The sequence below is a fragment of the Xiphophorus couchianus genome, chromosome 5 (assembly GCF_001444195.1).
Source record: "Xiphophorus couchianus chromosome 5, X_couchianus-1.0, whole genome shotgun sequence".
NCBI classification, from domain to species: Eukaryota; Metazoa; Chordata; class Actinopteri; order Cyprinodontiformes; family Poeciliidae; genus Xiphophorus; species Xiphophorus couchianus.
Window position 1 is genome coordinate 23,292,364 of NC_040232.1, and position 417,094 is coordinate 23,709,457.

General features: G+C 40.1%; 18 protein-coding genes, 3 long non-coding RNA genes and 63 other non-coding genes across 106 annotated transcripts in view; 73 read left to right on the plus strand and 11 right to left on the minus strand.

The window, feature by feature from the left end:
• The window catches only part of osr2 (odd-skipped related transciption factor 2), a 7,941-nt gene extending 1,357 nt beyond the window's left edge, over nt 1-6,584 (minus strand). For 2 of the 3 annotated variants that reach the window (XM_028019164.1, XM_028019162.1), the window contains exons 1-2: nt 2,668-2,936; nt 1-537 (exon numbers count right to left, since the gene is read on the minus strand). The exon at nt 1-537 is cut by the window's left edge and continues 145 nt beyond it. In XM_028019164.1, the coding sequence (XP_027874965.1) occupies nt 1-502 (502 nt within the window). In that variant the 5' untranslated portion in view covers nt 503-537; nt 2,668-2,936. Of the gene's footprint in view, nt 538-2,667; nt 2,937-6,560 lie in introns of those variants that run through there. The other variant, XM_028019163.1, reaches the window with a different exon arrangement.
• Nucleotides 6,585-104,296: 97,712 nt separating this feature from the next.
• Nucleotides 104,297-109,380, minus strand: kcns2 (potassium voltage-gated channel modifier subfamily S member 2). Of its 2 annotated transcripts, none has more exons than XM_028019047.1 (2): nt 108,029-109,380; nt 104,297-107,799 (listed from the first exon to the last, which is right to left on the minus strand). In XM_028019047.1, exon 2 carries the CDS (start codon nt 107,795-107,797, stop codon nt 106,358-106,360), a length of 1,440 nt encoding a protein of 479 aa, XP_027874848.1. In that variant the 5' UTR covers nt 107,798-107,799; nt 108,029-109,380; the 3' UTR covers nt 104,297-106,357. The 2 variants fall into 2 exon arrangements, with proteins under 2 accessions (XP_027874848.1, XP_027874847.1); XM_028019046.1 differs by having other exon boundaries at nt 108,107-109,240.
• Nucleotides 108,335-116,883, plus strand: LOC114145461 (uncharacterized). Its single transcript, XR_003595695.1, has 3 exons — nt 108,335-108,431; nt 113,573-113,741; nt 116,671-116,883. It is a non-coding gene; the product is annotated as an uncharacterized LOC114145461 (long non-coding RNA).
• A 4,781-nt stretch (nt 116,884-121,664) lies between these two features.
• nipal2 (NIPA like domain containing 2) lies at nt 121,665-150,441 on the plus strand. 3 transcript variants are annotated; one of them, XM_028019048.1, is made up of 12 exons: nt 121,665-121,919; nt 126,677-126,733; nt 131,980-132,048; nt 133,973-134,141; nt 140,686-140,745; nt 143,322-143,443; nt 146,308-146,404; nt 146,670-146,805; nt 146,979-147,067; nt 148,487-148,550; nt 148,640-148,737; nt 148,865-150,441. In XM_028019048.1, exons 1-12 carry the CDS (start codon nt 121,833-121,835, stop codon nt 148,966-148,968), a joined length of 1,152 nt encoding a protein of 383 aa, XP_027874849.1. In that variant the 5' UTR covers nt 121,665-121,832; the 3' UTR covers nt 148,969-150,441. The 3 variants fall into 3 exon arrangements, with proteins under 3 accessions (XP_027874849.1, XP_027874850.1, XP_027874851.1); XM_028019049.1 differs by having other exon boundaries at nt 121,666-121,919; nt 126,677-126,709; XM_028019050.1 differs by lacking the exon at nt 126,677-126,733 and having other exon boundaries at nt 121,666-121,919.
• A 215-nt stretch (nt 150,442-150,656) lies between these two features.
• On the minus strand, nt 150,657-162,314 carry pop1 (POP1 homolog, ribonuclease P/MRP subunit). 3 transcript variants are annotated; one of them, XM_028019043.1, is made up of 16 exons: nt 162,188-162,314; nt 161,907-162,042; nt 161,520-161,645; nt 161,175-161,350; nt 160,823-161,083; nt 160,659-160,746; nt 159,824-160,002; nt 159,478-159,740; nt 159,281-159,374; nt 159,107-159,206; nt 158,484-158,603; nt 157,290-157,411; nt 156,584-156,775; nt 155,458-155,612; nt 152,647-152,880; nt 150,657-151,737 (listed from the first exon to the last, which is right to left on the minus strand). In XM_028019043.1, exons 2-16 carry the CDS (start codon nt 162,037-162,039, stop codon nt 151,098-151,100), a joined length of 2,883 nt encoding a protein of 960 aa, XP_027874844.1. In that variant the 5' UTR covers nt 162,040-162,042; nt 162,188-162,314; the 3' UTR covers nt 150,657-151,097. The 3 variants fall into 3 exon arrangements, with proteins under 3 accessions (XP_027874844.1, XP_027874843.1, XP_027874846.1); XM_028019042.1 differs by having other exon boundaries at nt 162,168-162,304; XM_028019045.1 differs by lacking the exon at nt 162,188-162,314 and having other exon boundaries at nt 161,861-162,037.
• Nucleotides 162,315-162,524: 210 nt separating this feature from the next.
• LOC114145460 (2-iminobutanoate/2-iminopropanoate deaminase) lies at nt 162,525-167,101 on the plus strand. The gene is made up of 6 exons (XM_028019051.1): nt 162,525-162,671; nt 163,337-163,442; nt 163,666-163,720; nt 163,813-163,881; nt 165,352-165,407; nt 165,494-167,101. The coding sequence occupies exons 1-6, from the start codon at nt 162,607-162,609 to the stop codon at nt 165,551-165,553; spliced, it is 411 nt and encodes a 136-aa protein (XP_027874852.1). The 5' UTR covers nt 162,525-162,606; the 3' UTR covers nt 165,554-167,101.
• A 3,732-nt stretch (nt 167,102-170,833) lies between these two features.
• On the minus strand, nt 170,834-180,693 carry LOC114145107 (fibrous sheath CABYR-binding protein). Its single transcript, XM_028018500.1, has 4 exons — nt 180,292-180,693; nt 174,946-175,941; nt 172,411-172,476; nt 170,834-172,138 (listed from the first exon to the last, which is right to left on the minus strand). The coding sequence occupies exons 1-3, from the start codon at nt 180,377-180,379 to the stop codon at nt 172,415-172,417; spliced, it is 1,146 nt and encodes a 381-aa protein (XP_027874301.1). The 5' UTR covers nt 180,380-180,693; the 3' UTR covers nt 170,834-172,138; nt 172,411-172,414.
• A 1,165-nt stretch (nt 180,694-181,858) lies between these two features.
• Nucleotides 181,859-218,622, minus strand: LOC114145106 (matrilin-2). The gene is made up of 14 exons (XM_028018499.1): nt 218,450-218,622; nt 215,276-215,426; nt 213,415-213,987; nt 213,213-213,335; nt 213,009-213,131; nt 211,540-211,662; nt 211,247-211,369; nt 209,859-209,981; nt 208,488-208,610; nt 186,342-186,464; nt 185,823-186,233; nt 185,571-185,723; nt 184,335-184,427; nt 181,859-183,272 (listed from the first exon to the last, which is right to left on the minus strand). The coding sequence occupies exons 2-14, from the start codon at nt 215,406-215,408 to the stop codon at nt 183,217-183,219; spliced, it is 2,280 nt and encodes a 759-aa protein (XP_027874300.1). The 5' UTR covers nt 215,409-215,426; nt 218,450-218,622; the 3' UTR covers nt 181,859-183,216.
• Nucleotides 186,697-186,770, plus strand: trnaa-ggc (transfer RNA alanine (anticodon GGC)). The gene has a single exon. It is a non-coding gene; the product is annotated as a tRNA-Ala (tRNA).
• trnat-agu (transfer RNA threonine (anticodon AGU)) lies at nt 187,107-187,180 on the plus strand. The gene has a single exon. It is a non-coding gene; the product is annotated as a tRNA-Thr (tRNA).
• Nucleotides 187,820-187,893, plus strand: trnat-agu (transfer RNA threonine (anticodon AGU)). Its single transcript has one exon. It is a non-coding gene; the product is annotated as a tRNA-Thr (tRNA).
• Nucleotides 188,187-188,260, plus strand: trnat-agu (transfer RNA threonine (anticodon AGU)). Its single transcript has one exon. It is a non-coding gene; the product is annotated as a tRNA-Thr (tRNA).
• Nucleotides 188,385-188,458, plus strand: trnat-agu (transfer RNA threonine (anticodon AGU)). The gene has a single exon. It is a non-coding gene; the product is annotated as a tRNA-Thr (tRNA).
• trnat-agu (transfer RNA threonine (anticodon AGU)) lies at nt 188,930-189,003 on the plus strand. Its single transcript has one exon. It is a non-coding gene; the product is annotated as a tRNA-Thr (tRNA).
• Nucleotides 189,453-189,526, plus strand: trnat-agu (transfer RNA threonine (anticodon AGU)). The gene has a single exon. It is a non-coding gene; the product is annotated as a tRNA-Thr (tRNA).
• trnat-agu (transfer RNA threonine (anticodon AGU)) lies at nt 189,651-189,724 on the plus strand. Its single transcript has one exon. It is a non-coding gene; the product is annotated as a tRNA-Thr (tRNA).
• trnat-cgu (transfer RNA threonine (anticodon CGU)) lies at nt 190,003-190,076 on the plus strand. The gene has a single exon. It is a non-coding gene; the product is annotated as a tRNA-Thr (tRNA).
• Nucleotides 190,176-190,249, plus strand: trnat-cgu (transfer RNA threonine (anticodon CGU)). Its single transcript has one exon. It is a non-coding gene; the product is annotated as a tRNA-Thr (tRNA).
• trnat-ugu (transfer RNA threonine (anticodon UGU)) lies at nt 190,348-190,421 on the plus strand. The gene has a single exon. It is a non-coding gene; the product is annotated as a tRNA-Thr (tRNA).
• trnat-cgu (transfer RNA threonine (anticodon CGU)) lies at nt 190,704-190,777 on the plus strand. The gene has a single exon. It is a non-coding gene; the product is annotated as a tRNA-Thr (tRNA).
• trnat-agu (transfer RNA threonine (anticodon AGU)) lies at nt 191,065-191,138 on the plus strand. The gene has a single exon. It is a non-coding gene; the product is annotated as a tRNA-Thr (tRNA).
• Nucleotides 191,413-191,486, plus strand: trnat-cgu (transfer RNA threonine (anticodon CGU)). The gene has a single exon. It is a non-coding gene; the product is annotated as a tRNA-Thr (tRNA).
• On the plus strand, nt 191,586-191,659 carry trnat-ugu (transfer RNA threonine (anticodon UGU)). Its single transcript has one exon. It is a non-coding gene; the product is annotated as a tRNA-Thr (tRNA).
• trnat-cgu (transfer RNA threonine (anticodon CGU)) lies at nt 191,942-192,015 on the plus strand. Its single transcript has one exon. It is a non-coding gene; the product is annotated as a tRNA-Thr (tRNA).
• trnat-agu (transfer RNA threonine (anticodon AGU)) lies at nt 192,303-192,376 on the plus strand. Its single transcript has one exon. It is a non-coding gene; the product is annotated as a tRNA-Thr (tRNA).
• On the plus strand, nt 192,655-192,728 carry trnat-cgu (transfer RNA threonine (anticodon CGU)). The gene has a single exon. It is a non-coding gene; the product is annotated as a tRNA-Thr (tRNA).
• trnat-cgu (transfer RNA threonine (anticodon CGU)) lies at nt 192,828-192,901 on the plus strand. Its single transcript has one exon. It is a non-coding gene; the product is annotated as a tRNA-Thr (tRNA).
• On the plus strand, nt 193,001-193,074 carry trnat-cgu (transfer RNA threonine (anticodon CGU)). Its single transcript has one exon. It is a non-coding gene; the product is annotated as a tRNA-Thr (tRNA).
• Nucleotides 193,173-193,246, plus strand: trnat-ugu (transfer RNA threonine (anticodon UGU)). Its single transcript has one exon. It is a non-coding gene; the product is annotated as a tRNA-Thr (tRNA).
• trnat-cgu (transfer RNA threonine (anticodon CGU)) lies at nt 193,529-193,602 on the plus strand. Its single transcript has one exon. It is a non-coding gene; the product is annotated as a tRNA-Thr (tRNA).
• trnat-agu (transfer RNA threonine (anticodon AGU)) lies at nt 193,890-193,963 on the plus strand. The gene has a single exon. It is a non-coding gene; the product is annotated as a tRNA-Thr (tRNA).
• On the plus strand, nt 194,238-194,311 carry trnat-cgu (transfer RNA threonine (anticodon CGU)). Its single transcript has one exon. It is a non-coding gene; the product is annotated as a tRNA-Thr (tRNA).
• trnat-ugu (transfer RNA threonine (anticodon UGU)) lies at nt 194,411-194,484 on the plus strand. The gene has a single exon. It is a non-coding gene; the product is annotated as a tRNA-Thr (tRNA).
• trnat-cgu (transfer RNA threonine (anticodon CGU)) lies at nt 194,767-194,840 on the plus strand. Its single transcript has one exon. It is a non-coding gene; the product is annotated as a tRNA-Thr (tRNA).
• Nucleotides 195,128-195,201, plus strand: trnat-agu (transfer RNA threonine (anticodon AGU)). The gene has a single exon. It is a non-coding gene; the product is annotated as a tRNA-Thr (tRNA).
• Nucleotides 195,480-195,553, plus strand: trnat-ugu (transfer RNA threonine (anticodon UGU)). The gene has a single exon. It is a non-coding gene; the product is annotated as a tRNA-Thr (tRNA).
• On the plus strand, nt 195,842-195,915 carry trnat-agu (transfer RNA threonine (anticodon AGU)). Its single transcript has one exon. It is a non-coding gene; the product is annotated as a tRNA-Thr (tRNA).
• trnat-ugu (transfer RNA threonine (anticodon UGU)) lies at nt 196,194-196,267 on the plus strand. Its single transcript has one exon. It is a non-coding gene; the product is annotated as a tRNA-Thr (tRNA).
• Nucleotides 196,716-196,789, plus strand: trnat-agu (transfer RNA threonine (anticodon AGU)). Its single transcript has one exon. It is a non-coding gene; the product is annotated as a tRNA-Thr (tRNA).
• trnat-agu (transfer RNA threonine (anticodon AGU)) lies at nt 197,076-197,149 on the plus strand. Its single transcript has one exon. It is a non-coding gene; the product is annotated as a tRNA-Thr (tRNA).
• On the plus strand, nt 197,274-197,347 carry trnat-ugu (transfer RNA threonine (anticodon UGU)). Its single transcript has one exon. It is a non-coding gene; the product is annotated as a tRNA-Thr (tRNA).
• Nucleotides 197,819-197,892, plus strand: trnat-agu (transfer RNA threonine (anticodon AGU)). Its single transcript has one exon. It is a non-coding gene; the product is annotated as a tRNA-Thr (tRNA).
• On the plus strand, nt 198,018-198,091 carry trnat-ugu (transfer RNA threonine (anticodon UGU)). Its single transcript has one exon. It is a non-coding gene; the product is annotated as a tRNA-Thr (tRNA).
• Nucleotides 198,509-198,582, plus strand: trnat-agu (transfer RNA threonine (anticodon AGU)). The gene has a single exon. It is a non-coding gene; the product is annotated as a tRNA-Thr (tRNA).
• Nucleotides 198,707-198,780, plus strand: trnak-uuu (transfer RNA lysine (anticodon UUU)). Its single transcript has one exon. It is a non-coding gene; the product is annotated as a tRNA-Lys (tRNA).
• On the plus strand, nt 198,880-198,953 carry trnat-cgu (transfer RNA threonine (anticodon CGU)). Its single transcript has one exon. It is a non-coding gene; the product is annotated as a tRNA-Thr (tRNA).
• trnat-agu (transfer RNA threonine (anticodon AGU)) lies at nt 199,411-199,484 on the plus strand. The gene has a single exon. It is a non-coding gene; the product is annotated as a tRNA-Thr (tRNA).
• trnat-agu (transfer RNA threonine (anticodon AGU)) lies at nt 199,780-199,853 on the plus strand. The gene has a single exon. It is a non-coding gene; the product is annotated as a tRNA-Thr (tRNA).
• trnat-ugu (transfer RNA threonine (anticodon UGU)) lies at nt 199,978-200,051 on the plus strand. The gene has a single exon. It is a non-coding gene; the product is annotated as a tRNA-Thr (tRNA).
• On the plus strand, nt 200,350-200,423 carry trnat-agu (transfer RNA threonine (anticodon AGU)). Its single transcript has one exon. It is a non-coding gene; the product is annotated as a tRNA-Thr (tRNA).
• On the plus strand, nt 200,702-200,775 carry trnat-cgu (transfer RNA threonine (anticodon CGU)). The gene has a single exon. It is a non-coding gene; the product is annotated as a tRNA-Thr (tRNA).
• Nucleotides 201,064-201,137, plus strand: trnat-agu (transfer RNA threonine (anticodon AGU)). Its single transcript has one exon. It is a non-coding gene; the product is annotated as a tRNA-Thr (tRNA).
• On the plus strand, nt 201,262-201,335 carry trnak-uuu (transfer RNA lysine (anticodon UUU)). The gene has a single exon. It is a non-coding gene; the product is annotated as a tRNA-Lys (tRNA).
• trnat-cgu (transfer RNA threonine (anticodon CGU)) lies at nt 201,436-201,509 on the plus strand. Its single transcript has one exon. It is a non-coding gene; the product is annotated as a tRNA-Thr (tRNA).
• Nucleotides 201,967-202,040, plus strand: trnat-agu (transfer RNA threonine (anticodon AGU)). Its single transcript has one exon. It is a non-coding gene; the product is annotated as a tRNA-Thr (tRNA).
• On the plus strand, nt 202,338-202,411 carry trnat-agu (transfer RNA threonine (anticodon AGU)). Its single transcript has one exon. It is a non-coding gene; the product is annotated as a tRNA-Thr (tRNA).
• Nucleotides 202,698-202,771, plus strand: trnat-agu (transfer RNA threonine (anticodon AGU)). The gene has a single exon. It is a non-coding gene; the product is annotated as a tRNA-Thr (tRNA).
• trnat-ugu (transfer RNA threonine (anticodon UGU)) lies at nt 202,896-202,969 on the plus strand. Its single transcript has one exon. It is a non-coding gene; the product is annotated as a tRNA-Thr (tRNA).
• On the plus strand, nt 203,387-203,460 carry trnat-agu (transfer RNA threonine (anticodon AGU)). The gene has a single exon. It is a non-coding gene; the product is annotated as a tRNA-Thr (tRNA).
• Nucleotides 203,746-203,819, plus strand: trnat-cgu (transfer RNA threonine (anticodon CGU)). The gene has a single exon. It is a non-coding gene; the product is annotated as a tRNA-Thr (tRNA).
• Nucleotides 203,919-203,992, plus strand: trnat-ugu (transfer RNA threonine (anticodon UGU)). The gene has a single exon. It is a non-coding gene; the product is annotated as a tRNA-Thr (tRNA).
• trnat-cgu (transfer RNA threonine (anticodon CGU)) lies at nt 204,275-204,348 on the plus strand. Its single transcript has one exon. It is a non-coding gene; the product is annotated as a tRNA-Thr (tRNA).
• Nucleotides 204,637-204,710, plus strand: trnat-agu (transfer RNA threonine (anticodon AGU)). Its single transcript has one exon. It is a non-coding gene; the product is annotated as a tRNA-Thr (tRNA).
• On the plus strand, nt 204,989-205,062 carry trnat-ugu (transfer RNA threonine (anticodon UGU)). The gene has a single exon. It is a non-coding gene; the product is annotated as a tRNA-Thr (tRNA).
• On the plus strand, nt 205,345-205,418 carry trnat-cgu (transfer RNA threonine (anticodon CGU)). The gene has a single exon. It is a non-coding gene; the product is annotated as a tRNA-Thr (tRNA).
• trnat-agu (transfer RNA threonine (anticodon AGU)) lies at nt 205,705-205,778 on the plus strand. Its single transcript has one exon. It is a non-coding gene; the product is annotated as a tRNA-Thr (tRNA).
• trnat-agu (transfer RNA threonine (anticodon AGU)) lies at nt 206,066-206,139 on the plus strand. The gene has a single exon. It is a non-coding gene; the product is annotated as a tRNA-Thr (tRNA).
• Nucleotides 206,264-206,337, plus strand: trnat-agu (transfer RNA threonine (anticodon AGU)). Its single transcript has one exon. It is a non-coding gene; the product is annotated as a tRNA-Thr (tRNA).
• Nucleotides 206,615-206,688, plus strand: trnat-cgu (transfer RNA threonine (anticodon CGU)). The gene has a single exon. It is a non-coding gene; the product is annotated as a tRNA-Thr (tRNA).
• Nucleotides 206,975-207,048, plus strand: trnat-ugu (transfer RNA threonine (anticodon UGU)). Its single transcript has one exon. It is a non-coding gene; the product is annotated as a tRNA-Thr (tRNA).
• trnat-agu (transfer RNA threonine (anticodon AGU)) lies at nt 207,346-207,419 on the plus strand. The gene has a single exon. It is a non-coding gene; the product is annotated as a tRNA-Thr (tRNA).
• Nucleotides 218,623-219,834: 1,212 nt separating the features above from the next.
• LOC114145570 (lysosomal-associated transmembrane protein 4B) lies at nt 219,835-232,389 on the minus strand. Its single transcript, XM_028019196.1, has 7 exons — nt 232,113-232,389; nt 230,911-231,022; nt 229,043-229,116; nt 228,828-228,950; nt 228,630-228,728; nt 226,778-226,873; nt 219,835-221,610 (listed from the first exon to the last, which is right to left on the minus strand). Exons 1-7 carry the CDS (start codon nt 232,221-232,223, stop codon nt 221,524-221,526), a joined length of 702 nt encoding a protein of 233 aa, XP_027874997.1. The 5' UTR covers nt 232,224-232,389; the 3' UTR covers nt 219,835-221,523.
• An 8,932-nt stretch (nt 232,390-241,321) lies between these two features.
• LOC114143895 (protein LYRIC-like) lies at nt 241,322-248,777 on the minus strand. 2 transcript variants are annotated; one of them, XM_028016283.1, is made up of 13 exons: nt 248,095-248,777; nt 247,759-247,878; nt 247,344-247,425; nt 246,981-247,172; nt 246,675-246,725; nt 246,328-246,468; nt 245,128-245,196; nt 244,952-245,020; nt 244,682-244,824; nt 243,704-243,820; nt 243,430-243,546; nt 243,066-243,192; nt 241,322-242,314 (listed from the first exon to the last, which is right to left on the minus strand). In XM_028016283.1, the coding sequence occupies exons 1-13, from the start codon at nt 248,422-248,424 to the stop codon at nt 242,250-242,252; spliced, it is 1,623 nt and encodes a 540-aa protein (XP_027872084.1). In that variant the 5' UTR covers nt 248,425-248,777; the 3' UTR covers nt 241,322-242,249. The 2 variants fall into 2 exon arrangements, with proteins under 2 accessions (XP_027872084.1, XP_027872085.1); XM_028016284.1 differs by having other exon boundaries at nt 246,981-247,160; nt 248,095-248,776.
• Nucleotides 248,778-249,404: 627 nt separating this feature from the next.
• ubr5 (ubiquitin protein ligase E3 component n-recognin 5) lies at nt 249,405-298,949 on the minus strand. 8 transcript variants are annotated; one of them, XM_028016275.1, is made up of 58 exons: nt 298,578-298,949; nt 291,576-291,620; nt 290,863-290,944; nt 290,544-290,620; nt 289,325-289,444; nt 288,530-288,830; nt 288,292-288,451; nt 287,560-287,709; nt 285,925-286,136; nt 283,860-283,976; nt 283,636-283,746; nt 283,394-283,548; nt 282,332-282,449; nt 282,045-282,229; nt 281,832-281,941; nt 279,631-279,743; nt 278,500-278,646; nt 278,289-278,400; nt 278,048-278,202; nt 276,969-277,166; nt 276,154-276,364; nt 275,849-275,975; nt 275,595-275,746; nt 275,410-275,505; nt 274,542-274,665; nt 274,325-274,422; nt 273,911-274,059; nt 273,679-273,770; nt 273,428-273,574; nt 272,222-272,340; nt 271,980-272,106; nt 271,159-271,288; nt 270,867-271,027; nt 270,544-270,783; nt 270,266-270,389; nt 269,095-269,206; nt 268,847-268,978; nt 266,330-266,593; nt 265,982-266,250; nt 265,354-265,565; nt 265,026-265,259; nt 264,832-264,905; nt 264,250-264,422; nt 263,723-263,836; nt 261,321-261,538; nt 261,098-261,218; nt 260,088-260,460; nt 259,817-259,904; nt 258,712-258,856; nt 258,485-258,615; nt 254,384-254,444; nt 254,067-254,245; nt 253,892-253,976; nt 253,637-253,792; nt 251,950-252,063; nt 251,703-251,847; nt 251,507-251,592; nt 249,405-250,149 (listed from the first exon to the last, which is right to left on the minus strand). In XM_028016275.1, the coding sequence occupies exons 1-58, from the start codon at nt 298,637-298,639 to the stop codon at nt 249,937-249,939; spliced, it is 8,526 nt and encodes a 2,841-aa protein (XP_027872076.1). In that variant the 5' UTR covers nt 298,640-298,949; the 3' UTR covers nt 249,405-249,936. The 8 variants fall into 8 exon arrangements, with proteins under 8 accessions (XP_027872076.1, XP_027872080.1, XP_027872078.1 ...); XM_028016279.1 differs by having other exon boundaries at nt 254,067-254,248; nt 281,934-281,941; nt 298,578-298,948; XM_028016277.1 differs by having other exon boundaries at nt 254,067-254,248; nt 260,115-260,460; nt 298,578-298,948.
• A 6,612-nt stretch (nt 298,950-305,561) lies between these two features.
• LOC114144926 (Krueppel-like factor 10) lies at nt 305,562-309,467 on the plus strand. 3 transcript variants are annotated; one of them, XM_028018174.1, is made up of 4 exons: nt 305,562-305,717; nt 306,173-306,404; nt 308,004-308,850; nt 308,939-309,467. In XM_028018174.1, exons 2-4 carry the CDS (start codon nt 306,174-306,176, stop codon nt 309,226-309,228), a joined length of 1,368 nt encoding a protein of 455 aa, XP_027873975.1. In that variant the 5' UTR covers nt 305,562-305,717; nt 306,173; the 3' UTR covers nt 309,229-309,467. The 3 variants fall into 3 exon arrangements, with proteins under 3 accessions (XP_027873975.1, XP_027873976.1, XP_027873974.1); XM_028018175.1 differs by having other exon boundaries at nt 306,247-306,404; XM_028018173.1 differs by lacking the exon at nt 305,562-305,717 and having other exon boundaries at nt 305,763-306,404.
• A 298-nt stretch (nt 309,468-309,765) lies between these two features.
• Nucleotides 309,766-319,998, minus strand: LOC114144927 (antizyme inhibitor 1). 3 transcript variants are annotated; one of them, XM_028018178.1, is made up of 12 exons: nt 319,805-319,998; nt 317,130-317,251; nt 315,927-316,137; nt 315,138-315,311; nt 314,833-315,005; nt 313,597-313,731; nt 313,372-313,453; nt 313,207-313,281; nt 312,956-313,115; nt 312,709-312,824; nt 310,946-311,163; nt 309,766-310,858 (listed from the first exon to the last, which is right to left on the minus strand). In XM_028018178.1, the coding sequence occupies exons 3-12, from the start codon at nt 316,026-316,028 to the stop codon at nt 310,744-310,746; spliced, it is 1,350 nt and encodes a 449-aa protein (XP_027873979.1). In that variant the 5' UTR covers nt 316,029-316,137; nt 317,130-317,251; nt 319,805-319,998; the 3' UTR covers nt 309,766-310,743. The 3 variants fall into 3 exon arrangements, with proteins under 3 accessions (XP_027873979.1, XP_027873977.1, XP_027873978.1); XM_028018176.1 differs by lacking the exon at nt 319,805-319,998 and adding an exon at nt 317,926-318,133; XM_028018177.1 differs by lacking the exon at nt 319,805-319,998 and adding an exon at nt 317,926-318,133 and having other exon boundaries at nt 317,126-317,251.
• Nucleotides 319,999-324,456: 4,458 nt separating this feature from the next.
• On the plus strand, nt 324,457-332,754 carry LOC114145317 (V-type proton ATPase subunit C 1-A). The gene is made up of 13 exons (XM_028018821.1): nt 324,457-324,618; nt 325,066-325,226; nt 325,765-325,832; nt 326,736-326,821; nt 327,945-328,039; nt 328,235-328,326; nt 328,619-328,717; nt 328,790-328,858; nt 328,950-329,042; nt 329,160-329,253; nt 330,621-330,718; nt 330,803-330,929; nt 331,927-332,754. Exons 2-13 carry the CDS (start codon nt 325,095-325,097, stop codon nt 332,023-332,025), a joined length of 1,152 nt encoding a protein of 383 aa, XP_027874622.1. The 5' UTR covers nt 324,457-324,618; nt 325,066-325,094; the 3' UTR covers nt 332,026-332,754.
• LOC114145318 (uncharacterized) lies at nt 326,971-327,938 on the minus strand. Its single transcript, XR_003595658.1, has 2 exons — nt 327,143-327,938; nt 326,971-327,043 (listed from the first exon to the last, which is right to left on the minus strand). It is a non-coding gene; the product is annotated as an uncharacterized LOC114145318 (long non-coding RNA).
• A 1,212-nt stretch (nt 332,755-333,966) lies between the features above and the next one.
• Nucleotides 333,967-334,415, plus strand: LOC114144120 (uncharacterized). The gene is made up of 3 exons (XR_003595409.1): nt 333,967-334,024; nt 334,178-334,239; nt 334,333-334,415. It is a non-coding gene; the product is annotated as an uncharacterized LOC114144120 (long non-coding RNA).
• A 440-nt stretch (nt 334,416-334,855) lies between these two features.
• On the plus strand, nt 334,856-372,807 carry spire1b (spire-type actin nucleation factor 1b). 3 transcript variants are annotated; one of them, XM_028016241.1, is made up of 17 exons: nt 334,856-335,506; nt 340,988-341,016; nt 347,649-347,885; nt 350,235-350,360; nt 355,677-355,751; nt 355,920-356,084; nt 356,929-357,015; nt 357,731-357,860; nt 359,840-359,881; nt 363,346-363,509; nt 363,591-363,684; nt 364,922-365,064; nt 366,699-366,836; nt 367,210-367,280; nt 367,394-367,421; nt 367,868-368,163; nt 369,518-372,807. In XM_028016241.1, exons 1-17 carry the CDS (start codon nt 335,128-335,130, stop codon nt 369,771-369,773), a joined length of 2,460 nt encoding a protein of 819 aa, XP_027872042.1. In that variant the 5' UTR covers nt 334,856-335,127; the 3' UTR covers nt 369,774-372,807. The 3 variants fall into 3 exon arrangements, with proteins under 3 accessions (XP_027872042.1, XP_027872041.1, XP_027872043.1); XM_028016240.1 differs by lacking the exon at nt 359,840-359,881 and adding an exon at nt 362,548-362,598; XM_028016242.1 differs by lacking the exon at nt 359,840-359,881 and having other exon boundaries at nt 334,858-335,506.
• Nucleotides 372,808-373,147: 340 nt separating this feature from the next.
• Nucleotides 373,148-377,583, plus strand: drc9 (dynein regulatory complex subunit 9). The gene is made up of 10 exons (XM_028016246.1): nt 373,148-373,278; nt 373,463-373,598; nt 374,019-374,053; nt 374,149-374,268; nt 374,344-374,428; nt 375,440-375,577; nt 375,700-375,774; nt 376,773-376,904; nt 376,984-377,073; nt 377,152-377,583. Exons 2-10 carry the CDS (start codon nt 373,464-373,466, stop codon nt 377,254-377,256), a joined length of 915 nt encoding a protein of 304 aa, XP_027872047.1. The 5' UTR covers nt 373,148-373,278; nt 373,463; the 3' UTR covers nt 377,257-377,583.
• Nucleotides 377,584-377,825: 242 nt separating this feature from the next.
• On the minus strand, nt 377,826-379,634 carry LOC114143877 (uncharacterized). The gene is made up of 5 exons (XM_028016247.1): nt 379,320-379,634; nt 378,860-378,989; nt 378,701-378,739; nt 378,281-378,424; nt 377,826-378,189 (listed from the first exon to the last, which is right to left on the minus strand). The coding sequence occupies exons 1-5, from the start codon at nt 379,476-379,478 to the stop codon at nt 378,011-378,013; spliced, it is 651 nt and encodes a 216-aa protein (XP_027872048.1). The 5' UTR covers nt 379,479-379,634; the 3' UTR covers nt 377,826-378,010.
• Nucleotides 379,635-382,713: 3,079 nt separating this feature from the next.
• rnf144b (ring finger protein 144B) lies at nt 382,714-401,439 on the plus strand. Of its 2 annotated transcripts, none has more exons than XM_028016244.1 (8): nt 382,714-383,019; nt 387,722-387,969; nt 391,606-391,710; nt 392,875-392,935; nt 395,680-395,893; nt 398,239-398,368; nt 399,046-399,135; nt 400,470-401,439. In XM_028016244.1, the coding sequence occupies exons 2-8, from the start codon at nt 387,799-387,801 to the stop codon at nt 400,644-400,646; spliced, it is 948 nt and encodes a 315-aa protein (XP_027872045.1). In that variant the 5' UTR covers nt 382,714-383,019; nt 387,722-387,798; the 3' UTR covers nt 400,647-401,439. The 2 variants fall into 2 exon arrangements, with proteins under 2 accessions (XP_027872045.1, XP_027872046.1); XM_028016245.1 differs by lacking the exon at nt 382,714-383,019 and adding an exon at nt 386,518-386,589.
• A 3,480-nt stretch (nt 401,440-404,919) lies between these two features.
• sqlea (squalene epoxidase a) lies at nt 404,920-413,502 on the plus strand. Its single transcript, XM_028016243.1, has 11 exons — nt 404,920-405,383; nt 405,489-405,747; nt 407,583-407,760; nt 408,362-408,458; nt 408,536-408,649; nt 410,085-410,256; nt 410,766-410,861; nt 411,550-411,692; nt 412,002-412,098; nt 412,213-412,300; nt 412,615-413,502. The coding sequence occupies exons 1-11, from the start codon at nt 405,102-405,104 to the stop codon at nt 412,805-412,807; spliced, it is 1,719 nt and encodes a 572-aa protein (XP_027872044.1). The 5' UTR covers nt 404,920-405,101; the 3' UTR covers nt 412,808-413,502.
• Nucleotides 413,503-417,094: the final 3,592 nt, after the last annotated feature.

The window sequence follows — 417,094 nt, forward strand, 5'->3', positions numbered from 1 at the left end:
CCTTTTTAGTCTTGGACGGAAGTCTGCCCCGGGTGGGTTTTCTGTCGGGGGACAGCTTGCTCAGCTCGGAGATGGTCCCCCCTAGTCCCGACGTCAGCTTTGCCAGGTCCGCGGCCTTTGGCGGGTCCTCCTGAGTGGCGGCGAGGGCCAAGTTGGCAAAGTCAAACCTGGGTCTGTCCTTGTGATGTGGGGGGACGCCGTGCGTGACGGCGGCCTGTTTCGGATGGAAGAGCTGCGCGGCCGCCGTGAAGGGCAACGCCGGGAAGGGGATCCTGGGGTCCACCAGGCCCTGGGCGGCCGCCGTGATCGTCGACCTCAGTCCTTGCATGTGCGGGTAGCCAAGAGTCCAATGGTTCATGTGCATGGTCTGCACCGCGCTCAGCCCGTACAGTCCCTGCAGCTGGTCAGCGGGGAAAGTGTTGACGGCCTGCAGGAAGGAGTAGTTGGTGAGCTGGAGGGCTGGGTGCAGCGGGATCGGAGCGTGCAGGGCTTTGCTCCCCATTTCGGCTCAGACCTCAGCGGAGGAAGCTGGAAACCCTGCGGGAGAACAACAACAACAACAACAACAACAAAAAAGTTAAGCAATGAAAGTTGTGAGTTAACGCCAAGCTCAGCGTGAGTCATTATGTGGCTGTCATAATACAGAAACATGGCTATTTCATAGCTTTTAAATAACGAAACATGACGACAAACACTGATGTAATAACTTGTATGTAAAAAATAAAATAAAAAAAATAAAAAAATCCAATAACATCTGTAGCCAAAATGAAATTCGAATTAGCCTCTATTTTCTATTTATTCAGATAAACATAATGATAATATTTATTTATTTTTATTATTTTTATTTTTTTTACCGTAACCAGATTTACGCCCACACATTTAACATTTTAACGCGACGTGCGCACCGCGTCTCTAAATAACTCCATCAAAGAAAAAAAATCACTCATCGAAACTGTAACCGGTCGACATCAAGAAGGTGTAAGACGCGTCGCTCATCTGGCTTCGATTATCGCAGCGAAACGGGGATTTCAGATCACAGTGAGTGACGCGCTGCGTGTCAGGAGGCGTAATGGATGAGACTGCTCCACTCACAAACAAGTGTTCTCCGTGTAAATTCGTGGAAGACGGATTTTTTTTAAATTTATTTTTTGTGTGTTTGCAGAGTTTCAGAGATTTGAAAAGAAGGCAGAATATGAACATAAAATAATAATAATAATAATAATAAACGGCTTTGACGTCTTGCATGAAATGAATGCATCTCTGATTTTACTGGAGCCGTTAGGTTTTAGTTGAAAGAGAATAGTATGTATTTTTATTTATTAAATTTAGTCCATGTTTATATATGGCGTGTCTCCCCCACCATCACACCCCATATCTTGGCAACCTCCTGGCATTTACAGGCCAACATTTCACACAACCATATTTGCCAGTAATAAAAAGCGACCTGCCTCCGTATTAACGTGGGACAGACGAGGTGAGCGGAACAGGATTGGCCTCCTTTCTTTCTTTCTTTTTTTTTGTTGCGACAAGTTATGTTTTACACACACACACACACACACACACACACACACACACACACACACACACACACACACACACACCCACACACACAGACTCACAAATGTAATAATAATAATTTTTAAAAACTGTCGTGGAAGTAGTAAGAGTTCCAGTTGATGAAAGTGGAACTGGAAATGATCCAGCAGTTATCAGGCGGTCAGATATTCAGGCAAGAATGAAAACTAAAAGTTTTTTATTATTATTATTATTATTATTATCATTTAGACTGACTTTTATTATTATTATTATTATTATTATTATCATTTAGACTGACTACATAACATGAAATACTGATAGCTGGGAAATATACATATATGTAAATTTATCAATCTACACGCTCTCTGCGCTGTGGATATTAGGTCTCTGCTCACACCTGGAGAGGACAGACACGAAGCTCTCGGACAGGCTGCACATGCTCTTGTGTTTTTGCTGCAGATGTGATTGAATTCCCTGGACTTTGCTTTCCCTGTCACATGCGGTGCGGTTAAATATCATTTTTGCACAGGTGCAGCATAAATCACCGTGGAGACACTTGTTGTTCTTTGCCCAGTGGAGCAGCTTTCATTCAGCTCGTTCTCGCCTCACCTTTGGACTTCTTTTCTTTCTTTGTTTTTTTGCCCCCCCCAGTTTAGCAGCAGCCCGAGTGTCTCGTTTAAAATCTTTAATATCTCGCTTAAATGACGCACTGCGTGTCAGGAGGCGTAATATGCTTTCTAAAGTCGAAGGCCACACTGTCAGTTTCAGTGACGCCTCGCGCTCTGCACGGACAGAGGTCAGTGATGTCACAACGTGAGGGAGATACGTCCTCCTGTCGGTTGTCATCAGACGCAGATGTCTAGTCTTGCACATTATCAGCCCAGTTTGATTATTTTTTGGAAAAGCGGACGTTTTGGTTTGGTCCATTTGCGCAGTGAAACAGCAAAAAAAGAGAAAAAAAAAGAAAAGAAAAACAACAAAAAACGGGGGTGGGAAAAAAAAGTAAAGTTTTTTTTCTAATTAGAAGTTGTTGATTTTTTTTTTTTTTAAGTGATCTAACAAGTGGGCTCCGTGGGGCTGGCTCCTCTCCCAGCGGAGGACTGACATGCACCCTGCCAAACACAATCTTACCCCAATAAGTGGCTGCCAAAGGTCCTGCGGTATGTCAGTAATCCACAGTAACTACACAGGCGACGAGCTCCAATAAAACGCTTCCAACATCCAAGTCCATGAAACTTTCATGTAGCCATGCAGCCAAACTCTGATGCCTCGGACCTTTGCTGGGATGTGACAAGTTGTGAAAAGTTGTGGAAAGAGGCGAAGAGAGTTTTTCTGGAGGAGAGACAGCAGCGGCGGCGGCGGCGGCAGCGTGGGAGTCCCGCCCGAAGCTGGGGCTGGAAGTGTGCGGTTCTTCACTTTTTAGGGCTACGGGACTCTGGAGCGCTCAGCCCGCCCTCTGACACGCCTCCCCCCCCCGTCCGTCTCCCACCGCCTTCACCCCCACCTCCTCTATCATTAACTCCAATGTTCCCCTCTGTTTATTTGTGTTTGGATAGCAACTGAGGCTCCAGACCATAGTAGAGAAGCGTGTTCCGTTCAACCTGCCGTTCGTTGGCACCTCTCACACACCGCGGCGCGGCCAAGGCTGATACCTTCCTGCTGGAGACGCTGCTTGGAAAGCGCATGGGGGAAACCCTGAGCGGCTTTTTCTTTCCCCCCCCCCTCCTTCCAACTCCACGCTTTCTAAAACGTGCTTTTTTTTGGAATCTTAAGCAGCTTACAAGAAGTTTTTTTTTTTTCAAACCATAGAGCTCATTTGCCAAATGGAGGGGTATATCCAAGATCCGCCTCATTAAATCGTTTTATTTCATTGTGGTCAGGGTGAAAAAAAAACAAAAAAATAGAAGAAGTAGATTCAGAGGTTCAGAGATTCAACATTTGAAAAATGAAATAAAAATAATAAAAGAAAACCTCTACCACTTGACGCTTATATCCTCTGGATTTTTCCTTTTGTCATTTTTGAGCACAACCTAATTTCTTTCTCTCTTTTTTTTGTTGTCTTGCATGATCTAACATGTTTAGCATAGCGTTATGATGGGAATTACACAATCTGAATAAATGGCGTGAGCTACAGGACAGCCAACAAACACTGAGCGAATTGTGTTGTGACAACATTATAAAGGGAATTTTTTAAAAAAATTGTTCAAGGCCAGTCTTTAAAATTGTTTTAAATTCTATATTAAAATTCAGATGCAACGTTTCATTATTAGTTGTTTCTAACAACGTTAACGTTCTTGTAGGTCCTAATTTCTTTCTCTCTCTCTTCAGAGTTAACAGAGCATGTTGGTTCAGTCAGTAGGACTGGTCTTTGTCGTGTCCAGCAAAAAATAATAATAAAAATAAATAAATAAATAAAGGCTTATGTGTATATTGCATTCTATATCATATAAATATATCAACCAAGCAAAAAATAAATTGCAGTTTTAAGAAGACTTGTAGGTTTCTGTGTTGGAGCAACAACTGAAGTTTGTATCCAGATTTAACAGCATTTACAGTGAAGTTTATCAAATCTGCAGCAGTCGCTCTAAAAGAAGAGAAAATGGTTGACAATACATTAAACAGTTATGGTCCTGTTTTATCAATGTTTTATGCACATAACCTAAAGCTTGTCTTTGTTTATCTCTTTTTTTTAAATCCAGAGGAATCAGTTGGCTCATTCATTCCAAGTACACTTAAATATACCTACTTATATTTAAGTATTCTTTTATCTTTTAAACATGATTTCTTCTTAGAAATGTTCAATAGAATGAACTCAAAGAAAGTATATGTAAACGTGTCCCAACATTTAAATTGGCTAAATTCCAACATTTGGTTTCTCAGTGAAGTGGTAATAATAATAATAATAATAATAATAATAATAATAATAAAAAGAAAAACATTCAAAATTGGTTTGCTAATGATTTTTTTTTTTTTTGCATACCCTCTCTTATGGTTAGCATGAAAAACTAATGTGGCGTTTTGACGGTCATTTATTTACATTACAGTTTCGTTGAGCTTTTTGTTCAATACAAAAGCTTGGTGCTACGTAAATATGCTTCTTCTGACATGAAAAATAACAATAGGTAATCTACATAATTCCAATATTTTTTAAAACAATATTCATTAAATAAGGTAAAAGTAGTTATGTTTTATGTTTTTGTCATTTTAGTGAGACGTCGCTCCAGTCCATCCTCTCTGGCCTCATCCTTCCGCATTCCCAAACGTCTGCAAACTTTCGGCCTGAATTTTTCAGTTCGTGAACGTGGAAGGCAGGGAAGACTCTGCAGCTTGTGTCAGAATACAGGTCAACAGCGGCGCCCAGTGGCCAAGGACGGAATCAAACGCCACTCCGCCTCCGTCCACCAAATCCTCTGTTTTTATGCGCCTCGCACTAGAAAACAAGCCTCTCTCTCTCTCTTTTTTTTTTTTAAATCAACGGGTCAACATTAAAGTTCGTTTAAATAAACGATTACTCATTTAATTCAAATACCCAGATGATTAAAGCTATCTGGAACATTAGATACAAACACATGAAGGTAGGATTCATGTAGAGGCGAGCAGCAAACCCTGGTTTGACGAGGCCTCTTCGATGAGAGCAGAACAGATTTTAGTCCACAACGATGAGAAATAAGCGACTCAAGTAATAATAATAACAATAATAATAATAATTGGGGTTTAATCTGTCCACGAGGCCGTGTGTGTAACCCAATTTTCGTTTTCTTACAGCTGCAGAACGTCGTCTGCGCACAACATGTTTGTGGTTTTTGGTTCGGTTTCGTATCACCCCGGCCTCGAGCTTCACTGTCAAAACACCGAACGACTAGAGACAGATTAGAGCACACATAAAAGGCCCAACGCGACATATCCTATTCACTTCAGAAAAGCATAACAATTTAAATGTTTATTTTTTGCGTGCTGGGGGAGTTAAAAAAGAAGAAGAAGAAAAAAGAAGAGGCTGTAATTGTTTAAAGATCTCAGAGAGGTTGGTAAAGGAGATCCACCCACTGATAATTACATTCCATTAATCAGTGCTGTGCTGTTCACTCCACGAAGACAACCCACACCTCTCACCAGATATGCAAAATACTGTCTGCAAAACTCTCTTGACTTCCTGTTGCAGCCAAGTTTTCCCTCCTTGACTGAAAAGCTAAACTTTAGTACAAACAAACTCTACCGCTGATGGAGTCTAGAGTATTGCAGTGATAAGTGGTTGCTTTGTGTTTTTATTTATTTTTTCTTTGCTGAGACAAATCATTTTGTAACATAAGACTTCTAACTATCGACTACAGGATCGTAGGACTTCCTGTGCTCAATAGCCTCTGATGACACAGTTATTAAGGCATGCAGCCGATTGGGAAAGGTCCAGAGAACTTGATCACACTTGGAGTGTCTTAACGCTCCAGTTTTACGTTGCACCTCCGTTTAAAACGTGCACTGTTGTGTCCCTTCCACTTTGGGTAACGTCAGAGCTGGGGAGTTAACGTTTTTGCCCTTTGGCCCCCAGCCAGAGTCCCTTGCAGCCGCCATCGTTCTCTATGATAATATGACTCCCACGGAGGATAGGAGCTGCAGCTCGGTGCAGCTGCCAAGCCCCGTAATGGCCGACACTCCTGTTTAAATAAACCTAAGTGACAGAGGAGAAGTCCAACAGGAGTCAGTCAGATACATCCAAGAGGTGTGATGAGGCTCAGACGAAGACATGGACTGAATTGGAATGTGTTCTTCTTTATACCTAAACAAACAGGCTTTCAGTTTCTGACTTTTTAAAAAAATACAAACTTATAAAAGTGTTTGATATGTAATTCCTTGTGATGTTCAAAAAACAAATAGAAAGTAGACTCCGCTGTAGCTGTCCACCATGTCCTGACCTCTGCCTGTTACGGTCATATTAGACGTTTGTTGTTCTTGATAACAGAATCATAATTTTGACCTCATATGTGTCCAGCTGCTGAAAGGCGTCGCCCAAGTTTTCAAACCCTCCTTACCTGGGGCCACCCGCAGATCCCTCGCTAGAACAGCCGGAGCCGACGGCCTTCTCCGGAGTCTCTCTCCCTCTCTGGGCTCTTTCTGTCTCTCCGTGTTGTTTTCTCTTTCTCTCTGTGTGTGTGTGTGCTGGCAGACAGGATGTCAGGTCCATAGTGTACGAGCAGGGGGAGGTAAACCTGTCACTGTTGCCTACCTGCTGTGGTTTGAAAGCCCCCACTTCCCCACCTACACTCTCACTCATCCTCTCCCACAGCAGCAGCAGCAGCAGCAGCAGCTCTGAGGATGGCTGTTTTTCATTCAAAGACCCCCGAGTCACATTTTCCTCCACATCACACTCCTTTTACTTGAAATTGAGCATTTCAGAATAAGAGGGGGGGTTATGACTCTCTTATCATACAGGTGGTTGTGTTTTTTTCTTTTCTTTTTGAGAGTGAAACAGAATTAAGCCGTCATACATCTTCCTCTGGAAATAGCTTCTGCTTTAAATGCACGTAACATATATCCTGTTTTTATCATTTTGAGCAACTATTTAAAGCTACAATTATCATTCACTTCATCAAAAGATTTGTTTTTCCTTTGATGACTAATGTGTGCCGCTGTATGTGTTGTATTCAGACCATTTTATTTTGCGTGCCTTATAAATATTATTTAGCATATTCATCAAACCACAACTAATAAACACTTGGCAGTGAATACGTGTGGCTGTGCTGGGCCTTTTAGATTTGTTCTATTTATCTTTTGGTTTAGACAAAAGAATATTGTTTTGGAACAAAAAATCTTTTATTCATCTTTTATTTATGTAACTAGCCAGAAATAAATAAATAAAAATGCTTACATTAAGTTTTAGATCCAGTTCATTTGGTGGGTTTGTGTGAGTCGTGACCCTGACACGTGTCGCCTCGCTTTAAACCGAGACCCTCTGCTCACCGACAGTTTCAGGGTTGCCTCTGAACAGATGCAAGTTTGAATAAAACAGCCCTTTTCCTGCAAACCAGAGCCCTGTGCAACACTGCCTCCTGTTGGATCACCGTGATGTAGCCTTTTCTGCTCACGTCAGAAGCCGTGTGAAGTAACCACTGGAACATTTGTCCATTTCAGAACTGAAACAGAGATTAAAACACTTCATGTAGGGTAGCTTTTTGCCCGCTCTGTTCCAGCTTTCCATTTTCATTTCTGGTGCAATACTCAGAGTTTTGCTCCTCATCCCCCCCTACTCCCCCCACACCTCCGCCCCGTCCTCAGGCGTTTTATGTGATGAAAAGCTAAACCAGACCTATAAAACGAGCCTGTGAACAGGTAAAGTGCACTTTATAACGGACACACTGCATTCCTCCGTGCTCCTGCAGGATCTTTTCTCCATCTGCCGTCCGGTGCCCAGCCTCTTCACTGGTCTCCTGCCACCGTTTAACAGCGCCGCTGCGTGACCGGCATTCCTCTTTGCTCCCTGCAACGTTATCCACTCTGCTGGAGAGGCATGGAGAAGAAAACCGCCATGATATTGCGCTCCTTCAGCCAATAAAACCCACCAGTAAATGCAGCTGGAGCCCGGCACCAAATCCCATTTGTCAGCAAATAGCTTCCCCCGGTTTGACTGAGCTGGCCGGGTGCTTCTGTGGAGCTCCCTGCCATGAAAATGACATCTTCAGTTATTTGTTGTCTGGTCTGACGGCAGGCAGAGTGAATGAGGGGGAGGAGATTAAAAGGAAGACATCTGTTCGCCATCATGAAAGCTCCTCACGAAACGCGCGATCTGATATCTGTTTTTCCATCCAATTATTATCTGCTTTTAAGTAATAGATTGTTTTCCAAAAAAAGTAAAATAAACACAATGTCACAGTGTGTTAAGCTCCTGTTTCTGAGGTCAATTAGATATTATAATACCGGTTTTCAAACTGCACAGGCTCTGAAGTGGTGTGGCTCTGTAGGAAGCCTGGGTTTGGAGGTGAGAATGTGAACGAATCCCTAAAAGACGAGAAGAGACCTTTGGCAGCTACATCAGCAGATCATTCGAGGCGCCATGATGGACGTCGGAGGTGAGAGACAGGAGTGTTGGACAAGGCGACTGACATTGTTTTCCCTACATTTTGCCAGTTTATTCGTGGCTTCCACTCGTCCGAGTTCAGATCATTTGTCTGTGGCCGTAACACACCTGGTTGGGGCTCATAGGTGGCATTTACAAAAGTTTGAAATAGCTAGCTTAGCTATAGCTAGCTTGGAAACCTAGTGATGGGCAGATGAGGCCTCACTGGGTGTAAGGGCACATTTCCCAAACTGTGTTGCTGTCACTGCAAGTGACATCTGCTGGATTTAAAAAGTCGTCCGGAAACAAGGTTCATTCACATGTTTGTGTTCAGAAACATCAGCTGCTCTAACAGCTTTGGGCCGAGGCGATTGCGCCGATTACAAACCGTTTCTCCTGCTTTTGAGAACATCCTCTCTCAGGGCACTGATGATGATGATGGCATACATAGAGATATAATTGCAAGTTTGTATAACAAGGTAGAGTAATGTAGTCTTTGCATTTCCCAGTATTGTAGTGGATCCGCTGGTCTCGGTGTGTTCGCCTCGGAGAAGCATCTTTGCCCCTCGGTGGAGACATTTGAATCAGCCTCGCTTTCTTCAACTTCCATGTTCAGCCGCTGCCGCAGGTCGTCGTCGGAGACAAGAAATAAAATGCCTCTGTGTTACTAATTCATTGTAATGAAGTCTTTTTAATCTTCTCGTAAGTTTGTACGGTAACGAAACGTGCGCAAATTCAAAGAGTGAGAATCGTTTCTTTTTTAAATGGTGAACCGACCGGCGTGACCCAAAAATCCTGAAAGTTTAGAGTCAGAGGCGAAAAGGCAAAGGATCAAAGTCTCATGACATTTAAGGAAGAATAAGGCAGATGTGTGAAAACCACCGCAGCACGGCTGCCTCGGTTTTCTGGGTAGAAGTGGCGGCAGGAAGATACGCAGGAGTAGAAGAGCAGCAGGGAAGCAGGTTAGAGGCTTCCCTGCTGCTGTGGGCTTCACTTCCTCCTCCACAGAGATACAGGCAGGGAGGGTCATATCGTAGCACCCAGAGCAAGCTCTCCCTGCTGCAGTATCACAGCAGTTTAGGATTTTTATGTAGGATTGTCATCAACGCGCTGTTTTCTCCTTCTGAGGTCGGAGTTTTGTCAGGGGTCAGCTGCGACAGGCCCCATGTTTTCTTCTCAGGGTGGGGAATTTCTGGATGCAGCTGTTCTGCTAAGCTGAGGACCTTTATTCAAAGTTGTCTTGTTAGACCAATCTTTTTTTCCCTCCCTCTTTACATAGGGAAGACAATTAGGGTCATTTACAAAACAAAAATATAGATTTTTTTTTTATTCCAGTGGTCCTAATCATCTTCTGTCTTGGAAACAACTGTGAAAACAAATAATGCATTTTAATGATAAACTTCACAATTTTCTTCCCCTCAGCATGAACTGAAGGGTTTTTGGGACACAGAGAAACTTATCCCCAAAATGTACGCCAGTTAAGTAAAAATAAAACTAATTGAAAGTCAGAAAAAAAATCACTAAAGATCAGATTCTATGTAATCATGCATTTTGTATATTAATTTTTTAAGAGACAGAGAAAAAAAGACTTCATACTTGGTTGTCTATCTAAGACGTTTACCACTCCACTCTTTACAATACCATGTTTTTTTTTTCTTCTTCACGTTTTGCCGTTTTACAACCACACAATTGAATGGATGTATTAGGATTTTATCTGGTGGACCAACCCAAGCTGTATAGAACCTTTCATTGCAGATTGAACTAAAGGTCTTTTGGAGTGCGTCTCTACCGCTGTACATCTACAAATAGCCATATTTATTTCTTGGCAAACTACCCAGCAGGTCTTTAGCAACTAGTTCTGTCCTCTAGCAATGCCCCACGTTTTGCTCCATTCGTCTTCATACAAACCCTGACTAGCTATCTCTGTTGATAAAAACATATGTGAAGCTGGAACCAGCATATTTCACAGTGAGGATGGAGTGTTCAGGGTGATGTACAGTGTCACCTGCTTTTGAAAGCAGGTGGAAAAAAAAAAGACAAATTTGATCTCTTCTGACCCAACTGTGGTTCCCTTCAGCTCCTCTAGCGTCACCACGGACCTGGTCGATGGATGTCTAATTAATGTTCCTCTGAGCCATCAGATGACGTGGATGGCCGTTTCATGGCCAGGTCATAACGTTTTCATGTTTGACTGATGGATTAACTAATGCTTTATGAGCTGTCTAGCCTGGCTGTTGCTTTTCTACGCAATTCCGCTTGATTCACATCTCCCGTCAGTGCTCGTCTGGGATTTGTCCCACTGAGCTTGATTTCATCCGGGCCGAGTAGCAAACAGGAGGAGTTGTAAACAGCCACATAAATTTCTTGAGCTGTTTTAGAATTGGCGTTCGCCCGTGCCGTTCAGTTTGTTTTGGCCAAATATTAAGCAATTCAATTCAGAACAAGAGCAATGTTTAGGACTTTTTGTTGCTGGTAAAGATGTGGTGCGTAAGTTCCGGTAAGCTTCATAGTGCAACTTCCTTCACAATCTAGCTAGTGCATTACACAAAAGTCAAAAGCTAGCAATCGGCTAAAATGGTATCCAGAGTCCCAGAGTGTTGCAAAGTGTACAAGTTTTTTGTTTTTTTTTAGTAGGATATGAACTTTCCGAGGTTTTTTAAGTTACCTTATAATCTAACCCCACTTTAAAATTCTCCACAGCTTTATCGCTGACCTGTCTGCTGTGTTCATTTTTACCACTTGCCATTTCTCTGGTCTTCATCAATCTTTATGTTCTCTAAGAGTCCTCTTGAGTTCTTCACAGAACAGCTGGAAAAACCATGACTAGCGAATAACGGTCACTTCTGAAGGTTAGTGGGTCACAACAGATTTTTCCTGCTAAAGGGCTGAATACCAATGCAAAACCACAAAACCTGCGTAGCCAGTGTGTCACTTGAAATCACCCTACCCCCCTCAAAATATGTTACAGAATGTGGTTGTAACAACAAATGGGGGAAAAAAGTGAATTACTTTGTATTGTACTTCCTGTTGACATCCATTGCTGCCTCAGACTCCTTGCGTGTAACGACGGCTGCGTTCGCTCCTGCTGCTGCAGAGCTGACGGACAGCTTGAACGCTGCCAGCACCTGTTTCCTGGCAACACCAGAGGGCCGTTAATCGGCTGGTGAGAGATGTTAACAAAGTTACTGCTGCACACTGGAAGGATAAATCAACAGAGCGGTGATGTGTCTCATCCAGTCAGTCGGGGGGGGGGGGCGGTTTTAAAACTTCCCTGTGACTTCACTGTCAATCTGAGGATGGAAAGTCGGAAACAGAGCAAGAACTGAGTGATTATAGCGTGGGGAGATTTAACAGAGCTTGGGTGGATCTGTTAAAAGAAAAAAAGAGAGAAAGAAACGAACTAGTAGATAGAAAAGATGAAGAAATGGAAGAAAGGGAGGAGGAATGGATGTGTGAAGAGGAAGGGGGAAAGGGTGCATGTAAGGAATGGAGAAATGGAAGAAAGTTTGCATAGCGCTTCTCTCTCTCACACACACACACCCGCACGCCCACACACACACACGCCCACACACACTGCAGTGCACGGTTTTTGGTGAAGTCTGTAATGTTGTTGGAAGAGGAATTAGCATAGCAATGCATGCAGTCACTTTCCCACACCAACGGCAACAACAATAACATTCATCCTGTGTGATTTCATATAATTTCTCCATTCCCCTGCTGCTCTCTCCCTTTGTGACACGCCAGATGAATGTGCAGTACAAAGGGAGCCAGGAAATGGCTTTCCACTTCAACAAACGAGAGCAGATCTTGACACTGTTACACGAAGGACCTTCGGCTGTGAGGGACTTTGGAGACACGGGCACTTCTTGCAGATTCCCATCGGAGAGCAGTAATTTTTAATTCAATTTCTCCACTAGGAGGAATATTTCTGCTGTGCGTTATCATTATTTTTTTTGCCTCGGAGTCTTTCGCAGGGCGCTATTGTGAAGAGTAGACAATCCCCCCTCCCCCAAAATATACAAATATCCTCTTTGACTTGACTCCGATTTTTTTACTCGTATATTTTTTTTTTCTTGAAGTTTCAACTAAAGGAAATTTTTTTTAAATTGGTTCTTCTGGTGCAAATGGATTTCTGCTCCACTCTGGTTTGCATTAAAGCTGCAGAATATAACGTTGATAAAAAAGTATGTTTTTTTTTACATTGTTGTTAAAACTGTCACCATGTCGTGACAGGATAATATGAGATAGATAATCTGTGAATAGATCCATCTTCTACACATCTTCCCGTGAGCTGCTGCTGCTGTCTGAAGAAATGCAATACTCCCGGTCAGAAGCAACCAATCAGAGCCAGGAGGAGGGGCTTAGCGCTGTCAATCAACCTCATGAATGCAATGCTAAATGTGCTAATATCGGAGAAACAACTCACCGCTACAGAAAAAAAACAGTCCTTGGTGGCCGCGCTAACTAGCCTTAGCATTCACAACAGCCATTGCTAACAGGAAGAAGCTGTATTGTAGCAGAGAGCAAGGGCGACGGAGCATGACTGATAGCGCTAAAACCCTCCTCCTGGCTCTGATTGGTTGTGTCTACGTTAGCACTTACAACAGGAGAAGGCAGAGGAGAATTATTTTGTCTCATGCCATACAATCACGACATAGTGACAGTTCCGACAAACATGTAAAAAAAAGATTACATGCTGCAGCTTTAACAACTCGGATGCCTGTGTGGTGGGATTTAGCGAATGCATGCAATCACAAACACAGAAAAAAGCTTCCACGCATTATTATATGGGCCCACGTTCATGTTAACTCACACACACATTAAGTAGACGTTAATATACACAGGTGGAGCCTGTCAGGAGTTTTTTTTTACATTTTCAATCTCTCGTCAGTAATCACTGGTAATCACTTCCCTTCCAGTCCACAGAATCACTATCTTTCACTGATGCACTCGCAGGAAGCACGTTTGTAACTTAAGGCCAAGCTTCAGTGCCGCAGGCTCCTCTGCATCCACACAGTCAACACAGGAAGTAACATTTTGTAAATGTCTACTCACTTTCTGAAAATGTATTTGTGCTTCTTTTTTTTTTTTTTAACAGGGCTTCCAAAGCTGTTTACGACGTACGGGTGAGAGGGGAGTTATTGGTCAGGAGGGGGGATTTTGGGGATGTGTTTCTCCTGCGCCACTGTGGATATTGGCAAGTTGCACAGCTCCACCAAAACTGGTCCCGGGGAGGTCCCAGTGACCTGTTTTATACCAACAGTGGTGCCTTGTCATAAAAAAGCCAAGGGGAAGCCGAGTCACAGCTCGAGTATTCATTTGAAGCCGGTGGAAAAAGTCCTTCTGCGGCCTGACTGTGTGTGAGTGTTCGGAGCTGAAGGGAGCGTGAACGCGCAGGCAAGCAGGCAGCTGCGTTTTTATATAGACCTCAGACTGGTGCCCCGGGTTCTGGTAAAACAACTCCTAATACCACCGAGAACCACATTCTCTCCTCTTACCTTTTTGGACTGAAACAAGTTCCTTGTCGCTGGCGTTTCATGCCTTAATTGGACGTTGAGGGGCTTGCGAGAGAAAGAGAGAGAGAGAGCTGTGATGTAGTGTTAAAACTGCCCACAAATCACACATTTCTCACGTCTGAGGAGGTTCGAGCCGCGGCCTCAGCGTTTCTGCGGCACATGCGAAATTTCAGATGCGAGGCAGGTGAGGGAGAACTCTCGGGGTGCGGCGGCGTTTCTGCAGACCCAACTTTTGCTCAAAAGCTTTTCATTTTACCTGTCGCCGTAAGACAAAGAGTGACTCTGCCTCGTCCGCTGAGGATGTCAGGGTGATGGATGGTGGAAGTGTGTTCCAGGATTATGTTTTATAAATGTTAAAGGGCCCTGGGGTTGGTCTGTGAAGCACATAATTTCGGCTGAAGTGCTAGGGCTGGATGAACCAAGACTTTATTATTAAACACCTACAACAGAGCCTAGAGCTGGTGGAGGACTCTGAATGTCCAACTTAACACTCTGACTGCTCTCATCACACGTCCTTGCCATTTGGGCATGAAATTAAAATGCCTCTAAAGATTTTATTCATTACCCAGAACAAAATACGGGCCCCATTATTGAGCTGTGATTCATTAGAATCGTCAATCTGTGACACACTTTAAATTTTCCTTATCTGTTTTTTAGTTTGGAGGGGAGGGGGGAGGGGGTTGTGTGTTTTTTATCTTTGAAAAGTGACTCGTAGAAAAAACAAAACAAAACAAAAAAACAGGGTAATATGTTTGGCAATGGATCTGGAGTTTGATGGCACAAGTGAGAACTGGCTATAAATGAAGTGGTATTGATTTCACATGTGGACTTATACTACCAAGCCTCAAGAAGCCGAGGAGGAAGGGAAGTGCAGAGCCGGGGATGTTCATGGAGGCCTCGCCAGAGGCTCTAGGGGCCCAGAGCCTAGTTCCACAGCTCTGGGAACCGTTAAAAATACCATAAAAAAGTTCCATATTCACAATTATTCTAACTTTTTAGATTTATAAATCTTTGTTAAGGCTCACTGTGGATATATTAATGGATAAAACATGGAAAATGATTGCTGCTCCCCTGGTAACGGTGCACTCGATATTAATGAAATATCCCATAATGGCAACAGATTTTTATTTTTTTTTTTATAGATCTGGCACTGTAAATACACAGTAACGTGCACATCTTAGTTTTCACAGGACGTGGGGCAGGGGGCTTGATCCAGTTCCTATACGAAGATATTAGCGTCCATAACTCAGCGGGGTCTGATCACTTATCAAAACTTAAATCAGAGTCATAACCTGTTATTAAAATGAATTCCATCCAAAACTTAACTCTTCCACCTCTCCATCTAGTTAATGTTTGCACTTAAAGACGGAGACGTTTTTATATTTCCTGAGGATTACCATATTGAAAGCAGCAACATGGAGAATCTAATATTTTACTAAAGATTATAGAAGAAAATTCAAATCTACTACAAATCAACTGACAACTAATTAAAGGAAAATAAATGACGTGACTTCAAGATGAATGATTCTTCTTTTAAGCTGCACATTATCTATTGAGAAAAAGAATAAGGCTTTTCCATGTTTATTAAAGATTATTAATTACCTAAAAGCTATCAGCAACTAAGTACAGAGGTAGTCCTGAGTTCCCCTTCAGTGTTCACCATCTTATCTCTTAAATAAAAGCCTATCGAGCCTAAACATGGTTTCACTCAACATTAAATTCCAGATTTTAAAATGATTCAGCTGATCTTTCATTTATTATCCTGACACAAACATGAATCTGAGTCACTTTGGTTCCAAACAATAGTAGATGGAACCAATTCCGTTTCCTATTTTTCTCCGCTTTACAAGCGGACAATTCAGTCACTGTGAGGTTGAACCAGCAGCGGCATCAGGCGCCAATCGAAAGTCGGTACTTGGGGTGCTGTGGTGGCGCAGGGGTTAAGCACAACCTACATAAGGAGGCCATAGTCCTCGACGTGGCGGTCGCAGGTTCGATTCCTGGCCTGGTGACCTTCCCTCTCTCATTACCTACTTTCCTGTCTTAGTACTTTCAAATAAAGGCCACTAGAGCCAAAATAAAACAATTAGATTCTCAGTGCAAACTCAGTACAGTTGAAGCAGCATAACGCAGTGGGCTAAGTTGCCGGTAGTAAAGAAGAACACAGATGTTTAGTTTGTTGAGGAAATGCAGCAGAGAAGTTGTTTGTTTTTACACCTTTTGGTCCTGAGTTGATTACTACCAATTTAGCTCAGAGCATCAGTTTCTGGCGGTTTGAAGTGTCGAGATTGACGTGACATCATTTAAAAATGTTTCTCTAATGATGACATTCTTGTTCATGTTCTGTGGATTCTGCAGAAGGAAGGGAAGCCTGCCACAGTCTCCTTGTGACGTTGGTTTTTGCACAAAACTTTGCGAAGCTCTCTCGTCTGTAGCGGAAAGCTGGAAATGTTTACCGTGATACTCGTGGCTGATTTGTGTGTGTGTGTGTGTTTTCTTTTCTTTTGGTTTAGCTGGTTTGTATTGGGGGAGTTTTAGTGGGAAGCGAGGGTGTGGTACAGACAGTCAACAGATGCTGCCAAAATGACCACAGCAAGGAAGAGGAGAAAAATGTTCCTCGTTAGAGCACCGACTGCAGCTAGGTTGCCCAGTAACAGGCAGGAACTGGTTTCGCGTCGATGTGCGGAGTGCTGGTGATGGGCTGGATGTCACTGGCTTGACTTTTCGCTCCCGCTGACTGAATATGCGTTGCCAACCCTTGTGGCGCCACGATGATACAGATAATCCAGAAGTGGACATGCTGCAAGACAATTTGTCAGCATTACCATTGTTTCAGCAGAACTTATATTCTAATCGTCACTGGGAGGAAAAAAAGAAAGAAGAAAAAGCAAGTTCTTCTCATATAAGGGATCTAGACACATCCAAGTTGGCCTTTACTTACAAAACAATGAGCTAAACCACATCCGAGGCGGATGAATTTCTTCTTGTCGGTGGAGTTCCTTATTATCCAGACTTTGTCCAGGCCTATTGTTCATCTGAAGAACATAAAGAATAGGAGGAACAATCAAGTCATTTGATTAGAAACAACCATGCAAATCAAGTAACTGGTACGTTCAAGCCAAAGATGGGTAACCAGATATTTACTGTGATGAAAGCCTTGCAATTAAATACTGGAACTGAACTCCACAGTTAGCATCGGCTAACCTATGTATCATTGGTCCATTCGGTAAATTTAGCAGCTTGAGATGACCTGATGATAAAGGCAAAGCTCTAAAGAAAGATTTAAAACTGATTTTTTGGTTTACAAGTACATTGTTCCAGATTCCCCCCAGACAAACGAGGGAAACAAGCAATATGAGGATGAGTGCCACTGAAGATTCAGTAAAAGTTGTCAAATATTTAAAAAAAAAAAGATACTAAAGGGACCGCAAACTCAGCAAAACTACATCACAAAATGGTGACCCAAGGAGCAGCAAAGCAGTAACATGCAGACCTAACAGGCCTGAACTCTACCAAAGGGACTTGAAAGCGCTCCATGGTGAGCATTGTTCACCTGTCTCCCTCAGAGGTGAATCACCACAATCACAAAAACTCTTTTCTTTGACTTAAGAAATTGCTTCAAATGTTGTGATTGTCCCCGTTGGTTGGTAGTTGGTTGTGAAAAATGCCATTTTAAATGCATCTACTTTGATAAAAAGTTCTGTCAGTTCTGGTAGCAAAACAATGATGAAATGGAAATTTTAAATACGTTTGTATTTAATTTTCTCCCTACGTCAATCGAGTTTGCTCACCCTTATTTTTCTGCTTCCATCATCTGTTCCTCTGTCATCCTGTCTGACCAAGACGTACATCTGTTTAAATCTTTGCTGTTGCAGGATATTTTTTCTTCCTCCATTTCCTTGCTGACTGAATTAACAAGACGGTGCAAGCGTGTCCATCGGGTTGATTTCATTGGGCTGTGAAACCAACATGAGCCGTGTTCCTGACCCCTATCAGGAGTCAGACAGCAGTGCCGGTGGTCAGGGGAGGCAGGGGCCACCTTGTGGACCCTGCGGACGGACAGGCAGGGAACTGTAAACCTTGAAGACCAGGAGCCCAAGTTCTTTGTGTTTACCTCTCTACTTTTACAAGTGATGTCACCACGTTGTAAAAAGATACAGTTCTCTGTGGCCCAGTCCCTTTGATACTATTTAAGAGAATAAACACCAGCTAAGTGTACGGGAGAAAGATGGAAGCAGAAGAATCTCTGGCCGGGATGGTGTGGTGTGCGCTGGAGTCCAAGAAGCTGAAACAGGCTGTGGGGATCCGTAACTGTCCAGGTGCTGTAGGCTCAGGCCTCACCGGTGAACAGGGAGACCCTGCCTGTAAATATTCCAACATCCCGTCTCTTTCTGTGAACAAGACTTTAGCAGTGACAAAACACCATCTCTTATTGCTCCCTCCTGAGCCATCATTTTGAATCATACTGTGTGTTGTCTTTCCCGGGATGTGGGGGGGAATCCACATTCTGCTTCTAACTTTTAGAAATCATCACTTTTCATTTCAGGCCCTTTGGATTTCCATAAATATTCCGCTTTCACTTCGTATCCCCAGCTGTATTTCCTACTCTTTATGATTCTCACTTGCACCACAAGTCCCAGTGTTATTGCATCAGAAACTCTCTCAATGTAAGTCAGGGCACCGATGCGCGGAGTAAGTGCAGCCATATGCGAAAAGGCAATGAACAAAAAAAATAATAAAATAAAAATCTCGTGTTTTATGTGAGCTTTGCTAGCTTAAACAGCTGGGTGGCTGGTGGGGCTATGCTAACCTGTAGCTCCGTGGGATCCAGGTCTAACATTGTAGAGATCACAAACAAAACCGATGTCGGACATCCAGATATGGCCGAGGAGTTTCTCGCGAGTGACTTAGATCTGGTTTGCTTCTGGTTTCAGTCTTGACGTCTGGTGACAGATGTCACGGATACCTTGAAATTGGGTCACTGGAATAACGAACACTTTAATCTGTCCATTCATTTTGATGAGACCTCTGCTGTCTTGCTGCCTTGCTCCATCTCCTGGTGCAAGTATATTAGCATGGCTCCTTGGCTTGCACTTTTATGAGCTTTTCCCCGGGCCTCAAAGAACTCGGCCTGGCCCGGTTCACTCCAGCACTTTCCCACTAATGAAGTGCACATTCTGCCGGCGTGCTTGGCCGGGTCCCGGTGTCTTGGCCATTCCTTAATGGGAATTTCCCTTCCTTCCATGCATCCCTTCTGTCTCGCTCTCTGCCACTGCCACTCTGGTGCGTGCATGACTCATGTCCTCAGCTGCCAGTCATCAGCTGGTAGCAGGGGGTGGTACATAGGGGATGCTGGATTCGTAAACCTTCTCACACTTGTTTGCCACTGTTGGACTGGTTGGCTTGCGCTCTGGGTAACTGGCTGTCTGATCTGCTAAAGGGCTGACTTACAGGAGACCTGGGTGGCTCAGAACAGGGTAAAAGGTTTAAAACCTGGAAACTGAGTGACACCACAGCAGCCCCGCCGTGAGAAGAAAAATGCTGTTCGTATGCGCACGTTCAAATAAGCTAAAGTTACGGCGCTTTGTAAAAGTATTCACATTCGTTGAACCGTTGACACTTTCCAACAACAATCTTTTGGTGTATTTTATTGGGATTTTATGTGATGAATAAAAAGTAGAGCATGAATGGGGAACTGGAAGGAAAACGATACATGGCTTTTTAATTTTTTGTTTTTACAAATAAAAATCTGAGATGCATTTGTACTCAGCCCAACTTACTCCAGAGTCCACTCGGGGGTGTAATTCAATTAGACCCAGCTGTGAAGGCCTCGGAGGTTTGTTGGAGAACGTTAGCAAGCTGCATCATGAGGATCAGGGAACTGAAAGCACAGGTCAGGGTTAGGCAATGAGACAATATCCCAGAGCTTTACTCGGAGAATCAGAGAAGCTCCCAAGACGAACATGGTAACTTTGGAGGAACTGCAGATAATATGTTGACAGCACAACTAGTAGCAGTGCAAACCCCAAATCTGTCTTTTATGGAAAGCAGAACATGAAAACCATTGTTGTTAAACAAAGTCTCATGTTCCGTTTGCCACAAGTCATGTAGGTGACAAATTAAGAATGGGGTGCCAAACTGACCAAACTGAACTTTTTGGACTACATCTTACACACTGTCACCACCATGATAGTGCCATTCCCATAGAAAGACGGATGGTGACAAATACATGGCTGTACTGAATGAAAACCTAGAGCACATGTGTCAAACTCGGAGCCTGGGGCCCAAATCTGGCCTCACATAACTTTTGTGGTCCTCTAGACTACAGACACCAAATTACATCACTGAGTCAGTTTTTTGTGATTCCGTGATTCAAGCAAAATCAACAGATCCCTGCATGTTTTGGCGCTATTGCGTAATTGTGAGTTTATTGCAAATTTGCACCAAAAGTGGTCAAAAACATTGGGTATAAGTTATGCTATGCTACGATACCGCTGCATCAGCCTTACTTGATGTCAAGTTATTGCCCGTGATCGATATGACCAGTAACAACAAGTCACATTTAACATCACACATAAACCCAAATATTGCCAAAAATCCTTGCACATATTTATAATTTAGCACCAAAAAAATCTGTAAATTTTACTGGAAACATAAAATACAAAATCTCAACATTCTGGAGGGATTGATCAATATGAAAAGATGTTCAGTATTTAATTTTGAGAAGTACAGTCACAGCTATTTATTAATATTTTAACAGCTTCTTGATGGGTTTTCTCGAAACGTTCTGGCACAACCTTGAGAAAATCTACGTTCATGATATGGCTGAAAAAGAAAAGAGTCTAATGCCCCCGTGCTAGAGGATGCAAAGGATTTGAGGAGTCACCTTCAGTGCTGTAGACATACAGCCAGAGTATCAACCGAATAAATTAGCTGACCCATATGCTAGAATGACCTGTATCCAGTTTTGACATTTGTCGGAGTTATGGCACCACTTAAGAACTGACGTTCACATACGCTTTCCATCAAATCTAACAGAACTGGAGCTATTTTGTAGACAATAACAGGCAAAAACCCCCCAAAAAACTTCTCTAGATGTTGTAGATTTTGAGATCAACCCAAGAGACTTGAGGATGTAATTGATGCAAAAAGTCATTCTACTAATCAGTTGGTACTGAACACTAAAGCTGCACAGATTCTCAGGGAAAACATCTGAGAGGCACTGTAGATTTAAACTTTGACGACCAAGATTAACTCTGGTTTATAAAGTTTTCTACAAAATAATTCCTTTCGTATATTTTACAGCTTCTGAAATGAATACAGACCGCCAAGCAAGAGCACCTGTTGCTCCATAGCTGCAAAACTAATCATTTTGCACCAAGTGCTTCTTATTCCACAAGGAGTGTGTTAATGACTGGAAAAATAATTCATGAGTGTATTTTTGCTGCACAGCTCAGCGAGGATGACATAGTCTTCATCTCCAGACCAACCTTGAAGGGCCTGTGCTATCTGCGTTTTATGAGGAAAATCCACTGGGAGATGAAAGCTGGGAATATACTCTGTGACAGAGAAGGTCATGCGAAACTGGCTGGCGCTGGCCGGGCTGAACATTCGACGGTGCGCCTCGATTCCGCTGAGCCTTCCACTCTCTAAAAGTCAACATAATAAAAGCGAATCTCCCTTTGAAAATGGGACAGAGCGTTCATTTCTGTCCAGTTCTGCTGCTGAGAAGTAAACGTTTGCGAGGGGAAAACAAAGTCACCGAATTTGGGGGTGTTCATCATCATGCGGCTCCTAGCTCAGTCCACAGGACGATGTCTTGCAGGTTTAAAGGAAAACACCCCAGAGCTGCCAGAGAGACAACATGCCGAAGAACAAAAGACAAGAGGTTGGTTGCTCAAGCTGTGGAGACAAGTGGATGTATTTCCAACAGTAGTTTGTGGTTTGGCACATGCTGCGTTGGTGAAGAGATTTATTTTTTTATTTTTTCTTTTCCCACACTGGCGTATCTTCAACGCACCCGTCTTTTTCCTCATGCCTCTCCACGCTGAAAAGCCAACGTTCCACTGAGGGAGGGTCAGAGAGCGACTCCCTGAGGACGGTTAATCCACAGAGAGCTCTGTGGGCGACGGGCCGTCCTCCCGGTGAAGACCAGAGACATACAGTAGTGGTTTTTTGGCTTTTTTTTATTGCTCCAAAATATTCAAATGACATAAAGAAAACAAGACAGAAACTGCAGAGGGGAAACACAAATACAAAGACATATTAGAAAAAAGCATGCAAGCGGAGTGAGCTCGGAGCACACTCTAAAGGTCATCAACGCAATCTCCGAAGGCCAGCACTGGCAGGCGTCTACCTTGCTGAAGGGCCCTTGAGCAAGACATTGAAGCTAGCTCAAGGATCACTGCTCTGAGAGTGACCCTCACATTTGACCCCATCTATGGAGCAAGCCAAAAGATAAGGAAATTTCCTTGGACCGCAAGGAGTTGTGCAAAAAAAAAAAAAGTCTATGGAAACGCCACTAAACAAAGCAATAAAAAGAAAAGACGACGAAAGCTTTGAGTTTCATTACCTGCGTTAGAGAGCAGCAGCTGCACACTGACTAATCGTGCTGCTTCTGCTTCTGCTGCTGCTTCTGACTGGGTGGTCTCCGGTCCAAAGAACATAAGCACCCCATTACTTACCTGGCTGCATTGTTTTACTTTTTGGACACTTAGCCCATTTTGCTAAGCACTTGATGATTTAAAGACATCCATAAAACCTGCAGAAGTGTGACCCCTTCGGAACCCGCGTTGCCTGAAACCGACTTGGATCAAGATGCGGGGGAATATCGTGAAGGTGTTAGAGTTTCAATATGGAATATACGTATATGGTACAATAAAAAGGAATTAAACATGAAACCGAACCTATGCGACGCAGTAACAATCTACAATGAGGAAAGAGCAGGAGGTTGAAGAGCGGTTATTTTAATTTCACTTCATGGCCAATGGATCTGCTAAGCTCATCACGCGTTGCTCCATGGAAGCTGCGACGAAGGAGACTGGAGGGGAGGACGTTTCACTGGGTCATCCTTGTCCAGGCTCCATTGGCATATCAGAACACTATTTTTCATTCTGAAATACAATAAGTTCTGTTTAGTCATGTTCCCCGTCACTGGTGGAATGCCATGTCTGCTTTCAGACAAGAAACACCATCCAAAACTAAAAAAGAAAAAAAAGGCCTTTGACAGTTATATATTCTCAGCAGAGAATATATTGCTAAGAAAATCAAAGAAATTCCCCAATACTGAATCCAAAATAGGGGATGTTGTTCTGCTTTCTTTCTTTCTTTTTTTACCCAACGCTACAGAGAAGAGAGAAAGTCCCAGAAATAAGTTCATATGATCTCTTCAGAGAGCTACCAGGTGGCGGGTGTTGGAGAAAGCAATTTTCTCTAACCCAACCCACCCCGCAGCCCTATAAAACCTGCGGTAGGACATGAAGTACATTTTATTTTGTCAGCGCTGCGGCCCTTCAAAAGAATATGACGATTTTTTTTTTTTTTTTGTGGAATTAATTACGGAATGTGTGTGTGTGTGTGTAAATTTCGCAGCGATTAAACGTCTGCGAGGATATGACCTACGGCGTTTATAAGCTTCGTTACCACCGAAGAATGCATCAGAAAAGCGTGAGCCATTGCGTTCCCGTCAGCCTGCCAGGCTAGGCAAAAAAAAATCCTTTTTTTTAAAAAAACCCCCCAAAAAATGCCGAATATGGGCGAAGCGCTAAACAAACGAAGGCGATTAGCTTAAACGCGGCTCTTCTTCATGTGGTCGGCGGCGCCGCTCTTTTAGCTTGCCGCTCTTCCTCGCGTCCCTTCTGCAATCACAGAAACATCTCTCGGCGCGAGCGTTCTTTTATTAGCTCGCATAAAGCAAACAGTCACAGTGAGTGTTTTTGATAAATGCAATTTGCTGCTCCGCTCCTTTTCCAGGCTGCATCTTGTGTTCGGCCTGTTGTAAGTTAATTTACCAGATCAACTGAAAAAACAGAGAAGTCTAATGGAAAACACTGCCCTGGCATCCACGCCGCATACCCGCGGTCGACTGAAGAATGGAAGCCCTTTAATGTGGTGATTGCATGGTTTCAGTTAGGAAGTTATTTCCGTAAAAAGAACACACTTTTCCGTTGTGCTACCCCCCCACCCCCCATTTTATACCTATTTCCTTTCATTTGCTGCTTACATTATCAGCTGCGTGCTTTCTGAGCACTTCTATAAAAATCAAAACTTGTCAGATGGGAACTCTTCATTAAACTTTTTGTTTTATTTATTCTTTTATTTTTAGATATAGGAAAGCGCTGATTGTAGCTGCTTTCACTGCTCGGTCAGACTTTAAATTTTTTTTTTTTGTGTGTGTTTCTGTACAAGTGTGTATGCGGCGTCCCTGTTAAAGTGCTGCAGAGGTACCAGACCTTCTATTAAATCCAGCAACCTTTCATGATTAGAGGAAAGGGAGTTTTGGTATTCAGGGCAAAAAGTAGGCAGTGCTGGAGAAATCAGAGGTGTGTGGTACCAGAGGGAGGTACATTCCGGGCCTCGGTTTTCATTCATTGTTAGGCACAGCTGGTTCGGAACTGGGCTTGACACAACAGCAGCGCTGACGTCCTTTCCCTGTATTTCTTTCCCCCCTTGGGAACTTCTAGCCTCCTACTTTCTTCCACAATGCGATGTTAAGTTTGCTTTTAAAAACCATCCAATATGCTCAGAAGGTTTTCTCACCTTTTTTTCCCCGCTGTAAGAAATTTCAGTTGGCTAATTTCAGAGCACACCAGAGAGCTATGATGTTTAAGGTTTTGGCTGCTGGTTTTCTGTAGACTTTAGTTTCTGGACGAGTTGTGTGCAACAGTAAAATGCGCCTCTATTACTGGGGGCTAAGCAGTCAATCAAATGAGAATTTGGGGTTTTACAGAATCATGGAGGACAAGTACAGGGAGTTGCAAAAGTACTCATACTGCTCACATGTTGGATTTTGGAGTGGTCCAACACAAACTTCAGTACAGCAGATGGACACACAATATGGTGAATAATTGTGAAACGGAAGGAAAATAAGACACTTTGCCTACATATCTAGTTTGCTCATTTCACTTTGCTAGCCTTAAGTGAAATAAATGCCTTCCAAAATGAACTACTTAATAGGATAAACAGAGATATGCAAGTGCAAAATAATATTCCAAGCTATGGACATCACAAAGAGCCATTTGATCCATCACCAGAAAATGGCAGGAGTACAGGACCAAAGTCCAAACCCCACATCCTCACACACCAAAACGCAGACAGGATCGTGGATCAGAGAAGCAGCCAAGAGGCCCACGGCGACTCTGGAGGAGCTGCAGAAATTCACTAATCATATTGGTGAATCTGTTGACAGGACATCTACTGGTCAGGCACTCCATCAATCTGACCATTATGACAGAGTGGCATGAATGAGAGAAACCTTAAGCCACATGCCTTTTCAGATAAAGCCAACACTGGCCTACATCTCAGATTTGAAGTGTACAGGAAAACCGATACTATGCAGAAAAATCTCTTGAGACTCGTCTCATTTACAAGAGTGACCTGTTGAGTACATCAGGAATAAATAACATAAAATCAAGGATTAATACTTCTACAAATCAATACCATACATTACAATCACAAGGGTTTTCTCTGATAACAAATACAAGGGCCTAAAGATGCGGCACATCACCACATGGCAGGTACAGGGACGTTGGTCAGAAGTACAGTAGGTGGGAAGAATGATGAAGAAAACTGGCCTGAGTCCATAAAAAATGAGAGACTGGATAGAGGTTCACCTTAGAGAAGGACAGTAACACTACACAATTAACCAGAGTTACAATGCAAAGGTTTAGATACAATCATATATTCATATAAATATATAGTACAGAGCAAAAGTTTGGACACACCTTTCTAATTCAATGGGTTTTCTTTATTTTCATGACTATTTATAAGGCAAGAAATCCCACTTATTAACCTGACAGGGCAGGTTGACCTATGAAGTGAAAACCATTTCAGGTGTCTACCACTTGAAGCTCATCAAGAAAATGCAGAGTGTGTGCAAAGCAGTAATCACAGCAAAAGGTTGCTACTTTGAAGAAACTAGAATATAAGGGGTATTTTCAGTTGTTTTACACTTTTTTGTTTAGTGCATATTTCCACATGTGTTATTCATAGTTTTGATGCCTTCAGTGTGAATCTACAATGTCAATAGTCATGAAAATAAAGGAAACTCATTGGATTAAAAGGTGTGTCCAAACGTTTGGTCTGTACTGTATATATACTGTATATACACAGTATATGTGTGTCGGGGTGTGTGTGCATGTGTGTGCTGGTCAAGGTTCAGACCTAAATCCAGTTTAGAATCTTTGTGAAAATGTGTATATTGACATTCACAGATACTCTCCATCCCATCTGAGTGAACTTAAACTAATTTAAGACAACAAAACAAAAAAACAAGCCAAACATTTTGGTCTGCTGATGTGCAAAGCTGGTAGAGACATTTCCAAAAAAAATTGCAGCTGTAATTGCGGTGATATGTGGTTCTACAAAGAATTAACTCAGGGGATGGTGAACGAAACGTTTTATTGAAAAATCCTTTGAAAGTTGTTCAGCATTTTTTTACCACTTTGCTCTAGCATAACACATAAAATGCTGAGAACATAGTCTTGTGTGACATGAAACAATGTTACAAAGCTTCGAAATGTGCGAATACATTTACAAAAAAATACTTTCTGAGTACAACAATAACAAGGCCTCTCTATCATTCTCATGGAATAAGGCGTAACCTGCTCTGGGTAATCTGCAGTGAGCCTAAACAGAAATGTCTTTCTCGCTATAACAAGTAGCTCTAATAATCATAAACCTGCCACTCTGGAGTACTCTGACGGATCTGCTGAATGTCCGACTTGTTCTGTGCAATGAAATGAAATGAATCTTGTTATTATATTTTCTTTGCCTGGTATTAAGATACACACACTTCCGTTCACAGGGACTCAAACACCTCGGCGCACACAAGCAACCATTACATTTCACAACCTTCACCACCCGCGCGCCAATTGATGTGGACACAGAGAGTAGTCCCCCATGTTTTTTCTGGAGCGCGTCAAACACTTGCGGTGGAAGCTCTACATGTTGGTTATTGTTATTTGAGAGTACGTGCTGGAATATTGGGCGTATCGATTACTTTTCACCGCAGGGCCTCTTGGCCAGGCCACAAAAGCTCCTTGCTGCATGCTGCCAATAGGCCCATTTCTGCTACACTTATTTTTAATGCGCTTCTTACATGACTTTGCTCTCTCAAGGTTTTCGGAGAGGAGGAAATGGCAGACTGAATGTAAACAGGATTAGCATCTTGGACTGTGCAGGCAGTTGCTGCCGTAATGCTCGGCTGTAGAGTTTGATGCAGGAGGAGAGAGAGATATCAATTCTGATTTTGTGTTTGTCCAGCAAGACGTTTGGCTGAGCTGCCACATAAAGGTTCAATCTTTAGTCTTCGGAGTGCCTCTGCAGATTCCGCATTTCATTTTTTGAGCATCTCTAAAATGAATTGTCACGATTCCGACTTGTCCTGGCGTTGCTCCAAGCCAGCGGCTCGCACGTCCCGAACCCACTCATGCAGAACCTTGTCCGTCCTTCTTTTGGTCCGGGATTGTTGGTTCTCTTTGCACCCCAGCCATCAAAAACTAAATATAGCAGATTTGTTGCTCCTTCGGAACTTGCTCCACCTGCCAAAATACACAAGCCCTGCTTTCTTAACCTTGCACTATGATCTGTGTATTTGGAGTGGAAATGCAGTGAAAGGAGAGGCTGCGGCGCTCAACATGGCTGGCCCAAAGGCGAGGTAATGACACTGTCTGCTTGTGCTTTTGGAAGCTGTGAAACCACAGCAGGGAGCCCATAAGAAATGCTCGACTGTAATTCCGTGCTATTACTCAGAGAGACGTTGATATTGATTGCTGCTGGAATGCGTGGCCTGTGTCCTGCACTTCGCTTACATCGTGCTGGCTCCTTACTCGAGCTGTTGTGTCTCCACCGTGATAGAAGCCTCTGGCTTTGCTCAGTCGAAAAAGGCATTGTAAGGAAAATATTTAGCTTTAGAAGTAAGACAACACTGGAGCTGTACAGTTCATTTAGCTCACACACATTAACCCTTATTTTTCTTTCCACTGTAAAGGTCAAATGGAAGTCGAACTGCGTGGTTTCGGGACGTTAGGGACCCCTAACCATTTGCGGCCCACAAGACGCTCCGAGCTGAGCTGCTGTGAAGCGCCTGTCGCCGCAGAATACATCATGGTGTTTTGGTGGACAACAGTACAGTAAATACACTCATCATGACAGAGAGGACCTGCCCAGTGCCTTCAGAACTGGTAGAGCAGATGCAAGTTAAATATATTATATAACAGTGGAACTGTTTTTTTTTTAACCAATCAGCTTTCAAACTCACTTCACCCTGGCAGCTAGAAGTTTCACAATGACTTCAGAGGTTTTACGCCCTCTGATTGGCCAGTCAGAGCAAACATATCACCTTCAAGTTTCTGTCATTGTGGTGGATTAACTCATATATATATATATATATATATATGTATATATATATATATATATATACACTTATATATTAAAAGTGACTGTGCTGCTTCTTTCCAGATGTTTAATCAGCTCTCAGTGTTTGTGCTTTCTCTCATTACAGCATGTGAGCAGACGAGTGGCCTTCATCAGCATAGGAATGTGACTGACTCCACAAGGCTTTAAGAAAGCAGCACTTTAACTTTCTCTTCAACAGTCCTTCAAGACATACGTACAGGAGTTGGACCCTGCAGTTAAACCTTTTCCTGTCTGCCTGTGGTGTGTTTGAGTTCAGAGTTATGGCACTAAATTTTGATTTTGTTTGTTAAAAATAATATTCTATTATTATTCGGCTGTAACGTACAACATAACAGCTGTGGTTCACTTTCTCTTAATCAGTATATATTTGCTGCAGTGAGTGGTTATTCCTTAAAACATATATAATATATAACATATATATAAATTGGAGCAAAGAAAAACAGCAAAATGTGCGTGGCTAAAAATGACTCGGAAGTGTTTTCAGGGGATGGCGTCTCCAACTTCAGACGGGGGAATATGTTCAGAGGGTGTCAGTGAGAAATCAAAATCAAAAGCGAATTGAGATCCTGACATTTCCCATGGTTTCTTTAAATTCAAGCCACGTTTCAGGCAATCCACCAACACATTTGCCAGAGTAATATGTTGCAAATTTTTTATAAAAACTAATGTGCATATTGATAATATTTTTGAACCGCAAAAATTTTTTATTTCATTGTTTGTGAAGTACGTGAGACCAAATTTGAGCCGAGAGTTAATGAGAGAATTTTCAATCAAGAAAATTAGAGGTGGAGCGGTGAAATAAATTACTAAAAGGAAAATTAAAGTAAGAGGTATTCCTCATAATGTAATGCGTTGTTGAAGACAAACGGTTCTTTGACAGAGAAACACTGATGATTACATATTAGTTCAGCTTCTTTTTTGCACCCGTGTGGAATTTTAGACCTACGTCTCCACAGCAATCAGACTGACAACACTGGAACTGGATGTGCTCAGCCATACTATGTGATAAAACGTATTGATTCCAACAAAATTAATCACCAAATCTAAAACTAAGCAATACATTTAAGCTGATCCAGCCGGCCTGTTTGTGTTGTTCCACTGCAAGCTCCACCTTCACACTGTCATTACAAGATGAGTCAAACAGACTTCATGACTGTCATTACTCTGCTCCTTTCAGCACGATCAGTTTCTGCTCCTGCTTTTAGATTTTGAGGCCAACTATTAGCCAGATGTGTTTTTTTCCTCTTTTTTTCGTTTGGATTGACGTTCTGCTAAAAGGACAGTTAATATCCAAGCTGCACAAGACAAACCTCTCGATGTATTCATTTAGTAGAAATCCAGACCGGTTGACCCAACAGGCTGAAGCTAACCACTGCTAAATTAAATCCACTCCAATGTTATAGACGTAATAGTGGTTTAGGCAAACGCTATTTTATGAGCCTTTAAATCATCATCATGTTTGCTTTGGGCGATTATTTACACAAAACCCAATGATTACTTTCGCAGAAAATGGAGGAGGGAGGCAGTGCACTAGCAGTCATCTTCCTGTGTGAAACGCTTCCTCAAAATGCAACGTGAAGCATCTACAAAACTGAAAAGTGACGCAGTAAGATAATTAATAACACACACACACCCATATGTAAAGTGCTTTGAGATTACATTTGTTGTGATTTAAAATCTATCTATCTATCTATCTATCTATCTATCTATCTATCTTGGGGGCAGGGGCACACGCTTGGTGAATACCGGTAAGGGTATATGAGTGAGTGTGTGAAGCTAGGCTAATTAGCAAGAAAGCTAGCGGATGGAAAAAAAGAGGTGCACATCGGATGTCTGATGGCGTCACGTTGTTATACCATGTGAAAAAATTGTGCCAAATTAGAACAAAGTAACACATGCTATAACTAGCATTAAAGACCTGATAAAGAGGGGAAATGAGCTTGTGCCTCCCCTTGCAGGAATACAGGTATGGGTGTGTGGCTGAAGATTAGAAGACATGGTAAAAGAAGAAAAAAAAGGCACAATCCTACACAAACAATCTAACCAATCTAGATTGGTTAGAGATTGTCAGATTCAGCTGCCTGCTGTGAACTTCGTCAGTTAAGCACAAAGCAAACAAACAGCAGAACGAAACGAGCAATCTGTAACAGAAACTGCAGGCAGTGTTTTGGGAGCCTGCACGTAAGCATTTAAAAGCACGTCAAACAAGCACAAAGAAATGATAAGTGAATTGTTTTATAACATCATAATGAACTAATAAACTCATTTTCTCTGCCCAGACACAATCCCCTTGTTGGGAGACCATTCTCCAGCTTTCATATTCAGGTATTTTGTCTTCGTTTTGTGTGCCTTCTTGTAAAAAAAAAAAGTGTAACAAAATATGTACAAGTTGTGTCAGCTTTACTGTCTGAGGTCTTACTGGATAAATTCATACAAATGAGAGCAAACTAGAAGCATCAGATTCATACCCTGCCTGGGTTTTCATTTGTCTTAAATGCTCTCCTGTGTCCTGTTGTCACGGATTATTAAGCCGTAACTTAGATTTATCAAAATAAAGATCTGACACAACTCAGCTCGACATCACATACAATAGAAAATAATGGCTCTGTAGTTGCAATAATCTGGAGGAGATGTCAAAAACTTGTCTGGCTCAGCGTGTGCCGTCCACATGTCACAGAGGGGATGTAAAAGCAAAGGGGCTGGTTTTCATTCTGACCAGCTGATTCCAATGATTACTGTCTCTTTTCTCTTCTTCTCTAATCAGGAGAATCCACTGATAAAGCCCATGCTTGGACAAAAAACAAAAAGAAAACTCCACATGACAACCTCTCTGGCACCACCCTTGCCTCCTGTTCTTGGTTATATAAACACATACTGTTTCGGTTATTTTTAGCAGGGTATTTTCTCATTTATCTTCCAGATTAGGCGGCAGAGGCAAACATAAAAGAAGTGGCTTGTCGAGGGGGATGATTTGGACGCTACACAAGCCTACGTCGTGGAATATAATTTATGTAAAAATGTTCAACATCTGTGACATTAAGTAGCGCTGAGCACTATTTAAGAACGCAACTGGGCTTGATTGGAAATGCGGAGGAAATTTATGGCAGAAGGAGAGACAAGAGGCACCAGTCGTCCGCAGCAGCTTCCCTCTGTTCTCTCCCCTTTCCATCGGTGTCTCTCCTTCTGGTCACCCTCTCTCATTCCCAGGCTCTTGACTGTGGGTGTCCCATTGGGAATTCAAGTAGCACGTTGGGTCAGCCACTCAATACCTCCCCCTGTTTGAAAGGATTCATTGCAGACTAATTGGGATAACATGACTGGAAATGTTGACCTTGGTATTTCTAAACAAGGTTTCAATTAACTCGCAATAAGGCCCGGGCGGCTCGGGCCCGGGCGAATCCTCCAGCAGGAGGAGGAAATGCGAAACATGCCCCAAAGTTGATGGTTGGCTTTTCTTAACTTTGATTAATCACTGAAAGAGTAAGCAAGTGGGACTGGTAAAACAATTAGAAAGAAAAACCCTCTGTTCTTCCTGCAGTAGCATTTAAGACCGAGATTGAGTTACTGGAAGATTTTTCAAAATGTCAGTCGTCCCTCCCCGTAAATCCAAATAAAGCACATTTTGTGCTCAATGTGTAGAAATTAAAAAGGATGCAATGAAAGGCAATACCACCCTGCCCTCTGCATGTAAGGACTTTCAGGACAGCCAAGGAGCTTCAGATTTATTGTATTTCTCTTATTTAGTTTTGAAGTGGATAGTTTTAAAGCAGGGATCTTTTTTACTGAGATTTTCTTTCAGGAGTTTCTCTCTCTCTCGCTCTCTTTCTTTGTTTTTATGAACCTCCAATCTGTCATTTTGATCAGCAGAATGTGGTTTTTCTTGTCTTTTTTTTTCTTTTCTTTTTTGCGAAACGCAATCAGAGAAAGTACAGCTGGTGCCCTCTGCTGTCCGAGGTGTTACCGTAACTTAGAACAGCTCAAACGCGCGGCGCTGCGGACGAGTTTGATCTGCTTTTAATAATGACGTGTGCCTAACAATCTGCCATTAATTTTTTTTTTTTTTTTTTTTAAACAAAAGCCTCCTTAAACCACATGCAAAACTGGCTCTGACTTACAGAACTGATACTTTGAGGAAGTTTATTATTTCACATTATATTGAGTACAGGCCCTTTAGATCTCAGTGCCAGTAGCCTTGATCCGGCGGGCCCGAAAAACGCTCTGCCAGAGTTTTAGATTCGGTACAGGAACTGAGCTGAGCCACCTGATGAGAGACAGAGAGAGGTTCTGGTTGAGTCAGCACATCCACTCTGCGTATTAGGTCATTTGGAGCCACGGGACACCAGCTGACCTGTGTTGAATTATCGTTAATTTGAAACGCAACAGTGGAGCTCGTATCTGTGGGCTTGCCGCTCCGACAGGAAGACGCGAGGACGGCGGAAGGGGGAAGATGGACTCTGCAGATTAAGCCGGAGCTCTAAAACTCGTCCTCCCTTTCATGTTGCTCTGGTATCATCAGGTTGACAGTTTTGTGTGTTTGGCTTCCTTCTTGTTCTTCTTTCTTGCCTTCCTCCTCCTCGGCTTCCTCCCTAATTCTTCTTCCCCTTTACTTCGAATGATCGTGATTCCAAAGAATGTCTTTCTGCAAGTGTTTAACACACAAGTCTTTGAAGCACGGTCCAAGTGGCTGCTTTTGTCTCCGCTTTGTTGTTCTAAATGCCAGCTCTATTAAATCACCTCCCGGTCCCCAGCCCATATTCCTCATCTTCTCCAAAACTCCCATTTACAATTTCCAGAATCAGGCCCCGTTCTGCGCGTTTGGAGGCTGTCGTGGGACCTGGTGTGTTTACACGGGTTCTGAATCTTATAGCAACAGAAGCGTGACACTTTAATGCAGGTTTTTGTTGCTTTTGGAGGGTTTGCCCCTTTTTATATATTTCATGGGAGTTGAGGAAGGAGCTGACTTAAAGGGAGCAGTATGCTTTGTCCTTTCTAACGACTGGAAGCCTGATTCCTCTGTTCGCTCTACTGTTTAATTTAAGCCTAAACACACGCTGCTAAGCTGGAGCTGATAGAAAAAGGATTTAGATGACTTGTGTAAAGATACATGGCACTAAAATGCAACCTCATTTATAGTCTGTCAACTCTTTGTGAATTCAGGGAGCTTCAGTGATTAATTTAGATCAACATGAATTCCTATTTTAAGGAAAGATACACAAATCAGGCATTTCTGGCTGATTTCTAATCTTTTGTTTTTGTAAAACTCTGACCTGGATTTCAGTTGGTTTTTTTTTAAGAACTGTCATTAATCGTGTTTAGGCAAATTGTGTGAGGTTGGGTTTTACTATTTTAAAAGACGCCCAAATTACACAGAGTTCACATTTCACGCCATCTTTAGTTCATTCTATTAGCATGCAGCTCAACTAGCATTGTGAGCATTAGCAAAATGTACTTCTCTTCTTCGTTCACCTGTCAGGCAGAGTGAAGCCTAAAACCTTCTGGTCTTTTCTTTGTGCATTTTTTAATATTAAGGGAATGCATATGTCATGTGTCCGCGAAGCTCATCCTCATGCCTCGGTTTAACAATGTAATTAACTTTGTGCATATGGAAACCTCAGAGGCTCATGTTTACTTTTTATTCCTAAATGTTTGCATGAGAGTCTTTTTTATAGTCTTGTAAAAGACTGTGAATGAACGCACGGATGACAGTGGAGGAGGCTGTAAACCGCGGACAAGAAACACACCTTACTTTTACAGCCGGGGCATAAGCAGTAGTTTATTATTGCCCATCTACTGTCTTATTGCATAAGCAGGCGGGTTTTGATTCAGGAAACACTACATTTTGTGTATGTAGATTTTTACTGCTCAATGTGAGCTAATTAAATGGAGGGTTTAGGTATTTGTTGCTTTTCAGTAGCTATTTTATGCTAGCTTAACAAGCATGAATCAAACATTAGTTCTCTGTATGTCTTGGAGTCATTCTTTTCTTTTTTTTTCCTATAAATATTTCTTTGTAGTTTACAGATAAATGAACAAACAAGTGGATTAAGGAGATGTATTTTTCACACCGTCAGCTCACTACGTCTTGCTCATTGATGAAGGAAAACAAGAGGCTTGTTTCTGATAAGGCGGACTTTAAAGAGAAAACCCTTCCAACTGCCAGCGGTGTGAGGAAAGATGAGCTGCTCTTATCAGCTCCTTCAGTTCATAACCTTCACCTCTGCTTTACAAGGACTGGTATCTGCCTTTTGTCAAATAGCTACCCTAATTTTATGGCTTTACCACCCTTTGTGAGCGTCTCTTAACCCGTGATAGTGTTCAAAGGTGCATCCACCCAGTAGTTAATTGGTGATTAAATGACAAGATGTCCTTGTAAAACGCTGCTACCTGTGTTAAACTGCTTAAAAATGACTTTCGGAGACGTAAAGAATTTCATTGGCTTTTAAAGTGAACTTTTGTTTATTCTGAGAATGTTTACAGGCTCACTGGCATAACAGAAAAACCTGTAAAAACTTAGATGACTCAACGCGATATACTGGTAGCTATTGGGAAAAACGCTGCCAATAAGGTTGAATAAGGGGATTGTATGGAACTAGAAACTTTAAAACTAGCACAGCTGGCACCGTTTTTGACTCTGGTCATGTCTAGGAATAATGAAAATGAAATTGAACTGATTTAAGACTAGCTAAACTGCAAGGTGAAAACTGGAGATGCAACAATCTAATATCTGTATCAGTCCCAAAATAATAATAAAACAAAATTCTAGATTGGGTACCTGTGACAATGTGCCCAATCTATAAGGGCAGATCTATTCAGTATATAATTTTATTTTATGATTTGTGCTCATGCTTTATTATTTGTTGTACATTATATCCAGAAGGTTGAAAGACGATTTGTTGCAGTTTGTTTTTTTCATGTTTGACCTTGTTTTTTTTTTTTTAGTTTCAATTTCTTTATTATTTATTTTACATTGGCTGTTCTACTTGTAAATGCTCTGACTGAACAGGTTAAAGTTGTGGCGTTTTTACATGTTTGACCAACATTGTCAAATTTGTAATTCAATACATTTATGTCTGTTTTTAAAAAAAACCCTGAATTTAGGTCAGAAGAAACAAATGATCTGTTTTTAGATTGTAGGACAGAGAAATCGACTTAAAAGTTTATTTAATGGTAACCTAGCCACAATGAGATGCATAAAACAACCTACTTTTAAGCTAGCTATGTATAGGGAGTTGGTGGTTGCCCTTATAGCCAAATGAATTTTGTTGTAGACATCTGATAGTGGTTAATGTTTTCTCTAAGTTAGCCCAATTTAGCTAGCTAATCAAAATGTTGCTCTTGTAAAAAAAAAAAAAAAAAAAGATAACTTCTTCTTTGCCCACCCTCAGTGGGATAACCCTGACAGGAATAATCTCTTCATCAAGATCTTCCACTCTCCCGCTGTCATGTTGAGCAGTAGTCAGATTTTAGACTTGGATCAGTGTGAGATCTGTGGCCACCCCAACCACAGCCACAGCACTAAACCCACGTAATTACACTTTAAGTTGCACTGGCTGGTGGAAATACCTGGAGTAATTAGCTTTGTTTTTTTTCCACTCTTCCTATAATCTTCTCCCGTACTGTGAGCTGGTTTGGGACCTTGAGCTGGAGAGAGAAATGCAACAAGTTAGCAAGGCGGTATGGAACAAATTAAAACAAAAAACTTCGTGTAAGAATACAGTGAGCCTTAAATCAAACACACACACACTCACTCTCTCTCTCTCTCTCTCACACATGCACTCCCCCCCCCCCCCACACACACACACACACGCACTGCCTTGGACCACCTGATTGTATTTTGGCGGTTGTTTCCTTTGATTAGGACTGTTATGGGAGTGTTGTACAAATATAAAAGCTATCCAGACGGTTTTACAGTGTTTATTTGTGGTACCACCTGTGTTTCCACACAGAAGAATGAGCTTGTGATGGTGATGAGGAACATAGGGTGTAAAGGAAGTTTAGTTTGCACTGGGCTGCACGTCCGACTGGTTGGCCAAAGGCTGAAAACATCCCGTCAAAGTGCATCTTAATCTGTTCCTGTTTAGATGAGAACAGCAGATGACTTTCCTTTCCTTTCCTTTCCTTTCCTTTCCTTTCCTTTGCTTTCCTTTGCTTTCCTTTCACTCCCTCTCCCCTCTCTCATCTTTCCTTCAAACTCCCCTTTCTGTCAAATATTTATAGCTAATGGTAGATAAGATTATTTCCACACTGAACCTCTCGGTGCCAGCGATCGCAGACCTTTGCTCACAATAAAGCCAAAGATGTGTTCCAGGCGAGGGGAAGATTGTTTTATTTGGAGCTCATCGTAAGCCTCTATTGATAGGTGACTTAATTGCATAAACACGGTGCGCCTCCACCTTGCTTTGACTCTGACCATCTCTTGCCGCTCTTATCTCGGAGCAGCGAGTTTCATTGCCGCACACTCTCGGCTGTTTTTGTCGCTCCGTACCTGCACAGGCCCTGACAGTGGACTTTATGGAGTCGACTCTGTTTCTAAAGAGATATTTGCAGGGTTTTTTTGTTGTTTTTTTTTTCATCTTAAGTTTGCACGCATGTGCTGTCAGTTCAAAGTCTTGCACGCACAAAACAAAAGCCTGCTTGAGGCTTTTATGCAGCACATTTCGTACCCATAAGCTTATGTAAGGAGGGACGTGAAGGAGTACAAACTACTGTTAATAAAAGAGTAAACTGTGCATGCACCGAAATGATTAAAGCGTATTTAATGTTATTTAATGAAAAACAATATCCATATTTCAACTTGACTACTTAACATTTTTACTGAATGTTATGAGCTCTTTGCCATAACCATAAACATCATCAAGGGAAACAGAGGGAAGTGTCTTTTTCTTCCTTTTTTTTATAGCTTGCAAAACAGGAAATCTCAAAATGACACAAAGTTGGACTTACTTGCCTCATTTCTCTTTTTATACATGCGCATCAATCATAGTGAATCTGTGTAAGTTTATCTTTATATGACACATAAATCACTGTGATGAAATGCCAGGGCTAATCTAGCTGAAGACGCTGCAACCTGTCATTGTTGGAGTGAGAATGCACAGTGGAAAAGGAATCTGGTTTAATAAGAAGGGGAGGAGAGGGGGGGAGCCGCATCTGGGCTTTATGGTCAAAATTGTTACAATATGTGAAAAAAAAAAGAGTCTCTTCTGAAAAAGCTTTATTAACCTCAAAAATCAGGATTACTTCTGGTTCCACAAACAGTTTGGAGGGTGCAGATGTACAGGGAGGAACACGGTGGGAATTTTTTAGTAAAATGTTTTTCAGCTGCAAGCAAATCCAATAAAACTTTTGCATTGACAAAAAAAGAAAACCCTGTGTACCGGCGTGTGCATGTGGGTGTGTGTGTGTGTGTACAGCACCGTCAGCATAGTAGTTGCTAATCATATCTTGAAATTTTATCGCAGGTCTTTTTAACTGTCCCTATGCAGGGTTCATGCAGATAATAACTTTATGCATCTGCAAGTTCAGAAGCAATGTGAGGCAATTCATGGGTGTCAATGTTGTCAGTCTTATTTCCTGGTTACAGGTCTGTCTCCACAGCGGAAAAAACACAGAAAGTCACGAAGCGTTCCGTTGTGCCAGCGGGAGAAAGTTCCCTGCTGATCCAGGAAGACTTTGCCCCCGGATTTTCAAAACCATCTTCTTCATATCATATCTTGAACTGCCGATATCCATTCAGAGAGAAACAGCAGCAGCAATGCCCTCTCATGGTGAATGAAAAGTAAAAAATCCCAAACAAACATGAGGTAGTGAAGACGTCGTTATCAGAGCTACTGTCTATAGATTTCTCAGAGGGACTTTGGACCTCTCCTTCACCGTGGTTTCCTGAATTATAACCTTTGCTCTGTTCATATCTGTTCATATCTTATGAATGAGGACTGCCTTATTTCGCAGTGGTGCGTTATCAGCGTGATTAGAAACGGAATAGGAAGAAATAATATTCCAAGAACCACTAACAGCACTTCACCGGCACTTAACAGGACTTCTTGATTAAAACGTTAATGCTACTGAAAGAAAGGTTATCACCATCAAATAAGACCATAAATCAAGTTAATAGTTTAACTTGGGCTTCCTAAATTAGATTAATATTGGCATGCTAGCCATCGGAGGCTAATATATAGTTTTGTTTGTTTTTACTTTAAAGATTGAATGCTTTATCCCCCCATCCCAAAAATGCAAAATTAGGTATGTCAGTGAGCTGCTTTCTATTTGTACAGAAGCTGCAGTGACACCTTACTGATGCTGCAGATCTAAGATTATCAGTCCATGCCATGCAAACCACACACCACCAAAATGTACCTGCAACGTCGTTTCTGCTCGGCCTTATGGGTGGGAGACACAATAATGCCAAAAATATTCACGTCAAGTCAGGTCGAGTTTATTTGCGCAGCACATTTCAGCAACAAGGCAGTTCAAAGTGTTTTACGTCATAAAAACATCACACAGTCACTAATTATGAAACAAGCAATAAACATTACATTTAGTCAGATGCCATCATCAACACTGTCAAGCAAACGCATGTCAATTAAGTTCATCAATGTTCCAGTTATCCTGAATCAAAGCAGATGGGTTTTTTGCCTATATTTAAAGGAACTCTGTTTCAGGTGTTTTGTTGTTTTCTGGATGTTTCTTCCAGATTTGTGGTGCCTAGAAGGTGAAAAGTGAAGAGTTTGGGTTCTGGTCTATGGTCTATAAAAGCTCTGACTCTCCTGGTGAGGTTCAGGAAGTGTGCGTTTCTGGGATCATCTGACCCTTTTGTGACATCAGACCATGTTGGACACAGTCCCTGCTCTAATTCATCAGGACGGTTTTCTGTTGAGCTGGTGACTCTGTGCAGTCCAGTGAAATTCTTCATGTCTTCGGTTACCTTGCTTCGTGCGCCGGCATTCATATATAATGGGAGAGGATGGGACAACCCATAAGCTGCTGCTATAAAGCTGGGAACATATGTGAGTGTTGTGACTCACTAAATGTTACTTTCACTGGAAACAAGAGTCATAAAATCTGCAACCAACCTGACTCAATGCAGTCAGAGAGGTGACAGTCTCCTACACTAAGTCAGATTTCCAGACTTTTTCTGGGGAACAAATCTCCACTGCTCTAAGGTTCTGGCTGGGATTCGAACCCAGGACGTGTTTGCTGCAAGGCAACACTGTTAGCAACTGTGCCGCTGTGCAGCCCAGCCTCTGTTATTTACATAAAAAATAAAAATAATAAGACAACTATAATCTATGTATAAAAGTGAGGTTGTACTGCAGCACAATAAATGCACGTATTTTTTTGGCGAAAATAAACACAAACGTTTACTCAAGTGTGAGACGTAAACATAGTGTACATACAGCTGCATAGTGATCAGATAAATTGGTACGTCTATTCTCTAAATTGTCTTGCGGAATCAGATCTTGCTATTTAATGATTAATTGTGAAAAAGTGCAATAAAAATAAATATTTTGTTGTTGGTTTTTTTTGTGCTTTTTTAAAACTAGCTTTAAAAAGATAGCAAGTTATATTTAATGTATCTATAATTGATCAGTACTGAATATGTATTAATAATAAAATGAATGACATGTAATCGAGTATAATGTTGACTATGCATCACACAGTGAAGTCAGCTTTCTACTGATGAAATAAACAAAGAAACCAAAATCTAAAATAACCAACAGAAAACTTAAACTTAGGAAATGTCTATTACTGGAGATGATTATTCAAAAATGATTTTAATAAGGTGATTAAAAATCGAACTTTTTTTTAAGCAAAGAATGTCTAGCCTGAAGGTCATTCTGCAGTTCTTCATTGGACGAGTTCTCATGTAGGATCGACATATTGGAAACAAGGAAGAAAAAGAAAAAACTTGAAAACATTTGATCAAAAAAGGGCAAAATGCAGAAAAAAGCACTGGAACAGAGATTTGGCAAGGTGATCAGGGTTTATCTTTATTAACTGGGCAAAACTCATTGCTTCATTCTTTACTTCTGTCTTACGTTTTCTTCACACACACCAGTCGGACTTGGCAGAGTCTGTGGGAGAACACGTTTCAGTTTCCAGCCAGACAGAATTTGGTTGATCTGTGCCACGTGGCGTTAGGCAGCCAGTTTAAAAAATAAAATCAATTAAACATATTTTGGAAATTTGACTATGAAATAAACACATACTGCATCAAAAGCTTTCCTAACTTTTAAACTAGCAGAATAAAACCAAAATTAAAGAACACTTTGTGTTGACAGGTTTGGATGGAAAACAGCAGAGCAAAGTCATAAAAACACTCTTATCTCTGAGGTTCCAGTACGTCGTTAGTTCATTTCACCGGCTCTGAAATCCTGGTGAGAACATTTTAAGCAGAAGTAAAAGGTTTTATCTGAGGCGCTCGTACCCGACTGAAAGTCTTTTTAAAAAACGCCTCTGAACGGGTTTTCACACTCGCTGCCAGTTTAGCGAACAGGCCGAGATCTAATGCCCGGCTGCTTCACTTGCTGTGATTATTGCTGCATGTGTTTGTGTGAGCCCTCATGTTCGTGCAGTTTACAACACCCAAACAGCTTCTGTGCCAGACTGGAGCCGTCGGTTTACACTGATCATCTGCTGTCTGTCTGCTCCTCTCCTCTGTGCATGTGAAGGCGGTGAAGGCAGATGCGCCCACTGTTTGCACTGCGCGCTCGCAGGTGGGCGACGAGGACGGCTGCGTGTTTTTGCTCCTCTATCTGAGGGATGTGCGCGTTTCCAGGAGCGATGGGCCACGTGTGTTTCCCTCCAGCCAATTGAACGATGACCTCATGGGCATGATGGCTGTCATTATGGCCTTTCAGGGAACGCTGTTGAGAGCATAAAAGGGCCGGTTATCAGCAGAGCAGGGCAGCAGATCATCCGAGCAGCAGATGCCGGTGATAAGATAGCGATAAGGCTGCTATCTGGCCTCAACATCAACCTCCAGAGCGACGATACAGCACCGGCGTATCGTTCAACCATCTAGCCATGTGTCCTCCGTAGTCAATGGCCCGACGCTGATGGCCCAACATCTAGCAGTTGCATTAGAGCAATGAGGCCTGCAGGTAAAGTGAGCTGTGGATAAGGAGGGTTCTTTATGTAAAGTGCACCTGGTTAATTACTCTGGGATGTTGGTGAAGCAGTATAATATCGATCGTCATGTGATAAGTGGCTTGTTTTGTCAATAAACCGTCTGTCATGCATCGCCGTACATCAGTTCCTCACGCCAGAGTTTTCTGTTTTCTTCAACAGGTTCCGGCCGCCATTTATGACTAAAGGACCAGCTTTTAGGATTTAAAATAATAATTAAAAAAAGAAGACAACATACATCTTAGGGAGCCATGTTTGTTGTTTTTTTTACTATATAGATTTATGTAGATGCATCCTAAAATCAGTGACGCCCCAGTACAAAGGTGATGTGTTTATTGGTGCCATTTACTACCTTTTGAAGGTCACAAGTTGGCTCATAATGCAGCCATCGGTTACATGATTTTTTTTTTTTTTTTATCTACCTAAGGGTTTTGATAATTGACTACCAAGATGGTTTGTCTTTCATGATAAGGAAGAGAGTGTTTCTGGGGCTCTAGAGGAGCAAGACAAACTGAATGTCAGTGGTTAAAAAAAAAAATTAAAAAAAATCCCATCTAGGAACAGATGACTGAAAAAATATTAAAAATAATTATTCAAGAAATGGTACTTAATTATATTTGATCTTGCTAAAAGAGTTTCCAAAATTCACCAACTTTGTGCTTCTTTCATATTTTGTCATAAACTCACATCAGGGGATCCACACTTCAAACACACCTAACCGCAGCAATAACAGCAAACTGATTGATATCCATTCAGAAGAATCTAACAGATCAAATAACAATAATAAATGTTTGTTTTTTTCCGTGTCCGTTCTTTAATAAATTTACCAAATAATATTTAGTTGTAGCAAAGAGATGCTTTTTTCATACTCCATCAAAGTCAAAACAAGCAAAATAAACAAAAAGGAGCTCTACACCTAATAGTTTGTTTAATTAACGTAAAGTTTTGCCTTCTAATGAGAATACTTTTACATTTTAAAGAATTATGAGTGTTGCATTGCAGAGTTTTCCTCTCCGCTGTCACTGCACCAGGCTCCCTGTAATTGCTGCAGAGTCAAGGACACGCTGCAAGCAGCTGTCGACTGTCGCTATGCAACAAGAAAGCGATTTACACTTGATCTTAGCCAAAAAGAACAAGCGATGAGAAGGTCACCTTGTGCCACCAGATTTCTTTCAAATGAAAACTTTTTAAACCAGTTTGAATAAGAATTTAAACTTTACATTTTGCAGACAGAAAAAAAAGGAGTACATTTCAGCCAAAAAAACTCAGAATTTTTTTTTATTTGGAAGTCTTCTGTAAAAAAAAAACAAGAACATTTCTGAGCTCAAAAAGTTGTAAATGTGCGCAAGAAAAAAAAAAATCGGAAATTTTGAGATTAATCTCAAAAATTTTATAGGAAAAACTTGCAATGCTTGCAGTTGAGTCTTTTTGCACGGTCCAACCGAATACATTCTTTTGAAAAGTGCCCTGAGATGACACATGCTGTGAATTACCGCCGTATAAATAAAGTGTAATAAATTGGATTGGCTTTTTTGTTTTCAAACAGCCAATGGCAGGATAAGACATGAAGTACTTAGTCACAAGATGTACCTGCACCGGATTTTACTACAGTTCATATAAATTATTATTATTTGTATTAATTCGGGCTTCTCCCTGCTGATTGCACTTGCAGGGATGTCATTTTTAATGGGACTGAGTTAGGTACCTCTGAGCAGCCAGTGTCCTACCTGCTTAAAGCAGCCGGGGTGACGTTTTCCAAAAGCAGTAGGGACCGAGGAGCCAAGCAAGCAAACACAGAGAATGTCGTAAAGAAAAAGACATTGTAAAACTATTAGAGTGATGGATTTTTCCAAACCACTGTGAAGATTTTACTTTTTATTTTTACTTTTTCAAACAGCAGACTGCAAATCTGTGCAGCTTTTAGGAAGCCGGCTGCCTTTTCTGTGCGAGACGCTGATTCCTTATAAATGCTAAAGTCTTTGCTATGAGAATTTTGGTGATAAAATCAAACCGCTGTGACACAAAGTACTATCTCACATGTAGACAACCCCAAACAAACTGCATTCAGTCGGACCAACGCAGGAAACAGGTGGAAGCTGGAGTCAGCATTCTGATCATTCCTTATGACGCTTCTACATGTTCCGACATGGTTTAGTGAAAAGTTTGGTCACTTAACATTTAAATTGTGTTTTCAACAAACACTCTTTGACTTTCACAGACTGAAGCCTGAGCTCACCTCATGAGCGCTCAGTTGTCACGGCGTGTCAGTTCACACTGTGCCTTCACTGAGCCGCTGTTTGTGTTCTGGCTAGACGTCGTCTATAACGAGCACTTATTAGTTAACTTGTTTAAATGCCTTTGCTATTTCAGTCCCTGCTGCTCAGCCATCCATCCATTCATCCATCCATCCATCCATCCTGCCAGCCCCCAGCCCTGCTCCTCTCACCTACCCTCCCACAGAAGGAACATTCCTCTTGGGTTTCAGAGCCAGGGTTAAAGGTCACTCTTGGACCGAATAGAGCAATCAATAAATTTTAACTTTCATAGGATGCATTTTATTATTTTTTTTCCACAGATACCGTGGAAACACAAACCAATAACGCACACGCCGGAGACAAAGCCTGTTTTGTCCGACTCTGTCTCGTCTGTCGGTTTCCGTTAACGACAGAACTGTGCGAATGGAAATTCCGAATATAAATTTGCTAATGAAAACATGGCAATTTTGAAACAAGATAAAAAGTGAGGTGTTGTTTTTTTTTTGGCTGTAGTAAAATAGATGTATTTCGCAAAACTGCAATGGAATTTTTTTTATTTTGGCATCGCACGAGTTGCGTGATCAACAGCCGGATGTTAGTACTGGTGAAAACAACGAAGACGACAGGAAGTGGTAGGAGGATGACTGCTTTTGTTTTTGTTTCTGGCTCTACCAGAGCGCTCACAGAATCACACAGTTCATAAAAAGTTGTGTGGCATTCCAACATGTTGAATCCATAGGTCTTCTGTAAGATTACTGACTACAGTTTACCCAGAACGCTGCATAGAGTAAGGGGTTGGTAGCTAAAACGTCTGAATAAGACGCCGACCTCTCCTCTGGTGGCTGGTCTCATGCAACTGTTTACATCCGTCACTGCGGTGATTTTTCATGACATATGGCATGAACGAGCTCATTCACGTGTGATTTTAATTTAATTTCTTACTTAATGGAAACACTGCAATTGCAAAATTGTGTTTTATTTACATTAGCAGAAGGTAGACAAAGATTTTCTCAAATTTGTAATGGAAACTCAGCTAGTGTCCATCTCCTTCCTCCCCATCCTGCTTCACTTCTAACCAGGCACAGATGTGAAGTCGCGGTGTTGGTGCGCTGTAGTCAGAGCACTGCCCGGCCCTCCTGAAGCCACCTACAACAACTGGACTTCACCGCTCGGCCTGTTTTTCTTTCCACTGGGGAGGTGAATAAATTTGAGCGGGGCGTGGGAGGGTGGGAGGTGGGGGTGGGGGGTGGAGGGCCTCTTCGGTCTGGGTCTGTGATCCTGAGTGCTGTGTTTATTTGTCTTCGCTCACCCCGGTCCTTCCCCCTTGAGCAGAACTGAATCAAAAATGTCAGCTTGGGTGACACTGGTCTCAGGTCCAGGAGACGAAAATCTATTTTCGAATCGAGTTAAGTGCAGTTCACCCAGAACCTGAGAAAACGGTTCATGAGCTGGCTGTCTGGTCTGGAGTTGAAGTCATGACCCGTCGCAGGATATTTTTATTTGAACTCATTTTCAAAAGTTTCTCTTGGCCGTATGGAAAGAGTAACATCATCGTAGCGGTTTAGGAAAGGGCTGTATTTCTACAAATTCAATACGCCTTAGACTGAGGTCAGGTTTTGAACTCTACAAGTAGCAGGGAGCCTTATCTGCTGTGTCCCGGGTCGAGCTGAAGTTTTTTTCCCCCCCTTCTTCTTCATTTAAACTTTCGAACAAGTCCCGTTTGTTAACTCGGCATGCGTGTTTATGTGCGCGGGCCTCCGAGCCGCTGGGATTTGTGCGCGGCATAAATAAATTTTTATCTGATGGATGGAGATATGTACTGGCTAATGCTGCCAGGTGGAGGTGGAGGCCCACCTCCAGAGAAGCTTTTGAGCACGCCAAAGATAAAGACTCAGAAGTGATGGGCTCTCTGTGATGCCCTTGTGTGGGAGGAAATTTAATGGAAGTGGCTGCATTGGTAGCAGATGGAGCAGTTTCCTGGATCTCAGTCACGTTAGAGTTATTAGACACACAGAGACTCGCGAGCCGAAACACACACCTACCCTACGCCGAGTGTTTAAGTTTGTTTGTCAGATTTACAGTATGATAAAGACGGAGGGATCGAACCGGGGGAGGGGTGGGGTGGTTGGGAGTGTTTATTTGCCTGGGACCTCAGGCACAGGGGGTTCATATTTTTCTTCACTTTTTTCCCCCTGTCTTCTCCTTGTCTCTTCACTAGCTTCATTTACAAAGTGTGCACGCCTCCCATGCCCTCATGCGCTCGCTATTTGTCTTTTTGGTTGCCGGTTCTCAGGATTCCCAGAGTTGCTTGGCGGAATCCTGAGGCTGGAGCTCCAGGCTGACAAATTTGGTGTAAAGTTGTTGAAGAAAGCTTCCTGAAAAGAGTAAAACCTACGCTGGGTTCTTGCAAGCCGAAGCGTGTGTGCGTGCGCTCGTGCGGGGGCGCGCGCGTGTGTGCATGCATATACGTGTGGGAGCTGGCTCTGTGTGTGGGTGGTTCAGCCGAGGGTTGAGTGAGATGACAGTAATAAATACACTTACTTTAAGACCTGATGATTGCACAATCAATCTGGTTTATTAATAATGTGTTTGGTTGAAATGCCTCAGCGTCCCCGTTCCCCCTTTGCGACTCAAAGTCTACAGAACTACTTTGCGTTTGACCACATTAAGACAACTGAGGTGTCTGTTTCCCTCTTTGGTTCTCTGTCCCACTTTAAACAACACCTGGAGTTTCCAGCCTGGGGCTAACACAGCACTGCTAACCCTAGGCTGATTGTGACAGCTGAAAACAGAAAAAGGGTAAAGTTGTCAGAAAGTAGTTAATTAATGAAACCACATAAAACCTGATGTGCTGTGGACATCGGCCATGTTGGTTTCCCTCCCACCCCCCAAGTCCCAGCAGTGATGCATGGGATTGTAATAGTCTTTGTTTATACAGTGGGAATGGCCTCACTTTCAGAATCCAGCCCTGCCCATTTTGTTGATGAGGATGATTAGACTGAAGAAATTAATTCCAGTGATGAATATGAAATGATGGAAACAAAGGGCCACGTGAGCAGAGGAGTCGATTGGGCCGGACAGTTTGTGTGGTGTTCTGTTGATCTTTGAAGTTCGCTGCCCCGATCCGGAATGTGAACTCCACCGTGTGCACCAGAGTAATGCAGTGTAGCCTCAATTAAGCCAGACTTCAAAATGTTTTGATGTGAACCGCTGATTAGAGGGGCTTTTAGGAGTTTTGAAAAGTCTTGAAAGGAAAGTCCAGCGGCTGACGATACGTGTGAGTTCTGTGTTTCTCGTGGCAGAATAACAGAGACTGTTGTTGGGAAAGACCAATGAATTACTCACGTCTTTTCATCTATCAAAATCATTTTTCAGTTATTTATCTTTGATAAAACAGACTGCTCCCCATCTTGATATTTAAAAAATCTGTGGTTTTATGATGAACGTTTTATTGCAATTTGATATGTAAAGTAATACAGTGGAGACCTGCCTGTTCGCAGTGCAGTATTTGCGGATTTACCTATTTGTAGATTATTATCTTCTTCCACTATCTTTGATCTGCTGTAGAGGTTTATCTGTGTAATAGGTGGAAATGCCCAGAGATCTAAACCAGTCAGAGAACAGTTTGCCTCTTTTCATAGAGAATAAGTGATTCATAGGATATATTTAAAATATTCTTGTGAAAATGCAGCTTATAGGAACCTAAAACACAGTGGTACTTCACATGATATTTGCTAGCATTAGCAAAGCGCCCAATCCAGGGGCGGCGTACATTTTCCCTTGTCTCTGATTGGCTGTAAGGAAGACTGTGGCTCCCACCTCCCCTTTCAATGGATTCTCTTCTCTCTTTTTAAAACTTTATTTCAAAATATGATGGCATATTATGCCTGAGTGACTTTTTTCAGTCAGCTTTCTGCTCTCACGCCATTTTCTGTCAGTGGTGTGGTAAGCAACATGTCTGTGATGTCTCGTGATTTAGTCTCCAAGAGGTGAGAAAATTATTAACTGCAATTAAGAGGCAGTAAGTGAAGCTGTCAGTTTCAGCTCCAAGCAGCTTTTTGAGAACAAAGCAGACAATGATCCTGAAGAAGACCAAGCTCGGCCAACGGTTTGTTCAAACCGCCATTGTGAATATTTTCCCCACCCAATTCATTGTGTGTGATGAATTTTAATGGCACTTGCGTTTTTTTTTTTCAAACTGGAACCTTCTTTGCTGAAGACAAAAATCCTTAAAATCCTTCTGTTCGTGCGCAGAAGCAGCAGGATTAAAACAGAACGGATGTGAGAACATAATAAGAACCTAGCAGCACTATTGAGCATATTTTTTTTGTCATTCCAGGTGTGTTATAAAAGACTTTAATAATTTGAATAACTGACAGATACAAGGTCTGTAGCTCAGGTCAAAAGCAGTCCATTTCCTAAGAATGAAATAAAAAGCTAAGCTAATAAGCGCCTGTGTGTGTATTGACAACTTCCATCAATGGTCAAAACATCTCAGTGATACTGTTGTGATCTATAGCACACACTTAAGGCTATTCCTTATCACGTTTTTGAGGTGGGCGGCTGCTTTATTGACTGCTGCTTTCAGGCATTTGACCTGCAGTCATCAGCATTTCTCCCCCACTTCTTATCTCTCTTTCGCCCTCATTCTTCCACACTCCCTTACCTGCTATTTGCTCCTTCTCTCTCTCTCTCTTTTTTTTTACCACCCCCATCATCTCATTCCTTCAACTTCCTTGCTGTTGGGAATGCTAAACGTGTAACCCCGCTGATGACCTCTTAAGGAGGTCATAAATTTAGCAATGAAAGATAGTAGGAGCAACTTAGAGAAATGAGAGGATGGTATCTTGGTGATCCATCAAGCCTTCGCTCATGTAAACACTTCCAACAGCCAATGCCAATTGGCACAAAGGCTACTTCATGGACCAATCTAAACAAGTGAAAAATGAACTTCAGTGAAAAAAAAAAGAGGATAATTTTCTGCATGTCAATACTTAAAATCTAACATAAAAACTTCGAATGTCACCTTAAATCTGGACTGGATGGGTGGCAATGTGTGGCCTGTCGATGATAAGGGCACCTTCAAATCTAATTAGCCTGATGAATTTGTCTCTTTTGATCCGGATGGAATTGTTGCTTGATTTGACAGTGTATCTCTCTCAGACAGTCTTCCATTACTAATAATTAAACTGCGTGGTATATTTGCCAATGCTGATATATTTGGACGGTGCGAGAGTCTGGAAATGCAGACAGGACTGTACGTAACACAGTGGCCGATGTCTCAGTCCAACCTTTCCAGCCTCTATTTATCACAAGCCGGTGTTCCCTGTTTGCTCCAAGATTATACCATCAGACCAGCTAATGCCTCTGACCCCCTTCTTCTCTTTGACCCCCATGCCACTCCCAACTTAGTACACCACAGGTATTTAGTGGCATAGAGAAGGAGAGCTTCACCCTCAACATTTGATCTCCTTCCGTCCCATCCTTTAGCCCCTGTGTCTGTCTGCCTGCCTGCCTGTCTGTCTGTGTCATCTGGACTGAAGCACAGACAAGCCGCGACTCTAAAGCTCATCGAGGTCCTTCCAAAATCTAATCAGCCACTGTTGGTCAGCCAGAATCCCTGGTACATCCCTTCCCTCGCAGAGTTGTTCTTGTTTTGATAGCTGCTGATGTCATTCCACACATTTCTTCTCAAATTAGGGGGCTGAAATTATGGCGGCCGCCTCGCCTCCCCTGCCTCGCAATATAGTGCCATTCCGACAGGAGCTTAATTCTTTAACATCAAAGTCTGGCTGTTGACTTGAGCATTTTGGGGGTATGGTGGCCTCAGTCCGAACCCGTCTGCACTCCGCTCCACCCCCACAAACCTCCTCCTGGCTGGTGTGAAGTGACAGAAAGTTGAGTCAGAGCTCCAGCCGCTGTGATCGGCGGTTTGTGTGGGGGGTGCTGTGTAAAGTTGTTACAAATCACTGAATGATTGAAAAGAGTTTTCAAGAGGGCGAGTTAAGGGCAAGTGAGTCTCAGGGATGTCGGTTGCGTCTGGCTGCTTTTTGTCAGGGGTATAATGATCAGACATGATAAGATAACCATTGGCTTGTGGTAGCTGAAGTGGTGTGTGTGCGTGTTGGGGTGTGTGTGTGGGAGGGGTGGACCTGAGATGGTACGGTCACTGGTTGGGGAGGGGTGTTGGAGGTGCTTGAAACTTTGATATTCTTTATGAAGGAAAGCCCTTGGTTGCCTGGAAACCAGAGGGAAACATGCAGAAATATAACCATTGTGTTTTGTAGATATGACTGCTGATAGCTGCCTGTTTATCTGAACGGCATTCATTGAGTAAAGCATGAACCCTGAGGAGACGCAGGACGATAACAAGCTGCAGCGTTCGCAACAGACATTCGGTGTAAAACTGGATTGGAAAGAAGCGCTTTTGTAACAATTCATTCCCAACAGAAAGACTCGGGTAACTCCTGGCGTGTTGCATTCAAAGAAAAGCTCCCAGCACATATGCAGACACACTTCCCAGGAAGACCCCATGACTCCTCATTCCCCTGAAAGCCTGTAATTGCAGTCATCTTCAATATTGACTTTGTCATTTTTACAGCTCCTCTCCATGGTTCTCATGATCACCCTGCCAAGAGAACCTCATTGGAGGCAGTGCAGTTAATGATTTGAGACATTTGCTCTTGGTGCCCTGCTACAAAGTCAGTGCCAGAACAGCCTGTGTGTATTGCGGCTGTCCCTACGTGTGCATGTGTGTACATTGGAAATGGCGGCCTCTGTTATTATCAGGGTAATCCTGAAATTGGAGACAGTATTAGAGCTGGGCATGTCATTCAAAGACAGGATCCTGCCTGTGTATTGACTATCGTCGCTTCCAATTAGACCAAATATTTCCTCAAAGTCCTGCTAGATCTGCAGGACTTTGAGGAAGCTCTCTCCCTTTCACATGTTTGCCACAGACAAACAGGCTGTCGTAGGCCAAGCGGGACATAAAGATACTTCCAAGTGCCCTTTTTAACCTCCACTCTCTTCCTTTTTCTCATCTTTCTCATCATTACCTTTGGCCCCAACTGTTTTCCCAAGAATCCTTGTGTAATAGATGTGGATATTAGTCCTGTCAGCCCAGTGTCGGGTGACTGTGCGCTCAGCTATGGGCTGTACAATGCTGCAGGCCTGTCACTGCGGCTCTGGTAGACACTGCTGATGGAGTCATTTGTTTTTGCACATTAATTCAATTCTGTCTTAGACCAGGGTCTGACACCTGCTTTCCATTGCGGTGGGACGGTGGGGGGAGCGCTGAGGGGATGAGGCTAGCTGGGCCACCTGCCGATGTTATTACAGCACAGCGGCGGACACACTCAACCACACACCCCCACACACTCACACTCCTAATGGATTTGGACAGTTGCTCATGCGCTTGTTTGCTACGTATTACACGAGTCCATGCCCAGTATGACCTTGTGCGGTTGGGTTGAGCTTAAATTACATAATTAATTTAAATATTCTTTAAGGTCTGTATGGTGTGTGACTTCTGCAAACAGCCTGTGCAAGCTCAAACGTGTTTGGTTAACCTTTTCATTTTTCATGCACTGCTGTAACCCTGCGAGGTGGGTATGTTTTACTGTTACGGCGCGCTGAGGCCGCCTCACTCAGCACTCTGCCAGTTGCAGAAACTCCACCAGTGATTTCCGCTGCTGAAGGTGAGGAGAGCTCTGGTTCTAACCCAGTAACAGTCAGTCTATTGTTGGCCGTCCGTGTGGAGTCAGATGGGCCAGGTGGGTTTCTTGAGCTGTACAGTACACTGCCCCCCCGCCGCCCCAGTGCTTAACTCATTCCCACACTAGTAGCAAAGCATAACTGAAATCAGATCCATGGATTCACTCATGATCATCGCTGTGTCTCCTGTTTTTCCAGGAAACCAAACTCTGAGTTTGACGACGGAACGGGCTTATAGTTGCACTTGGAGGTCGAGGGTCTGAGCTTATTGAGACCAAGCATGCACGCATTCAGCACACGGAGTACAAAGTGAGGAGTCAAAAATAGATTACACATTCACATCTATTGGGCATGGATCTAATTATGACTAGTAACCTGCAGCTAGAAATTTAATAGCAAGTCATTTGATGGAAATCTGGTAGTACTTAACAGCCTTGTCTCAAGATGCTCAAAAGGGAAGTCAGTGTTTGCAGATGTTTGCATGCATTCTGCGATGGACAGATATGTGTTACATATACCAAGAACAATATCCACGCCTCTTCATTCAAAATTATGCACAATTAAATTAACTTCTGCATTTTTAATTCTAGGTCTACACCCGATGGGCCGTGCGGTTAAAGTATATCCAGGTTTCTCTGCTGGATTTGGATGTAAGGGATTGTTTTTTATTTACCGGTTAGACGCTCCTGCAAACAATGGACAGTCCAACAGATATGGAAACTGCTGTTCAGAGGTTTGGACTGTACTGGCAAGTGAGTCTGTCCAGGATTTACATGAAGGGGCCCTCAGACTCTAATCAGTGGCATCAGTGAAATGTGTAGTTTCACAGTCGAGGACACTGTAATTGAAATTCATTCAGGCTTTCTACCTCCATGTTCACTTTGAAGTTCCTGCACTGTATACCTTTCTTCGCTGACATGAGGTAAATAAAAGGAAACGAAAAGCTGATGTAACGTGTTGCCTTGTCTGTAATCAGCCCACTTACTACTGGGACAGACCCAATCAATGCTCGCCTGTCGACCTGCCGGCTCCCAGATGTAGACTCTGTTTTAAAACCCATGCTTATTTAAGAAAGCCCCGTGCTGGATGCGGGTTTTGTGGACCTAGTTTTTCCCCTGGAAATGACCAATTAAGGGGGTAATGTGGACCTGCTTTTCTCCATGCCAGTTTGAATCGGAGTGCAGACGCAATAATACGATAGGATCTGAGAGATACATGAATGGAAGTGGTTTGGAGTAGCATGAAATGGTCGTCCTGCTCTCTCCGACTCTCTCACCACCCTCAAGGAGTAAATTGGAGTACATAATTACCGCAATACCATGTGAGCCAAATTGATTACTGCTCCCCCTTGGCCATTGGCAAAGGCAGTTGTGTGTCTGAACAAATCTTTAGTGACCACACATCCAGATTACACCACACTGATCTGCCGAGGATGTAATTTCAGTCCTAATGTTTTTTTTTTGTTTGTTTTTTTTACAAGACCATGTTTCCTTCATTGTAATTGCTGTTGAGAAAATGTAAAAGTGAGGGCTTTGGATTTAAAAATCTGGTTCTGCTAGAATGTTTAACCAATTAATCTCTTACCAGCAGAAGATAAACTCTAACATCTTTTAGAGTTTTTGTGTAATTCCAGATTTGCAGAAGAAGCTAACAGCCGATGCAAAAGGGATTAAGACCAAATAGGACTTCTACTGTCTGGAAACAATTCCAAATAAATAAAAAAAACTTGTGACAATTTATCTTATTCTATAAACCTGTACATTGCCGTCATGCTCACATGGAAGTGTTATTAACTTCCACTGAAGGTTTACACAGATTACCGAGGTAAAAGATGGCGTGCTGTACTAAAAATCAGAGTAAGTCGAGCATTTCCAGCCCGCTTTCCCCTTTCCAATAACACTCTTCAGGCCAGAACAACAGGAGTTGTGCTGAGATTTCCTCTTCGGCTGAGCTGGGATGTTGAAGAGATTCAGTTTACTAAGGTAAGTAAAAACTAGCACTGGATGTTCTGCTTCTTTATTGACATTGTTTAGAACTGAGAGAGTTGACATGTTCGAGGGTCTTGGAAACTTTAAATCCCTCCTCATTTTCTTTTACCAAACGTTTAACTTTTATTATTCCTGTAGGACTCAGTGTTGTAATATTAAAACATCGCTATTTCAAACCGAAAAATTAATGTTTTCTTTTTCTTCTGGTTTTTTTTAGGCAAACTTAGAGCCTGAACCTTGCTGTTTAGTCATAATATTGGATTGGAAATTCACTTACAAGTTTCCCCCACAGGGTCAGAACATGTGATGATTTATGCAATGCATAACAAAATGTACAAAATACTAAATAACTTTATGTTCAATGTAGTTTTACATTTTCAGAAAACCTTACAAAAAACAAAAAGGTACTTCTACAAAACCATTTAGGTTACAACTCTTTCTCTGAATTAAAAAAAGAAACATCACAATTTAAATGTTGTACTTCGGAGAACCTTTCCTTTATTGTCTGCGGTAGATCAATCAATTATGAATAGAATTACCGATAATGGATGATTTTGATGAATATGGAGAATTATTAGTTTTTTAAAATGTACATGAGACGTATTTTTGACAGATTGTGAGGCGGGCTTCAGCTGACTCTATTTCAGTAAATTCAATTGTTCATCATAGCCATCAAATTAGTGCGGCTCCCTCAGATGACATGCATTGTGTAGTGAACAGACTGGAAAGACAACAAGTCTGGAAAGTGAACTGCGTGTGTGTGTGTGTGTGTGTGTGTCTCTGACTGTGCGGCGTGTGCGGGGGTGCATGGGTGTGTGTCGGCGTCTGAGGAAGCCGAGGTGGTGGGAGAAATGTGGTTTGAACTCTTAGTGCTGGTTTTCATTAATGTGTCAGGCGTCTGTTCAAACTGCTGTCCAGTTGAGAGGCCGGTCGTTGGGCTCCCAGGGACCCCCCCTCTCGCTCGGTGCCGGGTAAAGTTGGCCAGTGGTGCAAGCAATGAGGCGAATCTCCTCTTTCTAGATCTTTTATTCTTATGCACTTAGTCATGACACGCACACTGATTCATGCATGATTTCAGCAGAGCACAAATCTGTGTGTACTGTATGCATGCACACTCACAGCATGTATATGGGAGACACATGGAGTAGCCTCTCCTTTTTTAATGGTGGGGATAAAAAACATGGGAGGTGTAGGATTTTATCTTCCCCCGAGGCATTATAATAAATAATATGACGTTTTAATGGATTGCTTCATATAATGTAACCTGTGCAAGACCTGCGCAAGGTTCGAGTCTATGGCCTCAAACACTGGCTGCTGTTACCATGACGATGACGTCATCAGCTATATCCCGTCATTCATTGGGGAAGAGGTGAAGAGAGCTGCAATTTCTTAATCTCATCCAGCAAGCTCTATGGCGTCTCGCAGGTCAGACCAGCAAAAAGGGTTTCGTTCATTCTGTCCCACTGTAACTCAATCACGCACTTTCTTTCTTTGCTCCTGACTGAGCCTTGGCCACATTTGCTATTTGAATCCAAACTAAATGTAACCTGGTTAAGTCTTTAAAGAGCCGGTATTATGTGTTTTCCAGGCACATAGTGTCATTTTATAGCACAATCCAAGTAACTATGATACCTTCAGTTGTTATAGCAATGCTGTATATATCAAATATGACTTAAAGCAAATTTGACTTTGTAATTTAAGGCCTTGAAATTGGGTCTCTGTCTCTTTAAAAACCCATACTCTCTCTGAAACTCCGCCTTCAGAAAGTCATCACAACATGGCTCCTTTATTAACCCTTTATCAACATTTTTACCAGCTTTCTACTGAGAAGTAGCTCCTGTAATGAGCTCAGCAGATGAGCAGTTCCACCAAGTGTTTGCTAATTGCTGCTAGCTAGTCTGAAGGAGCTGAGTCCGGGAGTCACAGGGGAGGGCTGCTCTGTCAGCAGAAACTGAAGCTTGGAAATTGCAGCTCTGACGAAGAGCTGGGTCTTAATGGGGGGGCTACGTCCATTTGGGCGTTTTGCACAGCTGAACGGTTGTCATGGAGATTAAAGGATTTCTAAAACGTGCATGAAAGCATCAAAGCAACACTCCAGGTATGTTTTTGATGAGGGAATAACTTTATTACATGATGCAAAGCTAAAAGAAAAGTAGATTTTACGTAACACTGCCCCTTTAAGTGAAACAGTTTCTGTAAAGTTACTCACTGCTTCTGCCTTTTCCAGCTTTATGTTCAGGCTACCCCCTTCAGTTAAATCTAAAACTCTACTTTTTTTTTAATCTCATTTCTGTCACATGTACCGTCTTGAACCCAGATTCACAGATCTTTAACCGCTTACCTCAACCACAAATTATGTTTACAAAGGAAAACCCCCACAAAATGGCTGACTATTACAGCCTGCCTTTCTCGATCTAAAACTGATTCCATTAATAATACAAGCTGCTGTTTTCACACCCTGATTGACTTTCCATTGGAAGTCTGATCCAAGCCGCTTAATGTCCTTTAAATGCTTTTTCCTAAACACTGTGATGGTAGCGCTCGCCTCGGAGCAACCTCAAACAGCCGCCAGCAAAGCTCTGCTGCTGGCGGTACAGTGCCTTGCAGAAAGCATTCATATCCCTTGCAATTTTTGTAAATTTTGCTGTTACAGCCACAAACTTCAACTTCGGAATAAGCTCTACTTTGTCTTGGTATGTCACATAAAATTCAAGGAAAATATTTTTAAAAGTATTACGTGACTGCAAACATATCAAGACATAGCTACCGGCTATGCTACAGGAAAGGAGAGCGTTATTTAGACAAGAAACAGAGGTTCATAGTAACTCTGAAGGAGCTGCAGGGATCCACAGATCAGAGAATACTAGTTCACTCCAAAAATCTGTCCTTTACTGAAGCTTGGCAAGAAAGAAACAAGAAGACCTGTTTACAGTTTGGTACAAGAGGAAACAAAGCCATAGGTAATCTGACAAGATGGGAGCAAAATTAAAATGTTCTGTATGCAAAACACATTGTGCAGCAAACAAAACTTAACACTGCACATTGTACTGAACGCACCGTCCCCACGGTGACCGGTGTCGCAGTTTCATACTGTATTCGCACTCCAAGGAATTCCTGGAAGAAAACCTGTTAGAGGTGTGATAGTGTGACGAAGGTTCACCTTCCAGCAGGACAATGACCCCAAAGATACATCCATGGGAATGGTTTAGTTATATAGGTGTATGAATGGCTCAGTGTGAGTTCAGACCTAAATTCAACTTAGAGTCTGTGGCACAGAAGCTCTTCGTCTAACCTGTGGATTTGTAAAGAGTAAAAGGTCAAAGGATTTAGCGTATAAATGTGCAAGAGTAGTAGAGACAAACTATAAAAGACATGCACCTGTAAATGAAGCATCAAGATCACACTTAAAAAATTTTTTTTAATGAATCATATTCCTTGCACTTCATATTTATGCATTTATTTGTGTTAGACTATCATAAAAATACAACGAACTTCGAAGTTTTGATAAAATACATAGGAGGGTTGAATACTTTTTCAAGATGGAGACAGTGATGGATGGAAGCTGTTCACTGGTCGTCTTTATGTCACTTATTGTGCCAGGAAAACGGAGGACTTGCTGAAGCAGCGTTGTGATGGACCGTCGGAGCCGCTTGGCCTTGATGCAGTTTGGTGACAGTGGTTGGAAGCGCAATGATCTACGGGACAAACGTCCTCGCGGAACTTTAAGAGGCTGCATAGACACACAGAGGCAAGCAGCCTTGCTGTGAGCGTTTTTTGGCGCGTTGCAGAGCCAGGGGTCAGGACACCCAGACACAGTTACAGGCAGAGTTATGGAAAAGTCCCTGCCGCCTTTTCAGGGCCCAGCGCACTTACAGTGATGTGATACTAAATAGCTCCTCTGTTCCTGTGGAAGTCATCATCTTTTTTATTCTGGTGAAGGGAGCGCTTCAGTTGTTTTAGATCAGATGCTGGAAGAGCAACCTGGGAGGTTCGGTCATTCGTTGCTCTGTACTGATCTTTTACATTGAGTTGCAGTTCCCCCCCTCCGCCACTAGATGTAAGTGTTAAACCAGATGTTCGAATGATTTTGGATTCGCTCTGCTACTGGAATCAGAGGGAAGAGAATAAAACACCGTTTGGACTTGACTGTTGCAGGCAGGCTGCAATCTGGCTGTTGTAATTAAAGCGGCGTTAAAGTTGGAAATCGAATTAGAAGGAATGTGCGAGTGTGATAAAAAAAATAAAATAAAACAGGGAATGATGGAGGAGGGATTTTAGCTGTGGCTATAATTAGTGAATGATTACCAGGGAACTAGAGGAGCGGCACATTAGAGAGAATGCAGTGAGTGAGGGTGGGAACATTTACATTTGTTTTTAAATAACCCTCGCTTTCCATTTGTCCTTGTCTGCTTTTCCACAAACTGGTGGCCGTGGAGGCATTTCCCAATAGCTACGTGTTAAAAGTTTCAGTTAAGTGCTAAATGGGAAGCAGAGCGTGTTTGTTTGCAGAAGGTGTAAACAATCCATTTAGCAATCAGTGCATGCTAATAAGACTTGGAAAGCCGAAGAAGGGGGATTACTTCATGCATTGCTGCTCATTAAAGAAAGCAAAAGTTACTTCATTTTTCAGCAACGCCACTCAGAGAGTCACGGGTAAATATATGGAGCCACATAGCGGTGGTGTATTTCGCAGAAGAAGCGATTTCTCCTAGAAGAAAGAGACATAAAGAGATTCAAGCTGGAAAACAACAGCGCTTTTTCCATCTCCATGCATGTCTATTTACAGAAGCGTTAGGAGTCATCCCCCTTTCACAGCTGCAAACACAGTGGTTCTCAGAAATCCTGTCGGTAGGTTCTAATCCTGAAATGGTTGTTCATCAGCATTTGTTCACCTCAGAATAAAAAACATTTTCCTGCATGCAAATTTTAAAGCTTTGGGTGAGACAATTCTATATGTTGCTCCCAAGCTCCTTGACAACCAAGATGAAGTCTACTGGAACCAGATCCATGTACTTCTTTTAAAAGTTTAACTATAAGTTCATAATATTCATAGTATGTTTGATATCTGAATACCGCAGTACTTACACTCAAAGAGTTGCTAAAATGGTATTTTTTTCAATTTTTTTTCTCCTTTGTTCGTGTAATGAGTCATAAATATAGTATATGATAATAAATGGCAGAAATAGTTGTCAAATTGGAGAATTTCCATTTTGAGACAAGGTAATATGAGAAAGCCAAAGTACATCGCATCCAGAAAGTATCCACAGCTCTTGACTTTTTCCACATTTTGTTATGTTACAGCCTCATTCCAAACTGTATTAAATTGATCTCTTTCTTAAAATGCTGCACACAATGCAGCATAAAATCTACATTTAATCTATAATGTATATTTTAAAAAAATCTACATTATATCACAATGTAGATTTTTTTAAAGTGTTGCTTATTTTTTAAAAATAGAAAATCTAGAAATCATATTTAAGTAGACATTGACAGCCTTTGCTTAACACTTTGTTGAGCCACCTTTGGCAGCATTTACAACCTCAAGTCTTTCTGAACATGCTTCCACCAGCTTAGCAGGTCTATCTTAAGGCAGTTTGAGCCATTCTTCTTTGCAGTTCTTCTCAAGTTTCATCAGGATGGACGGGAGACTTCTGTCAGACATTTTCAGATCTCTCCAAGATGTTTAATTGGATTGAAGCCTGGACTCTGGCTTGGCCGCTCCAGGACGTTCCCAGAGTGGCTCTGAAGTCTTTGAGATCCAGGCCATGTGCTCTGTGTCGTTGTTCTGCTGGAAAATGAACCACCGCCCAGTCCGAGGTCAGACTGCGGTGACACAAGTTTTCATCCAGGATATCTCTGTCTATGTCCCTCTATTCTGACTAGTCTACCAGTTGCTGCTGCTGCAGAACATCCAAATAGCATGATGCTACCTCCAGCATGATTCACTGTAGGGATGGATGTTACTGACCTGAGGAGCCATGCCTGGCCATGCCAGAAAATCTTGTTTCTCATGGTCTGAGTCCTGGTGGACTCCTGCAGAGATGGTTGTCCTTCTGGGAAGCTCACCTCTCTCTACAGAGGAACGTTGGAGTTCTGCCACCAGGAATCATCAGGTTCTTGGTCTCCTTCCTGACTAAGACCCTTCTCCTGCGATTGCTCAGTTTAGATGGCCGGTCAGCTGTAGGAAGAGCGTCAGACTTTCTCCACTGACCAGTGATGGAGGCCGCTGAGCTCATTGGGACCTTCAAAGCAGCAACAATGTTTCTGGATCCTTCTCCAGATTTGTGCCAAATAATTATTTCTCAGAGGTCTGCGGAAAATTCCTTTGATTTTATGCTTGGTGTTTGACCTCTGACCTGCACTGTCTGCTGTGTGACCTTTCATAGACAGGTGTTTGTCTAGATAAATCTGCGGTAAATAAAGTTATAGAAACATCTCATGTATGATCAGTGAGGGGCGTGCTGTGGTGGCGCTGGGGGTTAGCACGCCCCACGTTTGGAGGCCTTAGTCCTCTATGCGGATGTCGCGGGTTCGATTCCCGGTCCCAGTGACCTTTGCTGCATGTCTTCTGCCCTCTTTCCCGTCTGCCTACTGTCGCAAAAAATACGAGCCACTAGCGCCGCAAAAACCTTTTGGAGAAAAAAAAGGATGATCAGTGAAAAGAGCTCAAAGGCTGTGAATACTTATGCAGATGTGATTTTGTTTTTGGTACAAACATATCAAATTGTGGAAAAAGAGAAACGATGTGAATACTTCCTAGATGTACTGCATTTACTGTTCACCTTTAGACAAATATCAATCAGTCATCATGATTTCATAAAGATCCAATAACTTTCTCTAAAAAAGAACCTTGGTATTAGGATTTAGGTACTTTGAGCAGATCTGTTCATTCTGCTCATTCCATGTAAACACATGGTTTACATATTTTGTTTGACACTGCACCATATTTAAAACATGAGACGTTTTCTAAGCAGTCACTCAAGGCCAGTGGTTTGATAACACCCTTATCATGCTGTTGCTAACGCTAATCTGAGGCACTTCCGTTCAGATTAGCTGAGGAAACACGTTCTCCTGCTAAGCCAGGGTGCCACAAATATTTAGGATGAGCCAAAACGTTTCATTGGATAAGCATCACAACATAGAGACACAACTTACACCACACAGATATAAGTAACAATAACCAACTGGACACAATCATAGACTGTATATAAAGCATCAAACTTCCAGCCTAAGATTTTTGAGAAAGCCTTCTTTCTGAGAAAGAAAAGCACACTCTAAAACACACACATATTGTAGGAAGGCACTATCAAAGATACTTGAGCTCTTTTGAAATGACAGGACTCTATTTCCCAGTTTTCACATTTGGACCAAGACGAAAAAGCATCTTTAGATATATGAAAACACGTGGGATGATAAAAACAAACTGTCTGACAGCCGCTTAAACATTTGGCATTAATTTATGGATAATGTGATTCTTTTCACCGCACTAACCGAAATGACCAGAAATATTGTTGCATGTCACCACACTGACCAAACGAGTCAACTTGAAGAGAGTAGAACTGTAAGACAAACAGTAAACATTACATTTTGTCAAATATCATCAGCAAAATCACCAATACACATCAAATATGTTGATCAGTGTTCCATAAAAAGAAGCTCTAAACAGGTTTTTAGTCTTGGTTTAAAGGAACTCAGTGTTTCAACAGTTTCGCAATTCTGTGGACGTTTGTTCCAGATTTAGATAGAAGCTGAATGCTGCTTCTCCATGCTTGGTTCTGGTTCTGGTGACGCAGAACAGAACTGGAACCGGAAGACCTGAGGGGTCTGGAAGGTTGACACAACAGCAGCAGATCTTCAATGTATAGTGATGCTACGTAGAGATCTATCTTCCTGTTTTAGTGAGAATGTGAGCAGCAGTGTTCTGGATCAGCTGCAGCCGGCTGATATTTTTAGGCAGACCAGTGAAGACACTGTGGCAGACTAAAAATAAACGCATGGATGAGTTTCTCTAGATCTTCCTGAGACATTTCCAATCCGGGAAATGTTCTTCAGGTGACAGAAGGCCGACTTTGTAACTATCTGAACGTGACTCTGAAGGTTCAGGTCTGATGTGAACAAAGTGATGGATCCAAGAACAGGGATTGACCCACATACTGGACAACAGCAAAATATCACCAATCACATCCGACCAGGGTTCCTGCTGTGCTCTTCTGTCAGATGAGTGAGCTCCATCTGTCCAGCACATGTGAGTCTAAACCTAGCCTGCTGAGAGCAGAGGGCATCCTTCAACAGAGCAGCGAATCCTAGCAACCGAAGGCGTATTACATCCAGGTGAGCGACTCCCAGGCCTTCATACGCATCCCAGGACCTGTTAAAGCCACTCAGCGCTGCGCTGACACAGCGCCCAAAGCCCTGGGGCCTCTGAACGGATTGCCAGCTGGACTGTTTATGGTTATGGGTTTTTCACACACGAGCAGCCAGGAAAAAGAAGATCCTGTTTTATGGCGAACAGTTTGGGTTACGGCAGAGCTGTTTAATTTGTGTTGTGCTCCTTTGATATACTTCAGGTCTCTCTCTGTTTATGTTCCAACAATGTGAAGTGCATTTTGAGAGCGCGGTTTTGTTTGGTACCCGAAGAAGGTTTATATCAGCGAGATAAAATTAGACCGAGTGTGGCCATGTTGCATGATTTTGTTTGTGATCTTTTTTGTTTTGTTTTGTTGCACTTTGTTAATTTCTCACATCTTTTTCACAAGCGTCCTGAGGGAGGTTACACTAGGAGGGCATTCATGCAGCGTTCTTGCATGTGAACAAGACAGAGGTTCATGCGTTCGCTCTCGACGTGTTTAAAACTGTGCGGTCGCCTTCTTGGCTTGTGTGTGAATGCAGCTGTGTGTTCGCTTTGTGAGGAATCATCAGCTCTGCGGTGCCTCTGCCGGTCTGAGTCATCTTTTAAAGAGCCGGTGCCAAAAGGCTGAGGAAATGGTGTAGATGTTCCTCCCTGAGAGGGTTGGTGGCCTGCCTTACTCACACCTTCTGTGCTGGGCTGATCCCCGCCCTAGGAAAATCCCTCGTTAATGATTCACAACAGTCAGCTGAGGTTTTACAATAACGTTGTACCTTCATCTGGTGACGATGATCACGGCTTTGGAGAAACACACACTGACACAATGACGTTTGAGGAGCGTCATTGGCAAGGGTTTTATTTTCAACTCTGCCAGCCTAACAAGGTAATTGGTATTCTCTACTTCTTATTTATTTCTTCTGCCCAAAGTTGGAAAAGGCTTAACCTGGAAGAACGTATGGGCAGCTTTTTGTCTTCGCTCCTTATTTTATTGAAGGTGAATTCAGGTTGATAACCTTTCAAACAATGAAGAATATATGTACTTATTACACACTTAATGTAAGTTAATTTTCATTGTTAATCATTTCAAACAAATCAAATTGGAATAAACATGACTTCTCTAAAGCAAACAAAGATTTACCACAACTAACACTTAAAGGAGGGTTATTATTTAAGTTGCTTATTTAAATTTAGAGAGGCAGCATCCTGTAAAATTATTTTTTTATAACATTACATCATCTTAAAAACACACCTGGAGTGTTGATTTGATTCTTTCATGCCTGTTTGACTAAATCCTTTCATCTCCATGGCAACCATTTAGCTGTGGAAAACACGTGGGTGGACTTCAGAGCTCATGCCTCACAGGGGAGCCCTCCTCCATGACTCCCCCACTCAGCTCCTTTAGACTAGCCAGCAGCAATTAGCAAACACTTGTTACACATCTGCTGAGCTCATTATGCGAGAGACAAAGGCCCAATTTCAAGGCCTTAAATTACAAAGTCAAATTTCTTTTAAGTCACATTTGATATATAGAGCACTTTTATAACAACTGAAGGTAACATAGTTACTTAATTGGGCTATATACAGGATATGTGTGTGGAAAACACATAACACTGCAACTTGAAACATAATCAACTTAGAGATAATTTATTTTTGAAACATTTCAAATTCAACACTTCTGCTTTCATAATCCATCATTACTGGAAAATGATCAGATAACAGCAATAAATGTCAAAGTTTCCTCCACCAATGACGTCTTCCAGGTCACTGGTGGAAGAAGAAGTTAATTTCCTTCTGTGTGTGTCTGGCTGTGGCCTGTGGAGTCACACAGCTGTTTCAGGTCTATTAAAAATTGCTCTCTTCATCAGGTGGTGTCCCAGAATTCAGAGCTCCCCTGCAAACACAAAACTCTGTTTTGCCGTTGTTGGGTTTCTTTTCCCCCCAGGCTTGTCCGTTCATTTCCTTTCATTTCGGATTTCAGTCTAACTAGAAAGATGGTTGATGCCAACCCAGATTTGCTTATATTACCTTCAAAATATAAGCAATTCCTTCTATTCTGCTCGTTCACACACATGCTCTGGTAAGCATCTGCATTTTCTAATCTATTTATATCTTCTGATCCTTACAGAAAACATGAAGCAGTACCCTATAGATTTATGCAATTTGTTTTTCATTAGCACCACCATTAAGATGAAAGTATGCGTGTAACTGTGCTTATCAGCCGCTGGGGATTATGAGAAAAGCTCGGCATTCAGTCCCCCCTCCCCCCCCCCCATTTTTTCTTATAACTGAAACACAATTATCAACGTTGAATCCTGACGCTTTGCAACTGTTTGCAGCCTTCATTAAAAAACAATAAAAGAACCATATCAGTGGAAGTTTTCTTTTAAATATATATGTCATAATTCTCTGTCGGAGATTGGTGTGGAAAACTTTCACCGGCCTGCAGTTAGATAAGTGCTTTGGATTTAGTGGCATCTAGTGACAGGGATGTAAATTGCAACCAAAATCTAACTTCTCTCTTTCTTTTTTCTTTGGGTTGAAGCTGTTTGAAAGACAGTAAAACAGTAGATGCTACGAAAGAAAATCGTTTTTGCAATCTGCTTCTCCCAATTGAGCGCCAAGGGACAATTGGGAGATAATAAAGTGCTCTAACCCCGTATCCTCATCCATCCGAGAAACTCATCCATGCGTTCATCTTCAGTCGCATTGATTACTGCAACAGCGTCTTCACAGGTCTGTCCAACAAATCAATCAAACAGCTGCAGCTGATCCAGAATGCTGCTGCTCGAGTTCTCACTAAAACCAGGAAGATAGAGCACATAACACCAGTTTTAAAGTCCCTCCACTGGCTCCCTGTAGCTCAAAGAATAGACTTTAAAATACTGTTAGTTTATAAATCACTGAACGGCTCAGCACCACAATACATTAAAGATCTGCTGTTGTTGTATCAACCTTCCAGACCTCTGAGATCTTCTGGTTCTGCTCTGCATCCCCAGAACCAGAACCAAACGAGGAGAAGCAGCTTTCAGCATCTATGCACCACAAATTTGGAACAAACTTCCAGAAAACTGTAAAACAGCTGAAACACTGACTTCCTTTAAATCTAGACTAAAAACCCACCTGTTTAGGATTGTATTTGAAATGTAATCAATTACAAATTTAATGATGGAACTTGACTTAATGCTGTGTTTTGATTGTTGATTCTATGTTGCATTGTGTTTCTGTGTTTGATATGATGTAAAGCACTTTGAAATGCCTTGCTGCTGAAATGTGCTATACAAATAAAATTTGATTGATTGATTGATCGATCAATCCTTAGTGGATATGTTGCCTACGCTGCTAAGTCCTTAGAATTGTAGCATCAGTCTCTACAAAAAATCAGTTTGTAGTTGTAACATTTACATGGTCTGCATGAGCCGTTGAAATCGAAATATTTTAGTACAAAACCTCAAACAAAGTTGAGGTAAGTCTTCATTATAAACACTCTGGTATGCCTTGTCAAAGTGTGAGCTCTGATCGACAGATTCTGATCGACAGATCAAAACAAGACTGAAGCCAAAAGTTCAAGTCAAGCCAAGCGGGATCGGAGGAGACTGAGTTGACAGAAAGAGAGGAGGGGGTACAGGGACAGAGGGGCTGGGGAGGGGTGGGAGTTAATGAGATTCAGAGGAGAAAAGAGCATGACAGGCCAGAGAGAGAGAGAAAAAAAGTGTGTGTGTGTGAGAAGGAGAATGAGTTGAGCATTAGAAATTGAAAGAGGCATCTGTGGTAAGAAAAAGGGACATAAAGTAGGCCAGGGTAATGAAGGAAGGGACTTAGACAGAGCCAGGTGAGTCACTGCATCCCTTTCTCTAAAGCTCTCCACTGAAAAACATTCCTCCGTTACAGTAACCAGGTTCTGTCTTACCGGGGAAAAAAGAAAGTTGATGTACCGAAAAAAACAAAACAAAATAAAATCTAGAAGAGGAGCTACAGTTTTAAACCGGGTCAAACTGTAGGCATGGTGTGGGAGTGTATTGATGATTGTATTGCACAGCATACATGTCCTTAAATAAGCATGGCAGCTTGAAGAACAACATCCAGGCTGGCACCGAGGCTCTGAAGGCACTTTACAATTAACCAGTTAAAATACGTAGTTTGGTTTTTCTAAATAGCCATCTGAATGATCCTCGTCTCTAACAACCACATCTGAATCTACAAACTTCTATTTTTGCTATGTTAGTAGTTATTACTTCAACAAACCTTGTAAAGGCTGAACATGTCACATAATAGACAAGCTGAGTTGTGGCTGAAAAAGCTTTGAAGGGTTGACAAGTCCCTGCTCTCAGAGCTGTGATTTGCATACTTAGTGCCCACCGCTGAGTGATAACAAATCTCGCCATTTCCTCTTCAATGTCAGTCCAGCCTGGGAGTTTCTGCTGATTGCATTGTTTTCCACTGTGCAGAGCATGAAATAATCACACGCTGGGTTTGTCTCGGAAAACTGAGCTCTACACCTGAAACAGAAAATCATCAAGTAATGGTTTTGCTGTGATCAGATGGTGTGTGCGTCGCTGGTGTTGCCATGTTTGGATTAAAACTCCTCCCTAAGAAACATCTGTGTGCTTTTCACCTAAAAAAAAAGAAAGGTGAAATATACTAACAATGTTTTGCATTTCCTGTGGACCCGTGTTCAGGTGCTTAACAGATGGGCAAAATGTATTCGATCTAAAAATATGCAATACATTTGAAATTCACTAACCTGACCATTGGTCTCCTACGCAGTTCAGCTCTATTCTCATCTCTGTGAAGTTGTGAATGATTATGTCAGTTTTCTGCGCTGTTTTAGACTTGTAGTTCGCTTGTCTGCTATAATCAATTTAGCAACGGCAGCGGAGGAAGTGAAGGAAGCCGTTCAGTCCGTGTTGGCCACTGTTCCAAATATTGTATCAGCGTTAACAGCCGCCTCGTTCGGATCTGCTCTTCCCTCTTTGCAGTGGAAGATGGTTCTTTACAGCGCAGGCCATTTCTGGCAAGCTTCATTGTGTCAAACTGGTTCAATGTAAAACTTGGTTAGATTTAAAACTTCAACACAGACCACGCCTCCAGGAAGCATTAATTTCTGAATAGCCAAAAACCCAGACCCTCTACATGCAGCAAATAGCCTAAAACAAGGGTCTGGTTTTTACCAGGCCAGAAATTCATCAAAATCAGCATCTGCAAGATAGATGATGTAAGATTGATTCAAAGACCACGATGTCTGGTAAATGAGGGCCCAGAGCTATCTGGGGAAGATTCCCTGGGCTTTGGTTTCTGGTTCTTTGGGTTTATAGTGTCTGAAAACAGGCTAGTTTTCAGTGTCTCCCATATATGAAGGGCTATGCCAGTGAAGACCACTGCTTGGAGGTTCAATGTTCACAAGTGATGCTAAATATGGGAAGATGGTCACATGTTTGTGAGACGATGTAGCTGTAACTGTTGGGGAAATGGAGAGATGGAACCTGGAAATTGGATAACACCGTACTTCCTCTAACAGGATACTTTAAGATAGTTTGTCACATTTTTTGCTTTGCGGTAGAAAAACTGCACAGATCTGGACGTCCTGCTTCCTTCATTTGTTATTATAACTGCAATACCATGCTGTAATAGTGTTAGCAACGCTGAAGGGCTTATTTTTACCATATTGCCAACAATGGAGACTTGTGAAGTACTAAACATGTATATTTCCTCTAGCTGGTTCAGATCGAGGCTGGTCTGTATTAACACCAAACTGAACTGTACCAGAATTTGTCTGGACCACCTCAGATGGAGGGTCCTGCTCCAGTTGTTTCGTCCGCACCAGGATTTGCATGAGTGTACTCACATCTGCACAAAAAGGTCTGGGCCAACAGGGGAAAAGGACTCTGCTACGTTTAAAACAGACCAAATGTGTCAGGTATGAATACACCCTTAATTGATACGTTAGTGCGTCAGTGACTATGGCCAACACGTAATCCTCTTTACACGTCAGTATCATTTCTTTAAAACTGAGTCTGCCATTGCCTTTTCCTGGTCTTTGTTTGAGCATGTATCACCTGCTTCGATTCTTCAAATTAAAAATCCGGAGAGGAAACAGTCGTCTAACATCTCCTTAGTAAAACCAAGTGGCAACATTTGTTTTACATGTTATCCTAAAGTTGACATCACACTTTACAGATGTTTATTCTGTTAGCTTTCATTGCATTTTAACTCACAAAGTGACACGCCATTTCACTTTCATAAAGATAGAAAAAGACGCTTGTAACATCTTCTCTTTCTTAAACACTCGCCATCTCCATCTTGCTGTTTTTTGTTGATGAGTGGGTAGTTTGCAGCAGGGAGTGTGTGTGTGGGCGTGGGCGTGTGTGTGTGGGTTTTTGTGGGCTGAAGCATGTTGACTCTCCTGCATGTGTTTGGCATGAGAGAATGAGGGTTTCATAAAAGAACCAGCGCTATTGCTAGTAATGGGAGGTGACTTCTTTTTAACATAATCTACTCATTTGGACACAATCTTGGGTAATTGTGTCCAATTAATTGCAGTTGGTTGCAGCATGAAAAACTATTCACCGGCACTTGCCGATTGTTGATGGTGCGTTCTATAACTTTGTGTTTTTTTGATGTAAAGAACTTCGACCTGCCTTGTTGATGAACTGTGCTATACAAATAAATCTGGTTTATTGATTGATTGATTAATCGGTTTATTGATTGATAATTAGCTGTGATAAACCCAAAGTCTGCGCCACAAACCTGTACCAATTATTAAAAAATAGAAAAATTGGCCTGGGATGGCTTTTCAAAAATGTGTTTCTTATATTTCACAATTTTTTTTTTTATGTCTGATCAAATACGTCTTCTCATTTACCGGCTTGTTCAATAGGCAAAAAAAAAAAAAGAAACAATAAGCAGTGGATATTTAGGCCAATAAGCAACAATTGCAGGTCAGTTTGACTGGCACTATCTGAATTCAGAAGTACAGCATAAGATTTGTGCTTTATTTTAATTTTCTTTGTGTTGATAATGTTAGAGTCTTCTGTTCCGAATACTGTTAGTGTGAAAATGAATGTCAATAGTCTTCCTTTTTCTCTTAGGATAAGTTGAAGCAGTAGTAGTAGTCCGTTCATTGGACATACTGTAATTCTGCTGTTTCATAATAGCTTTCAACTCATTAAGACTTCTGAACACCATATTTCCATTAAGTCTAATGTGTCCAACTTCAAATGATCCCTCTGCTGCTTATCAAGGAGACTATTGCTTTTACGTTTGATCTGATTTGCATCAACATCTCACACAGTGAAGGAAGCATCTGCAAAGGTGAATCATTATTTCCTGATGCCTCTGAAACTGTTTTTTCATGTAAGTCTCAAATACGGTGGGAAACAAATAATGATCCTTTGATCTTCTCTCTTTCCTCCACAACCGAAAATAAAACGGTCTCGTGTTTTTCTGAAATTATAACCTGTGCTTTGTTAGACTGCTGTTTTTGTCTGTGGACTCTATTCCAACGGCTAATTAAATATTAAAGCCAAACCTTCATTACTATTTTATTTTTCCCAAGAAACGTATCGACCAGTTCTGTGATTCGGAAATGGCAACCACTGCCAGTGTCGTGTCTTTTTATCAATGCCTTGAAAAATTACACACATATTGAATTTTGTTTGTTTTGCATATTGTGATAACAACAATAAATAAGAAGTGGAGGTAAAGTCCTACATAATGTGCCGTGTTTGCATTCAGTCTCCTTTGGTGAAAACTTCTGTCATATCATCATATTTTTTATAAATACAGCGAGGGCTGGACGATACGGCTGAAAAACTTATCACAGTATTTGCATTTCATATCAGCCATTGCCAATAATTCTCAATGTCTTTATTTATTCATTTGTTCTTTGTTTTAAATAAGTGAAATGCTGCCAAACTGGAGGCATTACGTTTACTGTTTTATCCACAGTTTTCACTCCATGCTGTTGTTTCTTTTGTAGCAGTTATGAGGCACAGTGGCAAAACCTTAAACATCTGCTGAGCAAGTTACTCAGCAAGTTGTTGGTAAGTAACCAAAGTGTGAATTAGTTGATGCTACCAGCCTTGCTTAGCTTGCTAAAGTGCAATTCCTGTGAACTCTGGCTGGCTACTGGGTCCTTGTTGAAAAAGAAGATACTGCCACCACCATCTTTCAGGAGGGGCTTTCCACCCCTATTGCATTTTTAGTCCCGTGTGACTAAAAACACAAAAGGATTTGTTGTCACCTCCTTTCAACAAAATCCTACAAATCTTAGCTGAAGCAGTCTCAGTTTGTGGCGTGGGAGACTCACCCAGAGTGTTTCACCTGAGCAAAGAACCTCTGAAGCCTTTCCTTCAACTTCACTACTTCATTGTTACGTGTTGCCTTGTGTTGCTCTGGATAGAACATGAAACTCCAATAAATTCCACTGTACGCTGCAAAAACACAAAATCTTACCAAGTATTTGTGGTCTAGTTTGTGGTGCAAATATGTTAGTACACATGAAATAATAAAAACGAACTTACATGTGACTTTTCAGCAAGATATAGAAGCTTGTTTTGAGTAAATAATTACTTCAAATTGATTTAAATTGAAATGCTTGTTTCACTGGGAGATTATTTCACTTAAAACATTTTTTCATGTTATAAGTGAACATTAAGAAATGTTCACTTATAACATTTTATAAGTTATGGAAAAAAGGTCCATTGCAAGAAATTTTTTCATAAGTGAAGTAATCTGCCAGGAGAACAAGTACTTTTTCATCAATTTTAAGTAATTATTTATTTAAAACAATCTTCTATATCTTGCTGTAAAGTTACTTGTTACTTATTTGAGTGTTTTTCAAATGTGTGTTTTTCAAAAGATATTTGCACTAGCGACTATAGCAAAAATACTTGGTAAGATGTTATGTTTTTGCAGTGTAGTTTGCAGTTATAATGTGACAAAATGTGGAAAAAAATACAAGGGGTGTGAATACTTTTCTGCGATAAAATATTCTCCTGATTCCCTATTTCTCTGTTAGTTTCTAAACTACGGCTAACTGAATGTAAAACCGTTGTTGTCATGAGTGACTGAAATGAAAAAGACATTCTGTTTGATCCATGATGACTTGTTTTTATTGGGTTTTTTCTTTTCCAGCCCAGGCATAACTTTTTACAACAAATCTTGTCGTCAAATCAAGTCAAATGAAAGCTACTTGACCACTCTGTGCTTAAAAGCATTAATTTATCTCTTAAAGGTGAGCCTAATCGCCCCTTCTCCTTTCCAAATTAATCATCTCAGAGTGAGTGAGTTTGGGGGATTAGAACATGAAATCGCTTCATTATCTCTGGCCTGCTGTCAAAAAGACTCTCATTCGCTCTGCCCACATCCAGCTTCTTCCAAATCTCCCGAGCTAATTACCACCGCTTTCATTTTATCTTGATGACGGAAGGCAGGAGATAAAATAATTTAAAAGAGGAAAAAAAAAAAAAAAGGAAGAAAAGAAGAATAGACAGTTTGAACCTGGAACAGAAAGCGGTGGGGAGCTGAAAGAGGACGGAAATACAATAACCATGTGAAGAGATGGTTCAGTTCAAGCCTGAGAACAAGGGGTGGGCTGAGCCTGAGTCGTGCTGCGACTTAAAACAAAGGATTCAAAAGGAGGCGCATGAGAAAGAACAAGTCATCAGAGACAGTTTGTGAGGCAGCTAACAATCGACGCTGTCATCCCGGTGCTCCCACCGTCTCCTCTGCTCGGGTGTTTTACTGTAGAATTACTGTGGAGCTCTGTATTCAGATTAAATACACTGACAAGTTATCGCACATCAATATCATATTGTTTCATCGCAGCCCTTCCTGTCTTTTCTCGTCAGCTAAAAGGGCGGAGGAAAATTCCCAGCAGCCACTGCTGCCAAAATTCCACAGTAGCTCCATGAAAAAGGTCAAGCATGACTAATTACAGATGCTAACAGGGCAGCGAGCCTGAACGAAGGCGGATAAATGGATAAGAATAATAATAATAAAAAACCCTCTCAGAAATTATCTGCTCATTCTTTGTGTGGTTGGACTTGAATGAGTTATATGAAGCGAACAGCAGAGGGCAAACTGTGTCACTGAAACTATCCAGAGCCATGGATAAAAGCAAACCAGAGGTAAGAGAAGAAGAAGTTATGCACATATTGAAATCCTGTCCTCAGCTTATGGAAAATATTGATGCATATATACCATGACATGAAGTGCACTTTTGCATGCAGGACACTTTCTATAATTGTTTCAGGAGGAGATTTCCATGGCAAGTTTGTATTCTAAATGGAAAACGTGAAGAAGATTTTCTTTTTCTTTAATGGTCCCTTTTTTTCTTTTATTTTTTCTTTCATGGAAAGTCATGCCACAAACACATTTTTACTCAGAAACACACTGAGGCTAAAGGCAGGCAAAAGTTTTAAAGGAAAATTCTATTTGTTGCTGGAAATGACTTAAAACCACTTTATCAAAAAAAGAGAAAAGATAAGTAAATATCAATCAATCAGTCAAGTTTATTTGTATGGTACATTTCAGCAACGAGACAATTCAAAATGCTTTGAATCAATAAAACACAAAAATACAAAGTCGTAAAAAACACAGTACAGTCAACAATTGAGAAAACCAGTGACAAAGATTACATTTTAATGAGCGCAATCATCAAATTCATCAATACACATCAAAATATGTTGGTCAATGTTTAATTTATTATTGTCCAAAAGCAATAATAAATAGGTGGGGTTTTAATCTTTAAGGGAATTCAGTGTTTCAGCTGTTTGGTAGTTTTCTGTAAGTTTTTTCTAGCTTTATTAACATTAAAGGAAATGCCATTCTACTGTTCATTTTGTTAAAACATGACTTGTTTAATTTATTGTTGTGCAAGTAACGGAGAAAAAGAAAAGAATATTATTTTTATGTTTTTGATTGGAAGCTTTCAACTTGGAGATTTTGGGCCTCGGTACAACACGTTGGGACACCACTGCTCTAAATTATGTTAACATGTTATATTTTAGTTTAACAACAACTGTAGCCGCTGATATTTTGTTTGACCTACAAATCCTTCTTGGCCGCTGCGTCAGCCTCAGCCGCTCTGTTGTCACCCACCTGAGTGAGATCTTGACACTGTGATCCAGAAACAACAGAAAACATGTCACAGTTCCTCACAAATGCTTTTGAGAAGTGTGAAAGTGGGATGAGCGTGACCCGAAGGTTGGCTTGCAGGCGTTATAAAAGCGTTCTGTGGGTGGACAGGCCGGGCCGGGCCGGGCTGCCTGAGCTGAGTGTCGTCACAGAGTGGTCTTATGGTGTCTCAGGGATTTCAGCAGGAGAAATCCTCTTCTGCAAATCTCAGCCTGGAGACCTTTATCCAGCTCTGAGAGGAAAAACATTTTAAATAATGAAGTGCAGAGACTGGGGGTGGGCATTTATCGTATCGTTTATCATTTATCGTGACAAACTTCTCATCGTGATAAAAATATTGATTCATTGTTATTGCGATAAGTTCCGATGAACGATGCTTAAAACTGCCCTTATTGTACTATTTTCTTCCACTTTGTTCAACAAGAGCTTAAATAAGTTTGAAAATATGATGAAATGCAGTTACTGTTTGCCGTTTAGTGGTAGAAATCACACATCTTCATGTGTGATTTAAATAAGCGCATTACAAATGGGAATGTTTCTCTAGAGGAGTGTTTGTGGGTCTGATTGCTGTGTCATGCAGCCACAGCCGGAAAGTTATCTAAAAAAATAAATAAAAAATTAATAGCTTTTAATCTTTTATCGTTATCACAATATAACAAAAAACACCGCAGTAAGTCACAATGAGCGGAAATATTTCTTCATTATAGAAGCTTCTTTTTTAGACATATCTGCTGAAAGTTGAGAAAATCATTCATACACTCATCACTGACATTAATTTAATTAATTTTATAATTTTTCTTCTGAATTTTAGCTGTTCCATTTTCAGTGTGGGTAGCTAATATAAAATGCAAAATCTGTGAATTAAATAAGAAAAAAAGAAATTGGCAAAACACAGGTTCAAAATTATGAAAATACACACGCTCTACTGCAGGGAACGCACACACACATTTTAATGTTATTTTTTTGTAGCCATCAACAAGCTTCTTCATAATTCCCTGCCCTGTTTTCTTGGCAGTCATGGTGGAGCTCATTTAAACGGGTTGGTTTCCTGCCATGGGCTCAGCTTTTAGGCTCCGTCCACTGAAAACTGCCACCTCTGATGGAAGAACAACGGTTCAGTTGTTCAAGTAAATTTGCAGCTGCTCACATAGACGAGCCAAGACGCCTTCCCCGACTTTGTTTTAAGGTCAGATGAGATGAAGGTGGAGCTATTTTTTCTGCTACAGCTACATGTTTGGAGGAATCATGCTGGTGATTTCAAAAAGCTACGAAAACGGTATCAACTGTCAAACATGGTGGTGGCGGCATTATGCTGAGGTGTTGTTTTGCTTCTGGAACTGGGCAGGTCAGAGAAGAAGAACAATCACCTTCCGGATTTTTCACCTTCGACTAAAATTCACAGCTAGATGGATAAAGCTTTCAACGGGGCAATATTATGTATTTTCCAAGCAAATAGTGACATTTTGTAGGACAATCAAAAAACTATGTCATATTCAGTTGCTACAAAATGCTGTGTATATCAACTTTAAAAAAATTAAATTTTGTAATTTCACACCTTGAAATTGGGCCACACCCTCTTTAAAAACGCTCCTCTATTAACAAGGTTTTTACCAGCGTTGCACTGAGAAGTAGTTCCTATAATGAGCTCAGCTGCAGTTCTAACAGATGTTTGCTAATTGCTGCTGGCTAGTCCGAAGGAGCTGAGTGCAGGAGTCGTGGGGGGAGGGCTGCTCTGTGAGGCGGAAGCTCAGAAATTGCAGCTCTGAGGAGGACCTTTGTCTTCGAAGGCGGAGCTAGGTCCACCCAGGTGTTTTGCACAGCTGAATGGCTGCCATGGGAGATTAAAGAATTTCTAAAACATGCATGCGAGAAACAAGACAGTTCTATTTTTGACAAATTACATTAAAACCTGATATGAAAGCTCAAAAAAGTTGATTTTACATAACACTGACCCTTTAATTAATAAAAACAAATATAAAAACTGGTTTTGGAATGATGGAAACAGAATGACGCTAAGCTTCTGGAATGGCTTTAATAAAAAGACTTTAATGGACTCTATTTAAAAACTGAGTCATTGGAAGGAAACCTAACTAGTTTAAGTTATTCTTAGTATTTCCGTAAAGAATAACAATCAAGCATTCTCTCAGAACCTTTCTGGAGTTCTGGTGACTAGAAGAGTGTGGTGCATCATGCTAAGGCACTTGTTTGTGTTTGGGCTGTATGAATACATCTGAGCTTATATGTAAAACTTTGACCCACAGTTAATTCAAGCATGTTCATCCAGTTGGTTGTTTGTCGTACAATCATGTTAACCTGGAAAAAAAAAGAAGAAACCATTCATCCATGTCAATAAAAGCTCAACATTAAAGACGTTAATGTCAGCGTATGAAAACTTCTGACCAGCACTGGATCGTACTGCGTGGGATTTTCATCACATTAACTGGTTCAGTACTCAGATTTAAACCTTTGAAACTTCTCCAATAGAGAAATGTAAAAAAAACAGAAAGTCTGACCTTGAAAGAATCAGAACAATAAGAGAAGCAGCGAAAGGAGGAGATGAAGGAAGGTTTCTCCAGTCGGTTTGATGTGAATAACCTGCGTGACTTTGCTTAATTATACGTCTCTCTGCTCTTAAACGTTCAAACATGTTATCTAACAAAACTCAAAGCCCATAATCTGGAGAAGTGATTTCACCACTCACTGACAGACGTGACCTTTGGTGAGAAAAGTGTTGGGAGTCCTGCCTGTTTGTTGTCACTCTGTTAGCTGAAACACTGCAGGCTGCAGGTTACCTTTAAAACTCTGTGGCACATTCTGTGTGTTTGAGTAACTGTTTTAGTTCCTGTGAAATTAATCCATGACCAAAAGTCTCAGAGATTTGAATTTTTTTAAAGGTTTTATTGGCTCTAGTGGCCTTTATTTGATAGTGAATTGACAGGAAAGAGGGTAATGAGAGAACAGGAAAGACAAAGGTCATGAGGCCAGGAATCGAACCTGCGACAGCCACGTCGAGGACTAAGGCTGTCCTCGACAGCCACGTCAAGGCTATATGCGCAGGGGAAGCACAACCCACATATCTCTATATGTGGGTTGTGCTTCCCCTGCGCCACCACAGCATCTCCAGAGATTTAAAAAATTAAAAAAATTGCTGACTCATAAGAAAAGAGAAAGGTCTCCGATCGATCCAGAGCTTCAGTGAAGTGAACAGCAGTTTGGATCACAGCATGAAGAGAATGAAGACGTGCCAAAAACGGATAAAAATCCTGCCATGGTGGGCATCTTGCCACAGAACAGATACATTCTTTAAAAGTTTGCAACAGAGCTAAAAATAATGTCTTATCCCATAGTTTCACTCCTTTATTGTTTATATCAGGGTTCACTACTTAACACACATTCTGTGATTTAAACTACCGTAAATGTAAATAAAAATCTCGCCGAGATTCTGCTTTGCTGTTGCTTATCGGTCTGGACCCAGCGCTGCCACCACGTGTGAGGCAGCAGCATCAGCAGCCTGTTGGATGATTTTCTGCTGGATTTTATTCTTTCACGTCTTTGTTTTCTGACATCCTTCTCAAACAGATCAAATCTCACTGGTTTTACACAAAATTGGCAACACACTTTCGCTTTATTAGCCACCACGAGAAAATGGATCAAATCAAATCAAACAAACAAAAAAAACAAATTATTGATCTGATTTACAACCTCATCAATGTAACCAAATGGTCCACGAAATAAAACAATTTAATAGGGGCAACTCAAAAGGTCACTTCACAGAAAACAGAGAATGCAATATGAAAAAGAAAGACGCCGCAATCAGCGACATCACACATCAATGTAAACAGGAAATGCTGAGCCGGCCCCGCCCACACACCTGCTGTGGCTGTAGCCTAAAGCAGCGGTCCCCAACCTTTTTAGTCGCGAACAGGTCAGCCCTCCGATGTTGTTTTGTTACTCATTCTGCTGCAGGTTGGCTCAATTTTGACGTGCAAGACGTAACCGGTAAAATCCGGGTTAGGATTTTCAAAATAAAAGATCCGGAAGTAGTTAATTATTTCTTGCGCGGCCCGGTGGTTGCGGACCACTGGCCTAAAGGAACCAACAGTGGTGAGTAGAAAAGAAACAAACAAATAATTTACCAGAAATGAACCTCGTAACAACAGAAATATTCATATCCATCTAATGATCTTGTTACAAAACTGACCTCATGCTGTCATGAGCCGCTGCTGAATCCTTTTATGTTCTCCCTTGTTAATACACATTTTAAATTGTGTACACTGTAAGCAGTAGTAGTTTTCTACCACTGATCTTTTTCCTTATTGCTACACATTTACTGTATTTTTTTAAGGTATTTCCTCATTTTTTACGCAGTTTGATTTGAAGCTGTTAGTTATTTATACTTTTATTAATAGTAATGTAGGTGTTCAGACATATTTTCTAATAACCAAACTAGCTCCTAACAGGCTTCCCCCCCCAGCACTGTGGTGACAACTGATGCCAGTTTTTCCATCTGAAAACAGACAGACGCAACCGAGGCAAATTTATGCAGAATCATGAGTGCAACTTTCCAGAAATGAAAAGCGGTTGTTATGTTCTGTCGGCACACTAAGACGACTCTTAACAAATTAGCTTTAACAAGGAGCCAAAATATCCTTATCTGTACAGTCAAAGCGAGTGATTGGTTTTAAGGCTTTTACTAGGTACGAGTGTTGCCATGGTTTTTGCTTCGCGGTTACGCCGTAAATGCTTTCTTTTTCTTATCCAGCTCCATCTTGTTACTGAGGTGAGCCTGCCAATATGTTTGGGGCATTTGTTTCTGACACCTCCTGTGTCAGGAAGGGGTGAATAATGTGGCATCCTGCTCATGGTTCGCTTTTTGTAAATATAGCTTAATTTGTGAGTCGAGGTGAACCACAGGTTGAGCTCATTAGTCGCCTTGGACTGCAAAGGGCAGATAAGTAAGATAGCATGGATTTCATTTTAGATTCCAACTGGTTAATGCATTTTAATGAACCGTTATCAGTCTTTGAAGTGAAAAAAATATATATAATGTATAATGTCTACTAATCAGTATTAATAGTTGGAAGAGAGTTTCCATTTAAGCTACTCAGTAAAATAAGTGCTAAATGCCTTCAGAGATCATCGCCACCAAGTCAATTAAATAAATATGTGTATGTGGCAGGAAACACGTTGTACTATATGTAGTAATCAGCTTAACAACTTGCCATTTTTAGACCAGCACTGTCAATTTAATGAGCTGCCTTGTCCGCAGCATTCCTCTGCCTCGCACACGACTCGGCTTTTATTGAAGGGCCTCACTTGCCATCCCTCATTTGAGAGACGAATCATTTGCAAATTGGAAGTCAACTGACTGAGAGCGCACTTAATGGAGATGAACACTTAAAGGAGATGAGGCTAAAAGCGTTTTCATTGTGGATCGCATGCTTTCAAAGCTTGATATACATGTATTTTTTCACCCTCTGTCTCTGTTTCACGTTTCACACCTCACTTTCACTCTTTACAAAATGTTTTACGGGATGCACTTTTTATTATTATACATGTCAAAAAAGAGAGAAAGAAGTAAAAGTTAGAAAGAGGAGGGTGAATGCATTCTTTGTTAGTTTTACCTGAGGAAAGAAGAGCTGAAAAAGAAAAACAAATACAAAGCGGCTCGGTGTGGTACGGAGCGCAAAGTTGTTTCCTAGGGAACGTGTCAGATTTTAATGGCTTTTCTCCTGGTGTAAAATGGGATGATTGAATGTGTGTCATGCATCCAGCAACAGTGACTGACTGACTGCTGTTCCTCATGAATGGAAAAAGAAGACTATTTTCGACTGAATGAATGTCCACTGAAGTTCAATTCCTCGAGGGATAGGCAGAAAATAGAGAAGCGTTGTGTGCTGAGGGTCAGTCACTTCAGGCTTCTGAAGTCAGTTCAAGTACTGCTTTCTTTAAATCTAATATATGTAGGGTCATTCGGTGTGGTCTGCTGCTCCACAGGCTCCTTTCCTCGATTGAGGCCGTCTGTAACTGGGTCATTTTATGAAAGTTTATTCAAAGATGAGACTTTTTAAACTGAAAAAAAGCTGGTGGTGGTAAAACCCCCCCCCCACAAAAAAACGGTTTGTGTTTTTGTGCTTTGTGGATATTCTGCTTTCACTTAACAGTTCATGCTTTTTCTTTAACTGGCAACCTTGGCAATCTGGTTGAGAAGGGAAAGAAAGGTCTTTATATAATAGTGCGTCACAACCCCCCGAAAAACTGAGAACTGAAATCAAACCTTAATGTTTGTATTTAATTGTCACTTTGACATTATTATAATTTTTTTGTCTAACTGATGTACATCGTTGATCTTGACTGATTCATAACATCATTAAAAAGGTTAAAATAGCCAATGGGATGAATATTTCTTATACACTCTGTGTACACTACACACACTGCACTATTTTTCCCAAATTTTAAAACCACAAAAACCTCAATGTATTCTATTGGGGACCAACATAAAGTCATTTTGATTCATGTTTATAATATTTTTGTATTAGCTGTAACTTAGCTAAATGTGTATCTAGCTGCCTTAGCACATGAAATACCATCCATCTTCTTACACCCTTGTCCCTAGTGGGGTCGGGAGGTGCTGGTGCCCATCTCCAGCTAAAGTTTCGGTCAAAAGGCGGGGTTCACCCTGGACAGGTCGCCAGTCTGTCGTAGGGCAACACAGAGACAGACAGGACACACAACCACACACACACACCTAGGGAGAATTTACCTAATAGTCATCTTTTTGGACTGTGGGAGGAAGCAGGGGTACCCGTACAGAACCCACGCATGCACAAGGAGAACATGCAAACTCCGTGTAGAAAGGACTTTCTTACTGCAAGGCAACAGCTCTACCAACTGCGCCACTGTGCAGCCCCTCACAAGAAATACATGAAAGCTAATGCCAATAAGTAAAATATAGCTTGCTAACAGGCTTTTGTAGGTGTTTGGGTGAACAGGAATGGGTTAAAACTGCAACATACATGTTCAGCTGGCAAAGGTCACATGTTTGTCTTTAATTCATGTTTATTTTAAAGGGCAAATGTGCATGTAGGTTGCTCCAAAATGATGTATATATGTTTCTTTTATGGGTTTTTTTTCAGTTTTACAAAAAAAAGATGAAAACGCTTTCAATGCCTGAAGTCTCTTTTTGTCAACTATCTGTGCAGAATGATCCAGCATGCTTGCGCTAGGACAGAATGACCATAGAGGGGACGATGGGTTGAGACAGCATATTGATTTCACAGACCTCATCAAGCTGCTCTGGTGTAGTGCTTGTTTTTGCTCTAGTTTGTTTGGAAAGGAGCTATCACTGGGTGACTCATCCAGACAGGCGGCCTTCCAGAGCCACCGTCCTCTCAGTAATCCTGCGTCAAAACTTTCCATTAACATTTACCCTTCATCCGATCATTCATGCCTCTGCTGAAAGGACAGAAATCTGCTGTATTGTATAATGCTTATTCAAAATGAAAGTGGTGTGTTTCCACAAGAGTTATTAAGGTACAACTTGGTGTAAATCTGCCTTCTCATCTTCAGCGTCATCAGACGTCCTTGGTTTCCGAGTTGGATTTCTTTTTAACAAGCGAGGCCATAAATAGGTTTGTGTCCTTTGTGTCGGAAAATTGTTCCTTCATGCTCCTCTTCGTCTTATCTGCATACGTCTCTAACCTTCGGGGGAAGGTGCTTTCTCTACCTGCCGATATTAAATCTTCTCAATGATGCGGTTGGGCCGCGAGTCTGGCAGACAGCCGATTGTTTTGATGAAAAATGTAATCAAGATGGTGTCTCTCTCGCTCCCGGTGACTGCCTCCTGGCCTCCTCTGTCGGAGAAACCGTGGAAAGAGAGACGTGGCTGATTAACTGCCTGTCTCCCCCCATGACTCTTGCGACTGAGCACAAATAAACACCCTTGTAAGTTCTATATTGTATTTGTATTTGAGGCAGCGCTGCATACTAAAACGTATACCTTTTACCAACACTTATCCATCTCTTGATTCCAAGCCGTTTGGACAAGTTTAGGGTGCCAACATCACATCTTCCACTGCCAGCTCTTGCTTATCCAATTTAATCCTCTCTGTGCTAATTGTTTCTTAGCAAACGTTGGTACAAGTTTCAATCTACTCAGCTCCTGTGGAGTGTTTGAGCTTCTGAAACTGCATCACTGGAAGAAGTGAGGCTTTAAAATGAGTTGATTGAACGTGAAGCCTTTTTCTGCTGTGATAGATTATCCCCCTTTCTAGGTGAGGAAGCCATGGCGTCATTTTCTGCTTAATAATTTCTTAGCTTGTATTAAATGTTCTCTCTTCTGTCAACTCAATGGTAAACAGTCTTTCTATGTCTTGAACTTTACAGAAAAAAACAATGATCTGTTGTCATAACATTCACAAACTGACACACTTTTCATTGCTACATAAGAGACACTTATTGATTTGCTCTAGATTCAGTGAAGGTATAGATGAGTACCATTTTTAAATCCTCACTAGTCGAGAACCAAAATGTGCTAAAAAAAAAAAAAGGTTTCTTCCACATGGATGGGAGTGATGATGCTCAAACTGTTTGGTTTTGGTTAAAAGTCCAGCAGCAACATTTGGATCAGCTGAAGTTAACAGAAGAACTGATCTGACAGTCCAGCGAAAGCAGTGCTACAGTACAAATGAAGACATAAACCCGTTTTTCTAAGATGGGAACGGATCTCACTTTGGTTATTATTCTAAGAAGATAAGATTCAGACCTTGATATGTCATAGATTCGTTTCAGAAAATTAAAGTCACAATTGCAAAAGCACGTCTATATTTTTAACACACAAGGTTTAACCAACAAATGATTAAACAGAGAATAAATGATGTTGTTTATCAAATTATCAGGGCCCACTTGAAGAATCTCAGTTTTGTCCTTATTCAGTTTTAGAAAATTCTGGATAACCAGCAATCAGTGAGGCCTTCAAGTTAATGCTGCCAGTAGAATCACATATATACAGCCGTGTGTCTTTTGCGCAAAAATGATCAGAAACGTCATGAATCATAGGTGAACATAACAGCAGACCAAGAGTAGATTCTTGTGGAACAAACTGAGGAACATTAACCTTGTTGAATTCAAAGATATGAATAGAGACAGAACACATTCTACCAGCACGATGTGAAGAAAACCAACTTATTGCGCAACCATTTAGACTTTGATGATGTTCAAGGGGCTAACGCTGATCTGATGTTGAAGAGAATAGAAATAGAAATACTACGGCAATCAAGATTCATCAGGGCTGTTTCTGCTCCAAACCCACAGCAGCTGTGTTTCCATTAACCATAGCATTGTGCAAACTTGCTATGGAATTACGAAAAATAAATTTGCTTAATGGAAATACAACAATTTAAAAAAAACAAAAAAACTCACGGTTTTTGAATAAAAGAAAAAACTTTTTGATGTTCTATGATGAGGTGGTTTTTCAGCTCTATCAAAATGGGTATTTCCATTGCAGAAGTGCAATGGAAATACTTTTTTCACGCCAGACAAGTCACATCATCAAACAGTCAGATGTTACTACTGATGAAGACGACGAAGAAGACAACAGGAAGTGGTAGGAGGATGATGGTTTGTTTTTGTCTTGCGCCGCACCTTTAAAATCATTTATTTACCATATGTCCACCAGTTCCATAAATTTATCTGTACAAATGTTGATATTTCACACAGTACGATAATGAGTCACACTGTGTATAATAAAGAAAGTGATCATTTTTTTCACTGAATAGATAGAGCGGTGCATCCGTTCAGTGCTCCCTCTGCTTACCACTCGTCTTTGTGCTTTGGATATATTTTTGAAATGGGTGCATCCTTCAATATGTGCAGCTGAGATTGATTTTTTCTCTTCTTCTTTTCTTCTCACAAAGCCAGGCGGACAGAATAGAAAGGAAATAAGGAGGCTTAAAAAAGAAGCCAGCAGAGCTTTTTGAATCTGGGAGGAAGGATTTCCCAGATTTCCTTCCTCATAGAAAGTTTTATGAATGTACAAAGCAAGTTATGCGATAATAAGAAGGGTTAATTATAGCCACAGAGTATAAACAGTTATGGTTTTTTTTGGTATATATTTAGTTTGCTCTTCCTTCTCATATTGAGAATCTTTGGAGCATAAAGCGTAACATTTTGAGAGAAGATCTTGAAAACGAAGCTCCTAAACTGACATATCTCTTCCAAGTCACCAAAAATTGCTCAGCATGATCATACAACACGTAATTATTTCTGACAATATGACAGAGTTGCTCCACCTGATACTAAACACCTCATTAGCATCAGAGCATGAATCTTCTTGAAGAAATAGATCTTATTAATAGGTCATCGCTAATGGCCTCGTTTTGGAGACTAAAAGCATGACACTTCCACTGGAAAAAAAAAAAAAAATGTCCCAAACATCAAAGTGGTATGTATCAGATTTATTATAACATAACGGACAGCTTGGAATAACTAACACGGACGACCTTTTACACATTAACTAAAAAGCAAATCAAATATTTGCACTTCCTTTTCACATAAAGCCTCAATTAAAAGTCTTTTCAGTTGGCTAGCCACACTTCATTAGCATCATGAATCACTACAAGAACTGTCGTCTGGCTCGGTTTAAAAATATACCCACAACATTTGGGGACATAATCCCATTCTGACAGCAGCGGAAAAATTCTTCGAGCGGTTTCCAGTCATCGGGGTTTACGGAGAGTTTGTGGAGAACCAGACTAATCCTGTAACTTCGTTTGGAATGCGTCTGTTAAACGGCGAATGGCTGAAACCAGCAATCAATCTACAATAGCCTTTCCTGTGGATATCAGAGCACACAGTTATATTAATTAGTCCATTTTCAACAAGCCCATTAAAGACGGCACGCAGACATCCGCCCGGCAGCAGACAGCATGTCGATAGCTGTGGCAGAGTTGTGACCGACTGCCACTTTTAAGTCAATAATGCCTTAGATCTGTGGGCGCTTGCTGTGATCAACTGTGCCACATTTCTCTCTTAATAAGCCTCTGTATGTGTGTATGGACAAATGCAGGGGTGTGTGTGTGTGTGTCCAAAGGTGGAAGGGTTGGCTGAGCAGCGTCTGACTATGACTGTGATGTCTGGCTTCATTTGTATGCGTGTGTGTTTGCAGCCTTCTGTTGATCCTGACAGGTCTGCTAATGAATTCCTGTCCGCGTGTTTCTGCTTTTAGACACTTATGAACATTTTCAATAACCCCGTGTTCAGATATACTCCTTACTCAGCCTAAGGAGATAACAATTTGTAATTAGTATTTATTCAAAGGTTTCCAAATTGAAGTGACTCTGTTTTCAGTTTAGTTCATCACGACGCCTATAACAATTGAATATTCCATTTCGGGAATCGATGTTCCTGAATTGGAATATCTTTTTTGTCAAAGATCTGTGTCACGGAGAGAGGGGTACAGTAGAAGCGCTCACTTCTAAATGAACAGTTCTGCAGTAGTGCTGGATTATAGCAGCGTGAGTTAGGTCAATTGCATCATGCGCGCCATTCTCATCAGTTGCACCTGAGAATTATTCAGTTTGATCCTGTTTATGAAATTCACAGCAATGAAGACGAGTCAAGGCACACTGTTGTGTTATGTAGAGTTATATCACTCCACACCACTAGGTGGAGCTGTCGACAAGAAGTAAATGAAAAAAAAAAACGGTAGGAAGAGTGTAGCACCCTTTTCCATTCTATTCGAGAAAACTAAAATGGACGGTGCTTGGGTTCGACATCAGTCCGGTACCCCCAATCAGTGTGCGGCACCAATGACTTACCTTATGACAAATACGACCCAGAGGAATGTCGAAATTTTAGGCAAACTGATTCAGCCTAACTTTATTAAACTGAAATGACAGAAAACCTATTATTTAGTCACCACCGTAGCTTTGTAGTTGAAAGACTCTTCAATAGGATCTAAACAAACATAAACCTCTTTACATAAGGCAGGGTAAATAAAATATTAACAGCCACCCTTTTTGTTTATCACAGCACAAGGACAGAACAAGAAATGTCCAATTATATCAATATACAGTTCTAAACAAAATATAACCCAGTCAGTTTGTTACTCACGACCTCCAGGAAAGTGTGAAAACGTTGCAGGCCTGTTAGAAAAACAATGAGTGGAAAGTCACTTGCAAGTCACTCCTCCTCTCATCGACTTCCGTTGAACGCAGCTGAACACGTGGTGCTGAAGCGGCTAGCTCACGTAGCTTAGCTCACGTAGCTTAGCTCAAAACTCGTCAGGACTACTTGCGTCCACCTCCTCTGGTCCCGTCCCTCTCGCGGCGACCAAGCTCTTCTAACGTCTCCCGAATTTCGTCCTCTTCCGTACTTTTGTCCAGTTTTTCTCTCCCTTGAGTGTGTTTTGTTCACTTCTTGTCTGCTCGTCTCATCCCCGTTCTCCACCATCACGGTTCTCCTCTCCTTCTTACTCCCTCCTCCTCTTCTCTCCACCAATCACGAGTCACGCACCGGACAGACTGTCTCAGTGACCAATCAAATGGCAAAGCCAAATAAAATACACAGTGCATCTTACATCACACTAATACTTCTTTCAGTTGCAATATTTACATAAAATAATGCTCTTAGTTGAGTTACAAATAATACAGTTTTAATTACTAAGTAAGCAAATTACTTAATAGCTAAAATTACCCTTTAAATTATTGAAATATTAAAGTAAAGGAAAACACTGCTGTATTTCTTCCAGAGACAAGAATATGAAATCCATAGTTATCACCAATGTTATGCATTAGTAAATAAACGTTCACTTTTAATATATTTGGGTCTTGTCTTGAACTATGTAAGATTTCTATTAATCTCAACATACGTCATTACAGTAACCTCAGTTTACCACAGGGCTACAAGACTAAGAATGATTCCCATAATGATGAAGAATACTGACTGGACTCCTTCATTTAGTTCATGCCTGATCTGTTAGGTTAAATAAAAGCTCTGAGTTATTCAAGAATGTGTCTTAGTTTTCCACACCACTACAGACACCAAATACTTCTGTCTGGGCAATAGCTTTTTACAAGTGGGAAAAGAAAAGTATACTTATTGGAACACATTTTTTTTAGTTGAATCAGACTGAAAGGTCATTCTATGGTCTACAAGTTACGGTCTATAGGAGCAAACTCAGGAAGAAATGCTTATCTGTTGATGTTTCACTAATGACCCAATGTAAATATGTAAGCATATATAAATGAACAAATCTATGAAAAGCACAGAGCTGGAACTACATGGTTAGGATCACTTTCTTGCCACCACTGTATGGGTAACCACCATCAAACTGAACAAACTGTCTTGGTAGTTTGCTGGTTTGGCGCATGCTGGTCTGTTAACACAAAGCAAAAAACTGCTGGAAGCATCTGATAGTCGCTGGCATTTCAAACAGACTGCAGCTCAGGTGTTCTCTGAGGTTTGACTGAAAGACCTTCTTTATCCCACCAGTCTTCATACGTTATGTAGACTTGGAGAAGGCTTTTAACTGTGCCCAGAAAGTCAAGTATGACGTACCGAGCCCTTTGATACAGGCTATTTGGTCCCTGTGCAACCAGTGCCAGAGCATGGTCCGTATCGCTCGGCAGTAAGTTGGGGTCATTTCCGCTAAGGTTGCCCTTTGACACCAATTCTGTTCAAAACCTTTATCAACAGAGTTACCAGGTGCAGACAGGGTGTTGGAATCCATTTTGGTGGCCTCAGGATCATTAGTACTCCTCCAGGTACGTGGAGGAGTTTCACTATCTCAGGATCTTGATTCTTGATCTCGAATGAAGGAAAAATGGATTGGGAGATTGATGGGTGGACTGGTGCATCTGCAGTGATGCAGGCGCTACTGGTTTGTTGTGGTGAAGAGGAAGATTTATCGGTCAATCCTTGTTCATCCCTTCATCTATAGTCGTGACCTTTCGATGGTGAACCAAAGGACATGAGTGACAGAAATGAGTTTCCTCTGCAGGGTTTCCGGGAGCCTGGATAAGTGGAAGATAATGGCTGGATGGAGAGCACGTGTTTGCTGCACATCAATCTGGGAAGTTGGGGAAGTTAAAAGGCCGTTTCTAAACTATTTGAAGTGCAACATTCTACAGCGAGGCAGATTATTCAAATGTGCTACTTGATCTTTCCAGGCTTCCACTTCCCAGCACACTCACCATGAGAATAGACTTCACACAACTGGCTGACTCAACAGCAATGTAACCCCAAGATCAGTCACAACTCTACAAGATGGCTGAATCAGAAAATAATCAAAGTGTTGCAATGGTCCAGTCAAAGTCCAGACCAGTAATTGCTTATTGCCATTGTATAATGCTGTGCATAAATACATAATTACAAAACCTGACAAAAATAAAGCAATAGCAGGAGAGAGAGTAAACAAAAAGTGCTGCTGGAGGATGTGAGAGACTGACTGAAGTCAAACAGGAAACGATTATGTCACATTACTGCTAAAAGTGGCTCAGTGAGCCGTGGGGTCATAGGGCGTACTTAATTTCTTCCCACAACTGTATAATACCAAGAACATGAAGATGAACTGATTATCTCATATAAATCCTTTCTCAGAATTTTCTATAACTTTACCTGCTGCCTGATGTCAGCGTTGTTCCTTTGAAATAAACTGCGTTCGTGAAATTGGCCACATTGTTAATGCTCAACATCTCCAAAACAGAACCTAAAATAAAAAACCGATTAGGAATGTGAATCGAATCTAGTTTCCAGTTTGAAAAATCCCTTTCATCACAGCAGCATGAAAAGCCTGACATGCTTTGCTGCTTTATACAGATTACAGGTTAATCAGATTAATGTGGACTTTGTTCATTAAGACGAGGCTACCTTGAGAAATCCTGCTGGGAAATGTTAGGATGGAAATGTTGATCATCCAAATGAAGCTGCTGTTTAAGAGACCATCAATAGAGAAGCAGTACAAATTGAACTGAATTATAAAAGCTATTATGATTCATGTTTGTTGCTATATCTGCACCTTGGATGTGATGTATGCTACCAAATACATAAACGTACATAAGCAGCAGTTTTTGAACGATAAAAAGCGCAGCATTGCTCAGTAGGACTTTCTCTGCCTGGTGAGTTAAATACAAAGTAAAAAAACAAAAACAAATCTTGCCTCTTATAACAGTTTGGGGAAAACAGTTTTTAAATTTATTATGAGACAAGTTTGTCACATTTTTGTCAGTATTTATAGAGACCAAAGTGTTTGTTCCTGGATAGAACTGAGCTTCATTCTGGCTGTCAGGCTCGTGGATTCACAGCCTGCTGTCTCTGTTTGGGCAGAAAGCAAACTTCATTTATGAATTTCTTATTTGAATATTAAACTTTGCTGATGACATTCACACAAAGAGAATTTGTCAAAGTTTCTTAATTGATAATAATAAGGCAATAGATTCCGAGATCATGGTTAACGTTCATTTGTCACGTGCGCCGTAGAAACACGTTTTCTACTACAACGAAAAACTTGCTTGCAATGTGTCTGCAAGAACGCCACTTTTTAAAAAAAGCTTTAAAAAAAAGTAGACAATGTAAAATAACGTAACAAATATAGAAAATTATCTACAAGTACAGCAAACACTGCAGATAAGAACATAAGCTATGCAAAAATAGCATAGAAACAAGTTACTGGCAGCAGCACAAATGAAAACATGTGCCAGCTCACATCGTATTAGTTGTCATGGAGTCTGATAGCAGTGGTCCTGCATGTTTTAAATGCTCTCCTGCAGGGACACTTCACAAATACTCATGACACAGATCCCAGAGGACCAGAGCTGTCCACCATCATAATGCATTTTGCATAATGTTTCTGTCTTGCCTTTGGGAATGTAGTTATCCCCAACATCCCTCAGTGGAAAATTACAATTCTAAGCAAGATCCTCCAAGACCCCCTGTTAATGACTTGATTGCCTGCAGGGACTTTGCAGACTCTTTATTTATTCATCTGCCCAATTAGCCACACTGACCTGAGGAATAAATACATTTTTTAACAACTCCATGACCTCTCTTACCCTGACCTTAATTAGGAAGCAGCAAAGAAAAACCAGGCATCACAAAGTTACAAAGCAAAAAGTATAAATACAGCAAATGTGACGCTTTATGGCAGGGGTGTCAAACTCAAATACACAGTGGGCCAAAATTTTAAACTGAACAAAGCCGCGGGCCAAGGTTGAACAAATGAATCCTTTAATATGGACCCAAACATGTTTTGATTTAACAATAAATATTGAACAAGCAAGGCTTATATAATTTAAAAGTGCAGGCGTGCATAATTGAGTTGCTAAAAATAATAATAAAACATATAAATGGCATATAAAATAAAATTTAAATAAAAATTGAATGCCTCCTTTCTGAGGTAAATGTCAAAATTAGCTTTGTACACAGGCTAATAAATTTGAAAATGAAATAACATAACAACTATGAATAAATCATTAAATAAACTATGAATAAACCATTCAGGCCTTGGAGTAACAAGAAAAGGTGCGTAGAAAACTTATTTATTGCTCATTTTGCGACACACTGATCTACTCTGATGCAGCCAAGCCAGATACCTGGCATCTTTTCTTGGATGCCAGTTCATCAATGTCGGGACTCAGGGTTTGAGCTGAGGAAACCTTCATTATCGAACAAAGATGTTCATCAGTCAGACGTCTCCTGTGAGACGTTTTGGTCATCTTCACTGAGGAGAAAAGTTGCTCACATACATACTGTATGTAAACAGATATTCTGTCTCCCACCTGTCCAGAAAGGTTCCATTTTCTGTCTTTCTTTTCGCCATTTTTTGGTAGGGTAACACAGTGACAGCTGTAGTTTGAGGTCGCAGTGTGGTTTGGGGGAGAGGCACGGGGATGCGGGGTGCGCCGGGGCTTTCAATCGAAGGAGTGCGCAAGAAGACGGATAACCACCTTTCTAATACATCCATGTCCGCTACCATAAGTGCTACTGACACAGAGGAGGCCTGTCTGCCTCTGTCCTGATTGACGCGCCAAAAAACAGCAGAGCATCATGGGATTTGTAGTATAAGCTGTGAATGCGGCGTCACAGCGTCGCCACCGTATAATACCGGCGGGCCGGCTCTAATATTAATTTCAAATTGCCTCGCGGGCCAAATTTGGCCCGCGGGCCAGAGTTTGACACCTATGCTTTATGGGGACTGAGGGAAATGTGTTTTGCAACAATGTGGAAATATCATGATTCTATTTAACGTTTACTGGCGTAGCTGTCGAAATAAAAACATTCCACATGTTCAAAATGTAAATTGTGAGTCATTGAGACTTAAAAACGGATTTTAATTGAACGCTTCATTCCATGCTTATGTCATGTCAAGAGCTAAAATACAGTAACTGTTAGCCGGTCTATAGGAATTGTATTTATCATTTGCAAAATCCAGATAAATCAAAACTAACAACATATACAAAATGAAAATGCATCAATCACCGAATTAAAATGGATTAGGATCCGGCTAAAATACAAAAGAGGGAACTTCCATCAAAATAGATTTGTATTTTAGCAAGACTGATTCAGAAAACCTGAATACTTAAGTAAAATAATCCTCTTCTAATCCTGAAATTACACACACTGAGTTCATTTGTAGTACAAAAATATGTGTCTTTTGCATTCCTTGTTCATGTGTGTGATTTTATACTTCTCTCATGTTTGAAATAAATAAAAATAAAAAATGAAATAATATAAAAAGGCTTTTTCCATATAAGATTTGACATCCAAAAGTTGAGTTATTTATCAAACTTTATGATAATCTAGTACAGATCTAAAAGCTATAGTCTAAATGCATTAAAATACAGTTATCCCTGATAATTACTAAAAATATATAAACTGTTGCATTTGAAGGAAGTCACAAAAACGCTCTAAAAATGTTCTCATGTTTTTTGGAATTTAGAAAATACAATTTTGCTAATTCTAACTAACTTAAATCAAGAAACGTTGGGGTGGTGCGGTGGAAAAGCACAACCCATGTATGGAGGCCTCAGTCCTGAATGTGGACATCACAGGTTCAAGCCCCGGACTGATGACCTGTGCTGTGTAGCTTCCTTACTGGCTTTCCTGTCTTAAACCTTAAAAAGTAGGAAAAGTTTTGTCTTATAACGTCAGACAGTGAGAAAAAAATTGCACATGACTTTTTTTATTTATTTATTTTTTTATTATATATATTTTTTTACATTAATCAACTGCTCATATATATCTGGTATCAACTCTACTATGCAAACTCTTGGTAAACAAAACAATGAAGTTCGTTTGTATTTCACAAAGAACTGGTTTTCATGTGTTCAATTTATGACATAATTCTTGCTGTACTGCCATTTTGTCATCTTCTTCAAGGTCGGACTGATTCTTTCTTCTAAACAGCCCAAGTCTTCTGTAAATTCTTTTTAGAGTTTGATTACTTAATATAGTATGATGACTGTGCGCTAAAATATGAAGGATTTCTTTGTTACTTAAAGACAGTCTGAAGTAAAGCCTAATGATATCATCCAAATCTGACACTTTCTAGCTTCTTTCACTTTAAGAAGGGAACAGTCTTTAGCAGAAGGCCTTTTTTGGACAGTTTTTTGCTTTAGCAGAAGTTGAAAACAGCAATTCCGTCTCCATAATTTTCCAGCATTGCTGCGACATCCCAGTCAATCTGCACACAAACAGATGAGAAAGGACAATTATTTACTCTGCACATCAACGTTAAAGTTACCTTTTAGATTGTACCCTTAGGTCCCTGCTTAAAACGATTTACTGTTTTGGGGAGAATTACAATAACAGCAGCAGAAAATGTTCAATCCTCTATTTTACTGAAAAAGGAAGAACTGGATTTTTTAGCATGTAAGTATAAAAACACAGATTCATAAATATACAGTCCGTTTAAGGTAAAAGGTATCATGCATCAAAACACACAAGAAAATATTGTTAACAGTTCCATTGTTATTACAAAAATTAAACATCACATTAACTTTGATTTAGTTAAACGAAGCCTACCATTTCCACACCTGTGCGATAAATGTGCTGATACATAAGATAAAATATCACAGATATGCACATTAGTTGGTGTTGGTGAAGAGATCCTACGATCAGATCTACAGCCAGCCGCAGATCGGTGCAACTCCATGCAGAAAGACCCCGGCCGGGAATCGAACCCAGGACCTTCTTGCTGCAAGGCAACAGTGCTACCAACTGCACCACTGTGCAGCCCGGCACCAAACATTTACGGGACAATTCCAGCAATCACCAGCTGTTACATCCTTTATTCATCTGCGTGATTTAACATTGTAAATCAGCTTATTGCTACAACCGCGTGAGTTAACAAACATGCTAACTACTAGCTATAACCGTTGGGCTTTAGACACCAAACTATCTCATTTGATTTACTCACCTTTTGTTCTTCCATTAGTGCAATAGAAGCTTCAGGGACTCCTCTGGCACGTAAAAAGTGACTTAAATCAGACATCTTTCTCCAAAATGTCAGCTGTCCGCCACAACTCGCCTCTGTCTGTGGTTGTGAAGCTGGTTGCTTGCTGGTGCCCATCAGTCAGAATTGTGGTTTCTGAATTTTTATTTTATTTTTATTTTTTTTCTGGGACACTGAAATTTTTTTTTCTTTTTTTTTTCGGGACACTGAAATTTTTTTTTTTTTTCTGGGACACTGAAATTTTTTTTTTCTTTTTTTTCGGGACACTGAAATTTTTTTTTTTTTTTTTTTTCGGGACACTGAATTTTTTTTTTTTTTTACATGATAATTTAGAGATTTTTTTTTTTCTGGGCTATAATTTTTTTTTTTCAATGGCCTTAATCCTCTTCCGTAGAAACTTGACTGTTAACACAAAAATCAGTTGTTTTTTTTAAAAAAGTTGTTTATTTCAAAATCGACAATGCACATCACATAATATGACATTACAGTGCAATACAGGCAAATTAACAAGCTCCTAACAAAAAAAGAGGATAATAAAAGTGAATAAAACATTGTTTTTAATCTGAGAACAGCATATCAGGTTACAAAATTAAAAAGTACAAAAGTTCACCACGTTATAAAAAATGTACAATATGTAAAAAACAATAAAAATGTGCTCTTTTAAAATAAGTCAGTTTGTAGAAGGCTTAAAGTAGGAAATGAATAAATTAAATAGATTTGCTACTTCATATCATAATAGATAGTAAATGCATTGTAGTTTCATGACATTAATGTTAAATATGAGGGATCTGAGTCCATGTCAGAGAACAACTCCCAGGTTTTGGACACGACTGTTTGCTCCTCCCATTATTCAAAAAAAAACAAAACAATTATACAATGTGTAAGTTTAAGACGTATGTTCACAGAGCTTGTTTTTTAAGTCTATACTTTTATTTGTAACTTTATACCTTTTAAACTCTGTATTATGGTTTCACAACTTGTGTCTTATTAGGAAAATAACCTCCTGATCACTGTCCAGTGATCAGGAGGTTATAGTTGATGGCACAGATTAAAAAAACAAAAAACAATTTTTTTCTCAGAGTGAACTTGATGGAACAAGAGGAGGGAAAAATAAAGCAGAGTTTAAGGCGAGGCAGACAGCGGCAGAGTGACGGAGGATAATTCCTTCAACATTCCCTGGCTGAGCGTCGTTCCTCTCGGGGAGGTTTGAGTCCTTGGCCGGCGCTGCTCCTCGTCGGCAGCGACAGACCGCCATTAACTCCTCATCCACTCATACGGCGCTCTCTTTGTTTTGCTTACAGCGCCGAGGCGCCGGCAGACAGAAGCGAACAGATTCATGTCCCTGCATGGAGGGGAAATCGCTTTTCTGGCTCACTGATGGAGGAGAGGCCTTTTCTTTGCAACAGAGGGGACATTCCGCCCCAAATCTCAAACATCCATCACCATCCCCACAACGGGGGAGAAGCGGAATTAATGGTGACCTTATGAAGGAATGAGAACTCCACACATGATGATGATGGTGTGTGTGCGTGCGTGGGTGTGTGTGTGTGTGGGTGTGTGTGTGTGTGTGTGTGTGTGTGTGTGTGTGTGTTTAGACTGGAGAGACATGTTGAAGAGTAATGAGCCTCTCTGAATGATCTCAGTGGCTCTGAGAGATACAATAACATCCAGTCTTTTGAGCAAGAAATCTTGATGTGACATTTTAGCAGAACGAAATCTCATTTATCTGTTAAAAATAGGAAGCTTTTGCTTTTTCTTTTCCTACGCTCGGATCCAAGAGCTTTGGCGACAAAAGCTTAAAATCCTCCTAGGTTTTGTGGGAATTGCTGAAGCTCACGTTTCCGGCTTTTGATATCTTGAAAACAGTTCCCGTAAGTTTCTATTGAGCGCCTCGTTCCGCCCACCGAGGTCACTACGGAGCCAATAGGATGGGAGACACCTCATCCAAAAACCGAACTGGCTTATTCAGATGTGTCCCTTTGAACACGGAGTCTGAATAGGCGTGTTTGCCAAACTGAAGCTGAACAGTTAGTCTGGCACTGCTGTTAAAATAGGTAGTGCCAGATGTTTGGATGAGTTTTATTTATTTACTTATTTTTGTCCTTGTCGCTCGTTTCTCTTCCATAACATTGAAATTGGTGTAAAGAGCCGCGAAGGTTTGGGTTTTGAATTTGGATGTAACATTGTTGCCATGGTTATCAGTTTTCTGGTCTTCAGTTTTTTTTAATTTATGCTATAATACGTTGTAACGAAGTAATTCACAAGTGTTTTATGGGAGCTCAGTAAATAATAATAATAATAACAAAAGCTGTCCTCTGTGAGGTCACTTCCAGTCGGACTCGCTTCCTTCTCTGTTTTGTGACAGATGGAAACTGAACGACCCAGTTTCACGTTGGATGGACAAATCACACACATTTAATGGACGTCAAAACTTATGTGTAAGACTAAAGAGTTAAGTACTGGAGCTCTGTAGGGACACTTGCATGAATGTGTGATTATCAAAATCAAGAAAAAAGACATGGAGATCTATTACCGCTACTGTCTTTCTGAAAGTCGCATAAGCAATTTTATATCTGCACTGGAAGATATAATGGGTAACTAACTTGCTTTGTTTTATCATTTCTTCCTCTACGTTTCACTCTATGCTGATGACTTTACTGTTAGGGAATAAAGTTTTAAAAAGTTAAAGTTTTGTCCTGAAAGATTCAACATTTACAATTAGGCCTGTCACAATAACAAATTTCATTGGACGATAAACTGTCCCAGAAGATATTGCCATAAACAATAATATTGTTGTTGTTTTGAGACCATTTTCAAGTGATATTGTTATAATGGTATAATAATGTAAGAACACATTTTCAAAGATCAATAAACTTTCAGTTCTGATGAACATTTAACACTGGAACTGGAAGACATTTTAAATATTCAAAGTAAATAAACAAAACCTCAAATAAAATGAATTATGAAGTCTCTCTAAACAAAATTATTATTCATAAAAAAAAAAAATGGTCTAGTTGAGACCAAAGCACCAGACTGAAGACTTTTATCGTCATGTTTTTGGTCAAAAGAGAGACAAACAAACAAAAAAACAATAAAATAATTTAGCATGTTTTAATTTATCGTGCCATTAATTAATTAATTGCTTATTGACAATGAAAATTTACAGCAGACCTTGATACATCTGCAGACCTTTGGCCCATAGTAAACTACAATGACCTGTAATGAGAAGAAATCCTCCCATTCCCAACCCTGTTGCCTCCACCAGGATAATGATGCATCTTCCAGCTGGTCCCTCTTTCATCCTGAGCTGTGAATCTCCCACATCCACTTTAATAAATGCTCTCAGAGACAGAGAGAGAGATAAAGAGATACAGAGAGGGAGAGAGAGAAGAAGAGAGAGAGTCATTACCTGAAGTGAGAATTAATTCTCGTCTTTAATCTACTTCGGCTAAATCACTTTCTATCTTTGTTTATCACTTGGTTTTGCTCTCTCTGTCCATCTCATTTATTTTACTTGGACAAAAGTAAAAATTCATCCTTTGCAGAAAAATCCTCCACCTGCTGCGCAGTTGGGTTTTCATCTTTGCATCCACAAAGACGTCTCCGGAAAATCATTTCTCTCGTTTTTACCCTTTTTGTTCACTCTTTCATTGGCTATTAGCATTCATTTCATCAGCAAACACATACCCAGAGTGTTGGTTCATTCATGCATGTTTGAGAAATCCTTGAATTTGCCTGAAGGTAACATAGTTACTTGATCGTGATATAAAATGGAACTATGTGCTTGGAAAACACATGATACCCCCTTTAAGAAATGCAGCACAAAAATACATTTTCGTTGCCTGATTTTTGAGCTTCCTCCCCCTGGTCCACTGGTCAACTCATGGACCGCCAGGTACCTTTCACCCACCTAACCTTCAGTGCTGTTTCTCTTTCACTGTGAATATTTTTCTAAATGGTAAATAGCAGTTAGGTTGTTTGGGGAAGACTAAAGTTGCTGGATTGACAAAATGATATTTGCAAGCACACATGAAAATATGTTGTGATTCTTTAAAATTAGTGGAAAATGTGCTTGCACAGACTCTAGAGCAGAAGCTGAGTTTTGAAAGGCCACCAGATCAGGCACAAAATACAAAACCTTAGGTTTTAAAGGTCACCTTCTCCTTCCTATCTTCTCAGTGAAATGTGAGAAAATGAGTGATTTATGCAGCCTGAAGAACTCGGACGTAAGACTTCATTTCATTGGAGTTTCAGCTCCAGCATTTGCATCTCACAGCCCACCTTAAGCAAGTTTCCAGCAGCTGAATAAAGAACAAGAGAAGAAGAAAAAATATCTTAAAACAGAGAGGGAGAGAAGTGTCAGGAAAATCTTGCAGCTGTGCCTCCAGGGTTGGCAAGCAGGTGACCTATGAACTTACTCCCTGAGGGTAAGGCTAATTAGGACAGCGAACAATAATGGCATTTCTGTAACTTTGAGTTAGCAAATGTAGCAGCGAGTACATGAGATTGATTGGCAGCACTAAGACCCTCCTCCTGGCTCTGATTGGCCGTTTTTGCTCCGGAGCAGTGCGTTTCTTCAAACACCAATTGTATCGTAGAGAGGAGCTGGAGGAGATCAATCTTTTCACACATTATCTGTCTCATACACTGTCAGGAAGTGGTGACACTTTCAACAAATATGTAGAAAGCATGTTTCTCATAAAAGTTGGACGCTGCAGCTTTAAGTATGCCTCTGAATGCAAATTGCCTCCACTGACTTCTGAATTTAGATCAAATAAAAGACACGTTGTGGATGCAGAGAGCCGTGATGAGACTTGGTTTGCTTCTTTAATCAGTTTCATTTGGAGGGCCTGCACTCTGCAGCGGCCGTGGGGCAGGATTTTAACATCAGGTGGATCCCAAAGCCAATTAACTACACCAGGCACGTTGTTTTACTGCAATTGACAAATTTGCCAATTATCACTATGCCCTGGAACTATAGAGGATAATTGTGGCACTGAGTGTTTTAGTGAGCTGATGATTCAGGAAGATAGATGGAGGAAGAGAGGGGTGATCGGGCAAGAAGAATGAGACTTCTCAGTAGCAGAAGAAACAGACTCATTGTGTGATTATGCTCCCATCATGTCTCCCAGTGTGTTTAAACAATCCCTGCATCTTCCAGGAAATCAGCTTCATCCTCCTGGCATGTAGAGAGTGTGTTGGATGTGATGACACACCCAGCTGACAGCTGGAGTCTGGTTGTGATCCAGAATTTATTTACCCCCCCCCCCTAAAGTCAAACGGCAGGAGGGGGGGGGGGGGGGGCAACGGGTTTTGAAATGTTTCGAAATCAAAACATTTTGAAACATTATCTACACGCATCACTTCACAGTTGGTGTTCTTCCACCCATAGAGCAGGTGATTGCTGCTCCAGCCGTTCACCTCCAGCTATTCCACACATTGCTGCTGTTTCCGTTTCTTTCCCATCCAGGTTTTTTAAAGCTAAGAACCTTGTTGTGTTTTCTGACGTCATCCTGCCGGACTCAGCTGAACCCGAAGCGCTCAGGAAAAAAAAAAAAAAAATCCTCTCTGACTTCTCCTAATTAAACTCTGCACCAGTGTCCTTGGCACATCCTTGAGAAAATTGATGCCACGCAGAAGAGACGACATACACTCGCACACACACACATGCTCCACGCTCCATAAATCCCCTTAACAAGCATTTGCATGCAAAAATACAACCACGTGTGTGTGTGTCTTACTGACACACACACACACGCACATTTTTACTCACTTTGATGTTGGGTAAAATTACGTGTTAGTGTGCCTGTATTCTTTACTCAAACCCTGCAGCCCTGATCTCAGGGCAGTAATCCATCCGGTCTGAGTCTGTCTGTTATTTGTGCTTGCAGCAGAGTCTGAGCTCCTCATTTCCCTCGAGCATTTTCACGTTTTGTCACAGTACAGCTGAACACCCCGCTGTATTTTATCAAGGATTTTATGTCGTAGTTCAACTGAAATGTATTCCTATTCTTTGTAAAATACCATAAAGTGAGTGGGAGTGGATGGTGAGCATCTGCGGTCAGTTTTCAAGTCGCGCCAGAAAATATCAGCTTGATTTAAGTCTGGACTTTGACTGGGTCATGTTACCAGATTTGTTTTGACCTTGTGTTGCTGTCCTTCCTCCACACTCTCAGTTTTTCTGCAGGTTTTACTTCCATCCATTATCTTCCCATCAAATCCGATGGGAATTTGATGGGAATCTTCTTCTGTTTCTGAGCTGAAGCGACACTAACCCACCATGTGACGCTTCCACTGGTTTGCTGGATAAGTCATGTAGATGTGCTATGCTTTTTATATTTTTGCATGATTGATTGAACAGTCCCTGTAATGTTATAATCTTGTTTTTATGATCTAACCCTGTATTAAACTCCTCTGTAACTTTCCCCCAGATCTTCCTGCTGTGATCCTTGGTAAAGTTTTTTTTTTTTTTTTCAGCAATAAACGCAGCCTTCACTAAATGCTGAAATTAAATGACACACAGTTATTAATTTCTTAAGGTTGCATGTAGGTTAAGGTTCTCAGAGTAAAAAGGTTCTGGAAAAAAAAACAGGCATGTGGAACTGAAGTGTTTTGCTCTCTGTGTTTAACATCCATAAATCCATGCAACCACAATACAACAAGTTTCTTCTTGGATGTTGACTAAAATTACATTTACCTTCCTTTCAGGGAATCCAAACTGACTTACATTTTTTATGAAAATCTGGGGGAGATTTCCAAATATAAAGTAAGTAATTGCTATAACCTGCAAGGCCATTTTGTTTTATCCATAATTTTATTTCATTTGTTTGTTAACGGCTTTGAGTCAGATCCAAAACCATCTGCATCTAAGGACGAGTAACTTAATGGACGGATGGCTGTTTTAAAATGAAGGTGCATTAATGTCACAATTTGTCCACAGTCACTGCAGTTAATCAATATTTTAATGCCTGCTGGGAGGTTCTGGAACAGGGCCAAACACAGTTTCACAGACAAGAATTTAAACACAAGGTGGTTTGACTGCAGTAATATTTGTTTCAATTGTAATCCAAGTTTTTATGTAAACAGCAGTCCTGATTTTATTCGTAAAGTAGTTGGCTAAAGAAAAAAAAAAACAGAATATCTTGAAACTGCGATTTTTAAGGAGTGTTAAATCATCTTTTAGTATGAAATGCATATAAAAGCATTTTCCTACACAGTGAAATGGGAAATGATACATGCAAATTAAACTGGTTGTGCTTAATTCACGCAACCAGTATAAATAAAGTTATGTTATTTTCCCTCTTCCGCTATAGCTGAATTATCTTGATAAATCTTGCGCATATGTCTGATTTATGCAAATTGTTGTCCAGGGAGAAACTCTGAACTTCCCAGTTAACAGCTAATGACAGCTCTGCAATGTTTTTAGAATTTCTAATTATCAAATTGAAGGTACTAAGCCCGGCTAAGCTGCTGAACTCTTTAGTATTCCAGTTATGTTATTGTAACACAATCCTCGCGAAACCCAGGAGGTATTTAAAAGATCAAATTTATGCTTTTCACATTTTTAAATGGATATAGACGAGCAGAATTATATGAAATGAATAGGATTATCTGATATATCCAGAATACCTAGCCACTGGATTATCAGGAAGAAAACTTGCAATGCCGTTGTCTAATTATCTGATTAATAAAGCTGGTGTAGATGAAGATTAGTGGCGGATCTTTCTAGAAGAACAAAACAAAACCTGGGGCAGCAAATGAGCTTCATATGAGCTGTAATAGTTTAAAAGTTATAGTTTGGTGGATTTAAGACGGTAAAGTGTATTAAAATCTGCATTCAAATATTTAAAGGGGCAGTATAGTGTTTTCCAGGCACATAATCCCACTTTATAGCACTATCAAGTAACAATGTTACTTTTAGTTGTTATAAAATGCTGTATATATCAAATACGACTTAGAAGAAATTGTACTTATTTCAATGCCTTGAAATTTATCCTCCGTCTCTTTAAAAACTCCTGCTCTTTCTGAAGCTCTGCCTTCAGGACGTTATCACCACACGGCTCCTCTGAACCCTTTAACAACGTTTTTACCAGCGTTTCACTGTGAAGTATCTCCTATAATGAGGTCAGCAGGTACACAGCTCCACCAGGTGTTTTGCTAATTGCTGCTGGCTAGTCTGAAGGAGCTGAGTGGAGGAGTGCAGGCGAGGGCTGCTCTGTGAGGCAGAAGCTTGAAAGCTTTAAACTTCAACTCAGAGGAGGAGCTTCGTCCTCGAAGGCGGAGTTAGGTCCATCCAGGTTGTTGCCATGGAGATTAGAGGATTTCTCAAACGTGCATTAAATAATCAAGGCAACACTCCAAGTATGTTTTTGATAAGGGAATAGTGTGATGTAAAGTTCAAAGTCACTTTTACATTATGCTGCCCCTTTAATATTATTTCTAGCTATTTTAGTTTTGGCAAGTCATAAAAAAATTATCTTTAATAATAATAAGAAAAAAACAAACTGAAGCATTGTATGATGATTTAAAAAAACAGGACAATAATCTGGAATCATCATAACAATCTTCAACCGGTCAAAAAATAAATAAATTTAAAAAACGTCTAACATGGGTTTTATTTAAATGTTTCTGCTCCTGGTCTGGAATAGATCTAGTTTTCTCTGCATTACCTGCGTTCTGTGTTGGTATGAGATTCACCTGTGATAATTGGCGACGCCGTGATCTCTGTGACGACTGTTTCTGGAGCCGCTCGCAGATGAAACACGTTGGGAAGATATCAACAAAAAAAAAAAAAAAGTGCCGGGGAGAGAAATAGACGAGGCCGCTGAAAGGATCCAATCTTCCCACTCTGTTTAAAGTGAAGGGATGGCAGCAGATGGTAATGTGCAACAACACGGAACGCCTGCTTAGTAACAGAGTTTAAATCACCAATACAGAGCAGACTGGAGATGACACCTGTGCTGCCAGCTTTAATAAGTTCCCCATTAGACACACTGTCTGCTGTGTTTGTGTAAAGTGCTTTCACACACACACACACACCCTGCACGCACACACCATTGGACAGAAAAAACCCCAGCTTAGTTTATTCCCCTTCCACCTTCTGTTAATAATGATGCTTTTCTTCCCACATTTTTAGAATTGTTTTTGTGCTGCTTTTGCTCGACTTTGTTCACACCTAATGAAAAAATAAACCACACAAACTTACGTTGAGCTTCTGTAGGACGCCTCTGTTACAGCAACAGGCACTTCGTCAAAACGTTCTTCTGCGCTTTGATAATTAACCGTGAATATCAAGCGCACCTCTGAAAGCTTTGATGAACACACGTGAGGGATTAAAGATTAAAGGAGCTGAACGGATGTTGCTCTCTCTTTTCTTTTTCTTTCCATGCGCGATGAACTTTAATTTAAGGGTGGATGATTGTGATCGTATCAGCGGAAGATGAACATTTTCCCGTCGTGTCGAGGCTTTAGCTGGAGTCTGTGATGAATTGAGTTTAGGAAGACCTGCCTTTCCCCCCCCACATCAAACACCTGAGTGAGTTTTAACACTAAAAGCGACCACATCGCCTTCAGTCTCTGTAAAAGTGTGCTTCATCACACCGCCACGTTTTACAAATAAGATGGTCAAATACATTTTCAATGTGGCTGAGCTGGCAATTGGACATTTAAATCATGTGATTGTTTGAAAAAGCAGTGGGAGGGGAGTGTTGAAAGTTGTTCACCCAAGGCACCCACAGCCTAGGACCGCCCCTGCACAGACGCACTTAGAAATTGTAAGAATATTTGGATCTAAGTGACACAGAACAAAAATCTATTCTTCTGCATTTTTCTTCTACGTGAGACTGAAAATGGACACATGTTGTTTCTCTGCTCTGATTTGGTGAAAGGTCACCACCAGTCGTCCCTCTGAACTCGTTTACAATCAATAGCTGAGTTTCCGTAGCGGTCCGGCTCTGCACCAGTGCGGTGGATTTTCTCCCAGGAGGGAAATCTTTAAAGGTTTAGGCGTAAACAAACGGAGGCAGATTTAATTGGACTCTAAGGGAAAGTCCCAATCGAGGCGAGCTCACCGGAAATGTGTGGAAAACATTCTTGGAACGCCGTCGTTTTCTCATTAGGACTGAAGAAGAGCTCAGGATGACCTTCGAAGTAAAATGAAAGACAGAAAACTGCTGTTGTTTCACTGAACTTATTAGAGATGAGAGAAAGGCCGATAAATACGGATGTTTGTTCGAGGAATCTGCAGCATTAATCAGAAGATTTTGCTTGTAGCATCAGCAGATTACATTTTGAAATCACGTGTTCTTCTTCTTGCAGCTCTGTAAAGTAGAAGTAAATCTCAAAGGGAAGTCGGTAAGTTAACCCGGGTTAAATTATGAAATGCCAAAAGAAAAAAAATATTGACTCTTTTTAGTGCTGCAAGCTACTTGCCTCTTTATCCTTTAAACTGAAATCAATGCCAGTTGGTCAGCGCTTTGTTGAATATTGAGAGCAGCTGCTGCAGAAACTCCTGGTTGGGCTGCTATGAACCAAAACACCATTCTCTTCCAGTGGAATAAGCAAATATTTTCCACTTAGCTTAAAACTGGAAATAAATTATTTTTTTTGACTCCATCTCTCATATTCAGATCTAAAAATTACAATCTTTAGACATCTTTAGTAACTTAAACTATTCAACTAATCAGTTATGTCTTCTTCTTCTTGCAGCTACTATTCAGAGCTGACTATATAAACAGACAAAGTCATATCCTATAGATGCATATAACAAGGTAGAAATCAACCGTCCTTATATTTGTTGTTAATTAGCCTCCCATTTTAAGGTTCGTGTCATACATACAGAGGACTTCATGCATTTCTTGAAAGTTTTGCAATAATAAAGTTTGCAAAGAAGACTGGAAAATACCAGAGTGGTCAGAATCCAATATTGTGGATTATCGATTATTTTGAATTTTGCAAAACAGTTTCCCACATATTCTGCTTTCTGGGTTTTATTAAAATGATTTGCGAGTTTCAACAAAGTTTTCTGCCAGTAACTCAATAGCAGAATCATTACGGATCAGTAACAAACAGATCCGTAATGATTCTGAGTCAAACTCTGGCTAACACCTGCAGCGTTCCAATCCAGCTCCAAATCCTGCAATGTAACCCTAAAGTTCACCACCCATACTGGGTTTATTTTACAGCTAGAAAAATAACAGTTCTCTATCACATCTTTAATTCTGATGTAAGGCGGAATAACTTAAACGGTGGTAGCAGAGTAATAGTTTTGCTGACGTAAAGTAAAAAAGATAAAACTGTAAAATAGCTTTTATGGACTCTAATGTAATGATGTAGCAAAAAAAAAATGTTTTAAATTAAAAAACATCCTGACAAATTTCCGCAAGTGGAATTTAATCAACGTGTCACTTCTGAGCGGTTGCTGGTGTGGCTGTCAGCGTGTTGAAGACGCTGCGTCAGTCAGTCGTCACTAAGAACTTTTCCAAGTGTCGATGTGAAGGAAGTGAGCTGCTCCCTCTGCTCTGGACATGAATGAAACGTGGAAATGTAACAGGATTTTTCTTTTTTAATTTGTTATTTCGTTTAGACCGAACATTTGAAGTACTGTTGCAACACCACATTTACACATCAAGTTACCTTCAGCTGGAGAAACACCAGGGGGTTCATGTGGACGTTTCATTGTTTTTTTTATCAGAACAAGTGCAGCTGAATGGTGGATAACAGTGTGACGCTGTGACACTAACGCCCACACGAACCACTAAGACAACAAAAACAGGAGGACTGGTTTTTGGTGTGATCTGGCTTTGATGAAGAGGCCTTCAGGGGAAACTTTGGATCACTTCAACTGAGACCCCGGTGAAGATATAATCGTTAGCAGTTTCTTTACCAGCAGAACGATAGCAAATCACAGTGAGGTTTTAGGAAAGAAAAAGGTTTTCAGAGGAGTGACAGGTGAACAGCAGGTCAGACAGGAAGTCCTATTTTAAATTGTTTATTTATCAATTTAAAACAACTTAAACTGAACATTTCTATAGCAACGGGATGCAACTGTGTATTAATATTTGCCTGCCCTTCCTCATACATACTTAGAATTTCTTGATCTTGTTTTTTTTTTTTCCCAGCTGGGAACTTTGAAAAGAGAACAAACCCAAAACATCACCAGCTTTACAAATGCGCGCAAAACTTTGTCTATGCTCTGCTAACACAGACAAATTTCGCAGTTGCGGTGTTTCAATGAAACTAGAAACGCTATTAAAGTCACACATGGATAACTTTGCTCACATCCTTGTATTAGTTCACCACAGGTCCATTAGTTAGGAAGTGAAGCAGGTCTGTGTCCAAGTCAAAAGCTGAGTTTGGAATGTTTGGAGAAGTGCCGGTTCTAGACCCGGGGAAGACATTGTTACTTCATAAAGGGCACAGAATAAAAGAATGAACTAAATAAATAAATAAATAAATAAAATTATTGGGGCCGTATTACAAGCCTAATGTATCACGTGAGAGTCAGAGAGCCACTTGCAGCTGAAAACCGTGACCCTATTCTAATGCAGCTGAAGCTGAAGATGCAACACCTCCATTTTTAACTCACTGTTAAAGTAAAACTGTGAAAGCAGAAAATGAAATTTATTCACTTAGTCACCGTTTCCCTGTCAGTGCATATGGTCATAAGACATTGATTTACTGTCTTCTGGCCTCATTTGGCCCCTGTCTGGACCTGGCTGTGTCACACATATTTTGCTGTGGCTCAATATAGGTGATGAGCCAATGTCTGAGGAAGACCCGGTTCCTTAGATAACAGACAGATCTTGAGCATGCATCAGTGTTGTCAGGATCGGAGTTACAGATAAGGAAGCCAGATGTGGCAGGCTGGTGCAGTGTGTGCTGCTTTCACACATAAATCACTACAGTTTGCTTGTTTTTTTTAACAATTTCGCACAGATCGAGTGCACTGGTCTGTAAAAATTTGCTTTTTTTTTTTGTCATACACTCGTATTTTTTATTTAAGCCTGTCTTTAAGAGTCTTCACCACTACATCCCACTTTTACGCACTTCACATCTGTGCTGCAAAACGCCTAGCTGTGATCATATGCTGTGTTTGAATATTTAACATGGAGAAAATATATGACAGCTTCTATCTAATCGAAAGCAAAAACCATAACGCTCATTCCCAGCTCTGCTTTCGGAGACGGACTGACTGCAGAAAAACAAAAGGCGACGACACGGTGCTGTTGACTTTCAAAGACATGAACAGTTTGAGGGTCGAGTTGTTTTTGAAATAGTAAAAGTAACTTCCTGTCAGCCTTCAGTCGCTCTGAGGATTTCCTCTTTCCCACAGACTCACTGTGACGTGACGTCTTTCCACAACAGGAATTACGGTTCACATCTTCACAGAACCCCACGTAAAACAAAACCGAGTTGCTCCTTTAAAAAGTGCACGTGATCTTTATATTGTCTCACTGGAACTGACACACACACACGCACACACACACACACACACACACACACATTGACACGTTATTGCACTGAGCTACAGGGAGGCAAACTGTGAGAAACAGAACTCTTCCTCCTCCTCCGGGTGTCAGCACCCCGGACAGCTCCGAGCCGAGCTTCACTGTAACGACTCGTTCAGACTCTGTTCACTCGGAGAACTCCGGCTCATGTTCGACAAGCTGGCCATGAGAGACTTCACCTTGTGCGCGTAGTAGTTCCTCAGGTTGACGGAGGGGACCTCCTTGGCGCCCTCGTCGAAGTCGCAGCTTCTCATTGCGATCTCCAGCTGCTTTTGTCTCTTGTAGAAAAGGGAGAACTTGTTGAAGATGAGCGTGATCGGAAGCACGACGACCAGGATGCCGGCCAGGATGCAGGCCGAAGCGGTCAGTTTGCCCGGGATGGAGACGGGCACCACGTCTCCGTAGCCCACGGTGGTCATGCTGACGGTGGCCCACCACCAGCAGGCGGGGATGGTGGAGAGGTCCTCGCTGTCCTCTTTCTCCACCGTGTAGGCCATGACGGAGAAGAACGACACGCCGACGGCCAGGTAGAGGAGCAGCAGGCCGACCTCCTTGTAGCTGTTCCTGAGGGTGGCCCCCAGGGACCGCAGGCCGGTGGAGTGGCGGGCCAGCTTCAGGATGCGGAAGATTCGCATGAGCCGCAGGACCTGCGCCACCCGGCCCAGGTTGGCGAGCGCCGGGCTGCTCTCCGCCACCAGGTTGATGAGGAGCGTCAGGTAAAACGGCAGTATGGAGACCAGGTCGATGACGTTCAGCGGGTGGTCGAAGAAGTGCAGCAGGTCGGGGGCCACCGCGAACCGGGCCACCAGCTCCAGTGTGAACCATCCGATGCCGACGTGCTCCACCGTCTCAAAGCGCGGGTCCTCCGTGGGCTCCCCCTTGCTGTCCGGCACGCTGAACTCGCTCATGCTGTTCATGCACATCGTGGCAATCGAGCCCAGCACCACCAGGATGGACAGGACGCTAATGATGCGGCTGGCCACGGAGTACCCGGGGTTGTCCAGCATCAGCCAGACTCGCCTGCGCGCGCTCCCGAGCGGCTGCTTGTCGAACTTGGTGGCGTCGTTGTAGAACTCCAGCAGCTCGTCGAACGACGACGTGGTGCTCCCCGCGTCGCTCCCGTCGTCCCAGTCGCTCCTGTCCTGGTCCATCTTCCTGCAGTGGTAGGCGCCGCTGCAGCAGGAGTCGATGAAGAACTCGTTGATGCCCCAGTACTCGATCTCCTGGCTGAAGGAGAAGATGCACAGCTCGGCCATGACGTGCAGCCGCCCCGTGTTGTAGAAATTGAGCACGTAGGGGAAGAGAGCGGGGTTCCTGTCGAAGTAAAACTCTTTCTCCGCGTCGTCGTAGTCGTCGCACAGCTCCAGGATGGACTCCTTGGACTGGCACTGGAGGAGGCGCGCCAGCCTGGTCTCGGGGAAGCGGGAGAGCGTGTCCGACTGGAGACGCTTCTTGAAGCCGCCCACGTTGATGCGGATGCCCGCTTTGTCGTCCATGGGAGCCCCGGCGGTCGTGTCCCTAAGGACCTGACCTGTCATGCCTTGAAAGAGGGGAACACACACACACACACACACACAGAGAGAGAGAGAGAGAGAGATGCGGGGCGCATAAAATGAAAGGATGAAAAGAAAAAACAAAGAGAGACAGAGTGGCAGACCAAAGACATTGAAGGAGAAGACACAATCACAGACAAGGAGAAAGTATGTTAGTTAAACTGCACCAGTGATAATGCTTTGATGCTTTAATTAACTGGTTCCATACTTAGATACCTAAACTAACGCGTTGCTTTCCAAGCCTCTACTCCAAAAGACAAAGAAGAGCTGCTTGTTTCTGTAGCTTGAACTTACTTCAAACGGTCGATCGGTTCACCGATTTCTCCGAAACACTCTTCATTTTTAGCGGCGGCTCATCGCAGTCAGAGGGCAACCTCTGGACCTCTGTCCTCCGAGCTCCAAACTGGTTCCAGTTTCTACCAAACAGAAAGAGGGCGACACCGCTCCAGAGGAGCCGCTGTTAAAGAGAGCGGTGCCTCCAGACAGAGAACACTATCCGTTCCTTTCAGTGTCTGAATGCACCCGAAGGCTTGGTGCTGCTGCTGCTGCTGCTGCAGCTGTCGGCTCTCACAGCCTTCATTCGTGGGGTTGGGGGGGCTTGCAGCGCCTCCAGCTACAGGTAGGCTGTAGATTTATTTCTGTGAATTCTGGGAGCCTAAAAGAAATTAAAAAAAAGAAAAGAAAGAGAAATGAAAAACAGGACTGATACGCCCTGACAGCCGCTTCTGTTTGAGCAGTGGGGAATTCCACTCTGTGTTCCTCTCTGGGTCTTCTTTCTATCTGTTGCTGCGCAGCAACACGTAGCTTCCTCTCTCTCTCTCTCTCTCTCTCCTCCTCCTCCTCCTCCTCTCCTCTGCACCGCCCTCCCGATGTGATCTCAGCATGGTGCTGAAGGGGCGAGGCGCGCAGCTCAGCCACGGCGCGCAGGGAATCACCAACTAACCCGGCGCGCAAAGCAGACAGAGCGCCTGCCAGAGGTCATCAACCGAAAACCAAAGAGATGGTTTTTTTGTTTTTTTTTAAAGCGTCCCCTCAACATGTTTTGACTTTAATGCGTCATTAATAAAACATTTACGTTGCGAGGTCATCATAGTGTCGTGTTCCGTGTTTTTCTGTGTGTTTATTTTGAGTTTCCTGTGTCTCCGTGTTGTCCTGTTCTCCCCTCGATTACTCCCAGGTGTTTCTAGTTTCCCTAATTACCTCCTGTGTATTTAGTGTCACCTGTGTGTCTGTGTCTTGGTCGGGTCCTCGTCTCTTTTGGCGTCTAGTCTGTCAGTCCGTCGTCTCGTCCGTTGTTTAACGGTTGCTACCGGCGTCGAGCCCTGGCTTCCGCTCGGCCGTGCTGCCCGTTTGTATGGGACCATGTCGGACTGTGTTGCACTGGACATTCATCATTAAAATCATTTACTTACTTCAACCTGGGTCTACGGCGTCTGCCTCACCACCTACACAACACCGTTTCATGACACATAGATTACCAAAACCCAACGAAATAACTTCAGTTGAAATTGAGAAAGCATTTTTGGTTAACTGGAAAAAAAATTAAATAAATAAAAGCAGTAATTACTGGGGGGAAATTGCTAGAATTATATTGTGCGTTTATAAATCTAGCCAGGGCCGGTCCAAGCCTTTTTGGGGCCCTAAGCATCTTTTTTTTCTTTTACCAACATGTCAACACCAGATGATTTATCTTTCCTAAGCTACTGCATCTCATTACCATCATTTGTAATTAGCATACATTATAGCAGTGCTATTATGACTATTTTAAGCTTACACGAGTAAGCTTAAGTAAAATCATTTGGAGTTTGAAATGCAGAGTAGTAATTAAGTGGGCCATTTTTTTTAAAACTATTTGAGAGTAGCTGATAAACACTAAATTTAATAACTTATTTTCCCCCTACAGGCCCAGCAGCCAAAACAGGAATAGATTAATCATTAGCATTTTTTAAAAATACATAACTTGTTTTTCCATGTGCAATAGCATTTAGTCTGCAATGTTTAATGTTGTTTAAAATATATGTAGGCTATATTTGTCTACCATGCTAGTTTGGTGCTCTTGGGGGCCCCCTGGTGGCCTCTTAGCTCGCATTGCCTTGTGCCGGCCCTCAATCTAGCTAAAACAAATTGAAATTAATGGATATAATATCCTTTGTTTTTGTGTTTATGAATCTGTTTATTAGCCTTTCGATCTGATATGAACTCAATTTCTCCCCCCAACACACGCAATCACGCACACAAACAGTTTACGTCGCGCTCCTGGTACACAGTGAGACATAGTGACCCTACAGCTGCAGCTTGTTGGTGACTTGGCAAATGATCAACACAGAATCAACTACATAGATTGTAGTTTGTAGTTGCAACGTGGCAAAATGTGGTAAAGTTTAAGGAGAACAAATATTTCCCAAGGTACTTATTGTTATATTTCTGCTGCTATAGTTGACCATTCCTCCGCGCCTCCTCAAACTCCATTTCCCAGGATGCATTAACCCATCGGCACATTTTTACGTTCAGGGGGTTTCGGGAACTGGCCGAGCCAAAACGACGCAGATTCCGCTTTGCAGTTCTTCCTTTAAAAACGTGGACATCGATGTGTTGGAGAGGGAAGAAAGGAAGGTGTGAGTCTCACCTCCACCTGCTGCATCGTTAACGGCCTCGGCAGGCTGAACACAAAGCCAGGGCTACAGAGGCGGCCTTGCGCAGCGGCCTGGCTTTCATGGATCAAGGACTGAAGGTTTTCTCTCACAAAGCCCGACGCGGCTCACGCTGCAGACCTGCGTCTGCTGATGAAAACGCCCCAACACAAACAGACCCATGCCGAAGCTTGAATCAGGAGGGGAAAAAACATGAAGCCGAGACACCTTTCCTAGAATTATTCACCTAGAAAGTGTCTTTGAAAAGGAAGTGGTGTAAGAATTGAATTTCCACAAAATAAAACGTATTCTACATAAATGCAGTTATTTAGGACCAAAGAATGAAAGATGTTTAACCAGTCAGTCAAACAGGAAAGAATGTGAGTCTCTAAAATTGTTCATCACTTTATTTTGTTGTCCCTCCCTCCCCCCATTTTTATCAATAATAATAATAATAATAATTCAGATGCAGTAAAACTACCCACAGCTTTAGAAGTTCAGCTGTAGTTGTACCAAGCAGAGGAATTCATTTAGGCAAAGAACTTCCTAAATGCACCAAATTGCCCCCCAGCGTGAACAGAGTTTAATCATTGAACATAAATAATTACTTCTTCTGCCTCATCAATAGCCTTTGTTTCTTGATCAAGTGTATGTGTAGAACACTGCAAAATTGATCAAAGTACGACCCCAATTTTTATCTCGCTCCCTGGATTAAGATGTACAGTTCAGAATTTCATGTCCACTTGTTGATTCTGGGTTTGAGTTGGGTGATGGCTTGAAGAGGTTTTGATCGAGCTACATTTCAGATTTTAGAATTATAGCCTGAGCGAAATTATTAAAATGACCTGTAACAAATTAAAAAAATGTCTAAGTTAGTTAGTTCAAAGAATTACTTTTTCTTTCAGTGCATATTTCAGCTTCTGGTTTGTGGAAGACGAGGCTCTTGGGCCGTTCTTAAACATCCTGACCAGTTTTTCTCTGACCTGCTGTCATTCACACATATTCACAAACACCTGGTCTAAACATTCAGGCGGCGCTCGTGTGAGAAGTTTCAGCGTCTGAAGAAAACAAACATCTTCAAACCATTACCAGCACAAACTTCTGAGGACTTGTAATAAGAGTCCACAGCAGTCATTTTACCCCCTCCACTCTTATCCGGATGGTGTCGTTCACTGGCCATTTTCTTTAAGTCTTCAGGCCTTAGTTTCATTGGAGAACACATTAAGGATCATTGGAAGCAATCTTCTCCTGGCTGTATTGTGTTACACAACGCTTGTTTGGAAACATAAACAGGAGCTAGAGGCTTCACTGGAAGAGTTTAAGATCTTCCTCTTTTGCGTTTTTTTTTTTTTTTTTTTTACTCCCAGGCAACCAGTGCATTAATATTTCATCACATTTCTTTTTCTCTCTCTCTGAACAATTGTAAGTTAAGAAGAGCTTGTAAATGGCCCTAACGGATGGGAGCTCTGCGGCTGTAATCATTCTACATCCTGGAAGCTGGGACGTGTTCAGCTGCTTTGAGTTTTCTTATCATAAAAAGCTCTGACAGAACTTCAACACACGCCTACAACTTACTCTCTCCTGATTAGTTGCATAAAATAACAGCTTTTGTCTTCAAATGCTTCTTATTTGTGCGACTAATTAGTTTGTAATGTTATATAAACGTCCTTTTTGTCATTCGATATATTTCCCAGCAGGATTTTCAGGCCCTTCAATGGCCTCCAGTGGCCAACATTTAGAGAGCGAGTGGAAATTATTGTCCGTGTCTCTTCATGTAGTCCAGGTGAATATAAACGGAGGCTGATGACACACTAACACACCTCCTCAGATGTCATTAGCGTGGGTGAAGAAGTTAGCACACGCTTATCGAGTCTTTGTCCCAGACTTATGTGTGTGTTTGTTTGTGACTGTTTGAGCCGACAGGCTGTGGCCTTCCCTTTCTGCGCTTTGTGGAAACGCACTGCGTTTGATTCATTCCTCTCCCACGTGGTTGAGATTAATGCACCTCTTTGTGGAGGAGGAACTATTCCTCAAAGCTCATTGCCAACGTCTCTGTGGATCTGTCGCAAGCAAAGGCTTTCTCGAAGGGAAATTATCCAGCGATATTTTTCTGCCTTGCCTTGTCACGGCGTGCTAGTTTTGAGAAGTCTAATTTCATCCAGGAGATTATCAATGAAAGCAAATTAACAAGAAAAGTTTGTTACAGTGAACCGTTGCTTTTGCTTTTTTTCCCCCCAACTTTGATTGACAATGATTAAAGATTATTTAGCTATTTAGTACAGCTGTCAGTTAAAAAAAAAAAAAAAAGTTAAAATAATCGGATTTTTGGGATCCTTTGGTGCATCCTATTACATCTGGCGAACAACATTTCAGTAAAAACGGCACACAGGTTGTCCAACATGGTGGTGGTTTGTTGACATTAGCACTTTACTTTTTAGGACAGCCTTTCATGCAGCTATTTTACTCTTTCGTGTGACATGGCATGTGTCTAAATCTGATTTGTTTAGTTTTAACAGAGGGGAATCATTGACCTTGGGGTTTCACTGTAGCTTAGATTTGACCGAAAAGTGTTGAATCTTCATCACAAAAAGTTTACTTTTAATCAGTAGTAATGAAACTACTGGTCTCTTAAAATGAAACAAAAAATAACTTTAGCGCATGTAAATCTCTGACTTTAAAAAGACTATTGCAAGATTCTGTAAAATTCTCTCTTTCCCGTTCTCAGACTTAAAACAATTGAATTGTTTTGGTCATTTTAACTGATTTAAAACAGAAGAAGATTAATTTGATTATAAGGAGCTGTCAGATGGGGAGAAACAAAAGGTTATGTGTTTGTTTCTAGTCAAAGTCGAGGTGTGCTGATGTAATGTCATATGTAGGCATAAATACATAGAGATTTTTTTCAAAGTCAGAACAGATGGTTTAAAACGCTAGAGTACATCAGACCGTGTGAAACGTGGCACTTCCCATGAATGGAAGAGAGGAGGTCTTTGGTGAGAAAAATGAGCAATCAGAGCCTTTTTCTCTCTCAGTGCAGTGGCTCCTACATTTCGAATCAAAGCCATTAATATGCTGCACATGCTTGGCAAGCTTTCATTCACATCTTTTATCTCTTGATGGAGACTTGCAGGAAGCCCTGTGTGAACGGATGCGGAACGTGACTGTCGGCTTTTCCTTTTCGTGGTTCATCTCTGCCAACACAACAGCAGAAAAGGAGAAACAACCGTTTTGTCCGCCAAACACGAGCCACAGTTGGAATCCTCAGCTTCAAAAAATACTCAAAAGGAAAATTTGTGGAGGTTTGTGACAGAACTAGAAATATAAAAGTTGGTCTGAGATTTGTAGAAACTGAGCGTAACATTTGAAAGCTGTCGTTTTTGCTTGAGTAATTGAAATATTTCAGCCCAGCTGCTCCATTTTCTTTTTGGCTCCATCTCTTCCAGCGTGAAGGTGATGAGGCAAACATGAATCACAGCCATTGGAACTGTCAGTGGATTTAATTTAAAGTTATTAAACAAAAAGGAAGCTGGTTTACCTGTTTCTAGGCAACAACACAATTTAGATTTATCTGAAGTTAGTTCATAAATCCTCATGGATTTTAGAGTTCAAATGGAAAACTGCTAAGTAAAAGCACTAGTTCGAGCTGGACTTTACATTTTCTCCAGAAGTGTTGTCACTCCTTGGACAGAAAGTATCTGTAAAGCTTTTGTTGTTTGTTGGTGCGCTGGACTATAAGGAGTCTCAGAGTTCTCATCTTGCATCCTGGCTTCTCCAAAGATGCCCTGGTTTCTAAGATGACCTCTGGTCCCAGCCTATGATTGCATGTTGTTGTTGTCCAGTTTGTCTTAGTGTTGCCTTTGATGGACTAATGATGTTTGTAGGGCTGCACACCACCAAGCTCTCTCAGCCTTGAAGAAGAACATCTGTGAACAGCCGTGGTTTAGATCTTACAACAAATTATCAATTGGATTTTGGAAAAAAAAATAAATACTTTGACTGGGCCAGCACATGGTTATTGGATTCATGTTTAGTGTTGTTCTCTTGCCGGAAAGTGAACTTCAACACAAGTTTCAAGTCTGTGACAGTCACAGTTTTCTTAAATTTATTTCAAATTGATTTGAGCAGGGACAATATAAACAACAACGTTACATTCAAATTCAAGTTTATTTGGAGTGCACACGTCAGCAACAAGGCAGTTCAAAGTGCTTTACACCATAATCAGTCATGAATTATGAAATGAGCAATAAACATTATATTTTATCAAATGCCATCATCGAGAAAATATACATCAAATATGTTGCTCAATATTACAGTACTTATGAATCAAAGGCAACTCTAAACCGGTGGGGGTCTAGCCCGGATTAAAAGGAACTCAGTGTTTCGGCTGTTTTGCAGTTTTCTGGACGTTTGTTGCAGATTTGTGGTGCATAAAAACTGAATGCTGCTTTTCAAAGGAAACCATTGACCTCTAACTAAAAGCTCATTTACCAACTCAGTCCCAGCTTAGGCTTTTAGAAGTCGACCTTTAAAGATAATGATACTAATAATTTTGTCTATGATTGGCTGGATTTAGTTCCATCTGTCCGTTTCTCAACTCTGACCAGCTTCCTTGTCCCTGCTGATGCTGTGGTGTTCTGATGGGTGACCCTGAGATTACTATGTTCCTTGGAAAATAAGAAAGGTTCAGTTTTGGCCCATAGAAGTTTTGTTCAAATTAACTTTAAAGAAAGCACTTCATATGGATTCTTGCAACTATGGCCTTCTTCCTGCTTCCTGCTTTAAAAAAGCATAATTTTCCTTCAATTTCACAATAAAGCTCTACTTTTTTCTTAATCTGTCACATGAAATTCCAATAAAATACATCTACTTTGTGGATGTAATGGGACAAAATGCATTCAATAACAAACTGAGATTTCAAGGTTAGAAGACTTGATGCTCGCATGCCATATTCAATATTCATACCAGCATATGACATACCATTTATCCCTCTAGAGGTCCATATTCTTTAAACTTTTAGTGGGATTATTTTAGGCACTGAGCAGAGAGAATACATAAATAGACGATGGCGCAAGCAAAGTGGCAGAGGCCGGAAAATGGAGAAAGTTACACCGAGACAAAAATATAAGACTGCGGCTCGGTCTCTTTCTCTTAAATCCTGGAGTGCGGGCTCAGGCGAAAGTGTGTAGGAGTTATTTTTGCCGAGTAAATCTTTCAGTGTGTGTGTTTTACCTTTATCATACCAAACTTTTTCTCACTTTCTTTCTTTGTTGTGTTTAACCATCTTTAACATGGAGCACGCCATCTTCTGTTTCCCCTCACAAAGATCTTCTATTATTTACTCTTACACTGTAAAAAAAAAAAAAAAAAAATCAGTATATTAATCAGTTCTTGTAAATAAATTAATTGGTGAAAACTGCAATTTGTACATTTTACATTGTACATTCATTTTATAGATTAATTTCATGTTCGTTTTAGGAAACAAAAATTCCTCCCTCCCCCATAAGTTAAGGCAGTGTTATGTAAAATTGACTTTTTTGAGCTTCACATCATGTTTTCACGTTAACACTTCATACCTTGAGTGTTGCCTTGATTCTTACATGCATATTTGAGAAACCCTTTAATCGCCATGGCAACCATTCAGCTGGGCAAAACTCCTGGGTGGACCTAGCCCCGCCTTCGAGGTGCAGCTCCTCCTTTGAGCTGCATTTTCCAAGCTTCTGAACTTCTGCAACACAGAGCAGCTCTCCCCAACTCAGCTCCTTCAGACTAGCTAGCAGCAATTAGCAAGCATCTTGTGAAACTACAAATCTGTTGACCTCATTATGTGAGCTACTTCTAAATAATAAGCTGGCAAAAATGTTGTTAAACGGTTAATAGAGGGGCCATGTTGTGAGGACTTCCTGAAGGAGGAGTTTTAGACACAGCAGGAGTTTTTGTTTTTTTTGTTGAAAGGACAGCGACCCAATTTCAAGGTGTTAAATTATAAAGTCAAATTTTATTTAAGTCATATTTCATATACATAGCTTGTTTTTAACAACAAAAGTTAACATAGTTACTTGATTGTGCTACAAAATGGAAAACATACCATACTGCCCCTTTAAGACATTTTTCTTTTACAGTAAAACATTGGCTCCTGCACCATTTTTAACTGCAAAATCAACACTGACAGTGCCGTATAACTGCAAAAGAAAAAAAAAAGTTTTGCCCAATGTATCTCATTTCTTCCAGGCTTTCTTCATAAGAGGTGAAGGTTCAACAACGTGCTGACCTCATTCGTGGCTGAAAACGTCAGCGTCATCTGAAGTCTCACTGAAGCCTTCAGCTTTCACCCAGAGAGCATCTCTGACGGACAAACCAGCAGGCTCCTGGGAGATTTGTAGAAATAATAAAAAGGTGGAATCTATTTACTCCTGTTATTCTGACATATGGAATAAAATGTGCTTTCAGCCGTCTTGGCTCTTCCGCTTCACGCCACAGTAATCACATCAAATGGGTCTTGATTATTGTGGCGGAGAAAGCTGGCTGACTCAGTCAGGACCGAGTGCAGAATGAATACAGATGGGAGCTGGAGGAGCCGCTTCACTCCCAGTGTTACCTTCAACGACAGCAATTATACACCGAACATATTAAAACAATAAATCTGCCTTTTAACTAAGGTCTACATGCTTGGCATGAATCAAATGTGCTTTGACATCGAAATTTAAAGCGGCAACAACTCGACTTACAGCTGGATAAGGAATTTAAAGAGGGGAGAGAGAAAAAAAGGCTGATTTAATGAGTGGAAGAAGGCAAATGCTTTTAGACAGGTGCAGCGCTTGCGACAATTAAAAAAATAATAAAAAAGATAATACCCAATTATTGCTCTGCTACATCTAAAAGAGCAGCAAAAGCTCAGTTAATTACTTTAACTGGAGGCTCAGTGTGGTGTTGTTTGGGTGGAGGAGGACTTCAGTCACAGATCCTGCTCAACAGGCCGGCGTGTCAGAGCTATGAAAGCCGCATCTGCTGAGTGAAAAGACATAAGTACCACTGATTCTGTGGCTGGCGACTCGAGTTTCATGCGGGCTAAGCTTGAGTACAAGTGTTATATAAAGGAAGAAACAAAAAAAAAAAGCCATTTAAAACTGTAGAGATTCAGAAGTTTAGCCTAAATCTGGTTAAATATATCTGCAGTGCAAAACCTATACCAAAATTTAAAAGATGTTGAATAAAGATGTGGTATATACTCTTCAAAATGAAACAATATTACAATCCTGAAAGCCTGGTGATCCCCTAAAGTGGCTCAGCCAAATATTTTGAGATGTTTTTCCCATTTAGTTCACCACTTTGCTAATCAATCAAACAATCCTATTTGTTCAGCCACAAATATGGTTCATAAAAAGCAGACAGAACAACAACAGAAACAATACAAATAAAATAATCACCCAATACTAAGAAGGGCTGCAACTTATATTATTTTACTGATCAATTAATCTATCTATTATTCTGACAATTAATCAATTATTCAGATTTTTAAAAAATGGCATTTTATACAGATTTCTCATTTAACCACATAAGCCTTTTTTTACCCAATAAATCCATTAAAAAAAAATGCAAATAAACAGAAATAATTCAGTTTTTGTTTTTTAAATGAGGTTCCCTGATTAATGTTCTCATTGTCTGGTTCAAGTGGGCTTTTCTTAGACATTTCTTAGTAGTTTCCTTTTTCAATCTTGTTTAAAGCTGAAGGTTTTGTATTTTAACCTAACTTTGCTTTAAACATTTTCCAAACTTTCTCCCTGACCGGTGTTAAAAAACTATTTTTATCCCAGGGTCATCAGACTTCTAAACTCAACATGATGGAAGCTTTTGTGTAGTTTTTAATGCATATGATAAAAGTGGGTTTTTTGTTTAAGAGACTTTTTTTTTTTACCCCTCCAGGGGGTCTTTTGTGGGCTCTAGTGTCCCTTATATGATAGTAGGCTGACAGGAAAGGAGAGGGGGGAAGACATGCGGCAAATATCGTCGGATCTGGGAGTCGAACCTGCGACGGCCGCAAGGCCTCCAAATATGGGTCACACTACGCCACCACGGCACGCCCCATTTATGTGACTTTTTAACGGTGTTGAAGGAGTTTGTGGAGTACAAATTTGGTTGCCCAGTCTTCTTTTCTGAACAGATGACAGTGAAGTAATTTCTGACCTCTGTTCGTCACAGAACAGCTGGATTCATGGTCCTGATGGGACTAGTGTCTTCCTCACTGGATGGCTTCATGTAATAGTCAGAAGCAGTTCACAGATTCAGTTTGACGAATGTAAAACTGTTGTGTCCTCCCTAATCTAACACTTTCACCAGGTCTAATTATGGCTGAACATTTCTGAAGCATTCTCTTTGTCGTTATGAGAATTCGATGGGAAGTGAGACTTTGTGCTGGTTTCTGTTTGAATGTGTCGTCTACTTACAAATATTGAGGCGTCGCCATGAAAAAAAAATTGGAAACATAAGGTATGCAGCAGGCGGAAATCTTTAAAAAGAAAAAGAAGATACACTTGCAATGCAAAGGTTTTTTTTCAATCGATTTCTGTACTTGCGTCAGCTTGTTGCATGTTTGGCTGTCCGTTCGGAGCTGATCTGCTGTGTTTTCACAAGCCAGACATTCCTCAGGAAAACTCTGCTTGTTCTGACGGTTTCTCTCCCTCAGGTGAAATATTGAATTGTGGGAAACATCAAAAGTCCTTCGTTTTTTGTTTTTAACTTAGAAATATATCCAAACTAAATTATTTGCGTTGCTCTGGGTTATTTGTAAAGACTGGAAGACCCTGCCAAGGTCCTGTTGGCCACTTGTCAATTTTGCATCTAAATTATTCAGACAGCTACAACATCTTTTGAAATAGCTGAATAAGTATGTTTATAGAAACTATTTCACACAGGCATAAGTAGCCAGAGATTGATCCTGACGAAGTATTTCAAAATGTTCGATATTGTCACATGAGGCTTTGTGTCATGGCTGCACACAAACCAGGGGAACTGCACCGACTCAAACACAAACTCAAAATTAGAATTTGAGAATTTCTGGATTAATGCAGCTTTTAATCAGCTTTCACTAAACAAAAAATACTTATTCACTTTGATGTTCATGGCAAAAGAAGTTGTAGTTTGTAATCAAACAACAATTTAGTGAAACTCTGGGTAGCATACTGCAACAGACCAGATCTGAATTTTATATTAGAAACACAGCCACATAGAAGATGAATCGCATTCATCATTCCTTTATTCACAGCAGGGATCAATGAAAACCCATGAAAGACAAACGACGGCGTTTCACTGTCCGTCTCTTTGACCAGCAGCCGCAGCTGGACCCATTCTAAATGCAGAACAGAAATTATCACCTGAATCGACATGTGCAGCCTCATTTTGTTATAATCGCCCCTTCTTGTTTTGTCATCCCTGTAGCTGCTGATGAGCTTCCCAAATGGAAAGAGGGGCATGAATATGCATACTCATCCACAATGCCACTCCTGCTTTCTGTAGAGGAGATCATTACTGGTTTAGCAACAAGTGGGAAACACTGTAGCTCCTTTGAATCATTTTCTGCTGCCTGGACTGTGTGGGCAACTGACGTGTGTCTCTTTGATTTCCCTGCTGTCCTGAATGTGCCCAGCAGATGGAACAGGTTTAGCTAGGACTTCCTATAGCTTTAAATGTATTATGTTTTTGCAAGCACTTTGAAATGTCTTACTGCTGAAATGTGCTATACAAATAAAATTTGATTGATTGATTGATTGATTGATGTAGTGCCATTTTGCATGATAATCAGGTAACTGCTCTTTTTGAAACTCCACCTTCAGGAAGTTATCACAATATGGCTCCTCTATTAACCCTTTAACAATGTTTCTACCAGCCTTGCACTGAGAAGTAGCTTCTCTAATGAGGTCAGCCGATGCGCAGCTCCACTAAGTGTTTGCTAATTGTTGGTGGTTAGACTGAATTATCTGGGTAGGAGAGTCGTGGGTTATGGCTGCTCTGTGAGGCGGAAGCTCGGAAACTGTAGCTCTGAGGAGGAGTTTTGTCTTCGAAGGCGGGGCTAGGTCCACCCAGGCGTTTTGTACAGCTGAATTGTTGCCATGGAGACTAAAGGATTTCTGAATCATGTATGAAATCAATAACCTATGCACAATATGCTGTTATTTCTGCACGTTGCTCAGCCACAAATCAAGGCAACACTCCACCTATGCGTTTTGATGAAGAAATAACATTATAAGACGATGTAAAACTTAAAAGAGTTGATTTTACATGACACTGCCCCTTTAAAAGACAGGAGTCACTTTATTCAAATGGATATTGAAAGCTATAGGTGTGGGCAGTGCGGACCAAAAAGTGTTTATCATACCTCAAGCAGCTTGAATTTGTTGGAAGTAGACTAAGTGAATGTTACGGCTATGAAAAATAACTACTGAGGATTACTGTTACTAATGGCGGTTTTGCAAGCTATTGGATAGGGGAAGCAAATGATGTCCATAGTTCCACCATAACTGTTCCATAAAAAATGTTGTTCTGTCTGTTGGAAAACTTCATACCCATTTAGGAGGTTTTATAGAACCGAATGGAAATGATATAAAAAATTTTATTAGAGCCACAAATCAAAGTGGTGCTATGAAGGCCTTGATGTTTGTGTCCTTAGATTATTACTGCTTCTTCACAGCTTCCACAACGCACCGTTCCAAAGACCCGGGAGGTTTGGCTGATGTGCTAAACAGAAAATGAAATTCACTTTCCTTTCCAACCCCAGCGTTATAAACTTCTGCCAATAAAACTGGCAGAAGTTTTATTGGCATTTAAAAAGCACTGATTACTACATAATAGAATCTGGGTGAATCCGGATTTTTAAGTAACTCAACATTCTGATCATCTCCGTCCAACATGGTCTGATCAATAACCTTACATCCAGGCAAGCACTATGCAAAACAGCAACTTGCACATTGCTCGTTCTTGGAGGTGATGTGCGCCCACCCCACCACCTGTCTTCATTTTCTACACTAGAAATGCTTATGTCAAATTTATTGCTACCGAAACATTTAGAAACAATAATTGTGCTGCTATGGTTAAAAAATATTTTATTGTGCACACAAAATTCTTCCGCATTCTCCGTAAGAATGAATTGATCCAGAAATGGCAACCATCGCGTCTTCTTTGTGGTTTTGCGTATGAGAGTTCAATTTTCCCAGGCGCACTTGAACCCCTCACAAACTCCTGATCCGGGTTGACATCAGAGGTGAACTTTTCCTCTTGAGTTTCGACTGGAGCGACTCCGGACGTGGGATGCTTTGGGGGTCGTTTAGGGAGATAAGGACGTGATGGGAGCGGCAGTTCTAACGGAGGAACATTTCCTTGCTGCATGATAAGGGAGAAAAATGGAGAATTCAAGCGATTTTAACGCGACTGTTCCTTTAATTTCCGCCGAAGCTCTGCGAGCGCAGATTGTTGAGAATCCGCTCCAGGTGAGTTGGTTTAAACTTTTCACTCAGGAAAAATGAGACGGCTGAGCTGTGCCGAGAATTAATGGCGCGTGGTGATGAATTGTCAGGAATGAATGCATCCATCTTATTATTGCGTGTTCGTGCGCTTTAAGTTTAAACTGAACTTTGTTGACTCAATGTGTTGGGGCCTCTTTGAATGAAAGTCGTTCTACTTTTAAAAGCCGACTTTGTCTCACAGACACGGGTTAATTCTGACCAATTAACTAGACCATTTTAAATCTTTAAGATATCAGCCATCCACCTCAACACGTTCGACCCATCCATCTTGTTAGACAACACGGCATTTTTCCCGGTTCAGATTTCTTCGGAGCGTATTAAATATTAGTCATTAAAATTTTCTAAATCGGGCGGATGATTTCTCAGTTGGTGGCGCGCGCACTCGTGTGATTGTGAGGCTGTCCTCGGCGCGGTTGTCCCGGGTTCGATTCCCGGTCTCGGTCCATTTGCTGCAAGTCTTTCGCTTCTCTTTCCTGTCCATTTAACAAAAGTCATTAAAAAACAAAAATTCCCCAAGTCTACATCAAGCATTTTAGTTTTTAAATGTCAGTTACCATTAATTAGGTTAAAACTAATTCCGCTATCCTTTGCTTAGTTATTACATTTGAAAAATCATCTTGACTTAACATTAGGATTAGACTATAGCTAAAATGTAGAAGTGTTCTCAATTTCTTGTGCATCATGATCAGCAGAGGCTGATATCAGGTGTTTCACCAAAATGTTGGCTACAACAGTTCCTTCTGAAATGGCATAAAAGAAGTTTGAGTTGATTGCAGTATGTGTGTAGGTTAAGTATCAAGTATTAGGACTGCTAGTGTGGAAATGTCGTCACGGAGTTTACATTGAAACCTGTGAAAATTTGTGACTCTCAAATTCTCCCCAAAATGTTTCTTTGCTTTTTGGCATTAGCCGCCAACATGCAGCCAATAATGCTCTTGACTTTTTAATGGTTTAAAATAATGTTAGTTACTTGACTTTTAATAGTCTGACTTTAGCACTAGTGTTAAAGTCAAACATCCCTGTAAGCTCTGCTCCTCATGATGCTTAAGCAGCTGTTGCTAATGGACACCCTAGCTGTCTACAACTGTGTTTTTTTGGCGTATGCTTTTGTAAAGAAATTTCAATAATTCAACGACTTTTTTTTTGATTATCTAAAACACAACCTTTGCTTCTGAAGCTTTTTGTGTAATGAAGAGTGGTGTAAACCAGGAAGCTGACAGAGCAGAGATCTACTGCTGTTGGCAACCTTTTCAACTACCTTTTAAAGTGATCGTGACTAAACACTGTGCCGAAAGCCTTTTTAGTCTCCCGAAATGTGACTAGCAGACTCTCTTGATCTGTCTTTTCAATAAAATCTGATATTCAGATATGCAGCCTTTTCTCTCCGTCTGTGGTAGATAATGTGTGTTTGCTAATGTCCCACTGTGTGTGTTTTTGCCCGCCTAAATATCCTCTTGCCCTTTTCGCCGAGGCACATTCTCCTGATGCTCATTTCCCTCTGCAAAGTGTTTCTGTCTTTTATTGGCACGTTTCCTCTGCGTGACATTACCAGCGGGGGCCAGGGAGAGAAAGAGAAAGAGTGGCAGAGGAGGAAAGAGAGAGGCGTGAGTAATGAGTAATGCCTCTTGGGTGGGATGTTGGAGAATAGATCTACTGTACGAAGTCCTGAGCAGCTGCCTAATGGTCCCAGCTACCCACCATCCCATGGAACATCCCTAACTACCAGGGGACAATATCTGTCTGTCTCACTCCGTTTCATAACTCTTTATGTTTTGCATTAATATCAATGCTACAAGCAACTTTAAGAGTTCACTTTTACATAACATACCTCGATTCTCTGCCAGTCAATAAGCGAAAGTTTCCATCTTGCTAAATATATTCAGATTTAACACCCACTTGGTACACCATTTGCACATTTTTGTGCCCCCAAAGCGCAGAATACATTTTGATTATCTAATTGCCCTACATCTTTGGAGCTGTAATTCATTTAAGTTTCTAAGAATAGCCATTGTTTATGCTTCTGGCTGATGTCTCTACTGGCTTTAGTTCAGTGTCTTGATTTTGATCGAAAGCCCTGCTTAGTAAACACGTAGTTGGGGGTTAAATGTTTTCAGAATCTGAGGAAAAAATATTTTTAGATTTTCCAAGTCCACCAGGAATACTGATGCATGATTTCTTACAATTATCAAAACCAGCGATGACTATCAAGAGTTTTCACGTCATTATTTCCCCTTCGCTCTTTGATTTGACTCTTTCATCCTATGTGCTTCTCAACAGCACTTAGCAGCAATGAAAAAGATCAGCCCGTCCCATAGAGGGACAGTTACCTATTGTCTTTGGACACAAAAGGCCATGCTGTCTCCATGTCTGTCTGTTGGTCTGTCTGTCTGTCTCACTGTTGGTCAGTGTCGTACCATGGAGTGGGATCAGTTCCTCTCATCTGCCTCGAAGCCTGCACAGTTTTACATTCAACTACCCTCTTAGTAGTGAGGGTGGGCATTTATTGTATCGTTTATCATTTATTGTGAAACATTTATCATCATGATAAGAATTTAGATTTATTGTTGTCACAATAAATTTCACTTATGAATGCTCTTTTTTTCCCCCACTAAAGTGTCAATAAATATCAGCAAATTTGAAAATATGGTTAAATTAAGTCACTCTGTGCAATTTGGTGACATAAAACAAACTTCTTTAAGTAATTCATGGGAATGTTTTCAAAAACAATATTAAAGTTTGTGTTGCTATGGATGAGTTTCCATGGAGAACCAAAGATTCCCAAAAATAAGTAATAAATAGTATTTTTTATCATAATATGTCTTATCACAATACCACAAAATATTGCGAAACAAATTCTTAAGCCCATAACATCCACGCCTCCTTATAACATCTAAGTATTTTGGTTTGAGTTTACATACACTGTCCATGAGCATCACTCTTATCTTAGGTTGGTCCTTTTAAAGATTTAATTCAGTAGTTTGAATGATTCAGTGCACAACAGCAGTGATTTGTACAGGGAAAAAAATGGGGGCAAAAGTTTACATGTGTTATAGATTTTTTTATGATTACACACGCAAGCAGAAATACACATAATCCTTTGGTGTTAGACGTTCAGCTACAGTTATTTTCTGCCTTGATCATTTCTGTATTTATATTCTTATTTATTGCCATGTTTGTTCATAATTCTCAATGTTTGTGTTTTTGATTTGTTTCGTCAGATTAGTATTTCTGTTAACTGTTTATAATAACCTGGAGCTTCTTTCCCCCCAACTCATTTCAGTTTGTAATTTGATCCGATTATAACCTCAGAAAAACGTGACATACATCCTCATTAATCCTTCTTTAAATGTGCCTTTGTAAATTGTGCCTTGAATTTATTGTACTGTTGTTATCAGCTTCCTTCCAGTATACTCTTGGCTGCTCTTCTTCTGAAATATAGTTGAGCTCATTTAAATTTCTTGTTTTCTGGCACTGATCTTACATACATTTAGCACGTTTTAAAAGGGTTTATATCTGGCGCAAAAGCTTTATGTTAGCTAGAGGGTAAGTTTAAAAATGTTTTTTTTTTGTATTGTTTAATCCGTCATCTGTAGTGCACCAATGCCACTGGTGGCAATACAAACTCAAAGCTTGTATTGCTGCTAATGTCACTGTGCTTGACAGTTCATTTAACTTTTTAAATGAACTTATTTAACTCTTGGGTTTAAAAGTTCCACTTTGACTTTTCATTTGAAGTTTTTAGTCTTTTTCACACCATAGTTTCAACCAAGAACCCCCCTTTTTGGACCATTTTTTCATTCCTCATGCCAGTTGATACACCAACATAACTAGGCTCAGATTGGAGACTCGAGGGGCCTTTAACTAGGCAGCTTCAATATGAGGACAGGCTGTAAATGTGTGTTGGGCAACTCTCCTTATCCTGTAACACGGTAGCTGTCCAAATGCATTTAGCACTTAGATCAAAGCGAAAGTGTTGTTACCACGGTAACATATTTTTTTCATCAGATGGATGCAGGAGGATTATAAAGTTGAACTGGCTCTGCTTTGTATCTTATCAGGCTTTTTCCACAGTCCCGTCTTATCCTTACATCTCACAGCTGGTATAGCGTAACACGATCAGTCAGCGTTAAGTCCCGATTTCAGTCAAAGGTCCATTATCATTTCACCCAGAAGGCATTTGACTTCTCCATGTAGTCATCTGCCACCATGTCAGTTCAAGATGATGTAAGAACACTTTCATTGTGAACAATTTCAGCAGTTTTCAGTTCATGACAAACTTCAGTCTTGTTGAACATCCCAAACAATTTCAATCTATCTCAGCGGGGAAGATTTGGGTGTTTTTCCTGACCTTGGCAATAAAGTTACAAATGTGACTAATTTGTCCTTATACGTATTAATATTTGAAAAGATGTGTTTTAATGTTTCATGGACATGGCTAAATGTCAAGAATTTATATAATATTCAAGCCCAGGATGACTGGATGGCAGCTACTCATCATAAGTGTTGTTCTTGTTTAATCCACAGATTTTTATGAACATGGTTCAGGTTATGTTGATGGTAAATGAATCCAACTTTATTTTAACGTGTGTGTGATCTAATTTGGATGACACAGTTGAGTTTGGAAATCACAGAACTAATTTCTCCTCTGGGACAGTAAATAAAACCAGCATACATGAACAAACATTCAGTTTCTTTTCTTTTTCTTTAATCCTGATTTTCAGGCCTGTTGGAGTTGGAGCACAGCTCACGTTTGTGTAAGTATGTCTTCAAAGTGCCAGGTAAAAAGACCACCAGGATATTTATGTGATGCCGTTTTAACTTTTAACTAAGCACGTGTTACAATGTCCTGCTTTGAATAGTTTACTCTGGTATTTTATGAACCGTATTTGTAGAATAGTGAGTGGTTTACAGTGCAAAAACCACAATCACTGCCACATTCAGTTAGGGCTATTAGAAATTAGGGGTGCACTGATGAATTGACCCCAATTTTTTTTCATTTTGGGTGATCAGTGATTGTCCGATGCTTCCATGTGAAACCGATATTATCCACCTATGCTAAGGTCTAAAAATCAGCAGCTGTTCCCTTTTGCTCTGCTGTGAGAGAGGACTGACTGATTGCACCGCCCACCAGATCATGTCTGCACATGCATGGCTAACAATGGTCACTCCATTGTTACCAACTTAGCTTTTTTTTTTTTTTGTGCCTTATTTGGTGACTTTTAGTCTAAAAAATTATTAGCCAAAATTAGAATCGACAGATCACGCTTTTTAAACATTGGTGATCGTCCAGAAAACTACAATCAATGCAACCCATTAGAAATGCAATAAAAACAAGAAGTAGATACACAAGTTTAAATTTTACTGTGGATCTAATCTAAACGGGGTCAAAATTCGGTATTCAAGCAAACCCAGCTTTTAAGTATAGTTGAGAAATTGTCCAGCATATTTGAGATGAAGACTTAATGTTAGTCTTTTATTTATGTATTCAAAAACACTTTGGGATGATTATCCTGTAGGAATACAAAAATCATGGCCAAGTCTAAAAACGACAACATAATCCTCTGTCATTGTTTTCAGTCCATTAGTGGGGGTGTATGTATATATTTGAGCCTCCATGTTGGAGGAAGCTCAAATATAATGGAAACCAAAATCAAAATATTGCAAGAACAGAGTGTTTTTAACAGATTAGCTAATCCAGTATTGTTACTTCATCTGACCTGTTCTGTAGGTGTTTAATCTGCTACCTTTCCACAATTCTGAGCATAAAAAAATTGATATCTTCCCCACTTGGTCCTGCTTGGAAGCAAACACCCCTCCAACATAAGGAGCTTTCCTGTCTCCTGCTCTCTGTGTGTAAAGTTTGCAATGTTTGCTAAGTAATGGACCCTCCCAGTGTACCGGCCTCGGCTGCTTTGTTTGCTCTTCCTGTGACGGAAAAAGCTCTCTCTCTTTCTCTCTCTCCCTTGGTCTTCCTCCGCTGCTTGTTTTCTCTTTCACACTTTCTCATGTGAATTTGTCTCCCTCAGTGAGTAGAGCATTAATCTTCCGCTGTTTGAGTGAGGTGCTTGATTCCTGCTGAGACCCCCTCTCTCTTTTCCCGACCGTACTCCAAAAGCACACCTCCCGTCTTCATCAATAGGCAACAAATAAACAAAGGAGAGCATAATTCCCTGTAATTAGTTGAATTCCGCTCGTCAGCACGCTTGGTGTGACGGGAATGAATCCAGTAGAAGATGAGATGAATCCCTGCTCACACTTTAAATTGCTTTCTCCAGTGTGAGGTGTGTGAAATGAACTATCCTCAGGCAGTTCATCCACTACCCTAACACCTTCTCGCACGCGCATGAAGTCTCGCTCTTCTCACATGAGGACTCGTTCTGCCCTCCGGTTCCTCTTGGTATTAACCTGCAGCCTCTTCAGACCCCTCATTCAGTCTCTTGGAAAGCCTGACAAGGTTGTTGATGTTGACTTAGTGCATTTGATGGAGGATGTCGTACATCTCCCTGTAACTCAGCAGCACCTACACTGAAATCCTACCCCGATTTAGGGCTGTAGCCAATTTTAATAATCGATTATACTGTCAATTACTCTATTGTTTTATTGATTAGTCTGGTGATTAATCGGTGATTAATCTTAAACAGATTGACACATTCTGCATATTTTTCATTTAAAACCACTTAAGCCTTTTTGTACAATATTAGAAATACATTAAAAGATACTAATAAATAAATTGATTTTTTTATTAGGAAACTAAACATTTTCTTGCCTAAAATCCAATAAGAGCCTTCATTTAGTGAATACTTGATCACTAAGGATGCATCTGCTTGATTTAACCACAACACAGTGTAGGGCTGATTTATTAATTATATATATTTTTTTGAATGAACTGATTAATAATTGGATAGCAAAAGCTTCTTAATAAGAGATTTTTTAAGTAGAATTTGAGCCAGGTGATATTAAAACTATACCACTTACAGAGTTCTGGGTGGAACATATTAATATACAAAGAAGCTTTTTCATCTCGACTGTATAATGTTTACATTTTTGTATATTTTGTCAGCAAATGGCATGTTTTAGTGTCAGAGTCCAGTTGACGATTAATCAATGACGAGATCAGTTGATGATTATTGGAATAATCAGTTATAATCACAAAAAACTGGTTGTGTTTATAATGATTAATCATGATTAATTTATTATGTTTAATAATGAATAAATCACGATTAATCAACCATGTCGATATTTGATTAATTACGATTAATCATTTGAGCCCTACTATGATCTATCAGTCTTTCTGGCTTAAAATGGGAATGAAGTGCTGCAACCTTCCTTCCCTCCACACTCAGAAACTATTTACCTTGACTTGGTGTTGGTCCCTCAGGAATCTTATCAGCACTCTGCCCATCTGCTCCCCACCTCCTCCTCCAAGAAATCCTGTTTCCCTCTCGCACACTGCAATCATTGGGGCTTATATAGAAAAACAAACAGACTGATGTCTAAATCCTGCCGTGCTCTGGTGATGTCTCATCCCGGCTCAGGTATGTTCCAGGTCAGTGGGCTCATCATCAGACATGGTGCCAAAGTGAAAGCAGTGAGCAGGGGGTTGAAATTATGGGAGCAGAGCAGAAAGATAAGACTGAATGTGAATTTCAGATCATCCATAAATCCATAGGGCTTTCAAAGGAGATAAAAAGCACTTTCATGCAACACAGAGCAGTGGTTTTACTGTACAGCGACGTATGTTGAGTGGACTTACAAAATTAGGTTGCGTAATGAGGAGAAAAATCAGAAACAAATAGAAATGGGCCTGGAGTTTTAGGGAAAGCGACAGCTAAGTCTCTTCTTGTTTCATTCATTCTGCTGGATCTTCTGGAGTGACTTATTCATTTTCATTATGTGCACAGCTTACACAAGATGGCTGGAAGTGCCTTACAAATGTCATTGTAATATTTTTGTTGGACTGGAATGTTAAAGGGTTTACAGTTAACTTGATACAATATTTAAAATGTATAAAAATAGCAAATAATTCAGTTTCCTCTCTGTATATTTTGTATAGTTTTGGCTTAATTACAGCTCTGACTGTGGTGTTCTTTCACCAAGTGATCGTTTTTTGGGGGGCGGTCTGTAAGCTCCAGTTAACAATTAATCAGTTACTAAATTCACTGAAGATCCTTTTAATCACTGATTATGTGTGATTAATCTGGTTAATCGTCTCAACCCTATTTCAAAGTGAAATTCAGGTTTTTAAATGTTGAATGGCAATAAGTTGGCATCAGTAGATGGCTAGAAGTTCAACTTAACAAATGTTAAATTACAAAAACTCAAAACAACATGTAGTAGCAACTTTACCACGCAGCAGTGATTAGTTTGGGATGTTCTCAGAAGGTAGTTCAGGTTTTGTGTCTTCTGGGGAAAAAAATGTTGCCTTTAGCAGAGTCACACTGACAACATTGCGGTTGTCTTAATGGACCACTGAACCTGAACATTGACATTCTCCTCTCCTTCATTTTTAATCTTCTTAATCTGTTTTCTTCTCTGCATCTCCTCCCCTGCTCAGCTTCATATCCTTTTGCTTTATTCCTCATATTTGCTCTGATTGGGTTCCCGTTTCTAGTTTCCATCATTCAAATTCCACCCCCAAGCTGTTTGGATTCCTTTATAAAGTTTGTCCTCCCACACCCAGCGGTACATTTATGACCTGAAACTGTTTTTCCACCTGGCAGCTATTTTTGTATGTGAAAAATGTAGCACAACATGTTCTTTTTTGTTTATGAATGAATGCTGGGCTGGCTCAGTAAGCCACAGATAGAGGGAGGTTTTCAGAAAAGTCATTTTTCCTGCTTCTCTTAAACATTTCTATGTTCATCAAATAGTCATAATTTCCTAAGCTTTTTAACATTAATACGTTTTAAGGAAACAGCCTCAAGGAATTATGTTTCATTCGGTCTGTTGAATAGAAAACAGATTATCCTGCATGAATAATATAAATGTAATAGCAGCATGGTAGAGATGTTAAACTGCAACATCAAATTGCTTTTGTAGTAAAATTGGTCCATAGTGAAAAATGTTAAAGAGCACTATAACATAAAAATCACTATATATTTCTGATTTCTTATTTCTTATGATTTCTTATATTCCACAACAAATTATTGTAATTTTATTTGTGCTTGTTGAACAACAAAGTAAAGGAGGTGCAAAAAAAGCAGGCAGAGATCAGGACTAAAAAAACCCCCGCAGCTTTTAGGTCATATTTCTACAATGATCATTAGGGGCATTGTAAATAGATAAAAAGAGAGTAACGTTCTAGAAAAAACAAGGGCATTTCTGAGTTTGAAAAGTCAAAAACTTGCTTGGAAAATCTCAGAACCTTTGAGATTAATTTCAAAAATTTCTAGAACAAAGATGGAAAAATCTTGAGTTTCAAAAGTCAAAACAATTCCCATGTTTTTCTAGAAAATTTCTGAGATTAAGCTCAAAATGTCTGAGTTTTTATTTTTATTTACTCTTTTTTCTCTCTCTCCTTGTCTACAATGGCTCTAATATGCTGTTGTACATTTCTGATAAGTTTTAAACCTTTTGCCATTTCGTTAAGTTCAGTTAAATATGTTTTGGTTCTACAATACCTTTTACTTCTTTTGGGCTTTTAAAAAGTCCTGAACCAGTGTTAAGACCAGAAGTGTTGGAGTATTAAAGAGTTCACCGGCCTCCATCTAAGGTGTCGGATATCATGGGAAAACTACGAAGGTGAAGTGTGTTTGTGTTTTTGTGTGTGTTTCGTGCTTCCTTGTGACCACTGACTTGTGTGTGCGTACAGTCTGAGAATAAAGATTTTAATGTTATTAAACGTCAGGAGCCTGGGCTCCACAGGAGGCTGCAGAGTAATACCTCTGAACAGAATACCGATGGAAAGACGTTCTCTGTGGTTGACATGGAAACGACAGATGTGACAGCTGCAGGGAGTATTATGGGTTGTTTGGCAAGTGGAGCGTTGCCTAATCTTCTGCCTGTTTGCTCTTTGTTTGCACAGAACTATCTCCTGGGGATCATCATCTCCATATGTGGGAATGTCCTCATCAGCGTTTCACTCAACATACAGGTACGGAGCGCCAGCCGACAGCAGGAACGCAGCGCCTCTGAAGGTTTATCTTGCCCGACCAGCTTTCCTCTGATAGTTTACTCTGTTTTCGCGAGGATTTTTGTAAACCTTCCCTGAGGCACTGACTGCATCTCCTGCATCTCCAAAAACAGGCCTGCAGCTTTTCTGCTGCTCAGAGCCTGTTTTTATTTTAAATCAACATACCTTCATGTTGATTTATCTGTGCAACCAACAGATTTTTACCTGTTAAGAAGTGATGCACAGTTGGAACGTGTGGATGATATAACTATAGTAGTAAGAGTTAACCGACTCTTACTAACGCTGCATCTAATGATTATTTTAGTAATCAGTTAATATATCATTTATTCTGACGATTGATCAGATAAAAGCAAATGGCACGTTCTATAAGATTTTTCATTTAACCACTTAAGCCTTTTTATTCAATATTATAAATACATGGGGCATGCTGTGGTGGCGCAGGGGGTTGGCACGCCCCATGTTTGGAGGCCTTAGTCCTCGACGCGGTCGTCGCGGGTTCGACGCCCGGTCCCGACGACCTTTGCCGCATGTCTTCCCCCCTCTCCTCGCCCTCTTTCCTGTCTGCCTACTGTCATTAAAAATACGAGCCACTAGCGCCGCAAAAACTCTTTGGAGAAAAAAAAGAAAAATAAAAAAGTATTATAAATACATTAAAAGATGGAGTCATGCAAAAAATATAAATAAATAAGAAAATTAACATTTTGTTGCCTGTAGTACAGTAACATAGCATTTCCTTAGTGAATGCTTGACATTTGTAGCAAAGGTTGAAAAACTATTTCTAAGATCAGTATCTAAAAACTCAGGACTTTCTGCTTTACTTAACATCAAATACATCTCTAGACTGATCTGTCAATTTATTTTTGGAATAACTGATTAATAATTAGATAGCAAAGGGTGCTTAATAGAAGTTGTTTTTTTAACAGAATTTGAACCAGGTTAATCTAAAACTGCAAAGTGAGGAGATTTAGGTAGAACATACTTAGATTCTTTTTTTTATCATAAATTCATATATATTACAGTATTGGCTTAAGTGCTGAGAAAGTCTTGTTCTTTCAGCAGATGCCCTTTTTAAGTCTAGGTACTCTAGATAACAATTAATTGATTACTAAATTAGCTGACAGTTATTCCAATAATCGATTCATCAGGACTAATCCGATTAGTAGCTTCAGCCCTAAACTAGCAACTCTAATGCTTATCCACATTATTTCCAATTAAAATGCTTGTATTCCTCTCTGAGCTTCTTGTTGTTTATTTACAAGTCATTTTTCTGAGTAAATATTATTCATCAGGAACACACACACACACACACCTTACCTGTCGTACTGACTGGAGTCCAGAAACATTACTCATTTCATGCCCTGGTGTTTTTCTCTTGCTATGTAACTTTGATCATACCTGCAAGGCACCTTTCATGCTGAGCTGCTCTCTGTTTAGCAGTGATAGCAGGCTGATGTGCAGACGTTTGCGTGGTTTTTAGGAACAGGACGGAGGTGTTAGGATTACAAATGTTTTTGAAGAGGTTGCTCGTTTGTCATCATTAGGCAGCGGAAGCTTCCAAAACCAGATTTATTAATGATTGTTCAGCGTAGCGTGTGTTCGTGTCATTAGAACTGTAAAGTCCCACTTCAGTGACTTACCTAATTGGTGTCATGCTTCTGCCTGGATACAATTCTAATCAGCCGAGGGTGTTATGGTGTGTTAACAGTCACATTACATCCGATCTGGTCCTGTATTGTTTATTTAATTACATTTCCTTTTTTTTTTTAAGCCTGAGTGAGACTGAGAAACTGTTGTGTAGTTTTGCATGCTGTGCAGCTCTCTGGTTTAAATCACTTTAAATGATGGTTCCCCTCCCCCCCATCCCACCCTTTTTTCCTGGTGGCAGAAATACGCCCATGTCCGTCAGGCTCAGCGTGGCTCCAAGCCATATTACACGTCTGGGATGTGGTGGTCTGGTGTCGTCCTGATGGGTGTCGGGGAACTGGGGAACTTTGCAGCCTATGGTTTTGCCCCAGCATCGCTGATTGCCCCACTGGGCTGTGTGTCTGTGATAGGTGAGTCTGCTTTTAATCTCTTTTTACTTTTCTGAAGGGCTATGAGAGAAACTTAACTACAATCACATAGCCACACTCAGAAATTTGCAAATGTTCAAACACTGATATGCAAATCAGTAGGTAACTTATACAGGTGTAGCTCAATAAATTTGAATATTGTAAAAAAAATGTTTGTTTCAGAAAGTGAAACTCGTATAATAAATAGATTCATTGCACAAGGTGGAGTATTTCACAAGCCTGTATTTATTGTAATGTTGATGCTTACATGGAAACCCAAAATTTAGTGTCTCAGAAAATTAGAATAATGTATTAGATTAATGCAAACTTTTCCTTTAAAATTCATAAGTTCCATGTTATGCCCGACACAGCTTTCTGGGAAACTCATTTTCAAAAACTGTGAATGTGAGAATATGCGGAAAATTTTCAAAGGGTATGAATATATTTAGCAAAATACTGTAAAAATGTTTCCAGAGTTTCTGTATGTTGAAATTTCACCTGCGCTTTATCGACTGATTTGTTCTAAACTCAAAAAAGATTCTTCTGGGAAATGGGCCTTAAGCACATTAAATGCTCACTGTTTCTTTAACATTTCATAGTATTAGTTGGAGCAATGCAGCAGAAACTTGAAATCACAGCAGGTTGCTCTGTAGCTGGACTGTTGGTGGTTCTCCCATCTCTAGTCGCTTTTAAGATTAATTTGGACATTTATATTTTATCGGTGACCCAGGAAGTCCAATTACCACCAACTGTATAAATCTTAACATTCAGCCCCAAAATGATCTCTCTTCTTCTTTTTTTTTTTTTTTTTTTTTTTTGCAGTTTGAATGAAACATGCCATGAACTGGGCCCAGATTCATTAGCCTGTCAAAACAGAAGCGGCCGGCCTTGCTGGCAGCTGCTTTAAAAGCGGGTTAAATATTGAGCAGGTTCACTTCTCACCTGCTGCCACACATCACTCACTGACCTGGAGGTGGCGGAGAGTCGATGATATTAACGACAGCTATTAACCCGGTGCCTTGAACGATTTTCCTCGTCTCACGAGCGGATGAATGGTTTTTATAACGAGCTAAACAAAACCACAAATCTTGTTAAGAAGGCTTGGAGCTCTTGCTCGCTGTATTTTTGGTGTTCGATTTGCTCCGGCGAGCGGCCGCTTGAAAAATGTCTCTGCCACAATAAGTGGACTTAATCGCTGTAAACCACTGAGAACATCTTTTGTCAGTACGAAGCTGACCTTACTACAGCTTCTTTTCAATCTGTGTAAAAAACACAGGTTTTTAAATATTAGCGTAACATTCCACAGTTTGACACAAATGGGTGTTAAAGGGAGCTGCCAAGCTAATTCATTTACCAGAGATAAAGAGGAGAGGAAGTCGTCTGCAGCTGTGGCACGCTTTGCTCTAATCGTAACTTTCACCTCACACTGACTCACACATTGGAAAATGAACAAGCACACACACACACATGCCTCCACTGCTTGTTCATACCTAAGGTGATGTGTACACTGTATTTCTAAGTTAAAACAAAAAATTATTGTGATTTTAACTCAGAAATTATAGTTCACCAAGTAGATTTAAGTGCAACAGACAAGTTGTCTAAACACTGTTTTTTAAGTTGTGAGTGCTCTTTAGACATGAATTGTAAGTAGTTATAACTTATTTCAGTAATTTAAACAACATAAATTCACAATACAGAAGATAACTGTCTTCCTGTATTTGAATTTTATTTATTTATTGGAGACTTGTTTTATTGAATTTTTCACTCACATTTTCAAGCTAAAATACCTCATTTTAAGTTGGAGGAACTTAAATTCTTGATTTACCTTGCATGAACAAAATATCTAAACTCATCACAATGAATTCTGCTCAGAAACATTTAGTTTGAACAAAGCTTAAAAAAGAGAAAACATTTTCCTCAGTCGTTTCAATCACACAGCTGAAACAGAAATACATGTTTTCCTTAATAACACACAAGATGTAGGTTACGGAAACACACTTCCATCTCAGCACATGATACAAAAGCACACCGCTAAGCACCCTGGGAAAAAGTCCCTCACTTCCACCTTTTTTTTCCTTTCAGTTTTTTTTTTTTTTGTTCAACTTAAAAACCTCCATTTACTCAACTCTTAGAAATACGATAAAATAAAGTTTTAAAAAAGGTAACATAACTACTACGTTTAGCTTTCACAAACGCACATTTAAGTTCAAAATGTAAAACGTGCTAGATTTATTTTACTCAAATGGTAGTAGATACTAGACATGACTAAATATGGCTCAAATGCTTTCCAGTGTAAAAACTCTCAGGTCTGACAGACTTTCCCGATCAGAGATGCTCCCTCCATTAACACATGCGTTCTCCCTCCTGCTGCGCTGTTGTGTACGTTTTCCTAGAGCTGCTTGGCGGCTCAGTGGGGGCTGGTGGGGGGGGATACAGGCAGTGGGGTGCCTTTTGGTGAGTAAACGAGATAAAACCGAGTAGCAGGTCCCGTTGGAGACTAAAAGGAAGCTGGATGAGTGGAAAAACAGAAGAAGGTGATGGCGGAGGAAGATGAATTAATGGAGTGGGACAGCAGGCGGAGGTTGGGTGTGTGTTGAGGTGGTTGACAAGCAGAAGTTGGGAAGGAAAAGGAGAGGATTAGGGGAGGAGATGATGTCATCCCGCTGTCCATGCATGTCACGCCTGCACTGTGATGCTCCGTGGAGAGCAATTACTGCTGTCCTGTCTGTGGAGCTCTCTCTATTAGGACTGACGGCATCATCCAGAATTCAGCCGTCCTCCTCAGATATGAAGTCACTGCATGTTAAAGAACGGGAAGACATGGTGGAAACGGCTGCAGAGCTGTAACCACTGCTTAAAGTGTGATGTTAGCACTGTCTTATAAGTGTAATAAGTAACTTTTATAAAACATATAATTTTGACATATTTGTTAAAACTGTCACCATGTGGTGACAGTATAAATATGAGAGATAATCTGTGAAAAAAGTCAGTCTCCCTCACCACCTCCATGAGCTATGACTGCCGTCTGAAGAGCCAATCAACCTTTATTCATATTAAAATCACAAATTTAAATGGATTTTGTTTGAATTTTGTTACAAAGCAATTGTGAAATAACAAATAAAAATCAAGGCTTTTTCATTTTTTAAAATGCAAATTCAAAAAAGTGATGCTCTCATATGTTTTTGGACTTCTTTACTCTGATACTCCTAAAAAACATCTAGTCCAACTTGAGAAGTTGTAGACTGAAATAAGCCTAAGTCTACCTAAAAAAAAACAATCAATCAATCAGCTGATCGCCATCGCACTAAAACCAGGGAGATAGAGCTTAGAGAATAATCTTTAAAATACATCTGTTAGTTTATAAATCACTTAATATATTTTGCTCAACACCAAAAACATTGTATCAACCTTCCTGACCTCTCAGGTCTTCTGGTTCTAGTTACTCTGCATCCCCAGAACCAAACACAGAGAAGCACCTCAGCATGCTGATTGTTTCTGTTTGTTTCTACTATATTTGTTATATAGTAGAAAAAACAAGGCTCTTTCATCTAATTTAAATAAATACATTTATTTATTTAAATGCACTGCTTTTGAGAATTACTTTTTTATTTTGTTGTGCTTTCTTGCACCATAAAACTGGAACCAACTTCCGGAAAACTTCAAAACTGTTGAAAAACTGAGTTCCTTTAAATCAAGACTATAAGCGCACCTGTGTAGATTTGCCTATGACTAATAATAACTTTATTTTGCAGCATTAATGTAATGTTTGTTTTTTCATCGTGCTTTGTTTTTTATTCATCATGTAAAGCACTTTGGGCTGCCTTGTTGCTGAAATATGTTATACAAATAAACTTGACTCCAATAAAGAAAAGCATTTGCATGCACTCAGTTGCTTCTCTCCCCAGGAAAAGAAATCACACGCATAATAAAGGTCGGCAGTTTTTCACGTTTAGGTTTCTGTTGCAAATGACAGCCAGGCTTCAGTAACTCACCTCTTCCTGTGGGATTCCTGCAGTGTAAAGATGTCAGACACAGTGTGTTTTCCCACTGGGAGCTTCCCCATTACGACACATCTGAGAGGCCGTGTACCGATCTGACACACATGCGTTCAGCAGCGCTGTCACAACTGCATCCCCCAGAGGCTCCTGTGTTGCCATATTTCTCATGTTATCAAGCTGTGCGAATCTCACTTTTTCCATGAGTTGCCATGGTAACTTGGTAGATCCAGCTGGTCCCAGAGGCAAAAGGGACAGTCCTAAATGTGCATGTAAACACGCTCCGAGTGTGAAATATTGAACACTTCCCTGTTTCATCTGCATTTTAAGTAAAGTTGCTGTAAACTTAGTCTGAGTGAACAGTCCTACCTTCTTTATGTGCATTTATTTCAACTGTGCCAAGAAAATCTTATGAAATTTAGTGAGAAATTATTATGTATAATTAAGCTTGTCTTATTTAAATTAACTGCTCTGTCTTGAACTATTGATTTCCTAAATTTACTTTTATGATGGTATTCACAGATAAAACTCTAATATTAGAGTGTCATAAGTGGGGTTGTGTCTGTGTTTGTTGGCACACTGTCTTCTGTGAGCCACACTGTGTGTCTGACACTGAGCTGTTTGTGTTCTCTAGCTAATCTCCTTCTGGTGCTTGTTGAGCTCCTGTTCAAATGGCCCGTCTGTCTGGTTTTTGCTATTTGCAAGCAATTTTTCAGGCCGCCTCTGTCCATGTGCCACTCTCCCTGGTATTATTGTGACATCTCCTGACACACAGAGCTGCCACCGCTGACTCGGCTCCCAAACTCTAACCAAACCCAAACAAAATGTTAGAGGGGCAGTGTTGTGTATTCTCCAGGAACATAGTGCCATTTTATAGCACAATCAAAGTAACTATGTTACCTTCAAAAATGCAGTAGATATCAAATATGACTTCATGCTTCGTGACAGGGTGCATTGTGCTGCTGAAAATAGCCATAGGAAGATGTACTGTGTTCATATAAGGGTCACCAGTTAGAAGCAATGCTTAGTTAGGCTGTGGTGTTGAACAGGACCTCAGAGTGGGCCAAGAAATTACCACCGCTACAAGGCGAGCTGGATCCATGTTTTGCTTTTTGTGTAAGTAATTACACAGACAGACCTAACCCAGTGACCACTGAGTTTGAACACTGTATGAAATATACTGTGACGTAAATGAGTTTAACAAATTATGTCTGTCAGGTGGTCAGTAAGGGTAAGCAGCTTATTATTTTGTAAAGAGCCCGTGTTTTTTGCAATGCTGGGAGATATAATGTATATAGATTGAATTTTAATGTAACATATTTTATTAAATCATTGGTCTGTCATTTACTGATAAATATTTCATAGTTAAGTTGATGCACAACACATCGTGCACTAACAGAAGCTTTTCCTTTCTGTGTCCATTTTGCCAGCGGTGTATGAATGTGTGTTCAGTTTGTCTCAGAAGTCGGCGCTCGGATCTGGGAATGACGTCACGGCCAAGTTAAGAATGTTCTGGTAGCAAGTTGGGAAACCAGTGGGATTTACTCATTGTTTCAGTGTCAGCAACACACGCATCTAATTATGTATTTCTCTCTAATTATGTGTTCAAACACTTTTTTGAAAATGGATGCTCTGTGTGTGTGCTTCTGGCTCAAAAGTGTTTTCACAACATTTTTTAAATCCCAACGGCAACGTTGGATACAGGATTCAGGGCTGCTTGTTGACCTCCGACCTTTCTTGTCAGAATTGCGTCTTCAGGAGGAATATGTTGTTGTATTTCCAGCTGGTAACAGAAAATCTTTAAAAAATGTTAGATTTTCTGAGTTCCCAGCTATATTTTCATCTCATTGTGTGACTGACACTTTAATAATTTCATTGAAGTTTCTGTAGTCTGCGTCCACATATGCAGCACACACTTAAAATCCTGCAAGTACAGAGATTCCCCCCTGCTCAATGACACTCCTCTATATAAGAAATCTGCTAAATGTGTTCTGGTCATTAAGCATTCATGAATTTTGACCATGAGTGTGATGTAAACTGACCTCCTGCCTGACTGCTGTCAGACATCTTTATGTCTTCCTGCTTGTTTTTGTGTCTCGGTCAGTTTGTCTGTCCATCTGTGTTTCTGCCTGTTTACTCAGCACTTCTACATGTCTGCACGCACATCTGTCTGTCTCGCTATTCGTCTCCGTGACAGCCAAACACCGCGAGCGCCGTTTGTCTCCCTCGGTTTGGTGTGTGTCCGGGGGAACGTTAGCAAGACTAATCTGAGGCTTAGCTAATGTGAAGCTGATTGCATTTCACCATCTCGGGTTTTGACAGTGATATTGATGAGTGGTTACAGGAAAAATGCTGCAAAAGTGGTAGAAATGCCAGCATGTTATTCATCATGTACATGTGAAGTCAAATAGTCTGTAGTGTGCGTGGTGTATTGATGAAATGTTCCCAGGTGACTAACAAAGTTCTTAATGGTGACATTAACATACTTTTTAAATTGTATACAATGCAAGGAAAGTACATTCGACTAACTAAATGTTTTGTTTTTTTGTCAGCCAGCGCTGTTATATCTGTGGTTTTCCTCAAGGAGACGATTCGAGCTTCTGATGTAGTCGGTAAGCAAACACTTGAAGTTCATACCACGGTTATGATAGTTTTGGGTTTTTCATTGCAGTAATTTTGTTGTGACTTTTTGTTAGTCTAATTCAGTTTGTTTAAATTAGTTTTTAGAGTGTGCTTGCCAGTTTTTAATAGTTATTATTCGTTAAATATTTAGCTTATTTTTTATTAGTTATGGTAGTATTTTGTTTTTTCAAACTCTGGTTAATTTTTAGGTGCAGAATTCAAAAAGGTTGAAGTATTGTGATTATGTAAACATCATTTGGGTAATGATTACTCAGCACTATTCTCAGACTATCAGGAGGAGGATGTAAACTGTTAGTGTGGGGGGAGAAAAATCTGATTCATATCTGTTCAAAAGATTTATAAACACAAATGGGATGGATATTAAATCTATTTTTTCAGCATGTTTAGTTTTATAAATCCATAATATAGTTCCAGTTAGTTATACTTTTTTCCCATTAATTACTGTTTTTATGTCCTATAGCAAAAGTGTTTTCTCAATTTCAGTTTGTGTTGTTTTGTTAGTTTCATTTAACATTGGCCCATACATTTGAGGCCACAAATTGCATTTTTTGAATATTTGTGATACTATTGGAAGAAAATATTACAAAAATCAATTCTGCTATATTTCCCATGCATATACTTTTGCTTCAGTATGAGGAAATAAACTGACCTGAACATGCAGACTAATTTTCTGGCACCCCTGGTCTATGAAAATTATGTAAGCCTTTAAGAAATGTAACTTTATGTGCAGTAGCAAATTTAAGATGAAGAACTCCATCTTAAAAATTAGATAGTGAAAACATCCGAGATGTAAAATCAAATAATTGTTTTTAGCAAAATTGCCCGTGGCTCGTTGATTAATATTCTTACCATTACCTTAAAAAGCAATGGAATAGAAAATATTTAAATTTTCACTTCTTCACATTTATTCTAGGGAAGTTCTAATTATTCCCTGAGGATTAAGTATGATGTTCCACACAAGTGCATTTGTTTTGGCCCTTGGCAACCAGGCTGGACAAATTTCCTTATTTATCTTCCTACTTTGCAGAATTTTAAAGGGAAGTAACAAAGAGTCTCCATTACAATCAGCTTTATTGACACTCTAAAGTGGTTGCTTGGGAAACCACTTTTAATATCCAACCACTAAAAACATCAGCATGTGAAGTTCACTAAACATTACTGGAACTTTAATCAGAGCTGTGTTTTGTCTGGGACATGTGTCACATTGAGCTTTTCTGCAACAAAAGCTCTGAGTTGGTTTGACCTTAAACAAAGAATGAATGTGTGAAAAAGCAACCATGCACATTGTGAAGTGTGGTGGAGGATCTGTGATGCTGTGGGCTTGCTTTTCTTCAAAATGCCCTAGAAACCTTGTTGTGAACTCTTTTAAAATGAATTTTTCAAATAAAAATCAGGTCAACTCGGCTGTAAAACTGAAACGAGGCTGTCGGCAGGTCTTTCAGCATGATAATGACCAAACATAAGGCCAAATGAACACAGAATTAGTTCACCACACATAGAATCTATTTTATCCAAGTGATTCCCAGTTCCAATACCTTAAGCCTGCAGAAAACCTTTGGATTGAGCTGAAGAGAAAAAAGCAAGAGAGGACCAGGGGGAAATGTTCAAAGAGAAATGTTCAGAGGTCTGTCTTTCTCTCTGTGCTCTAACATTTTTGAAATGTTTTAAGAGAAAAGAAGTGCAGTCCCACTGGTAAAATGGGATTATACAAGTAGTTTAAGTATTAACGAGTGTTTTGTTATATAAAAAAAGGTAGCTTTTTTTGCCTCAGAAAATGAATTTACTCAAATTAAAAGTAGATTCTTTTCATTACTTGATGTTTTGAGGCTTTTGACACATCTTTATTACAGGTGAAAAATGTACCTACTTTTAAAATATTTGCAAAAAAAAGTCTAATTCCTTTTTGGTTCAATTGTTGACCAGATGTGCTTTGCTCAGTTCTAATCACGATGTTTAGTGATTCTACAACAATATTTTGAGCATGCTGATAAATGGGATGATTGTCATGGCTGTCACAATGACGGGCATCACAGCTGCTGAACTGGAAACCCATATCAGCACCACACAGCTCTGTGTGTTGTTGTTTTCCCAAATACAGCAGCATCAGTTTTTGTTTTTTGGGGGGGGGGGGTTAGTCCTGTAATTGCTGCACAGCATTCAGCAATAATTTGGAGACATTTTCATAGTAAAAAAAGAAAAAGCATTATTTATAATGAGAGGTATTAACAGAGGCCGGCTTTGTTTTCAGTAATGGGCTGTGTACAAAGAGGTAAGCAAGCCAGAATGAATTTATTCAAACCACACAAACCAGGAATGTGCTTGGTGAGATTAGCTGTATTGTTTCCTCTGTAACTTTAACAAAAGAAGAATATGAATGCTATAAAAGATGCTGTGTCTAATTTGATGTTTGCAGCTGATGCACCAATCAGGCTTCTCAGGACGAAGCCTGAGTTCTGCTAATTTTATGGGAACAGTTTCGGATGAGGTCCCTCTCTGTTCCCACATGAAGAACTTGACTGGCCTCTCCTGTCTCTTTCTCCCACAGGTGGCAGCCTGGCCATAACTGGAACGTACCTCCTGGTGACCTTTGCCCCCCACGCATCCACACACATCACAGCTCATCTGGTCCAGTACTATGCCATCAGCTGGCACTTCCTGCTTTACCTCGTATGTAACCCTCCTCAAGAGAACTGATGAATGGCTGCAGCTGCATTTCCATTATAAATGCACGCAAAGATTTGTTGATATTCCACTAGTGTTGCAAAAAACATAATTTTGTGTTTCCATTGAATAAGAAGCGCAATTACAATCAGTCGTGTATAAGTTTGTTCGCAGGACATGCCCTTAAAACTCATGCCGCGCCATCAGCCTCCAACTACTTCCTGCCATCTTCTTCTTTGTGGTTTGTGCCAGTGGCAAATGTTGGTTGTTGTTCACATGACTTGTGTGATGTGCAAAAGGTGTTTCCATTGCAGTTTTGAAAATATGCCAAGTCCAATGCAGCCAGAATAACTGGCTGATCCTAGTGCAAAAGGTATTTTATCAGAAAATGTGAGTTTTTTTTGTTCGTTTTTTTTCTTTATTTTTTTAATTGCCGTGTTTCTTTTAAGCATATTTATTTTTGTAATTCCAATTTGCACAATGAAAGCGAAGGTCTTGACAGTTTTCCAGATGATGCATTGCTATTATTTATAGCTGAAAACAATTAGACAGCCTTCCTCTGCGCTGTCAGACTGCAGGTCTGACGTGCACATAGCTGAGTAAACTTTCTGCATCCAGTCTTCAACTGTAAACCAGGCTTAAGAAACTTAACTGTACCTAAAGAATAACCAACTTCATAGATGAGCCTAAATCAACCCTTATACCTGTTCAGCACTTGCTGTTTGTCTCACTGTTTCTGAACGTGACATTTGAAGAATTCTCCTTCTTGTGTAAGACACAATGCTTTGGTCACAATAACTAATTTTGCTGAGCAATTAATTGTCTAAAAAAATAATTGCGATAAACGATAATATTGTTTGAAGACTATTTTAAACTGTGATGTAAGGGTAATGACATAATAATATAAGCACATCCTGCCAAAAATAAATACACTTCATTTTCAAAAGAACACTCAACACTGGAACTGGTAAACAAAACAACCGAAAAATAAAATGGACTCTCGGTTTCCGTTAACAAAAAACCCCTGAAGTTTTTAGTTTTTTTCTTGAATAAAAACTAAACACAACATAAAACCAAAGTGGAAATAAAAACTACATTCAACAAAAAGAGTGCAGATTTTGAGGACTGTATAGTATATTTCCCTTCAATAATCATTAGATTTAGATAGAGAAGAGGGGCAAATCTGACCACCTGATGCAATAGTTCACTTCTCCCTGACGCTAAGGAAATGAGGAAGGAAGGGGTCAGTGGAGAGCAGCAGAGTTGAGCCTTTTTTTAACCAGTGTCATCAGTAGAAATAGAAAAAAGCAGGAAGAAACGATAAAGCCGATAAATAAAAAATGAGGTCGACAATTTTCATTTATTGTGCGATTTATTGTTTATCGCGACAGGCCTGCTTACCCTCTGAGAGCATTGCTACTCCTCCATGTTCTAGCCTCGTCCCGTTTCACCTCAAGCAGCGAGGGCGCAAACATAGCTGTTGCCATAGTAACATATCTGGAGGACACAGCTGAGTTGGGAAAACAAAAACTACTCTACTCTGAAAATGATAATGTTGGCTTGGGATGTGAACGCTTGACTTTGTCTAAAAACACTCCAGAGATGCTGTTCAAGGTGGGAGTTCACATCCTGCAGCTGCTGTCCAACTGCGGCTGGCCGTTCTTAAAGTGGAACCACTATTTGGACAGTTTTCTTTTAGCTTTTGCAGAACCTGAGACTTTCAGAATACAAATACAAATTTTAATGTTTATTTTTTATGTGGTAGACAAACCAAACTGAAGGAAACTAGTGTTGTACTTAACATTTTCAGGTTAAGAAGATATAAACTTGCCATGGAAAATCTCATCCATCCATTTTCTAACACGCTTATATCATGTGGAGTCATAAGAGGTGTTGTTTCCAGCGGTTGGAAAATGTAATCGTACAAAAAAAATAAAAAATTACAGAACGTCTCAGATGTACACATTTGTGCCGTTCTGGATTTGTGGTCAAGGGGCCACAATAGACCCCTGGGCCGCACTTTGGGCACCCCTGCTTTACAGCTAGAACAGTTTTAAACCTTTATGATTACTTTGTGATTGACTGATGCATTGAAGCTTCTGGAGTTTAAAGTAGGGAAAGCTGTAAATACACTCAAGGCATATGGATATTTTCGCGGTGTGTGTGTTTTGACAGATTGCTCCTGTCATCACTGGTGTGCAAAATGGAAGGATCTTCCTCATTACAGGCAGTGAATTAGTTGTTTCTCATCAGCTGGCAGAGTGGCCTCCTCCAACCAATGTGGGATTAATTGTAGATGGTGATTAATCAGAGGAAATGAAATATCATTGCTGACTTTTGGTCATTAACAGAGGTTATCCCATCTCCTGGTGTAGAGAGACTTTTTGGTTGGTGTCCCCTGTGTGTGTGTTTGTGTGTGTGTGCGCGCTATCGGTAATGACCCAGGTCTTTGGTAATCCATTTCCACATAGAATAATTACATTCTGGAATGAGCTCTTATTTAACAAACACTCTACACTACCAGGATGCCAATGAGAGACATTTTAAAGGTCAGCTTGGCCTTTTTCCTCTCCATACAGCTGCTGTGCTCCTTTCTTACTGCACCTATTAAATCTGTGTTTAGTCAGAAACGACTGAATGCCGCCGGACTCACAAGGACAGCTCCAAGCCCTTCTCATTAAACACAAGAAATTCATCTCTTTTTGTTGCAACAGTCACTTATTTCAATTAAACTGTCGTCGTCTGACTGTATGCTGCATTTTCTTCCAACGATAAGACGGCGAAGGAAAGTTTAATTTCAACTTTCTCTTTCTGAGCAAATCAAATGAACATTATTAACTCGTGTGACCCTTCTTTCTTTCTCTCCACAGTTCATCGAGGTCGTCCTGTTCTGCATTCTGCTCTATCTGTACAAGAGGAGGGGTGTGAAGCACATTGTCATTGTGATGCTGCTGGTGGCCCTGCTCGGTACGAACACACAGAAAGCCTCCAAACGAGGGCAGAGGTTATGGATTGAGGTATTTTAAGTAAGCAGAGAGGTTGCCTTGTTGCTAGGCTACCAAAAGCAGACCTCTGCTATCATTTCTAGTTAGAGATTAGTGGAAAACTATGTGGAAAAACATTAATTCACATTGGCAGAGATAAATCGCCTCCGCAAGTCTTCTAACAAGTCCAGGAGAATTTGTTGAACACAAGTCGAAGAAACGCTGCTTTTGACTTTATTCCGCTGCAGCCTCCCTTACGGTCATCTCGGTCAAAGCCGTGTCAGGGATGATCACAGAGTCGATAACGAGCCAGCTGCAGCTCATCTACCCCATCTTCTACGTCATGCTCGTCGTCATGGTGGCCTCCTGCGCTTTCCAGATCAAGTTAGTCACGGTTTACTTTCGCCAGGCTTGGTGTAAATGCTTGTTTGTGTCCTTGCTTAAATCAGCCGTGTTCACAACAGGCTAAAACGCTTTTGTGGATTTCCAGCTGCAAAACACAGAAAATTATATCATTAGTATATTGCTACTTACAATGCTTGGTTTCTTCTCCACAGATTTCTCAATCAGGCAATGAAAATGTTTGACGCCACAGAGGTGGTTCCCATCAACTTTGTGTTTTTCACTGCGAGCGCCATTATTGCAGGTAGGCAAAAAACACTCTTGATCTTCTCTCCTTGAAGGAAGAAAGTAAGGTGATCAAAGAGAATGTTGTAAAGGGGTGGAACCTCGCTGTTCACTGCATCTATTAGCTGTATTTGGTGGCGTGGCCTCCTTGTTTTCAGGCTGCATGCAGCCACTTTGGCCCATCTGCAACAAGAAAACTTCAATTCAGCTCAAAAGTACTTCATTAATGCCAAAGGGAAAAAATAAACACATGGACAAAATTGTTGACAAAATCAAAAATGGTCACTGAAATAACTTAAAGCTGACAAAAGCTCGGCTGCTGAAATCACCACAAGCAACTTGCATTTTCACAATAATTCAACCTGTTGGTATGTGGCACATAGATACAGGTAGAAACAGCACAGAACATAAAACATATTAGTCTTGACAATACCGACATTAATCTTATTTATCTTCTGCTTCTGACATTTCCGCTTGTGTCCTGAGACATTCGAGGGTCCAAAACATGTCAAACTCGAGGCCCGGGCCCCAAATCTGGCCTGCCCTCGCTTTTTGTGTGGCCCTCAGGACTCCTCCAGACACCAAATTACATCAATAAATCCTTCCAGTTTTTTGCAATTCAGTGATTGTGTAAATTCACATAAAATCAACAGATCCCCACAATTTTTTGTGCTAATGCAAACTTTGGGTTTTTAGCAAATTTTCAGCAAAAATGGTCAAAAACATTGGGTCTAAGTGATTAACTCCCACCCAAAAACTGTATTTCTGATATTGCAAAATAGTATAAATATTGCAAATATTTCTAAATTAGCACCAAAAAATTTATTTTGATTGCAAAAAAAATCACAAAAACAAATAGACTGATCAATGTGAAAAGTCGTTCCATATTATTTCATTCACCAGCCTGACGTTCTTCTCCAGCGGTTTCCTCCATCTTCACAGTGGCACAGGTCTGTCACTAGTTGGACCTGGAAGAGTCTCAGGATGTGTGGTTTGGAGTTACTCTCACCTTCCACAGCTTTTTGTCTAACCATTGCTGTGTCTGCCCACACAAACACACGATTGACTCCACGGAACAACAAATTGCTTCTTTATTTTCCATCAGCAGTAGAACAACATCCGTGGGCGGATTTTGCTCTTAAGATTAGTTTAGTTACACAAGGAAGAAAATGAATGTTTTGTTTGTATTTTTTTTTTTAACCTTCTAATTGCCACAGCAGTTAATTTCAGCTGCTGAAATGCATGAAGAGATGTCTTTGCCTGCCTTTTGGCAACTTAAGCAGATTCAGGATAAAATTTCATTGTGAGTTATGTTTGTTCTGCTACCAATCTGTAGAAGCACATCGGTTAATAATAGAGTTCTTAACCAAACTTTGTTTTTTTGTAAAGCTAGAAATATCTGAGCACTTGAGATAACTTTAGTTTTTTTATTTTGCAGGGATAATATTTTACCAGGAATTTGAAGGCTTAGCTTTGCTGAATATTTTTATGTTCTTATTTGGGTAAGTGTTTTGCAAACCCCTCATTGTGTTTTCTTGTACAACAATAGCAGCAGGTGTTGGCGTTAATCCTCCCTGAATCTGTCTTGTAGCTGTCTTCTGTCCTTCATCGGAGTTTTCCTGATAGCCAGAAACAGACCAAAGATAAAGCAACAAGATCGCACTTTTATTCCAATGGACAAGATTCCTGGTAAGTTTTTTTCTCTCTCAGATCAGTTAAAAAAAAAAAAAACAATGTGATGTCAAACAGGCCAATGAGACAGAATGAGTTTAGCAGCAGGGTCTCGCCTAATGATCTGTGCCGTCCATGTTCACAGGGAGAAGGAACACAGACAAAGTGCAGCCCGAGGCAAAGACCCAAACATACGGATCACTGGCAGCCAAACTCATGTGCAACAGAGCCGGCCAAACAGACGACTGACAGGAAGCCTCTCCGTCTGTCGGGACTGCTGCTTTACTCAGTTTGGGAGTGAGCTCAGATTTTACGGGGTTCAACAAAATGTCTTATTAAAAACGGCACAAATCTAGAAAAGAAATATTAATCTATATATAATGGTCACCGCTGTCTGGAATATCCCGATGAGGAAAGATGATTCAGAAATTAAATTAAACTCTTCACGACGGCACTAAAACGTCAGATCCTTCATTGGCTGCAATAAGATCATAAAAAGAATATAAGCAGGTTTTTGAAGACCTGATGTCTCAATAGTCTATGAATCAAAATAAGTGCACTACTGCCCTCTAATGGTAGGAAAAGAATGCCTGATTGCACTTATCCTTTAATGATCAAATGTAAATTTACATAATTTAAAAAGAGGAAAAGTCAACTCTAAAGTAGCGTCTTCTTTTTCTTTACTTGTATAATGTAAATACTTTGTTTAAAAGCACCAACCTCTGTTCTAACTCACCTTAGAAGCACCAGAGTGAAGCTTCACCGCCCATCTTCACCTCGGGTAAACCTCAGACTGCACGCCTGGCTGAGCCGCTACCGAACTGTAGCGTTGCCAAGCAACAAAACTCTTATCTGCCACCTACACATTATGGGATATGTGGGAAACCACAGTTCATGGCAGGGTTGCTATAAGAAGACACAAAGTTTAAGTATCTGTAGTTGGATGCAGTTGCAGGAGTTTTGTCAGGTTGCATCCACACACTTTGTGTTTTATTGATGTTTTGTGATTGACCAACAACATTTTTTGAAATAAATTCAGCTTTAGAGAGAAATTTCTCTACTGAGCCACTTTTGAGCACAGTTGCAGTCTTTTTGGGGCAGATTTCAACCAGGTTTGCACGTCTGCAGACCAAACATTTTGTCCAGTCGTCTTTGGGCATCACCTCAAGCTCAAATGGGAAAAATTCTGCAAGCATCAAGTCTTCCAACAAATTGTCTCTTTGATATCGTTCTGGACTTTAATTAGGCCATTCTCCACAATAAATTGCAGCTTTGTCTTTATGTTTAGGGTTGTCCTCCTCAAAGGTGAACCTCCTACACAGTATGGATAGTATGTTAAAAGTAGTTTGCAGCAGTTGCCATTCTTGGAGTACAATTTTTTTTTAAAAAAAACCTTCTGCTACACGTCTCATTACAAGACTTTTGATGGCTTTCTTTTTGGATTTTGGGATGTAATGTTGAAACATTGTCATCAAATTTATTCAGGGGTTCTGCAGATTGCACAAACTCAAATTTAAGTCTTGTGTCACAACAAAAATACACAGAAGAAAAATCCATATTTTGCCTATTCTCTCTACAGCTGTATCCCCGTAGTCCAAGCTTTTTTTTTTTTTTTTTCCTCCTCAGGATACACGTAGCATCAAACGGGTTGTCAAGTGACCCAGAAGCGAAGATGAACGTCGTCTAACCAACCAGCAATAACTTCAACTTGACCGTAATAGATACAGAATAGCTAGCTAAATGGTAGCTAGGGTGTGTTGGCTCGTTAGTGGTAGCCTGAAACACCTCGAGTCACAGAACATGCATGACTCAAACTATTGCCTGAAAGAAAAGTCATGCGAGGAGAAATAAAATAAAAAATGGCGTAGGATATAAGAGATTAAAATGGTCCTGCCATGACAACATTTAAGTAACATACTTAAAAACGTAAGTAAACATAAGTTTTTTTGTTTTTTTTTAATCAAGTCTTAAAAACTTTAAGATACACAAATACCTTATTTTATTTTTTTTCTTACTCGCATTTATTCTAACCAAAAGCTCTTAGCTGCAGTTGTATTTTCTTCAACATAAAACACTTTATCAACAAAGGATGCAGAAGGGATCAGATTCCTTTCAAAGAACCCAGAAATGAGACCTGAGTAACTAAAACATGTTTCTTCCATTTTCAGTTTTCATCTCATGATCTGCATAGACAGATTTCTGATAAGGATACTGTTGGTGTGCAATACACACAGCTTTGATTGGATGCCTCAGTCATGCTCTCTGAAGGCACAATTTTCACCAGCCATTCGGTCACCTGCCGCTGCACTATGCAAATCTTTTTATTTTTTAATAAGGGGGAGGGAGATTCGGTTCTGTTCAGGTCCGGCTGTTGGAAGTCATACGTCGATATTGAGCCTGACAAAGCGGTAGTGCAGGGAGGTGGGGTTGCGCAGCAGCAGCGTTCCTCTGAGCTCCGGCGGCTGCTTGAGGAGCGTGTGGAGCAGACCGGAGACGCTGACGAAGCCCAGAGCCTCCCCACGCCCCACAGCCAGGGAGAAGTCCCCCTGGGTGACCCAGCCCAGCGTCACCCGGGAGCAGTGAGACACCACGCTCGGCAGAGGGTCCGGCCAGAGCCCCTGGAGGAGGTCAGAGGGCGAATGGGGGTCTGTGGATGCAGTTGGGTTGTCTGATTCTTGTGATGGAGTTGCTGTCTTGGAGCTCTTCTTCTTGCGGTTAATTCTGCTTTTATAGTGGTCTTTGTGGGGGGGCTCCTGAGGGCCACAGTTTTCTGGGCTCTTACCAAACAGCTTCAGGTCCTCTGCCGTCGGCGCGCACACCATGGCATGGGCTTCTGGTTTCCCTTTGGACAGCAGTGTCAGGCGCACCCACACCACACTCATCTTGTGAGCGGCGTGGAAAGACGTCACCGCCGAGTCGCTGAGAGGGAGCGCCGCCGCTGCCCCGCGACCCCGTCTCTGTCCTCTGCATGTCGGGGGTCTACACCAGCTGGAGAGAAGCCTCAGAGACCTTCTGTTCCTGGAAAACCCAAAATAACCAGCATCCATTTAGAGCAGGTGTGTAATATTCAGGATTCAATTCACTGGTGAGTTGAGAGAGAGAGAGAAATTATGTTTCGTAATTTATGACCCAGAAAACAAAAATGAAGCCGATGGGACTTGATTTATCCTCAGGAAGTCAGGAAGACTTTACACACAGCTTATGAGCTGCTTTCAGGGGGAAAATGCAACTTTTCCCATCTGCTAATCTGTGATCTACTGCAGCAATAAGGCTCTGTGTACTTTGAGGATTCTCAGATATTCTGATGGAAAAAGGGCAGACTGGAGGAACAGCATGCATCAAGCCTGTCGAAAGCTTTAACATCTTATGAGATCTCTTCAAAGTAAAAGACTTCCTGGGCTCATCAATATTTATGTAGTTAGTAGTCCCTCCAGGATGTTGCGATGTTTATGGGAATTTGTGGCCTAAACTTACTGATTTTGTGGCCGATATTTTAAGCTTCATTTCTGTCAATAAGATGGTTACAAAAAAGTTGGAGTTGCTAGAACTGAGGACTAGGAGGACAGGTCAAAATTCAGCCGATTGCAGGGATTGGCCAGAAAAGAAGGAAAACATTCATGATTGGTGAAAACTGCAAGTCCACACAAAATTTACAAAAGATCAGTGAGTGTGCATTGATGGTTTTACTCACACCACTTCCATTTTTTCACATTTTGCAATGTTAACAAAATTTATAATTCTATTGATTTTCAGTCATTATGTTGCTGCGCATTTATATTCAGTCTCCTTGAGTCGATGCTTCCCATTAAGAATCACTGAAGTTTTTAAATGTTGAAAAGTTAAAAGGCTGTGATTACTTTTTCATGGCGCCGTTAAAAGTCAGCCACTCAAATGCAGTAAAATAAGCACAATCGAAACTAACTTTACCTCAGAACAGTGAAGCAGCTTGGAGGACTAGCTGCAGCTACATTCTGCTGTGATGTCACTTCCTCAATCACTTCGTGGCTCTTCCTGGTCATCTGGGTCTGCACGTCTCCTTTCCTGTCCGCTCCTCCGTCCGTCACCAGGAGCTCCCACTCCTCTGCCAGCTGTTGCCAGGGGCAACGAAAAGGAGCTAGACAGCCTTGTTTTATGTAATTGGTCCTCTTGGCTGGTGGACGCCTGAGGGAGAGGGTGAAAGGTCATGCCCTCGTCAAACAGTAAGCGGAAACCCCGCCAGGTTCTGGTAGACAGAACTACTGCTGAGTTCAGGCAGCATCTTCATCAGCATGTCCACAAATATCTGCTTAACGTCAAAGACTTTCAGTCTATAGATTCTGATCATAATCTTACTTTCTGTTCATTATTTAAACTTGGTGTTGGACCTAAGTGATTGTGAGGCTTATAGAATTACAGGTTGGTCATTTGAGATAAAAATATCCGAAATGCATCTGCCACTAGGGTTATTTTAGTAATCAACTATTCAATTATTCTGACAATAACTAAATCAACAAAATGATCACATTCTTCAGATTTTTTAATTTAGTCACTTAAGCCTTTTACTTATATATATATATATATATATTAGAAATACATTAAAAGATGCAGACAAATAATGAAATAATTTTTTAAAATACAAAATACACATTTCATTGCCTATAATGCAGCAACAGCATGAATCTGCAACTAAAATACATTAATATGTGAAAATCTCAGGCCTTTCTGCTCGACTTAATACAACGTGTTCCAAATTATGCAAATTGGATTTAAGTGTCATAAAAATAACATTTTTTGTTGTGCTATTAAATTTATAGATGGTATTGTGTGTCAGGGCTCTTTGAATCACTATAATTAATTTCAGAGAGCTGACCCCTGTGATGAACGAAAACCTTGGACTTGGTGTTCCCTCGCCCGGACGCGGGTCACCGGGGCCCCACTCTGGAGCCAGGCCTGGAGGGGGGGCACGATGGCGAGCGCCTGGTGGCCGGGCTCAGCCAGAGCTGAGTTGATTAGTTTGTCTGCTGAGCTCAATTAAAGGAAATCTACTTAAGAAGGATGCTCCACATTATTAAGCAGGCCACAGGTTTCAAGCAATATGAGAAAGAGAATCTCTGCTGACGAAAATCATCAGATAGTTTAGTGCCGTATGACAAGGTATGAAAACATTAGATATTTAACAAAAACTGAAGCGTTGTCGTACTGTGAAGAGATTTGTGGCTGATTCAGAACAAAGATGGTTTGTACAGATAAAGGCAGAATGAGGAAGGTTTCTGTTAGACAAATTCATCAGATTAAGAGAGCAGCTGTTAAAATGCCCTTACAAAGCAGCAAACAGTTATTTGAAGCTGCTGGAGCCTCTGGAACCTCAAGGTGGAGGATCCTCCAGAGGCTTGAGGTGCATCAACCTACTATTGGGCCCCTAACCAGAGCTCACAAGCAGAAATGGTGGCAGTGGGCCCAGCTGTACATGTAGATTAATTTTCAAATAGACTTGTTCACTGATGACTGCTGTGCAACCCTGGATGGTCCAGATGGACGCGGTAGTGGATTGGTGGTGGATGGCCACCACGTCCCAACACGACTGTGACGTCAGCAAGGAGGTGGTGGAGTCATTTATTGGGCCAAAATCATGGGGAGAGAATCATTGGTCGGCCCCTTCAGAGTCCTGAAGGTGTGAAAATGACCTCAGCAAAGTATCTGGACTTTCTGACTGATCACTTTCTTTCATGTTCAAAAAGAAGAGCCGAACCTTCAGTAGCAAAATCATCTTCATGCATGACAATGAATGCTGCAAGGAATACCACTGTGTCATTGGCTGCTATGGGCATAAAAGGGGAGAAACTCATGGTGTGGTCACCATCCTCCTCTGACCTCTGACCTCAACCCTATTGAGAACCTTTGGAGTTTCCTCAAGCAGAAGATCTGAATGCAGTTCATATCAAACTAGAAGGTTTTCTGACATCCTGCAAAGAAATTCAAGCAGAAACTTTCCACAAACTCACAAGTTCAATGGATCAAGAATTTTGCTGTGATATCAAAGAAGGTTTTATGTTAACATGTAACTTGGTCTGTTAAGATGTTTTTGATTGAAATAGCTTTTGATTTTAGTACATGTGAACACTTAATGCTGCACATTCAAACGACCGTTTAATGTTCTTTATAATCCATAAAATGTTTAGAAAATCTGCTGTGCATAATAATTTGGAACATTTTGCATTTAGAGTTTTTTATTTTTGAAAAAAATACTGTTCTGATGGGGAGCTTTGTTCAGTAAAATTAGATTTATACTGTAATAGTTCATGACTTGAAAATTATACTGATTATCATCTGCATTGACCATTTAAGAAAAGCTGAGAAAATATGACTTGCATAATAATTTGGAACACGATGTTCTGTGTAGGGCTGATCTGTTGATTTATTTTTTTAGATTTACACATTAATAATTGGATAACAAAAGGTGCTAGATATAACTTTTTATTTGTATGTTTTGTTGCTTTTTTACTGAATCTGAACCAGGTGAAGCTAAAACTGCCACTAAAGGAGTTTTGGGTAGAACATAAAAGTTTTTTTTTCTATTAAATACAAAATACAGTATGTATATATATATATATTACTTTTATAGTTTTGGCTTATGTTTCAATCAATTTATCGCAATTAATCGCTTCAGCCCCACTTGCAGCACAAGCTGTTCCCGGAAATGCTTTGATTTCAATTAGCGCGGATATTTTGCTCGTCTCTGGGCCTCGACCTTCAGCTGACCTTCTAAACATGTCCAGGAACTCGGCCTCCTGCTCCTCCTGAAAGCGGGATCCTGCGGGGCAGTCCGGATAGTCGTGGGGAAAGTGGGGAGCCGCTTTGTTCTGAGAGTGTTTCAGACTCATGTGCAGGCCGCTGACTCGAACCTCTCTGTACACCTGGAGGGACAGAAAAGAAAACATAGGAACTTTTGATAAATATAAACGATAATAATCTAAAGACGACTTGTGACGATGTCTGGCAGAGTCCACATGTTTCTGGGACATCATGGAGATTAACCATCCTGTCTGATTATCTTCTATTTCTGTCTGATTTTTCGCATCCTGCTCTTCCTCTTTTCAGCTCTAATAATCAGAAGATTAACGCTGAACATGCTGTCCCTTTATGGTTGGACTAACATCCATTGGATCAGTCCCATACATTTAAAATTCACCCACTCAGAAGCTCTTCCATCATACAGTGTGAGCAACAATATTTTATAGCAGCTTGTACATCATGACATGTTTAAGTCCTTGGAAAGTTTTTGAACAAGTTTTCAGGTTTTATTCTTTCAGAATCTACATAATTAATACACTAAGTTCTGCTGGCAATTTCTTCTTGTTAAAGGGGAGTTTTTCCTCTCCACTGTCACTGCATGTACCAGGGATTGATTCAAAGTGACTCCATACAATCTGCTTGGTTTGCTTCAATAGAAGATGTTTTAACCAAACCAGATCTGTTGTAAAAACCGCCAGCAGCTTCTGAAGCATTATTGTCTGTCAGAAGACACTTTAGAAGAATTAAGATGGTAAATATTAGCTGTGTTTATAGATTTCCAACAGAGCTGATATAAAGATAAGCAGTCTAGAAGGCAACAGTTAAAATGTTGCTGATAAATTGCCATATTCCGCTCTGTTTGGCAGACCTGATGTTCTGCCAAAGAACACAAACGAAAGAAAACAAGCTGCAGCTGTTGCTGCTCTGCTATTGTCCCCGCGATGAGATAATCACATAAAATCACGCTCATAAAAAAAACAATATGATAGATTGTTTCCCCCAACAAAATCCAATAAAAAAATGTTGGGCCGTTTTTATTTGCATTGGAAGAACGAAGGGTGTTTAAGAAAAATGTTGGAGCAGAGCTACCTACCAGCGGGACCCAGAAGGCCATCCCCCAGCCTTTAGGAAGCAGCAGGTCCCAGCCGGCCCCCCAGGAGCCCAGCTCGTCGCCCACCTGCTTACCAGGCTGGTGAACCAGGAGGACGGGGACCCGGCCCTGTTGGGGCCCGGGGCCCAGCCTGGAGCCCGGAACCAGCAGTTCACTCCTCATCCTGTTCAGCTCCTTTAACCAGAACACAGAAAACTCTTCAGGGGAGAAAGAAGCGGCTGGCCAACAAAAGTTTCTTTATAAGCTCCTGCTCTTTCAGAAACTCCATCTTCGGGAAGTCATCAGAATATCACTGCTCTACTAAGCCTTTAACGTTTTTACCAGCGTTTCACTGAGAAGTAGCTCTGAGAAGTAGCTCCTATGATTTTGTATTTAATTTTCCTTTGGAATTGATAAAGTATTTTTGAATTAATGAGCTCAGCTGATTTGCAATTCCACCAGGTGTTTACTAATTGCTAGTGGCTAGTCTGAAGGAGCTGAAAGGCATCTCAAAAACAGCACAAGGGCCACCCAGCTAAATGGTTGCCACGGGAGATTTAAAGATTTCTCAAATGTGCTTGAAAGAATCAAGACAACACAGGTATGTTTTTGATGAAGAAATAACATGATGCAAAGCTTAAAAAAAAAAATTACATTTACATGACACTGCCCCTTTAAGGCAGGACTGTGGTGATGGGTCTGATGGTACCTGCTCAGATATCTTGTTGTCAGTGACGTTGTCCCGGACAGACCGCTCCCACAGGAAGCTCTGGCAGCACTGCAGTGGGACTCCTTGCAGCATCAACTGGTTCCTCTTCTCCTCGTAACCTACTGAAGAAAAAAAAAAACCACACACACACATAGAGTATGGTCCTGTGAAGGCAGCACCACGATAATCCAGGAACCTTCCTAACTAGGATCCTGGATGCAGTGCAACAGAACCCACAGAGTCAATTACGATAAATAGAATCAGTCACATGTTCATGGCTGCACCAATAAAGCTGCACGATTTTCTCAATTTTGGGCAATCAGCCAACACTATATACCTTCGTAAAGGTCTTACTGAAAAGTTACTTCTAAGTTAGTTTATTTCAAGCGTATTTGCACTAGAAACTAAAAGAATACTTAGATTGTGTTTTCACAGTGCTCACACATTCCTGTAGTACATTTTGTAGGAAATATTCCTACTTTTAACTTTTGTATGCAAATGATTATTTTATCATTTCAAAAGTTGATGTAATCGTGTTTTTTATTTTTTTTTTCAAACATCCTTCCATTTTGCTGACTTTCTGTAGGAGGTCAGGAAAGTGGAAGGAAAGAGAAAGCTTCTCTTTCTCAGGAAACAGAAGCTGCTCACTAGATCCCAGAATGAAATCGATTTACAACAGCTGAAATTTTTTAATCTGAGGTATTCAAGTGCCAAAGAAAATTTGGGTTTCAGCATTTGTTCACCATCAGGTCTTAACAGGTTAATAGATGAACATTTGTGAGAACTGGCTTTATAAATATAAAGGTCAAATAGGAACAACAAAGATTTGTCTTATTTTGAAACTGTTTCTTGCCGTTTATATGAATTACGCTGATGGGTTTAAAAGCTCACTTTACCTAGTCAAGGCCACTGAGTCGCCATCAATCCCGGAGGTTCTGTTTGGAGTACAGGGTTCTGCCAGGATTCGAACCTGGAACACCTGCATGGCAAGGCAGAGGCTTCCCAGAGCACAGAACCATATGTGTACTCACTGCAGCAACCTCCAGGCTGGAGCGCAGACACCCAGAGGGTCATTAGAACCGGTTTGTATCCTTTCGTTTGGTTGGTTTTGTTTCGGACAATAAACCCCGGCTCACAGCGTGTGGTGAATTCAGAGCACAAAGCTCATCGCCTTTCCAGCAGGACAGATTTTACCTGGGTCCTGGTTCACACAGGGTACGGCTTTAACCTTCTGTCTGGGTAGAGTCAGTCGGGGGTCGTCCACGGTCAACCCCAGCACCGTTCCTGGCGGGAGCTCTCCAGTTGAATAGATACCTGGATGAGTTCATCGCACACAAACACTGAGCAACCTGGTAACAATCAGTCCCTCCAGGATGTTGTCGTGATTTTTTGTGATAGTTGCAGCCTAAAATTACTGATTTTGTGACACCGTTTCATGACAGCTTGCGTACACTCATGGTGCTTTTAAAGACACACCAGGAGTTCGGAAAATTACATTACTATGTCTTACAGTTACAGGAAATTGTGCAGCACAGTTGATTTTTGCAAAAAAGAAAAGAAAAAAGATGTCTGTAATGTTCAACAGACTCTATGAAACAAGTAATTAAATTAAAAGAAGGCTAAGGGAATTGGTCAGAAAAATAATGAAATACAGAAAACATTAAGGTCAGACTTTTGGAAAAGTTGCAATGACTGGTGAAAATTGGAAGTCTGCACAAAATTTGTTAATGACCATTGAATTTGCGTCAATAGTTGCGATCGCAACTTCCTGAAGGGACAGTAAATAAGCAAAACGAAAAAAACAGAAAAAGACAAACCTTTCAGTACATTAAAGACATCGGTTTGTTGCTGATGGAGATTCATGTTGCTCTGGTCTTTGCAATGCTCAGGCCACCAGAGGGGAGAAAACTTCACTTCCTTAAACAGAAAGATACAAAGTGAGTTTTTCAGTGTGAAAACAGAAACTCCACTTCTTCTTGGAGGCTGCTTACATCACAGACTGTAGCTGCCTCCAAAGTCTCCGCCAGCACAGAGTGAGACTGTGGTCCAATCAGACGATAGCGTATGATCTCCATCGTGAGATCGCTGAAATACATTTAAAGGGAAAAAAAAGGAAAAACAGAACAATCATCAACAGACTTAATAATCCTAACTTTGGTTTTGCTCAGAATCTTGGAGCTGGACTGACTTTATAACTAGTCCAGTTGAGCTGGACCTCCAGGTAACCGGGGAGGTTGGCAATCTGGTTCCATCTCCCAGAATCCTCTTTGCAGGAGGTTCACTGCCATCCTTACAGCGCCGTTTTCTCTTGGCTCCAGCTTTCAGCTCATTGTCAGGGTTTGGTTCTGCCCGAGGGGTGGGATCAGCCTCTGCACGCGAGACCTCCGGTTCAACAGGGGGCGCCACGGCCTCGGAACATTGGCACGCGCTTTGTAATTCAGGGAGCAGATCCTGGATACGAGACACATGAACCCAACTCGCCTCTATACCAACTCATTCCTGGTTACACGACAATCACACCTTGGAAATCAGACCTGTTTCAGAGCAGGATGAGCCCAGATCCACAGCTGCCGGTGGGTTAGTCCTGGTGTTTGGGGTCTCCAGAGGAAGGTAACGGGTCCCAGGGGGTCGGAAGGGTAGCGACCCGCCCGGTACACTGTGACGCTGCCCTGTCTGGCCCCTGACAGGAACATGGCTGCAGCAAATGTAGGACCTAGAAAGGAAAACACCAGAATGGGATTTCTACATAGAAATTTAGAGTAAGGTGTTTTCACGCCTGATAGTCCAGAAGACTCTCTTTGATTGGGGGTCAAAGTTACAACATTTGTTACTCTTGAAGCTAGTGTGGTTCCCTTTCTCACTGCACTGTGCTAAACAAACCACTCTTAGATAAACCTGTTCCTCCTCTTGTCTGAGGTGGCGCTGCACCAAGAGCCACTGAAGGAAATGACACAAAAACCACTGAAGAAGACAGACCACAACATCCTTCTTAAAGGAATGCAAACAAAAATGGAGTGGTGTCAGGTTTCAGCAGCTGTAGGATTTCTCTTTTGTTGTTGATAAAAGACCATTTACCCAGAATGCCCTGTGCTGTAGTCCACTTAATGCTTTTGAAGTGGTCTCTGGTCCAGTTGACATTCACATTACATTCAAACCACACCAGAGTTCACTTCAGCCAAACAGAGATCTAGGTTCATAGGTGGAAGATAGTTGAGTTTTTGATCCGCATCACAGTTTGATTATGCATCTGCAGCTCCAAAAAACAAACAATCTTTCTAGACAAATGAACTGTCTTTGAACTAAGCAGAGCTGGTACGAATGCACCATGAATAAGAATAGATCACTAGAAAGATCGAGATTTGATCTCACCAGCCTCCTTGCATGTCAGCTGAGTCAGAGCAGCCAGCAGCTTGTCTTCCTCCCCCTTCAACTCAATGCAGCAGTAATAAGAAAGATCCTGAGGTGGAGAAACATGACGGGTTACAAACTGAACCCACTGAAGAAACCGAAACCATGTTGTTCTTGGTGGCTACCTGTAGGAGGCAGTGGCTGCTCATCGCTCTGTAGCATGGCCGGTAGCATTTGTATGTGGGTCTGACCCCCAGACAGTATCCCCACTTTTTCACCATGTGGAAGCGCTTGGCGTGCCAGATATGCGTCTCCAGCCAAATGTTCTTCCTCTGGCGCCGGTTGAACTCCAGCAGCAGGTTCCCGTGGCGACGGCGAGCTTTGCGGCTCTTGCTCTTCACCGGTTCTTTTCTCTTCTTCAAGCCAGCCAGGAGGTTCTTCTCCTTCTGAAGGGGAACATTCAGAGGGAATGAATGTCAGAGACGGGCGTTCGGACGCTCTTCACCTCCTAAAAGTACTACAGGTCTCTCAGGTTACCATCCTGTTGGCCACGTCTCTCAGCCTGCGAGGGAGCCGCTTGGTGTTGTGGCTCATGGCCCGCCGCCTCATGTGCTTGGGCAGAACCTGAAACACGTGGCTGCTGCACGTCGTCTTGGTGGCCGCTTTCAGCATGGCACTTACCTCTGCTGCTCTGGCCCTAGCAAAAGCTCCAGCTAGGCAAGGAGAAAGTGGAGAAAACTGACTTCTTCACTCCCCAAGTTAAAGTACTTCTGCAAGCAGCAGTGTGATTCTATTCTGTTGCCTGAAGCATGAAACAAATAGCTCAATAACACAAAAAAGGCCAAGAAAGAGTTTTCATTGAATTGTAGTAAACATGTTTACCAGTGATGTGGTTGGGCATCTCTGTGTTGTAACCACCGCCATCTTTGTGATATCCACGAACCCATCCGTGCCTGACGGGTGCGGATCCTTCCTTCTTCGAGGAAGGATCTGCATCTGATTGCCCACCTAATGGAGAAAAAAATTAAATAATAATATATAACTAGTAACTTTTTCACCAGGCCCAACAACCTAATAAAGAAGGTTGGTTCTGTTCTGGGGGACCAAATCTGGCTCCAGCCCAGGGCCCCACATCCTTGTTAGTTCGGTCCTGGTGACACCGACTCCTGGCATACATAAATGGATCACTCCGACTTAAACTGACTCCCAAAGCTTTAACTGGCCTCTGAGGAATGAACAGGTGTTCTGCAGAGATGAAGTCATGAGTACCGGTGAGGTGAAGGCCTTCCCCTCCTCCACCGTTCTCTGCTCTACTCTCCACCTGAGGAGGAGATGGATACTGAACATTGGCAGGCTGGTTCCTCATCTTCTTCTCGCGCCTTTTGGCTTTAGCTGCGGACATTTTCTGTAGGAAACCAAAAGGCACAGCTCAACACCCTCACATAGAGCTAGTATTAGCTGACTAGCTCCGTTATTTAAGGCATTTCTGTTAAAACTGGAATTGTTTTTTTCTCCTCCATAAATACACAAGTTATCCATGATTGTAGTACCGTTACTTTAGGGCCTGTAAATGTCACGCAGTTCTCGTGGGAGCTCTCCTCCTGCTGTTAGCCACCATGTGAGTTCCCCTCATGCTAGTTGGTCTTCTTGTTTGCTTCCGCGTGTTTAGGGGAGGAATCCTGGGATATGTAGTGAATTAGCGCAGCAAAATAATACAGTCACACTTTTCGCACGTTCAGTATAAACTAGCAGAAAAATTCAGCTTAAATTGAAAAATTTACATCAAATTTAAATGATCAATGCATGCAAAGGCATTTGTGTGGGCAACCAACCAAACTTTATACGTTGTCATTTTTTATAATGCGCAGATACTTTGTTGTTTACGGTAAAGAGAGTGTGACGCTCTCTTGTCAGCTGCTCTCTTTTAAACAGCACCTTTCACTCTTCGGTCATTGAATACTTTAGGAAAATGGCTGCACTGATCAGGAGGATCATCACTACAGCTAAAGCCCCGGCTGCGATCGGCCCCTACAGGTGAGAGGAGTCTGTAAACTTGACAGTTAGTGCCATCACTGACTATTGCATTGTAATAGTATAGTGAGTTGCAGTATGAATGTAAATAGAAATGGTACAGTATTCCCTCTGTTCTTTTAAGGGGGCAGAAATGCCCAAGCAGCTTTTTAAGAGCAAAGTGCACATTTTTAGATTTTGCACTTATTACCTGAAGAGCTGTTCAAAGGTTGAACTATTAACAAGTTCTGCTACCAGGTTTGTGCTTAAAATGTTTCCACTGTGTGCTTCTGTCTGATGAAGCTTAAAATGAATTATCTGAGACAGTTTTTAATGATTTAAATAAGTTTTTTTTTCTTTTTTTTCAGGTTAGCTGTAACATCTATGATCAATATGCCTTCAGAAAGAAATGGGCTTCACCGGCTTTTATCTGAATACAAATACACACCTCATATTTTAACACTGCAATTCTTTTTGATTTCACAGCTGCATTCTAGAATAGGATACATTGAACTTGAACAACTAAAATAAAAAAAGAATTTTTAAAGCAGAATTTTTATTTAAAATTGTTTTGTTTGTTTTTGACCCCAAGAAACTGATTTGGGAGAAAGCTTACAGCAGGACAGACCTACCCACATCCTTTAAAGCATTCCAGGTAACTCTTTATTTGTCGTCTGTGTGTGTTCCAGCCAAGCAGTGGTGGTTGATCGGACCGTGTTCGTATCGGGGCAGCTGGGGATGGATCCTGCCAGTGGACAGCTGGTGGCAGGTGGAGTTCAGGCCCAGACCAGACAGGTGCCGGCCGCTTCTCATTCATCCATTCAATACACTGAATCACAACACTTGAAATGGATTGTTAAGCAATACTTGTTTCTTAAGGTCTTTTTAAGCAACATTTGGTTAAATCTTAATTTGTCCATTTTCAGTTTTTGCCTCCCATAAAACTGTTAAGAGTTGAATCAATATTTGAAGTGCTGGGTGAGCTGTGCTGGACGTTGTGCTGTGAACTTTGTTTCAGGCTCTTGTGAATATGGGTGAAATTCTTAAAGCTGCTGGCTGCAGCTATGGGAACGGTGAGAGAAACTGTAGTTGAGTAGTTAAATTAGTTTTTACCTTCGTTTGAGACCAGATTATAAATTTGACTTCTATTTTTTTTTTTTTACAGTTGTCAAAACCACCGTACTGTTAGCCAACATGAACGACTTTGTAAATGTGAACGATGTTTACAAGCAGTGTAAGTATATTATCTTTAGCAAACAGTAGAGTCTAGGCTGGCTCCTTCCAAAAGATTAGACGTGTAAAACTAAGCGTCGCCCTCATTTCCAGTTTATAAAGAAATGACCACTAGGTGTCAGTATAACCCAAAAAATGCATCGCTCAGGCGGATTTACTGTTTTTATCCCCTTGGTTTGATCAAATCCTTGAAAACAAGAGAATAAATTTGCCACCAAGTATTATAAATTAGCAAAGTAGGTTCCTAAGCAGGTAATGTGTGTGAGAGCACTACTATGAAGCAGTGTAGCCGTAAGAGAACACGAGCACAGAGGCTGTTGAAGTGTACCGAGCCACTTAGCTGAGTGAAATCTGAGCAGCTTCTGTCAGTGGATTAAACTTCATCTGAACACCGACCAACGTGTTACCTGCCTCTGCCTAAAGATGACAGTAAAGTCTCCCCTTTAGATCTCATTGTCATGTAAAGAGGAAAATCTCACATTGCAAAAGTATTTATACCACAGTTCCACACTTTGACACATTACAATCACAAACTTCTTCGTCTTTCATTGGTATCGTTTCCTTTCGAATTCACAGAAATCAGGTGAAAGAAGGTTACATAAAAAGGCAAAAATGAAGATTTTTTTTTCTGTATACAACAAGAAAAAGTAACATTGAGCATCACCCTGAACACATCGCTGCAACCACATCATGCTGTGGGGATGCTGATTAGAGTTCAAAGAGTTTCACCTTTCATCAGAATAACGATGCAGCCAAGGCTACAATGGAATGGCCCCTTAAGCATAAGTATGTGCTACAATGGCCTAATCAAAGTCCAGACCTAAATCCACTGAAGAGAATGTAACAAGACTTGAAATCTTGCATCCAGGTTCTACAAAAAATTGACTCTGTGCTATTTTAATATATTTTTTAGGAGAGTTGTGGAATACCTTGTCTCATTTTCCTTCCACCTCACATCTAATTATTGTTGGTCTGTAATATAAAATGTTAATAAAATACATTGAGGTTTGTGGCTGTGTTGTGACAAAATGTTAAAAAGTTCAAGTGGTATGAATACTTTTAAAACACACAGTATCATAGCATAAAAATCAAAGTACTGGTTCTCGGGGAAAATCCTTCAAAATACAAAGCCTTGTGTAAATACTGAAAAGCATATTTAAGAACAGAATACTAAGTATAGGCATATTCGGCTTCCTCTTTAAATAAATCTTCCTGCTCTTTGTTTGTATGTTTGATTTAAAATACCGACAATACACTGTGGTGTGCTTAAAACACACTTTTGTATTAGTCCACGACAGAAAATGAGTCATTTTATTATGAAAACCAAATTAAAATCACAGTTGCTAGGGTTTTATGGTGGTTTTTGTTTCTTTTGTATTTGGTGACACAAGTATAAAACTTCCATCAAAGTAAACAATCAAACCTATCACGACTACGTCTATGTGAGCCCTAACTGAGCTTCCCTCTGTAGTTTTCAGTACCAACTTCCCAGCCCGAGCCGCCTATCAGGTAGCAGCACTTCCCAGAGTGAGTACTTACCACAAACTATCGCTGATTTGAGCTAATTCCAAACTAAGATCTGTCTGAAAGCCAACTGCGCTGCGTGTCTGCAGGGTGGACTGGTGGAGATTGAAGCAGTCGCTGTTTTGGGCCCTCTGAACGATACTACTTAAAAAAACACATCGATGTTTTTATAAAACAACACAGTAGCAATTTGTGATGCTTTGCGACCCAGGAAAGAGCTGATCAAATAACCCCTATGTACAGCACCCTCAACATTTATTGGTTTCTCCTGGTAATGATGTGTAAAACGCCTTGAAATGAATGAATCTTTTATTTCAGTAAAAGAAATAAAAACTTGCCACTGTGACGTCTCAGGTTCTCCAGACACTGTGACTTAACATCCTCCTCAATGTTCTTGGTGGCAACATAAACTGAGGTCCTTTCATGGTCTTCTTTGTTGGTCCCTGTGTTAACCTATTGTATGTTTGTAGGTATCTAGCTGGGAATCTTGCTGTCTAGCTGGGAATCTTGCTGTCTAGCTGGGTATCTTGGTGTCTAGCTGGGAATCTTGCTGTCTAGCTGGGTATCTTGCTGTCTAGCTGGGAATCTTGCTGTCTAGCTGGGTATCTTGCTGTCTAGCTGGGAATCTTGCTGTCTAGCTGGGTATCTTGCTGTCTAGCTGGGTATCTTGCTGTCTAGCTGGGTATCTTGCTGTCTAGCTGGGAATCTTGCTGTCTAGCTGGGAATCTTGCTGTCTAGCTGGGTATCTTGCTGTCTAGCTGGGAATCTTGCTGTCTAGCTGGGTATCTTGCTGTCTAGCTGGGTATCTTGCTGTCTAGCTGGGTATCTTGCTGTCTAGCTGGGAATCTTGCTGTCTAGCTGGGTATCTTGCTGTCTAGCTGGGAATCTTGCTGTCTAGCTGGGTATCTTGCTGTCTAGCTGGGAATCTTGCTGTCTAGCTGGGTATCTTGCTGTCTAGCTGGGTATCTTGCTGTCTAGCTGGGTATCTTGCTGTCTAGCTGGGAATCTTGCTGTCTAGCTGGGTATCTTGCTGTCTAGCTGGGTATCTTGCTGTCTAGCTGGGGTTCTTGCTATCCGGTTATTGAGCTGTCTTCTTTTATCTTCCCCATCTTGAAGAGAGGCAAAGAGAATTAGGTCTCTGAGTCACTTAACTCCATGTTCAACTTAAAACAGTAGGGTTGGCCTTAAAAAAATCACTCATGTTTATGCCTAAGGATTTTATTTTTATTTTTTGATGGGGATAAGGGCAAATTTTTGTGTTAATACAATTAAAACAATGGACTTCCATACTAAAAGTTAGGTTATCCTTAAATAGTCTGTGTAACTAATATTTCAGGCATTTTACACCAGAGGTTCCAGTGGATGTGCAGGGTGTTGTGTATTAGTCTAATAAAAGGCCAGTAAGTGATTTGTTTCTGTTTTCCTGATGTCGCTGCCTCACAGTCTAGCATCACCCAAGCTTGAAGCACTTTCACCTCATTAACATTGATGAGACGCCGTGTTTAGAGACAACATTGGATCTTCAGTTCCTACGGATCAACTTTCACTTACAATAGTTGTTAAGCATCTAACCTTGTCTGTGGCTTGAATTTCACCACCGCCCTTCATTGTCACCAGTTTTACCCATGGCATAATGTATATCCTCATTCATTATTGATGTTCACATATAACTCAGAAATAAACGCTCCTTAACTGTTCTACGTCATGAAATTTTATATATATTTACAATTACACATGTTTGTGATCACGTTTGCTTATGTTGTGTTCTTATTCTCCACCAGCGGTTGTGTGTCGATGGCCTCAGCTGACTACCCAAGCGTGTGGTTCACGATGAATAAGACAGCAGGACCACAAAAAGTTAATTTTTTAATTATTATTATTATTAGCTTTACACATAGCCTGTCCAGCAGTGTGGCATTCAGAGTTGTTGTCTGAGTGCCAATAAGTCCAACAGGTTTAATTTTGCAACCGGAGCTTTATGTCTTTCGCTAAATGTAATGGACACAGAGATGGAAAAAAAAAGAGGGAAAGAAATGAGAAAAATGTTTAAAGGAAAAGGAGAAAGAGGAATGGAGCACATACAACACCCTAGAAATCTGCTTCTACTCCTGCATAAAAGAGAGGAAAAAAAGAGAACCAAGAAACCATAGCGACAAACAATATATGAATATATAAAAACAACATCACCGGAAAAAAGTTTGTTTTCCTGTGTTTACACAAGTACATGCTACCTTTGTCTGTGGATCTTGGGAATCTTCATAATTTGTTAATCAGAATCTGAGTCAGATATAAGAGTGATAACGCACCAAGTATTATTTCATTACTTTGTCAGATTTTAAAAGTTCTGACTGGTTGTTTAGTCTACACGCAGTATTAGTTATCTATAAATTTTAAAGCAACAGAACAAGAACTCTTTTTACTCAAGGTTTTGAGAACAAAGTTCTAGCTATCAAGGACATTTTAAACTTCCCAAGAACAAAGGAATCACAGGAAGTCTCTTCATAGGTCTCTCCCACACCAGCACAGCCACCTCATATTTCACCAAAGAAGATCTGCCCAGAGTAAGTGTCAAGAACAAGCTGCAAACCAAGGCTGTAAGAACAGACTGACGTCATCTTGTTCTTACAGGAGTGGGAGAGAGAACAGATTTCCTTGTTCTTGCGGAGTATGTAATGAAAGTAGGTCAAAACTTCCATTTTGGTCGCATCTAAACCTGGACAACTTCTTCTTTATTTTTGCAATTTGTTATTGTTTCTTAGTAAGGCCCTAATATACCGTTGTATTTTACTTTTACATTTACTTTTGCTTTACTATTTCTACTATTTTGCCACTACTTTTTACCTATATTAATTTTCATGCACTGTAAAAAAAAAAGAGTCTAGTTTACAGTAAAATACCACAGCTGCCAGTATTTTACCGTAAATAAAATACCTTTTTTTTTACAGTGTAGTATTTTACTAACTCAGTGACTCCTGAAAGTTGCAGCTGATTACACCACACAGTTTTTTTTACTTTGCTTAGTTTTTTTCAAGACCTGAAAACCATTTAGCGTTTTCTTTCTGCTTCACTATCCTGCCCTTCTAGGTACTGGTCTGCTACACAGAATCACCATAAATACTACCATAAATGTAATATTACTTTGTAATTGTAATATTACAAAGTTTTAAAAAGTTCTGCAACACACTGTAACATTGCCTCTGCTTCTCATGGTAGTGCATACTTACAGCTGCGGCATCTGCTGTTGAAAATATAGATTCAACTCCAGCAACAAAAAGCATCTCTTTAGTAAGGGAAAGTTTATTCTGTACACTAACCAGTTAGCAGAATCCTAGACAAAAAACAGGAAGCGGCTGATTCCAGGGAAAGAAATTAAACAACAACCAAACAAATGTATTTCCAGACATACATACATATATAAACACAAAAAAAGTAGAACGCTCAATAGAACGCTGTGGTTTCTGACTGCGCTACACAAGCAGGTGAGTCACTCTTACTAAAAAATACAAGATTATGACATCAGCGTCCCACAGTAGTACCTTTACACCGTGCTCCAAATTATTATGCAAGTCAGATTTTCTTAAATGGTCAATGCAGATGATAATCAGTATAATTTTCAAGTCATGAACTATTACAGTATAAATCTAATTTTACTGAACAAAGCTCCCCATCAGAACAGTATTTTTTTCAACAATAAAAAACTCAAAATGCAAAATGTTCCAAATTATTATGCACAGCAGATTTTCTAAACATTTTATGGATTATAAAGAACATTAAACGGTCGTTTGAATGTGCAGCATTAAGTGTTCACATGTACTAAAATCAAAAGCTATTTCAATCAAAAACATCTTAACAGACCGAGTTACATGTTAACATAAAACCTTCTTTGATATCACAGCAAAATTCTTTATCCATTGAACTTGTGAGTTTGTGGAAAGTTTCTGCTTGAATTTCTTTGCAGGATGTCAGAATATTTTCCCAGAGCTGCTGGTTTGATATGAACTGCATTCAGATCTTCTGCTTGAGGAAACTCCAAAGGTTCTCAATAGGGTTGAGGTCAGAGGTCAGAGGAGGATGGTGACCACACCATGAGTTTCTCCCCTTTTATGCCCATAGCAGCCAATGACACAGTGGTATTCCTTGCAACATTCATTGTCATGCATGAAGATGATTTTGCTACTGAAGGTTCGGCTCTTCTTTTTGAACATGAAAGAAAGTGATCAGTCAGAAAGTCCAGATACTTTGCTGAGATCATTTTCACACCTTCAGGACTCTGAAGGGGCCGACCAATGATTCTCTCCCCATGATTTTGGCCCAATAAATGACTCCACCACCTCCTTGCTGACGTCACGTTAGGACGTGGTGGCCATCCACCACCAATCCACTACTGCGTCCATCTGGACCATCCAGGGTTGCACAGCAGTCATCAGTGAACAAGTCTATTTGAAAATTAATCTTCATGTACAGCTGGGCCCACTGCCACCATTTCTGCTTGTGAGCTCTGGTTAGGGGCCCAATAGTAGGTTGATGCACCTCAAGCCTCTGGAGGATCCTCCACCTTGAGGCTCCAGAGGCTCCAGCAGCTTCAAATAACTGTTTGCTGCTTTGTAAGGGCATTTTAACAGCTGCTCTCTTAATCTGATGAATTTGTCTAACAGAAACCTTCCTCATTCTGCCTTTATCTGTACAAACCATCTTTGTTCTGAATCAGCCACAAATCTCTTCACAGTACGACAACGCTTCAGTTTTTGTTAAATATCTAATGTTTTCATACCTTGTCATACGGCACTAAACTATCTGATGATTTTCGTCAGCAGAGATTCTCTTTCTCATATTGCTTGAAACTTGTGGCCTGCTTAATAATGTGGAGCATCCTTCTTAAGTAGATTTCCTTTAATTGAGCTCAGCAGACAAACTAATCAACTCAGCTCTCTGAAATTAATTATAGTGATTCAAAGAGTCCTGACACACAATACCATCTATAAATTTAACAGCACAACAAAAAATGTTATCTTTATGACACTTAAATCCAATTTGCATAATAATTTGGAACACTGTGTAAATGTCTGCTGAAAAGACTTTTGCTGCCAAGCAACAGCTAACAGCCACACTGGAGCTGAACAAGAGGGCTTTACAATAACACGTCAGCACTCGGTCGTCTTCATCCTCAACCTGCAGATGAAGAAAGTTCTTTGCTACAGTGTTTCCATGTGAGCTGTGCATAGTGTTACTTAAAACATGCCGTTACTATTGATAAAACTTGCTACTTGTAAACATGCTTCCTGATTTATTTCTGCCAAAATCTCAAAGCTTGGTGTGTAATAACAGAATCTCCAAGGATTTGTTTTGTTAGTGTTGAGGTGAGGCAAGGGCCGGTTACTGGTACAAACATTACATGGTGTCATTTGTTTCAAAGTGACCGAGTTTTTCTCTGTCGAAGAGAAACGCAGCATTGCCCCTCTTTTTTTTTTCTGCTCACTGCAGGTCAGCTGGCTCCAAGAATTTCCAGACACCTTTGCCTTTTCGTACAAGAGACGCAAATGTGAATGCTTAGAAGTCCTGATCCTAAAAAACCTAAAGGACCTCCATCCATCAATCCTATCAAAGTCGTTTTGATAGCCAGGAGTGGTAGGTGTGTTAATCAGCCAAACCAGAACAAATAACCAGATAACATCAGTTCATGTTAATCTACAAAGAGCAAAAGATAGAGTACAATGTGAAAATTGTTAATGTAGCCGCAGGAATAAACTGTGAATTTCTGTTAAAAATACAAGCAATTAGATCACGTACATTTTTGCTTAGCATTTTGTGCAAGTAGCATAATACCAGCTGTGTTTCCATTAACGTTAAAATTGCGCACTGAATAAGTTTGCTTAATGGGAAAGCCAATTTTGAAAAATGTCAAGTATTATATTTTGCAAAACTGCAAAGGAAGCACTTTTTTCTTTTTTTGCATCACACAAATGATCAACAACCAGATGTTGCTACTGACGGAAATGACAAAACGACAGGAAGTGGTTGGATGATGGTGGCGCGGCATTTATTTTTAATAACATTATAGTGTGAACAACCTTAGTCACATCTGATTTTAATTGTGCTTTTTATGTCATAAAACCACCACAATTGCGAAATAGTGGGGGGTTTTACATGAACAGAATATCGACAAACATGTTGCACACAATTCTAATGGAAACACAGCCGCTGTCAAAGCACCGACCCTTACCTAGTTGCGACCCTGCTTGGTGAAACAGTTCTGTTCCTCCGCGTCTTTGAGCATTTGTTTTTGTATTCACAGTGAAATTTGGCTTGTTTCCCTCAGAAAGCTGTAATGAAGGATGTGGTGCCAGCATCCTTCATACTTTTTAAATACTTCAAGCCTACAGTTGCCTACCTCATTACCAAGAGATCCCGTGTAGCATTGCACCCTCACACTCCTCGCCACCTAAGTGTTTTTGTTGCATATTTTAGTGCCTGAGAAAACATGTGGCTCCAGGCACTTTGTGGTCTAAGTAGAAAAACTCATTCTCTCTGCTTAAATACAAACACGGAGGAAATCCTCATTTATCCTGAAGGAAAACTTATTGAGGCAGATTCAATAATCATAAATGTATTGTGCAGTTTGGTGTTGATGAGACAAAAATAGAAGTTAGACTTTTTTTAGTTTTTTCTTCACGGTTTTTTCCTCCTCTGGTCTTCACCTGTCACTTTGTGGCTTCGTTACTTGGTGAATCTCTGATCTGTGAAAGAAACAGAAGCGAAATTATTTAGAGTTAATTTGTATCATTATACTTCATATTTACTCTCAATTCAAGCAATAAGTTTACATGCAACAAAATGCTTTTATGCTTTCAGGGACAGAATAAAGAACAATATGCACCATGAGATTATAGTGCAGTACTCTGAAGATGTCCTACTGCATTTAAATGTATTTACATGAGTCAGTCAGTTTCATCCTGCAGAGTTTGTTCTAGATATTAAAAAAAACAATATTTTATGTCTTGGTTCTTACCATCTTAATCTTGCTTTTTGGCTATTTCTTCTTCTTTATCCTTAGAGGCCTCATTTACAGATGACACTGCACACACACGCACACACACACACAAAGAGACAGACACAGGAATGTCATTATCATACCAGTGGCTCAGAGCTTGTTTGACATGATTTTACCTTTGCCATGTTACACACAGCCGCCGCGGGTGAACTGACGAGCTAATAGTTACTCATATCTACATCTGAGCTTCTTTAACTTCACCACTGCTGATTTATTCCAACACGCCCCCACGCACCCCCCCCCCCCCCCCCCACACACACACACACACACAGAGAGAATCTAGATAAAGTCTTGTAAATGTATTGTAATTCATGCTTTCTTCCATTCCACTTGAGTTTTTCACAATGCTACAGACTGTTTACCTCCTAAAAGTACAAACTGTTTGCAGTGTAAAGAGTGAGACAAGAAGTATAAAGTTTAAGTCATACTGTATTTACACACACTGCAAGAAAAGATACTGTGATTTTTCTCCCACTGTCTAACATCAAGTCAGCTAACACATTTCCTGTTTTTATTTCTAGGTCCAAACTGTCAGACTAATGAGACATTTCTTTTTAAAGATTGATTCATCTTGCTTTAAACTAAGAAGTATATTTACATAGCATTCAGTGGAGTCGCTAGCTTCCAAACCAAGCTTACACTTCACAGAGCACGCGTACCCCTTCAACTCTCCACTGAGCTCCTTCAGACTAGCCAGCAGCAATTAGCAAACACCTGATGAGCTGCTTCTCAGTGAAGTGTTCCTAAAAACATGCTAAATGCTTAATGGAGGAACCTTGTTGTGATGGCCTTCTGAAGGCGGAGTCTCAGAAACAGCAGGAGCTTTTTAAAGAGACAGAGTCTAATTGTGAAGTCAAATTTCTTTTAAGATATGTTTAATTTTTATAACAGTTGAAGGTAAATTTGGTGTTTGTTTGTGCTTTAAAATATTATTCTGTCTGAAAAAATACATAATGCTGCCCCTCTGAAAAAAATATATATATTTAAATGACTCATTGTTCTGGCTTTTAACAAATAGAAAAAAAAATGTTAACATGAAATGACCTGAAACAATGTAAACTAAACCAAAGTATCTGGTTCAGTCATTTGAAAAAAAAAATAAAATAAAAAATAAAAACTTTAAATTAGCTCATCTTAATGGAGTTTTCCACCAAACCTCAGCAAAGGCCACAGACTGTATTTAATCAGAAGCGGCGGGCCATGATAAGTCTGCTGGCGGCTCACAATGGGACACAATGAGAGAGGACTGTCTGACTGGAACTGTTGTGCTGACAACATGTTCATAATACAACATCAACATGCAGAAGAGAAGCATTCATGTCTCTGCTCATGTCACTTGTTCGACATTAAGGTCCAACAATATCCCATTCAGCCGTCTCAGCACATGCAGCTGAATCGCTCACTGACATCTCAGGGTTGCCAGCTGCATGTCATGTAAAGCTACTCCAGCTCCGGCTTCACCTTCATCACTGCAATGATTGAAGCAATCAGCCATATGAAGGAACATTCAGTGCTTCTCTGCATGTCAACAAGATTTCATCCACTCCACCGAGTCTACCTCTCCTCACCTGCTGCTCCGCCTCCAAACCGTTTCTGCGTGTTTGCACACGCGTTGGGCCAAACACTCGCTCGCATTTCTGTCACATTCCATTCCAGTCGGAGTCTTCCTACAAATGACCTCCGCCTGAAAACTGTCTTCTGAATCAACGTGACTCCCTGAAGAGTCTGTCAGTGTGACAGTTCTGTCGACATGGTGTGTGTGTCGTTTCATTAATCATGGAGCAAAATAAAACTGCCAGACTCTGGAGAACAGAGGCATCCATCATGAACTTAAAGAGGGCAGTATTATGTGTTTTACAGGCATATACTGTAGTGCCCCTTTATATCACAATAACGTTACATTCAGTTGTTATAAAATGCTGTGTATAAATATATCAAATATGACTTGAAAGAAATTTGACTTAGTAATTTAAGGCCTTGAAATTGGAACCCCGACTCTTTAATAACTCTGTCTTCAGGAAGTCATCACAACTTGGCTCCTCTGGATTTAGACTTGTTTTACTGTCATTGCACAAAGACACATAGGTGTCTATTAACCTTTTAACAACGTTTTTTCCCAACATTGTATTGAGAAGCAGCTCATTTAATGAGCTCAGCTGACGGACAGCTCTAGCAGGTGTTTGCTAGTTGCTGCTGGCTGGTCTGAGGAAGAGTTTCATCCTCCAAGGTGGTGCAAGATGTTGCCAATGGCACAAACCACAAAGAAGAAGACAACATGAAGTAGTTAGAGGATGAAGGCGTGGCATGTGTTTGAATGACTTATTGCCTGAACAAACTTAGTCATGTATGATTTTAACTGTGTTTCTTGTTTAATGGAAATGCTGCAATTGCAAAAATTGTTTTTCCAACATTATTAGCGGAATATTGACAAGGTTTTGTGCACATTTGTAATAGAAACACAGCTTGTGTCTATAAGGTGTTGGTATGTCATACCCTCTGGTGACGTTTCAGGAACCGGCTCAGTTGCAGGTTCTGGATCTGCGGGGGCTTCAGTTTGCATCACGCTGGGCTTCCCCTCAGGAACTTCTGCTGTGACTCCAGTCTCCGTACTGGACTCTGGATTCACCGCGACTGGTGGAGCTTCAGAACCCTCAGCTGGCTCCGGGACTGAAACCCCTACAGGACCGGACGCCTCGTCTGGTGAGGGAGTAACATCAGAGGAGACTGTGGAAACCTCCGTCTCCTCATCGGTGGCAGAGTGAGGCTCAGCTTGAGCAGCAGTTACCGGAGGCATCTCTGGAATACTTGCTGCAGCAATAGTTGTGTCTATTACCGCATCTGCAGGCTCTGAGGGTTCGGTTGGGGCTGCAGCTTCGTTGGCTACTGAATCTGTGGTTGCTGTTGAAGCTTCAGCTGCTGCAGGAGTCTCTGAGTCAGTTTCTGGTGAGGTACTGCCGGGTGGGGCTTCGTCCTGGACAGGGTTAGCATCTTCAGTTGCTGCTTTGGAGGCGTCTTCAGCCACTCCCTCTTCCAGAACGCCGGCGGTCCCTGCTGGCTCCTCTACAACCGATACTGGAACTTCTTCCTCAACAAGAACAGGGACCTCTGTCTGCACAGTTTCAACAGGTTGAGCTTCAGGGGACTCCTCCAGGGCCTCAACCGCTTTGACTTCAGAAGGGGCTTCTGCTGATACAGTTTCTACAGGAAGTGCTTCCTCCACTGGGGACAATACCTCAGTTACTGTGACAGCAACTTCTTCTTCTATTGCAGGCTGTGGTGCCAGCTCCTCACCAGCTGCAGGTGGCTCAGGAACTACAAGGAGATCTTCCCCAGACCCGAGATCCTCCTGGGCCTCCACGGCCTCCAGCACAGCCTCCATCTCGTCTTCAGGTCCCGCTTCAGCATCGTCTGGTGAGGCGGTCTGCACAGGCAGCTGCTTCTGGTCCTCAATGGTCCGTACATCTTCTGCGATGATGCCGTTTCTGATTGCTACAAAGACAAAAAAAAAAAAGATGGAAAATAAAAGATTAGCAACTTGCAACTAGACCACCAGTTGTCAGTGACATATTTGTCTGTAACTCTGACATAGCAATGACAAAAGTCAGGGAATAAAAGAATGAGCCACATTCTTCTCCTCATAAGATTTACTGCCTTGGATTTAAAGGCAGAACCTTTGACTAACTCCTGTTGACTGTGATATTATAAAGTTTTCAGATGAATTCTCAGACTTTGCATCAGTCACATTTCTGTCAGGGGCCAGGCCCTCATTTGCAAAAGCATAAGTTATAGTGAAGTGAATGCACATTTTGGACAAAGATGATAATAAGACTAAAACAGAGACAATGATCTCAGTGGTGAAAATCCCAGCTGTCCTGTCAACCTGTTTTATACACATAAAATAATATTTGTGAATCAACTTTAAAGTGAATAAATATCTTAACTTCATCATTTTGTCTGGTGTGCTTCTATTGTCTTTCAATATATAACATGGGATTTGAGGGAATTAGATATTTTTGAGGGAAATTATATAAAGCTTCAGTGAACACAGGATGCAGGAGACAGGAAAAACAATAAAGGACACAAACGGCCTCCTTTCATTTCCTTACTTGAAAATAAGATTTACTGAAGCCCTGAGGACGAGCATTCTGAGGAAATGATCCTCTCCGCTTTTTACGGTCAGTTAGGTCTCCGCACATGCAAACAAAATGCACTTGTGTATGGAAGTAATAAAGTTATATGACAGGAGAATCCTCAGTTATGTCAATAGTCAGAATCCCAACGTAGCGATGGAAGCTTTTGATTAGTCGCAGTCAGTGTGGACGTCGCTCCCAGACGAGCTGGACCGGAGCGGTATGGCTGGATGGCTCTGATGCTTCAGCTTTCTGATCTTATTTGTCTGTCGGAAGCACTAAGCAGAGATCAGAGTGATGGGTGGAAGGGAATGTGTGGGCTTGACAGACTGTGTGAAAATGAGCCAGTGGGAAAATTGCAGCAATTAAGTAAAACAAATTCCTTTGCTCTTCCTTTTCACAATTAATCTTTACATGCACTCTGCGATCGTTAGCTGCATTTCCATTGAGTGTGTGCAAAACGTTGTATTCTGCTAATGTTGAAAAAACAACGCAGTGTTTCCATTACATAAGAAACGCTATTAAAATCACACTTGAATAAGTTTGTTTGCGGGATCCGTCCGATTACTTCCTGTCGTCTTCTTTGTAGTTCGCGCCAGTGGTAACGTCGGCTGTTGCTCACGTGACTCGTGTGACGCAAAAAAGCGTTTCCATTGCAGTTTTTGCAAAAATAAACCAGGATCGATGCAGCCAAAAAAAAAAAACACCTCAAACTACGTAGATACAAAACTGTTTAGCAAAAGACAGAATTTAAAAAAAAAAAATGTTGCCATTGCCAAGTCCTCAGTAAGCAAATTTATTTTCAAAATTTGCACAATTATATGGTCAACAGAAACGCAGATACTTATGACTTTCATCAGTCCTTTAGATAATTTCCAAATGTATGATTAAAACTTTACTCCCCCCCATTATCACAGGACTGATAAGCAGTGGTCCAGAGTTGGGGGGTGGGCATTTATTGTTTATCATTTGTCATTTATTGTAAAAAAAAAAAAAAAAAAAAAAAAGAATTTTGATTTTTGTCATGATACATTTCAGTTATTGATGTTAAATAAAACTTGACAGTAATAAAACTTCACAGAAATGTGTTTTTTTTTTCAATTTTCTCCACCTTTTGTTCCATGAGAGTACCAATAAATACTATATGTCAATTCAAAAACAGGATTGAATGCATTAACTGTGCAGGTTAGTGACAGAAATCACTCTTTAAGTGGCGTCGTGAAGAAGCCTATTTCAGGTCAATGTGCCATGCAGTTGCTGTCCTGCTAGACTACCTAAAGAATAAGTAATGGATTGCTTTTTTTCATCATAATTTTGATCATTATCGCAATAGTACTTCAAAATATTGCAATAAAATTGTAAATCCATTCTGCCTAGTCAGTGTTCAGTTTTGAAAAGTGGGGAAGCGACTGTTTGAGTTGAGGTCGGCGCCTCCATGCCAGGCATCGATGAACCATGTTTCAACAGGATTTAGCAGCCAAAGATGACACAGATCTCAGTCAAAACAGCGCCATGGCTGGCCTGCTGTGAAGGGAAGAGAGGGGAGGAGGGGACGGGACACAAAGCAGGGGCCCAGACCAGGGGATGGGACTGGCACGGGCCAGGATGTCATCCAGCTGGTGTGTCAGACAGGCGGCACGCTGTAGGAATAAAAACCTCCCCTCATTCGGCCGCATTTAACGTAGCCTGGCCGGGCTGAGCGGACAATTACCGAAGGTCTCGGTGGTGATGACGGAAGAGTCTGGAAGGGAACCCGAGTTTCTCTCTCTGTAGGTGGAAAAAGCTGTCTGGCAGGAACAACAACGCAGTAACACAAGCATCCCACAGTCAGTCAGCGAAGCAGAACACAAACACAGAGACGGCGAGTCCGTTTCAGGTTAAAATATACAGTTGTTCCTTTCCTCAGACAGCTGAATTAACTTTTGTTCCACACGAGCAATCGCACTATCGTTTTGTTGCTCATGTGCAAACCAGGATGGGGGACACAGAGTGCATGGAGCGGTGCCTGGCATGGCACGTCCGTGTGGCAGTGAATCGTCTGGAACAATGAGGAGACAGTAATAGCTTGTGTCAGACCTTCTGCTGGGTATCTGCTCAGGCCTGGACACAGAGGTCACACATGTAGAGAGACTCAGACAGAACACAGAAGGCTGAGCTTCCATTCACCACATAACTTTGGGAATTGGAATTACAAACATCAGTTTCAAAGTCCATCCATCCATCCATTTTCTTCACCCTGGACATGTCGCCAGTCTGTCACAGCAGTTTCAAAGTAACTCACATTTTTGGAAAAAAAACGTTGTTGCGCTAGAATGAGGTGGAGTGTTTGGTCATATCAAACGGCTCCACAAATCTGACCTTTTTAGTAGCGTGTCATGGTCGTTGGCAGAAGGTGATAAGATATATGAGTTCCAGATTCCCACAAAGCATGTAGGGAACATAAATGTAGGGAACATAAAAAACATGTGGAAGAAGATTCTCTGGGCAAATCCGAAGTTTTATGTAGGCCAAAACATTTCAATTGCTTTGTTTTTTTATGCGTGTCAAAAAAAAAACAACTTTCAACACATCATCATCAAGGTGAAACATGTTGGTGGAAGCATTATGCTGTGGGAACTCATGAGCAGGAACAGAAAAATCTGGTCAGTTATTGACTTGAAAGATGATTTGAGATCAGGGTAAAGATTCGCATAACAAAAACTCTAGAATATGACTAGAGCTACAATGTAAGAGTTTGTATCAAATCATATTCATGTGTTTGAGTGGTCCAGTCAAAGTACAGACTCAAATGCAAATAGGAATCTGTGGCAAAACTTGAATGTTGCTGTTCAGAGATTCTCCCCATCAAATATGACTGAAGTTCATCTGATTTGTGAAGCAGGATGCGCAAAAATGTCCCTCTTCAGATGCCATAGAGAGACAGAATACTAACGCACACCGCACTTCCAGATTATTGTTCTTTAAAAAGAAATAGAACAATCATGCATTATTTTTCTTCTAACTCGCGATTATGTTCTATCCAAAGTCCCAAATGAAGCACCTGTTTTTTTCTGGTTGCAGTGGACAAAATGCAAAAAAAGTTCATGGTCTATAAATATCTTTTTTTGTTTGTTGGACAGTAAATACTTGTTTTTGAAAGTTTTGCACTCCAGAACAATCCGACGTCCGTGAATCACTACAGAAGATTGGTAACAAACAGGTTAGATTGCAAATGTTGCCGCAGGCCGCAGATAGATCTCTACACACTCCCAGCTGCTCTCATGCAGAGTTACTGTCCTACATAAAATGCTCAGTTTGCTTTATGGGGAGAGACTGAGAGAAGTCGACATGTCCATAGAGTTTAAAAAACCCTCCTCTCAGGTCTGGTTTCATCAATAAATCATTGAATGGTTTTAACAGTCCTCTTCTTAGCAGTAGCCCAGCAGGACAGGGGAGGATCAGGACCAACAACCAGTAATGACTTGTAGGATTTAAAGAGAACAACAGAAATATTTCGACACCTGAAGTATTTGATCTGTGCAGGAGAGTGAAAGCACAGAGTGTACCAGCCAGCTGCAAACAGCCTCCAGCAAAATGTGACTGAGCGGCAGAAGGAGAGTTAGACAAGCAGCTGCACTCTGACAGAACATTTGCTGCTCTCGACACTTCAAAACACACAAATGACGGGCAAATTGCACTTTTAATCCTCACTCAGATGGCCCTCACTCACCCGCTGTGTCTCCGCTGCTCTCCTCAGGCTTTGTGCCTGGTCTCTTCTCCTGCTCCACTGTCTGTGCGCTGGATGATGAGCAGCCCATGCTTGGAAGCCAAATATGGCAAATCTAGAAAGCTGGAGGCTGCTTCAGGAACAAGCGACCACAAGTTTTAGTGCTTCCTGCCTTCTTTCTTTGTTAAAGGTCGATGCTGTCTTTCTGTGCTAACAGGAGCATCTAAACTCTCCACAAGTCCTCAAAGCAGTTGGGAACCATTATCTCCTCTATGCTGTGGGATCACTCATGCTCCGCTGTACTTTTACAATCTGCTCTCTGCATGCAGTAAAGCAGTTCAGGCAGCAACGCTGAGTGTTCCCCTAACTACCTCCAGCTCTAATGTAGAACTATCCATGCAGCAGCAGCAGCAGCAGGAGGAGGAGGGGGTGGAGGAGGAGGAGGAGGAGGAGGCAAACACTTCTGAGGACAGTGTCCTCCCCTCTGAGGCCTGTGTGGCACAGATCCACCCCCTGGTGGTGAAGGGTCAAACCGCACACGCAACAAATATAAAAGTAGAAATTTGAATTTACAAGTGAATGAGTGGATTAACATTGAATTCAGTTCATTTCGTTTATATGGCGTCGTTCCACGACAAGTGTCGCCTCCACAGACAGTGGAGAGAAAAAAACTCCCCTTTAAAGAGAAGATATTATGTATTTTCCAGGCACATAGTGCCATTTTGTAGCAGAGTCAAGTAACTGTGTTAACTTCACTTATTATAAAGATACTGTATATATCAACTATGACTTAAAAGAAATTTTACTTTGGAATTTAACACCTTGAAATTGGGCCTCTGTCTCTTTAAAATCTGCTGGTCTTTCTGACAGTCCACCTTCATGAAATCATCACAACATGGCTCCTCTATTAACTCTTTGACGTTTTTACAAGCGTTTCACTGGTAAACGCTGAGAGAAAACAACGAAAATCTTCTATAATGAGCTCAGCAGCTCCACCAGGTGTTTGCTAATTGCTGCTGGCTAGTCTGAAGGAGCTGAGTGGGGAAGAACTGCTCTGTGACGTGGAAGCTTGGAAGTTTGCAAACACAGCCGAATGGTTGCTGTGGGAGATTCAAAAAAATTGTCAGACAGGCATGAAATAATCAGCACTCCATTTTTGTTATTAATGAGGTAATAACATCATAACAAGATGTAACAGTCAAAAAAGTTGATTTTACATAATACTACCCCCTTAACAGGAAGAAACTTCCAGCAGAACCAGAGCTGGGTCAGTACGAGCGGTCACCTGCCACAAGCGGCTGGAGGTTTAAGAGTCCAGAGCAGAGACACATAAACAGAGGAGTTGATGTAGGAGGAGTGCTTTCTGTGTTAATGACAAGTAAAATGTTAGTACCAAAAGATGATCCCAGCTGCAGACATGTTCTACTGCAGCTTCCATGAAAATAAAATAACTCAAGGGAAACATAAAGTTCCCCTTGAGTTGAAATAACAACAAATAATGCAAATTAGAAGAAGAAAGTGAGGCCAGGAGAGGCGGATGGATGGATCAAAGAAAATCAAGGCACAGAAATTCAACTATTTAAATGTTTATTCATCAGTATGCTGTACAATATTCAATAATATAGTCAACTTTCTTCACAAATAAAGTGTTTAAAGTGGGAGAGCACTTCAGTTGAAAAACCATGAGTTCCTGGATTTCTGCCCAGGGCGGCATGGGTTTGGGGGGCAGCACGAGGGAGGAGCAAATGTAGTCGTGTGTTATGTTCTGACACACGACTACAGAACATGACACTAGATCAGTAGAAGACTGATTTAGTGTTTATTACATGTCCAGTCAGTGGTGTTGAAACTTTCATCCCCAGGAGGCAAAAACTGATAACAACTGATGGGCCACAAAATTCATTGAAATGAAAATGCAAAAATTAGTTTACATTTTTTTGTTTTTGTTTCACCTGCTCAACAATAAACAATTTTTTTAATGAAATGTGTATATGAGTGAAGATCCAAAATATGACAAAAAGCCACAACTGGCCCCCCGGGGCCACACATTGAACACCGCTGTAAAATACATTGGTGGCCGATGAGCTGAAGTTGGTGTCTGACTTGAAGCTTTTGGTTCTCTGCTAAAATAAGGAGCTACATAAATATGCTTCTGGACTTTGGACAACTTTTAAACATTTCCAATCCAAAATTAATGGACCGGTCAGATTTTTAAAACAAATTGCATGAACATGTTTTATTTGTGAAACCACACAAAAAGAGAATTTCCTGGACTTTGGATCCACCTTAGTGTGTTTGGTTTTGTGCAGATTGAGCCTCCATTGATAATGATGGCTAAAAAGATCCCATAAAAATTCTACACAGTTGTTAGTCAATGTCATCTGGGCATATTGAATACCAAATTAATGCTGTTTTCATCCAGTTTGGGAGGTCAGTGTAATATTAACCAGAACACAAAATTGGAGATGCTTTTGTGTTTTTTATATCTTGTGCAGATTTAGACTTATTAGTAAAGTAGAATCAACGAATAGATTATGTATTTTTCATGTGTCTGAATTGAAATATCTCACGTTACGTTTTTATAGCTCATATAGCTTCCTGTGCATCTGATAGAACTTTGCATTTTAAGTAATCTTTGCAGCAAATGGGCGGCCATTAGAAGGACCAAAATGAAATTTTGAAAAGATTTCAAAATAAAACTTGATTTAATCTAAATATATAAACTTCCACCTATTGCAGCTTTGCATTTTGAAAGGCTTGTTTCATTAGAAGACAAGGTGTCTATTTGAGCTAATGTATACAGATATGCTGAGATATAGGATGTGAAACAGAACCACCTAATGGAAAAAACGTCACATTGTACTGTAAGACGATAAACTGCATCAACAGTTGAGGACGATCCCGTCAGAACCAGGCAGCGCCAGAATTTCATTTGTTCGCCACTTGATTCTCCAGAGTCTCCAGCTTCTTTGACATCTCTTCAAGTATTCGTGTTAAAGAGGCTCACAAGAAATGCATCCAATGTTGGAAAACAAATAAAGATATTACAGATACTCCTATTCAAAAAGGCTCCCAAAAGGAGCACAGAGGTATCTTTGTAAATCATACTTTTTCTAGTAAACATCAACTGGATATATGTTAGGAAACACCTTATAAATACGGCATTGAATAAATGCAGCATTAACAAATGCACAAAAAAACATTCTTGAGGATTCTTATGTATAGACGCATAAAGAACAACACAGTGAATATAATCAAATGTTTAAAATATTAAGTGAAATTAAAATGGCCTTGCTGTTTCTGCTCAGGAAGCAGAACACAGCCTCGTCTCTTCCCTGCTCGGGACACGTCTGTGTTGTCCTCGGCTTCGACCTCCAGACGGCTTATTTTTGGAAAGCTATCTCGGTCTGAAGAGGTAAACAAACAGGTATGGAAGAATAATAATTCTCATGTCGGAAACAATATTCGCCCTCTGTGAGGATAGAGGACAAGAGAGACTAGCTAGCTGAACAAAGTAACAACAAGCTGTGCTCAGTCAAATGTGTGGACAAGTGAGACAACATTCGATTGTTTTTATTAACTGAGGGATCTTTACTTTAAAACCAGAATTCCATTAATGGTGTGTTCACCGTTAATGGTACCATGTTGTTGTGGGACCGGCTGCAGACATGTTCTAGTTTAGCTTACAGACTGAGTCTATTTGGGTGAAAGCTGTGAGATGTTGGTTTTGGACCTGACATCACTCTCATATACAGGCATCCTTGTAAGGTGGCCCACACCTATAATTTTGCTAATGTAATAATGGCAAGTTATGTGTCAGATAAGTCAGTATAGCTAAATATAGAAATAATTTATAAAAATAAATAAATAAATAAGCGTAACTTTTAGATGCTGTTTTTATGCACTGAAGATAAAGGTTATTTTGCCCCACTGAGACCGCATTTTAAAACATCTGCTTTATTTATTTTATCACCTCATCAGCTTGTCGTTTTACCGTAAATCCAGTTATTCCCGCTGTGGAGGAAACCAGCAAAATAAAAGGATATTACTCTGAGCCAGGTTCTTCAGCTTCTCTGTCACTTGGCTCTGAAACATGATCACGCTCTCACACCGACACAAGCTTTCATCTGCCGGTTTGTCTGTAGGGGCAAAAGTAAATACGGTTAGCACATGTTTTTTTTTTTTACCTTTAATTTACAATATGGGCTGTGAGGGGAAATGACTTTCTTCTTTCAGCACCCGACACATTTCTGTTCCTGTCAGGAACCGGTTCTGAGCGGCGGCTGTTCCAGCAGGTAGGAGTGATGCTCAGCTGATATAAAAGGACGATTTTACTGTAACTGAACTTTTTACTACAAATTGCCATGGTAGAAATAATGGAAACTCTTAACTTTCCGGAAATAACACAGGAGGAAGGGTTTCTTTTCCTCCTGCTCTCATTCTGTTCCAATATTTATTTATTTATTTATATTTTTTTAAATAAAAATCAAAGATTTTTATGCTGCAGAAACAGAAAATCTTACCAAGTATTTTTGGTCTAGTTTCTACTACGAACATGTTAGTATACTTGAAGTAAGACAAAACTAACAAGTAACTTTTCAGAAAGAAATAGAAGCTTGTTTTAATGAAATCATTTCTTAATGTTGACTAAAAAATACTAGTTCCATTGGCAGATTATTTCACCTTTAACATGGGAAAAAACGTCTTGTTATAATTAATCAAACAACTTTATTTATACCATTAGGTCGATTTGATTATAGGGAAGTGATTCACAACACAAACAATAAATGTAAATGTAGCATGAGTCAAATAGCCCTGCACTCAATGTTTTTAAAATATTGAAAACCATGAAAAAATAGACTTAAATACATTGTACCCTTTAGGACAATATAAAAAAAATTAAATAAGATCAAATAAAACTGTGCTAAATCAAATTTTGGAAGCTTATGGAAACAGGAACAAAACTGGTTTTATACTTCCTAGTTTTACATCTGGGGATGAAATATCGGTATCCAGAAAGACGCAGATATTTTCATTTATCTGTGATATTTTCACAAAGAAGTTAAATAACTTACTTACTTTACTTTTTTTTTCAATCAATATTAAGGAATTATTGACTTAAACAAGCTCTTAGTTCTTGCTGAAAAAGTTGCATGTCAGTTAGTTTTTTGTCTTCTTTCAAGCATACTTAAATAAGATATTTGCACAAAAAACGAGACCAAACATACTTGGTAAGATTTTGTGTTTTTGCAGCGTAAAATTAGTTCATAAATAGTGATCACCTTTACACATCCTTGACTTCAGTTTCTTTGTAATTTCTCCCATTTTCTCAAAGTCCTCCGCGTAATAGAGGTGCATCTCAGCAGGCTCTGAAGCGATTTCCCTCAGCTCCTGTTCAATGGCTTTCCCAACGCCCAGCGCGTATATCGTCACCCCTGAAAGCGGCAGAAAACAGAGCGAAGGCACGAGATTAATATCAGAAAGAACATGCCTTCGTTAGAAAATCTGGATAAAGACAAAGTAACTCATATCACCCAAGGTCTTTGCTTTGCTGGCCCACTCGGAGACATCATCCTGCGACCTTCCGTCGGTGAACACGACGCAGACGCGTGGGACGTTCAACCTGGCGCCTTCTTTCTCCGAAAAGCTGAACTGGAACATGTGGCGCAGCGCCGAGCCGGTCATGGAGCCCCTGCCCATGTACTGCATCTGGCTCACGGCCCGCTTGACGTCCTGCGCCGCGGCGTGCTGGCCCAGAGAGAACTCTGTGCGCACCTTGGTGGAGAACTGGATGAGTCCGACGCGCGTGGCCGTCCTGGAGACGTCCAGCGAGTCCACGATGCTGTTCACGAACTGCTTGACCAGCTCAAAGTTGGCGGGGCCCAAACTCTTGGAGCCGTCGATCACGAACACCAAATCCATGACTCCGTCGTGACACCCTGGCTCTGTCAGGTGCAAAGACATGAAAAACGTGTTGATGTAAAATTTTTTTGTTTGCTTGTTTTGTCTTCAGTTGCATCTAAGAATAAAGAAGAAAATAGCTAAAGCTTTACTTCCACAGCTTTTCCCATTTTCAGCCAGCAGGAATCCCTCGTTACATTTACAGATGTAGGAGTCGGTGGTGCTGACACACAGATGTTCGCAGCCATGGTCCAGAGTTTGACACAGATCAACACCTGGAAGTTTAACATGTGTTACTGATGCTGCTGTGAAACAATGAACCTGTTTATTCATACTGTATTTTACTAAAAACCGGGGCTGAAGCGATTCATCAAGTTAATCTGTTGTTGAAACCATGCAATTTGCTGAAAGAACAACACAGTCAGAGTAGTAACTGAGACAAGGCTGTAAAAATATATGTCCTGAAATGGAAGGAAAGTGTCATTTCTGTCATATCTGCAACTACAAGGTGCTGTGGCTTAGTTGGTCAATGCACCTGTCAGGCAAACAGGAGATGCTGGGTTCAAATCCCAGCAGCACCTTTGAATGAAACAGCTCTTTTATTGATGTTGTTTCGTTTCACCTATCATCTCAAGATTTTAAGACAATACGTACTGGCATTTAGAGAAAGCGGCATTTAGAGAATACAGCATTGTCAAGTTGCAGTGGATTAGTTGGCCAAAGTGCCTGTCTTGTAAACAGGACATCCTGGATTCAAATTCAAGAAGCACATTTGAATTAAATGGCTTGTTGACTCATGTAGTTTTGTTTTTCCTATTATCTGAAGTTCTTATTACAATATGTCCTAGCATATTTTGACATTTATAGAATGTCAAATATTCTGACTTTTAGAGAAAGTGTAATTGCAGTAATTTCAACGTGCTGTGGCTTAGTTGGTCAAAGTGCCTGTCTAGTAAACAGGAGATCCTGGGTTAAAATCCCAGCAGCATCTTTGAATGAAATGTCTTTTTGCCTGATGTAGTCTTGTCTTTCCTTTGACACATGTTCTTAATAAAATATGTCCTGGCATTTAGAGGAAGTGTAATTGCAGCAATTTCAAGCTGCTGTGGCTCAGCTTGTCAAAGAGCTTGTCTCTCAAGTAGAAGATCCTGGGTTCAAATCCCAGCAGTACCTTTCTAAAAAAGTCTTTATAAATGACAAAATTTAGTTGTTTGAAATCAGTTAAAAATATGTCCTTACTTTCAGATAAAGTGTGATTGCAGTAACTTCAAGGTGCTGTGACTTAGCTGGTCAAAGTGCCTGTCTAGTAAACAGGAGATCCTGGGTTCAAATCAATGCAGCGCCTTTGAGTGAAATAGCTATTGTACTGATGTAGTTTTGTTTATCCTATATTCTCAAGTTGCTATTACAATATGTCCAGGCATTTAGAGGATGTGTAATTGCAGTAATTTCAGGATGCTGTGGCTTAGCTGGTCAAAGTTCCTGTCTAATGAACAGGACACCCTGGGTACAAATCCCAGCAGTACTATTTAAAGAACAGCTTATTAATAATACATTTTTGTTGTTTATTTGAAATCAGTTACAAAATATGTCCTTATTTTTAGATAAAGTGTAATTGCAGCAATTTGAAGGTGCTGTGGCTTAGCTGGTCAAAGTGCCTGTCTAGTAAACAGGAGATCCTTGGTTCAAATCCCAGCAGCACCTTTGAATGAAATGGCTTTTTGCCTGATGTAGTCTTGTCTTTCCTTTGACACATGTTCTTAATAAAATATGTCCTTACTTTCAGAGAAAGTGTTATTGCAGTAAATTCAAGGTGCTGTGGCTTAGCAGGTCAAAGCGCCTGTCTAGAAAACATGTGATCCTGGGTTCAAAACCCATTAGTACCATTCTAAAAACTTCTTTATAAATGATACAATTTAGTTGCTTCAATTGTTTGATATTTGAAATCAGTTTCAAAATATTTCCTGACGTTTAAAGTGTAATTGCAGCAACGTCAAGGTGCTGTGGCTTAGTTGGTCAAAGTGCCTGTCTAGTAAACAGGAGATCCTGGGTTCAAATCCCAGCAGCACCTTTGAATGAAATGTCTATTTGCCTGATGTAGTCTTGTCTTTCCTTTGACACATGTTCTTAATAAAATATGTCCTGGCATTCAGAAAAAGTGGCATTTGGAGATAGTGTCATTTAAGCAACTGCAAGGTTCTGTGGCTTAGCTGGTCAAAGCGCCTGTCGAGTAAACAGGAGATCCTGGGTTCAAATCCCAGCAGCACCTTTGAGTGAAATATCTATTGTACTGATGTAGTTTTGTTTATCCTATATTCTCAAGTTGTTATTACAATATGTCCTGACATTTAGAGAAAGTGTAATTGCAGCAATTTCAAGGTGCTGTAGCTCAGCTTGTCAAAGAGCTTGTCTCTTATATAGAAGATCCTGGGTTCAAATCCCAGCAGTACCTTTCTAAAGAAGTCTTTATAAATGAGAAAATATAGTTGTTTGAAATCAGTTACAAAATATGTCCTTACTTTCAGATAAAGTGTGATTGCAGTAAATTCAAGGTGCTGAGGCTTAGCAGGTCAAAGCACCTGTCTAGAAAACATGTGATCCTTTGTTCAAAACCCATTAGTACCTTTCTAAAAATTTCTTTATAAATGGTACAATTTAGTTGCTTGAATTGTTTGATATTTGAAATCAGTTTCAAAATATTTCCTGACATTTAGTTAAAATGTAATTTCAGCAACGTCAAGGTGCTGTGGCTTAGTTGGTCAAAGTGCCTGTCTAGTAAACAGGAGATCCTGGGTTCAAATCCCAGCAGCACCTTTCTAAAAAAAGTCTTTACAAATGAGAAAATTTAGTTGTTTGAAATCATTTTCAAAATATGTCCTAAATTTTAGATAAAGTGTGATTGCAGCAACGTCAAGGTGATGTGGCTTAGCTGATCAAAGTGCCTGTCTAGTAAACAGGAGATCCTGGGTTCAAATTCCAGCAGCACCTTTGAGTGAAATGGCTATTGTACTGATGTAGTTTTGTATATCCTATTATCTCAAGTTGTCATTACATTATGTACTGGTATTTAGAGAAAGTGTAATTGCAGTAATTTCAAGGTGCTGTGGCTTAGCGGGTCAAAGCGCCTGTCTAGAATACATGTGATCCTGGGTTCAAAACCCATTAGTACCTTTATAAAAGATACAATTTAGTAGTTTGATATTTGAAATCAGTTTCAAAATATTTCCTGACGTTTAGTTAAAGTGTAATTGCAGCAACGTCAAGGTGCTGTGGCTTAGCTGGTCAAAGTGCCTGTCTAGTAAACAGGAGATCCTTGGTTCAAATCCCAGCAGCACCTTTGAATGAAATGGTTTTTTGCCTGATGTAGTCTTGTTTTTCCTTTGACACATGTTCTTAATAAAATATGTCCTCTCATTCAGAGAAAGTGGCATTTGGAGAAAGTGTCATTTATGCAACTGCAAGGTGCTGTGGCTTAGTTGGTCAAAGTGCCTGTCTAGTAAACAGGAGATCCTGGGTTCAAATCCCAGCAGCACCTTTGAATGAAATGGCTTTTTGACTGATGTAGTCTTGTTTTTCCTATTGACACAAGTTCTTAATACAATATGTCATGGCCTTTAGAGGAAGTGTAATTGTGCTATTTTCAATGTGCTGTTGGTCAAAGCGCCTGTCTCTTATATAGAAGATCCTGGGTTCAAATCCCAGCAGTACCATTTAAAGAACAGCTTATTAATTAATACAATTTTGTTGTTTATTTGAAATCAGTTTCAGAATATGTCCTGAATTTTAGAGAAAGTATAATTTCAGCAACTACAAGGTGCTGTGGCTTAGCTGGTCAAAGCGCCTGTCTCGTAAATAGGAGATCCTGGGTTCAAATCCCAGCAGTACCTTTCTAAAAAAGTCTTTATAAATGAGAAAATTTAGTCGTTTGAAATCAGTTTCAAAATATGTCCGGAATTTTAGAGAAAGTATAATTTCAGAAGATACAAGGTGCTGTGGCTTAGATGGTCAAAGCACCTGTCTCGTAAATAGGAGATCCTGGGTTCAAATCCCAGCGGTACCTTCCTAAAAACGTCTTTATAAATGAGAAAATATAGTTGTTTGAAATCAGTTACAAAATATGGCCTTTTCTCAGATAACGTTTGATTGCAGTAACTGCAAGGTGCTGTGGCTTAGCTGGTCAAAGCTCCTGTCTTGTAAATAGGAGATCCTGGGTTCAAATCCCAGCAGCACCTTTGAGTGAAATAGCTATTGTACTTATGTAGTTTTGTTTATCCTATATTCTCAAGTTGTTATTGCAATATGTCCTGGCATTTAGAGGAAGTGTAATTGCAACAATTTCAATGTGCTGTGGCTCAGCTTGTCAAAGAGCTTGTCTCTTAAGTAGGAGATCCTGGGTTCAAATCCCAGCAGTACCTTTCTAAAAAAGTCTTTATAAATGAGAAATTTTAGTTGTTTGAAATCAGTTTCAAAATATGTCCTGAATTTTAGAGAAAGTATAATTTCAGCAACTACAAGGTGCTGTGGCTTAGCTGGTCAAAGCGCCTGTCTCGTAAATAGGAGATCCTGGGTTCAAATCCCAGCAGTACCTTTCTAAAAAAGTCGTTATAAATGAGAAAATATAGTTGTTTAAAATCAGTTATAAAATATGTCCTTACTGTCAGATAAAGTGTGATTGCAGGAACTTCAAGGTGCTGTGGCTTAACAAGTCAAAGCGCCTGTCTAGAAAACATGTGATCCTGGAATCAAACCCATTAGTAATTTTCTAAAAACTTCTTTATAAATGATACAATTTAGTTGCTTGAATTGTTTGATATTTGAAATCAGTTTCAAAATATTTCCTGACGTTTAGTTAACGTGTAATCGCAGCAACGTCAAGGTGCTGTGGCTTAGTTGGTCAAAGTGCCTGTCTAGTAAACAGGAGATCCTGGGTTCAAATCCCAGCAGCACCTTTGCATGAAATGGCTTTTTGCCTGATGTAGTCTTGTTTTTCCTATTGACACAAGTTCTTAATACAATATGTCATGGCCTTTAGAGGAAGTGTAATTGTGCTATTTTCAATGTGCTGTTGGTCAAAGCGCCTGTCTCTTATATAGAAGATCCTGGGTTCAAATCCCAGCAGTACCTTTCTAAAAAAGTCTTTATAAATGAGAAAATTTAGTCGTTTGAAATCAGTTTCAAAATATGTCCGGAATTTTAGAGAAAGTATAATTTCAGAAGATACAAGGTGCTGTGGCTTAGATGGTCAAAGCACCTGTCTCGTAAATAGGAGATCCTGGGTTCAAATCCCAGCGGTACCTTCCTAAAAACGTCTTTATAAATGAGAAAATATAGTTGTTTGAAATCAGTTACAAAATATGTCCTTACTTTCAGATAACGTTTGATTGCAGTAACTGCAAGGTGCTGTGGCTTAGCTGGTCAAAGCTCCTGTCTTGTAAATAGGAGATCCTGGGTTCAAATCCCAGCAGCACCTTTGAGTGAAATAGCTATTGTACTTATGTAGTTTTGTTTATCCTATATTCTCAAGTTGTTATTGCAATATGTCCTGGCATTTAGAGGAAGTGTAATTGCAACAATTTCAATGTGCTGTGGCTCAGCTTGTCAAAGAGCTTGTCTCTTAAGTAGGAGATCCTGGGTTCAAATCCCAGCAGTACCTTTCTAAAAAAGTCTTTATAAATGAGAAATTTTAGTTGTTTGAAATCAGTTTCAAAATATGTCCTGAATTTTAGAGAAAGTATAATTTCAGCAACTACAAGGTGCTGTGGCTTAGCTGGTCAAAGCGCCTGTCTCGTAAATAGGAGATCCTGGGTTCAAATCCCAGCAGCACCTTTCTAAAAAAGTCGTTATAAATGAGAAAATATAGTTGTTTAAAATCAGTTATAAAATATGTCCTTACTGTCAGATAAAGTGTGATTGCAGTAACTTCAAGGTGCTGTGGCTTAGCAGGTCAAAGCGCCTGTCTAGAAAACATGTGATCCTGGAATCAAACCCATTAGTAATTTTCTAAAAACTTCTTTATAAATGATACAATTTAGTTGCTTGAATTGTTTGATATTTGAAATCAGTTTCAAAATATTTCCTGACGTTTAGTTAACGTGTAATCGCAGCAACGTCAAGGTGCTGTGGCTTAGTTGGTCAAAGTGCCTGTCTAGTAAACAGGAGATCCTGGGTTCAAATCCCAGCAGCACCTTTGCATGAAATGGCTTTTTGCCTGATGTAGTCTTGTTTTTCCTATTGACACAAGTTCTTAATACAATATGTCATGGCCTTTAGAGGAAGAGTAATTGTGCTATTTTCAATGTGCTGTTGGTCAAAGCGCCTGTCTCTTATATAGAAGATCCTGGGTTCAAATCCCAGCAGTACCATTTAAAGAACAGCTTATTAATTAATACAATTTTGTTGTTTATTTGAAATCAGTTTCAAAATATGTCCTGAATTTTAGAGAAAGTATAATTTCAGCAACTGCAAGGTTCTGTGGCTTAGCTGGTCAAAGCGCCTGTCTCGTAAACAGGAGATCCTGGGTTCAAATCCCAGCAGTACCTTTCTAAAAAAGTCTTTATAAATGAGAAAATTTAGTTGTTTGAAATCAGTTTCAAAATATGTCCTGAATTTTAGAGAAAGTATAATTTCAGCAACTACAAGGTGCTGTGGCTTAGCTGGTCAAAGCGCCTGTCTCGTAAATAGGAGATCCTGGGTTCAAATCCCAGCAGTACCTTTCTAAAAAAGTCTTTATAAATGAGAAAATTTAGTCGTTTGAAATCAGTTTCAAAATATGTCCGGAATTTTAGAGAAAGTATAATTTCAGAAGATACAAGGTGCTGTGGCTTAGATGGTCAAAGCACCTGTCTCGTAAATAGGAGATCCTGGGTTCAAATCCCAGCGGTACCTTCCTAAAAACGTCTTTATAAATGAGAAAATATAGTTGTTTGAAATCAGTTACAAAATATGGCCTTTTCTCAGATAACGTTTGATTGCAGTAACTGCAAGGTGCTGTGGCTTAGCTGGTCAAAGCTCCTGTCTTGTAAATAGGAGATCCTGGGTTCAAATCCCAGCAGCACCTTTGAGTGAAATAGCTATTGTACTTATGTAGTTTTGTTTATCCTATATTCTCAAGTTGTTATTGCAATATGTCCTGGCATTTAGAGGAAGTGTAATTGCAACAATTTCAATGTGCTGTGGCTCAGCTTGTCAAAGAGCTTGTCTCTTAAGTAGGAGATCCTGGGTTCAAATCCCAGCAGTACCTTTCTAAAAAAGTCTTTATAAATGAGAAATTTTAGTTGTTTGAAATCAGTTTCAAAATATGTCCTGAATTTTAGAGAAAGTATAATTTCAGCAACTACAAGGTGCTGTGGCTTAGCTGGTCAAAGCGCCTGTCTCGTAAATAGGAGATCCTGGGTTCAAATCCCAGCAGTACCTTTCTAAAAAAGTCGTTATAAATGAGAAAATATAGTTGTTTAAAATCAGTTATAAAATATGTCCTTACTGTCAGATAAAGTGTGATTGCAGGAACTTCAAGGTGCTGTGGCTTAACAAGTCAAAGCGCCTGTCTAGAAAACATGTGATCCTGGAATCAAACCCATTAGTAATTTTCTAAAAACTTCTTTATAAATGATACAATTTAGTTGCTTGAATTGTTTGATATTTGAAATCAGTTTCAAAATATTTCCTGACGTTTAGTTAACGTGTAATCGCAGCAACGTCAAGGTGCTGTGGCTTAGTTGGTCAAAGTGCCTGTCTAGTAAACAGGAGATCCTGGGTTCAAATCCCAGCAGCACCTTTGCATGAAATGGCTTTTTGCCTGATGTAGTCTTGTTTTTCCTATTGACACAAGTTCTTAATACAATATGTCATGGCCTTTAGAGGAAGTGTAATTGTGCTATTTTCAATGTGCTGTTGGTCAAAGCGCCTGTCTCTTATATAGAAGATCCTGGGTTCAAATCCCAGCAGTACCTTTCTAAAAAAGTCTTTATAAATGAGAAAATTTAGTCGTTTGAAATCAGTTTCAAAATATGTCCGGAATTTTAGAGAAAGTATAATTTCAGAAGATACAAGGTGCTGTGGCTTAGATGGTCAAAGCACCTGTCTCGTAAATAGGAGATCCTGGGTTCAAATCCCAGCGGTACCTTCCTAAAAACGTCTTTATAAATGAGAAAATATAGTTGTTTGAAATCAGTTACAAAATATGTCCTTACTTTCAGATAACGTTTGATTGCAGTAACTGCAAGGTGCTGTGGCTTAGCTGGTCAAAGCTCCTGTCTTGTAAATAGGAGATCCTGGGTTCAAATCCCAGCAGCACCTTTGAGTGAAATAGCTATTGTACTTATGTAGTTTTGTTTATCCTATATTCTCAAGTTGTTATTGCAATATGTCCTGGCATTTAGAGGAAGTGTAATTGCAACAATTTCAATGTGCTGTGGCTCAGCTTGTCAAAGAGCTTGTCTCTTAAGTAGGAGATCCTGGGTTCAAATCCCAGCAGTACCTTTCTAAAAAAGTCTTTATAAATGAGAAATTTTAGTTGTTTGAAATCAGTTTCAAAATATGTCCTGAATTTTAGAGAAAGTATAATTTCAGCAACTACAAGGTGCTGTGGCTTAGCTGGTCAAAGCGCCTGTCTCGTAAATAGGAGATCCTGGGTTCAAATCCCAGCAGCACCTTTCTAAAAAAGTCGTTATAAATGAGAAAATATAGTTGTTTAAAATCAGTTATAAAATATGTCCTTACTGTCAGATAAAGTGTGATTGCAGTAACTTCAAGGTGCTGTGGCTTAGCAGGTCAAAGCGCCTGTCTAGAAAACATGTGATCCTGGAATCAAACCCATTAGTAATTTTCTAAAAACTTCTTTATAAATGATACAATTTAGTTGCTTGAATTGTTTGATATTTGAAATCAGTTTCAAAATATTTCCTGACGTTTAGTTAACGTGTAATCGCAGCAACGTCAAGGTGCTGTGGCTTAGTTGGTCAAAGTGCCTGTCTAGTAAACAGGAGATCCTGGGTTCAAATCCCAGCAGCACCTTTGCATGAAATGGCTTTTTGCCTGATGTAGTCTTGTTTTTCCTATTGACACAAGTTCTTAATACAATATGTCATGGCCTTTAGAGGAAGAGTAATTGTGCTATTTTCAATGTGCTGTTGGTCAAAGCGCCTGTCTCTTATATAGAAGATCCTGGGTTCAAATCCCAGCAGTACCATTTAAAGAACAGCTTATTAATTAATACAATTTTGTTGTTTATTTGAAATCAGTTTCAAAATATGTCCTGAATTTTAGAGAAAGTATAATTTCAGTAACTACAAGGTGCTGTGGCTTAGCTGGTCAAACCGCCTTTCTTGTAAATAGGAGATCCTGGGTTCAAATCCCAGCAGTACCTTTCTAAAAAAGTCGTTATAAATGAGAAAATGTAGTTGTTTGAAATCAGTTACAAAATATGTCCTTACTGTCAGATAACGTTTGATTGCAGTAACTTCAAGGTGCTGTGGCTTAACAAGTCAAAGCGCCTGTCTAGAAAACATGTGATCCTTTGTTCAAAACCCATTAGTACCTTTCTAAAAACTTCTTTATAAATGATACAATTTAGTTGCTTGAATTGTTTTATATTTGACATCAGTTTCAAAATATTTCCTGACATTTAGTTAAAATGTAATTTCAGCAACGTCAAGGTGCTGTGGCTTAGTTGGTCAAAGTGCCTGTCTAGTAAACAGGAGATCCTAGGTTCAAATCCCAGCAGCACCTTTGAATGAAATGGTTTTTTGCCTGATGTAGTCTTGTTTTTCCTATTAACACAAGTTCTTAATACAATATGTCATGGCCTTTAGAGGAAGTGTAATTGTGCTATTTTCAAGGTGCTGTTGGTCAAAGCGCCTGTCTCTTATATAGAAGATCCTGGGTTCAAATCCCAGCAGTACCATTTAAAGAACAGCTTATTAATTAATACAATTTTGTTGTTTATTTGAAATCAGTTACAAAATATGTCCTGAATTTTAGAGAAAGTATAATTTCAGTAACTACAAGGTGCTGTGGCTTAGCTGGTCAAAGCGCCTGTCTTGTAAATAGGAGATCCTGGGTTCAAATCCCAGCAGTACCTTTCTAAAAAAGTCTTTATAAATGAGAAAATATAGTTGTTTGAAATCAGTTACAAAATATGTCCTAAATTTTAGATAAAGTGTAATTGCAGCGACGTCAAGGTGATGTGGCTTAGCTGATCAAAGTGCCTGTCTAGTAAACAGGAGATCCTGGGTTCAAATTCCAGCAGCACCTTTGAGTGAAATGGCTATTGTACTGATGTAGTTTTGTATATCCTATTATCTCAAGTTGTCATTACATTATGTACTGCTATTTAGAGAAAGTGTAATTGCAGTAATTTCAAGGTGCTGTGGCTTAGCGGGTCAAAGCGCCTGTCTAGAATACATGTGATCCTGGGTTCAAAACCCATTAGTACCTTTATAAAAGATACAATTTAGTTGTTTGATATTTGAAATCAGTTTCAAAATATTTCCTGACATTTAGTTAAAATGTAATTTCAGCAACGTCAAGGTGCTGTGGCTTAGTTGGTCAAAGTGCCTGTCTAGTAAACAGGAGATCCTGGGTTCAAATCCCAGCAGCACCTTTGAATGAAATGGTTTTTTGCCTGATGTAGTCTTGTTTTTCCTATTAACACAAGTTCTTAATACAATATGTCCTGGCATTTAGAGGAAGAGTAATTGTGCTATTGTCAAGGTGCTGTGGCTCATCTTGTCAAAGAGCTTGTCTCTTAAATAGAAGATCCTGGGTTCAAATCCAAGCAGTACCATTTAAAGAACAGCTCATTAATTAATACATTTTTGTTGTTTATTTGAAATCAGTTACAAAATATGTCCTTATTTTTAGATAAAGTGTATTGGCAGCGACTTGAAGGTGCTGTGGCTTAGTTGGTCAAAGTGCCTGTCTAGTAAACAGGAGATCCTGGTTTCAAATCCCAGCAGCACCTTTGAATGAAATGTCTATTTGCCTGATGTAGTCTTGTCTTTCCTTTGACACATGTTCTTAATAAAATATGTCCTCTCATTCAGAGAAAGTGGCATTTGGAGAAAGTGTCATTTAAGCAACTGCAAGGTGCTGTGGCATAGCTGGTCAAAGCGCCTGTCTTGTAAATAGGAGATCCTGGGTTCAAATCCCAGCAGCACCTTTGAGTGAAATAGCTATTGTACTTATATAGTTTTGTTTATCCTATATTCTCAAGTTGTTATTACAATATGTCCTGGCATTTAGAGGATGTGTAATTGCAGCAATTTCAAGCTGCTGTGGCTCAGCTTGTCAAAGAGCTTGTCTCTTAAGTAGAAGATCCTAGGTTCAAATCCCAGCAGTACCTTTCTAAAAAAGTCTTTATAAATGACAAAATTTAGTTGTTTGAAATCAGTTACAAAATATGTCCTTACCTTCAGATAAAGTGTGATTGCAGTAACTTCAAGGTGCTGTGGCTTACCAAGTCAAAGCGCCTGTCTAGTGAACAGGAGATCCTGGGATCAAAACCCATTAGTACCTTTCTAAAAACGTCTTTATAAATGATACAATTTAGTTGCTTGAATTGTTTGATATTTGAAATCAGTTTCAAAATATTTCCTGACGTTTAGTTAAAGTGTAATTGCAGCAACGTCAAGGTGCTGTGGCTTAGTTGGTCAAAGTGCCTGTCTAGTAAACAGGAGATCCTGGGTTCAAATCCCAGCAGCACCTTTGAATGAAATGGCTTTTTGCCTGATGTAGTCTTGTCTTTCCTATTGACGCAAGTTCTTAATACAATATGTCCTGGCATTCAGAAAAAGTGGCATTTGGAGATAGTGTCATTTAAGCAACTGCAAGGTGCTGTGGCTTAGCTGGTCAAAGCTCCTGTCTTGTAAATAGGAGATCCTGGGTTCAAATCCCAGCAGCACCTTTGAGTGAAATAGCTATTGTACTTATGTAGTTTTGTTTATCCTATATTCTCAAGTTGTTATTGCAATATGTCCTGGCATTTAGAGGAAGTGTAATTGCAACAATTTCAATGTGCTGTGGCTCAGCTTGTCAAAGAGCTTGTCTCTTAAGTAGGAGATCCTGGGTTCGAATCCCAGCAGTACCTTTCTAAAAAAGTCTTTATAAATGAGAAAATTCAGTTGTTTGAAATCAGTTTCAAAATATGCAGGTCAAAACGCCTGTCTAGAAAACATGTTATCCTGGGTTCAAAACCCATTAGTATCTTTCTAAAAACGTCTTTATAAATGATACAATTTAGTTGCTTGAATTGTTTGATATTTGAAATCAGTTTCAAAATATTTCCTGACGTTTAGTTAAAGTGTAATTGCAGCAACGTCAAGGTGCTGTGGCTTAGTTGGTCAAAGTGCCTGTCTAGTAAACAGGAGATCCTGGGTTCAAATCCCAGCAGCACCTTTGAATAAAATCTCTATTTGCCTGATGTAGTCTTGTCTTTCCTTTGACACATGTTCTTAATAAAATATGTCCTGGCATTCAGAAAAAGTGGCATTTGGAGAAAGTGTCATTTAAGCAACTGCAAGGTGCTGTGGCTTAGCTGGTCAAAGCGCCTGTCTTTTAAATAGGAGATCCTGGGTTCAAATCCCAGCAGCACCTTTCTAAAAACGTCTTTATAAATGAGAAAATTTAGATATTTGAAATCATTTTCAAAATATGTCCTGAATTTTAGAGAAAGTAGAATTTCAGCAGCTACAAGGTGCTGTTGCTTAGCTGGTCAAAGCGCCTGTCTCGTAAATAGGAGATCCTGGGTTCAAATCCCAGCGGTACCTTTCTAAAAACGTCTTTATAAATGAGAAAATATAGTTGTTTGAAATCAGTTAAAAATATGTCCTTACTTTCAGATAAAGTGTGATTGCAGTAACTTCAAGGTGATGTGACTTAGCTGGTCAAAGTGCCTGTCTAGTAAACAGGAGATCCTGGGTTCAAATCAATGCAGCACCTTTGAGTGAAATAGCTATTGTACTGATGTAGTTTTGTTTATCCTATATTCTCAAGTTGCTATTACAATATGTCCAGGCATTTAGAGGATGTGTAATTGCAGTAATTTCAGGATGCTGTGGCTTAGCTGGTCAAAGTTCCTGTCTAATGAACAGGACACCCTGGGTACAAATCCCAGCAGTACTATTTAAAGAACAGCTTATTAATAATACATTTTTGTTGTTTATTTGAAATCAGTTACAAAATATGTCCTTATTTTTAGATAAAGTGTAATTGCAGCAATTTGAAGGTGCTGTGGCTTAGCTGGTCAAAGTGCCTGTCTAGTAAACAGGAGATCCTTGGTTCAAATCCCAGCAGCACCTTTGAATGAAATGGCTTTTTGCCTGATGTAGTCTTGTCTTTCCTTTGACACGTTCTTAATAAAATATGTCCTTACTTTCAGAGAAAGTGTTATTGCAGTAAATTCAAGGTGCTGTGGCTTAGCAGGTCAAAGCGCCTGTCTAGAAAACATGTGATCCTGGGTTCAAAACCCATTAGTACCTTTCTAAAAACTTCTTTATAAATGATACAATTTAGTTGCTTGAATTGTTTGATATTTGAAATCAGTTTCAAAATATTTCCTGACGTTTAGTTAAAGTGTAATTGCAGCAACGTCAAGGTGCTGTGGCTTAGTTGGTCAAAGTGCCCGTCTAGTAAACAGGAGATCCTGGGTTCAAATCCCAGCAGCACCTTTGAATGAAATGTCTATTTGCCTGATGTAGTCTTGTCTTTCCTTTGACACATGTTCTTAATAAAATATGTCCTGGCATTCAGAAAAAGTGGCATTTGGAGATAGTGTCATTTAAGCAACTGCAAGGTGCTGTGGCTTAGCTGGTCAAAGCGCCTGTCTTGTAAATAGGAGATCCTGGGTTCAAATCCCAGCAGCACCTTTGAGTGAAATATCTATTGTACTGATGTAGTTTTGTTTATCCTATATTCTCAAGTTGTTATTACAATATGTCCTGACATTTAGAGGAAGTGTAATTGCAGCAATTTCAAGGTGCTGTAGCTCAGCTTGTCAAAGAGCTTGTCTCTTATATAGAAGATCCTGGGTTCAAATCCCAGCAGTACCTTTCTAAAGAAGTCTTTATAAATGATACAATTTAGTTGCTTGAATTGTTTGATATTTGAAATCAGTTTCAAAATATTTCCTGACGTTTAGTTAAAGTGTAATTGCAGCAAAGTCAAGGTGCTGTGGCTTAGTTGGTCAAAGTGCCTGTCTAGTAAACAGGAGATCCTGGGTTCAAATCCCAGCAGCACCTTTGAATGAAATGGTTTTTTGCCTGATGTAGTCTTGTTTTTCCTATTGACACAAGTTCTTAATACAATATGTCATGGCCTTTAGAGGAAGTGTAATTGTATTATTTTCAAGGTGCTGTTGGTCAAAGCGCCTGTCTCTTATATAGAAGATCTTGGGTTCAAATCCCAGCAGTACCATTTAAAGAACAGCTTATTAATTAATACAATTTTGTTGTTTATTTGAAATCAGTTTCAAAATATGTCCTGAATTTTAGAGAAAGTATAATTTCAGCAACTGCAAGGTTCTGTGGCTTAGCTGGTCAAAGCGCCTGTCTCGTAAACAGGAGATCCTGGGTTCAAATCCCAGCAGTACCTTTCTAAAAAAGTCTTTATAAATGAGAAAATATAGTTGTTTGAAATCAGTTACAAAATATGTCCTTACTTTCAGATAAAGTGTGATTGCAGTAAATTCAAGGTGCTGTGGCTTAGCAGGTCAAAGCATCTGTCTAGAAAACATGTGATCCTTTGTTCAAAACCCATTAGTACCTTTCTAAAAATTTCTTTATAAATGATACAATTTAGTTGCTTGAATTGTTTGATATTTGAAATCAGTTTCAAAATGTTTCCTGACGTTTAGTTAAAGTGTAATTGCAGCAACGTCAAGGTGCTGTGGCTTAGTTGGTCAAAGTGCCTGTCTAGTAAACAGGAGATCCTGGGTTCAAATCCCAGCAGCACCTTTGAATAAAATGTCTATTTGCCTGATGTAGTCTTGTCTTTCCTTTGACACATGTTCTTAATAAAATATGTCCTGGCATTCAGAAAAAGTGGCATTTGGAGAAAGTGTCATTTAAGCAACTGCAAGGTGCTGTGGCTTAGCTGGTCAAAGCGCCTGTCTTTTAAATAGGAGATCCTGGGTTCAAATCCCAGCAGCACCTTTCTAAAAAAAGTCTTTATAAATGAGAAAATTTAGTTGTTTGAAATCATTTTCAAACTATGTCCTGAATTTTAGAGAAAGTAGAATTTCAGCAGCTACAAGGTGCTGTGGCTTAGCTGGTCAAAGCGCCTGTCTCGTAAATAGGAGATCCTGGGTTCAAATCTCAGCGGTACCTTTCTAAAAACGTCTTTATAAATTAGAAAATATAGTTGTTTGAAATCAGTTAAAAATATGTCCTTACTTTCAGATAAAGTGTGATTGCAGTAACTTCAAGGTGCTGTGACTTAGCTGGTCAAAGTGCCTGTCTAGTAAACAGGAGATCCTGGGTTCAAATCAATGCAGCACCTTTGAGTGAAATAGCTATTGTACTGATGTAGTTTTGTTTATCCTATATTCTCAAGTTGCTATTACAATATGTCCAGGCATTTAGAGGATGTGTAATTGCAGTAATTTCAGGATGCTGTGGCTTAGCTGGTCAAAGTTCCTGTCTAATGAACAGGACACCCTGGGTACAAATCCCAGCAGTACTATTTAAAGAACAGCTTATTAATAATACATTTTTGTTGTTTATTTGAAATCAGTTACAAAATATGTCCTTATTTTTAGATAAAGTGTAATTGCAGCAATTTGAAGGTGCTGTGGCTTAGCTGGTCAAAGTGCCTGTCTAGTAAACAGGAGATCCTTGGTTCAAATCCCAGCAGCACCTTTGAATGAAATGGCTTTTTGCCTGATGTAGTCTTGTCTTTCCTTTGACACATGTTCTTAATAAAATATGTCCTTACTTTCAGAGAAAGTGTTATTCCAGTAAATTCAAGGTGCTGTGGCTTAGCAGGTCAAAGCGCCTGTCTAGAAAACATGTGATCCTGGGTTCAAAACCCATTAGTACCTTTCTAAAAACGTCTTTATAAATGATACAATTTAGTTGCTTGAATTGTTTGATATTTGAAATCAGTTTCAAAATATTTCCTGACGTTTAGTTAAAGTGTAATTGCAGCAACGTCAAGGTGCTGTGGCTTAGTTGGTCAAAGTGCCCGTCTAGTAAACAGGAGATCCTGGGTTCAAATCCCAGCAGCACCTTTGAATGAAATGGCTTTTTGCCTGATTTAGTCTTGTTGTTCCTATTGACGTACGTTCTTAAAACAATATGTCCTGGCATTTAGAGGAAGAGTAATTGTGCTATTGTCAAGTTGCTGTGGCTCATCTTGTCAAAGAGCTTGTCTCTTATATAGAAGATCCTGGGTTCAAATCCCTGCAGTACCATTTAAAGAACAGCTTATTAATTAGTACATTTTTATTGTTTATTTGAAATCAGTTACAAAATATGTCCTTATTTTTAGATAAAGTGTATTGGCAGCAACTTGAAGGTGCTGTGGCTTAGTTGGTCAAAGTGCCTGTCTAGTAAACAGGAGATCCTGGATTCAAATCCCAGCAGCACCTTTCAATGAAATGTCTAGTTGCCTGATGTAGTCTTGTCTTTCCTTTGACACATGTTCTTAATAAAATATGTCCTCTCATTCAGAGAAAGTGGCATTTGGAGAAAGTGTCATTTATGCAACTGCAAGGTGCTGTGGCTTAGCTGGTCAAAGCGCCTGTCTTGTAAATAGGAGATCCTGGGTTCAAATCCCAGCAGCACCTTTGAGTGAAATAGCTATTGTACTTATGTAGTTTTGTTTATCCTATATTCTCAAGTTGTTATTACAATATGTCCTGGCATTTAGAGGAAGTGTAATTGCAACAAGTTCAATGTGCTGTCGCTCAGCTTGTCAAAGAGCTTGTCTCTTAAGTAGGAGATCCTGGGTTCAAATCCCAGCAGTACCTTTCTAAAAAAGTCTTTATAAATGAGAAAATTTAGTTGTTTGAAATCAGTTTCAAAATATGCAGGTCAAAGCGCCTGTCTTGAAAACATGTGATCCTGGGTTCAAAACCCATTAGTACCTTTCTAAAAACGTCTTTATAAATGATACAATTTAGTTGCTTGAATTGTTTGATATTTGAAATCAGTTTCAAAATATTTCCTGACGTTTAGTTAAAGTGTAATTGCAGCAACGTCAAGGTGCTGTGGCTTAGTTGGTCAAAGTGCCTGTCTAGTAAACAGGAGAGCCTGGGTTCAAATCCCAGCAGCACCTTTGAATGACATAGCTATTTTACTGATGTAGTTTTGTTTATCCTATATTCTCAAGTTGTTATTACCATATGTCCAGGCATTTAGAGAAAGTGTAATTGCAGTAATTTCAAGGTGCTGTGGCTTAGCTGGTCACAGAGCCTGTCTAGTGAACAGAAAACCCTGTGTTCAAATCCCAGCAATACTATTTAAAGAACAGCTTATTAATAATACATTTTTGTTGTTTATTTGAAATCAGTTACAAAATATGTCCTGAATTTTAGAGAAAGTATAATTTCAGCAGCTACAAGGTGCTGTGGCTTAGATTGTCAAAGCGCCTGTCTCGTAAATAGGAGATCCTGGGTTCAAATCCCAGCGGTACCTTCCTAAAAACGTCTTTATAAATGAGAAAATATAGTTGTTTGAAATCAGTTACAAAATATGTCCTTACTTTCAGATAACGCTTGATTGCAGTAACTGCAAGGTGCTGTGGCTTAGCTGGTCAAAGCTCCTGTCTTGTAAATAGGAGATCCTGGGTTCAAATCCCAGCAGCACCTTTGAGTGAAATAGCTATTGTACTTATATAGTTTTGTTTATCCTATATTCTCAAGTTGTTATTGCAATATGTCCTGGCATTTAGAGGAAGTGTAATTGCAACAATTTCAATGTGCTGTGGCTCAGCTTGTCAAAGAGCATGTCTCTTATGTAGGAGATCCTGGGTTCAAATCCTAGCAGTACCTTTCTAAAAAAGTCTTTATAAATGAGAAAATTTAGTTGTTTGAAATCAGTTTCAAAATATGTCCTGAATTTTAGAGAAAGTATAATTTCAGCAACTACAAGGTGCTGTGGCTTAGCTGGTCAAAGCGCCTGTCTCGTAAATAGGAGATCCTGGGTTCAAATCCCAGCAGTACCTTTCTAAAAAAGTTGTTATAAATGAGAAAATGTAGTTGTTTAAAATCAGTTACAAAATATGTCCTTACTGTCAGATAAAGTGTGATTGCAGTAACTTCAAGGTGCTGTGGCTTAACAAGTCAAAGCGCTTGTCTAGAAAACATGTGATCCTTTGTTCAAAACCCATTAGTACCTTTCTAAAAACGTCTTTATAAATGATACAATTTAGTTGCTTGAATTGTTTTATATTTGAAATCAGTTTCAAAATATTTCCTGACGTTTAGTTAAAGTGTAATTGCAGCAACGTCAAGGTGCTGTGGCTTAGTTGGTCAAAGTGCCTGTCTAGTAAACAGGAGATCCTGGGTTCAAATCCCAGCAGCACCTTTGCATGAAATGGCTTTTTGCCTGATGTAGTCTTGTTTTTCCTATTGACACAAGTTCTTAATACAATATGTCATGGCCTTTAGAGGAAATGTAATTGTACTATTTTCAAGGTGCTGTTGGTCAAAGCGCCTGTCTCTTATATAGTAGATCCTGGGTTCAAATCCCAGCAGTACCTTTTAAAGAACAGCTTATTAATTAATACAATTTTGTTGTTTATTTGAAATCAGTTTCAAAATATGTCCTGAATTTTAGAGAAAGTATAATTTCAGCAACTGCAAGGTTCTGTGGCTTAGCTGGTCAAAGCGCCTGTCTTGTAAACAGGAGATCCTGGGTTCAAATCCCAGCAGCACCTTTGAGTGAAATAGCTATTGTACTTATGTAGTTTTGTTTATCCTATATTCTCAAGTTGTTATTACAATATGTCCTGGCATTTAGAGGAAGTGTAATTGCAACAATTTCAAGGTGCTGTGGCTCAGCTTGTCAAAGAGCTTGTCTCTTAAGTAGGAGATCCTGGGTTCAAATCCCAGCAGTACCTTTCTAAAAAAGTCTTTATAAATGAGAAAATTTAGTTGTTTGAAATCAGTTACAAAATATGTCCTGAATTTTAGAGAAAGTATAATTTCAGCAACTACAAGGTGCTGTGGCTTAGCTGGTCAAAGCGCCTGTCTCGTAAATAGGAGATCCTGGGTTCAAATCCCAGCAGCACCTTTGAATGAAATGGCTTTTTGCCTGATTTAGTCTTGTCTTTCCTATTGACGCAAGTTCTTAATACAATATGTCCTGGCATTTAGAGGAAGAGTAATTGTGCTATTGTCAAGGTGCTGTGGCTCATCTTGTCAAAGAGCTTGTCTCTTAAATAGAAGATCCTGGGTTCAAATCCCAGCAGTACCATTTAAAGAACAGCTTATTAATTAATACATTTCTGTTGTTTATTTGAAATCGGTTACAAAATATATCCTTATTTTTAGATAAAGTGTAATTGCAGCAACTTGAAGGTGCTGTGGCTTAGTTGGTCAAAGTGCCTGTCTAGTAAACAGGAGATCCTGGGTTCAAATCCTAGCAGCACCTTTCTAAAAAAGTTGTTATGAATGTGAAAATATAGTTGTTTAAAATCAGTTACAAATTATGTCCTTACTGTCAGATAAAGTGTGATTGCAGTAACTTCAAGGTGCTGTGGCTTAGCAGGTCAAAGCGCCTGTCTAGAAAACATGTGATCCTGGGATCAAACCCATTTGTACCTTTCTAAAAACTTCTTTATAAATGATACAATTTAGTTGCTTGAATTGTTTGATATTTGAAATCAGTTTCAAAATATTTCCTGACGTTTAGTTAACGTGTAATTGCAGCAACTTGAAGGTGCTGTGGCTTAGTTGGTCAAAGTGCCTGTCTAGTAAACAGGAGATCCTGGATTCAAATCCCAGCAGCACCTTTGAATGAAATGTCTAGTTGCCTGATGTAGTCTTGTCTTTCCTTTGACACATGTTCTTAATAAAATATGTCCTCTCATTCAGAGAAAGTGGCATTTGGAGAAAGTGTCATTTATGCAACTGCAAGGTGCTGTGGCTTAGTTGGTCAAAGCTCCTGTCTAGTAAACAGGAGATCCTGGGTTCAAATCCCAGCAGCACCTTTGAATGAAATGGCTTTTTGCCTGATGTAGTCTTGTTTTTCCTATTGACACAAGTTCTTAATACAATATGTCATGGCCTTTAGAGGAAGTGTAATTGTGCTATTTTCAAGGTGCTGTTGGTCAAAGCGCCTGTCTCTTATATAGAAGATCCTGGGTTCAAATCCCAGCAGTACCATTTAAAGAACAGCTTATTAATTAATACAATTTGTGGTTTATTTGAAATCAGTTTCAGAATATGTCCTGAATTTTAGAGAAAGTATAATTTCAGGAACTACAAGGTGCTGTGGCTTAGTTGGTCAAAGCGCCTGTCTCGTAAATAGGAGATCCTGGGTTCAAATCCCAGCAGCACCTTTGAATGAAATGGCTTTTTGCCTGATTTAGTCTTGTCTTTCCTATTGACGCAAGTTCTTAATACAATATGTCCTGGCATTTAGAGGAAGAGTAATTGTGCTATTGTCAAGGTGCTGTGGCTCATCTTGTCAAAGAGCTTGTCTCTTAAATAGAAGATCCTGGGTTCAAATCCCAGCAGTACCATTTAAAGAACAGCTTATTAATTAATACATTTCTGTTGTTTATTTGAAATCAGTTACAAAATATATCCTTATTTTTAGATAAAGTGTAATTGCAGCAACTTGAAGGTGCTGTGGCTTAGTTGGTCAAAGTGCCTGTCTTGTAAACAGGAGATCCTGGGTTCAAATCCTAGCAGCACCTTTGAATGAAATGTCTATTTGCCTGATGTAGTCTTGTCTTTCCTTTGACACATGTTCTTAATAAAATATGTCCTGGCATTCAGAGAAAGTGTGATTGCAGTAACTTCAAGGTGCTGTGGCTTAGCAGGTCAAAGCGCCTGTCTAGAAAACATGTAATTCTGGGTTCAAAACCCATTAGTACCTTTTTAAAAACGTCTTTATAAATGATACAATTTAGTTGCTTGAATTGTTTGATATTTGAAATCAGTTTCAAAATATTTTCTAATGTTTAGTTAAAGTGCAATTGCAGCAACGTCAAGGTGCTGTGGCTTAGTTGGTCAAAGTGCCTGTCTAGTAAACAGGAGATCCTGGGTTCAAATCCCAGCAGCACCTTTGAATGAAATGGCTTTTTGCCTGATGTAGTCTTGTCTTTCCTTTGACACATGTTCTTAATGAAATATGTCCTGGCATTCAGAGAAAGTGGCATTTGGAGAAAGTGTCATTTAAGCAACTGCAAGGTGCTGTGGCTTAGCTGGTCAAAGCGCCTGTCTCGTAAATAGGTGATCCTGCGTTCAGATCTTTTCTAAGAAAGTATTTATAATTGAGACATTTTTGTTGTTTAAATTGTATGTTTGAAATCAGTTTCAAAATATTTCCTGACGTTTAGTTAAAGTATAATTTCAGCAACTACAAGGTGCTGTGGGTTACTTAGTCAAAGTGCCTGTCTAGTAGATAGGAGATCCTGGGTTCAAATCCCAGCAGTACCATTGAATGAAATGGCTTTTTGACATATGTAGTTTTTTTATCATATTATCTCAAGATGTTATTACAATATGTCCTGACTCTTAGAGAAAGTGTAATTGCAGCAACTGAGCAAAATGAGACAATTTAGCTGTTTGAAATCAGTTTCAAAATATGTCCTGACTTTTAGGGAAAGTGTAATTTCATCTATTTCATGGTGCTGTGGCTTAGTTGGTCAAAGTGCCTGTCTAGTAAACGTGAGATTCTGGGTTTAAATCAAAGCTGTTCCTTTCTAAAAGCGTCTTTTTAATTGAGACATTTTTGTTGTTTAAATTGTTTCATATTTTAAATCAGTTTTGAAATATGTCCTGACTTTTAGAGAAAGAAATATATATATAGCTAATGTGAAAAGCCTAATAAATTTATTGAGCACCAGAAAGTGTTGATTCGGAGTGAATAAATATAAATGCAGATATTTTTGTCATTTTTATTGTTCTTTTTAAATTTCAAAAACAAGATTTTCTCCCTCGTTGTTTCTAGATCTTGAAATTTTAATCAAACTTACGTTCGCAGTCGTAAGGCGAGAAAATGCTTGGATACTCTTGTAAGGCGCTACATGCTGAATACCAAGGCACTATTGAAACATAATACCTTTCTCAAATCCCTTTTTAAAAAAAGTTTCCCCTTTTCCTCAACCACAATATGCTGCAATCTACTTACTTTTACAAGTTTTCCCATCCGGTCTGAGTGTGAAGCCTTTCCTGCATCGACACACACACGAGTCTCCGGCGCTCACAAACTCCTGTTCACAGCCATGGCTGCCATCAGCACAGGGATCCACCTCTGCGTGAAAGAGAGAGAGAAAGTGTGTGTAGGTTGGTCAGCAGTTTTGAAAAGTTTCTTCTCTTCATCAGCAATATCTCTTCTCAAGATTTGTCGGCTAGAGGGGAAAGAGCAAGAGCGTACATTTTTGAATAATGACATCCTAGAGTTTTCTTGTGCAATTGATTTTGGATAAATGAAGCAATATAACATAGTCAAATATCAGAACCCTGTGAGTTCTAAGAAAGTGTTTCCATGACAAATTAAAAGAATTCAGAAAAAAAAGTCATCAACTAAACAGGTGTCGTCTCAGCAACCTAAAGTTTAGGTGATAATCATCTGTTTGTTGTGAATGTATTCTGAGGTGAGTGTCTTAATAAAGCTTTCACGTGATGCATAGGCAGCATCACTTTGCCTTCATATGTTGATTTTGAAAAAAGCATATATTTTCGTATTTATTCCTCTCAACCCTTTCATAATGAGAAGACTTTATCATTCAGAGTTGGCTTTTTAAGATTTGAACCTGATAAAAAAAAATAACTAATGCATTCTTGGTTAACTGATTAATTGTAAATTAATCGATTAGATTGCATGAATCAAGTGGTTTGGAGAATGAATGTTCAGATTTTTGATTTCGCTTTAAAAAAATGATTTCCTTCTCTTCCTCTGAAGAAGGTCAACTCGTGCTTCATGCACAGAATTTGGATTTCCAAAAACCTGCCAAGAGTCTGACGGAAAGAGGAAAACTCTCAAAACGTCTCAGCCGAATTGTTTGCAAATAGAAAATCTGTCTTGCTGAAAGATGAAAGAATGTTTCTTGCATTGAAAACAACGCGGCCAGATTCCAGTCGAGTCTGTAGGCACGACTGGACCCAGCTGGCTGGTGAATGACTGCATGTTTTCCTCTCTCTCTCTTCCATCACTTTTATTCTCTGAATCAGCTCTTTGATGCAAAGATCTCAGAGGAGTCTGAGAAAGGCTTTTGAGATGGCAAAAGACAGATTCTGCTGTTTAATACTCTTTGGTTCCTTCAAGGCCTCACATGCACTGATCTGTTCTTATATTCCTCGAGGCTGTTTGTCTGTGTGGTTTAATCTAGCAGACAAAAGAAAAGCTCATTTCAGTATTTACAAGTTGACAACAGGATTTTCTGTCAATTTTGTAACTCTATATCAAAAATACCATTAAATGTGTTTTACTAAGTTGTAAAGAGAAATCCAAAATGCAAGTTATGGACAATTAAAGGTAAAACTGTGTTTAGACGCATACTTTTACAAGTTTTCCCATCCGGTCTGAGTGTGAAGCCTTTCCTGCATCGACACACACACGAGTCTCCGGCGCTCACAAACTCCTGTTCACAGCCATGGCTGCCATCAGCACAGGGATCCACCTCTGCGTGAAAGAGAGAGAGAAAGTGTGTGTAGGTGTGTCAGCTCCTGTGAACAAGACTGCCAGTAGTTTTCAAGAGTTTCAGTTCATTCTCAACATTCATCAGATTATCAAAGACCTCAAGAACATACAGTACAGACCAAACGTTTGGACACACCTTCTAATTCAATGGGTTTTCTTTATTTTCATGACTATTTATAAGGCAATAAATCCCACTTATTAACCTGACAGGGCAGGTTGACCTATGAAGTGAAAACCATTTCAGGTGACGACCTCTTGAAGCTCATCAAGAAAATGCAGAGTGTTTGCAAAGCAGTGATCACAGCAAAAGGTTGCTACTTTGAAGAAACTAGAATATAAGGGCTATTTTCAGTTGTTTTACACTTTTTTGTTTAGTGCATATTTCCACATGTGTTATTCATAGTTTTGATGCCTTCAGTGTGAATCTACAATGTCAATAGTCATGAAAATAAAGGAAACTCATTGGATTAAAAGGTGTGTCCAAACCTTTGGTCTGTACTGTATGTTTGATGCTTATGAGTTCTGTTGTGCTTTTCTGTTTTCTGGGAAAAGAAAAGAATCGGCAAACGTCGGAGACAACTGAATCGTTTGGTCTGCTTCTTAAATTAAGCATTTATTGATAGATAAAAGTCATGAACTACGCAGGTATTTTTCTGCCTTTTACAGATGAAGTAAAATATTTCCATTCATGTTAAAAAAGACACGAATTGATCATTTAAATGTAAAACTGTATGATTTGTTCCACACGTCCTTCCACAGATTCTCACAGTTGTTTGCTGGGATTTTGTCCCGTTCCTCCCGACAGAACCGTCGGGAGCGGTCCACATTTCTGTTCTCCTGATTTTTCCATTCTGCCACTAAAGGAGGTAGTTTTGTTTATGTGTTGCATTAAAGTGCAGATGTTGTGAATCAGCCTATCAGAAGCTTGGAAAGCCGGGACATCATGATCTGGGCTTTGACAAAATTGTTTAAAGACATAGTAATCTCAGTTTATGTAAAAGAAAGTAATTTATTGGCATATTCTAATAAATTCTCCCTCCAAATATCTTCACATGTAGCAAATAGGAAAATGTGATAATCCTTACAGACCTAAAACAGGAAAGAAAAGGTCTAATTTAATGCTAAACACTAAGAAATAAAAGGAAACGAGTCTCGTTAAAATGTAGGTAAATTTCTGACTTTATTTCTACATATCACTAGACATATCTTGCAAACACTTTTACCAAACAGAGTAACGAGAGCCTTACTTTGGCAGGTTTTCCCGTCTGACCTGAGTGTGTAGCCGTTTGTGCATTTACACACACAGGAGGATTCTGTGTTCATAAACTCCTGTTCACACCCGTGGCTTCCAGCAGCGCAGTGATCGATCTCTGAGAAGAAGGACAACAACAAAAACAAACCACTTTAAGCATTAAATTTGCCCCAATACAATCGCTATTTATTCAAACTATCATCTAGCTGTGAGCAGGAGTTCACAAATGACTTGAGAATTGATTTGATCTCTTGACCTCGTTCCAGAAATGAGGGAAAATTCTCGTACGGCTGCAAGTCTTTCCGTCTGCGTTCAGGACGAAGCCTTTCTTACAGCTGCAGATGTAGGATCCCGGTAAGCTGACACAGTTGTGCTCACAGCCGTGGTTTCCCAGGTCACAGTAATCTATTCCTGAGGAGGGAGAGAGAACGCATTATCAATGTCATAACCACACCGCCAGGGCCGCTGCTGCATTTACAACAGGACTAATACAAAATCTACGAGTGAAACAGACTTTTAAAAAAATAATAAAAAATGGTGTAACTTTCAATCCTCCCTTCAGGGGCACGGCGGTGAATTCGGGACCGGTCAGGTAGATGTGTTTGGATTCAGCCTGGATCCAAGTCTACGTTTCTGATGATTGCAATAACACACATCCTTCAGGAAATCCCCCCCTGCTTTCTTTTTTTTTGTGTGTGTTAGCATCCATCAAGAGAGCAAAGGGAAACTTTCCCAGCAGTGGGTGGACAAGACATCAGTAGTAGCAGGGCTGCTGGCTGTGGTTTCAGCAGGAGGGCCACAAAGATCATTTATTTCCAAGAGATGCTTTCATAGTAACATGAGAGCATGACTCTTTTTGCCTCGCCTGCCACATATGTTGCACGGCCTTATTTACTCAGATCATTCATGATCATAATTAAAACTTTGTCATATTTTGCGCACATTGTCTCGCAGGCAAAAACAGTAAGATTTACATCACACTACGACCCTTGAAAAGTGTTGGTGTCCCTTGAACATGTTACAATGCAAACACAAACGTCAAATGTGATAAGCCGACACAAAGATGATCATAATTGTGAAGTAGAAGAAAAATGATTCATGTTTCTAATGGTTTTTTATTTTCTTACAAGTAGAAATCTACAAATTATGGCAAGTTTTCAGTTCAACTTTTCTGTTTTAATGTTATTTCATTGTCAAAGACATCTGGAGTGTTGCCTTGATTTTTTCATGCATGTTTGAAAAATCCTTAAATCTCTCAGCTGTGCATAACGCCGGGGTGGACCTAGCCCCGTCTTCAAGACGAAGCTCCTCCTCAGAGCTGCATCTTCCAAGCTTCCAAGCACAGAACAGCCCCCCATCCCTCACTACCCCACTCAACTCCTTCAGACTAGCCAGCAGCAATTAGCAAACACCTGGTGGAACTACTCATCTGCTGAGCTCATTATAAAAGCTATTCCTCAGTCCAACGATGGTAAAAACATCGCTAGAGGGTTAATAGAGGTGACGTGATGAATTCCTGGAGGTGGAGTTTCAGAAAGAGCAGGGGTTTTTAAAGAGACAGAGGCCCAACTATAAGGCTTTAAATTACAATGTCAAATTTCTTTCAAGCCATAATTTTATAACAGCTGTCGGTAACATAGGTACCTGACTCTGCTAGAAAATGATTGTACGTAGCTAGAAAACATTCAGTACTGTCCCTTTAAAGTAAAAGTATGAGCAGGATAAAGCGAGGATCGTGTCAAAGTGAGACTTCTTACTGTTGCATGTCTTCAGGTCAATGGTGAGCTCATATCCTGGACGACAGAGACACTCATAGCCATCAGCCAGGTTGACACAGATGTGATCACAGCCGTGGTCCACTGCAGCGCACGTATCCTCAGCTGCAGAGAGACAACATGGCGGCAGGTCGCTAACCACTTCAGAACAGCTGCACTGGAAATGTTTACCTGTCAGAGACTCACCTTTACACGTCTTCCCATCCGGGTTGAGAATGAAGCCTTTCCTGCACCTGCACCTGTAGGAGGCGGGACTGCTCACACATAGGTGCTGGCACTGATGCTCCACCACCTTGCACATGTCTGCGCCTAATGAACACGCGCAAACACTAAAGCACAGCTCTGCAATGGATAACGACAACTAAATCCAAGGTCAGGGATTGCTCACCTCCACACAGCTTGGACTTGAACACTGAGATCAGGGTTTCTATCTGACTAAAATTGGCCACCAGGTGGACGTGCTCAGAGTGGGGCTCGCTTCCTATGGCCTTCAGGGTCTTCATCTCCACCCGTCCCACTCCGATAGCAAAAATCTGGATGCCGGCCTCCCTTGCTTCAGCCGCGATCTCCTCCACAGTGTCCTGAGGTCTCCCGTCCGTCACAATCATAGCGATCCGTGGGATTTGCAGGCTCTTCGGTCGGGCCCCCTGCTCCTCGGTGAGCTCTACCTCCATAGTGTACTGGATGGCCAAGCCTGTCATGGTGCCGGTGGCCAGATGCCGCATGTTTCTCACAGCCTCCTCCACCTGAGCTTTGGAGGTGTAGGTGTTGAGAGAAAACTCAGGCTGGACCACGCTGCCATACTGCAGCAACCCCACGCGGGTGGCATTGGGGCCAATGTCGAGAAATTGCAGCAGGTTGACGATGAAGGTCTTGACCTTGTCGTAGTCTTCGGGTCGGATGCTCCTGGAGCTGTCGATGACGAAGATGAAATCCAGCGGCGTGGCTTTACATGGATTCTCTGCAAATCAGGAAGAGGGCTGAGGTCAGATTTTGGTCCGAAAACACAAAATCTTATCAGGTGGTTTTGGTCTAGTTTGCTAGTGCAAATGTGGCAGTGTACTTGAAAGAAGACAGAACTAACCAACAAGCAACTTTCCAGCAAAATATAGTAGCTTGTTTTAAGTGGGTAATTTGAGAATGTTAATAAAAAACAATTGCAGTTTTCTGTCTGACTGTTGATCACAAACTTTATAAAACCTGACCTGATGACGGATTTTGGCCGATGCAGACATGACCTGGTGGGCCAGTCTATCAGTCAAACCTCTCACAACCGAGCAAGAAGGGACAGTAGCTGATTTTTAGACCTTTGCAGAGGAAGATAAGATGGCTGGATAAGATCCACAAATTTTCAGAGATTACCTATCTCCCAAAATTAAAGAAATTGGAGTCTATTTTTTTTTTTTTTTTGGCTGGTGTTGGATAAATTGTATTTTTAGTAATTATCAAATATTCGTTGTATCATGTAGCTTTGTAGTAACATTTAGATAATGTTTAATTATATGCTTTTTCTCTTTTTCCTCTATTCTAAGTAATGTCTCTGTGTGTTGAATAATTATGATTCCTTCCTGTGACCTCTTTGAGAAAGAGAGCAGTGAAGCCTTCATGGAGATAGCGGAGACAACTCTGTCTGCTCTCCTGTGGTACTCGACGCCGTGTCTGGTACTCGACTGGAGCAGAAAGATTTAGAGTGTAGATAACATGTGTCTAATAGTAAATGTCATTAGCGCTGCAACAATGTGATAAATTGTTTTCCCCTCCCTTTGAGAGTTAAAGCGCTCAGTGTAAGAGGGTCCCCTAAAAAAGCAATAAAATAGAGGGAGCGGGAGATGTGTTTTCAGAGCGGTTGGAGATTTGTAACTGAAAGCATCTCTCTGTCTGCTCTCCTCGCGAGTACAAAAAGAATTTAACTCTCTTGTCTTTCCTGTGTTTTGTTTAATAGGTATTTAGACCCAACAGCTGGCCTATTTACAATACACGCCTAATAAAAAGTACTAGCACCACTGGCAGATTTTTTCACTTATAATAAGACATGGAAAATATCATAAATGAAATAACCTGCCAGTGAAACTGTTACTTTTTCATCAATATTAAGGAATTATCCACTTAGAAAGAGCTTGTAAGCTAGTTGTGTCTTATTTCAAGTGCAGCAGATATTTGCGTTAGAAACTAGACCAAAAAATTTTGTTTCTGTTTTTTTCTCTTTTTTTTGGCAGTGCAAATTGTCTCGTTAACACCGAGTCTCTCACCCGGTGTGTTGTTCTGGATGGTTGTGTCGTTTCGTCGTTTGACCGTGACCAGTTTGGGACGTCGTCTCTCTGGACGCGCTGCGCTGCAGCACAACAGGCAGAAGAAGGCCAAGGCCAGGACCAGCGACCTCATGATGACGAGAGGAGGCAACTGCAGCAGAGAGGCAACATAACAGGGATTCATAAAATCAGAAGATGAGAGCTCGTCTGGATGGAAATGACAGCACAGAAACTCAGAGAGGCAACAAGCCAGGAACTCTGCTGTCCAATAGGGAGCCTTGATACGTGCTGCCCGGTTGCAACCACAAACATCAATGCATTTTACTGGGGCGTTTCTGATTCCAACACAAAGAAAAAAAAATCATATTGAATCCATTCTACAGTTATTGTGTGAAGAACTATTGAAGGTGGTTTTCAAACTTCATATCCTAGAGGCCAAAACAGGCAAATTTAAACTACTTGCAGGCCTCAAAATTCATTATATTAAAAATGCTAAATGTTAGTTTATTTTGATGGTTTTGTTTATTTGTTTGATTTACCTGCTCAACAATAAACTTTTTTTAATGAAACCTGTACATCATTAAATAGCAAAAATCTAAAAAGGGCTTCAAGCTGTTGCCTCATTAATTCATTCCATCTCCATCAGTGGTTTTCTTCATTGCAGTTGGTTCAGCTAGCCAAGTTCTTCCATCAATTTCTACTGTGTGTCATCGTTTATCAAACGTACACAGGGTTCCAGTGAAGAAGTAACTCCTGCCGTTTTAGAAATACAGCATATTGCTTTGGTCCATAAATCCTGAATCGCTGGATATTCCCAGATAGTATGAATAAAGAACCCAAAGTCTCCTGCGGGTCGGGGGTGGAGAGGGCAGAACGAGCAGAACCTATCTGGTGCAGCGGCCATTTTGTTTCTAACAACTGGCGTCAAATAAAATCCATGACAGAATTTCATGGAAATATAAAGAGGCTTAGGATTCTTTGAAGTTTTTTAGTTGCTCCCTCAGTTCTTACTCTGAAGTAGAAAAACAGTGATTGATTATCAATATTGTGTTTTCACATCAGTTCCTGCAAGCTAAGAATCACTAATTCCCCAATGCGATCCCAAAGAGTTTTTCTACCCTCGTCATCCTAATTTTTGTCATAAAATGGTTTTCCTCCAGACATTAAAGCTGCAGTATGTAACTTTTGATAAAAAAAATTGTTTCACATATTTGTTGAAACTGTCACTGTGTTGTGACAGTACGTTATGAAACACGTAGCCTGTGAAACTGTGGTGCAGAAACGCACGGCTCCCAGGCAAAAATGACAATCAGACAGAAAATCTATGAAAAAAATCGAGCTCCTCTGCCTTCTTCCAGTGCTAACTAAAATCAACCAATCAGACGAGGGTATTAGTGCTGTCAATCACCCCTCTGTGTGGCGCTGCTCATCCCCACCTCTGCCTCTCCCATTGCACAGCCTGTCATGAACGCTAAGGCTAGTTAGCATAGCCACCGATGAGAGCCGATAAATGGCTTTCCTGTAACTTTAAATTGTTTCTCCGCCATTAGCACATTTAGCTGCGAGAACGTGAGGTTGATTGACAGCGTTAAGTCCCTCCTCTTGGCTCTTATTGGCTGTTTTTGGTCGGGATCGGTGCATTTCTTCAGACGACAGTAGCAGCTCAGGAAGGAGGTGGAGGACATCAATCTTTTCACAGATTATCTGTCTCATAAAGTACTGTCATGACGTGGTGACAGTTTTAACAAATATGTTTTTATAAATTTACATACTGCACCCTTTGGCTCCTCTGAGCGCAGACCTCTGATGACTTCACCTAGAGAAAAAAATACCACTAGGATCTGGAAATGGCCATATACGTTTTAGCAGATTCTGAGAAACCTCAAATAAGAATCACTTCCCACTGTAATCCTACAGAGCTGTGGCTGAGAGTCTGTTGACACTTCAGGACCGTATTTATCCATCGGTATCGTGCGGGTTCAGAGCCGCTAGATTTTTATCCACACAGGTTGTTAAGGTTGATTTAAGAGAGGTTGACAGATAGCACAGACTGTTTTCCAATCCGGCTCCCAGGAGAGCCATTCTCTATCTGCCATATTCAGACTGTACAGCTTGGCACCGACGTGAAAAGTATCAACAATCACTACAACTACAAATGCAGCCACACTGAAAGACAGAATTGTGGTGAATCTGAACTTTCCAGATTGTTCAGATGAAGCAGGAAAAGCTGACATCATGGACCGCTGAACATAGGAACAGTTTATACTGTAGCTGCTGACCGGGGTCAAACAGAGGTCACATGTTTACCTCACCAATAAGCTGACCTCTGAACTCACTTTGCTTTGACGCCTCTTTACTACTCGTCTAACCCTCTTATGTGCAACAGTGAAGTAATGCGTATGCTGGCAATATGGAGTTAAAAATCACAATACATATTGTGACAACAATAAAAGTGATGATAAAAACTATTAATTACTTCTTTTTAAGGTGACCTTGTAGTTGTGACTGCATGACACAGCAATAATAGCCACACAAACAACAAATTCTGCTCCTGAAAAACATTTGCAATACACTTCTCAAGGACACCAGTCACATAAAGTGTAACTAGCAACACTAAACTGCACACAAAGTTTTGAAAATGTATTGACATTTATTGATATGTCTGTTGAACAAACAATGGAGAAAATAGTGAAACTAAAAATCCCAACAATGCGGTGGGGAAGGTTTAAACATAACAAGTTGGAATTCATTGTGACAATGATAAATCACTCGTCTTATCGTGATAAGAAATTTATCACAATAAATCATGAACAATTTGATAAATGCTCATCCCTAGCTTATAGTAAGCCATACGTTTTTAAAAACTCATTTTAAAACATGTTTTCCTTCTGTCAAATATATTCAAATTGTATGCATGTTTTCTGCTTAATAAAATAAGTCCAAGATAAGATGTTTACTATCATCTCAAACAAATAATGAACTGAACAGCTTTTATCAGACCTGATCTCTGTTTTGGTCATTTCTCCGTACTTGATGACTTTTCCTGACACAGGTGAAGGGAGCCCAGTTTTTTTTTCTGACCCAGACCCTGAAGAAAACATTAAATAATGTTTCCTGGATTAGCCTTAGCTAGAACGGCAACAGAACTGCGTTCTAACGTTGAAAGTCACTCACCTTGTTGGAAAAACTGAACCAGTTTTAAGTTCCTTTGAAACAATATCTCAGTCTCCTCCAGAACAGAATCAAAATATTTTTTCTTGCTGCCTCCCGCCGTAAATACTCAAATCTATGTATGTATATCCCAGAAGTGTGTCTCTGTGCTTCGCTCAGTCCCTTCCTCCATCTGCTTCACCTCTCTGTTTACACTCCCTCTGACTCAAACTTCAGAGACGCCTCTCGTTCAGCTCAGCCTGCCTGTAAACCCACAACTGCAGCTTGTGTTTATTTCACAGTGACATGAAAGTTGTCACCCAACTTTCCAAGCAAATAGAACAGAATTAAAAACGTCCCCATGTGCAGCGTTTAAATATTTTAATAAAGGACATAAAAATAATGAGGAAATAAAACTCGTAAACAATGACGCTCATTGTTTACGAGCGTTGTGGAAGAGCGCTTCATAGGACCTCCGATTAGCCGATAAGCATCGGCCGCCGTGTTTGATGTTCAACCACACTTAGCATCCAACGAACCCGTTCCGTTTTCAGATGGATGGAATCTGTGAGATGCTCAGAGCTTGAAATATTCTCTCGTTACGTAACATTGCTTTAAACGTCTTCCCAGCCTGTTGTTTTCCTGGGTTGCCATGACGCCGTTTGTTCACCAACAAACCTGTGAGGCCTTCGCAAAACAGCTGCATTCGCACAGACAATAAATCACACAGAAATATAGAAATATAGTCCAGACGTGAGTCTTCTGAAGGTAAATTGCGCTATCCAGCCCCGTTTGTTTAGAGGGCTGGATAGTGCATGTGCACACCACACGTTTCAGATTTTTATTTGTAAGATAGTTTGAAAACCAACATTTTTCTTCCACTTCACAGCTGCGTGATACTTTGTGTCACGCTATTTTACAATGAAGGGCATGAATACCTATGTAAAAGTGATTATTCTTAATAAATTTGCCATAAATGTCTAAAATGTTATTCCATACCATTAAAATGAAGTGTTTGTGTGTACAGTTTTGAGGAAAGAGATAGAATGAAACACGTGTTCAAACTTATTTTACTTTGAGCCACATCAAGATCAAGAAAGCATTCATGAAACTAGCTATAAAAAAAACACTATCAAAATATTAATAGAAAGCTGTCTGCATTCGGTGAGTTCCTCTTGAGATTAAATAATATTAAAAATATTTTCACCTTCATGTACAGTAAAACTGTGATTTTATTAACAAAAATAATATTTACTAATCAAAGATTAGATGTAAAAACTTATGGCAGGCCGGATTTGGCCCGCGGACCTTGAACTTTGACACCTGCTGTGACACAACAAAATATGGAAAAAGTGAAGAGCTGAGCTTTGAGCTGATTACTACCAAATTGTAAAATAAAACACAACATCTGCTCAGGAAATTTGGTTTTAATAGGCAAAAATGTCACATCGATTATTTCCATGAAACAGTGACTTTCGCGTCCTTGCAGAACGTTTTGTTTTCAGGCAGCAACAAGTCAACAAGTCTGGAGGAACATGGTTGTGTAATGTTTACCCAGAGCAAAAAGCTGCTTCTTTTTGTTGTTTTTTTTGTCTTTGATCGATAAAAACACAAGCAGGACCTGCTTTCCCAACGCTCCAGGTTCCCCTCATTCGCACAGCAAGCTGATTCTAGATCAGCGCCTCTAATGTGCTTTAAAAATAGAAAGTGCAGCTAAGCTAAGAGGTTCTTCGTCGGTCGGTAGAAACACGGTTAAAAGTTCACAACGCTACGCTCCTGATTACAGTCACGTAATTCAGTCAAAAAGAACACAGGAAAAAGAGGTGATATGCTTGGTGATGTACATTAGGGCGGCTCTTTGATCACGTCAGAATACAGGCAGATACATCTCTTTGGAAAACTTCAAGTTAAGGGGACACTTCATACACGAGCAGATAAAGTGCAACCCATTATAGAGACAGAGAGAGAGAGAGAGAGAAGGCAATCCAACCCTGATCACGAGCAGAGACGAGACCGATACCGAATAACTCCGTATCCATTCCCACGCTGATCCATACCGTTCACTAGCTGCGTTTCCATTAACTATAGAATTGAGCAAATTTAAGTTCTAAAAATAAGTTCGCTGAACGGAAACATGCCAAATTTAAAAAGAAACTCACTGGTTTCAATAAAAAGGTTTTTACAGTGTGTTGAGGTGGTTCTTCAGCCGAATGAAATAGACGCGTTTCAGCCAAAATAGATGTAACAGTTCACTTTTTCACGTGACTTTTTTCGCGTCACGTGTTCAACAGCCGGATGTTACTACTGGCGGAAACGACAAAGAAGATGACAGGACGTGGTAGCAGGATGATGGTTTGCTTTTATTTTTTTCTGACAACATGCAGCTGGCTCCACCAGAGCTCTCACAGCATCGCATAGTTCATAAGAATATGAACTATACGATGTTCATATCGAACAAATATGTGGCATTTGAATGTGTGTCATTCAAATGTTTGGAATCCGTAACTCTTCTGTAAAATCGCAGACTATTATTTCCCCAAAACGCAGGATACCAAGTTTTGGGTCAAGTTTTGCGTGAACAAGCTTATTCATGTGTGGCTTTAGCTTCATTTCTTATTTGATGGAAACAAGTTTTTTCGCAATTGCAAATTTTAGTTTAGTTGGGGGTTTTTAACATAGATTTGCGCACATTTGTAATGGAAACGCAGCTACTGTTGCATTTGAGCATAACATAAATACGACTAGATAAATAAGATCCACATAATACTGTTACAAACGCACAAAGAATAAATAGAATTCACAAAAATATATGTAATGTATGCGACTCCCTACAGCTTTCATTTCATTTCAGCCAGAATCTAAAGCGCACAAGGCTAATCGCTCCTGGATAAACCTAAGAGGAAGAGAACTGATAATTACAAGTTGGTCGGTAACGCCAAGAAGGAATGGGAGATCGCTGAGCGATGTGTGCTATCGTGGATATTTATGAACATAGTGATAACTGGAGAGGCAGTGTGGCGCGTCGTTTTGCTGGGAGTGTGTCGTATCGAGTGCTAACAGGAGGATCCAATCTGCAGGATCCCGACATCGGAATGTTTTCATGCCGTCGCCTCAGCGGAGATGTAGGACGGAGGAGCCTGTTTGCACGGGACGCTGATGTTGTCGTCATACGGAGGCAGCAGCACCTGCACATTAACAACAACAACAACAACAAACAAAACACAGGAGAATATTTTGGTCAGCATTGTTTTGTTTTTCACAAAGTCAGAATATAAATCAGAATGTTTGCCAAATATGGCTTTGTAACATTTAAAATTATTAAGCAGATGAACATAGGGACTAATTTATAACTCATGTTAGCCTACAAGCAAAAGGACGACAGGGATGAGGAAACATAAATTAGAAACATTATACAGTGCAAATATAAGGATAGGGACGAAGAAGAAAAGAAACCAAGAAACTCGAAAGAAACATAGAATGAGAGAAAGAAAAACAAAAAACAAAAGAAAGTTTGCTTTAGCCTCCTCTGTACTTCCTCATCCAGCAGCTGAGCAACCCGACACCCGCTGAAGTCGCTTCTCGCCATGTGGCCGACAAAAACGTGAGCTCCCTGAACGGTTCAGCTGGCTTCATAAACAACACCATGTGTCTCACTGATGGGTCCCATGTTTTAAACAATAAGCCATTGAGAAAGTGCATTCCTACAGACATGAACGAACCTGGCCCTCAAACGCCTAACTGTTAACTTTTACCTGTGTGTCATTTCTCTTCTTCCCTGCAAAACTACGGTGAAGTAGTTTCTGGTAGTTCTGTATCATGCTGTATCATGAAAGTCCAGGATGTGTGGGGTCTGCAGAAATGTTAGCCATCCCTTTACTGACCTGAGTCCTGTTTCTCTGCACTTTGGGATAAATATACAAACTGGTCCTCTGAGGGGAACAGAGGCACCCGTCTGAAACGTCGTGTGCTTCAGCAAAATCACAGATCATTGCTGATGTCTTCCCAGGTTGACGTTGTGTTAGCTACACACTTAACCGCTTTAGACCAGAAAACTGCCAAACATTATTTAAATGATCAATAATGATAAATTAAATAATGGATTTAATTAGATACCCAAAATTTCACTGCAAGTTTATAAAAGTTGAATCCGACAGAAAATTAAAAACAAAACCAAAAAGATTCACTGACTCATTTCCAATCTGAAAAAAACCAAACCTTCCATAAATGTAGACCAAACTCGGCTGCAGCGAGTTCAAAGGAGAGTAACATGAAGCTAGCTGCTAACGATCGCAAAACTCTGCCAATATTCTGCGAGTGTCGAAAACACACAATTTTGCAATATTGTGTGTTGCATAATTGGGTAACACTTTATTTGACGGGTTGTGAATAAGACCGTCATGACACCGTCATAAACATGACATAACACCTGTTATGAACATGAGTAAGTCTTCATGAATATTTCTGACTGTTGTCATAAAGTGTCATTCGGTAAATCATGACACTTTTAACACAAAGTTGACATTATTCAAAATGTCTTTGTTATAACAACTTGACATTAACCAAGAAATCATGATCTGACATACGTTTGTTATAAAAGTATTACTGATTAAACTTTACTAACATAAAGCTACATAATTTTTAAAGTTTATTAAATAATAAATAAATAAATAGCTCTTCCTGATGCCAAAACGTTTTATCCAAAAACAAAAGGTTTTTTTGTTTTGTTTTTTCAAAGTTGTGTGTTTATAAGCAAACCTTTAAGCGAATTTATTTTTGAAATATCAAAGTGCGCAATTATACGGCCAATGGAAACACAGCTAATGATGTGACGATCTGTGTTGGACCCAGCTGTTGTTTTAGTTCAGCACAAAACGCTGCAAAAATGTACCACCTCGACCTCATAAAGAGAAACGAAGCTCATTTCGCGCTCTGATGCATTTTAATGGGAGCCTTATTGTTTCTGTGTGGGAGTCCACCACTTAATGCTCAGCCAGGAATTCGTCCCACATGGACTCTATTTGTGCACTTTCGACCTAAACCGTCGTTTTTTACTTCTGTTTCACCGCTCAGGCTGTTAACCAAAACCCACAGAGCAGTCCACAGTGTGTGTGTGTGTGTGTGTGTGTGTGTGTGTGTGTGTGTGTGTGTGTGTGTGTGTGTGTGTGTGTGTGTGTGTGTGGGTGTGTGTGTGTGTACCAGGCTATAATTGAATACGCCTTGTTTTAACTGAAAAAACATGAAACCTTGATGCTGGGAGATAAATGGACAGGTTCCTGTCGTCAGGCAGGAGAGAGGCCTCCTACTTCCCCTCTGCACCGCCAGGTGCTTTACTCATCAGGACCCTATAGACGTCCCCGCTTCCTAAACGTCCACGGCGACGCATAAAACCACATGACGTGTTAATACGTGGAGTGTTTGCTTGAAATGCTGCAGACTGGGAGCACACGTTCATCTAAATACATGTGAAACTGAACAAGGTAGAAAGAACACTGAAAAATAATAAAAAACATGTGGTCCAACTAAAAAAAAATAGTTAATTTGTTACAAGTAATCACGTAAGTATAGTAAGTTTCTTAAGTTGTCATGTAAAGCAAACGTAGGTAAAGTTTGACAAAGTTAATTTGATTACATGTAACAAATTAATTCTTATTTTATTAAGTTGAAGCTTCGTTCTGTTTTTTCAGTGAAGTCAAATCAAATGGGTTCATTCAACCTTCCCACAGTAAAATTAAAGAACTTTTCAAAAATTTTCGACGTACGTCTTCAAACCACGCTTTAGAAATAAAAATACAATTAACTTAAAAAAAGACTGTTTCAATTCAACATTACATGTTATCAATAATATCCTGTTCATCCAACAATGAACAGGATATTATTATGACGAGTAAACTGAAATATAGCAACTTTTTATGTTTTGAAATGTCTCTTAAACACCTGACTGGGTTGAGAAAGTCACAAAAAAAAAAAATGTTTTTGGGTTTTTTTCATGTTTTCTGGCATTTAGCAAATAGAAATAATTTTTGGAACTTTAAAGTGACTTAAAACAAGAAAAGCGTCATCAGATTTCACTTCAGACAATGAGAAAAAAAAAATTATCCTTAAATGTTTGGTTTCAACTGTAGGAGTTTTCCAAATGCTGGTTTTGAATCCAACGTTCGACTATACCGTGCGGACATGCTGGTCTCTATGGAGACAGGTATTAAGAGCTGATGGTCAAAGCAGGTGATTAGTGTTTCCTCTGCCTCCGTCCTGTCATGCTATAAGTGGTTCTAATTAGTGAGTGGGTGGCAGCAGTGGAGCTTCAGGACTCCATCCAGGCTGCAGGCTGAGGGCTTTGGCAGAGCGGAGCCTCGTCCCTGTTCGTCCTGCCTCTGTAAAACCGCCTGCTGCCACAGAACGCCTTTATGTTTCCTTCCTGCCTTCAACATGTTGGCTCCGCAGCGGACAGACTGGCTAAAGCAGAAGCAAACCTACGCAGACGATAAAAACATGAGCGCAGGCCGGGGACTGGATGAACGAAAAGGAAAAAAAAAAAAAATACACAATCCGTTTCTCTCCAGCTGTAAGAGGTGTTGATGGATTTAGAGGTGGAAGAAAGAAACAAATCGACATTAAACACTGTTTCATGCTGGATCCCAAGATGATGACATAAACACTGTGGAAATATGCAAAGTATACGTAAAGTATATTGCAAAAAAAGTCTTCATGCGCCTTGAATTTTTCCTCATTTTTGTCGCGCAACGACTACAAAGTTGTGTTTATTTTTTCATCATGGGTTTTCTTGCAAGAAATCAACACAAAAATAGATAAGTGGAAGGAAAAGGAGGATTTTTTTTTATATTTAGAAATACAGATCTGAAAAGTGTGGCATGCGATTATGTTCAGCCACCTCATTTGCACGATACCCCCAAATAAAGTCAGGCCCAAGCGAATTTGTCAATTACAACTCAGTAAGTAGTTTATGTAGAAATAGTCTCTGCATTTGAGTAGTGAGTAATTCTTAAAATGAATTCCTATTGAACGTCTTTTCACAGGTGGAACAACATTCACTCCTCCTATTCACACAGGAGGAGTGAATGTAAACGAATGCCAGGCTTTTCAGATTTTTGGGGGGGATAACAATTTAAAACTGCGGATGATTTTTCTTCCACTTTTCTTCCACTTAAACTCAAAACAAAAACAGCGGGTTTAGTGGTTGATATGGTGAAGCAGTTAAAGGGGGGGATTAACAGTTCTGCGAAACGCTGTAAATGCTGCGCATATTTATGGTAATACAGTTTGTTTTTTTTCCACAGAACTATCCGCTTTTCACGTATTGCGATCTGATGCGAAAAGTATCTTTACAGGTGTTGTTCATAAAAGTTGTTTGCACAGCTGTTCGCCAGACATGAAGACGGACAGATATATCGGTGTTGAAGAGGAGGAGCTCAGGCGGCCGCTGGAACGCCTGCAGCACAGCTGGGCTGCCAGAAGACATAAACTCAGGTTTTCTTTTCTCCAGCTTCTGTCTAAAGTTCCTGTTCTCGGCCATTGTTCCTCCCCAGTTCTGCTGAATAAAACTCGTTTAGAGTCACAAATGTTAAATGAAGTTTTGGAAAAAGTTTGCTTTTTTTTTTTTTTTTTAGTAAATATTTACTATTGGAAATTTGTTGTAATTGCTGAAGAACTACAATTTTATTTCAATTTTTAGATTTAAAACGAATTAAAACATTTGCAAAAAAAAGGATGGATGCATTTCCTTCTATGAGATATTGGTTGAAATATGTGAGAAAAAAAAAAGCACATAGTTTCCACTGTAATGACACGAGCTGCAACTTTTAGCGTCATTCTGTCGTAGAAGATTAGTCAATTAAAAAACTGGGAAAAACTAATAAAACATAAAAACCTTTGTAAATATATCTATATTTAAAAACATTAGTTAAGATTAATTAGTTTAGCAAAATTCTGTGGAACACAGCAAAAACACAAAATCTTATCGAGTATTTTAGTCGAGTTTCTAGTGCAAATATCTCAATACACTTAAAATAAGACAAAACTAACTCATAATTCAGTTTTAAGGGACGATATAGGAGCTTGTTTAAGTCAATAGTTCCTTTATATTAATGAAGAAGTTCTGGTTCCTCTGGTAGATTATTTTACTTATAATATTTTCCCATGTAGTCTGCCGATGAAACTAAAACTTTTTCATCAATAGTAAGGAAACTTGGTAAGATTTTGTGTTTTTGCAGTGGAGCTTCAGAGTCACGAGTTGCAGACTGAGTGACAAGGTTCCTGAAATAAATTGACTTTTTTTTTTTTTGTAATTTAATTGGATTTATTGAACGTGTGGTTAGACGGTAGACAGTGACTCACCGTGGTGTCGTTGGTGGTGACGTAGAGCAGGATTTCAGAACCGCCTCTGCCGCTCACGTATCTGTAGCAGTTCCACACGCAGGCGATCAGGTAGGCCTGGGACGGGACAGGAGAAAAGCAAAGGAGAACCTCAGATGACCTCATACCAACTCTACCAACTGGGAAAAACGCTGAAGAGTTTACAAAAATAATCGACGACAGTAAGTGATTCTAGGCAGACGTGTTTGTCTTCACAAGACAGAAACTGAGCCGCAGTTTGTTTAGCATTTCTCTAAGAGTTCCTGTTAATTTGCAGTCGGGTCGCCTCGTCCCCAGAGAAGCCGTGTTAAATGATTTACTTCCTGCATGCAGAGACGCACTACATGAGCAGCGCGTGAAAGGCTGGAGTTCGGTCTCAGCTTACTAGGTCTGCCTGAGGCTCATCCATCATTTAGCAGGAGAAGGAGAAACAAGCTCCTGTTGTGTTCTTTATCCACAGAATCCTTTCTGCTCTCGGCAGGCAGATCGCCGCTGGAGCCCCTCTGTTAAACACAGCACCATCTGCCGCGTCCATCCACCCGTCCATCTGCTCCACGGCCCAAAGCCGCTCTGAGTGCACTTTACTTTCTTACTGTCACAGCCCAATTAGACGAGCCGGTGTGATTTAAAGAGGCCTCCGCAGGAAGGCTTGGAGTGGGGGGAGGCGGGGCGGGGCAGGGCGGGGCGGGATTATTTAACGTCCCAGGTCTCTGCAGAGGAGGATCAGAGTGTGATCAGGATGATGGTTTGCAGACTACACAAACCAAGAAAAAGTTTTCTTCAGCTGGGTGGAGCTCAATAATGCAGTGCTGCCCCTCCCCTGCCTGTTGCTGCCACACTACAGTCATATTCAGTGAATCAGAAAATATGTCCAGATGAGACTTGTTTGTCAGACTGAAGGAACTTTTGAAAATAACAACTTTTAATCAGGTATTAAACACTCTTTTAAATAAGTCCACATTTCTGTTTTGAAAAATAGTTTTTTAATTGGTTTGACGTAATGTTCAAATCTTAAATGTCACGTTTTCATTAGCCATAAGTGGAAAATCGTCACGAGTAACAGAAACAAAGGCTTCCAAACGTCCATCTGGGTGGAATTAATCGAGATAATATGTTTCACTTTGTGATAAAGTTCCTGAAATATGTGGAGCTTTTCAGTGATATTCTTATTTATTCAATGGGTCTGTACTTGTTGCTCGTTTTCAAGAGGAATTTCCCTTTTTGGAAAATATATGGGTTGAAAAACAACAGATGTAACAAGGTTGAGACCTTGTTACATCTGACAAGAAGCAGACTGCAGAAAACGCAACAGAAATCCTGACTAATACTAGCATTTATTACTCTATAAAGATGATCATAGAAAAATTTATATTTTACTCACTAAGCATTTGAAAACTACTAAATTTAGCATATTTTGTATCATTAATAATCGATATAATTAACTATTTTAGCAACACACAGTAACTGAGAAGTGGGGAAAATTCCACAGAGACTATTTGATACGCAATCATTTTATAATTTTCACATAATGATAATTATAAATAATTTTTATTTTGGTTTTAACTTCTTTTTATAAAACAGAAACAAAAATATTATAAAGTTACATGTCTCTATGTTTTAATTATCACATATTTATTATTAAATGGGTGTCTTAGTATCATGCTGTAATCTCAAAACTGCCTCTGAAAACTTAGAAACACCTAAACGGTGTTCAAATAGACTTCCAACTGAGAATATCTGAAAGAAAGATTATAAAAAGTTATTAATACTGATCAAAAAAAACACTTTTGAATGTATGCCCGGGTTCTTACTATGGAGTCAAAGAAGGTTTTACCTTAAAGCCGATGATGCAGCCAATGAAGAGCAGCACAACGAGGACCAGGCAGATGTTACTGAGCGCAGCGACTTCCTCTTTGTAAGGGAAATTATCTGGCTGCAAACAAGTCAAAATAAAAATCCCGTCATTAAACAGCCGAGAGGTAAACGTAAAGGAGCGTCTCCTCATTTTTACTTTATATGGCATGACTCCTACCAGCTGCTGTAGGTAATCCTGTATTGTGTTTGGATACACCACAATGCTGACAGCCACCAGGGCGTTGAGAGCAAAGTCAAATATTTGATAGCAGAAAAAGGGGATGATCCATGCGGCACGCAGCTGCAACAGAGACGTTTGTGAGACAGAAAGGTAGAATTCTTCCACAGACAAAAAAAGAAAAAGAGATATTACAAAATAACAATTAAGTTTACCTTATATGCACCATATGCTGCCATTCCACATATAAGGATCATCAGCAGGGAGATTGCTAAGGCAATACACATGTCTGCAATAGCAAAAGAAATTTATAAATATATATATACATATATATATTAGAAATTCAGACTAGAAATAGAAACAATAAAGGTGTGCCACATCTGTCAAGCAGAAAAGGGATGAACCTCAGTTTTTGGGTCACTCACTGTTCCTTTTACCTCACATCACCCTCAGCGTAACAGAGGAAAACTAATAACTGTGTTACGTAAAATAAGAGCTTGGTACAATCAGATAAAGCACCGGCGGTACTGGAACAGTTCACCGAGACGACATCTTGCTCGTCATGTGAATCAATAACTTATTATCCAGCATTTCTTTAATAAACTGCAGCTATGAGTCATCTAGTGAATCACATCTGGTCCAGAAAATACGTCCCTTTGTTTGCAGCGGCTAATTTACCTGAATGTCAAGAGAGCTGACAGAATTAGTACCTGAGAATGTTGAACACCAAAAATGAAAGTGCGACTGCAGACCTGATTTTCAATTAATCTCATTTGTATTAATCAATTGATTAAAAAAAAGTATTCTTAGCAATTTGGGGGTTTTTTTCAATCTGATTTGAAAGTATATTATATTCCTATATTGTTCTTTAAGTGCCATAAATTTAAGGAAATAAGTGTGATTACATTTTTTTTTCCATAATAGAGCAACTGTACAATAATACTGTATTTTGTGTTCCAGCTAATCTGGACATGTTGCGCTGGATTGTTGGTGGCTATTAGCTATGTTTGCTACTAGCGGACAACAAATTTAGCTAACATACAGCAACAAGTTACTTTTAACTTCTAGTCTTTGGCTCCTGGTGATTTTAAATCCATTAGTCACCTTAACATTCGTTTAGCAGTGCTTTACTTTCAAACAAGTGCAAAGCAAACATCAGGGTGTTAAAAAAGCCGTTTCCAGTTTCCTTAGTCTCTACAAAAATATGTAGTTGCCATTAATTATATAGAGTAGATAATCATAAGTCCTAATAAAAATAATATTTTTATTGATTGTGTAGCGTGGTCTTCGTTGACTGTATTAGTTTTCTTATTGAGTAAAATTAAAAGATGATCTCAAATCAGTAGACAATAACAGTCCGACACAGCATTGACGTTCTCTCTGACTTTTAGTGTTTGTCCAGCCTTGGCACCGAAAACTCCTCAGATAAATAAATCACATTAAAAGTGTTCTAGTTTTCGTGTGTGTTTCAAAAGAAGAGGTGACACTGCACCAGCTGGAACGCAGCCGGCCTTACAGTGTGGCTCTAATCCGGGGACTTTACAGTCATTCTGAATCAGGGAATCTGAATGAATGCCACGTGGTGCCGGTAAACTCCGGCCAAACGAGACCAGAGCACTCCTGGGCTAAGACGGATTTATCTAATTCTTTGGACAGATGGAAAGTAGGTTTGCATGACTGCGATTTTGGGTGTTAAAGTCACACAAAGGTGTTTACTGTCCACTAGTTAGAGAGGTCGTCTAGCCAAACAGTCAAGTCTCGCCTTAGTTTCACAGAGAAAACCATAAAGACATCAGAAAATCTAGCTTCAAACGGAGCAGGAACAACCCTTACCTTTATATTATATTAATAACACTTGTCGATTGATTCATCTTACAGCAAAAGTACCAAAGGCGTACTAGATATAGTGCCTTGCAGCAATATTAATACCCCTTAAATTTTCCCATATTTTTTATGTCACAGTAACAAACTTCAATGTATTTCAGCAGGGTTTTGTATGATAGACCAGGTAGTGCATAGCAGCGTGTTGGGTGGAAAACAAACAGTGAAGTTCTACTTATAACTTTGTTTTTAGGATACTTACTGGCATCATCCATGACATCCAGGTCATTGGCCAACTCGGCACTGGTCAGATGATACTTTTCTGGATCACTGAGGGCCGTGAGCAGGATGAGCAACACCACGGCATTGATGAGCTTTAGGGACAGAGGACATACGGGTAAGAAACGGGCAAATTACAGTGGAGCTGTAGAACTTAAAATGCACACATGAACTCTAGGTGCTGTGCAGGACATAAAGTGGATATTATAAACACAGGAACGTTAAAGGTCTGCTTGGAAATTTGTGTGTTTGGTGCAACACAATCTCTGGCTTGTGCAGTTCATTATGCTGATGACTCATTCATCCCTATTGATGGGGTGAAGCAACGGAGCATTCTTCGCATTCAATAGGCAACCTGACACCAAACCTGCTACCTGAAGAGACCTGCTGCTGATTTATTAATAGCAAGCAGAAAAAAGATTTTTCCACAGGCCCTTTAAATTGACTTCAAAATGCTGCTGAGTTTTCCCCTCCTTTTCAATTAGGAGACAATAACCTGGAATAAACTGTGACAGTTGCCTACATTTAGCTGCACACGTCATCTGCTGCGCTAGTTATAGCCTAACGATCATAGAGGTAAACAATAACAAACTATAGGCCTGTCACGATAACATTTTACTGGACGATAAATTATCACAGAAATTATTGCGATAAAAGAAAACATTATTATTACGTTATTTTGAGACCGTTTTTAAGTAATGTGTAGATAACGGCATAATAATTCAAATTCAGCCCTCTACAAGATCAATAAGTTTCAATTTTGTAAAGAACACTTTACCCTCGACAAGGAAGATATTTTATTTTAAATGTATATATATTGTTATATAAAAAAAATAACAATAAAAAAAGACCAAAAAACAATAAATTGATAATTAAACCCAACGCAACCGAAACCGTAAATAAATTAGATTACAAAGTTTCTTTAAACAAAATAGCCCTTCAAAACATATGAATCGTCAGAATGGACATTATTGGGGAGGCTTTTAACTTACCACGCGATTAATTGATTAATTGCTTATTGCGACAGGCTTACAAACCCATAAAAATGACCAGAATACCCTGAAATAATATTTCATCCTTTTGTTGGAGTGCAGTATCCAACCTGAATCCCTCCAACGAGGCCACGCTTCCCCGCTTGCTGCCGAATGTCTACAGGGATGCAGTGGGACGCAGACGGATGCTCACCATATACCAGACCCCCAGGATGATGGTTCCTGTGCGGACATGGCAGCACAGGCAGCAGCTTGTGGAGTACCAGCGGTCCCACGGGGACATCATCATCTTGTCTGTGAACATTTACACGCAGGGTCGGTGACGGGTCGGGTTGGGAAGGAAAGCAGTCGCCACGTCCGCCGAGCGCCGAGTCTCGCCGAGAAGTGACGAGAATCATCCGCTGTTGGTCTTTCGGTTGTTTACTCGTCGCTCGAGCGGATTATAAACACGCCGCCGCGTCAAGTTCGACGCCATCTGAGGCGGAAAGCGGAAATCTGATTCCAAATTAAAAGCTGAATTTCACATTGACGCAAAAATGTTTTAAGAAATTTCTCCAATAGGGAATCTTTGAAATTTTATAACCAACACGGTTTCAGTGTACTTTTTCTTCTTCAGGTGAAGGAAAGAAATATTTAGCTGGTAACAGTCGAATTGTGAACTTTATTCAGAAGCTGAAACTTCTTAAGGAAAGGAAAATTAACAGGCAGGGTCCCCGAGGTCAAACGTCCACATGAGAAAATATGAAGTTTCTTTCCAAGTTCAAAATCCAACATGACTGACATCAATATAATTTAGTGATAACACTTTAATTGTACATTGTAGCAGACATGTGTAAATGGGCCCCATATGATTTTTTTTTTTTTTTTTTTTTTTTTTTTTTTTTGCATTGGTTGGTTATTAACTGGCCCTGGGGTCAATTGACTTCTTTGGGGTGAACAAACACAGCAACACAGGCCAACATTTTTATTTTGTTTTTTATTTTTTTTATTTTTTTTTGAGGGGAAGGGTCTATTTTTTGGAGACCACAGCTACAACAGAAATTAATCTAGCTTGTAGACCCCATTCAAGTTTTGGTCTAATTACTTCAGCTAAAGTTATTTTGAAGAGTAATTCCGGTGAATCACCGGCTAATCTGTGCTACCTTGATTGAACAACCTCGGTCATGGTGACGATAAACACCCGAAAGGAGTTGGACTCAAATCCGATTATGTAATGCGTGATTTCGAGAAAGTTACTGAGCGGATTAAACTCAGAACACGAATCTGGAAATTATGGGTCAATTCTTTACCCAGATCCGTTTATTTATTTATTTATTTATTTATTTATTTATTTATTTATTTATTTGTTTGTTTGTTTATTTATTTATTTACCGTTGAAGCTGTGTTAAAAGATAAAGCAGTCTAACATCGCTATATAAGGCGTAATATTTCACATGACAAATAATTGATGGAAGAGTAATAGAAAACCAACAGACGCAGCGGTCATCACATGCTGTTCGAACAGGTGATTCAATGTAATTGAATCATTAAATGTTCAGACTGGGCGGCGTGGACAACCGCCCAGGGCATCATCATGTGGGCGGCATCATGGTGAAGTGACTATATCTATACTGAAATAATATATTCTGGACACCTTTTATATATATATAAAAAAAAACCTGTACTTTCTTTGGCACTTTTTCAGATGGTGGGTAGTAGGGAATTTTCCATAAAAAAAGAAATCTAAAAAACGATCTGTATTTTCAGTCTGCAAAATGAAACAAAACTACTAAAGATTGCCATAAATGAATGTTTTTATCTGATGAAGCAGCCTAATTAACATCTAAGAGGGAAGTTTCAATGAAATGCATTAAAAAAAATAAACATTTTGGTGCAAGTCAAAAATTCCCTAAAATTAGATATTTTAAAAAACAAACAAAAAATCCCTATTTTCTACCACCAATATCTATGAAACTATTAAAGATGGCCAAAATGGATGACTTTATATTATTCAGCAGCCTAATGTATCTTTAGTAGAGAAGTTTTATTTATTTGTATGAAAGATACAAATTTGAGAAGCGGTCAAAAAAATACTCAATTTTGTCAATTTTTGAATTTTTTTTCCGTCGGTCAAATTAGCTCTGGTAGCATTTTTGTGGCCTAATAAATCTTTATTAAACAGTCCCAGACCCCTACAAAAAATTGAGCTTGTTAAGATCACATAGTCGGCTGGAAAAAATAGCTTTTGGGGCTTGGTTTCCAAAATCCCCAAAAGCCTCCGTCATAATCACCCTTTAGCCATTTCCCGAATCAGAAGCTACAATCGGAAACCAACTTCAGCTTTGATCCAGATGGTCAGTTAGGATCGCCGCCACGGTTAGAGGACTGGACTGACGTTTCCTTCTGTGCAGTCCGGTTCTGTTTAGGATCCTGCTCATCATGCTATTAATGGTTTTAACCACAGTGCAAAGCAGCATCCGTATCTCTCCATGTTTTAGACCAAACATGAAGGGAAACTTGACCAAGGGAAGCTAGTACAGCTAGCCACTGTGCTAGCCTAGCATAAAACCGCCACTTCCTGGACATACAATTATCACGTTTAAACAAGATACGTATCACGTCTAAGATAAGTATCACGCTATAACGTGATGGCACTCTAAATATTTTTTTTCCTGTGTGATAGCAATGTGCTTCCATACAAATCAAACCAAAATTAATACTGTTCCATCTGAGGACAGTCGGCAATAAAACCCACTTCCGTTTTTCAGTTGAATGTGTTTGGCTCATTTGTCTACACTGGGCCACACATATATACAAGCATGAACAGCAGCACACGCCTAATAGGATTAAAGATAAAAAAAGTGTGTAACAGCCCCAGCCCCAAATGAAGGATTGTGGCTTTACTGATGAACAGTGAGGTTTATTGGAAAGTAAACCCTGAGTTTCATTGTAATAGCTGTATGCACAAACACACACACACACACACACACACACACACACACACACACACACAAAGGACAGTGTAAGCTACAAAAACACAACCAGAACATTTCAACTAAAAATAATATTCACCTCTAAAAATATCAACTCTAATTCAAAACTATGCCCTAGTGTTTATATACAACAAATTCACAATTTCAATCGATTAAAAAATTAGAACCGTCCTTATTTACAAAACAAACAAACCTTGTGCCTCTATCAAGGTGTTCGCTAATAACTAGACACATTTTAACACGTTGTTGTAACTTGTCTTCTGTTCCTTTCTGTCGTTAAGCTGCCATTTTACAACATATATAGAGCAAAATAAAAATAAAATAACATCAAATCAAAAACTGGAAGTCATATGTTATGCAAAATAAATCGAGATAAAGGAAAAAAGCCCTTAAGATGTCTAAATGAGAAACGGCCACAGTTTAACCTGAGTTCATCAAACACTTTTCCTCACAAAAAACCTCTTTTGATGAGGAAAACACTGTTGAGCAGATTCAATGGGAAACCAGGTGATTGTGTTTTGCACATTGTTAAGCCCATATCAATTACAGCCACATTGGCAGAAACTAGTCTAAATGGTTGGGAAAAGTTTCATTTGTCTTAATATGAATGAAGTTATTTGGAAATGTTTTAATGGTTTGAAACATCTCCTTTACTAGAAGGTGGGAATCATTTCAGAGTTTTTCCTGGTTACCATAGCAATAGCAACTAATGCTACACTTCTACCTGACTGATGATGTCACTAGGATCAGATGCTTTGTGTCATAGATCTATGACATCAGCTCTGAAACCTCTTAAATAGTTGGTCACTTGTGTTCTAGAGCCAGACTTGCAGAACCCAGCGGATTTATAGTTAATTGTTCTCTCATCATTGTTAGACAGAAACGGAAGATGGATTCCCGTCGATTACCTAAGATTATTAATCCTTTGCTAAAGACAAGACAGAAGACGGAACCAAATGAAGAACCGAACCGACTTCGAGAACAGGAAGAATCATTAAACACCTATGTTTCTTACTGGTCTAAATATACTAAAGATACGGAACCTGAGAGAAAAATGACGGAAAGACTGCTGAGCCAAAGAGCTCCCTACGCGTCCACAGCTGATAACAACGAGGTTTCTGGAAAAGACAAACGGTTTGAAAAGCCTTTAAAAGTAAAAGAAATGGCTAAGCGGGAGCCAAATGAAGGCTTTCCGCCTATATTTCAAAACACGCGTCCTGAAAAGGTTCCATCTCAACAGGATTGCAAGAAAATTGTTTATAACAATCTGGAGGAAATAAAGAAAAAAGAAACTGCTAGTTACATCCTTTTGGAGGAAAAGCGTCGTGCAGAGAGGGCCAAGCAGCAGTTACAGCAAAAGTTACAAGAGGAACAAGAGAGGGAGAAGAAAGATAAAATGAAACAGATTCTGACTGATACATGGGACACCCAGGTTCAATATAAAAAGCAGAAAGACATGGAAAAGGCTGAAATTGAAAGGCACCAAATGGCTGCCATAATGGAAGCGGACAGGTTGTGTCAAATTGAGGACATTGAGACGAGGAGACACAAGAAGGAGAAAGATAGAAAATTCTTCAAACAGGACGAGACTGAACAAAATACAGAAGCCAAAGTCACAATGCAGATACATGAGAGATTTAGTGATAAAAAGGAAGATGTTCAGTTTGAGTCAAACTGTCCAAAACATTTGAGTGAGAAAAGGCTTCGTGAAAAGTATAATTTTCTAGAGGATTGTAAGAAGGTTGTGTTTGAAAATCTGGATTGTATAAAGAGGAAGGAAGCTGCCAACTTTGTTATTTTGGATGAAAAGCGTTGCAAAGAGAGGGCCAAGCAGCAGCTACACCAGAAGTTTGAAGAGCAACAAGAGAGGGAGAAGAAAGTCAATTTAAATAAGTCTCTGGCCGAAACATTGGATTCTCAAATTGAAGGTAAAGAACAGAAGAAGAAGCACAGAGTTGAAATTGAAAGGCAACAAATGGCTGCCATAATGCAGTCAGATAGACTGCATGAAAATGAAGAAATGGAAATGAAGAGACAGAAGAAAGAGAAAAGCCAGAATTTTTTGAGACATAATGAGACTCAACTTAACAAAAAAGAGCAAAAGAAATCTATTGATGACAGTTTAAATGATATATTAAAGAAAGAAACTGATTATGATGTTATTTTACAAAATAAGCAATGCAACAAGATGGCCAAGGATGAAGTTGCCAAATTATCACATCAAATACAGCAGCAGGAGAAAACTCCAAAGCAAAAACCTCTGGCTGATGAATTGGCTACTAGACATCAGTACAAACAGACAAAGAAGGCTGAAATGGACAGGAATGAAAGGCAAGGGGTTCTTCCTGGATATCGAGGTGAGGAAATTGGAGCCAGGAGACAGAAGAAGGAGGTTCAGCAGAAGCTGCAGGACAACTTTAGTGAGCAAAGAAGAACTGTTCTTTATCAATCGGTTGTTCCAGATAATGACAGTGACATTGATGACAAGGACAGGAGTCGTGAAATACGTCAACAAATAGTGTACAACCAACTGTCCCTTATAAAGAAGAAAGAAGACGTGAAAAGGACTATTATGGAAGACAGGTCATTGAAAGAAATGAAACATCGGGAAGCTGCAGAGCAGAAGCTTGAAAAACTGGCGAAAGAGAAAAAAGCTGCAGCTACCAAATCTCTGACCGACTCGTGGGATTACCAAATACGACGTAAACAGCAGGAGAAGAAGGAACTTCGTGAGGCTGAGAGGAAAGACATGTTATCCTTAATTGAGTTAGAGAGAGTGTGTGGAGGTGAACGTATTAAAAGTATCCATCTTGACAAATGCAAACAGCCTGTTTATGACGATGTTAAGGAGACTCTGCCAGCAGCAAGACCAGGGAGAAGTTGCTCCAAGTCCTGTGAGGGAAGAACGACGTATTCTGACAAACATGATGACGGAAAAACCAGCAAGGTTTGCAGACCTGCACTGAGCCGTCAGAAAGTTACCAATACCAATACTGTCAAACTTCCCTCACTAAACTCCAAATCTGTGCACTTCTCTGAGAATTGCCAACATAGTTCTAAAAATGGAAAATTCCCATCCAACGAAGTTTGGGAAGCTGCTCTTAAGCTGCCGGCCCCATGACCCGACAAGCAGAAGAAGATGGATGGATAGATGGATGGACAGACGGATGGATGGATGGATGGACGGACGGACGGACGGATGGATGGATGGATGGACGGATGGATGGACGGGACGGATGGATGGATGGATGGATGGATGGATGGATGGCACTTCAAACCACTCTTTCCTTTTCTCTTCAGCCTGTCTGTGAAAACAGCGCCTTTCACTTATCATTTACAAAACATCTTTGTAATATTTTCCTTTAGCAACGTCAGACATATGAGGCCTTAGCTTTGAAGGTAGCATAAGTCATTTTAACAAAAGGTTTTCTCTGGGTGCTCCAGTTTCCCTACAAAAACAATAGACAGACAGACAGACAGACAGACATTGTAATTTGCTCTCTTAGTAAAATCAACTAATCTTGCCTTAAACTAAAGTTTTCTCCGGGAGCTCCGGTTTCTCTACAAAAACAATAGACAGACAGACAGACAGACAGACAGACAGATATTGTCTGTAATTTTATTTATTAGTAAAATTAAGTAATCCTACTTCAAATATAAGTTTTCTCTGGGTGCTCCAGTTTCTCTAAAAACACAATTGACAGACAGACAGACATTGTAATTTGCTCTCTTAGTAAAATCAACTAATCTTGCTTTAAACTAAAGTTTTCTCCGGGAGCTCCGGTTTCTCTACAGACACAAATGACAGACATACAGACAAACAGATAGATATTGTCTGTAATTTTGTCTATTAGTTAAATTATTCTATTTTAAACATAAATTCTCTCCGGGTCTCTACAAACATGATGCTACATAGGTTAGCTAGCTAAAATAGATAGGTCTATCAATAGGTAGGCAGGTAGAAAGATACCTGCCTACCTATTGATAGACAGACAGGTGTACCTACCTGTCTATTAGGTAGGTATACCTGTCAGTGCATAAGACTGACATGACATCATAAACATGACATAACATCTGTCATGAACATGAAGGAGTCTTTATGAATGTTCATGACTGTTGTCATGAAGTGTCATTCGGTAAATAATGACACTTTTAATACAAAGCTGCATTAAAAGTGCCAACTTTGCATTATTTTGAAAATAAAGTCACTTTAATGCAAGGTTGGCACTTTTAATGGACTTTCACTGCAACTTCTAGAGCAACTTTGCATTAAAAGTGTCATAATAATAACATTAAAAGACATTATCTGTCTTTCAATGTTATAATAATGACATTAAAACACATTAAAAGACAAGGACAGAACTGTATTGAATTGAATATATATATATAATGATGACATTAAAAGTATCATTATTTCGACACTTTAATGTCATAATTGAAGGTGTGAGGCCTTTAATTATGACAATTAAAATGAAAAGGCCTCCCACCTTATATATATTAAGTTATATATATATATAATGTCATTATATACAGTATGTATGTATATATATAATGACATTAAAAGTGTCATTATTATGACACTTTTAATGTCATAATTAAAAGTGTGAAGCCTTTTAATTATGATAATTAAAAGGCCTCACACCTTATATATATTAAGTTATATATTAATATTATATATATATGTATATATATATATTATTATATAATAATATATATATATATATATATATATATATAATGACATTAAAAGTGTCATTATTATGACACTTTTAATGTCATAATTAAAAGTGTGAAGCCTTTTAATTATGATAATTAAAAGGCTTCACACCTTATATATATTAATTTCCCAAATCTCTCTGGAGTCACTTAAATAATGTCCAACTAAAGAACAGAACAGAATGTTAGGATGTTTCTGTGTGAACAGAAAGGTGTTTGGTACTGAAACTATGACAGGCCCACTTCATGAACTGTGAACTGAAATAGTAAAACTCGACTCATCATGTCTACTTTTCTATAGATGGACAAACATTCTTGTAAAAAAGGCCAACAGCCGCATAATGTTCAAATAAAAATAAGGGTAATTAAATTTCTAAGTAGGATTTTCAAATAAAGTTCAGGTTAATGACTAGTTTTCACTAGTCATTAACCTGAACGTCTACCTTGATAATAAACTGGTTTTAGGTTTATTAATCCTATGAATTTAGGAAAATGTTCCTCAAATGACTTTAAATGCAGTTTTGAGTAGATTTTATTTTAATTTCTGGGAGAGCAGATCACACCAGGACTGTCTATCCACAGCTGCTTGTGTCTCAATAATGTTGGCAGGTATGATGTGATCTTGAGATTCTGTTTCAAACTGAGTTTATACACCTTTGGAAAACATTTAAAGTTTCTCTGATTTGACTCTTTATAGGTATATGTTTGAGTAAAATGAATATTGTTTACTCTATGAATTACTGACAACATATTTCTTCATTCTGTTTCTGAATGTATGTAAATAAGCAGTTAGATTTAGAAAACTGCACCAGCAAATATCTTTTCATGGGTCTTAGCCTTACTGGGGGCTAAGCACCCCTAAAAGTCAGATCCTAGACTGGTTCTGACTTTTAGGTCTGATCTAAAAGTCAGAACCAGGGTGATGTCACCCTGGTTCTGAGTGACATCATTCATTCTGTGGAAAAACAGATTGCTCTTATGGATGCAGTAATGATGTTTCTAAAGAGCGATCCAGTCAGGAAATGTCAGTAAAACGTTTGTTTGTTCAATTCCATGTGGGGCCTGAGATCTCATACTTTGATCTCAGGCCTTATTATTATTATTATTATATACCTGGGATCATGGCTCAGATTGAATACACCAAAAAATTCATCTGAAAAATTCAATCCTCTTACACTGAAGAAGAGTTGATCTTGATAATGTGCGTTTCAAGAAGCCAACCACAAACAGACACGTGAGCAGCCTGTTGGCTCCAGATCAGCAGGATTCATGTCATGAAGTAACTTTTTCACTCGCCAGACATTGAACCAACAGAGAACTAGATTACATCACAAGTGGTAAAAAACCAAGAAATGTAGACAACTTGTTAAATAGTACAGCTCTGGAATGGAATCCATCTCTGATATTTAGCAGTGTATGTCAGTGGGGTCAACTCCATACACTTCATTCATCTAATCATAGAACAAAGTGATTACACAATTAATGAGTAGTACAGGGACGCTCGCTATTATTCGGTTTATAGAGTGAAAGTCAGGAGTTTTCCTGACTTTTTTTTTTTTCCCCATGTTTTGATTTGAAACAGAACAGATTCATAAAAGCTATAAGGATTCAAAATTTACTCAAATTTAAGATTTACACTTATTTTAAATAAAAGTACCGTATTTGCTATATCAATTTATCATGAGATTGTAAAAGTGGTATTCATTAGACCAAAGATAGAAAAACTGGCCTTTATTTAGTCTTTTTACATATGGCTTTAGCTTTTCTTTTATTACAAATAAGTTTTACAAAACGATTCTGAGGACTTCTGAATCAAGCAGAGGTGGAAAACAAAAAAAAAACAAAAACAAAACTAAGAGGCTGACAACAATGACGCGTTTGCCATCAGATGCCCCCAACTCTCAGCATGACTGCGGCTGAAAGACAGCAACCGGCCGTAAAAAAAAAAAAAAAGACAGCAAGAGAACATTTTGTCGACACACGGCAGCAAAACGGACGAGACAAACAAGATGGACAGAGGTGGTGACATTTTTTTTTTTTCTCCCCAGAATCACAGGAAGAAAAAGCAAGAACTGCGGAGTCGACGCGAGTTGCTTTCCTGTGCCCGACGAGGCTCATTTACATCACGACAGTTTACATCTCGTAGAGCTTCCAGCCACTGGTCTGAAACCACCGACATCAGAGCAGGTTAAAAGAAGGCCGGTTCACCCCGTTCGGCCCAGTGTTGAGAAACAGTTACTCTCCGCACAGTGAGCGGCGCTCGTCAGCCGCCGCCACAGATTTCTAAACTTCATCAGTATTTTTCCTACAGGTCTAAGGACTAAATTACAGCTCCTTCAGTTATTTGATTCAGTGGAATTAGAAGACATTATCAGAAAGATCAAATGCATACATAGAAACCATCAACACCCCATCACATTAGATTGCACTGCATTAAAATTTCAGTTTTCAAGGATCCACCAAACTGGCACATGATGTGTATTTAAAAAAACAAAAGAAAAAAAAGTTGTTTTCGGACACGTTTTTTTTTTTTTTTTCCCTCCCTCCTGGTAAAGTTCGTCAACAGCGACTGTCGTTCCAAATCCCTGTCCTAGAAGGTGTTGCATAAGCAGGATGTGAAGTCTCTTGCATACGGAGGCGTCTCATGTCTCTCTCCTCGCCTTCTTCTTCTTCGCAGGTTTGGGCACGTGGCTCTCTTCGATTTTTTCTGTGGAAACGAGGCAAAGAACACCTTCAACGCATGAGGCAGAAAATTTAATCATGGAGAACTAGTCGTTTTGAAAAGTTGAAGCACTATAGAACTCTTGGATTACAAAAAAAAACAAAACAACGACTTTCTGTGATTTTCTTTTAGTTTTGCAATCTTTTGGGAACAAGTCTGACTTTTCAGCATTTAAAATGCCTAATCCAAGACATTTTGTACTTGCCTGACCAAATTACCCCGACTCCTATAATGAGCTCAGCAGATGAGCAGTTCCACCAGGTGTTTTGCTAATTGCTGCTGGCTAGTCTGAAGGAGCTGAGTGGAGAGTTGTAAAGGAGGGCCGCTCTGTGAGGCAGAAAGCTGGAAACTGAGGAGGAGCTACGTCTTAAAGGCGGAGCTAAGTCCTGCCAGGTGTTTGGCACAGGTGAATGGTTGCCATGGGAGATTAAAGTATTTATTGAAAATTTATGAAAGAAAACCTCCAGACACGTTATAATGTAAAACTAAAAAAAATAAGTTGATTTATGATGATACTGTCCCTTTAATAACTCTTATTAATTGTCTTACAACTTTTCTTTTTTACCAAATAGAAAAATTTAAGTAAAATTGATTTTTAGTTGTTTACTTTGATAACAAAATTTACTGATTCGTTAGTTTTTACTTAGAAAAAGGTATGACTACACTGCAAGTATAATCAAAACATGCCTGAACAGCGCCCCCTTGAGAAGCATTGGACCAAGTGCGACGTTCTTACTTTGCTCTGTCGGAGCAGGAAGGTTGTTCTGCTTGTAAGCGGGCTCTCCATCGGTTGGCTTCTGTGGCACTTGTGTGACAGGGGGGTTCTGGGATATGGTGTTCTTCACAGGTCGATCTCCTCTCGCCTGTTCAGAGAAGGGAAAGAAAAACTTTGACATTATTGTTGGGGTGGGGGGAAGCTGGGAAAAAAAAATAAATCTGTTCAGACTAAAGATGGACCAAAAAACATTCTGCTTGCGACGGTTACGGCATCTGATCTTATTTCAACCGCCTGTTGAACCCAGATGAGCTTATGAGGGAATGAGCCATTAACACGGCTTATCCGATCCCGTGTCACCTCCTGCCCCGGCGGCCCCACTGACCTCCACGGCAGCTGCCTTAACAGGCTGGACGGCAGCAGCGTTCTCCTGACCAGGTGGCGGCTTCTTCGCCGAAACGGCAGGTGCTGGTGCCGCTTCCTTCGCCGGCTCGTCCGGCACCTTCACAGGACGCGGGACAGAGGAGGAAATTAAATTAAACTCATTGGGAAATTTAGTCAAGTACAAACAAGTTCAATGATACCGTCTGATTGACTCCACAACCAAAATGACCTTAGAGCCGTCTGAATTCCTCTAGAGGTTAGGGTTTTATCTTTACCTGGCCAGGTGTTCCTCCCTCCTCGGAAGTCTTCTTCTTCTTCTTTTTCTTCTTCTTAGTTTTGGCCGCTCCATCAGTAGTGGCATCACCTTTGTCCTTATCGTCTTCGTCATCCTCCTTTAAACAATGAAAGGGACAAACAAACAAAAAAAAGTCTAACAGCCAAACAAGCAGAAACAAAACCAGCCCCTTATGAAGGTACTTGGACTTTCTTCTAAGTCGTACGTTGTATCAATTTAGCTTCTTCTTCAAGAAGTTAGAATACACCCGAGTTACTTTGGAACTCAAAACTGTAATGAATTATATTTGGAAATGCTCTAATTACTTTGGCAACTTTTAGACCCTACATATATTAAGATGTTAAAAAAAACACACATGGGGATGGAGATGGTTTTTGTATATCAAATGTCCAGTTTACCAGGAGTTGTTTTATTTTGTTGTTTTTTTTTGACAACGTTTTGAACTTGTATGATCAGATGAAGTTAACTTTTGTATACATTCAAGTTGCAAGAAATTACCACTTATTATTTTGCCCATATCTTTGCAAGAAATAAAACATTTTTAAAGAATCAAGTCGGAAGAGAGTTCAGGAATAAACCACCGATTTCCTGGACCTTATCTAGTTGTGTTGACAGTAGCAAAGCACTGCATTCCTTTTTCTTTTATATATCAAGAGTACTTTTAAGATTTAGCACGTTATGTTGACAACTTGGCAGCTAAAAAAAAAACGGTAGTCATCGTCAGAGAGTTTGCTTTTTTTTGCCCTCCAGCAGGAAGCTCGGTGGTTGGATCTTGTGTTCCTGACGTCACGCTGCAACGTGTCTATATTGGGTTTTTAAAAAATATAAAATCTCTTCATGTACAATGAAGCTCATATATTATAATGTAGCAAAATGTGGAAAGGTAGACCAATCATTTAGTTGTTCATAGTTTCCAGCTGACTCCCATCAAGTTAATAAGGGTGGTGTGTGGACTCACAGCCGCTGCGATCAGAGCAGCCGCGGCTGCCTCAGGGAGGGGCGGCTCCTGAGGCCCGGCCGGCTCAGCAGTGGGCTCCTCGTAGTTCCCCCAGGCTTCAGATGGAGCGTTCCAGTCGGAGCTGGGGTCGGCTGAACCTCCATCTGAAAAACACATAGAATCACATTGACCGGCTGGATCTTAACCACCAGGGTACGTTACTTCAACAAGAAAGGCTTTAAGAGAAGGAAGGAAAGGAAAGAAAAATAAATAAATAAAAACACAGCGTACTGAGTCCAGACCACTCATCGTCCACTCTGCGCTGACTGAGCCAGGTCAGGTCGCTCACAGGTTGGGCCTCTACAAAACGCAACCAGTTCATCAAATAAACAGAGGGGGGGAAAAATACTTTGGAAGACTGCGCCATCTAGTGGCGAGTCACTTTACAAAATGAGCAGCAAACTTACGAGGAGCTCCCAGACCGGTTAGAGATACCAGATTGAGTTCTGCTGAGGGGACCGGCACAGCCCATGATTCTGAAACACACACACACGGTGAAGCTCAATTCAGTTACTAAATGACTGAAACTCAACCAAGAAATCTGCTTGGCTACATTTGTATTTTCCAGTGGGTCAGGGATAAACTCTACAGACAAATATTAAAGGGTCTTGGGCTCAAACAGGTCTTCCAAATGGACAATGACCCAAAGCATACAGCAAAAAATGATTACAAAGCGTCTTAAGCACAACAAAGTCAATGTTTTTATTAGGGCTGAAACGATTCCTCGAATGATTCAAGTACCTCGATTATTAAAATTCCTTGAGGAAAATGTATCTGCCTCGAAGCTTCATTAAATTATGTTTTATGTAGCGCACCGTGTTCCGCCCGGATCATTATTTGTGGGGGCAGCGCTCTTACTTCCGCCTATGAGTTGTTGTGAAGTGCTAGTGGTGAATTGTGCGGCGTTTTGTGAGGGTTTGGGGACAAATAAGGATCGTTGAATTTTGCAGAGCGATGGTTGGAGTACGACAGATGTTCTGCTGTCGGAACGATAAGAATACGAGAGAGAGAGAGAGAGAGATCCGATTCCTCTATTAATTGTAAAAATATTCTATAAAGTACTCGATCACCAAAATATTCTTTTACAACAGCCCTAGTTTTTATACATGTCCAATACAAAGTCCTGATCTCAGTTCTATGGAGAAGTTGTAGGTAGATGTGAGCAGGTGTGTGAAAGCAACATGGACTCGGGTCAACCTGTTCTGTCAGGAGAAACGGACCAGAACTCCAGAAAACTACTGAGGAAGGAAACCCATAAAGTCATACTGTTTGTAAACCTTTGATTTTGAACACACTAATAAATAAATTGCTACCATCTCTCGTTCTTGTAAAACAAGAGAAGCTTCATCTGATTGGGTCTCTTGATTTGGTTAATTGTATCAAGGAGGATAAGAATAAAGACAATATGACTGTGAAACGTTTTAGATGCGTTTAAAACAAGTAACATTTTATGTTAGATTTCTACAGGGAATCCTCCCCAAAATCTATTTTATTTTGTGCCTGTAGTGCAAAAAATAAATAGAAAATATCTAAAAATTTCTAACAATTAATATCTCCCCGAAACAATGTCATACCAAGTAAAAAGATAAAGAAGGAAACATGTTTACCATCTGAACCTGCTCTCCATAGTGAAGCCGTTTGCCTCTGGGTTGTCCAGGTGCTCGTCTTTAGAGCAGCGCTGTGTGGCGCGACCTTGACCGCCATATCAGCGGCGGCAGCGGCCGCCTCCGGCACCACGCTGCTGTTAGCTAACAGCAAAGGAAAAAAATGAAAAAAATAAATAAATAAAAAGGAAAATTAAATAATAAAAAAAAAAAAAACACTGAAAACTGCACTGGAAAGGCTTCAGATTTCAAGGACTTGTGTCTATTCCCCTACCTAAAGCTGCTATGGCAAAGGGTTGAGAGGCTGAGTCAATAAGTCGTCAAAGTGAGACGCTTGTGCTGGTAATTACCTTGAGAGACAGCAGCTTCAGCCTTCTCTGCCTTCGCTTCGGCGGATTCTCCTGAGAACAGAAAAAGGTCAACAAAGGTCACGAGCGCCATCCAGGCGAGGCTGTTCTCAAAGGGTAAACACACTCGGCCGCTTCAGGGAACGCTCACGGAAGATTTAATTCCCCATGGTAATCATATTTTTAGTACGCCTCATCAACAGGAGACCAACCAGGGAGAGGCGAAAACAAATAAAAAACAACACACACAAAATAACTTTCAGGTGAAACCTTCACATTTCATCTTAAATCCCAGATAACAAATGTAACCTTTTTTCTTCTTCTGGCTGGCAGGAGGTGCAGGTGGCGCCGCCGAGGCTCTGGGCTGCTCCGGCGGAGCGTTCACAGGTGTGTCTCCTCCTCCAGGACTGGCAGAGCCGTCGCTCGAGTTCTTATCTTTCTTGCGCTGCTCGCGTTTCTCCTTGTTGCTGACCTTGGTCTCCCATGTGCCTGAAACGCACACTTCACAGTGTCAGAGGGACTGATTATGGTTCAGAAAGAACATGCGGCTGCAGTTACGCGTGAAGAGTGCTGAAGCGTTTAAATTTAATGCAAGACTTAAAAAATTAACTCATGTAATACAGATTTACATCCATTTACCGCTGACTAAACAATTATTTTTTATAATTTCACCTTCTTCTGGTTCTTTGCCATCCCCAGTTGCTGCCTTAGTCTCTTTCACAGCTGGTTTGGCCTTCTTTTTGGACTTCTTTGTCTGTAAATATGCAATATGAATAGTGTTAAAATGTATCATTTATTACACAGGAACAAGAAAAAGGAAAAACATGAATAACACGGTGAGAAGGGGGAAAAAATCCCTCAAATTCATAAAGACTGTCCTAAATCAGGTAATGTACTGAACCTCAGATTTCAATCTATGGACTTTCACAACGTGGAATGGACTTTCCTGCTCTGTGTTTATATGAATGTACCAAAAATTGCGACACTTTTCTTAGTAGGGTGCAACATTTGACGCAGATGTAATCAGGAACAGAAATGTTTCCCATTCAGAAGTACCTCTGCAAAACAAAACAAAAAAAAGAAGTACCTCTGCAACCTTGTCGGTCTTGACTTGCGGTGGGGGAGGCTGGTGATGTGGCACTCTCTCCTCACACGCTGTGGCTCCTTCCTGGGCTTCAGCAACAGCTCTCCCGTTCGGCTGAGCTTTCTAAGAATATACAGAAGAAGAAGAAATGAACGCCACAAGGTCTCTCAACAGTCAAACCAACATTCAGTTGAAAATAAGAGCTTCAAATAGAGCCAACTCCCTCTTGAGCCAGTGGCTAGCTAGGTTAGCCGTCACATTTGCAGCAGCTGTCACCGTTAGCCTGTCAACTGGCCCCGCAGACGGCGCGGCTCAACAGCCCCGTTTTCATTCACCCACCTTCTCTGCCTTCTTCTTCTTTTTCTTCGGTTCCTCCGCTTTCACGGGCTTACTGGCTCCTCGTTTTCCCTCGACCCCGTCGTCCACAGGACTTACAGCGGGTCGCTTCCTGAAGATAGTCCGGCAGACTGAGGCCCACAGGGCGACCATCAGCAGAAGCCCGCTGCACGCCGCAAGGAGGATTATCCATGGCGGAATAAGCTCCGGCTTCAGTCCCACGTCCACGCCGAATTCGGAGCGGAGCCACTCCAGGCCTTTGGTCAACAATTCATTCAGACGGCTGGTAAGCAGCCTGAGCTGCTGAGAGGCCGCGTCCTGCCACTGCTCCATCCCTCTTTATTTCAGACAACAGACTGATTATTCACGCTGCGCTCACCGCTACTCGCGGAGCTAGCAAGCCACGCTAGCTAAAAATAACGGAACAACTCCGACATGATGGCAAACAATGAAATCATCAGCCAGCAGCATCGGCCAAGATGGGGACGCTGCTGACTCACAGGACCTTGAACGCGCTGCCGAGAGAGAGTATATCAGCTAACTGGCCAGTGAGCCAACGGTTATCATTATTAGCGTATGTGCCCTTAATCTGAGCAGCACAATATATCTAATGTGACTGACTGCGCGAACAGCAAGTTCACCTCATATGGCTCCGTTATGGATGGGGAAATGCTGCGTTCAAGGCGGTAGGAAAATCAACATTCCAGGCTGTGCGTCGTATAAACAAGTCGTAGTAGTGTAGTAGGATTCCAAAAAACGATTTAATAAGTTTTAAATATTGCTCCAAAAAAATATATAATTAAAATATTTCGACAAAGACGGGAAAATATTTGCATTAGAGACTTGTCCTAGATTCGTGTCACTAGATTCCTCAGCCCAATTATTTTATTGTACAAAAACAGCCACACATAATATGCCGTTCTGTTTTCATAGCTTTTACTTTTGAATTAAGTTTGTCACCCAGAGACATTAGTATAATCATATACTTGATTCAAAAACAAAACCCCCCAAAAATCTACACCAGCTGTTAAATGGGACGGTGCATGGACCTTAGTTGAGGCACAGTTTACAAAAAATAGTTGAAGATCTTTTTATATATTTAAGAGAATTGCTATATTATTTTCCTTCAGTATTGTTTAATGTTGTTGTGACCAAGAAAACATTCTAATCTATTATAATTTTTTAAATGGGTATTCTACATCAAGCCAAAGAACAAGCTGAAAGCTTACAATTTCGAACAAAGTCACAAAGTGAACAAGCCAAAAAGTGCAAAGGAACCTTCTAAACAAAAGAAGCAAAACACCATACACAACTTATTTACATCCAAGTTTATTTTGAAATTCCCTACTCCCCCTGTACAAGAAAAAAAAAAAACTTTCCACAAAGGCAGCAGTGATCTGTCAGAGATAGTACTTTCATAGGGAAGGAAACAAAATTGTAACCACAGTGTCTTTTTCGTCCTGTTCATATGTCTACTGCTGTCATCTTTGGCTAGGATTTTCGGCTGACAGCTTCCTGGCAAACCCAGTTCCTGGGAAGCGAAAGGTTTAAGCCAATAGAATAGAGCGGTGGGCTTTACATTTTACAGTGCCAATGCAGGAATGTTATGGACCTCTTCATTACCGCAAAAAAAAAAAAAAAAATAATAATATATATATATAAAATTTAAAATATGCAGTTTGTGTTCAGAACACAAACAAATATTAACTAATGGGGAGACAGAGACCATATGTTGAATTTAATAAAACTGGACAAAAAAAATTTAATCTACAAAAATGGAACTAGGTAAATATTACACAACAACCTTTTTTCCTCTTTTTTTTATTCCAGCTTTCAGTCAAACCTCTACACAAAACCAAAATTCTTGGTTTTAATTGCTAGCAGGAGTTTTTGTTTAAGGATCTGTTTAGAGGAATATAGTGGCACGTAGAGACGTGAGATGCAGGTGTTGGCGGTGGGGAGGTGCTGGTCGTCTGGAGGCCGGATGGTAATGGAGGGCATTGGCTGGAAGCCTTCCTCGCTGGCTGGCAGAGAGGGGCTGGACGTCCAGAAGTACACCTGATGACCAAACCAATGTGTTATTAAAGGTGCAGTATGTACATTTTATGGGGGGGGGTTTTTGTTACACATTTGTCACTGTCTTGTGACAGTGTAATACGAGATCTGGAAACATTGAGCTCCTCTGCCTTATATGGACCTGCCATCATCTGCAGAAATTCACTGCTTAGAAAGAAACAACCAATCAGAGCCAGGAGGAGGGGCTTAACGCTGTCAGTCACCCTTGTGTACCTTACTTTGTGCTACAGCTGGTTTACCACAGAAGAAGGCTGCCACAGATGCTAAGGTTAGCTTGCAAGGCCATCGTTAACAGGAGATAAGCAGTTTTTCTGTAATGGTAAGCTGTTTCTCTGCCATTAGCGCATTCACAAGGTTGATTGACAGTGAAAAGAACCTCCTCCTGGCTTTGAATGGTTGTTTTTGACCAGGAGAGATGCATTTTTTCAGACCCCAATTGTAGCATAGATGAGGAGGAGCTCTTCCTCCATCTTTTCACAGATTATCTGTCTCATATTTTACTGTCATGACATGGTGACATTAAATCTTTAAAAAACGTTTTTGTATAAGTCACATACAGCAGCTTTAGCTCAAATGGGTTTTATTTGACTTTAGATTGTAATTAAGCTTAATTCCATGTGGATTTGGTCCATGGTTGTGAAAACGAAACGCGTGTCCAAGACGAATAGGCTTAGACCCCATTCATTTGTCGTACAGTATCCCAGGAATCATTGACCAGTATGCATTAGGTTCGTTTGATGGCTCCACACAACAAATTATAATGCAGTTCTTGGAAACAGTGGTTCCATAACGAAGTAGTTCAATCATTCATAGGAAAGTTCAAACCAGTAAAGCATTAAATTTGGCAAGAAAAATGCAGACACTTTTTTTAACTGCCAAGTATTAATTTCCCATTTCCTGTATATTGATAGCAAATGTGATGAATTTATCTTGAAGTTTTTTTCAACTTATTTACTTGTATAAAAAAGCCTATCGGCATACTACTACTGTACTACTATTTTATTCTGCAAAAAACGTTTATTCAGGCTGTTTTAAGCACATTCTGCTAATAAATGAGGTTCACAAAGATTGAATGCTGGTTTTGCAGTGCATCACAAAGCTCACTTTTGATACAGAAGCAAAATCTGAGGAAATTCACTCATGTTTACTGAACTCTTGATCTTAACATTATTTTATTAGATTTTTAAAAAGCAATTATTATTTTAGAAAGTGTTTTAAAACTACAAGAAAACTTTACATTTCTAAAAAGAAAACCTGAAAAAAAAATGTAAATCTCCCATTAAATCAATTTATAATCATTAATTCAAGGCTAATTTAAGGAAAAATAAAAAGAACTTACCAAATCTTGCCTCTCAGTCATACTCATCTTTTCTACTATGGACCAAAACCATCGTTTAAACTGGAGTAGTTTATCTGCATTTTCCCCTGTAAGACCAACAAGTGTTTTTGCTTAATACGCTGTGGCAGAAACATTAAGAAGGAAACCATCATCAGAGCGGAACCAGGTCCAACGTAGGCTGCAGCAAGCGACAGACCTGATTCATCGTTGAACGAAGTGAAGCTGATGAGCATCTGAACGTTGACTTCTCCACAGCCGTTAACCAGCAGCCGGAAGTCTTCAGCCGTCAAATCCTCCAGGGCGTTTTTAGGAAGAACGTCCAGCAAACCTTTCCTCATCGCCTTTCAAAGAAACAAAGGGAAAAGATTTTTGGCGAATCACACCACATTTGCCCCCAAAATAAACCCCACCGGTCTCAAAGGCAACATCAACGTTTGACTCACGTGGAGCGGCTGCTCGGCCACCACCAGCATCCTGTGCTCCGCGTACTTCCTCACATACTCGTAAACGTTGTGTGGAGTTACCGGCATGTTGACCCCGCCCGACAGCAGCTCAACCTACACAATCAACAAAATGACTAAATCAACGATCTCAGATGTGTTTTTATTGAGATGACTGGTTTCAGGCAGGCTCAGTTAGTCTTTACTGATGTCTTAATTAAATCATCATTTAATTCCATTCATGCAGTTCAAACTCAGAATTTATTTCATACTTTAACTCCAATTTAAATATTTTTTCCGTTTATCTTAGATCACTTTTTTAATTGAGATTTTTACTGTTTTCATCTTTATAGTGCTTAATGTTATCTTCACTGAGTTTATCTTGTAGCATAAGTGTTTTTATCATTTTTGAAACTTTCAAGATTTCTTTTCCACATTGTATGAGTTAGCTCAATACATTTTCAAATATACACTGAGAAAATAGTTTCAACATTTCCTGAGAGATTCCTAACACTATAGATTCCAACAAAAATTCATTTTAAATTATTTTTTTCTTATTATTTTACCATCATTTTTAAATGAAATTGGCAGTATGAGACATTTCCTTTTTGTTCCACTATTTCCCACAAATCACTAAACCACTAAATGCTGAAGTCTCATTGGATTCAGGAGCAAAACGGCCAAATGTTTAGTTTTAAACTTAGTAAAACCAACAATTACGTTTCAAACTTCAGTTATATTTAAGCAGTTTGTGCATCTTTGGAATCTTTACCTTAGTTTATAACAAAAATAGTAGTTTGATTGCTTTGCGTTTACACCAAGTTGGTTTAAGAACCATGAACCTAGATTAGAACCCAAATCTGAAGCGAGGCAATCTACATGCCAAAAACAATGCCTATTGTTTTTGAACGAGTGCTTATCTGGAGTGTCAGTCATAACATCAAAAATCTAAAAGTCAACGTTTGACAAAAATTAAAGGGTGCCACTTTAGAGCACAATCAAGTAAATATGTTGACTTCCATTGTTATCAATATGCTATAAATTTCAAATATGACTTAAAAGAAAATTGACTTTGTAATTTAACGCCTTGAAATTGGGTTTCTGTCTCTATAAAAATAATCCTGCTCTTTCTGAAACTCTGCCTTCAGGAAGTCATTAAAACATGGCTCCTCTAATAACCCTTTAACATTTTTACCAGCATTTCACTGAGAAGTAGCTCCTATAATGAGCTCCGCTGATGTGCAGTTCAACCAGGTGTTTGCTAATTGCTACTGGCTAGTCTGAAGGAGCCGAGTGGCAGAGTGCAGGGGAGGGCTGCTCTTGTGAGGAGGAAGCTTAGAAACTGCAGCTCTGAGCTGCACCTCGAAGGCGGAGCTAGGCCCAACCAGTTTTGTACAACTGAATGGTTGTCATGGGAGATTAAAGGCTTTCTAAAACATGGATGAAAGAATCAAGGCAACTCTCCAGAGATGTTTTTGTTGAGGGAATAACTTTATAGCATTATGTAAAGCTAAAAAATGTTTTGATTTTACATAATATTGCCCCTTTAAAATTGTTCAACAAGTCAAAGATAAAGGTCAAAGTTCTTCAAGTTTTAAGTACTTTTGTTTTGTAACTTCTGAAACTATGACGACTAGCTGCTCCCTTTAGTCGGGTTGTATATTGAAACGACATCAACAGAGGCTGGTACCTGTCCCACCCCTTCCTCCTTGCAGAGGTCAATAGCGAAGGCCAGATCCATGGCAGCAAACACAGCGTCTGCTTCTCCCGTCTGCGAATGGCGGATCAGCTGCCGTAAGCTCTCGTACATGACCGGGTCAAAGAACGCAAAGTCGTGCCAATTCACCTGCAGTGACAGATCACACATATGTTCATTATTTCATTCAGAAGGAGAAACAGATGTGTAGCAGCTGCAAACAGATAAACACAGCAAAAAGCTTTCTACCTTTCTACCGAGCAACACTTTGATCACGTGTCTGTTCAGCGTGATTGGACAGAGTTCATTCTGCAGCAAGCAGAGCCCCAATATTCTGGAGGGAAAGAAAAGTCACGGATTATTACAGGTGCAACATTTCCACCTGACCTACAACGTCATGGGATTCAACTCCTTTCTCATTTACCTGCCGATGTTCCTGAAGCAGTTGAGTCTGGCCTCTGTGTTTTTGCCCGGCCGGGGGGAGTAAAAGCCCCGCTTGCCGGGCTGGTAGAAGAGGGGGGCGTTGTCGTCGCCATCGTCCGGATCGTCCAGTTCCATGTCGACGACGCTGCGCGTTGATCCGTGGCGCTTCCGGTTATCCTGCTGCTATAACAGTAAGGAAACGCTTCGTTAATTTTGAAATCTCAGATAAATCACACTTTTATTTATTTCTTTTTTACAAGTGATGGTGAAAAGGAGGGAAGGCTAAAAAAAAAAAGAAGAGGAAAAAAAATGGGTTACCTGTGCTTTTTCAGAGGCTTCAGGGAGGCCCAGGTCCAGGATGCTGTCAGCACCATTTTCCCTAAACAAGAAGAGTTTGATGTTGGTTAAATGATAAAAATCAATGTAGAGAACATCTACATGGAAGAGACACTGCTGTGATTTCTACAGGGTTCAACTGGCTGTCCTTCAGTAAAATTCAAGCATTTTCCAGTTAAGTTTTCAAACTTTTCCACACCTTAGAGATTAAAACAATAAGTGAACAAAACAAACAAACAAACAAAAAAAACCCTTTAAATTTACTATTATATGTCTGGCTCAGATTATTACTGTTAATATTTTTTACAGTAATAATCTGTATGCTACAGTCAACAGCTGGGAAATTTTAAACTAAAAAAGCAAAATTTCAAGTTTTGAAACTTTGAGCCATTAGGAATAACAAATATTCAAGAATAAAAGCAACAAATGTTCTCAGTAAATTTTCAGACGTTTAGCAAATACAGAAATAATTTAGGTGATTTTATCTGACATAAAATAAGAGAAGTTTGGTCTGATTTAACTTGAGATTAAAAAAAAAGTCTGTATTTTTATTATTTGTATGAAAATATCTGGTATTACTAGGCCTGTCGCGATAAACGATAAAGCAATTAATCGTACGATAAATTAAAACTATCGACCTCCTTTTAATTATCGGCATTATCGTCTCTTCCGGTCCTTTTCTCTTTCTGTTGATGACACTGAATGAAAAAAAGGCTCAACTCCGGTGCTCTCCACTGACATCTCCCTTCCTCATTTCCTTAGTGTAATGTCCAGTGCACACTACACGATCTTAGAGCTGTCGGCCCATTTTCAAAACCTGACAGACCACACATTAGCCGACAGGAATCCTACTTATAACTGTTCGATCGGGTTCGTTCCTGCCATGTGGTGTCCAACAATAAGCACAAAATAATGGCTGCAAGTCCAGTGAACTAATTTAAATACCTGGCATGAATCAATGCTTTACTACAATCTACCCGTTGGTGGACACCTTCGGTGAGGGATGCCGTCAGGCTGAAGAAGGAGTCCTATCGAGCCTTTTTGGCCTGTGGGACTCCGGAAGCAGCTGATGGGTACCGGCGGGCGAAGCGGCATGCGGCTCGGGCGGTTGCTGAGGCAAAAACTCGGGTGTGGGAGGAGTTTGGAGAGGCCATGGAGAAAGACTTCCGCACGGCTTCGAGGCGATTCTGGTCCACCATCCGGCGTCTCAGGGGGGGGAAGCGGTGCAGCACCAACACTGTTTATAGTGGGGATGGTGTGCTGCTGACCTCTACTCGGGACGTTGTGGGCCGGTGGGCAGAGTACTTCGAAGACCTCCTCAATCCCACCAACATGCCTTCCACTGAGGAAGCGGAGCCTGGGGACTCTGGGTTGGGCTCTCCAATCTCTGGGGGCGAGGTCGCCGAGGTGGTTAAAAAGCTCCGCGGTGGCAAGGCCCCGGGGGTGGATGAGATCCGCCCGGAGTTCCTTAAGGCTCTGGATGTTGTAGGGTTGTGTTGGTTGACGCGACTCTGCAATATCGCATGGACATCGGGGGCAGTTCCCCTGGATTGGCAGACTGGGGTGGTGGTCCCCCTGTTCAAAAAGGGGGACCGGAGGGTGTGCTCCAATTATAGAGGGGTCACACTCTTAAGCCTCCCTGGCAAGGTCTATTCAGGGGTCCTGGAGAGGAGGGTCCGTCGGATAGTCGAACCTCGGATTCAGGAAGAGCAGTGTGGTTTTCGTCCTGGTCGTGGAACACTGGACCAGCTCTACACCCTCAGCAGGGTCCTGGAGGGTGCATGGGAGTTCGCCCAACCAGTCTACATGTGTTTTGTGGACTTGGAGAAGGCGTTCGACCGTGTCCCTCGGGGAGCCCTGTGGGGGGTTCTCCGGGAGTATGGGGTACCGGGCCCTTTGATACGGGCTGTCAGGTCCCTGTATGACCGGTGTCAGAGTCTGGTCCGCATTGCCGGCAGTAAGTCGGGCTCGTTTCCGGTGAGAGTTGGACTCCGCCAGGGCTGCCCTTTGTCACCGATTCTGTTCATCACTTTCATGGACAGAATTTCTAGGCGCAGCCAAGGTGTTGAGGGGATCCGATTTGGTGGCCTCAGGATCTCATCTCTGCTTTTCGCAGACGATGTGGTCCTTTTGGCTTCATCAGATCGTGATCTGCAGCTCTCGCTGGATCGGTTCGCAGCCGAGTGTGAAGCGGCCGGGATGGGGATCAGTGCCTCCAAATCCGAGGCCATGGTCTTGAGCCGGAAAAGGGTAGAGTGCCTTCTCCGGGTCAGGGGGGGTGTCCTGCCCCAAGTGGAGGAGTTTAAATATCTCGGGATCTTGTTCACGAATGGGGGAAGAAGGGAGCGGGAGATCGACAGGCGGATTGGCGCAGCGTCTGCTGTCAAGCGGGCGCTGTACCGGTCCGTCGTGGTGAAGAGAGAGCTGAGCCAAAAAGCGAAGCTCTCGATTTACCGGTCGATCTACGTTCCCACCCTCATCTATGGTCATGAGCTTTGGGTCATGACCGAAAGAACGAGATCGCGGATACAAGCGGCCGAAATGGGTTTTCTCCGTAGGGTGGCTGGGCTCTCCCTTAGAGATAGGGTGAGAAGCTCAGTCATCCGGGAGGGACTCAGAGTAGAGCCGCTGCTCCTTCACATCGAGAGGAGCCAGTTGAGGTGGCTTGGGCATCTGGTCAGGATGCCTCCTGGACGCCTCCCTGGTGAGGTGTTCCGGGCACGTCCCACCGGGAGGAGGCCCCGGGGAAGACCCAGGACACGCTGGAGGGACTATGTCTCTCGGCTGGCCTGGGAACGCCTCGGGATTCCCCCGGAGGAGCTGGAAGAAGTGGCTGGGGAGAGGGAAGTCTGGGCCTCCCTTCTGAAGCTGCTACCCCCGCGACCCGACCTCGGATAAGCGGAAGAAGATGGATGGATGGATGGATGGATACCTGCAGTGCATGTGGCTAGTGTCAGCATAAAGTCCTGACTGAATGAAAATCATTATAACCTATTTATGTCACGTTAACGAAGAACAGCTGAAAAGGTACCGGGTTTATCAACTGCGGTAGCACTTTCGCTCCAACTCCTCCTCTTGTCATTTCTATATTCTTTGCACAAAATGTTGAATAAACATTAATGTTGTTTCCACATATTATCTCCAATGCCTGGACTTCAGGTTGCCTGTGTCAGCTGTTTGGGATTCCCCTCTGTAATTTCCCCTCAGAAAGCATGGAGGACAATTCGCCCTTTCTGATTGGCTGCCTGTCACATTCAACAGGCTGTGTTAACACTCCCAGTCGGGGAAAACCCCTGATTTGGATCAGAGCAGCAACGATATCTACAGTAACACACCACACACTACAGGATGATCGGTTACGAAATCGTAAGCGACAATCTTAGAACGACCAACGGTCTAATATTGTCGGAAGGGGAAAATCTGGGCAAAAAAATCGTGTAGTGTGAACTATTGCAGCAGGTAGTCGATGTGTCCATCTTCTCTATTTAAATCTAATTATTACTGAAGGGCAACATAATATACATACTTCATAATCTGCACTCTTTTGGTTGAATGAAGTATTTATTTCCACTTTGGCTTTATGTTGTTTAGTTTTTATTCAAGTACATTTTTTGTTAATGGAGACTGAGAATCCATTTTATTTTTGTTTTTGGTTGTTTTGTTTATTTTGTTTATCAGTTCCAGTGTTTAGTGTTCTTTTGAAAATAAAGTGTATCTATCTTTGGCAGGAAATCGCATGCATTATTACGTCATTTCCATTAAATCAGTTTAAAAAGGTCTTCAAACAATATTATCGTTTATCGCAATAATTTTTGAGACAATTAATTCCTCAGCAAAATTTGTTATCGTGACAGGCCTAGGTATAACTATACACAGTACTTTCCAAGTTTAGGCTTTTAAACAAACATTAAACTTGCACTTTATTACAAAACTGTGCAGATTGAATATCAATCACTTTCAAATGAAGCACTTTCCAAATCTTAAAACATGTAGTTATGAATTGAAGCATTTTCAAGGATTTCAAGCACCAGTACAAACCCTGTCTTCACTACACGCCTGCTCCGCCGGGTGAGGTGGATTTACCTTCCATGTGCAATGAGAAGCTCCATGGCTTCCTCCACCCGGGCCCTCAGGGAATCCTCGCTGGCCAGCAGCAGCAGCAGCTGAGCAGGAGAAAGCTCCAGCAGCATGCCGGTAATTTTACTGGCAAACGCCTGCAGAGAAAAATGCACTAAATTACATCCAATCACTGAGAAATAATGCACAACTCTAAAATCCCTCCAGATTTAACTAAATTGATGGATGATTACCGGTTGCATTGCGTGAACTCGAGGGTATAGCCGTTCACCAAGCGCCTGTCTGTGTGCAGGCAGGGGGTCAGGCTCGTCGCTGGGGTTTCCCTCAGAGGAAGGCCTGAACGGCCGGGTGTCTATCGACAGCTGCCTTCTGGAGTCCCTACGGACCAAAACAACGTCAGAACCACAGAAGCACCGATCTGATATTAATATCTGTAAAAAATAAATAAATAAAAAAATCTAGATCTGACATCAGTGACAATGGACCAGAACCATAAGGGCAGATCTATTCACTCTAATTCTATGATTTGAACTCTGAGTAATATAATGCTTTATTATTTATTTTACGTTATATTTAGAATTTGTAGAATTCCTATTGGCACTTTCTGAGAAATTTGAAAGAAGGTTTGTTGTGGTTTATTTTTACATGTTTGACTAAGATAGTCAACCTAATATGTCCATCGGCTGTATTTGCAGCTTTTCTACTTAATGTGAAATTAATCATTCTGCCTTTGTTTTAAAATAGGAAAAAATTGTGTTACAGCAGTTAATCTCAACACAAGATGTCTCCGCTGCTAAAATAAATCCTAAATTGACGGCTTACACTTGGAAAACCAGAAAAACCGTATTTCAAAATGTTCTTTATGGTTTGCTCTTAAAGCAGGAGTATATCATTTCATAAAAAATGTTTTGTACATGTTTGTTAAAACCATCACTCCCTTCTCCTAGAGTCAACTACAGAAATACGCCACTCGGTCAGAAACGACCAGTCAGGAGGAGGGTCTAGGTGCTGTCAATCACCCTCTTGTGATTTACCCCTTACTCTCTGCTACCCTACAGGTGGTTTCCCACAGCAGAGTTTGCCAGGAATGCTACGTTAGTTAGCATGGCCACCGACAGTATGGCCAGCAGTATGTTGTTTTTCCACTATTAGCGCATTTAGCAGCATATACGAGGTTGATTGAGAGCGCTTAGATCAGCCTCCTGGCTCTGATTGTTTGTTTTTGGTCAGTAACGGTGCATTTCTTTAGATTGCAATAGCAGCACCGGGTGGACATGGAGGAGTTTGATCTTTTCACAGATTATCTTTGTCATATTATGTTGTCACTACAGCGCTGACCTGTCTCGGTCTCTCCGAGATCCCGCTCGAAGCCCTCCACTTCTCCGCTCTCGCTCCCGATCTCTGTTTCTCAACCTTTGCATCAGATCTGGAAGGTTAAAAAACAAAACAGACAGAAAAGAAATATAAAATACATTTTCTGTGGGCGGGGACCAGTTTTGTCCAAAAATACATTTGCAACAGCAAAATGAAATATTTTCAGCATGACTGAAGCATCATTTATGGCAGGATAAAATGTCGTAATATGCAATAGTTTCTATGTTTGGCATACTTGAATTGTAATCGTGATGACACGTACTGCTGGCCTGCATGCCCTTGCTGACACTCTGAACGCAGTCCAGGTTGGGCAGCTTGTCGTTGGAGAGCAGCGCCAGCGCAATGGCCGTGTAGAAGCTGCGAGCCACGCCGCTGCCCTCCCCGGGCTCGTCCTTGAACGTGACCTTGACCCGGTGCACGGCCATGGGTGTGGTGGTGCACCGCCTGCCGAAGTGGCCGTTGAGCTGGCGCATGGTCTGCTGTATCAGCTGGTCGCGGTCGCGGTCCACCTCCAGCGCCAGGTCTCGAGACTGGAGGTTCCTCAGCTTCTCCATCTCCCGCCGGAACTTGGACTCCTTCACCTCGAATCCGCCCAACTCCGTCAGGATCTGGGGAAACGAGACAACAGGATGGTTATCTCAAGCTCCAACGGTAAGAAATGCTTTGATGACTCCCAATACAATGGAATAGATGCAGCTGATAGACGCTGAACGGCACCAACAACTTTAACATGTGAAGTATAAGATGATCAATAAGTCACTGAGCTTCTAGGAATGAGATAAATATTAATTACGCTGAAACAATCCAAACACAACATGTTGAGGTGAATGACTTTCCTGCTCAAGTTAAATGCAAACACAATATGCAAAAAAAAAAAAATCTCTAAAAATGTTCGCCATGTTTTCTACAATTAGCAAATATAAATAATTTTGGTCATTCTAAGCGACCTAAAACAAGAGAAATTTGGTCTGATTTAAACTTCAGATGGTGAGAAAAAAAATGTATCTGCATTTTTTTTCATACACCCAAAAAAATGTATTGGGTGTATGAAAAACATGTGGTTTCAACTGTAAATATACACTTTTAATGAAACATCACATTGCATTTTATTGCAGCTTGAAAATCAAGCACTTCATGCAGAAATGAAGCGCTTTACAAACCTTGAAAATATCTAATTAAAATGGAAGAATTTTCAAGTTTTTCCTCGTTTTGGCTAGCTTCTATAAAAACTTAAATCAGGCTTACTGATCCAGGCTCAGCTCCCACATCCTCCATGAAGACGCGACCGAAGAGCTCCAGTGACAGGCGCCACCGGCCGAGCAGCATGTCGTGTGAAATCATCATCCCCATGAAACTGCACTGCGGTCTGGACCGCAAGAGGCGGGGGAAAAAATAAATAAGTTAGACGCGATTTCATTTAAACCTTCACATTCATGATGCGTTTTTGAAGGGAATTGTAGCAGCTCGCCTGAATGACGGGAGAGGAGGCCCGTCGCTCTCTGTGAGGCCGATCTCAGCCAGGAGGCTGCTCTTCAGCTGGGCGGCGAGGTCACGGGGAGACGGACCCGCTTTCGAAGTCTCCATCTCCTGCTCGCCCAGCGTCTGGTTCCCCATGCTCCGCTGGCCGCTTTCCATACTCATGACGTTTTTTAGGTTGGCGGTGTACGACATCTTTGTAGGCAGGATCTGATTAAGCGAGGGAATGAGAGGCTCTTCAGCAACATCAGACATTTTTAGGAGATAAGGTTGCAATATGTAAAAAGTTATTTTTGGAACTTTTTACAAAAATATGTCTTTTCCATATTTATGAAAACTTTCACCATGACGTAAATGTAAGGCATTAAACAGACAACTTGTTAAAAAGGGGGGAGAGGGAGAGGGAGGGGAAAACAGAGGGGAAAATCAGAGCCAGGAGGAGGGTCGCAGCGCTGTCAATCACTCTCCTGTACGCTGCTCAATGTGCTAATGGTGGAAATACAACTCGCCGTTCTAGGAAAACCATTTATCAGCCATCATCGGTGGCTATGCTAACTAGCAATAGAATTCAAGCAGGCTCTGTAGCGATAAACCAGGTGTATCTTAGCAAAGAGTAAGTGGGAGGGGGTGAGCATGAGGTAGACTGACTGGTAGTGCTAAGACCCTCCTCCTGGTTCTGATTGGTTGTTTCTGACTAAGTGGTAGATTTCTGCAGCTAATACTAGGAGAAGGCAGAGGACTTCTTAATTTTTTCTCCACAGATTATCTGTCTTACATTGTACTGTAACCGAATAGTGATAGTTTTAATAAATATGGAAAACTTTTTTTTAATAAAAGTTACAATCTGCAGCTTTACCATCGAGTCAATCATAACTGTTTCAAATATCCACATTTCAATTATGCAAATACTGTATATCCATAGCAAACATCTAATCTTGCATAGTTTTATAGACTGTAGAAATTTGGTTATGCATATGGCTGGTATTATTAGAAAACAATGTTTGTTTTATTATTGCTGAAGGTTATGATGACAATACTGGTTAGAATTTAACCACATTCATGATGTGGCATGGGCTGATATGGGATATTAATAACATGATAGCCAGGAGGAAAAAATACCATGGCGTCACAGAACTTAACATTTATAGTATGAACTAAGACTTTAATTTAAAAAATATTTTTTTAAATGAACATAATTGTAAACATCTGCATTAATTCTTATTGAAAGCAAGTGAAAAGTAGTACCCTAATTGCTGCCAGCTGACCAGCAGTGCACAGCAAAAGGTGAGGAATGGAGAGATGTGTGTCACACAATGCTTCAAGCAGCTGGAGAAAGCTGCAATTAATGTCTTGTTAAAGGTTTAAAAGCGCAGGAACAGACTGATTTTTGCGGTTATGAATGTTAAGCCTAGGTCACATGGCAAGATTTTTAAAGCGGTCAGCCAATTTTCAAAACCCGAGAGACCACAATAAAAAATCTGAGGTTTGACAGGTTTGGTCAAAGCCACAAACAAACCGAGTTCACTCACCAACATTCAGGTTTCAGACGGGAAATCTCGCAAAACCTTTTGAGACCAAACGTGAGCTCAGAGTAAACAAACATGGCCGACCGGGAAGACGCAATGACGATAGTTTGTGGATTATTTAATGGAGAAAAAAAAACTACAGAAAAAGACGTCTCCAAAGTCTACTGGACTTTCAGGTGTGCCATGACAGTTGTTTTGCCTTCTTCATCTAAAACTCCCCTCTGTGTTTCCGTCACCTCGCTTTCTGATTGGCTACACGTCACATTCAACAGGCTGCGTTCTCGTTCACCACATATGTTGTGAGATCAGGCCAAAAACAAACCAACATTTTGACTGTTGATTTTAAATTCTTCCAACCAAACCAGATCACTCTTAACACACACAGCAGGAATCTCAGTTATGATTATTTTCAGAACCATTTAAAATAATCAGAGCCTCTAAGATTGAAATCAGGACAAAAATCGGCACAACAATCTCAATGTGTTAACAAGGAATAACTTTTACCATCTTAGTATCTTGATCCAGTAACTAATCCATGTCTAGTCAACAGCGCTCCAGCAGCATTGCGGTAATTAAAATCTACATTAGTTGTTAGCATCGGGGCAAAGAAAGTCCATCCAGCAGCCCAGATATATTATTGTCATGGAAACCATAAATGTATTGCCCTTGTAGTAACGGTGTACCACATAATGCAGTCCTTTGTGATTGTGATGTTGGTTATGCAATGAAAATTTTGACTCAACACATCATGCAGTCCCAGTCATACATTGAAAAAAACAAAACAACTGCAAGTATTTGTCTGGTGAAGCTGGGAGGGTATGAATAAGGTGGGGGGGAGGGGCAGGGTAGAGAGAGGCTGGTGGTTTACCTCCAAGCAGTTCCTGTCCATGCTCGTCTCAGCCAGGCCTTTGGTTGTCATGTAAGACGAAGCGTACAAGCCCTGAGAGGGACGCCCAAACAGATCCTCCTTTCTGGCGTTTGGCTGTTTGGTGAAGAACCAAAACTGAGTTAAAGCCACGGAGAACAATTCCCCAGATGTACGGCATAACGGCAGACATGAACTTCTGAGTGCAGTTAACGACTGTAATGTCTTGGTCATCGCTTTGAACTGTCCTTTGGGGAGATTTGAGTAATCAAAGTCACACTGTCGCAAACATTACTTGGCACTCTTCGATTCATGAAAAAAATATCTAAAGCTATATTGCTTGCAGCCAGTTTTAACCATCAAGAGTTTAACCAAGACTCCGAATGACTCTAGCTACACACTTTAATCAGGCCTATAATCGGCTGTTGTTCCAAGAAGCCTCCAAATCAGCTGTAGACTGGCTGTGAACAGATCCCAGATCAGCCGTACAGGAGAGGAGCCTGGTCACGTTTCACGTCTGGAAGTCTGACCTGCAGTAGGTGAGGCTGGTCTGCCAGTGGGATGGCCTCGGCCAGGGGAATGTCGAAGGGGTTGGGAGGGATGCAGCCCAGGAAGGTCATCGAATCCGAGCGCCTGAAGAACGGGTGGTTTTGACCTGTTTCCGCGGGAACCGAGTCCTCGTCCTTGTCCTGCAGGGTCGAACCTGTGGTAAGAGAGAAACGGAGGTCAGCTGAGAATATAACGTGCGATAGATTAAAATACAGCTGTAGACTGCAAAAAACACAAAATCTCACCAATTACTTTTGGTCTAGGCTCTAGAGTAAATATGTTAGTTCACTTGAAAAAAAACGACAAAACTAATTTACAAGTAATTTTTCAGTGGTATACAGGAGCCTGTTTTAAATACTTAATTCCTTGAATTACTTATTACTTAATTCCTTTATAAACTAGTACTTTAGTAGTAGTACTTATGGGAAAAAGTGAAATAATCTGCCAATTTTTACTAATACTAAGGAATTATTAACTAAAAACGGTAAGAAACTAGATCAAAAATACTTTGTAAGAAGTTGTATTTTTGCAGTATTTAAAATTAAGTGAGTTTTTCCCCCTACTTTGATTGGTGTCTTCGTCGTTCTCGTGCTCAGAATCCTCATTGTCCAAACCGAGCTCCAGAATCTCTCGATTCCTAAAAAAAGAAGGGGGGGGAAAAGGGTTACAAATGTTAAGATTTTAAATTAAAAAAACAACTTTTTGTCGAAGCAATACACAGAGCCCAATGTGGGCAACCCTTTTTGTCTAAATTCACCTTTTTCTTTCCATCTGTGGCGTGTCCAGGGTGGTCTGCTGATTCATGGCCTTTATCCAGTAAATGAGGGCCTGGAACACGTAGGCCACATGTTTCAGTGAGCACACGTCCAGAACAGGAAGCACGTCTGAATGCTCGTCGTTGTGGGAGCGCATCAGAGACAGGGCGTAGTTCAAGAAGTCTCCCCGTGCCGACATCATGCCCTGGCGAGCCGTCAACAGTGTGGCTGCTCTCCTGAAATTCAAAAAGAAATTGTTTTATTTCAATTGTACGTTTTAGTTTGTTTTTTTTTTTTTAAATGGATAAATCCGCTGGGAGACTCTGCTACCTCCGTCCTTCCAGAGTGCGGAGGCTGGCCTCCTCCCGGGCCGTCATGCGCTCGCGGCGAGCCGAGTGCTGCGAGGCGTGAAGCGGGTGGCTGGGGTGGCCGGGGTCTCCGGCAGACGACAGAGCCGAGCCATACCGCAGCTGGGCCTCGGTGGAGTCCATGATGGACACCATCCAGTTCCAGGTGGGAATCAGCTTTTCCTCCACATAATTCTAGTGACAAACAACAACTCTTTAGTCAGAACCTAACCCAAATTGTTATGATGGAGATCAGTGTGTCCAACAAACGGATGGGTTACTTTTGCTCTACTCTGTCAAAGTTTATTTAACCTGTGGGGTTCCCCAAGGCTCCATACTCGTTCCATAGTTGCTTTCATTTTAAATACAGCAAGTATGTATTATTTCATCTTTAATTAAATATTTTACAATTTATAAGGTAAATCAGAAATATATACCTTATAAACCCATGTAGGGGTGGCCAGGCAGTCAGTAAAACACAAACAATGACTGCAGCCCAACGAATGCATCAGCTAAAGTATCGTCTGTTTTTTTTTTAGTCTCCATGGATTCCGACCTCACCCAGAACTTGTGTGTAAAACCCAGGAATGCAACGCTTTTATTCCCATTACCTGCAGGTTGACTGCGTCCTGGTAGGAGAGCTTGACAGCTGCAGGATACTGCGAGTAGACGAGATGATTGTACTTGGGAATCAGACTCATGAGGTCAGAAATCTGCCTGATGACGATGCTGTAGGCGCGGGCCAAACTGCTGGCCGAAGTCAGGTAGCTGCTGGTATTGCTGGCTTCCAGCGCTGCAGCCGCCGCCGCTGCACTGGAGCTGATTGCGCTGGAGCGCCGCAGGTTTGTCGGGTCGATGTATATCAAGCCGGTAGAGCTCGCTGCGTGAAAACACAGTTGAAATTGACCAATTCTTTAGAAGCAAGACTATACTTGTTTCAGTATTGGTAAGCTACAGACCAGCAGGTGTTGAGGAGGCGGAGGGGCCGCTGCCGCTGCCGCTCGCCCTCTGGCTCGGGGTGTTCCTAACGGCCCACTGCATGGAGCGGGGAGCCTGGGCGGCAGTGTTGGCGTGTGAGGCGCTCGTCGTCCTTTCCAGCGGCTCGTCCAGCAGGAACGTCTCCTGGTCGACGTCTTCGCTCTGACTGCTGCTGCTGTCCGAGTCGCTCGAGTCGTTTGACTGAGAGTCGTCCTCTGAAAAGAAGGCAGGGACACTGCTAGCACCTTCAGCAGAAAGAAAGACGAAGGGAGAGAGAAAAAAGACAAGTTCAGATGTAAGATTTAAATCTCTAACTTTTCATTCGCTCACGTTTACACAGACAGAAATGCACATGAGTAAATCACACCACTACAAGGCAGAACACAGCAAATATGACAGGAAGAAAAGTATAATGTCTAATGAAACTTGGGTTAAACAAACTGTGGTTTTAGTTTGTTTTTTCTTCCCACATAAAAACTGTACCTAGAGAGAAATATTAAGGCTAATCTGATCAGAATCTGAAAAGAAAAAGCATCAGCAATATTAGTAGGATATTATGGCAATGTATGAGTTCCATTGTAGATAGAAGAAAAATAAAAAAAAATATAAATAAATTTCCATCTGAAAAATCTAATTTTGAGATTTTAGAAATATTCCAGAAAAGGACATTTCTGAGTTTGAAAAGTTGAAAATTTGCTAGAACCCCCCGCCCCCAAAAAACAAAGAATCTTTGAGAAAGAAACATGGATATTTTCTGAGTTTAAAAGTTTCAACTGTTTCTAGAAAATATCTGAAATTAATCTCAAAATTTTAGTTGTTTTTGTAGGATTTTTTTACTCCTGAAACTCAGAAATGTTCGTGTTTTTTAAAAGAAAATTTCTGAGATTAATCTCAAAAAATGTTCAAGCTAAATTGAGACTTTTCTAGAAAAGTTCTAGAAAGTTTTTTCTAGAAAATTATTATTCTTTTTGTCAGAGATTAACATTTTTCACCCCCATCTGCAATGGCGCCGATACGTCAGAGGACACATATACTGTACAAAATTTAGGCAGGGGGAAAAAAAAAAAAACATCATCACAAACCACTGGCAATAACTGAGTTAATTATTATTTAAGTGAAACGTTGACAAGACGACACTTGTGATGAGAGACGCTCTTTAGCAAACATGGGGCAGTAGTCGGGACGTATCAAAAAGGGGTCAAACTGAACGAACTCTCAGAAGGAAACCGTGTGTGCAGTTTGCAAAGTCACTCTCGCCCTGCAATCTGTGTGTGCATTGAAATAAAGAGGAGCTCATACCAAAAATAGGAAATGCCAAGGACACCCTACTACCTGCAAATGAAATACACGGGGTATTCAGCCAGGGGTAGTTTGGTCCGCTGTATCATTAGCTCTCCTACACAGAAATCCCCGACAAACCAAACCGCTTCATCAGAGGACTGGCCTCTTCTTTAAATCAGGAATAAAATATAGAACTTGTTTAAATGCAATCGGTTTTTTACTTCTCTCATACAACACTAAGGTCAAACTAAAATGAATGTGTGGGGGAGGGAATGTTTCCTAGAAAAGACACATTTAACGTGATAGTTGAGAATTCTTTACAAAAGGTTCTGGTAAACAGTTCTGAGTAATTATCATCTTACTGTCAGTAGATGACTCTCTTAGCATCTTGATTTACCATAAATCCAAACTAGTTGGTCCCAGAGGCTAAAGCTAGCAGCTAGTTAGAGAGGTGACCAGGTGAGACTTCTAAAATGTTACACACAGTCCCATTTTCATGGGTAATGCAAGTAGAAGGCAGTGCATCATCGGTGATCTTTCTGAGTGAAACGCACGCTCAGAACGAAGAGTTTTTGGTCAGACAAACAGTCCTTCCTTACGATAAAGGGGATTGAAAGTTGCTCATTCAAACCAATAGAAAGTTTTTGCTTTTTACACAGTTTTACTTCGATATCAGTCAATCTGACTTCAAGTAAATTACATTCTCATCCTTTTATAACGGAATATTACTGCTGGACCTCCATTCAATTGTAAATTCTGTATTTTCCAGACTATATGTTGCATCAGTCAAAAAAAAAAAAGTGCCATGAAGAGGGGGAAAAAACATGTACAAGTCACACCTCACTGTAAGTTGCAGAACCAGCCAAACTATGGAAAAAAAGTGTGATATAGTCCAGAAAATACAGTAATTATCAGCTCCTCTGTAAATTCCCACTTGATGTAACTGAAAACGGCTCAAAGGTAAAACAACATTCGCATAAGCATATTTTAAACTTCATGAGATTGCATTTCTTTTAAAATGGTTAAAATTCTGTTTTACTTCAGCCTTTGTAATCAATCTCGATTTTTATAAAATGGATGCCGAGAGAGTCATCTGCTCCAGGAAGGAAATTGTCTGCTTAGAACAGTTCAACAGAGTCTCAAAGAATCTAAGCTTTCACTGTAGAAGTAAATCTAGTATTAGTTGATAAAATGCTAAAATAAAGCTGCTGATCAACCTGCTTCAGAGCCGGCAGTTGCTGCCGTGACGACGCTTCTGCGACCACTGGCGTTGTCCTGATTGCTGTGGTTGCTTTCGCTGTCGCTCTCCGTTTCGGCGGCTGCCAGCAAGTCCAACTCCATGTCACTTCCTGAACGCACAGACCAATCAACATGATAAAGCTGACTGGTGTTTTCTTTCCAGTGATAAAGTCAATAACAACATTAAAGCTCTAGAAAAAACAATAAGAAACTAAAACTGTCTCACCATCTTCATCGTGCTCGTCATGTTGACCTTCAGCTTCAGCATTTTCCTCTCCCTGCTCCTCCTGGTCATCATGATGGTCTTCCTCGCCAGCTACACCCTCTACAACTTCAACCTGAGGACAAAAACCAGTCAGATCCCCCCAAAAAACAACAAAAAACAAAGTGTGGTGCAATCAGTCTAACTTTACAAAGTATCATATGTGAAAACATATATTATTTCACTGTTGGGTTGGTTTTTGCGGCTCCCTGACTACATTTCAAGAATAACTTAAATAAATTAGGAAAAATTATAGCTTTCAATTTAAAATCTACTTTAGATGCAACACAAAGTGATCATCTTTCCAAAACTTTCTGATTTCCTTCTATTTTCATAAGAAGTAGCATAAATAACATTACTCATTAACCTGTACTCTAAAGTCCACTTTGCTGCACCCAATCTGCTTTTAATTGCTGAATTAAAACTTGGCTAAAATACAGCAAGTGTTTTCTAAATGAACACTGAACAAGATTATGTTTTAATAGCTGAGAATAGACTAAATATTTCTTCAGTTTCCTTCAATCAAGCCCAAAATAATAAGTAAACTGGGGGAAGGTTTTGGATCTACGGAAAAAAAAAGAGATTAATTTAAAGCGTTCATGCTTAGTTTACTGTCGAGTATGTAAAAAAAAAAAACAACAAAAAAACCCAGCCTTCTGTCTACAATGGAACTAGCACACTGGAATAATATTCTACTAATTACGATTTAAAATTAATATTTCTTGGTCTGGAGTTACTTTTGAGCTGCCAACTTTGGCCCACATAAAGAGAATGCCTGCACTAAAAGAAAATGCAGGCATTCTCCTTTTTTAGTTGCCAAAACCCAAAAGTACAAATTGATCCAATTGTTTCCAAATGTTAGTGCAGAAAAATTAATAAGAAAGAAAGATGAATTATTGTCATTGTACTGTAGCAAAACAACAAAATTCAAAACTGCACCTTGATGTAGTATTCATATTACAATCAGAATAAAAAGACAATAAGATAAAATACACTTTAAAAGAAAATACAAATCAGGATAAAATAGAATAGTATGGCTGTTTAAGACAGTTATGGCATATAGGGGAAAGGTTCTTAGTGAGTCTGGAGGTTCTGGGTTGACTATATCTATAACAGATCAAGCATGGCTACCCACCTCTTCCACATCGGCTGACACGATGTCGTCCTGCTCCTCGTCCCGTCCCCTGACGGGCTGAGACTGGCTGCTCCGTCTGGGCTGAGGGTTCCTTATGATGTAAGAAGCAACTGTTTGGATGGAGCTGAAAAAAAACACACAAGAAAAATCTTCAAGATGCATCAACAAGTAAAATCCAGCCTCATCTTCTCCAAAGGTTCTTCAAACTGAACCGAGTCTTCATGGTTTGTGGAGAACAGAAGCTGCAACAGCAATGCGTTTCACGGCTTTCGGCCCACCTGCTGGACTGGTCCGGCGACGACCTGGGAGGAAGCGGCTCCACGGAGAAAAGCTCCTCGCTGCCCTGAACTGCGTCTATGCTGGTGCTGGCCAGCGTGAACGGAGCCGTGGGCCTCGCTATTCCCATCCTGACCGGGACGATGAGGGACTCCGCGACGTTGCACAGCTCCTCCACCGCGTACGGCAGCAGAGCCTGGAAAACACGCCGACACTTCCCGATGGGCTGCGGGATGAAGTTGCTGTGGGGGGGAAAAGACATGGAAACCCGTTTTTAGAGCAATTTTCAAAGGGTTGCGCCCAAAACCGTAAGCTTTGGTCTTACTTTTTCTTCTTGGAGGAAGCCATCTCTACGCTGAGGATGACAAACACACGCGCGACGGAGCGCAGGAACCTTCTAGTGACGGCCACCGCCTCCTCTCTCCTGCCCGGCGTGTATTTGTTCTGCAGCTCCTTTATCAGAGTCCCCAGTAGAGTGTCAATAAACTAAAGGGGGGGAAAAAACAGTTTCAAAGATGACCATCGTTTGAAAAAAAATTCTAGATCTTTTGCATTAAAGCAAACAAAACTAAGCTGAACACACTACATGCGAACTTATGAAGAGCATATAGACTCACGGTGATGTCAGGAGCACACTTGACAATGAGGCAGTGTGTGAAACAGTCGAGGCGAATGGTGCCGCTCTGCTGGTTCAAGTACACCTGTTCTTCAGGCAGGAGGTGAGCAATTCTGCTGCTGGCACTAAGTCTGACACACAGGGAGAAAAAAAAGAAAAGTCAACATGTTGAGCTTACACCAGGGGGGCCCAAAGTGTGGCCCTTGGAAAGAGTTTGTTCAGACCCTGGAAAACAAGTCAAGAATGATGAAAAAGGCCAAAAAAAAAAAAAAGACAACAAAAGGTTTGGACACCACTGCCTTACACCAAAACTGACTCCATAGATTTATTTTTGTGTTTTATGATGTAAAGCACTGCCTTGTTGCTGAAATGTGTTACACAAATAAACTTGATTGATTGCATGATTAAAACAAACGGTCTTTGTAAAGATTGTCATTAAGACAATCTCCTGATAATTACAAACGAAAAAAAGAAAATTACTGAAATATTCTGAAAATTACTCAATTTAAATAATTTTTAAAAAGTAAAAAACAATGAAAATTACACAAAAAATAAATAATTAACAAGAGGTTAGCCTATCTGGCTAATTTGGAAGCTATTGCTTTATTTTTCCATTATTCACTAGACAGCCCTGCAATTATTTTGCAATCAGAGTTGCCTTCTCTCATTTCAAGACGTTTGTATACCTAAAGTAAAGAAAAATAAGTAAAAAAAACTACAGCTGTTAATACAGAATAGTATTTGTGCCCTGCATACCATAATATGCCTCATACAGGCCGAGTTGCTCTAAAAACCCAAACAACATTCTGCTTTAATACATACGGATCTTTGTTTTCCTGAGAACCAAACAGGATCATAGATTTGAGGGCGTTCCAGTCCTGTAGGACTCTCTCCAAGGCCAGCTGAGCAAAGCGAGGAGGTTCCAGATCGTGGTCTGGCATATCAGAGTCTGAAAGAAGACAACAGCGGTTGTTTTAGGGACATAGTCCTGAAAACAAGCACAGTTTATCCCATAGGATGCACAAAATGGCATGTAAAAGAACTTAACTTTTGGTAAAACCCACCCTCTGCATTAGCAGCCTTACGGTTCCGGTCTTCTCTGATGCGAGGCGGTCGGTACTGACAGTGCTCAACACTTTGCCTGGCTACAGTCTGAACCAGGAACAGTAATATATGCTCCCCCCTGCAAGAAGAATCAAAAAATGTTATAGATTCATTTTCTTTTCCACTATTTTTACTTACCATTTCATGTAAAAACAAAACTTGTGGCAAATTCACTTTAGGTGGATTGGATGATTTTTCAGCTTGACTAGTGACCAGCGAGACAAAAACTGAAAAATCCGGTCCTATTAGGATCAATAAATGCACCGTATCTATGACCTATAATGTCCGGCTGGCGATTCTCTTCAGTGTGGAGGCCATTACTGAGTGAGGATGCCTCAAATTTAGCTATTTTTAGCATAAAAAATGAGGAAGCAAAGAGATTTCTACAGGATATCAGCAGGTTTCAACATCTCATATTTAACACTAAAGCTACCGTGAATAAAATTTAACACCAAAAAACTATAAATATTAGAGATAGTTGGGGGATTCTATTGTACCATAACCAAGCATAGCAAAAAACTACATTTCTGGGGTGTCTGTGGCTGTTGGCAGCAGCAGAATTGTGCTTCTCACACGGCTCTCTGCAGCCTTAACACCCACAGTACCAAATAAAACATTTTTTGTTTTTGTTTGTTTTTCTTTTCCTTTTTTTACAAGGAATGCACCTAGCCTCGTAAGTTGGCAAAAGAAGTGAGCCGGTGGTGAAAACGCACACAAAAAACCTTACTAGATACCTACTTGCTAATAATATGCCCTTGTTAGCTTAATGGCCAACAAGGGTATGTTAGCAGGTAACTACCGATAGCCTCAACTACCTGGAGTCACAGAACACAATGAGAATTGTGTGCAACTCAATGTTCAGACAAAAAAGTTCCTACAAGAAAAAAAAGAAGACATACCAGTATACGAGATAAAATAGCCCAGACATGGCAAAATTCAAAGATTTGCGATCAATGAATGTATTTAAGGCCAAGTCACTTTTAAAAAAAAAATGATTGTAAGACATTTTTAGGCCTTAAAATTTAGACATGAATTTAAGACACTCACACCCTGTCTTACACATGTCCAAACAGCTTTAGGGCAATTAGCTGGTAATAATTAATCATTTCTGACCACTTACAGCAAGAATTCTGTTTTTTTTTTAAAAAAAATTAAAAAACGCTGACCTGCTGTTTGGTGTAGTGACCAGGTTTGTTGTCGTTAGCAGCCTGTAGAGTAAATCCAGGCGGGCAGCCTTCTGGCCAGCTATCAGTGTTTTGCACTTGCATTTCTCCCAACAGTCACAGTAAGCTGTAGGGGAAGTCCTTTTCAACCTGAGGCAGAATAAATTAAAACCACAATAAAAATAATTAATTATAAGCAAGGAGGAAAATGTTTCTCAGGTCCCTGCAGAGCTGAAGTGAAAACAAGGACTTACTTGCAGTCGTGTCCTTTGTGACACACTCTAGCACACTCCGTGCAGCAGCAGAGCGACTCAAGCAGGCCACATGTTCGACACTCAAATATGTCCTAAAAATCATGAACTCTGAATTAGAAAAAAATTCTATTCAAAAACAAACATGATATACCAAGGCTTAAAAGTGAAAAAAAAAGAAAAATGACAAACTGTCCCTCTTATAATGTTTTTCCCTCTGTCCTTCATGGCTGACCTGGTTAATGTGCTCTGCTCCGGTCCAAGTGAAACTGCAGGTGTCGTTGCAGCAGAGGACATAAAGCGGAGAATCATCTGGGTTGGTTCCCACAGGACAAATCATCTCCATGAACATAGAATCCGCATCGTCTTTCTCCGGGTCGGCCACTGTGTTCAAGACATTTGAACAAAAGGAAAAAATGAAAACGGGGAAATGAGAGTCGAAACACACAATACGAGGCAACTGGGACAAAGCCCAACAGCCTTTATTTAACTCATAACCTGAAATGCTCCAGATATTATCCAACTCCTTAAAATGGGAGTATCATTTCTCAAAATGAGTTTTCATCCCTGCAGTAGTTTATAGTGTAAAATAGGGTTGAAACCGATCAGTTTTTTTTCATCTCCACTTCTTAAACAGCAGCTGACTTACTCTTGGCTATTTTTTGAGCGGCCTCAAGCACAGTGATAGCAGCTGGGTAGGCTCTTCCACTGACAGCCAGCATGAAGGGGGTCATTCCTCTGGCATCCCTGTCAGACAGACGGAGCAAGAAGGCAAGAAGTTCAGAAAGAGAAATACAGGAACAACACTGGCTGCGAAGCGGATCGTTTATCTCCTTATTGGAGAACATGCGGTTGAAAATTCCTACTTTGCAGAGAGCAGTTCCCATAGGTGTGGCCTCAAAACGACGCTGTCACACATCAGCTTCAGGATGAGGTGAGCGTTGGCCTTCCTGTCTTTAGACTCCACCACTGATGTCTCTGTTGACGGTCCTGTAGGAAGGCAGAAGGGAGTTTAGCTTAAAAACATTTAAATGTGTTGCTCATGTGGCTTCAACTCGCACTACAGAGTTTAGATGTTGAAAAGTCGTAACGTTTTATTTATCCTCACAAACCGGGATTCCTACACACTGACCAGGTTAAAATATCGTGAGCTTTTTCAGCATCTGCAATAACATTGCAGAGAGTTGAACACAAAGTAGAAAGCCTTAGCCTGTTTGAATAGAAGTGTAGTCAAGGAAGAAATTGTAAAAGTTGGTTTTATATAGGGGTGGGCAATATGGATTTAGAATTTTATAGCCATATTTTGTGCTACTATTGTGATAATGATAAAAAATTATGATTAAATATTACTTCTATATGGTTGTAACTGCATGACAGCATTCATAGCTCTGCAAACACAAATATTGTTCTTGAAAAACATTCCCATTTGAAATGGGCTTCTTAAAGACACCAGTCATGGAGAAGTGTGACATATCTCTCTCAGCTGCAGAGTCACTACATTTAATCACATTTTCAAATGTATTGATATTTATTGATTGAATGAACGAATAGTAAAAGTAGCAATCCAACAATACAGACAGTTTGGGAGCTTCTTAATTGGAATTATTGAGATAACAATAAATCTAAATTCTTATCACGATAAGAAACTTATCACGATAAATGATAAACAATATGATAAATGCCCAGCCCTACTACCTGTACTTTTTTTCTTTTGTTCCACAGGAAGCAACAAACCTGGTATGGTGGAAGTGCTGGGGCCCTGGTTAGAACCAGAGGAAGCTGTGGTGAGTGAACCAACTGCTGGTGCGAGAATGAAATCAATGTCACCATCTGTGAATGAGAAGAAAAAAAATCATTTAAGATTGTTATAAGCTTATCTTGCAGAGAGCAATTATTAGCTTTTGTCTAGATGCATTCACCAGGGTCCATAGGCGGAGGGTCTGGGACCCAACTTGACGGGGCGATGGGTGGGGACACGGGGTCCTGGTGGTCACCGGAGGACGGCCCAGACTCGTGGCGGCCGAGACCTGCTGCTCTAAGAGACCTCCGCATCATCTCCCTTAGACGAAGCCTGTTGACAACGCACAGCAGGATGGGTTGAATTCATTTTTAAAGCATGAAGTTGCTCTTCACTTGTTTATTCTGTTCCAATACTGATTTAGCGGTAGCGTACCCTCTGCTACTGGAGGAGCCAGTCCTGTTTCCAGAGCTGTTGCTCGACACCACAGAGATGGCGTTGGCGATGGCCTCCACAGCAGACAGACGCTCTGCAAATGTGTTTCTCTCTGACCTTTCGGCTTCTGAAAGACAAAACGGCTTCGTCAGTCACATTTGCAGGAAACGTCCACAAGAAGAAATGGATTTTAAAGTGACGGGAGCAGATTTTAGCCTTCAATAGCGTTAAAAGATTGCCGTTCCAAGATAAAATATTGCACATTAAAATGGAAAACCAGAGTCTGGAATGTGAAAAAGGTTAACCTTCTTCCTCTTTGGTCTCTTTGTTGCTAACAGGGAAGCAGACGGAGACGGCGGCGTGGAAAATGTTGCGGTTTCCGTCGCAGCGATGGCCCAGCAGCGCCCCGAGGCCCTGGCCGCCCTCGTCCAGGAGGAAGGCCTGCTCCAGGTTCATCAGGTACTGCCGGCACGCCTCGTAGTCGCAGCGCAGGACGTGCTGCATCAGCGTCTGTTTCTGCAAGAATTATTAAACAATTCATCTGATTAATCGTGATTGTTCGTTTGTTGAAAATATCATTAACTGGAGACTCACCAGAGACGTAATTAAGCCAAAACTATAAAGATGTATATATACATATACATATGTAAGTATCTTGCATTTGAGATATAAAACAACACCTTTGTAAATATTAGTGCTGCCACTAATGATTATTTTACTTACCAATGAATCTATAGATTATTCTGACAATCGGATAAAAAAATTGGCACATTCTGCAGTTGCATTTTTTATACAATATTAGAAGTACAATAAAAGACACAAATTAACGAATAATTCTTTTTTTAAATATGAAAATTATATAGATATTTTTTATTTTCTTTTTTACACAATTTGAACCATGTGAAGCAAAAACTGCAACCCAAGAAGTTCTGGGTCGAACATATTTACAAAGTTTTTTGTATTTTAAATACAAAATATACAATTTACCCAGAACTTCTTAAGGGGCATAGTTTTAGCTTCACCCGATTCAAATTCTGAAAAATCTTCTACTAACCGCCTTTTGCTATCCAATCGGTTTTTCCCAGAAAAAAAAATTTGATTATTCAAGGCAGATATTTACCTCGACAGCCATAATAATGATAGCAGCTTTCTTTTTAATGGTGGAGTTAGATGGCAGGTTGACCAGAGAGTGCACCCCCATTCCCAGGCTGTTAATAGGAGGCAGGTCCAACCAATCAGGGTCCCGGATTCCCCCCATGCAGTCTTTAGCCATGGGATAGATTGTACCATTCCCGTCCCGGAGGATGATGGGAGACTCCTGGGGAGGACAAAAATGGCAAAAGCGTTTGTAGTCAACTGCTGAAAACTTGCAGAAAGGTAAGAAATAGTCCATGCAGTGCGAAAAACTCTCGTAAAAGCCAAAATTAGCTAAAAAGCTAAAACTAGCTAAAATACTACTGATAGCATCGAGGATACCACTAGCATGCTGGGTTACAGTAACATATTCCATGCAATGTAAAAAAATACAACACACAACTCATGTAAAACCTAAAATTTGAAAAGGACAGAAACTTTGCCCTATTCCTTCTGATAAAAACGGTGGGTGAATGAAATCCATACTTTTTATGGTTCCTGAGATATCAACATTTGTTTGGAGGCATCGTTTAGCACGGTGACTAAAAAAAAATATATGTCACATGCAGTACAAGAAAAGCAATGTGAAAAGCTCAAATTATTCCCAGGTGTTAAACAGCATAAAAGCTGTTAAACTGCCCAACTTCAAAATGTTTCCTCCATGACAGCCCTGAAACTGGATGATTCATTGCAATTAATAGGCAGGACCTGAAACATCCACTGTGAAACTCAACGGACATTTTATATTGCAATTCTCAATTCTGCCACACAATGGAGCGGTTTCCCCCATTTCTATGAAAAAATTCATAAAAAGCTGAATGTTATAAAAAGTATGAGGGTTATGAACACCAAGAGATATAGCCGGCATTAGGAGAGCAAGCTCAATAGTATAAGAGTTGAATGGTGAAAATAGCACAAAGTATGCAGGAGAAGAAGCAAGGCGAAATTTACGGAGCAACCAGAAAAGTGGAACCAGAAAAGTGTGAATGCATGCAGCATTCACACTAATAATTAGAATACAATTGACTGAAGGAAAAGCTGCAGCTGTTCAGGAGGCCACCTTACCTGCCCTGCAGTGAAGATGGCCACATTGCACTCGCTCTGGCCCAGGAAGGCCAGGTTGCTTGTAGGAAAGTTATTCTCCTGCTCAGCTTTGCCTGTGGCCAGGTCAAAGATGCAGTACCTTACCCAGTTACCGGTCTTCAGAACTGCATGGACTCCTGCTAGACAACGAAAGGGGTCAATACTGTCCCAAAATATTATTATGATTCATCCAATTTCCGCAACATAAGCAGACTTGACCAACCTTTGGAGTCAACATTTACAGCCAGGATTACGGCCTTCTCTGGGATGCAAAGCTTTTTAGGCGTTCGCTGAAAGCAATCGGGAACCTTCGGGGTTCCACCGGTTTTGACCACCTGAAAGTTAAAGCATCAACATATACCTGATGTTGGAAAGCTGGAGATAAAACACAAACAAACAAAAAAACGTTAAAACAGTAGAAGTGAAGCGTCTACCTGCAGTTCATCTATCCTGAGGAGCCTGCAGTCCTGTAACAGTGAGGATGGATCCGAGTCTGGAGGAGGAGCGCTGCTTTGGTTTGTCATGCTACTTGATGTTCCGGGGAACTTCACAGCAACGTACGCACCATCAACCTTCAGCACCTGGGTTGTGATGAGAAGACGGCACACTTGGAATCAAAGATGATTAGGAGAAGCTTGATTTATGATGATTTCAACGCAAGTTCTCAATGTGTAACATTTATTTTCTGTGTTATGCATGAGGTTCTTTGCTTAGAATGAAAAAAAAGCAACAGTTGCCATTAAAACAACACAATAAAATACGTAAATAGAAATTTTAAGTGACTATTTTCCAATGGCAATTGAAATGGAATCAATACTGATTAATCCTTTGTTTGGTCTTCAACAGCATCTGGTTCATTAAACAAACAGCCATCAGTTAGTTCTACAGTCATTACAGGTTATCTAATGCGAAATAAAACAAAAACAGAAATGGATTTAATTTTCTATAAACCTGAAAAGATCAATAAAAAGTTTTACACGGATATGTCATTAATGCAGCAGGGTTGCTCCAATCGATCAGCCGATTGATCTGATCCGATCTTCTTAGTTTTGGCCGATCAGCCGATAGTTGGATATGAAACCGATCTCATCCATCGATCTCATCTACACCCGCTATGGTCTGAATATGAACCACTGAAGGCGTATTGTAACCTTTAGCAATTGACAGTTTTTTAAAAATAAATAAAAATAACAATAATATGAATGTAAAAATCTGTAATTTATATTACAGGCTTTTTAATAAAATGATAAAATACTGGTGATCAGTGAGAATATTTAATCAGAGCACCCCTATGCTGAAGTATTTCAGTTCATCTTAACTTCATTACCGACCACCTGAATTTGCATAAAAAAATAAAAGGCACTTTAAGTTTTTCTTTGTCCACCTAGTCTATATTGTCGCAACTCTTGTTCAGAAATAAATCCAAACTCAATCTATTACTGGACTATTAATGTGCTTTTAAATGTACACAAACAGCAAATGAACGCACATCATTCTGGAGCACTTTCCAATGGAGCTCCATGAAATCCCGGCTCACTAAACCTCCAGCTGTCAGACACACCCACCTTCCCAACGGGAACGTTTTTTACGTCTTCCACAAACACCACCTCCCTGAGAGGCCACTGCTCCTCGTTCACCTTCTCTTCCTCCTTAGGAGCTGGGGTCGAACGTCTGCGCTCTGAAAACGACACACAGGGTGAACTTTAACCGATTTCCTCCAAAGCACATTTGAAATGAATACTTAATTGCGCATATTAAATATCTGGCACTCCTCCATCCCCACGTATTCCCTCCTGCTGCCTTTGGCTGTGAGGGGAATTCTCAAGTCCCTGTGACTCCCTCACTGCACAGTTACCAGTATGTAGATAATTAAGTTTCAAAGACGTGTCACTGCAAAAACGTCCAAATTATTGTTTCTACTATGGCATTCCTGTGGTCGATAAGATATGCATCTAAATACTAGGCTAATAATTTGTTTGATTTTCAATGCACAGATAGAAAAAATACATATTTAACAGAAGGATTTAAACCCTTTCATCATGATGCATCTAGATTTATTGATCCTGGGGTAAAAGTGTGTGTTGGTACAACAAGAAAGCATGAGTCATTAATTGGTAAATCAAAACAATAATCTTTAAGATTAAGATTATTCCATTTTAAGATTTGTCAAGTGTCTGCTGAGACATTTCAGTGAGCTGCAAAAAGATTATTCTATGTTATGAACGATAAAAACTATAATCAACTTTCGACTTCCTGATTTATAACTTGTAAAACATTTAACGCCGTCATGAACCAGCACAAGTATCTACGGAAAAGGACTAGGACCAATGGAAAAAAAATTTTTAAAATAAGAATTCTAACTTTTTTTCCCCTCAGAATTCTGACTTCTTTCTCAGAATTTCTTCCTCAAAGTCCCAGAATTCTTTTTACTTTTTTCCTCAGAATTGTAAGAAAAATAAAATAAATGATTTTTTTCCTCAGAATTCTGACTTTTGATCTCAAAAGATCCAAGTCAGAATTCCCCCCCCCCCCCCATTAATCCTCTTCAGTAAGTATCACTGCAGGGACAGTGAGGTGTTGTGCCTTGGCTCTGGGACCAAGGCACAACACGGCTCGTTCTCAGTAACACTGTAAGGTTTGATAAGTTAACAGATAAAGCCTACGCTGTTAGAAAGAAGGCCAGGCAGGAAGTTGAAATACTTTTCCCACCAGTTTTAGAGCTCTTCAACCAATCAGACAAGTCCAAACATAAAGCAAGCAGAGACCTTCACAATAACTGCTTGTTCCCATCTCAAGACTGGAATATAAGTTTATTTTTGTTTTATAGATACCTCCACCATCTTCCACTCAATCTTATTGTTTAATGATCTTTAAAATTTGATAAATATTATTAAAACCTAATATTTTTAAGTAATTAGTTTTTCACAATATTGCAAAAGCAGAATTTATGCAAGATCAATAAATGCTTGCATTTTTTGCATGCTAATGCAGAATTGTGATTGTATTGCAAATTTTCAACAGAAATGGTCAAAAACATGGCCTTTAAGTGACTGTTAACTCCAACCTGCAGGTGGCAGTATTCCATCTTTCTACTACAGTTCTGTTGGAGCCCTACTATTGTCAAGTTATAGTGTGTGTTCTATATGGAGCGCAACAGGACGCACGTTTTTTTATTCCTTTTATAAAAATGGAATATTTATTCCTTAAAAAATTTTAAGCCGAGGTGTAAAGCAAATGCTGCTTTCAATAAATATTTCCTCTTTTGTAAATTTCATGAATTCCCCATACCTGCTCCTCACAGCTTCTACAGAATCAATCTTATGCAGCTAATTGAATGGGTGAAATTGCAAAGAGTTTTAAAATAAAATCCCTAATTACATCCATTAAAAAAATTAAATGCCATTTAAATAAGAATATAAAAAAAAAACAGATGGCCAACTTTGAAAAATTAATTATCACACTCAAGAGCTTGCCATATGTTCCTTATGATAAGATGCTGCAAAAAAAAAATAAAAAATAAAAAGAAGGAAGAACAAGGCAGGCAAATATACTGTGAGTTGGCCACATTTGCTTCACAGGAACACATTCAGCAGAGAAAGTTGCTGATAAAAGCCTGTGCACCATCTGCTTCAAAGTCAAAGGACTAATGAGAGCGCGCAGCGAGAGAGAAACTGGTGGCGTGCCCGGGAGATAGCGCAGCCGAGACTCGTGAATTGTTCAAAGAGCGAATAGTTTATGGGTTGAGATAGCATGAGTGGAGACATACTGTAGGGCAGTGAGGCACTGCTAGCAATGGAAGAGGTATCACTACAGGTGGATGCAGGGGATGGAGGAGGACCCATCTCAGTCTTCACCAGCTCAGGCTTACTTTCCATCCTGCGGTGGAAGAAAACACGGACAAGTTTTAGCCCTGGCTTTAGCGTTACGACAATAAAACTTTACCAATTAACTGAGTGATATTTTTAAGGAAGGGACTGACTTGATTTCCTGGGTCTTTGTGGTCTTCTCCATGTTTTTGAGGCTCTCCGGTGAGCGCAGCTGGAACCTGCAGCTGTCGTTCATGTTCCAGACAGACTCCAACAGGACGCCCACTTTGGGGATTCCGGCACTGACAGAAAAGGCCACTGCACCGGCATGGTAGAGGGGATTATTCCTCAAACACACCTAGGAGAAGGCAGCCATTGGATTGTCAGCACAATGGGAGGGTGTTTTCAGATGAAGATGGAGCAAATTTGAAAAATAATCACAAGGTTCCCCCTCCCCTACCTGTGTTCCCACAGTGATGTTGGGTATTGAGGAGATGCCAGCACTGGACTTTGGCTTTTTGTTCTTGGCTCTCGCTTTCTCAAGCATTTTCTTCCTTTGACTAAAAGGCACAACACCCCTGCAGAAAGATGAAAATTATTTAGGTTCTAGCAAAATGTGAAAAAGGTTACAGAGAATGACTGCTGTTCAAGCATAACGTGCTTTTTTGAGAAATAGCAAATTAACTCAATTTAAACATCACTTTTCTGGTCAGAGTGGCCAATCAAAACCTTTACACCAGATCAAAGGTCTGCAACTTTTTAAAATTCCCTTAACCAATACATTTTCGAGATTTTTTGCTTCGAGAATACAATCATGTACCAGTTTCAAAAGCTTCTTTTATAGTTACTTTATCACAGTAATATCAAGCTATAAGCCCATTTTTACTCTCAAATAAACCTGCAAATGTCACGTGACTTTTTTGAAAAAAGACAAATTATAATTTTAGATAAATATCTGTTGTAGAAAATATATTGTCATTTTTAAAGATTCGCCTTTTTAAATTACTAGTAAAATTTAAAATATGAGCAAAAATGGGATAGATTATTTTTGTGGGATGGAAAATTATACAAAAGTTGCTTTAAAAAAAAAAACAAAACACATATTCTAATCTAATGGCAAGAAACATTTATGTAAAGCATTTAACTAGTATGCTAAGCGACATTTTCTGTGGAAATTCAATGCAAATATTGGAGAAATAAACTGAAAAAACTATTAAAAACAACAAAAACTAAATATATCTAAATTTATATAACTTGGAAACTAAAATAAATGAAAAAATATTAAAGAAATAATTTTTTTCCCTATATCTCTAGAAACAAATCAATATTTTTTTATTTAAAAAACTTGAGTTTCTTATATCTAAATTTTGAAATAAAACTAAGCACCATTAATAAAAAATAAATCAATAAAAAAAAACACATGAATTTTGCCCATGTCTGTAACTAACACAGAATAATTATGATCCACAAAACAGACAGACAATAATAAAAGAGAAAAAAGGAGAAAAGGTGACTCTCTCACCACCAGTAGAGGCTGTTCTCCATCTGTGCACATGTGTAAAGTGCACATGAGTGCAGCGACACCATGCGTTCCCCCTGCAGCTCTGGGAAAGACTGGGCACTGTGCTCCAGCTTAGAGGCCACTGTGCTTAGTGTGTCATCCACCCAGGTGGCCACCTTTTGAAAAATAAAGCACACACACAGTTTGAATATGTAATGAACAATGTATTAAATGTGCACTCTACACTTTTAGGGCAAATCTACCTTGTTGCTCTCTGTTGCTACAGTAGCTCTGATGCTATTAGCAGCCAGTAACGTGATCTTCTCATTAACCAGGCCCAGGAAGGAAACACGAGGGTGGTGAATGGAGGGATTCTGATGTGACAGATGAGAGGTTAAAAACAAGTTTAGCACAAAAATCCATTAGAGTCACATTTTATATAGTATTTATTTTTAAAGTGTCTTTCATGCAGGTGGTCATCGTCCACCTGTGCATTCCTGTATGGTTCAGGCTCGCTCCACTTCCACTGATAAAGCTCTCCTTTGGAGCTCACCGCCACCAGCTCTGAGAACAACGCTCCAATGCTCACAAACTTCACACCGTCCTGGAAGGAAAATGAGAGGTGAAGGGAAATAAGGGCTCATAAACTGAAAGTTTATTTGAGCTAAGCTGACTATTTGAACAGAATACAAAAAAAAAGCTCCATTCAGTTTGAACTTCTGTCCAGGGGAGGACTGAACATCTGGAGTACAGACTGATGCACATACTGTCCATAACTAGGCTATCATAATAAAAGCATATTAAATGTAATTTTTATCAACCACGACAACCCATTGGCTGATTTTATTGACGGACATTGAGCTTATCCAATGAAATTCCTCAGTCCTCCTTGTCCCGCCCCTCCCCTCTAAGGTTACAAGTAGCACCATTTCAGCTAACCAGAGTACGAGAAAAGTGAGCGGATACGAGACGGGTCAGAAAAATTACGACAACAAAAGCTAAAAAGCGCATAAGACCATTCAGAAAAACGTATCGAACTAACCGATTTGTTAATTACCAGACAAACTTTACCTGCTGGAGAGTCAAGAATAAATCATATATTTTATACAATTTGCTTGTACTGGTGGTGTTTGTAATCAAAAGAAAAAAAAAAAACTGTGGCTGGTGAAATGTCTGAGTGGCCGGTGAAAAACTGATTAATCTATCAATTATTCTGATGATTAATTGATTAACTGAATTTTAAAAATTGGTACACTCAAACATTTTTTACAGACAAAGAATGTTTTTTCTCATCTTAACTCCAACATGTTCTTTCAGCAAGTGGCCTTTATTGAGTCTGTACAGTCCAGGTAATAATTAAGCAGTTACTAAAATAGATAATTTCAATAATCAATTCATCATGACTAAGCCAATTAATCGTTTCAGCTCTAGACATTATTAATGTAATAATCAATAAGATTAGGTCATTTAAGCAGCAACTATGTAGTAATTGTGGCTCTTCCATTTTCAAGTAAAACCCATTTGATCAATTTACACATTTTTGTTTTAATGTTATTGTTAAAACGGTGATAGCGTTGTTCCATTTTCCCTTTGGTTCTAGAAAAGTTTTTTCAAATACACAGTCAGCAGAAACGGGTTGTTGAGAGAGGAAGGTGAACTGCTATTGGCACCGTGAGGCTCTAGAACTCAGGGGAACATGGAGCAGCTCAGATCTACTGCAACTAACTCAAACAACAATCACATGTCAATGCAGCGAGCAGCGTGAAGATCACAAATGAGATATGTGTCGTTTCAGCCCATAGAGCTGCAGATGATGTTAAAGGAAACTTCAGCTCTCATCATTTATTCAGTTAAATGGGACATTCAAACATTCACAATCATTGTTTTATTGACAGTCAAAAACAAAACTTCCATCCAACATGAGTAGATCTTTTGCTTGAGATCAATTCAGAGGATGAAGAAATAAATAAAAGCATTATTTTCCCTATCAGACCTTAAAACAGAAAATCACTGACAAATCTGTAAAGACGAGGGGTTCTACTCTGATGTAACATTTCAGTCTTAAACTCAGTGATGTGTCGGCAGAACTACAATCTGATCGGCTTCGTGTGACTTTGGTTGTTTGTTGGTTCCTGGTGACACGTCCAGCTCACAGGTGACTGGCTTCAGCCAGGACTTCTTAATTTTTTTGTAGGGCTAAAATCATTACTTGGATTAATGAGATAAATCATGATTAATCAATTAGTTGACGATTTAGTCATCAATTAATTTAGTAATCGATTAATCGTTTATGTTCAGAACTCCCAAGTAGGAAAGTTCAAGCTTAAACATATGTATATATGTATAAGACTGTCAAGAAACATTGCTTGGAGTGTTCTTCAATATCACTGAGTAAAAGTCAGGAAAAGGTGGATACAACACGGGCGATAAATCAGAAGTTTAAAACGGAGTTTTAAATTGTGTTAGCAGAATCTGCTTCATGAGCAAGAAATCCTCATCACAAACAGTTGAGCATCTTTATTTTTAAAAGCACTCTTTGATTTTAGTCCTACCTTGTCGGGCCACCACTGCAGCTCCTCTCCCAGCGACACGGGGCTCTGGACGGGGATGCTCTTCTTGTCGAGGCTGGGCTCGCCCTCGCGGCTCGTCGAACCCCGCTCCGTGTCAAACGACGCCCCGTCGAGCCACCGGCGCTCTCGCAACCTCAGCACAGACTCACGCTCGCGCAACAGCTCTGAGTCACGCTCTAAGGGAAGAAGGAGAACTGGTATGCAATAAGGTCACACCAGTGGGATAGAAGTAAGCCACTCTCTGGGAAAGACCCGTCGAAAAAAATAAAATGAAATAAAGTTTTTAATAATAGAGAGAAATACTGCTTAGAATCAATGTAGTGCAAATCAATCAGTTGCAATCATGGAAGGATTGAGCGGAAAATCGAAAATATACGAAAGGTGTGCACGCTTGTGTGTTAAAGAGTGAGCTAACAGGAAGTGAGGAGAAGGAGAGAAAGAACAAAAGAAAGCATGCATATGGATTGAAAGTGGGCTTTTTTTTTTTTGTAAGGAAAAAAATTAACTGTCTAATAGGGTCCCCGTTAAGACATGTGGGCCTGGCGGGCCTTTCTCAGAGAGCTCATAGTATTTACTACAGCCATGCAGCACACAACACCAAACACGTAGCATTTATATTCACCATAACAAACTGAATCAAGAAAAATATGGAAACAAACATTCAGGCAAGTTTCCTTTGTAGTATTTGGTAGACATGTTCCTATCAGAATGTAAAGGCCATTTTCTACTTTCTAGTCTCAGGTTTCTTTAAAGTTTAATATCAATTTTAGGCCAATACAATTTCTCTGTAAAATCTATAATATAAGATAGATCAGCATTCACCATACTTTTAACACCTTCTTGCCTTGGGCAGCAGCTAATAATCACTATTAGAATGAGAGAGCCTGTAAGACAGAAGTTTACTAATACTTAAAAACAAAGAAATGATCTGGAGTTCATATTTTAAATTGCCTTCAGTATCTCATCTGCATTTAGCACTGGAGTTACAGATATTCATCTTAGAAAATCTAGACCTTATGCCAAGGCTAATTGAAAAAAGAAGTCAACATTTTCAAAACCAGCATGTTTCCTAAAAAAATAATAATAATAAAAAAGGACATTGCAGCTTTGTTGTACGACTCTCTGTCTTAAAAAACCTTGCTCATTCTGGCTTTCTTGCAGCCTGAGTGAATAATAGAAATGTCACGACGCCACAGAAAATACAGCTTTCTTCTAAATGGCTTCCTGTTTCTCCGACTAGAGTTTTAACCTCCTTTCTAACTAACTGTGCCTTCCTCAGTCTATAACCACATCCGCACTGAAGATTGTTAGGTATGCTGCATTCACTGATTGGAAAAGGATCGGACATGAGAGATTCCTACCACCTAATCAAGACCAAACAGCCTGAAAATTGTCAAATTCAAATTTTTCAATGTATCTCAGTTAATCAGCAACGTTACACATCACACCTATATTTTCCATACGCCTGCAAAACACGAGGGTTTCATTTTGACGTAGGATGGGGAAAAAATCTGCTTATTATTTTGGATTTTGAAGCCACCCCAACAGAAACCAGCCATCACCAGTGCTGCCACCAAAGCCTTCCTGTGATTAGTCATTAGTGAGATGCTGCGTTACCTCTGGAGGATCCCAGCCGTGACAGCGAGGAGCGTCTGAAAGACGGGTAGCCAAAGTAGCTGATGTCCTCGGAGAACATGGCGTCGGCGTCGATGATGACGCTGGGATGAGCCGAGTGGATGTCCGCGTCCAACAGGGACATCAAGTCTTCTGCGTGGAAAAAAACAAGAAAAAGATCCGTGCGTAAAGATTACTGTAAAACTAGCAGCATTTCAATCATTATAACTAAATGAGGTGAAGTACGGGATGCTTTGCAAAGGTCTCACCATGTTCTTATGAGCAGTAATAATGGAATGTTACAAATAGGGCAACAAACAATTATTTTAATAATCAATTGTTTTGACAATTAGTTGGATAAAAAAATTGCCACAATCTGCTGATTTGTCATTTATCCACTTAAGCCTTGTTTATGCAATATTAGAAATACTTTAAAAGATGCAAATAAATTCCATTTATAAACAAATGCTTTCCTAACATACAAAGACATACCATTCCTTTAGCAACTTTGAACCAGGTGAAGCTAAAACTTTAAGATTTGAAAAGCTTTGGCAAAAATAAAAGTAAATTAAATTGTTCTTGATTAATTTAATCATGATTAATCAAATTATTCACAATAATCAAATTAATCAAAATTAATCTTGATTAATCAAGATTACATTGATCATAATTAATCACGATTAGTTACAAATGCATTTCTGATGCTGAGGAATAATTGGCCGAATGTGTTCCCACCTCCTGGGAGATAGGACTCGCTGGCCGTGTCGTCTCCATCATCTCCGTCTTCGTCGTCGCGACTCAGCAAGTTGTTGACAGCGAGGTTGACGTCAAGGTTAGTCCGTTGGAGCTCCCTGATGATGACGCTTCTTGACTTCCCCTGTAGGACAACCTGGGCCTAGAGGAAAGCACTGGTTTATTACAAAATGTGCATAGTTAATTGAAATAAAACACATTGCTAAAGAAACAACCATACCTGGGTAATGAGCTCTTCTGGAATGACTGATGCTGGGATGACCGGCTGTGGCTGGCTGCCTAGAAGCCCAGAGCCACGGTCCCTCCCCGTGCGGATCACTCTGGTCTGGCGGCGGGAATCTCGAGCCGCCGTTGATGACCTGCCTGACGTATTCCCACCTCCGCTCCCTCCTCCTCCGCTCCCTCCTCCTCCACCTCCACTTCCGCCACTGCTACCGCCTCCTGCTCCGCCACCGCCTCCTGCTCCTCCTCCGCTCCCACCTCCTCCGCTGCCTCCGTTCACCCCGGAGCTCCAGCGACTCCTGTTATACACACAGCGGGAAACGGTCAGAAACAGCAGCCAGAAACTTGGAGCAGATGCAAATCACACATTGGGCTACAACAGCATTACATCCACATTCGTGTTGTTTTTTTTTTTTTTTAGATGAGCAAAATCGAGTAGGAACAAATGTACGCCTTTTATTTTAAATAGGAAGCAATAATAACGGTTCAAATAACGAGTTGCTTGTATTTTAACGAGGTAAAGTTTAGAAGGTAATTCTGAATTCTGTGGAGAAACAAACATACCAGGAGGATAACCAAAATATTGAGGAAGGAAATAGTTATCTATAATTTAAAAAAAGAAAAGTATTTATTTGTAGGTTGTTATTATTATTGGGACACATTTCTCAATTCCGCCTCCTGTGCAGAGTGTAGAGCACCGAAGCTGACAGAAAACACAGCCCTAACCCGCTGCTGTCCTCCAAGCACCAGCCTTTCACAGGACCATATGTCTGCCAGCCCTGCCAGAACTTACCCAAGGGTGTTGCCTGCCAGTCTGCCCAGTGTGTCAGAACCAGACAGGAACCAGGGTGGATCACTGGTCCTGCCTGGCCTGGAGCTCCTTCCTGTCCCTGAACCACTGCTCAACTTTGAACTGGAAACAAAAGATGGGAGATGAGTTACAAACCTACAGCAGTCCCAGTAGGACCGATAAAAGGTGGTTTTGTGTTTTTTATTATTATATATTTTCTTTGCAGTCCTGGGTCAACTGACGGTACGTTTAGCCCAGGATTAATTTTATTACTCTGAAAAACAGGAGGGGTATTTTTGGAGACCAGCATGGCAACACCCTTGGGAATCAGAATTGTCTGCAACTCGTTCCTCTTTCAAGACTTTTCTTTTGTAAAAAGTTCTTGGGTTTTGGGGCTGCGACTGCTTTCTCCTATTTTATGATGGATCATAATCTGCTTCAATCACTTGCTCTAAAAAACATTAATTCTCTACATTTTGTTTTGTAGTAGCAAGAAGACAAAATTGCTAATTAAACAAAAAAATATTTTTAAACTACCTGACAATCTATAGAATATGAGTAAAGAATCAAACTATACAGAGAAAAAGCACTTTTGTACTAGATTTTAAGATCCTGACTGTATTTATGAAACTTTTATAAAAGATATTAAATTACGGAAGAAATCAGGCAGCCCAACCTTCCAAAGACACCCAGTCATATTTTGTCCTTCCCCTTTTTCCACAAGACCACAAGCATGCAACACAGAAAGGCTGTGACAGTTTAAAACAAACTAATTCAAAAGAAATAACCCATAAATATTCTGTTGGCAGGACATCAGTAGCAGACATTCAGCCAAATGCATAACCAGTCAACCCAAAAGGCAGCAGCTAGTAAAAAAATAATAATTCAAATGCTTCAAGAGAAGAAAACATTTCAAAATAAAAAACACTCTCAGGTAGGAGCCTGAGTTGAGTCCAAAAACGGTTGAAATATAACCGTGTTTGTTTTAGTGCACAAATAGAAAAGCTTAACATTGTTTAAAAAGATGCTAACAGATAGCTTTAACACACAGCTCCAAATGGAATGGCTATTTATCTGCTAGATGGAAATCATCCCAGCAAAGAGGTTTAATTCTACAACAGAAACTAATAAATTAACATATTGAAGAAACGTGAAATTATAATTATATATATTATATATCCATATAATCGTCTCCGGGATAGAACCTAACAAAGTCTCTCACCCATCGCCGCCATCCGGTTTGCTGAGCTCCAGGCGATCGGGCTGAACAGCGAAGCTGATTCTGCAAACCCGTCCATCCTAAAACACATTCAGGACTCTTAGTGCTGCACACTTAAAGCTGTAAAGGTCACTCATTTAAAACATTTACCGACATTTATCAAGCATTTATTGCGTCTCATGCAGAAGGCATTTAAACAGTCTTCTTCTAGTCCAACTAGTGAACAGTACAAGACGTTACTTAAACACATTTGCAAAGCTCAATTGAAACACAATCCAAATATTTGCCAAATGCCAATGGGAAGTCTGTCTTCTAAGCTTACCTCCAGGAGAAACCCAGCGTGGTTCGGACCAACAACACACTGCTTTAGGGTGGCCTGCTCCAGCAGACTAAGATGTGGGTGACTGCAATGAAAACAAAACAATTAAGAATCAAAGGAATAATGTTCCCTATCCAAAACTATTTAAAGTAAGCAAATAGTATCAGTTTAAATAGGGATGCATCGATCCGTTTTTTCATTTCCAATACCGATATGTGAGGTTTAGTATCTGTAGAAACCGATCTGATGCAGAAAAACAGCTGAATTAATTCAAAACGCTTAAAAAAAAAAAAAAGACATAAATTTGTAATTCAGTAAAAAAAAAAAAAAAAAAAAGGTTTCAAATGGTACTGAATTGAGTTTCGTACTCTGTACCAGTACAGTAAACTAAAGTGCACCAAATAGTTTCACAATACCTTGGTCAAACATGGGGAAAAATATACAACTTTAATTTGTGCAGTCAGTGTAATTAGAAACATAACAGCCAAGGTAAAAAAAATAATAATAATAAAGGTTGGCCACTTTGGTCAAACATAGAAAAATAAACTGCACCAAACCTTTTAAATGGTTTGCAAAGTGCAATTAGGAATTCTAGATATATTGTATTAAATAATAAAACATGACGTCGCTCAGAGCACAAAACATACAATTAGAGTGAACAGATACAGATATTATCAAATTTTTGCATCTCTAAATTGAAATTTGTCTCAACTCACCTGTTGTAGCTGTATTTATTGAGTTTCTCTGAGACTTCCCGAAGCCTGGACGGAATACACAAAATATATCAACACAAGGCAAACAACTAAAAATAATAATGATAAAAATGTTCAGAAAATAAATGAGACTAAAAAAAAGTAGTCGTCCTTCCTTGTAGTTTGGCAAATGTGTGCAATTCTTTAGTCATATCCTGATCTACTACATTGTTTTACCAGCTGCAGGCTGACGAAGGGCTCAGCTGACATGTTTATGTTTTTATTAAAGAACTGGAAGCCAATAGCTGCTCTTCTTTCTGCAGTTAAACCCACTGCACTCCGCTCTGCCCAGGATAACAGGCCCTGGCTTTCTTTACCATCTTGTCCTGAGAAATATTCCTCCCCCCCTTTTATTTTTCTACACTTCCTGTCAGCTTTATGAACTTCAAATTGTCCGGAGAGTTGATAGGAGATCCATGAAGACTTTTAGGAGCTCCGCTGTTGGGTGATCTCTCACTCATTATTCCCTAATAAATCGAAAGTATCTCAATCTCTCTTCTTAGGCACCAAAGAAGCAATGGGCCAGTAAAAATAAACCATTTTCTATAACAGAGACAACATATAAATAGCAGAGCATTAAAAGGACACACTAGAATAATATCTGACAGGGAACTGTGATTCTGAAGATCAAGTATGTAAAAGGAGTGACTGCTTCACTCTTCGCTTTTATTAACGTTTAGACATTCTTGCGCTGGAATGTTTACACTTTCCGCTACGGACGGGTTTTGAGGAATGTTATTTGAGGAGTTTATAACTTCTGTCTCAATTTCATTTTCACCTCAAAATTCCATATGGAAATATTTTAATCTGCAAGGTACATGAAGAAAATCTCGACATTTTATACACACACACATTCAGGTAGAACTACCCTGGTGGCAATGGCACATATAAACTTTTTCCTAATCATTTTAGCATTTAAACAATCAATGTATTTTTATCTTAAAATTTGAAGCATTCCCACACAAGACATTTGTTTTTCTTTGGGGTTTTTTTTTTTTTTTTGGTCATGCTGTTATAATTTTGTTCGTTTCCCAGACGATTTTTTTTCCAGGTTTAAAAATCTGTACTCCGCCATCTTTAGTTTCACTGATTTGAAAAACAACAAACAATTGTCTGGGGTTCAGCCTTCAAAACAGGTGGAAGTCCACATCAGGCAGCTGACTTTACAAAATAAGAGCACAGTTGTGATGCTTAAAAAGCAAAAAATATGTATATAAAATATATATAAAAATTTTTTTGTTAACCATTATTATTATCGTCATCTCTAGCAGCTGAAATCCAAATTTAGGATTTCTAAATTTGCCGTGGTGGATGGATGCCCACATCAACTCCGATCAAGTTCAACAAGATTCAAATGCTAACAGAGAGTAACAGAAACATAATTATGAAAAACGCTGTATGGAAAATATTGGCAAAATACAACTGATTTCATCATGCGAAGTTCAACATTACTAAGACACTTATAAAACTAAAGTTCTAGCCTGTGGAAATAAGCAGTAAATCAATTTATTGCATGATGAAATAAAACAAGCCCAATACTTTCCATTTGTAGGATTTTATTGGTTTTCTTTTTTTCTACCAAAAACTGGATGATAAAAGTCTTGACAAGATTTCTGGTCTCAACTAGCCCCTTTTTTACGAAGGACGGTTGTGTTAGCAGAGACTTTAAGATTCATGTTATTTGTTGTTTTGATTATTTATTTTGGATACTTAAAACATCTTCCGGTTCCAGTGTTAAATGTTCATTAGAATTTAAAGTTTATTGAATTTTAAGAATGTGTTCTTCCATTATTATGCAATTACTATTACATTACTTGGAAATGGTCTCGAAACAACATTATCGTTTACAGAAATAACTTGTGGGACAATTTATCACCCATGTAAAATTTGTTATGTCAGACCCATGTAGCACCAACACAGGACTCGGATTACAAGAGCCAGATTATGATGCTGGATTGTTACGTTTTTCTTTAAGAAAGCAGACAGAAATGACAAAAAAGTTTCTTTATCACAATTTCAAGTGTTTTCTGAAAGAAGCTCGCAACCAAAATTGTCAAGGGAAAAAAATCCTTGGAAAACACAACGGCCCGTTTCTATAAAGACTCAACAGATTCCCTGGTTTTGACCATCCTTTCCTTTCACTCTGAGGTCGAGGTGACTTGTGCTTATTGCAGCTCTGCGTGAAGCAGCCTTCAGAGAACAACAGCTTAGTTCACTCACTTCCTCCAAAGCGACAAACACGAGGTACATATCAGCTTTTCACAGGTTGGATTCGAGTTTCTGTTGCGGAGGGATAAAAATACGAAGTGTCCCGGTTAAACATGCAGCTCCTAACAAAGTGCAAACCAAACCAAGTCAAATCTGCCGAGGAATTTTTAAGTCGTGGTTTTGCTCCCCAAAGCAAATATGAAAAGCTAACATTTTCTGTTTCATACGAGACTCCAGAGCATGTTGGGTTGAATGATATTAGGAAATCTTCCAGTGGGGATAATATTGGCAAATATTGCAATATCAGTTGTTAATACGAGTCTGTTTTCATTTCCTCTTGTTCTCATCTGAGCTTCCATCCCTCTGTGACCTTTTAACGTTTCGGGCAATGTCGTTAAGAGTCCGGTGTGAGCATCTGCTGCGGTGAGACTGTCCAACTGGCTAAATATTACATTAGCATGAAAAATTCATGTTCATTACAAGTGGAATATATTAGCCAACATTCAATGCACCCTGAGCAGTCCTAACTTCCTATGTTATCTGTGGCGAGGTCGTTACTAAAACGAGACAACGGAAACGGAAACTGAGAAAACATTTGTTGTTAACTGACATAAATAAAAACAGTAGCTGATGGGGAAAAACTAGAACTAACTGGAACTATATTGTCCATTTGTAAAACGAGCTAAAACATACTGAAGCTGTAGATGTAACAAAAATAAAAAATAAAAATAAATTTCATTTGTAACACTGGGTTACAAAAGAATATTTTTTGGAAGTTGTCTGTTTTTTCTTTCCAACTGAACTAGGAATATTTTTGCAGCGCTGAATCCAAAACTGCCGTCCATTTTTCTCAATCAGGTCAGGTTTTTATTCCAATTTGATGTAGAGAAATCCCATCTGCTGACTAAATTGATGACATTTTTGTGACATTATCAGTTAATTTCCATTAATGTTTCCCATCCAAAAAAGGTTTTAGGAGAAAAAAAATTGTTTTCTAACAGAGTTTTATTAATTAAAATGTTACAAACTTGAATCTCTCCTCCTGCTCATCGCTCATTGATCCCAGAATCTCAGAAACTTGATCTATTTGTGGAAACGAGTCATGCATTTTGATGCTCGTGTTGCTCCATAGTTCAGAAAGTTGACCTGATTGAGCAAAACCAGCGTGATTTTTGGATTCAGCTCATCAAAATGACCCTAAGACAGTTGAAAAACCCCAGACAATTTTTTTGTCTGTTGACCAGTGTACGGTAATGAAAAACCCAAAACTATTATAACTTTGTTGTGTAGTCCTGGCAATAAGACAGAAGAAATATTTCATTTTTTAGCCACAATGTTCAATAAGATAGAAAAAGGAAATGTAAACACAGAGTCATCAAGACCTCCAACTTCGATAATGTCACAACATCTCGTCTTCCGCTTCAAAACTTTTCAATTGAAGTACAAACAAGTGTTGATCTGTTTAGGGTCATTTGGAATCTAAGAGTATTAAGGAAATTATATTTACTGCTCTGTACATAACCAGGATTACATGGATGTTTGGGTTTTTTTAAAACATCCACCCAAATGTTTGACCAGTTCTTTTCAGGTGAGTCACAACAATCCTTCTAATCTTCCTGGAAGGCAGCTTTATTCAGTCAGTAATCTCATACACACCAAAACACTTCATTGGATGAAAGGCAGAATTTGTGTTTTACTTCAGTTTTACTTGTAAACTTGCACTTCTTTTAAATGAATCCTCACAAATGTTTCGATACTTCAGTCGTGCGGGAAGCAGGTTTTCGAAGAACGTTATTCAAAACTACGTCAGTATGCAGCAAATTAAAAGCAGATTTATGCTTTCAAATTACAAGCTGTGTGTTACTAGTCATTTCTTATGCCGTAAGTAAAATTAAATTATTAAAAGGAAGTTTTTCCTCTCAAAGTAATGCGTACAATGAGCATGCATCAGCCCAAATTACTGCAGGGATCCAGGAGCAAACGGCTCAAATCAGTCATCCTGTAAATGACACATTAACTGTACAGGATGGAAAAAGACAATTATTATAATGTTTGTCCAATGCAATCGCAGTTTAATGTGATTATCACAGAGTTTTTTCAGTAAACTCTGAAAAGACCCCAAAACAGTCACAGCTATATTTTCACAAACTGGGCTGACGAGGTCATCAATAAAAGCAGCAGCGTTTGTTTTATAATATAATCAATTGCAATTATTGTGAACCGTTCAGGCGTACAGCTGCAAGTCTGGCTGCAACTTCTTTCTTTCTTTCCTTTTTTTAAACAACCAGCTTGTTTGTGTGTTTCTACTATATACATTATTTGCACTTCCTTCTAGAGTTTATATTTTGGACATTTCTGGCCCAATGACAATAAAGAAATTCTGATTTCACACCTTTCTTCTCTGTAATGGCATTTTTGTATTAGAGAATGATTTTTTTTTTTTTTTTGTGGGATTGTGACTGCAGAAGAGAGCGAGGTAAAAATTAAAAGATTACTGGTAATTCATTTTTTAATTCTGCAAATAGATGCTATTTGGCAGATCCTGCCAACTTAATCTATTAACGGCGATTTATATGACCAGAGATGCTTGTGAACGCCTCTCAATCCTGATCAGCTGACCTCTCATCCACACCAGAAGTTGGAACATAGGAATTAAACGCAGCTTATGAAGCAGTATTTATTGAAACCACATGGTAAAATAAAAAAATTAATAAAAAAAAAACAAAAAAAAAAAAACACCAGTCTGAAGAGGACCGAGTCAGGAATAAGTCAGGAATAACGTTTATAAATTCAGTGGAAAATAAATCAGCTGTGAGCGCAGCGGCAAACTGACCTACTTAAAACTTCAGGATGAGTGACTTTTTTTTTTCTTTCTTTTTTGAGATGAGAGACAGTCTGCTTCTTTTATCCCGACACCAATCTCACATTTTATTCTCGAACTGTTTTTATGCTTTTAGATTTGGAATGAAACAGAAACTCTGGAGTTTTGATTATTTCCCCGTGAGCACCCCCCCCCAAAAGCTCCTCATGAAAACAGCTTTTTTCCTCCGGCCCGGTGCAGAACCACCAACTTGGTACACACTGGAAAGGGATTGGTGGAAAATTCCCTATAGCAAGCTGCAGCATCTATGTCATCAAAATCTATAAAACGTGAAGGCGGTACAGGGCAGGAAGCCCCCCAAACGGTGCGTCCACGCAGTCTTCTGCAATAAAGATGTTGTGATTACACTTCGATGTATCCAGCTCCACCTTCTGCAACAGCAACACTAAAAACAAAACAGCAGCCTACCAAAAAAAAAAGACATCTAGCTGAGGAAGTCGGACCAGATGTTTACAGCAAACGGCTCAACTGGACCAATCCCTTCTTATTTCAGATGGAGGCCCACCTACTTGATTTGACAACAGGAAGTTCAGTGATAGCTATGAGAAAGACTGGAGGAGTGAGGAGTGAGGGGTTCTTAACAGCACATGGTGACAGACACGAGGGATGGAACTGCCATGCCCTCTTTAGGAAACCAGTGGTCCATGTCACCAATGTCACCAATACACTTCTGTGGCTGGTCTCACCAAAGATTGCTCCGGCAGAGTAAACTGATCTTTCCTGTCAGACTGAAACCCAGTTAAAATGCAAAACTCTGCTTTAATCTAGCCTTTAATCTCAAGGTCAATGTGTTAACATAAAATTAAAAAAAAAAAGCAAAACGGTGACTTCTCACCTCTTTGTCTCTAAGTGGAACAGCTCATTAATCAGTTCGATCTCGAAGGATAGTATAAATAGAGCCAACATAAATCACATGTTGAGTCGAACTACACAGAGTTCACCCAAATTCTAGGATCGCTTTAACGCAAATACTACTGATTCATGGCGGGGTTTTTTTGTTTTACATATGTAAATTTAAACTAGTAAGAGTCAGAGGACAGAATATGTAACAGCACCGTGTTATTGAGGAACTTTGCCTTTAAAATGAAGCCGGTATTTAAAATAAATGTGACTCGACTGTGTGCTCAGATATCATTTTAAAAACGCAGTTTGAAACCCTGGGCTCTACATCGTTATAAAGTCGATAGGATTCATGTAAATGTAATGTTGCTAGCTCTGCTTCGCCGCAGATTTTAGATATGCATCTCAGTGCGCAACGTTAGCAACAAAAGATGAAGTAATTTTTCCTCAAACATTAGTGAGAAAATGTGCAACTAAGTTACAAGATGAGGGGGAAAAAATGAACCAAAGACTCTGAAGTAAGAAAATTTGCCTTTGTTATGCGCGTGGCTGAGAAAACCTAGCCAGCTAGCATTCGTGGCTAACTAACAGTTAGCAGGCGTTAGCTGCTTCATTGATCATAATAATCCCCCGAACGCCTGCAAAACAAATTAATACTCGTGCCCCAAGTGGATACACGTAATTTATGCCAAAAGCGTGGACATTTTAAAAATGGTTGTGTTAAAAGTCCAACATTTCCCCCCCTCTTGCCCCCATCCCCCAACCCGCATTGTCTATCTCAACTTTGAGTGCGAGCCAATCCGTCCAAAGAACCAAGAAACGTCCTGCTAGCGTTTCACAGCTAGCAGCTAGCTAACGAGGACTGCTCAAAATGCCGGGCCTTCTATCATCCCAAAGGGCTCACATTTGAATCGCTCAAACCCAAAAGCAAACACATGACAGCATCAACACCGGCGGCGAACACAACGCAGAGTGCACTTTAACGCAACCAGCCCATAAATAGTGACTTAATTTGTTCGTGTACTGCAACAAAATACCTGTCATTGAGCTGATCCTCGGTCCCCGGCAACGGGTGAACAACGAAGTGAATAGATGTCATGGAGTCAGTCCAAAATCACACACAGATGCGTGAACGGTGTGGAAACTGTTATTCCTTCGAATGCTGTGCGTATGTGCGTTCATAGGAATCGTTTAATTGCGAAAAACCAAGAGTTTGGATCCCTGCCTCCTCACCCACATGCCGCCATCTTAACTCTACCGAGCTTCTTCTGTTAGTGTTGATAAGTGCACATGCAACCGCTCCGCTGCTTGGAGCTCCAGCACAAACAGGAAATGTGTTCAATTTGGATCGGAGTAGCCTCGAAAATTGCCACAGGAGCAATTCTGCAGAAAGGAACACCGTCGAGCTTCAAAGCGTTGGTTCTAACCAAGGCGTAGACTTCGTCTTAGTTCATATGCATTTAGTTCTCGATGGTATGTAAGGGCTAAACTGCCGTCAGTACATAAAAAAAAAAGAGTAGTTCAAAGACAGTGGTCAGTTATGTTATTAGTTTTTCTCTTGAATATACAAAACAGTAGAATAAAGACAATATCCCCGACACATACAGTCAAACGAAGAGACTACATCGAACATTTGTTATAAACTGCATTAGTATAGTGGTAGTACTTTGCAAACTAGTCATGGCTGATTATATTAAGGCTTTTTAATATAATGCTAGCTTCCTTTCATATAGTTTTCTCCATTAGGGTAAAAAAAAAAAAGGATATACTTGACGGAAATTTAGAAAAGCATAACATGTAACACAAGCAGTTACAGCTTCTTAATAGATAATATCAGCATAAATATTATGAAATGTGTTGTGTTTGCAAAGCATCTTGTAGGTAGAAGAGCCTAGGCAATTCAGGTAGATGGAAATAATTATTTACACGAACCTAACACAAAACAATACATGGTACCAATAAATATTTACGTGCATGCAAATCATTAGGGCCTGAACTAAGATCAAGCAAAGAATAAATTTAACTTAACGCCTCAGAGCAAACTAAACCAATAGAAATCAGGAACAAACTGACATTTTCTCCCACATCATCTGTGAACAGGAAAGATGGCCAGTCTCCCTACCCAAAAAGAACGTTCAACTAAATGTCACAACGTAACTGACAAAAAGAACTGAAACAAAACGCATTTGGTCTGCAAATAAATTCAACACAATATAATATCAACCATCATTTATTAGGGATGGGACCCCTGGTCTCCATCACACAGATACCTATAAAATGGTGCGAGAAAAAGCTCTTGTTTTTTAGTTATATATTTTGCAGAGAAAACAGACAACAGCGTTTGGACTTTTCAATTCAAGATCAGATTACTATCCTAATCAATTCATGTCTTCTCTTCTGCTTAAGAGTTATCTAAAAAATTATGGTTGAAAAGTGAATATGAGGCAGCATAAAGAATATACACTTAGGTCTCTTAATAGGTCATGAAAATTTTATAAGGGCAACAATATAATAGCAAAACAATTATGACAGTAGGATAAAGAAAATATCTCTGAGTGGAAAGAGATTGCAAGTTGAACCCACAACTTGCGGTCTGAAAGTTGTGGGTTTAATTCTAGCTTCCTCCTAAATTGGGTCTTTAAATTTAAAGACCTGCCCAAAGACCTCTGGAGTGTTGACAAACTGCATATGTTTCTAGGCCAGCAATATAATTTACTACTTTTTTGTGCGATTGTTGGATTTGAACTGTGTTGTTGCTATCTTGACTAAGTCTATCCCTTCAAAAGAGGTCTCTCTTCTCAATAGGACAACCCTATCCAGAGTAAACAAACTAAAAATGAAAATATGTGTGTCTGGCCAGATGGGGCAAAGAGAGAAAATGAAACACTTTCTGAAATCCTAAATCTTTATAGGGAAAAGGACAAGGAGCCTGGGTTGAACTCTATAAAAAAAATTTTAAAAAAAGATGTACCCTCATTTTGATCTCTTTTAAATACAGTGAAGCACAGAAAATGTTTTACATGTAGTTAAATTGAATAAAATAGCAGAAATTTGCAACAGCAGTTTACCTTTGCCCAATGCTGCAATTGTGTTTCTAGGTTTAAGTGTCTTACATTAAAACATGAAGGTGCTGTGGTTGTGCAGCGGTTAAGCACAACCCGCATATACAGGCCTTAGTTTTCGACAGGGCTGTCGCCGGTTCGATTCCTGACCTGGTGACCCCTGCCGCATGTCTTCCCACTTCTCCCATTATCCTCTTTCCTGTCAATTCACTATCAAATAAAGGCTACTAGAGCCAATAAACCCTTAAAAAAACATGGAACCTTAGGGATGTAGACAGTGCATATTCTAAAGGCACATCTAGCATGCTGAGATCGAGGTAGAGAATGTTGACAAAACCATCACACTTCAGAAAAACATCTGTATTTGTTTCTACACCAAAGACAGATTCTATAAAACACACTTTTCTTTGTGAAATTTTGACAAGCTGAAGTAGTGGCTCACCCAGGGTCACATTCATTTAAAAAAAACAACAACAGAAAAAAAACACGCCTGTGCATCTACAGGTCAACGTAGGGTCTGTTAAAATACAGAACCGTTAAGAGTAAAAGGATAAAAAAACTATAATAAAAAAAAAATAACTAAGATGAAAACAAAGTTTTTTCTGTTTGAGTTAATTCAGAGAAAGTTCTAAAGGTACATGTTGTGCTCTAATAAACCCAAAATTTGACTGAGCCGTTTGTGAGAAGTCACTCAGCTGCAATAAAAACAGCTAGAATCAAAACGGAGAGAATGCACCAAATATATAGAGGATATAGTGGGACAAGCACATTTTTATTGGATCTCGACAAAAAAAACCTTTACAGTATAAGGTAGCTTGTACATTGGGAAACTCCATTATGAATAGAAGTGGTTTGAGTTACACAGAAATATACATTTTTATTTTCAAATGAATATATCCCCAGAAAGATATTTGGGTTATTTTCTTTACCTTTATTTTAAAATGTCCCCTTTGTCAAATGGACAATTCATACAGGGTTTTCTATATTTTTACCACTAGGTGGCACTGTTCACCTTCTTCCTAATCTAATAAAGATTAGTGCCAGAAATGGCAGCTATTTCTTTCATGCACTGCCCCATGTGAGACATGTGAGACAAATGGTGAATAACAGTTGTCAAATACCGCGTCTGTAAAATTAACTGCTGATGGTAAAACGTCCTGAGGGGATGGTATTGAAATGAGAGGCTTTCTTGCTGGAGAAGACTCAATCAGAAGCAGAAATAGAAGGGAAATTTTGTTTTATTTTTAATCTCCAACATTCTCCAATGCAGCATGACGTTTTGGAATTCATTACCTAATACTGAGCAAATGCCAAGTAGAGTATTGTGTAAAACTAAGAAAATCACTGTACAAAGTGCATTTCCTACTGCTTCTGTTCATTAGACCAAAAATATTTTCAGTTCCAGCTTTCTGTTTGAGATATTATATTTAAAATGTGACCACTGTCGTTTTTATGTCCTCTTGTTTAATTGTTTGGTGATGTAACATTACCTGAAAGGATCTGAGGGACTGGATTGAGCAAAAACCCCAATGGAATAAAAGGGAGATATGGAAAACCTACATTCGAATGATATAACCTTTCTCTTTGTAAGTATGCACACTCCACATATCATGTAACCATTTAAGGTCTGCATTTTTTTCCCCCTTCCTGTTCAGAATTTAGTACAAAGGTTAGATATCAGGTCAACGTCCCATGAGTAAAAGCCTGTACCCTTTTTTAACAGGAAAGTCAAACAAACTTCATAAAAATCCAGTCCTATTTTTAGCTGCCTGGGCAGTGGGTTATCAGATGACCTGTGGTGATGTTAAATATGGATACAAAGAGATAGAGCCAGGAAACTCAGCCGTCATCGGACTGACCTTTGAGCCTGAGGAAATGTTCAAATTCCTGGACGAGATTTCTAATTTAACAATGTCAAAACTTCAAACACGATTATACAATCAAAAAGCGATTGAATTCAAACAAAGAAGATTACGGTAGGTTAAAACATTACACCAGCTGCTGTCAGTCTGGGGACTACCAGGAAAAGGCTGCTTAACCAACTGGAGTAACACGATAATTAGCTAGAGAAGAAGAGTTTAAAATAACTTCTCTCTGCCGGCAGAGAAATATAATGCAGGTCAGCTAAACCTTCCGAAACACCTTAACAGAATCAGCCACAGGCAGTAAATAAGGTATGAAATGCGACAATGTTTTCCACACACGGGAGTTTGAGACAAGTCGGCAGCTGGGCCCCCGGAGGATAAACAGGGGTCTCCCAGGCCTTTCCAGGAAAAATGCTAGCTCAATTGCTCTCCAAGGTGGGCACACTTCCCGCTAATTTGCTAATGCGCTAATAGTGCGCCATTGCTAACTTTGAAAATGCAGTTCCGTTGCCTCTCTTTTACCTGCAAATGACTTTATTTCAAACAAGATAAATAAAGGAACAAAATAAAACACTGACATAAGCGAACCAGATATAAACATACATATAGTTATCTAAGGGCATTACAGAATATGTAAATTATGTCCAAATTAAATAGGTGGTCTATGGGTGAAGTATCAAAGGCAGATATAATTTGAAATGAAGTTAGCGCGTTAGCATTAGCTTTCATTAAATACTGTGTTGGTGTAGTGTCTCAACGTTTGCATAGCTGATGTTCATGATTAGTGTTTTGGGATTAGTGTAACTAACATTTTAGTTAGCAGTTGCCCACTACTGACATACAGTCATATTAATACTATATAAAACTTAATGCATATTAAGTTTCTCTGGCCAATCTGGCCACGTCTGTGAACATTTTCTGGGACGTAGGAAGGATGTTCGCTTTTGAGGGGCAGAGAAACCTTTTCATATTTTGTAGTAGGGCCAATCAGCTTTGGTGGTGATTCATTTTGGGCTTTATTTTTAAAAAGACACGAGGACTTTGCAAAAATACGCAGCTTAAGAATGTTGAAAAGTATTTTGAGAGGCAATAAGGTGGAGAGAGAAGATAAAGACATGCAGTAGATGGGCTTTGCATTTACCAAAGCACATCTGCATCTGCATTTGGTTCACCTCCTCTACCAACCAGATTTTTTTCTGGATGTTTAGGCATTTTTAAAATTTGGTTAATGTGGAGGAACTCATCAGAAGATTTCCCACACTATTGTATGTCAGAAGTTCTTGCTAACATACATCACCTGAAGCGTTGAGAGTTTTATTTATTTGTTTTTGAAAACTGTTGAAAATGTTTGACTTTTGCAGGCACAATAGAGTGCACGTTACTATAGGTAGGCTACATTGAAACTGTTACCAATATGTTTAGAATTTTAAGCTATCAAATAATAAATGCAGGATGAACTCTGTTCACCTTCAGATTTTCCTCTTTTCCAGCAAATATGCTTTTCAGGAACATCCCACTGTGCCAGAGACAGTCAATGGCACTCTCTGTCTGTGTGTGTATTTCTCCTTTGTGTGCCCACAGCCAGGCTTTTGTTCCGGCTCTGTGTGCTGTGCAGGAAGATCCAGACAGCTGAGACTTACCTAATCCACAGAGCTGCCTGACGCCATCTTCTGTTGGTCGACCTCTTTCACCCCCTAGGGACTAGATTTCGGTTAACTATTAAAAACCAGCAAATCACACACTTTTATATCAACATAAGAATTCAAACGTCTTCATATTTATTTCCTGCATGAGGTTCATACTTTTTTTTTTTTTTTTTTTTTGCTTGCGAGCAGATAGATCCAACGATTCGAAGGGCAGTCGTTGCAGCTTCCGTGTTTGGTGCAATAAAGAAGCGAATAAAAGCTGTTCTGAGCTTTTGTTGCACAGAAGAGACCAGAAGTTGCATTGACTGCTATTCAAGCTGTCCCGTCTTGTTTACCCCCTAGAGTTGTTGCCGTCACATTAGGCATTACAGTGTTACTAAAGAAAAGTAACATAAATACTGAAGGTACCAGCCTTGAGTTAATCTACTGCATATTATTTAATGTGTTTTGTCCAGTCACCCATCTAAAGGGAGGCACCTTTTGAGGCTGCCTAATCAGATGCCTGAACCACTTTAACTGTTTTCTTTCGATGCACAAGTGTTTTCACTGGAAAACTTGATTTGGATCACAGAAAAAACAACAACTTTCCAGCATTAAGATTTCATCTTCTGATGGCTACTTCCAGCAGGACAATGCACCGTGTGACAGACCTCGGATCGTCTTAATGTTGCTTTGCGAACATGACCTCCACTGTCACCAGATCTCAATTCAATAGAGCAGGTGTGTAATGTGGATATTTACAGGAACAGGATATTTGCATCAGTGATATCATCAGCAACTGCAATATGGAGCAAAATATTATATGTTTCCAGCACCTTTTTGAGTCTATTGTTGAAACTAGTATTAAGGAGTTCTTAATGCAATGGAGAGGGTTCAACCCAGTAATCAGGAGAAAGTGATGAAGTGATATTCTGTCACAAAACAAGGCATAAAAACATTAAAACATATAAAAATGTCTACGATTTGTATCTTAATGCTGTTTAAACTACTAAAAATCACTAATACGATTGATCTTCATATTTAGCTCCTGGATGAGGTTCTTTATTTTTTGGGTTGAGAGTGTCCTACGATTCGAATGGGCGCCATTGAAGGTGCCGTGTTTGGTGCAATAAACAAGCGAATATTTTGGGGGAGCTCATATTTATAATCTTACAAAATAAGATAAGATCTTCATTTCCTATGAGCGATGGAAAAATGTTTCTGCACCGACAGAGAATTAGGAGAGTAATTCAAGATAGACAGCGCGAGTGTGTGTGTGAGAGAGAGAGTGTGGGTTGCGTTGCCGTTCCCACAAGTCAAAGGTGTTGTGTACCATGCAGCCTCCACGTCCCCATCAGTCTCGAATCACGCACCGAGATCTCCTCCTATTGGCCGGCACCTCAGCACACCTATGCGGTCTATTGGTCGCCGCGATAAGCCCCGCCCCTTAATCTCTCCCCGTCGCATTTGAGACGATGAATGAGAAACAGGTCGAGAGGAGAAAAGTGGGAAACATCAAATTCTGCACTTAGATATTCACGCACAGACGACAAGGCTGACCTAAAGGTGAAACCTAAAGACTGCTCCCCTGGGGGAAAAAAAAAATCGCCCAATCCAACATAGATGTAAGTAAGATTTTTTAATTCCACTTAAAAAAAAGAGAAAGAAATATTGCATAAATTAGATAACATTTCTTTGAAAAGATTACTTTTGCATGGATAAGATTGCTTTATATTTGCAACCTGCTATGCATTTTATCCTTATGGCAGACAGGAGGGAGAAGGATGGCTGGCTCTGGCGGTCTGTGCCAGACCGCTGCCATAAAGGGGTTGTCTGGTTGTTTTGTAACCACTCTCAGCTTTCACTAGAAACTAGGTGAAAGGGGAGTGAGTGAAGAACACCGGCTGATCATGCCGGTTGCACGTCCTCCCTCCCCCATGTCCTGGAAATAGCTGAATCAATAAACCTGAAAACTAAACCTCCACAGGATGACTGTCAGTGAGGCATTAGATATTACTGTGTGGAGCCCGGAGCAAATTCTCAACACCCTCTCTCTTGTTTTTGTCTGTCCGATCTCTAGAATGAAAGTTGAAATGGACCAAAATGAGGTGTTAGACACCCGGTCTGATTTCCAGCCTTCTTCAATGGGTGCAGGTGACCTGCAGGCAGTGGAAGCTCTGATCTCCATGACTGAGCACTGGAAGATGAGGAACTTCAGGCCCAAAGAGCCCAGACCCCTCACCCCCTCCTCAGAATGCTCAGAGGATGACTCCGTACCCTCCGGTCCTTCTGCGATGCTTGGGTCGTCTTTTGTAAGTGAACTATAATTTCAGTGAATGTCACATTGCTTGTTTTCTTTTCTGCATTGTATTTTGGCCAGCTGTTATTTGACGGACCAACACAAATTCGCACATATCCAGTGGCGACACCAGAAGATGTTCATATGGGTGCTGAACACGATTCTCTGGGTGTTCCGGTGGGTGGCTAGCATTTTTCCAAGTATAGCCATGCCTCCCCACCCCTCACACTTTTAGGGCTTCACTGTTCAGATCTGTAAATTGAAAATTTTCTCAAGCAAAATGTAAAAAGAAAAGAAAAGTGTAACATGCATAACTGTACAGTTCAGTGAAGGCATCTCTGGGGTTTTTGGAGACTTTTAGTGAACTAAGAGCATCATGAAGACCAAGTGACGTAACATGCCTTCAGACTGGGGGGTGACACAGGACAGAGGGTAGAAGGAGTAGTGACCCCTTGTATTTTTCTCCATACTTATCAAGTCAAACCACATAGTGCAAAACGATATCACTGGTCAATCTATCCGCCAAATTCTTATATTTTTTTTGTGTGTTGTATTTATATTTATTTATATTCTTATATTCTTTATTCCTATTCCCTGTTTCTTGCATAATTTAAGGTTTTTCTTGCATAATTTGAGGTTTTGGTTACTCACATTTAGTGTGTACCTTAGTATTTAATTTGTAATTTTGTATTTTTTTGCATTTTTGCTTACTGTGTGTTATCTTTGTTTTTTGCCTGGGAGCTGCTGGTAACTTCAATTTCCTGAGGGAGTCTTCCCAAGGGATCAATAAAGTACAAGTCTAAGTCTAGTCTAAGTCTAAGTCAGACTGGCCAGGGATAAAGTTGTGTGAGAGATTTAAAGCAAGGTGAGGCTATAAAACAGTTATCCAAGTTTTGGACATCTCATGGAGTGATGTTCAATCTATCATCTCAACTAAAAACATACCCAGACCTGGTGATGTAACTCAACTCATGGGCAAATCAAGGAGAGGATTAGAGAAAGAAGTGGCCACGAAAGCCAAAGCATCTCTGAAGGAAGGGGTACAGCTCAGATGGGAAGATCTGCTAACACTATTAGTGGAGCACTCCATGAATCTGGACCTTAATGGAAGGGTGGTAAGAAGAAAGCCAGTGTTGAAAGAAACACATTAGAGGTCCCATTTCCAGCTTGCCACAAGCCTATAAGTGACTCAGCAAAATGTTATAAAGGTTGTCTGAACAGATAATAAAGTTTGTTGGCCTCCAAATGTGGATAGTTGGCACACTGAACAAATTATCTCTAAAGTTAAACAGGGAGGCAGCAGCGTCATACTGTCGGCGTTTTATAGGGAGGGACAGTGAAGATCGTCAAAGTTGACAGGCAGAAGGATGAAACTATTCACTGGGCTACCCTGGAAGAAGCTGTTAAGAGATGTGTCTTTGTGACCTGCAAATTAACACAATGAAAACCATGCATTATCTTTCCCCCTTTTCGGTTATCCATTACTTTATGTTGGTCTATCTCAGCAAAATATAACATAATTTGTGTTCATAACCTGCAAAAATATTAAGTGGTGTGAGTGGAGTGGCAGCAGAACTGAAAACTTAGTCCCACTCTTTGACTTTTCTTGCAGTGTATGACGCCACCCTACAGCCCACCCCACTGTGAGGCCACCCTTTCAGGGTCACCGCCTAAACTGCATCACTCTCCAGAGGATACAGCCATTTCCCAGAAGTACCAGTGCACTAGCGTGATCCGCCACACTGCGGATATCCAGCACTGCTCCTGTAGCACTCATCAACCCTTGCAAGAAGACACAGCCTCGGTGTCTCTTGCGCAAGACTCTAAAACGAATGTGGACGCCTTTAACAGTTGGACTAACCAAGACTCTGATAAAACTGTTGCAAAACAGAAAACCTCCAAAGATGCATCAGTGCATTTTGAACCCAGCCAGATCCAGATGAGTCGGATAAAACTAAACGATAGATCAAACATGGTTCCTTTAGTTCCGGCTGGGATCACTCTAGTTTCTCATGTACCAGTCTTTAGCCAGATCGTTCCCGTGTCCTCCACACTCACCGCTAGACCGCAAAACAGTGTCACAACCTCTACGTCTGTTCCATTAGCAATCACAACCTCACATGGTTCACAGCAGGAACTTGGATCGCCACTGATACCAACAGGTTCCCCTCCACGTATCCTGTTAGTAGAAGGTCAGGTGGTGAAAGGGCCCGCAGTGTTTCTTGTCCACCAACCATCTGTTCCTGCCATCTGGAACCTTCAGCAAGTGGAGAGGACATCTGGTGGCACCAGGTTTGCACCCATTGCCCCCGCTCCTGGGCGTGCCGCGTTGGAGCAAAGGAGCGCCGCTCTGCAAAGAGAGTCGTCACGTGTGCGCAGTCATGTTTGCCCTCATGAGGACTGTGGCAAGACCTACTTCAAGAGCTCCCATCTCAAGGCCCACATAAGGACACATACAGGTAAGAGACGAAGAATCTCAAGAAGTGCGATCTTGCTGATGATTCAAGCACAGTGAAAGTCAAATCCCCTCTGTCTTTGTCCCAACAGGTGAGAAACCCTTCAAATGCAAGTGGGAGGGCTGTGAGAGGCGATTCGCTCGTTCGGATGAACTTTCCCGCCATCGTCGAACACACACTGGAGAGAAAAGGTTTACGTGCCCCATGTGCCTCAGCCGCTTCATGCGCAGTGATCACCTGGCTAAGCACGCCCGACGACACTTTGTGGCGAAGAAGAAACCCTTCTGGGCATTAGGGATCAGCCCCACCGCAGACCTCTCTGCATCCATTGCTGTTAAAGTCTCCTCTATGAACGCTCTCGTGAGACACTCTAATTGCTGAAAGGCCAAAGACTGCGAAAGCAAACAAAAACTTATTGAGGCTGAATTTGCACAAATATTTATGTTCTTCCAGGTAAAAAGTGCAACAGAGATTAAGCACTGCTGTGTGTATGGAGAAGAGGAATCAAACTCTCTTCCATGAGCTCTTTGTTTCCTGCAACTTTTTGTTTTTCTGTCAACCTTTTTTTATTTGAACAAAGAGTCTGTTTGTGCCTTATAAAATATATTATTTTTAAACAATGTTTGTGCAATGTTTAGTTTTTGTTAGGAACACAGTATTACAAAGCAAACTTTGTAGTTTGAGGTCAATATGGATATTGAGATCAAGGGTTTGCATGTTTCTGGGGTAATGAAGTTTGTGCTGTAACTGGTAGGGTAGGTTGCTGGTTCAAACCTCGCTCCATTTGTCTCACATTTGTCTATTTGGGCAAGATACTTCTCCCGTCTTGCCTGCCAGTGGTGGTCAGGGCCCAGTGACACCGATGCATGGCAGCCCTGCTTTGACGAGAGAAATTAAAAACCCAGTAACACACAGCCACGTCATTTAGCTGTTTATTAATGTTCATTTTGACAAGCTACAGCAGCAACTTAACAGAAGGCAAGTGCCTTACCAGTTTTATTCTTAGACACAGATTTGGGAGACGGCTTTACAGATGTGAGACATGCAATACAAGCAACCTTGCATTGTCAAAAACTCTGGCAATAATCTTGCAACACATATATTCAGTATAAATAAGAGGATGTGAAGTTTATAGAAAACACAAAACGTACTGTTTTGTTACTGAAATGTCCCTTTCTGTTGCAGCTGATTCCTTATCCATCAACACTTACCCTGTTCCATCTGCAGCACATGCTGTATAATGCTCTGGCTCTACGATCTGCTGGCCCTTTTCGGAAAGCCGCTCTGCACTTTGGCGAAACACAAACACACCAGCCAACTGGTGATCACTTAAACCGTTGCTTTCGAACCGCACCGGGCCGAAACAGTCTATGTTTTCTGCAAGGAGCAGATGCCACTGCGACACCAACGATAACTGAAAATAGTCGATTTTTGATAGAACTGATGGGAGTTAAACTTGTCATATATAATAAATTATGCAAGACAATAAAAATTATAAATACAAGTGTAATAAAAAATGATTTCAGAGCAATGTTTCAATCACTCAGATATGCAATTTACTGAGACTGGCAACACTAGCAGAAGTAGTAAATACATCAGTTAAATATATAATCACAACAATTCTACATATACCTAATTCAGTAAACTGCAATTCAATGGAATGCTGATAACATAAAATACTTGAGTAATTCTGAAATAATTCTGCTACGTACTATTTGACATGAACTGTTTTGATTTTCAGGGTGTAATCTCATCAGAGTTGAGGATAAGGTTAGATCCTGGTCCCAGTGCTTTTACACATATCTGCACAACTGGCTTAATGAGTTCGTCAAGGTGAAGGACAATAGCAGCGCAAACCAGTAGGAGAAGCCGAAAGCCTTCCTGGTCGGCAGGTTGCTAAGCTGGAACAGACAGTGCCGCTTCTGTTTGGCAGGAGCCGAGGAAATATGGGATCCATAAGAAGTACTTCATCGTAGTCTCACTGGTTACACCAACATCCTGCATTTCTACCCTAAAGAAGGAAACAAGCACAAAAATAAAAAATTAAAATAACTGATTCCTTCTGAATGCAGAAGAAAAACATCAGAGAGATTCTCACCAATCTCTCGAGGATATCACATAGTGGACAGGGGGCGGTGTTGAGTCAGTGGGAGGGAATAGAGGCTGACCCAGAGTGTAGGCTCCGGCTTGTGGAAACAGCAGCCAGTCCCCAGTGTGGAGCTCAGGTAGCAGGCAGTGGTCCACCACTTGGTCCAGGTCGTCCCCAGAGGGACCCCACAAGCTGCTGCTGAACACTGGGAGGTCCAGAGACGCATTCTGTCCACAAGGCATCAAACAGAATCATTAAATCATTGGAAATTAAAGGGACAGATCAGATTTGTTGAAGTTATGTTCCCTTATCTCTGATAGCAATGTCATATTTGTAGAAAGAGTTGTAAAAAAAAAAAGTGAAGAAATCCTCAAAGACGTGCCATGCATACTGTTGAGACGTTTACTCCAGACACGCACCATACATGCACGCACACTCAACTACGGACACAAAGATTCTGCACAAAAGCCTTTTGTGTCATACGGACACTTTCTGTAGAAACGAAACTTAACTTTAGCTCATCGTCTGACCACTAGGCAGTGACGTAACACACCAGCAGACCAGGAGGCGGACTTTAGGATATAAGCAAGGTGTCTTCCGTGTTTGAGCAGATGCTGTATAGATTCGGGCCTTTACACTTGACATCCACAAAAGCCTGTAAGGGTAAGCGTCTCTTTCTTTTTAGCGCTAAAAAGAATAAAATAAGTAAACTCTGATTGTTCTGTGTTGGCTGATTTCCTGTTCGTGTGCTCACACGTTTTGGGTCCGTCGAGTTTAAATCACAACAATACCAACTAGCTAGGGATGAACTGATTGCAGTTTCTACTTGATCACAGATTTCTAAAAAGGCTGACCTGCCGATTCTGATCTTTGTAGGAAAAGTCCCTAAATGTAACACCAAGTTGGCCACTGTGCAAATCAGTTTCACATCTAAGTATCGGTTGATCTCCAAAAACTAAGAAAATCAGGGCCGATTTAGCCCTACTATTGGCAATTTAAAGGACATAAGACATAACACTATACTATACTATTGAATGAGGTTGTTTTCACAATTGAATGTAGTCTGTGATACACGTCAAGTTCCATTATCTGAGCCTGCACTAGTCTGCTTGATCAGCTGATTGTTGGGATCATTTCCAAACAACTAGGAAACCTGGAAAAGCACAGGAATGTGCACCATCTGCTGCACAAGTGACAACCTGTTGCTGAACCAGAATCTTACTCTAGTCTTGGCAGACTTTGATTTATGCAGCTCATTGACGAGTTGTAGCTCACGAGGAAGACTGATACAGAAGGCAGTTAAAAAAACAACCATTATCAGCCAAAACCGATGTTAGTGTCGATTTATGTGACGTCCCTCCACAGTACAACATACAACACGAGCAACAGGCTTAACGTGTAGATGCTTATTCTCCAAAATAAAGCGGCGCAAGCCATGGATCTAAACATTTGCAGTTAAAATTGGATTAAATAGCTACAAATGTAAATGATAACTATGTTTACTTAATGTAAAACTATGTCTTTAATGTGCATGGTTAACAATAGTCACTCCACTGTTGCCAACTTATCAATTTTGTTGATTTACCTACTGACGTTTCAGATGAAAAATTCAGTAATGGCCAAAATTGGAATTAGCAGTTTTGTTTTTTTTTTTAAAGATCTGTGATCGGCCAGAAAACTGTCATCGGTGCACCCCTATTTTAAGGCGTGGGTGGAAAGAACAGTCTTGTTGGGTTTGCATGTTCTATGTCCGGAATGTTGTTGAGACTCACCTTATGAACAGATGGCGTTGCAATTACTGTTTCTGAGAGCTTGCTTGAAAATGATCCGTACACCCCCTCGTTCATGTAATACTGGAACTCTGGCTCCTCATTGGGAGACAGCTTGCCTGTTCAAGGATGTAGAGTTTATTTAATACTTCAAAATACACAGTCTAAAGGTGACCGAAAGCTTTAACTAATCCCGTAAACACATCAAATTAAATTATTCATCTTAACCACAAAGCATCGTTCAACCTACTTTGTTTCTGGTCCTGGCAGTCACGAGCCATCACCGCTTTGGAAATGATGTTCACAGCCAGAGTGAATGCAGTGGACACAAAGAAGCTTCCGGGTTCTGCAATAATGGAGACTCCAGAAGGGAAGTAAAGGTCCACCATGGACATGACAGCACAGTTAATCTAAAAAAAACAAAAACATGACAGGATGTTAGGAATTTTAAGTCTAAGCTAAACCGAATACATCCAGAAACATCATGAAAGCACAGCTGACCATTTCCAGCTGAGTCTCAGAACCACTGAATCCGCCTCCAATGTCCAAGATGTTCATGCTGAAACCGACCTCCTCCTGCAGGAGACAAAAGCAAAATATTACCCGTTTTACCTGTCTCTGGAGCTGAAACTAAAACCAGTTCACTTTTAAATTTACAATACTTACACCCATGTCAAAGACGCAGCGGGCATCAGAGATTGCATGACTGTAAACCTGGTCATCGTCACATGTGCTGGAAATGTGAGACCTGAAAGGGAGAAGACGCCCGTCACAGTCGCACAAAGTCCGGTTTTATTCGGGTTACTGCAGAATATTATTTTCTCGGGAATGAATTGCTGCTGTGGAATCACTTCAGTGTGTTTGTTTAGGATGATTTTCAGCGCGTCTCACCTGACTCCCACAACTTGCACACCGAGCTCCTTCGCGCTCTCCAGCAGACGCCTGCAGTCTTTGAGGGAGCAGCCGAACGTCATGCCCATCTCGTCGTCTGGGTTACAGGCCTCGGTGGACACCTGCAGCAGCAGCCTGGGTCGACGCATGGCAGAAAGAGCAGCGGTTACTGATGTGGAAGTTCACTCAACAATTTGGTGTTGGGTCAGAATGTCCAGCTTCTTTCACAGTATATGTCCATGTTCAAGGTGGTGCAATTACATTTTTAACTACTGTCAGGTGTTTTGACACCAGAACCAACCTGGATTCTTGCACTTACCCTGGTTAGCGCTCTGCTAAAGAAATAATTAGCATGAGCTACAGGAAGTCTATTGCTACACCAACTAGACACGATACCCCAGTGATCACAACTACACAGTTTTCAGATGATAACCTGCCCCAATAATTATTGCCATAAATTATAATAGTGTTGTTTTAAAACCATTTCAAGTACTATATAATCACCTTCCTAAAATAATGGCCAATGTCTTTTTTTTCCTAAATCATCTTTTAGCAAGAAAAGATTTGGAAAAAGAAAGAAAGAAATGACTTAGGCCATTGTCAATATCCTAAAATAATGTCCTAATAATGCGAATTCAGCCTTCCAAAGATTAATAAACTTTAAGTCTGTACAGAACACTTAACATTGAAACTGCAAGAAATTTTAAATATCCAAAATAAAACACAACAACCAAAAATGATAAATAAAAAGAAAATGAACAAAACATCACACACAACCAAAATCAAAAATAAAATGGATTATGGCGTCCCTGTAAATAAGATATCATTGTAACATAACATAACGTAATACAGTGAAGTTTTACCTTTTTAAGCTTGGAACATCTTGGAGGCCATGGCAGGATTTTAGAAACTTTAGAGTCTCACTGACGTCTGAGTAAAGCTAAATGATGCTTAGCAGCTAGCTCAAAATGTCAATTCAATAATGGTTAAATTATTGTGCCATCACATCAACGTCTTAAAAAAAAATGCTCATGGAAGGCTAGACAGAAAGATAATTTAATAATACAATCTAATATAAAAATCTTATTTTAGAATCTCATAAAGCTAACTTCAGTAGATCTAAGCTTTACCAAAACTGGGGACTGAAATCATCCACAAATTCTGAACACAGCACATCTAGTTCCTCATCAAAGTGCATCAGTCCACTGACTGGAAACACATACTGCACTGACTTACTTGGCATTAGGGTGGCAGCGAGAAATCTTGCGCAGCTCTGCTTCGTTATCACACACAAGGAGGTCGATGCCATTTTTAGCCGTGTATTTTATGTGGGAGACTTGTTTGCAAACGCCGCTGTAGATGATGTCTTCGGAGGGAATCCCATGGCTCTGCACGAGCTCAAGTTCAGACTGGAATTCAAAAACAGTCTGAACTGAGAAAGAAGCAATACAGGCATCTTGACGCTCTGCTAAAATGAAACACTTCACGCCCATCGGACCAAACCGACAGACAGCAAAACTCCTATAAGGTGTGAGCATTACCTTGTTGGAGCACGTGAACCCGGAGCCAAGGGCAGCGAGAACCTCAATCACTGCCGGGCTGCTGTTGCATCTGACAGCATAGTAAGGACGAATTTGGGGCATGTGAGTTCGCCAGCGAACGTGCTGCCTCATGATCGCTCCCAGGTCAGCGACAAAGAAAGCACTCTTCTCAGACTGCAAAGAGCGAGAGCAGAAATATAAATGAGATTAACATATACCAACTAGGCCTCTTGCAATAATAAATCAATTAAATCACATGATAAATTCAATATCGAGTATTATCAAATGCAATCATTTCCATTAGCATGATTTATCGTTTTCTTTTTTTTACCAAAAAGTCTTCAGTCTGTTTGCTTTGCTCTCAAATAGCCATTTTTTTTGAAGGACAGTTTTGTTTACACAGACTTCATAAGTCATTTTATTTGTTCTGTTGTTTTTGTTCATTTATTTTGGATTTTTAAAATATCTTACACTCCCAGCATTAAACCGTCACCAGAATTTAAAGCTTATTGATCTTTAAGAATATTTTCTTGCATTATTATGCCATTATCATTACAATACTTGAAAATGGTCTCAAAACAACAATATTATTGTTTACCGCAATAACGTCTGGAGTAGTTTATCGTTCCAGCAAAAATTTGTTATGGTGGCAGGCCGGGCACCAGCCAGCTCAAGCTCACTTTGCTAAGTTTGGAAAAGGTGTAAACCAACGGACTTTAACACAGTTATGGCCCTGAATCTAACAAAAACTATTCAAAGCAATGTTTAGTGAAGGTGGAGCGCGCTCACCAGTGTTTGTTCTTCAATGTGATTATTAATCACATCACTTAGGGCGGTGCCTCCGTCCAGTAAGCTGACAGAATACTGCGGTTCATCTGTGATGCCTTTCATCCTCTGGATCTTTGTCTTCTGATCCGACAGGCATAAAGAACGGAGCTGGTCAAGAGTGGTTTTCGTGGCTGCACGTCAAGCCCCTGGGGTCCTAGATTTACACAACAAACTGTGGAGGGGGAAAAAAAAAAAGGTCAAAATCTGCTGGGAATGTTTCAAGACAGTAATGCAACATAAAGCTCTATTAGTAATTTCATTAAACATTAATTTTCCCCCTTTATTATTGGTATTTGTTTCCCTTTATTATAATTATTATTTTTCCTCTGCGAATTCAACAGAAAACACACTCCGTATTACAAATGCCTGTACTGAACATTTTTTTCCTTCCTTTTTTTCGGGCACACATTTTGTTTATGTGTATGTTCACCTAGTCTTAACTTGATTTGTTTATATCACAATGATAAAAAAAAGTGTTACTTAGGCTAATAAAATCAATTTCATTAACTATGAACCCATTAAAAAACTTAAAACAACTCACCGAACTTTTGCTGGAAAAGTTGCCAAATACTGCGATAAAGTTGCCATGTTGTTAAGGTGAGGTAATTATTGCTAACTGTGACCTGTAATGTCTACTCTGTTGTCTTTTCAGTACATTTTTAAACAGCAAATATTACATTAGAAGCCACTGCTGACACAAGTCAACTTGTACTTCATTGCCTGTTGTAGCAAAATATTAAAGGAGCAAAGGGAATATTTAAGTGTAATTAGAAAGTCTGTAGCTGGAAAAAAAACAAACATGCAATGTTTTGGGGTTTTTTTGCAACAAAAAGCCAAAAATCTGCGACAGACTGGCGACCTGTCCAGGGTGTACCCCGCCTCTCGCCCGGAACGTAGCTGGAGATGGGCACCAGCAACCCTCCCGACCCCATTAGGGACAAGGGTGACCAGAAAATGGATGGATGGATGGAAAAAGCCAAAAATACATCTAAGAGGTTTGAGTCTAAATATAGCTATTCTGCAATTTATGTGGGACAGTTTTTAGATACAGAGGCTGAACAGAAGTAGCCTTCCAACTGAGATACACTGCGTAAAAAAGAAAAAAAAAAGGTACGTGAAAATACTATTTGTGTATCTTCTGATAAGAGGCATCAATGTACCTACATGGAGGAGTCCAGTGAGGAACTCGTCCGCTATCAGCTAGGATCCCAAGGCGGCTCAGCGTTGAAGTCAAACGGCTCTCTGTTAAGAGCTGCCCCTAGGTCCTCTGGGTAGTTGTTGAACACCTGCAGAGAACCAGAGGAGGACAGAGAGGAAGACAAAACAATTACTGACCAAGTTAAAAGACAAAAAACACAGCAAGTAGTAGCCCAATAATGGTTTTCCTTTCCTATTACTTACATGCCTTAATTACTAAGCTAGTAATTAAGGCATTACTAAATGACTAGTTTAGTGTATTTATTGACAAAGCCACTATCACTTTTTTTAGTAAAAAAGAAAAAAATAGAGGCTAAGGACTTGATATAGTTATGGGTATAATCCTACAATTACTATTTTTTTTAAATATGAAACCATAAACTCGCACATTAAAATATATACCTATAAACACACAAACATAAGTGGGAGAGTTACAATCACATTATGACCGTAAAACTTTATTACTCCTCATCCGCCAAACACTATTAAGTCACCCAATATGACATTGATTCATTTGTAATTTCTCCCTTAGCTTATCATTACTGTGTCATTTATCGGACATTAGCATGAAGGCGTTCAAATGACTTCAAGGCAGTCATTTGAACGTTTTTATAAAATCTGAGTAAAGTTACTACCATATCAACCACGTTAATAGCATTTTTATGCATTCACACCAGGCAAACATGTCCGTCCCGCTTAATTTAGCAAACAGCAAGCGATGGCTAACAAGGAGCTAACAGTGGAACCATCTAACGCTACTTACGTTGGCCGAAGATCCAAAACTGGGACGAGAACGCTTTTTCCTTTTTGGCGGAATTTTTAAAGCGTGTTGGGTTTACTGACGAAGAAAGCTGCAGCTGCCATAGAAACAATGAGAGTTGCGTATTTTAGCTGCTGGCACCACTCATTTATTACAACTGATTGAACGAAGGCGACGGAAGTGACCGACACTCGGGAGCGTCAAGCAGGAAAGTACAAAATGAAGACACATCCGGCAATTTAACAAAATAAAAGCGATATCGAAATAGTTTCAATAAATTCCGACAGCCGATATGGAGACAATTTTTAAGTCAGTAGCAGCGGCGCCGGATTCATTTTTGAGGTGGGTGAGGGTGCCGTGGGGTGCCGTGGGGTGTTTTCATCACCTATGATCAATTCAGTGGGTTTGTCGTAATTTGTCCCGTAGTAAACAGCAAACATCCCTTACAACGTTTTAGGGTCTACCATGCGCTGCGGTCTGGCTAGATTCGATGATTGTTTGCTATTAAATGCACTGCGGTCATAGACATTTGGTGGAAAATAATCAGTAAAAAAAATGTTAAAAGTTGTCAGTGGGGAACATGCAGAAGGCAGCTTTACACGGAGCATTCAGCTCTCAATGTGCACACAGTGCGACCAGCCGTACAGCTGCGGGAGCCCTCTCTGCTCTGCTACTTATTACAAGTCCAAAATACGCACGACACAACTATGCCGAGGGTAGATAGAGATGACGAAAATCACGACTGGTCAAATATTTGTAAAATAAAAAAAAAAAAAAAAAGATGTCAGATATCCTCAATGCCAATTTAGAGCAGCAGGAGAACCTAATAGTCCCAGCGTATCATCACGTTACGAAGGGGGGAGGTAATGGGCCCCCTGACGCTCCTGTTCCGTCTATGGTTAATAGTCGCATTCATTTCAATAACATCAATAACGAAAAAATAATAGTGAAAAGCAATTCATCTCATAGAGATGATGAAATAACTTGATTAATTTCAGATTGACGTCGCTCTGTCAAATTTAAATTAATATGGGAAGTGGTAGAAACTCCACACCGAAATATCCTAGCAATTAGAAAAAAGTCACTTTTTTTTATGTAAATTCATTAAGAACAAAAAATATTTTAAGTTCTCATTCATTGTACTTTTTGTACACAATACGCATGGCAAACTATGGAACCAAGCTACTCTGAGGTAATAAAATAATCATTTTAAAACATTCAAAGAACTAGAATTTTACATCTAATTCGTTACAAATTGCTCTTAATGAGATGCCAGAAGGATGTTGGATTGACTAGACTTTCAGTTAACTGGTACCACTTACTGCTTCACACTGCCATGCAGCTGGCTGAAAGAAGGCAACTACATTTTCACTAAATTTGACTGTATGGAAATATTTCCAGTTACACAAACAAAACGTACTTAATATATTTTAATGACTTAAACAATAAATAAGCATATTATTTTAGCATGGGTGACAATAACTGTTGCCTTTTTGTTTGTCATTAAAGCAGTTGGAAGAGCAAAGCTGTTATACATGTTGGTATTAAATGTTTGGGCTGGAACCGCAACAAAGTGAAATAGTATTTTTTCTTACTTACGCTGTCCTATTAACAAGTCTTCTTTAGATTGTTCACTTTTTCTAAGTTAACATTTTTATGCATAATACAATACAATAAACACATCAGGCATTTTTCTTTGCTGCAGTGCAGCACATGACAAACAATCTCCAGGAAGAAGCTGCTGCTGTTAGAATTTAATTTAACTTTAATGTCATCAGTTGAAGTTAAATTAATTTTCAAATTTCCTTTTTATCGTATAATGCATCTGTTACGATCCGACCCATCTGGCAAACATTTGATAATTGGTACTTTTTCTGATTACCTGTGCTATGTCTTCTTCGCATTTTCCATGGCTGTTCAGTGAGGACCAAATGTTGTCCAGTAAGGTTTGTAGAATATTCCTGCCTATTATAAATCAATCAGAATCTTCCTAATGTCACAATCAGATATTACATTCATTTTATTTTTCTTAAAGCTCATGCTAAGACAGGACTTTCTTGTCCCACAGCCTCAGTTGCTATGACTTTGAGTTGTGCCTGCCCCTCTCTTTTTCCTTTCTTCCTTTCTTTCTTTCTTTTTTTTTTTTTGAGAAGATGAATTTGCATGTCTCCCTCCTCAACACTGGAGGAGGAGGGTGACAAGGAAAGCCCAACAACTGTTTGCCAAACACAGAAGTGAAGTGTTTTCTCACATCATGCCAGCATATAGCAGCAAAATAAGTTGCAGATGGACTTTTAGCCACAAATTAAAAAAAAAAAAATATATATATATATATATATATATTACGAATGAAGCTGTTTCTGTGTGTTTTATTTCCCGGGTGCAAAGATCTCCTGAAGTCTGCCTTGTCATGGCTACTCCATGTTCTCTTAAGTCAGCGTTTTCTGTACAGTCGGAGAACACACCGTACCCATAACCAAAACACACAAACAAGGCATGCCTATTCTGAATAGCCACATGCAAACAGCAGCTTCTTATCACGCTACAAAAGCTACAATCCAGCAAACTTTGCCCCAGTGAACCTACAAGCCTTAATCGCCTATGAAAATCCTCTGTTTTCCAAAAACAACAATATCCACGAAGTATTTGCCACCTTGATTGACCCAAATATATTTCAGAACCTGCAGCAGTTCATGCATGATTTGTTCCTTTAAAAAAAAAAAAATCTTTAAATTGTTAGATGAAATCTGAATGTGCCTTGCGGCAAAATAAACAATGGCCTTGTTTGTTTCACTACTATTACTGAGAGTCCATTGTAAAGACCGGAGAGGCTTTCCTCGGGCTGCGGCACAAAAGCTGTTCCGTGTTTTGTGCCCGTTTTCTGCGGCACAAACTGAGGCTATGTATATATAAGGCTAATCATACATAGCATCTAGAGTGGCTTCCAGTAAAGCTTGCTCCTGATTTCCATTGTTTGGCTCATAATAGGCAGCGCAGCCCGTTGGGTATGCGACAGAGGGACATGCGTACCACCCACCGTCAGGCCAAATACTCCAGTGGCTGCATTGTGCTGCAGGAATTCATATCTGCAAACATTGCAAACAGATTACCTCAGTGCACAGATTTAGGCAGACCCTAAATCGGGTCTGACTGAATTTCCAGTCAGACAGAACAAAACAGGCCTTTTAAAACCGATTAAATGGGTAACAGCTGAAAAAAATGTATTAAACAACATCCAATTTATTTCTTTTTTTTACAATAAATTTCAGCTCTTAGTCACCAATATAATGAATGTTTAGGTATCAGGTCTTCTTTGTAAATCCACGTTTAATTATTAGGCCATTAATCCATCATGTGGACATGAGCGACTGCACAAATCCTCTATGAACTGATTTTATGCAAGTTGCTGTGGTGTTGTTAAGTCACACAGACATGGTTTCCCCTCTTTTTGCCAGAGAATGCCAGTGAGCAGAAAGGAAATGCAAACAAATGTCTCACAATGATCTGCATGATAATCAGGGAAAAAGAAACGCAACTGGATCCAAGAACCCATATAACAACACACTTGGCTGGACCTTCCCTGCTATTCAGAGTCGGTGTTGACAAGCCGGACACTCTTTCCAAAATCAAATGAATAAGTCAGACATTTATGACCATGTTTTATACATTTTTGTTCATGTGATGAGTATGTATGCGAGACTAAACTGAGCAGCATTTGTCCAGCAACGAATGAATGCAACGAATATAAAGCATTATTTTTGATGTGATTTGAAATAAGAATCCGAAAGCATTTATCCAGGAGGGGGAAAAAAAATTAATTCACCTAAAAATAAACTGAAAAGATGAATCAAATCTTATCTGTAGCCATTTTCTTGACATGTCATGTTCAACAATTGTATCAAAGAGGTGGAGAGAGTCTGCAAGATAGTACCTGAAAGGCAAACAATAACGCAGTCTGACAAATGATGCACATTTAACCTTTGTCTCCACCCTGCAAAAGACAGAGTGTCTTTAAACTTCATAATTATGTCAGATCATGAACTTGTGAGAGTGTCTCAGACTAAAATGAAAGGAGTATAGTGTATTCTTTCTGGGAAATAAAACCTATTTCCCATGAATCAAGCAAGATCTTATTTTAAAAAGCTGTAAGCGTGAGTTTTATTTTCTGCTGTGTTATCAAATATCCAGTGGCTTGCAAAAGTATTCACACCCATTGAACCCTTTCATATTTTGTCAAGTTTCAACCACCAACTTCACAGTATTTCATTGGAATGTTTTATGTGAAAGACCAACATAAAAAGTGTCAATTTGAGAAGAAGAAGCAAAATAAGATGTTACAAAAAAAAAAAAAAACAACTGAAAAGTGTATGTTGGTATTAATTTCCCTTTACTCTAATACCTAGAATTTGATGCAACCTGTTTATAGTTTTATCTTAACATAAACACCCGTTTCTGGACAGGCCTCAGGTGTTTGCTTGAGAACATTAGTGAGAGGACAGTGTGCTGGATCAGGGTTGTGTAAAGTTGTGGAAATTTTCAAACAAAAATGTATCAGAGTACTAATGTAATGTAATAAAGAACATTTCTATTCTAAAAGTTTTTTGGGTTTGCTTAATGCCAGGTGGTTTATATGTTGCTCTTGCAAAATGGAGGTGCCATAGTTTACCAATTGGTAGTTGGTAAACTATGGCAGTTGGGCTACCATCTATAGTTCATCTATGTGTGAACTATAGATGGCAGACAGTTGCACGATAGTTGAACTAGTTACATGCAGGAATAACGTTTCTAAAAAACATTAAAAACACTCTTTTGCCTTCATAATAAAAACATAGCAGTTTACTTTAGCTCTCCAGATTTCTGCTTGAACAACAATATTATTGTTCATTTGTATACTGCTATTCAGTAAGAGAAATAAAAAAAGAGAAGACGAGCTAGCAACAAAAAAATGACAAAAGTCGGCAGATCTATTCTATTACGCTTAAATTCTTGAATGCTTCCAGGCGCCTATTCTCCATAGAAATGTCAGGAAAAATTTTTTCCACATTGTCGTTTGTGGCAGAAGCAGTACTGGAAACAGCTTCATCCTCACTGAGCCTCAGCTGATCGCACACCGGACTCCCAGCGGCACAGTGCCCAGCGCGGGCATGTGGTGTCCTGATAATGTCCCTGCAGACTGGCCTGCTGCCAGCCACGGGCAAACTCTAGCCTGCTGTTTGATGTTGAGGGTTGGCTCCAGACAGACCAAGCATTGTGTCCCAAACAATAAAGCCCAGGCCCACTAAACTATAAACATGTCCCTTTGGGGGCGTTTTCCTCGCTTTCTTTGCAGGAGACACCCATAATCAGGAAACCTGACCTGACTTGCCTAAATTTAGCAACCCTCAAACCTCAAGTGCCACTGACTTGTCACCAATCATCATTTGTCTCCTGCTCTAATAAAATGCTAAAGAATAGAGGATGTCGACGGTAGCTTGACTCTGAGGTGGAGGTCTTATAGTTTATTGTTTTTTGACATTTGTCAAAACCATAAATGGCAACAAAAAAAGTGACCTTTGACAACATGTTTTTTTCTCTGCAATGTTTCTTATATAATATCTACGCCGCTGTTGCTAGGGATACATTACTAAAGAAACTGACTGGAGACCCAAACAGTATTGGGGCCCTTGTTCATAATTGTTGACTGCATGTATAATAAATTAGAATGCATGTCCCAATGAATCTTAAATTAAAAGGACCTTTGAAAATAACCTTAAAACAGGTATGATGCAAACTTTTCATTAAATCCACATTTATGTTTTTTAAAAATGTTTTTTTTAATTGGTCTGATGTAATATTTAAATTTTAAATGTCATGTTTTTATTACCTGTAAGTGGAAAATTATCACAATTAACAGAAATGAAAGCTTTCAAACATCTAAAGGTGTGTAATTAATCTATTTAATATTTTTACTTAATATATATGGACTTTTCAGTGATATTGCAATTTATTAAATGGGTTAGTTTATATGCATATTTTTCTTTTTATTCTTCATTTTATCTCCTCTGAAGTTTCTATCTTTATACTTTATGTCTGTGTGCTGTGAGTGCTTGAAAACTGAAGTCAAATTTCATGTTTGTGCACACAACCTTAGCCAATAAAGTTTATTCTGATATTATATTGTTTTAGAGTCTTCTATGAGAGGTTTCTTTGCTTGGTATGGTTACAACTATAAAGTTGCATCATATGGAAGAGAGCAAATGAGAAAATTAATACACAAATAGACTCAAAATTACCAAAAGGAGATGCAGTTAAAGATGCTATTACAAGGTAAGGAAAATAGCTAGTAGAGATGTTTAAACTACTAAAAGAAGATGCCACAAAATATAGAAAAATATAACTAATATGGACTAGCAAGATATACGAAAGGTTACACCCTATATCTATCTATAGAGTTATTTAATATCTTCCTTCATCCAATACCACTGTAAAAAACAACTCGTACTGCACTACCATTCTACTACCAGTGGGTGTCGCTGCGGCCTCCTCGGTAAGCCTGACAGAGGCCTTCCGGTTCCTCTATTGGATCAGCTGACTCTGATGCTGCTGTCAGGAGACCTCACGACCTGCGCTGAATGGCAACTATGAACATTGTCAAGCCATAGAATCACTACAGGCGGCTGTATTTCCACCAGTAACACCAACGCAGTTAGCACACGGGTGAGTGAAATAGTTAAGGAGCTCTGGAAAAAAACACCTGTGTTGTTGTTAGCATAGCTAGCCCAGTGGCTAGCGGCAGCTAATCCCTGCTGGATGTTGCTTGACCTTATCTATCGTTTTCTGCCGTTGCTTCAACACGTTATTTGGGTAATATTCAGTACTGCTGTTTGGTTAGTAGCCGGGAGCGAAGTCGAATAGAGAAGGCAATAAATTAAGGCCAGGACAATAATGGACATTCCTATTGAATGAGTTTCTCATTAGCCTAATGGTATAGTATGACCATCCATTGCTGCATTTTACATATAAAAACCATGTCAGTACATCGCCTTAGATGTATTGCAGTCAAGGAATAGCAATTTTTTAGTAGAGTGCTTTGTATTGCTAACTTAAATGTTTATATAATTGTGGAAATAATTGAAAATATTCCTAAAACGGCTTTCCTTCCAGTTTCCAGAATCTTCTCCAGAGCTGTAACCATGACCGAGTTTTGGCTCATCTCTGCTCCTGGAGAGAAGACCTGCCAACAGACATGGGACAAGCTGATGGCAGCAACCACACGCACTAACAACCTCTCCACCAATCACAAGTTCAGCATCCCAGACCTCAAGGTTAGAGTGGATTCCAGTGCTCCTCTGGTTGTCAGTTTTCATCCTTCCACTTTTTTAAAGAATATATCCCCACCCGTTTATAAATCCAATCTGAAATCCATGTAGTTTTCAAGACAACTCACCGTGTGGATCCGTTGTCAAGAGTAAGCAGCCTGTCTGTTTGAAAAGCAGTCCCTGCACGCATCGCTTTTCTGCATGGTGAAAGCGTTTAGGCAAAGTTTCAATCCACAGAGCAGCTCAGATCATGGGTTCAGCTCGTCTCCGTGCTGAACATGGAGTAAGTGCATCCTGCTGACGTTGTTTCTACGTGGGACTGTGATGTCCTCCTGGAACTGTTAGCGATGCATGAGCAACCCTGGACAAAGAGGCGCCATCCTAAGCACACAGGGCCCCCCCCTGGGCATCACTGCAGGCTGGTTTAGCGTTAGTTGTCAGTGTTCAAACACGGCCTTGTTGACCTTCGGGGGAGGGGGGTCTCCATCCCTAAATGGCAAAAACGTTTTAATGTTTTTTCTTTTCTATTTTATGCATAAAACAGGTGGGAACGCTTGATGTCTTGGTTGGACTTTCAGACGAACTCGCCAAATTAGATTCATTTGTCGAAAGGTATTCACATCGCTTCACACTTCATGACTAGAAATGTTATTATTGTGGTGCTTCTTTAGCGTTTGATGATTGAAAGTACTAACCAATCATCCAGGGATCAGAATTGTTTAAATTTCTCTTGATTGACTCCGATCTTTAAATTGCAGGTTAAGTCCTTAAAAACAGCCTAGATTTAGAGAGTTAATTTTGGAAGGAACCTGTACGTTGGCCTTAACTAGTGAAAACCTGATTGATGCATCTCTGTCAAAACACTAATGTTCAACACTGACCCTCAGATGTGGCCGGTTTACCGTTCTCTACCCTCCTCCCTGACCTCGTAACCTTGAGGAATTTTGCCGGGAATTGCGAACAGTGAGCTCCTGAGGTCTAAACTTGGCCTTTTACAGTTGGGTGACACATCAGCAGATTTGTCTTTAGTCATGTTTTGGCCGTACGGCCTATCTGGTATAAGTTTAGTCTTTTGGAAAAGTGTCTCATCCAGAACTCGCACGCTGCTGTTACTGCCTGATCTATGCTTTGGTTCCACTGTGGGGATTTCCACATCTGTGAGGAAAAAAACCAAGCTTGCATCACAGCAGCAGTTGTTTGCCGTCCGTCGGCCATAAGTGTAGTTCCACTTCAAAGTTTGCGTTTAGTAAATCTGAAAAGAAGTCTTAGTTGTCTAAAACATTTCATATGTACAATAAGAGAATTGGATATTATTCTAAAATAGTAGTTTCTTATGTAGCGTTTGGCCCTCTGAAGGGGTTTGCTTTCATGTGCCATGTTAGAACTAACCTTGTCAAAAGCTTCTTTTTTTTTTTTTTTTAACATTTATGTGCAAAAGCTTCTGAGCTTTCAGGAGCTTTTTGCTTGCGGGTTATGAGGTCACATCATAATTTGGTGTCTTCTGGGGTTTCGCAGTGTGGTGAAGAAGGTGGCTCAGTACATGGCCGATGTGCTGGAGGACAGCCGAGACAAAGTGCAGGAGAACCTGCTGGCCAACGGAGGTACAGTTCTATCTATGTTGTTGCGTTGATCAAAGTTATATATAGGAAGAATTGTGTTGTTTAAATGTGGTAATTTGAGCAGTAATGTCATGAAACTAAAGCTCATTCTTCTAGCTAGAACAACCTCACATCTAAATGTATATCTTTTGGATTTTATTTCATAGACCAACACAAAAAGCATGATTGTGAAGTGCTTGGAAATGTCATGTATGTTTTTCAAAGCTTGTTCTTTTTTCACAAACAAAACAAAGTGTGGTGTTCATTTGTTTTGAGACCCCTGAGTTAGAGCTTAGCAATAAATTGATTTAATTGATTAATCACTTTTTTTTTTGAAGGTTAGTTAAATCTGAATTTCTTTTTCACCACTGATCTCCTTGGGTTTTCATAGTTTGGAGTGATGTCAGGCTAAGATATTTTTTGTAATAACGAGAGTGAAGTCATAATCTTACAAGAATATAGTCAGAATATTATGAGAATGAAGTAGTAAATTTATTAGAACTCCAACACAAAACAAATTAGTTATCCAAGCTTTTTATCATTAAAATAACTTATTCCTCATAATTTTAAGATTTTCTTCTGGTAAAATTGCATCTGTGTTTTGCTAATATTATGACTATACTCTCATGAAGAAACTGTTGTACAAGGGAATGATTGAAATAAAAGGCACTTCTAAAATGTTTTCTGTTATTTGTAATTTTTTGGAGGAAAAAAGCAAGAAAGAAATCCGTTAAAATCGAAAAAGATGTAGTATGAAAAAGTCAGCAGATTTATTTTCATGCCTTTTATTGCCCTGCCTTACTCTGAGTAGAACCATCTGTCACTGCAATTACAGCTGTTTACAACTGAGGTCACTTCTGAAGGCCCTGGATTTTATTTAAATACAATTACAATTTACCAAATACAATTACACACCACACTTCTAAGATTATTTGTAAAATAAAGAAAATCCTGAAAACATTTTCATCTTTTCTTATACTACAAAAATATGTTGTAGTTTGTGTTAGTTTATCACATAAAATACAAATAAAACACATTCAGATTTGGGGTTTGATATATTTGACACATTGTAAAAAACTGTGCATAGCACAGAAAAACCTCAAGTGCTTTATTGTTTGTGTTTTAGTTGACCTGGTCACCTACATCACACGGTTCCAGTGGGACATGGCGAAATATCCCATAAAGCAGTCTCTTAAAAACATCTCAGAAATCATCTCAAAGGTAGGTCTGTCCGTATGATTTAAATAATCTCTGATGTCCTGTGAATTTTTTGCCAGAATCCTTGTAATAATTACTTTGCTGGATTGCTTCTGTCTTGGAGAGAGTTGTTTGAACTTGCCAGATTTTCCATCCATGAAGTGCTTTTAGATTCTTCGTAAGTCGTTAAATCTCTGCTTTGCTTCTTCTTCCCTTCAGCAAGTAAGCCAAATTGACAATGACTTGAAGGCCAGAGCATCAGCTTATAACAACCTGAAGGGAAACCTGCAGAACTTGGAAAGGAAGAATGCGTAAGTGTTAGATACATGTATTGAAATTTAGTTTAAAGAGCTTTTTTTTTTTAAGGGTCTCAAGAAGAAGCTTCAATGTGGTACTTTATTGTTCTACTCTATTCAGATGTGAACTGTACGGAGGAGGATTAGGGCCACCGAAAAAATAAAAAAAATAATTCTGACTTTAAAGTCAGAATTATTTTTTTTTTTTTTGGTGGCCCTAATCCTCTTCCTTAGAACTGGAATGTTTTCTTGTTTTTGTTTTTTTTACTTTGTTTTGTATTCCTGTATAATCGTCCTTTGCCACTAGGGGGAGCTTGCTGACCAGAAGCCTGGCTGACCTTGTCAAAAAGGAAGATTTTGTCCTGGATTCAGAGTACCTCATTACTATGCTGGTGGTTGTACCAAAGTAAGTCTAAAACTTCTAGTCATGATTGATTCAAAAGTTTGGCTCATTAACGCGTCTGCTCCGTTCTTTTAGGATTAATTATCCTGACTGGCAGAAAACGTATGAAACACTGGCCGAGATGGTGGTGCCTCGATCGTCAAAGTAAGTAACAAAAATGTGATCAAACAACAATGCCGAGGATTTTTACACGACTCTCTGCAATATTAAAATCCCCATTCATGCTGTCCTCCAGCCTGCTGTTTGAAGACAGTGACAGTGGGCTGTTCAGCGTTACTTTGTTCAGGAAAGCCATAGATGACTTCAAGCACAAAGCCAGAGAGAACAAGTAAGACTTTATGATTTAGTCTGGCGCCATTGATTTAGTCTCTCCCCCAACATGTGGCTTTCCACAAGACGGTGCTTGTTTGATTAGATGAAGCTTTTTTATTTTTTTTCCTGCCAGATTCACGGTGAGAGACTTCCAGTACAATGAAGAGGAGATGAAGGCTGACAAGGAGGAGATGACAAGGCTCTCCACAGATAAGAAGAAGCAGTTTGTAAGTGAAGTTGATTGTGAGACACTTGACTTTTCTACATATCGATCAGCTAATTCCTGTTGGATTGTTTTGTTTTTTTTCCTATCTAAGTTAGATTATTGAATCATCAACGATGCAGTATTTAAACCGAAGCCCATACCAGTGTTTCAGAGTGTTCATACATGAACATGACCTTTAGGTCATCCCGTACATTTTCTGGTTGCATTATTACAGCCGAGTAAATAAAAATAAAATAATCGGTTGCTCTCACAAGCCACAGGATCTGAACTCAGCTCCTGCCCAATGTGGGGAACCTCACACTGCTGGATACTTTTCCATCATGTTCTGCATAGAAAACAGAAATGTTTGCTTTTACCTGTTATAACCTGAATCACTTTGAAAATTGTATTCATCCAGTCCCTCTGGGATTTTACCTTTTTTTTAAAAATTCTTTGTTTTTTTCAGTCAAAATCTCTCATTTCACGGTGCCACTTTAGAAATCTTAGCAAGGAATTTTGTCATATTTTTCCTCATTAAAATCCCTTCCAAAATCTACAGATAAAAGACAAATGTGAAATAACAATAAGCAGATGGATTGGACACACAAACATTGTTATTCATTAAAGAGCTTATTTAGCTCGATTTTTGGTACTCTCCATATTGACTAAAACTTGACATCAAGTAAGACTGTAATAGAAGTAAGAAATGCTGCCACTTGCAGGTGGAAATAAGCAGTTACTTGAACCCTATGTTTTTGACTATTTTTCTGAAAATTTACAATAAACTAGCGCAACAGAATGACCTGTTCCATCCATCCATCCATCCATCCATTTTCTGTTCACCCTTGTCCCTAATGGGGTTGGGAGGGTTGCTGGTGCCCATCTCCAGCTACGTTCCGGGCGAGAGGCGGGGTACAGCCTGGACAGGTCGCCAGTCTGTCGCAGGGCAACACAGAGACATACAGGACAAACAACCATGCACACACACACTCACACCTAGGGAAAATTTAGAGAAACCAATTGACCTGACAGTCATGTTTTTGGACTGTGGGAGGAAGCCGGAGTACCCGGAGAGAACCCACGCACGCACAGGGAGAACATGCAAACTCCATGCAGAAAGACCCCGGCCGGGAATCGAACCCAGGACCTTCTTGCTGCAAGGCAACAGTGCTACCAACTGCGCCACTGTGCAGCGAATGACCTGTTCATTTTGTGTAAATTTGTGTGATTGCGGAATCACAAAAAACTAGAGGGACTGATTGTCAGTGAAGTTGCATAAAACTCTGGTACAGAAACTGTGCCCCTTATAATAAAACATAAATCCAAATTCAGATGGAAAGTAAACTTTTAAGCCAAACATAACCGATCCTCTTGTTCCGATTTCTGCAGGGTCCCCTCGTCCGATGGCTAAAAGTTAACTTCAGTGAAGCCTTCATCGCATGGATTCACATTAAAGCACTGAGGGTCTTTGTGGAGTCTGTTTTGAGGTATTCATTTAACAGTTTAGATTCACTTCTGCTGTAAATAAACCCAGTGGTAGTGAACATGTCTGCTGCGTTGTTCTCCCGTAGATATGGGCTGCCAGTGAACTTTCAGGCAATGCTTCTGCTACCTAGCAAGAAGACCATGAAGAAGCTGCGGGAGGTTCTGAACGACCTGTACAAACATCTGGACAGTAGTGCAGCAGCTATCATTGACGTGAGTGCTGTAACAACACCCCCTTCTGCTGAGCTGATCTTATGGACATTAAGGAAACACTAGCCTTATTAATAAAGCACGAGAAACAATACTTTAATGTCATTATTAGTATATAATCCAGAGACAATGTCTTTAAAGACAGAAAAAAATCAACTCTTTTCAGTCATGAAAGGTCATTTACAAAAGAAGATATCTAAACACTGACTTCAATCTAAGAACATGTGTTTATAAATGTGAAATTCACATTTGTGGAAAAGAGAAGGAGGGATGGAGATGAAACATTAGATTCCCACAATATGAGTAAAAATACCCGGTCTTGTTTTACCAAGAATGTAAAAAAAAATTAAATATTATTTGTTTTTATTTATTACAGAAAAACAATTATTCTTAATCGTTCTGAGGAAGCAATCATTAACATAATCCCGTCAATACCATTTATTTAAGCATTTCTTTTTTATAGCTGCAACTATTTTTAAACCGCAGCCACAGTCATTTGTCTCATAGGCATGAGAAACGTATAGTAGCCTGTTTCACTCGGTTGAACACCAGTACAAGGGGAGGGAGAGTTCTGCATTACACATTAATGTGAACAGAATCAAATTTTCATCTGACACTTTTAAAACCTCTGTCTATCCTATAACCAACTGTGGTTTTAGAAAAAAGTTTCAATATTTTAGATGTAACAAAAAATGTAGTAAAAAGTGTAACATTTCACTACTTTAGATTTTTCTTCTTCGTTCTGCTCTAAGGATTTTCAACATTTATTTCCAGCAATGTTGTATTGCTTTTTAGATCTTTATACTTTGTTCAAATTGATTAATATTAGGTATGGACATTGATATGCTGTGACAACACAGACTTTGGATGTTATCTTCCTCTTCCACTATGCTAGTTTTAAACGAACCATTACCCTATTCTGTTTAATGGACAGCTTGATTAAGATGTACTGAGATGACTCAGCGTTTCTCCACACACTAAGTCTTCTGCTTCGTTCCAGTCTGCCATGGACATCCCAGGCCTGAACCTGAGCCAGCAGGAGTACTATCCCTACGTCTACTACAAGATCGACTGCAACCTGTTAGAGTTCAAAGTTTAAACAGTCGTCCAGTTTTCGTCCTCATGCCGTGTGTTTATTATTAAGTTATGTTCTTCCTGTTCTCTCACGCTGTCTCCCCCCCCAACCTCCAATCTTTGGTCGGCTTCTGCCACGACTGTGCTGCATGATCATTCCTTGTGGTAAAAACCGCTCATCAGAAAGCCTCTACCACTTTTACAACCAAGGGACAAAAAGACTTTTTATATATTGTCCTAGTTTAAAGTTGATTTTTTTTCCTGTTTTAACACAAGTGATTAGCTTTTTTTTTAATGTGAGGTGAACACAGAAATCTTACTGGAGAGTTATATATTTACTGTCATTCCACATGTGCTGGTGTGTATTTATAGCTGCATCTGTGTCGGTGTTCAGAGATTTCTGTTTACATATGGGTAGTTTCATCATTGCGCCCATGGCAACCACACCCGGTACGCATTTCGGAGTCCGTGGGCGACCCCCGCAGACGTCGTGAAACCCAACTTATTAACGGAGTGTGTGTTGTTGTTGTTTCTTGTCGTGTGTATCTGCTGTCGAAAAGAGATCTATAACTGAGTATTGTGAACGCAGCTGATTAAATAAATGATTATATGTAATTGAAACCAAGGATTTATGTGTACATAAAACAGCCGAGGCCTGGATACCGGACTGTGATCTAATCACACGATAATGTGCATGTGATAAGAGTGAGTCACATAAGCAGCATCTGTTTAATAAAAAGTGATCCTCCATGAAGCTGTGTGATGACTGATCATGTGCAGAGCCATGGGCTGTTTAAGTTTTTCAGAAGAAATTACTTGGAATTTAATTGAGAAACGATTAAATTTCACTATCAATGCCAGCTGAAAACAGCAGGGGGCGCCAGAGAGACACTGATGTACAAAGTTTTTAGTTAAAAACAAACGGATGCTGCAGCTTTTCCATGAAATGTGAGCAGCCTAAAGAAAAGTAATCCAGTAGCTTTAACGTGAAACATTTACGTGAGTGCAATCTGAAGAAATGCTCGCACAAATCATTGTGTGTGAGACACTTTCTTGAAAGAGAAAAAAGTTTTTATAAAAAGTTTTGAAGTTAAATGTCAGAGAACTCTTTAAAACTAATTCACAATTATGAGAAAGAAAGGGACTAAACAAAAACAGTATTCATTTACATTGCCTCGCAAAAGTATCCACATTCAAACCACAACCCTTAATGTATTTTACATTGTATAATAGGCCAACTGCACATAATTATGAGGGGGAAAGAGGAGCATCACTTTCAAAATGTTTTACAAATAAAAATTTGAGAGAGGTGACCTACATTGTAATACAGTGCACTCCTGAATAAAATACAGTATATAGTCTTCAGAGGTCATTTAAATAATAAAATCTGCCTATTAGCAAATTAATCTCAGTATAAATGCAGCTGTACTGTGAAGCTGTCAGAGGTTTGTCGAAGACAGGTGGTTCTAAACAGTGGCTAACTTTTGTTTTGGATTATATTATTTCATCTTATTGTTAGACTTAAAGAGACATAGAATTACTTTATTGTCAATTTGGCAAGGAAATGTGCCAAAACAACACGTCAGATTGTTTAGTTTATTATAACTAATGCTGACTAGTTGTTTTGATTTGAAATAAGTTTTGGAACCAGTTTTTTGAAAAATCACCTGGAAAACAGTGGTCTCCATGGATACATCGATTAAAAACACAACACGTTAAATTGTTTAGTTTATTATAACTAATGCTGACTAGTTGTTTTGATTTGACATAAGTTTTGGAACCAGTTTTGTGAAAAATTACTTGGAAAACAGTGGTCTCCATGGAAACATTGATTGAAAAACAACACCTTGAATTGTTTAGTTTATTATAACTAATGGTGACTAGTTGCTTTGATTTGAAAGAGGTATTCAAAACGTTTTTTTGAAAAAATACCTGAAAAACTTTATGTGGTCCCCATAGATGGTCTCCATGGCAACTCCACCAGTCAGGAGGAGGCAGATAAAGGAACCCAGTTGAAAAAATAAGTAAGGAAACTTTTTTGTACCCATATAATAATTTTAAATATGGATGAGATTGAGGTCAGAGTTCATAACTGTTCTGACTCTCTTCTATCCATGAATATTCTTCTATTTAACCCTTTATTTTCTTTTTTTTGTCAACTCCTGTCATATGACCAGAAACCTAATCAGAAGATCTGTTCCACCTCCTGATCTACTGGTTATAGTACATTGTGGGAATGGTGAGAACATGATTATGATTTGATCAGAAAGTCACCTTGAGTCCACTTTTGTTCAGGCAGAAATGAATAAATTATTATGTGATGATTCTGTAGCATGACTGAGACAAGACGACAGCACTGGGCCAACGAGGAGAGAGAAGACACATTAACATTCAATAAACTGTTCAAACTTCTCATTTGTGTCTGCATTTGTTGCTTGTGGAAATGTTTCACACGTGACCAACATGACATTGATGAATCATTTCAAAACCTTTTTTCACAAATAATGTGATATTTCATTTTAATTTTTCAATCAAGAAACAAACACAAAAAAGGTTCAACCAAATTGGTTAGCAAATTGTTCAAATATGTTTTAATTCCGTTTTCAGCGGAATTTTTATTCGAAGAATTTCTACAGCTTTGGACTCACTTTGATGCTAAAAATAAAAGTCCTTCTTTATGTTTAATTTTCCTACAAACACTGACAGTTTTATTTTAAATCTTAAATGTGGATCCTAAATCTCTTCCTATTTTTTTTTTTAATATCTCACACCGTTGCATGTTTGTTTGAAAGTGAGTGAACTGCATTCCTCCGTACCTTGTCAGTTTATTGCTGGTACACCACTGAATTATAAATAAATGACAGCACTCCCCCTCGTGGTCATCAGTAAAATAGGACCAGTGCTTTTAAGACTCCTACACTCCCTGTTAGCTACTCGGGAAAATATACGCCACCTACTGACGTGCGACAGTAAAACCAAGGAGCGGACAGTCACCGGGCTTCTTCTTGTATCAGTGGTCAGCGCTGCTGCCTTGTGAAACTAAGCACAAATGCCCCCAGACTGCTGCTGTCACGTCGGCCTGGACCTGCTCTCGTCTTCGGGCCTCCTTCGCTGAGAGAATGAAAGGATGGCCGAGCGGCGCTTCGGCGGGGACCACGAAGTGCTGACGAATGCTGCGGCGGCAGCGGCAGCGACTCGCCGGGCTGAGCGGAAGCACCATGACGAGATGAATTCATCGGAGGATGCCGAGGACCTGTCTCTGGAGGAGATACTGAGGCTTTACAGCCAGCCCATCAATGAGGAGCAGGCATGGGCGGTGTGTTACCAGTGCTGCCAGACGCTGGCGAAGACCCGTCGGGGTAAAGGGAGCCTCGCTGGCGCCGCCGCCACCGAGGATGCTCCGGTGGCGGCGGCGGCGGCGGCGGCTCCGCGGAGGATATCTGGACCGGGGGACGTTAGGATACAGAAAGACGGCTCGGTGAGGATGGACCAGCACGGCTGTGAAGGTAAAAGAAGCGGTTGTTTATGACAACCCGGCCCAATTAAAATTCATGGCAGGCTCAGCTGCTCAAGATTGTCCGAAATCAATCCACCTCCTTGTCGCCTTTATTATCTCAGGTTTATTCAAATGAGGCGCAGTTTGAACACGAGGACAACAGCAGGCAGGCAGTTAGGCCTGTATTAATATGGAAACCCTAAGTTGGGCTAATAGGCTCACACAAAGCCTGTTTCACACTATTTCTTGTTGTTTCTCAACCTCCCCTCTCCCCCTCCTCCAGCCCAGTTTGGGCTCATTGCGCATGTAGGAATGAAAACAACACCATGAGGCCATCAGGCTCCGTGACTCTGCTCCTTCTGGGGTCTGACACACAAAGGAATCTCGGACCCTTGTTGCTCTCACTCTTGTGTGTTTTCGCAGATTCCTCCTCCTCCTCCTCCTCCTCCTCCTCCTCCCCACGTGCGTGCTCCCATCATGTTTCACCTCGTTGTCATCTTGTGTCTGTTTCGCCACCTCGTATCAGATCAGGCTGATCATCATGATGCTTCCATCTGATTAAAGGAGCTGATTAAGAGCTGAACTGATCGGATTGCGGTGGCACACGGAATGATGCTTCCGTGGCCATCGAGTACATTAATGTTACCTTACAACATTTCTTATACAACAAATAAGTCGCAGTGAGTAGATGTTGGGTGTGTCTCTGATGGGGCAAAGTAACACTTTGCTTTCTCTCGTCAAACTAAAGCCATTTTTTTTTATGAATTCCCAAACTAGACTTAATGCTACTAAATAAATGCCTGTCAGTCTTAATGGCTTCCAAAGGGCCTAGAGAGCCTGTATATACACACAGCTGAGCTAACGGTGTAGCCTTGGATTCAATGGATGCGCCTCCTGTCTTGTGTAAGCGACTTGGTTGAGCAAATCTGAAAGGCACAGCTGTGATGATGATGATGATGCTAGCGTTGGCCTGTAAGTCTATATGAGTAGAGTGAATGGGCTATTTTTAGATTCGAGGAAGAAACCACTGAAGAGGGGAGTGCAACGTTGTGTTTCTCTGTTGTATAATAATGCAAAAATAGACATTTTTTTGATCACATACCAAATATTTGCTCCCTTACAGATTTCTTCTGTTTTTTTGTTAATGTTTTTTTTTTCTTTGTCACATTTTCAGATCAAGAAACAGATTTTAATAATAGATAAAGATGAGTTGGGGAAACACAAAAAGCAGTTTCAAAAGGATAGTCTTAATTTATTCAAGGGAAAACAAGCGATGCAGGCCAACCTGTAATTGCCCTCTGAACCTAATGACTGCTTCGCCTCGGTGGCACCATCTGTTCTCAAGCATTTCATTGGCAATGACTCTTTCATCTCTAAGGAGGAATGATGACCCACTAATCTATGGAGAATTGTTTTGATATAGGAACACTGGGGAGTTTGAAATGCCACACCACTTTGACTAGGCCTCCCCTAAAACCTTCATTTAGTTGTTTTTGAGGCATTCATTTGCTCATTTGTTGGTGTGTACCAAATCACTGTTTCAAACCACAGCCCTCCACACTTGCAACTCTTAGATTTGCCCCTTGTCCATTGAATTAAACGCAAAACCGCCTCACTAGCATGCAGTCAAGCTCTTCAGAGCTCTGCCAATGAGCTAATATTGGACCCGGTTGTGCTGAAACAGAGAGACATCTGAAAGTTGTAGGACACCGGCCCTTGAGGAATGCAGTTTGAGACCACTGACTTAAGACCAGGAACTGACTGCTGGTCGTTCGCCTTTACGATTTTCTGTTATTGCAGAATTAGTGGTTCCATCGATTATGACAAGTCTTGAAGAAGCAAAGCAGTCTCACACCATCACATTACCATCATAGTTGACTGATGATATTGTATTTATTTCCTAAAACGCTGCTTTAGCCTGATGTAACGGTATGCACACCTTCCAGAAGATTTCACTGCCGTCTCGACAGTCCAATATATATTTTTTGGGGGAAATGTAACAGGCCTCTGATCTATTTTTGGTCAGAAGTGGTTTTCACTCCTTTAGGAGCTCTCCAATGGTTGCCATGTGTTTCTTTTTTTTTTAATTGTTGCGTCAATAACCCTGACTTTAACAGAGAGAAGTGAGGTCTACAGTGTTTCAGACTTAGTTCCGCTTTTTCTGTGACCTCCTGAATGAGCCGTCAGAACAACCTTGGAGTAATTTTGGCAGACAGGCAACTCCTGGTAAGGTTGACAGCTGTTCCATGTTTCTTTTTCTCCATTTGATGGATGGATGGATGGATGGACGAATCTCTTACTCTACTTTATGTCGTTAGCAACATTACACCTTCATTTTAAGTTTCATTTTCAACCTCAGAATTTGCATTTACATTTTCATCTCTAGACTCTCACTTTTTAAGATACATTATTCCACGCCACCCTCATGATATTCTAGTCTTCCTCCTAATAAGTAGAGTTAAATATTAAAGGAATGACGTCACATAAAAATCTGTAAATTTAGCCATTTCACGTGTATCAATGAAATCTCAGTTTCTTGCTCAAGTAGTTGCTCTAATTGCCACTTATTGACAGTCTTCAGTAGTGCTGTGCTGTTCTTCTACACAGCAGCTTGGCTAATCAGAGTCAGTCGTGTACATAATTAGACAAATCAATACAGAGTGCTGTTAGGAGTTTTAAATCTCTTATTTGCTAAGCTGACCTTTGTTTATATTCAAAACGACATATTTTAGACCTGGGCGTCGACCAAAATTCCCTATAGTCGTGTGAAAAAGTGTTTCCTGTCCTATACCACTCTTATCTTACTTTTGCTTCTTTTTTTTGTTGTCCCACTTAAATATTTTAGATTTTAAATTGTTTTTAATATCAAATAGAAATAATTTGAGGAAATATACTGTTGTTTGCTTTAAAGTACAATTTCACTTATTAAAGGAAGAAAGCAATCAAAACTAATCTTTCCCTATGTGAAAAACCAAACATTGGTACCAGGACCACTTCGTAGCACGACGTCTGCATTTTCCAAATAATTCACTAGAGATAAAAATATATATATATATATATATTTCCTTGAAGCAAATAAATATACGCCTATATTTCTAAATATATTGCTAACCATATATCACTGCTGCCACCTGCTGTTTTGGAGAGGAAATGCTCTTTCTGGAGGTCTTCTCTGTGGCTGAGTGGCCAATAATTTTTTGCTAGTTAACAGTTTTTTCATGATTCAAACTGACTGGGCCTTTTGTATTTAATCTTGTTCATATAATTAGTTTCTGATGATCTGAAACATTTTTACGGTGACAAACACTGAAGAAATCTGAACGGGACCAAATAGTTTTTATCCTCACATACACTTTGTGTTACGTCTATCCAGATAATATTTAGCAAACATATTAAAAGCTTTATTATAAAGACAGAAATATGTAGCTCTACACCTGACAGCTGTGTGGCCTGTAACCTGCTGATTCAAGTTGATGTCCTGATGATGTCACTGACAATGTGGTGATGCATTACTGTCTGTTATCGTACAAAGAAGCTATTTGTTCGGAGGAACATCTGTCAGCTGCTTGTTTGGTCATGAAGTAAAACACGTAGCCTGGAGAGGCTGCTAAAGTGTCTTTCTTTTGAAGGAGGAACATTCATCCCACAAAGGTTCTTGGAAAGAGTTTTGTCATCACGGATCACATGCAGCTCAAACTGATGAGATGATTAGAATGAAAGAAATTTGAACAAATAAAGCAGGTCTAGTTTGCACAAAGACACGAACCAAGCAGGGAGGTTTGACTGAAGGAGTTTAGTGAGAAGCGTAGAAAAATGCACTAGGATTAATAAGAACTAATTAATAAGAAAAAATGTTGCAGTTTCTTTAGTTGAACTGCCAGTAAGTAGAAGTATTTATAGGCAACTTTCCTTTTTTTATTTACACATCTAGGACCTGAGTTCAAATTTTTTACCACATTCAAGCAATTGTGAAATGGTATGACAATAAAAATCCTGACTCCCTTTTCAAATTGCACTAATAATGTGTTTCAAAATGAGCCATTCAAATGTGACTTTTGAGTTGTGTTTTTTTTCTTTTTGTCATATTATAATGAGCAACAGTTTTAAACAACCTGTAATTTTCAAAACTTGCTTTATTGACATAATGTTTTTTTCATTTCTTTATCCAATCTATCTTTACCACAACAAAATGTTGTGTAGTGTGGGTTTAAGAATGAATATAAATGACAAAAGATGGGTATTATATGAAATGTGTTTATTTAAGAACTCAATACAGATATTGATCGGCTATCAGTCACAGTTTTACAAGTTGAAAGGATTTAGAAATGGGTTTGATCCAAATGAGTCCACATGTCACGGGAAAAAAGAAGTGAAATATTCGACTTTATTCGACTTTGAAATCTGACGCCAAGTCACCAACCTGAGAATTGTGCTGTTTCATTAATTGGAGTACATACATAATGGTAAATCTCAACTATATTAAGTGTTTTGTATCTAAATGTGAGCACAGATTCCAAATATGTTGAGGAAAAATTGACGAATTTCAGTAAGGAATTGTGTGAAAGTTTGATCAGAAAATGTTGTTAGGACTCTGGCAAGAGAACTTTAACTTTGACAGGTTGCTGGGCTACATTATAAAAACTTGTAAACAAAGGGAGCGTGAAGAAGAAATATTTTTATTTCTCTGCACTGCATGTTTGGTTGAAGGATGCAATCTGAAAATGGACTCCATCTTTACTGAGAAGTTGGAATATAAGTTGGAGAAATGTCCTGAAACTTTGAGTTAAGACAGACCTCACCCCCAATCTCAAAATTGAAAATGGCCATCTAGCATGTATTAAGTTTTGATATATGCGGGAAAATTGTGATATTTTTCTTTATACATCTTTAATACGTAAGAGCCGCTCTTAGAAAACACTTTGCCATGTTTTAAAATGACAAAATGCAACAAAATACATTGCTAGCTAGTTAGTCCAGCCCAGTCATTGAGCACAGTGATTTGCAAACTCGGACCTGGAACATAGTTATGTTAGGTTTGGTGTCATTTTCTGGTATTAGTTCCAACTTTAAAGTCATGTAAACCACCGTGTAAGTAAAGACTTGGACTTATTATTTATTTCCATATTGGGAGTTCAAAAATGTTCACAGCTATTGTTTTATGACACATTTTTGTTAAGAAAAGGAAAACCAGTGGACTTGCAAATCAATATGCTCAGTGGCTGGGCCAACTGCTAGCTAGCTAGCAATATAAGCTAATATCAATGTGTTAGAAGAAGCTTATCTTGTTTTGGCTATTGGTGCTCATTAGCTCTATAACAGTTCATTTATTCATGCGATACTAGCAAATAATTGTTTCAAACACGATGAAATCTGCCTAAAGCTGTTGTAGATATGCTTTCATGAATAATTCAGTGACCACCCAGTGTTGGTTTTCTAGCCATGAGTTTGTATTTGGGGCTGAGCTTACACTGCTTTCTTGTTTTGCCTGCAGGTAAATACAGCCCTTCAACAACAACTGAGGTGAGTAACTTTACTGTTATCCTGCTGTAAATATGTTCCTACACCCTCATGTACCTACAGAAGTGTGGTCAGTATTATGCGAGTGTATTTGTTTTTGAAGGTTTGCAGTATCTGCTATGGGCTGTAAACAGAACAATGGGATGTTGAAATGATACATGTGTGGCTGTTGAGAGATATCTTTTTTTAAATGGCTGCCATAACCACTAATGGCATCGTTTCCAATATATTGACACCGCAGAGCTGTTTAGACAAATAAATGCTATTTTATAACAGTTCATTCATTTCCTTTAGACAAAATGTAATTCATCTTAAACGGTGGCTTTTCTAATCAAGCTTTCTAAAACCAGCAGATTTCTGGGAAATTGAAACTTGTATCCAAAAGCATTAAATAAAATAACCAAAAGAAGTCAACCTTCTGCCTTCCTGGTCTGTTACTTTGAATTAAACTCTGAGTTTTCCCCTTTCTCTATCAATAGTGAGAAAAACCGAGCTTTATTTTGCACTCAGTATATCATTATAGTTGCTGTAGAAAGAATGGTGTACTTAAATAAAGCTTGTTACTTTTTTAAAAAATTATTATTATTATCTAAACTTTCAAATGTTGTCAAATCTAAGCCAAAACCTGACCAGGAAAAGCCAAACTCTAAGTGATAGAAAAAAACAACCCCAGTGTTCAAATTGAATAAACCTTTAACAGAGCACATGGTGGTTTTATTTACCACAAGCTTATCTGCTGATATTGTTTTTACAAGGCATAAGTTATTATGATAAGGGACACGGACATTTCTTCCTCGTAATTAGAGCCCCAACTAGTATTTGTGATTAACTGGTCAGGAATCTCACCCACTAAGACCTCCTGCTCAATAAGAGCAATGGGGAAAAAATTTTTAAACTAATTCAAACGCGTCATAAATCTGTCTTACTTCCAATGTGCTGGTAAAGTCTGTGCTAGTTGCTTCCGAAATTATTTATTGGTCTTTGCGGCGGTCAATTTTTAATGAACATTGTTAGAATGTTATGTCAAGGTCAGAGTCAACACTCTGCAGCAGAATTACCACGGGCAAAAACCCGTTAAAATCGCCTGCATCTCTATCCAGTCAGCAGAGAATTTGACGAATTCATAACTTTTATCGTCTCCTCCTGGTTCCGCGTGGACAGTGTGCTGAAGCTTTCCGGCGGAATCTAGATAAAGAACTGCTGCGTAACAGATGGGCAGCCGGTAAATAACTTGGGCGCACACGCTTCCACCCCGCTGGAGAAGCAGGGAATGTGAAACTGCATAGACAAAATCCCCACTAAGCAGCTTTGCACCAGAAATCAGTTCTCACAATGCCCCCTTTCGCGGCAGAATGGCTGACGAAAACTATGCTGGCAAGTCGGCGGAGTTGCTGGATGCTTGACGGCGCTGCAGGCATTTGGCTGGCAGAGAGCGTGGAATCCACCCAAAGCTGGAGGAACAGGAAGACGTGTTTAGACCGAGCCGACACATTATCTGCACATGGCTTAAAACAGCAGGAACTCATGCAAAGTGATGCTGCATGTCAGATGATGTGTTGTTGTTGTTTTTTCTCCGTAGCATATGAGCCGGGTTCACGGATGCAGTGGGGGAACATAAGGCCCTTTGTCTGGTAATCACCAGAGCCTCTGTTTATTAATGAAGAAAAAAAGAATTTGCATATTTTTATTAATCGGTTTTTCATTTAATCAGAAATACGTGACAATTATTGTTTACGGTTCTTAGGGGAGATGTTGTTGCCGACACTGTTGTCACTTCGCAGACAAGTGTCTGCTTTGCATGCATTTGTAAGAGGGCTGAAACGATTAATCGGATTTTATCAAAATAGTCGTCGACTAATTTAGTAATCGATTCACTGTTAGCTGCAGTTTACAGACTCTAAAACATGCTGAAAGAACAACGGCTACTTAAGGTTCACCTGGTTCAAGTTGTGTTAAAAAAAAGATCTCCTGTTAAGCATCTTTTGCTCTCCAATTATTAATCCAAAAGATAATCACCAGATCCGCCCTACTCTGATCAGCTGTTGTGGTGAAGTTAGAAGTTTGTTTTAGCTGCAGGTGAATCTTTTGCTGCAAAAGACGACACACTAAAGCATTTGTGTTATATTTTAGACGATAAAATGTTTATTTTCTTGTTTAAAAAATGAATTAAATTATTTGTTTGTTTGTTTGCGTCTTTTAATGCATTTCTGATATTAATATATCTGCAGAATGTGCTATTTGTTTCCATCTGATTAATCAGTTAATCGTCAAAATAATCGATCGGTGCCAGTTTTTTTTTAATCTGATTATTCAATTAGTCACCAGAATAAGCAATAGATTAATCAGTTACTAAAAATAGTATTGTAACAATAATAATAAAACAAATGAATAAACTATACTTATTTTTTAAGTAGAACAAACAATGCAAACAAAAAATATTTTATTAAATGAGCCATTAGAAAAGTAAAACAATAAAGATATCTCTGATTTGTAATCAGCTTCCCGTCATGCCAATACTTTGTGGAACAATCTTTTGCTGTAATTACCACTAGTTCAAGATTCTCAGCTGATTTTGAACATCTACAGATTAATCCTAACACAGATTACACTCATCTGCATTTCAAGGAATATAAAGTAAATAATAATAATAAAAAATATGATTTCACAATGAGGATCTGTGAACAGAAATGTGCAAGTTTTGCCACAAATTCACTTTTGACTTTGACTATACCATCCTGATATACAGTACATCCGATATATTTTCGCTCTGTCACGTTTTCATGTTACCCTCTACACGGCGTTCCGCATATTGACCAAAAGGCTTTCGTTTTTTTCTCATATGTTTTTGTTTTGTTTTGGTCAAATGCATTGACTTTTGTGATTGTAAGGTGAAAACGACGTGAAACGGTTTAGGGAGTATGGATACTTTTTCAGGCCGAACAATGAAGGTGAAAAGACAAGCTGAAGTAGTGGAGGATATTTATTTAGAATATTTAAGAGCATACTGTGTAGGTGTGTTAAAAAACCCCAGAGCAGACGTGACTCACTCATATGACAGTGGGTCATGGCAGCAGAGTCAGGAGTCAGGAGGAATTAGATGAGGGAGCATTTGTTTCTGCCTGAGTGGAAATGACTTATGTTTGTGCATGACGCGTTATTATTCAAAGATTATTGCGCTGACATACTTTTCTCTCAGGGTTCTATGAATTATTGATTATTTAAATAATATAATGCAATTATCATAGTTATAAGAGAACAATACATTTTCATATTTTTATGTAAAATATGTGAAAACTTTATGTCCAGGGTTTCTTAATTGTTTTTTTTTCTTCCTTTGGGCATACAGCAAAAATCTCAAATAAATAAGAAAAAAGCTAGAATTTAATATACAGATTTAAAGTTGGTGTGGAATTTCTAAACCTTTTCTTCTATGTGGCTCGTGTGTTGACTTCTGCAAATTCCAGTCCAGCTCAAAGGTGTTGGTTTTGAAGCTTGACCGTCTGTTTGCTCAAATCCAGTGTCGGCTGATCTCATTATGACGACACTGCTGGTCTTACCGTAGTTCCCTGTTCATGTTGGGCTTGAAGATGGTTGATACTTGGACACAATTAGACAATGGAAAAGCCACACAATAAAAAAAAAGCCTGGTTTTGGATTAGATAAAGCAGTGTAACTTTAAGGTTCTATAATGGTTCTGACCAAAAACCTGTTTAAATACTATGGAATCCAAGTGAAAGTTCTACTAGTTCCACCAAGAGATGTAATCAAATATGGAGCCAGAAATATGCCAGAAACTTCCTCAACAAATCTTATTGGCTGTGTGTTTATTTGATCAAATACTTTAATAGGTTTATTGCACAGCTAAGCAGAACAGCTTCTTTCTATACAAAAACTACCAGTTACTAAAAGTGTAGTGACAATATTTATATATGTGTCCAAGGTGGAGATGTCAGTATGCTTGTTGCAGGCGTTTGTTTCTATTGTTACAAGTATCTACAGTTAGCTAAAGCTAAAGTTAGGGGGTGAACAGCTAAGTAGAGAAGTGCCTGTGTCTCAGTCTGAATGATTAACAATCCAAAACTTTGTGTCGGTGTTCCCCTGGAAATATTTCTTTGACACTGAATCAGCTCGTCGAAGCTGAGATAGTTTATGTCTTGGCTGTTAGGGTAGAAGACCATGAACTCCTGATTGCGTATCCAGAAGGTGTTTTCCACCAGAAAAACTCTCCTTCTTGAACCTGTTTGGTCCGTTTGCCTTCAAACTTTGATTCTTTGTTGAGAGCCGACGCCCGTTTCCACCAGTTTGGGGGAACCGAGCACGCGTTACTGGGTGATAAGAAACACATTAGAAGAGCGTAGTAGCAAGATGGTGGCAACTTTTACATGTTGTTTTAGTCAGAACAAAATGTAATCTGTTGTATAGTCTTTTTAAAGAACTTTGGGGTAAAGATGGGTTTTGGAATAGTCCTGAAATCAAAAACCATCCGTGATAGAAAGACGTCTTAAACCCAAGCTGTTTGATCGGGTTCTTCCTTGACATGATGGACGTTGCTGCTGCTGCTAATCTGCAGCCATGCCAAATCCCCTTTGGTTAACATCCCAATTCCCCCCCCCTTCTCATTCTTGTTGTCTTTCTTTTTTCCTTCACCCCTTCCTCCTTTCCATCCCATCATTCCGCCTGGTCGCTTGCGAGCCTGGGAACCAGTCGGGGGAGAATTTCTGGATTGAATGTTTGCAGTCACGAGGATTTTCTCTTACATCCCTTTGCAGTTGTTTCGAACTTGAGTCTCAGAGCCATCAAAGATGATTTGGAACGGCTGAGGAAAAGAACAGATAAGAGACAGGAGTCTGAAAATCTAGTTGCCCATCACTAAGCACCATTCACTGCTGTGGGCAGGGCAGCACAAGCTGCCAAGTCTGTCATGCTATCATCTTTGTGTTGATTCTCCCCTGAGGAAACCCAGCTGCGATGTAGTGATTGGGAAAAAAGAGCTCACATGACTCCTCCCCCCTCGCTTTGCCTGTGACCTTTCCGTCCACATACACACACACGCTCACCCACCCCAACGCTCACACCAGTGCTTGTTATGATCTTTCCTTCCCTTGATGTCTCACCTTTGTCTTTGGCCTCACCGATAAATCAGCTTGTTTTCATGCCATTATTCACCACTTTATTAAAAACTGCCTTCTGGCGTAATCACAACATAAAAGCTCTTTAATGTTTTACTCTGTCACTGCAGCACACTGTTTCTCACGCTGTGACTTACTTCCATTAGTGCTTTATATGCTGTCCCTTCTCTTCCCAGTTATTTCTGAGCGCTTAGGGCTGCAAAAATAATCCCATCTGTGATTTCTCACTCTTGTCCTTTGTCTTCTCTGGCAGTACTTGCTTTATCCACCATGACTCTTCAGTTCCACCAGGACAGACTAGTAAAATAAAGCAAGCTTACAAATGCACTTCCAAACTGAGTAATAGTATTGGTGTTTTACTATGTTTTATGTTCTTATGTTTATCCTACATTTTGAATCAATCATTTATTATCTGTGACAGAGAAAAACAACAACTATGTAAATCAGTTATTATGGTACTTCAGGTTATTTTCTTTTATTATTTGTTGAAATATTAAGAAGGTTACATAAAAAGTTGATATCACCACATGGCCACAGTCCCTGTCTGTGATCAATTTCAAAATTCCTTATCGTTAGCATTTACAATTACAATTACAAAATCAAAACAAACAATAAAAGACAAAACTACAACAACAACAACAAAAAAGAAACAAAGGGGAGACATTACTTGGATATGCATAACCATGAGGAGATCAAAATGAACTAATTCTTACTTAACCTATCTTTTTACTTTTACATGATTAGAAATATTTGACGTTTCATTCTCGGTTCATGTTTCTCACAGGACGGTCGTTGTGCCGTACAGCCTCCAGCTGCTTTTAACCTTATTTTAAAAATCTTATCTACGCCTTTATCTCTATCCTAAAACCAAACTATGTCACTTCTCTCACACAAATGCAACGCGATGTGTGTAACATGGATCAATAAAATAAAATCTGACAGTATGTACTAGATATTTGTTTGTTCTGTTTCTGCTGGGGCACAGGCGTCATTGTTTACATTTTAATATTAAAATATGTAATTTTTAAATATTGAAATTATTATTTTTGTAATAAATATTTTCACAGATATACGGTTGTCATCTCTAAACGAGGCAAATGTATGACTTAAAAGAGTAACAGATCAAGGAGGAATAGAATATCACCAATCAAAGAGAGCAATGTTAAAAAAAAACAAAGAACAGAAGAATAAATGTTCATACAAAGGAATGAAAACAGCAAGACCTGTAAAACAAAGCTAAACAGAACATGGGAAAACCTGCTAAGTAATAATAATAGAAAGATTGAAACATAAATGACAAGAAAGTGACCAGAATGATTGAGGATTGAGACATGTATCCTATGGGTGAGACATGCGCCCAGCACCTAAGAGTCACGGTTTTGTACTGTGAGACAGAGAACCCGGAACGAACACGGGGAAAACATGAAATCTCCGCACTGTAAATAAAACCGGGAGATGAATATTTCTGACACATTCCTGCGGTGCTGCTGCGTTCTTCCCCTGCAGGTCATTGAGTCTCTGGGCATCATGATCTACAAGGCTCTGGACTTCGGTCTGAAGGAAAACGAGGAGAGGGAACTCAGTCCTCCGCTGGAGCAGCTCATCGACCTCATGACCAACTCGGCCGAGGCCGAGAAGGAGGCCTGCCTGGACGAAGGCTACGAGGCCACAGAAGAAGAGGACGAGACGGACGACGGCCATGGCAGCATCTGCGGCGTTCACAGCTACAGAGATATCCTGAAGGTCAGCGGCAAAAACAATCCAAACTGTTCCAGATACACCAGTTTCATTTGTGGAGGACATTGCAAAGGCTTTGGTCATTTTCTATTTTAAGCAATACTTTATAACAACGTTGAGTTGGCATTTCAATCTGGTTTTATCAGCTTTCAGTTCTAGTTTAGCACTTAGTCGTTCCATTGTATTAACATGTTTAATTTTCATATCCAGTGCTTTATATTTGGTGAGTTGGGCTTCATCCAGTTGACTGTAGTCATTTTCCTTGCTGTCATTAGAATATGTAGCTGAGGCCTTTGATCTTAAGTAAAGTGGTCAGAAGTAAAATGGTGAGAGAACATATCAAGTGTAAAAAAATTAATTAAATAGATGTTTACTTTCAGTATTCTCTCAAGCACATCTTTAAACATTTTTCAGAAGATTTGTCTCTTAATGGTAGGTTTTAATCCTGAAAACATGGTGGGTATTTATGTAGATAGTTCTGATTCTTTTGCTCAGGATGTGTTTTCTCTTGAATCTTTAAAGTTCAAAGCCTGATGCGAGTTTTTGAGAATCGTTTTTCCTCACCAATTTCATTCGCAAACAGGAAACTGTAGCTGAGGGAAACGTGTGACACTGTAAACACAGATATCAGAACCACAGCGCTGCCAGGCGGCCACGTTCTTCCTCCCTTGGAGTCACGTATCCGTGGTGACCGTTGGAGCAGCGAGTCGTCGTCTCTTTCCTTACATGGCCTCACGCTGTTTTGGATAAATAGCCGGTCGGACTCACAAAGCCACAAATACATCAACAGTGCCTGACATGCCGGAGCAGCATGACATGCTGGCCGGCCCGGCGGCTGACCAGCTGTCAGTTCAAAACGTTGGCTCAGATGTTTTGATATCTCTCCCCTCGCATTATTCCTTTGTCCTACTATATCAAACGTAGGTGACACTATTAACGGTTATTAACATTTACTTTTTACGGATGAAAAACGGAACCAAATTCAGTATTTTCTTCAAGATATTCTCACCATAAAGTATGTAGAAGAAAGGTTATTATTTATTGTTTGCTTTTAGGGATTTTGTTTCTAGTTTTTCAACAGTGAGGCCATTTGTCCAAAACCTCAACCATGACCCAATATGAGCTTTGCAACAAAACAATGGTCTTAAAATAAACCCATCAGGTTTTCTAATGAATTCCTTTAAGGACAATCCAGATTCAAGATTCATTCAAGATTGTTTTCTGAAGTTACTGTTGCGTTAGGTCTATCTAATTAGTAAACAAAAATAAGCAAAGTAATAAATACGCTTATGCTAATTACAAGAGCTGCACAATATATCACTGGGCAGTTGCAGGGCTGAAACGATTACCGGTCATCAGATTAATCGTGATGAATCGATGATTGAAATAATCGTAAGATAATTTAATAATTGATCTATCATTAACTGAAGTATACAGACTCAAAGAAGACCATTTGCTGGAAGAACAACACAATGAGAGCAGTAATTAAGGAAACATTTTACAAAATATGTACATTTTGTTTTTAAGAATAAACAGAGATATGTAAAGAAATATTTTCAACTCAACTCCTCAAGTGGCTTAGTCTTAGTTTAAGATTCTTTAAAAAAAGTAAATTTCCTATTGAGCACCTTTTGCTATGCAATTATTAATCCAAAAACTAATCAACGGATTAATCCTACACTGTATTGATGCTAAGTCAGGCAGAAAGGCCTGAGCTTTTCACACGTTGATGTTAGAAATTCCTTCTGCTGCAGATGCCTCCTTATGTTAACGATAAGATGTTTATTTTCTTTTTTCGAAAAGACAACTGTAATTATTTGTGCTTTGCATTTTAAAATGTACTTCCATTATTGTATGTAAACCGCCGAAATGGTTAAATGAAGAATCTGCCAATAGTTTTGTCCGATTGATTGTCAGATTAATCTATTGAATAATTGATTGCTAAAATAATTTGTCGCAGCTCTACGCCATGTGCTAAATATTGCAACAGCAAATAAATGTTGTAAAACACAACTTAGAACATTTTTATTGGGCTATTACATTTCAGTTGCCGTGTGTTCACATAATGACATTCTGGACTTTTAACTTGCTGCGCGCAGTGTGAAGTAACTGTGATAGATTCATATTTATGGAAAGTGGTTATTTAAATATTGATGCTGGAAGAGAGGGAGAGAAAAGTCAGGAAATTTTGGGTTGAAGAAAAGCAAATGCACTGATTAGTTCATTAGAAACCTGAGTTAACCGATCCTGAACGTCACTAGTTTTATGTGGCATAAAGTTCTGAAATCATCATACTTGTCCTGCATGACTTTCCAACCTGTACACTAAAACTAGCCCCCCACCCCCTATTTCCAGCTGTGCACAGCCCATCTTCCCAGTGTGTCGGACGCTCCGAGTCACTACCAGGCAGTGTGTCGAGCTCTGTTCACTGAAACCAGGGAGCTGCGCACCTTCCTGGAGAAGATCAAGAGTGCCAAAGAGGTGAGGCTTCATCGTCACGGCTGTGTGGTCGTTAAGTTCTGCAAGATCAGCTGCAGTTAAAGAACTCTGATACGTTCGAGCGTTTCAGAGGTGAGAAAAAAGTAGAAAATGATTGCCGCATCATCTCAAACTCTTAATAAAACTTGATGTTTTAACTTTATTTATCCTCTAACCAAATATAACATCTGGTTATATTTTCCTATCCAAAATTTCTTACTTTGTTTTTCTGCACTTTCTCCAGGATTTGTAGTCGTGTTTTAAAGGTGAAGAGAAAGGAAATCGTCTAACCCTGACGTTCTTCCTTCTTCCTTCCATCCCAGGCAGAGTGAAATGGCTGCTGAGTTTTCTTCTAAAAAACGTCAGAGCTAAAACAGTCAGTCAGCTGATGGAGACAAAAATCTATGACTGGAGGGAAAGAAATGAATGGAACGCAGATATGAGAGCTCATCCGAGATTATTCATGACATAACAGTCCCAGCTTTAACGTTCTGTTTATGTCCCTCCTATTTATTTTATGTATTATTCATCACTAAAAACATGCAGGAATACACTTTAAATCTCTTTAGGAATGCTCATTTCAAAATAATGTTACTACTGTTTTAGGCAGCTGCAGGTTTGGGGTTTTTATTGGAAGTAAAAACTAGATGATTTTTAAACTTTGAACAGTAAAAAAAAAGAAGAAGAAAAAAAAGTCTTACTTTCTCCAAAAAGTCAAATTGAACATTTTAAATCTGGAATGTCAAACTCATTTTCAATTTGGTCCATATCTCGATCACGAATGCTCTCAAGAATTCATTGATACTAAATATTAAAATATTAATGAATAGATATGTCTACATTCGCTAAGTGCTTCTTAAAGCTAAACAATATCGAACGTCTTTTCATCCCGATGAGTTCCTAAAGTATTTGGGGGGGGGGGAGTTTCTCTTATTTGTAAAACAAGTTTTGAAATATTTGCAAGAATTTTGCTACATTTGTGCTCATGTGTGACGGTAGCGTCACTTTTTGCTACCCGTCATATCGATCACGGAGACATCATGAATACGGCAGCAGGGTAGAAGAAGTAAGGAATACTGTCACCTGCAGGTGGGAGTTTAAAGGTCACGCTTACAAAATGTTTTTGACTTATTTTTATGGAATATTTACAATAAACTCAATTATATATTATATAATTATATTTTAAAAAGTCAGCGCACTTTGCATACATTTTGGCAGAATCACAAAACACTGGAGGGATTGATGTGGTTTGTAGTCATGCAGATAAAAACTGCTCTGATTTGATTGATAAAATACTACTTCAGTGCACAACTGTTGTTTTGAAGGTTCTGTTCATGCAGCCCTTTTCAGTCCAGCGGGTCACATAAGAAGCTACGGCGGCGCGCGCTTTCCACACGTCAGACATAAATAACATGAAGCGCCGACATGCCGACTGTCATCCCAGCAAAAGGTCAAGTTTTCCTGCCTGATTCATCTAGCTGTGATTAAAACAATCACACGCTGCGGCTGCTGTTGTCATTTGCTGTTTGTAATTTTGCAGTTAGCCTACACACCACAGAACATTGCCGTTCCACACTGAATAGTCTGTGCAGGTCATTACAAACTCTGATCTGTGAGTAACAGCGGAGCTACACTCCATGTGACGCTTTAACAATGGGATTCTTTCATTGCAGAAACCTTATCGACATGTTCCTTTCCCCCTCAAACTCACATCCTGCCTGTTTTTAACCACTCTCCCAGGTTTTAGTGGTTTTATTTCTCCACCGGGCCTCATACCTCGTCACTCTCCAACCCAAGTGGAGTCATCTTAGACTTTTGTTTCTCCTCAGGAGCTATTTGGAGTGTGCGGTGAAATATCGGCCCATGAGCGGCTTCCACCTGAGGGTTCCCTCCTGCCATGCGCCGCTGCCCTTTAAGTGCTTGTAATGCATCTGAGTGAGCGAAGGAGGTTTGGACGGTTGCATAACTTGCTGAGAAAGAAGCTTTAGAGGAAGGGAAGTCGGAGACTGCAGTAATTGTCTGCGGAAGTAATCACCTTTGCTGTGTTTACAGCGCCGCATAAATCGCAGGCGTTCATTTCCTTTGCAGCGTTTTAAAACCAGAACAGGCTGCTCTATTTTACGCCACATTACAGACACAGACATAAATGCATTTTATTGGGATTTCATGTGATAGACCGACATAAAGTAGTGCATAATTACGATGCGGATGATATGTAGTTTTCAATTTGTTTTTACAAATAAACTAAAAAGGTTGCCCAATGTTTACTGTGATACCCCGAAATAAATCTAGTGCAGCCAGCTGCCTACTGCCTACTTTTCCATCATCATTAACACACAGGCACTCTAGAGCTTGAAGGACAGTATGCACCAAACGGGGAAGGATGTGAGCAGCACGTACAGAAGCATGATTGCCAGCAATAAGACATTGGATATCTGGTGATTTTTTGTTTCTTCATCGTTGTAGATAAATTGTGGGAAAGATTACAAACTGAGATATGTTCATATATTCATACCAAGTATGCAAACTACATCCTTTTAGTGACTGCATTCTCTCTGTTCAGGTCTGAAGAAACGAAGCTGGTCTCTGTTTTGGTTCCTTCTTGAATAGATTAGGTGTGTTTTGATTTGATGCTTGGACATTTGTTGGAACAGCCGGTGGATTCGGCTGTTTCCTGGTTGGCCTTGTTTTCTGCTTTTTACTCTGCAGTCATCTGAGCTGCCCCTTGTGACTTCCTTACCGACCACTGGTGCGTTGTTATGTGACCAGAACAATTTCTCTCCACAAATATTAACCGTAGGCAACGCTTTGGATGTCCGCCCAGCTGCTTTAGAACCCTCTCACACGTTTGTCGGCCTCATTTTCTCTGTCTTTCGCCCATGAATGCGCACACAAACAGTGACCTCTCCTGTTGGAAACGGAGCAGGCAGCAAGGAATGCAGATCAGCTCTGTTTCCCACAGAACCGCTGTCAGGTCGACAGTATTTTACAACACCGTAATGGCCGCCCATCGTGCAGGTTCACATAAGTGTCAGGAAGACGGAGGTGAGCCAAGTGAACTGTTGACTGTCTGGAAACACGGGAGGCAGCTGGATGTCACCGCAACTTACTCTGCTCTTTTATCTTTCTGGTGAACACTTACTCGCACTGTTTGGTGTTTTCACAGGCGGATTTTAAAGCACACTGATCTTTTACTAATGATTTCAGAGGTGTTTTAGAGCAAGCGTCCAAAGGCCTGACTCATTAAACAGCCAGTCCACATTTTCCAAATTCGACATGAAGTTTCAGAAAGAAAAATAACCTAAAAGAAGTTTAGTGTAGAAGAAGTAAAGTTTTCCAACATGGAGGGAAATTTGTGAAACAAACAAAAAAAAAAGTGTCACAAATAGTGTTTATATGTGATCAGCAATTTAGAATTATTTTCTTTCATCATTCAATTGTGCATTCAGGACTGTTTCCTCCTGAGCACAACACTCCTGTGTTACTTTAGTCTGTGTGTTCCACATCCCAAAGTTACATTGTTAAAGGAATAGTTCGGCATATATCAGGTTAGGTTAACAGATTAGAAGTAGTTATTATCTAACTTTAATACAGGAGTGTCAAACTCATTTTCATTTTGGACCAAATCAACAACATTAATATCCTCAAAGGGATGCTTGTGGCAGAACTTGCGTTTTTTTGATGAAGAGTTTTTGCACCATATGAGGTGGATTTTCGGCAGTATCTAAATAAATGTATTTCACAAAAGTGCAATGGAAACACTTTTTTTCGCATCACACGAATTGCATGAGCTGGCGAGTACAACAAAGACGACAGGAAGTAGTCATAGAGTGACAGTGTTTTTTTTTGGACATTGTACAGCTGGCTCCACCAGAGTTCTCACAGCATCACACAGTTCTTAAAAACTTGTGAGTCATTCGAATGTGTTGAATCCATAACTCTTCTGTAAAATCACCAACTTCAGGTTCCCCAAAACGCAGCACGGCTGAATTATGGATACATCTCATGTGACTGTTTACATCCGTTGCTGACATGATTTGTAATGACTTGAATAAGCTTATGCACGTGTAATTTTAACTTAATTTCTTATCTAATGGAAGCAGCACAATTAGCAAATTGTGTTTTTTCACATTCTGCTAATGTGTCCTTATAAGCCATGAAAACTGAAACAAAAAGTCATAAAAAGAGTAATTTGTTGGTCTATTATTTGAGATATCACAGGAAATGAGACACTAGAGAATTATAAAGCACACGCTAAGCTGTAATAAAAGAAGCTGCATTAAAACAGTGCAAATGGAGGAAACGTTGCCATAAATAGCATCCTCACATTGCGATCAGCAGTGAAGTGAGCAGGCAGCTTTGGATGTCAGGACTCATCCAGATGGGAGAGATTGATGCTTGGCAGAAACCATTTCAGGCTGCGGCAGCTTGAAAACACACACACACACACCTCTCAGTCTGACTGGTTGGATCATTTGTTGCATTTGTTCTCCTCGTTAGTACAGTGGTGAGTATCCCCGCCTGTCACCCGGGCGACCGGGGTTCGATTCCCCGACGGGGAGTGAAGTTTGTTTCCCCCTTGAAAATGAGATCTAGATCTTGACGGGGTTTACCTGATTAAATAAAGGAATAATAAAAAATAAATAAATAAATTTCTGCTGGAAGTCACGTGAGAACTTTGTTCATCCAAGTCAAACACAGATTACATGAAATTCTAATTACAATTGAAGTGTATTTATGATGTATCTGTGCAAACTACACAACATGCTTTTAGCCTTTAACTTAAGTGCACAGAATTAATTCAACATTTGAAGAAAAAAATAATCTTTCCATGTTTTACCAGTAGAACATCACTGAGTCTTCTTCTATAATATTTAATCCCGGCTCCTCTCCTGTGGTCCCATGCTTCTCTAGTTAACCAGTTCTGTATTGGTTCGGCCATATTTTATGTTTCATTATTTGACTGAACAAACATTTCTGCATCACAATTTTTTTTAGTTCTAAAACTGAAATCTAGCTTTCTAGAAACTCTCAATTGTACAAAAGCCATTTATTTTGTGCCACCAATAATTTTGTAATGTGGTATTTTTTTTCCCATTGAACAAATGTTCTCAAATTAAAGGCACTTTTTCCTGAACTCTTCAGTATAAAAATTTAAAGACAGTGTTTTTGATGAGTTTTGCATTCATCAAAGCTCCCCTTAGCCTTCTTTTATTAACAGGGATCAGGATGCGTGTTGTCTCCTGAGGGGTAAAGACCAGCCTGTCCTGAGTGGATTCAGAGCTGTGATCGCACTAATCCTTTCTCGTCCTTCAACAGAACCTCCGAAAGATGGAGGAGGAATCCTCAGAGGAGCCGGTCCGAGACCTCAACGAGCTGCAGAACGCCGACTGGGTGGGAAACCTCACTTCTTACCTCAGATTTATTGGGGCCTGCCCATAGCAATGCATAGTATTATCCTTATTATTCTAAATTATGGCTCTGCATCCAAAAGTATGACATTTATGCGGTCTGACGTGCTGGACAGAAACTAATGGAACAAATGTTTTCTCTCTCTGCTAGGCTCGATTCTGGGTGCAGGTGATGAGGGACCTGCGTGAAGGAGTGAAGCTGAAGAAGGTGCAGGAGCGTCAGTACAACCCTCTGCCGATCGAGTACCAGCTCACTCCGTATGAGATGCTCATGGACGACATCAGGTCCAAACGCTACAAGCTGCGCAAAGTCATGGTTAGTCCTGGAGTACACAACAGAGACTTTTAACAAGCCTTGAGATTAACCCTGCAGACATGCCTCTTATGGTGCATTCACACCAGACCAGTTTAGTCCGCTTTAATCAAACTATAGTTCATTTGTCTAGAAGGTTTGGTTCGTTTGTGTTGGTGTGAATCTGTAAATTAACTCTGACACACAGCAAAAACTGAACTCTGGTCCGCCTACAAACCTACGGTTTCGGTTCGATTGATGTGAACTCTAGCGCGGTTCCGATGCATATGTTTATGCAAGCCGACTGGAATCCGCTCCAAAAGCAGGAAGTGGATTATATCGCAGGGTATTCTGGGTAAGTACAGACAAAACGAGTCTAGCTCAACAGGGACACATGGCTCACGGTCTTTTACCAGAGAGAAAAAGTAAAAATCCTACAACCTCTAAAATCTGCCGCCACTCTGTTTTTTTTAACATTTTGTGAAGGATGCCCTGCGCTATCGTCCACTTCCTGCTTTCGGAGCGGTCTCTGGTCCACTTGGCATTCGAACCTCACTGATACCCAGGTTCGCAGGTGCACCAGAGTTTGCTTTTTTTGTCCACATCAGAGTTTAATCACATTCCCAAACGACCCAGACTTTCCAGGCAAGCAAGTTTTATTAAAGAGTTTGATTAAACCGGACTAAACAGGGTTGGTATGAATGCATCCTTATTGGTTCATTTCTTTGAGAATTAGCAAAACATTCAGCCTTAGTTCAACCAATGGGGGCCTTTTACTGGTTTTTCTTCTTTGGTTTGTTGCCTATAAATAAGCTTCTTTATAACACGATGGGTTTGGTTAGCATGTGGGTCTGCTTTGTTCCATCAGGTTAATGGAGACATCCCACCGAGGTTAAAGAAAAGCGCTCATGAAGTCATCCTGGAGTTCATCAGGTCCAGACCGCCACTTAATCCTGTGAGTAAAAAGAAGCGCTTCGGACTTCAGCACGGAACAGAAAAATCCTTGTGAAGAAGCACAGATCGGTCTTTATCTGTAGGAAACAGCGAGCGTTCATGTGAAACAGCTCCATCCAGCACAAGTGACTTCTTGGCCCACAGCCACAGACGTCCCATGCTGAGAGGATTTGATTATAACTTACCAGCCGCATTTATTGACAACCCCGGTAAAGAGCTGCAAAAAGCTTCAAGACAAATTTATCTTTTACTGCCACAACGTAATCTCTCACTACAAACAAAAAAGACAATTTACAATTTGAATAGAATAGATTTAATTTGTGGGGCGTGCTGTGGTGGCGCAGGGGGTTAACATGCCCCACGTTTGGAGGCCTTAGTCCTCGACGCGGGTTCGACTCCCGGTCCCGACGACCTTTGCCACACGTCTTCCTCACCCTCCTTCCTGTCTGCCTACTGTCGAAAAAATACGTGCCACTAGCGCCGCAAAAACTCTTTGGAGAAAAAAGAATAGATTTAATTTGTACATAGACTGATACAGATATTTGTAGTCAGTGAAAAGCAACGGTCTTCCTTCTGACAGCAAGACCAGCAGACGATGTTGAGGGGATTATTTAATTCATGAAGCTGCAGAGGTAGGTCCTCTGCCTGGAGGCTGATACCCTTCATGTCAGTGTTTTTTTCCCCCATTGCACTCTATATATCTTACCCGCTCCCAGGTGTCGGCTCGTAAGCTGAAGCCTCAGGCTCAGCCTCCTCCGACCCTGCATGAGCGGATCCTGGAGGAGATCAAGGCTGAGAGGAAGCTTCGCCCGGTTTCACCCGACGAGATCCGCAGAGGACGGCTGGGTAAGGAGACCCGTCATGCATTTATTAACGATGCAGCACAAACATGCACACTCCACACACCATATAAATATAGTTCACATTAAAATGTTTAAGCTGATCACATGCAGTGCGCTTTGGCCTTATTGCTTGGAGCTATTTCAGTTCATTTTGTGCTCTATATCACTAATATTCCTCTCTGCTCTTTGCTGTTGTAGCCACTGCTTCCTAACCTTTTATGTCTGTGTGGCTGCTGATGCTTATTAATGTTCTCTGCATTAAAGCTGCAATATGTAACTTTTATTAAAAATATATGTTTTTTACATATTTGTTAAAAATGTCACCTTGATGTGACAGTGTAGTATGAGACAGATAATCTGTGAAAAGATTGATCTCTTCCACCTGCTTCCTGTGCTACCGCTGCCATCTGAAGAAATGCAGACCAATCAGAATTAGGAGGAGGGTCTTAGCGCTGTCAATCAACCTTGTGAATACGCTGCTACATGTGCTAATGGCAGAGAAACAACTCACCTTTACAGAAAAAGCGTTTATCTGCCGTCATCTGTGGTCATGCTAACTAGCTTTAGCATTCACAAAGAGGAGCTCAATTTTTTCACAGATTATCTGTCTCATAATATACTGTCACACAATAGAGACAGTTTCAACAAATATATATCTAATTTAAAAAAAAATAAAAGTTACATACTGCAGATTTAAACAGTTTGCCGTAGGATGAAGGTGGGACCGGAAATAATGCTGAGTGTCTTTGTTTTAATCATAAAGACAAATTCATAGTTACTGTTTCTGCTCTTATGTGTAGCCACATACTGAAAAAAACAGTGCTGCATCAAGCCTTCCTTATTGTTCCATAAGGTAAATACTTTACACGTGTTAGCAGTTTGTTTCTGGTCTGCTGCTAATAAGACCAGCTGGTCTATAATGAGACCAGCTAGCCTTTCCTTCAATGAGGCTTATACCTTTAATTTTGTAAGAGCATTAAGAATATTCAAGTCTCACATTCAAAACTCTAAGTCTTAGAAACTGTTGTATTATTTGTAAATAACAGAGGCATTTTGTTCTGAAGGGGTTAAGGTAGCGCCAACATCATAGACCTCATAAAGACCAGAAGTAAAAACAAAGAAATGTTCCAGACATTATCTGATGACTCAGTCACGCAATTTTCAACCTGATTTAGTTCCACAACCAAAAAAAAATTGTCCTTTTACAAATAAGTGAACGTATCACTACTAAGTGCTAGCAACACTTTTGGTGAGGAAAGAAGACTTAAAGTTAGCCTAAATTACTCAGAAATGAGTTTAAGAATGAATTCAGAGGAAGCCGCTAAAGCCCAATTGAGACAGAGTTCAGCAGATAACAGGAAGGCTGAGCAGACGACATTCAGGTCAGATGCTATGCCCCTTTACACCTGCTGTCAAAATTGTTAGTATGACCAAAAAGCACGAAATGGTCGCTGAAATCACTTGAGGCTACTGCTACCTAGCTACTAATATACCCTTGCTAGCTAGCGAGCTAGGTTTGTTTGCGTCTATCACAGATGCAGCTTTGATGGCAATGAATAAAAATGTTCTAAAAATTAACCAATGAAAATCATACGTTGCTTTTGAACTGTGGTTAAAAAGAATAATTAAAAAATAAAGTAATGAAACAGATTGATTATACCTACAACTTACTATTTTGCTGTGCAATATTTTGAGGCAATCACTGCAAGCAAAATTGGTGGATCAAAACTTTTAAAAAAGTAGTGGTTAAGACTTGGGCAGACTTGGGTAAGTTTTGCTGGCTCCCACAGGCGAACACAGCAACCAGGAATCTGTCGGACAAAATCCATCACAAAAGAGAAAATATCTGTTTTGATGTGAAAGCTGTTAATAGTCCTATTAATATTATTAGCCAGAAAGAAGCCGTTTGCTTTCTCTTGTGTGAGTTAAGTCCTGCTTTAACATGCAGTAACTGACCCGCACCGTGACTGTTTCTCGTTGCAGTAATTCGGCCTCTTAGCATGTCTTTCAGTTTTGATGCGTCAGGTAACGTTTCCCTTTGCTGCTTACCTGGCTTTTTATCTCATTTCCTCCACCGTGCTGTGGCTGTTCATCTGCTTTATCAGCTCACACATGCAGAGACACACAGACACACACACACACATGCTCAGTACTGACTGTGCACACATTCCATGTCATGCTTCTGTGTGGTGGTTAGCTGTTGCTAAGTGGGACACTGATCAGCAAGAGGATCCTTAGGGGAACAAACACTGAAACAAATTTTAATGACACTAAATGGGGCTCTGGGACTTGTTTTTAAAAGGTTTGCTAGAAAAAAATGTTATAAAACCCACATTTCTTGCAGCAAAAACCAAGTTACAGAGTAGCTGGTAGAAACTGTGTGTAGCTTAGCAACTAAAGGGCCTAAGACACCACTCACAAACTGGATTACAGAATACAAAATACAAAGAAGAGGGATAATTATTTTTATGCACTTCATTTATTCTGAGGCTTGCCTTTAAATACATATATTGCCATGAAATTTGCAAGCAAGTTGACTTTAAAAACATTAATCACATGGCTTTAATTTGTGTTGAGGCAGAACTATTTAGTCATATCTTCCATATAGTGTTTTTTTAAATTTCAAGCAAAAGTTTGAGTTGCACATAGACATTTTCATTGCATTCTGTGACTTGAAGTGGATGAGGTTACCGCTTACTAGATGCTAGTGTACCCTTGCTAGCTAGCTAGCTTTTTTTGCGTCTATCACAGATATATGGATGACAAAAGGGAAAAAGATTAAAAAGAGGAACTGCAATTAATGTCTTCGACTAAAGTAAGCATGTATCCAGATTTTTAGCTAATTTCACCAGTAGTGCCATTTTATTTTCAAAGATTCAAGGATTAAAGGATTTTTTATTGTCATACCACCTTGCTTGTTTGTGTTACAAAATTAAGACTCAGGTACCAGATTAATAAATTTACTACCACACCAAAAAAAAGGAAGCAATATTTGAATGTTTATAATATTTAAAATTTTAATTAAATAAATATTATTTATTTAATCTATTTTTTAACAGACCAAAATTAATGTTGGGAGCCACTTACATAAAATTGAACATACATTTTTCTTATTAGAAACCATATTTTGAAGGATCATTTGATTTTATTTCAGCTTATGAGAAATATTTTTGACCTGGAAAAATCTCTGTATCCTTATCCCAACGTCACCACGAAGAAAAAAACAAAACAAAAACAATATCTGTTGCATCATCAAATCTGTTTTTAAAGATTTGCTGCGTGCTCGCTCTCTTTTTTTTTTCCAATTTCTAAGAGAAGGGATTCCCCTATTTCTCATTAAAACGGTGTCGTCCCAAAGGAGGAGATTAAGCCCGGCTCTCTGGCTGGTTGGAACAGATCGTTTTGCCTTGCAGGCAGTCTGGGACATTTAAAGATCTGTTACTACTCTGGAGCTTTTAAAAGAAAATCACAGCTCAGGGACTGAGTTATTCACAAGGAAAAGTATAGTCAAGTTGAATGATATGAATAATGTCACTGCTTTGTGATGAACACTATTAATACCTCAGTGAATGCTAGTTTTTAGAACTGTGCCATGTTGAGACAGGCAGATATTTAACCAGAAGGGTTCTTCTCAAAGATCTGGTCCATGATGTGTAAAAGTGTCACACCACTGTGAACCACATGCTGCCATGGTAACCTCTAATGTACAATTTGAAATGACTGCAGAGGCAGTATGATGCTGTGGTCCATGTTGCCTCCTACTGATGTCAGTGTCCCTCATCATACCACAGTCTTTAAGTCCAACCCTCTGCCATTTATGTTTTCTGGTGATCCGTGTGTGTTGTTGTGTGTACAGTCATTCGTCTGTAATGATTTAGCAGTAATGACAGATTGAGTCCACTGTGTTCTAGAGCTGCAATGTTAATATCTGTATTGGTCCAGATATTGAAAAATAATTCCAGATCGGCTCTCGGGGACAAAGTTCCAGAACCATAAGTGCAGATTTAGTCAGTCTAATTCTATGCTTTGTTCTCCGAGGCACATCATCATTATTTATGTTACATTATATTTAGAATATAATTACACTTTCTGAACCATTTGAAAAAAAAAGGTTTGTTGCGGTTTAAATCTATATGTTTGACCAAAACAGTCAACCTATTGTTTTTGTCAGTTTCAGTTTCTTTATTATTTATTTTACATTAGCTGTTACACTGCTAGTTACACTGACTGAACAAAGGAAAGTTGTGGGGGGTTTTCTACATGTTTGAGCCAGCTTGTGAAGCTGCTGGTGTATTTAAATGTGCTCTGCTGGTGCAGAGTAATCAAATAAATGACTAATTCTGTACATTTATGTCTGTACTTCGAAGAAAGAAACATTTTAAGTCAATTCAGCTGGGTTTTTTTTGTGTCCGATCGGTATCGGTCGATATCATGCTTTTTACTTCTTCAAACCAAACTTGCAATGCAAGCCACAAATGAAAGATTGATGTGATATATTAGAAAAGTTCAAAGAAAACAGGTTGGAAATCTCTCAATCAGGAACAGGGAAGAGAAAGGCTTAAAAAGTGTTAAACTGTTAGCTGAGAAGGTACCGCTGCCATTTGAGAATATGGATTGTTTGGATGCAGTTAATGGTTTAGTTGCATTATGTTCTCTGTGCTGCTCTAATAAGAGAGGTGTCTACCTTTTAGGTTTTGGCAAAACTCGCAGTATGCCTCAGGATTTGTTCCGTACAGGAGTAGGTAACGTATCAGCAGTGCTGCGGTTTGAACAACCTTGTTTGGCTTTAATCTTTTGGCCTTTTCTGTCTCCCCTCCCTGGCTGCAAACTAACGTCTCCCAAAAAAAAAAAGAAAAACTCGACTGCTGGGAGCTCAAAGAGCTATGCAGAATGCAAAATGATGTCTGAGTAAATCACTTAAAAGTCTTGTTTGATTTTTTTTTTTTTCTTAGAAATGTTGGGTTTTAGAGAGGCTTGTACTCCTGCACCTCCTCCTCTTACGCTCCTCGTTTTCTACTAAACTTTGTGAAGGTTTTGTCCTTTGCTTTAAATATTCTGCTCTCATCCCAGTTCCAGTTTGGTCAATACAAAGTAAGGCCTTACATTTGAGGACGTAGTTCACACAAAAAGATAAATATTATCAGAGTTAGTGGTAAATAAAAGGATGTCATAGATAATCTAAATACTGTCTGCGTTTTCTACGTTCTCCTTTGAACCTCCTCCGCATCCCTCCCAAACTCCTCCACCCTCAAATGGATCTCCAACCCTGGTCCTCTGTGGCAGATTAAATTCCATCCTTTCACTCAGACGGATCTGGTTGCCATTTTATAAATGGGGGCGAGGGAAGAGAAAAGAAGAGAAAACCAATTTAAAGATCCGGCGTAAAACCCAATGAGGATGCAACGGAGCACAGGAGGAGGCGGGTCGAGATCCATTTGATCTGCTTTCCCTTCCTGTCGAGTGACTGCCTCCTGCGTGGCTCTGTGCAGATGAGTTCAGTCCGTACATGGGCAGGAGGACGTCCAGTTCTCTGTCTCTGACCAACGGGTCACGCTCTCCCAGAGTAGAGCCCTCCGGATCTCAGTCCGTCCCTCAGAGGAAGAAACTCCTGAAGGCGCCCAGCCTGGCTGAGCTGGACAGCTCCGACTCTGATGTAAGTTGTTTTTTGTTTTTAAGCTTCACCTTTCAGAAGCAAAAAGACGAGTGCAGGGCATGGTAACATTTGTGTATTCAGGACGAGTGGGTCGGGCGAACATCGGCAAGCAACTCCAGCGTGGCAACGTCTTTGATGGATGATACGTCCCCAGAGTCTGCACTGGGAAAGAAAAGTGAGTCAAGAAGGTGAAAGGTATTTCACCTTTCATCAGAGCTGAATTGGCTGCTTAATAAAAAAATTTACCTGATAGCAACAAGTGAGATTTAATCTAACAACCTTGCCATGACTGAGTCATAACATGACTCAGAGTTTATGTAATGTGGGATTTTTTTGTTCTTTGGTTAAATGAATAGTTCAGAACTATTAAAGTGAGTTTCTGGTGAAACGTTATGAGCAGTCAATGTCTTACTCAATTAATTGATTATAAATTAGAGCTAAATCACAATTGTGACATCACTGCACCGCTTAGATGCAATAGTTGGTAAGGTATTGTATTTCCTGCATCAGGCATTCGAATTCTGCTGGATGATAAATTGTCCCGGTAATTATTACGGTAAACGATAATATTGCCATTTTGAGACCATTTTCAAGTAATATATTTATAACGGCATAGTAATTCAAGTTTGCAAGAATAATAAACTTTAATTTTGTACAGGACACTCTACAATGGAAGTGTGACATATTTTAATTATCCAAAATAAAACACAATAACCAAAAACAAAACAACAAATAAATTGAAAATAAAAATCACACACAACCAAAACCATTAAAATGGATTATGATGACTATAAACAAAATTGTCTCTTCAAAAATATTAATTAAGCTCTGAGATACTGAACCCTCTGGAGAGTTATGAATTTTTATTTTATTGGACCAGCTTTACTCATTGGACCAATACCTATATGTAAAAAAAAAAACTAACATCATGCATCACTATTTGTTTTCAGAGAAATACATCTGGGAAAGCTCTGCTGTTTTCCCAGTGTTGATTATCAATATTTCAGGGAGAACTAAAACCCCAAAACTGTTGAAAAATTGCTTGATTCTTTCGTTTCCATTATTTTCTTCTTCTCTTCCTCTGTTAAATACAGTAGAACACTACATTGTTGCCCCCTATGATGTTGTTGTGAAAACTGCATAAATTTGAGTGGAAGGCTGCTGTTCAGTTGAACCATAATTATTATTAATAAGTCACATGCTTGTTAAGGACACAGTAAAGTACATCAATGTTTCGAGAAGTTAAGTGTTAGCTAAATGTTAGTTTTAGCCTCTGGGTTCAGCTAACCTGAATTCACACTAAAGATGCTAGCAGAGTTCTCTACCGCAGGTAGGGTGTTAACTTCTCATCAGTTCAAAAATAATTTCTGATTGAAGTTTCCTCATTTGTTGTCTGTCCTTTCTTACACCAGCCCCTCCCATGTTCCTGCCCATCTCCTCCACACCTCAGCCAGAGAGGCGTCAGACCCCCCAGAGGAGACACTCCATCGAGAAGGAAACGCCCACCAGCGTCCGACAGTTTCAGCCACCGTCCAAGCAGAACTCCAAGTCTCTGGTGAGTGAGATCCCCACATTCATTCACTCCTAAACTGTGAAATGGCGTCTGAAACACTAGCTGCCTTTCTATTGATTAAGTGCCCAAATTTAAATTGTGAAAATAAATTTGCTTAGCAGAAAAGCGCCAATTTAAAAAAGATCTCACAATTTTTGATAGGATGACGTGGTTTTTCAGCCGTATCAAAATTGGTGTATTTCGCAAAACTGGAATGGAAACGCAGTTTTCGCATGACATGAGTCACATGATCAACAGCCAGATGTTACTACTGGCAAAGACGACAAAGAAGACGACAGGAAGTGGCGGTAGGAGGCTGATGGTTTTGTGTTTTTTTTCCTGGACAGTTTGCGGCTGGTTCCACCAGAGCTCTGATAGATGATGAGTTCTAGTGCCATGGATGAAATATGAATATATCTCATGTAACTGTTTACATCTGTTACTGCCATGATTTTTATGACTTGTCGCATGAACAAGCATTTTCACGTGTGATTTTAATTTCATTTCTTATTTATTGGAAACACCACAATTGGGAAGTTGTGTTGTTTTTTTTACAGTAGCAGAATATTGATAAAGATTTGCACACATTTGATTTGTGAAAATTGGAAATGATGTGAAAGAATAACCAAGAAGACCGTTGAAAACTTTAAAGAAGTTAACTGCGTCTTGCTTTGGTTTGAAAGTTAAATAGATCACCGTTTTCATTTTAGCTCTCTCCTTTGGTCACCCTTTCAGTAAAGTACAGTTATTCAATCCAGCTGCTCTGTTCTCCTTTTTCCCCACAAACACCTCATCCGTCTTCACATTCAGATCGCCGGGGCGACAGCCTCGCATCCTTCCTGGATCACTTCCCTCCTGCTCCTCCTCCTCCACCCGTCTCCCCCAGCTCTCCATTCTTTGCAGAGCTCCCACCCCACTGAGGCGTTTCTGTTGGGTTTGGTCAAGGTGCTTTTTGTTCTGTGCAGAAGTGTTTGCATCAGACGAAGGGAGTCACTTAAGGTTTGCCAGTCTCCTCTCAGTCAGTCCTGGTGCTACCACTGTAGCCCTGCTATCCTCTCCTAATGCTTCTTTAGGCTCCATTTATCAACAATAACAGCAAACTTCTGCCATGGCCTAAAGTTACTAACCAGGGTTACGGACTTTGTGGCTTTTCTAAACTTAGCGCAAGTAGATACTATAACAGTTTCTGGAATATCAAGTGCTGTCACATCTAGTCTGTCACAAGGCGACACAGAAACAGACAGGATACACAACCATGCACACACACACTCACACCTAGGGAGAATTTAGAGAGACCAATTAACCTAACAGTCATGTTTTTGGACTGTGGGAGGAAGCCGGAGTACCCGGAGAGAACCCACTCATGCACAGGGAGAACATGCTAACTCCTTGCAGAAAGACCCCGGGCTGGGAATCGAACCCAGGACCTTCTTGCTGCAAGGCAACAGGGCTACTAACTGCTCCATTGTGCAGCCCACCATTTGGATATCACAAAGTATAAATGCATTTTTTTAATGGTTCTTTAAAGGCTGATGTGATATAGACAGGGTTTAAAAAAACGGTTATGATTTTGCCTTTAGTTTCGAAGTGTTTGGGTCTAAATAAGCGTGTTGTTTTGTTGGGGGGTTTTTTTGCAGGAGGAGTTTTGTTTCCCCGTGGAGTGTCTGTCTCTGACGGTGGAGGAAGTGATGCATATCAGACAGGTGCTGGTGAAAGCAGAGCTGGAGAAGTTCCAGCAGTACAAAGACATCTACAACGCCATGAAGAAGGGCAAGGTACCGTTAAATGAATCATATGGCCGAGGCTTACTCCACGCTTAGCAGAAACAAGTCAGGATCATCTGATTTCTACCAGATCTTCAAAACAAAAACCTATTCCTGGTTTTGTGATGCGTTTAGAAATAAATGCCCAAATCTAAGTTATAGTCCCATATATAGAGAAGAACTGTATATTTATCTACTATGACAATGCTAACTGATGAGGACCAGATAATGTCATTATTATGCCCATTAATGTAAAGTCTTGGGAACATGGGTATTCATTTCACAACTTTATACATTTTTCTTCAGAAAATAGTTTTCTATTGTTGAGTGTACATGTACTGTAGTTGTCAGTGGACTAAATAATTCCATTCATGTTTTATTGCAGCTTTGCTTCTGCTGTCGAACCAAAAGGTTTTCCTTCTTCACCTGGTCCTATACCTGCCAGTTCTGCATAAAGTAAACTTTTTCATATTTAGAAATCTATACAAGCTAGATGTCTCTTCGTGTTTTGCAGCATTGACTATAACTAATGTCTTTCTCTGTTTTATGTTCCAACCTTCTGTTTGTAGGCCTGTGTGCTCACAGTGCTGCAAAAAGGTACGTCACACAGAATGAATCCATCAGCCAATCAGCTCACCGTGGCGTCAATGTGATGGTGCATTAGGGCCATTGTAGATGGAAAAAAAGGAGTAAAAATTTCACCAAAATATTTTTAAATCAATCTCAGAAATTTTACAGAAAAAGCTAGAGAATTTTCTAAATTCCAAAATTTTAATCTCGAAATGTCAGGATTTTTTTCTTTCAGATTTTGAACATTTATAGTTCAGAAATGTCCTTTTTTCCAGATAATTTCTGGGATTCCTCTCAAATTTTCTGAGTTCTTTTCTTGCAATTTTTCTACTTTTGTAGCTCAGAAATTTCCTCTTTTTTTTTTCTAGAAAATTTCTGAGATTAAGCTAAAAGTTTTTTTGGTGGAAATTTAAATAATAATTTAAATACGACTATATACCACTGATAACATTTCTGCCTTCAATTTCCACCAGATGCGGCTTCCATCTAAACCGTATTCCAGTCTCCCTATCTACTCCATCGGATCCACCAACACTCTGCCCAAAGACAGAATAAGTGCCATGACTGCCGTAGGACAAGGCCTCTCTGTGGCCGGAGGGCCGGGGCCGTCGGCGGCAGCGGGAGGGGCCGCTTCCACCCCGACTTTGAAAGGAGCTACGAAGGCAGCATCTAAAGGAGCTGGGAAAGCTATGGGAGCAGCTGCAGCTGCCAAGGCTGACAAACCGTCAGGGAGCCAACAGCGCCACAGTATCCACAAAACCATGTCCAAGTAAGAGCTCCAGAACTCTTCATTTGCTGCCGGGAAAAAAGTGAATTATTCTGCATTGAAATACACATAGAAATAATATGAGAACTGCTAATAGAATGTTGCTGTTTTGAAGCTGAGAAGACAAAACAGTTCAGTGTTTCTAATTCAAAGCTGAGCTGCGTCTTCTTCCAACAAGCTGAGGCTTCACAGTTTGCTGCTTCACACAGCCGGCCACTGACATCTAGTGGAGAGAATCAAAATTGCAAGTCTGGAAGATTACAGTCTAGAAATGTTCAATAAATTTGAATATATTTGTCAGATTGTCAGAGTAAAATAATCTTTTAAAAGTAATAACCTTTAAGCAGGTATTAAACGTACACACTACTGCTTTTAAAAATAGCTTTTAATCAATCAGATGTGTCCAAAACGCAAAATGTGGGCCGAAAAAAGTGTAGGTGGAAGCATAAGATTATTATAAGTTCACTTATTTTTATACATACAGCATTTTCAAAATCCAAACAACTGAATCTTTTCTGTACATTTTTCTAAAACATATCTACAGACAAAATCAACAATCATAATTAAACCTTGTTGTACTTGTTTAGCAAATTATTTTATACATTTTTCACATTTCACGCATGTCTGAGAAATCCTTTAATGTCCCATGATAACCATTTAGCTACTCATAAAGCCTGGGTGGATCGAGCTCCGCCTTCGAGACGCAGCTCCTCCTCCGAGCTGCTCTTTCAAAGCTTCTGAGCTTCCGCCTCACAGAGCAGCCGTGACTCCACAGAGTCCGGCTAGCCGGAGCTAGCTGCCGGCTAGCTCCTTCAAACTAGCCGGCACCAATTAGTAACACCTTTAACACCTGGTGGAACTGCACATCTGCTGAGCTCATTATAGGAGCTACTTCTTAGTGCATCGCTGCTGAAAACGTTGTTAAACAGCTAATAGAGGAGTGATCACTTCCTGAAGGCGGAGTCTCAGCAAAAGCTGTTTTTAAAGAGACACAGGCCCAGTTTCAAGCCATTAAACTACAAAGTAAATTATATTTGATATATACAGAATTTTTACAACACCTGAATGTAACATCATTACTTGATTGTTTATAAAATGACACTATATGCTTGGAAAATACATTACACTGCCCCTTTAATAGAAGTATAGGCTTCCAAACATCCATCTCTGAGGAATGAATCTATATCAAGTGTCTCAATTAGTAACAAAATTCCTAAAATAAAATGACTTTTTATTCATATTGTAATTTATTGAATGTTTTAACTGTTTCTGTTGAAGCCACCTGAAGCCAGTAGTTTAATGATCTCATAAGCTTTTCTACAGAGGCCTGGTATTTGTCTGTCTCTGCTCGCCGCAGGCTCTCGAAGCACGGCTCTCTGAAGTCTCACGAGGAACTGGAGCTGCCCCCCGAGCTAACGGAGGACTGGGCCACCATGGAGGTGTGTGTGGACTGCAAGAAGTTCATCTCTGACATCATCGCCTCCAGCAAGCACAGCCTGTCGCTAGCCACCAAGAGGGCTCGCTTAAAACGCAAGACGCAGTCCTTCTACATGTCGTCCCCTAAGGGCGCCGAGGGCTACAGGCCCTCGGAACGAACAATCAACGAAATCTAAAGGCGCCCGTGCTCAGCCGGGTTGCAGAGAGTGGTCGGAACAACTCACATGAACTTTTAGAGACAAAGTTTTCCTTTCCTCCTCATCATGCACAGCAACTCCAGACAACTGCATGTTGCAGGGACTGCCAGTCTTTTTCAGTTCTTGCCCCCCCCCTTTTCTCCTAGCCAACATCTGAGTCTTACTCTGCTCTGCCCACAAACGGTCGACGTAAAAACAACCTGAGAGTCCGAGTGAACTGACATCTCACCACTGATGGCACAAGAGGGCGGTCCAGGTCAACTCAGATTCATTTAAAAGCACAAACCAGAGGATTAAACAGAGAGAGAGAGAGAGAGACGCTCAAGAAAACACAGAATATAAAGCTGTATATTTTATATGGGCTATAATTTAGTTTTTTACATGTGTGTTTGGGTGTATGTGTGTGTTCTGTAAAGGGTCGCGTCCGAAAAGAAAACAAAAAGAAAAAGGAAAAGCCACCTTCTACTTTAGGTTTCACCGATGGACACAGCTCAGGGAGATGTTTCCTCACTGCTGCTGTCAGCCCACCTGAGAGCTTCGCTCTGCTTGTTTCTCTGGAGGAAATGCAAGACGTTTCTGACAGAATTAGAACCAGACAGAAACAACGTTTTGTTTTAAATATTCATTTGTGCCAAATACAGTAATACTTTTTTTTTTTTTGACAAACAAAAACCTTCGTTCTTGGGGGGGTTGTTGCCATGGTAACCTACCTGAAGCCTACAATTCATCCATCTGTTCATTGTTGTCTGTTTATTTAAGATAAGATCACAGAAGGAACAGTTCCTAGTGCAAATATCTGAGTACATTTGAAATGATAAAAAACTAAGACAAATAAGGTAAGAAATAAGTAACTTTTCAACTTGTTTTAAGTCAATAATTTCTTAATATTGATTAAAAAAAAGTACTAGTTCCACTGGCAGATTATTTCACTTATTACATGAGGAAAAATATCTTATAATTAGTGAAAAATGCGAGTGGAATTAGTACTTAAAAATATATATATATATATTAAGGAAATATTTATTTAAAAATAGCTCCTATATCTTGCTGAAATGTTACTTTTTAAATTAGTACTCTTAAAAAAGACACAAAACTAACATATTTGCATTAAAAACAAGAAAAAAAAATACTTTTGTGTTTTTGCAGTGTAACTCTATGCTTTAGCATCATTTAGCCCTGCAACACATCCCAGCTTATTCTCAAATCAAGAGGTACACAGTTCCTCTAGTGACTTCCAGGTCTGCTCAAAGCTCTCGTTTGAGTAAGAAATCCATCCCACAAAATGAAACAGCTTCAAATTAGGTCCTGAGTGACCGATCAGGGCGTCCTGATCGGTTTACTGTCATTAATCAGATTTAGATCAGCTCCAGTCTGGGCTGAGATGATGGAGCTGCTCAGCCTATCCACCAGGAGGAAGCTCACCTCAGCCACTTTTATCTGGGCCTGTTTTTACTTTCTCATGAGCAGCAGTTACTTCATGTCTACTAAATGAATTATTTGTATACAAGGTAATTTTGTCAGAACTTGGGTGTTTACCAGAGATGATGCTGGATGTTATTTTGCTGTAACAGAACCACTGCTGAACTACTGGGTCTCTATGGCGACGTCCACACAGCAGGTCTAGATGATCAATTCCGATGTGTTTTTGGTTGTTGTTGCTGAAATCAGATTTTCATAACAAGACAAAGAAAGCACAACTAATGGCAGTCCCCATTTTGTGGAGCATTGACTTCTTCTTTGGAGAAGTCTATTTGGATGCACAGTCAGAACCAGGAGTGGTGGGCTGGTGATGTGATGCACTTCAATGACTCAGAAATTATAATTTCATAATTAGAATTTTCTGCCATTGTTTACATCCAGATTTACAGCATCTGGTTTCTCCTGGTGCAGAATTATGACGCGTGTCTCACGCCAGCCACATAAAAGTCAGATGAAATGCAGCGTGACTATTCAGACTGCAGATGCCTTGAAAGCAATCGGAGATCTATCTGATTTAGTACCGCATGTGGAAGTGGCACAGATCCAATTTCAAGAAATGGGAATTGGTCTGTTTGGATATGAGTCGCATTTGGGTGGGAAAAAAATTGGATTTGGGTCGCATTCGCGTAACACTTCTAAAAATGCAACACATCAGAAATAGTCTCGATAGATACAAGTGGCTGAGTTTTTTATCGATTTTAGTTTTTTTAAAAATCTGCATGTATTTTTTGTTGTTGTTGTTATGAATGAAACAAACCACAAGCATAATCTAAAAATATTCCCTATTTTTTACACACAATCTTTCCAGAGGCTGTGAAGTTCTGTGACATCAATGCTGTTGTTCTGCAAAGCAAACCATCTGGCTGTTTATTTCTATTCGACTTGTCTTTGAATAATTTTCATGTCATACGTGCCTATTTTTTTTATTTTTCTTTTTTGCATAATCTCAATTGTCTCTTGACACTAATCAACATATAGTAACTCGTTTACCTTTCGTTCTATTAACTCCTTGTGTCACAATGTTTGCATTGTGTAAAGGTTAGTCATAATGAAATGCCTCATCTACAGACGAAACCCCAGTTCACTGTATGGGCGGCGAATAATTCACAGCCTGGCTGTTTTATGCACAGGACATAACATTTTAAAAAAATGCCTTTTATGATTTATAATCATCATCCGGAGTGGAAGGAGGTACAATCTGCCTGCTTGCCTGGACGTGTTTCTCATCTACCTGGTATATTTCTGCCTTACAAGCTGCCTTTCGTGATCGCTCATTCGTTGAAGAGTCGCCCAGCGTCGGTGTACATACTTTGTTTGTGATGGTTTGTGTGTGAGTGTGTAGGTCAGGTGGATGTTGTCTCGGTGAGGACAGCGACAACAGGCGACGAGCTGCATCGGGGAGCGGGTACGGTGTGACGGGCAGCAACATGCATGTACTCCAGCGTAGCTTGTTCCCTCGGTCTGTATTACCTTTAATCTGTAACTACCTGCAGAGAGTCCAGCGAGCGACGACAATAAACTGTATTGCAATACATGAGCGGAGTCTTTATGTTTTGTTCAGACGAAGAGCAGAAGGGCAAAAATAATAATAATAATAATAATAATAAAAGATCACTGGGATTTCAGGAGTTCTAGATGTTAATATTAGCTTAATAATACATAAAACAACATTTTATTAACAAGAGGGAAAATTAAAATCTCAAAACTACATAGAGAACCAAAGTGCAGAGCATCATCACGGACTATATGAATGTAGCTGCATTTAACTTTTCAACCACGCAAATAATAAATTCATAAAATTATTCCAAAGTGAGTACGCGGGTTTATCCGAGACAGTAGCAACAATAAAAGTTGCTCTACTTTTCACTACGGAGGAGGAGGGGGGGGGGGTACGTCCTGTTACTATGGTGACACGCCAAACATTAGCTCAGGCTAATTACACCGTCTGAGTCGTGCGACAGAAATTGGCAGTAAAACGGAACTCACCAGAGTAATTACTCGACACGTAAGTGCTATCTAGTCAGACTCACTTCGTGTGAAACGGAAGTTAGTCAACTCGTTGTTTTTGAATTACTGTAATGAGGAAGTGGTTTGGAAGTTGTGTTTTTATGAGCCTCAACATTTGATTCAGTGAAATAACGGCGTGGAGGCGGAGGAATCCACTGACCTTTCTGCTGTTCTCCACTCAGGATGTCCTTATCCTTATCGAAGATTCAGAGCCTGAGAACAGTGGCTGCACTGGAAGACTGCGTTCACCAGTTGGACTTACTGGGACATTCCCTGTCGGTGCAGATCAGCAGGGAGCGAGGCTCCACATCCACACAGGTCCTACCACTGCTTCACACCCCAACAGGACACCAGGGCCGGTCCTAGCCTCTTTGGTGCCCTGGGCCAACATGCTCCATGCAGCATTTGGATCACATGTGTCAAACTCAAGGTCCGTGGGCCAAATCTGGCCCACCATAGCTTTTTATATGGCCCTCTAGGTTTTAGACGAAACACTAGTTTTGTCTAAATATTATGTTATCAGTCAAATCAAAGCAGTTTTTATCTGTTTCCTGCCAAATTATATCTATCTATTATATTCCACGATAATTCTTCAGAATTACCGTGGAAATTCATGCAAATCCCCTCACTTTAATAGTTTTTGATGCTCTCTGGATTTCTTTTCCCTCCTTAGTGTTTGGGAAGGTTTCCTGGATGAAAAATATCTCCTTACATGTGTTTCTTTATGCCCATGTTTAGGAAAAAGACAGGCTGGTGCAGCTCAAAGCAGAATGGTGAGTAATTAGCAGAACAATAAAAAACTAGAAGTATGTTGGATCAGGTCTCTCCCCTCCTCCCCCCTTTAAATAGGTTTTGTTTGTGTCTGCAGTCAGTTCATCGACCATCACGTCACCAAGCTGTGCTGTGAGCTGGAGGACACCCAGAGTTTTGAGTCAATTCCTCAGGCCATGGAGGAGGATGAGGCACAGAAAGCAGCCAGGAAGAAAAGGTTCAACGCTGCCAGTATTTCCACTAATAAATGTTTTATTTTTGTGAATCTTATGTGGTGTATCTCCCCACCCAGAGAGGATGAAAAAAAGCGGAAAGAGAGAGAACAGGCTCTGCTGATACTACAGCAGGAAATCGAGGACAAAAAGGATCAAATCCACGTGAGAGATTAGCGGTGTTAACGCGTGCTCACTGGTCCAGTTATTATTTGTGCCTTACCTAAAGGAAAAACCACTAGAGCGGAAAACTGCCTCAGTTCTCCGTCATGTATTTGTTAGACCTTTCACCGTGTCGTGACAGAATAATATGAGGCAGATAATCTGCGGAACAAAATCGCGCTCCTCTGCCTTCTCTCAGTGCCAACTACAGAAACACACAGCTCCGCCAGAAAAAGCCAATCAGAGCCAGGAGGAGGGTTTTAGCGCTGTCAATCACGTTCATGTATGCACCACTCACACTCTCTCCTTCATGAGTTCCCACGCTAGTTAGCATGGCTGCCGGTGACGGTGGATAAACATTTATTCTGCAACGCCAAGTTGTTTCTCCTCCATTAGTACACTCAGCAGCGCATACCTGAGATTGACTGACAGCGGTAAGACCCTCCTCCTGGTTCTGACTGGTTTTATTTGACTGGAAGTGGTGCGTTTCTTCAGACGGCAGTAGGAGCACCGAGAGGAAGTGGAGAAACTCAATCTTTTCAGATTATCTGACTCATATTATGCTGTCAGAATTTAGTAACAGTTTTAACAAAAATGTTAAAAAAAACATATGTTTTTACATATTAGTAAAAAAAAAAAAATATATATATATATATATATGTGTGTAAAAATATGCACCTTTAATACTCAGAGTGGCCAGATTGATGCCATATTTCTTTTGCACCAATTCCACATTGTCTTCCTCTTTATGTAAAAACGCTTGATATTTTCACTTCTTCTGACTGTTTTCTGGTTGTGTGTGAAAATCTCAGTTTGTGAAATACTAAGAGCAGCCCATATGGCACCAACAGTCATTTTACATTCAAAGTCATCTATGCTCCCCGTTCTGCATATGATCATTTCAGTTGCAATTTGTGTTGAAAAGCAGTTTACCTAATGCGAGGGTCAGTGAGTGTTAACCGAAGAAAATGCCTCCCAGGACTCTCGGCTCTTCCAATAACTTTTCCCCCACAGAAAATGTACCTCCTTTTGAATGACCTGGAAGAAGAAACATCCAAACTGCAGAATAAAAAGAAGACAAAAACCACGGTCCTGTTCCCACAAATAGTCAAAGAGACGTGGCAGAAGGCTCAACTTTTGGACCAGCTGGAGGTACATCAATCTCCAATCTTTCTTTCACATCACCCCCAATCTCCCAGAGATAGGCGCCAGAACTTCCTCCTCCGTCAAATAGAACTTCGCTCCTTCATAGTTTTGTTCGCCTTTGCTCTCAGCTTATGCAGAAGCAGATGGAAGAAGAGGCGAGATTTCACGAGGAGACCGTGACGTTCCTCCAGGTTCAGTACGAGGTTGGTAATGTGACGTCCTGAACGAGATGTAATGTAGAGTGCAGGGTTAATCTAACTGCTGGGCAATTCACATGTGGTTCAAAGTCTAGTTGAGGAAAGCAAAAACCTGTTCCAGGAGCAAGAACTCCAGGGCTTCTTTAACCTTTCACATGTGGGTACTGGAACTTAAAGCTACCAACTGGGAATCATGTTTGGATACCATTAAAGGGGCGGTATAATAAGTACATAGTGGGATTTTATAGCACAATCAACTATGTTAACCTAAGTTATAAAAATGCATCAAATATCACTTAACGAAATCTTCCTTCATAATTTATCACCTTGAAATTGGGCCTCTGTCTCTTTAAAAACTCCTGTTATTTCTGAAGCTCCGCCTTCAGGAAGTCGTCACAACGTGGCTCCTCTATTACTGAAAGATAGCTGCTACAATGAGCTCAGCTGATGCTCAGTACCACCAGGTGATTGCCAGTTGCTGCTGGCTAGTCTGAAGGAGCTGAGTGGGGGAGTAAGGATGGGGGTGGGGGAGGCGCTCTGTGAGGAGGTAGCTTGAGGTAAAGCTCAAAAACGTTTTCTTCAACTTTACGTAATACTGCCTGAAGCATAAGTGTGTCAAACATTGGTGCAAATGTTTTGCCACAGCATATTTTTTATTCTCCAGTTTTCAAAAAAAAAAAATCCTGTTTGAAGCTACTGTAATTTTCTTCTGTTGCGTAGACAGAATTATGAATTAGTATGAACCAAGGAATAGTTGCCGTGGACGGCTAATGAAGTTTCTGAGAGGGATATTCAAAAAAACAAAGACATGAATTCATGTATATGATTTGATAAATCATACATAATCATGTATATGATTCATCAAATCACTACCAAGTGTTCTGCTACTAATATTAGTACTTTAGTATTAACTAAAAATAGTAGTACTCTATTAGTAGAGTAGTACTAATAATAGTAATACTCTATTAGTATTACACATGACATAATTCTATGTTTCTGATTAGGAGTTTCAACAGAGGCTGCACAAGTGGAAGCAGCAAACCAAGAAGATGCAGCAGGAAAAGCAGAGCAAGCTGGATAACCTGGGCTGCAAAAGAACTTTGAACATAGACAAGCTGATGGAGATGAGGAGGATGGTGAGCAGCAGCGCTCACAGCAGAGCGGTTACCATACGGCTCACCTTTAAATCACATCGCCAATTATGGTTGGTTTCAGTTTAAGGAGATGGAGCGGGTGGTGCTGCAGGACAAGAAGAACCAGGACTTGCAAAGCCAACTGGAGGAGAAAGCTGTAGCCGCCACAACGGTAACGGCGTCCAACCGGAACAGCACACGGAGACGGACCGGTCTCAGTGTGCTGATGTTCTTGTTGTGATCTGTGCAGCTCCAGGCCTACTGGAGGGGCACCATGGTCCGCAGAGGCCTCGGCCCCTACAAGAAGGTAGAGGAGAAGAAAGGCAAGAAGAAGAAAGGGAAGAAGAAGAAGTGACTTTTTTTCTTCCACCGCCATGTTTGCAAGTTAAGCAAAAAAATATATAAGAAATTGGACAAAAATATGTAAACTATACATGTCTTTATTGTAAAAAAAGTAGTATTACAAAATATTACAAATGTTTTTTAAAATGAATCAAACAAGCAAGTTGATTAGAAGCGGAGTGTCACAAATCAAACAATACAAGCTAAATTACATTTTCCGTTTCGTACACTTACAAGGTTTTCCCTGAGGGAAAAATGAGTCGGAAATGTCAATAAATAAAATATATATATGTTAAAAAATACTTTGAGCAATAAATAGCACTGGCAAGTTTACTCTTAATGACCATAGGCCTTACATTTTATTATAACCCATTATCTGGACAGGATTTTTGACATAAACTTGATAATTGACACACACACATATATATATACAGTAAACCAATAAAATAAATCAACAATCCACCACATAAAACTGAGTCAGCAGAAGTTCATTACAGTAAAAGTTCCCCCTCTTTATGTCAGGGAAGCAGAAGCTCCAGCACTGCACAACGCCCGACGCTTCCGAGGAGGACCACAGTGAGAGAACCTTTAAGAGTGCTTTCGTTTCTACTAGATTTTTTTTTTTTTTGGACATGCTCACGAGTCATGGGACAAACAAACCAGCAGTTATGTCCGTGAGAATGCTTGAAGGAGAACCGGAACATCCAGCCGCCTCCTTCCTGCAGCGCTGCCTTTTAGTGTGAGAGGCTTCAGACATCTCTCGGCTTTTAGTCGAGCAGTTCGTCCTGCTGAACGTGCATGTAGTTGTTGTCTCCCACGATGACGTTGCTGAGGCACGAGCTGTGGATGATGATGTTCTGGTGCGCCGCCAGTGGATGGGGAGGCTCTGAAGGCGCGGCCTGTGCTGCCTCCTGCAGGCTTTGGCAGCAACTGCAGCTCACCTCCACTGTAACACGTGAGCAGGATGTGTTTAGGTGCCAAAAAAGAGAAAATAAATAACTCAAGATGCACAAGTGTGAGCTGCAGTTGTTACCCACCTGCTTTCTGCTGCTCAGAGTCCTCCATCAGAGGCCGCCGCTCAGCCGCTGCGGAGGGGTGGGAATCCCCGATGACGCAGTTGACCATGGTGGAGTTACTGATGTTGATGATGAGAACGGTAGGGGGCGGGCTCGTGAGTCGATCTGTCAGTGGAGGTAGTGAAAAGCGAAAGAACACTGAAACGGGAAGTAGATTTTTTCCAGAGTGACGCCACAGCGGAATTACATCATTATTTACTGAAGAAGAAACTGTTTTGCATCCAACAGCTGCTTTACTTGACATAATCCACATATAAGCCTATTATATTTATGTTCAAATATAAATAAAACAAGAAATTTATATGTATTTTAAAAAGTCTTCAGGTGATTTTTTTTACAAAACAGTAAAAACAGAGACTGAACAATAAAAACCTTGGTTACCTTGTGCGTTTTTCTCCTCCCTGCGATGAAGCGTCTGATCTGTCAACAGTAGTGAAGCAGATGTTGATTTGGAACTTTTCGGCCTCCACGTCGCCATATTCCCACAAATGTATGTATGTATATATACACACACATTTGTTTTCTACTTTAATTATTTACCTGGGGAATCGTTCCTCTTTTCAACAGCAGGAAGGCAGAAGAACTGGCAGGCTTTGCTGCAGCTTCTCATGGCCACCGCCTGCATCACCTGGAAGAGTTTCTGCATGCTGAACCCCTTAAACGTCATAACCTGCAGCAGAGAGCAACACATACATCTGAGTTTCTAACATACGGCCTTGGAAACAAAGGAAAGGCAGTCAAACGAGTTTTTAAGTCTCATGCTCGCTCCTAAACTTCAAGTCGCGAGACGGGGATTCCCCGCACTCCCTCCAAACCCCCCTTTACCTTCACTGGAAAATATCATAGAAAATCGCTCTAAAGTTATAGATAGAAGCCAAACTACATTTTTAGAATCGTTTGTACTTTGGGAACGCATCTATTTTAGTCGACAACCTGACTTTTATGTTGTTTAATGCCAAGGGAAGCATATTAAGCGTCCGTGACGCTGCCGTAACCTTACCTGAGTTGTCGGTGCTCTTTCTATTATTTTAGTCAGATTATTGTCAGTCGCGGAACTCGGGTTCTGCTGGCTGGGGCTGCCCATGACTCCAGTGGTTGTGATAAAATAATCTCTAAAAGAGGCGACCACTTTCTTATATAGTGAAAAATCCCAGCGCATGCGCGCTCTGACTTGCGGTTTATGTCAGGTGATTTACAGTCGAGCCTCTCTTCGACACGCGCGCCGGCGACAGAGGAGAAGCTCTCGTTTTAGATTGCATCATACTCTTTGTGTTTAATTCCTATTGTAAACTTGTGCATCAGCGCCAAATAAGGTCTGAGACCTTTTTTGTTGTCGCACATGTTGAATATAAAATATAAAAACGTGCCATGGTTTCATTTTTCTTTGTACCTTTAAGCAGATACTGTCTTTGCGCTGTTTTCGTCTGATGCAAGTTTCAAACCTGCATATTTTTTTGAGACCACAGTATAACAAAATGCACACCAATGAGGGTTATTTAACCCACAATCTGTAGAAAATTGTATAACGCATGTTATTAATTATTATTATTATTATTGTTATTGCTATCATGCCATTGCTCCTACAGAAATAAGTTGTTAAGAACTTTTCAAAAATCAGCTTCTTGTATCAGACACACGGAGCTGGGGTATAAAAGTTGAAGGGGAAGCTGTGGTGTTGGGGGTTGCACTTCAAGCTGTCATTTCTGGGAAAGATCAGTGTCATAAACAACACAGTCGTGTTGAACTTTGTTTTCTTCAGAGCAATCTCCTTTGCCTTAACAACACGCTATATATGCTACACACTAAAATGCCATTTTATTGGGTACACTTAGAAGAATTATGTACCTCAGATGTTCCCCTTTCACAACTTCCTCTTTTGTTTATCGTAGAGATTCATCGAGGATTAAGAAAAATGGCCACAACATAGTGATTCCTGCTGACTTGACAACATCTTGGATTTGTCGCCTGCACGTCCGTCATGTGAATATACTGTTCGATCACATCCCAAAGGTCCTATTTTGGCTCGAGTTCTGGTGACTGTGGAGGTCACTGGAGTACAGAGCTCACTGTCATGTTCAAAAACCCAGTTTTAGATAATTGAAGCTGTGTGATGTGGTAGGAGACAAGAAAAGGAAATTGCTTTAAAGTATGCTGGATGTAGCCATTGGAAGATTTACGCAACTGTGTTGTGCAAACGATGATAATTTGGTCTCCCAACACACCATCTCACTAACACCATGAATTGTAGATACAAGGCAGGATGTATGCACCCTTTCATGTAGCTTACACCAAATTCTGCCACCTTGAATATTAGATTGGAGCAACGGTGACCAGGAGAAACTAAGACAAAAACAGAAAGAGACCCTTAGCGGTGGAGTCATCACCACCTCTCTCTTAAAAAAATGGATTCCACTAAGAATCCAGTTAAGACTACACACTTAATACTTGTGACATGCTTGTGAAATGCTTTGTTGGAAATTGCCATGCTCTCTAATTTAGATACCGTAATTCAAAGCTCCAGTCCCAAAACTACAAGCCAACAATTACTGGTGTTATATCTACAGTAGAGACAACACTTTAAGGTAACCAGTAGGGCAAGAGAGCTTTGATCAGTGGGCACAAAGTGATAACACACCCTAAGAGCAAGGGGCTCTTGACAAGCCATCTTCTCCATGTTTGTCAGAACTTTTTATGTGGTGAATACCTGAAAAACAAAAACCACTATATCTGTCAGTGATTAAGACAATGCAGCAAGATCCAAAAAGTGATAGGATTATGGCTCTTGTGTGTTGAAATGCCTGGACAATAGTCAATGCTTCATTTTTAATGTCAGAATGGTATCGCTGTGCAAGTTAAACTTCACGGAGAAGAAACTCGCAAGATGTTGAACATCATTCCCATCATACTGTAGCAGCATACCAGCAGTGACAACATAAATACATTGTTTTAATGTATTCAAAAGCCTCTTGACAACAAGTTGACTATATAAATTTAACCTTTGTTTTTGAAAGTTTAATCAAGGGAGCAACTAAAATTGAGAAGTTTGGACAGGAGCTGCGGTAGTAACCCACCAGGCAGGAAATTCATAAGTTCCCTTTTGTTTGTTGACATTGGGTAATGTTCAATAACAAAAAACATTCGTTTGAATTGGCTGCACACGTCCTTGTTTAACTACTTTCCCCAAGTAGGCGACAGTTTCCTTAAGTCGTCAAACAGTTTCTTGATGTGGTATACATTTGCTGTATACTACATCATGCAGATATCTGGTATCTGCATGATGTAGTATACCATCTAGATAAGACACCACCCTGTTCATGCGGCAGGAGCACTCCTAACCCAAAATTCAGAATAGTATTAACCTCTGAAGAGAATAATAGAAATAAAGATTTCTTTTGCTCCATGAGTTAGGGGAACTTGTCAGCAGTGGCAGCTCCAGAAATCCTTATCGGCAGACGCTAAAGGTAGGCAAAGCAACTTACTGAGGATGATCTGAAGGTATGAAGGATCATTGTTATTACAGTTCTGAACACACAGAACAACGCAGAACCCAGACATCTACAACAGTCATCAATAAAGTGCAAAGTGAATATGTGGTATTCTGCTATTTAATTAATACATGTGGCAGGACAATATGGCTGCAAAACGCATCCTAATGTAAGCATTTCACATAAGACAAAATTGTTGAATAGTTTTTTGTTTTAAATATCTGGAATACTGCCAAACTGGTGATCTGACCTTTTCTGTTTTATCCACAGTTCCCTCCTGGAAATTTGGGTTGTAGAAAATGATGCATTTTTCATTATCGGCACCTTTCACATGTTTTCCGGAAGTGAAAATAGGCATACAAGTTCATTTCCTGTTGCAAGATGGGATTTTTTTTTTTTTTTTTTACTCAATAAAATTTTTCACTCAAGATTATTTCCTTTTAATCAGTTGCATTTAGCAAGGAAAATACCACAACAACCACATATTAAAGAATATTAACTTAGATAAAAAAGAAAATAATTTGATATTTTCTTTGTGATTCTATGGAAGTGCTGTGGATTTTCCAGGAGGAGCTATAGCACCCCTAGCGGCCCACTAGGTCAGAAATTGAGCAGAGACCGTTTTGTCTCCCCTGGAATGGATACCTAGGAAGATTAAAGGATTTCTCAAACATGCCTAAAAGAATCAAATTAAAACTCCTTGTCTGTTTTTGATCATGGACTAACATTATAAACACGATGTAAAGTTAACAGAAGTCAATTTTAACACAAAACTGCCCTTTTAAACGCATATTCAATGGTACGGAGCCCCCTAGGGGACATGGGGAATTTTTTTTCTTTTGCGTTACCTCGCGTAGAGTCTGAATTTTCAGGACCGTCCTTGAAAGCAGCACGAGTTGAGCGAGTCAGCCAGCAGGAGCAGTCGTGAGTTGAGCTCAGTGGAGAGCGAGCGGAGCTTCCTGGATGGGCTCAGACCGCGGAGGCAGAGCTCCCACACGGAGACACGGTCCTGACGGGGGAAGCCGCGGGGCTGCTGCGATGTTTTTCCACTTCCATCAAACTCCAGTTCAGTGAGGAAGACCGTGTCCAGGGCCGCGGCGGGAGCTTCACAGGCCAACAGCAGGTTACGACAGAGGCAGGCTCTTTTATCAACATATGTTCCTCTGAGAGGACCGCTGCTGCGGATCTGGAAGCTGCTCCCACACCTCAGGCAAGGTAGGTCTTCCTTTAACGCATTCCCAGCTACTAGAATGATATATGTAAAAAAAAAAAGACAATTAAAAGACGTCTGGCGGTTCTGATCTGTGTGACAGCGCGAGCTTCAAAAACGCAGATGTCTTTAGTTTGGATTCGCAAAAAATACAGTTTTTTTTCTTTTTTTGTGATGATATTAGTCAAATACATGTGGCTATAAATACAAGCAACCGATGGTGGCAGACATGATCGACGCTAATTTATTTCCACTTTCATTTCCTCCTTCAGTAAGTCAGTATTATGCAGCGTTATGTGATCGTGTATCAGTCTCTCTCAAAGTAAATAAACATTCAAATTATTGGGTTAGAACGCCTCCGAATTACACAGACGTGTGTGAACACAGCAGTGAAAGTGATGCCATATGATTTCTGCTACACACACACACACACACACACACACACACACACACACACACACACACAGCTGCCTCCTGCTGCTGCAGCAGCAGCTTCTCACCAGGCTGATCTGGTTTTCCATCCCCGGCCTCAGCAATGACGCTTCGATGCCCCCCCAAAATCCTCTCACCTCCTCCAGCTTGTGTAGCATTCCCATCCAGACCTTCATCCCGACTGGTAACTAATCATTATTTCATCCAAACAGAAGAAAACCCAGTCTGCACACAAGCCTGTGCCGATATAAGACATTCTGTAGCAGTGGTGGGAGCTGGAATGTTTGCAGATGGAGGGGCCGGGTGCAATCAGATTTCTGAAGGCCTCCGGGCTGAAATCCAAAGTTTTGCCCTTTCTGCAGACATCTGGATGGAAATCCGTCCAACATTTGCCGCCTGAGTGCATTGTTGCGTTAAAATACGGTTGCATTCTGCAGTCGCAGGTCCTTTTAAAAACCACCTTCGGTTTGCTTCATCGAAGCTGCTCTGCCCTACTTACAGATTGCCCACCGATGTTATCTCAAGTTCAACTGTAAAGTTTCTCCTGAACAAAAGCTCCTCTGTATTAATAATGACATAAGGGGAGTTTCCATGGAGGGAGGCAGAGTGAATGAAGGCTGTTATTTTCCAGCGTGAGACCACAGAGTTGGTTGTAGGGCCCAGGCAGGATGGGACAAGCTAGCAGACTTTGTGGCGTGATGATAGCAGACGCCTCAGCTGGTCCGCATGGGAGTACAGGAGGAAATTAAAACGTGACTGGGCAGAAAAGGTGCTGTTCCGCATGTAAAGAAGCAACTGCAGATCAGTAATGACCCATAATAATAATAATAATAATAACAATAACAGAGCGTTCGGCCTTAAAAGAGGCCGCAGTGGTCGAACTGCTGCAGAAGTTTCCTGCCACCTTTCACAGCGTGTCCGAGGCAGTTTGTGATTTCAGCAGCCGCTCGGTCTGCAGAGTTTGTTTTTAACACAGCAGCTTCCTGTGTGACCCTGTTTTCCGCGTCCAACCCGCAGTCCTTCTCGGGATTAAGTGCAAATCTCAGATTACGGCATTATTGCTCATGTTTTTTTGAAAACAGAGGAATGATTTGTTGTTTGGGTGGGGCTCTGTCCTTTGGAGATGGTCTGGATCTATCGTCCAAGATAGTCTTATCTTACCCTCTGTCAACTATTAACAAAAGATCTGTTTTTCTTACCAAGAAAGAATGCTTTTGTATGACATCTAGAACCCTTTATGAGGTAAAAACTCTTTATATGGCTGTTGTTGGGGGTTAGGCCTGAAGTATAATATAAAACGTATTCTACCCTTCATTTTGTAGTACATTGATTAAAGCGTTACAAGCGGAGTGGCTAAAACCGTTTCCAGTCAAGCTATTTGCAGTGTACATTCCTCATGCTAGCAACCACACGTCCAATATGTTAGCTTATCTACAAAGACATAGACTGAGGTGTGTCAACCTGTAGTGCATGAGAGTTTGGATGAGATCGACAGCTTTTAGGCACCTTGCACAAGCAAGATGTGCTGCACTGCAGTTCTCCAACTGGTGAGAAGGGCACACACCTCCAAATTGCACCTAAACTCGACTGAGCTGGTTCCCGGAGGAAGAGAGAGCTTTTATCTCAAACGTTTTGCAACAAGTTTTTGTTCTTTTAGACAATAAGGTGTACAAGGACCACTATTTGGTCAAGACATTTTAAAACACAATTTATACTTCAAGGTCCCCAGCTTGGGATAGGAAAGCTCTCTGAAGGGAGAATTCTAACAGGGACAAATGGCTTTTCCTCACTAACCTTAACCCCAAAATCCATTATGGGCTGAATCCAGTTTATATTTTTGCACTTTGTCAGCTTGTGTGCCTTTATTTCTATTTGTGAACATGTAAAATGATACTTGCGTCACTTGTATTGCTAATAGTAGTTAGCCTGGTCACGGAGTGGAACATTTGCCAAACCCTACTGATTTCCCAAGGGTGATTAAGCCGGGTTTGATGCCATTCCCAGATCCATGTTCAGACTTGAGAGGCAAATAATAACCACATAATCAGGTCACACATAAATGGACCCGGTTTCGCCCAGAGGGTAGATTTCATTCCCCGTGTCAGATGTAAATAGGCACCCAGCTGTTTGGAGCAAAGATCAATGAGACTGGACAGCTCATCTTTTCAGCTGTTTGGGCTTTTAGCTCAACGTTTCACCTGATCTGCTTCGTATCTACATTGTAAACTGTGAACCTCAAAGACAGGCCAGGTCAGCCTGTTATGGCAATACAAAAAAGAAAAAACACCCCACAAAAATCAGTTATTGGCTTCAAACATTTGGAACTCGTCAACATTTGCACAGGAATGTTTTAGGTTTTGCTTTTGATGATCTTTTCTTATTGAACGTCCCCAGCTGTCCTCACAGAGGTCTGTGGCCAGAATGGCCCACATTACGCTGCTCAGCCCTGCACCGCCGGCAACACGTACACAACGAGCTTGGAAGCGCTGCACAGCACCAACCACTTCCTATGTTCAAGGGCCTTTTAAACAGCCTCTCACTTAAAAAGACACACTGTACCTAAGCTACAAACAGAACAGGGACAAAGCTTCAGCAGCCATTTTCTTGATTTTCTTAAGAGCTGAAGAAAAAAAATCAGTAAGTTCTTGATTAATGATTTGTATAAGTTCTTACAAATCATTATTCAAGGACTTACTGATTTTTCTGCTAAATAATGGAATTGCCTTTTGGTAAGAGCAAGGTCTTCATGGCAAGGGGAGACTGCATAGATTCATCTTCTGGAGCAAATTTCTTACTTTTGTATTGCTTCACTATTATTAAGCTTCGCACATATTTATTTAAACGTTATTATTGTTCATTATAATGATTTTTAACGAACTGGATTTCTTGTTGCCCACGCCCAACACGCACGCGGCGACGTGACGGTGTTACGTTTTTATCTACAAAAAAACGTGTAACAGGGTTGTAAATGTGAAGTTTGTCAAAATTAGTTTATTTGTTCTTTGACTTTATTTTTTGAAATGTTTCTTTAGACATTTATTGGTGTTTTAAGTTCTGTTATGCTGCTCTTGGCAGTGGGTGGTTACCGTAGTAACCGGTAACTGATAGCTCGTCCCCTGTTTTTGTTGATGTCTGTTACTGTGGTATGTATTAGAATAAGCTCTGTGTTTTCTTTACAAATATATTTTATAGTATATTTTGGACAAATGTGATAGTGTGCAGTGTTTCTTGAGTAAACCTGCTATTTTGTGTATATTTTTAAATGTTATCATTGTTAATGTTGCTCATGACTTACAACACTTAGCTTCGTTCAAGTGCTGAACGAAGCTAAGTGTTCAACATTATTAAATTTGAACATTATTATTTATGGTTGAGAACAATTTGGATTTAGAAAATAGTTCCCAATATCATTAAAAAGAAGAGCCGCCAGACAACATTTAGTGCAATATATAAACAAGTGGACAATGTGAAGGTGGGGATAAAAAGTTGTTAATTTAGTGATTATAAAGACAGATTGTTTGATTCATTTGGAAATAAAATTTTAACTGGTTTAATCACTTACGCTTATTATTTTTGCAACATTAACGTCTATTTATATTTCTAATCTAAAATATTAGATTTAAACAATTTTCTAAATAACATCAATCGGCTTTCAACAGATTTTTGGTTGGTAAATTAAATGTTAAACAATTGAAACATAACTTAATAAATATTAGACTGAAAGGTGATTACAAAAATACTGTACTGGAAACCAAACCTTCAGCGATAAAGGGTTAGCGGTCAGGTGACGTGGATGTTGGGGATTTGATGAGAAAATTTTAGTTTCTGTCGTTGACTTCACTGACTTGCTTGACTTGGACTTGGTCAAAATGACTTGTGAACTCCTCTAACTAAAGTTCACTGAAAAGAGAAAAAAAGAACAGAATTTAGAAAACAGGACCTCGACTGTGATACAGAAATCCCCAAGAATTTTCAGCATAATGTTGATTTCTACTCTTAAACTGTATTTTTAGCCGTTTCTCGGACAGGACAAGAAACAGTAGAGATGACACAACATATGATTAATTCTTACACTCAGAATGATTGAACTGATGCCTAATAACTTTAGGATTGCTAAATACAAACCTCTGGCCTGAAAGATGGCATCATATATTGGGAGAGGTGGTAATGCAGGCACATGGAAAACCGTCAGAGTTGGTAAACTTTCCAGAATCAGTCCAAAGAGGAAGGAAGCGGAGTTGTATGCGCATAAATCCGTTTCATTTCTGCTTCCAGGTTCATGGCGACCGTAGATCATCATCATCATCATCAAGGCCAGCGGAAGGCCTAGAGCCACCCTGCCTCCTCCCACCATGGCCAGCAGGAGTCCCTCCATTCACCTGGAAGCCAGGGATCCATCACCAGTGATGGCCGCCGCCGGTCCCCCGAGTAGCCAGGATGTGTTCTGCAAGCTGTGCCTCAGCCTGCAGCCGCTCGCCGTCATCAGGGAGCTGGAGGGCTGCAAGTGCACGTTCTGTACAGCGGTAAGCAGCGGCGATGACATGTCCGACTTCAGGGCAGATGCTGATCTGAGGAAGGGATTCTGGGATTCACAGCGTACAAGCTTCGGGCCAGAAGTTCACAAACATTTTTAATAATTGCCATATTGGCTTTGCTTCTTTAGTGATGCATTTGAACCAATTTCTATTAATTTGAAAAGAGAATCTGGTGCACTTGTTTGAATGTATTGTGGATTTTCCAGAATACACACAAGGATAAAACTGAACTGCAATGGTAAGTTGTTTGTCCGCCGTCAGCACATTTAGCAACGCGTGTCAGAGTTTGATTGACAGCACTAAGACCCTCCTCCTGTCTCTGATTAGTTGTTTTTGGTCAGGAATGGTGCGTTTCTTCAGACGGCAGTAGCAGCTCAGGGAGGAGGTGCAGAAGATTGATCTTTTCACAGATTATCTGTCCGTAACATACTGTCACGACATGGCGACGGTTTTAACAAATATGGAAAAAAAACAAAAAACTTATTTCTGTAAAAGTTACATACTGCAGCTTTAAGTTCCAGCGAAACCACACACTGTGGCCAATAACAATCTTCCAGCACAGTCAAGGCGGCACATCCAAAACACTCTTCTTCTGAAAAAAGCTGGAGTTCATTTAAATTCTATTAACTTTCAACATAATCCATGCAGTAGAGTTTGAAGCTTTAACTCAGTTGTGTTTGACAACGGGACACAATAAACCTGGTTTTGGAATAGAGGAAGCAGGCTGCACATTAAGTTCCTAACCTGACCCAGACCTTTATCTACTGTGTTTATCGTCGCTGAAGCTGTGTGTTTTCTTATCAGTTCACCTTGACGAAGAACTGTTTAAATGCATGACTAAAGAATCACAAATGAATTTGACATCAGTGCTTATACAGTAGAAACCAGAAGTTCACATTCACCCTATAAAATGACACGTCTCTCATTCTCTGAAATTAAATTAGACCAATCCTCTATTGTTTTAGATCAGTTCTAATTATCTAAATTATTTCTGTTTGCTCAATGTCTCACAGTGAGAGAAATAATATTTCAGACATTTATTTCTTTAAAGTCAGAAGTTTACATCCACAATGATTTTTATCTCCTTAAACGCCCAGATGATGATGTCGTGGCTTTAGAAACGTCTTATAGGTTAACCGACTTGTTTGAGTTAACTGCATGTCTTTTTATTTGGCGTATGTAAACTTCTGGTTTCAGCAGTAAGTGTGCGTAAACTCCTGAAGAGCACCGTAAATAGAACAGGGTGTTATTACCGCATATAATTTCAGAGCGCTCTTGTTTTGCTGCAGTGTTGGCAGCGACGGTGTTCCAAAAACGATCCAAAACAAACGCACTCGGTGATTATTTTTATGCAGTTTCTGCTCCCTAAAATAGAGCCGTTTATTGGCACATATCAGACGTTTCCATTTTGGTGAGATGAAGGTTCTGGCACTCCCTCGCCTATTTGATTCCATTTAACTCGTCCGTGGAATTTTTCAGATTGCTCCCAGCTGCTGACTGTATTCGCCGGCACCCAGTCATCGGCGGAGTTTCGCTTTCACACTTGTTACGAGATCGGTAGCGCTATCTTTAGAAGACAGAGCTGTAATCTTTATGAGTGGAGGCCAGACGTTGGCGTCCCATCTGTTCCAAACGGAGTGGATTCCCGTCAGAGGGAACCAGGTGCTAATCTCTATCCCAGCTCCCCCGGCTTCGGACGCATAAGGTCACAGAAACCAAAACAACGCCTACATATGGCCTTGTTTTAAGAAGGAGAAAAAATGAAATGGAGCCAGTACATTCAGATTGTCTCTGTTGTGTAAATCACAAATACCTTGAGCCTTCTGCTGTCAGATGGCAGAAGGCTCGCGTTGGTCCCACCCCGTTTAGCAACTCATTTCAAACTTCCACTCAGGCTCTTTGCTTGTCTTCTTCCACAGAAATGTAATATTCAAATGACTTTTTTTTTCTTCTTCTGTTCCTCAAACTGGTTTGTATTTGTGCAATCTTTGTGCAGTTCCTCCTTCCTTTCTAGAATTCACAGTTGAGGCAACATGTGACTTTTGACATGTGGGCGCTAAAAAAGCTTCTGTCAGACTTATAAACTGCCCTGGTTTCACAACACTTCATTTCCTTGACTGCTTCCTTTGTATTTCTAGATGACGTGCTGTTATTTTATTTTGATGCAATGATGACTTTTTTGTTTTTCAAAAGGCGTGGCATTTGTGAGTCTTCTGCAGTGCATAAGACATGGGGTGCAAATCTGGGCCAGCGCTACAAACTGGCCCAGATTTTATCATTTTGGACATGTGAAACCAATGTTATCCACCAATCTTATCTACATTCGCAAAGGTCTGAAAATCAGCTTCGCTCTGCCGACGGACCCGCCCACCAGGTCACGTCAACACCAGTCACCCCACTGTTGCCATCTTAGTGACTTTGGTCCTTTTTACACGTGTTCTGGTCCTTAAAAAATCTTAAATTCATTTATCTAAAATTAAGGCCTCAGAATCTCTTAAATTAATTTTAAAGTAAGTTGGCCTTTAAAATGTTAATCACAGGTCTTAAATTTTGTCTTGGCAAGACTATTTATTTCGTATGTATGAATGTTTCTTTCTGTCAGGAAAAGTTTTTCAGACAGCTGCACTGCATTCTGTGACTCAAGACGGTCGAGGCAATAGACATTATAATTAAACAATGATACAACAAATGTATTAAGTCTATGGTTGAGGCTACCGGTAACTCACTGCTAACATGCGCTTGCTAGCTAGCTGGCAAAGTATCGTTTTGCGTTTGTCATGGGTAAGGGCAAATTTATCTCTGCGTCCAATGACTGGTGATGTGGAGGTGCAAGTCTTAAATTCCATTCATAATGATCTTAAATGGTCTTAAACTGGACTTGGTGAAACCTATAGAAACCCTGGGAAATGTTTTGTTGCGTTCGTGTTGTTCATTTACCTGACGATGACAAATGTTTTCTCTGACAATGCTTCAATTTGATAACAGGTTTCAGAGTGCAATGGTTTGAAAACGTCTTGGTCTTCGTTGTGTAAAAAATAGACAAAAATAGATTTTTTTTAAATTCTGGGGAATCCCTGGATCATGCGCAGAACGACTGGAATCAGAAGATGAACACATAGTGGCTGCCCATAATTTTAAAAATCACAGAAGAAGCAAATGTCAACAATGGCTAAAAATTTGGTGGTTTTCTAACTCGGTCATGTTAGGAAACAGCTGAACCTAGTCGTCTGTCCATAGAAACAGGTTCTCTGCCATCTTGAACGTTGATTAGTTTTGGTGGCTTTCAGGTAAAGAGTTTTAAAGACCATAGCGCCAACTTGTGGCACGGTGAGAGTATTACAAAATGTTCACATCTCTACTGTTTCTGTGTAAAGGAGATTGTAATTAGGACATTGGTAGGTAAATGTGTTAACAGAAACGACGTTCAATGGATGGCCGTCGTTTAAACAGGGTCATTGTTGCTATATTTAACAACTTTTTAGGCAAAAAATAAATAAATAGCCATCGACCAAAGTCAAAATCAGCATGTCAGGTTTTTTAAAGATCGGTGTTCTGTCAGAAAACTGCAATTGGTGCACCAAAATATAATAAATCTCACTTTGCTGCATTTCCTGCCCCCTCCAGTGTTTGCAACAGTACGTCCAGTTGGCCATAATGGAGGGCGGCGGCGCTCCAATCACCTGTCCGGATATGGCCTGCCCAAAAACCGGAGCCCTGCTCGACTCAGAGGTATGTCCTGTAAATTGAGAATGTCTCACATGAAGAACCAAACTAAGACAGTTGTGCCACAAAGACGGCTGTGTGGGGTGGGTTCTGGGGTCCCTTGAAAATCGCTTCCCCTAAACTTCGGAAGGCCACCCTACCCAGGAAGTATGCTACGCTTAACATATTTTATTAATTTAAATGTGGGATGGATACATTTATTTCTACCATCTTACATATTTGTATAGTATTTCTACCATCTTACATATTTGTATAGTATACAAAACTTGTTTGTCTGTAAAAAGCAGGTAGTCATCATTTTTGGTTTGGGTTTTTTTTTTCCTTTTTTAATCACAGAACATTTCCAGATTTGTTGTCTTGCAACCACACTTAAGAAACGATAAGTTGCTAAATTTTACCATACATGTTTTATGACTATAAATATATTTTCACCACCTCTTTCTTATTAAAAAATCACTTTTGACAAAAAAATAACTTGGGGCAGTATTTTACTAAGGTGACAATATTTTTGCTCTAATGATATTACAAAGTGAACTGTTATGTGTTTCAGTGGCAACAGTAAAGTGAGGAGATGTTGAACCACACACTAGATGAAAGCATGAAAGTGATGCTCCAGAAAAAGAGATGTTGAAACAGGCTGACTCAAGCTACTGCTTAAAAACAGTCTTGCAAAAAAAAAAAAAAGACACACACATCACTTTAGCTTTCAGTATTTGTGCTTTAGTTGTCAAAATTATTTAAAAACCACAGAAGAAGAAAAAATTATTTCAGGAAGGTGGGGGGCGGGATTTTGTTTTTGCGACGTCACAACATAACATGTCTATATGATATTTATTAGAAATTGTTTTGGGTTTATTTCAAATGTTAAGGTGGGGAAAAGGTTTCCAGGGAAAGGAGATTAAAGTAGATTAGAGGAGAGGATAGAAACAAGGGAGGGAACATTAGTTTGTAGAAATTAGCTTCTACAGTTGGAGAAAGAGAGAGAAACAAACAAACAGAACCACAGCAACAAGTAGCATATTCATACATGAATATTAACAAGTTAATACAAAATGCATTTAGTGGCAAATGCAGCCCAGCACAGAATGGATCTGAAAAACACCTGGATCTAAACACCTGTGTGTTGGGTGTGTGACTCGGGTCTCTCTCTCTCTCTCTCTGTGATTGCAGGTCGCCAGTTTAGCAGCTCCGTATCAGGTGGAGCTGTACCAGCGCCTGAAGTTTGAGAGAGGTGAGTACTGCCACATCCTGGATGCTTCTAGAAGCCCAAAATAACATTAGAACTACATTATTATTATTACTGCACAGTGTGCTGTTCTTTTTTTTTTTTTTTTTTTAAAGAAATAACTGTATTACCCTGAGTTCCATTAAAATGCCAGAACATAAACATGCAGTCATTTTAACATTTTATTTCCTCGTTGTGCAGTTTTGTAAAAAAAATTATAAATAAATAAAAATAAATAAATAACAATAATAATTTTGCCCATTCTGTGAACTTCTTTGAGAAGTGAGACTGTTCACATAACTTTCTGCTGACATTTATGATTTGCAAGCCAAGAACAGTTTGTTATGAAGGTGTATTTTGCTCCTTCCCAGCTGTACGGTAACAGTACGCTGTGGAGCCAATCACTGGTATTGTTTACTCTTGCTGCGGATCATGAGACTCGAATTATTGGAAGTGAGACAAAGGTCAAAGTACTGGCCGCTGTGCTGCTTGGCTGCAACGACTCCCTTCGTCATGGTTCATAGTAAAAGTACAAACTGACGTTCAAATATTCTTACTGCATTTTTTAATGCACATGTGATCATGTGGCTTACATAGTTTTCTTCTGAAATTATATTCAAAAGAATAATGTGAATTTGTTTTGTTCTCGGTTACCTCCAGTTTTGCTTCTTACGTCTCATCTAGCTGCACTTTTATTGTAATTGTGAATATTGTAACACTGATAATGAGCTAAGTGTTTTTAGCCCAATTGAACTGTCACTTCACACACCTTTAAGAATGTTAGCATTATTCTTATTCTCTTTCAATATTTTACCATTTCTTCCAGATATTCGCTGCTCCGTATGGTGAAAGAAACGCACAAAACTAAAATGCAAAAAATAAAATGTGATGAATTTCACAGCTATTATAAAACATTACATGTTCCGGAGTTTCCAAAAGCCTGGAAAATACTTGAAGTAATAACTGAAAGATATTATTGAAAAGTCTAATTTATTTCACACACCTCATCATTAAATGAAATGCGTTATATAGCTTACTTACACACAAATGGATGTTTGCCTTAATTATGATGATTTTCCACTTACAAGTAATGAAGTCACATTAAGAACTAGAATATTATATCAGACCAATAAAATAAATTATACATAAATGTGCTCTGGATGAGAAGTATGTTTAATGTCACATCTTACAAAGTCTTCTAGTGCAAATATCTTAGTACACTTTCTTCATTGATAACATGGACAAAAACGTGTAAAAATCTTGTTAGTGAAATTTCTGCCTGTGGAACTAGTACTTATCAATATTTAAGAATTATTTACTTAAATAAGCTACTATATCTTGTTGAGAAGTTGCATGTAAGTTAGTTTTGTCATTCAGAACTGGACAAAAAGTTTTTAAATGCCCAAACAGAAGAAACTAAGTAAAAATTTCGACACGATTTTTTGTTTTCGCAGGGATTAGGTTGAAGGTATTTTTACTCTGACAAAAGAGTCTCATCTGAAAGTATATCATTTATTAAATATGGCTGTAAATGCACCATCATATTAGCTGATACTTACAATATGCTGCTGTATATTATCGTCATTATAGACCATTTATTTTAATATCTTAATAAATATTTTACTTCCCTCAAAACATCTAACACTTTGTCTGCAAAATAGAAAGATAGAAGTGTTAGGTTCTGATTACTACTTTCTATTTAAGATTTAACAGAATATTATACTGGACACCATAGCTAGCACTACCTCTGACTAGCTTCTGCTAGCAAACAATGTTGAATTCATCAGCTTAGATATAGTTTTGCTTTATAGAAAGATCATCCAGATTCAAATTAAAAGATTAAGTGACTATAAACTTCTTTTGTATGAACTTTGATTTTAGAAAGACAAAATGCTCTTTGTCCAGAGGCAACAGCTGAAAAATAGCATTTTAGCTAATTCTGGCACATTTACATTAATAAATTAATACGTTCCAAATTTATTCCACCTGGTCTAAGCCTGTCTTATAACTTCATACATCAACAAAAAAAATGAAATATGGGGGAACTGCTCAGTTTTATAGTCCAGCAAACAGTTGCTAGCATGGGAATGCTAATGTGTTTGTGTAGCTCTATAGCACCACTGTATTAAACAGGAGCTGCTAAACTGAAGCTTTGTTTATCCATTGTTACTTGTAACTGCTAAGCAATCAAAACTATCTAACAGGAGTATTTATTTACACTGACGTAATCCTCCGAGATTACAGAATACAACTGAAGACGAAGTCCAGCGCTGCTGGGTGTTCACTGTCAGGTTTAAATCTGCAGCTTCACATGAAAAACAGATTATTCACCCTTTAAAGTTCACTCAGGTTGATAAATCCTCTGGTTCATTTTGTGAATGTTTTAAAGTTGTCTGGACAGGATGATCAGATCCCTTTTTTTGTCGTAAAAGAATGTGTTAGCAGCAATTACAGGTTAGACACATCAAACCTAACAGAACCCTACAAATATGTTTTATTTGAATGCAGCCATGCCAACTCCAAATATTAGTCTCAGTGATTCTTATTTTAGATTTTTGTTTCTTTCTTTGCAGTCTCCACAGTTTTCTCCATGTTTTTCCTGGGTTCTGCATTTATTTAGAAAATACAGTGGCAGCTCGTCCTGTAGCTGAGTTAATGTGTTTGGAAACAAGACAGGGGATGAAAATGTTAAAGAATATTTTTATTCTGTGTATTATGCATGATATGTTCCTGTCCGTGTGTTTCTGCAGGTGTGAAGCTGGACCCCAGCAAAGCGTGGTGCCCGGTGCTTGAATGTCAGGCGGTGTGCAGTGTGCAGGCGACCACCGAGGGCCGACCCGGCGCCGTGGCCTGCCCCGCCTGTCACATTGTTTTCTGCTCCAGCTGCAGAGGCCCCTGGCTGGAGGGCCACACCTGCCCCGAGGGCCAGGCCATGATGCTACCCCCACTGTCTCCTGAAAGCAGGTCAGTCACTTGGTTTGGTTTCAGCTGCTCATAGAAGAAGTTTCAAAACGTCCCAGCACCTTGCCAATGTTTTTCCTTCCTCTAAACTTTTTCACATTTAGTCATGTTAAAATCACATACTTTAACGTGTTCACTGCAAAAACACAAGTAATTATTTTGAATCTAGTTCCTAGCCCAAATATCTTGATAAATAACAAATGATGCTTTTAATGCTCTCGGTGACTGAGCTTTAAATTATTCTGCATAGAAATGTCAATGCACTCCCCACTTTTCAGATTTCTATTTTTCTTTTTAATAAGAAAAGAAACATTCACTGAAAATGTGTTTTGAACATGTAAACTACGTTTCTGGGATAGCAGCAAGAATATCTGTGAAGTATGAAACATTTTGACAAACAACATTGAAAGTGGACAAACCAAAACACACACAGACATTAATATCATTAATAGAAAAAAAACTGGTGACATTTATCAGCAAAAAAGATTTTGTGCAAAAAACCACGAAATCTTACTGAATATTTTTTTATATCTTGTTCTAGTGCAAATATCTCAGGATACTGGAAATAAGACAAAACTAACATACAGACGTAGGAGATTGATTTAGATCAAGAACTCCTTAGTCTAGTTCCACAGCCAGATTATTTCACTTATAGCATGAGGAAATGTCCTGTTATAAGTGAAATAATCTGCCAATGATTTAGTACTATTTTACCTACATTCAAGAATTATTGACTTAATAAAAGCTCCTGTGTATTTCTGAAAACGTAACTTGAACGTTAGTTTTGTCTAATTGAGATATTTGCGCTAGAAACTAGGTCAAAAATAATTGGTAAGATTTTGTGTATTTGCAGTGTTTTTATGGGTGGGAGATTACATGATTATGAAAAAGAAAAATCAAAAGAAAAATCCGAAAAGTGAAGTGTGTTGGCATGTCTATGCAAAACAACTTAAGCTAAGTCCGACGGCTATATCCAGCACACTGAGAGTGTTAAAAAGATAATTTGTTTTTCCCTGAGCCCAGCGATGGGACCTGTGCTGAATAAATCTATTATCTCAGCATTAATAGCTTGGTATTCCTCAGCAGAGCCTTCAGTGTGCTAGCGTACAGCTGCATAATCTGCCTTGCTGTGGCTGTGCCAACCTGACTGATGTCATCAGGGAGTCACTGAGTTAAACTGGAATTTCATTGTCTCTGTGCCAAAGGGAGGAGGAGGAGGAGACCTGGAGGCCACGGGGTTAGTTAGAGGCTGCAGTGAAGGCCGAGTGCTGAGGAAGATAAAGAAAGTGAAGGAAATTCCCCCACAGAGTTTAGCTCAACAATGTCATACTTCACTTAGAAGCTTTGTTGTAAAACTCCTACATTTTTTAAAATACCCCAAAGATTCCCCCTGCATGGTTTCTTCCCTCCCTCATTGTTTTACTTTTATGTTCCGTATCTTTACAGCTCTACTGCTCAGGTTTCTTCCTCTTTAACTTCTAAATCCACAGTAATCAGAACAATGGCCGACCCGGCAGAGCGACAGACTCTGAAAGTCCTTCCCTGATTCTGCCGCCGTCCTGAACAATCAGAGCGAGTCCCGAGTCCTCCAGAAATCCAGATTTCACAGTTTCGTCACGGGAGTGCAGAAAGCCCCACGTTTCCGAAAACGGAATACCGATTAATCGTGGTGAATCGATTATCGGCATTATCGTGAACTAATTTAGTGATCGATTCATCGTTAACTGGAGAATGCAGACTCAGAAAAAGGGAATTTGCTGAAAGAACAACATAGTCGGAGCGATAATTAAGCCAAAGCGTTAAAAAAAACACATCCATTTTGCATTTAAGATTAAAAAAAAATCTTTCGATGTAATTATGTTCTGCATAAAATTCAAGTGGTCGTTTTAGCTTCACCCAGTTCACGTTCTGGAAAAAAAAAATTAAAAAATAAAATCTATTCATCAACTTTTGCTAGTCAGTTATTAATCAGTGAATCAGAAACACGCTGTGTTGATGTTCAGTCCAGCAGAAAGTCCTGAGATTTTCACATGTTGACCTTAGAAGTTTGTTTTAGCTCCAGATTCATCCTTTACTGCAACTGATCAATCTCTCACTGAAAGAATGCCGCTGCTGCACGTTAGGCAACAAAATACAGTTTTTATTTTAAAAAGGATTCAAAATATTTTGGGGAGTTTTTTTTTTTTTGCATCATCTAATGTATTTTTAATATATAAAACAACTTCAGTGGCTAAATAAAAAATATGCAGAATGTGCCTTTTGTTGTTGTTGTTGCTGCTTTCCAGTTAATTGATTAATTATGACAATAACGGTCCTCTGTGTGCCCGACGCCGCCTCGTTCTCCGCAGCGACCCGGAGGCGTCCATCAAGCAGTGCCCCATGTGTGGCGTTTACATCGAGAGGAACCAGGGCTGTGCACAGATGCTCTGCAAGAGCTGCAAGCACACCTTCTGCTGGTACTGCCTGCAGAATCTGGATGTGAGTGGCCACACACACACACACACGCATGCGCGCGCATACACACACAGAACAATTGCTGACATGCTTTCCAGAGGTGGGTAGAGTACCCAAAGATTGGGCCCGAGTAAATGTAGCGCTACTGCAACATGTTTTTATTCAAGTAAAAGTAAAAAAAAGTATTTGGTAAAAAGGAAACTCGAGTACAAACTGATGAACACATGAATCATTTCATATTTAAATCATCCTCAGACGCAGCAAAATATAGAGTTCTGTGCTATTTTAAAGACCAAAATTAATACAATTCATATAAATAACACAATTGCAAAATAACAACATCAGGAAAAAGAAACATTTCTCCAAATCATATTGATTTCAATATAAAACTTATGAAAGTTGGCAAAAACTGCAGGCGTGTGTTTGTGTCTGGTGAATTTTTGATTAAAACGAGTTTGTTTTTCTTTCAGTGAAGTGACTCCAGTGGGTGGAGAATCCAGACATTTTACTCAAATCAGTAGCAATATTTCATAATAAAGTTACTTAAGTAAAAGTAAAAAGTACAGCGTAGTAAGAGGACCATTTTTGCCAAAAACGTACTGATGTAAATCTGTGTCAGTGTAACTAGTTCCTGTCCAGCTCTGCACGGCTCTGAACACACTCTTCTTTAACTGGAGCTTACGTCCCGTGTTTCCCTGCAGGGGGACATCTTCCTGAGGCATTACGATAAGGGCCCCTGCAGAAACAAGCTGGGACACTCCAGGGCCTCTGTGATGTGGAACCGGACGCAGGTGAGCTCACATTGTGTTTCCTCCATTTCAATGTTAGGACGGATTAGCCTTCAGAGGCAGGAGTGTGAGCCGCCCAGGTTCTGAGCCTGGAATCATAAGCCTTCTTCAGCTTTTATAGAGTTCATTTCCGCTCTTTGTCAGAGACAAGTTCTCACCACAGAAATTGAAACAGAACAGTAAAATTTCCATGACGCAGTTCTCTTTATTTTGGAGCCAAAGAAGCACAGCTCTCGGCCCTCGTCCATCAGGTCCTACGTTCCTATGCAAGCGTCCAAACTCCGCCCTGCGGTGAACAGGACGCGTCCCGCTCTCCGCTCTAAACTCCCTTCAGCTCTGAGCTCTGTTGTTTTGCCCGTACACGTTTTTGCTTCGACATGCGGGCTGCTGTGTTTATTCAACATGCTCTAAATTTAGACGCAAGTACGATGATGACCCAGATGACCAGAACGCTGAGAATATGCAGATATGTGATATTTTTCCAACCTCCAGCTTTGTTACAGGACACGTCAACATGAGCTTTCTCATGTTTTGTCACAAACTCCAGTATATTTCATTAGATTCTTATGTGACAAAGTAGAAGATAAATGTGATGTTAAAAGGAAAATTATATACCACTATGAACATATTTTAACAAAATAAAATCTGAAAAGTGTGGCATGCTTCTTCTTTTCTTAGAGCCAATTTTGGATCTAAAATAAGTGAAGCCCATATTGTATGGAAAGCATCTATGAATATATTTTTTAAATTTATCGTCAGAAGTTGAATTGGGTTTAGGCCTCTACTTTGACTGGACCATTCTGACACATAAACATGCTAGTAGACTACTCTGTCCTGATTAAAAAGTAACACCTGCCTCAGTCTCAATGTCTTAGCCTCTAAGCTGTTACATTATGCTCATGGTTACATGTTTAATTAGATGGCGTGTTAAGACAGCAACTTGCTGAGAAGTGACACAGACCCAATTTCAAGGTGCTAAAACAAGGAGTCAGATTTCTTTTAAGTTATATTTGATGTATTCAAATATTTTTATAACTGAAGGCTACATAGTTACCTGATTGTGCTATAAAATGTATTTTCCAGACACTGTGTGCCTGGAAAATACATAGTTCTGCCCCTTTAAAAATTTTTCTTTTCTGAGAAAATATCACCTAAAAGACAAAATCAAATAAATCTGCATCAACCACCTGCACTTGCAGTCCAGATTTGCTTTAATATAGAACTGTGGTCAAGGGCCACAAAAAAATCCTTCAGGGGTCCACGAGCGGCCCCCGCGCCGCACTTTGGTCACCCCTGGCTTAATGCATGTTTCATACCAGCTTGTCTTTGTGGACCAGGTGGTGGGCATCCTGGTGGGGGTCAGCATCATCGTCCTGGTGACGTCTCCGCTCCTCCTGCTGGCGTCGCCCTGCATCCTGTGCTGCATGTGCAAACCCTGCAGCAGGAAGCAGAAGAAGAAGAAGAGGAAGAGAGACCCCAGCCTCCCAGAGCCCCCCTCCTCCTCATCCTCATAGCAGCTTCAGCCCCCATGTGCCTGAACCGGGATGACTCCACTGGCCTCAATAACACCAGAAGGTGGAAACTGCTGGAAGAACTTTGGAAACAAACTTTTATTTTATTTTATTTTTTATTTTTTTCTCTAAAGGCTGTGGAGCCTTCAGCAGGCCGCCTTCATAAATAAATCACTGTTTCTGTGTAAATATGTGGAATGTAAGTCCGTCGCCATGCAGCGGTTACCGTGGCAGCCTGGAACTGGACGCCTGGGACTCAAATGTTTTCCTGCACAGGGCTCTTTTTTTTTTTTTTTCTTTCTGCAACGCTCCTCTGTACACACACACACACACACACACACCCACACACATCCAGTTGAAAGTGCAAAGCCACCCTCATGTGCCAAACATCAACGATGCCAAACCAGAGGCGTTAAGGGCTCAGGTGCCTCTGCAGTGCCAGGTGCTCGGTCCGTTTCGTTTTGCCTTCCATTCTGCTGATTTATTATGCAAAAAAAAAGACTGCAGTTGTAATCATGGGAGAAGTTTTAGGTGATATAAAAATGTTCTTTATTAATGTGTGAAGGCAAATGGTGTAAGTCTGTGGAGATGAGATGTAATAAGCAGGACTTTAGGGGCGTTTCCACCTGACATGATCCAGACCAAAGGCTGTAATATAAAACCTGTACTTTGCAAAAACGTGTTAATTTAATATTTATGATTTATCTGTCTGTCTGTTCTGTCATTTCTACTTTTTCTGTTGATGTTTCAGCGTTTTCTAAATGCACCATTACAAATAACAAAAACCTAAAAGTTGGATCTGATGGTTTGTTTCTCACCACAGCAGAGGAAATGGAAACGCCTTCAACAGATTTACTTCCTGGGTTTGTTTTTAGTATTTATGAGCTGGGACAAGAAATCTGATCAGCTCAATCGCGAACACATGAACACACACACACACAAATACAGGGACATTTATAGCAATCAATTAACCTAATAGTCGTCTTCAGCTTTTGCACATCTACAGGTTGAAATTTAGCCAATTGCTCTGCACATTAACCTGATCTCAGACTGGATGAAGAGCATTTGAGAAAATGCATTTTTAAAGCTAGCCACAGATTCTCTGTTTTAGCTAGGTCTGGGCTTTGACTAGGCCATTCTAAAACACAGATATGCTCCGATTTATTACGTTTAATCAAAGCTCCATTTTCATTTAGGTCTTATACTTCCTAAAACCAGCAGATGGAACGAACAGAGCTCCAAACAAAGCTCTGTGTATTATTTTATGACATAAGCTGCTTTAAGCAGATTTTATCCTCGGTCTTTATGACTCTGTTTGGTCTACGGTAACTAATGAACCTTAGTTACCGTATGAAAGGCTTTCACAGAACATCTGTGTTTGTAGACGAGGTGACACCTGACTTTAACTTAGGTCATCATTCTAAAAGAGGGTGACGTTTTTCAGATTTTCATTAGTAAAAATCTTTATAAACAACATATTTTTTCTCCCACGCTCACAGAAGTGCTCTACTTCTGTGAGCTTCCTACAAAATACTTTAATGTTCATCATAGTAACATGACTGAATGAAAAAACTTTTATTTCTCTTTTGAATGAATCAAGTGGTTTAACAAACTATAAACTGAACCCATTAGAACTGTGAGGAGCAAAGGCTGAAATCAGTAAAAAGAAAAAAAATTTAATATTTAATGAAAAATGTTGAAAGATGCATATATTTGATTTTGGAAGCAAAACAAATTCTATAAGATGGGTTTATATATATATTTAAAAAAAAAAAAAAATCAAACACTGAAGCAGCAGAGTGTACGCTGTGTAACACGTGAGTTTTGGATATTCTTCATCTACTACAGCGTGAAACTTGAGGGGGTTTGTGAGACCACAGCAGTTTTCATCGCATAGAAAATAGTCACGTGATTCAGGCGACAGAGCAAAACAAAACTTTCAAAAGGAAACAGTGACACCTTGTGTTCGATGAGCGAACTGCGCAGCTTTCGTAAAGCTCCGTGAAAGTTTTGGTAGTCTAAAGTCCAAAACGAAAATAATTCATGTAAATAGCATAATTACATAGCATAACACTTTTCCAAATTAATTTATTTAAAAATGAAAACTTCAACAAAAACTTCATGCGTTTGGTTAATTCACGTTTGTTGTTCATTCAGTGACGTTACTCTCAGTGGGTAGATGATCCAGAAATTTTCATCAAGGAAGAGTAGCGATACTTCATAATAAAATTAAAATTAAAAAGTACAGTGTAGTAAAACTGATCCTAAAAGTTCATTTTTTAAGAAACAAAAAAAAAAAAGTTACTCAAGTAAACGTAAATACCCAACTCTGGTTTCAAAGATAATAAAATAAAATAATAATAATAATAATAATAATAATAATAGGTGTGGAACACAGAGGTTCATTAATAAGCTGTCTATACTGGAGTAAAGAAGCTTCTACTGCTGGCTTCTGGAGTCATGGAGAAATATTTGAACTGTAAAAGATCCTCAGGGAGACTTTACCTTATTTTTTATATAACTGAAGATGTTTAAATGAAGTGTCTCAGGTTGGATTTCTGCAGGCATCATAATTTCTGTTGTGTTGTTTTCTTTCTATTTCCTGTTAATCCTGTCTCGTTGGGTTACTGGATGTTTTACGATAGGATGAACATAAACATACAACACGGTGCAGTTAGCACCACATGCAACGGTTCTCATCCGGTAATCCGCCTTCCTCCTACACTCCAAAAAATAAAACGGTTAACTTTTTTTTACAACACCTCTCACCCAGTGACTGCTGGAGACGGATACCAGCCTCCACCTGACCCTGCAGTGAAAAGCAGCTTTAGATGGATGGATGGATTCGTCACTATTAGAAAGTCTAACAGGAATCTTGTCACATCTGATTCTACTGCAGCTTCAGAAACTTAAAACAAACATCTCCTCTGCACTAGAGGTTTTGTTTCCGTTTATTTTCAGGTGAATAGTCTGGAATTTGCCATGTAGCACTAAGTGGGACACATTAGTGTGACCTTGATATGAAATAGAAAACCTTTGAAGCAAAGTGAATCTTGTCTGCTGACCGCTTCATTCAGACACACATCCAGCAGAAAGTCTCTGTGTCTTTTTCTGTGTGGAAACGGTTTTATTTCTGCCAAGGCCAGAATCAAAGATATGTTAACAGTGGCACTGTTTGTCCTGCTGATTAGCAAGCATTGCTAACAAATGTTAAAATGTTGGTCACAGATTGAATAACTGATCATTTCCATTAGGAGTTACAGTTCAACTTTGACACAGTCATGTCATATTTTAGTTCAAATTGATGTTGGCCACTGAGGTCAAGGTAAACCTAAAGCCTTGATTATCAGACACTTTGAAGGTTTTTACAGAGCCTTGCAAAAGTCTTCATACGCTGTTATCATTCCTGTATTAAGGAACATCCAAGCAAAAAAATAAATAAATAAATAAATTGTTGAAATTATCATAAGTTGTTCGTGCTACAGTTTCTTTGTATTTTTGTAAAATTGAACAAGTGATCCAGAGAGCTTCACCAACTCAGAGTGAAATCTTCTCCATATTGGAAGTCAAGTCTCCGCCTGTCCCTGAAAAACTAAAGAATCAAGAAATTATCTCCAGTTCATGTTTCAAACGCGTCTCTGTATAAACGGTAAGAGATTTAGGATTACATCATTTTCATGAAGAAGGAAGTCAATTTGTCCAAATTTAAACAGGTTACAGGTCAAAACTTGAACTCATGTCACTACAAGAGATATTTTATTGTTTGGCATTTTTGTTACACTTTCCCTCAACAACGTCATTCAATTATTTAGTCAACATTTTACGAGAAATAATGTAGATATACAATATTTCCAACATTGTCAGACTGAGCTAGCTCATAGAAAGAAATTCAGGAAGAGCTCTCACTCTGCGCTTTTTCCTGAGTCATATGTTTACTTTACCGCATTCTGGGTTTACACAAAGAGTGAGCCATCCTGTCAGATCTCACAGAGTACATCTTTTCTGTCACTTCTGCTTCGGAACAGGACAAAAAAAAAAAAAAAGACGAAATAAAACACGCACCTTCCATTGACATCACATCATACTACCAACCTGCTCCGCGGTTGTCCAATCAGCGAGCCAGAGGACACTCGGTGGTGTCCCCGCCGTCCAATCAGGGCATAGCGCGAGCTCTGCTCACCTTGACGCCGGTCCTGATTGGAGGGCCGAGCGGAGCAGCAGACGGAGCGAGGCCCCAGCCAATCTAAAGAGCCCTCTGTTTGTTATTATCATAAAATATTCAGCAGCATCTCTCCAGCTGTCTGCGACCAGCCTCTGCCGTCGGGCTTCTTCATTTTTTTGTTTTTTATTTTTTTTTATTTTTAGCGATCTAAAACTTAAACAAACAAACAAAAACTTTTCAGGCGGAAGAATTTATTTTAAGCATTTTTTTAAAAAAAACAACTATATTTTGAAACAATGTGGACCTTTTTGGGAATTGCAACTTTCACGTATATTTATAAGAAGTCCAACATGCTGCTGAATGTGGCTCATAAGGAGCTGCTGCTGATAGCAGCTCTGCTCCTCTCAGCCGGACTGCTGATCTCTTACATTAGATTTGTTCATGGTCACAAGCTGTCAGTGTCTCAGATAGTTTATTTGCCTTTGAGCGTCTTGTCAGCTCTTCCTCTGGTCAAACACTTCATCCCCCAAACTGCAGCTGAAAGCAGCAAGAAAGCAGAGAAGAAGAACACTGAAAAGGTGAGTTCAGCAGAGATGCTTTACCTTCTGCTTGTTGGTTCAGTCTGGGTGGGTTTTGTTTCTGTTACTATGACAAGTCTAGAAAAAGTATTTTTGAACTTGCAGAGTAAGAGAACAAGAAGAAGAGCGGAACCGGAGTCCTCCACCTCACAGTGTGGCCCACTCTGTGGCCACTCTGAGGGCCCGGGGCCAGATGTGGTGATAGTCGGGGCCGGGGTCCTGGGCTCGGCCATGGCAGCTGTCCTGGCCCGGGACGGCAGGAGGGTGACGGTGGTGGAGAGGGACCTGAAGGAGCCGGACAGGATAGTGGGGGAGCTGCTCCAGCCGGGGGGCTTCAGGGCCCTCAGGGACCTGGGACTGGAGGGTCAGTTACTGCTGGGAGAAAACTGCCCAACATGCTCGAGTTTGGATGGTTTGCTAAGCAGAAAGTTATGTTACGTTTTCTCAGAAAATGTGTTAGGACATTACATAGACAAAACAGAAGAGGGAGACAGTGAGGACAGGAAAGAAAGAAGAGAGAGAAAGAAAGGCAACCATTGACTACATAAAATAAACATATAGAAAATGTATTTCTACCGACCAATCAGAAGAAGTTATCTGATCTTATGCATTAAGCACCACAAAGGTCTAACAGATATGACCCTCAGTCCTGATGAGTCAGATCAGATTCAAAACCTTCAGTCTGATATAATAAGACTAATTTTTCCTGAGTCTCACTGACACCGTAAAATAGTTTAAATAAATAAATGAATGAATAAATAAATAAATGAATGAATTCCCTCAATTCAGACTGAAACAGAATCACTGCTGGCACCATTATTAATACTCCTGCTGTAAATACGAGCTGCTTTAGTCTACAGGGAAGCACTTAGTCAGTTTTAACATTCCAGAACAGAGGAGCTTTATTTATTTATTATTTTATCTCTTGATAACTTGCCAACCATTTGAGATTCTGAAAATATTAGTCCACCATCGGCTCAGAGGAATTATACTCAGGGAAACAGAAAGTCATGGTTTCAATAATCAAAGCATGCGTGTTGCATCTATTTTTAAACAGATTGTTAATGGTACTAATATTCATACCATAAGTGATTTTATGAAACAGAATTAATATACATTAATATGTACATTTTTTCAAATTAAAAGTTGTGTTTTGCAGCAATTTTCAATGTAAGATTAAGTTCTCTGATAAATTGTGAATTTATTTTAAGGCTTTTTCACAGATATTCACCAGAAGTGATAACATATACATCTGCGTCTGTATTTCTGCTGAAAAATACTTCATTTCCAATGCGTCTTTAACAAATGTATTTTAATCTACCTTCAGCAAGACAATTTATTGAGTAAAAGTTAATTCTGCCTGACCAAAAAGGTCTTTAGAATGAGCTGCATTAAGGTAGAACAGAAGCACTTTAGAGCTTCTGTTGGATCTACTTGTTTGTTAGACTGAGCCTTTGGACATATAAGATGTGATATGGCTCCTCTAGCATTATTCTTGAAGAATTTTAATAAAAATAACAAAGTCGACCAGAAACTGAGGTTCCTCCTGTAACAATCTTTACTTAGGATGAAATATGGGATTTGCATAACACATGGATTATTTGTTGTGCGTATCGCCCCAATCTTAGACAAGGCCCTATGCAGAATTTGATCTGGAGGCAACTTCCAATTAAGCTAATTACCCACCATTACAGTTAATAATAAACATTATTCATATTTGATCACTGCTTTACTAGACTAGCTTCATGGTTAATTGTTGAGCTGATGGCAGTGCTTCAACAGACTCAGTAGGAACATGGAAAACAGACTAAATGTTGTATTTACAGGTGTTGAGACATAAGAAAACGTGTTTAACTTACACACACAAAAAATATACATTTCTCATCTTATGTGTGAAATTTTAAGCATTCTTGGGTGCCCCCTTCTGGCCTGGAGGCCCTAAGCAGCTGGTTAGTTTGTGTATACCTTGGTCCGGCAGTGATTGTGGAAGTATGTTAAATTTGGTCAAAGTTTCTTTTCTTTTCATGTCTAAAGATTCATTTCTCCAACCACGAGCAACATGATTAACTAAACAACAGACTTTTTGTACTTTAGCATATTATTTTGAAACGGCTGCCATCAGGTTTCACCCAGTTTTCCAATTAAAGGTGTTTATTCAGTCATGAGCCTGCGTTTTGTAACTGTACTGTTTGGCCTCAGGTTCGGTGGAAGGTCTGGACGCCCACCAGGTGAACGGCTACGTGATCCACGACATGGACAGCCAATCAGAGGTGGAGATCCCTTATCCTCAGGAGAAAGGGAGCGTCCAGTGTGGACGAGCTTTCCACCATGGCCGCTTCATAATGGGGCTGAGGAGAGCTGCCTTGGCAGAGTCAAAGTAAGCCCAGTCATATCAGTAACTAACTACGATGGCGTATTAGGGCCATCGTAGACAGAAAGAAAAAGAAGAGGAATTTGTAGATTAATCTCAGATGTTTTCTAGAAAAAAAAAACTAGGACATTACTGAGTTTGAAAAGTTGAAAATTGTCTAGGAAAAACTATATAAAAAATAGTTTTTTAGATTTCTTAGATATTAGATTTACCTCAGAAACCTTTTAGAAAAAACTTGGAGTTCCAAAAGTTCAACATTTTGGACTTTTGAAGCTCAGATTAATCTGAGATTAATCTCAGAAATATTCTAGAAAAAAATTTTCTGACAATCAAGGTTCATAAAATGTTCCACTTTTGGAAATTTTCTGGGTTTAAAAAGTAAAGCTTTTGAAACTCAAATTTTAAATTTTTTTTGTCTAGAAACTTTCTGAGATTAATCTCAAAATTTCAGTTTTTCCTCACAAATCTTCAACTTTTGGAGCTCACAAATTCTTGGTGGAAACTGACTCCCTTCTTTCTGTCTAGAATTACCTTAATATACGATTGAAAATGGTCTCACTTGCTGGTTTTCTTGATTGTTAATTAACTGTTTCATTGCGCCCCCTAGTGTCAGATTCATAGAAGGCACGGTGAGCAGCTTGCTGGAGGAGGATGGCTGTGTAACTGGAGTCCAGTATAAAAATAAAGAAACTGGAAACATCAAGGTGTCTGCTTTAAATCTTCCATTTCCCTCTCATCCTACGGGAGGAACCTTCTAACCGCGTCGCCGTGTTTCCTGTAGGACATCCACGCCGGGCTGACCGTGGTGGCCGATGGCTGCTTCTCCAAATTCAGGAAGAGTCTGGTGTCAGGGAAAGCTCGCATTTCCTCTCACTTCGTCGGGTGCCTCATGAAGGTAGGAAGAGCAGAACCTTTTAATTAGAGTTAGTAGTGGGGCAACATTCTCAATTCTGCTGCTACATGCTTAGCATTGAGATGCTAAGTTAGTCTGGAATAAAGACTAAATTAGTGAGAGGCTAACTCCAGTGTGACACAGAAGCTCCTTTGCTGTCCGTTGCTGTTTGCATATGTCCTTGTGCGTCACATTTATGGGCGTACCAGAAACATGCAACTTCAAAGGTTCCAACTGGAACTTTTGAATGTAAAAATAAAAAAAGGGTTTTTCAGTCAACATTTTTAACATTTGCCATAAACATTGTTCTCCACATTTATTCACCCAAAAGTTAAAGCCGTGCCAGGAGCCCAAGAGAAAAAATAGAAGAAAAAAAATATCAAAAAATTGACATTTTTAGATTTTTTTGATTGATTTAATTTCTACTCTTACTGCTGGTTTGAGCCAGTCTAGATTGCACTGGTTCGCTTGGAACCACTTCCTGTCTTATCAAGGTCAACACACAGCTGCCTTATTGGAATTGCATGTTCTCTCGTGTTTCCCATTTTTAAGGGAGGCTGCTGGAAATGCTTTTTGTTTTCATACAAAAAAGTGGGGAAACAAAGAAACCCTGATTGCTAAGCAAAGCAATTAGCAAACACCTGGAACTACGCATCTTCTGAGCTCATCATACAAACCACTTCTCAGTGTAGCACTATAACAAAAAAAACAAAAAACTAAGATCTTAATGGAGCAGCAGTGCTGTGATGAAGGCAGAGGATCAGAAAAAACAAGAGCCATTTGAGACAGATGGCAAATTTCAAGGTGCTAAAGTGCAAAGTCACATTTTTTAAAATTTATGTTTGATATATAGAGCATTTCTATAAAAAGTGAGGATAACATAGTTGCTCTATTGTGCTACAAAATACCACTGTGGGTATGGAAAATACATAATACTGGCCTTTTAGAAATGTTTTCAATATTCATTTATAGAAATTGTTAGGCGTGTCAATAAATGTGACACTAGGATTTTACTGAAAAACAAAAATAACTTTTTTATACGATACGTTTATTGGTTTTATTCCCATGGGACTCACGTCTTTAAATCAAAGTTTGTAGTTTATTACATTTTTAGTGTACAGTTATGCAGCTACAGCAGTTTGTGCACAATTTTACAACCATTAAAGGTAAATAAATACAGATGATGGTGCATATAAGTGAAAAAAAAATTTTTTTAGGTAATAATTTGGGGGAAATACAGTAACTCATATTTTAAAGACAAAGTCTGAACTGCAATGAAAAATGATTAATGGAATTTATTTATTACGAGTTAATTTAAGAAAAGGAGCTTCTGGCTTCTATCACATAAAACACTTTAGCAGGACACTGTGGGTACAGAACCAAAAGGTTTAAAAGAACATGTCCACCATTAAACCAGTATCTTCTGCTGCTCCAACAGGACTGTCCCCAGTTTAAGGCCAACCACGCAGAGCTGGTGCTGGCCAACCCCAACCCGGTGCTCATCTACCAGATCTCCTCCTCTCACACCAGGGTGCTGGTGGACGTCAGAGGGGAGATGCCTCGCGACCTTCCAGGGTACATGGCTGAGAGGATACACCCACAGCTACCAGGTAGGTCCTGCTCAGAGCGCTCCATTCTGGATTATTTACTGGTTTAATAATCCTATACCTGAAATGGAGACTGTGTGTCACTAGACTGTGGTTGGAAAAGACAAAATACTGCCCCTTTAAATTAATTGAGGGAAGCTCGGGGGGGATAAAAGTTACCAAAGTAATCATGACAATTACAAAATTTTTTTTTTTTTTTTTTTTTTTTTTACAAATTTTGGTTCAAAATGTCCTAAAAACAGCTAAATTGACAGAATTTCTGATTTACAAACATTGAACATAAATTGTCACAAGACGGAAACATCAGGATTTGACGTTTTCTCCGTCATTCAGCCGAAACATCAAAGCCACAGTATCAAAGCAGCGACTCCGATCACCTCAGTGTCCCGCTGCACCGCCGATGCACTGAGAAAGAAAAGGCTTCCTACTCCCCCGGTTGTTCCCAGAATGTACCTGTGTGCTTTCATCCAGCTGACGGACCTCCTGTGCTCTCCCTTTCTCCCGTTCTGCAGAGCATTTAAAGGAGCCTTTCATGGAGGCGCTGCAGAACGACCGCCTCAGGTCCATGCCCGCCAGCTTCCTCCCTCCTGCCCCCGTCAACAAGCCAGGTACTGAAGTCTATCCATCGCTTTCTGCTGCCACTTTTAACCCAGGAAAACACACATGTATACTCAGATGTGTTTGTTTTAATAACATTAATGCTTCCCTAGCCGATTTCCTTAAACTGCTCACACATTTTCTACTATTTTCAAAGTTTGATGTAGTAAACTACCTTAAGGATGCTCAGATTTTGTCCATATTGTTTGTTTTATTTAACATAATGGATGTTAGAGGACAAAAGCTGATTAAAGTGCAGTAAAGATAGACGTGGTTCTGCTTTTTAGAAAAGTTATCAAAATATTTTGTCATCATTAACTGTTTTATTGACGTTGGGAATAATTTCACTCTGATTAAAACACAAAAAGTCAACCAGCTGTACCGGACATGACAAATTTGTAACATTTTTGAATTGCAGTAGAGGACCACACAAATTCAATCGAAGGGCCACTAACGGCCCTTTGGCCGCAATTTGGACACCCCTGTGTTCTTTTTCTTTTCACTTTTTAGTGAAAACTGAATATAGGTTAGCTACATTTAGGCAGAAACATTGTCTTCACAGTAAACTCAACTAAAACAAAGTCAGCTCCCTCCCCCACCTGTTTCCTTATCATCCTGGGAGTGAGTGGACCGGTTTAGCTGCTGGAATTAGACATTCGTGCGAGAACAACACAGACTGAGCTGTGCGTCTTTTTCCAGGCGTGCTCCTCCTGGGCGACGCCTACAACATGAGGCATCCTCTGACGGGGGGCGGGATGAGCGTTGCCCTTAACGACGTGTGCATCTGGAGGGTTCTGCTCAGGAACGTTCCGGATCTGTACGACGACGCGGCTTTATTACAGGTGATCATTTCATGTTCCTCTCTCTGGGAATAATAATAATAATAATAAAAAAAAAAAACATAGTCAGAGTTGGAAGAGGAGGAAGATGATGGTGTTGGCGCTGATATAAATCGCACGGCCGTGTCCAGAGCCTGCGGTCGGTTGATTTTTCAGGATCAAACCTGAGCAGGAGCGATTCAGGCTGAATCTATATTTGGACTGAACTGCATCATGTTTTATTAAACTGGGCTGAAGGTGGGAGACTGCAGACCAGTGTGCAATTTAACACCCTGTGTTTTTACGCCCCTCCCTTCTTCTTCTTCCCAACAGGCGAAGAAAAGATTCCACTGGGAGCGCAAGTCATCACATTCTTTTGTAGTGAACGTGTTGGCCCAGGCTCTGTACGAACTGTTTGCAGCCACCGACGGTGAGTCGCCGCCTCGCTCTGCGTCTGACAACACATGAGGGGAAATGCAGCAACCGATATGAAATGTTGGAGACAGACATAATCTAAATCTGTGTTTGCGTCGGGTTTCATCAGATTCTCTCCATGAGCTGAGGAAGGCCTGCTTCCAGTACTTTAAACTGGGCGGATCGTGCATCACTGGGCCCATTGGACTTCTCTCAGTGTAAGTAGCAAATGCGCACAAATGCAGCTTTCATATGTTGCTGCCTTCCAAAAATAATGGCCTCTGTCAATTTTTGCCAAAAGTAATTTAGTTTTTGCCTAAATTGTTTTCTGGCAAAAAAATAGGTGGTGATTTTCATTTTCTTTGCAAAAATCCCTGTTGACAAAAAAAAATAATTAAAAGGACTTAGCCTATTATTTTAGGAAGGTGACAATATTGTACAAGGTATAGCACACTCACATATGATATTGTTTCTTTACATACAGTGTCTTTAAAATCAGAATTAAACATTGAAAACTTTTTTGCTTGCACAGCCTGTCGCCTAAACCCATGACCCTGATCGGTCACTTCTTTGCCGTGGCGCTGTACGCAATCTACTTCAACTTCAAGTCGGAATCCTGGAGCACCAAACCTCGAGCGCTGTTTAAGAGCACCGCCATCTTGTACCGGGCCTGCGCCATCATGTTCCCCCTCATCTACTCTGAACTCAAGTACCTGGTCTACTAAAGAGCACAACATGGGGGCATAATAATCAAACTGTGTGTGTGTGGTCCTCCCTCCAAAGCTTCTGTGTTTGTGCCATAATGCTGGTGACAATCACATCGGTTGCGTATATCTACTGACAACAGGTCTGCTTTATGGCAGACATTTTGACTTGAGAGCAGGACAAGCGCATTTGCTTTTAACTGCAGACCACTTCTGCATCCGTGCATGTTGGTTGTTGCACTAAAGCAGAACGTTCTTGTCCCACTCTTTAACTTTATGGACTAATTAAACAGGAAGGCCTTTAATGAAGGCCTTCCTGTGAACAAGAAGCCCTTACTGCTGCAGAGTTTATTTGGGACGTAGTCTGGCATAGCGTCTACCACTTTTCTGTATATTATTGTGCTGTTTTATTTTTGTAGTGAATGAAAAACTAATTTTTATATTTGAAATTGAAAGCACAGTGATGGGAAGGCCAAACTGAGGGCCTTTCTGATGACCTTTGTACTCGCTCCTCCCAAGAAAATGCCTTCATGCGTTCAGCTGTTGCTGAACAAATGTCCTACGTTTAGTTTTTAGTCAAACGTTTGGCCTTTTTCCAAGTTTCCCGGCTTTGTCCGGCTGGATTTTGTGTGTACATATATATATATATATATATATATATATATATATATATATATATTAAGTGAAAAAGGGTTAGGTCATGGGATAAAGCTATAGCAAAAAAAACTAGAAAATTTCTGAAGAAATTTAGCCGGGGCCTGCCAAAGCGTGCCCGTCGGTTTGGGCCCGGCGTTGTCATGCTAGAAATTAGCATCGATGCTAAAGAACGTTGCAATGTAATCAGTAGCATGTGGAGAATCACAAGAACGTTAAGTAAGGTGGCCGTGCACCATTCAGTATGATTTAAAATTTTTGTCAAGGCTTTTATTTTGAAATTTTTGTAAAACTTCATTTCAAAGTGCCAAACTAAATCCATGTATAACAGTCATTGGATAAAATCAGTTATATAATGCTGAAAAGAGCAATAATGTCATGTAAAAATTGCCAAGGCTTTTATTTTGAAATTCTTGTAAAACTTCATTTCAAAGGGCCAAACTAAATCCATGTATAACAGTCATTGGATAAAATCAGTTATATAATGCTGAAAAGAGCAATAATCTCATGTAAAAATTGTCAAGGCTTTTATTTTGAAATTATTATTATGCTTCATTTCAAAGGTCCAAACTAATCCCATGTATAACAGTCATTGGGTTAAATCAATTATAATGCTCAACAGAGCAATTACCTGATTTAAAAATATTCAAGGCTTTTATTTTGAAATTTTCAGTATGCTTAATTTTAAAGTTCCAAACTAATCCCACGTGTAACAGTTACTGAGTTAAATCAGTTATATACAGCCCATAGCAGCAAGTAGTTCTAAAGGCCAGTTCAGTCCTGATCTGTTTCAACTGAGGATAGATAGAACTACAGTGATGCGTATTTGTAGTCCTAACCACCAGCCAATAGCCTCTTGAGTTCCGTTGCTATGGTAAATAAGTTTCACACCAAGGTGTGAACTGTTAGTGAAAGAGCCTGAGACAGCCTAGAAAATCCTGTCGCATGACTTTGCTCTGAAGCACCGTGACAGAAAACCGTACGGTCTAGATAAATTTCGAAAACATTTTACCGGAGCAGACATGTGTATCAATGTGAGGACCGATTTTGATACCAATCGTGCGATATTTGTGGGCGTGATGGCGATTTCAAAATTATTTTGGGTGAAAAAGTTGTCTTGATTTCTCACTCTAATCAGTGAGAGACGCACTCTAATTTTAGGAAAAATTAGAAACTTTGGGTCGCTTAGAGGCAAATTGTGGACAAACCGTAACTGGTATCGACGAGCCGTCTTCACTTTCGAAGAGATCACAGACGTATCTACAAAATGAAATTTGAATGGCATTTCTACGTGAATTCGTGACGACACAGAGAATCCTCAAAAATAGGGTATTTCTAGGATTTTTCCCATTGACTTATAATGGGGTTTTTTTCGTAGTTTTTTGCGAATTATGTCGCCACGTTAACCCCGAATCCCACCAAAAGTAATAGCTCCAATGGCGTGAATTTTCTGCACGTTTTGATACCTCATTTGTAGGTGTGCACCCAGCGGTATGAGCCGCATTAACGGTTGCGGATGAAAAATAAAGAATTGGGAGAATAGTAATAGGTTCCTGCCATTGCTATGGGCAGGCCCCAATAATTACAAGGCAAAACATTTTAAATAAATTCTTCTACTTTAATGGTCTCTGGGTTGTTGATTTTTATTTATAAAATGGAAAAAAACATTTTATAAATGTTTTTATCATCTACAGTATGTTTAAAATATGTATCAGTTGTATCTATTGTTCAGTTGAGGTGAATGTTTGTAGAGAAATCACCTGAATTTTAAGATCTTCCACAAAGCTGGAGTTAAGGCGTTAATGAATATTATATACGACCAGCAGAGGGCGCACTCACACACACATTCTTGCTTTGAAGCAGATCAGGTCACAATAATCTAGATTAAGGCACCATGTTGTGCTTTAGAATTAAAATTCAGGAGCTGGTATATAATATAGTATGCAGGATGTGTTAGAATAAATATGCTTCGAGCTTCGCAACAGAGACCCTTCTCCCCTCGTCCCCCCAAAAATTAAAAAAACCGGATGATTCAGATCCTAGAATCATCCCTTAATCAGGGATGATTCTAGGATCTGAATCATCCGGTTTTTTTAATTTTTGGGATGATTCTAGGATCTAGGATCTGACTTTTAAGGGTGCTTAGCCCCCAGTAAGGCTAAGACCCATGAAAAGATATTTGCTGGTGCAGTTTTCTAAATCTAACTGCTTATTTACATACATTCAGAAACAGAATGAAGAAATATGTTGTCAGTAATTCATAGAGTAAACAATATTCATTTTACTCAAACATATACCTATAAAGAGTCAAATCAGAGAAACTTTAAATGTTTTCCAGAGGTGTATAAACTCAGTTTGAAACAGAATCTCAAGATCACATCATACCTGCCAACATTATTGAGACACAAGCAGCTGTGGATAGACAGTCCTGGTGTGATCTGCTCTCCCAGAAATTAAAATAAAATCTACTCAAAACTGCATTTAAAGTCATTTGAGGAACATTTTCCTAAATTCATAGGATTAATAAACCTAAAACCAGTTTATTATCAAGGTAGACGTTCAGGTTAATGACTAGTGAAAACTAGTCATTAACCTGAACTTTATTTGAAAATCCTACTTAGAAATTTAATTACCCTTATTTTTATTTGAACATTATGCGGCTGTTGGCCTTTTTTACAAGAATGTTTGTCCATCTATAGAAAAGTAGACATGATGAGTCGAGTTTTACTATTTCAGTTCACAGTTCATGAAGTGGGCCTGTCATAGTTTCAGTACCAAACACCTTTCTGTTCACACAGAAACATCCTAACATTCTGTTCTGTTCTTTAGTTGGACATTATTTAAGTGACTCCAGAGAGATTTGGGAAATTAATATATATAAGGTGTGAAGCCTTTTAATTATCATAATTAAAAGGCTTCACACTTTTAATTATGACATTAAAAGTGTCATAATAATGACACTTTTAATGTCATTATATATATATATATATATATATATATATATACTGCTCAAAAAAATAAAGGGAACACTTAAAGAACACAATATAACTGTGCAAAAGGAATAGACAACAGGTGGAAATTATTGGCAATTAGCAAGAAACACTCAATAAAGGAGTGGTTCTGCAGTTGGGACCACAGACCACTTCTCAGTACCTATGCTGTCTGGCTGATGCTTTGGTCAGTTTTGAATGTTGGTGGTGCTTTCACACTCGTGGTAGCATGAGACGGACTCCACAACCCACACAAGTGGCTCAGGTAGTGCAGCTCATCCAGGATGGCACATCAATGCGAGCTGTGGCAAGAAGGTTTGCTGTGTCTGTCAGCGTAGTGTCCAGAGGCTGGAGGCGCTACCAGGAGACAGGCCAGTACACCAGGAGACGTGGAGGAGACATGGTTGGGGTACCATGTACCCCAACCAGAAACCCTGGATGAACCGAGACGTTCGTCTCCTGCTGAAGGCCCGCAACATCGCCTTCAGGTCAGGGGATGCACAGACTTACAGTGCAGCCAGGGCTGAGCTGAAGAAGGGAATCAAGAAGGCCAAACACCACTACAAAAGGAAGGTGGAGGATCATTTTTCTAACGCCAACCCCCGACGTATGTGGCAAGGCCTTCAGATTCTCACAGACTACAAGAACCCCAATACCACCCCCG

Excerpts from the sequence above, each read along its gene's own strand:
- kcns2 (XM_028019047.1), bottom strand. The coding sequence starts at position 107,797 with ATGACAGGTCAGGTCCTTAGGGACACGACCGCCGGGGCTCCCATGGAC.
- nipal2 (XM_028019048.1), top strand. The coding sequence starts at position 121,833 with ATGGAGAATTCAAGCGATTTTAACGCGACTGTTCCTTTAATTTCCGCC. Across the intron at positions 140,746-143,321 it reads TCGAGCTTCTGATGTAGTCG|GTGGCAGCCTGGCCATAACT; the intron begins GTAAGCAAACAC and ends TTTCTCCCACAG. Across the intron at positions 146,405-146,669 it reads GCTGCTGGTGGCCCTGCTCG|CCTCCCTTACGGTCATCTCG; the intron begins GTACGAACACAC and ends ATTCCGCTGCAG.
- pop1 (XM_028019042.1), bottom strand. Across the intron at positions 160,747-160,822 it reads GCAGCCACTGCCTCCTACAG|GATCTTTCTTATTACTGCTG; the intron begins GTAGCCACCAAG and ends TCTCCACCTCAG. Across the intron at positions 151,738-152,646 it reads AGCTGCTTCACTGTTCTGAG|GAACAGAAGGTCTCTGAGGC; the intron begins GTAAAGTTAGTT and ends TGGGTTTTCCAG.
- LOC114145460 (XM_028019051.1), top strand. The coding sequence starts at position 162,607 with ATGGCTGCACTGATCAGGAGGATCATCACTACAGCTAAAGCCCCGGCT. Across the intron at positions 163,721-163,812 it reads TGGCTGCAGCTATGGGAACG|TTGTCAAAACCACCGTACTG; the intron begins GTGAGAGAAACT and ends TTTTTTTTACAG. Across the intron at positions 163,882-165,351 it reads GAACGATGTTTACAAGCAGT|TTTTCAGTACCAACTTCCCA; the intron begins GTAAGTATATTA and ends TTCCCTCTGTAG.
- LOC114145107 (XM_028018500.1), bottom strand. The coding sequence starts at position 180,379 with ATGGGCTGCTCATCATCCAGCGCACAGACAGTGGAGCAGGAGAAGAGA. Across the intron at positions 175,942-180,291 it reads GAGCAGCGGAGACACAGCGG|CAATCAGAAACGGCATCATC; the intron begins GTGAGTGAGGGC and ends TTGTCTTTGTAG. Across the intron at positions 172,477-174,945 it reads TCCTGAAACGTCACCAGAGG|TGTCATCTGTAAATGAGGCC; the intron begins GTATGACATACC and ends GTGTGTGTGCAG.
- LOC114145106 (XM_028018499.1), bottom strand. The coding sequence starts at position 215,408 with ATGAGGTCGCTGGTCCTGGCCTTGGCCTTCTTCTGCCTGTTGTGCTGC. Across the intron at positions 213,132-213,212 it reads GGATGGGAAGACGTGTAAAG|CTGAGGATACGTGCGCTGCA; the intron begins GTGAGTCTCTGA and ends GTCTCTCTGCAG. Across the intron at positions 186,234-186,341 it reads AAATGGGAAAAGCTGTGGAA|AGCCAGGGTGTCACGACGGA; the intron begins GTAAAGCTTTAG and ends TGCACCTGACAG.
- LOC114145570 (XM_028019196.1), bottom strand. The coding sequence starts at position 232,223 with ATGTTCACAGACAAGATGATGATGTCCCCGTGGGACCGCTGGTACTCC. Across the intron at positions 228,951-229,042 it reads CAGCATATGGTGCATATAAG|CTGCGTGCCGCATGGATCAT; the intron begins GTAAACTTAATT and ends TCTCTGTTGCAG. Across the intron at positions 228,729-228,827 it reads AGGATTACCTACAGCAGCTG|CCAGATAATTTCCCTTACAA; the intron begins GTAGGAGTCATG and ends ACTTGTTTGCAG.
- LOC114143895 (XM_028016283.1), bottom strand. The coding sequence starts at position 248,424 with ATGGAGCAGTGGCAGGACGCGGCCTCTCAGCAGCTCAGGCTGCTTACC. Across the intron at positions 247,879-248,094 it reads AGAAGAAGAAGGCAGAGAAG|AAAGCTCAGCCGAACGGGAG; the intron begins GTGGGTGAATGA and ends GTATATTCTTAG. Across the intron at positions 247,426-247,758 it reads AGACCGACAAGGTTGCAGAG|ACAAAGAAGTCCAAAAAGAA; the intron begins GTACTTCTTTTT and ends GCATATTTACAG.
- ubr5 (XM_028016274.1), bottom strand. The coding sequence starts at position 298,639 with ATGACATCTATTCACTTCGTTGTTCACCCGTTGCCGGGGACCGAGGAT. Across the intron at positions 283,747-283,859 it reads AACCATACAGGAATGCACAG|AATCCCTCCATTCACCACCC; the intron begins GTGGACGATGAC and ends CTGTCACATCAG. Across the intron at positions 261,539-263,722 it reads TGGACAGGAACTGCTTGGAG|ATCCTGCCTACAAAGATGTC; the intron begins GTAAACCACCAG and ends TCGCTTAATCAG.
- LOC114144926 (XM_028018173.1), top strand. The coding sequence starts at position 306,081 with ATGACTGTCAGTGAGGCATTAGATATTACTGTGTGGAGCCCGGAGCAA. Across the intron at positions 306,405-308,003 it reads CGATGCTTGGGTCGTCTTTT|TGTATGACGCCACCCTACAG; the intron begins GTAAGTGAACTA and ends CTTTTCTTGCAG. Across the intron at positions 308,851-308,938 it reads CCACATAAGGACACATACAG|GTGAGAAACCCTTCAAATGC; the intron begins GTAAGAGACGAA and ends TTGTCCCAACAG.
- LOC114144927 (XM_028018178.1), bottom strand. The coding sequence starts at position 316,028 with ATGAAAGGCATCACAGATGAACCGCAGTATTCTGTCAGCTTACTGGAC. Across the intron at positions 313,282-313,371 it reads GCTGCGTCTTTGACATGGGT|GAGGAGGTCGGTTTCAGCAT; the intron begins GTAAGTATTGTA and ends TGTCTCCTGCAG. Across the intron at positions 313,116-313,206 it reads CTGAGACTCAGCTGGAAATG|ATTAACTGTGCTGTCATGTC; the intron begins GTCAGCTGTGCT and ends TGTTTTTTTTAG.
- LOC114145317 (XM_028018821.1), top strand. The coding sequence starts at position 325,095 with ATGACCGAGTTTTGGCTCATCTCTGCTCCTGGAGAGAAGACCTGCCAA. Across the intron at positions 328,859-328,949 it reads GTGGTGCCTCGATCGTCAAA|CCTGCTGTTTGAAGACAGTG; the intron begins GTAAGTAACAAA and ends GCTGTCCTCCAG. Across the intron at positions 329,043-329,159 it reads CACAAAGCCAGAGAGAACAA|ATTCACGGTGAGAGACTTCC; the intron begins GTAAGACTTTAT and ends TTTTCCTGCCAG.
- spire1b (XM_028016240.1), top strand. The coding sequence starts at position 335,128 with ATGGCCGAGCGGCGCTTCGGCGGGGACCACGAAGTGCTGACGAATGCT. Across the intron at positions 347,886-350,234 it reads GCTACAGAGATATCCTGAAG|CTGTGCACAGCCCATCTTCC; the intron begins GTCAGCGGCAAA and ends CCCTATTTCCAG. Across the intron at positions 367,422-367,867 it reads GCTCACAGTGCTGCAAAAAG|ATGCGGCTTCCATCTAAACC; the intron begins GTACGTCACACA and ends AATTTCCACCAG.
- drc9 (XM_028016246.1), top strand. The coding sequence starts at position 373,464 with ATGTCCTTATCCTTATCGAAGATTCAGAGCCTGAGAACAGTGGCTGCA. Across the intron at positions 375,775-376,772 it reads TCCTCCAGGTTCAGTACGAG|GAGTTTCAACAGAGGCTGCA; the intron begins GTTGGTAATGTG and ends GTTTCTGATTAG. Across the intron at positions 376,905-376,983 it reads TGATGGAGATGAGGAGGATG|TTTAAGGAGATGGAGCGGGT; the intron begins GTGAGCAGCAGC and ends GGTTGGTTTCAG.
- LOC114143877 (XM_028016247.1), bottom strand. The coding sequence starts at position 379,478 with ATGCGCTGGGATTTTTCACTATATAAGAAAGTGGTCGCCTCTTTTAGA. Across the intron at positions 378,425-378,700 it reads GGAGGAGAAAAACGCACAAG|ATCGACTCACGAGCCCGCCC; the intron begins GTAACCAAGGTT and ends CTCCACTGACAG. Across the intron at positions 378,190-378,280 it reads CTCTGAGCAGCAGAAAGCAG|TGGAGGTGAGCTGCAGTTGC; the intron begins GTGGGTAACAAC and ends CACGTGTTACAG.
- rnf144b (XM_028016244.1), top strand. The coding sequence starts at position 387,799 with ATGGCCAGCAGGAGTCCCTCCATTCACCTGGAAGCCAGGGATCCATCA. Across the intron at positions 387,970-391,605 it reads AGTGCACGTTCTGTACAGCG|TGTTTGCAACAGTACGTCCA; the intron begins GTAAGCAGCGGC and ends TGCCCCCTCCAG. Across the intron at positions 391,711-392,874 it reads GAGCCCTGCTCGACTCAGAG|GTCGCCAGTTTAGCAGCTCC; the intron begins GTATGTCCTGTA and ends CTGTGATTGCAG.
- sqlea (XM_028016243.1), top strand. The coding sequence starts at position 405,102 with ATGTGGACCTTTTTGGGAATTGCAACTTTCACGTATATTTATAAGAAG. Across the intron at positions 410,257-410,765 it reads GATACACCCACAGCTACCAG|AGCATTTAAAGGAGCCTTTC; the intron begins GTAGGTCCTGCT and ends CCCGTTCTGCAG. Across the intron at positions 412,301-412,614 it reads CCCATTGGACTTCTCTCAGT|CCTGTCGCCTAAACCCATGA; the intron begins GTAAGTAGCAAA and ends TTGCTTGCACAG.